Genomic DNA, 576,716 nt, shown 5'->3' on the forward strand with positions numbered 1-576,716 from the left:
GCGGTGTATTATAATAAATCTGTCATTATTTCGAATCTTGAGTATAATGGGCATTGCATTGCCAAGTCAGAATTGATAATCAACATTTACGGCGGGAATTCACCTCAGCACTCAGGGCTCTTAATTTACCAAGTATAACTACAATCATCTCTCCTGGATCCGGTGCTATTCATTCCCTGCCATGCCTCTTTCCCTTCCTCGCCACCGAACCCCTCAGCCTGAAACCGCAACTTCTCTCCTGTTCGTTAATTATTCATTACACAGTAAATTGCTTGGGTGCTCTCAAGGGGGAGTCGAAATGGCAGCGCAGTCAGTTGCATCTGGGGATCTAACGGTGACAAGGCTTTGATAAGATGGAGGGAGCGCAGTGTACACGCCATTTCTCACAGAAAATCGATGGTATTGAGTCTGGCTGGGTCATTTCCACATGATATTTGTTTCCGTTAGGTACCTACTCATGAAAGTTTAATAAGTACTTAAAATGATAATTGGCAGCAAAAACTCGTGGCTTCATTCGAAAATTTCCCGGATTTTCTTTTTGGGAAGGTGAATGTTTTTCTCCGAACCTCGGTCTACCGCGTTGCATTTTTTAAATTCTTGTTGGTACGTGTATTAATTATTCCCCTATGAGACTCAGGTGCTTCTTCATTATCATTGAACGTATAGGGATATTTAATTTTACTGGAATGCAATTTTAAATTTTGTGCGTTGAACTAAATATTAAGGTATCACCATCGATTTTGTGACTCACGAGTTTTTTTGGAGGGAATTGCGGAAGTTTAGAATGTTTTGGGCACCGTTCCCGTAACCCCCAGGTGTATCTGCACACCGCAGATACACCTGGGGGGCAAATTTGTTACCGCTATTCCGAACGCTTGTTTTGGCGATAAGGGGGACTGGGTGGGGTGAGAAATCGTTTCCCTTTCCGATGGCAGAGAGGAAAAGAGTGCGAAGCCAGTTCTCCCGAATTTTTTCTTCCGCACCATACCCGGCAAGGAGCCAGGGTCCTTTTATTTGATGCCCCCTTCGTTTTGACCCCATTTAAGCAATATTTTCATTCACATTTCTTTTCCCGGTCGCCCCTTGATTATCACCATCATCATGTATTTTTACCCACCGGGTCTCTAACTCTACTCCTCCCTCTTGTCTCTCAGTCTTCCTCTCAGTCTTCCTCTCACGCCCCCCCACTCTCCCCAGGCTCCTCCCTCTGGCATGTTTAACACCCCACCCCCGCCACCTCCGCTTCTTCAGCACCTCCCCGTTTTCTCCTCCCACGTCGCCCTTCGAAACCGCAATAAGTTTCCTAATTAACTCGCCGGGAGTTATTTGAATACTCATTAACGCAACGAGGGGGGAGTATGGCGACATCCAACCGTGCGTAAGGGTATGCATAGGTTTTTTTAGTCGGTTCGCGTCGCGGCTGTTTTGTCATGGTTTGTCTTTTGTTTTCATTCCTCGCGTTTCTCGTTATCCACCCTCTCTCCCTTGTTTCTATCCTCCGCGCGACGTCTTCCTTTTACGTCTGTTTTTCTCTTGCCATTGGAAAAAAGAATTGTTAATGCAGTCATATGTTATCGATTGAAAGAAAATGCAAGACTTGCCCACAACGCGCGCTGGAAGGAGTGATCAATTTTTTCCCGGAATTTCTCATTAATTCCCGTTGTCGTCATTTTTCGTCTCCTCCTCCATGCCTCCTTATATCTTTTTTCCTGGGAAAAAAATCATTTTCGTCGCGTGGCGTACTAATTGAATGTTCTCTCTCCTCTCCGATGGCGTTCCGCACCACGTTACCTAATTCAGTTTGAATATTTTTTTTTTAGCTTGAGACGTTTTTTTCGTTTCGCTCAAAACACGTGGCAATGTTTACTTTTGATATTTTTGAGTTTATTCATCATTTAGCTTGTTTTTGTTAATTTACGAAAGAGAAAATGCAAAAATGTTCTACCCTGTCAAGTTCTTTTTTCGGTTTACTCACCCCTTTCCAAGTTTCTAAACAGATTTCCTCCTGACTTCTGGGAAGTAGAACCATGTCGATTAATTAAGGGTTTAATAATGAAGAGCCATTAAATAAAATGCTAAAATACGACCAGTATATTTGCATCGGTGTAAATTGAGAGGATTTCACTCTAATTTAAATCGATAGTAACATGCAAATAGCCATTTGTATCGAAAATTACCCGGAGGAAGAAAACGATGAACCGGTGATGGTGTCGCTGACTTCCCAGCTCTCCAATGGCATCCTCGCACATTTTCATTACGTAATACAAAGTGCGAGACCTAAATTCCTAATGAGTGGAGACGCAATTAACGGTATATCGATTTTTAATCTGCTTGGACATGCGATATTCCATTGCGTTTTTTGATGTTAAGTTTGTAACTGTTCACATGCCATGCTTAATTTCTGTCGCGATAAATGATATCCAAACGATGACGACACAAAACCTTTTGGAGAAATAATTACCAATAAATGTCGCGTAAGCCTCCCTGAAATGTCTATCGACGTTGTCCTCATTTGAGGAAAATATAACTGGGCATTTTGTCTGTATGTCGTCTGACATTAAAATAAAATGGCGACGGAGATCTCTGGCATAAATCTATATGTCTCTCTTATTCAAATCGCAAGGTCGAAGTATTAACACTTCATTTCGACAGTTTGATATCTAGTTTGCTTCGAAAAATCATTCCCGTCGTTACCTGTCATTATTGAGATTCGTCATCTGTTACGCTCAGCTACCATACTACGTATTGGCCACGTAGTCAGCTGAATTCGGTCCTTGAACGATCTTCCCTTGTTATCCTGGACGACTGTCGTATGGTGTGTGTGGGGTAAGGATGCGGAGGAAAAGGGGGGGGTTTGAGGCGATGGGGGGAATTTGGGGAGAGCGGGATGCTCGGCAGGGCGGAGGGAAGGACGGAAGACAGGGAAGTGTGCTGGGGCGGGCGAAAGTGACCGTGGCCAATTCCTCCCTCCCGTCCTTGCCCGGCAGCTCCATGTGTGCACTGCGGAGCCATTAAAACCGGCGGCGAAAATTAACTCACATCTGCAGGCAATGATTTCCTCCTACACGGAGTCCACTTTCCCTCTACACCACTGCTTGCTCCACAGTCCTCTTTCTCGCCCTCTCTCTCTCACTCACTCACTCCCTTCCTGCTTCTTCCCCCGCCTCTCCCTGCGTCTCTCTCCCTCTTCCGCTTGGGCTCGGGCGAGGGAAGGGGATGAAACCCTCGTGGATGGAGGCCGGTGTTTAAAAAGGAGTTTATTACTTCCAATGGCCGTCTTAATTAAAGTTACGCATATATTATCCTCCGCGTACACGTATACGTATTTCCTCTCGCCCTCCCGGTTTCTTCTTTATGGACGGCGGGGGACGGGCGCGTAAAAAATGATCCCTTTCTCTATGGAGTGGTAGGTGGGGTGCTTCATCTTTCCTTCCCCTCTCTCGCACGCATCCCCCTTTTCGGGCCCCTTTCTTTAGAAATCCATAGCTTTTGCTTTTTTGCTTTATTTTTTTGTTGGATCCTCATTTCTCAGGGAAAAAGAGAAGCGTGATTTGAATAATTAGGTAAGGTTGGAGGACTTAATCTGTCTCGCGTAGTACTTCTGGTAGGGTCGCTTTTTATTATTTTATTTTATTTTTCGGGGCAAGAAATGCTCCACTCCAACTCAATTTTTACTGAGTTAATTGCGTAGCAGTAATATGTTTATTGAGATAAATTATGTAAATGTATACTGAATATTTTAAGTAAGAGCAAAAAGTATTCTTAGGTTGAATGAATACAAAACTTTTCTGGAATCTACCGGGGGTTATTAGGTCATTTGCAATAAATGACTCGGCATTCATTTTTACGAGATATATTATTATTTCACGTTCAAAGTGTTAAAAATGCTTCATTCTTGAGCTTATTTATTTTTTTCTTGTCGCGTCTCTTTGTTATAAGTAGTTGCAAAATTACTTTATCATTGCATCGGTTACAATTTATTTCATCCATTTTGAAATGTATTCTGATTGAAAGGAACATTTTGAAAGGATTGTAATACACGCTTTCCTTGAGTTGGATGTAAATTTTATATTTTAAAGCTATGACTTGCATTGGTTTTTTATATACTCTGTCGTAGGCAACTTTCAAACTCAGCAACAAGGCTAGGAAAGACACGCCCATCGTCGTAGTCTTATTTCTCACAAAAGGACTGTAGCCTCCTTTAATGAAACGAACCAATGAGTTATCACTTCTTACGAAACGTCTGAGTGAGTTACTCCGTAGCAAAGGACTTCAGGCCAACCCATTTCTCAATATCGATCTCCTGAAAGATAAGGGCTCTTCCAAATCGTAACCCTTTCGGATATTTTCACGAAGTTAATTATTTTTTCATTAATATGCTCAGAGAGACCGCCGTGATCACGGTGTCCTTTCATTCAAAGGGCTGGCCTCCAAAACATATCCTGATAGCATCAAATGACAACCAAATGGAATCCATTTCAAGAATGATCTAGAGAGATGAGTGATGTGGAACTCGATTTCAAATGACCGTTTAGTGCTCGCGTTTGAAGATGTTCATTTCCATAACCACATTAAACGGGACAAGGTCAAAGAATCGCCGCTTTATCAATAAACATTCATGATGCTGAAAGGTGTCTTATGCAAGCAATCACTGTGTTACTTTAGTAACTATTTTAACTCTTTTCGTGTGCGGTGTGCGCAAAACTATGGGATTTCTTTTGATTGTAAAGGGCACCAAACCATTAATTGATAAATATAAAATTCGTTGTAAATTAAGTAATGAAGAGAGTAAGCTTGCTTAGTGTGAGTGCACCGTAAATGGTCCATTAATACAAATAATTTGCTATTCAGCCTCTACTTCCGTGGATGGAAAATACCTTCTATCTTTTCTTTTATCTAAACCCTTAGAATTTTATGGGCCTTATGTAATGATCTATTATTGTACAGTTTAAAACGGGCATTGATTTTCCGGAGCGACAATGACGTGCGTTTCATGAATCTCGAGCAAAATCCTAACGCGTATTAATGCTTTGTGACGCAATATACATGAAATTGGTATTTTTTCATGACTTCCTTGGAAAACTTCCCCAGACAATCCTCTTGATTTTAGATCATTTTGGTATATCCTAAATTTTCAGCTGATATATAAAACAATTATATTCTCTCACCACATAAGTTAAGTGGGTAGTTATCCTTATGGTTTGCGAGCAATAGACATGTTTTCAAATTGTTATCTGGTAGAACTTCTGAACTGTTTGCCATCCAAATAGAATGGATCGATGATTGAACTATTTTCGCATCGATGATTGAACTATTTCGTCATTGTCTCTCTAAGTCATGTTCTTGTGCTACGATACGTGACATATTTAATCATTTCATTGATAGGAATGGTGGGTAGGCGTATGCATCGTCGTCTGCACGACCGCCCCCGATAAAAATTAAAATCCAAGCGGAATTCAATTCTTTTAGCCTTCCAAATAATTTTCTATATTTCGCTCCATTCTGTCTTCCTAATTAAATTCGGAGAAACGTTAGGGAGGAGCAGCCCCTTCCCACAACTTCCCAGCTTTCCTTTACGCCCTCCCCTCGTCGGCTAAAAACATTACGGCATTATGCTAATGCTCAATGCGTGGAGTATAGGGAGGAGGGTGGGAGGAGAGGGGAGCTCTGTCCGAAACACAAAGCGCAGGAGATGTACATGCAAATGAGAAGGGACCTGCTACATCTCCCACTCCATGTTCCAAGCCTCCCACACTCCCGCCTCTCTCTCGGTGCTCCCCACCCGATGGACCCCGCGCCACTCTCCATCACATCCGTGCCACCCCTAGTCCTTCTCCCTCCGGGACTAGTCGCCACCGCGGCACTACAGATGGCGGCGACTTATAACTATTCGAAGAGACAACGTAGGAGTCTTTAGGGAGAAAAAAACGATGGGCCGACACGCGCGAAAACATCTGATTCTGGGCATTTAAGATGGTGCTTAAAGTGGAGGAGAGGAGAGAGTGTTTTTAAGAGTCGGACGGAAATAATTCCGACGCGATGTTTATCTGGTCGTCTTTTATTTTTTTTCGCACACATTCGCCGCACGTTAGTTACTGCGGCCAATTCATCGCAAGGACGGAGTAGGTGCCGCACTTAAAGGATTTGCTTAGCTGTTTGAGAGGAAGAAAGGATTGAGTGGTATTTCGCAGTCACAAACATGCCATGGACATGTCTCCATAATTCTCTCGATACACGGGAGTCGAAATTCCTGTGCCGTCGAGAGACGCGTTGTATCGGTTAAATCCGTACGTTATTTCTTTGAGGTATTTTAGAAGAGGATTTAGTTCTTGTTACCTAAGGGATGAGTTCAAGTGAAATCTCCGAGATGTCTCCATGGAAATAGTTTCCCACTAAGGACGATGGAGGTTGCTGGAGCGATAATTTTCAAACGCGGTTTCAGTTCGAGGTACTCCCATATTCTCTACTTTGTTTGAAACCTATTTTTGGTGTATATTTCATCGATTAATCATACAGTTGTCTTTAGCATGTGCATTGAATAGTATGTCATAATAACATTAAGGGTTTTTCATATGTGCATATGTACTCATCATCTTTAATGAGGGAGTAGCTACATACTTCTACGTATTATTTCTAAGCGGGGAGGGAGTAGCTACATCATTCTACGTACGTATTATTAATTTATCCCTACTAATTATTCTTGAAAAACTTTCATCCTCCCAGTTTCTCCTCATAAGGTAAACTGTAGATGTAAAGTAAATGCAATAAATTATGACCATTCGAGATTATTATTTGTTTTCGAAGTAGTATGGGCAAGAGGAACTTGTTTGAAATCACCAGTACCTCGTCGCTCCGAATAAATGGAACTTTTTGGTAGAAAGCCATGTTAGTTAGATTTTGAACGGTCGTTGAAGACTATCAAATATACCAGAACCTACTTTTGGAAAGTAGTTGACAGTTGTGAAAAACGTTGTGCCCTTTCCCTCTTCAATTTGTCGTACACTCTCTTTGTTCCTTCCAAAAAACGAATTATTTTGTTCCCTCTTCCGCTTTTACGTAGCAATGTCCCTTCATGGTATCCTTCAATATACTGCTAATTCCCAGCCTATTGTACTGCCCCGTCTCAGTTAAAGGGCATGGCAGCACAGAGTTTTTGTTTATTTTAGGTCGGAGTTTATTTATTTCGCCTTTTCTACAATCATTTTTCATTGGTTAAAACTTTTGCTGACTCGGCAACAGTTATAATGTTTTTTTTTATAAACACAGAAAAAAGTATTTGTTCTGAATACCTTCGTTTAAAACACAACATTTTTCCGTGTTCCTCCGTACTCAACTTATCAATATTTCATAAAGAGGTGTTTGGACGGTAATTGCAATTTAATTTGCCGCAAATAATTTCGATTCGGTGCAAATTTGGTGTGAGCCGTCTGCTCCACATTATCTTCGTGAAGTTAATGCGCATGAAAAGTTGAGCCCGGTATTTATATTTAACCGACTATTTTCGGGCACGCGTAATCTGATACGCCGTGGAAAATCCGATAAAGAGTCCCGCACAGTCGGGTCTCTCTCTCTCGAGCCGACGACGCATGCATGTATGTGCTTCCACCCCCACCCCTTTCTCTCCTCTCTCCCGCACCCACCATTGCCGCCCTTGAGCCCTTGCCTCCAAAACATCCACGAGGACCATCCAAAAATACGCAAGGCGTGACTGACCTGACCAACCGCGTTGCCACCCCGACGACGCCGGCCGGCAGGGCGACACTTTCCTATCTGCAGGTACGAACTGAAAAATAAGTTCGCGCGGCGTGAAAGGAAAGGAAAGAGTACTCGCTCTCCCTCCTTCCCCTCTTCCTCCCACTCACCGTCTCCCTCCGAAGGTGGTTTGTGTGCGAGCTTAAAGGGTAAAGACCCTTTTCCGTGATCCTCTTTAATTAAAGAGGCTGGCGCGTGGAATCGGAAGGAGTGGGGAATTCCCCTTTCCTGCACGCTTATGTCTCTTCTTTTCATCGCCGGTTGCCTTTTTCAGCCGTCCCCTTCCCTTTGACCTTGTGGATTCAAAACGGACGGCTGTGAGATTCGATTAAAACTACTAGGTGTCCATTCGCCGGACGCCGCGGACTACATCCCTATGTGAAATTTAGCCTTTAGTTGCAGGAATTTGCTTCCTCTCCTCGATAAAATTCTAGCAAAAAATGTTGTGCCAATGGAAGCGCTTGAGTTAACCGATGATGTACAGGGAAGCAGATCTTTTCCCATGTTTCGTACATTAGTGAAAGAAAATGGAAAATGTGTATGAAAGTTTTCTGTAACCGCTCTGCCGTTTAAATTAAGTTTATTTTTTCAATCATTTAGCAATGTGCAAATGAGCATGTCTAGTATAGAGAAACCCCCTAACAAGGCTATGCAGACGTTTCGTACATATACAGGTAATCCGTGATCCTGTAATCCTGTAATATCCTGTAACCCGTGTTACAAGTAGAAGTTCAAGCATGCGAAAAAATTTCAGAAATGTTGGTACTAATTAGACTAATTCATAATATCGGTTAATATCGAATCAGATAGATAGTTTTTATTATGTTGAAGCTAAAAGAAACTTCAAAATTCTCAGCCGTCCCATAAAATCATTATCTTACATTTTTATTCTTCGGTAAAAATCGATTATGTTATGACGGAAGGCTTTAAAAAGGAAGCTCATTTTATTTGGTTTTCATAATACCAAAAAGGAAAAAAAATCAAATTTATTTTTTGAGTCGAATAATGAATTTAGTCTCCAAAATATTCAATAATCATATTGATACAATGTTTAAGCAGAAGTCTTTAATATTAATGTAGTACAAAAAGTACACGAAATTGTCAGTATAATTATGATTGCGAATTCGAATCTAGTGGTCTAATTACGCGTGGAAATGCTCCATATTTGTCTTATGTCTCTTATATTCACAATATTCATGTTTCGCGATGCAAATATCAAATATCTCCATGCGATGCCTTTAATTTTCGAATTCAGGGAAGACATCCGTTTCAAAATCATGATTTACCTCGTCCATGCTAGGAATATCCAGCCCTTCGATGCATTTTCTGTCCGATTTCAGTTAACGTTCCAAGCCTGGCTAGAAATTTATTTACAACGGCATTAATCTCGGTATGGCCTTCCCAGTTTACCTAACTTCAGTAAACACAGCTATTGTGAGTTAAGTTTCACGACCTACTTAATGCTCTCACGGTGACTATGCATGCATGTTGTTGGCATACGACGGACGTATATTCCCAGCACTGGACTGTCGTGTTGAACGTTTGCCTAATTAAACTTTAAGCATGCTCGATTATGCTTCGTAGTCCGCGCCCGCCTCCCCTTACCGTATGCATTCACTCACATACCTACCCGAAGTCACACACGATAAACGGAAGCTGTGGCTCATGCAAAAATGATTGTGCTCCCCTGCCACCCCATGGAAACCTGAACGAATGTTTTTACACCCTCGGCTACAATTAGCTCTTGTCCAAAGGGATTCCCTAGGGCGGTTTTGATTATGCACGCTTAAATAAATTGGACAAGTTTCCCGGTGAGTATAAAAATGCATGGCGTGCGACCACTGCCGCAAATGACAATTAAATACTTAATGAGAACTGCGTCGTATTTGAGCATCACTTTGGCTCACTTCGGACGGAATCAACGTATCCGCCGGCATTTTATTGCCATCTTGGCCACTCAAAGTTGTACTTCGGTGTTGTTCAAACGAAAAGCGAGTATTTTTGTAGTGTTTGCCAGCCATCAAATCGCTATCGCACCTTCATTATCTTCGTGGTCGTTTTTTCAGTTTGAAACGGTGAAAATTATTGCCAATGGTATGTCCTTTGTGCCGATGCACTTGGTTAAGTTCTATTCTTTCCCCTCCCTAATGCTGCAGTCGTCTTGGTGTAGTAGCATCAAATTTTAACTCCATGTTTTAGTCTTCGTGGCAAGCCTCCTGATAACCTGGATAGTATTATTTGCCTTTATTAGTTGCTTATTTTGACAATAAGCATTCTTCGCTAAGATGATATATAGGTGTGTATAAGTATGTAATGTGTATACGTTCGTGTATGTACATGTGTGTGTGCATACATACAGGTATATATACACGTATGAATACACGTATATATACAAATGCTATGTGATTTTTCGGGTACCAGAAGGGAAGGCATAACCGGAACAGGGAAAGGAACTGGCTCACCTACCCTGATGTGTGAATATCACCCGCCGTTAGGCTTAGTACTGGGTGAACTCTACTATCACCTACCAAACTGACCTTCGGGTTGATTACTGTGTTTATGGTTATTCGGTAACAACTGATTTTCGGAAGGATATTGGTAATATTTTTCTCGAGGCGAAATAAATATACACCCACATTTTTGAGAACCGATTGAGCCTTCGTCGTATGTATTCACCCGCGTTTACTGTATCCCAGCGCTCCCTCGTGGAACTCCAAACCTTCCCATACCCGTGCACACCAAGTATCGCGAGGTAATTGGCGCGATAGGTTTCCCCCCTCCCTTTCAGCCACTCACTCGACGCACCCTCGGACAACATAGCTCGCATACGCGCTCAATCCCTCAAACCTGTACTCATCCCTCCTTGCATGAGTGTGGGGAGGGCACTCATCTCTTATCCCAATCCCCTCCCAATCCCTTGAGGGCGCGTCAATCTTGCTTTCATGGCCCTCAGGGCGTTAACAAACCCATCCGTTTGCGAGAGAGAGAGCGTGTGAGAGAGATTAAGAGCGGCCGGGAGTGGAGGGGATAAGGAGGAGGAGGATATGCTCGTGGTGAGCGTGAGGAGAGAATGTGTAAAGGGAGAGGGGATTGGGGAATGGGATAGGATTTGGCTTTTGGGTGTTTAGGGAGTTAGCGTGTGAGGGGATGCGGGGGAAAGGAGGGAGTGAGGATGAGTTGCCTCAGGGGGGTATCCTGAGGATTGGGAAGAGCAAAGAGGAGGGAGATGAAGGAAAGAGAGTAGCAGAGGACGGTGTGGAGAGGGATAGAAACGGAGAGGCAGAAATTGCTTCTCCTTGGTGGGAAGGAGGAAGAAGGGCCTCTCTTGAGCGCGGTTGTTATCCCTGTGGACCACGCAGCCTGTGCCGCGATCCTCAGCGGCGCCTCTGTTCTTCACGCCCTTTCGCCGCTCACTCCCGGTAGATTTTTTTCGCCACTTACTTTGTATCCTAATACCTTGAAATCTTTTAATCGAATGCCGCTGGAGTTATACATTCGATTGTTTTTCATTGAATACCAGGTTATTTCACGGTATATATACCAAGAATAGTTTTTTTATCGTCTAGTTTCCCAGTAAGAGAAACTGATTGATTAATGATCGAGAAAGGGAATCCCTTTGGTGAATAAGAAGCCTAAGTCGTCATGAAAGTTAGTAGTAGAATGTGCAGTCCGCAGGACGTGAAGAATGCGGACGGAATGTGTTTTTAAAATTAATATAAAATATTTAACGTATCAGGTTGTTGGTCTCACGTCCGCCATTACATGCAAAACGCAAAGATATCATTTATTCAAACTTAAATTTGTGATATAAAGTTTACTGTAGTGCATTCAATTTTCGTGAATTTGGATTTTTTCCTTTTAAATGTACGTCAATTTTTTTCTTTCAGTTTAATTAATGGAGGAGATTCTTTAATTTCATCATTGTCGTTATACTTTGGCAAATTATTCATTTTGGTAAATAATTTTCTTCGATAGGCTTTCTAATCAAATACTGTGAAAAAACTATTGTAATTCCATGGTTTTTGTAAGTTTTCTGCTGAGGCAGTTTCATTTTTCTATTTCATATATGCTTCCTTAAATTACGATTAATTAAATTTCCTCATCGCTGTTCTAGAATTTAATCAAACCTGTACGAGATATGGTTAGGTGGAAAAGTGATTCCAGTATTTCCTCGTATTGAAGTGCTTTATTGATATATTATCTACTTGATGTTAAGATTATAAATAACGTCCTTATTATGGAAATTTCGTAATGTTCTTGTGCAAATAACTTCCAGGAATAGCTTTGAAGTTTTACCGTATTTAAAGAGTGTGGTACTTTGTGGTACCTCTTTTTGCACCTTTTTTCTTCCGTTTCTTTGACCGTGTGCTCTTTCTTATGTGACCCTGAAATTTTTTTCCGTTCCATTCCTCCATCTATTTCTGCAGTATCTCCCCAATTTCTATCTTCCTTTCCAATCTTCCACATTTGTCATCCCCAAGAAGTCATTCTTTTCATCGTATCATACATTCGGGTTTGGTATCATATGTACTTGCTGTTTGTGTATCGTTTTTCCTTTTTTCCAACCTTTCCCCTTATTTGCAGTCAGGGTTTCCACCCATCTCCAACCTCTTTCTTGAACGTAATTTTTTTCCTATCCGCATTGACCTTCTAAATATGGTTTAACTGCCCAATCTCATTTCTAATTTCAGGTATATTATATCACTGTTATGATCATTTATGTTTAGATGTACTATAGGGCTGTCCTTCCTGATGAATTTCCCGACAGACATTATAGAAAGAGGCCAGTGCCATTGAAATGCAGGTTGGAATGACAAAGAAGTGGGGACGATAGTAAGAGGGATGAAGGAGTGGAGTTCTGGGATAATGAAGTGGTTTTCTGCATAAGTAGTGGACATAGGGCGGAGAGCTCGGTTGACAGGGAACAAAGGCAGTGATGCGTTGGGTGGGGATCGAAGTCCTTTGGAGGACTACCGTAGAACCGACCGAAGTGATGGGAGGTTAGCGGCTAAGGAATATCGCATGGATGAGAAATAATTTTGGTGAGCCATCGCGGGGAATAAATTGACAATAATTTATTTTTAACAAATCTTTTGGATTAATCACGTAGTAAAAATACGTAATCCTGTAGTTGTCGCAAAATTGGGTGGGGATTTTTCAAAATAATGCTCACGCTCTAGGGAATGTTTGTGAAAATCTGCTGTTACTTTTCTTAAAGGAAGAAAAAGAGTTTATTTGCGTATTATGTCTATAGTTTAACTTACTTACAGTGCAAGGGGTAAGATGCCATTGTATTTTTAAGGTATACTTCTACAGGTCGTTATTCAAAAATGAATGTTCGCAGTGTTGAATTATGGTAATCGTTCTTATTTACAATAATATAGTGTTTCGACTAATCTTTATATATATTAGCGATGTGCGAGTATGTTAACATGCATAATACCTTATTATGCCATTATTAATATTTAAGTTTTGACCAGGTAGTTAGGCAATTTCATTGAAGTTATATTTCCATTGCAATAAATGTAATTTGGCAATCCTGTCCTGTTTTTAACTCGTTTGTTGCGACATGTATGTTGTTGTAACTCTCGCGGCATCTCAAGAGGTTCATTGAATTTTTCATGTGTATCAGTTATGAAAATTGTGGTAATTTTTTTGTTAGCTTTGCGTCGTTTTAATACCTAAATACCTTTAATAATATATGTAGGCGTTTTCCAAAGCACCGACTGTTATAATTATTGGGTCTTAGAATGAAGCATGGAAAAATGTCGCTGGTGTTTCAAGGAGCACATTTAAAATTTAGATAAGAACTCATGCTTGTTTTGCTCAATTATGTTGTTATTTGAATTTTAAATAAAAATCTAAAATTATTTAAAAAAATTCCCGAGATAATACGTATATGCTATAAAATTATTTTTCCTTGATATTGCTCTTGGTGTACGTCGTAGAAGCCGAACGTGACCTCTACCTGCCGCCGGGCGTTAAGGTCTCACTGCATGCGAGAGTTATGCACGAGGGGGAGAACTCATTGAAGAATCAGCGTGGAAGTTTTTAATTTTGCTTGGGGATTGGTGGGATGAGAATGGGTTGACGGGCGTACAGTCGGGATTTTCCAGGTCCTGTGCGTGTTAGACCCGGAAGTTGATGAATGGCGCATTTCAAGAAGAGGGCGTGTCCGAAGGAAGGAGCGACGATGTTCTGGCTCCATAATCCCCCTTCGCAAAGTTTTTCGGAGGAAGAATACCATAAGATTTAGGCGATCCCGTTGGTTTGAAATGAGAGTTGATGAAGTTTATTTTCATTCAGTGGATAATAAAAGATTTCGGAGAACTTCGAACCCCGTTTCCAGGAACTCGGGTTTCTGAAAGAATTAAATGATTCGGATAAGTGCGTAAAATGTTAAAATTAGAACGGAATCAAAAATATCGCCCATGATAAATTAAGGAATCACAGGGTTCCCCTCCATCCCATTTTAATTATTCTTCGTTTACTGTCACCCGGATGAACGAAGATGTAGTTCGGTCAGCGGAGGGAGTAATGTTAATTTTCCCTCTCTTGAGTAATGACCCCACTATGTTTGTTGGCGCTTGATAGCCGCAGGGGAAGGATGGGACGAGTCGGGGATGCTAGTTACTTAGGAGTCGTCGCTAATAAATTTAAAAGCAGGGAACCGACCTAGGCCAAATGGGGCCGAGAACCTCGGGTGGGGGGGGGGGGGGATAGTGAGATATTTGGCCATTTATAAATACGCCACCGCTTGACACATCTCGCGAGACTTCTCTGGCCCCGAGCCAAGCGACGAAACTGATTAAGATCCGCAAGTGATATCTTGGATTATGATTTAATACTCCATATAACAGCCCTTTCCATTTTTTTCGGCTGCGTCTACATAAGTCAATACATGGCACGCTTTTTTTCTCATGTTTTTGCTCAGTCGCGTCGTTGAAGCCTAGGACAATGGTAATGACCAATGCTCTACCAAATAGAAATGTCCTCTTTGTTATAAATATTTTATTTTAGCTTAAAATTCCCAAGCAGAATCAATACATGGAGTTTCCATGTAGTATATACCAAGTCTCATTCATTGACTAAAAACGTATTTTCCTCATTGTCGTTGCTTCCCTGAAATCATCTGATTCCGTAACGAAATTAAAAGTTATAATTTTAATCTATTTCTCAGTAAACATTGCGTTTATAAGTTCATATTTTAATGGATTAATTTAAGATGTTAAGAAATTTTATAGGTTAAAATATATGTTGATATACGTTAATTATTATGAGAGGAGTACGTTTTCGCACGTTTATTTTATTTTGAATGAATTTTTGACCTTTCGCTTATACATAACCTGCTTCTTAGTCAATTATTCGAGGAAATTGCCACCGCTTCAATAATATCATATACGCTGTAGTATTTGCTGATTATAGCGGACTCTGAATTTCCTAATGGGTAGATTTAACAACCATTAGCCGTTAATATGGACTTGAAATTAATATCGGCCAAAACAAATATGATCATAAGCGAAAGCAATGTTCCCACAGTGGAACTGAGAACAATTGAAAGAGTAGACAAATACGCTTGCCTAGGCGCGTTGGTTAATGATAAGCGGGACGACTCGGCAGAAATTAATTGCCGTATTGAAAAGAGCGGAAACGTATTCATTAAAATGGCATCAGTATATAGAAGTGGAGGTCTAACTATCTCTGCAAAGTTCAGAATATGTCGGTGTGTTGTACTCCCCGTGTTAATATATGCAGTTATATATGGAGTCATGGGCACTGGCAGAAAAAATGGAAAAGGTTCAAGTATTTGATGTGTAGCTTCATAGACGGACGCTACGAGTATCATAGGCGGAGCATGCAATCACCACTGAAATCCTTAGAAAAATGTCGAAGGGAAAAGAAATATTGAATGAAATCAGAACAGTGAAACTTCGATATCTAGGCCACTTTATGAGAAATGAACAGGTATTCTGTAGTTCATAGTACAGGGGAATATGAGTGGAAAAGAAAGTGTCAGAAGGAGAAGTTTTTCGTAGCTGAAGTATTTAAGGACCTGTTTCTCCATAATAACCTCAGAACTAATCCGATCCGTGTAGCTGCAAACAACTAGATTTATCCGTATCATAGTCAGCCTCTGGAGCAGATGGAAAAATGGAAATGTTCATGTTTCGCGTAATCTTGCAAATCATTTGTTGACAAAATATGTATCCATTTTATCATACCTGACAGAGAGCAGACATATATGTTATGACGCAAATTAGCTGTATCAAGAACTTTTAATCTTTTCGTTTTTTTGTCTTTGACCGTTAATGAAATCTAATTTGCGAATAAATAGTTTTTCTAATCCTTAATGAAACAATTTGAAAGTTGAACAGAGCAACCTGTAGTTTTTCCCGCCCGACCAAAGTGAAACATCTACGGCTTTGCAATAGAAGCCATCTTGGAAACCCGTGACAGAGATGTCCGGTGTCTGGACGCGGTTTTCTCTTGTCCCGGTCTTCTAATTTGGGAAAAAAATTCGTTTCCTCGTCGTCATGAAAGAATCCCCAATTTTTTTCGGTGGGTGACTGCTTCACGACTCCTCTACACGGTCGAGTTGATTTTTATTTTTTTGCGTTTCAGACAGAAAATTTGACATTCAAATGGACTTCGCCGCAAGTACGCGCTCTCCGCCTGTGAACCCATACTCCCCCTCCAACCCGTTTGCTATTGCTGTCATCGTCTCCCCCTCCCCAAAATGTCCCCCTATTATCTGAAGGCATGCGTCTCGCACGGGGTTTTACACAAAATAATGAAAAAAGTCGACAAAGAGTCGTAATGCGCATTGTTTTCGCCCTCATTCGGGACGTTAGCCAAATGAGACACGCTCGATAAATTCGAAACAACAGTTTTTTTCCCACTCACCCGTTCTATCTCTCTCTCTTCATCCTCCTTGTCTTTCCTCCTCCCCATTTTTTCATCCATCGCTTTTTCCTTTACCTCCCCATTCCTCTCCAAGCCCCTCCTACCTTGGGGAGGAGTACTCCACGCATTATCACTGCCTATACACTCGATTCCAATAACGCTCTTCCTTTTTTTGTTTCTCTTCCGTAAGCCACCTCGCATGAGCAATTCCGCTCTTCAATCACAGAAATGCCTTTCACTTCTCCCATACTCCTTCCTCAATGATCCCTTTGTTACTTCCGTCTCAAAGGGGAATGCCGACGTCCATTTATTTTTTTATCCCCAACCTCCACTCACTCGCATATTTTTTGTCCTCTTATTTCCGATATTTTTTTTCTTGCCACGCAATTCCAATATTTTTCTCTTCTCTTATATTCCGCTTCCATCTCCTCAGTCTTGCTGAATTTGAGTAATTCAGTGATACTGCCAGAGGAAGAGGAGAAGATTGAGGAGAGTGGAATGAAAAATGGAAACGAAAGCACTTTTGTGCAGGGTTCGTTGTTTTAACAATTTCATTTTTATGGGCCTGTAGAGGAGATTCTAAGTGGGATTAAAGTTCTTTTGGCACAATCATCGCCTCTTAAGTTTGTTGACATCAATTAGCCGCCTCCTTGTTAGTCAAGGTCTTTCTTCTTTTCTCCTGATTCATTCATGAATCCGAAGAATTACTCCCAGGGAATAGCATTTACCTAGGTCGTATTAATTGGCCGTTCACTTAAATTTTCAAAGAAGCTCTCGGCGATTACGCGATTGATTAGGCAATCTCCATTTATTATGTGCTTGCCTCACAATGCTGTTTTCCACAATCGATCATTATCTTTTCATATCACTCGAGCTATATTTCAAATTTTATTTGTGCTAAAAAATGTGCCTCTACTTTGTAGGCCTTATCCTTGCAAGACTGTAAGTAAATTGCCCAATCCAATTTTTTTCAGTCGTAAAAATAATGGCTGTTACGATATAACCATTACTATATGAAAGCATTTTTCTACATCCACATGATACGTACCTTGCATTTCACTGGAAATGTGCATGAGGTGCATCCTCACCAGGCATGTACAGTACACAAAGATTTGCAGTGCGTACCGTAAACTAATGATTGGTAGTTATACTAATCTTTATTATTTTACAAAATGAAAAATTACGTTTCATATTTGCGGAGGAACGACCACTGTATTTTTATTAAATTATTATGAATATTCTTATTAAACATATTCGTATGAGTCATTCCACCATTCCCCTCAATTACCTCAATTTAAATTCCTTTTAACTGATGCGATACACTAAAAAAATTCGGGTTATATGTATTGAGTCCAACATTTTTAGAATTAATGGCCATAAATTCAAGGAGGTTCCACTTACAGTATCCAATGTGGGACCACAGCGATTCACCCACCGATATTATTTTCCAATGACCTCAACAAATTGTTAAGATATGACGAGAAGCTCCGGTTTGGAAAGTACTGACTGAGATGAGTATTCAAAGAAAGTCTGCTAATCGAACGGGCTGGAAAAAAAAGAGGCGAATCCAAGACAAAACAGCGAGAACCTGAATGCTGCATCAAGCGAAAAGCGGATTTTTTAGGAGTGGTAAAGTTTATTCATAAGAGAGGAAAGTTAATTACAAAGCAAACGCTTGGAGAAGGGGATGGTAGGGTGTATACGGGGCGAGGAGGGATGGAAGTCAAGTAATTATGTTCCGCTGCATAAGGAAAACAAGGATGTATCCCGAGCGGTGGGTGGAGAATAAGAAGGATAAAGATGGAGGATGGAGTCGAAGGAAGGCAGAAATAGCAGAGGCGCAGGGTGAGTGAGAGGGTGCCGAGTGGGCGTGTAGTCTGAGGATGTCACACTGGAATTACAAGGGGCTACTCTCTCCCTCTTCGTCTGGCAAGACCGGCGGGGACAGAGGTGCTAGGTAGGAGTGTCGACCGGGAAGGAGGGATGTAGAGTAGGGGAGGAAACTCTTGGAATAGCGAAAAAGGGAGATTTTGAGGGGACTTGGTTTCGAGAAGGGGACGGAGAGCACAGGATTGGAGGAGATGAGTGGTCTGGGGCGTATCGTGGATCGAGAGGGAAGAGGATGAGTCGTTGGTTTTCGGGAAGAGAAACTTAATTAATGAGGCCTTTGGAGCCAAGCTGTCTCTGACGCCCCGCTCTCTGTCCCTTGACTACGTCTCACGGACCGCATCTTTTAGAGGCCTGCCATACAGGCCTCCTCTCCTCCTCCCCCCGGAATAAACCGACCGGCTTCCTCCTCTCTTCCCACTCAAGAGAGGAGAGCCCGTCCCCTTTTCTCTCCCTCACTCACCAATTTACTCATTCCCTTCACTGCGTGTAGAAACCGCCGCCCATTTGTTTTTCTGTTTTTGCACCTTCTTTCTCCAATATGACCTCCTTCCGCACAAATTTTTGCTCTTGTCGTTGAAATGTTTCTAACGCTTTTAATCTCCTCTAGATCACTTCTACTCAGTCCATATTTTCCTAGCAGTTTAAACATTTTTGGCTTTTCTTCCACTTCCTCTTAGTCGGTTTACTTTCTCGGAATTTCCTTTCTGGCTTCCATTGATTCCGTATATCTCTTTTATAATTTCTTGTGGCATCCTTATTTATTTCACTTGGGCCTACCCCTTTCGGCTATCTTTCTCTTCCTTTACCAAGTTTTCGTTTTTTGATTTTGAATTTAATTTTTGGTTCCACGCTTTGCTGTTTTCTCCCGTCACCTCACTTTTTCGAAACTCCGTAATTTTTCCTTTGAAAAAAAATGATCTTTTTAACAACCCTACCCTTCCTTGGTTTTCGGTTCACGTCCTCCTCGTCCATATCCAGTTTTTCTTCACCCTTAATTTTCCTCTTTCGAATTTTTTGTCCTCAAAAGTTTTTACGAATTACGGATTCGCTCTTTTTAAACACTTGCTTCAAGTTTGGGGCATTTCTTCTCACTTTGAGCACTTCAGATTGGCCATGGCTCTTGTAGAGGATTGAATGTATGCCACAATTTGTTATGTATCACCTTGTTTTCATTGAGGTTTTTTACTCAAACTTTACTTTTTATTCATTGTACTCAAACAAATCCCATTGTATGAGAAAAGCTTAAAAGTATGAATTACAAATTTTACGTGAATGGTTGTGTGGGTTCGCTTTGGGCTCTATTGCATTGAATTTGTTTACTCTGCGCATGAGCCTAATTGAACACTAGGCTTCACCGTTTCAAAATATTATTATTTCAATACTTTCTCTCCCAAATTCTTCTCTGAACTCCATGACAGTTTTAATTGTTTCATTTTTTCCAATATTCCTATCGCCTTATCCCTTTCTTATCTTTATTGCCTCATATCTATTTCAACTTCTTCCGTCGCCTGAGGTCTCTTCCATCGCTTATGCTTCAATTCATTTTTGAAGGTTCCTTGCTACCCTTTGGTGTCTCTTTTGCAGTCCCTTGCTATCTATTTGCCTCTCAGTTTTAATCTCTCCTGCTGCCATCTCCCTCAATTCCCAAAAATCTCCTTCAGTTTATGGATGTGTGATGTAAATATCGAAAAAGTATATCAGCATGGTATCCACCGTCTTTAACGTCAGCGGTAGCATTTAAGTTCAAGTCGCGAGTTGGCTTCGCAATTCCTTTCACATTCCCATTGAAATTAGTTGATTTTAGATTTATTGTAGAGTGTCTACTGTTAGTGCCTGCGCTCTATTCGTTTTGAAACAACTCCAGCTTCACCATGTGTATGTGATTTATTAGGTACTAGATTTTCTCGGAAAAAATTTTCTTGGACTCCCCTAATTGCATGTGTGAATTACACGTGCCATAGGTCTTCGCACGAGGTAAACGAGCCTTCGAGTTCATTGCTTTAGATTATGTCTATTTTACGACGACATCACTTAATCTATATACTTATAAATTAGATTTTTTGATATTCAGGCTATAATTAATTTTCGAAGTCCCTGACTTACAAGAGAGCTAATACTTACATGTATTCATTTCTTGGCATCTCGAGTTTTCAAAGCCGTATCCCTGAATTTCGCATGCCGCAGTCGATGTACCATAAAATTATCCTTAATTCAGCATAGCTTATTTACTCCACTCCTCTTTCACTTTCCCTTCCTCATCCTAAAATTCTATCTGCCTCTTCATTCCGCTTTATTAATCTCTTCTCTCCATGATCTCAACTTTCTTCCCCCTCTTCTTACCGATTCATCTTTCCACTTCTGTTAACGCTTCTCGTGTCCTCTTAAAAAATTATTTCCTCCCGTTTCCTTCCGCTTTCGTCGTTCCTCTTTCACCCGCCTGTGTCCTTTCTTTCTCCCTGGGGTACTTTTTCGCTCTCTCTCTCTCTCTCCCTACCTACCCCGCATTTCCGACTTCCCCGTCTCGCCCTTCCGTCCTCTTCCCTTTTTACAACACTCCTTCAGATCCTCCCGATCCAACTCCCCCCCTCACACCTCTCCCCCTCGTGGCACTCTCTCTCTCCTTTCCATCCAATCTACTTCTACGGGCGAATGTGGTTCGCCAGAGGCGCTCCTTCCCAGTGCCCTCTGGGGGATAACCTTGGGCAGCCTCGGGTCGGCCCTGTCCATTGCCTCGGGGCGGATTTTGAGGGGTGCGGCCTGGCCAAAAGGGGGCATGGCGGGTGGGGACTGGACTGGATGGGATAGAGTGGGGCGGCGCCGGGGGAAGGAATGAAAAACGAGGTTGGAGGGATGGAGACACGGCGGACCTTCCTTTTTTTTAGATTATTGGGGGGCACTCACTTCTTCCCCCACTCTTTTTTCGATTGATGGGTTGAAAGAAGCTTGGGTGCGTTCGTGAGACGAGACAGCGCGTGTGTTAGGTTGAGGAACAAGGCATCGGAGCGAATGATTTTGAGGGTCGGCGGTTACGTCTACATTTACGACACACCCTTCGAGCCGTCAAACGGCACGAGAGGGAAGGATGCCAACCTCTAATTTTATAATTGCGGACTATGGATTTTTTTCAAGTTTTCATCAAGTGAGCAGAGGTTAAGGACTAGGTTTTGTTGCCAATAAAACTAAGGTATTTCAACTTTGTTTGCTGGTGATCTCAAATTTTGCCGGGGAGGAACAATCATTTAATAATGGCGTTTTTGGAGTCAAGTGCACTTAGTTGAACTTGGTAATACATTGTCTAATATTTCATTGAGTCTTTAATGATATGTAAACACGCCTTTTGGGATTTTATGGCTGTCTTCGTGATTTGAGGAGTCTAATCTTAGTTTCTTTAAAAATAATTTAACATTCTCTTCTCCTGACTTAAATTACTTATTGATTAGGATCAGGAATTAAAATGTAACTTGGGTAGAGGAAGATAGGTTCATCTATTTGTTGCGAATGGACGTCTTTAATGCAGCTAGCGATAAGTTTTTGTCGGTAGCGTAAGTGGGCAATTTACATTTTTTTGATTTTCGTATGACCCGAATGCCTGCTTACCCAAATGTCAAATTCCTGCCGTAGCGCAGTTACCCGCCGGCTTAATCGAAGGTCGAAGTTCTACATCGCGCCCAGGTCAGGGACGCATGAGCATGATATGCTAATATATCCCCAATGCCAAATGAGATTTAACGGCTTAAAGAAGCTTAGCAGTCGATGCGTGTGGTGTATGAGTTACTTCTATTACTTAAATGCCTTAACGTAAATATTTAAATAATGTAAAATTATAAAAAATATTTTTTCATCCCGAAGGATTATTACTGACGCATCATTTAAGTGACGTCGCAATGGTGATCTGTTTTATTTGGTTATTAATTTTCAGTACTCCAGCATTACTATAGTATTTTCTCTAAGAAGACTTCTCACCGCTTTTAAATCATTCCTCTTCTTAACTTGAAGCATCGCTTCTGTGGAAGTTATCTAATGGAATTTTTTAAGTGTCATGGAAAGCCTTGTATGAAGTTTTGAAGCATTATTATGTGCAAAATAAATATTAAAGCGCTAACTGTATTTTTTAATTACAGTGTAAAATGTCATTGATGGGCATTTTATTCTATAGTTAGATCTAATATTGACGTAGCCTAGAAGTAATTCGGTATCCGAAGTCTCTGGCTATGTGATCTGAGTCATCTAAAATGACCGCTTTGGTTAGCACCCATTAACAACTGTACCTTGAATTTTAATCATTGCACAAAAATGAAGAGTTATGTTCGTACGCTATGTTCTGCGAGCCTTCGCATGGGTATGTCGGAGGTTGTGTTAGGACAGCAGTCTTCACCTTTTTGCAATCCTGGATGAATATGAAATGCACGTTTAAGGACGGCAGACGGCAACAAGGTATGTCGATCATAATTGTTGCGGCGCTTAAACCTTGGTTTTGTGGTGATCGAGGACTCTGTGGTGGAAGAAAAAGTTTTTTACTCCATTATAGCTGGAGTCATTGATCTATTTTTTTTCCCTAGGAGGTCAACGCTGCCGATATAGCAATCTGGAATTCCTTTGATTTTAGAAATTAAATCCAGAGTCTTAAGTCGTTTTACAGGTTAAGAGGCGTATTAATAATTCCCTACCAGTTCTGGACATCACTTAAGTGAAATGCAGCTCAGGAATTTAGACATTGCGGTATCATAAGTGACTTCCAGAACTAGGAGAGGATTAGTAATACGCGTATTAGCCTTGCTTGCACATTTCGTGACGGAAGCAGCTCCGATTCTTGTTCCTCTATTAACTTCTTCGCTCTTCCTCTCTTTTTGGTGCAATTTTTGTTCAATATGTCATATATCCTTTGAACTATAACTAACTCTTTCTCGAACAGATGCTGCTATGCAGAGCAAACAGTTGCCGGGTATGGTATATGATACCTATTTGTAGTGAAAATGAACCTATTTCTTTCTTTTTATTTATGTTCATCTAAAATACGTCCAATGAAGCAGAATTTCATTTTAAACCAAAACTGAGTTTTTTTAAGTATCACTACTAATGCGAACGAGTTAACGGATATACTTTTATGAACACTTGTTTCCCTCCTTTTCTCATTTATGCTTACTCTCCACGGTTTTTGTATACCACGCAATACATATATCTCTAAGAAATACCATCGCGGCGACTAGTGATTTCGAAAACGTTTAAGAGAAATGGCGGAGTACTTGAAATTGGAGCGCCAGGCTCCGTCCGTGCCGTGGGAAGGAGGCCACGGCCTCCGGGGTAATTCCAGTTAGCATTTTCGTATCTGTCGTGGAGATTCCGCGGAGGAAGGCGGGAGAGGGATAATCAGCCAGTCTGCGGCCGTAAAAACGGATAAAAATGAGGATTATGGTGCATAAAGACGTGATATGATTCAGAGCGAGGCATTAAAGGATAGAAGAATTGAGTGAGAACAGCGCTTAGCCTACTTTATGGCTTCCAAAGAGCTGACCTATCACGTTTTTGGCTTATGGAGGACGTTAGGCTGATCGAGAGACTCAATGACAGCTGAAGAAAATGTTACTTCCTTTTCATGTTTTTCGTTCTGCGCGTGGTCCTTCCTATTGCTACGTCAGCAATTTTGAATGGTGAATATTTGGAACTTCAAAATGGAAAATTTGGCAAAATCGTGTCGTTGTGCGGTGAATTCCATATTTGGATTGAAATAATATTTATGTGCTTGTTGCGTATTTGCTAGTGCATCTCTACGATGGCACATCTAAAATAAATATTGTGCCCAATTTTCCTGGTGTGTAAAACATTATGCTGCAACATTTATTTCGCCACTGGGTTTTATAATGATAGAAAAGACGATGACGAAGTTCAATAATATGTAATACTTAGGTGTCGCTGTTTTTATATTGCAATTTTTTCAATTCTCATCCGATTACGGTTTCTGTGTTTTTCTCTTTCACTTCATCCTCTTTTGGGTGTATCATTCTCTTTCGTCTTTTGCTGTCAATTTATTAATACATGCAAGAGCACTTCTTTCTCTCTTTCTAACTTCATCGCTGTGAATATCTTTTCATTGTTTCAATCACATACCTTGGTCTATTGGATCGTAGCATGTATTTAAAATGGCAAATTTTAAATGAGTAGAGCGGGAGATGAAATAAAAAAGAGCAAACCTTTTGACTATTACCTCATTAATGTTTCTGCAAAGATATATGGATGGACGAAGAAGTTACGACTATCCTTACAAGGATATCAGGATATTGATAAGGTAGACCGGTGCTAATATATTCGCTTCATGCTATCGCCTTGGGATTGGGTTCGACCTCCGTATTAGTCAGCCGTATTTCCGTACCTGCTTCGTTCGATTGGGGAGACCACTCCAAGGCCACCACACAGCCCGTCATATGGGAATATGAGCTGTCAACCTCCAGGCCTCTCACCCTAGTTATAGGCTAATATCTAACGTGAATTTCCCCCTGTCATGCTTACTTTTTGCCGGTATTATTTTGCTCTCGTTACGCCTCTCTTTCAATAGGAATTAATTATCTCTTTCTTTCATCGTGCGGTTAGCGATTACAACAAAAATGACTTAAACAATGAAAACTCTACCACCAATGAACCCAGCTGCAAACCAATAACCTCGAGTATTTACCTATTTTATTTTTGAGGCTGGTGACCTAATATGCTCTTCCACACGCCTCATGAGCGGCTTGCAGATTATGGGTGTAGATGTAGAGAATCCTTTTCATTAGACACAAAATAAATTATCGCCGCAATTGAAGTTTTTTCCATGATTGGAGAAAGATTGATTCCTTCGAAACAAAATTTTCGCCGTATCGCCGTAAATTGTAGGAATTACATTTGTATTGATGTTATATCTTTTAATTATTTTGATAATTCTCCTACGAGTGGCATCCAGATTTCGTTCATCAATGGAAATAACGACGCAGTTTATTAATTCTTTGCATAATAACTGTGTTTTTCAGTGCCACTGTAATAATTCATTAGTTTTTATCAAATGTATTAACTGCTTGTCCCTTTCCATCGGTAAGTTCCTCTTATGAGGTATTTAGAAAATTATAAGGCTACCTTTCTCTCTTAACTCACAATTGCCCATAATTATTAAAATTTTATCTTTTTTTCCCTGATTTTCGACTTTCCTTTGCGTCTCTAAGGAATATCTCAAAATTAGGTGGCCACGATTTATTCTCACCCAGTATAACGCCTCTTAATAATATTATCGCGGTACTGTTTATATTGTACGTGCATTTTATCCTTCCATATTCATTCACAGCTTCCTTCTTAGAATACGCCCATTTGTATGCCCTAAAATGTCTAATTTTCTGAGTTTATCAATGATTTTATGAAAAATATGTGCTTCTAAAATATTATGGGAACAAGCTATATAGAACGTCAAAACATTCGAATATATTGAAAAAATAAATTGGTTAGAGTATTGGACCGTTCACATATATTAATCCATGAAGTGATTATACAAATTATAAGGTTCCTGTGTGTCTTTTTTATGCAAGTGCCCATGTCGCTCTTTTAAGACCTACAATTTAGGGCTGGGTATAGAATCGTAGATATGATAATTATTCGTCTTGATCCGAGTTCCCGGTCAATGTGAATGATTTTCAAACTTTGAAATTGATGCATTTTATTGCGTATTAGTGGATGACTTCGTTGAATTTACTGTCATCTCCCGCAGTTCTTTGAATTTATTACGTCGTGGTATTTTATCATTTCCCCTCCGTCCCTATTATTCTTGCTAGTTGTAGAAGGATAGTTAACTAACACCCCCTGCCGTTTGCCACCCGCCCTCTGCGAATTACAGGGTAAGATGGAGATATAATTTAACTATATTATATTTACTACTTCATTTATTTTTAATTGCCTTGCCGAAGAGTTTTGTAAACGAGGTTTTTTATTTTTGTCTTTTATAGCATTTCTTTATCACATTTTTTCTTATGTATAATCAGTCCAGCTCTACATATTTCATTGGCCTCGTATTGTGCTTTCTTTTTTTCTTTTCGGCAATATTCGCCTGCGTCACCTTTCACCAATACTACTCCCATGTAGCCTCTCCTCACCCACACCATCCTATCTCTCGCGACCCCGTCTGCCTCATTCGTGCCTCTCCGTCCCTCACGCCCGCTTCCCACCTTTCTATTATTAATTCTCTCATCGGCGTTTTGAAACGGTGCCCTGGACGCTTTCCTTGTGCCCTTTTTATGTTTGCGCTCTAGGAAGGAGGTGTCAAGAAGCCTTTTCGGTTAGAGGACCCTCCCTATGGATGGAAGAAAAATGAAAGACTTGACTCGTGTAGAGGCGCTCTTTCAATAATTTGGCGGAGGGAAACATTCATGTAGGTCTTTAGCTTTTCTCCCGTTCCATCCCCTGACCCATTCATAACTCACGCTTTGCTGTTGTGGCGTTGCAGCCCCGTTTATTTTTAACCGACGTAACGGCTTCAGCAACGCTTAAAAATTAATTTGTTTAATTTATCATTTCTAGCTCCGGAAGATCGTAGGGCTCTAGGTCTTACCAAGAGTCTATTCTCTTTGATGGGTAGTACTCCGGAGAAGTCACTTGGAATTTCTCCAAAATGATCACTCAGTAATTTTATCGTGCACGCTCCAGTACCTGATTATTGCATTTTCTTACGTAGTACAAATAATCAGAAAGTAGATATACTCTGTTAATAGTTCCTCCAGATTCAATAAAAAGAAGCAAATTCATGATATTGCAAATATTGTTTTGTATCCCCAGTTGCCAGCATTTTACAAATGGCATCTATGGACTAGTAGTTTTAAACATTAGTTCCCCTCCTACTCCCAACCTGAAAAGTAAATGTTCGAATCTTTCTTTTTTAATGAATATTTTTTTAATATGATGTGTTATCTCTTGAGTCATGCGAGAAGACTACAACCGTTGAAGTAGCTCAAACACATATTCTTAGTGTACTCCAAAGAAACAGTAGTATCATTTAGCATGAACATATGGTATAGATCGTCATATTTGAAGTCTTGTGATAGAAAAATAGAAGGAAAATATCTTAAACATCTACTTTTTTTGCGGAAAAAATGTACTGGTCGCTCTCACTTATCGGTCACTTTATAATGTTGTACGTGCATAAGGAAAACGAACTGCTTATGTAAACCTTAAAGCCCACGCCGTATTCTTTCAATTCAGAATCACTTTGACTTTCCCATTCCTTTCTATTCGAATGAGGAAGCCTCCATTTTCAACATCAACACGCACGGAATCTTCCTTTATTCCGCTATTATGTACTCTTCCTCAAAGAAGCTGTTAGCGAACTTCAGCTCTTCAAGCGAATTTCTCTTCGCATAATTTTCCATAGTTCCGTGCCTGTTTTCTCTGCCGAACTCATCCGTGAATGCGTTACTTAATGTGCGGCGCAAGATCGCGTCGGATTATCCCGTTGATTTCGTTCCTCACGTTCCTTTTTTCCCTCCTTCCGTTCCGCTCCTGTAAAAACGAGTGTTCCCTCTCTTATCTTTCACCTCTATCTCATCTCCGCTCCATATCCAACTCGCCCGTTATGAGGCGACCTTCCCTCCAATCGCCGAGTTTCTCTCCTTTAAGCCCCTCTATATGCCTCCTCCCCGCAGCAATTCCTCTGTGCACTCCTCCACACTCCCCATCCCTCCACCTCCTCCCCCCCCTCTCTTAGCTTCCTTTCCGTCTGCGAGCTTTTCCCCCTCAACCAGCGCCGGTGGAAACCGCCTCCAATTTTGCCTCCTGGGGGTTTGTGGAGGGAGGGCAATGCAGCCAGTCACAATCGCTGATTAATGGGTTTACCTCACGTTCCTTTAGCATCAAGGCAAAAGCTCAGTTGCTCTGTCTCCCCAATATCCCTCTCTCCCTCAGCCTTGCCCGACAATTCCTCCGCTAACAAGGTGCCAAGGGCTTTTCTTGTGTCATTTTTTCCCCTCCTCTCTACTCGCTTACCCGTAACCATCTTTTCTTTCTCTCCCTCCCACTCACCTCTCATCTTCCTCTAACCAAAAAATCTCTTTCTTCCCTACTCCACCGTCTTCTCGCGTCTCTCACCGCCCCTTCACCCTACTCTCCTTTCTGCGGGGACTACTTCAGTCATTTCTCTTGGGCTCCGTGTTGTATGGTTTTCCCCAGCCCTCCTCCTATTCGCAATAGAGGCCAGGTACAAAATGCAAAGTGGCCTAGGTGAGCGTCGCGTCTAGAATGGTGGGGAGTCTTTTTGCATGGTGAGGAAAAAGCAATCGTAGCTCTCGCTTAATTATGCGACAGGAAATTACCGTTTTTGATGACTCCGTATGCTTGGGGGGAAGGAGGCTAAGGACTTTTGTTCCTCCTTCCAATAGCGAGTTTTTTGCAACGAACTTTCAATCGGTTGGTTTGTGCCTCCTCGTTTTTTGTGAGGAATCAACAAAAGATACCAAAAAAAACTATCGGAGCGTGTGAGAGAGCAGGGTGAATGGTGATGGAGGGAATGATGGAATGGGGTGTTGATTCGAAATGTAAGAGGAAAATGGAAGAAGAAGTGCAATTAGAGGGCTTTGGGGACGCGTTCATAATTTTTTTTCCAAGCCTTGGGTTTCCCTCTCAGCCGTCTTGATTTATACGCTGCTTGAGTTATATCTTCTAATTTAGGTCTATTGAATCCATCACAAGTTTGTACGTTTTTAATTGAGCCAATACACTGTACTCGTAACTCAGGTTAACGTTTTTTTCTCATTTTTTTGATAGTTTGAAATCCCGATCTTATTCATTATGCTTCCTCTGCTAATTCCATATACCATTTAAAATTATTGTATGCTAAGTATCGATAATACGATTTCATTTCAACGTATATCATTTTCTTTGCTGTTAGGTAAAAAAACTCCTCTTCGTTAAATAAGCCGACTTTGATACTAATTCTTATTATAAGGACAATTTTGATGTGATAATATAACCTTACAGTATGCTATTTTCCGTGATATTAGATGATTACAGCCTCTACTATTGTAGTTGTAAGGCATGTTTGGTAGGGACTAAAAACTACTATGTCATCACACCTGTTTGCTTCGGCCGTTAGAAGTACCGGTAGTTCTCTACTGCCGGCGGAATACAGTAATTTACGGCGCATTTCCTGATGGGCTCTCTGTGACTCATTCACTGCCATTTAGAAAGATCTGCAAAAGTCAAATGGATTCATGCTTGGGCGTAAATTGGGACATTATTTATCTTCTTTCGGCATCTCCATCCCCTAGGCTCTGTTTTTTCATCGCTTTCTTCGCACACTTTTTCCCCTCGCTCTCATACATTCTCATCAGAGTCTCTCTCTTCGGACCTGTTTATTCCATCTCCTCCCTCATATTTATCTTTCCTTTTTCACCTCCTTCTCGCATTATTTCGCCTCGGGTCTGACTTTCTCGTGCATAGTTCCGGCAGAAGGATTGCAGTCCTCCATGGCTTCCCGTCCGGCAACTGGAGAAGGGCTGTAGTAAATCAGTGTCTTCATTTTCTCACTACATGCTATTTGTACTATTCCTCGCTCCTGCCTCTTTCTATACGATCTCTTCTTCGCACCTTAAATCTCCATTTGCTCACATACATCTTCCCAAAGTCCTCCCAGTTATTTACAAAAAAAACATCTTTTCCTACATTCTGAATTCAACCGTACTACCCCTGTATTATTTCCTTGCGTGCTGGGATTCAACATTTTCCCTCTAGATGCGAGTGCGTTTCACTGAAACATGGTAAGTTTTGAGATGAATTCTGCTCGTGCTCGCTCCACTAAATCAGTTATTCTCGTTTGCATTTTTTCCATCCCTGAAGGTTTGTACAAATGTATTCGCAGTGTTTCATGAGGCGGGTAAGAATTATTGTGTGCTCTTTGTAGCAGTAAACATTTAGATGCATATTCCTGCATTCTATACGTCAAGGGTACTTATATATCTCTTTTTTAAAAATTAATTACCGTTACTTGGGACATTTCTGAGGGCAAAATATAACGTGGGTTTTATATCACGGTGTGAGGTAAGTTACGACCTTCTCGATGTTGTCTGTGGGCAGAATTCAATACCTGGCGTCAAGTTGCTTCTGGCGAGATATTTTAGATAGAAAGCAAGATATCGAGGTGAGAGTACCAAGAGACGTTCTAGGGTATTGGTGATGCTTGCCCTATTACAGCGGGACTAGAGTATACTCTGAAGTACAAATATTTGAACATTATGTGATAAGTTACATCCTTTCACTATTTGTTTTACATCTACGTGGTACCCTACATACCACCGTAAGGGTGTGTGTCAGGTGTTGATCCCTGACCGAAAATGCGACATCAAAGTGTAATTTAAATTTCATCCTCAATTTCAGACGTTTAAGAACTCTCATATTAAGGAAATAATTTTTACAACAGCTTAATACACTAAGGTATTAAAAAAATTTTTTTCCTACGCCTACGAGATGAGTTTTTAAATCTTCGAGAAATTCTGAAAAGACTTTGGGGCGGTTCCATCGCTATACATAACTTTTGGTCATGATAAATACTCTTGGTAGGTACGTGCTTGTTTCCGCGACGCCTATGTTGTTGAGTTTGGCTCTTTACTGTTTGGTATCCAAAATAGATGGAGGCGTCGCTGTTTTTTTTCACCTACTTGCTTCCAAACTCTCGGAAGAAGGCACTAGTAGTAATAGCGACCTCTCGGAATAAGCCTGTCTTCCCACACCCCCTGCTTGCTTGGGCTCCCCGGGAGCGAGCCATCGCCTCTTGTCTTTCTCCCTCTTCATTAAATCTCCCTCCCTCTCCCATCCACTTCACCCCCATCCCTCGCCCTTCTTTTCAGCCCGTCAGTGGCCACCCCCTGAGGCTGCACGCACACACACCCCGCTGGCTCACACAGTCCCGCATCCGGTGCGTACTGGATGTGTGTGTGTGCGTGCATCTGGAGTTGTTAAGAGTGAACTTGGGGGGGGGAGGGATAGGGGAGGATGAGAGATTAGGAGGGTTGTTTGTTAGGGGAGGTATCAAGGGAGTGGGTGGTAAAAGAGAGGAGGGGTGAAAATTCGCTCTTCTCCTCATAGCCTCATTTTTTGGGAGAGAAATGGGGGTGTTACGTGCATACTCCTTAATGGAATGAATCCTTCCGTAGAGGGAAGTGTGGGCGGATGGGAATTTTTCGTGACATGGTGAAGCGGTTTTCATGATCGTTTCCCCGATGGGGTGGTGCATTTTTTTTAACCTCACATGAATATGCAAGACATGGTTGCAAACTTTACTTCAGGCGTTTATTGGAGCCGGATTGCCGGAGTAGGCACTGGTTTCCAAACCGTGGGACCGAGTTTAATTCTCGGAAGAGTCATGATGTTTCTGTGTTGTTGAATGTTTCTCTTTTAATGAATTATTTAATTTTCTACCGCATCCCCCTTGCCCTCATTTATCACATTTGGCCTGCATAGAAGATCACTCATTTTCATGCATTAATGCAATGGTGTTCTCATATCTTGTATAAACAGCAATCCTTGCGATTTGACGATATTTCCCTTCACTTTAAAACATAATTGACGAATACCGTGGAATGTGTCGGCTCTTAAGCATATGAAACGTTCAAAATTTTTTGATGTGCTAATAGAAAGTATTTAAGTGGGCTGTTACATTTCTTCCTAGTTTATTTTTATAATCATGGTTTCGCTTGGTATTGATTGAATGCTAATCTTATCTTTTTCTTTGCAGGTAAGTACCAACAGTCTTGACTTGTTTCTTATGAGGCTGGAAATAGAAGGAGATAGCAGATGAGCTAAGTAAATCATTCTCTTATTATGATAGCCTTTGTTGAATTAATAGTAGGAATATGCGTATCTTTCGACAGAGGTGCACTGATTAATAGTGTTTTAGGAACGATATCCTCATCTGACAATGTTCCTAATGACAATAAAAACCAATTGGTGATTCATTAGATCACTTTCGATCATTTCCTACTAATTTAGCCATTGAAGGTAATCATTTTCATAGTTATGTAATCAACGAGGTCGCTGAAGTAGGCGTTGTCGGAGTCACTATTGTAATTTGTTATCAAACTTTGGATAAAAAGGGTTAAATACCAAGTACTAAGAATCATTCATATAGGATTAGGTTTGAGTAATACCTATTGTGAACTGGTATCGCTACGATCGCCATCTCTGCAGAATCAACAAATAAATAATCGAATTCGAAGGGATTATTTTTTCCATCCAATCGATTGTTATGCTAATTTTCAGGAGGCGGGAGCCGTGAGTGTATTTCGTTGTCTCACCGTGGTAAAAAAAATCCCTCTCCCGTCACCGTCACTGACGATTGAAAAATTTAAGCGACTAAAGGAGGAATAAATATGCTAGGCTTCCAGATACAATGAGAGATAAGGCATGAGCAATTTCGCGGCAAGAATGCATTTTTCGCCCCTGAACAGCTCACTGCCCTAGCAGCCTTCGCGCCGTGAAGTTGACAGGTTGTATAGAATAGGCGATAGCCTTCATCTGGAATTCTCCGCCTCCCAAACCATACGGGGGGCAGGGAGGACTCGGGGTGAATAAAGCACACCCTCCCGAAGGCTAAATGTTGTACCTGCCCGAAGCGACCCTAGCCGGACCTTATACTCGCCTCAACCCACTCTCCTCCTCCCATTCCTTTCCTCACCTCTCTCTCTCTCTCTCTCTCTCTCTCTCTCCATCCTTCTCGCTATCCCTGAACTCCCAATTCCTCTCTTCAAATCGACCTTTCATCCCTCGTTCGCCTTCACTCTCCACCCCCTAGCACCTCGTTCCATTTGGACCGACCGAATCTCGCACATCCCTCGACCCTTCCTTCCCCCTCCCCATCCTCTCTGTCTCATTCAACAAGCAGCTCTCTTAACTCTCCCCCATGCACTCTCGCCCATCTTACCACTCCCTCCTCCTATTTCTCCTCCCATTTCCTCAGCATCTCGATCGTTCCCTCCCTCTCTCTCCCCCCTTCCTACGTAGAGGTGCGAATGAAATCCACTCTCGTCCCCTCGTATCCCTTTCCTCCCCGACCGCACACACCTTCTAAACCTCGACGTCCTCTCCGAAGCTCCCAGAATCCTTTCCTGACGCGAAAGGTTAGGGAGGAGCGAAGGCAAATTCTCGAGAGTTTCCTCGAGAAACAGGGACGACAGGGGAGTTGGAGAGGAGTTGGTCGAACAAAACGTAGGGGGAGGGGGAATACGACGGGAGTAGTGAGCAGCGGGTGAGGGTATGGGGAAGAGATCGTGCTCTCAAGATTGGGATGGGGAAATTACTCTAAATGAAATTAAAACCAAAAATAAAAAAAAATTGGTTGGGGTCAGAAGTAGATTTCGATCGCGGTGGTCGCAACGACGGCAACATCTGTAGGCAATCTACTCCAAGCTCTTTCGAATTTATTTTGCCTCTCAGAGTTTTCATCTTTCATCAAATTAACTTTTCGTACTTTCCATGGTCGAAGCAGAATTTAAATCAGAAATTCTAGGTGTATATTTTGGATATAGTTCCACCCGAGATAACGAGGAGAGAAATTTTCAAACGTGAAGCATGAATGACATTGAATGTTCAACCCAGTGTTTTTCGTTAATTCAAGCGTTTCGGGAAAAATCGTTCGTGTATCGCAACCGCGAAACTAAATTCATGTTATTTTTAAAATTTCTAGAAGGTTAATTTGGAGTAAATGCCAGCATCTGATCATGAAATCAAATCCTAAAAAAATTCCTAGGCTATATATAGGTATCATGAGAAATGAATGTTGTAGCTTGAATTTGATGAAAGGTTTAGGTGGTCGGGGGGGAGAGGCCAGTTCCTTTCCTTACGCCGGTAATGGTTTCCCAGGAAGATCTGGTACCTGAAAAATCACATAGCTTGGGTGGAGCTGCAGGTACCCAGAGAGTCTTGCCTGGGAATTGAACCCGGGCCCTCCGACCAGTAGTCGAACGCTCCTTTAGTACCCCTGGACTACCGCGGCTCACACACACACACACACACACTCATTTTCAAACCGAAAACTCGCCAAATGGCAACCACGTATTCATTCACATGGAAATAGAAGTAAGGAAAAGGGATATGAACACATAAAAGACGAACACAGGAATGGTGAGGATGGCGGAATCGAGCAGAACACAAGCTCCAAAAGCTTCGTTGACCTCTTACTTCCTGTGTTCATCTTATATATGTGTTCCTATCACTTTCCCTTTCCGTGTGAATATATACAGGCATATACATTGGATGGGCACAACTACCAAATAAATATTATACGTATATCTTAAATGAAAGAGCACGGTTATAGGATATTTGTGTCATATTAGTTGGGACGCAGTGGCATAGCAGTGTGTAGTGCAATTTGTAATCAAAAAGTTACTCTTAGTCGGTAGACTACTACTAAAATATATTTCTATCTATTTTTTTATACATGAATTTTTTGAAATAAAAAGCAGGTTTCTTACTTACCCCCCTCTCTCTCTCACTGGCGGGGTATTGTGTAGATGTAGATTGTGATGCCGATTTATCTAAATTGATATTATTCCTAGAATATGGTCGCATATATTAAAACCTATGGATAAATTTTATCTGCATTCAAGCAAGCGTGAATCTTGCCGAAATAAGTATACTGTAACAGATGAACGAATGAGGATATTCAGCGGAAATTTCCTGTAGGTGCAATTAAGTTTCTCAGTGAGAGGGAAGGACATCCGTCGTCTCTAGAGTAATAAATTAAAAAAGCATTTAATCCTTGGGTGTATGTAGAAGTGGAGGTCCAAAGGCGATGCTGGTGCGCGGAGAGCGCCTCAGGGAAGTAATTTCCTTTTTTATGACGAGTAACGATTTCTCGACGACAAAGGAAAAGGTGGGTGCTAAGAGGGTCAGAAAGAGTTGATCCCGAGGAGAAGATCAAAGGGTTAGAGAGGGGGGTAGAGATGGATGGAAATACGTTTTGGAGAGCCGGGGGAGATTTGATCCGAGGGCTTAGAAGTAAGATGAGGTGGGAAGCGAAGAGCGAAAAGTAAATGAGGGTAGGGTATTTGACTTAACGCCTTCACCTGCCCTACTTATGTTGAAGAAATCACCCTCCTTTGAACTGATACTTTGGCTGTTATGACGTCGAAACGTTTATGGCCATGAGCTTTTGTTTCTCTATCTAAATATTTGTATTATACTAGCATTACTTTACCAAGAAAATTACAATGTTTGCAAATACACTCTTGTAATTAGGGTCACTATTAGAAATTATTTTGACGCTCCACTTATCTGAATTGAAGTATTACGTAGTTCCCATTGCGTTATGTTGTAGCATGGGGTAATCTGCCATTAGCATTTTTTTGCATCTCTTTTGATGGGAATTTTAGAGCCTCATAAAAATCCCTCATTATTTTATGCATGAGTATATTTTATGCATGGCATTTAATTTATGTTGATCGCCGGTAATTTTCATGGACGTAATCAAGAAAAATATATTTCAATTTAAATTACTAATCATGTGATAAATCCGTGGATTCATTCCTGCGAATTCAAGCTTTGCGTTGAAGTTCAGAAGATATATAAATGAAGGGAAGTAGAGGCAACGATTGCTATAAAATAATCTCATGGGTATCGCTGAATCGAGTCAGTAGTGTTAGCTATTTGTGTATCAGGAATATGTAGAATTATTACTAATTCCTTCCGGAGGAGTGGTCAAAACATTTATTTTATCAAAAATCTGCCAAAATAATGTTTTATATTTACGCTGGATAAAAATGAGAAAAAGGCATTGAAATTACGATAAATTGCGAATCTATAAAGACAACAGAAGATATTGCGTGAATGAGTTTCTCTTTGATGAAATTGAGGGGAAAATTCTAGACTTTACTTGTGTTCAGAGTTGAAAGGTTTGCATGCAAGAAAGTAATGGATTATCAGAACGGGTTTCTGGGTTGAAATGAAGCTGAAGGATTTAACATAAACATTGAAACCTTGGGTGGAGGGTAAATGTTAAAATGAATTTAGTATGTAAATTGGCAAAGTTATTTCGCGATTTTTGTTATTCTGAAACCAATGGCTAACTGAAATATATGCGTGTGTGCATGTGAGTGTATGTACTTCTCCATTACGGAGGAAGATAAGAACCGAGTCCAACGCTAAACATCGAGCAAACTCCGTTTCAAAGCAAAGTGATTTTCGCTGTACATATCCTGGAGGGATAATGAGTCTGAGTGCGGCAAACGTTCTAGTGCTTTCGTTCTGTTATAATTTATTCTTCTTGTGTTATGTGACTGGAATGTCTCATAATTTAATCGAAAATTGATCTCTAATTTGTACGAGGCACAATTGCCATGAATGATGAATCCATTTTTCATGTACATTGAATTTTAGTGAATTTTAAGAAATTGTTTCAGTTACGTAATTCAACACTGAAAATATAAGGTCATTTATTATTTTATGGATATTTTGTGAATATTATTTCTTGTGTACCTAATTTTTTTAAATATTTGCATCACATGCTACATTAAATCTATTTAATTGCAAATAATAGTGTAAAGTTTACTCAGTGGTTCAGTCGAATCTTATCACGCGTATTTTTTCAAAAATTTTGAGGGTTTTGTGTACTTTTTGAATGGAATAGGGGTTAGAAATAAGGTGTAAAACATCATAAGAGACAATAGCATTTTCCTGGAAATAATTTATATGAAGAAATATTTATTTTTAAAGTCTTGTTTTAAATAATTTTTAGTAATTTTTTTTTATAAGCTACCCAGTTTTTTCCTCCGGATTTTCAACGGAGCAGTCTGAGAAAACATTTTTTAGAACGTTAAACTGCCTTAAAGTTACGGGTTTGGAGTTGTAAATGCGCTTAACTCGGGTGTGCGTAGGTCTGCGGTGACAAAAGAGATTTCACAGGAGCAAATAAATGCACTCCTGCAAGTTCCACACTAGTTCCATCAAGCTCAAAGACTCACTTGAGTCTTGCCAAAGTTAAACACCGGTAGACAGAGGAAATGAGACTAGCAGAAGACTTGGAAGTTCGGGGTAAGATTGCAAGGATCACAGCGTAAACAGAGAAGTGAATCAAAAACAGTTTCTTGGAAGGAAAAGGGGAGCCAAAATGGATTTGTTCGGTGTCTGAGAAATGCATCTCAAAGCCTACCGAAAAAGGGGCGACTTGATGGTGCATGCTTGTCCAGATCATGCAAGGGACGACCGGTGTCACAATTGCCTTTGTCAAAAAGGACAAGTTCTCTGCCAGCCTTGGGGTTGTAGGCGAACGCTAGTTTCATCCGAGGAAAGAATGGCAGTATAAGTGATGAAATATAGCTCGACCTTTCCTTTTCAATTCTCATCGTAACAAACGTGTAAGTTAGCAATTATGTGCAAAAAAGTAGACAGCACATGGCTTAGTGCGAATTTGAGGCCATTGTAGCCCTCTATTTTTCCCTTATTAAATGCTATTTCATCGAGACCCTCCAAACTTATCCGTCCGATATCCATCATTAATTAACCTACATTTTGATTCATTGTCTTCTTTATTCGTATTTTCCCCTCTATGATTTTCCTAACATCTATTTGGTCTTCGAAATTTCCCTGACCTTTTAAGTTTATTATTTGGGTATAGTGGGTCGCGGTAGTCCAGGGGGTAGAGCGTTAGACTACTGACCGGAGGGCCCTGGTTCGATTCCCGGGCAAGGCACTCTGGACACCTGCAGCTCCACCCAAACTATGTGAGTTTTCAGGTACCAGGCCTTCCTGGGAAACCATAACCGGCACAGGGAAAGGACCTGGTCCCCCTACCCTGATGTGTGAATTTCACACGCCGTCGGGCTTAGTATTGGGTGAACTCTACCGTCACCTACCAAACCGACCATCGGGTTGATTACTGTGTTTATGGTTTTTTATTTGGGTATAGTGCTCCAATGAAACTTTTCGTCTATCATTTACGAGATTTCGAGTTAGCTCGTGGTATTTAGTGCGGTCACCGGAGTGTCTTTGCGCGAGAGTGTTACCAGGTTTAAAGGTCAATTCGTTATTCTGAAATTCATGTTCCTTTTTTCCCTTAAACCCGGTCATACATGCGGTGGGTTGTAATTAGGAGAGGGTAGAGAGAATTTTTGAAATTTTGAGAATAAAAAGTGTTTTTTCAAGAAACTGGTGGTAAATAATTTGGAGTGGTGCTTCGAGAGTGGAAGTTGATGGTGTGTTTGGCGATTCCATAGTACTCGCAATTACCCTTCCACAAATGTGCTCTCGAAGGAAATGACAATAGATTGGCGTATGAGTGTGATCGGCCTGAAATTTATTTCGGAAATTGCCCATCAGTAACACTTCCGCCTCAAAGAACAGGTTCAGCGACTTACCGGTCTCTGGTTTGGTCTTATACCACCTGGTTTATGACACCAGTTGAAAAATCCCAGTAATAGTGTACACATGCAACAGAGGTGAATGGTGGAAGTAATGGCTGCATAGACTCAGTGGCATGTATCGCAACCACTGTTTTGGAAGGAACAGTTCACAAGTTTTCTCTCTATGGAATCAGGAATGTTTCTCCGCCTCTATAAAATTCCCTGCTAAGACTTTGTCGTCAATTTCCTTCCTATTACGTATTATGCGATATTATAGCAATTTTTAATGGCAATTTTCCATGAGGAATACTTAAAACATTGGTCATTGAAATTGGAAATATTATTTAACTCGGATATCTGCGATTTCATTAGACGCCAAGCCAAAGAAGTGGGTAAATCATCAGGAAACACCGCAAGGGCGTGTGGCGGGGGCACCAGCCATACATGTAAAATTATTACTTCATACATTCATTCATATGAATAACTATTAGCTCACATTAAAAAAAATCCTCGTTAACTTGTAAACGTTTTCCTTTAGGAAAATATGTATGCCTGGTGTTTAATCACCCCCTGCTACGCCCCCTAGCGGTGGATTGTAGGATAAAATGTAGATAGATAGAAATATGCTTGGATTTGATAAAGTTACTTTTGCATATCAGTTTCAGGTTTAACTTGGTGGAATTCCTTCATTATGAGGGTAAAAAGACGCTTAACATTTCCACAATAAAGATTTAATTAACCATGGCCGTGAAATATTAAATCTTTATTGTGGAAATGTTAAGTTTCTTTTTGCCCTCATAGTTGCTTTTTGCGTGTAATGTAAGGGAAGAACGAGCACTTGAATCTGTTGGTGACCGTATCTTTCTCTTTTGATTAATCTCAGTGGTCGAATCTACCGATATAATTACATACCATAATTATTCTCTCTCATTGTCGCAATAAAACTCAGTTTTCATACTTGAAAGGTGTACCTATAATCTCGCATGTCGTTCTATGTGGCAAGAAGTGAGTAATATGTGAATGTGAGTAAGAGAGAGGACGGTAGGAAGCATTTCAAGAGACATGAAGGGTGTAGTAAACTTAAATAACTTCAATCAATAAATATTAGTTCAATCCATTAGATCAAATCATTCCTCACCGCTATGCGTACTTTAACTTCTTTCCGGCTCTTCTATGTACGGCTTTATAGAGAAATGTGACGGTTTTTCAGCTCCTATAATGGTTCATTATCTTTTAAAGAAAAACTCTTTTCTTCGAGTTTACGTGGGAGTAAAAATATTTTTGATGCATTCGCTTGAGGAGTAACTTATAGTAAGTAGTAAGTTATATCCGGAATAAACTTACCATGAGTTGATTTTTAATTGTAATATTTAGCTTTACTCGATTAAATTCTATTGCAAAATATAGAAATTTAACTTAATTTTATAGACGAAATTTTAGTCAATTTTAGCGGATGGTTTTTTAATAACAGCCTACTTCTCTCTGACTGTGTACAGCTTACTTCTCTCTTAATGTGTACTTTTTTGATTGACATGATTAAATGAACATATTGGAATCGACTGAGAGGTGTTTAAACACCTGAAAGGATTTGTTGTTTGATTTTACAGGAAATATATGGGGACTAAAATCACGAGACTAATTATGAGGTTATAATGCGCTTTGTAAAATTAATCAGCGCTTTAACAATCGTGTTGAACCGTGCCGCAGGTCATCTGGCGTTGGTGAGATGGATCAAATCCATCGTCACCGCTATGCGTACTGAGCAGCGTGCCGAACTCGTCTCTGAGTAAACATTTACTTATGCCAATGCTTCCGAGGACGGAAGAATGCGAACAACCCGTGAGCACGCGATATTCCGTTGCGCTCAATTGATCTAAAGGCGAAAGGGTAAAATTCTGCGAGAACTCCCGCGGTCATGCGTGTATGCATTATATACGATCGCGGAAATTAAACTTTTAAAAAGGGAAAAAAATCTTCAGAACCGACGAGGGAAGCACTTAAAATTACCGTAGTTTCATAGGGTGGGGGAAGAGCGGGGTTCAGAAAAATCCACAAACACTCACTCTTGCGAGGAGAACCTGCCTGATTTCGAATTCCTCCCAGTTCTCTCGGGGGCATTACAGCAATATCGAATGGCACTCGGAGATACTTAGCGAAGACGGAGCCGAACGTTAATCAGAGAGGATGATTAAGAGAACATGGGAGAGGATGTGGGTCTCTTCTCTTTCCCGTTCCTAAGCAGGCTCGTCCCCACCGCCGCGATAAATGTGTTCCCTCCCTTCCGCTCATTTTTTGCGCGTGCGCTGTCATTAACGCCCGTTCTCTCTCGGAAAAATGCAGGAATGGGAATGATAGAACAAAAGTGGTCGCCAGGTGAAGCCGCTTTCTTTATGAGACATCGGAACGCCGGGGACTTAGATGTATTGCGAAAAGATGGGAAGAGAGGTTGTAAGGTGGACGAGATGATGACGATGTTGTCGAGGAAGCTGGGACTGGGATAATTGGCCGGAATTGATGAAGTTCGAGGGAAGGGAATGGACCAAAATGAATGTCGTGAGGACGATAGAGAATTTCGGGTTGTCTTCAATGGGATGTGAGTAAAATTTTCAAAGTGAAATGAAATTCGATGCCACCAAACTATTAGAAGGGAATTAGGAGGATATCTACTAAGTTGAGAAAATTGAGAATGAGTCAGGAATTACGAGGTTTCCTCAAAGTTCGGAAAAAAACTGGGAGAAGGGCCGATTTTTTAAAAATATCTGGGTTTTGATATGCGATGGGGGTTCTGACACGGTAATTCCAAATGAAAACGACCTTTTTAGTTTTGAGATCAGAACGCGTTTATCGTGGGTATGGCGTGCGAAGTATTTGACAAAAACCGCATGTATATTCGGACCTACTTTTGTGATACTAATAATACGCAAAGTGAAGAGGGATGATCAAAATAGAAATACCTAAAAGATTCCTACTAAAGAATTTATGTCCGTCGGGATTGGAAATTCAGAAAATGGGTGGCCTCCCTAATTAGGAGGCCGAGCCATTGCTTGTTTTACAACATGGAATTTGGATAATTTTAATAGCTCTAGGGCATTGAAAGTTGAATTTCATAAATTTGCGATTGATGTTTAAAAAGTATCCTGTTTCCTTTAATTGTGGATATTGGACGAAGAAGGCAACTTATGTAATTTTATGGTATGAAATCCAAAAATAGTTCTTATTGTGACCAAGTTCCGTTGGAGCACGGCATCCAAAAAAATTAAAAATGCACACTGTTTAACCTTTTAAGAAAACCGAATGTATCCCTATAGTGCCAACTTAAGCAGATTAGTTATTTTTTCACTGCTCCCAAAATAAACATTGCAAGCAAATATATGGATGACAAAATTCTACCGAGTCGCTGATCTTGAACAGGGCGGCCTTGACGGGCACAAAATGACAGGAACTCCACGCTCTCATTTGGGTGTCGTCATTTGAAAAGTTGAAGATCCAAGGTCAGCTGAAATTTCAAGTTTCTGCTTATTGTGCAAAAGGCATTAGCAAAGGACGCGGTATTTGAAGTATTGAAAGTGTCAGGGCTTCCTTAGTTTGAGAAAATGGCCGCATTTTAAATAAATGTATATCTTCCCGAATTGAGTTTCTCAAGTGGTGAAAATCCCTAGATTACGCCACCTCATACACCGGGCAATCTCCAGATCTTTTATCAGAATCATAGACAATTTTACTGGAATTACCATGTTACCAAAATATATAACTTGAATTCTCTCATATCTGTTGTTGTGGTTCCAAGGTTGCTCCAATTTTTGGCTCAGCGTTCCTGTAGCGTTACAGTGAACAACTTCCAAAAGACGCTCGGGGTAACTTGAGTATATAAGATACTTGGTATGTTCTGTCCTATAATCATATTTTCTGTGGATAAAATAGTTGGCATAAAAATCATTTCCTTTCAAATGTGTACAAAAATGTCAGTGCTAATTTTCTAAAAATAAGTAAAATTGAGGTTAACAATATTAGTGTTTATTTAGATGAAGGCATAAGCAAGTGGTGTAAATTATGAACTCAAATTTTTATGCTGTGGAAGAAATATTTTCCGTAGACTTTTGAAACATATAAAGTAATAAGCTCGAAAAAGACTTTTTTGAATCAGGTGATAGGCGCTTTTAAGGCAAGAAATTTCTAGTACGGTGGAAATTAACGAAATACCAAAGACTGTTCAATAAAATTAATGAAAAATTCGGGAACAAATATGTCCTGTTTTGGATTACTAGACTTACTATGTATATCAATGGTATTGTGAAATTACCATCGAGATTGCAATCTGTCTTTACCCGAAAACATCATTATGGTTACTTAAATATGTACAGGCACTGAATGCATTTATTCACGATCTAAGACGGAATTAAATGAGATCTTTTCTCAGCGTTTCTCTTTTCTGTTTTATTTCTACATGCTCTCGGTTTCTCTGGCCTTAGTTAGGGTTGTTATTTTTTCCCGTTGCATAGAGGACGGTCGTGTTCTACTTTCCACTTTCGTATTAAATCTGAGGATTGAATACCGGTCCTGCGAAAATAGATGCATAGATGCTCTGTTTGATATACCGTCCTTTATCCTGAATTATTGTATTATGTAATCAGAACAGAGCGGAGAATACAGTCGAAATACCTACTCAAAATTGCCGTTATGATAAGTTAAATTTGTTTGCGCATCCAATGGGTTATTTCCTCTCGGAGAAGCGTGTTCATCTTTTAAGGAATGTAATTAGGTGGATGTAAAATCGCCCCTTACAGACACTCAACTTTCGATTAGTTTTTCCCGAGACGGGGATATGGGTTCGGGGGAGGCGGATGAGCTTCGCAAGAGGCGAGGGGGTGAGGGAAATGGAGGTAGAACGGAGTTTGGATGTGGAGAAAACGTCGAGAGAGAAAGAGGAAGTTGGAAATGTGCCGTATGGGGAGACGTGAGTGCTTGAAAAGGTGAATGATATGGGCATAGATAGCGAGGAGAAGGTGGGGGTCGATTACACCCTGCCGTAGCGTCTTGTTTGTGTGTGTGTGTGCAACTGCGAATATGCTTTCGGATTGGGAGGGCTGGGAACTTCCAATTGAAAACAATTAGGGGGGAAGCAGGGTGTAGTGTGGAGAAGTTGAAGAGGGAGGCGAGGAGTAGGGAAAGGCATTGGGGAAGGGAAAGGGATTTTGGGCGAACAGAGAGGTAGGATCGGAGCGAGGGAAATGCAAAGTTTTGAGGCGCTGCCAGATTTCGGAGGGCGAAGGTTTCCGAGGAAAGAGGAAGGGGATGGATGGATGCTCAAAGGGAAGGTGATGAAGAGGTGAAGCTGAAGTGGGTACAGGGGTAAGGATACGAATGGAATAAGAGGGTGTGTGGGCTGAGAGGTGGAATGAGAGGGCGGAAGACTGAGGTGGCGTGTGAGATTATCTTGGTTTACAGAATAGGGTCTTATGCTCCCGAGGACACCGCAGGAACCAGGGTAATAGTGATCCCGGTAAAGGACACGTCTATGATGATGTGGTGAATATGATGAAAATCATTTGAATAGCAGGAAAATTTCGTTTGCAATAGACGATACGCACGACAAAGGATTGCAGAATATTTGTAGCAGGACGAACTCTCTGGTAATCAAGCTTTTTGAGTTTTAATATATATCCTAATTTTTTAAATCAATATTTAGTTATAATTCAGTGTACTTTAGGAAAACGCTCATCACTTTTTGAACCCGCCATTGCCCAAATAAGCAATATAGAGACTTTTAAACAGGACTAATTCGACAGCATTCAAGGAATCTGAGGGAATAAAATACGAATGCACAAGTCTTGGGTTGTATATCACGTAAATTACTTGTTTGATACACAAAATGGTTGAGCGGACAATTTAAATGAGGATAATTATTGGGAATCATTATCATGTGTTGGTTGGAAGGAGTCAAGTGAATTGGCCAGAGACAATTTAGAAGAGAGTTATCCTTCGATTTTGAAATGATACTGCGGTGTTTGCAGTATAGAAATAATATTGGAAAGTGAAGGTATATTGATGTGAAATTTGTAAGCAGACAAGGGAGAGGACTGAAAAATGGGTAGACGGCAATTTCTCCGGACGAAAAATTAAAAATAAAAGCCGTAATAAGAATTAGCGGCAGAGATGGCGTGGATGAAAGCGATGGAGGATAGCGGGGAAAGGGTGGTGAGGTTCGGGGAAGAGGAGGGTTTCAGGGAAGGGGAGGAGGTAGGGTATGATGGGGGACTGGTGGGAATTCTCAGGTGGCACCCCCTACTTTTCCCTCTCTCTCTCTTGGTTGGAGGTGCTTGCGCGCGGAGGCCGAAAGTTAAAGGTAAATTAAAATTCTTCGGGGAAAGTTTTTGGAAGTGGGCGGAATTAAAAGGAAAGATGAGATGGGAGGGAACGTGAGAGAGGCAGGTGCTTGTTAAAAATATATATAGTATACCTATTCTATATACATACGCAACCACTTGCTTTAAATTTTTTTCTTTTAACCTCTTTGAGATTCAATGAATGATCTTTGCTGTTATTCCCTTCCGCTGTATATTTCACGGCTTCCTCCCTACGATATACCAAAGTGAAATATAAATACATAGGTAAATGTAATAGGTGGTGCGCGAATTTTCGTCACTTCAGCATAGTTACCATTTCTAAATAGATTTGAGATTCCTTTCATCTGAAACATGGGGAATTCTCAGTGTTATTTTTGTATTTAGCCCCAGATTAATGCTAAGTAGCGCACATGCATGGGTTCATTCATGTTTATCTAATTATTTGTCGACATTTCAAACACGTTAAACCGAAAAATTTCCTGAAATCTCGTCAAAAGGTATACTAAAAGATCTTATTGTATCGTGTTATATCGAAGGTTTACTTTACTTTTCGCTTTAATTACTTTTCAGTCCAAACTACGAATCCATCTGCCCTCAGTTGAAATTTGTTGTGCAGCTTAGAGCGATTTCTTGGCACACGGATTAATTTCGTTTGATTTAACTTTTGGAGCACGTTACCTAAAATGTGTTTCAGCCTCTTGGAAATCTTGGAAAGGTAATTTCAAATAATGGTTCTAGGGTCGGTATACGTGACGGGGGGGGGGATGTTGTCGGCTTACTGGAATTAATGGTACTTCTAAACCGGGGCATAGGAGGAAATCATCCATCAATCACAAGTCCGAGCGACCATCGCAAACTCTTAAGGCTTTCATCAATCAAAGGGCTCCATTCACGCACTAACACATCTTGGTTTCAACTTTCCTCCCTGTAACTATCCTTTGGGACCGTTTTATTATTTTACATTGCGTTATGAAGACACCTCACCCCTTCGATCTGGACATAATTGGATATCGTATATCTCAGTTTAGTAAACGTCACTAACTTCTAATAGGTGAAGAAAAATGAATTTTCTCTCTCAAGCATCTGACGGAAAATATGTACACATCTTTATTTAAGGAAGATGCATGGAGATGCAGCTCATCTTTAGGGGGAAGAGTGCCTCGATATATCATTATTTAGCTCAGTATTCCATGTTTACCCTCTCTTGCGAGGGCCACCCTATAGAGACGGTTCACACAGACGTTATCTTCTATTTTACTAGGTCCTCATACTGCCGTAAACCTAGTGAAACGGAAAATCCACTTGTACGACTTGCGATCAGGAATATCAGAACAAAGGGGATGGTGGGTTATGTCTATTACTTCAGTGGATTAAATATGCGGTAAATGTGTTGAACCAAGGAATGGAACGTGAAAGAAAAGTTTGCTGAGCGCAAATGTTTGGCTAATTGGTCGTGGTTGCAATTTATGTCTCTTCAAACGGCATGTTTCGAATTTCCTCTTTCTTTTTTGCAAATTGTGCGAGGAGAGGACTATTCATTTAGGTAATCCAGGATGTCCTAGTCATACTATCATACTTCGCTTGACGTAAACTCCTGAGCTCCGTTTACTTTGTCTGGATACAGACCTAGCTTTACTAGTCGATATGAAGCCTACAGCATATTGTGTCCGGGTTTAAGTGGCTCTTCCGGTGTTTTAAGCCGTCACTTTAACTTAAGCATTGCGCTTTAAAATAGCCACTCAGAAGTGCTTGAATAACAGCGAGTATAATGGCACTCATAGTCATTTTAATCAGCGTAGGAGTTCTAATTATTTGGGAGAGGGATGCTAAAGAACTATTTAGGAAGACGATTTTCCACCGAATTCCACGTTTTCAAATGGATGGGTAATTAGATGCACCTGGGAAAGAAGTTAATGCTGGAAGAGCTGAGATAAACTCAGCGTGAATGACTATTTAAGTTTGCCGAAAATGAGTTAAAATTGTCGTCCCATTCGTCGGATTTTGCACTGCAACAAGTGCTCTACACGCGACACACAAATAGAGAATGGAATAATACTGAGAGATCACTCCGCGTTTCCTTTGCCTGGAAAGATGCTTTAAAAATTCACTGCACCAAATCGATCCTGCATTCGGCACCGAATCAGCAAATGTGCATATCCCGCTGAAAAAAAAATTGTGAGAGAATTCCTCGACGGCTCCCACCTCGTGGTGGGTCATATTATTCAGGCGCGAGAATGAATTCCTATCTCAAACTCTTCGATTCCTTCGTATGCTCTGAGCGCACCTCCGATCGCTCTTAATACTGCTGCACAGCACGTGCCTTTGAGAAACTCCCTTCTGCCGTGACCTGTGTTAATCCCCGTGCGTGGAGCCCAGGAGATTTCGTCGCGTGATCATACCTTGTGTCGGTCGTGTGGGTGGCTGAGTGCGATCGTACTCACTCGGTCCCTCTCGCTTTCCCCTCATCCACCTCGTCCCTCCCCGCAGTCTCTCCACGGCGGCGTCCTTAGGGAGCTTTCGGCGACGACCGACTGGAAAAGACGGCGAACATCGGAGAAGGGGCGATGGGCAGAGTGTGCCTTCGTAGGAGTCCATGATCTACTCGGCCATCTCTCCGCGAAACAATCTTGCTAACCGTCAACCGAATTTTTAAGGAAGATTATAAACAAAGCGTAACACCGTTTCCTCCTTCCCTTCATGCTCCAAAAACCTAATTTGATTTACTTTTTAGGAACATCACATTTGCCTAAATGTATGAGTAATGGTATCATGATACCCGTTGGCACACGCCTTCGTCTAAGCTCGTGAGATATAACGTAAAAATTGAATAGTAGATTTATCTTCCCGAGGCATATTTGTGTTTTTTTCTCCTCAACTTGTTCCTTTTTTTGAATAAAATTTGGAGAGACATCATTTATACTGAATTGCAGTATGAAATCACTGTTAAATGCATTTAATCTTAATTACATCAGCAATTTTATGCGAATCCTACGTTGTCTTCTTAATGTTTACTCTTAATCAAAAACGATGATTTGATTATTTAGTTGGACATATAGACTTAGCGCGTAAATATTAGTTAGTAATCACTTGGATTATATGTATAACGGAAAGCCGAGGGTCATAAGAACCGTTATCCGGCATACTGTCGCTGGCAAACCCACGGCTTGGAATGAGAGGTATAATTTAATTTTTCTGCTAAATAATACCTTTAATGAAAGAAAGTTAGAATCCGATGTTTTTTTAAGTTCTCAGAATAGATTAAGCGAACATGCCAGGGTTAATTTTTTAACGCTCAACTGTTTGTTTAGTTTGGTCTGCTAAATAATTAGACGTTAGGTACTTGCGTGAAAAATTTGACCCTTTCATTTGAGGACCACCATTAACTGTAAAAGGGTGGTTGGTAATACTGCTCTGGTGTGCGGAAAGGTGCCGCCATGGGAATGGGTTGGGGTTAAGGGACACGGGAAAGATAGGAGGGGCCGTTGTTCCGTGCGTCGCAATGCGTGTCCGCACGTGTCCGTGAAGGGGTGCGTGCTTCCTTGAATACACGCATCCGGCGCGAGCAAGCAAACTTTGGGGTCGTCGTTTCGGGGGAGGAGAGATCCGTATATTCACATACCATGTGCCTTTATATTATGTAGTACATAAGCACTCGTGTATTCGGCGCGGCGGATGTCTTTGCCGAAAAAAAATATACGGGATCTCGTGGGCACGGACGGAAGGAAGGAAGCGGGAGGGCAAAGTTCCAGGGAATAAAAGGGGTTGGATAAATGGATAATAAAAGAGTTTTTATGAGTGGGAGGGGAAGGGAGAAGGGGGAGGACAGTGGCGGGGTAAGAGAAGGGGTTGTGGGAGGGAACCTTGAACCGTCTTTTGTTCACTCGAAAACCCACTTCTGCCTCAACTTTTCGCCGGGTTTATTTTAGGGAAGCTTTATGTTTTTTATTCCGGGAGAAGTTAAACGCGGGACAAAGGAAATAGGGAAATAATGAATGAAGCTGTCCTCCATTTTCTTCGAACTGTTTTATCGCCTTCTGTCGAAACTGCAGGGGAACTTCAGTTAAAAAAAAGAAATTAGAGAAATCGTCTTTGTTTCGCATTACCCTTGGAAATAATTTCTCGCGAAATTGATCTCATCATCATCTTTTATATCATTGAAAGTGCCCGCAATTTCCTGCCGTAATGGAGCAAACGGCTGCGGACTAAAAGACGTCAGGAAACCAGCGCCAAAAAATAAGACTTTTTGGCCCCAGATTTTCATCACGAGGATGAGCTCTTCCATCTGATCAGTGTCAGTCAGATTGATTCAAACAGACGTTTTTGCGGGAGGGATGACTGGCCGTACGAAAGGAAATTTTCAGTCTGTTTGTATTAGGACCATGGGGAGGGTGTGCTGATCTCCTCCGACCCACTCAGCAGCCTAAACGGTGCGAGTGGTGGAAGCAGAGCGAGTCGAGCTGGAAGCGGTCCCGACGGATGCAAGCGGTGCGATAGTCTGGAGGGAACTCCTAATGAATTTAAATGTTAGACAATGACCAGCAAACCCTCATGCATTTACCTCTATCGCCAACTTCCTCCCACACGCTGAGGAGCTCCAGCAGGGCTGACATTCTTGTTCTTCCTCCAACCTTCCAGGGCAATGGGGAAATAGGTGGGAGGTCTTCATGAACAGCATCCGAGAGAGAATGAGTTGAAGACGCAAAGGGTTGGGGGATCATCGTCGAGGGGGTGCAATCGTTAGGCTCGTTACAGCTCGGGATCAACGCACTGGGCAAGTGGTTATGCGGGTGGCACCACCCACTCACTCGTGGACACCGGCGCGCGATAACGGAGGGTGGGGAGGAGGCAACCCACCCACTTGGAAGAGGGTAGGGGGTTGGAAGGACGAGTGAGAATTAAGTAGGGGCGCTGACGGGGGTCTAGCAGAAAAGAGAGCCTGAGGAATGAAAAAAGAAAATCGCCATCTCGCATTGCTTATCAGCGGGAGTTCGGTCGATGACGCAGAAGAGGGATGTGGGAATGAATCCTGTGCCAAAAGGACTGGGAGGTTGAGTTCTGGCGAGTGGGAAGATGGGTTGTGGTTTGGGATAAGGCAGTATTTAATAGTGGAAGGGGATTCGAAAAAAAGAAACTTAGACGTCTGAGGGTCCACCGGGATGCTATCTTGCTAGAGACGGTCAAGTATCGAAAAAATCGAACGTCCTAACCGTAGGGTTCTTTTTTCCGCGGAATGGGCCCTAGTTGAAAATGATGTCATAAAACGCCTCTTACAATAAATTAAAGTGGCTAAGTGGAATTTAGCGGTCAGTCTAGGGCTGCTAATTGGACGGTGCCTGATTAAAACTCCGCTCCAAGCTCATGGCTAAATAAAGAGCGTGATTTTATGGACACAAGATATATTTTTGTAGAAACAGTAGATTGCGGGTAAGATTAAAGAGATTGTTGTCCCATCCTCATAGCGTGAATGCCACAGGCAATAGGACCTAAAGCACGAGGGATTATCCTATAGATACATCCTGTTATGCATCCTTGGGCTTCCTTATCAAACCAGTTTCGGGTATTGTTTCAAAATAAAAGATCTTCTAATCTTGTCGGATGTTCCGGAGGCCTTCGCGGTGACTCGATGTGCACAATGTACACGTTGACATATCTGTGATGGCGAATGGTTATATTGGTGTAAACATTTATGGAACAATTGAAGATTTAAATGATATATTAAAAATAGTACTGTATGCGAATGTTGTCGGTACTTATAGTATTTTACTTGTAGAAACCTAATACACCATCCTCCCGTTGGAATAACGAACTCGGACTTCGATCAATTGAAAATTAATTGTAAATCATCGTATGTAGTTCGAAATCCCCATTTGGTTCGAAATTGAACTGCGAAATTACTAGGAACGAGAGAAAGGGTGTGTGTTGGCATTGCATAAAATATTCATTTGCACAGGTTATGTAGTGTTCTTGGATAAAAAAGCCAGCTGTTTAGATTTAAAATAAAATAAGATTAATGAAGTGATTGTGGGAAGGATTTTGAATTCGAGAGGTGAGAACATCCGACGCAGTGCTGTGTAATTCAAGCGAGAGGGAAATTTTGCTTATTTTTTCGTTTCAACCTTTTTGGGTCTTTTCGAGGGCGGTGAAATAATTTAAATGAAAGTTCCATTCGACGTAGTCTTTTTTTAGTCATAAAAAGAGGTACATACGTACGTACATGAAGGGGAATTCGTGGAGAAATTAGGCGGAATTACTCTTGGTGACTCTGGAATTTAGAGAGAGGGAGGCACACGTGTGGCGTGATGCGTGTGCGTACCAAGGCTGACGTAAGTTTTTTCTCTTGATTTTTTTTCACAATAAATTTCCAAAGGTATTGCAATATTTCTTCCTGGCGTGAAATGAATGAGTGTGACAACGGCACATTATATTTCGGTGTTCTCTTTTATTTCTAGTTTTGTGGTGTAGCGCGGCTTATGCATGAAAGTAATTAAGGAGAATGAGGCTTTAATAATATGCATGAATGATATTGGGCATGTAAATTATCTCAAGGGCCGAGTATTAAATTTCATTTGAAGGGATGAATGAAGTACCTTCATAGTTACTTGTAACTCTACCCCTCAAATGCTAATTGATAACACTGAATAAAGCTAATAGGTGTTTCTTGATTGAGTTAGAAGCCCGTTTTCATTGATTTTAGAAGTACGTGTGAAACGAAGCATTGTAAAAAAAATTCCATACTATTCATGCCATTTTTGGTGAGTTTTAAATAGTGATTTGAAGCATTTTTGGTTAGCGAATTGAGGCAGAGCGCACTTCAGGAAATGGATGAAGTCCACTTACTCTATTTATTAAAGCATTAGGGGCATAACTGAATGCCTTTGTGAGCACCTTATGAAGTGCGTTGTAACCAATGAAAAATTTTGATGGAGGGATAAGAGAGTCAGTCATCCATTGGGTCGTCTGGTCTTCTTATGAATCTCGAGCCTCATGACGGGAAATGCAACACAGAATGCAGTTATTGTGATGTCTTCTTCTTAATCATTGCTCGTTGTCGTTAGGATGTCCCTGTTTCATGGCTCGGCTGCTTTGACGACTTAATATGCCGTTTCCGTGATCGTCATGCGTCTGCTGAGAGATAACTAAGGAAGTAAAGAACCATCTTGAAGATACAATGGTGTGTGGTTCATGAAGTTTCTATTCAACTGGAACCTGGTTATTTTCGTCCAGTTTTAAGTCCAATTTTCAATGTAGAGGTAGTCGTTTAACTATCCTAGCGCTGAATTGAACAGTTCATGTGATTGGTGACATGCAAGGCATAGAATCGACGTCGAAGAATTCACTGTAGTGAGTCGCATTTAAGATACATTCTTCTCTTTCGTGGTTATAACAAAATGTTGACAGGATGACAGTAGAAAAGATACGCGGATTCAGTACGGAAATAATCCCATTTCAAAGGTTGTAATCGAGGGATACTACTCGATGCGTCAAAGGTATAATACAAGCCCTTAACTGGATTTGGAGATACAGTATTGATATCTGCAGTGGAATGATTCCGTGAAAGCCAAGATAAAATGTATGGCAGGAGATAATTTTATAACATGCATCCACTATATTCATAGAATCGAATTCGAGAAAGTCAATTACTTTCTTAATTTCCTGCACATAGATTTTGCTTATTACAAATGCGGAAGAACCAAGGGATACTCATGGTAAAATTCCTTCATTTACAAAACAGAAGAAAACCAAAATTTATTTTCATAACTGTCTTGGGTAAGCTTTTTCATGAATTTCAACGGGAAACGACGCTATTAATGACGAGAAATTACCGAAAAATTAACTATGACGCTATAAGCTAAGAATGAGCATTGTATGCTGTAATTATGTGATTGATCCATTTTACTACTATCCCTTTTTTATTAGAGAAAATCAAGGACCTTCGTAGCGCTGGAAACGATAAGTATGTGTTATGAAAAGGCTTTCTTTGATTTTTTCACGTTTTCCTGCTCCATATGATCATTTTATTCTCCAACCCCCTCATTATATTTTTCCAAATAATTATTACTCCCGTCTTTCTCAATCATGAACTTCATCCGTTACTTCAACAGCACTCAACATCTCTTTTGCTGCGGATTATTTCCCAACCATCGGCAATTTTCTTATCTCATCATGTTTTCCTTTTCACCTGCGTTTCCCCGCTTCCTCTTCGTCTTATTTTTTTCAGAATGTATTGTCATACTTTGTTTGAATTATCTCTTTCGATGCATTGCTCATTGGGTTATTATTATGTACTACCTTTACCTATCGACTCTGTCAGCTCTTCGTAAAGCTTTTTTGGCCTTGTGCGTAATCTTGCCTAGTACGCATATCGATGCTGTTTTATCGGACAAATGAGCTCTTAATTTTATTACATCATCTGTGTCAGTAATCTACTTGCCGTGGGCAATATTGCTTCTGCATGTTTCTTTTTCTCTTTGAATTATCAGTATACATTAAGTCATCTTTCTTTTCTGCTCACTTCTAAATATTATCACAGTGTCGCTGATAGATCTAGATTTTTCCATTCTAAGATGTTTATTCGCATTTTTTCGTGGATATTTTATATTCCCATTTCGTCTTTCATAAAGCATATTTTGACCAGTGAATGTGATTTTTGCTATCAATCTACATTACACAATAACCCGTGAGCCGCCGCAGGGTATGTGGCGGGGGGTGTTAGGTCACCAGCCATGCATGCGTAATCGCAATCATGTTACCTCTACACAAATATTAGTTTGATCATGCCACTCGAAAAATTTTAATCACACCAAAGTGTACTTACATGCCACAATATTCAATAACAGGATACGTATATTCAAATCATTCTGTAGAACTGGTAAAATATGAGTCTATTAAATGAAAGAATAACATGCAGGTAGAAACATGCAAGATTTCGACAAATACACATACAGGGAACGTTCCGAAATTAATGCAATTGAATTTCCCTCGCCGCTCCTATTGGTCTGGGTGGAATCTAATTTCTTGGAATAGTGGCCGGGACGTTAAGCTTTGCTGCAAAACGTATTTCGGTGCTCTCCAAGCTGTGTAAGCGGCGGGACGTCTGTTATTTTAAACCTCTACGCGTCGACCGTGTTACTGTGAATGGAATCGACGATCCAGCAGCGTTACGCGATTACTAAGTTTGTGCTAAACTGAAAAAATCTCTTGAGGAGGTTAACTAAATGATTCGTGAGGCTTACGGGGACTCTGCTCTGTCCTGCTCGCAAGTTTCGAGGTGGGTAAAGGTCTTTAAAGGAGGGCCGGGAAGAGTTTCACGACGACAACGCGCTGGTCGGCCGTCAACAAGCAAAACCGTGGCTCGTCCGACCGTCAACCAGCAACAATGTGTCTCTTGTTCGACAATTGTTGGACTCTGACCGTCGATTGAGTATCAAGATGTTACCAATGAACTGAATTTGTCGTCTACCGTTGCGTTTTGCAATGTTAGTGAAGATTTAGCGATAAGGAAATTGTGCACCAAGCTTGTGCCCATGGTGTTTGCCACAAAGGGCTACGAGTCCGCGAGTTCCTGGCCAAACACCAGGTGCCAACGCTGCCCCACCCCCTCTATAGTCCTGACGACGCCCCAACAGACTTCATTTTGTTCCCTCGGAGTGAGGCAGCCTTGAAAGGAACCCATTTTTCGTCCATAGAAGAGATACAATGAGCCGCGACGAAGACCTTGCGAGAGGTCTCCGAAGACGCCTTCCAGGAAGGTCATACCAGAGTCGCTGTAAAAAATGTGTATATGCCCAATGACAGTACTTTGAAGAATTTGAAGTATTTGTGCAAATCTGTTCAATAAATTAATTGCAAAATAATTGCATTACTCTCGGAACGCACCCCGCGCTACCAATGCTAATTATCTCTTGCCAATTCCTTTCATATGTTTTTTGATCTCTATTGGTTCGATGAAAAAACGACATTTTAAATCTGTTTTACAATAAATATTCCTGATTTTACATTGGTGATTTGATCTACCATAGTAAGTCTGACCCTGTAATATGTTTTTATCATCTTCAGCTAATTAACCTGCCTCTAATTTACGCAGTAAATTTAACCTGTGTTTAAGCCTACGGTCAACTAGAGGCTCCCATCTTAATTCTTCCAATAGTGTCGTGAAACTGCTACCTTGTTCATTACGACTTTTCACAAATCTATCTGCTATTAGGATATACTACCAAGGGATATAATGTAAGTAAACGAATAGGATAAATTTATACCACGATAGCTTAAGAAAAAATCAGCCATTTCCATCCTTTGTTTATTTATTCATATTTTGAGTTGGTGTTATTTTTAGATGCTTCATTCATATTTTTAAATGTTTGCCAATTTTGATTTTTTCCTTGTTCCATGTGGGTATTTTCCAATTGCGTATTAACATGAGCAGTCTACCGAACTAAGTTTTATTGAGCTTTTATATTTTATACGCCACATTCAACGGCTCTTCTCTAATAATTAATGAAATGGGCGAATTAAGTGTCTCCTCTTTAGAATTAAGTTTCAAAGTGTAGAATATTAAGCTCGACTGGTCTTAAATTGTATTAAATTCGTCTTTCCATCCTTTATATTCTTGTAACCAGTTTATCATGATGTTACCATTCCTCTTGCAAATTGATATAGACTTTCCTTCGAATAAATTAAATTTTGTATCCTGTCTTTATTTTGAGTACTCATATACGTCGGAGCGGAGGCGCTCCATGTGCTGCTCTTTCTTTTTTCCACTTCCTCCTTAGTCTTTTCCGTGTTTCTCCGACCTCATTCGTAATTTCTCTCTCCTTCCTTCCCGTATCCCTTTTATTTCTTTTCCTAAGTGCACTTTTATTTCCTTCCACACGGAAAATAACTATTCTTGCCCTTCCCTTTTATCGCCCTCTCCCAATTCCATTTCGTCCTGCCCCATTATTCTGTCGAGTGCTTTCTGTGGCTTCTTCTCTCTTTTAAACTGCTCTCTTTTCTTCGTCCAATCCTTCCTAGCGTATTACAGTACTCTTTTCTTTTTTTCCATTTTCCCATCTTTTTCACCCTCCACTCTCTTTCTTCGTGTTCACACGCATTAATTCAGTAAAGGTTTGAGGGAATTTACTAGAAGGGCGATAAAGACGATTATCTCGTTACACCAAAGTTGTATATCGTTGCGTTAATTTAAGAATCAGTTATTAGCGATTAGATTTTGAATTTGTAAATTTTCTCCGGTGTTGTGTAATAAAATTCATTGTGAATTCAGGTGAATGATTGTGATCGTCTTCTTCAATTATTGATTTCACGGCCGCAGTAACGATTTGCATTATATTTGCATTCAGGAAAAATGACTGCTCTTTTGTGGAAATTTATTCATTTGAACATAAATCTCCGCTTTCAGTTAATGATTTTGACAATTTTTAATTCTAGGGATGGCTAATTTGTTTTAATGCGGATTGTGGCTCATCGGTTGCTGCTTCAATTTACGTACTAAAAATTCTGGATGCATAACTTTCATAGCGTATTCCACTCACTTAATATGTTGCAGTCAACATTTCTTGCGCCGGGATCTATCTTATTTGATCCACATTTATTCTAAGATTTCCAATTTAGTTTTCCTACTTTCCGTGCTCGCATATCTGTGACATTGGAAGCAACCCTTTTTTCTTCTGGCCACCTCTACTTCCACTACCCTTTCCTATTCGCCCAGAAACTCCGACCATCAACGCTTTCAACCCTTCCCTTCCTCTCCTGTACTCCCACTCACGGAATTCCGCCCGCCTCAGTCCCAGCCAACTATCCACCACCACCAATTTCGTCGGAACTCTCGCGCAGAACCACCTCGTCCAACCTAACCTTGTGCCAGAGCTTTTCACGCCCAACCGCATCCCAACCACCCATCGTTTCCACTCCTCTTTTCGACTCCTCCTTACCAGCTTTCCTGTGTTCCTTTATGCTCACCTCCGTTCTTTGTTTCCCCTGTCGTTAAGCTGGCTCAAGTCTCCTTATTCCCTCCTCTCATCTAATTCTCCGCGGCACCTCGAGAACCGCTGTAAGTGTGTGTGACGCTCCACTCGATTTCGCATTTATCGATGAGCAAATAATTTGAAAATCGTGATGAAATGAAATTCATTTCACTAAGAAGAAATTTATCACGACTGGTAGCAACGAGGAATAATATGAATGATATTGTTGATTTCAGTTGCCTATAGGTTATTCGATAATTTTGAAAGTACGTTATAATAAGTAAAAATTATACGATGCAAATAATTGCCGATAAATGTGTAGGATTAAGTATATTTTTCCAAGTATACTAAATTCCAAACCCCACTTGGCGAGGTTGGCACTTATTAAGGTAATATCATGTGGATATATGCTAATTTTTCTACTCGAATCAAGTGGTTAAGGCAATCTTAATGTCTCTCCGTAATGATGCGTTTTGTAGTGACATTCTGTCTTTCGTATCTGAAACTAATAAGACTTTTTACTTATCGTCTTCCATCGTGTACCGTTTTGTCTGCCTGACTCCTCTTACCTCTCTTTCCCCGCTCCAACCACTATTCTTTCTAATTCGTGAATCTCTGGTCCCCTTTTCCCATTCTCTCCCCACATTCCCTTCTTTTTCCCCACTATATTCTCTTCTCTCATCTCCACCCTCCTCGACTCTTCTCTTTTACAGCCGGTCCCCTTAAAAGCCACCTCCTCCACTCCTCTCTCTCCTACTCCACCCATCCTCTTATTCCCGCCATTTCTCCTTCGTTTCTCCTTCTATTCTCCGGGATCCTGTAATCGAATTCCTCGGTCTTTTACTTCTCCCACCGCCCCATCACACCAAACCCCCTTCCCATTTCTCCCCCACTCACTCCTCTTCCGCCCAACAAATGACATTGGGTCGTCTCTCATCCCCACCCCCCTAAACCCCTCTCTCCCTAGCTATCCAGACACTCTCCACCCCTTCCCTTCCATTAACCCTTGTTTTCTGCCTCCACCTCTGCGCTCAACTGTTCCTTCCTCCCCTCCCTCCTCCCCGAAATTTAATTAATTATTTTTTCTCCACACTCTCGCTCTTCCCCACTCCCGATTGGCTTTCTTCCCCCTCCTTCCCCCCACAGTAAACCCTCGCCCCTCCGATACCTCCTCTCCTCTCAACCGTATTTCTTTCAGCGAATTCGCCAATTCCGTCACTTGAATTAACCCGCACGGTTAGAGGGGTAGTGCCAGCAGACCACGGACGTGGGTTGTCTTTTTTTTATTTCCCTTCCCTTTTTATTTTTTGTTTTGGCGGATGGAGGAGGCAGAGGGATAGGGGTTTGATAAAAATAAAATCTGAGTGAGGGGAGAAGTGGAGGGATCCGAGAGGAGGGGCTGGAGAGAGAGAGAAAGAGAGAGAGGGCGTCGAGAGGTTGGTAGGAAATGAAAGAGGAAAAGGGAGGGAGGCAGGGTTGCAGTCAAATAGAAGGTGGTTGAGAGGAAGGAATCCTCGTGAAATTATTCGGGTGGGAAGGCATGCGAGATGGCCCTGTAATCTTTGTGTGGCGTGCTCGTATGCGTGAGGAATTCCCCCCACCCGCCCTCAAGCTAGGAGAGCAAGCTGGGTGATTTCGGGAAAAGAAATGCGGGCTAAAAAATTCTCGAGATTGGATTACGCGCGTGATTTTTTCCATCATTGCAATTTGCTCGATCACCAGTTGCTCCGAGAAGGGCAGAAATGCTCCCTCTCACAAGCACCGGCTCTTGACGTCGTCCCTTCCTCCTTTCATTCTTCTCGCTCCGGTTTTCACCTCCCTACTCCTCTTGATTTCTTTCTTGCTCTTGCTGAATTAAAAATTGAGTATTTTTCCGTCTCTCTCCTCCTCCTCACGTCTCCCGATTTTGTCCTTGCCCTCGCCCCGTCTGCGACGGATGGCGATCGTCACTGCAGACCCTTTCCCTGGTTTTCGGTATCCAAGTTGTCCGTCTGGCCGACGTCTGGCGGAAAAACGACTCGCCAAAAAAAATGTCCTCTCGTCATCTTCTTGCAGCCTGTCAGCGGCGACGGCGCGGCGCTAACCTGAGAGCATTTAGCGCTGGTTTTTTCCTCTGCCTCTTGGATAAAGAATGGAAATGTTGCGGGAGAGCGAGATGTCGGAAGCAGAAATAAATGTTAATTTAACAGAAGGCAGGAAAGGTGAAAAGAGGCATGTTGGGGAGAAAGAAACCCATGCAAAACGACGGCGTGAAAACTTTTGAATTTTCTTTTTAAGAAACATAATGCTTTTTTCGCACTCTTCCTCACTCGGCTGCCAGTTTACCGGAACTAGTGTTGACTGTTTTTACTTAACTACCGTAGTTCTTTCTCGCTGGCTTGACCTTAACTTTAATGCATTTCACCTTTCCCATTAATGTTTAAGTTTAAAGGGCGACGTTCATTTATAGAAACGAGTAGTGTTCGTGTGGTGTAATGTTTTACTGAAGTTTACTTATATTGCGGAAATGAATGACAGTATATGAGGTTAGTTACTTACTTGTAATTATGATATTCATTAATAATTTTGAAGTATTGGTAGCTCATTGATAATTTAAGTGTGTATTTATGTTGGCCAGTCAAGAAAACCTAGGTAAATTCCTCAACAGTTTGTAGCTCTTTCACACCGTAATGTATACGCCACAAAAGAGATCGGCACAGAAACAGTACAAAAGAGAAAGCACATCATTTATAGCATACTTGCTTAGAAGTATATAAATATTTGTGAAGGAAAAACAAAATAGATGCATATAAAGCAGCAGCAAAGTATAACAGCGCATACAAATTTAAGTTTACGAGGTATAAAACTGATTTCTAGCATGACAAAATGGCTATCTACTGTGAAAGTGTAATAAGAGGCGATGTTTTGTGATAGGAGAGAAAGAGTATCTTAGAGAATAAAAAGGAGACATCCAAGTCTTTCCGAAATTTGATAACATATATTGATGGGATACATCTTTCAGTTGTATCGGTGATGTTTTCATTGGTGCCAGCTGAGAACATGCCATATTTTTTAGCCATGCTATAGCCATGTTTTTTGACTATAAAATACCATGTATATCATAGATTTTTTGTAACACCAAGGAGTAAAGACCTATGAAGCATATTAGAATGAGTATTTTACAAATATTTTGACTTGAATTTAAATATAACCTTCACTATCAAATTCCAATGTGTCTATCGCTACGTTTTCCCGGGTTTCTCTCTGTATGACTTTCCGTTCACTTTTTTCCTGATGGCTGTCTACGTCAAACTCTCGGATCTAGAAAGGGTTCGAATAGGTTTTTCCTTTTTATGACATTCTTTTCTACGTTTTGCTACTACCGATTTAGGAAATGGCGAGTCCATAAGATAATTGTGAAACCAGTTAAAATATTTTACGGGTGTAAAAATACGAAGAATACAAATAAATGTTAGTGACCGATTCTTAACTTTTGTGGTAATTTAAATGCGATTCTCAACATTTCATACAAATTTGACAATATTTGGAATGGGCAACACACTTTCCGTCAAACATTCTTTGAGTGTATGTGTACATTAGAAGAGACCTGTCATTAAGAAACTTGGCTTCATCTGGGAACACCTACGTGAATCTTTATCTTATGTTTGTTTAAGTTCTTGTTCCTTTCCCAATATTAATATACTCCGGGTATATTTATGGCTCGCCATTTACACATAATTAATCGTACACCCTCGGCTTATATTTAGTCCCATGTGTGGTAAGGGAGAGATTGACTCGAGGGTTTGACGTACTCTTTCCCTACCTATTCATTGGTTAGTTCCATTTTTCCAACTCCTGTAACCAAGCGTCACGCTTGTCTTCAACCTCCTGAGTGGAAAGATTAATCATGTTTTGATGCAAAAGACCCACTCAGGTCTTTGGAAAGGTGTGAACAAAACTTGCTTTAAGTTTGGGATAGTTATTAAAATTGATTTCTCTCAGCCTGTAATTATTAATGACATGGACTATAATCCTTGCGGAACCTGTTTAAAAAGCAGGTGTTAAAAATAACAGAAGAATAAAAGAAGAAATACGTAAACAATTTTTTTCCTTCTACGCCCACGTGAGTTTGGTTAGGTTTTATACAAGTTGGTGGGCTTGCATTTTTTGCTCGTGTGGTCTTAAAACGACTTTTCTCGAAGTTCCTTTAGACTTCTCTGTTTTGCGTTGTCATCCATCATCATTTATTAAGAGTTGAGTCACAGTGACTATTCCCTCTCTGATTACGTCAAGGATCGTTTATTGAGGGGAAGGAGGAGTGTAAAAATATGAAATTATAAAAACAATCACACACAGTATCTTTTCTACAAACGAGTCCAACAGTTGAAAATTTTAACCCAGAACCTATTTGTTTTCGGAGCTCTTGGATGAAGATACACCAGATCTTCAAATTCCTTTGCGTGATTATTCTCAACTAGGTTTTTTCTTTTCCTGAATGCAGCGCATCGTGGAAAAAAACGCAACCCTTCGTGGAGTTTATCCAAACACGCGTTCCCTTCTGTTTAGTTTAGGAGTACTAATAATGTGAAATCGAGGAGGGAATTCATATGCGATTGTTATAAAATGGCCGAATTTCCAACTTGAGGATGGATTGTTGGTAAACACTCCTCGTTACTACGAGAAAAAATAGAGTCAATTCTCGTTTTACTCTCCGCCTCTACTCTTTCAGTGACCTCGCTATGAGAAATTAGGGAGTTACTCCGGCATAATGCGACAATTTGTAATCGGTGTGACCACGGGAAAATAGTACTTGGCCGTTAAGGGCGGTTTATTAGGGAACCTCGTTCATTCGTGGCATTTATTTCATTAAACACGCCATCAATGCGCGCCTCGCGTTTCCCCTGGCCTTCTCTCTTGGTCACCTAGTTACTCTTCCCTCTCTTATTCTACGAGCCTCTTTTGTTTCATTATTCCTAACCCACCCCTCCTTCTCATTGCGCAGCTGCAGTTGGGAATCCCACGTGGAAGTCGCCCGCGACCTCTGTAATCGCGGGAAGAGGCCTCGGTGGGAAGCTCAAGCTCCTCCCCATCGACTTCCAAGCGCACGACTTCTCTCCGTTAATTCATTAATCCGGGAGCATTTAATTTGTCAGATTCACATCCTCAGTCCGACCTCGTCCGGATGCCGCGTGTCAGGACAGCTCCCGTCCCCGTCCTCGACCCGTTCTCGCTCGTTGCTTGCCCTTGTGGGCTCCCTACCACCGTTTTTTTGCTTCTCCCTTCATCTATCTCCTTCAGTCATCTGTTATCTCGCTCTTTTGGCATCCGTTCCTCATAGCTCGCTCAACCCAGCTTCCTCTCCTCTCCGGCTCCTACATCTCGCTGAGACAGGCATTTATCCATCCTGTACCTACGATTTTGCTCAGTACGTCTCCGAGGAAGAACCTCATTAATTGCATTTATTTTTTATTCTTTAGCTTGCCGTGGAAAATCTTAGCAACAGCCCCGCCCGTAACTCACGCATTCAGATTTCACTAAGGAAATAATTGTTAATATCCAATGCTTCAGAAATTCTGTATTATATTCTCGATGGTAGAGGGAAACTACATAAACGTTTCACCCTAGTCAAATTGCATATTTTTACTTCTATTAGGTGAAAAGGTTATGCTAATGATGTGTTTGAATTAATTATAATGATTAAAGTAAATTTTGTTAATATCGAAATGAAAATATAATTAAAATCGGAAAGGGAATTTTTTGATTGACAAGCAATCGGACACTAGTGCACCCTCCAACATAAGTATCCAGATCAGATGTGCTCACAAGCAGATGTAATTCACTTTTAATAATTTTCCTTTGGTGAGAAAATGCATTCTACTTTTATGATACAGATGACTTCATGAATTCAGACACCACCAAGATCCGACCCTTTCATGGGTATATCTGCACAGGACGAGGTAGTGTGCCCTTAACGTGAAGGAATAAATGGAGGAATGAAATTTAACTAATTTCACCGAAAACCTTACGCCGGGTTAGGATAGTAATTCTCCGCCTGGGGTGAGGTTTTGCTATGACAAACAAATTAAATTAATTTTTCAATCCCATCTTTCTGGCATATGCTTAGGGTGCATAAAATGTTTGAACTTTACGATTGTTTTAAATTTTTATTAGGCGCTACCTAATAAATGACTGTTGTGGTTAAAATGCGTGACTATTATATTGAGATATTTTTCTTAAATTGGCTCGTTTTCCAAATTATTACCAAGATGGCCGATTAGATATCCATATTAAAATTTAAATGAATGTATATTTCTTTATTGAACTGTAATTTAATGTGTCTTTAGGATGTGTTTGAAAAAGAGCGATTGATTTTTTGGCATTGTTGGAGTGGTAAATTAGGATTTATTAAATTATTAACAGTCGTTAAATCGAGAAGAGTTTTACATTAAACTAATGTCCTGCAAAATCCTGAAATGTTTCGCCTAAAGTAAAGATGATAGTTAATAGTCTAAATAATGTAAGAACTATCAGAATTTGAGAATTTTAAGTGCTCTAAAATTCAATGGCTAAAATTGACTGGTCGGCATGGTGATTTTTGCTCCCATCTTGCAAATATTCAGCGTACATTACCTCAATTAGTAAAGTTAAATAATTTTGGGAGGAGCAGGCAATACTCGATTATGGGCATTAATTCTCACACCCTTTCACCAAGAAATTAATTGTGCCGTGATTTTGTAGTCTCCTTACCGAAAAAGCGTGATAATTCATTTCAGAAGAGGGAAAAATGGGTTAAAAATGAAATTTCGCGTCGGATGGATTGCTTTTCGAAATCACTTGAGCTCTTTATCCCTTGCGTTTTTTTAATGAAGCGCTCGCGTCTACTGGTGCTGTATTCATATGAGTGTCGTATGAGCTTTTTTAATGGACCAGAAGGAGCATGTCACACGTTACAGTTAGGTCCTGCTGGTAGCTCTATTTATCATGAATTTTCGTTGTCGCTTTTTTAAAATTCTCACAACGTTCAGAATGAGGAGATTAATTAAAAATCCCTGAAAATTTGGAACCTGTTTTTCAAGTGAAAGATGGGTGGTAGTTATTTCCTCTTTCTCCAGCCGGTAACAATATTCCGTTAAAGAGCCATTAAAGAGTCAGAATCTCTTCCTCAAATTGTCTCAGATTTTACCATGAAATTGCTTTTATATGAACAATTTAACTTCTATGATTCTTGATCTATATCGTATGCTCGTTCAAACATTTGACTTAAATTATTCGAAGATTATTTTCGGACCCCAGTTCAGGGTAATTGAAAGTTTGTTTTTCTCTCAAGCGTCAGAAATATTTCAATGCGCTGGAAGCGCTTTTTTTAGGACATGCTGGTAAAACTTTCTTTTGCATGTTGTGATACGGAGAGGAATTAAATACAATAGCAATATTATGTAGGTGAACTGTGATTCACATTCCAATGTGTCTTAGCTGACATTCGTTGCATAAGATAGTTGATTAATTTTTGGAATTGCCATTTTTATTATTCATATGCTTATTATCGTATTTATATTTTCTAGTCGGCAGTTTTACTGCAGTAATTTTCTCGTTTACTCTATTTCCATAAATATTTATAAAACATTTAATGAATAAATTCGACTGAATTACTAGGTCGAAGCACGTGGCAATACAGACTTGTTTTCATTATTCAGGTGCCCTGCGGCCCGGATAAAGGAGCGGCGTGAGAGTGAGAGGGATGAAAAAATTAAAAGGAAACTCATCTCTGGTTTCAATGGGGCCAATCTAAAAATCAAAATACTCTTTTCTCAGTGACGTGGTGCACAAGGGAGCTCATCAGCGTCAATACGGCTGCATTAGCGTCGCTCACACGTGGTGGTGGTCAATACGACCAGAGAAAAAAAAAGAATACTTGTGTCGAAGTTTCCGGAGGAACTAAAAGCGAGAAAAATAATAGAGGGACTTCTTTACCGACACATTCAGCACTTACTCGAAACAAGGGAATGGAACGGTGGCCTCCTATCAAAATTATAGCGGGGCCAGTCATGGGAAAAAGGATAAAGGTTCAGTCCGAGCGCTTGTGAATTCAATAAAACATTGACGTTTCCACGATTGGTCATCATTCACTGGACGGTCCACATGGAATGGGAAACTTTTCATTCTAATTTTAATCGACTCGATTGGGTAGGAAATTAATGGACTGCTGGCCATTTGTCACAGGGGAAAGATAAATTAGTATAATTCGTTCCATTCGAGTTTCAATAGACAAATTCGAATGGTAAATCTGCGAGTTCGAGAGCTAAGGTACTTCGCCATATATTTGGCGGACCATAAATAATCTTCCTTCATGTCTGCAGTTCATAGAGTTAATGAAATTTCAATATTTATTGTGCCTTTCAATTACTCTATAAGAGATATAAACTACCATTCACCTAACGTTCGAAAATTTCATTCATTTTGTTCAAAAGTACATTTATTTTAATCTCGCTATTTTAGAAATTATGAGGGCCAATGAAATAATCATGATCACCTTTTCATTTATGCCCTAGAAAAGTACAGGGTTCGGTCATACTCCCGAAAATGTAGTTTGACTTGTAAACTTAGTGCAGCTGTTTATTTTAACTTTAGCATTATTTAGTTTATTTAAAAAGTAACTGTTGTTGGGATATCCTCTCACTTTTTGGATTCTAATAAGTTGTACAGTCAGCTATATACCAGGAGCATGTGAGTTTCGCTTCAAAAATGTACCATGGGTAATGGTATAAGATGGTACAGTAAGTCAGTTGGGACTGGTGTATATCAGTTATAAGGTTTTTAATTTGTGAACAGCGTCGACATGGAATCTGCGGGAGGGGACTCGATACAAGACTAATTGTAAGGGAGGTTCAACTACCAATCTCTCGAGGACTGGTTTATATCCTCGATGAGGCCGATACCCAAAAAAGCAAGAAGCGTTCATCGTGAATGTCGGCGTTGTCCTCTGAACGAAAATCAGGTTCTGTAGCGGCTAGTATTTTTGGTCTTGCAGAATAACATGCTGATGATGACGTTATCGGAGACACCTCCCTGGAACGTCTTAAAAAGCGGGGAGACCGCATAACTGGAAGTGATCACAGGATGATTGTTAGGCCAGGGTAGAATGTATCCTGTGGAAAAAAACCCCAGCGCCGACGGCGGCGAAGCAACAGAGCATGACGCCTCAAGCTCCTGGATCCTCGGGCGTAGATTGGAAAAGCAGGAGATAACTAGAGCACTGCGATCGTCCTTGCCATTTGGGAATCCAAGGGCGGAGAGGACGGAAGTGGAGTGTTCTACCTAAACCAATTTAGTGAGGGCGAGACAAACTTGATGATTTTGACTCCGAAGATCCTGTTGTGTCCTCTCCTTTACGGCGTATTCACTGAACTGGTTATATCACGGAGAAAGCTTCTGGTAACAAAAGCCATAAAGAAGGGCGCGAAATATAGAAAAATACGTGAAAATCCCAGCGAATTTTATTATTCGGAAGAGGATATCGCTCAGGCTCAAGTCAAACCGAGAATCTCCAGACTTTTTGATGGTTACCTATATAAATAATATTGCAAATGCTAAAGTAATTGATGTGAAAATTGTATGGGTGTGCCTACTAAAATAAATATTAGTTAATGCGTAGTAGGTAAAGCTGGTAAGTCTGCTGGTCTTCGACCCCTCAAAAACTGTTAGCTAGTCACTACTTCTTCCGACAGAATATTGCTTTTACATATTTTATATTAATGAAACTATGTCTTAAATTATCTCTATTCTTTTGCTTCCAGGAAATTTAGGACGCACTTAATTGATAAGATATCTTTTTTTATCTTCTGCACAAAAAACTTTCAGTTTGCGTAAATATAAAGTATCATGAAATAAGCATTTCTACATAAAAAATCTGTCGCTCTTCTGTCACGTCGTCGAAATTTCACTTTAAAAAATCTTTCGCATAATTCGTCGAATGTTTTAATTGAGTTTGAGAGAGATATGAATTTCTCAGAGGGGAAAGCAAAACGGTTTAACGTGAGAGCGGGACAATTTCGACGCCGTTTCAGCGGAAGAAACATGAAGTGTATTAGGACGGGGAGGGCGGAGAGGAGGTTGTTGCGGATGGAAAGGGGAGGTGGGAAATGACGGAATGGGGTGGTGAGGAGGTACTGTCGGGAAATGGTTCTAAGAGGGAGCGTCGTACGCATTTAATTTCTCCCACACTCTCCACTGTCACTCCCCCACCATTGTAGATTCCTCCCCTTCCCGAAGCATCCACCTTTTTCCCCCAATCCTCTCCTCTCCCTCATTTCGCTTCGTTTCTTAGGCCCCTCACCCTGTGAACGATGACAAAAAAATCTCATCTGCCCATCTTCGCGTTCCTCCTCCCGAAATCCCCCTCCTCGCGCCAATTCACCTCGGACACAAACTTCATAGCCCCCTCTCTCGCAAGCTCCCTCACCACCCCCGTATTCCCCGGTTCCCCCTCGAGTCCCATCCTCCTAATGCAGTTACGGCGTTACCAACCTTGATGACCAACTCCGTGCAAAAGCTTTTTTTTCCAAAAGGAGTGGTCTCTCTCTTCCTTCCCCTCCCCCATTTCATGTTCCGTACCCACACCGCCCGGTTCCCTCCCTGCTATTTTTTTGGCCTCCTGGCTTTATTGATTCTGTATTCCAAATCTCTTTTCCTATTTTCCCTTACTTCTCCTCTCACTTTACTGACTTCCTCTATTTTTCCTATCCGATAAATTCGTCTTCAGGTTACTAGTCTACCTCCCTTGCCTGCTTCCTTCTCGTTTTTGCTCCTTTTTTCATGCCCACTTCCCTTAACTTATCCAGCAGACACGTTATTCTTTCAATATTGCTGGATGGAGATACTTGTGTGATTAATAATGTCGAGTTTCACTGAAAAAGGAAGCAATGATTATAGAATTTATTTGTATTTTAATTCCATGTGTCAAAAATTTAGCTTACAGGTATGTACTGGTTCATTTTCTTCGTAGAATGTAAGTTAATGGAAAACGTTATGGTTGATAAGGGGGACGATCTAGAAAGGAAGATTTTTTGGGGAAGGGAACACTCAAAAATATAATTTATTGCTAGGGAAATGTATTCGCACTTTAAGGCTATTTCTAAATGGACCTAGGAAATGGCTTATTCAATAGCATAGAACTTGTAGTTATTTCAATATTTCCATTGCAAAATGTCCTTCTTTCGAAAATATACATATATACATACATATATAATATACATATAATATACATATAATATACATTGATAATATACATATATATCAGTGTTAGCGTGGCTGAATTAACCTAGCCGAAAACTTGATGTATTCGTATTGTTGTTGCACCCAATACATAATGAGATCTATCACTATATAGAGCTACAGGTGAGTGAATTATTACCTTCTGCCATTCATTTCTCGTTGAAGAAATTTATTACTTCAGATCTTTTCAGCATTGTCATCACCATGTCAAAATATCAGCGTATATTTTGCGTTTTTAGCAACTCATATTGTGAGGATGTCAACGAAATATTTCTGAAAAATATGGACAAATATTATTCATTACTGTTTTCACATACATCTGCGTAATACCCTGAAAGCCACCGGGAAGGTGTGACGGGGTGCATCCACACCAGGCATACACAGCACACGAACAGACAAAGTCACGCAGCATGCATGAATTAGTTAGTTTCCCCGAAGTGTTCACTTCTGTTTCTCCTATTTAAGTATGATTTTATTGGAAACATTTTTAATTACAAGTGGGTTATTTTCGCTCCAGACCAAGTCCAAATTCAAATCATATTTGCCATAAATGAGAGTGGGCATAGGCGAAAGGAAAAATGGGCTGACGGGTGCCGTGGAAGATCTTGGGGAAGCCGGGGAAGATCTGGGGCAGCTCGGTATGGTTTTTTCGAAGCTTTTCACTTGAGACGTTAGATGGTTTTCTTATCTTCTGTCCTTTGGAGCCGGGGGTGCTCCTGGAAATAGATACATAAATTTATACGCATATTTTTGATTATCGACCTAATTTTGCACGGGAAGATAGAAGGAGAAATTAATTTTTTTTCTGCTTGTCGAATAAAGAAAAATATTTCTCAAATTCATCATTTTCCCCTCTCATCTTATTTTTCCCCAGTGTCACCGGGCGCTGTCGTTTCATAATAAAGTGGCTTCTCTGTTTTTACATCCTATTTCATACCTACGTCAATGTATGTGAAACTATATTATTCATTATGTGTTCTCTTCCTCGATTACTAATGGAAGCGTAATTCATTTCGTGACTTTTCCTAAGTTAGTGTTGCCTGAAAGCTTTCATTTTTCATTGCCGTTATCACGTTATTATTGATTAATCCATCTTGCATCTCACGTGACTATATCATTGTTTATGTAGTTTCTATCGAGTGAGATATTTCTTTTGTTTTTTCGTCATTCCTCTCTTCCGTGATCTTTCCGTCTTTCATCTAACTCCCTTTTTTGCGTGTGGCGAATGAAAAATTGGCGCCGCTTTTCTTCCTATGGCGCATTTACTGCACGCCTGAGGGTTTTACATCTGCCGACCTCTACTTGCGCGCGTCTCCCCTCTCTTTTTCCCGTTTCCAATTAAACGCCACCAAGGAAGGAAGGTTCGCCAAAACGCCAACGCTCACTCAGAAAGTCTTTCAGGGTGAATCTTTCGGGCGCGTGGGATAATCCAGTGCATGCGCGATGAGGTGGGGGGAGAGAATGGTCGATTGAGTGAACTTCCCTGAAGGGTGCACTCAAAAGGGCTTAACGTATATTGCATTATGTGGGCTATCATTGCTGCGCCGCCGGGGTTGAAATTACCGAGCAGAGGATGGGGTGGGTAATGACTTCAATCGGTACAGGATATAAAAGAATAAAATAGGCCAGGACGTCGGCGGACGGCGTCCGAGAGTAGTGGCAGGAGGTGGCCATTCTTCCAGGAAATTAAATATTGGCTTTGGAAGAGCCCTTCACTGAAAATTAGCTCTGGAAAAACAGATTTGGAAAAACCTAAAGAAGTCTGGGAACTTTATCAATGCAGAACTCGTATAAGAATTTTTAAGGAAAGGTGATGGGAGGTATAATGTGGAGCTTCAAAGAAACTACGGGTGATGCCTCGACATTAACTTTTGACGGAGTCATCTGCTAATGCGCATAACAATGCAGCACTATCATTGTAAATATCTTTCGCCTTGACCGGGATTCGAACCCGGACATTTTTTTATTGTTCTTACTATAGATTTAAGAATCTCTTTCATGCGTACATACGGTTTCATTTCTGAGGCAATATGAACTTCTGTTCTCAATATTTCTCTCATTTGCGTCCAAGTCTTCATCTATGTTTATATTCAAACTTAGCCGTGTTTATTGAAAAACTCTGATATATACATGAAAGGGGAGCTATTATTATAGGAGTAGAAGATGAGGATTTATTATTCGATGAAGTTAAAAAAAGCCTTATCTTGATGCGTATTATCTTGATGCAAGGGCGGTTCATGTTGCCGTGGGAGCTTTTATGTTACAATCTCGTCGAAGCTCATAGCTGACGCCATATCGTGACATACCCCGGTCTACGTTCTGGTAACTACAATAAATACTGACGAGCGCTCAAGTTCTTGTCCCTGTGGTAGTTTTGGTGTACCTCTTCAAAGTTAGATATGCGTTGTGTCAATTTCAGAATGTGCAAACCCATTTTAGTTTCCTTGTTCCTCTTATTCTTGTTATCTCACCTCCTCATTCCGTACAAATGGAAATAAGTAATCTTTAGGCATTCATGAAGAGTTCAAAAAAATTTTATTTTCCTTTTTAAACTTTTACTTCCCCATTCTTCTTCATTTTGGCTCAAACCTGTACAGTTTAGGATAGAAAGAATTTAGAAGCCTCTCTATTGTCGGCATGCCACTTATGTGTTCATTTCGGAATAATTTCGAATTTTCTTGCTAGTCACGATTACAACGAAATTGATATCCTGGACAGTAGACGTGACTATTGACTATTAATTTACCGAAATCGAGCAGAGGCAGTGGACACCTGAACTGCGATGTGTATTAATGGAATATCATGAGTAATATTTCTCAACGGACAACATACGGTTCAGGTATTTTGGAAATCTTCTGCGAACTACAAATTAGGCTCACCAAAGTTGAATGCAGCTTGTCAGCTTTAACACTATCGCAAGCATCATAAAATCTTCCCCTTATTTTCAAGCTTCGATTAATATTTAACCATTAAAAGCCCAAATCGGTATAAATATCGTATCAATGTTTCCCATCAAATTCATTTTCTTCGCTTTTCTTTTCAGCCCAAATAAAAGGGGTAGTTACAATTAAAGCGATTTGCATTGAGGGAAGATCTCTCCTGTTCTCTTCAAAGGTATCTCCGTATAAGAAATATTTGGTGCGAAATATTTTATGAATTCGCTTTTTCATTCTTAATTAAAATTCCACTTTTAAGAACCGTAAAAGAAAGCTTCTCCTGTAGGTTTTATGAATATCTCAACTCTCGCCTTTCCGTGTACAAGTGATTTCCTTAAGATATATTTATAATATTCAAGTGATTCGTGCATCTTCGATATAAATCTCTTTCTTTGTTAATGTACATTATTTCTGTTCTTTAGCTCCTTTTTCTCTCTGCATATATTCTTTATTTATTGAACATACATAACGGGAAACTCTGGGTCACTCTCTCATCTGGAGCTTTGTAACATGCTTCACTTTGATCATAATAGTGGTGCACAATGCCTCTGCCCTAATTTCTTCATCTAATTTCTGTACTTTTGTCAACTCACATTTCATCCCCATGATCCATATATTGCTGGCTAGTTATCGGCAAGCATTTGAAAATAGGGAGCACTCTTACCGCAAATATTTTATAATATTCCACAAGGAATAAAAGAAATGAATAAATCGTTAAACGACGTGATCAAACTTTAACTCATTGGATCATAAATACGATCCCTCTTATTCCCTTTAATTTCGCGACAAAATTCTTTTTTTTTAATTCTTTATTCCTCCCCCTTGAGACGATAATCACTTTTCGGACAAGGCTGCGCCGCAACGTTACATTTTTATTATTCCCAGAAATTTAGCGTGGGATATTGTCGCGAATTTTCCGATTGTTTCTACGTTTCCATCAAATTTTCCCGTATTTCTTGGAAACGCGAGAACTTTTTCCTGTTTTTTACTCTTTCGCCGGCCTTATAATTCATGCTTCACTGAATAGAGATATTTTCTCGCGCGTTGCGAGAGCATGAATGTCCTCTTCTCTTGATTTCCGGAATGAATTGGAGTAGCTGTGAGGGAAAGAGAGGGAGAATTGAAAGAGGTGGTGGCTACCCGGAAAATTCATCCATTTTATTAGGAATTTTCATTGTCCTTCTTTCCAATACGTAATATCACGCCCTCCACACCGTCTTTCCTTTCATTTCCACCTTGGGACACAATCATAAATCTTCCCCGCGATGATTATTTGATATCCCCAAGAGAAATTAATTTGAACGCTTTCTATTGACCAAGGTGAATATTCTGTATCTCTGTGTATTTTAGTATTGTAGTAGATTAAAGGGAATTTATATTTACTATTTTATTACTTGTTGTAAAGGTACGCCTATCTGTTAATTATAAAAGTAGTCTGTCTATTGCTGATTAATATCTATCTAAATATCACTGTAAATACTTACCATCAAATGTTCGTATACAAAGAGGAAATTATTTAGTTCAACCTTTAAGGTGGCAAGAATATTTTAGTTTTGGCTGAAAAAATAAAGTAGTAAAGTAGTCCGATTGGCTTGACTAACATCGGAAAGGGCCGGGTTCGATGCCATGTGCATAAATCTGAACTCCGAACAGCACTCTGAACACACTCAATTTTATCAAAACTATGATTTTTAGATCATCAGTTCCTCCTAGTAAACCGCAAGTGGTGTAGGACAAATAACGAACTCCCTGACTGTGACGCGTGAATGGAACTTGCTGTCGACTAGGTGAGGGTATATCCCTAAAATTAGATCTCTACCCTCACGTATGAAACTAATCTTTTAGTTGTTTATTTTTTGCTTGATCAGCCGAAATTTATGTTGTATGATACATTTTAATGCAATCTTCTCTCCAGAATCAAAAATGTCCTGTGCACAGTTTTATCTATCCTCCGAGTGGCTTTAACTAAAATGCTAGCAGCTTTGATGTTTAAATTTGTCTCTTAAAGTTTGCCTCAGCTGTCTTTTGATAATGATTTAGGCCATTAAATCTCCGTTGATACTTAAATTTATAAACTTTCAGGACCTACGGGCATTTTTCATGAGCTTCTTTTTATTAAACTATTAATCCTTCAACATGCCTTACCCAACTTACCACAGTCATCATCCCGAAGGTTGTTTTGCTTCATGCATTATATTTTATCACATCCATTAACCGTATATAAAATGTCGGCCTTACCATTTCTTTTGTGAAGTTTATTAATTCGTCACGTGTTCCTGCTTGATTTCTACGGCCAAGTGTGCCAAATTGTAATTATAATCTCCCGTTGCCGTTTCTTCGATTGGCAGAGCGGACAATTCTTTGGTGGCGCTCCAAACCCTCTCGTTTTTCTTCATTGTTCGCCAGGATGACCATTCCATTGGCTATCCAAGGCGCCTCCCACTTGTTTCCACGACCAAACTCCCATCTTCTCCCCCTCTTGACGCTCACTATTTTCCCCTCTCCTCTGGTTCACCCAAGGATATTAATTGGAGCAAAGGGGACGGGGGAAGGAGCTCAGCTGGCACATTTCCTCATTAACATTCCGGGAGTTCTTAGTCTCCCCGCCTCATCTTCTAAACTTCTCTTCACCAGCGTCCTTCCTCACCTTTCTCTCATCTTACCCGCTTCTCACTCGATTGAGCCTGATGTCTTTCACGACCTTTCCCTCTGCCTTCCTTTCATTCTCCCCCCCTTTTCCTCATGTCTTCATCTCTTGTCCTCCTCCCATGTTCTCTTTACTCTTCTTTTCTTATCCCCTCGTCTTCTTTGTGATCTTTTTGCGGAACCTCTGTTCATTCATTTTATTCTATTCAGTGTACGTTTCAAGGTTCCGCTTTTAAGGGGAATTATCTGTCTGGAGGTACTCCATATTTCACGTTCCTCCCTCTCTCCGTATGTACTTCCTGTGCGTGTACATTATCATTCTGTGGTTGTAGCTGACTTGTTTTTGCTCAAGAGTTTTCTCTCCCTATGATTTCATTTTAATCTAACTCTTTTGATATTAATATTTTTTCTGGTCTACTTGTTTCCCATGGTTCCTGGAATAACATTTACTTTTTTTAAATTGATCTGTTGCCTTCTCTTTACCGTATTCTCGTTAATAATTTAGTCTGTTTTTGAAAGAATAATGGTTTGAAATTTAAGCAATTTCTTATCAGGTGGAGAAAGACAGTTATCTTTTCCATATACAACAGCACTTTTTTAATTTCCACATATATTTAATTTTTTCGAAGTACAATTTTCCATTTTGAACACTGGACGGCTTTATTGTGTGAATTCATTTGAGCTCTTTTTAAGTGTAATCGAATGCTCAGGATGTCTGATGCTTAAAGACGAGTTTATTCAATTTTATCTAATATTAAATTCTATCATTTATCTTCATCAGCGAAAGCTTAAGCTAACTGCTTCGTTGAAATCGCAATTTCGAATTTGACTTAAACCTGTGCCGCAACTGTTAGCTCATTTTGTGTTTTTACATTTCATGATGGCAGAATGATTTTCATTTTATCAGCAATCACATTACCATAATATCCATAAGCATACGCCTGATCACCCTCTAAATAAGGACGAAGTAAATTAATCAGTCAAGCATACTCTGGTGAAATTATAGCGTATACTTGCCTCGTAAAAATCCAACATTTATCTATATCATTATACTTGGTTTGGGCATAATTCGATAATGGTATCTACAGTTGTGTAGTAGATTGAATGAAATTCGCAAGAGTCATCGTCGCACGAAATGTGTATATTTATCTGTCAAGCTGTCGCCATTACTCAAATGTATCCTGTCAAAGATCACTCATCCTCCCTACCTCTACGGAGTTAGGCGCTTAAAACACCGCTTGGATGACAGAGATCCCCTTCTCCAATCACTCTTGTGTGCCGTCCTAGTCCTCCTGGCATCCCCATCTTCCTAAACACATTTCCGGATTTTCACAGTCTCGCGTCTCCCATCTTCATTTTCCCTCTCCCTTCTCTTCTCATTTCCCCTGGCCAATTAGCACCACCTCGTACTCCACCCGCAACGATTTTGCCCTACCACCCCCTCACTCCTAGCCGACTCTTCTCCTATTTTCATACTCCCCACTCAGTCCATTTGACTCCGATGGGCACCCGCCTTCCTCCAAGGAATCCGACACAAAAGCGGAGTGACTTCGCCGTTTCTCTTTCATTTTCCGCCCACTACTTTTAACTCGACTCTTCTCTCTATCTCTCTCTCATTTGGGGGAGGCATGGGGCATTTCTCTTTCCCTTACCATCAAACCCCGCACTCCACCCTATGCATTTAGTTCCTCGAGAGGGTAACGTGGGTAGTTTGGATTAATCTGGAAGTGTAGTCTCTGCCTCTTCTCCTTCCGTTGCTGCAGTTCCGTAACTTTTATTCTCCATATTATCTCCCTTCCGCCCACTTCCCAAATCACTCCGCTCTCTGGGCCAGTGGCATGCCTACAAGTGTGTGAATTGAAGGCCACTTTTGGTCGGTATTCTCATTCCGAAACTGTGCCTACATTAAGTTCGTAGATGGAAACTAAACGATGTTTATCTGATAGGTCTTGTATCACATTGCATTTTGAGTGAAAACCTTTTTTACTGTATATTTTACTAATTACAGTCTTAAGTGATCGCCGAGGCAAGTCGATATGACTAATAATTAACCTTCCTCGCTGCCACCTCTATTGACGTATCTATCATTTTCCAATTCAATATCTTACTCATTCACAGTAGCATTAATTAGTCGAGGGCGTCATTTCTCCTTTTTGAACTCCACTACTGAACATGTTACCTACGCGTCGGTCAAATTTGCGTGCACGCAGTGAACTATATCCGTTGTTTCAGGAGCTTATTATGGTCCTGAATCCGAATATTTTTTTCTGAAACCTTGACATTTATCTCCAGGAATTCAACACCTTGTAAACCGCCCAGCGTTCCCCCAGTCTGGTCTTTCACCGCAGATCTTTTTGTGGTATTGCTTCCGCCCAATTTTCTTCTCAGCAACCGGCCTTGATGAATGGAAGCGGATGATAGGTTCCTCTCTTTTTCTCCTTCCAGTAGTCGATGTTGATAGCTTCGATTTGAAGTTAAGTGATGACTTTAACGTTATTCATTGCATCGCGCAGATGTTAACAATGCTCCGGACTAGGATTATCGCCAAATTACTACGATAAATGTCTCGGTATTCAGTTACTAACTCTCTCCTTTTCCTAGATGTTTATCTAATTACCTTTTGTATTCTTGCATTTTTTCGCGATAAAATCATTCTTATCTCATCTCTTTATTCATTCTATTCCTCGTCTTTTCCGCTCTTCAACTCTTCCTTTCTTTCCCTGACTCATCGTCTCCAGGCTCTCATTCATAGTTTCGCATTTTCCACCTGCCCTTTAAACACCCATCCCCTCTCTTTCTCGACCCTTCAGGCCCTCCCAACCTCTCGCTTCCCTCTTCTCCTCGTTTCATTCTCTCTCTTCACTCAGGACAAATTGCTTCCCATCTTTCCTTTTCTTCCCATCCCCTCCCTTTCTTTCACCTCACCGTACTCACTCCGTCTAGCCCCCCCCCTCTCGACCTACCTCGTCACCTGCCCTCCCTCTCCTCACCCTTTAAACCTTCCTATCTCCTTACGCTGATTGTCATTCCTGTAGAAAAGTTATCTATGCTCTTTCATCTCATTCTTTAGGTAAGTGGTATCATTCCTTAGGAGAATTCCTCAATGTCGAATTTTACCCGAACCGAGAGCGTTCAGCACTCATTTTATCCGCACACAGTTCTTCTTGCTCCGTAGCATAAAAAATCCTAGCCTTCTCGTCGTTAACGTATTATATGTTCGTTATTCGACACAATGATTATTTTGCGATTTGTGTGTGCTAATGTACATTACCGGAAAACCCACCTATTGTCAGTGACGAACCGTTTTTCTGTGGCCGAGATGTGATGTATCTCAAAGAAATATATTTATATGCGTACTTTTAACGCAGTGTTTATCTTCATATATTTTCCATCTGCCAGAACAAAGCTGACAGCTTTGAAATTTGGGCTATGAATTACGCGTATGATAGCGAGGGTTAGTAAATCGCGAAGCTCGAACGCTTCGACAAGAATTTTCTGCGGATATCATTGGAAAATGGGACTACTTTTGGTAATCTCACGGATCAATAATGTAGATTATAGTTTTTTAAGAAATTTATGTTTTTTTAAGGCTTATAATAAATGCAGTAACTACAGTATTCTTCTTTTTTCATGCCATCACGTTCCCCTCCTCTTCGTGTAACCGATGCTACCAAACCATTTGGTATCGCTTCCATAAAAATATATTGTGTTCTTGACTTCATCTCCAAAGCAATTTTCGGCGAGACCTTAGTTCGCGTAAGGATGCTTCGTCATAAATTTCTCGTATGGTCGTAGGCCGCCGCGCGTTCATGTTTTTGTCGGTCCACAATCGACTATAGCCCCAAGCTGTGGCATTCCGATTTGGTTTTCGCCATCATAATTTGTCCGTGACTCATTCGTCTATTAATGATGTATCTGGATGCATAAAGTAGTCGTAGTTTTAGGATGCTTTAGAATAACTTACTTACCTGTTGAAAAATTTCGTGATGATTGAGTTAGGGCCCTGTAAGGTACCGTATCCTTTTATTTTATTTTTCAATCTTTAAACGGTATTTGCAATCATGTGGACTTAATGACAACGTATTGAATTGGGTACGTGACTACCTTGCTGAGAAAACAAAATATAACAATTGGTGGAGTTAATTCCGATTGTGTGAATTTGACCTCAGGCGTGCCGAATGAAAACGTGAGCGGTAGCCTTCTTTTCTTCTCTACACGAATGGCTCTCATTGTAAAGTAACCTATACTTCCAGATTATCCACCGATGTTATGGTTATTTCACACAGTGTAAGTGAAAAATGGACCCACAAGCCTCTTTATGGTGATCTCATCAGCATTAGTGCTTGGCGTGAGGGATGGGGTCTACAATTAATTTGAAAAAAATGTGATGTAATGAAATCATGGGGAAAAAATATTTGCCAACTCACACCTATATTCTCGAAGTTGTAGAAATAAGATTGTCAGACTAAGTACCCTGCCTAGAAATGACACTATAATCAGACCTAACTTGGAGAAAAAGTTAGGAAAGTCTGCATTCAGCATTAAGTAGACTAAGGCTCAGCGTAGTGGGGAAATACTTGAAAAAAAGGGATGCGTTATTTGGCATTGGTTAGGCCTTGCCTAGAATAGGCCTCATGTGTTTTGAACTCTTCGTAGGACTTAAATGCGGAATTAAAGATCAAAAAGAAGAGCTGTCCATTATGTGATGAATCATTATGATCGAAAAGAAAACATCACATTATGGTTTGAAGGTCTTGATTGGGAGTGTGTAAACTGGAAGGTTTTTAGGATATTGCAAGTCCCTCAAGTTTAAATGGACCCAGTAGGAATAATCTCAGCGCTGCATTACATCGGTAGACGGGACCACGGCGAAAGTTAAAATAAAATTTATTGTAAAACCGCTCGATATAAGGAGTCATTTTTCCCTCGCAAAATTTGTGACCACAACCGTAGGAAACTTTATATTCGGCACGAGTCAATAAAAAAACCTAATGCCTGTGACCTAACACCCCTTGCCTCATACCCACGAGGTGGTGTGCAGTGTAACTTGTAACCGTGTGACACATTTTGGACATTTTTTAAATACTGATACTTATCTGCAGGAATGCAACACTTTGTACACCACGCAGCGTTTCTGGATTTGTCAGTTGTTGAATCAAGAAAAATCCTTGGGGTCTACATGGTCCAGCCATGCTGTACGCGTATACCCGCGGAATATACCATACTCTAGCTTACTCTTTCGCTTCAATAATATATAAATTCCAAAGAAACTGCGGGAGATGCCGCAACAGTAACTTTTAACGGAGTCATTCGATAATGTGCATTTCAATGCAACAATTTCAGAGTGTAAAAATCATTCGCCTTGACTGGGATCCCAGTCAAGGCGAATGATTTTTACACTCTGAAATTGTTGTATCAATAATATATAACTAAGGATGCTCTATGATTAGCACAATTCTCCGTAAAAAAAACTTTTAATCTTGCCGTATGGAGATACTGGAGCCGTAAATAATAGCGCATTAGACAAAATGTGAGAGATATGGAAAAGAATATAACTGTTTTACACGCGATTGAGATCAATCACTGCGGGTTGCTTTTCACCGTGATCCCTTTTATGTCCGAAGTGCGTTTTAAAAGTTCTTTCAGTCCAAAATCATCACTGCGGCAATTTAACTTCTCCCGCTCAACCTCTCTATTTTTCTCCATATCTAGCTCTCCCTTTCAAGCTCGCTTACTACCACGTGCTTTCAGAGAAGCTCTTCCCGAAGAGTCGAGGGGGCCCCAATCGCGGGATCTGTCTCCTCGCGACATAACCTCTCCTGCCATAAATCCATCCAGTTGGATATTAAAGGAGAACACGCCCATCTTAGTGCGGGTCGAGTTCGATGGTGGGAAGGATGTGGAAGCTCGAGGGAGGAGGGAAAACTCAAGACTGAAAGCGAGAGTGAGGTGGAATCCTTGTGAAAGCGGGAAGGAGATATCGGGGGGAGGGAGGACGAAGGAGAGTGGTCGTAAATATTCCGTTCCCCCCGCTCCAGTTTCATCTTTCCGATTAAAATATTTTTCTCCCACTGCAACCATCCTGCCTTCATAAACATAGGTACATGTATTTATACTCCTCGGAGCCGCGGCCATTTCCAACGATTACGCTGCGAGGATCGAAAGGGAAGCGAAAGAACACGCGCGCGCGATTGGATGGTCCCCGGATTGGATGAAAGGCGGCGTTCATATGAGGATGAAAGAAGCTATCGATGGATGGATGGTCCCGGACCAACTCGAGTCGGGGAACAGCTTGGCTGGCTTATTTCCCCCCCTAAGATACGGTTTTGGTGAAGGGTATGGAAAACTTGCCAATGGTCCCTTACATCTAATGGAGTTAGATTTAGGAAGTAGAGGTAGCGGGATGCTAGTTTCGTCTTATCTCCCCGAACCTTTCTGTGCTGTCCGATGGCAGCCTTGGGCGAAGGCCATCGACATAATGAATTATCTGGGGTGCTCCCCAATAGCTAAGACGATTTAGTAGTCCCATTTAGTGATTCCATACTATTCAGTGGGAGGCTTATTTGAGGGATGCAGGTGAATCATTTGTAATGAACGAATCACAATAAGTGAGAGTACATGCTAAAAGCTACTTGTAATACTTCCGGCAGGATACTTAGAGGTGATTAAGGAGCGTACATATGAAATTGGAACTGAGTAACTAGTGTATGAAATAATCTTGAAAGTAGAATGAACCCTTTCGTTATTAATTTCATATCAATTATTATTAATATTGTGTAATTTATCATGGATTAGGTCATTAGTAGGCCTACGTGTCTAACATATGTCTAACGTGGCATGTATACACGTAATGTTATGGTGCAACAAAATCAAGGGCGTGTTGTGATTTTTACGCGTTCAAAAGCACTGTTATTCATTCTAATATTAATTACAGTGTTCATTTTTGCTTATATAAATGGAATATATGAGTATTCAAGGAATTGGTTCGGACATTAATGCTACAAAATAGATCGCTACTCGTAAATCTTCGAGCATTTATAAAAACCTAAAAGTTGTTATAAAGGGTGTGCAGAATCCGAAAGTTTTCATGTATTTTGAACCCAACGACTCATACCTGCTTTATGACTTTTTCAAGATGTATAGCGAATGATAATTTGTTGAAAAGGAGTGCACAATCTTATCTGGACGTGAAGTTCAAATTGAAGTCATGTCTGATATATTTTTCGATTGACGGATTTTGTAACATGCCGTGTGAGGATTATTAAAATACGTATTTCTTTTTAATTTTCACCGTGCCGAATGGGATTTTTCTTCTTAAATCGCTCCTGGAGGAAAAAAATACCAGGGGAATGTGTCTGGAGATGTAATTTTAGGCGTTGAAATCCGAGGTTTCCTAGTCTGGAAACGGAAGAGTAACGAACGCCAGCACCTGCATCGCGAAATGCAATTCTCCGACTGTTCCTCGGACATGGTGATTGAATTCCTACAACCTAATACACGTTCGACACACGTGTCCGATGAGATATGAGGATGAGAAACGTATTCGAAAGTGAAAGAGGAACACGGAGAGTAAAGCAGCCACCGAGAAAAAAATTGATTTATAGGAACCTTCGACAATGTGAACACGTGCGTACATGGTTATATGGAATGTCGCAAGTAGATTTGTCAGTAAAATTTATTGTTCGAATTCCTATCCCAACGTTTTATAATTAATTTATTAAACATGTGGTTTTTGTTATTTTTTTTCTCTTTCCCTCTTCCTAGTATCCCTTCCAATCGTGTTTCGTTAATATTCTTACTAAATTAAAAGCTGAATTAGTTTTACCGCGGAAAAAATATTTTCCATTTTCCTGAACTGCAAAAGATAAGGAGGAATTGGACTTCAATAAGTACCGATTGTCAAGTCATAATTTACGCTAAAAAGTGTCTTTCGAAGACTAATATTTTAGCTTTGGCTTTCTCTTCATAATACGTGCGTACATAGATAGATACAGTGAGTATTTTGCTTGGATACCAAGAAGCTGATTCATTTTGCCCGTAGGTCTACAAATTAATGGACATGAATTTCTGTTAGGTGAATACACTGCTATTACTGATGAAAATTCAGCGTATATTTATTTCTTTTTATTTAATATGGACATAGTCACAATATCGTGAGATTCGTTTGCGTTTGAGTGGAAATTTATCTCCCATTCCTCAGTTGTTTAACACTGGTTGCGTAATCTTAATTTAAACTTACTGATAAATTTTTGCGAGTGTTATTTTACGAACAAAGTGCAATCTATTGGCATTCCTTTGATATTTATGATTTATTTGAAACAATATCAATTTCGGAAAAAAATTCTTGATGTTATTCTATTTAAAATATTATTTTTTAAATAGATAATAGAATGGTTTTATATTCATTAATGGTCATCCGTTTTCGCTCTCCCTTTCATAGTTCTCGATAGAATCAGCTTAATTCATCCGAAAACATATTCCGATGATAATGTTAAAATTCGTACCTCCATGTGCTTGATATTCGGTAATATTTTTATATAATCGACTCAATATCTTCCCATACTATGATTCAATAGACACATGTTTTGGGTGCGGTTTCAACGTATTAACTTGAGCTTTAAGATGTTGTTGTTCCTCATGCTACATCACTGATAATGTTGATGGGTGAGTAAAATCGTTTAGAGTCGCTCGAGACATTAGCTATGAGAAGTACATCCAGGATGCTACCTCGACGGACTTCTTCTCCTTCTGTAACCCCGTCCCCTTCCCAAGGAATTACCTTGAAAGGCGGTCAAAATGCCCACTAATTTTCCCGCAGTAATTGGAAAAGACGCCGTCCGTCGTCCTCTTTTGAATATGATTAACTGCCGCCTCAAGAGGGTCGTAAAAATTACAGCAAACAGAGCCAAGCGCAAGGGCACGGTAAAGCGGCGCGGGCTTAGGCATTAGCAGAAAAAAAACGAGAGGCGAAATAACGAAAAAGAGGGAGTGAAACTCTTCATTTTGAGAAATGGAGGGGATGAGGATGATTTTAAAGAAGATTTAGGAGCCGGAGAACATTTATAGAATCCCGAAGGTTTATTCAGCTTGAAAAATTGTGTTCCAAAAGGGAAAGCTCAGGTTTTTTTCCGGGAACTTAAACTATGGGAGGTCTCAAGTGATGACTTCGCAAAACTCATTCAAAAAACAGCCCATGCTTTGAATGCTCATGGACGACGGTTTTTTTTACGTTCGCGAGGCCAAATTAGTTTTATGACCCTCAAGCATGTAAGGTATGTCAGTAGGGCGAATGCTACAAAATAGAAACTACCCAGTATTTATTTGTATTTATTATATTTCAAATATTTAATTCATAATTAAGTAAAGGCTTATAAAGTTAACAAAAAAATGTTACTTCCTTAAACACAAACTCACTTTGAGTTTATAAATTTTGTCATGGAAAAGATAATAGTTTGTATTGAAAAGTATATGTGATTTTTACCAATTGGTCTATGTAAATGCTTACTATATTGTATTTGATATATGTATGAATGAATATTTGTGAATTAAAAATAAATAATAAAATGCACTAGAAGAGTTTATTTGATGATTAGTATTATTTTCGCAGTCCCACTGTAATCCTTTCCATATTAAGATCCATAATATTTTGCATAGGTACTCAGAAGTCCGTGAGTTTCTCTTTTCGATGACATGTTTTGTTCTTTTTATAGAATTTTAAAATGAATACAGAGTCTAAAGTTAAAGCCTGATGATAAAACAAAAACTACATACTCATGCCTGTATAGTGCCTAATTTTAACATTAAAGCCAGATAATGATCGACTCGAATTCCGTGATGGTCAGCCTTTGCTCGTACGTTGTCTAAGTTTAGTACTCATACAGACTTTTCGGTGAGGTAATATATGTGTCTAATGAACTCTTCAAATTTTAAGTACATGGAACTATTCAAATATTTGTAATTGTAACAAATTTCTTTTCTTTTATTTGCAGGTAAGTTCGAGGACTACTTGTCATGATTTTGAGGACATGATAGCTGTGAAGAGTTTCCTAGGTGATGGGGTTTGTGCAATAATCGATTTAAATATACGCGTAGGCGTGTAGCCATTCTGATAATGAGGTAAGTGAGGTAGGGCAGTTGATTACTGTACTGCAAAATCAAATCATGCCAGCTAGTCTACTGGATACCTCTATTTCTTAAGTTCTCGATGGCTCAGAAATGCTCCGTTTCTTGTAAAATTCCAGAAAATTCTCATCGATATATTTATGGAATGGCTGTCTACTTCGTCGAGCCATTAAAGCTGTGAGATATTAATTGAAAATCTAATAGGATAATGACGCCATGGAGCGGAAACACAAATGCATGAGATGAAAAAAATGCTATTAATGATAAATTATTTTCCGGGATATCAACGAAACCAAGGTTCCTTGCCATCTTTCCTGTACTAGCTAAAGCCACAGCTTTGACCATAATTCAATCCTAGCCGTCTTGAATTCGCTTCTTTTTCCCAAATAAGCGCATATTAATCTCTTCTGACCCGTGAGATTAGGATCTTTATTTCCAATACCGATACGCTAGAAACTATTTCCATTTGAAAAACTGAATGCTCTTGCTAATGAAAACCCTTTGGAAAACTTAAAATAAACAAGCATTCCAATTATGTTCACTAGCGTAGCTTGCGAAGAAGACTTGGGTCATGTAGGGGAAGCAAAGTTAAGAGCAGTCTCAGAATCTATTTATTAAGCTATGCAAAAGATCACTGCCACCCTTCAATCCGTCAAACTGAAATGGCCTGCTGTCAGTTTTGTTTCTTTTTCTCTCTTAAAGGTATCATGCATCGCTTCTCAAAAGATTTCACGGTGTGGAAACCAAAGAAGCAGAAGGACTTGAGTTTGTTCGGCTGAAATATATGGATGTGCTTGCTCGTGGACCTAGATGGTGGCAGTGCGCAAAGGGAAGCAATACCGCTGGAAAAATAACGCCGAATTTCCGGTTTTCGGCCACAAAAACATAAGGGAAGAAGGGGGCTTTTGCCTGGAGGTCGTAGAGGGCTTTACGCTTTTTGAGGGCCGGCGTAGGGGAAGACGGGAAGCGAGAAGGGTTTCAGGACGACTTTAAATCGCAGGCGCGGTCGTAAATTCTTCCCTAATTAGGGAGACGAGCGGCCTCGTGTCAAAACTGTTTTCCTAGTTTTTTTTCCGTTTTAGCCGGGTGGATGTTTGTTAATTACATAATACGCAGATTGTGCTTTTCTTGTTCCAGCCTGAAATTCATAATGTAACGGTTTTCCCATACTTAAAGGAATGAGTTTTACATGAGGAACTAAACTGGGAATAAAGAATCTCACGTGCATCTGAAAAATATATGAAAATGAAATTATTTTGCTTTAAAAAATGAAACGTCTTGTAACCTTGCCAGTGACGTGATGGTCCAATGGGTAGAACTTCGGGACCTGTTTTTAAATATGTCTGATGCCACTGGGCGAAGATGAAACGAAGCTGTGTGATTTTCGAGTTACCAGAGGCGGCACAGAAACTGGTCTCCCTGCCCTGAACGCGTGAAGTCACCTCACTGTAAGCTTTAGTAGGAGGTGACCTCAACCCTCATTAATCGAACCGACCTTCGTGTTGTCTACTGCGGTTTTTTCCTAACCGACCGACACATTGAACTCAGTTGGTTAACCATGTAACTTGTAACCATGAATATTACTAGCTGCGGTGAAATTTCACAACCGACTGATGTTCGTATCCAATATAATATGGCCAGGGAAATTGGAGTTTTTCCTTACGTTGGGAGTTTTATGTTTTCCGTTTATTTGAATGCTTGGCTGTTTTTTTTTAAAATGAGTATAGTTCAATTCTAAGTGCAATTATTTATATCGGTTTATTTTTTTTCATAAAAATAATCCATCCGACTTCGCCAAATGTCGTTATTATTTGTCAATGTAAAAATCATCGTCGAAAGAGCTTTTTATTCCATTTGTAATTGCGTGGAAAGCAGTAATATAGGTTAAATAGGTTTTATTACTCGAAACTCGATACTGCTCTCTCGAGTTGATTCTACACGAATGAGTTATGCACTTCCAGAACCAGAACTTCAGTTTTTGGTTTGAATAGTCATGAAAATACTGTTACATTCACTTACTTTTGCAATGTATCTATTGTTGTGAAAACGTTAATTGCATACTATTTAGTACTTCTTATAATTTTCTACTATAGATCTAGTAATTAAAACATGTTATTTATGATGGGAATGTATACTATACATGTCTACAGGATGCCTATTTATGAATATCATGACTCCGAAAGATGATTATCAACAGGATGAGTTGAGATACGGGTGAAAGTTTCCGGCTTTTTTTCTGGCTATGCACCAATGTATCTTTAAAATGAATATTAGCTGTGATTACCGTTTCTTATCTTTATTCATTTTTCTGCCGAACATCCATTGCACGATCACTAAAATTTTTGTGACAGCCATGCATGTATGGGGAGGGAGGCTAATTGAGAGAGGAATCTGACAAAGGGATACGAAGGGAAGTGCGCGCTGGTAGGCATAGGGAGAAGACTAAGCTGGCAGACAGACGGCAGCGAATGACTGACACATTGGTGGCATATGGTAAACCATTGAGGTTTTCGAGAAGGTGGATTGATTTAGGGACGTGTGTCAATGTGTTCCCTCGGGGAACCCCTTACGGGACCGGATGCACGGGAAAGAGAATAAGCGAAGCGGGAACTAAAGAAGAGGCGAGAAAATGGAGACGCAGAAGCTGACAGCCTTCTGGTAGACTGCTTAGGCGGCGTCCACAAATGACGTCACTCAGAGGGAGTAAGGGGGGTTTGGCGAATCGTGATTGTCCAATTAACAGGCCGTCAGGTTCTTATTGATCAAAGACTTTACATTGTTTCATTCCTAATTCATACGTTGATTGGAGGTAAATATGGGCTTTCAGGTAATCCCAGTCCCCCATGTCACTACTGTCCACAAAGTTTCAATAGCTCCGAAATTAATTTTCAAATTGAACATAATTTTGGTTGTGAATAGTTCCCTCAGTCCCTCTTCAAACATGCTGGTGGAATAACGTGACTAATTTTGTAGGTAGAGATCCATCGTATCTATCGTGCGAAATTACAGCGATTTCCGTGCTTTATCACTTCTCCCTTCCTCATATTCCACCATGCCGGGTTTTTTGGACCATCCCAGCTATCGCAAATGGGTGCGAAAATATATGTACATTTACACATCACCCGACAAGAAGCCGCAAGGATGTGTGACGGGGAGTGTTAGCGCACCGTCCATCCATGCATAAATATGCATACATGTACACGTATAAACATAAATGTATATGCACATGCGTAAGTACACGTCCATTTACGCACAAATAATTTTACATGCCTCTCAACATGGTCCAATAATGGGTGTATTCGGGAGAATAAAGTGCAACGTATGTACAGTTCCATACCGTGCTTTATCAATACCTATGTGTTTTAAATTAATATCTATTTTAATATCTAATACCTGATGATGATGTAATGCATCGAAACCCGGTCGTAAATATAAAAATTTTATCAAGTGGAAAAGTACTTCAATCAGTTATTCATTAATATCTATTTTTTTGAATTCTGTATATTCTTCGTATTTACGGAATTTGAGGCATGATTCAAGTGGAAAACGCTGCAGAAAAATTTTCATTTTTCGTCAGAATCATTGCTCTTGACATCTAAAGTTAAGACGTTCTTTAAAAACTTGTTTTTCTTCTCCGCCTGCTGCCTTAACCAATGCGGTTACTTGTGAATGTTGAGAAATGATTGCAGAGATAGAGATTAGGTGATATTGAAAATATAGATTTTTCCTGCATGTGTTGGAACGCGTTGCAATACATGATATTGGTTCAAATGGGAAAACGTTTGGAATTACAGTGATCCAAACATTTTTGGAAAGTTAGCGAAAAGCCCCCTATTATTTTAAAAGTCAGGAATTTGACATCGGGTGGGAAAAATGCTAGTGGAATCGGGAATTTCCGATGAGAACGATGTTACTTTAAGTTTTTCGATCATTTCGTGTTTTCCTTTGACCCTTGAGCCTTCAGGCCATGGCAAAAACCGGAATTTTCGGAAGGACTTCTGTAATGCTAGTGGCACGGGAAGCTATGAGGGATGACCCAGGCAAAAATACCTTACCGGGTTCTAAACACTCGGGAGAAGTACATGGAAAAGGAGTTTTGTCATCGCTTCCGTTGGGGATGTAATAAAGTTTTAGTAAAAATTGGGGCCGTGAACTCTTTCAGTATTGCGTTATTTCGATGCAGTCAGAACATAAGAATTTCATATGTTGATTCGCTTGCCATAACCCTTATGTAAACTTGACACAGCCGGCGTACTTCTTAAGGAGAAATGCAATCATCATTTTAAAGACCGAAGCGTGGATTACTAGCTGGGGATGTAAACAAAAATTGTTTCAGTGGATAGCTTCTGCGAGGCGGTGTAGCAATAAAAATGCGAAAAAAGTACTAAAACAATGAAACAGCGATTTTTTTGTTTCAATAAGCGGTGCACGTCAAAGCGAAACGCCCGAGCGATATGGTGACGACTGTGGCAGACGCGCAACTCGGTCGCAGTAATGCCTTGCGCGCCATCCGGAGATATAATGCAACTAGAATGGAAAATAAATAAAATAAACAAAGAAAGACGGGCCAGCTCGAGTTGAAAGGATGGAGAAAAATGCATAGCGCTTCTGGAAGTGCGAGTTAAGGGGCTAGTTAGAATGTCTAGAAACAGACGTGCTTTAAAAGAATGCTTACAGGCTCGTGCGACTCTTGGGTTTTGCCATACTCAGGGAGGAGTAGTTTCCCTTCAAGACAAAGAGGTTATGTGTTTCCGAAAGCGAAAATATCCGGGTAAGTAAGATAGTAGTACGCAGCGAGCACTTCCCTTTCATCCCTCCTTTCTCTTCTGAAGCTAGTCTTCGCAAGAGTGTGTACTCCAGGCTGCATCGCTGTATTATAAAAAAAGAGGTCTTAGAGGCGTCTATGTTTTATTATCGTCGACTATCTGAACACTTTTGTATCTTTTCGTCCGCTCCTTCCCTCCGTTGTGCATGTTGCCGGCACTTGGCAAACGCTTTCGCTCGGTACTCCTGAGGCTTGTTTTTCTTTCACTCCGTAATGGAATTCGCATCGCTCCATCTCTCGGTATCAAATGAAAGAATTCAATGATGAGAGAAGGTATTTGAAACCCAAGGACTCTAGGCCGGCGTAATTTCTCTTCTCCACCGTCACGTTACGCCCTCACTCTCTTCCTCTCTCTCTCTTTCCGCATCTTCCTTCGCCACATTATCTCCTTAGCCCTTAATCGACACTTTTCATCTCCTCTTTATCCACGCATTCCCCTTTATCTTCATTTCCATCCCCTTCTTTTCGTTCTTGGTGTCGTAGAAATGCGAACACTCCCTTCGTTTCATAGAATATTCTTTTTCTTTTGCAGAAGTCTTTTGTAATACCTCGTGACCCAACGCTTTATCTCGCCCTCTACCGCGTTCATCTTCGTCAGCTTCCCATTTTTGCCTTCCGTTCCTTTTGTTCGTTTCCACCTCAAGACCTTGGCATACCTTTTATTCGCATTCCTTTTCATAGTCATTCCGCTTCTTAACCAGTCCGTGCATATCTTTTCCGTTTTCCGTTAAGGCCTACGAACTGTTACCTATGCCTCAACAAGCTCTTAAGAAATGAACGTAAATTATCTGCTGGCTCTCCGAGTCGTGGACGTAACGTATTTATTTTTCAAATGCTCCCGACGAGCGGGCTCATTTCGCATCCTAAACGCTAATAAGGAAATCACGGCTGATAGTATTCATGCGGTCTACTTTTGGATTGAATGATATTTATGCTGTGACTGTAAAATAAATTATTCTTGGTAGTTACATTTTTAATTAGGTAATCTCTCGATTATATTTCCTAATGTTTATCGCTTTTTGCCGTACTTATTGATTCTGGTTTGCGTAAAATATTTTCATTTAGCTTTTTTTAGCATCTCATAAGTATTTGCTTGAAATGTTTCAGCGCCAAATAGAAGAGCGGAATGGGAAAAGTTCGTGTTCACCAATCATCCTTCACATTCCACAGATTGAATTCAAAGAGCGTAACTCGATGAGTACTATAATATCTATCGTTTTTATTTCCCGTTTAAAGTACTAGTGGTTCAGTCCTTATCGTATATTTATTTATTTGGGAATAAAGTTTTGATTAAAATATCGTATGTTTGTCAGTTTACTTAGTCTGAGAAAAGTAGTTACTTCAGCTTGACCAGTGAGCTAAAATTCAGGCACTCGAAAATAATATGAGCTGTAATCTAGAGCACTTTAAGACCTAATTTACCGTATTCATCCATAAATTATCTGATGCTCATTAAATATTCATTCTTGTTTGTGGATATCATTGAGAATATTCAAGTATAAGGAATTGTTGATATTTATCCAGTGCTACTTAATGTCATTGCCATATTGCTAGTGAAGTTAAAGCCAGTTTTGTTAATGGCTTTAAATGATGGGGAACTTACACGGAGAGTGTTGCAATCCTTCATGCTTTCTCTCGTTTCATTCCTTGATCTTCGAGAGCATTTCCTTACGTTTCGCGCATTTCTCATTTCAATATCCATCAAGGCTGCGCAGCTGGTGCCTTTCCTCCGCTAACCTCGGCGTTATTGGATATGCATGTTGCGTGACGTATTTCATTCATTTAATCCCCCACTATGGAGATTACTAGGGTCTCATATCAATTCGCGATTAATTATCGAGTTTCCTATCGCGTTTAACCAACTTAAGCTGGAAGAAATTTCGCATGAAATCCACGATGACTTTTTCCTTTGAGGCGTTTTGTGATTTATGATTTTGGCGTTTAGAATTCTTTTACGAGTTCGTTTTTCTTTAAGAGGATAGGCAATTTTTTGTCGCGATTTCGAGCTATATGAGACATGCGAGAGTTGTATGAGGGGAGATATAAACATTCTCGGATGGATTTGAAATATTCTTTCTGTCAATGTGAGTGCTATATATTTTCGCTGTATTCCCGTCCCATCTGGGTCACTTCAAGGAAGACTAATTCACTAGGACGTTAATTGCTGTGGCGTTTGTGTGACTGAGGACTGATTTATTGTGGTTTCAAAAATGTTTTAGGAAGTTCTAAACTCGAATGGCAGAATGGAAACAGTCACTCATTGTTTATTTTGATACTATGTCAAAATGTGTAGGTAATTATGTGGTTTCTGGTAAGATTTATATTTTTTTACTTTGGATTGAAATATTATATTTTTAGAGCATTTAATTCTTTTGTTTTTTCCTGATCGTATTTATAATTGTGTCCACATTTTTTAAAGTCGACCTGATTTCGCACAAAATATGTCTATGAATTGATTGCTAATTTAAATAAATCGCCTAATTGGTGCTGCTTACCTCAGGTGAACAGAAATATGCGTACGATTTTCAAAAGGGCATAGTAAAATTTTATTAAACCCGTTTTACGAGTATCTGTTTTATGTCCTTGGAGCTTTCTCAATGCTGTAGGGACTTTTCCCTATTGCATTGCTTACAGTTTTAAAGGTTATCCGCAGGAAGCATTTTATGGATGCGTGTGCCACGATTTTTTCTATGGATGCGACTTTAAATTTTAATCCTTGGAAGGATTTATTAAATCGTATTTTCATCATGCCTCGGAGAAGAGGACAGTGGAACTAGCGTGTGCTTCACCAATTACATTTCCCGGCTCTCGAATTAAAGGGAACATTTGGTTCTTATTTTTAAAGGGAACGTGGGGTTTTCACTGGAGCCTGAGGTCTTGAGATAGTTATGCTGGGGCAGGTACTCATTTTAATTTATTTTCTATCACTAAGCGTGCTGGATTCCTACATTCGTGCTGTGGCATCGGCATAAGTCATGTGCCGTTAGCAGCCTTAAATACGATAAATAGTGTCTAACCCAAGAAAGAGTTAATGTATTTTGGAGCTTGAATTTCCATTCATCCCGAAGCAATTACCATGCTCTGAGGTTGGATTCTAACTCAGATCACATCAATTGTGCGTGTCTTTTTATGTGAAGAAATTGTTAAAATTAGATGTGACGGATGTAATCGTCGAATATGTTTCGGGCTACAGGATTCAAGTTAGAGGTGCTAGTATAAGATTGAATAGGAATTAATTCAGAGGAAGGATCAGATGTAGTTAATCAAGGCCGTGGAAAGGGGAAATACCAGTAACTACACGAAGCAGTAAATAAACCCCGAGGATAAAGGAATGTAGGTATATATTAAACAATACAAGAATTGAAGTTTTGTTTTAGGTTCAACAGCGAACAATGCTAGATTCCACCGTTTAACCTAAGTTACTAATTATAGAGCAAACGCCACTTTGATTACTGTAACACTCGTCTGCCAATATATCGTATATGTTACAAGTTTGGCACCCTAGCGATCTAAAAATGCGGCCGAACCTTAAATTAGCCATTGAAATTTTTCAGGCATTACATCTATATGCGTTCTAATTGTAACAACAGTTCCTTGTTAAGCTTTTTTTCCATAACCCCTCCCGCAAAAGCCGTTAATTATTCTTCAAGATAACTAATTATATTTTATATTTTGTGACTGAATGAAAATATTTTGACTAGTGAAAATAGACACCTGGAAAAATCTGCGTACGATAAATGGCATTCATATTTGATAGGCACCTGTAAAATAATCATTACTTAATTCTTAAGTGGATACTATGACTTACACGAAGAACAAATTAGCGAAAATTAATTTCCTCCGATCGTTTCATTGCTTATGAGGATATTAGGGACGGAGCAAACGAAATACAAGTCACCGCGTATTCTTCGTCAACCGAATTCGGTTTTACGAGTTTTGAATTTGGTCGTACGTTTCCGCCAATAATGAAACAATGGCCTCTATATTGGAATGGCAACGAGAACTTTTTAATAGTTTTTCCGGAAAACAAAGGGAGGGATCAAAGGAATTTTCTTTGCGATTCACCCCCAAACCCTCGTTGTCTTTCATCGTCTTTCTTCTTTCTCCCTTTCATTTTATTTCCAGCCCTTGACTCTCTCTCATTCTCTTCTCTGTTCTTTACTCTTATTCAGATTTTTTATTACACCTTTTTATGCTGACCGAATTACTTCACGCGCGCTACTTCCCCCATTCTACGTCCCTCTTGGTTCATGGGTCAGGGTGAAAAAGAGAAAGAGAAGGGGGGGAGGAGGCAGAAGTGAGGCGATGCTCAGCCTGGGGAAACCAGTAGGAGAAGAAGGAAGCACAGCAGCCGCTCGTATAAAATTACAAGTGTTTAAAAAATTACCCAAAGGAGAGGGTTACATTTTGTGCGCGCGAGGGGACGGGTGCAGAAGCGGAGGAGATATGGAGGGAGGCGCGTGTTGGAAGGGTTTAGATTGCCAGGAGTTCAGGGGATTGGGGGAGGGGGTGGAAAAGGGTTGGATGGGGTGGGAAAAAATGGGAAAGAGGATTCGAGAGTGGGAGGGGGGGGGGCAGAACAAGGCTCCGAAATGCGTAACCGCGCCGCGGAGAATAATGCTCAATAAATCGTTCCGTTCCTCCCATTCCCCCCTCTCTCTCTCTCTGCCCTTTCCCCTCCGGATTTTTTTACTCCTCGCTGCCCTACTATTCCTCGCAGAAAAAAACCAGGAGGACGTTTATTGCGAAATGCCTCCATATCTTTGCCTTTTTCTCCCCCACTCTCTCCTCCTCCTTCCCTCATATCGTACCCGCCTTGCCCCCCCCCCTACTCTCTTCCATCTCTTTCCGCCTTATTCTCCTCCCCCTAAAATCTCCATCCATCTTTTCTCTCGCCAGTTTTCTTCTCCCTCTCTCCTTTTCCACATTCCCCTCACACTTCGCATTCCCTCACCAATAGGTATATGTCCTTTCCGTCATTCTCCCCCCCCCCCCCAGTTCCGTTCCTCACCGCTCATTCGCCCTCTAACCCATCTTCCATCTCCCTCCCGCTCATCTTTTCCACATTCCTCTCCCATTTTTGGCATCCTTTCTTTCTTTGTGATGGGATTCTCTTCCCCGGTCGGGCTGTCAGGTGGCCATTGTGTCGACTTCCTTAATTCTGGTTTAATTTTGAGGCAGGACGATTATTTTAAAACTGTCTCTGCCATCGATCAGGTGCTATGTGTCCCTAATTGCCTGCGCGTTTTCAAAGATGCAGGCGATTCCTTATTGGAGCACCTGTCACAATAGGTTTCCATTTTTCAGTCTCTGTTACCCCTTCATCCAAGTTGTTGAGCACTACCCTTGTCTTCCTCCATACTGCAGACCTGCTAGAGCAATGTAGACTTTAACTCGCTATTTACTTCATTGTATATGATGATCGGAGATAAATGTCATAGGCTGTCCGTCGTATTGCCTAGATACATGGTTCCTGGCGAAGAATTCCTGTAACGGAAATGGAGAGCTTTTATAATATTCGTAAAATGTACATATTTGACTGTCGATAAAATAACGGAGGAAAATGCTCATTGATAGGGTGCTATTAATTGTGATCGGGGACCTTTATATGACGGATGTATAAAAAATCTAATGAAGCAACACCAGAAATTCTATTCGCAACACCTGGGGGTAGAGTCAATTTAAATTCGTACTATTAAATCTTGCAAAAAAATAGTGAGCTAATTTGCATTGGGAAATTTATATTCAGCTCTCTATCTCTGAATATTATATATAAATAATTATATGTTCCGGTTATTTCAACAATAACTATTAGGAGGGTACTTCTTAAAAGAATTTCGTCGCCATTCTTATATAACATGAAATGTAAATGACATTTGCATAAATATTAATCATGAACGGGAAAAGTATGCCCTAAGAAAAAACATTCTTTACACTGTTTATACAGGTGTAGGGATGCTCTTATTTGATTTAATAGATTCTATAAAGCACGTCACTTGTATTATTTCTACTAAAACTCATTTATTACCGCTTATTTTCAACATAACTGTTTGGGCATATTTTCAGATGTTTTCCCATCGTAGAAGTGATGATACACTAAAGATCAAAACAATATAAAAAATGGCGTATGAAAGGTTAGGGAAAGTAGTAAAGATGGGAAGAATAAGAGACATAACGAGAGATGTAGGAAGTGGAATGATAAAAATATATGTGAATGTATGAGTTTTATGGCATTCGAAAGGAGAGAGAAACCCTCCGTATTAAATCTTTTTCGCCTCCCCTTTCCCCATCGCTGTAGACGAGACGCTTGTGTGTACGCATGTGAAAAACGAATGCGGTAGATTCGGCCTTTCAACCTTAAAAAGCGGTCGTAATGGAAAAGTGGACGATTTTTTCTTCATTTTTTTCCCCCACTGTTTTATCATCTGTTCGGACGCTGGAGAGTCTCCGGCTATGCTTTTTTTTCGCTATTTATTCGAGAGAATAATTCATGCGGTTTTCGGTCTCATTCTAATGAATCATTCTTTTCGGCAGCGGCTTGGGCGTCGGGGTCTTTTTTACCTCCACCCGCCTCCTACGACTCCCGCTCATAGGAGAAGGAATGACTGAGTGGGTGCTAAGTGAATTTATGAAAACTTTTGTCGCCACCATGGTTTCATTCTCCTCCTTTTTTATTTTTGGAAACTTCCTTTATGTGGTTTTAATGGGGCATTGTTAATGGAAATAAATCACTGCCTCGGAGGTAGTTCTATTCATGTGTACCTTCCTAGAATTTCAAGTAGTTCAGCTTGCCTGTCTTAGGTGAACATCGGGCACATAATAATGATAGCATTTGATTGTGGTGTTGCTCGCGTCCGCATGATTTGGAATAAATTAAGTTGGGATTTATTGCTAAGCTGCGATGCCGGCGTCCATACGTTCGTGTTGACCTTTGTTCTGAAATAAATTCTTTGAAGGCTATACGTTGATGTAGGTTTGAGCAGTTGAGGAACCGTTGGCTCCAGTGTGTGAGTCGCTATTGCTGTGAACGCTTGGTCTGCTATTGATAATGATTTTGGCATGTAAATGGCCAACTGTGCGATACTTTGGTTGAGATTTCCAGCACTGTCAAGTGAAATATATCGCTTAATGTCTTATTAAGTGCGGGCCATGAGGGATATGAGGGAGGAAGATATTACTGGATATGTGACATCATACTGAAAGCGTCCACTCATGCTTGAAAAGTGGGATGGATACGAATAAATTAAGCTGCTCATACGAATATTCATCAGGGTCTGTAAACATTGGAAGTAGCATGTAAGTTGATCATATTGTCTAATATTTAAACAAATAGTTGGAGTGTAGATTACACTGTAGGTTTTCCACAATATAATAGACTTAGTTGGAAGTTCTTTGGAAAATTGTGTCATGGAGAAAGGGAATCGAAAATCGTGCTAAGTGAATATTATATATACATATACCAATAGACACATTGGTTTCACTTTTTTTCATTGCGTGAGAAATTTGCTTACCGTTGGTGGCTGGATCTTCGGAAAGATTTTGACACCTGCCTATCTTTTAGAGCCACGCTCTTTGCGGTACGACGTGCTTTAGGGGGACATTTTTTTTCTTTCGCGAAAAACAGGGTATTTAATGCAGTGCCCATTCGGAGGCCGGAAAAACACGAGTCCTTGGCAACTCAGGGTATTTAGCTCACTAGGGAGCCATGTGCTTTCACGATGGCGTTAAAGCCATTTAGCTTTCAATTGAACACATTATGTTGGATTCAATATTTTATATGGTATAAAAAAGAATGACGCATTCGATTGGTACATTTATAATATTTTTAAGTGGTCCACCAATCTCGGGTCTTGTCAGGGGTCCGAACCCATGGGCTTTTTTTTCAGCCCAGAGTAAACGATGCGCTTTATCCTCTCTGCCCCCAGCCACGTTAAGTTTGTATCTTAATTGATGACTTGAAGAAAAAAAACCTTAGCATTACTTTTTGCAAATTTTCATTGAGTGCGTAGTTAATTAATATGATATATCGCGGTCGTTAAAGGATGGAAGCAGAAATTTTAAGATTTGTTCTACAATTCGAGATAGTTGTTCAACGGCCGTGTACGGGGTTTAAAGTTTTGAAATCGACCTAATAGCCTGATTTTAATGGCCGTATTACCTTACTTTGGTTTATTTCCAATCCGGTGTAACGAAGCGTACATGTATTTTAATATGTATACAAGACCTAATATGCCTTTGTCTCATCCGATATACCATTCCCAATGCTTCTTCCAAAATTATATGCTTAATGCAATATTCACGTAATTTTCCGCACATTTATGTCTTAATTTTCGTTCATTTATATAGAATTGAAGGTTTTCTCACTTGATGGCATTTAGCATTGGATATCATTTGTCACTCTCCGATAATGATTCAACATTCTCGATGCTCATTTGATGGTATATACGCTCCCCGTTTAAAAATTCAAATTTTGTAATGGCATGGTTAAATTAATTATATTTTAATTTACTTTCATGTAATTTATGTTTTTGTGCACGAATTTCTAGCCTAAAACCAAACGTTAACCAACTCGTTTAAACCAAGAGTACAATCATGGGCGATGCTCTCAATCCGTTTCACCGTTTTTCTCTCTCGCTCGTTTCACCGTCATACAACTCGCGATCCTGCTCTTGTGATTCGTGAGAGCTCTAGGAATCACATAATGTTGGGCTTCTTCAAGTTTGAAGAATAGCGCTATGTATTATCCATCGCTTAAATATCGACACTATAGCGCGAAGGACATTTATATTTTCGTGGTGTAAATGCAGCATATCGGTGCGCTGAAATCCTATCCGTTTGGAGTCCAATACGTGGTGCTAGGAAAGTGACAAAAAAAGCCATTTAATCGCAAGATTCCTCACCAACGTTAGCGTGGTTCCCGCTTTCCCGTCCAGTCATTTCTCTTCAACGCTCACCTCCCTTCTCTAAGGTCCTCCGTCTGTCCCACGGTCGCCTATGCACGTCCCAGCGGTGCAGACTCCCTATCTTCGACTTCACTTCCCTTATCTCGTCCCGTTCTCCGTCCACCTCACCCGTCCCAGGGGCGTCATCGGTTCCTTAATCTCACCGCGCTCGCTTCTCTAAGTGGATAGTCGTTCAATTTAATTCTTTTCCTGCGGGGTCCGTACCGCAACTCTTCTCTCTTACCCGCCCTTCCCCCCCCCCCTGCCTGTCCTGTGCTCGTGACCCCTTCCGTGCCCACTTTCCACATCGCCCTCCGCTCTTCTTCCGCTGCGCGCTTAAAAAGGGTCACTATCCCTATCGTCCAGGGCCGAGGCGTTTATAAAATCAACCACCCACCGTGTGACCTCTTCATCTTCGCTCCTCTTCCTTCTTAGTATCTCCCTTCACTATCGTTCTCCCCTCTCCTTTCGTCCAGTACCCCTTCCTCTTCTCCGAATCGAGCTCGTTCTTAATCTGCACCATTGTCAGCTGAGAGCACGCGGTGTGATGCCGTCGCAAAGGGACGACATGGGTGGAGTGAAGGAGCGGGCGACCGGTTGTCTAAATAACCTGTAGAGTGGGGGTTAGGGGTATTTTTTTATTATTTATACGACGACATTATCTTAAGGAGTGAGTGACCTCCCGCGATAACTCAGGAATGCACCCGCCTCAAATAGAGCCAATGATCGCCTCGGTTAGGCGGCATGCGTTTGAGAGCCGCGCCATATCTCACGTCTCGGGTTACTTCTTCTTCCTCCCCTTTCCCCCATCTTCGCTTCAACTTTTCCACTTACCCTTAATGTGCTTTCCACTCGGGTAATCTTGGGTATCCAAGGAACCAAAATAATTGCGACTCGAACAATAATGATGATTTTACCGGTACCAGTTTGATGCCAGTTATTTTTGTGCTAATTTAAGCAAAGATAAACTGGTACGATCCACTCTTGTTTTATACACCAGTAGAAGTTACGTTAAGCCGACGTCTGGTTATAATTATCCCTGATTACTCATCCTTATACATCTGCTGCATTAATTACGTATGCAACTTGTGTGGTGAATATCGCAGAAAATCCTTCTGACCTACATTCTGAGGTACAATGGTGTGTCCCTATCTATTACGAGATCATCGATCTCTTTCTAAATCTTTGGGAAATTCAAAATTTTGTATTTCTGTCATTGAATTTCCAATGCTATAACAGTAGACACCGAAAATGTGTTACTCTTTTGTCCTTATGATTCGTGATAACAGTCCTCAGAACTTTCCGTCAGCTTCAGTAAAATGCTCCTCTTCTCGTAGCCTGACTGAAAAACTTAATGGCGTGATGCGAAAGATTAAAAAAAAACTTCGAAGTAAAGTAGTTTCAGCATGTGCATTCAATTGTCGCTCCCATAAATAGGAACAGTGTGAAAATGAATCTGGGCAATAATCAGTAATCCGAGGGTTGTGATATCGCGTTGGTATCAAAACCCTCGGAGGAAATCGATATTATTCTTAATTCAGTCACTGAAAGTGTGTTTAAAGTTCTCCCCGTTTACGGAACAATTATCGTCAGCCTGAACATAACGGTTTATCATGTATGGTCGCTGATAAACCAATTTCTGCTAATTTCACTACATTTCGTGGTATTCTCTTGTTGAAAGCCATTAAGAGAAAATGTACGTCATTGGATTTTGCCTTGCATTTAACGTCTTTGTGAATCTTTCGGAATTAATAATGCCGGAAAGGTGACCACCATGTCAAATTCCACGATTCTATTCATTTTAATCCGACAGTGGTTTGGTATTTATAATTATGAAATTAGTCATTTGTAAATTACTGTCGTATTAATAACTTTAGTTTCTATTTCACTGAAAAGCATACTTGTACTTTTCCCCTTAGTTAAAGAGGTTATTTTTAATTTATGAACAGTAGCTAATAGTTCTATTTTAAATAGCGTTGGAGATATTATGCTGCTTGAAATTTTTTTGTATATTTTCCATTTATCCTATATTATATCTCTCTGTGTTTTATTTTGAGTTGTTCATTCACTACTGCTTTAGTAGGTTGTAATAGGTAGCGGGTTTAGCTTTTTGAAGGTTGGTCATAGTTAATGTAGCTTAGAGGAACCTAAGAAAGAACTCGGTATAATTGCCATTAGCTATATGTAAGCTATATTTCCAGGCTTCATTTTGAGTGAAATAATATCAATATAGGTAGAAAAAACCTTATTTCCCGAACTGAGTTTCAACTCGTCAATTTGAGGACAATTTAATTGTTGATATCGTAGCACAAGACACCAAATTGTTAGTATTTGCGTTACACAATACTATAATATTCGCACGTACACTGCTTCTTTCACAATCCATACAAAATATCTTCTTTAGAATCGTCCTTGCCACGGCACTAGTGACTGCATTATACAAGCAGGTGTCGCGGTTCTATTTATCTGACAGTAGTTGATGCGCCCGGGGACTTTCCTTCGTTCATGCTGCAAAGCACCCGTTACACCTGTGACGGTGTTATGTTATGGACTATTTGAGTAAGTTCACGTGGAGCATGTTGGTGTAGGGGGTTGTAGCACGCGCAGAGAAAATATCTCGTTTGTATGCATTTCTGGCCTCGCGCGACGGTGGGACCAGAATGCCGATGACGTAAATGATAAGCGGACGGCGAAACAAAAGTTTTTGTCGGCCTGATTGCAATGAGGTACCAAGTGCTCGCGCCTTCGCACTGGACATTGCATATATCGACGGTCGCTGCTTGTTTCTTTTTTTGCGAGATACCTCTGACGTAAGTGGATTTTAGCACGGTCTGACAGGCTGTCATCGACCTCCATGGGTACTATGCCGGACGCCCGAATAGTTTAGCGCTCGTTTTGGTCCAACCCCGGTTTACGTCGGATTCATATCGGTCGGTCATTATTGCCGTAACTACCTCTGTTTTCTTTTTCGCGTTGAAATTCAGTGAATCGTTTTATAGTGCTGCTTTTAGCGTTGTTCTCACCTCAGGCGTCGCTTCTCTGGTAGACTTACTCACTCTAGTTACGCCCGACAATCCAATCCAAGCACAATTCCTAAACTACTCTATTGAAAACACTATCCAGTAAAATCTGGTCAGTAAATGCTTTGTTTCAATAAGCGATATTTATCATTACATTTGAAAATGCGGTGAAGTAGGTATGGGCGAAATGAAGAAGATTCTGTACGTGGAATGAAACATTTATCGGTTGAAAGCTTAGGAACTTCATTTTGGGGGTTCAATTAAGAATCCCTAAAGGCTAAGAACCATTTTATAAAATGGATAGAGAATGTTTCTTTAACCTAACATTGCTGTCAAATTACGCCTTGCCATTAACTAACCGTAGAAACTTTTGGCAAAGGATAGTCATTTGTAGATACGAAAAATAACGGGCGACTTACGAGTCAATTTACTTAATCCGAAAAATACTCAAGAAGCGACCCCTCAGGATTTGTCCCTGTTCGACACAGATAGGAATTTTTCTCGACATTTTCTGTCTTAACGTGGTCCTTTGGAGGTCTTAAATCACGGGTGAATTTCTAGTGGAAGTTGTGTTACGTTGAATACGGAGCTCACTGATCGATTTTCTCAAGATGTGCGCAAGAAGTTTACCAAATCGGGAAGAGGGTCATTCATTCTCTCATGTCCGCCGTTTTTCCTAAAAACCAGCTGCCGGAATTCTTGGAACCTGAATTCTCAGGGTCTTTTTGGCATTCCGAGGAGAGTTCGATGCACGGGAAGATCTGCGATGACAATTGATTGGAGGATGCATGTACCGAAGTTGTGTTTCTCTCGGGACAAGGGATACTTCACAGTACAAGACAGCTCTTCACGGTGGTGTCTTATTTTCAAAGCCGGGGACGCCGCTAACGGAAAATATCTTCCCCTGCATTCGTTGGCAGAAGCTAAATTTTAGAAGAATAAAAAACAGGGCGTAGCGCGTTTGAAGGACATCTGGTTTCAGAACGAGTAGTTCTCGATTGTGGGATAATTTTTTACAAAATGACAGGATGATGATGCGAACGACTACCGGGATGAGTGGCTTTTATCTTTCGGAAATTGTTTTGTCTCGACCAAGTACCATCCTCACTCTCTCGCGCGCCATCCAAGCCCCGCTTCGGACGACAATCGAGGAGAAATATTTTTATAGCATTTAATAACAGGTGTGCATGAGCCATACTCTGATGAGTACGTTCGCTGTTGCCTCTTTTTCGCATGTAAACCATTGGCGATGTTTATTGTTGTTTTGAGGAATTAACTGTGAAGGACTTACTGATTTTTTTACTGAATTGCTGTATTTATGAATTTGGGTAATTTTCTTTTTTTTTGTATGAGGCTGCTAAATAATTTTTCTATAACTTTGCCCTTATCTTCTCATCTCGTTGAACTAGAGTAATAATTAATTGATATTGTAAAATAAAAGATATTGCGTTCCTTAAAGTGACACTAGCTGCCATTAAAGCTACTATTCACTCATTTTGGTGGGGTTTATGTACTTCCAATTTACAATATTACTAAGAATTGTGCTCTAGTAATTAAATCAAATACAAAGGATACAATACTTTGATCTCGTAAGGCTATCGTTGACTTAAATATTTTTTTCTAAGTTGCTGACTTATTAGAAAGAATTCCACTTATATTTCGATAATACTTTTGAAACTTGCATGATGTTTTCTAATTTCAGCACTTATGGGGTATTTAGGATTTAGGGATAACTTTGTGAAAGACACAGTTCGTAATTTTTTTATTGCTAAAATGTTTTAAGAGTATTTTCGTGTTCTTCTAGATTTTCCAGTATTTTAAATAATAGATCATAATTTATCGGTGGTAATTTAAGGAAAAAGTGGGAATCATAACAAAGGAATTGTCTGTCAGTTCGTCTCGGGAACTCTTAGATTTAGTGAATGCATATTTTTTAGTTTAGTCTGGAAGCTATGCATTTCAGGCGGGGAATGAATTTGGCTTTCACTTACCATAGAAGTTTGTCCTCGAAATTCTTTTGTTTCGCATAATCGAGCTTTTATTTTCTCCACTTCGCGTCTCTCCATCCTGTCCTCGTCGCGGTGATTGAGTGGAAATAATGGACGATGTAGGAAATGTTAAGGACACCGGTTGATGGACGACTGTGATTCACTAATGCGCCAGCACCGACGAGACGAGCTTACTGTCCCCCGAAATAAATCGTCAATCGAAAAGGTGACGTAAGCACAGGTGGATAAATATAGAAATGCATTTCGATCGAGATTGAACTAAGGAAATTTAAGATTACCTTCTTTCCAACCTATATGTGAGTATTTTTTTCACAGGATCATATATTTTTGCATTCCTTTGTATTCACTAAGATTTTGACCTCGGATCTATCTTGGAGATCATAAATCAGTATAATCAAAGTTCTGTTTTTCCGACCTTTCTGCAATTTGAGTGGTAGAGTGAGTTTTTATACCATATAATTTCTCTGATTAGCGAAAGCAAGATATGGATATTTGTGGCACATGTGAAGGCCATGAAGCCTTTTCATGGTCACATCTGTTATCCGGGTGCTTCTATAATCTACTCATGTCGTACAAAAACGAAGTCGGAACCGGTAGTTTAGTGTTACGACGATTTTTGTAGTTGGTTTATGATATGTGTTGGTCCAGGATATGCGAAATAGATATCGGAGGTACGTTTTTCTACTCTTAATTATTCATTCATTTTCATTTTTTTATGGGCAAGGGTAGCTAAGTAAAGTATTTCTGGGAATGAAAAGTGCTGGGTCACATGCAACATTTCGAAATATCTGGTGTTTCTTAAAAATTGTAACCAAACTACTATTAACTTCGTAATTTTAGTCTTGACTTTGCAGAACTTATCCGATGCGGAATACGGAAAGTATTAACGTAGCTGTTGTTTTCTTTCCACAAACTACTATGGTTTATTTATTAATGTTTATTCCTGAGAATTGAATGACTACTGAATAGTTGAAATTTTGTTTCTCAAACTTAATGTTCCCACGCTTTAGTGTATTTTCATTATTAATCTAGAAAAATGCTTGTCAAATGGGTGTGTTCCGTTTGTTTTAATGATGGATCGAACCCTGAGAGGAATTTCAATGAAAATATTTAACTATGTGATTCCCGTTTTACTGATAGTCCGTTCATTAACTTTGCAGGGATTATATTCTTCTTGCAAGCCATACATAATGATAATACATGATAGCTCTGTGGCGGTTCTTAAATTTCCGTTGGGTGCGAAAATCACTCTCGCTTTCACCTTTCATAAAACTTTACACAGAGCCTTATTAAAGCACTATTATAATCGCCTGGGAACACGCAAACATTGTTACTCATTTTTATTTGTTATTATTCAAGAAGCGGTTTGCCTTCACTCGGATCTCCGAATCGCTCTGAGTCGAGGAAACAAGTTTTTGAATTAGCCTAGCCCAAGTCGCTTCCAAATATTATCTATTACGTGAAAATGATTTTAAATTCAGGCGTTGTAATTTTTTATTATAACGTGCAAAAGACTCATTATTCATTTTTTATTAGTGAGAAGCGGTCAGTTAACAGTTAAAAACCTGTTCGATCAATATGTGCTATGCTGATTAATTTTATAGCTGGTGGCGTAAGTTTTCAAGGACAGTTATCTGACTTAAGGAACAGAGCGTTTACTTTAGCGAAAAAGTGTGAAGTAATGGTGGTGGCTCAATACTTGGCAATATGATAATTTTCGTATCCTGTTATCCGGTATTCCATACGCCGCATAACTTGTCCATAACTGCATAATCACTTCGGTAGCAACATGTATGGCAGTTATTAGCCGCAAATGAAATTTCAATTAGCATTTTGTGTGCAGAATTTACCTTTGTTTGGTAGAATGTCTTTCACTTACAATAGAACTGAGTATAAATTATCATTTCCTTTGGGTCCTGCTTCTCAGTAATAATGTATTTATGTATTGATTAAATGTGGGGAGTATTACAGCAGTAAAAATCGTGTCACTGTTGTTAAGCATTCATTGTTTCCCTAACTAGGAAAATCAATTGTACGCAATTGTTATGTGTAATGAATATTTGACACATTTCTACTTATATATTAATTTTTTATTGTGTCGAAGGTATTTCAAATATATAGCACAAAATTATTTTGTTAAAAGTGTTGAGACATTAATCAATATATGTAACTTTTGTCCATCGATTGGCAATGCATTATGGACCAGATTGAGGTAGTGTGTTTATTGTCAATAATCTATAGTTCTACTTCGCTCCATGTAGAAATTATATTGCATTTTTTTTAGATTTAATTGGAAAATTTGTTGTGATAATAATGGTGGTGCCTTCAGTAGATTTTTGTGCCGGCTGGAATGACTACAATTTGGCTAGACATGTCACGGGTCCCTGTGGTGTAAATGAAATGATTAATACCTCTGATAGCACTGATGAATTATCAGGAATTAATGCGGTAGAAATTGAAAAGGAGTAACGAAAGGTTTGCACTTTCACAATCACCTTCTGTACGTACGTAGAAAGTTCATAGTATGAAATGCTCTGCAGAAAAACGCAAGTCTTCATGTATAGAAGTCGACTTTTTATTGAATTTTGTGAAATTAACGCATCAATTAACAGAAAAAGGAGTGGTTCTGAAGAGGATACGTATTAATACGGGGGAAGTAGTAAAATAAATCTGTCTGAAGGTAAACGAGATAAAGTTTAAATATGAAGGTAAATGAAATATGCCAAAGCAGAAAAATATTGGTCATGCTCGTAATGAGGAATTAAAAACTAAAATTCCGGAAAGAGTCAATTCCTAGGCAAGAAAAAAACAGTAAATGCATATCTCGGGTGAAGATGATATTGTAATGAAAGAGAGGGTGGAGGAATGAGTTGTTGTTAGTCCAGAGGTAGAGCATCGCACTAATGACACGCCTCTAGAAAACCTCAACTTCACCCAACGAGACGGGCAAATCTACCCGAGACCTGCATTAAAATGATGGAATGATTGAAAAGCATATGTGATGATTAAATTGGACAGAAATAAGAACGTATTCAAGTTTATTTTCCAGAGCAGAAGGTCATAGAGAGATTAAAACTCCCCTTTATGCTCGTCGCTGCAATGTTCCGTTGGAAGAGGTGTGTGAGCAAATACCTATCTCTGTTAGCGAAGTAACCGTCGTAATGGCAGCCAGCTGTTGTCCATTCACAAGATTAGTGCCTAGCCATAAGCATCGAGAGTGGCTCCGCGAAAGAATGGGAAACCTCATACTTCCAATGCATCTTGTCCTCTCTCAGTTCCAGGGAAAGCGTCACACGACGCTCGTCGGAGACAGGTAAAAATAAAAAGGAAAAAAAAAGATGAATGACGAACGGTACGCATACACGCGAGCAATACCTCCTCGGGATATAGTACGTGTTACAAGCCGTCTCGGGAAAAATTCATGCGGTAATAAATGGGCAGAGTGTGTGCAGAAGAGAACGTGACCGAAGCATCTTCCCCGAGGAGGATTAACAATAATTGCTGTGGCGAATCGTCTAATGCAACTCGGTCGCATGCTATTACTACTTCATGTCTAGAAGAACGATGCCTATGCTTGTAGTAAACCGTTGAGTTTAATGTTATTTTCTTTCCTTATTAAAATGTCCCCTCATTTATAACGGTTGTGACTGAATTTTAATTTCGCGTCGATGTTATCAATGCTCTTTGCTGGGAAATATGATTTGCTGGTAAAATTGAGATGTAATATGCATTAATTCTTTTACGACATGATCTACGTACTTTAAGAAAGCTGATGATAACAGGACTTCGGTCAATCGGTGAACGTGAAGTGCCTGAGAATTATGGTCAAGTTTTTAGAGTTGTCAAAATATTTTATGTTTAATCATTTTTAATAAATAATAAATGGATTGAAAAACGGGTCGCTTAGACTTCCACCTGGTTCATGATTTTATGTTCAGTTAAACACGCGGAGAACAGTATATGATGCTTATTTTTACGTAATATATCTTTACAATTTTATCCAAAAAAGTGGACCATAATTTTATTCTCCGATGCTACATCCACATGCAACCTTATTGACTGTTTCTATACTGATTATTATATAGTATTACGGTTCAATAAAAGTTTATCATAATATTTATTTGTATAATTTGCTATGCTAAAAATAAGTTTATATTTTATTGCCAGCTTAATGTGTCATGTATATGCGGTGTACCTCTCATTGGTTTCTCATTGGTATTGTATCCGCGGTAGCAATTGCCAGTTGAAATACTATATTTTAGTCCGTCGGCAGCATCGATGGCGGTAACACCAGACTGCATTGAAATTCACTGTCGCCTGAACGAACGAAACCCTCCGGGCGAAACCTATGCAATGCCGAAGGGGCCTTATGGATAGTGTTCTTCTTAAGAGCTCTGCTAGAAGATGGTTTCAATAGGGGGAGACATTCAGTTTCAAAAGATGAACATTTCAAAGGTCGCAGTCACTGCTCTTACGGTAGAAAACATTAGCATCAATGTTTCCGTTTTGGGAGAAAATCTTCGAATAGTGATAGGAGCGCTTTAATAAGTATTGAAAACTTCATTTGGTACCACCCACAACTTTGCTTCTTTGACAGCAAAAGAATTGCCCATGTATGTATTGGTTGCTGAGGGTTCCGTCATGAAATCGCGATTATCTCGCGAAAATCAATTTGAAGTGTGTTCCTCATCATTCCTATAGTTCAGAGCTAATACCGTGTGACTTTCTTCTTTTCTCCAATAGAAAAAAATTGCTTCAGTAACTAATTAGCATTGAAGCTACGAATGCACTAAGTAAAGAGGATCAACATGTGTAAATTGGGAAAGCACTTCGACACAAACCCAAAAATATAAATTCTTACATGGTCTTTTTTATTAAAAGGATCACTCTTGAGCCTCATGCTATGAATATCGTGTAGGATTACTTTACATATATGTGCATGTATGTGTGTAATATATATATATATATATATATATATATATATATATATATATATATATATATATATATACATATATGAAGCACTTCGACCTTTGGGATACTTAAATTATTTTGTCTAAACGCAGTCACCAGAAGAATTAGAAAAAGATGGAAGGAGAAGGAGGAACTCACGATATAAGTTAAACGAATAAAATACGATATTTTGCATGTGAGACACTTTCGTAGTAGCAAGGGATAGCATGTACAAGAAAGATTTGAAACTCCCATGACTTTTGATTATAACTATATGTCACGGGTCAGGAGTTACGTGAACGGTTTCTTCAATTACTAGCAGGCGATCGAGAAGCGAGAATAAAGAAGGCAGTAGAGAGAGGTGCACGAGAGGCAGATAAAAGACCCCAAGAACGCTCCCTTCATTCCTTGCACGGTAAAAAGGGAGATATTTCAAAAGCCCTCCTCATATATGCGAAAAGGGAATATTCGTATGTGCCCGAGTGTTTCTATGACGTCTCCTTCTATCCAAACCACCCCCCCCACCCCCTTCGTCCGCCCTTCTCTCCTCCTTTCTTCGGGCAGGAATCTTCAATCTCTCTCTCTCTCTCTCACCCCTCCATCCCCACGTTCCCGCTGGCGCAGACTCATAGAGACGGCGAGACGGACTGTTGGAGAGGTCGGAGGTGGGTACGGAGGAGGGCGGTCTGGGATCGGGGGTGGCCTGAGATGGCTGTGATGGAGTGGGCGGAGCGGGATCGTTCGCTCTGCGAGCGGTGGTGGAGGAAGGGAGAGTCGAGGGGGACTGCCAGGGAATAAGGGAAATCTAAATGCACGCACACAAACATAGCCACACGAAGTAAGGGGTGATGTCTCCTCGCGATGCACTCGAGATTGGGGGTGGGTAAAATATAAATTGTGCGCTTGAATATTGACCGAAGTGTATCGGCAAAGAAAATTAAATCTTGTTGGTGATGATAGTAGTATTTGTTATGTATTTCTTCATTTAAGGCAAGGCCGGTGAAGTAGAATGATATTATGTTGTAGAAACAGCAGTGTCATGCGACATCACATCGATTAAGCACTCAGCCCAAAATAGTGTGCGGTTCGCCATTTTCATTATCACCAATCATTGGTGATTTAAAAGTATCCCAACACATATTTATTCCGAACCTGATTTTACGTATTCAGTTCACTTCTCAAATACAGTTATGGAAATGCACAAGTTATCCAATTCCAATTAATGAGGTCCTATTTTAATAGATTAAATTAAATGAATTGTCTAAAATTTATGGAAAGACTCGCTTCATTAGCGACTGCCCCATGAGCATACTTGCAACTTGGTTGGTTGTTGTTTTATTTATCAAGAAAAAAGAGCAAGACCTGTTAATTAAGTTTTAGAAAGACAATCAGAGTTTACTATTGACACTACAATTTTAGGCCCACAGGCGGAATTTTTAAAGCGACGACAGGCAAAGATCATTGATCGTATGCTTTCGCAGTGGTTTGTTGATGCTGTGATGGCTTTAGAGGTTTGCTGCGTGCGGGCAATTTGTGACTCGACCTTTTCCTCGCGTTACATCGACCCTCTTCGCCGTCAAAATTGCGCGTCGCAACGAGAGAGAAAAATATTTATGTACCAAGTGCTTCGCGTGAAGCAAAACTCCAATCTTCCCCGCAGAAAAAAAATCAGCCATTTTTATGATGAGGTTGGTATTTGAAAAAAGCTTTAACAAATTAGAAAGCAATGATTATTTATGTTAATAAATCCTATGATTACAAAATAATCTAACCTCCTGGCGAAAAGCTCCTCATGGTATTCCTTGTATCCCTGTTTTGAGTGAATATATGTTTGAAATGGGTATTTTAAATCATTGCGTCGCGGCTGTCTAATTTTCGTAGTTACTACCTTGGAAAGAAAATGCGCAATTCATTTTATACTTCTGCGTTGCGCATAAGGAGAAGTGTAAAAGGTTTAAGTAAGGGCGTGGAACAAATAACGGAGACCCTGGAAGGGTTAAAGAATAAACTTGAGTGGGTCGCTGAGATACCTCATCCCGTCAGCCAAGAAAAAATCAATGGGGGTGAAATATGAAATGACAGTAGGATGAGACTGCCCTTCTGGAAGGTGATAGGATGGGCAATGGAACGTGCATGGGTGTATTAAGAGGGGTGGGGAAGGAATGAGGTATCATTTGGACTCGCCTGTGTTTGTCTACCCTGGGACCGAGTTCGTGGAACGGTTGTGATATAGGGGATGGGGGAACGAGTCCCGAGGAATAAAGCACAATGACGGTGGAGGCATAGAGGGAGGAATTGTGCCTCGCGTGTGGGAGCGGTCGAGATATAGGGGGGGTTCTTGTATTCCCGCCGCATCGATACGGGTACGCTGTGGGAGGGATGCACGTGGAGGGAAAAGCGGGAGCGGTGTGATACTGATGTGCTCCATTCCTTCATGGTTTAGGGTTTTTTTTTGTGCGGGACGTTTTGTTCCAGACATTCTCCTGACCGCGCGAAGAAAGAAGGTGACGCCGTCGTGGTAGGAGACGTGCGACTCCGCCTGCGACACCGCAGATGGGAGGGTATACGGTGGGGGATTTTAAGGGGAGTTCGCATTATTGTATGAGGAGGGGAGTTACCCCATCCAATTGTGAAGGGAGCGAAAGAAAAGGAATCCGATTGGGGGGAGGAAGAATGCAGTGAAGTGGTGGGAGGAAGGGGTTTTCGAAGGGAGGAGTGGCAAGGGGAGGGTAGTGGTGGCCCTTGGGAGTAAGGGAACGCGGTGAGTATTCATGTTTGTGAGTGCGCGCGCGAAAAGGTTTGAAGCAGACCTAAGATCGGGTTTCTCTTTCACTGTGCTTCAAGTGCGCCTGGAAATCGCTGTGCCGTAAGAGTCCCATGCTTTTGAAGGGATGATGGTGGAAAGATAAGATTAAGATAGGGGAGCACTTACAGCGGGGTTAGAAGGTTAGGGAAGAGAGGCGGCGTATCTCGTTACGAGGAGGAGCAGGGATCTTGAGGGGGGGAGGGGACGATGATAAACTGCTTTATTAAAAAATATAATGCGGTAATACAAACTGAGTTACCAAAGAAATAACCCAACCAAGTCGGTCTCGTGACTCTTATCCCTCTAGTGCATGGAGACTGCGGGCCGGCTTCCTTCTTTGGCGCGATCAATGCGTTTACAGTGAGATTTTGAGTTATTTCACTGCGGAGTTCATTCTGGGCATTGATGCACCTGAATGCCGCTTCCGTGTAGTAGTAATTTTACTTTGCTTCAACTATTTTTTAAAGGATTCACAAAATCTATTGACTTTCATGATTGATTTTATTAAAAAAACAGCTTTAATCAATGAATTGAAATAATACTATTTTGGGTGATTCCACCTTCAAATATGTTGTTTTATTTATCTATGATAAAATAGCGTTTTACTCCGTCGCCTCGATTAAAGTTTAAGGAAAACTCATTAGCAAGGCTGGATTTCTGTATAAACAAGCTTGCAATCGCTAATAGTGAGACCATGCGAAGAAAATCCAATTCAATAGGACCTTCTTGAAATGGAAAGAGTGAACTTGTAGTTTTATTTAATATTTTTCCGTATATTTCGGAATAGGTTAACATCCCAAATATGGCATCGGTAGGTAATACCATAAAAAACATAAATGAAATAGAATCTTGAACAGAACGATTTTAGATGGATCTCTTTTCCCTCGCACAGCAACAATATGGAACATCACATACAACAATTTGAATTGCCCAAAGGGAAATTATTACCTAATGCCAAAAATAACACATTGCACGTACAGATAGGTATACCTAAACCCCAATGGCCATACGCTATCATTGAGGATTTCTGAATCGAAGGTGTGGGTATGTTAAGTGGTGCAAGAGCGCGCAAGCTATTATTCAGCGATATGACCCGCACTTATCGAATAAATGGGTTCTCTCCGAGCGAGAAAACGCCGAATCATTATGCTCGGAAATATTAAGAGTTATTATTTTACTTTATTGTGCTCTAAAATTTATATACCTTTTGCTATTCACATCGATTCATGCGGTAGATGCCGTGGCAGTAACTTTTGAAGGTGCCATCCGCTAATGCTAAAAAATTAATCAATAATTACGTATGAAACTGTATTTAAGAGTCTTTTGGGGAAAGAACCAAGTTGCTCCAGAACTATGCTTTCAGAATGGACGCTGACGATGATAGAGCGGAATATTCGAAAGAGGAGTGGGGGCAAGTCCCAGCGGTTTTTGAATGCAATAAGTTTTAATGATTAACGATATGGTGCATCCATAAAAAAACAAAGTATTCCTGGGCATGGTTGGGAAGGATAAAGAGTTATTGATAGAAATCCAAAGGAGGCGGGAAATTTGGATGCAGAGCATTTCGATTGGCGTTTGGATGTTTAAGACTGAGATAGAGAGCACGTATCTTACTCGTACTAGTTTGACTTCAATGAGGTTAAATAAGTAACAGATTATGAGCATTCGCATGCTTCTCCTTTTATTTGATCGCCGAAACATAGCATCGATTAGAACCGCTAAGGGCACATAACTTCCAGAATGTTGCTAATGAGATGAACCCTTCTTTAATTACTTCCTCTTGATGAAAGTCGTATATTCAATTGGTTATACCTTTGTGCTCCGCGAAAGATTCAGAGAGTAGCTTGAATGAAATGATTTGTTCTGGTGCCAGGGTAAAGTCTTCTTTCAACGTCATGTCGCCTTGCGGAAAAGAGGAAGTGCTTTGCAAGCACTTTTTCCGTACCCATAGGACATCCCGTCCCGAACTTGGGCTGCAAAAGCCGTTAACATTTATCCGTGACTTGAAAACCCAAGAATCACCTTTTATTTCTTGGACACAAGGAAATCATTCTTGGATTATTTTCTGAATGCACTTTTTTCTAGGTATTCTATGACTCCCTAACTCTGTTAATTAGGTTCTATTTGATTTTGATATTAGCCTTTTCATAGAAATGGAGCTGCTGGAGTGAAGGGGGAGGTAGTTGTGTTGAATGGGTGATGAGGTAGAGGTGGCAAAGTAGGACGAGAGAAGAGAAGTGGAATCCCATCCGTTCTCGACCTAAGATTACCGAGACTCGATGAAGTGTCTGTGCCAAATTAATGTTACGTCCCACAAGGCCTAGGAGCACTCATAGGGATTTCCGAAATGAAATAAATTAGGGATATGACCATCGATGAAGAAAATTGAAAACCTTTGAAACTTTCGAGAATATATTTGTGTTTCGAGTTATTTCTTTGCGTCATTGAGTGATTTTATGGGATGGTAATGGGAGTGGAAAAAATCAGGAATCAATTAAAGAAAGTAGATTTACAATCGAAATAGCACCATTTTAGGTTGTTAATACCTTCGAAAATGTCGCCATCGAGATTCTAAGCTTAGCCTTCGTTAGAGAAGCTACTAACCAAGCATGATTTCCACAGAAATGCCTTAATGATTATTCTAAAATGGATTACGTATCATAACAATGTTTACGCATAATACATACAGGAAGATTAACTATAGTTTCATCAAAGAAACATTACTTTTCGTAGTGCAAAATAGTCGTTTAGTTATCTAGTGATAATCCATTTGATCTTAAATCATTCGACCAATATTTCTTTCCTGCGTCAAGTCACGCTCTTCCTTTTAAAAATTATATTATAAAGCGAGTCTAACAAAAAGTCTTATAGAACATTTTTAATTTATCCGTATGCTTAAAATATAAAGCAGCTGAAAAATAAATTAATGTAAACTTGACATTCTCTCAGCACCGGAGTGCATTGAACTTCATTTTCTAGCATATTGCTGTACAACTATTTAAGTTTATATATATATATATAGATATATATAATATATATATATAATATATATATATATATTATATATATATAATATATATATATATTATATATATATATTATATATATATATATATTATATATATATATATATATACATATTCGCATTGCTATAAAGTATTGAATGGTGATGGAGTAAGGGTATTGTGCAAAATAATAAATAATTTCCTTATCTAATGCTTTTTTACTTTTAATAATACTTTTTATTCCTCTTCCAGGTAAGTGCTAAGTAGATGGCGTGTGACAAGTAATTCCCCCACAAAGTTCAATGCTGTTTCGTCTTCGTCACAGTACTTGGCCACATTTATGTAAGTAATCTTCAATAAACCGTGATGAATGCAATAAGTATGCCTTTCTGGGGCTGTCGCTTTCCCGTTGAGCAATGCGGACACTGGATAGCACATCCATTTTTCCCTTATGAGGTTTTTATTGTCGTTTAACCTAAAGAAATCGATTGACCTACGGTTTTTCATGGAATTATAGTGATGTAAACAGCAATTTTTGAGCATGATGCCCCGAACATATTTTCAAGAAGACAGTTTGGTAATCGATACCGCTAAACCCAAATCAGGCGAAAGTTACTCATGTGTAATCGAGCGGTTTTGTGTGTAGATAAACGTTTGAGGTTTTCCTAGGTTGTTAAGCGGGCACTCCATACTGGGGCACGTTAATTTGCGTGTCCATGAGTTATTTATTTTTGCCAATTGCATCTCAGCCAAATGAGGAACAGGTTTCCTCGTGAGGGTTACCTACTTGGAGGTAAAAAAAAAATTTTTTTATACCAGAAATGTTTATCAAACCATTAGAGAACCACCGCACAGTTCTACCACTTTATTTTGACAAATAAAAAATGTGTAACTACTTTTCACAATTTCGAAAGTGTTAATTCGGAAACAGAAAAGATTAGTTAAAATTTAAACTTCTCCATTGATTGATGCATTTAAGTTAGATTCAGAATTTTTAATAACGTTTTTATGTTGAAGTCAGAATGGAATTTTTGTGTTTTTGATGAAAGATTTTGAATGGATTGATTCAAATAGTTTTGGGAAACTAATCGCACAACTTTTGTGAATGTTTGCATGGCATCATACGATAGGCTCGTATTCCGGAGCTCAGAGATAAATGTCTCCGAAATAATATAAGTCGGCTGCATCAAAATATTTTATCAAAATAATCCATATTTCCCAACGATTATTTTGTCCTCTTACGTGAGATAGGGCATATTTATTGGGTAGCTTTACCGTTAGTCTTTGGACTTCCCCTCATGATACAACTGCATCGCATGCTAGATGGCGCGTGCTACGATGGCGTGACGTCCCTCTGGTTGAATGGGGGGTGGTAGGGTGGTGGCTTTGCAGTGTGTGGGAGAGGAATCGAAACCAAGTCAACAGAAGGAACACCACAAGTCGCTCATCTTCCCCGCCCCCTTTGGATATCGTTAAATTAGTAATTCCACGTCCCTCTTCACGGTCGTGTCCAGCGGTCTGTTTTCACCGGGCACTTCCATTCGTAGCTATGTGCTCCGATTAATTTTCCACCTTTGAAATACTTCACCTCGACAGATGGACGTTGGCGCCGGGCAAATTCCTCTGCGAGCCTTTTTCATCCCCGAAGTCCCGGGTTACTTACGTGACGTAGTCACTGTGTAGGGGGCGGGATTGTGAAATGAGAGAAATCCTCGTTTGACGAGCGCCCACGTCAAAGGGTAAACTCTTCATTCGGAGCACACGTTTTAGCCTTTCCATTTCCTAAGTCTCTCACTCCATCTTCGTAAATCGGTTCTATTCGGAAAAAAATGGGTGTCAATCATGATTGATTCCACCGTTGTAAAGCATTAATATCATTGTCTCCCATTTTAATTCTGAAAAAAATGCCGTGTGTAGCACATTTTTCTCGACAGTGATATATTCAAGCGATATCTCAATGTGGGCGCGTTTTCTTAGAGGGCATAAAAACCCTTTTAATATACTATTTAATTCAGTGTCAATGATATGTTTGTGCTGATAAAACCGCCGAAATAATGGTCCTAACAGACGTACGCATGTCCGCAGCCCTGTTTTGTTTACTCGCGTGCACCAAATATTAACGTTTCACATTTCATTTCTAGATGATTTGCACGATAAAGATTCTCGAGAAAAACTTAAATGGCGTGCCAATCTTTATGGATTAGGTTCAGTTTTTATATTGAGGGGGAGAGTGTGACAGTGACCTCAAATTTTGTAATTGGCGATATAAATCTTAATGACAGTTTCACCAAGGGCTGGAAAGTAAACTTTAATGCCACGTCAACCATCAGTGACTTGAGCTGAGTTCATGTGCTTACGTTCTTCGTAGGCAAGGACCAGGCTGGCGTTCTCCAAGGACACGCGTGTATATATATAGGCCCCTCTTTTTAAGGGGGCCTAACAAAAGTTTTATCTCTCTTCGACTGACTATGCCCCCCCCCCGTAATTAATTTCCCGTATGCTAAAAGGTCCCAACTAGAAGTATCATTTCGCGGGTACGTGCAAATGACAAATGTAGTCCCATTTGAATATTCTATTTGCTCATCGTGTCGATTAACACGAATAATCTTGGTGCGGCATCAAGGTGTGAAAAATGTTGGAAGGTCTCGTTTCATCTGTTGACATTACTTTTTTAATGATATGAATGGGCATGAAAATTTCAATTTATTTTCTCATCTAATTAGCACTTTATGGTAATGACAGTTCGTGGAAAAACTCTGGTCCCTTTAATCCAATCAAATCGAATCTTGTCTGTCGAGTATTGCTCTAATAGCGATTGAGTGAACTTAATTGCATATTTTAATTTTATAGTCCGATCCTTACTCTTGAAGTGTAGTTTTTTGTTTGCAATCCGATGTATTTAAAAGAGATCGAGGGATATAGGTACTGGGTAAATATGTAAGGAGTTAATTAGTTTTCTTGGGCGACTTGTTCATGAAAACAAATGCAACTTTCGCATGGTGCAATATAATTAATTACCTCTCGATATATTTTGCAAATATGTCAGTTAGAATATAAATATAATGTAAAAACAAAAGCGAATGCTATTAGTCACACTTGGATAGCTAGCATAACGGAGCCACAAATTAAGTATTGTAGGTGCTATTCGTGTGTTAACATGAGACTACCAATTATGCAAATTATAACATTAATGGAATCATCCTACTGGTAAAGTGATAGCTGAAAATGTATTCCTAACCTAATTGAAGGTTTTAATTGGGAAGACGATTCTTACGTAATTATTATTGACTGTATTGAAAAACTATAATTTTCCTCTTTCGATATGGACCGAATAAATGATTTAAACGAGTTGTTCCGAGTTCCCCCATCGAGGGTACCGTTGAATGAAAAAAGTTGATGCAGTGTTGCAATTCCACACCACTCAGAATGTGTAGTCCATGTATAAATTAGCTGTGGAGTAGAACAAGGTTGGCAACAACGCATCAATCCTCCGAGGTGCGCACGCCATGGCGACACGAGCCGGCCCCCAAAGCCGGCCACGGGGAATGCCCCGTGTCACGCAGGACGCCCCCCTCCCCCTCAGACCCCTTCCCACCTCTCCTCCCAACAATCCTCATACCCCCTCCTCGCCACCCAATCCTCCCCAAACCATCCCCCGTTCACCCCACTCTTTTCACCCTTCCTTTTGCTAGTGTTTTTTTCTCTTCTCCTCCGACACGGAAAAATTCAAAACCCCTCGACTCTTATAGGAGGCGACAGGCTCCTGCCCCCACCGTGGGTACATAGCGTGCGAGTAAATGCAGGTCGGTGTGTGTCGTGCTCTGGTCCTTCGGTCAGCCTGCCACCACTCACTCGCCGACCCCGTGCGGCGGTGGTTTTGACGGCGGCGTGCGCCACACCAACGAGAAGGAAGGGGTAAAGGGGTGGAGGTGGAGCGGGGCTAGAGGTGGCAGAGGTAGTGGCGGCAGCACGTGGCGCGGCAGCCGTAATAACCGCCTCGGTCGACGATGGACGCCTTAAAGTTACCCTCGCCCTTATTCTTGATGTTTCATCTCCTTACGCATCTCCTCTCCCCCTCGCACTTCCTTTCGGCTCTCTCTATATTCCTTCGTTGTTTGGCGGCGGGGAGTCCAGAGGGTAGCAGTCAGAGGTCAGCGGACTGGGGGGAAAATAGGTGGTCACTGAAGGATACTGCAAAATGGAACATCCAAATGGGGTTCAGCGAAGGAAGGGACGGTAGGTCTCTCTTTCCCCCCTCTCACTTGCCAGGGGGTTGAAGGAGGAAGTAGAAAGTTGCGGGGGAGAGGAAAGCAGGGTGGTAGGAAGTGGGAAGGGTTTCCGTGTTGGATAAATTGGGGTCCTCCAGACGTCCATTAAATGTTATTTTTTACCCCCCCCTCCCTTCCCAACCCGCTCCCATGCCGTGGAGACTTGTGTGAGTCAGTCATCGACCTGTTTTTCTTTCGTTCTGTAGATGGGTTTGTGAGGGAGATTAAAAGTTGTTTTTCTCCTCTTTCTTTCCTTAAAAGTACGTCGCATCCTCGTGACTTCTTGATTGATCACTACTTTCAAATCGCGGGTTAATTGTGTGTCACGAAGCTGTTTTGATTTGGAGGAAAATTCCGTTTGACATGATGCGGTTCAATTTTGAGGGTTTTTATTTGGAATACGTGGGCTTGTTTTTATGGTGACGTTCTCGGTGGCCCCATTTCAAGTGATTGTTCAGGGAGGGAAAGCCTGAATCTTGCTCAATAAGCTTACTGCCATGAAGTGCTCTTTCTGTCCCTTGCAGAAATATATAAGTTTCTCCAGGCTGCCAACAGTTGAGGTCGTATGTGCCATTAATTAGGATAATTAATGTCGAGGTGAGAGTTTAGGGGGTGAAGGACGGTGAAGAGAAAACCGGGGTCGACCGGGGACAATAACGAACCAACATGAGGCCCGTAAGGGATCAACTGAAGATCGGTCTTTTGCACTAGGAATACCGACCATCTCGGAAAGTAGAGATAGTATCATAGCGAAAAATTAACTTAAAGGCGAATTCCGAGCTATAGGGTGGGAAAACCATGTTCCTTCCCTTTGTTTTGCGGCTAAGATTGGTGGTGCTTGTTATGAATGACAGTTTTCTTAAGCTATTAGTTTAATTATTTTACGTCCCTATCAATATATTTTTCGAAAGTGGCACGTTACAGAATAGTAAAGCAAGGAACGACTTCACTCTTTAATTCACTAATCCGTCGTCTTTTAAACGAGCCACATTCCAAAAAGCATTGCAATGAAGTGGTTGATAACATTCTAGAATTGTATCCATAGTTTTAGTCTTTAAAGCACTATTTTTTTCGTGTACCATCCGCCTCTATTTGACCCTTCACTCCTATTATACTCTCATTTTGTCTCAAACGCTTCCTTATTTTGTTTTTCAGTTATAAAAATTCAGGATTAAAAATCACCTTGGTATGAATCATGCATTTATTACCTGTGGCTTCAAATCAAAACAAAAATAACGAAAGAAAGAGTCACTGCTAAGACTTAACGTATACAGAACATGCTTTGATACTGTCCATGATGATAAACCTTACTTGAGCAGCGAATTTAAATAATATTTGTTCAAATCAATTAGTTCGATGCATTGTTTTTTTTCGGTTAGAACGATTATATTTCGCTTATGCAAAATTTCGTGGAAATGACTGTTCGCTCAATTCAGGTTCGCTTAATGTGGAGGCGACTTGGTTTTCCTGGTTGCATGGCATCGGGAAATTGGTTGTTTCCGCCTCCGTAAATTTTTTCCGGGAACGAGGGTTGAGGTGTTTCTTTGTTATTTATGCGCTCCGAGGTGAGGCTGAGTCCCTGTTGTAACGGGACGAAACCCATGTTGTTAGCAAATACCCGAAACCTCTGATTTATCTGTTGCAAGGCGACGGCGCCATTGTTGCGCCGGTGACGCCACCATGCTAGTTAATTTTGTGTCTGAAGGGGGCGGATGGGACTCGGGATGCAATATCAGGAGGGAGAGCGGGCGTTGTTGCGTTGTGTTAACGCGTGCGCAGGCGACGGGTGCGGGAGTAGACTCAGTAGTTAACAGACGGGTGGAATGGGGGAGCGAGAGAGGGGGAGGGCGCAGGAGGTGAGGAGGGAAGATACGCACTACATATAGGGAAACCGGGGAATGAGCCATGGAGGGGTCGCTAGGAAGCTCGGTTAATTAATGCGAGGGTTTTGCCGTGAGTTTTCGAGGTGGGTGGAGGTGTAGGGGGATTGGGTGAAAGGGGAGAGGTAGGGTATACGCTAGGGGGGGGGGGTGCGTGGAAGAGGACGGCTTTGAAGGATGGGGGAGGGCTGAGAGGAAGGACTCTGCAAGCGCCGATTATCATGCGGCGGTGATACGCTAATGAAATTCGATTGGACCGCAATTTGTGATGTTAGGGGAGGCGATGGAGGGGTTTTACTCCGGTTATGAGGATGGTGGGGGCGCGGTGACGGGGTAGTAGGGTAAAGGGGTCGCGGAAGAAGACGTGAGTCGATAGGTGGACGAAGGGTGGAGGATACGAGGAAGTTTAAAGGGCTTAAGCGGACTCGTTTCCTTAGTGAAATACGCGGTTATTGGGAGCATGGAAAAAATCGTTAATGAAAATTTTTGGCGTGCGGGCACGACCGGCATTTTCCGGAAAATTGGTTTTTCATTGCGTTTCCGCTTCATCGGTTGTCAGTAGCGTTGAACCCGAATCCCTATTTGTACGGTCAAGCGGTGTTGAGAATTGGTTTTATTTAATAGAACAATAATGTGATATCGCTTGTATGGTATTATGAATGATTTTTAATTATACTGAGAGTCTGTCTTCTATTTCAATTCAATATGAATTCACGAAATGTCGGGGACCATACCGGATTATTAACTTTTTAGGTCCACCAAGTTAAATTAATTAACCAAAGAACGTGGTATTCTATAAAATTTATTCATTTTCGATAATAAGGGCATACAGGCCGTTGATTTTTGGCACGGTCTAGTGATTTTAATTTGAAACACCTTAAAAATATATAATAAAAAACACCAATCTCTATTCCTCGATTATTCTTTGTAAAATAATCTCTATATTAAAATCGGATACATTTCAAGGTTATTCCACTGTTAATATACTTGTATTGTTAGCATGAATGGAAAAAAGATATTAAAGTGAATTTTGTCTATTTTTGAAATTTGCTGAAAATTAAACTTGAATTGGCACTAATCACTGCTGGTATTGTACTTTTAATGGACTTTTGATTACTTAACCACCTTGCGTCCTCGGAAAGCGAAAAACTACTAGTTGGACAGAGTTATGCTCTCGGCAATCGAGAGCTGGCCAAGGGAAACACCGCTGTCTAATTTTATCTTTTACGATCGGGTAGGGGAACTGAGAACATTTCGAGTGCGATTGAAACACGGATTTGTTGCGAGTGTCGAAGGGGCGAGGGCTTTCGGTGGAGATGGTGTAAGGGTCGGTCACTCTTAAAATGGAACATTGAACCCTCTGCATGTAACGACTATTCAGATAAAAAAAGAAACGCATGTTGTTTCGTCCTTCAGAGGAAATTTCTGCCGACCACTTATTCGCCTCGTCTCTGGCACTAAATCTTAGCAATTCAAGTAATGACGACGCATGTTTGCCCGCGTTACTATAGAGTAAACAGAAAATAAATGTTTTTGAGAGGCAGGAGATAGACTTTCGCAGTGGCAACCTCTTTCAAATACATCAGCGTCAGCAAGAGTATCGAGTTCAAAAGACATTTTCTTCCTCACCCACCGTCTCATTTTTAGAGACCTTCTTAGTCGTCTGGGGCATAAAAATAAGCCACCAGCTAGATCAGTGAACTGGAGAGATACTTTTTACGAATTCTTAGGTAAATGACTATCAGTTTTGTAATATTCATTTCCTCCGTTCAGTTCTAGCCCTGATGATTCTTACTAAAGATTGCTCTTAACTTCGTGAAAAAAATTTGATAAAGTTTAATGTGATTTGAGTTTGACGAATATCAATTATTAATTAAGTTGCTACTCGGTTTGTTAACTTCGAAACCATTCCATGCAAGCCGGAATTTTGACGCGCATGCGTTGTAAATACTTTAATTTTAAATGGCTTTTGTCAGATACGATGCAGTCGGATTATAAAATTGGAGCAAGTGTAAAATATTCCGGGTATTCTTGTATCCTTCTGTCTCTCGACGCCACCATATCATATTTTAGAAATTATCTAAGCTGACGGTCGCTCGTCTCTTGCCATTAATATTTTCCTGCTATAATTGGAATAATCGAAAAAATAAATACGGAATCATTTTGGGCACATGCCAGCGTGAATACATGGCTGACTGAATACTCATCTATGGTAGTAATTCAGAAACTTGATTCCTGATAGAATAGGCTTGAGTGATTTGTTTGATAACCTACGTATTTTGCGCATTGTTCACTTGTCCGGCCAATAACATGGAACCCTATTATTACGAGCGCGGCGACGTTTCTTTAAATTAAAGAGAGAAAACCTACGTGCAGCCATCACGTGATCAACCCACAATGGACGTCTGCATGGGGCCAGGTTTCGAATCCACACATCGACGACGCCAGTGAATCGGTCATAATGAGGGAATGACGGGGTTATCACCGCCGTGGGTGACGAAGAGGCATCCAGCAATGGGGAGAGAAACGCGAGGACGTGGAGTTTGCCGCAGAATCATGGGGAAGAAGGGGAAGGAGAGACAGGTTCGGGTGGTGGTGGTGAGGAGAGAAGAGAGCACGGAGGGAGAGGTGCGTGGGAGATGAGAGGGCATAGGATACACCATTGAAGGAGTTTAACCTCGGTAAAATTAGCGGCCCAATCATTCGTCCATATCGGGGATACGCATCGGCAGTCGCACGTACGCAGTCGATAGGAACCGCCGGCGCGCCGCCGTGTGTGGGAGACGAAGGGAAGGAGAGGGAGAGAAAGAGAGAGAGAGGGTGCACAGAAGGGGGAGAATGGAGATGGGGGAAATGCTGGAGCGGAGGAAATCGGGATGGGACGACCGAAGCGCACGGCTTTAGCGTGGAAAGGGCGTTTTGCGGATGAGGGCAATGGACATGAGTTAATAGGCCATATATTGGCTTGTGAGCATAAGAGATGTATAGATTAGATTGAAGCGATAAGTAGTTTAGGGATAGGAGCGGGGGCGTATTTCATCCTATTAGTCTCACGGCCGAATAGAGTGGAGGTAATAAGTGGAGGAAATTGTCGTTTTTTTCTCCTCCGAAAGAGATTTTTTTGGCGAGTGACGAGGGAATGGGAGGGATCTCAGTGGGGCTGGATTGAATGAATTGGGCAAGGAGAGAGGGGAGGATGGTCCTGCGGAAAAGGAGGGAGATAGGGGGGGGGCCTTGGGTTGAGGACGGCAAGAGCGGCCTTTCCTTTCCTTCAGGAGGTTTATGCCCATTAGCATACGCGAGGCCATTACGCAGGCGTTATAGCGGGGTTCGGCCAAAGGGTTTTTCGAGAGGGGTGTTTGCCTTCGGGGCTCTGGAGGTGGATCTCTGGGTCTGGAGTTAGGCTAGAGAAAAGGGGAGGTGGGTGGGTGGGAGACCACCATAGGAGCTCATGGCTAAGTGCTTTGCGGAATGGATGCCAGGAGGTGGGGAAGTAAGAGAGGGGGAGTAGAGGGGGGTGGTGTGGAGGAAAAGGAGGAGGGAGGGAAGATCTTTTTTATCTTTTTCCTTTCATCTTTTCTTTATAATCGAGCGGGAACAATGGTTTGTGTTGGAAGGTGTTCGGGTGCGTTTTTTCGCCTCTCGTTCTTTCTCTTTGGTAAAGGCGGTCTTTATTGTGCAAAGTGGCGAGGGCGCAGGGGAATGCTTTTATTTGAATTTCCAGTTTCGGGTCTTATATTTTCCTTCTTTTTCTTTATTTCTCGCATTCCACAACCGGTGTTCAGACCTGGAATGAATATTTCTGAGATGAGTCACAACCCTCGGTTTCGCAGTCTTTACGATTTGAGTTTTCCTTGGGCATGGTCAATTAATGCGAAATTTCAAAGGCTCTAGGGTCGTTTGTTTTCACTTCATGAGTCCTATAATCAGTATATCACTGGATCTGTAAAATTAATACGTAGATGTGATAAGAGTCTGTCTGCAATATTAATTTTTTTACGATTACTGAATTGCGTGTTTTCTCTCACCATGGGTGGGATGTCAATCTAACTTTAATCGACAATAATGACAGGCATGGGGGAATAACAGATTTCACAGCGGTGGAGAAGCTTCATGGAAAAAGATTTTTTATTCCATGTTTTGATCTCACCAATCTCACCGATTTGAATTGAAATTGTACGCTAGCCAAGACGCAAGAAAGTAAAATGAGCCTTGTAATTCTCCACGTACTGTATGAAAACAGAATGTCGATTTGGAACAAAATAAAACATCGTTATGGGCAATCAAATGAATCTTTTCGTCCCTTCTTGTTCGAATATTATTAGTGTGGTTAAATTCAATTTTTTCCCTTGAGTAATGATAATAGCTTCCATTGAAGAACTTAACGGAAAAAATACTATGTTTTGGCGATTCAAATCATTGGCATTATTATAAATACATATATTTGCATTGTTTACGCGGAAACTGAATTTTTATAACTTATAGAGAAGTAAAATTTGACTAAAAATAGATAAGTATTTTGAATCATCTTCGAGTGTGACACTGATGTACATTTTAGAGTTATGAAATATAATTATAGGACAATCCTTCGTTTTCCCAAAAAATAATTATGGTAAAGGAATGACATTAAGATGGCAGTTAGCCAGGGAAGAGGTTATGTTGTTGGAATGCAGAATTATTGTAGCGATTATTCCATCATAGGTGGAACCTATTGGTTGATTCATGCGGAATGTGTATCAGGGTATTAGGTTTATTATTTAATTTACGGCTTTTCTGTTAGCAGGACTGATAGATGTAGTACATAATCCAATGGCCAAATCAAATTTTGATGCTAGTTTTCATAAATGCTTTGAAAAAATGAAGTCGTCGTATGTAGCAATGACACTTAATAATGGAAGATATGGAAAGGCCCACCCATCTTAGCAGGTTAGTTGATGAAACTGGCATCAGAGAGTTACCCCATTGAATTACACACCACCCGCGCCAATTTTAAATATATTTTCTCTCATATTTCTTTGGGCAACATGAGCGTTAAAGGAAAGGATCTACCCCGCCATTTCGTGGACTGGCAGTATCAAAATATGGCAGCTTTATAGCCCCTACATTCTTAAAATCATAGTAGTATGGATATCAAATGCTTTAGCAAGAAAGACTTTTTGAAAGGCGAATCTTCGTTTCAGCACTTCTAATTTTCCAAGACGATATTTTATCTTAGTTGTGGTTAAATACATTTCACGCTGCCGATTTTTGTCCATGTTTTCAACACTAAATGAAATGTAGAACCTAGCATGCCTAAAATATTGTAATTATATGGAGAACCTTGGGATACCATGAGACAAAAATTCGCTTCACTATGACTAGAATGATCCAATGAGCCCTTAACGTATATTTTCCGGAAACGACGTTTTGCCTTCATTTATTTTAATTTCCTGTCTCTTCTGCATTTTTATCTTAATATATTTTTTAAAATTTGGAAGTGACAATGTGTATCTAGAGCGTGTAGTTCGTTTTGCTTGTTAGTTTCTAAAATTCCTACTGTTTTTGTTAGCGTTTCTCCAAGGTTTTATTTTGCATTAATGTACTTTAATTGGCATAAAATTGTAAACATGTGTCTAAAAAGAAATTTGGAATAATAATTTATGACATATTTGAATGAAGTGTGCTTAGTCCTTTTGGAATTTTTAAAAGTTATAATAATTCCTCTCTTAGTAGTTTTGTTTTGCGATAATGTATTCGCGATCGAAAAGGCGTCAAATTCATATTCCAGGTGAGATTTACGGCGCTTCTTGTCATCATATTTTACTTCTTTTATAAAGTTCCAAGGCGCTAGGTATTTTTTTCCATAAAAAACTGCATAACCTCACGTCCATCTACGACACGCCCATTTGTAGGCTGTGGTCTTCTTTTTATAAAAAAATCCGGTTTTGTGTTCAAATATGAGGAGGAGTTTCTCAGATGCCGTCTCTTGGCGAGCGTAGTCTTGGTCGAATGGAACTTTGAGTTAAATGTTGTAAATGTTAGATTTGAAATTTGAAAAGAAAAAACAATACGAAAATACTAGAATCTTTCGTGGCGAAGATTATTTACTCAAACCAGTTTCATTGCCGTCATCGCAGTTGGGTGAAAAGAATTAATTGATGTATTGACACAACCATAACTTATAAATCTGTACTTCTTCATTGCATTTGATATTAGTCCTAGAGCGAGCGAAAAGAACTAATTTATTTACTGAAACTACCGTAGTTTAAAACTTCTGTACCCCATTTCATTGTCTTTTAATATGAATATTGAGCTTTGAGCTGGAAACTGTAGATCATTTAAATGAATTTGGTTTTAAACCGTAATTTGCTTTCAAATCTGTTAATCCATTTCCGGGTAATTTGCCATGCCCTGAATCCATATGCTGGCTCAACTCAATAATGCATAATGCATCGGTATCATTTAGTCACCCCGAAGAGGAATTTCAAGTAAGTAGGTGAACTATTTAACTATATTTGTTTGTTTATCGAAATTCTCCTGAAATATTTCTGCCTGCCCTTAATACGAAAACCTTTCCCGTGGATATCTTGCGTGCCATTTATGCACGTTTACTGCTCGCTTCACATTGTCTAGGTCATTTGGGTGGGGTATTGGTTATAAGAGACTCGAGGAAGAAGTTGACCACTCACAGGGAACACGATCAGACTGATTGGTCGTTAAAGTGTAGAAAATTACGACTCCTGTCAAGGTTTAATGCCGGTAATGTGCGCATACGATTGCATGGTTTTGCTCTTTTAAGAAAGGGTACAATGGTTTTAACCCTTAGCTCCTTAACTGTTTCTGAAACCTTCGGTTTAATTAGGTGAACACCAAGAATTCTTCCGCCAAAGTATAAAGATTTTTTCAAGGTCGCCATAAGGCTCCTTAATATCTGGACATTACCTGGAGAGATTGAAATAGATTATAGGCAGCGGCATGTGTTTTACTGCTAGCCTGGGGCCTTGTGCGCGTTTAAGAGTTAACGATATTGGTAATTGTGCTTCAAGCCTCTATTTTTTTAATGGGCCGTTGCGATAAAACCAAATTTTTAACCCTGGCCATATTTTAGTGTTAAATTTTCCCCCACGTCGTTTAAGCGTCATGAATGCCATGAATTACATGGAAACCCAGTTGAGCCTATTCGCCCCGACTATGAGGAAAGGGAGGCCTTAAGTCCTCCCAAGTTTCCCCTATGCTTGGATATCCATGTATGGATATTGGTTCCGGTTTTATCTTTTATCTCGAGACTAGTTTACGCCAAAGTTGACGAATATTTTTTGTTTGTTATGAGAAAGTTACCTGATCGCCTGGAAAATGTATACAGGGAGACAATTGTTAGATTAATAAAATTTGCCATTAATTTCTGAAAGTATATAGGATAAAAGTTTTCGAAAATCAAGTACATAGTTTGAAATTATTCTTTTGGCTTAGGTAATTTCATACTGCCCCGAAAATTATCCTGCTCATAACTTCACTGCAGTTCCTCATCAGTGCATCGTTTCGTGCTCGAAATTTGCCGGAATGGTTATCCTCATCCCAGTCTATCGATTATTCTTGCTCTCATGACGAACGCGTCCCATCAATAATTGCCAAACTCTCCACGATTGAAAATCGTTGCGTATGCCATGCTGAAAGAACGTCGATATCCGATTATATCGTCCTTTTCGTTCATCAAATATCGAACGATGTCCTTACATTCCCGCTCTTGGATGGGAATCCTCCACACCCTTTCCTCGCGCGCGTCGACGTCAATCGAAGCGTTTACCATCGAGTAGCGTGTCGCGAATCCGATAATGCCTTTGGCTACAGCTAGTTTCCACATCAAATAAATGTCTGTCGACTCGACTCGGGGCATTAAGGGAAGTTTCATCACTGGCGTACTTTCCAGCGTCCAATGCAATGTTTCGCCGAAACTGAATAAAGGCTTCAGCGGAACTGGATATAATTATCGCGGTAATTCTATATCCTCGCCGTATCCGCCGCGGCATATATGCCAGCTACCACAAAGGTGTGTGGCAGGGGATTTTAGGATAGTTGCCTTTACTTTGTAGTTATGGGTACACTAGTAGTGCTCGTGTTGGTTGGAGTTATTTTGTACATAATTTAACTAACGTTACAACAAGTTTGTTCAAATGAAAGAATTTGATTTTTTTTAGAATTAGTTTAGGAGTCGCCAGTATTGATCATCACTCGTAGACAATTAATATTGATCAAAAATCAATGAAACTCTTTCGTGACTTGGTAAAGTTTAGTGTTTACCGTGGGGGCGCTTAGGTAATAGTTGAGTTACCACAAGAATTAGGTAAAGGTATGTTTGAAAAGGAGGAAATACATGAACGAGCTGCATGAAAGACCACCAAAAAATATTAGCCAGGAATGAAGTATAGGAAGTGTGCGTAATTTAACTAAGGGGTTTTTAAATGCGGGTATAGAGATTGATTAAGAAAGTAAAATGGACACAGTGGAAGCGTGTCGATGTTATTTGAGAAGTATTTGCGATCGCCGTTTGTCTTCGTAAATTTGGCTCAGATGTTGAGTACCCATGCGTAAAATTCTCTTTTTGTTACATCAAAGGCCTTTATAAATTACAATTTGTTGACTTGCAATTTAATTCAAGTGCTGAACTATGTACCTAGGGAAAGATTCGACCCTTGTACTTGTGACCGTATAATAGAAAATAAGGTAACCCGCGAACCTTCCGTCGTCTCCAGTACTCTGTTATTAGAAATTGTTTTTTTTAATATAGGGTTTTATTTCGCCGGTGATAAATCAGTTACCATAATTCGCGAATTCGAATTCTGTTATGAATTACGCGGCGTATAATTGTTCAATTCAATGAAAAAATAAACATAAAGAATCTCTCTCGTATACACAATGGTAAAAGTGTAGGAAATGTGGGGCTTGTAAATGAGATTCGTCCGTATATGAACCCGCGGCGCACAGGCGCACGTGATGTGTCCCCCCCTTTTTCATTGCAGCGTCATGAAGCATACCAATCAGCCTAGAGGTTTTACCTTAGCTGGACGTGGCGAGAGAAAACAATATGTAAACATAGATTGAACCATTGGATAAAAATGATTGAGAAACGTCCAGTTGACTGAGATGCGACGATAGCATTATCGAAACCGAAGTAATAGCTCTGAGACAATGGTAAGCTTAGCGCACTCAGAAAGTATGAAGAGACATTGAAGTTAAGGAAGATTGTCAGCTGGTAAGATTTATCTGAGCAAGATGAAGACTTGATTGTGGCAAGAGTTATACACCATTGGAAGCATTGCCTGTCTCCTTTTCTTCACTAAGAAATTGAAAAAAACTCACGGGGAACGGAGTGCTGACGGTGGGGCTACTGAGATCAGAAATGATATTGACGTACTTAGAAAGGAGGGTGCGTTCATTAGATGGACCTCGTAGAAGGCTATGTGGTTTGACTTGAAAGTAATTGAAAGATATTTTTACAAAATTATCTCATATGTCATTTGAGATGTTTTATGAAGAAAAAGGCTATTAGCTATTGTCAAAGCATGTGCTATCTAAGGAAATTTAAAAAAAAATTATGAAGCTTGTGCATGCAATAAGAAAAGCTAGTCGTTTATTTAAAGGTCATATGTTCCATTGCTGATGAATCCTTATCCGGTCTCCAAAGAATGAAAGCTTTATTATTATGCATTGTAAATTCTGTATAACTTATTAAGTACTATCGGAATTCCCGATGCCGCGATGAGGGTGTTCAATTTGAAGAAAAAGGTGTCTACAAAAAGAATGCGTGGTCCACTTGGATCTGATGGAACAAAAACTATAAAATATTGCTATTGAAATACTAATTCAAAACTTGTGGAATGAAATGCCGATCATGAAAAACATCTGTTTGTCGGAAAAATGACAGGAATGAATTTACCAGTAAGTGGTTGGAGTCACTCTGGAAGGATATTTTTTTGTGCTTGAAGCCTTAAGGGAATATAATGAACGAAGGATGCTTTCTGAGTCGCTTTCATGCGTTCGCGGAGTACAAGGCGGGGGGGATGGGGCTTAAATGAGTGGAGGGAGCCGTGGGTGCTCGGATGCGAGTTCAGTTAGTTAGTGGGGACGTCCAGGGAAGACGGAAAGGGAAATTTTTTAAGATGATTATCTCGCCTCATCCCATCATGCTTCTCTCTCTCCCCACTCCTCTCCTTTACTCGGGGCAGTGGATGGGCAGCCGTGCGACAGAGGGAGTGGGGTTGGGGGCCGAGTGACAGCCCGCCGATGCGTGTGAGAATGACGAAGGCAAACAAAAGAGCGTCGCCCTTCGGAATAGAGGGGGAGAGAGTGGTGACGAGAGAGGAATAGGCTCATATGGAGGGCAGGGTACGGATTGAAAGGGAGGGGGAGAACAGGGGATAGGTTGGGGGGAATGGGGTTGGCCTGGGAGGCGGACGGACGCGTGACAAGTGAAACGAAACAGTTCGATCTCTTCCCTCTCATCGGCCGGTTTCCTCTCTGTCGACCGACGCAAATACGCGTTTCCACGGGCGCGAGCCCGTGTTTCTTTTTTTTTGCACCCGGCTTTCATTTGGTTTTTATTCTCTCTTTTTAGAGTGAGACAATATTTCCCTGTGCGTTCAGGAAATGCTTGCTTCTTTCACTCTTTCGGACAAGCGCACGAGCGTGCATTCACACGGCAATTTCCGCACTCGTCGTTGGTGGGCGCGAAAATCGCGCGGCAGAGAACGGCGCGATGCCACGTACTTTTGTCGCTGTTGTATTTGATTTTTTCTTCTTCATCTGGCTCCTCATTCCTCTCACGTTTCCGCTTTCGATAAGTGCGCGCGCGTGCGTTTGTATTTAAGCGGATCATTTCGTCGGTGCACGATCCCGTAAACTCCGCATGACTTAAAAACTCCCTCGCGCAAACACGCCCCGGGGTTAGGGCAGCTCATTGTGGATTATTTATGGTATGTTTCAATGAGCTGTCATCAGTGAGCCTGTTACATTTGAATTTTCCGTCAATTAGGTTTCATTGGATTTATGAGCTTGAGTAATAGTCGCGGAATACCTCTCGTTGTCGAAGAGCGCACGGAGCCGTTTTAAGCCATTCGGGCATGCTCTGTTATCGGAAGCTATTAGATAAATTATTTTCGGAACACAGTACCAATTTTTAATATCATGGAGACATGTCCACGGAGCATAATCAAACTTAATAATATGTAAACTGATGTCAGCGTTGATAATCAAAAAATAATGCACGAATTCGTTCGATTGAACTTTTACTTGAGTATACGTTGTCGTCAATTTTAACTAAACATTTACCACAAGTTTGTATGGCCACACTATAATTATGTATTGGGAAGAAAAAACCGATTGCAAATCTTTATTCCATTCTAAATGACAGTTTAAACACGGGATTATGAACCTATTTGAAATAAAGTCTGGTGTAGGGATTTGGTTTGTATTATGTTTTGAATAAATAAGAATGATATCATTCAGCGGAAGGCAAATGTTGATATATGTTTATCAGATGGGAGAAGTAATGGTGGCCGTGAAATATTTGAGGAAAAAACAGGAAAACCTAGAAGCTACTGAAATTTTTTCTCGGATGTAGTCACAAATACATTGAAATTGAGGTGAATTTTTGAAAGAGGGAATACAGGTATCTTTACGTCAACTTTAGTTGACGTCCTACGGCCATAGGAGTATATTTATTTAGTTGCCGCTTTTACATAATAAAGTAGAATTAATTGTTCATTTATTTTTCATTAATAAACCCTCAACTAGACGAAAGGGTTTAACGATGAAAGTTCATAAAAGAAGTATGGAAACCCTAAAAGCTATGATGAAATACCGGTTATTCCAATTTTCCTCTTATTAAAATTGTAATAGTCTTCGTTTCTGTTATTATGGACAGTTCCACCACATCACATCTGAATCTGTAATTTATACGGTTTATTCCTTTTGTTTCATTTTTTGGGTTTCATATTATACGATTCGTTAATTATTAATAAAATTGCATTTAAAACTGGTTTCAGGCCGCTTTTAGATTTTACTGGTACACCTAGCGTAACGCTAGTGTATGTCGAAGTAATACTATTTTATTTCAATTAAGGAAATCAGAATTGCTTTCATGAATAATAAATATATTGAAAGTTTGCATCAGAAAGGGCTGTAACTGCATTTGTCTTATTCGGTTCATATGCAAGTCACTTATTCCCTACGTAATTGGTGTATTTGATTCATCTAACCTGTCAAGTAATTTCATGAGTGATTTTGGTTAGTGCATTGGAGGAAAGTTAACAAAGGAGAGGATTCAGAGGAAGATTGATGTTTTTTTTCCCGAAACGGGGTTCTCGCTTAAACGAGCCTCTTTGTCATCATTGAATGGCTTTTTATCCTCACGCATTGTCTCCTTGCGTAGGTGAATTTATTTAACTTGAGAATTCACTGGACAGTGGGAGTCGTTGGACAGAGATTAAAGGAAATGTTTTCAAAGATTTGTGGCCTGGGTGTGGTCATCTCAGGGGACCGTTTATTCGCGAGAGGTTAAATAAACTCTGAAAAGCGAAAGACGTGTTGCCGGGTATCCTTTCCCCGACTTTCAATTTCATTCATTCGCTGTCTGTACTTCTCTCTCTCTCTCTCTCTCCCTATCTTTTTCGGATTTCGCAATACGGTGCTCCTTGCTAACTGGAACACTTCCTTTCTGGTGACATTTAAACACTTGGACACTGAGTGAAATGTTTACGAAACTGATCGAAATCTCCATTGATGGAAATACATTTCTAGAAAGTGGAAAGTGAATTCAGTGGAAATTTTAAATGAAGAGAAAAAAATGTCTCAATGTGCCAGGTTTATCAATTTCGTGCAGTACCATTTATGCTGCCAGCAGTAAATTCATTAGAGCTTTTATGTTTAAAATAGAAATCATTTTAAACATGACTGAAATTAATTCTGATGATCTATTGTGCATGTAGGAAGGTAGTTTCATCCCTAAGCCTCTTTGCCGCCGTTGCCTGGCAAAGCATTCTCTCCGTCTGTTTCCTCCTGTCTCTAATACAACCGACTCTCACGTCACCCAACTCCGCCCCCTCATTGCCCTCATCCCTCTTCTACCCCGTAAGCTATGATGGTGGCTTGCATTATTACACTGAACCGGAGGATGACGCAGTGCGTCGAAGCGCGTCATAAACTGAAAATGTGACGCTAAATGTCGCTTTGAGAGTTTATTACTTTCTCATTATGGCTCTTTATTGAAATCTTTAATTTAATTTGAATAGGGCTCCTGCAATTCTGGAAAACATTCAAAAATCTTTAAATGTTTTTTGTAGATCAATGTTAGTTCCAACAATCAGCCTGGATATTGGGGGAGTTCCTAATAATCCTCGCCCTTTCACATAAGCTTATTTTTTAGTGGATTTCCTACAAATATCTCTCTTCTCTAGTGAGCCCAAAATAATTGTTTTGGGGACAGTTTATGACCGAAACAACAGCAGGGCCACCTACTGTGTGTTGCCGCATCTTTCGCTTTAGGATTTCCCGTGCAGTCATGTAGACAAATTCGAGCGTTTTTTATTTTAATCCTGTCGTTCCCAACGCAAAAGTTGATTAACTCTGCCTTTTAAAAAAATGATTGAATTCATTCTATTTTGTTGAAAGGGGGAGCATTCAGTGGAATTCAGAATGGCCCACTTCATCCCCGAATTTCCCTGCCGAGGTTCCACTAGAGACCTCCCGGTTTTTCTGACTTCCCTTTTCACCCACATGCATCAAAATCGCCCCTTCTCGGGGGCCATTTGGAAACGTTGAGTGTTCCTCGAGAAGCAAGGATTAAATAGAATATTTATGCGCTAAATTTCAGTCATTTTCTTTCGTCCACGATAAAATTTCAATATGTGAATTGAGTTAATTGAAGTTGGGTTCAAGAAAAGACTTCACCGGGAAAAAAAATTTGCAATGGCAGGAGAATGCATAAATTCAGGGGCTACGTCAACCCTTGTTTCGCCAAGTCTCACACAAGTATTTGTTGCCCGCTGGCATGCGGATAATAGGCACTCCGCGTGACGATGCCCTGAATCGTTGGTGCGCAAGGATGGAATGGTTCGCGGTCATTGGGATTGGACGCCGTGTTCTGTGCGTGTTGCATCCGCAGTGGCTTTCGTGCGCTCGAGATGAGAAATGAGAGAGGAAGGGAATCCGAGGCGCTGCGAATAGTTCACGAGGAAATAGAGGTAGGCGACGAGGAAAGGAGAAGGGGGAACGTTGCGGAGGGAAAGGGAGGCGTGGTGAGAAATAGGAGGGGAGATAAAGGCGAGAGGACAACTCTTGGCGTCGCTGAAGAGGCAGGGTGGTGGTTCATCGGGAGGTGGCCGCTGAAAAATGTGGTTGGACTGTCGGGTCAGTGAAGTCGAGATCACATTTGCAAATCAAAAACGTGAATGCAAATTCTGATGCCCTTTATAGGAAAATGCGCATCGCACGCTTTCGCGCCGCTATGGCGATAACCTATCGGTTAGATTCTTACTCCTACGAGTGGAGTAGGAAGAGAGAGGCTGTTGTCCCGGCTGCCACACGCCCTAGTGGCCACTCCTTTGACACTACTATAAATGGCCATAGCCAGGCATGATATAGTTTATTATCCTACTCGCAGTATGAATGTCAAGTGCTGCATAACTAAAGTCGCGATCCATGAATTCGGCACCCATTTTTAAACTAGTAATTATTTTAAATTGTCAAATGATGGCACCATAGGCATATCCCTCATTCGCTTTGTACATTAATGTACGTACCCACCGACATTTTCCAATTCCCTGTTACTGTAATGACATAACGGTTATTAATATATGACGGACGGACTGAAAATTAATTTTTCGGACTACAGGTTCCAATTGCTTTGCAGTATTTCCACGCCAATGTATGTGCGCTTCTTGATCTCGAGTTAGAAACTTTTAAAATATCGGCGAAATCGTGCGTTAAGAGCACAAAACAATGACTGTAAAAATACTTAGTGTGCATTTATCAAATAAAAGGAAGCACGAGACTCGTAAATGACTATCATACACAGCTTTATAACTCCTTCTTTCTGAATTTAATTTATTAGTTTTATCAGCTGGAAATGTTCTCTTGATCTTGGTTTCCGGCACTGGAATTGGAAAATTTTGAAATGACTTATTTTAAGTGAGAAGAAAAGATCAGGTTTTACATTATAAGTATGATAAAAAACTTATGTTTCCATCTTGCAATGAGCTACAAATTTCTCCCAGTCTTGCATGGGCTTAAAAGCTGAAAGTGAACAGAATTTTCCCTTAAATCCTTTCTTTATCTGCGACAAAAGGTGTGGTATATATATATATATATATATATATATATATATATATATATATATATATATATATATATATATATATATATATTGCATATATTGTATGTATGCCCTGAGAATGTGCGGAGCGAAGAGGAAATGTAAAGGAGATGAAGGAAAGTTGAACTTTTTCGGAAAGTTCTACTTCTTATAACAAGGCTGATTTATCTCTTGGGTACGGGAGCCCACGGTAACGAGGGGCTGATTAAGGAGAATGCGGGTAGCGATGGAAATCAAAGGGTGAAATTGAAAGCGTAGAGCGGAAGGAAAGAGAAAGGAATATTTAATGAACGGAGTGTATGGGGGAAGGGGATAGCCAAACGTTCTGAGGAATTCCTGGGGATGCTTCTATCTTCTCTGTTTTTGACGCGGAAAGTTCGTGTGCCGTGCGCTTGAGGGATGCCATTAAAATATGGGTATTTTCGGTGAACTCATTTAAAAATGAAAATTTTTTAATGGTGGAGAGTCCAATACGAACAATATGATCCTCGATTTATACCTCAGTACTTGTATATGTCTGCCATATTGTTGATATAGGAACATGACTTGGTTTGAGAAAGAATTAACTGATCCAAAAATATTTTGTAGATATTTCGGTTCCTCAGGATAATTTTTGTTACTCATTCTGGCCAACTCGTGCTGGAACATATTGTTACACAAATTGTGATATGTATTCATGAGTTTGCCAAAATAGATTATGATGGTTGCGCCAACGTAGAAAGTTGAGACATGAATCAGACCTTGGGGGAGAAAGAAATCTAAGAATGTACGAATAGAATGTATGTATGTATGTCTCGTATAATATGTTTTCTGTAGGGGTAAAGGTAGAAAGTGTGTATATTTTCCGAGTAAACATGTTTGTCAACTACGCTGCCACCTCCCAGTTTTAGTTTTGCTCCGTTTCCCATTTCATTAGGTAAGTGCAAACAAATTTGTGCACACTTTTCATTTTCGTAGGAATGATATATAATCGGTGAACGGAGAACACTTTGAATTCGATAGCCGATTTTGCTCACGTGCCACATGGCTATTCGTAATATTGTAATGGGTAACATTTTCGGAGAAAGAATTAAGAATGGTTTACGTTTTTGAGGGCCAATGTGCACAGTAATCCTTTACCAGAATGTAATTTTTGAACTTTAGAAGAAAACTTGAGAAGAAATGATATTAAACGTTTTTATTCTTAAATGTTCATTAATTTTCTGATCGTTTATTCCTAGTTCATAATTTCAACTCATCCTTTAGTAGGTTGAAATTAATTTTATCTGCTTATTCATGGTATTTCATGAAAAGTATTTATCTGAGAGGTACTCTTCAGAAAATAATTTGCTGGCCAATTTGGCGGGCCAGCCTCTTTTGTATTTCTCTGGAGTGACTTGAGAGTATGCGCAGTAATTAAATATGCTTTCTCACTCGAACTTCCTTGTGTTGACTCCTTTTATTGAATCGCTTGTCCCTTAACATTTTATCTGGTACATGTGCGTTATCTCATATTTTATTTAATTAATTCATTCGAACCTCATTTGCTCTGTAGGCATAGCAGAAACGGTGGGTAATATTGGAGAATTTGAAAGAAATAACAATGGAAAGTTGGGTAGAAAAGAAGATAATAGGCTTATGGCTTCGGTAAATCTAAGATGAAGAATATGAATGAAAATATAATAACACACAGTCGGAGGGCTATTTATTTCGTTTAATGTCGGGTGCTGCGGACGTGAGAAGAGACAACGAGGTCATCTCGGAATTGTACCCTTTAATTTCTCCATTCATAGTGAAAGGAAAAAATATTATTGCACTGGACAACTTATCAATGATTGTATCAACAGAAATGAACATTATGAGGCTCACGTAACAACTTTTAACCATGCAACAATTGTAGAGAGTAAAAATCATTCGCTTTGACCGGAATTCGAACCTGGAATCCTCGATGTCCGGGTCAGGGATGACATCGAGGAATCCAAGTTCAAATCCTGGTGAAGGCGAATGATTTTTACACTGCCATCCCTGACCCGGACATCGAGGATTCCAGGTTCTAATCCCGGTCAAGGCGAATGATTTTTACACTGCAATTGTTGCATTGTAATGTATATTAGCGGATGAATCCCTCATAAAGTTACTGCCGCGGCATCTCCCGCAGCTCCGTGCAATTTGTCAAAGGTAAAACAACCTCTGTGTTTAAAGTGGGCGTTAACCTCGTGAACTACGGCGCATCGCGCACGAATACGAATTCCTGTGGCATTGTATGTACGATATTCCGTCACAACATCTTGTTCCTTAAAAGCCCCCAAAATTTCGGAGTTTAAGAGGTCGCCTAGATAGGCTAAAGCACACAGCTGGACTTGTGAAATGTGGATCGCAGTTTTGTCAAAAATAAAATTCTATCAAATTTTTTCTCCAGAGAAACCTCAATTTCAAAAGATATTTCGCTTCATCGGCACCTAATTCTAAAAATACACCGCCTATATTTAGACGAATCGAGAAAAGAATTATGTAACTAAGTGATCGTACGAGCAAGCTAACGTGCAGGATTTGGCTCTTTTCAATCAATGCTGTAAACGTTTAAAGTAGCAATTGCTAATAATTGCCTACATGAAGTGGCAATTAATAATGGCAATTACTAACGTGCACGTAACTGATAGACCTCGGTGGTGAATTATTAAAGAGTAAATTTTGGACCGCCTTTGATTATGAGAATTAAGTCGTTTTAATGTGATCTCTAAAATTCCCCTATTACTTTTCTGAAAATTGTGTGGAATTAAAAAATGAACGTAGGTTATTTCTTAATTAATATTTATAAAGTGTATACCTGTATAAAAATCTACCCAAATCATTTATCCTATATATATATATATATATATATATATATATATATATATATATATATATATATATATATATATATATATATATATATATACACACACACACATGCATGCAGAACTGAAAAGTAGGTAGCAATTTTTCTGGGACAAAATCTAAAAGAAAATTTGCGAAGATAAATATATTACTTTAATTGCGGTTCATATCCTTCCGAAGGATTTTTCATGCATAATGTAATGTATTGGTGCAGGTATTCCTGCAACTAATGAATGATAATTTTGAGTTACTTAGCACGGCCGTATACATTGATGAGGAAATTATTAAGACACTATCGCGAGTTGTGTAGTGACTGACGAAGCGTCTGTTTGTTATCGAATTCCCTGTTCATGGCCCTCCCCTTCTAATAACGTATGCACGTTCAGGGCCCTTTGAAATTCTGCCGCCATTAAACTCTTTTTTCCGAAGCTCTTGAAACTTAACCTTAAAAAAAACTGATTAAATGATTAAGTCTTAAGATGTGGAATTTATTGATTAATAATATTGTTTATTTGCTTTGCAATTATCTGACCTTTACTCGCCCAAGTGGAAATGTGTTGTTAAATTATGTTCTTTGTGCACTGCTGATATGATAATGCCTGGTAACAATTGACTATTTCTAGTTATCTAACGCAAATTTTGACAAACGGTGACGCCATAATTACGACAGAAATATATTCTCGTACAGAGAAAGCTCCGGCCTCGGCTCATCATTTTTAGTATTCGTATTTTTAATTTAGTTTTTAACTATATTTATGTTTTTTCAGGTGTTATTGCATTACTCTTCAGAGCGATACCTTTCACCCATTCCAATGGAATTAGATAAATGATAATAATGTCCTCAAAAAACTTGGCAGCAAAGAAGGATATGTATCGAAGCCTATCTGCTGTGGCGTGGCGATGTCTGCTTCCCTCAATTCAAATGAGCTGTCATGTGTCTCAGATTTTTAGTCAGCAATTTTCATGTTTGTCTTATCATACCATTTCATTTTCCAAGCATGTAAAAACTTAATTTTAAAATTGCGGCCGTTAAGATATCTAAGAAAAGATCGTTCTTAAAATGAGTTGCTTTGCTCAGTTGAACACGCCAGCAGTGGCTCTTCATATTGTAAGGCATTTTCGCTGCCGTGAGACCCTTCGGTCATTTCTCTTGGTTGCGGTGATCCCGCAACCCATGCTTGTCTTCTTCGTCATCGACGGTATTGTTTCTTTCAACTCAGCCGACGCCAAAATTCTCTTTTCCAACACTTACTTTTTTCGCTGTATGTTTGCTGCTTATTTTTCAGTAGTCACGTATTATGGAAAAAAGTCATACCGACTTAACCCGTAGATAGTGATTTGATAAATACGGGGATTCGCGATGTGCTCTAACTCCCTCCTTCAATGTTCCCAATCACTCCATGATACATTTTTATTTGGTACTGAATATGTTTATTAAAATTCAATTTAATTTATTTTCATATTTTTAGATTGTAATATCGATCCTAATTACTTATTCATTGACCAGCTAGCCGCCGCAAGCGCAGTTGCTGGAAGTGTTAGATCACCGGTCATGAAAAAGTAGATGCAGGAGCTTTTGAAGGGTGTTTAGCATGTTAATATGCAAGACTTCGTTATTTTTTCTGTCAAATTAATAAATTTTGGGAGAGAAAAATGAGTCAATAGTTGTAAAACGGGTTAAGTAATGTAATTCTTGTTTTAATTATATTCTTATTACTTATATTTATTTATTAGAATAAAAGTATTTTGAAATCTCTTATTTATAGTGCCTCAAAAGTCGTAAGTTAATTGCTTTCCTTGTTTATATTTAAATTTAAGAATCGCCGTTTTTAAGGTTGAACCTTTTCGTGTCACAGAATCAAAAACATACTGTTGCATTATATTTTACCTAACAATTGGTGGTGATTCTTTTATCTGGAAGAGGGATAATTAAAATAATAAATTGATATTTGCCAAATTTTGAAATTCGATACCGATAATTTGAATTATCCTGTAGGGAAACGTGCATTTTGTCAGCCATGTATGGTTTTATCAAATGACTGGCCATCATTTAGTCATGATATGCCATCTTGGTACTATAATTATTCGTATACATCCGTTTAAATTTGATAAAAATATTGTCATCAACGATTTACTCGATTTCGTTTCGGCTCCAATATAATTGAATGCATTTACAAGTAAATTCAGAAAAAGTCGACAAAAACATCTGGCATATGAAAATTTTGGGTGCAACATTAAGTATGAAGTTACTTTGCTTTGATTTGTTTTTTTAACTTTCGTTGATATTTTTGTTGCTTTTAGCTGAAATATACATGGACGTGAAATACCGTCCATATTCCTTCTCTAAACATGGAAAAATTGGAATCAGCCACTTGGGTTCATTAACAAGGCATTAAAGTTGCGTAGCTGTATTAACTCGATTAGGTTTATATTTGATCCGTTCCCTCGCATTTCCGCTAGTTCACGCCTTCCAAATAACTCTATACCTTAACAGCTCTTCTAGTTCGACTCATTTCCATGTTTTTTCATTCGAGAATCGAGATTCATCGTGCATTATCATGACCACATATTTTTAAAAAAATATTAATTTTTTCTTTTGGAATTTCTGACGCAGATGATGCATGACGTTTTGGATAAATGAAGACCGCACAATGTCGACAATATAAAAGTTCCGCGAGTGAAATATATCTGATTGCCTCCCCTTTTCATCATTCTCACTTTCCCTTTTGGAAGCCTTTCTTCCAACATCTCCAACCCCGAAGTCGAGAAGTGCCTTATATTCCTGAATATCACGTTTCGTCATTCGATCTCCAATAATAAAACCTCGCCTCGCATCTAAGTTTAGCTCCCCTCGCGCATATCCCCAATGCTTCCTGAAAACCTTGCTCCAACATTCTCACTCGTATTTCAAGCATTCCCAATCGTTCCTTAAGCCTCTCCCTTCTCTCTCCTACTGCTCTCTCTCGTCTCGTGACCGGCTGTCGCACCACCTCCGCAGGACATGAAACGCAATAACAGGTTTTGAAAAAATCACCATTTTTTTCATTGAAAAAATCATTAGTGTCCGTTGGAGTCCTGGGTAAAAATTTGTTCAACTTCGTATTATTGTCGTCCTTAGGAGCAACTATAAATGGATAGAAGAAATGCAATTTCTTAATCTGGAGATATGTTTAAGTGTAGGTAATGGTTGAGTATTCGTGATGTCATGAGGCTTAAAGTATAAGGAAATATGTATAAAAAGTGTAACCAGAGTATATTTAATTATATGCTTCGTGGATTTTGAGTTTAACCGAGTACATTATATACAATTAATAAACGCTAGGAAGAAGGTAGGCGTAGACTGGAGTGGTAGACGATCTATCCTAAACCTGAAAATATCGTAGCCTTCAGAAGGACTGATAGCGAATGTAGACTCGAGATGGAGGTAAGGCAGTGCTGTCCACTATCCCCTTTGCTTTTTAACGTACGGAGATAAGTCGAAACAGGCATGGAAATGTTGGAGACAAGTGAAAGTAAGAAAATAATTCATAAAATCAGCTGGATTGGCGGATATCAAACTTAAGTTATTCAATATGTCAAGGAATTGTAAACTTTGCTTTGGGCAATACAGATTATTGGGCATCAGTTTTACCGATATAAGATGAGAATTAGTCCCAGGAAAATGTAGGTAATGACTACCAATTAAATAGAATGGCTTGCGTAAAAAGCTAGGGTATATAAACGATAACAGGTAGAACAGTTCACTTAGCTAGACAGTACTTTGTAAGGTGGACAAAAGACATTAAAAGAAATATTTCATTAGGTAAAGAAATTTTTACGGAGAGGAAGAAGTTCATACCGGTTACCTTACAATGGAAAGAAAACTTATTGTCACCTTACAATGGAAAGAAAACTTACTAAACTCAAATATGGAGCTTAATTTTGCATGGATCAGGCATTCAGTCGTTGAGGTAAGAGGCTAATTGTAGAATACTGTTGCTTCGGCGATAAATTTAACATTTTGAAATTTAAGAATTGACCGTGAGCATTTAGTTATATATTAAACTAAGCAACCCTTTCGTGCTCATTGTAACCTTAAATTTTTTTAGGATCATGATTGAGTATACGAATAAATCATAGAGGACCGATCAAATGTCATTGATAGTAGACCTACATTATTCTTTGTTCAGTGGCATGTGTTTCTCCCCCTAATAGTTCCCCTTCATAGCATCTGCCTTAATTTACGGATATTGTGGACTGGTAGTAGTAGTAGTTTTGAGGGGAGGCGACCGACGGCTAAGGTCATTTGCGCCATAGGGGAAGGACAGGAAAGGATGAAGGGTGGAGAGAAACCCGGCGTCGGCATTAGCCTACTCTTTACGAAAGGCGCCAAGGGGTCCGCGGCTTAACGTCCCATCCGACGGACGGCGTACTCACCCAAAGTGCCCTCCACAAAGCACCTCAAGTAGGGATCGAGATACCTCTGAAAAATATTCAACACCGCCGGGATTTGAACCCGCGCCCTCAGGGTGGGAAGCCAGTACGTTAGCCCCCGCACCATCTCGATCCCCTTGTGGACTGGTCCGACTGTTTGTTGTCTCACCTAAATTTATGCTGTTTCTAGTTAAAAGGACTTTGAAACTGTATTTAGTTATTTCCCTTGTAACTCAGTACTTCAAAAATAGGATTTAGGACAGTTACAGGTAATTATTTAATTTATGATTGGCCTTAATACTTTTCGTATCCCAAGTTCAGTTCATGAATGTTTCAATGAAGTATCTGAATTGTAGTTTAAATTATAAATTATATTCTATGAAAAATTTGCATTATCTAAAAGCTTAATCAGTGAGTTTCTCTTTCATCTAAACCATTGAATGAAAGTTTGAATCGTTTATATTCAACTATATATCATAATTGCATCCAGTAGGGGAAATATGATGACAGTTAGTCTTCGGTGTGATGGATGAGATAGCCAGCTACGTTAATATGTAAGGATCTCTGTGACTCACGTCCATGAGTGAATGATAGTTTAAAAGATATACCTTCCATCTAAATTGAAATATCTTCTTCCTTGGTGGCCGACCTTTCTCACCATGAATCCGTGTTTTTAGGATGAGTAGGTACTGAATATTAAAAAAATTCCTTTTTGAGATGTGGCAAAAGATGAATCCGGTGGGTATTGTAACGTATTAATCGGGGATGAATCATCACATTTCATAGACCATGTTCGTTCTTTGTATGCGGGGAAAAATAGAATCCGAAGCCCCTCTAGTGTTTATTTTCCTTTTTTGACTATGTTACTCGTTTATTTCTATGATGAAAAGGAAACAATAAAGCCGAAGTCATCACCGCTGCCCATTATTACACCTTTTATTCTCCGTAAGCCGTCCGGACATGAGCATATTCTTGAATCCTCAATCTGGGGTTCAAATTTTCAATTTACTTTTTAAAAATTCCTGGCCATTTCATGTTGATTGTTTCATACTGTTTTTGATTGTGAGTTCATATTCAATTACCCTTTTGGTTGATTTACATTTCACCCATTATTTATTTATTTATTCAGTATTAGTCCGAAAACAGCACATTTTGGCCTTTACATCGAACTATTAACAACGATAACAGTGGTCACATTTTACAAACACACAAGTCCTAGGTGGAGGAAAACTCACCCAGGCGGGAATCGAACCCGCGACCCTAGGAATGGCAGACGAGGACGTTACCCCGCCGCCACCGGGGTCGGTATTATATTTTGCTCTTAGCGAAGAAAATTAGAACTACGGGTATAGTAGTTTTGCTTCAGGGAAACTGAAGGTGCTCAAACGTAATCAGGATATTTGCCAGAAAACATAACTTTTCACAGTAGATGAAATATCCTCGGTGACAATTTATTAAATGATTTCCTGAAATCTACTCTACCCACCTATTACTCATAGTTTGTTTATTGGTTTAATGTCTTCCTGGCCTCTTTGGTTTCATGAGAATGCTCATTTTACACTCAACCCTCTGCTACGGTTCAATGAAGTCATATTTAAATCCTCAACTCACTATTATGTTATTAAACGTGTATAATTGTTTCTCTATAAATCGAAGAAATGGTCGATTATTCCTTTTCCTGTGATCCCTGGCAACTTCAACCGCCTCTTATTCGCTTAATTTCTGTTTTGCATGAATCTTCTCTCTTGAATTCTTTCGGCGCTCTTCTCTCTCTTCTCCGGCCGCTTCTCCTTCACTCAAGCTTTTTGGAAACCGTGACCTTCCCCAAGTTGAGACTAGTATAACAGAAAAATTTCCTGGACTGTCCCTCCCTCTTTCTCTCTCTTTCCTCGTCTCCTTTCCTTACCTGACCTGTGGTTTTGAGTCTTTTAAAGGATGAAGTCTCTGGTCTTCCACCAAAACCCTACGCCCACACGCCCTCAACCTTCGACCATTCCGACCGACTCATTCCGGCGTCCGCTCCTCTCTCTACACCCCCTCTCCCGCCCCCACAGATCCACGTGCTACTTAAACCGTCCTGTTTCTTATTTTTTCCCCCCTCTTAACTCTTCGCTCTCTCTCCCTCTTTGCTCCCTCTCATCCCTCCCCCTCCTCTTTCCTCCGCCTCCTCCCTTTCCCTTTGATTCTTACGATCCCACCCCTGCCAAGCCGTATTCCCTCCGCTCAGGTCTTTTATGCCTTGCCCTCGTTTATCCGTCATGAAGCCTCCCAGCCTCTCCCGTGCCCACCGCCACAACAGCCCATCCCATCCCACCACCCTTACTCCCATGCCGGGGAGATGCTTAGCAGACCGCCAGGGAGGGTTTCTCCTGCACATTCCCCTCCCACACCGTTTCCTCCATGCACATCTCCTTGAAGAACATAAAGGGGAACTTCTCTCTCTGGAAAAATGGAAAAATTTACTGGGATCTCTTTCTTTCGGGCCTGTGCTGACGTGAGCGTATATTTTTTTAACTTCTTGTTAATTCAATTGAGCTCATTTGTCAATCAGGTACTTCATTTGGTGAAGAGCAAGTTTCTAGTTTATCCCTGCTGCTAGTGCATGCGTAGAGTACCATCTATTGCTTTACACGTACGCCAAAACCTTGCACAACCACGTAATATCCATATCCTGAAATAATAATTATCTTCTGTTTTTTATTACATAGTTGCACCTCTTTGAAAAAATGGCATAATGTGCTATCATAGTTGACCCACCATTTTCATCGAATATCGTGGCTTTTTAGTTGCCGCATCATTGTTTGTAATGATCTAATTCCTTGTGTAATGATGTGCAAGTATTTTACATCTGATGAGACTTTCATGGGAATATTTATTGGGCAATGTCATTACAATAAGCAAGTAAAAGGGCGGAGGGCGTTACGGAGCCATTTTATTCTTCTGTTTGTCACCGAAACTTTCGTCGCCAATAATCGTCTCGTTTCTTCGTCCATCTATTCAGCTAGCCACGGATAAATAGCTTCCGATTAGTTAGGGGATGAATAATGCACCTTGTAAAATGAACCCTTGTAAACACGGATTACCCTTCATGCTTCTTAATTTATGCTTTGGGAATATTTCTTTGAGAGTTCCTCGTGTGATCTCCTCTAACTCAATCCCTATGTCGGCCATAATTCTCGCCGTCTAGAAAAATAGTCACGTGGCATTAATGGACGACGAACGTTTACCACTGGTTCCATTGCTAACAAGACCTGTCGTCGTGGGTTTTCTAATTTACACAAAGAGACAGCGACAAGGGTTCACCCTCTACCTTATCCCTCTTTCAGATCTGCTTCGCATATTTATTTATCGCCTTTTTTTCTCCACCTCGAAATACTGCCCCCTACCTTTTCACCTATTTTCTTCGACCGGAAAACCGAAAGCATCTCAGCATTTTTCGCCTTCTTTCGGTAAATCACCTTCTCATATTTTCTTTCCCTTTCATCTCCGTTCATTCGCCGCCATTCTTCACCCGAAAATTCCTCATTTTCTCCTCTTACTCCCTCCCTCTCATTCCCTCACTACTTCCTCTCATTCCCTTCCTCCGATCCACCAGTCCCCCATCTTCCTTCTACCGTCTTACCTCCATCCCTCCCCTGGCTTCCTTAGTTCCCGAGACGAGAGAATGAATCATACCCACATAGCCTCCAAACCACTTTGCTACCCTACCGCACCTTACGTCTCCCTTTCATCTTTTATTACTCCCCCCCTTATTTTTCTCCCGACTTACGCGAGACCTTTAGGAGCTCCTTATTCCTCTCTCTGTTTCGCATTTACCCTTCCCTCGGACGAAACGTAATCCACCCACCCACACCCCGAAACTTTAACCCAAGCCCATTTCTTTGCACTTCTGCCCCCTTCTCCCCGAGCACGTAAGGCACCACTCGCAACGCGCCCTCATCCAGGCTCACCTTTCCCCCGCCACATTTCGTCAAAATTTTCCTTCAAATTATTCATAACGTCTCGACTACGCTACCGCACCTCTCGCACCTCCCTCCCTCAACGAAGCACCCCGCTAGCACCCCCCTTTTAACCACCCCCGACCTCTCACGCCCCTTCCGAAATACTCCCCCTCCCTTGTGCCCAGAAAAAAATCCCCTCCCCACATCCCCTGCCGTCCGCCTCTTCTACCCACGCTCGCCTCCACCCCCTTGACGTAACGATTCCCATCACTTCTCCTTCGCCTTCCTCTTTACTCACACACACATGCACATTTACTCACAAACATCCCTGCACAAATCCCCTCCCTCCCTCCCTCTTTCTCTGCGGTCTTTAAACTACCTGTGCCGTGAGGGTATAACCTAACGAGGAGGTCAGCCATGCCCTCCGTTCCCACTCCGGTCCTTAAGAGACGGACGCCTTGCAGACCCACCCACGCCGGCCCATCCAAGGGTGGAGGAAAATATCTTCTCGGAGGTATGGGGATACGGTGGGCAAAAGGTGGGTTGGATTTGGCCTGGGTTAGGAGAAGTGGGAGGGGGAATGTCTAGTTGGACTAGTGGGGAAAGAACAATGTTTAGGAACTCTGGGCATGGGAGGGCCGAGCGAAGGGAGAAAAAGTGGGAGGGCCTGTCAAATTTATCCGACCTGGACATCTCCACCTCACGTTGGGCAGGAACTAAGGCTTCGTCCAATTCGTGAGTGGTTTTGAGTGCCAGACACCTGACAACACTCTTGTTTGTGCGTGAATGCGGTTGGGTGTGCGCGTTTTGAGCATTAAAGTGAATGGGCGGTGAGAAGAAATTGATGGTTAGTTTTTACCACCCCCTCCCTTCTACTCTATCTTTTCTGCTGGCAACAACTTATCCCGCCAGTTTATTTAATCATTTTCTCCTCGTCGGATTTCGAGTTTGGTAGAAATCAAAAGTTGGTTTTTTGGGTGAGCCAATGGTCCTGCATCGGATGGGAATTGTGTAGGAATGGTTCAATTCGTTGCTTGAAGGTGGGACGTTGAGATTAATCGTGAACCTCAATTCTTGCCAACTCGCGCCGTTGGTAGCGTTTGGCGAAAGGAGTATACAATCAGAAATGCGATAATTGTGAAACTTGTGCGAGGTGGAAACGCATTCATCACTGTAAATATCAGAAAAATGTATGAAAGGTATTTCATCATAGTCTTTAGAATCCGAGATCCTCTTTGATAAGGAATAATTGGCCAGTCCAATCAAACTCAACCTCATGTTATTATTAGGTTAATGAGTATTATCGAATTTACTGTATTTTTTCAACAACTGTAGTTTGGTAGATAACATTTTTTGGTTTCATTGTATTTCTTCGTATAGATGTTTCTTTCAATTGTTTTCTATGTGCCATTAAACAATTCCAGCTCTCCTACTATTATTTCTTGGAATAGTGAGAAAATGAAAAGTAGGTACATCGAACTGTGAAACTTTCAAGCTCTCTTTAGGTTATCATTCTGTTCATATGCATAATAATGAAAGCCATTTTCCATCCCTCCGAGGTGGGGTTGGCCGCAGTTGCTGGTCCCGTTATTTCAATCTCACTTGAAATATACATGTGTATCGTTGTTGAAAAATTTTGTAATTATTTTTATCGAGAACTCCGTACGATGATACTTTTTAGACGCCTCTCTTTTGTATTCACCGTGTGTGAATTTCTGTGCTTAGCGCGTTCCCCTCTGGGATATTTGTTTCGGGATCCTCAACTTTAACATTTTCTCCACGCAAGTGGTGCACTTCATCAACAGGGTCAGGGTTTTCGACGGGTAGTTTTGAAATTTGAAAGAAAAATAATGCAATGAGAAATCGTTTATGTTGTCTGCATAGAATATTTAATGCTTTAATGTTAGCAAATGAGATTTCATGTTGCGGAATCAATAAGCCTCCAATTTAAATGGGTTTATCAGTTATGGAAATATTAACAATGAAAGCCGATTCACCTTATCCTTAGGTTGTATGATTATTGTTTCAGTAACCCTCTTTCATTGGGATACAGTATTAAAATTGCGTGATTCTTTTTTATCCACGCGAAGCCCTTGCGACTCGCATCGTCATATATATTTAATGATTTATTTCAGGTGAGGCTTATTGGTTTTCAACCATGGGTCTAAAAATAGTCTTTTTAAATTGATACGAACTCTGGTAGTTAGTTAATTATAAAATGAAAGGCTCCCGACATCCTTTCATAGGCGGTCGTGTATAAGTTATTTAGATTGGCAACAAGGCTGAAATTAGGGTTTCATCTGGCTTGGGTATTTTCGCTAGGCACTAGTTCAGGATCAACTATTGTAAAAACTTCGTTTTAGAGAGATGAGAGGTGTACTTTACGTTGAAAGCCACATTCTCTCAATCAAGTTTTGTCTTTTTGTTTTTCATTATTCACTGTCATTTTTTCACTCAACCTTTCCTATAACCGTGTTTTATCACAAGAGCCTCAGCAGAAGTGGAGTTGAAATATTCCCATCGTAAGTCATTCATTGAAATACCTAATAAACAAATTAAGTATGATTTTTTCTAAATGATCCGATATTCTACAGCGAGCTTGTTTTGTCTTGTTTTTCTCTGTCTCAGTACTAGAAAAATAGTTTCCCTCATTTTGAGTCTCACTTGCTTGATGACGGAGACAAACAAGTACCTATAAATTAATTCCCGCCGGTAGAAAGTTCTGTTTGAATCATTTCGAAACTTCTGGCATACTACGAATCTCGCTCGACGACACAGGCTTTCGGCATGCAGTGACCCGTGCGACAACAGCATAGTTCGCGCTAACGAGAAACTTTTCCCTCATTTACCAATCTCCTTGTCTCTCTCTCTGTATATATCTCTCTCCCTTTTCTACCCCCTCTCCTCATCCAATCCATCTTCTCCCCTGCATCCACCTCCGCTCACAAATCCTCCAAACCCATTCGAAATCCCCTTCACAACCCCTATCCCCTTTCACTCCCGCCCCCTCCAGAAAACTCAACACTTGAGTGAGGCAAGCACACACAAGTACACAAACTCAACGCTTTGCAATGTAGCGTTTCCATGCCAACCAATGAGAACCCAGTTAAAAGGAGAGGACCTTGGGAGGCTTTTCTCGTACGTAAAGCCTTTAAACTCCATCCTACCTTCCGCCCACCATCCACTCCGAATTTCCTTCCATGCCCTCTCTCTCTCTCTCCTTTTTTATGTTTCCCAAACTTTTCTCTCTCTCTCTCTTTTAACCATTGACTTACTTCTCATTTGTCCTTAACTACTTGGCTCGTGTGCTCTCTATCTCTACTTCCTTCTCCCACTCGAATAAATATCCGGAAACCATTATCTCTGCTCGTTCCTTTGAACTTAAGCACATGCAGAACTCCTCGCGAAAATATTTGATGCGATCCCTGAAAAATGATCTTTCTTACGCACTTGTTTTTCGCATCACTGACGCATTGTTTTTCGTTCTTTGTGTAGCATATTCTTCCTGACATTATGGTATCAAAGTGTCGCTTCCAATCAATAGGCAGATAACAAAATCAGAAGTGCCATCCGCCATATTACAAGTAAAATGTCTCTTAATATTCATATAGATTAAATTTATGAAATAATTTATCTTCCATATCGAGGTTATTCGTAATTACTAGACTAAAGCAGCCTAAGCTTATAATTCTTCAATTGCAAGTACTATTTTTCTAATTAGAAAAATGTATTAATATTTACCACTCGCTTGAAAAGTAATTGACGCTTCATATCCGTGCCTTAATCATCGGATGATATCGACACCTGCCTCACAACTTTGTGGTGGCTCGATCAGAACTATTTGACGTAATAAGCCTTTCAGGCTTGCCATCAGGGTGACCTGCTAACTCAGTGGTGTAGCGTTGGGTTTCTGATCGGGTGGTCCCAGATGATAATCCAGGGTAATGTTTTGGATAACCCCTGATAAAATCAAAGCAGTGCGATTTTACGATCATTCAACTTCGTGGAAAACCTCACGGTGGCATTGAGAAAAGAACTGATTACCTTAATCTGATACGTGAATTTCACACACATTAGGGAAAAGTTCGAGCTCAACTCTTACCTATGAAAACCAACCTTCGCGCTGCATTCCGTGTTGGGTTGGCAGACAGTAATGAAGCTCATTAACTAAGATATAAAAAAATAAATATGGTAAATAACCGTGTTTAAACTGTATAATTTGAGGAAATGCATCAGATAAGGAAAATATATCCATCCATAGCTCTTGAAAAACCGGAATAAAAATTAGTTATGAGAATTGTGGAAAGAAGACGAATTATAAAAAATGGGTAAATGGATTAAGATCAGGACAATGCCATCAAGCCTGGGAACGTAAATAGATCGCCCATACAGGGGAAAAGGTCTAGTGACGTCTTATAAGGCACATTTGAAATCGAGCGCCAATGAGTGGTTTTCATGGTAGTGGAATTGATCTTATAGAAATCCGCTAGCGTTAATGCAATTCGATGTGTAAGCGAGTACGTATTCTTCGAAATCCTTGGGCCGCACTCTCTTTCTCCGTCGTCTACACCTAATCCCTTTCACGACCTCCCCTAACCTTCCAAAACCCCTGTGCCGCATCCCCTGCCGAAGCACTACTCAGCCCACCCACGCCCCCTCGCATCAATTACCCCATCTCATCCAGCCTTCCCTCCAAAAATATACCTTCATCCCCCAAACCTATTTCCCTTGCCTTTATCGCCCAGGCCGAACCGTCCAGCCACCTCCCAGACGCCATACCCAATAGGGGGAGGCTGAGGGAGGGAAAGAGGCGTAGGCTCATTCTCGGCCCCTCATCCAGCAACCTCTTTCAAAGGGAAGAAAAACTGGTAAAGGAATAAGGGAACGGGAGTAGATCCAATTGACGTGCGCAGTTATCGCGGTCTTATCCCCCCCTCTGCATTTCTCAGGTTACACTTTCTGCCCTCTTCCTTCTTTCTGCTTACCAGGCACTGTTAAGGGCTCGCCGATTTTTCCACCTTCTTTCTGTTAAACAAACGATGCGCAAGTTGGTCTATTGGGTGCACCTCCGATGGTACTCTCTTTTCTAATCTGCCTCTAATAAAACGCTGGAGCGATGAAGAGTTATAATTACAAAGTTTCAGCGCTTTCTGCCATTCTATTATTATTCTAGAATGGATCCTCGTGGTATTTTTCCCCTTCGGCACCAATGAGGATTAGATTTCGAGAAAAGAGTGTTTTAGCTTAGCCTACTCACTTTATTTGACTAATGAAGGAAATGTATGTTTAACCTTATCCTTAAGCTTGAGAATTTGAGTTTTATCATTAATAGACAATGTAATAACGATCCGATTAATGGGATAGGATTTTTTGATACTGAGTTGTTTGATTTATTTAAAAAAAATCAAATATTAAGAATAAATCAATCGTTAATCTTTGAAGTGAAGAACGAAAATAAAATTGTTGAACGACTCCCTTGGTGGTGAGATTTTGGTCAAAGGTAACCCGATTGGAGCTTTGGTCCAGGCTTATTCGAAAGGGAGATAGTATGGGCAATGAAAGTAAATTAAATCAAAAAAAGCCGTGAAGGTAGGCAACATTCCTGCAGAACTCCTTAAAGACTTAGGAACATGTGGGAGGAAGAGTCTTATGAACTAATTCCTAGCCTTTATGAGAGAGGAATTTGGCCGGAAGACTGTCAGATCGGTGTTAGTTCTATTCCAAAAATGGGGAAGGCTACTTCGTGCAAGGACTACAGGACAAAAAGTTTGATATCGCACGCAGCTTAAGTGGTTCTCAGGGCCATCAACGAGAGGATGGAGAGAGGCACACATGATGCCATTACAATAATGCGGGCACTAATAGAGAAGAATATAGATTACGATCAGGACGTTTTGGCCTGCTTCGTAGATTTCGAAAAGGAATTGGATAGAGTGAATTGGGAAAAACCAATGAATTCATTGTAGAAATTAGGAGTAAATTGGAGGTATAGGAGACTAATCCGCAACCTGAACATGTCTCGGACTGCTCAGGTGCGAGTGGTGGACGGAGAGTCCGGATGGGCAGTGTTAGGAAGAGGAGTAAGGCAGGTTTGTACATTATCACCGGTGCTGTTCAATGTATACAGGAGGTATATGTATTCAGTGAGGAGACCGACCTTTCAGTCGGAACCACCATTGTAACTGAGGATCTTGCGATAAGGAAAGTGTGCGTGAAGCTGGTGCCGAAAGTCTTGAGCGAGGAACAAAAACTGTCGCGGGTGGACATTTCGCAAGAGGTTTTGGGCTGAATCCAGGAAGATGAAGATCATCTTGACATTGTTATTACCTCAAAGAATAGCTCAAAAGGAGCTCAAAGGATATCGGTTCGACTCCATCGAGGCGGCGACAAAGGCTCTCAACAGTATTCCGGAAACCCACTTCCAGCGGGCTTTTGACGAGTGGCAGACGCGCCGAACTAAGTGTATCGATGCAGGAGAAATACAATTGGAAGATTATTAAGTAATTGCAATGATAACTGCTATACATTTTGATTTCTGGGACCAGTCCCGATACTTATTGTACGGACCCTGTATGTGTAGGAAATGATTAAAGAGGCAAAGGAAGAACTGGAGATAGAAATGAGGGGAGGTGGGGAAATCATACAATTAGTTTGGTTTACTGATGCTCAAGCTTTAGTTTGTAATATAGAAAAGGGGTTGCATGCCTTAAATTGGAAATTTAGTGCGATGGATATGGAATGATAATCAATGAAAGGAAAGCAAATGTAATGCAGTTTTCGAGAAAGAGAAACGCTAAGCTCAACATTAAAATAGGAGGGCAAAAACTAGAGCAGGTAGAATAGTTTACGTATCTCGGAAGTGTTTTGGAACCAAATGGTCAACGTAATAGGGATATAAGGAGAAGAATTGCGTTAGGCAAAGAGGATTTCACAAGGAGGGAGTTGAAGACAGGGACGTTAAATAAGGATGGAAGGAAAAGGCTCGTTAAAACTTAGATTTGGTGCGTAGTTATGTATGGCGCGGAAACGTGGTCATTTAAGCAGGATAATAGGTCGTAGAGGCAAGGATGTAGGCGTAGAGGCTTTGGAAGTGTGGGTGTGGAGAAGGTGAAGTGGACCGAAAGGAAAACAAATGAGGAAATGTAGTGGGGGGGAGAGGGGATTACCGGGAGAAATCATAAGACACAGGAAAATGGATTCAAAGCACATCGAATGACAGTGGGATGTTGGAGAATGTGATAGAGAGAAGAATTTTAGGAAAATCAGGAAGGGGTAGGAAAGGATAGGGATGCTGGATGGAATTAAAGGAGGAAGGAAGTGCACTGAGATGTAGATGTAGAGTGAAATTTTGGGTTGTGTTTTGTTAGGAGAAATCAGACATTTATTTCCTAGTTGTTTCCAGCCAAATCTCCCTTAACCGGCAGATAACGTAATAATAAAAAGAATGAAATATTACTATTACTATAAAACTATATTTTTCTTGTAGTGAATGTATTTGATTTAATTCTTCGGACAAAACTCGTGGTATATTGTTCCATTTACTATTCCACTACGATATGCAGGTATATTGCCTAAAAAACTTTCCTTATTAAGAATGAGTAATTTGTTGCAGAAATAGATTTACTCGTAGGGACGCTGTAGTTATTTTATCTTGTGAGCATCCGATCTCTTGTAAGTTAGTGCATTTGCACGATATCCGTTAGGTTTTGATTTTTCAATATGCAGCCATTTTTCTATAATATTCCCACGCGCCTACCTCACTGCACCGAGATTGACTTCTTTCTTAGACGTTACTCCAGGGGAGAAAGGAAAATCTAGCCGTTTAGTACCTATCAAACAAAGCGTTTCTTAACGTCAACTGTTTTATCGCCTTAGGAGCACCTTTTTCATATAATACGCTCAAAATGAAGAAGTGAGATTGTCCGCATTTCAGAGGGAATTAATGAGAGTGGATGGAGTGGGAATAGGATGGGCTGATTCGCTGGGGGGCGCAAACTGTCAGCTCGCGGCAGGAAGGGGATGCCAAGAAGGAGATTGGGTGAGGAGGTAAAAGAGGTGCTGAGGTGAAGGGAGGATAAGAGCATTCCACGAAAGGCACAGTTTTAAGGGGGATGTTAAAATCGTATCTCAGGATGCCGGTCGGGCAGCGTCTTGAGTGGTCAAAAAAATCCCAAGTATCTTCAACCTGCAAATTATCCACTCAAGACGTTTCCTTGGTGATGTCCTCATTTTTATTCCCCAAAGGCTTTATTCCTCCACGTATGGGCTAGTCTCAAATGGTTACAAATTGAAATTCTTAGGAAGCGACTGAATGTTTTCGTTCAGTATTTGTTATGTGGAAAACTTTTGCCCGCTTCTAAAAAATGTGAATAGTATTTGGTGATTCGCCCTCATTCTAGGAAGGGGAAGTTTCTTGTAGTCGAAGTCTATATAATTACTAGTATCTCCAAATACTTGTAATTTTTTGTTAAGTTCAATAAGTGTTGGGTATTGTATGTCAAAGGTTTGGAGGAGGAAAATTTTGGCAAAAAACATGAGCGATAAACGGTTTTTGGGAATTACAATTATTAACTGAGTTCCGGTAACTCAATTGTATGTGATCGTGTCTGTGAAAAAAGTTATCAGCTTTAATATTTACTGTATATTAGCAGCTGTAGGGAAGAACCGATTTTCCTCTATTTAGAAGTATATTTTCATTGTATTTGTTTTTGTTAATACTGTCTATTGTATAGGGTAAAACATTCTTGACACCATTTTGCATCCTTCATAAACTGCCTCTCGTGCGTTTCACTTTGACCCAGCTCAGTTCTTCTGCCAGACAATATCTCATCTGGTGCGATTTTTTCGATGCATGTACGTGTCCTTTTTCAGCTCTAATTTAAATGGAATTTTCCAACGCTGGAGGACTACTCCTTGAAATACGTTTCAGTCTCCATTTCCTAGAGGCAAAACATTCTACTCGCAGGATTTCATTCCTTCCGTTTTGATCCTTTCGTCTCCGTCTAACGTCTGTCTCCCAACCCCGGGTGCTTCCGTCTTCTGCCAATGGTCGGCTAAATTAAACACCCCTCCTGTTCCCTCACTCTTTCTACCCGTCTTGAACCGTCGCCATAGTGATGGAGTGGCTCCCTCTGCTCGACTTTATTTGCCACACCCTCGTTTCTTTCGATTTGTCTCTCTTATTCCCGAAGTTTCCTCTCCTGACCCCATTTTATTTTTCTAGTTTTATTCTTCGCTGTAGTGAGCCTTCTTTTGGAATTACAACGGAGGAGAAATGGGTGTACTCCATCGACTTCCCCTCATTCTCATATTTTTGACTTTCAGCGACGGTAACCTTCTTTCGTATCTTATTTTTTGGTGACGTCGGGATTAGTTGTCTCTCTCTTCGAGCGGAGGAAAACCAGATGATTCGTAAAAATTGTGTCCCTATTACAGGCGGAGAAAATAGAAGGAAATAGATTCTTTGATAAGCTCGTTCCGCGAGATGCCATGACGAATTCCAGAGTAGGTATTTTGTGTTTTTTAAGATTCTAATCTTGAGAGATAGAGTCAAAGTTATTTGTGCATCTAAAGTCGCGCGAAATCAGCCCGTCGTTCGCCGGCACAGTTTTTAATCAGTCAGCTATAGCTGTAGTTACCGAAGGCTTTCATTTGCTTTTGAATTAATTGAAAACATCTACGCCTTATGTATATAAAAAATATTTTTGCGAAAGTTATATTTAAAAAAAACCCCGATCTCATTAAAAAATTCAATGATAAAGTAAAATTTCTAAATCATTAGCATTGCAATTTAGATGGAATCAAAATTAATATTTAAAAGAACTTTTGTCTATTCAATTGGATAGTCACTCATTGGATTTTATAATGATTCAATTCTCATGTATTACATCGTACTTTTAAGTGGTAATTATGTGTAATGTTACATGCGTAAAAAATATGTGTAAAAATATTTAATACTCATAAAACAACTGAGTTCTTTGAATTTAATCGTTGACCTCAAAAGAAAATTGTTTTAAGTGACCCCCTTCAAACATGTATTATGCCCAGAAACCTTTAGTGACCGATTCCAAAGAAACTGCGGGAGATGCCGCAACAGTAACTTTTAACGGAGCCATCCGCTAATGTGCATTTCAATGCAACAATTTCAGAGTGTAAAAAAAAACTTTAGTGACCGATTAAATATTTATCAGGGAGAGGACTTATGCATGCATGTTAAATGACCTTCCTTTACTGTTATATGAAGCTGCGAACCGAGGCGTAGTTTATTTTTTTTCCCGAAAGGCCGTGAAATTTTGGATCTCGATTCATAAACCTATCCTTTTATGACTTTGAATGATAGGTATGAATTATTTGTGCTCGTATATGCGAAATCGCTGAGTTTTTTTTCTAGGCCTTGTGGATAGCTTTATTTTTCAATTTTATTACGGCTCAATGAGACGGTCTTTTCGTCTCTCTTTCATGTTTTAAGTTTCCCCAAATTTTCTTGTGACTAAATTTTAACTTGCTCTTGCTTAATGCTTATTTTGATTCAATTCCACGCCTTGCGTCGTCATGTTTCTTTCTCTTTACATTCCTCCCCAAGCTTCATTTCTTCTCGGACCCCGGTCCAATAGACAGAGGGAACAGAGTCATTTCTGTGCCTTGCTACAAACGTCAATTAGGGCGTTGACAGATATCCTTGAAGACGGAAGGAGAAAATGCTTGCGACAGCGTCTTGGGGTGGTTTCTCCGACTGCGGAAAAAGAGAGTAGCAAAGACTAGAGATTCGCGTGGAGGGAATTTTCGACTGCAAAGCAATTTTATACTGTTGCAGGCATACTTCATTCGAAGTTTTCGAGAATAGCCATTTTCGTCAACTTGAAAAATTGCATGCGTGCAATTCATGCAACGTGCATGAATTTTTTGCTCTTAAACTATCGCCTTACAGACACATTTACATTTAACATACTATCAAATCGGATTTACTTTAACCCGTTGTATTTCCCGCATTAAACCGCATCCTTTCTGCTTCTATTTTCCTAAAATTGCTTTATGGTTGGTCATTATTTTTTAATATTCTGATTTCAGTTGGCGTGCAGTTTTGTTGCTTGGGTGTTTCGATGTGTTTGCGAGTACGATGTATTTGTGTCTTTCAACGTATGCATAAGGGGAATCAAAAAATAGTTTATATTCAGTATTTAAAAGTATTTTTCTATTAATATCGGCATACAGTATTATATTGTACCTACTAAATAGAAAGCAACTCAAAGAATTGTTTCATCATTCTTGTGACAACCATAGTAAACCTTCGTCAAATTTGCTGAAAAAATACCTAAATTCTGTTAAAAATACACCAGATAAATTTGGAGAGTCTTAAATTGAATTTTGGCATAAATATTTTATATTTTCTTCAATTTCTTAGGGAAAAAAATCAGTTTTACTTGTAAGGTTTGTGGTTTCATGACTAAATAATTAGTCCAAGGGCCAACCGTTGATATTTCCCGGGCTGGGTGGTTCATTTTAAATAATTACTGATTGCGGGCGAGCAACATTTCTTATATTGTTAGGTGTCACTTTGTTGTTTTTATGGCGTCGTCTATTCAAACGGCTCCAATCAAATGTCGTCGGAAAATTTACATATTACCCCACATTCGTGAATATATTCTAAAATTTGAACGGTAACTGCAGATTCAGTGGGTTGTTGGCTGAGTCACATAGTTCAACGTATGAAAACACAAATTGATTTACAGAAAAAGTAATTAATGTCATAGAAAGATGTGCAATTGTTTTAGAGATGTTAAAAATAGGTGTTTGGCTATGGAGAAAAGAGGAAAGTATGACAGACAGTTGGAAGTGGACGCGGAAAAATTAAGGCGGTAGAAAGCGGAAAGGAGAAGTAGGCGTGCGATAAGGAATGGCTTAGGCGGCCGAAATGGGAATGGGATTGGAACGAGGGAAGAGGAGAGGTGAGAGGGTAGGTGTTAGCTCGTGCTCCCAACCCTTCCTCTGCCTCAACGTTGCTACAAATTTTCTCAGTGAAGTCCTTTAAATTTCCCAGGCCTTATTGGTGAACGTAAACGGCGACTTTACGACGTAAATATCATGCCTGTCATTTAATAATTAGTCGAAAATATTTATTACTAACAGTGATTCAAGAAATGCTTTTGCAGATAAACTGTAAAAGTAGATTTACTTATTTCACGACGTGATCTGTGTAGCCGATTGAATTGTTTTAGTCGTAGGATAAATGAAAAGTTGCTATGGAAAATCGTTGATCCGAATTGAAAACAGAAAATTGTCGAATAATTTTGTTGGTAGTGTATGTGAATCATTTGCGTTTTCTTGCAAATCCAGCTGTCATAGCTTCGGAACACCATGCATATTTTCGGTTTACCTTGCATACTGCCATAATCACTCTCGAAGGAAACCATAAACGCAGTAATCAACCCGAAGGTCGGTTTGGTGGGTATCGATAGAGTTAATCCAATCTTAAGCCCAGCGGCGTATGAAATTCACACATCAGGGTAGGGGGCCAGATCCCTTTCCTGTGCCGCTTAAGGTTTCCCAGGAAGTTCTTGTACTTTAAAAATCACACAGCTCGGATGAACCTTGGGGTGCCCAGCGAGGATTATCCAAGAATTGAATCAGGGCCCTCCGGACAGCAGTCTAACGCTATACCTCTGGACCACCACGTCCCCTTTCTAAGGAAGTGGAAATAAATTCCTGGTGGATTTCTCATGTGCCTGTATACAATTTTAATCACCGAATAGTGAGTGTGTTTCTATAAAAATAAAGTAAATTAGCTGTTTGCACTAATTTGTCGTATATTGTGTCGCTCCCGTCTTTCACCCTGTTAACATTTTAATTTGGTGATAAAATTTTCAGAGAATTCGTTTTCCTACTTCATTGAATTTTTGTGAACACCCGCGAATGTTACGTTTTTTTTAATAGGTATTAAAGATCGATTATTCATGTACAAACGGGTGCGCCACTGAATCCAGGGAAAAATTCGTTAGTGGACGGTTGGCGCGATTTTATCTTTCATCTTCGTCTTCGCTCCCCCGCGTACACTCTTCAAGTGGTTAGGGAGGCTTTGAGACGTGAAGAACTTTGAAAGGGACGTGGGAAAGTGAAATATTGCTGGAAATATACGAGCTGTTGCTAGACCTTGCGGTAGGAAGTACCGCAGTGGCTAGCACTGCCGAGCGCGCGGTCTGAGATTTAGCAAGAGCAGTCGGCGGACGGTCTTTTTTTGAAGGATAGTCGTGAGGTCAGAGTCTGGGAATTGAATATATCTTGCCTGTGTCCTTTCCTCCGCTTACCAGCCTCTTGTGGAAGAGGGAATCTTAGTGAAAGGAATTCTTTACTCACGTTACGGAGAGAGGTAATTCGTCTGTACGAGTAGCTGAGATGCTAAGGTAAGACATACAGGTACCTGTATTTATGTTCGCAATCATTCTAAACGTCACGCCACAACAGGTAACAAAGCAAAATATAGAACGTCTAGAGAAAAGAGCCTTCAAGGTTCATTTATGGAAAATCTTGTTACATTTTAGTTTCTTCTCTAAGAGAAACGAAATGTTTCGGCAAACATACCTGTATTATAGTCGTGACACAGTGATAATAACTAATGATGCACGGATTTCGAAATTAGATCTCTCATTAAATATTTAATTGATTAGAGTTTTCAGGAGACATTTTGAGTCTCAGTTGACAGATTATCTTCTCTTAGCTCTCCAAATCAGGAAAACATTGCTTTCTAGTCATATTAAACTATATTTTGGTGTTGATGAGCCAGCTTGAGGAGCTGTAATCTCTGTATGTTATAATAATCGATATTTTAATGAAATTAAGAATACAAAGTAACTTTCCACTGTTTACAGTGGAAAGTTACTTTGTATTCTTAATTTCATTAACATGAATTTCCACAAGGTTGAGCCAGAAACAATTGAATAATCGATATTTTATGATCTTAGTTGAGTATCAGGATTGAGTCAATGGTTTTAAAAAGCACTTTTATTGGTAAGATCCAATTAATTTTTCATGTGATTTACTAAAATTGTATTAACAAAGGTTGGTTAATATTACCATATTAGTATTACGGTAAGGGATGATAAACTATTCCCCTCTATTAACTGAGACATTCTGGTGGTCACGAAAAATTGCAGGTTAAATTATTGACAGAAATTAAAACACTTGGCGTTGCATTATGGAGTTTTTCTATTAATAAATAAGTCCAAGTAAACATTATTATATCAACGTTAAATTTAAAAATCCTGTGGAGTTACTAATAGTGGATTTTTGGTATTAGAATGAAATAATTTAACGAGAATTTGCTGTTTTCGGTAATCTCAAAAAAAATAACGAGCGGTTTTGAAGAAATTGGATGACACATGACATGGCAAGTGCTCGATAGAAGAGACTCGCAAAATAACTTTCTTGATGACGGCTTTACGCTTTAAAATATTGATTGATGGCCTTTTGTTTAAAATGCCCGTACCTATGAGCACCCCAAATAATTAAAATGGGTAATCTGTTTTAATTTTAATTTTAGTACTTTTCTCTCAATATGTGTGATCTGTAAGAAGAAAATAGTCACATTTTATTACTTTTTTGTATTATTTGAGTTTGAATTGAATAAATATTGATAAATATGAATTTAATTTGTTTTTATTAATATTAATCAGATCTCGCTGATTCGTGCTGTCTTGAATGCCGTCAGCTGTGAATTCTGTTCTGTCTGCGACGCATGAATTTCATAGATAGGCGTTGATACGTTCGTTAGGCCCTTTAAATGAGTGGTATAGGGTTCTATGCTTCCCGAATCTAATATTACAGATAACGATTGGTGAACGCGATTGAGAGGAGAGAAGAAGACGTGGACGGAAAAATAGACCTCATTCGAGAAGCCAGTCAAGTAAGGTGATTTGAGAACTAGGGCGTAGTGATGCAGCTGCCAGATGGACAGAAAGAGCTATATGCCTTTGAGAGCGCAAGCATGTGAGAACGCGAGCCGTGGAATAGAGTAGTCGGCAAGGAGAGTAAAGGCTTTTCCATTACTGAGAGAGAAATCCCCTTGCTCCATCTTCCTCCCGCACCAACGTGTCGTAGTCCCCGAGAATAGATTGTGCGGAGTCCGAGGATTGGGGTGTGGGCGCGAAATAAGGAAATAGTGGTGGACGGACGATGGGAAGAACTGGTTAAGGTAAGTAAATGCAGATTCATTTTGGTGTTAGTGTGTGAGTGGGAGAAGAATTGGTTAAGAGGAGAGCGATGGACGGAGATGTGGGGGTGTAGGGATGCTGGAGCGACAAAGTAGAACTCGGCAAACATGCATGGGGGAAGAGGCTAGCCATCCTCCCAAGAGCGAAAGAGAAGAATGGGAGGGAAGAAGAACAAAGGTCGGAAAGGGGAATGTACAGGGGTGAAATGGCGTCCGGAGAGGTGAGAAATGTCGTGTCGCGGACAAAAGAAGTAGCTAGCCGCGTGAAGAAAAATAACGAGCTTTAAAACGCAATGCGTTTCTTATGTGCGATTGTTTAAGGAGGAAATGGAACTGGAGAAAAATAATAAGAGCGAGACCTAGAAAACGGAAAATAAGGGTGGAATCCTCTTAAGGTCTTGATGGAAATGTAAGCTTGCAAGGAGTTTATTATTTTCTTCTTACTTCCCTCTCTGTCGTAAAAAAAGGAATTTATTTTTAAATATCTTACCATCGGGGAGTACACCGAAATGAAAACTAATGTTTTGATAAAGATATCGTCAGTGATCTTGCCTATTCTTTCTAATTTTTTTCTTCTCTGTTTTTTGTCCATCAATCCTTAAATATCCTCAAGACCGTACTGAAGACAAATATTGTGTTCCCGTCCCATTAGAAGCCCATGGCGCGCAATAACTGAGTTTTGTTGTCATTTTCCAATATTTTATACCCGAAGGGAATAAATATAGAGATAACGTTTTTCTGGAATTTCCTTGGAAGGAGTGGTTCGGGTGCGTGGAAGAAAAAAAAGTGTGGCGTCCATTTCACCAAGCGATGAATATTCATTCATTCTGGGCGCATCCGTTCCTCTCACCTCGTTATTTGTTTTTTTCTAATCAACATACAATGCTTATGATACCTATGATTTAAAATTCCTTAATAATGAAATATTCTTTTGGATTAGTATTTCATCATTCCACGCCCAAAGCAGCTGATAATCCTCGAAGAAGCCAGATGAAACTTAGCTCTTTAACAAAACTCTTAGTAGTTCCAGAACTGAAGGTTTTTCATTTAATTAAGTGTTGATGAAATCGTGTTATTTAATGCGTTAGCCCTATAAGTATGAATTATCCATTTTAATACTCTTCATTATAAACTAAATTATATATATTCTAACGTACTTTACAGTCATTAGAATGCTGGTACAGCGAGCATGATTCGATATATTTTATTGTTCTTTTACGATAATGTTATATTTCGACATGAAAAATATTTTTCTTCGTTAGATATATTCATTTTTTCTCGCTCATATGTTCTGGGTGCCTTAACAAAAATTGGTTTCCGCTTCTGTTATTCCGACCGTCCACATCACGCCTAGTTGTGATCAGTCGGCACTAGCTGCCAACTTTATGCAATACTGTCACTGGAGGAAGAAGTAAGTACATGCCAAATGTTACGCATTTTCACTTTCGGGCGACAAAACCAAATATTTCAACTTAGGAGCTGCTGTATTAATTATCTTAATCCTGAAGCCAAGCCATTGTTACCGTCTGACATGTTTGTTCACAGTTTTATGCAAACAAAATTTTGTTTGCCGCTAAGATATTTCGCGACGGACATTTCAATGCTTGGCACGAGAGCTGTAAGACATGAATGAAATCTGTTAGAGAAGATTCGAAAAGAAGATAGCGCTATTGGAAGGGGAGGACACGATCGCGGCAACATGGACGTAAACTGGAATAAGGAATAGAGGTTGAGGGAGAACAATAGGTGTTGTCCCTGAAACCTTGTCCCTCTCGAGGGTGGGCGGACTCTCAAGTGAATGTATAACCTCGTTACCTACTATAGGATCACGCTCCACTAGAATACCATGGGCAACATAAGAGAACAAACTGAAACTTGAAAAATAAAAGCAATCGGAAAACAAATTGAAATTGCGTGTTGTGGCCCCTAAATAACTGAGCAAAATTTCGACTGCACCGTCGCTATCCAGGTGTTGTGTTATAATTCAAATAGATGATGATTTATTATTGGTAATGGTAGTGTATCAAATAAGAAAACATTTATATAAGTGTTCCAATTTCCATTGTATAAAAGTACTTGAACACATTTTATGAAAAATGATCACATATCCCGTCTTTCTTTAGGTATTCATTCTCCATATTACTGATTTACTTCTTACTAAGTGCATAGTATTCTTATTTTACTTCAACGTAGGATCTAATATTAAAAATTCGCAATGGCTTCATTTTCATAGCACATGTGATATGAAATGGCTTTTGGTTAAACCAATTTGTGTATAAATCACAATTAATAATGGAAAACATTCTGCATTTCATGTGAAAGCTTTTTCATTAATTTGACAGCGCCAAGTTTGGCTCAGCCAAACAGCCAATCAAGCATGTCTTCGCACGAGGACATGCTTGTTTGGCTGTCTGACTGTCCAACGTTGAATACTTGAGACCTGAATTTCCTTCCGGGCGTTTGCATATCATGTGCGACGTCTGGTTTTGTTAAATAAGTGCATTTTCTTCTCGATTACGATTGCTTTCACTTGGAGGAATTTTGCTGATGTTTGATACGCCTTTGACTTGTATTTCATTTCTGTGCACACTAGTGGGAAGTGATGAGTTACTGGGCTACCTTCGTGTTTACAAATAGGGTATCCAATGTCTCAGTCCTTACTAAATGAGATCGCTTCCCTTCCTTTCTTTCCTTTAAGTAGCCTTTCATTCATAAAATGATGTTATGAGAAATATGAACGGAAGTCCATTAATAGATAACCCGAAGTGCTTAATTATTTTTTGAGGGTTAGGTTGGTGCAGCCAGATGGAAGTGATCGCCGTGTTATGAAAAATATTCTTTATCGTTCGATCAGTTTTTCACTCGTCCACTAGCAATCGACGATCAATTACTCGCCTTCTCTACCTCGTATCTGGTGTCACAAGCCATTGCATTACGAAATGAGAGGCAGTTGAAACGTTTTGAAGTGAAACGTGGCTCGAGATTAGGATCAAGAATAATAACTTTGCGTCAAGCTCGGGTTATGGTGATGAGTTTCGCTCTTTTTTCGCTTGTTTTCTATCATGGTGACTAATTGCCTTCAGCATATCTAATGGTACGAGTTTGATAGCCTGGCGTCCGGGTGCGTACATTGTGCTGAGTCTCGGAAGGAGGAAGAATTGGCCAATCAGTGTACCATTCGTATGAATCGTCTCACGCACCATCAATGTTCCGTGTCTCTTGAACGAAGGCAGTGAATTAGTAATTGATAATAATTTCATGGTTTGTCCTAAACTCGGTCAAATTCAAAGAGATGTACTTTGATCAGCTTTACTTACCTTTCACGAGTAAAAATTTCATTTTGCCTTAATTTTCAACTCTCTTTAGGATTAAAATATTTGCGATTCTTCGCGGCTTTTAGGGCACGTATCAACTTGACTCCGAGTTTATTTTGGGATAAGATAATTTTTATGCTTTACCACTCCGGTTACATTAATATTGGGGTGGGTTGAAAAATAATGAAGTCATTCAATGGAAGGAATTACTCTATCATTAAGTTTTTATCCGTAAGTTCACGGTTGGAAATGAATAAATAAAGTATTTGAACTTCTGACATGAAAGGTTTCGGAATTTGCTGATTTATTTAATGACTTCATTGGGGCAAGGTTGAGACTTTATAGTCCTTTCTACCATCTAACCCCAACATATTACATTAAAGACAATTACAAACACTCAAGCCCTGGGTGGAGGAAAACCCACCTAGATGGGAATCAAACCTGCGATGCGATGCGACCTCTGAGTTGGCTGGCGAGGAGGTTACCCCGCCGCCGCCAAGGCTGGCTAATGTAGAGGTTGAAGGTAAACCGTGAGTATGAAAGGTGAAGTGTAGTAAAAAATATGGTTCTCCAACTGGGTAGGTTAGGAGGCAGGTCCTTCCGACTGATACAATGGTTTTAAGTTTGAATTCAACCTTTGGCATAGTTATGGAATACCAGGCTTTAGGTTGTTCCCCCTGGGAAACACGATAAGACGAAGCTGACTTAGCGGTAACCCTTGGGTTACGCTTGCCACTAGAAGCGCCTTGAAAGAACAGCTTTATTGGGTGAAATCATGGGAATTTTTACTGCAGGCATTTCAAGCGCCAAATGACTCGGATGGAAGACTTTTTTTCAGCTCGTAAAGCGTCAAAGAATGTTGTGGAGCATAAGGCGCACTAATAAAACCCCTGTGGCTGCATAACTTCCCTCCGAATTGATTTTTTATTAAAATCTTGAAAACTTAATTCCGCATCTAAATGAGGATCTAAAAAGTATTGAGACCACTGCGTGGATATTCACAAACGGCTCACGTTGTCCGCTAACAGAGGGAGGGGGAGGAGAACTGGAGATTATCGTTATACCGGTGCTTATCGGCGGAAAAAAAGAATTCATTCTACTCCGAAGGATCTGTTGGTACGAGATTGAGGGAAATACGGTGAAAAAATTAATGAAAGAACTCGGTCTCTCAGGGGATGCTCTGATTGGAACGTATCGGGAGGGGAAAGAGTTGGATAGGTAAGCGGAGGGAGGAGATTTGTGAGGGGAGGAGGCAATCGGCGGAAATTGAGAAGGAAAGACGGGGTGGGGACAGGTGGAGCGTTGCCAGTGGGATGAACAATCATCCGCGGAGAGCGGGTTAGGGCGGGGAGAGAAACGATCCATTGGATTTCATGCCCGAGCGTTTCCTCGATTACTTCAAATCAATTACTTTCCCCGCCATTGATTGATCGGCGAATCATTCCATTAAACGGGTCGCACGGTCCCGTTTTCCCATCCCGATTTCCCACCTCCTCCCAGGATTTAAACCGCCGCTATAATGCCCCGTCCATTGCCAGTCAGCCAGACCTCCCTTACCTTTTCGCCTTTCTCCTGCAAAACGCCACTTCTCCGGAATCCGAGCGGTAGTTCTCCTACGTATCCGATGACAGTTACCGATCGGAAGAGATTTTTTTATTTATCTTTTAATCGCCGTTCATGGGAATCGGGAGTTTTATTCGTAGGTATTACTTTTATTTTCCGACGGACATTCTCCCACCTCGTTTTTGACCTGCACCCCCGCCCTCTCTCCTCGTTTGGGCTGTGATAATTGATGGGGGATTTTCGTTAAGTGCTTGTCGTTCAGTTATTTATTACTTATTGTGAGACTCGTTACGTCTGGCCAGTGGGGGGGTAGGGGTATACGGTGCAACTATTTCGTTGGATCGTGCATATGGACCCATAGCATCCTAGATGAGGAGGAAGAGTGCTCGTTTATCCTCAAGGACGCAGGTGTGCTGCCAAGGCGGAATTTTACTCCCTGCGGCGTGTACCGCTTCATATATTTGCATTCCACGGTGGTCGATATAGTGAACCTAAAAGCTTAGCGTATTTGTTTAATACCATACTCGTCATCGATTTGCATCTGTTATTTTCTCTGTGTAATTGTACCCGATCAGCTCTCAGGACGTTTAACGTGCCTAACACGCAGTGAAATGAAATGAAACGTGTGTTTGAGTGAATTGACGGAGTTATTAGTGCATTAACAAGTAACTCCCTGTTTCCAGGTTTATCATTGACATGTCCTATTATTTGATGACGGGAAACCGAATGCAGAAATCATAAACTTCAAGCGTTTCGAGTGTTCTCGGAATTGCTTTCCTCATCCCGTGTTTTGCGAGGTAACACGTCGTGACGTTTCGTATAATAATTAATTATATTTGCTTCACTCCAGTTGTTTTCAAGTGTCCAAATAACCTCGTAAATTAAGTCAGTCGGCCAGTGAATGTGTGTTTCTAATTGATTATAAAACTGTGAATCATAACTAGTAATCTTTCGGCATTATCCAAGGTCGATTTTTGGGTGTTTTTTTTAGAAGTCTATCGTGATTTTGCGCGATAATTGAGAGCTGATTTACGAGTTTCTTAGAATTTGCGTGATTTAATTTAAAGAGAGAGAGTGGCGATCTGTGATTAACGAGGATTTGGAATGCCAGAGAAAAAAATAAGCTTTGACACGAAGCTGGATTCATGTGAAAAGCTGTTACCTCGGTGGAGTGGAAAAGTGTGAATTGCTGCTTCGTAGGGATTATTCCATCCCATCTGTGTAATTATCCTCGAACGACTTAAAAACCCTATTAGACCGCTTCGATAAACGTGTTATTTATTCCTGAAAACCTACCATAGGGAAAGTAATGACATCGGCGCCTCTTTAGCAATATATTTTCATTAAAGCAAGATATTGCTTGGGGGTGTGTGTGATTAAGGCAGAGTTCCGAAAATTAAAAGCTGTAGTAATTATCTGTTGCCGCTTCCCATGCGTCGTCTTCCACTTACTTTAAATTCAGTTGCTGCTAGTTTTGAAGATTTTTTTCTTAATAAGAGTTCTTCCCTGAATTTGAAAACGTGGTGAGTGAAAATTATTAGTTAAGGTAAAATTAGGAAAAGGAAATGTACAGTTAAAGGTTCGATCAGCGGTATTTTCACTCTTTAATTGAATTTTTGGATGCCAACTTTTCTTTCGCTTGCTTATCGGTGTAATGTTTCTAGGCACAGCAATTGCACAACTTCATTTCTTGTGATTTGGAAATGATTTTCTGAGAAAACCGAATTAATAAGATAATTTTTTTTATATTCCATAAACACAATGGGTATTTTTCGATGCGTATGCTTAGCCATAATGGCCTTCTTGTCATGCCAAGACTATCGAAGTCTAACATGGACTTCTCGAAGTATATTCAGACAGTCGATTTTTTAAATGAAACTTAAGTAAACTTGGTTAAATTCTATTTTTTGAACTTTCCAATTGCAATTATTAGTATAATTGTCAAATCGCCATATTTTTGGATTAATTATTTCTCAGTCACGGACCACTGGGATTTTCGTTTAATTGTTTCCTGTTTTTTTCCGTTCCCTATTGCTTGCATTTCGTTGGATTCTGAATTTCCCAAGGGAGCGAAGAGCGCGTGGTATCAGTACGTACGTCAGCGGAGCAACACCTGCATCCAGCGCAACACTAGCAATATCGCTTTACGGTTCGCCAGTTGCCCTCTCCGATTCTCACGGTCAGCCGCATCCGTGATGCTCTGATCTTCCAATATGAAACATCCCTCCTAACCTGCTGTTCAATGATACGCACATAAACTTTCAAATCCCCGGTTCCTCAGATTAATTTCGCTCTGGTAATTTTGTCACTTCGGCTCTGGTTTTTTTCCGCCATAGTTATCGATGTCGTTCCCCGTTCTCCTGAAAATTCTTTATTTCTCTTTCGAATTACACCCTGGAGAACGGCAAATCATAATTAATTTGTTTATCTGTACTTTGAGCATTGAAGCGTTCATTATTCAATGAAATGTTTCGCCTTACTGAAAGTGTTCCATGATGAACGGGAAAACATTTGCTAACTTAAGATCGCTTGAATTAATTATTTTACTTTGTAACGACCATTGTATACACGTATGTAACTTTTAATAGAGCACTACGAATTAATTACGTCGTACCGTCATCATGACTTCAAGGATGAAATTATAGCTAGTTTTTACATGTGTGAATAAAACTAGAGCGTTTACTGTGCATTGTGTTTACATAATTACCTCTGTCTCAGGCCTACCAAGACGTGGTTGTATCCTCACTACTGCCGTCTGTTTACGGGAACTTATGACGGACACGTAATCGCTGCAGCATTCCAGAGCATAGTTTTTGGATGCTTTTGCATCTCAGAGTACTACCCACAGGGCTGTTATCTCAATGGCATGCTCTTTACATAATCTCTCTCATTAACATTGGTTTCGTAATATTATTGGTTAGGAAATATTATTCTCAAAGTGCGCAGTATCATTAGTGCCTTACTTTGAAAACAGCCTTATTTATACGCCACACGGACGCGGAAATCTTTATCGTATCTCTGGTAATGTCCCGTATTAAATGCCAGAGAAATGAGATATCATTGAAGTTGATACCTGTACTTTCGTCAGACTATCTTCACTTACTGTACCAAAGTAACTTTCTAATATTGGTGTAACCCCACTGTGGGAGGATTATTTCAGTGAAAATTTTCGAAAAAGTAATGTAATTTTGGTGTAATAAGATGGTGCTCGGAGATGTAGATTTCGGTTGTCAAAATGCTGATGATCCACCGATAATTATCATGCTAAAATTAAAATAAATACATGTTAGTGATGTAGCAAAACAAGTAATAAATACGTAAATGTTAATGTTTCGAATGCCTACAATATGCCAAATTGCGAGGATCTTCCATAACACCAATGGTTTTATTTGTTATATACTTTTAAAGGTGACATTTCAAATATTAAGGTGGATTATTGTATGAAGGAAATAAGGTTAGACTATAATGCTTAGTTTAGAATTTCCATCGTACTCAATTTAGCCGCGATTTACTTTAGCTAAACCATATCTAATGAAATTCTAAAAATTGAAATTAGATGTTGTGCACCTGCCCTCCAGTCTGTTATTTTCGATGATTTGAACTGTAAATTTATGTGATGATTGCGAAGTAGTGCAGAATATAAATTTTGTGGGTGATCAAAAATACTGTCAAATGGTCATATCTCACCAAAACCTTTGACAATTACGTTGCAATTTCGCGATTAAAAAGGTATGTATTCCCTATTGCTAGCCATATACAATAAAAGCACATCATAATTTATCTTGCTCACCTTGAAGCTTTTTCATGTACAAAAATCGATTCAATTTTTTCCTTTCATCTTAGGCATTATATCATATCTCATCGAGTGACGAATTCGCTCTCATCGTTTGGAAATTGCAATCAAATTTTTTTTTAACACTTAACGGACTGATGCATTCGTAGGCAAGCAATGAAAGAAGAATATTTGAAGACATTTTTTCCCGTGTCGGACTACATTATTCGTGATATCCCTTGAATTCGTTGGGGTAAATGAATGGAATTTGGAAACGTTGACAGCGAATTGGAATCACTATTATTTGTTAGACACTAATGGATTTAGGTTTCGGGCCTTAGTCGACGTAAAGCGTGTTATTCAGTAGTTTTGTAGAACATTATTTCTACCGATTTCAGGGAAACTCAGACGTAGGGTGGTTTTTATCCAAGGACCTACCTCTCTCATCATCCTGCACGATTTCAACCTGAGGATACTAGATTAGGCGCGAGATAGAGTCGCTTTGAGCCAAAAGCGTTGTTCAGAGTGGGGTGGGGATCCGAGGTAGGAAATGGGCACGATGTTAAAGGGGGTTGCTGTGTAAGGAGGCGCGCCGTGGAAGAAATTAACCCCTGTGGAAGGGGAATTGGGGTGGAAAAGAAAAATTTCGAGGTGGGGGCGTGTCCAAGAGGAATCGGTGGGGGAAAGGGGAGCGCGGACGGCAGGAGAGCAGGAAAGTGAGTTAAAACTCGTTCGTGAGAAAGAACTAATGTTTCCAAGGCTCCGAATGTTGCCTGCGACTGCGTAATTCTTCCCCTCCTGCATCGGGACTTCCTTTCCTCGGGCCTTCCTCTTTGATCCCGCTGAAGTTATTTCCGCGACACCCCTTAATTCAAAACTGTGTAGGAGGTATGCGGACGCCTAGTCATCTTCCGTGTAACCAAGTGAATAACCAAGATATCAGGTTTCTGCATAAATGGACGGCCTTGTCGAGTTCCGGTGAGGTTTTATAATAAAATAAGTCGTTACGTTCTAATGTGAATTCCATTTAAAATTGGAACCAATTGGAATTTAATGCTAATGATTCCAGTTGATTTAATCAACATGAGAGCCATTAATGTCATCCAAGTTATCATTAAAAAAGTGTACATTGCATATTAATAGAAATTGAAATTGAACGATTTATGCCTTTGACCTTACCGCCCTCATAATTTGTGCCTACATACTTCTATTTCAGTAGGTTCATTGTTTTTCGAACGGTAATAAGTTGAAATACTAATGTATTTTAAAGGACAATATGAAACTTTGAGTACCAATCAACTAATATTTCTTGTATGTGGCCATTAACCTGTGCTTTTTGGTCTGGGAAACAAAAATAAGGGCAGTTCTTGTAATATTAGGCGAAAATAAATGTGCTGTTGATGAAGCCGTTTGGATATTTTCCCATTAGAAGAAATGAAATTCTCCCTGGCAATATTTTCGTTGAAATTACCAGTGTAGGTCGATGTGGCGGAAAGATTGGTGTTGGCGTTGTTGTAGTGCCACATTCAGGCCTAATGTATTTATGGTGTACCTACGAATGTGTTAATGTAGCTTCTAATTGAAGATCGGAATCAACTTTATAATTTTTCCATCTAAAAAGAGCCTATGGTTTGGTGTTAGTGAACCACTAAAGATTTAAGGGGCTGTAAGATATTTGTTGTATTTAGTTTCATGAGTTCTAGCGGAAGGTGCTGCCAGATAGAATTATTTTCGCAAATTATTAGTCGCAATGAAAGAGAGAGCTATGAGGAAATGTCGAAATTACATTTTCTCTATTTTTTCTTCCCTTTGGGATTAAAACGGTGCCTATATAAGTCGTATTTTCTGGTAGATACGTAACTATAGTGACGCATTATAATTACTATACTTGTCCTCAAGGATATACATGCTTTATAAATACGGCTTCTATCACTTAGATATGAGAAAATAAGTAACCGTAAATTTAAAACACCGATTAATTTGTAGACGAAATTGTAGGTATTGCATTCACCATGGATTTAGAACAAAAAAAATTGCATATGTTTCTGTGTAGAGTAATCCTCTGACTCGTCAAACGATTTTGAGCCATGAGTGTGTTCTTTTAATGTTGGCTTAATAATGAGGCAAGGGAAAGGGTCCTGTTGAGGTTTTGACACGTAAGCAAAGTACTATCGAGATCGAGGGCTCAAAATCGTATCACATTACAAGAAATGCACAAAATAAAACGACAAAACTGCCTACTCGGCGGAAATGCTATTGCACTCTACCATTCTCTTTAATGTATGCCAGTGGTGGCTCGAATCCCAATGAACATTTCGGTCACTTCCGGATTTCCGAACCCGGATCTTCAACTCTCGCGGCCTTCGTAATACACCCCTGCCGGTCCGATGCAGGTATTCACTCCTAAGTCGCCGTCTCGATTTATGCTGCACAAAGGTATAAATGCAGCATTGGTAAGGATCGTGGGCGAAGTAAGAGCGTTTGTGACACGACGGTCCCCCTCTGAGTAATCAATCACCCTTAAGACGGACTCAGATCCTTCTCTCTCTTCCTCTCTCTCCTCAAACGCCTTCCACCCGCACCCCCGCGGTGTCCTCGAGCACTCTCCTCCTCCTCCCGTGCTGTATCCCGTATCAGGGCCAGGCGCTAACAACGTTGTCGTCGACGCGTCATATTTCCCTCCGGGACACGCTCGTTCGCGCACTCTCTGCTGGCGTCTAAAAGTCATAAAATGTCCCCCTACCATCCCCTCCAACCCGACCACCCATCTACTCTCCCACGTCCCGCCCGTCTTCCTTCCTCCTGGTCGCAATTATTCTCTCTTTTTGTTGTGCAAGGATTTGTCGGTCCATGTGGGGAGGATGAATGTAGTAATTCGATCCCATTAGCAAATTTCAACGCATGGCGGCGTATGAATAATTCAGTTCTGCCTTCTCGTGTAGGTTCTTTACTCTTATGCTCTTTTTTTTACTTATCTCTCTCTTCGCTACTGGGAATTTGAGGAGTCTAAATATTCCTAAGCCGTGGCCATCAGTTTTGGTAAGCCCCCGTAATTTGTGGAGTCATTTCTGCAATAATTCTTCCAGAGTTTCCTTTCGGGTAGGTTCGTTGCTTGGAGCAGTGCTGTTTTGACTCAAAGAATATTTACGTATCACGTATTTTATCATCTCCTTGGAGCCACTTTAGTTAAAACCAATGTTAAATATATTATTGATTTCAAAGTGGTAAATTTTATTTCGCTGTATATGTGTGTATATATATATATATATATATATATATATATATATATATATATATATATATATATTTTTTTTTAAGGTTATCTACCGGTTAAGGTAGGTTTTTTCGATGGACACAACTACCAAACAAATATTTTGTGACTACTAACAAAACACAATCCTAAATTCTACTCTACACCAGGTCCCTCTTCATCTCTGAGTACTTTCTTCCTCCCTTCATCCCGTCAAACATCCCTATCCTGTTCCTTCTCTTTCCTCTTTTGCCCAACATTCTACCCTCTATCACAGTCTTCAACATCCCACTGCCGGTCAACACCCCCTTCATCCACTTTTCCTGCCTCCATAGGATTGCTCCCAACAAACCCCTCTCTTCGCCCACCATACCAAGTACTTCCTCATTTGTTTTCTTCTCTGTCCATTTCACCTTCTCCATTCTTCTCCACACCCACATTTCAAAAGCTTCCAGTCTACGTCTATCCTCCTGCTTCAATGACCACGTTTCCGCGCCGTACATAGCTACGCTCCATATCAAAGTTTTTACGAGTCTTTTCTTAACATCCTTACTCAAAGTCCCCGTCATCAACTCCCTCCTCCTCGTGAAAGCCTCTTTGCCTAGCGCAATTCTTCTCCTTACGTCCCTACTACTTTGACCGTGTTGGTCCAAAACACTACCGAGATACGTAAACTGTTCTACCTGCTCTAGTTTTTGCCCTCCTATTTTAATGTTAAGCTTGCCCTTTTTCTTTCTAGAAAATCGCATAACCTTTGTTTTATTAATGTTGATTCTCATCCCATACCTGTCGCACTGAATTTCCAATTCACTCAGCAATGCTTGCAGCCCCTTGGCTGACTGACAAACTAAAGCTTGGTCATCAGCAAACCTAACTGATTTTACGAATTCCCCGCCCACTTTCATTCCTACCTCTAGTTCTTCCCATGCCTCTTTGATCATTTCCTCTGCATACAGGTTGAACAGCAACGGTGATAATGGGCAACCCTGCCTTACACCCCTTCCTAACACTGCCCATCCTGACTCCCCGTTTCCCACCCGCACCTGAGCAGTCTGAGACATGTACAGGTTGCGGATTAGCCTCCTTTCCCTCCAATCTATTTCTATTTTCTGCAGAATACTCATTAGTTTTTCCCAATTCACTCTATCAAACGCTTTTTCGAAATCTACGAAACAGGCAAATACCTCCTGGTTGTGTTCTATATTCCTCTCGATTAATAATCTCATTACTGCAATGGCATCACGCGTACCTCTCCCCTTCCTAAACCCAAACTGATCATCCCCTAAGTAATCATTTGCCCTACTCTCTATCCTTTTGTTTATGATCCTGAGAACAACTTTAGCTGCGTGGGATATCAAACTAATTGTCCTATAGTCCTCACATGACGTGGCCTTTACCTTTTTCGGAATCGGAACTAAAACTGCTCTCACAAAGTCTTCCGGCCAGATTCCCTCCTCATAAATGCTACGGATCAGCCCATATAGCCTCTTCCTCCCACATTTTCCTAAGCATTTTAAAAGTTCCACGGGAATGTTATCTACCCCCACGGCCTTATTTAGTTTCATCTCCCTTAATGCCCTTTTTATCTCATTGTCTAGTATGCCTGGACCTAAGCTGTCTTCCTCTACGTCATTTTCTTTTTCAATGTCTAACTGTGTTGGTCTGAGTTCTTTACTATACAGTTCTTCTATATACTCCTTCCATCTCTCTTGGATCTTTCCTGCGTCAACTATTACCTTACCCGCCTTATCTCTAACTATAGGGGATCGAGATGGTGCGGGGGCTAACGTACTGGCTTCCCACCCTGAGGGCGCGGGTTCAAATCCCGGCGGTGTTGAATATTTTTCAGAGGTATCTCGATCCCTACTTGAGGTGCTTTGTGGAGGGCATTTTGAGTGAGTACGCCGTCCGTCGGATGGGACGTTAAACTGCGGACCCCTTGGCGCCTTTCGTAAAGAGCAGGCTAATGCCGACGCCGGGTTTCTCTCCACCCTTCATCCTTTCCTGTCCATCCCCTATGGCGCAAATGACCTTAGCTGTCGGTCGCCTCCCCTTAAAACTACTACTACTATCTCTAACTATTAGCATAGCTCTTCCTTTCTTACTTCCCGATAACGATTTAACTTTGCTGTACAGCGCACCGATTTCGCCCTTCCTCTGGAGACTTTCCATATCCTCGCACTGCGTCTTTTGCCTTATTTGTTGCCCGCCTCAATTTATTGTTCAATTCTTTGTACTTCATTTTGCCTAATTCTGTATTTATATTCTTCCATTTTCGCCGCTCATCCATCTTTGTAATCATCTCATCCGTGATCCATGGTTTCCTAGTCCTTTTAGCGTTAACGGTTCCAATAGTGTCTTTTGCGGCTTTAGACAACCCTTTTTTGATCATTTCCCATTCTTCTTCGATAGTAATAAGCCCTTTACCATCCTCCATTATTTTCTCTACCGCCTGTTTGTATTCCTTCCTTTTCAACCCATTTAATGCTTCTACATTCCATTTTCTAACTCGCCGCCCCTGCCTTATCTTTTTGAAACGTACGCTACATTTCATAACAACTAAATTGTGGTCTGAGTCCGCATCCGCTCCCGGAAAGCTGTGGGAATTTATCACACTATTCCTAAACCTGTGTCTAACCAGGATATAATCTAGCTGATATCTTCCTGTGTCACCTGGCATTTTCCATGTATACCTGCGTCTTTTGTGGTGTCTAAACCAAGTGTTGGTGATGACTAACCCCTGTCTCCTGCAGAACTCAACTGCTTTCTCCCCGCGGTCATTCCTCGTGCCCAAACCGTAGTCGCCCACCTCATCACCATCTCTTCCTTCGCCTACCGTCGCATTCATATCCCCCATCACTATCAAATGTTTCCCTGCTGGAACACACGCGATCATGTCCTCTAACTGATCGTATATCTTATCGACCTCTTCTTCCTTATGGTTGCTCGGTGGCATGTATACCTGAATAATAACTAAGTTCGTCGGTTCTGCTTTTATCTCCACTAGTAGTATTCTATCCGTTACCTGCTCTATGTTGACTACGCTTCTTCCTACCTCTTCATTTAATACTATGGCAACCCCTCGTTGGCTCTCGTCCCCACCGCTGTATATTATTCTATACTTATCACTCCAGTAATCCCCGCTATCTTTCCATCTCACCTCGCATAGACCTAAAATATCTATATTTCCCCTTTCCATCTCTCGCTTAACATTCTCCAATTTCCCTGTCCTCATCATTGTCCTAACATTCCACGTTCCTATTCTAACTAATTTTGTGTTCTTCTCCTGCGTCTTCTGTCCTGCTGCTGCTGGTTTTCCCTTGCAAGGGTTTCGTGGGATGACGACCGCGGAAGCCTTGCCTCCCCCGCTGCCGGGCACGACACACGGCCGATTGGGCCGAGCCCCGTGGTTGCCAGGACTCAAATTATCTCTATTGTCCATCATATTTTTCTAGGGAATGATAATTGAGGTGGTTTCCCGTTGCCTTCCTCAATAGTGTTTTTAACGTGACACCATCACTTACTGGCCGCCCCACTGGGGTCAGACGCCATTGCAGCCGCCTCACTGAGGAACAGACGCTGCGTGGACTACCTTTCGTCTGGCTCCTAACCTTCGACCTATCTGGCATGGGTGACCCTACCAGGAGCAATAATTATTATTCCCGCCAGCACAGCTCTAGGGGTCATCGGAACGCACAAGCCCTTCCACCACGTCAAGGTTGTAGTCCGGGGAGGGATATATATATATATATATATATATATATATATATATATATATATATATATATATATATATATATATATATATATATATATATATATATATATATATATATATATATAACACTTTTTGAAAGACTCACGGACGTGAATAATAATGTATAACACTTAGCACTAGTGGACACAGACAAAAACACAGAAACACACAAAAAAAGAGACTCACTATTTTTCGAATTGTCGGTGGTCGTTGCCACCTTTATCAAGGAGGAGAGGTTCTGTCAGTTCTGTCCCTCTCCTCCTTGATAAAGGTGGCAACGACCACCGAAAATTCGAAAAATAGTGAGTCTCTTTTTTTGTGTGTTTCTGTGTTTTTGTCTGTGTCCACTAGTGCTAAGTGTTATACATTATATATGTATATACATATATATATATATATATATATATTTTCACCATGCAATATTAGTCCTTTGCATATATTCAGGGATATTGATTTGATAACTTCGCAGACTGTGGTTTATATACATAGAACTTTAAATATGTTTCGAGAGATAATTATCTCCAACTTCTTAGTACTAAACAAGGTTTTTTATTTACTTTCCTTCAAATCCCATTTAAGAGAAATACATAACTTGATTTTACTTTCCTCAATCATTATTAGTTGTATTCTGAAGCGTGAAATATTAACTTGTTTGTGATCCATTCTTATACTGTTTTGAAAATATTTTGCCGAAATGTCATAAAATGGTTCGACACCCTTTCGCGATATCTTTACGAGGAATTATGATCACAAATTACTTATAGTACACTTCGTACTCGCAGTTCAAAGTCATGTTGTCTCAGAAGAGTAAAAACTATGAATGCCGAATATCCAGGCGTGTGAGAGTTGCAGACCGCAGAAAAAAAACATGGACAAGCTGAATATATTTAAGCTCAAGAGACCTCATTAACAGCTTGTTTTCGCGACCCTTGACCTGCTTCTTTGCTCTCTCCATTTGCCCTTTGCTCTCTCCATCCCCCCAATTGCGCTCCCGCGGATGGAAAAAATACGAGCGCAACAAAAAAAAAGCACGCGGAGCCGCAAGTCGTAAATCACGACCTTTTTATAGGAATGGCATCGATGAGACAGGAACGGGAATAGGTGGAGTACGGTAAGGGGAGCAGGGGGTTAGGTGTGGGGGTTGACGTCCGAACGAACATACGAGGAAGGTTGAAGGGTGGGGAGGGTGAAGTTGAAAAGGGTGAGAGACAAAGTGCTCTTTCCTATCCCTCTCAGGTGTAGGTACGAACGGCTGGCGAATTTTGGACACTGAGTTCGACGCATGCGCAGATGCCGCGCGGAAATGATAAAAAATAATTCTCAGGGGTGTCGAGAGAGAGAGTACCGCGGGGAATGTGAGGGAAGGGTATTTTTTGAGTGTGGGAGGAAAGTCCGTTTCCCGTCCGTGGGTGGCTCTAGTGGTTTCGAGCGTGAGCCTTGGTGGGAGGGTTTCGTAGAGAGAGCGGGTTTTGGCGAATCGTGCGATAAAAGACGCATGTATGTATGTGTGTGTTTGTATGTGTTAACTGCGCGAGTGCTTGCGGGCAGGGGGCATTTCGGTGGAGGGGTTCGAGGTGGACGTGAAGGGCGGAGGGGAGTGGTTTGGCGTGGGTGGCTGGCGGCGGCAGTCGGCGGTGGTGCTAACGAGTCATTCGAGCTCTGCCGAGGTTATCTGAGTTGCCCATCGCGACCCCCAGAGCCTACGTATGTGATGTTGTCCCCATATATCTGCCAGGCAGTGGGCAAAAGGAGCGAGGGAGAGGATGGGGGTGGACTGGAGAATCGGATCCAAGGGGGATGGGGAAGGCGTCGGGGGTTGTGTAGTAGGTGTTGGCTAGCCTTTGGCCGAGGTGCTTATGGCCGGAGCTGCAGGGAGGAGAGTGGGGCCGTCACACAGGGAAATGCCCTCTCCGGCGGACCTCATCCCGCTGGCCGTTAAAACACTCCCTCGTTCCCTCCCTTAAACGCCCTTATAGGTGTTTTCTTTCTTTTCTCTCCCGCCTTTTTTTCGCACTTCCCCCATGCCTTGACGTCCATAACCGTCACCTATTCGTTCCACTGCTTGGTCCCCATACCTTTCCTTCCTAATTCGACCCTCAGCACTAATTCGAAACGGACGCGATTTTTTTCCTCTCGCTCCCTTGTCTCGTAGCAGCATAATGATATTTCCTAACCTGCGTCGTGAGAAAATTTGAGGTACCGTCCGCGCGTTAGCTCGGCAGAATGACTTCCATCAGCTCTGAAGACAAGGCGACGTGTTCCTTCATCCCTTTCAATCAAAACTCGTTCTTTCCGCTCGCATTTGCCTGTAACTTCAGGAAGAGTTAAACGTTTACGCGGAAGGGGAAAGATTGTTCCTTTACAAAGATAGATATTTATTTCTTTGCTGCATAAGAACTGCAGATAGTAGTGGAGTGACTGTTCACGGAGTTTTATTTTTGTTACTTAAATTCTATTTATTCTTACTGATAAAATATCGGATTATACTCTATAATTAACCTGTGAAATTCAAATGAGGAGCATGTATATTGACGCCTATATTTTGGTATTACGATTTCTCTTCTCAATTGACATTAATCTGTCTTTTTTTAATTTTTAGGTTCATTTTTAAAAACGGTGGTGAAAGCATACATTTACTATTACTAATGGCGATTATTTCTGAGTCCTACGCCTGATAGAAATGTGCATTTGACGTATTTATTTAACTTTTTGGAATTTTACAACTTCCAGATGGTGCGACATTTTTTTTGGTATTATGGCATCATTCCCCGGAAAATGGTAAAATCGTTTTTCTTTTACTATTTCCACTTTGAATAGCAATTGGCGAGAAAAATGCATCTAGATGTTGTTGAGCAAAAACCTTTAAAGTAAATGGTATAAGATGTTTATGGCGTTGGAGGCAGAGTAAACTACCATTTCAAAAGCTGTGTCATGGGCACTCTTTTAGAAGAATTGATATTTCCACGAATATTTTTCTATTTCTTTCAAGTACAACTCTCTCTCTCCGAGAAAAATTTCGGGGCCTTCAAGGAAGCTGTGCACTCTTCCCGCACCGCACCCTAAATTATTCAACTTTAAATCGTATTCTGCCTAAAAAACTTCACGGGAATTTCGCACTCTTTGGAAATCAGAGCCGTGAAATGGGACGGGACGACGGTGGTTTGCCACACGATACGTACGCACGTTAGGGTCGCGAAAGGGGACGCAAGTCGGGGGATTATGTAGTTAACCTCGATAGCTGACCATGATGGGATGAATACATACTGGAAGGACAGGCGAGTGCATAGACCACTCCAACCCCTCATTTTAATGTTTGCACTGAAGCAAGACATTTTTCTTACACGCTTGTGTTGCATATGGCAAGGGGAATTAAGAACGCAGGATATACGATGGGTGGTGGGAGAACATACGATAGAAACGATGCTCTTTGAGTTAAGTTTCAAAGGGCGATCGAGTCGCCATTGTCTTTCTGCCTGGGATAGATGTCTCCCATCAGTCAGCGACATTGCACCCCGATAAGATGTATATCTATGTGAATACGCGCACGTGTGTGTATATGTATGCAGATTCAGACACACACACGCGCACGCACACATACATATATACATACATATATACATATATATATATATATATATATATATATATATATATATATATATATATATATATATATATATATAATATATATATAATATATATATATATATAATATATATATATAATATATATATATATATACGTAATTTACTTACTTATGTACCTAAACCCATGCATATTTATTTATTTCTTTAGAAGAGGAATGGGTGAATAGGAGATGATTCCTCTTTCCGGTCCTGTGTCGGTGGGCGTTTTTTATTTTGCGGAGGGAGGAGCGAGGTAGAGTGTCGCGGGTAAAAATGATGGTGGGGTTTAGCGGGGATGCTGTGCTTGGTTGGGGCCTGGAGTGGCCCGGGGTCGCGGATCTCTCTGATGTAGGGGGAGGGGCTGGAAAGGGGGTGTTTGGAGGCTGAGGGGGAAAGAGGAGAGTCAGTAGGGGTGACAGTGCGGCCGTGCGGAAGGATGCTTTTGCGGCAACGACCCAACAATGGCCCCGTACGCGTGTTTTTATTATTTTCGTGAAAGGGAACGGGAAGGGTGGTGTGGGCAGGGGGAAATCTGTTGTGGCGTGAAGGCTCTGGGGTGTGGCAGAGTGGTGTTTGGGTTGGAGAATGGCGTATGAGGAATGTCCATCTACCCTCTCCTTCCCCCCCCCCTGTGCTCCCCTCTTTCCGTTACCCGCCCGAGAAGAAGAGGGGGACGGGCAGATTGATAATTTACAGCCATTAACCAATTGGGCGGATAATTCCAAACGAACGCATTGTTTGTAGATTTATGTTCCGCCTTCCGGTCTAAGTTGCGGGAAAGCGGAGTGTCCGTTTTGTTTGCTCGTTGTGGTAATTTATTGTAGTTTCTATGCAATATTGTGGAGCCATATTGATAATTAACAGCTTCGTGAACAATCGGATGAGCGTCCTTCGGACCTATCGCTACATGAGTGCATACGGAAACGTGGGAAATTGCAATCTGGTCTGATTAATGGCTAAGCGAGAGATTTTCAATTAGATATATTTTGTCAAGAGAGAAATACGAAGTATGTTCAAAACGGTAGTGTATTGATGTTGATATTTGCAATGAAAATGCTCATGGCACGAATGGGTGCATGTCAGCTGAGCTCTCTACCGGTTTATGCTATCCAAAATCAAGAGTAAATTCTGTGAGGTCTGTATTTCCAGTAACGCATTAACAAGAGTTTACTATGCTGTTTGTCAGTTATCTGCCCAAATGAAACTATGACTTGGATGGTTATTTTAAATTGGGCTCTTATTGTAGTAATATTTTTCAAAAATCGACTTACATGTATTATACACTCGAAATACGAGATGAGTTGAAGTTTTGACGTCTGGAACTTTTTTCTGTCAATTGAATTACTTCAGAATATTAAAGCGTCTTTTACTTACTGAAACTCCATGTAGTCGTTGACATTTTTCACAATGTCGATTGATCCCACGGTCCCATGGCCACCGAACACGTTTATGTAGGGGTCCCTTTTGTTCATTGAAATATTGCTGATGGTCCATGATAAAACTGATAATTACACGTTGTTTTATTACATTAAACAACTTTAAGCAATTTTAATTATTGTAAACGCTCGCTTTAGTGGCAGCTATGCCAACGATGTGCGGTGTGATTTATGTTTTGTATTCAAAAAGAGTATCCGAGTATTTTCAGATCAACCAAACCTTTCAGTCTACTTCCATTGCTGAGAAAAGTATTCGTTTTTCTCAGAACGTAATCGCACATCCTTTATAACAATACTCTCCTGTGTTAGGGTAGCTTTTTTATCAATGCTATAGTATATTACTCTTCCGACTCGTATATAGACTGCGGAGAAATATGGTCTATTTTTGAAAAGTACATATTCCTACAATAGGATAAAAATTTTAAGATAACTAAGGAGATAATAACTGCTTTAGTATTACGTATATCCGATTGCACTAGTTATTCGCGGTAGCAAGAACCTTTGTGGAAGATGGAAGTGCATGCACGTACATGTATATGATAACGTCGTTAAAATCGCTGGAAATATTTCAGAGGTTCAAAAATGTTTCTCCTCTGGGCAATAATGTTGGGCATTGTGAAAATTGTAAACAGCGGGGGCAGACTTGAAGATGCATATAGGCATGCGTTTGAAATGTCGAAAGATATTCCCCGAAGTAGATTTCAGAATTTTTCGAGGCAGGCGTATTTCACCCCCGGCTTAGTTAATCCTATGGTATTCCGCCTTGGACACCACAGTGTCACTGTTGCACCTGGTCAGAAGGAATGTGCTGTAAATATCTTCAGATCGTTCCTATGCCTTCATCTAGCATTTGAAGAGCCTTTCCGTTACCTGTGGAGAGAACGATGCGAGTGAAATTGTGTCCATGCTCACGTGAGAAGAGCTACGTCATTGGAGGGATAAGGAGCGGATGTGGACGGCGGGAGTTAGGGGGTTTGGGACCCTGAAAGAGTTGCGAGACGAGACAGATAATGGGAGGAAATGACGAGAGCGGGGGAGGCGTCGGAAAGTGGTCATCGGGGGAGGGATAAGTGGGATACTGGGTGCAAGGGAGTGGGGTAGTTGGTGGAGTGGTCCGCGTCGAATGCGGGCAGTGTAATTTTTCCATTTAAAAAAACGAGGTAAGAGGGCAGTGTTTTTTTCCCCTTCGGTCTCCTCTCCTTTTGTCTTTTTAATGCCCTCGGCGCCGTGATGATAAGCTTTCTTTCCGGCGTCCTTAGGTTTTCGGCCAGACGGAGCCAGCTCCTCTCTAAGAACCTCCTTCAAAGACTTCTTGGACTTGTTCCTTTCCTCGTTTCCGGTTTTCTCCGAAACTCATCTACTACCCTGTAAAAACCCTTCTATTCGTTTCTGTTCTCTCTTTGGAAACCTTGGTATGTATTCCATTCCCCTTCATTACTTTTTGCAGGTCAGCATTTATTATGTTCTGATAAGATCATATTGGTCACTTATCTGTATTTTCTAAAACTTCACGAATAGTTCTCGGCCTTCTTATAAATGAAGCCTCCAGTCTTTTTCGGGTCTGTCTTCATCTAACGATAAAGAAGTGCCTTTTGGCAGGCTGGCTTAGAGATAACTTTATTTGGTGCATATAAGCGATATGAAAACCGTTGCTCTTGAGATATCATTAAACTTCTTTTAATTTGCCTTGTTTGGCTTCATGGAAGAAATTAGCTGATTTTCGATGTTGCCCTTTGAGGCCAAAAATGTATTCTGCCTCTTCAAATTCTTAATACTCGTATTCACATAATTTGAACGTGAATAAACCAAAACTGGACTAATTTTTACGTCGACTGGGGTAGGCTAGGGTTTTAATGAAGATAATTTTTGTTGCCTCGCATTTCGTCTTTTCGTCAATGGAATATGTCTTTTTGTATAATATTACGGCTGTTTTTTAATGAGTTATTTACAAAACGTCTCTCGAAAAAGACCACGAAAAAATCGCCTTTTCATTTAAGAGTATATATACTGCACTTGCAGGTGACATTGGTTTAGAAGAAATCTAGCTGCAGTGCATAAAGTGCGCGAGTGTTTTGGCGGAAACAATGGCCCAAGGAAGAGCCGTATCGGAGGAGGCCATTTCAAAAAAGAAACCCGTATCCCTCCCTTGGAATTTCTATTTACTTTGTCTTCCCTCGGGCCCTCCGCGGCCGTTGATTATTGTAATTAAATTACTTTTAAATACTTCCTTTGCTCCGAGGCTCACTAAGCCTGAAGTCGGCCCCACCGGCGGCGTATTCCATCCTTAGTATCTGAGTCAATCTCGCTTCCTATCCATTACTCGCGATTCCAACGACCCTCTCCTACACGAGGTAGCGCCCTCACTGCCTCCGCTACTATTGTCCGTAGTTGGGGATGCCTCTGACCTATTCGTGTCATGCGTGCGACCTAAACAAAACTCGCTGCATCTCTAATTGTATCCTTAAACCTACTTCCACTTCTCTTGTACGAGTCGATAATAATCAGACTCGGAGCTATAAAAGTATCCTAATATCAATTTTGGCTAGCTGTTAAACGTATGCCATTCGTTATATTTTTAGGGGGCTTGGGCTTTATTTATCCTACCGTTCTCTCTACAATATCTTGCAAATCGAGAAGTTGAAATTTACATGCGTTTTTTTTGTCAAACCCTGTCTTTTTTTAATAAAACCCATATTCTTTTTCCATTCCAAGCATCGACCCTCCATATTTAACCCGTTCATGTTTTACACGTTTTTTTGGTTAATGGTAGTAAAGGGTGTTTAAAATATCAGTGACGGAAAAAACCATTGCGAGGTGAATGAATTTGGTTTTCTTTAAACATGGAAGTTTGGTGAAGGATCCGGCTTTCGTACTTTCTACTGACAACAGTTTCCCCAACGTTATACCTGGGGCGTCGTCAGGCTTTGGTTGAAGTTTGGTGTTTGTCATTTATGAGATACGTCAAGAAAAATTATGTATATATGAATAGGTTAGCCAATAGAATGATTGAAGACGTAATGATGACGTATTTGGTTTATATACTCGTAGGTATATACTTTTCATGTGGATTGCATGATGATCTCACTATACAAAGAATGAAATATTTGACAGCATTATGATTATGGTATGTGTTGATAGTTGCAAACAGTTACCATTCGAGTTATACATAAAAATACTACAAAAAGCTGCAATTTAATTATGCCTTTGGATGGCGAAAGTAAAAGTAAAACGGCTAAACTACAAAATGATATACACTGCTTTTAACAGTTTCAGTGGAGTTCGTTTAAATGGTTTACTAGAGAGTTGGTACCTCACCCACCTGCCGACGACATTTCTTTTCCAATAGCATGGAAAATTGTAACAAAATATTCTCAGTGATTTAGTAAAATCATCCTCTCAGATTTGGCTTTGAGAGTTTACCATAAAAGCCTCAGTTCAGCTAAACACGAAGGGCATTTCGCAAAATGAGTAATAAAACAATTAAGGACGTTGACACGGGATAGCGACTCGAATGAATTTCAAGCAGCTTTCGGGCCTTTGATTAAGGTAATATATTCCATAGCCTTGTCAAGAATACGACGTCCACGTAATTTCGTGCACGCAATCGACCCGAGAAAAATTATTTTTAGTTTCTCTGCTAACGAAATGCGGGTGGAAATATTTCTTGTGTCCTAAGTATTCGCAGATCCCGTCTTTAATATAAAATGGACTTCAGCAATTAAAATCATTTTCTGGCTAGTGTGTCGAGAAACTATAGCGCGATCGTGCCATGTTCCTGGCTGCTTGCTTGTTTTATCATCCTCATACCATCTGCACGAGAGGTTAGCAGTGGAGGAGGAGCCTTATTTTCCCCTTACCTACTTTTTCGTCCTTGAGGGAAAAATTTTCCTCATTCCTGCCGTCTGTTGCTTTGACTGTGGCATTGAGTTGTTTTCCAACAGATATTTGAAGTGAAGTAGGACCAGCTCTTGAAGCTCTTTGGTATACCTTTCACCGTGTTACTTTTCGTTCAGCCTAACGTAGTGGCCAGTAAATGATTGATTGCGGTATGTTAATCTCGCATAATTGGCAGTTAGAGATTCTTCTACCTCTGAAGCAGTATCAGCAATATGTACATCGATTAGTATCACTTGACTCAGCAAGGAATGATCGGAATACCAACAGTCGTCCATAGGATGCAGTGTTAGCATTTGGGGTTAACGATTTCGTCAAAGAATTTGATGAAGCTATTTGAATTTTTGTAGTATAGGGAAAGTATCTAGTAACTAATAAGCATCAGGGCGGAGATTGTGGATTCTTTTAAACGTCTGAAAAAGTTCGGTAAGAAAGTTACCAACTGATCTCCAGTTTCTAGTGATAATTTGGGCTTGAAACAAACCACGTTAGGCGTGGTATCATAGAACAGCTTCATGATTATAAAGTTAATAAGCGATTTAGATTACGTTCTGTCCACTTGTTTCAGTTATTTATTACGCGTTTGAGCGCTTCATTATCGGTGAAGGTTCTGCAAATGGGCATCATAGGAGAAATGATGTAATAGGAGATTCAACTCTTAGTGAAAAATACTGCTTATAAAAAAAGACGAGGAACACCGGTTTTATGCACTGGAAGAGTATGGAATAATTCAAAGGAAGAAAACCGACATATAACTACTTAATTACATTGATTTTGGACGGCATTCCCCGATTCCTACCCTCCCTCTTTAATTCCACTTTCTCCTCGCTGCTCTCAAACATTATAACTAGTTGTAAAGTAAGCAAAAGGTGAGCAGCATGAAATTCTTCATTTTAATACTTTTATTTTAAGGAATGTGTCAATCGATAAGAGACATCCAACTTTTCACTTTTACTCCTACCTACCTAGTACCAGTTGCACCCCGATGTCAAAATTCTCTTCACTTTCTTCCTATCTCATTAAGGAAAGTACCAACATTATGGCCAAATGGTACCTCAATGCGGAAACTAAGTGATCTCCTTTCGTATTCCAAAACACAAAATTCGAACGATACACCCTTGATCAAAAAGTTCCCGGAATAACCACCGTGTGGCGCTCCCATCGTTCCGATTTGAATTCTGTTTTTTTTTGTTAAATTGGTACATCTGTTGTTGATATTCCCTTTAAATCTTAGTGTCATAACTTGACATTTGCAAAAGTTACGTAGCCAAGAGTACATCTATCTCTGTGTGTGTTGGCGATTTTTTACAATTGCAGAAATGGATTTAAATTTGCAACAACGAACTTGTATTAAATTTTGCGTAAAAAACGGATTTAGTGGCGCACGGACGTTGAAAATGTTGGAAAAGTGTTTCGGCAACGATTCTCTAAAAAAACGGTCGTTTACCAGTGGCACGAGCGGTTCAGAAGTGGTCGTGAGTCAATCGAAGATGATGAACGCAGTGGCAGACCATCGACATCGAAAGTCGGTGAAAAAATTGATAAAGTAAAAGAAATGTTGGTCAATAACCGCAAATTAACCATCAGAGAAATAGCGGAGGACTTGAACATTGCCTATGGATCCGCCCAAGACATTGTGGTTAATGATTTGGGTTTCCGTCGTGTAGCAGCAAAGTTGGTGCCAAAAGACCTCAATTTCATGCAAAAAAGAGACCGTGTTGACGTCGCAAAAGACATGATTTGCGAGGCTGAATCCGATCCCACATTCATCAAAAGGATCATTACTGGAGACGAGACGTGGGTTTATGAGTACGACACGCAATCCAGACATCAGGCAAGTGAATGGCGTTCACCAAATGAGCCGAGACCAAAAAAACCACGTCGTTTTCAGTCAAAAAAGAAGGCAATGCTGACGGTTTTCATGGATTACAACGGTGTAGTGCATCATGAATTTTTGCCAGAAGGCCAGACAGTAAACAAAGAGTATTATTTGGGCGTTATGAGACGTTTGCGTGAAGCAATTCGCCGAAAGAGACCAGAAATGTGGGCAGAAAACTCGTGGATTTTGCACCATGATAACGCACCGTCGCACAGTGCTATCATTATTCGTAATTTTTTGACGAAAAATGCAACAAATACCATCCAACAGCCACCGAATTCACCTGATTTGGCTCCCTGTGACTTCTTTCTGTTCAATCGAGTTAAAAAACCATTACGGGGAACGCGTTTTAGCAGCCGAGAGGAAGTAATGGAAAAATCGCAGGAAGCACTGATGGACATACCGAAAACCGAATATAAAAAATGTTTCGAGGATTGGATCAAGCGCTGGCATAAGTGTGTTGCAGTCGATGGGTTTACTTTGAAGGGGACAATATAGATTTAGATGAATAAACTTGTATTTTTAATTTTCTGAATAAATTCCGGGAAATTTTTGATCAAGGTAGTATGTACGCAAATACGTACGTACACCCTGTACCACATACCCAACTCCCCACCCCCATATATGTCCCCCCAACCACCCGTAGACTTACCTCACCCTCCCTTACCCTGTCCACATCGCCTCATTCCCCAAATGAGTGTGTACCGGGAGATACTAGGCATTTTCCCATCCCCTAGTCTTCTCCCTCCCTCTGGTGTGTTATCTAATTCCTCCCCAACCTCAGAGGCACCCCCCTCTAGAGACTTTAAGGGGCAGGGGAGACATCTTCTCCCGTCCCAACTCCGCGAAACACATTCCCTCATCCGAGGAAAGCGAAGTACCCCATAGCATAAGTGAACCTCTCTCCCTGCTTTCCCCCTTCTCCCTTCCCCCTTTCCGACCCCTTTGCGCGCGACTGCAGGCGCCGCCACCCTCCCCGTAACCTCATACCACTATTCCCCGTGGGACCTTAGCCCTCTGCTGTAGAGATCTAAGCATATATATATATATATATATATATATATATATATATATATATATATATATATATACATACTCGTATATACATGCGTACTCTACCTCTCACTCCTCCTCTATTTCTACCGAAAATAATGCTTTTGAAGTGCAAACCAAGTTAAAAGGACTCGCTCTGCGAGTATGGGAGTAAGCTGAAAGATCGGGGAAGGAAAAGGGCGCGCAGGGTGGAGATATTCTTCCCATGGTGACATAATATGCGGAACATTATGGTTGGCTGAGGGGCCTCTCAGCGGCGGCTTTGAATGGGACTTCGAAAATGGTGAATGTGGATGGGTGATGTATGGGGATGGAATGAGAAAGATTTGACAGAAAAGATTAAAATCATTTTAATGGAATGAAGAACGTTGAACGATTGTCTTAACCACCTCCTTGTTTATACACCGTAGTTCCACAGGTACTTAAAGAAACAAGGACCAGATTTGGAAGCCATTGAAAAATTTGGTCAAGTAGCATTTTAGAGAAATTTGCTGCAGAGAGATACATATTTTGAGAAATATCATTTTTCACTTCCTCATACCATCCGTCCGTGCATTCCGTTTTTCTTTTTTTCTGACGTTTTCAGTTCAAATCCCTTCCCCGCATGTATTTAAATTGATATAATGCGCCGATATTGTCAAATTTTGTAAGCATGAAGATGATTCAGTTCGTAAAAACACGTTTTATAAATGTTGATGCGGATGTTGGTATAGTTACGTTTTGCAACAGCCTTATGTGCTTGGGGGAACCTAAAGACTTCTACTGATGCCGTTACGAAAGCAATGCCGTTGGCCTACTTGTGCACATGCAGGCATCCTACATCACCAACAAGTGTTCTTCTTGGTGATGTAGGATGGTGGTAACATTGATTCATCGCCGAAATAAAGATGTACAAATGAATACCTTGAGAAATTGCACACTTGTTGTCGTGGAAAATGATTAAGATATCAAAATATGCATTTCAACTTGTGTATTTTTAAACTAATACACAATTATATCCCATAAAACGCGTGTTTTACGTGAGATTCGGTTTGTAAATCAGGAAATGGACTAAACTTCCACAACTTCTCAAGCCATTATGGTTGCAAATATTAGTTATTAAAGGCTATTATTGGTGGCGAACAACAGCTAAGGTTGTTTGCGCCGTTAGGGATCAGGAGGTAGGGGTAAGATGGAGTAAGGGGTAAGAATGGAAGAAGGGTAGAGGGTCGGCATCAGCCTACCCTTAAAGATATATGCCAAGTGTTCCACAATTTGACGTCCCGTCCTACGGACGTCGTACTCCTGTTGTGGTGCTCTCCACAGAGCAACTAAGAGCGACAAGTAGGGATCGAGATACCAATATAAAACTCCTGCAACTTTCGGAATCCGTACCCGTCCCCTCTGGGTGGGAAGCCGGTACATTAGTCACCTCACCTTCATGATCCCTTTATTGAAAATGGAATAATGTCACATGACTTTGCCTGATATGTTTACAATTTATTAAATCTTAATTAATTTAACCAATATGGTTCTTTTTGGCTTGAATAAGTTTTTTGAAAAAGGTTATTATATGATGGACTTAAGTATGAACGTCGTTGAAACCCACTTGGTACAGCGATATCTGGGATATTTATGAGAATATCTACGAATGAGGATGCGCAAGCAGAACAGAGAAAAAATTCCGAGGCATTAGGAATTAAACAAACATTTAAAGAACAGAATGTAATAAAAAGAAGAATAAACCGGGAGAATAGAAAGTGCCGGTGATACGTAGGCGTTGTTAAGGCATGAGAACGAGAGGAAAAGATATGATGGAAAGTGCTGCGTTCTCCTTCGATTTCAGCGCCTGAAACGCAAGGGCGAACGCGTGCCGGTTTGATACGGGGGCTTTCTTAGGGGAATGCTTTTAAAAGGTTTAAGGGAAGATAGTGTGCGCTGAGGCTGATGTAAGGAGACCGAGGAAAGAAGATTAGAGGAAGTAATAGGAGATGGGTGGGAAGGAATGGGCGGGTTAGGGGGTTAAAAGTGGTAGTTTGGGGAAGTTCTTTCGGAAATGGCATAATATATTGAGCGCTAGCAGGGAGAGGCTTAATATGGGTTGCATGACAAATGATAGTTTAGAACTCAAGGAGATCGTGAATGCTTAGCGGGGAACGTGCCTGCTTGGTCACAGCGGCCTTCATGACGTCGTAATCCGTTGGTTCTCTGAAAGAGACAACTTCCGCGAGGAATTTTGATGGACCTAGCTATGAACTTAGTTAAGCGCCATGTGGTAGAAAGCGTAAGCTCACCCTAGGTTCCTTTTCTTTGCTCCTCTCTGCTGAATTAATAAAACATTCCATTAGAATGTAGGGCAGCACCAGATACATAATGAGGCAGATTAAAAATTTAAATATTTTTATTTTTCATTGAATAAACTGAGTAATGGAGTTGTTTAATGCATATTTACTGTTGTCAAATTACTCAACGTCAAATGAGGACTATCCATCGACAAAGAGGACTGAAAGGGACGTAAATGAGGACTTGAGTTTCAACTATCCCTCAAAATTTTCTCAAAAGTTTTTATTCCCTTGATAAGCTGCTGTCACATGGTAAGTGCTGTGATTTATAGTTTGTACGTGCACCTTTTTCCTTGAGAAAACTTATATTCAGAATGACCGTCGGGGCAAAGTTTGAGGGGGTAGTTCGTTGAGGCTTTACGGAATTATCTTTTGCTGGGTAACGAAAAACTAGGGAACAACCACAGCTGAAAATCAGCTTCGCAAATTTTTCGAAACATTCCTGGATAGTTAGAGGAAAACTAATCGACAGGAGGATGAAAGGAGAGGTAGGTATTTAAAGCGTGCGTCGAGTATTTGAAGAGTTTTGGGGAACTGATGACAATAGCGATTAAAAATCGCGGCGCGGAAGTAATTAATTTAAAGGATTATTCTCTGGAACTTTGCGCTAAGGGCGAGCTCATGCCAAGTCGTGCGGATCGAGGATGGCGAGAGAGAGAAGAGAACTTAAGAGGATGTTCTTATGTTCTTAGGTCGTCGCACGAGGAGAGGGGAAGGTCGGGTGTCTCACGTTCCGTGGGAAGTTATGCTTCCCGATTGCGGTTCATGCAAATGCAGTCGCCGTGAAAATGTATCTGAAGGACGGGATGTAAATGAATGAGCGAGTAGACGGGGACATTTCCTAGATTTCGGTGAGCAGTTAGAAATTCCAAAATGGGAGGCACGGGGTTGAGGAATGGAGCCTCAATGCGTGGGCACCACGAGAAAAGAGAAAAAAACGTCGCATCAAGCTTCGTTGTTCAAGATGGATGACGCGGTTGGGTGCGTGGAAGCATCCTCCCTGTTGATTCTAATCTTCAAAGCTATATTTTTTCTCCAGTGCTTTCTTTCTCCCCTTCCTCCGCTACCGTTAGTCGTAATTCCGGATCAGCGTTACTTCTTAAATAATTAACTATCTCATAGGATTAAGTCTTATCTTTATTCATTTTTCTCTGGGTATTTTTGCTCGGTAGCTACTTCCGTGGAATTGTCCGATGATCCGGAAGCAGAGAGAAAAGAGATTCTAAAAGAGTAACAAAGAAGTAAAGAAAGAGCATGAAGTAATTCACTTCAGTTGTAGGTGAATGTAGTAATAGGTTATGCAGTACGGCTTTGAAGAATGGAGCCCCGTACTACATTTTCTTTAAAATATAAATGAAAGAAATTTCCTTGTTAAGAGGTTATTTATGTGAATTGCGTTACAAGGAATGAAAACTAGCTCGTAAACAATACACTACTTCACATGAATTAATTCAACCCTTAGTGGCGATTATCAGCGAACCAATGAGTTGAGTTCAGAATATTTTCTTAATTTGCTTTCTTCTTTCCCAGCAACTGATAGTCCAAGGGATTTAATTTTTATAAATATATATTTTTGGGTAGTCATGTAATACTAGAGATCCTCAAGGCGCTCTGATGTGGTTCTCTTTGTGATGCGAATGCTTTTAATCGATTCATTTTACAGTGGCGTATCTACTAGGCAAGTAAGAAAGTATAATAATCCCAAGCGTAGTGGAAGACTATATAGGATTTAAAATGTTATATTACATGCTACAAGTAATGAAAAATAAGTTAAAGATTACTTATAGAAGGAGTATTCTTAGATAATAATAAGGCAACTAATTCATTCAATTTTTTTCAAAGAAAAGGTGAGGATGTTCAAATAAAAATTTCTGTATTGTTACGTTATTTTTCGAACCAAAAAAACATATAATTAACCATGCCTAAACTGATTGTTATTTGAACCGAAGAAATAACTGTCGCGTTCCTACAAAAAGAAACATAGAGAGATGCTCATAAACTTCCACTTTGTCATGCATGTGGAGGATCAACCCATTTTAATAAAAGGAGAGATCGAGGCAATGAGCGCGTTGTTTTAAGGTGTGTAGCGTGGCTGCCAAAAAGTAAAATCCATTAGGAGGAGAAACTCATTCTTTAACTACGTGTGTATTACGTATATGGGCATTGCATCAGCAGATTGGCATTATGATTCAGTCTGGAATTAAATTATTACTGGTTTAGGGAGATTGACCAGAAGACGATCAAAACCAAACGTGGACATGAAAATTATCATTGTATATATTATTACATACTATTGTTGCCCGCATAAGGCAAGATTACCTAAAGTTTTCCATACGACTCTTTCAGCTTTTCTTGCCTCAGTCCTTCACAATAGTTGGGTAAAACCTGTTTTCGTAATTTTCGAGAAAAGTTAATTTCTGATAATTAGTTGTAGAAGGCTAAATTTATCTTAGAGGAATACTTGAAGTACTTAGTTTAGGTTTTTAGAGGGCAGAGGAACTTTGAACAAAGTGTGGTAAGCTATATTATTTTGTAATACAATGCGCACAAAAGTACAATGCGTTCTTTCCATTGACACTTAATGTAATGTTTGCCCAAAAAGATAGTATCCTCATGGGAGTAAATAATTGCATAAATTATTTTTTTGTAAGATTGTCTTTTGGCTCTATTCTATCTTCACAAATTGATAAATGTTTTAAAAATAAGTATCACCTCCTATGCCCCTAAGCAATGACCGCCCGTTTCATATTACGAGTGTATAAGTCTTAATATGTAGAAGATCAATGTATTTATATCTCCCGTTGAAAAAAATGAGTGCATATTTTAAGAAGCGGAAGGAATTAGCTTCTGTAGTATTTAACAGCATTCCACACTTTTTCCGTTTATCTTCCATGTCGTCGGGGAAAAACTATAACCATCAGTGAGATGACAAGAGGAATAGGCCTATCTTTAAAAATAACACGACGGCTTCTTGATGGCGCTAATAGGCTTTTGACTGATTTGTGTCCTCGTAGCGAAGCGTCCTCCTCACACTTTTTTTGCTCGAAGGATTTCCAAATTTATATCTCACATCTCTTCCTTGGGTCCCCTCGCTGGTAAAAATTCGTAATTGAATAATATATACCGTTTTTATTTCATCATCGGATTATGGAGGTCTGAGGAGCATGTGGGGTATTAGTTGAAGACATCTAGGATTGCGATAGAAAAAAACCGAAGGGCAAGGCAAGGTGGCCAAAGAAACTCGAGGGGGGAGAATGGTTTGGTCAATAATTGTGTCATCGTCGGTCTCCTTACCCGTAAATGCCCTATAATGCTCTTGAGAGTCTGGAGGGTGGTTCAGAAATGGGTCACATATAGGGGATCTAGTTTGGTTCAGAAGCGAGGGGGAAAGTAGTGCTTTAGGGAGGCGGGATGGGAAAAAACGGGGCGAACTGCGGGTTTCCTTGTTCGGCCTAACAGACGTCCCGTCACTCAGAGTCCATTTTATAAATATATTACATATTTAGAGCTCACGGCTTGCTCCGCTCAATTGGAATAACCCCCTCACTGTAGGTTGCGTCAGACTCTATCCCTTTCACTCATTATGTTTATGTAAATTAAATGAAGGAATTTCCTGACCAGAAAGAACTTGCCCCACTATGTGCTTTATAAACAGCGTGACTGTCCTCACGTTTTCAATCTTAGTTGAAGAGATTAGTTGAGATATTTCTCTCGGTAATATAATTATTGTTTATATTTTCTTATTTAAAAATATTGTCTGCGGCATTGCGTATATTCTCTCGAATTGGCGGAATATATTTACTCTTCAAGTCGAACTTTAAAAACTCGCTTCATTTTCTTGGCATAGCCATTTATGATATTATTAATTTTGGTGTTTTATTTATTGGCAGTGGCCACGCACTGAAGAATATACCTTCCTTTTTTGTCTTTCACAAGGCTTTTTAAGAATTCCGTGCTTACGATACTAATGGAAAATATTTCCCATGAATAACGTGGTTTAAGACCTCGAGTGCTCCTAAACTATGGTATCTCAAGCCTTGATAAATTCGATAAAAAATGTGATGTGATATATATACCAAGGATTAGAACACATTAATTGTTGGCTGAGAAGGCAACCGCCACAACTCGGACGAATATACTGTGATGCTTGGATTTGAGACGCCTGATACCGTTGTCTCGTTGGTTAAACTTTCCATTTAAACCGCTGTGCTGCTCAATTAAAAGCCATGTGTAAGGGCATATTATCTAATTTAACTGCTATTCGTTGGAGAAAATGATTGTCAAGGTTTGAAAAGGGCAGATTTTAACTTCTGGGCATGGCTGGCGCGGCACGATTCTTTCCGGGCCTTTCTTTCTCGACACTCTTTGTTTCCGTCATCACCAATCACCCAAACTATTTTTTCCGTACACGCCCAATACTGCCTACGTCCTATTCCTCCTATGGAAGGAGCAAAGAGTGATTTTTTCCCAGAAATCGTTAGAGCTTTCTCCGGACTTGAAGGGCAATCGATCGCAATCGTCATGTCCATTACCGAAGGATGATACGTTGCCCTCACTCTTTCTCTCTTCTCAAACGTCCTATAAAAAAAAACCCAACTCCTCCACCCACTCTCAACGATAGCTGCCACGAAACAGCTGTCGCTGAGTTGACGCAAATTGGGCGTGGGGTAGCTGTTCATCCTCGAGGAAATCGCTCGAATACCAAAGCCATCCTACCCGTATGGATCTTCTGTGATCAAGGGGGAATATTGGAAGTCACAACGATCGACACTCAACGTTGAGTTCCGGAGACAGAAAGAGGGGGTTCCTGTTCCTTGGGGCAAAGTATGACGTAGGGAGATAGGGGGAATGAGGGAATAAGGGATTTCTTTTTTCCTTTCAAGAGGCTCTTATCATTGTGGGGGCACTCTCTTTGGCGTGATACGAGGCCGTAAGAATAAGTGAGAGAAAAAGAACCCGGGAATGGTATGAGATAGGACAATTCTTTCTCCACTCCTAACTTTTGTCCCTCCGCCTACCATTTTCTCGCTTTTAAACCCTCCCTCTTCTCCAGTGTGGTAAACCGCCCGTATACCTTAAAGCGAACCCTTGTCCCTCCCCTGTCCCCTTTTGTTTTCCGCGCAGTAATGTTCTGCATGAAAGTTTCAGATATGCGTACGGATTACTTTTTCTTGTCGTGCTCCTCGATGAGGCATGTTGGCATTTGGAGAGAAAAAAAGGGACATTTTACTGGAGAAGTTTTGCCAAAAAATCGTCATAGCATATATTTTGCCTGAAACGTGGGTGTTAACCGAACACGCTCCTACATTATCGTCGTAGTAGATTACTTCATTTTAATATGCTGGTAAGGATACCAATCGTCATTCACGTCCGTTTATTCTTGTTGAGTCTTTTCGCGAGATTTTATGCAGTTGAAACAGAGTCATGAGAAGGCGTAACCGAGAAAAGAAGCTGTTGACGGCTTGTTAACTATTTGAGTCATGCTCGCAAGAAGAATCTTTTCTTGCTTGAAAGGAGAAAGGAACAGTGAGGAAGGTAGACAGAGAACATAAGGTGGGAGGGGAATGCGTTTCAAGCTAACCGACTTTCAAGCTATGGGGCTAGGTTGGTGGGTATGTGTATGACAAATACGCATTTGTGGAGGCATGTGAATGCCTAATATTTCTCATCTTTCAACATTTTCATGCCGGAATGGTTCTTTAAATTTTGAATGCTGCCTTGATATACCTCTTGAAGACCGCTTAAGCTTCGTGGGATCTGTAAATATTTTGAATGATTTTAACCATGTGGGATTATATGCACTCTGGGTAGCTAAAATTCTGTCTATTGTCCTCTATTCTGTCTATTGTCCTCTTTTATAATAAAACATATCATTTTTTACTTTTTTATCAAAATAATTCTTCCCTACGGAATCATAGGTAACGAGGCATTATCTTACAAATAAATAACATATACTGATATTGCTTAGCATTAGTACATTACACAAGAATTTTTTTTAATTGTCGACACCATAATGCACATGACTCAGAATTGAGGACGTTTACTTTTTGTTTTCAGGGTGGATCTCATTTTTGTTCTCCCAGTTTTCATTTTTGTATTTATGATCATATGCTAAAATATTCATAGCTTAGATTCGTTTATTCATGCAGCCATCTGCGTCTAGTTGGTGGCATTTTGGCGATTTTCTCCATCTCTCTAAGGAAGGTGTCTATTACTGGTGGAATAAATCAGGCAGCTATACCGAAGAAAAATAATCATGATGAGTTTCCATAGAGTACCATGTGCGTCGAGCGATGTTAATTCGGTGAACTGGAGCCATTCTTTCCCGTTGATGCGGGGCGTGTCTTCTCCCAGACACAGTTTGAAACATTTTCAAGACCGTTCCTGCGCACTTTTGCTTGGACGTTGCGCGAACGAATAAACACGTTCTAAGCCAAGTCCAATCTTTTCTCTTAATGGGGAAACAAGAGTGGAGCGTGAAAGAGAGAAATGTAGTTCTCGCCGTGCGTATAATGCCCATCCAGATTACTTACTCTCGCCGTTGCCTCATTTCCAAACCATTGTTTTCTCCTCCTGAGAGGGGCCATTTCTCTACGTTCATCACCTTAATGTTTTTCCGTGGAGTTTATTCTGTTCGTGTGTTTAGTTTCGAATCCATCCCATTGTTTCCACTCAGACACACTGGCACCATACCGTGAGTGTGGGCAGCCTGTGATAAAATACAAATCGGGGAAAGTTCAGGACCTTGTGACATCCGTAGATACATATGTTAAGTGCGAGTCTTGGTTTTGAGTATTCGTTGTCGCTGTTCTTAAAGGTTATCTCTTAGACGCGAGTTTTCTTTGTAGGAAACGACGCTTGAGTCATTAAGGTTTTAAATCTCAAAATACCGCTTTTGGGGAAAATGAGGAGGACAAGGCAATGGACGGTTGGTATATCTTGCCATAAAGTTTCCTTATCTCCGTTTTCTGTTCATGTAGAAGAAACCTGGCGCAGTACCAAAAACACTATCCATTTCACCACAGTTTTACTTATTTTCGCTAAATTAGAGATTTTCATCTTCATTTTTCCGTCACATAAAAATGCGAGTTATATATTTCCTCTTTTATGCGAGTATGAAATCAGGATTTGTACTAAACAGCTTTTTTGCATCGTCTGTGAAAACCGCATCCACATCAGACATATGCTAATTTTCTAAGTTGAAAAAAAAATTTGTTGTCTCAGGCGTAACTTTATGAAATTTGTATAACATATTGAAATGTAATGAAATAATTGAATTTGTAATTCCACACACTATTTAAAAACACGACCCAGTTTTCGACGTTGAACGTCATCATCAGGTCTTACGTCAGGAATTACAAAGTCAATTATTTCATCACATTTCAATATTCTAAGTTGAAGCTTGAAACAGTGCCTGGTGGGTTTTGATATACAGGAGCACCGTGACTGGTATATTTACGTGACGGCTCTTAGTCCTGTAACTATTATTCGCCTTGCCGTTAGAGGGATTTTATTTGGAAGTTTTAATAGTCGACATATTCGTCAACAAATCTTGAAACTCCTCTAACCGTATGCCAAGTTTATTGCTGTATAGTTTGCCATGGGATATTCTGGTAAAGTCGAGCATAGCCTAATGTGCACTATGAATTCCAACATGATCTATTCCTTGAGATAATGAGCCCGTTCAACTGAAGTGAAATGACACCGTGATTGGTATTCCGCGAGAATTTAATGATATGATTTAAAGATATAGTATGATGGTTTTTTTTGCTGCCATTAATTTCTTTGGCTGGATATATATTGAACGAAAGAATAAGAGTTACCTTTTAGGATGTTATGAATTGAAAGTATCAGTCAAATGATACCAGGTATTTTCATTTACTGTCATTATTTTGTGAATGTCTTTGAAACACCGCCCAAAGTTTAATTACTGCTTAATATTAAACTTTTGATCCGATGTATTTGTATGCATCATTTTTCTTCACTTGACAAAAAATACCTACATGATAGTCATAAGTTATTAAATAATTTCTGTCGTAGATTGCAACATATGAAACTAACTGGTCATTTCTTTCTGTTGCAGGTGAGTGCCACTTGCAATGCAAGGCGTTGGGTTAAATTTATGGGAGTGCCATTGAACGGGCTGTTTTGCGTTTTTGGAATGTTTGTGAGTATAAAACTGTTGGTCGGTGGTATCGGTGGCTGCTTTAGTTACGGAGGAAGGACAAGGCGTTCTAAAGGGCTGGAAAAAAATGTTCTTCCATCTCATCCCCCCCCCATCCTCCTCCCTAAAAATTCTTTGGCTTCCCACCAACCTCCACTTGTGCAAGAATAAGAGACCTCGAGTATGGTGTGCGCGCTGGGTTGCGGTTCATCAGCCGACGGTTAAATTTATCGTTGTTATCATTTCGTCCTCTCGCTTTGCAGTGCTCGGAGTCAGTTGTCCAGAGACTTTTTCTGTTTCCCTTCCCGCTCTCTCATGATGCGGGAATGCTGATTTTGACACAGTTTTTAAAAATAAATTTGAAACCCCGGATTTGGTTAATGCTCTTTTTTCCCAATGCTTCGTTCCTATCGGAGGGACCAAAATATCTGAAATTTCTTTTTGTCGAGTCATCAACGGCTTAACGCAATGATTAAGATGGAATTCGCGAAAGCAGCGTTTGGGACCTTGGCAAGCGAAATGAAAACGTCCAATGATGTTTCCATTACTACGGGATAGGCTTGAGAACTTGCTTTAAGGGAGAGGGGTATTTATAAATTTCTACTCGCGCATCCGTAAAATGTCTCGCTTGATAAGCTGAAGGCATCATATTATTTTGACGGGGAGGAAGGAATTCGCTAATCCTATCGTCGTCGCCTTGACATATAGTCTTTTAATCCTTGTTTGCTTCATTTCTGTTTTATGATTTTACGAGAAATGGAATGCGTCTTCTAATAAAATAATTTCGTAATATGATCCCAATGCTGCGAACTATACCGATGACGAAACATGAAAGTGTTTTTAATGAGGGGACATTTTTCATCATGAGGTGTTTTCCCAGCTACTGTGTATCAGTTTCGGCAAAAATCCATTAATTTATCAATTGATTATTTAACAATCCATCCCATAGTCAATAATATGTAGTATTGCCCCTGATATGGGCTAGTTGTCACGCTTGAAATATTTTCAAATCGTATTGTTATTTTTTATTTAAGTATACAAGTATATACCCTGTATGTATGTATGCGCAGTATATACCCTATTAATATGCGTTCGGGAAGAAATTGATCTTTTTCTAAAAATTTTTGACTACGGACTTTTTTAAGTTTAATTCTAATTTCCAAGTGTCGTACAAGTGTTGTGTAGCATTAAGGCCATCTGACTGCGCTGCTGTGTCCTCAGGATCACGGATATTACGGTAAACCCCTGCATCGTCAGCAAATAAATGTATCTTACTGGTGACTACGGATTCAATGCCGTTGACGTAAAGTAGGAATAAAAGAGGTCCGATGATACTTCCCTGGGGAATACCTCAAGTAACTTCTACTGCACTTGAGCCAGCATCATCAAACACTACTCTTTGAACACGACCATTCAAAAAGTCTTTAATTCAACCTTGGATATTTGTATTTATGACATATACTTCTAGCTTATTTTTCTTATGTGTATTCACCCCCTGACGCACACCCTGGCGGTCGCTTGCAGGGTTTATATAAATAAATAAATTAAAGTGAAATTTTGATTTAGGTTCACATGTAAAGAGACGTTGTTAGTTGCTCCAGCGTTTATTTTAACGACTAATTGGCATATATTTTCCACTTCGTCTAGTCACTAAAATTGCATTTTAGATCGTGCTATCTGGCATATTACCAGGATATATCTTTCATGGGGAACGCTTAGTGGGTCTGTAAAATTATAGCATGTAAATTGTGTACGTATTATAGCATGTATATTATAGCAAACTATTGTTTTCATTTGTGGTAGAAACTGTCAAAAATAATGAAAGAAGGGAGATATGAAAGAAAATATTATAACGTTGGCAGTATTTCAATAATAGGAATAATTAATAAGTAAAACTATAATAATACAAATCAAGTATTATTTATGCTTACAGCGAAGCTAAGAGAGTTATCAGGAAATGGTATGTGATAGAGAATTTTTGCATATACATTCCGATTCACTGCTTCATAGGGAACTGAAACTACATTTCCATTCAGAAGGGAGAAAAAGTTTCAAATTTGTTGTACCGTGTAATAAAATAAAAATTTTCTCGTAATGGCTGACATCCTGTCACATCCTATAGTTGCGTGCTTTGAGGATTTGTAAGGTTTCGTGTAGATTGGGGAAATGTACTAAGTTTCCATCCATTTCGCGAAGGTGGCATGTATTTGTTTTTTTTTTGTAATTCGTGAAGGGTGGTTATTTATTAGATTTTCGTCAACTGCTTATAATTCATGCTCATTTTAAAATGGTACGATTTGGGACTGGGACATGCTGGCGTTATGAATGAAGTTTTTCGAAATATTACGTTATCAAGCTGAAGTGTTCCACTCTGTGATTGTTAGGATCCAAAACATTTTTTTTTGATAACGCATCAGATTAGTTACTTGTTTCTGTTCCCTAGCGATCCTTATGTCTGTTAGTTTATTGCAATCACGTTGACTGCTAAGAGAATGCCCCACTGAATCCCACTGAATCTTAATGAATACCGGACAATTTTTCTCCTCAGGAACCCATCGGCTCGCCTCGTCTCTCACCCCTCTTTGATTCCGATGAAGATCAAATAAGCAAATAATGTGTTTATTTTGGATATTTTTTCGCAGTAAAGTACGTGGAATGGTCATTAGCCTGTACTTAACGGCCATAAAGATAAGGGTCCTTAATCGTAAGATAAAACCCGTTTTCATTATTATGGCTCTTCCTTAGCCCTTTCTCCTCGAACCCTTTCCCATCATACTCCACCGCATTGCTCGCCAGTCCACATTCCTCCTCCCCCTTCATCTTGTCTCTAGCAAGCTCGCCTTAATCCCCCATTTCGCTTCTCTTCCCGGCAGAAAAGCTACCACACTAACGTCCCCCCGACACCTCTGGCACCGTCGCCGTCGGCAATTGTATCGTAATTCGTCTTTAATTTCCCATCCTCTCTTCCTGCGCCCGTTATCTATGCTTTTCCACTTCCTCCTTTACTTTATAACTCATACTTATTGCTCAGTACTTTCTCCAACCATCTCCTGTCTCCGTGCTCACTCCGTGTTTTGGAATATCTTTTCTCCGTGTCTTGCAGCCAAACCCATTAGCCTGTCCAAAATATATATATTATTTTTTTTACTTATTATTTAAACTCTTTCTCAAAGGAACCTATCCTTCAGTCGCCACTGGCGTTGGAAACTTTTTTTTTCATATTATTGTGTTATTCCATCATATTTTACCCTAATTTTTTTATTCCCAGCTGTAAGCGCTCGTTGTAACTGGACTAACGACTACTTCAATCCAAGTTAAGTTGGTAGAATTAGGCTTCATCCAATGGCAGAAATGAAATTTTTAACTGACACGATTTCAATGGACAGCGGGAAAGGTTACATTGCTGTACATTATGTTTCCATTTTTGGGCTCTCTAGTCTGTGGGTATAAAGGGCGTTGCATATTGCAGTTAATGTATTTTATGAAATGGAGAAGAAAAAATGGAAGGGGTGGAGAAGAGAGAAGATTGCTGGAGGAATTTTAAAGATGGCAAAAAATTGAGTGGTGGAAAGATTGTGAGGCATTGGAATTTTGAAGCCTTTACAGAAAGGAGAAGGGAAAAATGAGGAAATATTTGAGGATTTTGGACAGCATGAGAGTGGTAGAAAGTATGAAAAGTTGAAGATAGCTTTATGGTGTATTGCATTGTGCTGTCCGGATACTGAAAGGTGTACAATAGATTTTAGGAGCCATTGAAAACTTGTGTGTGATCGTTACAGTGCATTTAAAAGGACTAATTTAATTAATAATTATCATACTCTACCATGCCTAAGCTTATAACGACAGGCGAAGATGTTTTTATGCCAGTTATTTCATCTTTGGTCTTCCTCTTGAATGGTAACCTTTTTCGGTTTCTTTCATTGACTATATAAGGGTCTATTGTGTTATTGTCCATTCAATCGTGTAATAAATGAAATGCGCAAGATCATTGAGTCGGTATCGAGAATTTTACCTAAGGAGAGATATTTGTGATTATTAAATCAGATGAGCATTATTTGCATAATATAGCAGTTTGTAGGCAGTGATACTCTATCCTCTTTTGTATTTTGAACATAATTTTAATTATGTATACCGGTGATGCCATGGGTTCTGATGGAATTAAAATAATTTATTGTTGTAATTTCAGTGTATTCGTACATCCTAATAATGGGAATCCATATATTTTAGTTTGATTAAAGAATATTTAAGTGACAGGCAGCCACATTCGTCGTAAGGGTTGAGACATAAAATCACCCACTGTCCTTCACCTCCCACCCCTCGCTCCTCTCCAGATCTCATTCATCGCGTTCTGGGCCCCTTTCTTACTTCCTTCTGCCTCACGTTCCTATTCCGGTCCACTTTCTTTACACCCCGTGCGATTCCACGCTGCTCCCTTTCACAAACGCCCATGATCCTCTCGCTTCATTCGGCGCCACGCGTCTCTCCGATCGCCACCGCTGCTAGCGAAAGACGGATATGCCCGGCGCGTTAAGGTGACCAAGCCGTGGTGTGGTCTCATGGGTATGTCCCAGGGAAACAGGGAGTAGGGTGGGTGGAAACGTGCCGGGGATTGAGTGGAACACCTACGGACACAACCACGGTTCCGGGAACAGTCTTCCCTTCCCACCCTCTCACTTCTCCCCGGCAGCCGTGGCCGCAAACGCCGCCGGCCCACTGGAGGGATGAAAGACAGATCCGTTTGCCGCGCCACCATGACCGGGCCGCTGCAGTCGTCGCCTCCGCTCTCTCTCTCTCTCTCGCCTCCACCGCACGCCACCCAGGTGGCAGGCAGTCTGTGTGCTCCGAGCGTACCTACCTAAACTACCCACCCAAGCGTCCCCCTTCCCTCTCTTCCCCGGCTCCCCCCTTTTTGCATCGATTAATATCGACCGTGCGGGGAGGGGAATCGCAATGTCTCCTTGGGGGACCGTAAAAGGGGCTCCAGGGTGTGGGGGAGAGGCGGGAGAAGTGGGGTGAGGGCGCGGTGAGGGAGAGAGTTAGGAGACGTTGGGGATGGTGTAGAGGGAGAGAAAGATAGATATATATTTTTTCCAAGAGAAGGGTGGATTGGCCAAGGTATATATGATGGGTTTTGGGGTGGTGCATGCGTGGGGGTAATTGCATCCGCGGGGGACGTATTCGGGAGAGGATATAGGGGAGGATGCGGTGGAAAGGGTGATTTCGATGGGGACATGGGAGGGGATTCTTCTCCTATCAAACGGCCCACCCCATCCCATTTCCCGTAGACACCCCCGCAACCCTCCATTCCGCCCCCTCATTCCTCCCCCTTCCATTTCATCTCACCCCCGGGCTCTGGTTTTGGCCTGCGGGATATGTGGAGGCCTCGTTTGCGGCCGGAGACTCGCCTCCTCCATCCCCCTTCCTCTCTTCCTCTTGTCTCTCCCCAAAACCCCTGCCCGTCTCACCACCCCAGCAAACCACCCGCACCGACGACATCCGCCACCCACCCCCGCATACACCTTCCCTCGTGAGCGTGATTACAGTCCCCCAGGGGGAGGGAGGAGGACCGCGGGGGTCGGGAGGGCAGTCCCTTCTCTTAGCAACGATGCCAGCCTCCTCTTCATCCCCTCCTCTATGCATTTCTCTCTATGTCTCTCCGGGGTTACTGGGTTCATGTTGTCTCGGATGGTTTTGGTTTGCCCCTCGGAAGTCGGGGAGGGCATAGTTTTCTGCTAATGGGATGAAGGCGCATCTCGCGGGGTGGCGGCGGAGGTGGCTGGAAGTCGGAGGCGAGGACACTATTGCCCGTGTGCATATTTGTATGTGCCCGGGCATGTGGTGGACACAGCCGAAGGGTCCTCGGATAAATAGGCGATATGCTAGGCACGTTTTGGTCACCTATGGGATGATCCTAGTATTAGCAGTCGAGGAAATTCTGTCTCTACTAATACCAGTCTCCCTGGTTAGTTCTCGTTATCCTGTTTGTTTTCTTCGGGCCTTTTCTGTTCAATTCCAGGGCATTCTTTTACAGATGGGTGGATTTTAATTCGTTCGTGGTTGCCCTAGGATATCTTAGGTCGACCTGATAAATTCACGGAAGATGCTAACGGTAATAATAATTATAATATGGCATGTTGTACACGTCGCTTGTGCCTTAAATTCAGTCGAAAATTAATTATATTTTTTCATGGTGCAGTCATCAATAAATGGATGGAAAATATAAGGTCAACGATCTTAAATGATTAATATTTCCCTTCAAACCCTAAGTTAATCCATTTAGAGGTCATATTCCCGTAGGGTATTGAATTCTGCCGAATTTTTCATTCTCAAAAGAGTTAATATGACTAATGGTCCTCATTGCCTAACAATACCTAGACGCATTAGACGCATTACCAGTTTCCACAGGATACAGTTTTAAACAAATGCTAGAGTTTTTTATTTTTGGTCAATTTTTCGTTTAACTCTTACTATTTCGTGGATACTCCAAATTCGTGAATTATTATGAGATTTGTGGTTAGTTGTTATCTCAGCAGTCGAAACGTGTTATCACGTTTTTCTTGTACTTGGCGCGCATCCGATATACTATAAGGAAATGGAATTTATTAGCCAATGAATACATATGAAGAGTAGGTTTCTAACCAGGAATTAGACACTTTGTAATTAGACAAAGAACATGTAATGCCATGAACTAATATCTAGCATGCAATTTTCAGGGTTAGTCTTGCGTTAGTGGCAGAATGTGAATTTATCTTTTGAGTGGTGACACGCAATGGCATTCTTGATTGTTACTGCCCGGCACTTAGCAGTAAAAACCTCACTGTTTCCACCCAGTTTGTCCTTGACTTCTCTGACCTTCTCCTTCCCATAAGTCCCATCAACCCTTTCCTTCTAAGAAATACGTATCCTCATTAGCTTAAGTTTGAGTGAAGGAGAGGGGGAGCTCATCAGTGAAGAAGTCTCATTGTCCACTAGAGGTTCACTGCGTGTTCTCAACGACTATCTTGTTGTGATTGAAGGGATATGACTCTTAGACGTGATATTACACCATTACGGCAATCGTCTTATCCTCTCTCATCTGTCTTGTATTGCCAAATCGTCAAATTTTGCATTAATATTCTCCTAAGTACCTTTATACTACTTGCTATACGATCCTTGCTACTTTAACTTTACGTGGAATATTAAATTCCTGCAATTTTTTGTTTTGAGTGGGTTTTTAACGTTTCTCCGGCGACTAAGGGTATGCGTACCTAATTTCCAACCCTATTAATGCATCAAATACGACACAACTCGTGCGAATTGCCATGAGCGTTTTTATATGCAGGCAGTGCTTGCAAATTCATAATTATCAGAGTATATTCCCATCAGAATGTAATCAGCAGTTTAGCTGCTTATGTATGTCTGAAAGGACGAATCCTTTGTTGAAGGAAAACATAATTGAATTTTCTCGCGCTAATATCTGTTTCACAAACCTTCTTTTGCCCTAAAAGTTATCATTTGTCTCTCTTATTTAAATCGTACATTATCACCTGAATGACGGAAAAAAATGATTTTATTCGCAATCAATTAACATTTTTATTAAAAACGAACCTAGTATTTACCATTTCATTTTCGAAACACTGCTAGGGGTGATATAGTTCCAGGTTATGCAGTATTTCTTAATAATTAACGTGGCATATAGGTAATAATATAAACGAGAAACCATTAGCTATTAGGGTCCTGAGATTTTGGTTTTAGAATTTGGCATTGCGATGCATGTACATGACTCAAAAACCTAAATGTTTTCGGATTTAAGATGGCTATGTGAGGAAATTGGACCGCGTTTCATTTTGTATCCCACATTATTCTTTAAAATTGGAGTTGCAGGAAAACTGAACGTGTGGGCATATTTTTTGGCGTGTCGCCTACCAGTGTGGACAATACAGATATAGGATGCAAAATCGCACGCCCAGAAATTCCATCGCAACATCGCATTTAATTCCAAATGTGACGAACCCAGCGGCCCTTCGTCACCACTCAATGCGGCATTTGAGCATCGCACGATGTCGTCCTTACATTCCAAAGCCTCGTCCAATTAACAGAGGTATCTTAATAGTTAAGTATTTTAGAATATCCACTAGAATATCGTCTAACTTCCTTTACGGACACGCCTCCGTTCCATTTACCCCGCGGGTTATCCTTCCACCTTCGCCCCGGTCCCCACCGCTGGGACTTTCGTCTCCCCATCCCTTCATCCATCTACAACCAACACACTCAACGATGCTTGCGACACTTCCCCAGATCTTGCCGTGTGTACACACACAGAGAGTTCCGCCGCTGTGTCAGTCCATCTGAGAAGTTTAGGGGGCCTCACGTTCCGTCGAATTCGGGGTGGAAGAGTATGTGGGATGAGGGAGAAAGGGGGAGGGAGAGAGAGAGAGAGAGGGTGAGCGAGAGACGGAGAGGGAGAAGAAAAAAAGGGAACCAATAATATGCGTGAAGGCTCCCGGCCATAAATTCGGATGAAATGCGGGCTAATGACTCGGCAAGATGGCTTCCGTGTTCTGTCCCTTCGTGTTCGAGGCTCTCCGCGAGCGCATCAGTATGCGTCGTCACACTCCCCCTCACCCTCTCCTCCTCCCCATATTCTTTTGGTCTACTTTTCCCTCTCCACCTTAATTCTTTTCAGACTCTCCTCTTTATTTTATTTTATATATTTTTCTCTCGTTCCCTCTTCCATTTCTCTAAGTCCTTAACCGAAGGTGCGACGCAAAGCCTCTCCGCCGGACCGTTTGGTTGCAGAATTGGGGGAAGGAAGAGTTTTTGGCACGATTCAATTATTTCCCAAGAAGGAGCGGGCTTAGTGGTTCCAAAAGTGTATATTTTATTGGGTCTCGATGGTGAGGACTCATTAGTTTTCTTCGCGAAGTCTTTGTACTTACTAGCATTAGTAATGTAAAATCCATTGCTTAAGTGGCAAGTTTAAATTCAAAACTATGTTTCTGCTACTTAATATTTCTTGAAATGTTAGCTTTTACTCTTAGTGCAAGGTTTAGTTTAAATATTTATAACATCTCTTTTTTGGTGCATTAACTTTTATAAGTCTTGGGATGCTCTCCTGAATTAATGTTCTATCCTTTTCCCTTGATGTTTTTCTTCCTAATTAGTCATGCACATGGACAAAAAGATATATCAACGAATGAGGCCATGAACTAGTTAGGAGTTCTTTTTCACGCTTCGTTATACTCCATACTACTCTACATCCTTTTTATTAAATGCTGCGGTATTTTAATGTGTGTACTTATCCTTATCCTTGCAAATGTAATTGGGAATGTATATTAGGCTGCGACGGTATTATACAATATACCATTTCATTAGCAACAGTCAGTAATCCAAAGATTGATTTGATACCGAACTCCTCTTTCATTTCTGTTTACCATTTCATGTATTATATTTCTTAACTCATGAATGTTGCATTTCTTGTTTCATGTATCCCATCCGTGGTCGTTCTCCCTCCGCTCACTATCAGCAAGCCATATAGCCTTGGCTTAGTGTATTGCCAATTAAATTTAGCCTTCATGATGTAACATTTACAATCATATTGTCCCGAAAAGGAGGAATAAATACTTAATTGAGGAATCTTCCTTCCTCAAAAGAAGATAATATTATTTAAAAATAAGCAAAAAATTAATTATCGCCGGAAAAGATTGCAATTGAAGGCTCTTTGCACTTATTGCTGACATTAATGTGTGCACGTATGTATATATCGATATGAAGCGCAGTCATTCGCTCCCCCTTAATTGAAACTTTCTACAAAAAGATATTATTATTGTTGTTTTTACGAATTCTTGATTCATTGAAATTTTGTAATAATTAGATTTCAGTGGTTGAGTAAATAATTTATGTGCCACGACAAAGATGAAAAGGTTTAGTCCCTGTGTACGGTTTGACATACACGTATAAATTCATGCGTATTAGATCGCTTCACAGCATTGAACACTAAAGGGGTTTCATATGGTACACGAAAGTTAAACAATGCGGAAAATATTGCTTACGTTTATGATCGTTTTTCATTATTTTCTCCTCTAATTTTCCGGCTTTAAATTCCCTAATAAACGTTTTTTTCTCTGTTTGTGTCCCAACTCTTCCCTCCCCGAATTTTTCACGCGGCATTTTTTCTGGGCGCAGTACAAGAATGTTTCGGACGAATAAATAATTAATTTCGCTCTTTCAACTCCGCCCGTCCGTATAATTCATTTAGAATCGTTAGTACTGCGGTGTCGTTTATACGAACCAATATTTTGCATTTTTTATGTTAATTTTTCGATTTTCACATCGCAGCTTCTGAATTCTGTTTTCCTTTCAATCTATTCCTCTAATAATGGCGGAATACTCTGCGCATGTATCCTCTTCGATCATTTATCTTCATTCTAATGATTACCTATTATTTATTCATCAGCTTCGCCTTTCGTCACATTGTGCGAACAGTGGCTTCTTCTTTCCAAATCTCCACCGACGTTGAAGTCGTGACTTATATCGAAAATTGGTGGATGAAGGAGGGTGCGTTTGGTATTATTATTATTATTATTATTTGGGATACATTGCTGTTAGGCGATAAGCCGGGTGGCAATGACATGATATAACAAACAGTAGTCATTCTTAAAACATATCACAGTGTCATTAAATAGTCGTATAGTAGACTTACAAAATAAAAAAAATGAGAAAAAACAATATATTTTGATACAGCCATACACCTTCTGCCGTATTGCATTTAACAATCCCATCATGTATACCTTTTGCATTCACGCCCAAATGATTTAATGCTTTTGGTATATCAAAGGTTACAAAACTATTAATTATTCATTAACCCTTGGTTATGTGAGATGTATGAGATTTTTACATAATTATCGTTTTTACATTATCCTTCATCCGTTGATTGCGTTCGTATTGAGGCATCTCTTCCGTTGCGAAATGTCATATTAAACATTGCAATAATTGAATTCCTGCCGTTCTATATTATTAGGAAAGGTTTAATTCTTTCCAAACGAGAATTATCGCCTTCACTGCCCCTTTGCTTTTCTTGTAATGCCACCGTACGCTTCCCCGTTTCTTCTTTTACATGTGCCCCCTCACTCATTTTCCATCATTTATCCCCCTCACACGTACTTTAAAAGAGACTGACATTTCTCCCGTCCGAGGTTTTATGTCTCCTCATTTCCTTCTTCCTCCTCCATAATCCTAAGAGTTCTCTTGTCGGTCACATTCATCCGAGCATGGAGGCCAGGAAGAAGAATGCTGGAGACGGGCCCAGAGGAACCATGCGCTCGCTCTTTCTTCTCTTCTTTTGAGTTGGTAATGTCTCCACCATGACCATTCCCTTTCCCATGTTAATCCCTCTACGAAAAAACGCGTTATCGGTCCTCTTTGTGCGTTTATTTATCCTGACAGTTGTCCTCAACTTTTAGAGATAATGCTGTCGCATATAACCGGGATGTTAATACTCATCTCCATGATAACTATTTGGTCATAAGTCTTTAGATTACTTATGCCATACTATTCCTAATACCCCGTTAAAATCTGACTTGAATGATGATTCTCATCTGATAAAAAATTGGTTATTTCCGGCTAATTTTATGAGAATAGAAATGAATCGGAATCAGTTGAATGTTTTCGGTCACGTACGAAAATAATTTTTAATTCAACCTCTTGGTTGGATAGTGTGAGTAACATTCACGATATAATTAACCGTCTATATGTCTTCGCAATGAAAACCGCAAATGGAGATTGAAGTTCTGTTGTGTCACTATATACTAAGGACTTACCGCTGCGATACATTAACATTTCATATCGAGATGCCAGTATATCGAGGGCATGCCGGACTGAGTATGAGAAATAATTATGCGGCATGGACCCTGTTAGACCGAAATTACGACATTATTAAAATAAAGTGGACGGTATGTGTTGGCTTGATATTTCGCTGAAAGATACAGAATTTCACCCAAAGATTAATACAAAATCAGTTCAGCAATATTCATATATTAAAAAAAGAAGAGTTGGTGAAATCTTTATTAAATCTGTTTAATATTACACGATATATGTATTCGTTTTATTAATCTTTATGGTCAGTGACCATTTAGGGCTCTCATATTCTTTTACCTATTTTGGAACCTAAAAGAAAATCTCATTCACAGCTGAAACTCCCCGCCGTAAAACTCCCTGCTCTATAGGAATATTTTTCCTGTTCCCAACTTTGAGTAAAAATATATTGTATTTATAATTAAATAATCTATCAGCATTTCAGGAGCTAGGAAATAGATTTCGCGGACCTGAGTACTTAGTTTGTTCGTATGATGAGTTCAATATTTTTACGATTAGTATCATCAATGGTATGCCTCCTGTTACACTGGTGACAGATCAAATTGATTCTGTGGACATCAATTATGTATCGCAACGTAGCTGCGTGAGGGAATATATCATTTTATAATATTTCGGTATCGTAGAAAAATGGAAACGTCTGATGGCGGGCTGGATTGTCCCTGGTAAGGTATGCCCGTTCACTTGGAAGGAGCCATGATGCCTATTCGAAGCTAGCGTCTCCGGTGTTCCTTCGAGGGTTCCACTCGAGTGAATAAGGGGCATTTCCTCAATGCCTTCCTCTCCGCGGATACATGGCTGTCACGAAGTCTCACCGTTCCTCTACTTATCCCGTCATCCCCCACAAGTCTCAGCCTTCCTCCCTCCTCAGGTCTCATCTCCATTCAGCCGAGACCTGAACACGTACTCTTTTCTCACCTGTCCCTCACACTCTCGAAACTACGGAAAACAAGGGGGGAAATACGTGTGTATATATATATATATATATATATATATATATATATATATATTCACCCAATCACCCCTTTCTGCCCCATATGTTCTGCCCTCCCTTTTGTTCCCACCTCGACACCTCTCTGCCGGCGAGGAGTTGGGGAAAAAAAGGAAAAGCGAAACCCTATTTTTATTTCACCCCTCTCCCCCCTTTTATCCATGTCTGGCGATGTTCTTCTCCCCCCCCCCCCTTCCTTCGGCCTTAGAAATTCCTCCCGCCCTCCTCCTACAACTCCATGCGTGCCCTCCCCCAGTATACCCGTTGCCTTTTCCTTAAGCTCGGCATTCTAATCCTTCCTTTCACTGTCGCCTCCACGCTACTTCCCTGTCCCCCCCGTCTCCATTTTTCTTCTCCGGCTCCCTATTCATTGATCACCCTCCCCTCCCCCACTGCCTTCTATCTTTCTCTTTCTAATGCCAGGCTCCTTCCGCTCTATACCCTTCGCCAGCCCTCCTCCAGCCTCCCCCTGATCCTACGCTTTTCTCTCCTTCCCGCTCCCTCCCTCCTTTTCCTCCTCATCACAATCCTTTCATGAAAAAATCTCTAATCCTAATTTTTTTTTATCGGGGAAAAATGCTAAATTTCCTCTGCCGTCAATCTCTTGCTCCATTTCTGTTCCATGAATGAAAAGGTTTCCTCATACATTCCTTCTTACCTTCCACTTCAGTTCTCTCCCTACCGTGCAGCCCCATCTAGTGCGCCCATTTCATGACCTCCACTCCCCCGTTTCCTCTCGTACGTACACGAACATCTGGGCATAATCGTCAGTGGCCACAACTACTTATACTTTCCCATAAAATATTAAGTCTTATCTTATGTCTAACATCATCCTTATTCCGTGATGTCCGTTTTTCTCACACTTTAATTGATTTATTTCGTTCGCGACAAATTCTTGCTCCGAATTTCATAAGGTCTGAGTGCACAGCACTGGTTATATCAGAGGGGAGAAATACTAGACGGGTAGGGTATTCTTCAAAGATTTATGTTTCATTCACTGTCATTCCTCTACAGCATAATCCTCTTCCTTCTGCTTCATCGAGTTCGTATCTCCTGTCCCGCGGTCTTCCTCTTTTCTGTTTTCTACTTTTTTATTTGCTTTTCAGACGAAAAAATCCCTCTTAAAAATATCGGATTACGTTAAGCAAAAGAATATTGCCGACCGATAAATCGCATTAAATTCTTGTTGCTTATATTTTGAATTGGCCCTTCTATATCCTTTTATGAGTTGATATGTGCAAAGAGAATTACTTTTACAGCTTATTTTTGGCGTATTTTTTATGGGCAGGTCTTATGAGAATGTTTTGCGATTAATTTCAGTGATAAAGCAGGGTATGCTGGAAAAGTTTCCACTACGTTTTTCTTTGGAAGGAAGTTTATTCATGTTATATCTTTGAAAACTTTGGCAACAACCAGTAATAGAATATAGTGCAAAGTAACAGTTAATGTTTCAATAAGTTTATTTATTTCCATGTAACGAATTTATCCTATCAAAAGCACCTATGGGTAACTTAGGCTCGTAAACTTGATCCGGTCAATCTATTACTCACGTACACAATAGTAAAAGTGTATTTATACTAGAAGCAGTAGTTTTATGTAGTTATCCTTTGTTCAAAACTATTCCAGACCACTTGCTACTTTTAATTGAAACAGAAGAATGATATCTGGAGGAGATCTAGTGCAGACCAATAAAAGTGATTTGTCCTTAGAAACCCATGGCAGCGAATTACGGGACCAATATGATTGTAATCTGAAAATGTTATCCTTGACAGGTGCTCTGGCGAAAATTACTGTTAACTCGTTATATCCGGGCAATAAAATATCATGCGCGAAAAAATCGCTTGCATCATGGAATAACCGAAATGTTCGCGGTCACTTCCCATGGTCATTTTTCATAAAACTCGCACGTGGGATGACCCCTCCTAACTGGGCTTGTATCAGAGGGAGGGGCACAGTTGAAAAATATCGAGTTTCCGGCGGAAAAAGGAACAGTCCAATTGAAACAGAAGCCACTGTTATGGCAGCAGTTTTAAAAGCAGTCGTTCGGCGTGGGACACCGCATTCCTCTTATTTATATATCGGGGGACATGGGGAAAGGGGGTCAGAATTGGAGGCTGGCGAAGGAGAGTAGTGGGTTTCAGTAGAGGCAGAGAAGGCATGGGGATGATTTGAGGGGCCGACGCGGCGGATCGAGTGGGTGTGCATGGAGAGAAGGAAGCGAGTCACATTAGTTTTCACGAATTACGAGGGATGTGCAAAAATAATACGACGGCTTTAAATGGATGTGTAGAGAGGGAGAGGATCGGGTAGAAAGAAACATTTGACTGGCGACAAGCGACGATATCCGGCGTTTCGTCGCGAAATCATGTAGCTCGAGAGAGATGAGTGGGTGGGTGTAGGTGGAGTAAGCCACGAACAAGCGGGTTCGTCATTTTTTTTGTTTTTGTTTCCTTTGAAATGTATTTATTTATACCGCCTGTCCTCTCGTCCCATGACCGACCGATTCGGGATCGGCTCCGTCGTTATTTGTCGGAAACAAAAGAGTTAACGGAATACGTAAAAACAATGAAATGACGCAAAGAGGAGAGGAGGGGGAGCAGGAAAGAGGAGATACAAAATATGGTCCCGTAAAACTCATGACCTTTGATAAATAGGTAAAGGGAGAGGTTTCACCGAGTGGGAGTTCAAGAGAATCGTTGTTCACTTTAGTGTGCATTCACGTGGCCTGACAGCGTTTTTGTTTTGAGTCACAGGGAATGACTTTCTATTCTCCTCGCTCCTATTTTCCTTCCATTTGTCTCTCTTGCCTCCACCGACCAGACATATCTTTCTCATACTCGCACCCATATCACGTACGGTTTGGACCTACTTGGTTCCTCCAGTTGCAGGGGTTTTCCTTCTCTCTCTTCCCCCCCCCCTCCCCCGCCCCAACAGTTCCAATTTAATCTTACCTCTGCTCCTACTTTCTGCGGGCCAATTTTTCGTTTCGCCGGTTGACGATCACTACCCGAGGCACACGTCACCATCCCACTCACGCAGGGCGTTGTCCCGAGAAGAATATAGATACCGGTATTCCAACTGAATGGTGACCGAAGTTAGTTGTTAATGGTCACCCACAAAAATCCTCTGTAGCAGTGAGGATACCCCGCAAAAGACTAGTATTTGTTCACATTGGCTAAGATGGAAATCTGGATGAATTGGTAGGCCACCGGTGCTTATTCGCCCTCCTTATTGCCATAATTTCGACGGCATGATGGTTTTCTTATCATTGATGGTTTACCGTTTATAGGTATGCTTTGGATGGTCCCAGAATATTAATTAAAGCACATATCTCAGAATTTTTGATTCATAAATAATGCGTGGACAATCACTATTCTCTTATTAAGTTTACATATTTTTGTGACCTCATTCCTTTGCTATGCTATTCCTGGTGACATTCTATTTCATTTACTATTCTGCATGGTGCCCTTTATACGGCCGCTAAGGTGTATGGCAGGGGATAGCTCCACATAAGTCATTCAAAACTTTCAAAAAAGCGTTCAAGATGCCATATACAGTTACCCAATGCTTCTTCCACTCTAATTGCATTGTTTAAACTTCCTAGGCCAAATTACTCTCCAACACTAAACTTGCCAACATTTCTTAGTTGATCTTCAGCCGTCTAGCGAACGTATTTCATCTCAATGTTAAAGTGAAATCTTTTTTAAACGTGTTTGCGATAAGATATCTTGCAACCGCCATTAAAACGGATTCCGGGATTTTAAGAAGAGTCAATTCTAGTGTTGTTCTCTCCATGAAAAACGATTACAGTATGAAATGAGATGACCACATCAAATCTGGAAATTCTCCACGCGTTCATTTAAAAGTAGTTTTGATTAATATTGAAGAAGATGGTGAACCTAAAGCAGGATATCAGTGAATAACAATAGAATTCGTTCAAAAAATCCTTTTATTAAAGGCAATTAGTATTATTATTTCACTATGATTCTTTACTTTAATATTTTATGTAGTGCCGGAATTATTACTATATGCCTTGTTATTAGTGTTGGTTTTTTTAAAAATATTATTTGATCCTCTCATAATTTTCGTAAAATGGCAGACAACGCTGTGAAGACAGGAATTTTTGAAGACACGACCCAACGAAAATTTTCTTCTTCCTCTCTTCAAAGGACTGCTTCATTTGTGATTCGGCTATCTGTTTAATCTTCATCATTCTAGTAAACCAGCGAGACCCCGCCAAACCTATTTTTTCGCTGACTCATAAATATAAATTACAATGACGATTTACATTCTCGATGAGCTGTTCTTATCGTTTTGAGGCTGTAATTCACGCAGTTATTCGAAGCCATCCAAGGAATTATCCTTTATGTGTCGGTTTTCATCATGTGCCATGATTTTTTCCGCACACCGTTATTTTGGTTTTATTCGCGATGCTTTTTTAAATATGTCTTCATTACTTTTTATAGGGGCTAAACAGAATATTTATCAGATGTATTTATTCCCTGTCATAATCGCTTCTGCAAAAGGAAAGCGTTGTACGCTGATTGTTTTTTTGTGCGACAAAAGTATTATTTTACTTTTTCATATTTTTCAATTCACGAATCTTTACGACATTTGTAATTTACAAAGTGGATTTGTGACTCTGCCAAAAGTTTACCTCTGTCGCTGTATGGTACTCCTTTTTCAGCCCTGTTAATTGCAAAATGATTTCGCTTAAATACTTCCTCATCTAGTACCCGCTTTCATGACCCATTTTGTCGATTCGCAATCACTTGATAGTCATATGTTTGAATTGTTAAGCGTATTTATCTGGTGGAAAGAAGCTGGACTTATTTGGAGTTTACAATTCAAGAAAATGTTGGAAAAGTTGCAGGAATATTTATTTCTTTAGGAATGTTTTCAGGGCTGGGTATTTTTGTTTATTCGGCTGAGCATCGTATCGACCTAGGTTCTCTACCTTAGGCCAGGACACTTGTTTCTGTTACCCTAGACTATGCCAGTCAAATGATTTGGCGGTAGAAAAATTACTCTCTCATTTTCGGGCCCAAGAGTAGTAGCTAAGAGACTGGGTGAGGAAAGTATTCTAGAATTGTAATGCCGTCCTCTGTTGTATTTGTCCAAACTCTAATTTTGGTATTAGAATGAAGCTTATTCCCTAGTGAAGTGCCTAGGACACAGCATGATGGCCTTTAATTGGAGCGTATGACTTGACTGTGCTATCTGAATTAATGTGAAACAGGCACCATCTATATGGTCAATGGTTACAGTTTCGTATGAAATTGGTTCTTGGAAGTGCTGCGTTGGAGTTTCCCCCGCCGATGAGAAAAATTTGACCGTTCATATATGGCTTACGTTGGAGCTGTATAAGTAGCAACATAGCCTGCATTTTAAACAGATTTCTGTGTATAATTTTTTTACGAAGGGCGATATGTCATAAACATCTGCTTTTTCAGCAATTGCTATTTATTCCAATTGCTCACCGACTCAGAAAGAAATACATTAATGCGTACTAAGCGTAATAGTGGAAGAGGTTCAGTGTTATTGATTGTGAAATCTGGTCTCTTGACTACAGCATGATTTGGACGTCCCCCAGATCCTCCCTTTCTTTCCAGAAATCAACTGATCTAACTTAAATATTACAACAGGCAACATGGGATGGGTAATTTGTTTTTGCAGTTTCGTAGCATACGTTATATTTCGATAAAGTGAGTTAAGCATAAGTTATATTTCGATCAAGTTAGTTCATTTGTTTATGCCGTCTTATCAATAGATTTTGCTCAGTAATTGAATCGATTTGTTAATGAAGCGCCTGAGGATTCTTCAATCAACCAAACTTCTGATAAAAATTCGTTGAGAAATTAGGAATAATAAATTTCACGTCTGAAAAATATATTAGGTATGCGCATTGCTACGAGCGTACGCTTTTATTTCTTTGTTATTATTTCGGTCACCCTGAGATTGAAAACCACTGAAACAGAAGGAAACGTTCAGACATCGAAGACCGCTTCCGTTAATCCGAGGCTTTGTAATTTCGAAGGTGAAACTATGCCCCATTTTATGTTGGGAAATGCTTTTCAAAAAATTAGAATATAGGTGGCCATTTTTATCATCACTTTGTTGTACGCTGTGTTATCAATAAGATATCATCGTCGTGCTTTCATTTAATCATAGTTTGATTGGCATTATATCGACTAAGATATGCAGTTTTATTTTGAATAACATTCATTTAGTTGTAGCGTAAAAGTTGGTCAAATCAGAAAGTGGACGGCGACCGAAAAATGATCGCTGATGGTGAGATCTATAACTTAGGACGGAAGTATCTTGCCATGTTTTGAAACTTTTGTTTTTAATGTGTGGGAGGAGTCTGCAACAGTTATTAGGAACTCAGGTCGCGTCGGTTCTCTTTCATGATATAGTTCGAGTACAGATGGCTGACGCCCATGCTGATAAACTCTAACAATTGGCTTTTTTATGGATTGCAAAATATTTAACAAATGATATCGATAATACTAAGGTGCATGCCAATGACTTTCAGACCTGAAATTTTTCAAGACACTTCCAAATCCTCTATGAATTGGATTACATGCATGCTTGTGTCCTTGCCTCGCTTCTCTCTCTGTAACCCCAAGTACCCCATCACTGATCCTTTCACTTCATGCTCCGTTCTTTTCTTGCTATCTATCTCTTGTACCACTGCCCTTACCCGCACGCATTCACTCACACACTAGGTTTTCTTTTGTGTAGCGTTCGGATTTCCTTCATTTCTCATGCAGGCGTACGCCATATTTCACTTCTCCTCGTCTTGCTTGACTAATGATCCATCGCATATCGAGTTTATCTGCCTTTTTTTCATTTCAGCGCACCCACCAGAGCGTTCTGCAGCTGTGGACGCCTTTATTTATCGTTAAGTTTCCTTTCATTGCAATGTTTTTGTTTCCTCCAATTCGTCCTGCTCACGGCTTTCACCAAGAGGTCGGTCACACGATTGCGTTGCATTCTTTCGCAGCCTCCAACTCACCCGATGCATGCTCATACAGGCTGTATATACTATATGTACATCCATCCGATTTCCTAGCCGGATCAGCATTCTCATCCGCGGACTTCCCACTCTATCCCTCTTACAGTATAACCTTCTCATAGAGCGCAGAAAGGTCGTGTGTGGCGGTGGGCCACACGAAGATGATTCCGCGATAGGACAGCTTGTTCGCATCCTGTCATTGATTGCTATCTAGATTTTTGCCGAAACGTATGTCATAGCCTCGAATACGCTCTGACCATCATCAATAACGTTAGGATTAAATCGGATTGAGTTTGATGAAAGGATATGAGTTAGAAGTGTGGGGATTTCAATAGGTCCGGAAACCCCTAGTGTTCTTTTTTTTCTTTTCTTATTCACTGTATGATTTCTATCAATACTCACTTATCCTCCCTTTTTTAAGAATGCCGTGGAAAGATGCTGAAATGACTAGCATGCAAAATCGCATACTTACCCAACTAAAATGGCCTGTAACAAGGTGAAATACTTTGATTTTGCTATATCTGTGAAATTCTGTGGTGCGAATTTTTTTTTATTTGCATGTTTCCATAGACGCATGTGTGTGTGTATTATATATATATATATATATATATATATATATATATATATATATATATGTGTGTGTGTGTGTGTGTATATATATATATACATATAATAAAAAACCTCCACAATGAATAACGCTTGCGCTTAAATTACGGAGGTTTTTTATTTGTTGTGATTTTTATGAGAACAAGTCTTTGAGCAATTAAGCTTTAATTTGTACTATTGCTTCTATGTAGCAAGTACTTTTTACCTCTTTAATCCGTAATGCAACTTTTGTGTGTGGAATAATACGTTTGAAACTGTGTATTTCAGTTCTACCGGAGTTCATATTTTTCAAGTGTATTTCTTTCGAAAGCTCCCCGTGGTTTCTGTTTGTCGGGGAATATTTTTTTGAAAAATGCTTCCCCTCAATATCCCTCGCTGTAAGCATCTGTCCACGTTTAACCGGGTAACGCAACCACATCCATGAAAAATCCTACGCGTCCCAACCCTTTGAAAGCGGTCGTATCTCTTTGCAATGGTTACCCGCGTCGCGACATCCCTCCCTCCTCCCCTCCCGCCTCGCTCGCCGACCCCTTTTCTGTTCCCCGAAACGTTTCCTTTTTTCCGTCAAACCACACACACAAACACACGCTCACGCTTTACTACGTATGCTGCTCCCGTTTCTCACCCCTCCCTTCTTCCCCTCTGACCCCACGATGTCCGCGCGAGTAGCTGCCTTTTTTTATTTTTCATCATCCCTCCTGCTGTCTCCGAAATGATTTTCGAAAACCGTCCTCCGTCATTCCCAGCTCTCTCCCCACCCTTCGTAAACTTACTCTCTTTTTCCCTCCTGCCCATACCTCTCATCCTCCCCCAAAGGCCCTTTAACCATCCAGGCGACCCGGGGTCTCGTTACATATTACCGCCCGGACCCTGATGTGGAATAAAAAGGCCGTTAAATCTCTTTGAAGGGCATTTCTTCGACTGCGAGTTGTACTCGCTCGTGCGTCGTATTTTTTGTCCCGCAGCGTGTGCGATGCACGCTTGGCTCGGCGCAGGGCACTTTAGGATCGAAGGATCTGGGTTGCAAGCCGTGGATCAAATTGTTTCGACGCAATGGAAAATCTGAATGAGAGAAAGAATCGTGCCGTTAATGTTTGAAAGAAAGGATTTGGGTAATGTTGGGATGGAGCTGGAAGCCGTGACGAGAGAGTTGGAACACGTTGGTCATGGAGAGATTCTCATAGCTGTTTGACGGGCCTTCTAAGCGTTTGGACCTTTACTCGAAGCGATTCCGCGAGGATGCCATTGAAACATATCTCTCCTTCAGCTTCATCACTCCTCTTGGGCTCACTCTGGTACCTCATGGTACATGGCGATCATTTATCCTTGCTCAGTCCCTTTTACGATCAGCTGTAACTTTCTAGACATTTGACTCAAAGCTAGTGGCTACGGAGGCAAGTAAGTAGCCCAAAGATATTTCCATTTTAAACAGCGAATGAGCACGCATCAGCTGAAATCACTTAAGGGAAACTTGGCAAGTGCATCATATTTGAATTGAAACTGTTCTAAAAGGTTCGATCCAGTCTCAATTTGCACTAATGGCAGGTTTTAGTTATCCTCTCTTGTATGCCTTTCAGTTTATTACCAACTCGATTACACGTGCGTTAGCTATGAATTTTATTAACTACCTCTCAATTTTGCTTTCAGTATAAATAAACATACAATATCTTGAGAGTAATCACCATTTCTTTCTAAATATTTCAATGGAAGACCTGTTCTTATTATTCAACCGTTTTAATTTGCCTCTATACTACGTTGTTGTTCTGGACTTCACTTTAATTTTGATGCACTTCGCACTTGGCAAAACTATTGTAATATCTTTGTTTTCGATGCAATGACACTAGATAACTTTACCTTAAACGACCTCTGACGGCTACAATTTATCTTCGAAATTTATAACTTAGCTTGTCTTTCTTTCTAAATGTTTGTATCTGTAAGGGCAATAATAGCATTAAGAAGGTATAAGCTTTTAAACTTAAGTTATGCTTTTTACTGAAAATATAAAAATAAAAATTAAGCCTGCTCCTCTGAACGTATTTCTCTTGAAGAGCCATTCAAACAAGAATATATTTGCTGGTCATATCTTTTCTTGTTAACCATAACGTGGTGTTGTTCAAGTTTTTCGTCAAATTTGGGAAAGATACTGTAACGAAAAAGAGGTTGGTCCTCGCTTCTGTAAAATAACTCTTTTTTTCATTTTTAAGTGGATATCTTCTCATCCAGCCACATCATTCCGTCTTTTGCCCGCTAGTTATCGTAAACGTTTTCACCTGTCAATGATAAATATCTAATTCCCTGATTTTCTGTGTATTTTTTTCGAACTAAATGATGCAACAATTTCAGAGCGTAAAAATCATTCGCCTTGACTGGGACTCGAACCCAGATCCCTCAATATCCGGTCGAGTGCTTTAGCCCCAAAGCCCCAAAATTTCAGAGTGTAAGTGGACGCCTCGGTAGCTTAAGTGGCTAAAGCACTCGACCGGATATTGAGGGATCTGGGTTCGTGTCCCAGTCAAGGCGAATGATTTTTACGCTCTGAAATTGTTGCATTGAAATGCACATTAGCGGATGACTCCGTTAAAAGTTACTGTTGCGGCATCTCCCGCAGTTTCTTTGGAATTTGAACTAAATGATTTTAATTTTCTGTTGAGTTTAAGGAATTGCCTAATACTTACTTTTCGATTGTTACCTTCTGTGATTGTATTATTATACTGACTGCCGATGGCTCCATTCAATCATTCACCTTAAGGATGCGTATTTTTGTTTGGGAATTTTTCAGAGACGAAATGGGCCTTGCCTCCCTGAAATTGCATATTCACCTTAATGCAGTTTCTCAGTAGTGTGCTCACGTTTAACTACGAGGCAAAGCAGTCTTACCAGAGGGGAGTATTTCAATCATTACCTATTCCTCTATCGCATCGCATCTAATCTCAGCCTTGAGGGCGCTCCACTCCCTGTCGTACCCTCTTCCCGCCGCTGGTTTCCTTCTCTCCTCCCAAATGATTTCACGGTGAAACGGAGCACGCCCCTCTCCCTCTCTCTATTTCCACGGCCTTGCCATTCCGACCTCCTGTAGTTTGGCCGCGCCAAATTGGCGTGAAGGGACAGGCTTTTGTAAAAATTGGAATACATGTTCCTTCAGCAGGAAGGGCGGTGTTCAGAGAGCTCAAAGCGTAGGGGAGGACGCACAATTGTTGGAAAGTGACCTTTGAAATTTATTTTTATTTTATTATGTTTTTTGAGGTCCCGCTATCATGCCGAGTGGCTGCATAAATTACCTCGCACGACGGGAAGGCGTTTTTCAGCGATGGTGAATTTTCTCTACGCCCATAGTTATGACAAACCTTCGGTTGACGATGAATTGTGTTTGCCGTAGTGGTGCATTGTTTTACAGTTAACTCGTGAAGGGTGTTTTTCAGATTGTTCTATACCACTGGAAGATCGTCAAGAAAAGTATTTGCTTATTTTTTTGAATTTAACTTTGAATTCTTAACTTGGAAATACGTTAGATACATATTCATAACGGGGTGGCATCGGACAATTGTTTAATTCTGAGTTCCATTGGAAGAATGAGGAATGCATTGCCAGTTTCATGTCCATTTTGATCTATTTATTTTTGTTTTACATCCCTTATCTTTCATCTTTATTTCGCCTTATCAACCAAACTTACATTCTCGTTTGCACATTAAGAGACCATGGTTCATTTATGTGGGAACGTATCTGATTTCAGTTGGTCGTCGGTTATTTCGCAGTGCTAACTAGAAATGATGGACTGGGGCTGTTCGCCCGAGTCCACGGATTCAAATTGTCATTATTTTCTACAATTGTGTATTACTCTCATGCACTGCTATTTCTGGTCATTCCGCTGGCTAATTTTGTTTTGCATCGGCTTTATTTAATGTTACTGATCTTACTAAGGCTATAGTCTATAGGTAGTCTACCTGTAGTCTTTGTTGTGCGAAGTGCGCGTATTTCTTCCTGCGATTTTTGGCAAAATGCAGTAACCTACAGGTATAGTTATAAAAATAAGTCATATTCAGCCTTCTATGAACATGCTGGCCAGAAAAGGCTGCGGTTAAAAAAAAATTATTTATTATTATAATTAGATGCGTAATACCACGTTAGTATTACGCAAAGTATTCCGAGGAGTGTTTTGTTGTCTCCTCTTGTGCCATAATTCTTTCATTTATTTACTGTGAGGTGCTTTTTTTGTCTTCAAACCAGGTTTTTCCAGTTTTTTTCTTCGAATTATCCCTCTTGATCGATTTGCCGCTTGTGATTGTTGAGCCTGAAGGTTTTCCTGTTTTGCTGCCTTGTGTGTTTCTTCCCAGTATAAGTTTGCTCTTATTTTTTTGGTCCATTTCAATCGTGTTTTTGCCCTACTCTTATTTTCGTGTAATTCAAGTGTTTGTTGTCCGTCAGGGTTCGTTATTTTTATGTGCCCGTTAAAGTTTAATATCATAATTGAATATCATTAATACTGGTAACCACAATGTTTTAGATTAGATGGTGCTCCACTGCGAATGATCAAGGAAGAGTGAGTAGTGTTCCATTCGACTCCATATTCATTGAATAACCTGGAAAGGAATGGGAACATACAAATCTCCCGGTAACCATTTGAATTTGAATTCCTTCCTCACATACTTTTAACTTATTATTTATTTTGGGATGTGAGTTGCTGCAGCACCTTCTTGGTTTGAAATTCTTGTTTGGAAGGGTGATGAAATAACGAATGGCGTAACATGAGCATTATGCCCCTAAAAGCTCCAGTCAAGATGTTGTCTTTTCATTCACTCTGTAAAAATAATATTGGTTAATTTGGCGTGGGAAGTTCTTTATTAGTCTTGGATCTCATATCTTCTCGTTAAGAAATCTAACTGCGTTTTAATCTTCAGATACTCGACTGGCAGCATGAGTGCTATTCAAAGGAACGAAAGCTATAGGAAACATAAACTTTCTTAATATACAGGGCTACACGGGCATCGTATCTTGGGACACAAAACTCTTGTACCGAAATCTCTTCTCAAACGATAGTGCTAGAATTAAAGACCGCATTCCGATCACTTGACATCGGGTGTACTTTATTATCCGCTTAATACGATCCTTTGGAGGCTTATATTACGGACTCGTCTCCTTGTTACGAGCTGAGCGGTTAAAAGTCGAAGGTTGTAAGTTGTCGGGTGCTTCTCACAGAGAATGTCCGAGCCTCCCTCGCTGCTGGGTTACTTATTACTTTCCAATGCGATATGCATGTTTTCCTGCCTTTAGGGGCAAAAGTACCTTTGATCAAAATGTGGCCGATGGCAAATTTTAGCAGTCTATATTAGAATATAGATTACTATCGATATTTGCTATAACAATCGCAAATTTGTCTTTTTGTAAAAGTCGTAAATTTAGTATTAAGCTTGCTGATAAATTACTATAATTCAGTTGACACAATGCGGATAAAATGTCGGTATATAAAAAAATATATTTTTATTCTATTTCTGTTTTAAATGGTTCCCTGGAAAGCCGCTAGGGTGTGTGGTAAGGGGTAATTACACATCATTCATGCAACATAAAAAATTAAGTTTTTCTTAATTGCTAGTTACCATATCCAAAATAATCATTAACCATAAACACAGTAGTCAACCCGAAGGTCAGTTTGGCAGGTGATAGAGTTCACCCAGTACTAAGCCCGACGGCGTGTGACTTTACACATCAGGGTAGGGAGGCCAGTTCCTTTCCCTGTGTCAGTTATCGTTTTCCAGAAAGATCTGGTGCCCGAAAAATCACATAGCTTTGGTGGAGTTGCAGGTGCCAAGAGAGGCTTTTCGGGAATCGAACCTGGCCCCTCCGGTTAGTAGTCCAACGCGCTACACCTGAACTCCCGCGACCCATATATATATATATATATATATATATATATATATGTATATATATATATATATATATATGTGTGTGTGTGTGTGTGTGTGTGTACAGGTATATATATACACACACACATATATTGCAGCAGAATATCCTTTGCCAAGAGACTCTGTGTGAGCAACCGATGACAGATGACTTATATTGGAAAATTTATAGGTGTATTTTCGTGTTTAAATTTATGATTTTAGACACACCTACACCAAGCACGGTATTGGTCTCGATAAATCCATGTACAAATAAGACGTGATTTGAAAGAAGTTGGCTCACTCATGATTCATCCAAGAATTTTTTTCATTCTCATCAAAGAATTCAACCGAAGCTACTATAGCGGAATTTGAAAAAAATTAAAACCCAGAATGTTCGACCCCTTCAAAGAAAAGATTGAATCTCAATTTGGAAGTATAATGCAGACCGCTTGATAGCTGCCATTCGTGATTCCTTTATCCCTGTTTTCCTGCTATTTTCGTAGGCCACGGGGAGATAATTTCGCTTTCTAATGTAGCTATGCGCATGCCTGTATAATAGGCGGGGATATCCGCGTTTGAGTGTGTCCCGTTCTCATCCGAAACGAGTCTTAACACTTTTCATTGGATCAGGAGGAATGCTTTCGGGGAGAAGTTGGTCGGCTGACTGAAAATAAAAAAAATGAAAATATTGCTCCAGGGAATGGATTGTGCGGGTGTGTTTTCACGTCTTTTGTTTTTTCGTTCGTATTTTATTATTCCGTCTAACTCACCCGACTCTTTCCGACTTGCAAGGAGACCCTCTCGACTTCTCCACCGCCTAGTCCGGCTTGTCTTCGGCACGTGATTGATGCCCACTCAGCTCCTTCGTTTGAGAGATTCGATTTTACATGAGAAAAGCCATATTCTCGACCGGCTGCGAGCGATGACAGGCCTCTACAGTCCCCATCTCCCCAAGGCGAATTCCCATTCCATGCTGCTGTCGTTTTGAGGGGCATAAGGTAGACAGGCTTTGCGTTCTTGAGGTGGTGGAATGGAAAAATGTGATATTAATGTGTTCTCTTCAACTCTCCCATGGAAGAAGGGTGAGGAAATGGTTTAGATATGGTTGCATATCTATGACCAGAGGGTGTGCAGGACGAAGACCGATCGTCAAGACCTATTTACTACCTCATTTTGTCTTTTATAAGAACCATCCCGTGTTTGATTTTATTTCGGGAATATGGGTAAGGCCATGGGAGGAATACATTTCTTTTTCATATTATTGTGGTCTTCAATTAGTTAGTACTTGGTTTCTTGCTGAGTTCCATATATGTATGCATGTATGTATATATTCAGTACTACTGTTTCTTTTGAGGAAGACGGGGCTTAATTCCGTCGAAATTATTGAGAAATAACGTGTGGGTGTTCTTTTTATGTGTTCTTATGTTATATTTATAAATATATATATATATATATATATATATATATATATATATATATATATATATATATATATATATATATACAAATGTGTGTGTGTATTTGCTTTTGTATACTATGTATGGATACACACACTCACAAATATATCTGTAACAGTAATTCTGGTAAATATATCATATTTTTCGGCAGAAGGTGGAACTCTTGCAGTAAAAAAATACCCAAGATTGTAGGCGCATAATTTTCCGTTGAAAGGCAGGGGCTACATAATTAAGTATTCTTTGGAAATGTTTGCTAATTCATTTATGGTCAAGACAAGTTTATTAATGAAATTTTCAACAAGCATATTTGGTCGGACATAGGAACATCAGGACGAGCTATAATTTAACAAAGTAACCACCATGCCATGAAGTGACTTGGTACCAAATAAGGAGCAATTAATTCGTCGTAAAATCTGAGGACATTTGTACGTACATAATGCAAGCGGACGGAAGAGTCATATGCATTTCCTGCTGGAGCTAGCGATCTTTGCATTATATTTTTTAGTGTTTCATTGCGGGAAAAATATTAAAATTAGACTTGTTGTCGCATCATGCATAGTATCAAGAATATTGGAGGCAAATGTAAATATAGTAGATATACGTCTGGTTAAATACAGTAGAAATACGTTCGAACTTCAATTGATTGCCAAGTTAGTAAGTGCGTCTAGATAACTCCGGGTTCGAGTTACTAACTGACTCAATATTGAGATATTCGGTGTTCCAAAGGTAGACCTTATCCAAAAGTTCCTTCTGACATCTCGGGCTGGATGATAAAATTTCCAAGTTCCTTATTTTTTCGTATGTTACATACCGGACGATTTCAAAAATGTTGTGGGACAAGCGAAAGGTAACAATTCAAACCTACTGGAATTGCTTGAGCCTGTATTAGTCATTCACAATGGGTCTTTGACTTGGCGTCACACATGACATTAAATAATGTATTTTTATGACATTGTACCCTTCTAGTCACTGCTTGGGTGTGTGGCAGGGGGTTCTTACACACCAGACTACTTTTGACACAAGATACTTTCCTTCCTTGGCGCGGCCGGGCAACGTTATTCTGATTCCTTATCGTTCTCGGAAAAATGTCATCTAAAATCTGTCCATGATTTTGCATCTGATTGTAAAACTTTTTTTTGACCAATTCCGGAACATATTTGAACTATAAATTCGTAAATATGAAGTAAAGTTACATCTGCAAACCATTTTTTTAGAAAAAATAATAGTAATAATATTCCATATTGTTGAATGTACATTTGCCCAATGGAAGTACAGTACCAAGTTCAAAATAAAAGAAAATACTTTCTCTCAAAAATGCCCGTCAAATTTTAGTTTATCGCGTGTTGTAAAGAATTCAGAACTATATAGTATTAACCGATTGCTAAGGAGAAAAAGAATTAAATTTACTTTTAAAACTTGATCGACTTCAAGGTGGGAATAGTTTGTTAAATTTTTCCATTTACCTGCGCTGAATATAATTTTGATCGGCGTGTGAAATACTCTGACCGGTAACAGTATTTAATTCATTGTACCTGGGCTGAAGTTCTAGTTGATTGAGTTATTTATTTATTAGTTAATAAAAAAGTAATCGATCTATGATAAATAAAATTTGTAGAAACGTGTGACTTATTTGATTTATTTCCTTGTAAATTTGTGGTTTGATATTAAGTACCAATGAGCTTTTAATAATAATATAATTTTACCGCGGCCAATTTGTGATTTTGTTGGAAAATAAAGATGATAGCAGCGTGTTTCAGTGTTGTTTAAACTTTTATTGAGGACATGTGAAGTGCGCATTTGTAATTTCAATATTTTTTTGGCGCTATGTTTTTGATATTTTTCATGAATTTGAAATTATCTAAGGAGCGAGAGGCAGTTGGAAATTAATGGAAACCTAAGATAATGTTGAATTATTCTAGATTACCATGTATAATTTTATATTATCGTGATTACTCGGTGGTATCCAATTTATCAGGCTCTATCGAGCTTCATCCATTTCACTTTAGCCTTTCTAGCTTCCTGTCTTTATGCCCTCAATTCCTTCTCTGGTGTCTCCTCATGTTTTACTTATTCTTTTTCTCTTACTCTGTCTCTTTCTCGTATTCCAAGTCATCCCGCTCTCTTATTCCACCTTTGCCTTTTCGGGAGCGCAGCTTTCTTGTCCAGGAAATAGTGTTATACCACATCTTTCCTTCGTGCAATCCTGTTTCATCCTCGAACATTTCCGAGGTGCCTGTTGTAGCACTCTGCTCACCTTATTAACTCCCATATGTCCATCCTTCTGTTCTGCCGGCCCGCTAACTTGACGCCATCTTCCTTTCCTCTTCTTTTACGCCCTTAAGGATCCTCGATTCTGTTTGCCTTTCCCTCTTTCTAACTTTTTTCAACCCAGCATAACCAGACGTCCGCCGCCTACCCAACCAGCCTCCCATTCTTATTCCCCCATCCCCTCAGACCACTGTTTCTTTTTTTTTCAAGATCCATTTCCATTCCAATATCTTCACCCTCGTCCAGTTTCTTTTGCCGTCACGGCATCCCCCTTCCCACGATTTCCAGCCTTCCAGCACATGCCTTCACTTCCCTCGCACCTTCGCTTCCTTTTCATCTCTCTACCTCTACCCTCCATATTTCCACCATTCACTACCCCCTCTCTTTGTACGTAGCTCAATTTGCTTAATAATTATCCCCTCTTTTGTTCTTTTCCCCAAAGTCACCCTCCGAATTTTATTTATACCTTAAAGTAATTACTCTTAAGTGCTTCCTTATGCTCTCCGACTCATTACCGGAGAAAACTTTTGAGTGAATTTTAATGGTCGCACTCATTGTTAGCGTGCGTGTGTGTGTATTCGAGGCATTAGGCGTCCACTCTACTGGGCTTCATTTTATTTTGAGCTTTGAAATAATATTACGTTAAAGTTTCCTTTCACCTTTCCCCATTGAAATTAAAATTATACCTAAAGGCTGTGTATGAAATGGCGTTAAATAAGAAGGTGCAGTTCTGGTGGAATAGAATTGAATGGAGAAGCTCGGCATACTCCGCATCGTTATAGTCTTGCATTTTTCTTTGCCATCCTCATCTTGGGATACAGAAACTCCTAAAAATAAAGAGTTCCCTCTCTCACATATTTTGTTACGTATTGTACGTAATATATTCTCAAATTTTATTTCATTAAATAGCTTTGGTGGCAATGACTATTTTTGCTAATAAGTATTTTGTTTTCATGAATAATGAATAAATTATTAGCGTTTCTTTGATGTCGAGGCTGTCTTTTGTTAATGCACGAAAATGGATGCGTTATTTCAATCACTTGCGTACACGAGAAGAGTTTTATGTTCATCGGGGAGCTTAAGCTACATGACCGAAGGAAAAGGAGTTTTTATTTGTCACATTTCTTTGTGCGCTAAGAAAATAGTCCGTCTTAATTTACACCAGGGTAAGGACTTCCTCGAAAATAATGATCTGAAATTCCTGTGGGCATGTAAACGTCGCTAATTCAAATTCTGGATAAAAGGAAATGAGGCCGAATATTTAATTTATTTAAGCGTCCTGTTATTGTGAATGTAATTTTTCTCTGATTTTTTTAAAGATGGAGAATGTTATAATTAATTCAGCGCATTATATGGCCACGTTACGGGATAGTCTTCTTTGGAAATATCATTTTGTTCTTATTTTATATCTGGCTCCATTATACTAATAACTTTCCCAGCATGTACAACTCTCCTTACTCGACTATGCTCTGTTCTGCATTAATTTGTAAAATTATCAACTCAGTCACATTTTCCCAAAAATAACATTTTTATTGCTTGCTTAGTGCTTGAATACTTCCCTCGTAATGCTGTTTCATTATCTACTATTTTATTATTTATACGTTAATGTAATAAATTTCTGGCTGCAAACTCCTAGGTGTGTTGTAGGAATATAGAGAGGGGCTGCCATGATGATACTTATGATCGAAATACGTTTAAGTAACATTTATTTTATATGTATTTTTATTAAATTCTTATCGAAGTTAAAAATTGGCGCAGTGGAGACGTGTTTTTATGTTTTTTGAATTTTTTTTGACTCTACGCTGAAAAAAATCGTTGGGTACGTGGTAGTAGGATTATATACTTTCAAATGTATAATTTGTTCAGTGATTCAAACCTGCTAAATTGTTGAATTCAAACCATTGGATGAGTAAGGCGCACCTTTGTAAACTTTACCCTGAACAGATAACAGACCTACCCTGTAAATAAACTCAACGCCGTGTGAAATGATAAATTAAATAAGGAGTAACTCCTTCTTCTTTGTCACCGGTGATTTTCAAGAAAGTACTGATTACCAGTAATACACATTTCTCGGAGTATCAGCTGGCATCATCAAAATGTTACCCCAAAACTCTGCTGTCGTTAAGCGAACTATCTGCGATGGATCATACATGCTAGGCTGCCACGCCATCTCTTGATCATGCATTGGGTAAAATATGAAAAAGTTTTGAACGACCAGGATATGAGTAAAACAGTTGAGCATATGGCAAACAAGAGTGTAGGTAGTCATTTACATTTCCACTTTGAATAGTAGCGTAATCTTAGAAAGATAAGGAGAACCAATGTTTCTTATTTACAGAAATTAGTAAACCTGCAATGGGTTAAGTAAACCGGTTAAGTTCTCTTCGCGAATTAATTTTTATTTCCTCGCCTCTTTCTTCTTTCCCAAATTCCCCTCTTCTAGAACTGGAATGGTCTTCTCTTTCCTCCTTAACGGCCTCCTATCCTGAAATAGCCAGCACATGGCCTCCACGCTAGCCTTTTCCCACTGCTCCCCAGTATAGTCCTCCTATCGCTGACTTCCTGTCCTTTCGCTTCGACATCTCACGGTCAAAATTTTGCCTGCTGGACCAAATCAGCACGTGTCCACCGAGGAAGCCGTTGAATAGCTTGAAAAGCAGCTCCGCAGTGGAGGGAGCGAATGAAGGCTTTTTTTATCCAAGTCGGTGTTTGTATGAGGATGAGTGTTGGACGAAATGTTTTCCCTCAATGCCTTTGCCTGGAGAGATGTTTCCGAACGAAATATTTTTTCTATTTTTTTTCACTTGCGTCTGCGCCTACTGGAATGGAATGGATTATAAATCGCGCGGAACGTTTGTCAAGGATGGCTTGTTGGTGTTGAAGAATATTTTTTATTCTATTTTTTTTCGGGGCCCTTTCATCATTCCGCGCTGATCGAATGAGGCGTTGGATCCATCTCGGCAGAGAAAGTAGTTGCGAAGGCGGGTTTGACCCTCTCGCTTGTTGCTTAGCTTCAATATATTTCGCTTTCGTCGCTTATCATTTGTCGACCATATATCAATATCCACAGTCGAATGAATGAATATTCAATAGGTAATTTTAAAATGTCAATTTGTAATTTCAATTCAACAGCGGTCTATACTCTGATGTATATTTAGTATCGAATTCGATTCGCGGCTGTAAAATATTGTGTCATGAATCCATAGGTGATGATAAATATTTTCGCGCAAAGCAAATACAGTTTTCAGCTTTAATTAATGGAAATAAGTTTTAGCGTTAGATTATAATCGAATCTAGTTGTATAGGCATGCTGATGACTCATTGCTTATAGCATATTCTCGCTGAGGGACAAATAATCCGTTGATTAATACAAAAATGTTGATTTAGCTGCTGTGTAAGCTTAAGTTTTTATACTTTCTTAGATACGTCTATTTCAACTTCTCAGGTTATACGGTGCAATTTGTTTAGATTATCACACCGTTATAGTTTTTTAATGCTTCCTCATAAGCATACCTATGCTTGGTAGAACTAAAGGGAATTATTCTATTAATTTCTATTTCCGAAAATATTTTTAAGATAGTAAAGTGTGGAAAATATATTAATATTCAACTAAAACCTTGTCATTTTATTTCCATCTATTCCAGTATAATAATACCATGAGTTTAAAGAGGAACAGGGGCATTTATGTATTTTTTCCATGCCTTTACACACAGTATATTAAAATCTGTGGGTTACAATTCCCTAGACGACAGGATTGAGTTCCAATATTTGTGATTATATTCAACCCTATGCCAGCGCTTAAATCTACCCTCGCCATCTAGCAAAAGCATTAGTAACAATTATTTAGTAAAACAAGAAACCAATTCAGGCATGACTTCGTGGAATTTATAAATCCGTAATAATAGTGAACGTAATAATTGTTCTCAATTTTCATGGGCAGCGACTCGACGCGATTCAATAAATCTTTGTCTTGTGATCAGAAGTCCTTCTGAAGCTTCATGCTCCCGTCGTATCCATTTCACTCCTTTTGTGTGTACTTAAATAGCCTTTTTCGCACGCGCCCACAAAACTGCACTGTCCCCAGTTTTCTCCCGCCTTATTCTCCCACACCGCGTATTCCTTCCACTGCTGCTTTCAAAACGGAGCCTTAACAAGCTCCAAATCTGCGCGCGGGCCGATGTTAATGAAGCGCCGAGTCCCGAAGCCCTGCACGTTTAAGCGTCCAACCCCTCGACGACGAACACCAACTTAACAGGGTTCTCCCCTTTCTTCCCTTACCTTCCCCGCTTCCCTTCACCCGGCCAACCGGTGGAGCGAGAGCCTTTTCCACCAACGCACCGTCGTATCTCTCCCTTACTCACGTGGTCACACCCCACACGTAGAACTCTTGGAAATGGTTTGCTTGGTTGTCCCCTCTTGGGAGGGGCAGGAGGGTGGTGTGTTGGTGGGTGGGAGTCAGTCAGACGTTCAGTCCTCCGCTTCGACGCTACGACCTCCCCCCCCTGCGTCTGCCCACCCCCGTCACACCCTTCCCTCTCTACAAGTCTGTCTGCGACGAGGGTCCGCCAAAAAGAGTTTGAGGGGTGGCAAAGGTCGAGATGGTTGGAAATAGATGGACATGTATGTGAGAAAGTAAGGGAGAAAGCATACGGAAGAAATAGGGGAAGGTTGGGAGAGAGAAGGATGGGAAGAGGGAACGGCGATTCCTCTTCCCTTTCCTTTGCTTCTTGGGTTTCCTCGTCGGGAAGTCAGAAAGTATTCTCCTTCGGGTCGCTGAGTTTCCACCCAGAAAAAGACCGCTTCTCTAGGAAACACGGGCGCCACTTCCTCCTCCTCGTTCTCCTCATCCTCCCACGCCCTCAACAAATGTACGAATATCTCCACCGTCCCTTGTCCTTTGCTTCTCTCCAACCTCCCCTCCTGTTTCCCTTCGGAACCGAGATTTTTTTCCCTCATAATGTTGTCGAGTGCCATCGCCAATAACGCTTCGCTGGCGCAAAGTTTCTTTTCCATTTTTCATAGTCCAACCAAAGAAAACACCTCTACTCAACGGCGTCACAAACATTTTGCGGCGAATATTCGGCGAGCTTTTCCCTGCGGTTATATGCAAAGACGTAGTTGCCCGGAAATAATAGTTCCGTTGGCATTAACGTCTAGACGAGCGCAACGGTCCTTATATTGAGGAAAATGCGCCGAGAGAAATAATCCATTTGTTCTATTATACTTATAAATGTTTTGATGATCATACCATGCATAAAAACTCGTGTCAAATTGCTCAAGACAAAATGAAACTGGGTTGTACTAAGCGATTTAACTGATTCAATTATGGTATTTATTTAATTGCATTAATCTGTACTTTCAGTTTCCGTGGAAACATCCTTGTTCGTATTGATTCTGCTCGTCGAATGATGTAGTGAAACAATAAAACAGCATAAAATTACATGCACATTACGTATATTTATTGGGAATTTAAATTTATTAGTTTTGTTTCGGGCACGAATATTAGTCGATCCACGCCTTCCTCGTTAGCCGATTACACTATTGAGGGACAATTTAGGGAAAAACACCCTTCATGTGATCAGAAATTAAAAGGCATGCAACGTGTCATATTTCAAAATGTTTTGTGTTTCTTGGAGTCAGTATCAATTCCTTATTTCCTGTTACAGCTCTGCATTATTTGCAGAATACAAACAATGTCCTAGTACATACGTATATTTATTAATTTTTTTGGGAGTTTGGCAACCAACTGTGATTCCTTCGCATGGCATTGCTACCCTTTAGATAAGAAGAAGGTAGTTAACGTATTCATAATAATTTAAAGTGCGCGTTATATTAAGGAGAAAGGGCGGAAAGGGTTGCCCTTATGGGGATTGAGCCGCTCTTAATGTGGCGTTCATAACTTAGTTTTATGTCCGACTGACAGTTTTCAGTAGTTACATGACTTTTCACACGAGGCACAGGGCACGTTGGGGCAGGATTAACATCGAGTCAGAGCCAGAATTTTTCACCCCCAGGGATCGAACTTATGCCCTAAACATGGGAAGCAAAATTTCTTGGAACAGGAACAGTCACATTCACCCATGAATCTGAACTCTCGATTGGCAACATTGCTCTCCCCCCTCTCGTCGTGTCTTCTTCGGGTCCCGCCCCATCCTACCCACCATATCGCATTTCCTAAACGGCCCACCGGTGGGTGCTAGTTAGTCAGGGTTTTTGGGGTTGCCTTGTTACCCATCCGGGACGAGCAGATACATATACTATATATATGCACACACACACACACACACACACACACGCACATCAGACTCAAAAACCCAACCCCATCCTCCAACACCATAGTAAAGGGATTCTTTACCCATCCTTCTCACCCTACGCGTACATATAGCTCTGCTCTCCTCCCCACCCCATTCCGCTTGCCGACTCTTCTCATTTACCCTCGCCAGAATATCCCCCGCCACATTTCCCTCGCCCCCCCCGTCAAAGCCCACCCCTCTAGTTTTCCCCATCCTTATTATTTCCTGCTCTCGCGCTCGTTATGGTTACATACACTTCCTATGGAATTCTCGCTTTGCCTCTGCTCTTCCCCTTCCATTCTCGACCCCCCTCCCTCCTCACGAGCATCATCCTCTCTCTAGTCAGCCTTTCCCCTCCTTCCCCCGAAAAGCCCTTCGCCCACAAAACCCACCGTCTCCTGCCCCCCCCCCCTATGTCCCCTTTTACTCCCATTTTCGTCCTCGTCCATCTCCGTGCCAGCGTCATGTCTGCCCCCTACATTGTTATTCATAATTCACGTGGTTTCTCCCGAATCACTGCGGAAGTTCTTCGTCGTGGGCGAATTATAAGGTCTCGAATGAATATAAGAACCAGTTGGGCATGATGAGCTGTAAAAACAAGGTGGCCGTCACAGAAAATCAAAATACAACTTTCGTAGCTCTGGCTAACAGGTAAGGTCACTTGAGGATTAGAATCCCACCGTGGGCCTTGTTCTGTGTAAGTTGATCTTTTTTGAGTGCTGTGTCCTCGGTGATTGAAGAAACATAATAAAATAACTGATGATCTCATCATTCAGCTTATTCGCTACCGATGGAAATCCGATCCGAGGTTTTCGTAATGACAATTCAACTATCCAAAATATACGGGGACTCTAGTGTATACTTATGAAGAAAAGTCAAGGCCTTATGCAGTGTCCGCTGGGTGGTTCAGAAACTTGGTCTCTAACGATTAATAACGAACCCAGATAATGAGATGTCATTGTGGAGAAGGGAAAGTAAGCTGAACCGAGAGTAGGAGAACGAAAAAATACTAAATAGAATGGAGGAAGAATAAAAGATGATGGAAAAATGGAGGATATAGAGAGCGGGATATGGAGGGATGGTTGAATGAAGGGGCCTTTCAGATGAGAATAACTGAGAGTTTTTCACGGGGTAGACCAACTACAGTTAAAAAAGAAATCGAGTCTGAATTGATTACTTCTAAATCTTTTTCATATGCTTAAAAAGGGATTAATTTATGTGGCGCTAACTAGTGGGCTTCAGTGAGTGATTAATATGCGCAAATTTGTTTCGATAACAAATTGCTTTATGAATTTAATGAAAATGTGTTACAGTGCAATGTGCGTATTTTATTAGGTAAGTAAAACATGAGAGCAAATCAAGTTCGATACGGCATAATGCCAAGCTCCGTGATAGCAAAATGGTTTTCTCCCTTTTAATGCAGTTAATCAAAATATCTACTCCATATCAATCGCCGCATTATGGCAGTATTTGAATCTTCTTCCCATGGTGAGATTATATCACACTGCCCATGAAATGATATCACTCTGCGCAGGCTTTAGTATTTGGATTTTTTTTCTGTTCATAACGTAGTAGGATTCTTGTCAATTAGTTAACGGTAACAATACAGATGAACCGCCACGACGGCACATGTTCCTTCGAAGGAATTTTTCCAATTTCCAAAGTAAAGTGACGCAGGATAAAACTTATGAATTGTAATGCGCCATTTCTCGGGTTAATCGTGTTTTATTTAGCACAGTCAAAAATAAATTTGATTAAACGTCATTTGTTTTTAAAATTGCAAAACGAATGGCATCGTAATTTGATGGCTTTAGAAGCCTTAACGTTAACTTTTCATGAAAGTAATCATATTTTAAATATCATTACTTCAGCCTCAAATATATAACTCAAAGGAAATATTCTTGACAAGGCCTTTCTCCATTAAACAGTGCACGTATTAGGTAGACTAATGTTGATGATAAAATAACATTTGCTACTCGAAACATGAGCACTTTCAATATTTCTGATTTCTGGAATCACCGTTTGTACTGCTTCTACGAGCAATCCGACTTGAGAAATTGGTACAATTCGAATCAGCAATGTAGTTATTAACTTATTAGCTGCACTTTGAAATTTTCATTACCATATTCTTATTGCATAGCTGATCGTAGCACTTTTCCATTTTATAACTATCGAGTGGAAAAGTGCTACGATCCGTTATTCATTATGTTCGACTTCCACAGCATCACGCCTGAAGCTACTTAATTTGTTCCTATTCTTAATTTTGGAATGTGTATTTTTTTATTGGAATAAGCTCAATAATGTGGGAACGCATTTAAAAGTAATTTTTGGAGAAAATATCATACAGTAATAAGAGGATTAATTATTCTGTCGTTTAAATCACGAGAAAATATGCTATTAAAATATTGGCTCATTGGAACGTCAACGTGCATGTTGGGCTTTAGTTATCGTTTGAATGTTTGGATAGTTCTGGAACTTTGAAAACCTTTTCCAAATTCCAGAAGCCATCTTTAGACATCATGTTTTGACTCCCCACTTCAGCTAAGTTTCCTCACGCTTCTGTGCATCTTTTATTTCTATTTGCTCCAGGTGTTTTTTAACAGTTTACTTTTAGATACTACGGCTAATTTGTTCGTCCACATCTACTTCTTGGCATGTTTACGTCTTGGCTCAGGGATTTCACGCTCAAATTGTCCAGACCTCTTGTGGTTGCATTTCGTGCTTGATCCAAAGGGGAAAGTTATGATGTGATGTTTGTGTACAATGGGATTTCGCTGATTCACCGTTTGCTCCTTATGCGGGAGAGATTAATGCCCCTTCCCTTATCTTCTCTTGCTCTTCCTCCAGATATATAACGCTTCATCCCTCCTCAGCCTATGTTCTTTACCTCTGCCCGTACACACTCAATCCTTTCTCCTCTTCATCAAGTTCTTCCGCTCGTGTTTCCTGTTTCTCCACATCCGAATATTATCGTGTCCAGTCCGTTGGATTCAGTTTTGGGAAACGATTGTTTCGGTGAAGTGGGTTTTCAATGGGTACTTAATGTGTAGTGATTTCTAATACGTAATTGAGCCTTTATTTTCGGATTTTTTTTTAAGAAACCGAAGCTCTTGCTTTGCTAATTGAAATCATAAAGCTGAGCTGCAATTCAAATTGAAATTCATCACCTCACATTCTATGGATCTGAAGCCAGGTTCTACTGAGAATAATCTAGCCCTTACCGTCGATCACATCACAATTTGTACATTTTTCTCGTTCCAAACTTCATTAGAAAATTGTGATAAAATCATGAAGTTCATACCCGGAAATCTGTCATTTAAACCGATAATCGATTAGTGCGCATACCGTAATGGCAATTTGTAATTTATTATTTAAAATTTAACAAGTATGGTAGAGTCATTAGTATTGTATGAGAAGCAAACTTCATTTAAATGTATTCAATTATATGGAATGAGTGACGATAAATGAATGGTATTTAACTAAATGTTGATGGGACTGGCTGGAAGTCTCTCGCGCAAAGTTCTGATTAACTGTGTTGCATCCTTATTAACTTCTATGTTATAGATATTTATGAGCGTTATTACAATTTGCGATTGAGTTAAGATAATTTTTGAAAATGAAGTATCCGATTGCCACTCTTGGTGTCTGTAATAGCTGTAAAGGTCTTAATTTATGCATTTAGCAATTTGCTTAGTTGTACCCAGGTCTAAATTTATACACCTACCGTTCCTTATCAACTTATTGAATTCCCTGAGCGTGTGGTATCTCATTTATCGGACCTCATTGACCATCGTAACATTTATACGGGTCGTGCCAATAGTTAATAAAGATAAAATTACCCATCTCGTGCCTGTTGATATGATTGAGCTGATGAGGCAGCACGAAATATCGCGTACGAAGACGGTATGCTTACGCGGTGCTCCCCTTAAAGGTTTGATGGGCAGCCTGCATCCATTACGTTGCTCTTTTGTCTACCACCCATTACTGTGCGGTAAAATATTAAAGTATCAAACCGCGTTCTGTATGCTCTTTTATCTCTTAGATCTTCCTCGGGTTTACCTCTAGCACTTCTCCCTCGCATCCTATCTCTCGGCCGTATCTCTTCTTCTCTCTCTTCCCCATTACCGTCATTCTCCCCCTCACTTCCTCTCCCGTCATAAACACGACTAATGCAACACTCGCTTCCCTCCACCCCCCGTGCCCCCTCTCCTGCGCCTTTCCTCCCGTTCCCTCAATCCACCCCTTGGGTAATAGTTTACCCCTCCTCCTGGCCCCCGTTTTCCCTTGAAACCTCGAGTTAGGCTACTTCTAAACTCCACTCTCTTCCATCTCTCCCCCACCCCCACTTCTCTCTCTCCTATTTCTCTCAGTTGAAATATCCGATCCCTCCCCCTTTACTCTTCTCCTTGTGGTCCCGCCACGTCACCCCTTCTTCCACCTTCCTTACATCCTTCCCATGTCCCAATACCGCAGGCACCTCCTCCTTTTGGCCTCCCTGTTTCTTCCCCTCACCTTTTATTCCATGCTTGCAGGGTTTGTCTTTTCCCATCGCAACAATCCTCACCCTCTCCTCCCCATTCTCCCTCGCTATCGCTTCCCTTTTAACCCAAGACCGTCTCCGTCTCTTCCCTTCTGCTGCCTGCCTATCTTATCACGTGAATTCACTTCCACTTCATCCTTCCCGCTCTCCACTTCACTCCCTCTCTCATCCCTATCCATATTCTCACAAGGTATCCCTTGTGCTCCCTCTATCCTTATGTCCTCCCTCCTTTTCGTGTCCTTTGATACCTTGGTCCCCACTGCCCCCCTTCGGCCCTTCATCCCGTAGCCTTAAGTCTTCTCGCAACATTCATTTTCTTCCTCTTCACTCCTCACCTCTCTCATTTCCACTCCCTGCGTCGCGTCTTTCGTCATATCCGGATTCCCCCCCTCCGACCCGTCCATTTTCACCCCTCTCCTGCTTTCGTCCTTTATGCGTCCTTCATCGCTTCCGATGATATTTTACACTTATCCTTTACATCCCCGCAGCCCTCTCATCATCGTCTCTCTCTTTACCCCCATGCACCGCTCCTCTCTCTTTTACGTCTCCCATTCTTCCTATCCCTACCTCCCCCGTCGCTCTGTTTTACATCTCCGCACACCTCTGTTATCCCCTTAAGCAAATCCGTTGATTATTTACCCTATTGATTTTCATATGTGGTGGCTCTCCATTTACAAAAAAGGACAACTTAAAAACATTTAATAAATGTATTTTCGTTTTATTTTTGGCCCGGCTATATAATCTGATTTATTGTCTTGGCGACGTCCGATTTTATTTTTCCTTTAATGCTCCCCAAAATATGTAAACGCAACTTGTTGGGCTATTTTTTGTTAAATTCTTTCTAACTTCGTAGTTATAATCTCGAGCGTATAGGTTTTCGATGATTAGGCATCGTTATGTAATAATGATGCTTAAGAATTTTAAGTTGGATCGTGTGGCAATATGAATGTCCTGCATTAAATTTGAATTCGGCCATGCCAAATGGAGTATTGTTGCGTTTTCAGAGGTAGAATCTAAAGCACTCTCCAAATATTTGCTCGGATTAAAGATTGTTTACGGAGGAGAGCCGGGGAAGTAAGTTTTCCGCGTTTACGTTACTTAGTGCAAGTAAAATAATTTCAAATCCAGGGTAGTATTCCCTTCAGTAATTACGAACACCAATAAAAACCAACCGATGAATTTTCCCCCTCCGTAATTACCCCGCTACTTTCATGCACTGAGTTGCATCTATTCGCTATTTCGTTTCCGTCATTCTTATTTTTCTTATAATTCTGTACATGTAACTTATATTCTGTTTAATATTTTTTTGAAATTTCTTCATACAGATTAGAACAGTTATTGATTTGCTTTTCCGTTTACGTGGTTGGTGAGTTATGTAGCTTTTATTCATCATCCTTCGCCTACCTTTCTTCACTTTATTTTTACCCTTAACTCTCTCTCTTGTTCCTTTCATTTTAGCCTCATCTCGTTTTACTATGGATTTTCTTTCTCTGTAACCCCTCTCTCTTCTCAACCGCTTCCCTTCACCCCCCCCCCCACGCCTTCCGCACCCGTCTTCATTTCCGTCACCTCATTTGACTATCCATCCCATTCCTCCCAATTCCCTCACCCCCACCTCTCCTCATACTCTCTCCTTCCTCTTTCCCTTTCCATCTTCAGCTTCTACTCACACCCATCTCCCTCTCTCTACCCCCCTTTCCGGCTTCTTGATCCTTCCGAGAAATTCGTTTCATTACGACCCCCATTGTAGTTGACGAGTTTGCGCGCAAACAGCACCGGAGAGAGGGGACAGGGAATTGAGTGGGGGAGGGGGCGTCGTTGGCAGGAAGGTCGCGGAGGGAGGAATGTTTTTCATTTCCCCTCTCGGCTTCCACCTTTCTTCTTTGCCCCCCTCTTACCTACCTGCGCCCTTTACTACCCCCTCCCGCCTCCTCGCGCTTTCATCCCTTCCACCCTCGCGCGATCTTGATTTATCTCGGTTCGGAGGAGTTTTTTCGGTCCTGAGCCGATTGACGGTATGGCGGCATGGTTGGTGGCGTTAGGAGCCATGGGGGGAGGTGGAGGAGGCTACATTCGGGGAGGTGGGCTTGTTTTTCGGAGTGAGGTGGAGCTTTGTGAGGTTGGAGTCGAGAGAGTCTCCGACTCGGCTAAGGGCTCGAAACGTTAGTTGCGGAACAATATAAGGTCGTGTCTTTTGTGGATAGGGTTTCCTTTCCGCTGCGCATAATTTCTGGATTCTGAATACCTGGGAGCATGTTGATTAAAATCACGGGGGTTTTCGCTTGTGTTGGCGGAATTTCTGGCAGCCTGAATGGCGAAATTTCGAGTTTGCGTTTGCTTTTTATGATTGCGATGTTTCTCTTTTTGCTCTAAAATTTCCGTTGGCGTGGAAAATTAATAATAAAGTCGGCCCGGGTTTCCAATTTGTAAGGCTGGAATGTCCTTTAATTTGAAAGGGGTGGTCGTTCATGTGTCTGAACTTCGTATGTTGACTGATTTTCAAACTACATATGATTAGGAATCAGAATATAGTATTCGTGGATTAAATATTTGTCCTCATGAGTGGAAATAATCGTAAGTTACGCTTTCAAATCATTTAGCTGACTGTTTGAGGAGAATAATAAATCAACCATTTCTCGTACTTGAAATTTTATTTATTTTAGTGGCCAGTTAATTTCTTTTCTTGCAGGACATAGTACGGTTCTTATGCGGGGTCACTATAAAAGTAATGCGTATTCTCTGGGAGGAATAGATTTATTGATCGCACTTGTACAAATGCTTAAAATTCTTCTAAATACTCTTCCCCTGCATCCTGTAACTTGCGGAGACGTGTCTGCTACGCCTGGAAGGCATTGTGACACTCCTCGACGGTAATGTCTCTTAGGAACGTGGTAACATGCTTTTGCATGTTTTCCACGGTCTCCCAATGTTTTCCTTTCTACTCTTTCTTCAGTTGGGGAAACAAAAAAGTCCCACGGAGCAAATTCGGGACTTTAAGGGGGCTGGGGGACCACCGGGGAAGTGCCCCGGGCCAAGAAGTTGGTAACGATGAAGGGCGTGTGGCTGGGGGCATTATCATGGTGGAGATTGACCATCGTGCTGTTACAAAGTCGAAAAACACAATCCACGCAGAGGCACGTCTTTCCGCTCAGACCGCTCGGAAGAAACTGGCGACCCACTGCGTTGGAAGGGCAGACCCCCATCACATTTCCCTACCGGTTGTACCGCCCTGCCATGGATAGTCTCGTTACAATATAACCACGCGCATTACATTCTTAAAGGACCATGTATGAAGTTGGACCAACTAATGAATTATTTTTATGAAGACCATTACAAGTCTTAATTATAATTTAGTTTCCTAAATAAGGGTAATCATAGGTGTCACTCCGTTAAAGCATATCGATCTCAGGTCATTGGCAATAGGGACAATGGAAAGGAAAAAAATTAGCTTGGATAAAGGGCGGAAATATCTTTTAGAATAATTTTCATCTTCGGCGAAAAATAACGACGATATCATTTTTCCTCGCCAAGTTTTCTCCTAATTATATCACGGCATCGCTTCCTCTCAAATAATCCCGGGAACTCTTCGCCTCAACAAGTCGAGAGATCCACCAAAATCGTAATGAGACGCCTCAGGGACACCCAATTATTTTCCCAACAATTTGATTAGGAAGCCCTTCCCCCCTCCACTCTCTCTCATCCTCACTTTTAGCCCCCTCTACCCCCATGTGCAACGTGGTTGGTTCTTGCCTCCTCTTTCTTTCACACGCCCTTTCTCTTTCGCGTAACCTCCCCTCCCCTACTCTCCTTCCCCGACAAACTGTGCCCAATTCCCGTCGCTCTCCACGCGGCACCCTTCATCCTCCTTTTGCCCCGGATTGAAACTTGGCGATGTCCCCTTCCGCCGTCATTATCCTCTTTGTGTTACGAGAGCAGCAATCCGGGGCGTGTACTATCTGCTCGTTGCTCTGCTCGCGACGGGGCGATACAATTATACGCTTTCATCATCCGAGCATTATCATCTGTCTTTCAGAATTCGCCCGTACATCTTCGGAACGATGCCGCCGATCCCTCCCTCCATTGCGTCTCTCTTCTTATCCCTTCCCCATTCCCTGTCTGCTTTTTTTCTCTCTCTTTCTCACTCAATCTTGACCCGGTTCTTAAAAGCAGGATCTTTGATCTTTTCAAAGATTTCTTTGCTGCATCTGAAGGCAGGAGAATTCCATATAGTCCCCAAAAGAGTAAGTTTTTTTATTTTTCAAAAAAGTTCAACATTCTGCTGATATTTCCGGACGCTTTAGAATTTTAACAAGCCCATTGTCTTGACAGATAGCTAAGAGATATCTTTCCGACTCTTTAACTGACCTTTATTTAGCATTTTCATAGATTCTTGAGAATCAGTTTGAACTTTTTGAGAAAAATGCTCGTTTGGATTTATATAAATGTAAATTTAGAAGGTCGTATTTCATTCTATGTCGTTTCCTTAATGGTACCGCTAATCTTATATGCATATATTTTTGCATATTTACGTCTTAATCTTGGAAATGAGATTTTTCTAATTTTTTTACCCTTTATTTTAATGAGGACATGGCGCTGCTAGTAACTTAACAAGCGTTAACATTTGCATTAATTTTATAATCTTATTTCGTAATTACTTCAAACTTTACTGGAAGGTAATTTACGAATGTAACCGGTAAAGTGTTGTTATTGGGTTTTATTTGAAACTCAAATTCTCACCCTTCTTAGTGCTCTCTCTTGCGTGAGAAAATGACAAAAACACTATTTTTTTACAAAAAAGTATACTTCACATCTTTGATCATTGGTTAGAGTCTTCGGGAGAACTTCTGCCTCTTATTTCAATTGCTTTATGATCTTCATTTCCTGTGCTAACCCTACGGCGGTATCCTTTCATCGGAAGGAGGAGAAGAGAGGGAAAGCATTCCATCCACCTGCTCCACTCCATAAAATGTACCTGGACGGAATGTGCGGGTTGAAAAAATAACAGAAATATATTCGGCTTTAATGGGTGTCCCTCCAAAAAAGAACTTGGCTTGGTGGCTAGTAGGATTAACTTTGTCGACAACCTTATGAATTTTATGAATGCCTGCTTGGGGTTGTGTATCGCACCTTATGAGTTATCTCCAGACATGTGGTCACGGAGGGGTTGACCTATTTAGGGGCACTTTCTTTCGATTTAAGGTGAGCCGTGAAATTCTCAGCTTATGCCGGGGACATAAAATATCTCCTTGCTATTATCGTCTGTTCAATAATTTATGAGATTAAATTTTTTGGCCATGTGCGTGGGATGCCGTGTAGGCGACCATTGTTTTGAAATGGGCAGTAGGCTTCTAGTTTTCTTCGATTCTTTCAAATCCCCACGGTGCCTTTCTCAAAAGTAAAAAAATTCCACATACATTTAATTGATTATTGTTTTTGTGCTGTTTCTGAATACATTAAATCCATATACCAGAGTAAATAATCTGCAAAATCTCATTTATGCGTGTAACCTGTATGCGTGACATATTATTGCATAATAAATAATTTTACTATTATTGCCATAAATGACGGGTTGATTTTTTTCCGTTTACATACATTGGTGCAGTGGATACATTAACATTTGTAATAAAATAAGTAATAAGTATCTATTTTATAACTAAATTTGCGTATTCAATTATCCATTGCGCACCCGCTCATTGAGTCATACCACTTTAATTTTATTCGACTGAAGTCCCCATATTCTGAATGCAGTAATATTTATCCTGGCTGGCCGGTTCTCCACCTGAATTCATATTATTTTTTCTTTTATGCTAATAATTATATGTTAATATATGTGCCAAGTTTATAATTAAATTTGTCTTCCTTTGGGAAAGGTGAACACATTTAAACAAGACCAGCGTTCAGAGAGTGATTCATAATTAAATTGAAGTCATTTTTATGATGAGTACCTTTGTGCAGTGAAAAATGTAATAATTTTTCTTTTCTTTATTTCAGGTAAGTGCCTACCATACATTTCATCCCCCAGATTACCGGTCGTAAGTAATAAAGCAATCCTTTGGACTTGCCCTTTTTTGGAATGCATTTATGGGGAAAACATTAATGAATAATTTTTTGTTATTGTGGTACACTAAGCTAGCGCGTTATGGGATACCTTAAATTTTCTGTGGATTTCATATTCTCTCCAATACCTAAATATATCTTATCTTAATAGTTTTATACCAATTAAAAGGAGTACTTGATTAGTGTTTCTTGTCTAGGTAAAGATCTATATATCTGCTGGTTTTTTAAGTTATGATTTATTGCCTCAGGCTACGACGTTCATAATTACTACGCCATAGGTAGCTCTACTATTCTCTTTAGATTAGTGATTTTCAGATCCACATTTAGTAAAAAGACTTGGCGAAACATCCTTTATCGTGAATATTTCATGAAAATTATGCGCTTCCCGCAGCTATAGAATTTCTTCAAGAACCCTCCGTCATTTAAACCCAGTGCTTTAGGATAATTTCTCGAGCGAAAGAATTACCTGTCTCCCTTCACAAAGCGCTTTCATCTCGCCGGCGCTACCGAAACGAGAATAAAACCGTTACGGCCCAGCTTTATCTTCCCTCTTTTCCATCCAAGATCAATCCGGTGTCCGCTCTCATTTTATCAGTCCAAGACTCCGCCCAGGTGCATGCAATATCCCTCGTCTCTCCTCTCATCGCCTTCCGAAATCTTTTTACGTATTATCGAGCGGCTCTCTCGGGTCGAGGGGGGAGTGGGGAAAGAATTCTCTCACGGAGGGGACTCTAAAAGCAGCGGCGGCGTCGTCGACGGGATGTTTACTTTGGTCTATGTATAAAATCGATCGCATCTGCTTGTGCTCTCCTTCGCCAAGGAAGAGAAAGCTCCTTAACCACCTACGCCTTACATACCAATCAATAAGAGAGGGGAAGTGCAAGAGAGAGACAACTGGATCGCTCACCGACTGTGCCCTCTCATCATCCCACCCCGTCGTTCACGCCGTAATCTCCTTCCCCTTATATTTACCTCCCAATCCATTCCCCCTTAATGCACCCGAACCACTTGCCCCTTGTAAGTTAACATCGCAATCATCATCGCGTGATGCTGACGACGAGCCGGAGGTCCTCCCTCCTCCTTTGCGGATTCTTTCAAGTGCATATATAGTATATGCAAGATCTATCGCGCCGCCCCATTGTTTCAGCCATTCGGTCGATACCCGCCACCGATCCCAGAGGTCATTATTTATTCTCTCTCTCTTCGTCTCTTCTCTGCTTCCGCCGCTATCGTATTCTTTTATCTCCATTGACTTTAACGTCAAGCTAGCTGAAGTAGTTCTTCTCATCGATAGAAAATTCCTGAAAGATTTTGTATCAAGTATCAGTTTAAATATTTCTTGAGTTGACTCAAATGCGTTATTTTTCGTTAAAACCGCAAGTAAACCCTACCGCGAGATTTACTTATTATTACCCTGACTGATTTCATTTTATTCCATCTCCTAGAATATACTCGGAGCATGTTGCCATAAATATAAAACCAGTTGATAGCAGGGCATCATTGAAAGATATAATAAAATAGCGGTCTTGTTTTCTGACTGATGATTGTTACTCTTTCTAAAAAATTTACTTTTCTATATGAACGAAGAACCAACGAATCGAAACAATTCCCAACACTTCAATGCTCTGTCGTTAATATATATTTATTTATTTTACTATTCTTAGAATGTCGCGAGAGATTCAATTCCTTTCTCTTCTTCTCACGGCCTCCTTTTATTCCTCCTACCTCCCATAGTGTTATTCTTTTGATTCAGTGGCATCCCCTCCGTTCCCGAATAATAGTTCAGTACCTTATTCTTTAATTCTCATTCTCCTTCCTCCTAAGTTTATGTATCTTTCATTCCTTTTCTCCATCTTCCATTCCCTCTCCCAGGCTACTCCTTTAGGAATGTTGTCAATACTTCTTTATATTCCCCTCCAATGTCCTCCGGGGGTAACCTAAGGCGTTCCGGTGAAGCGAATCTGGAATCCGATACAAAGAGCATGGGAGGAAGTGAAAACGGGAGCTGGGAGAAGTGGGAGGAGTTGGTGGAGTTTTGGATGGAATGGGGGAGACGAGCAGTATAGCTGAGCCGTAGTAACAGCGAGGGAAGGATAGGGATGGTCTACTTCCTTTCCTTATTCCGAAAAATTCTAATCTTTCTTCCTTTCCCCATGTTTTCTCCCAAGTCTACGACTCCGTTATGCTTCTCCCTACAGTCATCCACTGACTCGCTCGAGTGTGCTTTTCCATCTGCTGTTCCCGTTTGAGCCGTTGACTTGGTTTGACTAACGTCTGTTATTTTCTTAATTCTCATAATTTTTTAGGAATTGAGCCCAAGCGCTCCGTGTCCCTCCCATCAATATAAAAAACAAGAACACTTTGATGCGTGGTGAAATTTTTGGTCGTTGCTCGGGAAGGTAGAATATTAAAGTTAGTTTGTCGTTTGAAAATAGCGGTGTCATATTATATAAACTCTTGTCAACTGCCATGCATCAGCCTTCTGTTCCATTCCAGATCTGGAACAGCCATTCGTAAAAGCCACTAACTTGCTAAAATGCTTGAATCGTCATTTAAGTTTGTGATTTTGCCTTTTTGGTAATTATATTAGAAAACATTTTTCAACTTCCTCATTGCTATTTTTAGAAAATATGCTGATCGTTATCAAATTGCCTCTAATGATTAAATTTCTGACGCACATCGGTTGCTCTGCCCGTGTGCTTAGGGTGCAATAACGTACGTATATCAGGAGTATCCTCGGAATCGTCATTTTAGTTTATATCTATTATTTTATTCCCAAATGAGTGCATTATCTTTGCTTTTGGGTTTCGGCGTACTTCGCGTAAATCCGTGATATAAGAACCACAAGCTCCACAAAGAATCATCCACTGTAATTAAAAGCAAAAACACTTAGAAGACGTACTGACTTATTCTTGGGCACGTTTTTTACATTAGGTCGAGCTCCTTTTCCTATTTTTACTTTCCTTCAGATTACGTGTATATTCGGCGTCACCCCATTAGAAAGCTCTACCTTCCTCCCTCGACCTCGTCTATGTCTTTTCCACTTTTTACCAGACACGCTCCCTAGCCAGACTATTTACGATTGCCTTTAAACCGTGGTATCCTAATTCCAGGTGTCGTCTCGATTTATTCGCCGCTTCTGCCTTGTTCTTCTCTCTTGTTCACGTTGTATTTCCTCCCCTCCCCACTCGCCATCGTCGGGTCTTCGTGTACCTCACTCTTATGCCTCTCTCGTTTCTAATGTCCTTCTTAATTCCTTTGCAAGAGACACTGGATCGTTTATTACTTCCTCCAGCGAATCCTAATCCTTGTGCGAATCCTAATCCTAAAACATACATTCCAGCTCCGTTGTATGCTTGTTCTCGTCCGATTGCTTTCCTTGATCCTCATGAATTTGGAATAATATGATTTGAAAAAATGTGGCATTCATTTAATTTAGATATTTTGCGTAAACCTTTTGTTAACAGAGTTTTTCTGATGAGTTCATTCATTTATTCATCATTTGTTTTTAAAGTTTTAAATTGTAGAAATAGTTCATTGGAACTGACGCTAACAGGCATCTACACATCCAACATACTTTCATCCATGATTCACTATAACTTCAATGTATTCGGCTTACTTTGAAAAAGATATTACGCGTCTCTATCGTTCCTTCTCCATACAGCCTGACTCCTTTCATATCAGCTGCGTAATCGAAATCCTCCGACCCCCTTCTCTCGTTTCAGCCTTGCTTCAAATTATATACATTATGACTCAACGTCGGGAGGAGAGATCTTCGGATTCCTTAAATAGTGAAGCGCACGTTTGCCTGCGACAGTTACTATCACCCCCATCTCCTCCACCTATCACGTTGAAAAAGACCGCTTTCTCTCATTTTGAAGTCCACGTAGGCTTACCCAACGCTTATCTCCAGGTGGAAACGATTTACTTTTTCTCAACCCGAGCATTGTTTTTCCGTAGCTTTTTCGTTTGTGAGATTTGTCTGTTTGCGACCACAGCCCCACGGTAGTCCAGTAAAACGTCTAGTTATATGAAAACGAACGCTGCTAACGTGCAAATTGACCTGCTGCACAAGGGATTCATAGATTTTGCTTCTAAGACGATAACGAAAACCATTTTGTAAGGAACTATTCTGAAACTACTTTCAGGTACTAATGTTCATAAGTACTTTTCTAATGCATCCCGGTTCATCTCATTTGTCATTCGTTTTCATTCTTCTCTCGAGAATATTTTTCTCAGGGGTTGGAGTTGTTGAAGGAAAAATGCTTCTATTTTGTAGAAGAAAAGAGAGCACGCAAAAGGTCGGTCATAAAAACTTTATCAGAGAGATAGAGAGAAATGGTTTGAAGTGCGATGCATGGATGGATTTGTCTGAGAAGTTTCAAGGTATACATAGTTTTGTAGAACCCTCGATTCTGGCCGTTAGGATTTCATGCAATCGAAATGTCAGGTATTTTTTCCCCCATAATCGTTATTATCAGTGATGAATTTGATCTACATGCATGTAAATAGTGTTTTTGGACGCCTTCTCCCCTTCTTCAGAGGGAAAAAAGGACAATACTATTTTTGTACGCTGAATCGTTTTACATTAATTCGTTATCGAGCTCTAGGGCTCAAGTGAAATAACTTACACGGAAATCCATAATTGATTTATCACATAGATTAAGCTAGTTTGCTTTCTACGTGCATCTTATTGTTATATAAATGTCGAATAATTCGACTCCGTCAAAATTTCGGGCCCGATGCTGATGATATTGGAATTTACTTAAAATATGTGTAGACACAGAAGACTTGGGCATGTCATTAGTGTTGGGGATGTAAATACATCGTACGTTATGCGCGTTGTGTTGTGCCCCGATCCTCACCGAACTCCTTCACGACATCAGCTCACTCCCACGTAAATGCTCAGGTATATGGTCAGGCAGTGAACCGTCAACATACTGGTTCCAAGAGTTGCATCATATTGCCTCGCAGGTAGAAAAGCAATGTATTCAGTTGTACAACTGAGATTTATGGACTGAGAAAAAAATTTAGGGATATTGCGTGAAAATTCATAATTTCGAATTTAAGAACGATTGTTCTGGTATAGAAAATACTAAATAATACGAACATACAGTGTGAATTTACAAAATTGCCCAAGTGAACAATCAAATGAAAAATTCGGATGTTGCATCCAATAGTTGTACAAGTCAACAAAAATATATAAATGTTATAGTTTCTATAGCATTAATTATTGGAGAGACTACATTTCACAATGGATATTTGCTGTGTGTTCTTAACCAGCCAGTTATTATCATAGTGAGTACAGAAACACAATGAAATGGGCCTTCTTTTGATAAATGTTTATGATTTTATTATACAAACAAAGCTTTTTTTATTCGCTAAATAATTCATTCGAAAGAAAAAGAACTAGCGACAAAGAAAATTGTTTCCCCAGATTTTAATGGCATTGTTTTTTCCGTACCAGGTGTAATTATAATTGGCCTCTCGGACGGAAAAAACCTAGTTGTGAGATGCAATCTTGAGTGTGGGCAGTGATGAGACAATCGTTCAGGCCACCGACGGTGGGCTAACCGAAGTTTTGACTGGAAATAGAGCGTTGGACCAATCTTACGCCCAGATTGCCTTTTCCATTTTTGGCTTGTCGTTTAAACGCCTGGGGCTTTTCTTAGCTGAAGAATATTTTTCGAATGCAGTCGACTTAAGGGTGGGATTCTTTTTGGTGTCCCGTCTAGTGATTTTTAATGCGCATAATTATTATATTTAATCAACCCTTATTTAGCCTTTTTACACCATTTGAGCTACGAAATATATTCGGTGACCCATTCTGTTGGTACTAATTCAACTCTTGAACCTCGCTTTAAAAAATGATTCAGTTTTTTCTCAAAAGATTTGGTTAAAATATTTTAAGAAATGAGTGGTAAAACTTGAATAAACAATCTCTAAAAAACGTGCTCCTAGGTGTATGTTGCTTAGACGCACTGTAGTTTACAGTACATTTATGTGATAATATTTAATAGATGCGCGTGGGAAGAGACGAGAAAGAGACCAGCTGAGGTAGAAAGTTTCAACCAATGAGAAATCGCCGCTGCGGCAAATAGTGGTGGGTGTTGATTTTTGTGCCTATCTGTACGAATTGGTTATAGAGAAACGTAAATTATTTTACTTCATAGTCAAAGTAAGTTAATACATGGTTTTTAGTGATACTATGTGAGACAAATCTATTGTTCCAGATGAGAAATTTGGTATAAGCACGGCCATTCTATTTTCCATCTTTTTGCGTTTTATTTTTTAGAAGTCACTACAACGTAAATGGCAAACAAGAAATAGGAGTGAAGCTTCTAGGGCAAATGAAATGAGATATAATCAATACTTTCTTGAGCATACCATTCAAAGTTATACGCTACAATTTTAAGATGCCATTTTACCATAAAATTTAAATGCAAATTTCGGTGTGATTACAGAAATAAGGGGTGGGGTGTAGGCGGGTGTCGACGACCGCGTATAATAATACCTCGGAGGCTGTTTGGGAGCACCCACGAGGAGATAGATGTTAGCGGATGGTTGCGGTGGTTGCCGTCTCGGTCCTCATCTAAGAGGGTGGAGGGAGATGTCAGGGAATAGGTTTGATGACGTTGACGGTTCGGTAGCTTGCACGGAGGCTGATAAGGTCTTGCGGGGCGGTTGAGATGGAGGGAGGGGATGAGACCCGCCTTTCCTCTCCAGTCCTCGGATTCCGAATCGCCCTCTTCCGCTCCCGTCCTAACCGCGCCTCCTTCCCGGGAGACACTGTTTCCTCCTCTCCACGACCCCTATCTCGCCACCCCGGCCCCTATCCTCCTTCTCTCCCTCCCTCATCTTCCGAGGGGCGGGCGAGAGTCTTCTCGTCGTTCCGTTGCACAACTGCCGGGCGCCTCCATCCCACCTTCTCATCTCTGGTGGTTTTCTCCTCCCCTCTCCCCCCTTGTACACTTTAGTGAGCACCCTTTTGCCGGCCTTCCCATCCAGGGTCTCCCATGACCAGAGTGATTCCATCTCCTATTCTCTCCTCGTTTTATCGTTTCTCCGCTCTTTCCTTCACCCTTCCATCTCTCCTCTCCGTCGTCTTCATCCGACGTTAACCTCCGTCCTCGGATGCCTCTTCCCCTTTCCACTTCCTCCATCCTTTTCCTCCTTATTCCATTTCCTGTCCTCGAAGTCTATTTTCTTCTTACCCCCTGTCATCACGTCGCCGTTCTCTCTCTTGCTTCCGACTCGCCCCTTTTGTCTTACCTCTACTTATTTGTCCTCCTTGCCTACTTTCCCGTCCTCCCTCTTCATATTAACATTCCGGGCAAATCGCGCCTCCCACATTCTCCTTTTTTTTCCTCCAGATTCAACTCACCCACATAATCTCATTTTCCTGGCCTTTTCTCAAGCTTCTAATTCCTTTCTTCTCGAGTGTCCTCAGTCGTCGGCTCAACTCAAATCTCTTTTCCTTCCCATATTTGGAGGTTAAATTCTTGTGCAATATCGTAATTTGTCCGTGGAATAGTTTATAAATGATGATCCACGTAACATTTGCTCAGGTGCTGGCATGGGTCGACTTCTTAAGACTTTTATGGATGATTTGCGGCCTATGCTTTTACATTTATTTTAAGATATCCATGGTACCCATGGGTACATTGATCTTCACTTTAATTAGTTGTTTTCTTTTCCTACGTTTTTTCTCGTCATCGCAGAACTGGGGTTAGTCGGGCATCCTTAATTTACAACCTGATCTTGAAATATCCTCTCTAATAAACCTATGGGACTCTTTTTTCATCGTCTTTTTATTTTCCTTTTATTATCTATCAATTATTTATATAACCAGAGGTTTTATTCTGAGCATCTTTGATTGTAAATAAAATACCATGTACCTCCCCATTCTGTAATATTATGGAAATAAATTATACCTCCATCAGTAATTACGAAAAAGGAAATCGTAAAAATTAATTTTTTTTGGGAAATCCCGGCTCGAAAGCATCATAGTAAAAATTGATTATCGATAGAGTTGAACTTACTGGCTAATAACGAAGAATCGAAGGGAAGCTATGTATCGGATTTCTTTCTTAATATGTTGATGGGTCTGCTTATGTATTACAGTGTTCCGCTTTGTGCTGCTGCGTACAGTTTGGGAACCACTGCTTTACTTGCTCGACTTCCACTGTATTCAATCTTACCTTTTATTTCTTCCCATTCTAACGTGCTTCTAATCTTCTCATTCTAACGTTCTGGTTTCTACGCTCCTCCTTTGTTGCATCGGGGGTGAGCTGGGAGATGTTGAGCGCAAAGGTGCAGGGACGTGTATTACCGGGAGGAACCGGTGGGTATTACGTTCGTTATCGTCCCCGCATCGAGCTGTTTTAAAATGTTATACGTCCATTACAGCAGTGTCGCGCGGGTTGCGTTCGCGCTTTTAAGTGCTGCTTCCCCCAAAATGCTTTTACGGGCGTCATTGAGTGAGTGGGTTTTGGAGAGAGGGGCGGCATATGGGAGGAAGCTCTTTCGGGGCATGCGTGTTTGTGTCTTGCCGTCCTTTCTCTCCCCTACTTGTCCCTCTCCTCCCCATTCTCCCTCCCCTCTTTCTCCTCTCTCCTTCCATCTCTCCGCTCGTCCCTTCCATTGCATTCACTCGCTTACCCTCGCTCATTTCCACGTTCAGATTTCTCTTTCAGTGGGTTCGTTGGCCTCGTGTCCCATGGTGATTGAGTCAGAGGTGTGTCAAAACATTTTGACTTTTGGAAAAATGTACGCTATTTGAAACATATAAAATTAATTGAATTGAATAAATGTAAGTATCGCTATGGCATATGGGAAAAGGTTTAATGTGCCGGGAACTCAGTCGTTCTTCGATGTCGGAGAGTGAGCGTAGACAGGAGGCTGTTGCGATATGAGTCTGGAGGAGGATGAAAAAGTGAACTAGACGGAAATAAAAAAAACTAAGTTCTTTGTGTGATGGGGGAGGAGAAAAGGTTGTTGGGAGATAAACAAAGAGCGGACAAATGGATGCCGGGCATATTTAGTGGCAATAGAATGTCAAAGATTACGTTAGAGGGTAGAAAGTTGGTTAAACGAGGTAGAGGGAGGATTAGAATGAGGGTTTTGGACGAAATGAAGGGAGGCAGAAAGTACGCGTATGTGGAGTTAGGGAATGGTTTATTCTAATACAGATTTTAGAGTACTTGCCTTTTATCGTGTCAGTATGGGTTTAGAAATGTATAAGTGATTAGGTATTTCATATTAGAATCTCATCCAAACCCTACCTCCTCCGGGAGAATTCTGTTCGTTCATAAATCATACGGATAAACCCTACCTGTAGTCTCTGAATCAGTACATACCAAAACAATCAACCCCAATGTCTTTTTTGTATGATAGGTTAAAGCTATCCCTACGGCGTTCACACATGAAGGTAAGCGTGTCCTTTCCCATTACTACCTGTGATATCTTAGAAAGATCTAGTACCTATAAAATCACACAACTTGAATGAAGTTAGGGTGCTCTATCCCCTGGAATATATTTCCATTACTATGGTTGCTGGAGGCGAATTTTTAGTGTTTTCCATTTTCATATTCAGATATTATATGAAGTCGAGCTTTGCTTTAGCACCTTTTGAGGTCATAGGCTCGGTTCTGCGGGTTGACTGCGTTTGGAGTTCCACAAACCTCTCGGTACTCTACGAGGTATGGTAACTACGACTCAACCTCATTTTTATGGGTTTTATCAATTGTTATGGGTAGCCTAGTAGTGTTATTCACGCAATGAGATAGGCTGTAGTTGAAATAATACTCCATAGGGAGATATTGATTCTGCAGTTGGGCGGAAGATCGTCGACTCGCATGCACTATCATGGTATTACCATCCGTCAAGAGAACATTTATCCTGTTTTAGATAATTATTGAAATTCGGCCGCTGTTAAACTTGCCCTTGTTTACTTTAAGTTGTCGTCTGGTGCGAGTCAAGTGCGAAATGAAAGCTACAGATTTCAGCCAGTACCGGTATTGGTCCAGTTCACTTCGTGAGAACTACGCCGTATATGAAGAGGAAGCTTTGGGAATACGTGAACTCAGGAAGACTGGTCTCGCTTTCCCAAACTAATATGGTACCAAACGGCGCATCACCGCGGCATTATAGTGCTCAAACGCGCACTCACCGGGTGGCCGCCGTGGCCTTTATGGAGGTTCACGTTGGTGAAGATCCTTATCAACATCCAGTTACACGAATTCGCGTCATACGGCCACGGTTGGCGCAAATGGAGAAGTCTTCCCCGGGCCACAGGTGGCCGAATCGTTACGTTTAAAGCTATTTGAATCCATAACGCTCGGGCAATGCCTGCTACCGCCGGTGCTGCGTAAATTCAGACATTCCGGGAAGGAGAGTTACAGGGAAAATGGGGTAAGGGTGGGTAATGGAGTAAAAGTGAACGGTGCAGGTTGCGAGTCCGTTCCACTTAACCCCTGGGTGGCGAAAACATTTTTTTATCATTTTAATCTCGACCGCCGGGTAAGGATTTTATTGGTTTTATTTTTGACTGCGTAAATTGGAAGAATCGTTTAGGTTACGCGAAAATTTCTGAGGTTATTTGAGTATCGGTAATTTGCTTGCAGTAGAAGCAAACAAATTTTCTGAGCTATTTTTTGCTAATTCCCATTTTTTTAATGACTTGTAATTTTCCATTTTGGTGTTTTTATTTTAAGCGACGATAACTAAATTAGAAAAAGAATTATTAATAAAAATATAACTTAAGGAAAGGTGAACCATGAAGGGAGTACTTGCATGTTTAACATAGTTTCTTAAAATTCTTTGAAGGAAAATAATCGTTTATTTCTCGATGTAGATGATCTAAAGGTGGATTGTATGATTTTTGTCAAAATTATCTAGGCTTAACATACCTGTAAGTCTCCGATCGTACTTACTGCGTTTTGTGTTATCATGCAATGCATATTAAATGAAAAAATATTTGTAGGTCATCTAATGACGCTTAAAGACACGAGAATGAGAAGTAGTATATTTTAGCGGTAGATTGCCCTGTTTCGGGGCCAGTCTTTAAAAATAATGTAATTTTTCTTGGAATCTCTAGTTTTTAAGGTGAGACCATGGGAAACAACTTTTAAGTAATTTACAATAATTACAGTATTGCTCTCAAAACGGCAACCATGCCTTCTGATGGGTTCTAATGCGCTTTTTAATAAAGTTTGCCCATATCAAGAAAAATTACGCCTTCGACGAAAATTCAATCGCCAATGCCTTGGTACAAAAAAATGAAAAGTTTTAACCCTGATTAGCGGGAAACGAAGTTTTGTTCTCCCTTTGGGTGTGATTAGGAAATCACGAAAAAAGGAATTCGGTAGAGGAGCGGAGGGGAGGCGAAAAGATTGGAGGTTATAACACGTGTTCATGATCTCAATTAACGACTCCCTCCCATCAGAAGAGTGCCGCCGCCTATCTCTCACTCTTTCCAACGCCCGCAATCTCTTTCTCTGCCCTCTATTCACTCAACTCTTCCCCCCTCCCCCTCGACCACTCGATTCTTCGCTCCTCTTCCTGTTCCTGCTCCCCGTGGATTTCATTCTTCTTCACCCATTGAGCTCCTTCGCCGTCTGAGGGTCTGAAGGGGGTGGGCGCACGAAATTTTCGCCCCATTCTATCTTCTCGATCCACACTTGAGGCGTCTCCCGCTGATTCGACTCCTTCCTTCTTACTTCCCACGACATTAAACGGCTCCTGTCTCTCACTCTTGTCCTTAAAATTACTCCCGAGATAACCCTCCCTGCGTCTTTCTTCCTGTTGCTTTGAGCAGTTACCTTCGTCCCTGCTATTTGCTGTCCATTTCACATTGTAATATATTTTCCTTTTTTCCTAATTATTTTTCTATTCTAATATCGAATATAAGGTACTTGCATTGATTTCCCTTTTACGATTTATTGATCCGCGTTTGCACTGACGATTTCTTTCGTTTTTTGTTCTTTTCATTTTAGCTTATTCTAGTTAACTCATTTCTCTCTTTACATTTTGCGTCCTTTTTTCATTTCACCGTTAAAATTTTTTTTCAAGTGCCCTCATTACGTTGTTTATCGTCCGCCCGTTTTCTTTCTCATTAGTTGAGTCGAGATTTCGGCAAAATTGTTTCATTCCTGACTCCAGTACTTCGTCAATCCTTCGCCGTCTTCCCTTACGGGCATTGCGAATCGTCACATCTCGACCTTCCTTCACCACGCTCTCTCGCTCTTCTCTTCTCGCCTCCTTCACGTCCCAAATGCCCTCATTCACTTCTCCGGCCACGCCGTACTCATCATCTCTATCCGGCCTTGAAGTGCGAAATTCCCTCCTTCCCCCACTCTCACTCCCACGGTCTCACCTCCCATTTCCCCCACTAACTCTATTACATTCTCTCTTTCTCTGTTTAGTCATTCTCCTTCTGCTTCTTCCTTGTCCCTGCCCTCCTCACTCTCCTTCCGTCTCGTATTTCGGAATTTCTCTTCTCTTTCCGACTCCAGGGTTTCGCACATTATTTTCCAGCATTATCTTGCGTGTGCTCCTCGAAATTCAATTTCGCTTTCTCTCTCTCCGGTCTTTTGTTCCATCCGGGATGATTCCTTCTCTTTCCGCCTTGGATGCAAGCTCCCTCCTTAGTTATTAAATAGATTACTTTTGCCCTGGCTAGTTTCCTGTTGTTGTTTCCTAAGCTTTAGCTTTGATTCTTAAAACCCGTCTCCCTTGCTGGTTCCTCAAATAAATGTGTAGACAAATATCGGTTGATAAAGCTGTAAAAGCCTGGGTGAATATTATTAATAATTATCCTGAATAATTATTTCGCCTTGACAAAAATAATTATCTTGCATTGCTATCTGGCTTAAAAAGGGTCAAAAATAAAATAGTTTAAATAAAATGGCAAAACACTCGGTTAATTAAACTTTTATATGCTCTTTTTTCATCAAGTGTTATCATTAGGCAGGTTATAGTGTCAATATTCGGCATTGATATTGAAAAAGTTGTATGTTTATGTCGTCTATCGGTGACTGTATACTCAATCAGTTAATATATTTTTATTTTTTATGTTATAATGACATCTTTTGAAATCCCTTAAAAATTTAAAGATATTAAGTAAAATTTTGAAAGAAAAAATCATTTAGAAAAAAAAAGAATGCACAAATCCTATAGTTTTGAATTTGATCGTAAGAATGAGATTCACCCATACTGGTACGTTATTCCTTCTGTTGTTAGTTGCTAAGTTTTAATTTAGTTACGAAGGATAATTTCCTTAGATCGCGTGTTGCGTGCTTTGTTCAAGGTTTCCGGGAAACCTACCTTTTTTTGGTGATAAAATATAGCAGTAATTTATTAACCAATAATTAATGTATAGAGTTATTGATAGAAGGCAAAAAACATTCATGATAAATAATAATTATGAAATACTCTAGGGGGAACTGGTGAATCAATAGTGCAGTTCTTCCTGTTGACAAAATGCTTGCTACTTTACTCCTTAACATCTTATTCGGTGGCATTTCTTATTTCGTCAAGGAATTGTCTTTCCCTGAATAAATTAATGCTGGTTTCTTAAATGTATATTTTCGCGTTAATTACGGTTGAAAAATGCAACTATACGTATTCCCTAATCAAAGGTCACAATGAGGATTAAAGTGTAATAATACTTGAACTACTGCTGGTTTTGCGTGTTCTAAACGCTTACCTTTCTACTTCATTCAATTCGCGGAAAGGTTGTCCTAAAACTTAATAATGTTCCCGTTTTGTTTACGGTCGCGATTAATCTTGAGGTTTACTTTTTTGACTTAATTCAATTGGTTGATATTATCTTAACCACGTGGTTTGAATTTTAAATAAATATATCAGGTCTACTAAATGTTCATTGCTTTTCCTGACGGGTGAATATTTGGAAATTTCTCCTTTCGTCTCTCCGATCTCGGGGGTATCCTTCTCACGCCAGCCCTCGCCGCATCCGCTCACCCTCAACAATTAGCCCCTAATGAGAGAACTCTCTTCCGACCAGGGCCTGTTTCCCCCTTCTCCCCAGCTCTCGTCTCAACATTACCACCCTTTCATTCAGAGTTCCGTTTGTATCACATTGGTTGTCGACGGCTGCGAACGTGGCAGAGACTTCTAGTGGAGCTACGAGTGAGTTTAAGACGAGACTTCGAGGTTGCGTCAGGTCTCTCTTCTTCCCTATCTTCATCTTCGGTTTCAATAAGCTAATTTATTGATCACAAATGCCCTCTTTGTATACCAGGATTGATTACTAACCCAACATCTACAGACAAAATATTTTTAAATTACATGCCTAGTTAAAAGAATTTGATTTCGTGAGAGGAAAGGAACTTTTATACCCCGTGATAATGAAATAAGTCTCCTTAAAAAAGGACTTTTTATCTTACAAATGCTGATTAAATTCTGTAATAATCAATATATCTTGCTTATGATGTGATTATATTTAATTTTCTGGAGAATATTTCCTTTTTACCGCTGGAATTACGCACCGGACACGAAATTTTTATATGATTATGCATTCATTTTGAAGATTTAATGACAAATCGCTCTCCTTATGATGTGAAGGGCTTATCACACGCTGTCTTGAGTTTATTGTCATGTCATCGACGTGATTGGAGAGAATCTTTCAGGGTTATGCGTTCGCGTAGTTGTTCGCATAATCATGGCGTAATATATACTGCGTTTTATAAAAATATTCGCAATTTATTCTTCTTAAATGCTGACATGCGATTCACTCGTCCCACCCAAAACCAGCGGTCCTTCCGCGTCTCCCCTTCCTTCTCTTTCTTGGTATCGTGTTTATGTCTTTTCCGTTCCATTTCTCAGACCGAGTGGGAGAAGGCGACGGCTGCTAGAGGCATATAAGATTGAAACTTATCTCTCCAGCGGAATTCTGTTATTACTCTATTTTGCGGAACCTCCACGCATCCATAACTTTTATGCCCTCCCCCTGACACTCTGCCAATGCGTAACGCGAGCGTGAGGGTTCGAGGAGGAGAGAAGTCGAGGAGATTTTGGAGAGGGGCGGAGGGAGGGCGGGGTTGGGGCGAAAGGCGGCGAAAGGGGCGGAGGTGCGCGATGCGCCCCGGCTGTTTCGCGCGGCAATGGTCGCGCTGCAGCAATCTGGAGACACCCACTCCTCACGAAACGACCGAGCGGGTCTTGGATTTTTTATTGGCGTCTTCTTTCATACATGCTTCGTGTTATCTCCGCCTTTCCACCACTCACGGAGATTAGATTGCCATAGAAATCGAATTTGACTGAGAATACGCTAACGTTATGTCGCAGGGCTGTGATAAATGGAGCCTTTTTTAATTATTACTCCATGGTATGGTCTTTTGATTGCGTGTGCGTGAAAACAATATTGTTTAAATCGAAATGATACGGATAAAAATGAGATATGTGAATTGATATGGTTTTTAGTAGCTGAGTTTGGTGTAAGTGCCCTTCTTAATATTATGCTCCTTGTATTTGTAATTCCATTAGTAAATGAACAAAAAAGAATTGATTTTTATATTTTCATCCACACATTGCCTTAGCCAATATATTTCTTCATCAATAAACTGAATTAGGAAAAATCTTAAGTAATACATTCGACAAAATTTCTCCTTTTGGCATAAACAAATTACCGTGTATGTCACAAAAAGAAGGCTTAATAAAAACTGTGCGTCTAAATGTGCAGTAGCTTTGAGTTGCACTCTTTGCAATAAATTCCAGAAAATAGCGTTCACCGTACTTAAGTAATGTGCTTCTCAGACTCTCGAAACCAATCCTTCATAGACTTAAAAAAAAAGGGTATTGCGTCATAGTGACTGTGAGCTGGAGGGGAGCGAGAAAGACCCGAGGCGATAGTGAATTAACGGTTAAAAACCCTCCAGGGATCGACAGCGATCGGAAAGCGAGAGAGCCAATGGAGCTGCTTTCTCGGTTTATTTATCTCGGACAAATCTCTGCTCTTTCCCTCGCTCCATTCCTTCTCTTCCACTGACAAGACCCTTCACTCTATGCCTCCCGCTGCTGCTCTAAATACTCCCCAGTCACCGCCTCGCTTGAGCTTCCTCCCTCCTATGAGGAGACCTCCCTCCCGTCAGTCATTGCGTTCTTTCTTATTCTTGCATCTGGCATTGGACGCATGTAGTTTCCGGAGGGGCTGGAACTACGATGTCGTGCCCATTTCTCCCTTCCCCTCTGGATTTGAGAAATAATCTTCTTTCGCACACACGTGAGAATGTGTACGGACATGTGAAAATATGAGACCGATCAATTCACTCACTAGCTTCTAAATATTCTGTTTTAATAATCGTTTAATAGTAGATCAAGGAAGCTGCACTAGTTTTACGTTGGCATAAAAAATACCACCTTTTGAATAGGTCTATCTTTGCCGTTACCAAGGATCTGCTATCATTTTCTCGTAGTTGATGCGTTCCTTATTTTTCATCCTTTATATGCATATACTATATCTCTGGCGTGTGTCAAGTTTACGAGAGGTGTTGAGATGGTATTGAAACTTGGTCCTACAAACGTGTGTAACTACAACCCTTATTCAATCCGTAGCCGTCTTTCTGAGGCTTCCCTAATCCGCTCGCGTGCTAAGCAAAATATTTTTTTTTGCTAGCTGTTCACTAAATAAAGTATTTTATTTCCATACAAATCTAATATTGATAAAAAAATAGTATTCTTTTGATATGAATTTTCTACGTGATAGATTTTTGGCTTGAATATAAATAATGGAATAATTGGGGTTGCGGTTAGACCTTCAGCTATCTAGAAGCTAGAAGCAGCACCTTCAGCGCTCACGTACATATTTACTGCCACTAATTGGGAATTAAGAGGCATATAATTGTAAAATATGACGTAAGCTCATCTTATTGCTTTGAAATTGCTCAAATTAAAGTAATTAGAAGAGTTCAAAAGCCTTTCGTAGAAAATGTCATTCCTGTTCTTATGAATAATAATTAATTTGTTTAAGAAGTTTAGAATTTTCACTTAATGATAATGCATTCCATTGACTTATAGGAGAATTGTAAGGCTCATGTAGGTTGGTTCAAATGGATCCTTCTTAAATGAACTCCATCTCTCCTTTGTGGGCCTTCTCCATCTATATTCCACTTTTTCAGGTTTTAATTTAATTCTACGGACACATCCATTACGGCTCCTGCCATTAATTTCCCATTCCTTTTCGCTTTCCGTTTTTCTCTCAGCCCCAGCTCTTCCACTTTGATTTCGCCTTCTCTCCCCCACTCTTTCTCTTCACTATCTCCTCTCTCCGTGTTTCCTAACCCTTCCCTTCTGTCCCATGCTTTGCACTTTCCATTCGCCCACCACCTCTCACTTCACTCGCTAATGGGGAGAACCCTAATTTCATTTTCATCCTGGGGACTTCTTCTTCCAACCCATTCCTCCTCCTCTTCCCACTCCTGTCGTTCCGCTCCCACTATCTCTCTCCAGCTCCCATTGGGAATACCTACCGAACTCTCCCAAGGCTTCTGGCTCACCAAAAGGATTGAACTGCGGAAAAAAATAAAAAAATAGTGATTGAGTGAGATATAGGAGGAAACCAAAGTGGTTTAGAAGAAAGAAATTAGTTTCCGGGGGGCAGAACACTCTGAGAAGTATTGATTTTATTTAAAGTGGATTTTCTTCCATATTCCTCAGATTCGAACGTCCTAAGAAAATATTGTTTTTCCATAAGTCTTAATATTCACGTGCTGTTTGTAGGAAGATTCTTGCTCTCATAGTTTTTATTACTGCGAATGATTCGAGGGTAGGCAGTTTATGAACTGCTAGAAAGGCCATACGGCTCTGCCGTAAAAGTCGTCCGTGAGTTAAACATACGTAAACTTTTAAACGACGGCAAATCTTTCCGAAAAGTATGGAGAATTATCAAATAGCACTGGCACTAGAAATGATATTGAGTAAGAGTGAATTATTAGTATGCGCTATTTTTTTGACATTATTATTATAAATATCTTTGTGATTTCCAGCAAATTAATTGTTTTTCAATTTCGGCCATCCTTCAGATTTGTCAACATTTTGCTATGTACCTACTTGAAGCAAAATTTGTTTTTCTGAAAACATAATCGTAATTTATAAGGAGCACTTAATTTTCCATTAAAGCTTTTTCAAATGGAGAAATTATGATGATTACAGTTAATACTAATGGGTGAACAGGAAAGAAGATATGAATATCTCGACAATGTTCTATAAGACAATGTTCGTTGCTAGATATGGAATTGAACGGCCCTCTAGCGATTCTCATGGGATACTAGGTGCATTATATGTTTTGATGGAATGCAGGAGTATATGTTATAAGCGTAGTTTTGCTTGGTTCCCTACTTAAATTATGAAGAGGGGAGATACTTGAAGAATGAAAAATATAGAAAGATAAAATGCTTCCCCCAACGAGTTTCGAGGGAAACCATTTTTAAAATGGAAATATTACGAGTTGATTCACTTGGGCTGAAAATTTGTTTGGTGAAGTAATTCCTGCGCTCATCGGGCTATTAGCGCCACATAGCGCTACTTTAAACTTAAATAAAGATATAAATGAAGCCGTTTTTTGTGTTTAAATAAGCGGACAGTACCGTGTGTGTTCCTTGGTAATTTTATCATCATCAAAGTACGCCAGCAGGGATTGAGTAAGACTTTAAAAAGTAATAATTTTTAGCACTTATCTTTTAACATAACTGTAATAATAATGACGGGTGGATTTCCCCTTCACAGTATTGCCATAGCCGCTAGGGTCCATCATGATGCTATGCCATTAGATCGTCTCTATTGTTTCTCGGCATTATGGCTGGCTCTCTGTTGTATCTGCTCGGCGCCCTTCCTCATCTTTCCACAACCCTTTTATCCGATACTTTTCCCACTTCGCTCCTTCCATTTTTATTCCCCCATCGACCTCCCCTCTGCGTTTATTCCATTACTTCCCGGCGTTTACCCTTCTTCCCTCTATATATTTTTTAATGTCTCATCTTATTTCTGCTCACGTTGCACCTCCACACGCCCTCGCAAGGAAGAAGCCCTTTTTCACGGCTTTCCTCTGAACCGCAGCCCTCCCGCGCTTACCGCCTGCACTCCGGCTCCCCCGAACTCGGTGGAACTGCGCGTCCACTTCTCCCTCCCCTTTCCCACAAAACCGTCCCACGCATCCCTTTCCAGTGGAACATCTCTTAGTGTGCCTCCCTCAGGGTTTCATCTCTCCGCACTCACGTCCTTCTCTCGCTTGCCCCATATCACGCCCGCGTAGAGGTCTCCTCTTTCCTCGAGGCCGTAAAACTGTTTCCCTTATCTCCGAGAAGTTTCATGAACATCTTTTATTTATTCCATCTCCGTTTTTCACTTAACTCCCATTTACCATACCTTGCACCTTTTTTCGTTATCACCTCTCCCCGTCCTCATTACGATTCCATTTTTCCCATCTCTTCTCATTCCCTATTCCTCCTCTTGTTTATCGTGTTGGTTCATCTCCCCATGCCGTATTTTTATTCTTCTCCAATATATTTGCAGGTTCGCGTTTTGGTTTAATGCGGAGGTTTGCTCAATGTCCTCATCCTGTCCTTCCTAATCCCCTGTAACGTGTCTCCATTGAGGAATTTTATGGGCAAGTTAGTTGTGTTTTTAAATGTATACATTACGTTAACTTAAATACATTGGATGGCCCTAGAGAAATCACTGCGGGAATAAATTTTGGCCTCCACTTGTTTCTTGTTTCACCAAGAGAAACTATAATTGATTGGAAGGAAGGAAGGGAAATATTGTCAAACTTCCCTTTAAATTTACATTGATTTAGTTAATTCAGAACGTTAATTTGCTGTTCTCCAAATGACTGTAAAATTCTACTCAAGAATCATTTTTAAATGTGTACAATTTTCTTTATTAGTTTTTCGAATATAATCGTAAGGACTGAAACTCATCATTTTTGAACAAATGATAAGTTATTCCGTACATAAAGGATACGTATTCTGTGGTGCAACTACCACTGTTGATTATCTTTTATTGTTTATGCTTTCTATAAATATATTTATTGCATTAAGAATTATAATCATATAGCATAGAAGTTCATAAACTTTGTTCCTCGGTCTCCAAAGTAATAGTCGCCACACAATTTTAATTTTTCATAGAACCTTTATGTGTTCTTTCTAAAACTCCGTCACTTACTTTTATAAACGTGATACAGATGGCACTCTCAAGTTGCCCACCGTCTAAATTTTCATTAATCCTATGTTCTCATTTTCCTTTGGTAAATCAAGAGCCTTTAAGGTCTCTAATCTCCCTCATCGATTGAACATAATTTTCCCTAATGGACTTAGTGTTTTCGAGTCTTAATTTTTATTTTTCTCCGAGCAACTTTTAACGTGTATCACCTATCCTCCCATGGCGACGACATCACTCCCACTTCCGTGCATCTGGTTGCTTGCACATGTGCTCTTCATCTTTCTCTTGATGTATTAGAGTGTACTTAGAGTCTCCGATAGTCTTTCGTGAAAGTGTCACTGCAAGTGAATTGTACCGAAGTATTTTTTATTATTTTTTCCTTACGAGACTCTTCAACCCAGTTATTTCTTCATATACTTGACCCTCCCACGTCATTTTGCCAACCGCCTGCCTGCTTCTCCATTCATTTCACGTCTACCTTGATTTTCTTTTTTTTTATCTCTACTAAAGTGGAAAGTTGACCCGTCACCGTATATATGATCACAGCCGTGTCCTTTTACGGGGACGGGCCTGAAAAAAAGCTTTTTCCGAGCGATCATTTCGTCCTTTCGGGGAGTCTCTTGTCATCTGGAGGGAGTACATGTGACAACTCTACGCCCGCGAACATGCCATGGGCCTCGTGGGGTATCCGGGAGACTGGCGCTGTGAATGGCTTCACTGAATTTCGAATTTGAGAGCGTTTTCCGTTATGAGGGAAATGAAGGTCGCGTGCCTCGGCGAGGGAGCGTACGATGATCTTCCAATTTGCGTTCGTCTTTTGCTACTTATGAATATTTCATAGGCTCGCCGTTCGTTATTTTGTTTTTCTCCTCTCTCATCTCTCTAACTATGCTCAAGGCACGAGCGTTACCTTCTGGTTACCTTCTCTCCTGGTAAATACCTTCTCACTTGTTTTGTCCTGATATTTTTGAATAATTAAGCGGTTTCCTCTTAGTCCCTTGTTTTATTTGTTGAACTTAATTGGGGGCAGTCACCCTCCAAACCTGTATGTTGTTTATTAATTTTCTTTCTTGCTATTCGTGAATTTTTTAGACGCTGAATAATTGATTTGGTCGAATCCTCTTTCATTTATCCATCTCATCGATATTAATAGATTCTGGTTGAGTTGTCGGAAAGAATTATTTAAGGGACACTAGGGTTACATAACATTTTTGCGTTACATTACATTTTCCATTTTTGGTTAATGCATGCACGTAACGTATATTTAGCGATGATTCTCGATGAGATGAGTCGTTAATAGCCGAGACATTGCTACTCTTCTTTCTGAGGAAGCGTTAAACTTCTGAAAGTTATATTAGCATAAACTAACATAGTAATTTCAATCTTATATGAGGTATTACATATTTATTATTTACGTTTTAAAATACTTCTTGAAATAAAAAATATCTTGGAAATTTTATTCTAGTTTAGAATGAAAGCCAGAGATTCAATTCATTTTCTTGCGGAGTTTCATACAGTTTTCGGTGTGCTATTTTCGGTAACTGAAATTATATGTGTAATTATTAGGAAATCTACCCTGCATTATTTTATTACTTAAATAAATGACTCATATGAGCCCAGTGCTTAAAACCTGCTCTGAAATGGTGCGGCTGGATGCGAAATTTTAACCCTCATTTAGGAAAAATTTAACTTGAATGCATCTCCAAGAGTAACTTATTGGACCTTTCTTAAATATTTATATATATGTATAGATATATATTTATTTATATGTATAGATATATATTTATTTATATGTCTATATATATTTTCCATTGCCCTCAGTAAAAATTCATCTTACTTAGCCGAAATCGCACCCTTTCAAAATTGATAGCCAAATCTACGAAAATTGATTATTTGTTTTTATTTGTTGGTAAATATTTATGATTCGTTAGAAAATCTTTAAAATTCATTAGCATAAAATTTTCCTTCTGCATAAAAATGTTTTTAAATTTCAACTGTCCGGACGAGGGAAGAAAAAATAATGTTTTCATTTATTCACCTACCGACCTGAGAGGGCGGTCGAGATTGGAGGGCTGTTTACAGGTAAATCGTTTCCTTTCCAAGGTAACTTTTCCAGCTACATACTCGTCGTAAAGCAATGAAAACTGCTACATTCAGAGCAGTTATTGACGAGGGCGGAAAAACGACCAATCGAATTATCGTGAACGGCGAAGGAGCGCGAAAAATAAGGCAGATCTAATTCGGAAAAAAATAACTACGAGCCGTCTCAGGAAGCCGAGGCTCACACAGATTTGGAAAACACGAAAGGAAAGAAGGGAGTGGCGCGTAGGAAGGGGAAAAAAGGAGTGAGCAAGAAGATAAATGCCTGTTAGGGCCTAGAGAGGAACGGAATGACAAACAATGGAGTTTTGAAGGGGCAAATGTGATTTTTCGGTCCTTCAGCATCCATTTTCGATGAGCTAAGCTTCTAACTTCCCGTCGCCTAACTCCCCTTAATTTTACCCTTGGTTCTCCAAAAGTCCCTCTCTCCTTCAACCTGCCCACCTACTCCCTCTCTCCCTGGATGCTCCGTCCAATTTATTTTCTACCGACTTGGATTAAGTTAACGGAAGGGTAAGAGGGGATTTCCGCGGGAGAAGGAGTGCGTAGCAAATACTAGGGGATGGGGGTTGGTTAGGGAGGAAGCGAATCTGCATTTAGGGAATTTGCATTTTTTACCCGCGTCGATTTTTTTCCGTGCAAAGAATGAGATAGACCCTACAAATATTTCCCGCGTCGCTACTTAGGGGACTCTCTAAATTCAATCGGATTTTCCTTGCGTTCCCTCCAGATTCAGGGAGAGAAGTGTTTTTCTTATTTGGATTATCGACGCCTTTGAGGCAAACAAATTGAAGCATTGCGAACGAATTTTTGCCCCGTTTGTCAAGAGATCGAAAGAATATTTATATATCTTCCTTATTGAATGAGCTACAAAGCGATGTACCCAAGCATTATCCCATATTCCATTAGAAAATCGCTATTCCTTTTTATCAATGAACATTGGTGAATGCCATTTTACATTGGCACATGTACGAAAATAGGAATGGAATAATTTGAAAGATATTTAATCTCCACCGTTCAGTCTCATCTTGTTTTACTTCTCATTTTATTTTTTTCGGATTATTTAATGATTTTTCGTTTTTTGCAATGGTATTTACTGTTTTTAATCGAAATTGGGTATACAAGTGTCGTGCCGGCGACGTGCCATTTATTTTACCATTAAGAAGCGGATTAGTTTTGAACCCAATTCAACTTTAGTGATTGTACAAATCTCTAACGTCAATGTTAATATAAATAGTACCAGAGTAACAGTTATGGTATACTTATGACATGAAAATCTTGAAGTAAAAACAAAATATAATATAATAATGGATTTACTCAAAGTTAAGCCTGAAAACATAGAATATGTGAAAATCTTTCTTTAAAAGTATTTGAATTATATCTACCTTTTAATGTATTTTAAATTTTCCTTTTAAAGTTTTCTTAGGATTCCTTTAAAATGGATAAAATTTCGTTCACCTCCCCATGGTGATTCTGTCGACGAAATATGAATTCGCCATACTTGTAATGGAAAATATTTTTACGGACTGTTTTTATATTAATTCTTTTCTATTTTTAAATAAAATCGAGTCGATTTGTTGTATTTCAAGATGTCTAGTTGCAGGACTCAGGCTTGTTTCGTAATTTCCGTCTGATAAGTGGTTTAAGGTGACTCTACTTGTACTGTTAAGCTGGAGGGGCATCCAGGAGAAAACAGCGGAGCTGTCTTCTGAAATAGCGTATAATACAAAAATCCCAATATAAGCATGGACCCTGGTGCATGATTTTTTAGGATCATGCAGTATTAGAAATAATTGTAGACACTGTAAATTGTCATTTGATTCATACCCTTTAAGCTATTTCTCTATGAAACAATCCTTCCGACATCCTCCTTGGTCGGACGGAGGGGGGAAATTTTTATTGTTCGCGAGGCTGTTACAAGCCGCCACATTCCACCAAGATCGTATGTGAGAGAGAGAGGGAGAGAAGAGTGTGGGTAAATTTTACTATTAGTTCTTTTCAGCCCTCCTTTGGCTCAGCTCTTATCCGTCGTTCACCCGCAATTCCCTTCCCTTTGCCATTCCCTCGAAGATCACATATCTGGCGGAACGAACCGTAAAATAAAAAAAAACTTGGGTGCGAGATAAAGCTCGCGGGGATTGTTCGTCGTAAAGCGAGTAGGAAGCCCGACGTGGGACCGCTGTCTTCGAATCTCTAATGCCAGCCGAAATCCAGCCGTCCTACCCCCTATTCTCCCATCCCCACCCCTCAGTCCCCGCCGTCCCGCGAACCTACAACGGAGCCCCCCCAGCCCCCAATTCGCCACTCCAGATGAAGGAGAATTGCTCTCTTTCGGCCCTCTCTCCTTTAAGGAGGAAACAGCGCGATGGGCACCCTTGTATTATCTTTCGTGGTTCTCCCACATCCACCGCTTGCCAGTGTTTGCGCCGCGGCGAGAAGATGGGTCGAGGGGGGGGGGGAGAGTTCAGTGCCGCGCTGCAGAAACCTTGGAATTTAACCTATCTCCCCTGAGACGTTCGCCCGAGGATGTGTTTCTCTGGGAATGTTCTTGCAGCCGCTCTCTGCCAACCCCATCCACTCCTTCCCTCGCCGCTCTCACCCTGCTGTCCATTGCGTGCCTTTACTCCAATCATCCACATGTGCCGATGTACATACTTGTGGCGCCTTGATTTAAAGGGAATATCAACAACAGATGTACCAATTTAACAAAAAAAACAGAACTCAAATCGGAACGATGGGAGCGCCACACGGTGGTTATTCCGGGAACTTTTTGATCAAGGTAGTATGTACATCTCCCTTGCTCCCCATCTCTCTCATTACAGCGCCCTCTCACTCCCTCTCTTTTCCCAACCAGAGAGCATATTTCCCGAGCCGTCGCTCCATCTCGTGTCAATTAGCCTCCCATCTGTGCCACGGCAAAGAGATAAAGAGTTCTGAGGTAGCCCGGCAACGGATGGAGCTGGGTGAACTTCGGTGTGACGCAGGGAGGGCGAGGTGATGGGAAAAACGTTTTGGGGATGCGATACTTAGCGGCAGGTTTATTTCCTTCTTTAGTTTTCACCTTAATCGAGCTAAATAAAAATCGAGAGTGGTTGTCTGTCGTTATGAAACCCCTAGAACATGGATTATTTGTTATCTCTATATTTGCACTAATAACCGTGAATTACCGATGGCGCTCAGGTAAATTAGATATAAAAGTTGGCAAAAGATTGGCAACAAAGTTTTCTGCCATTCCAAGAAACTGCGGTAGATGCCGCAACAGTAACTTTTAGCGGAGTCATTCTAATACGCTTATATGCATTTCAATGCAACAATTGTTTGAGTGTATGAGGACGCATTGATAGCTTCACTGGCTAAAGCACTCGGCCGGACTTCGAGGGATCCGGGATCGAATCCCGGTCAAGGCGAATGATTGTTACACTATATTATTGTTGCATTGAAATTTTACTTTGCCTAAAAAATTTCGACTCTCATCGTATTCTTATTTAATTATCTTTTTTTAAGTGTGTAGAAACTTATCTCTTTTTTCTGTACATTAATTATCCTTCCATTCGAATTTCACTAATGATTACTCCAAATAATGTTCCTTGGAATTCTAAACCGTATGATAAATGCTTCAACAATCGAAGTCCTTATAATCAATCATTGAAAAGTATCAAGAATATGATATTGAATATCGGTATATCTAAAATTCTAAATGATATAAAAATGACTTGATTATTCTACCGCTCATGCAAAGCCAAAGTTTTCTTTTTACATTTGATTGCTATTTTTTTCACTTCCGCTTATAAGGTATAACTTATACGGTTATGGTGGCCGTTTTTATGGTGATACATCTATTATATATTTCGTAAGCAGGTATTTCGTGCTTAAAACCTTATAGTGATTAAGGTAGGCACGATATAAAATCGAGTTGGTTTCGTCCGTGTTTTATCGAAAGGAGGTAATCTCCTAAACCGTTAAAATGTTCCGACTCTGAGGTCCAAGTTTCTTGCATTGGGAGAATTTTTTTCTGCTGTAAACGCCCTCGCCTTCACTTGTCAAAACTTAAATTAGACCCAAATTATTTCATTAGGAGCATTATCAATTTTAGCGATAGTATCACTTATATATTAAAGGTTCATACAGGATCAGGTTATGTACAGTAATAATAATTACTAATTTAAATGAAGAATAAGTACATTATTATACAAATATAGCGTGTTCTACAGGTAAAATTCCTTCTTAGTCAAATTGAATACTCAATATATCCTTTCAGGGGGATTTTATGTGTGCTGCTCAGATTTGTTTTCGTTCAGCTGTTTTTAAGTAATTCTGCACATTCCAACAAATCATGATGCCTTTTTCTCGAAAATCTCTTCAAAAACATCGTCATCGACATATGGGTTGGCTGGCGAGGACATAACCCCGCCACTGTGGCCGGCACAACCCATTGGCAGAATCTATGCAAACCCAATCTCAAGTTTAAGTTAAGTTTAAGTTATCAACTACGAATAAAATAGGACTCTTATAAGTTTTTAGAGGTGGAATTGAGAGACGGATTGTCTGCTTCAAAAAATTTTATTTAAGGTTAATTTGAATCAATTCTTCGACATGAAAGCTCTTATCATATTGCATGTGTATATCCCTTTCATATTTCCGCGAAAATGAATGCCCATTTTGTGCTAATTATTGCTAGGCCATGATAGAGAACATGGAGAAGGAGAGAAAGAAATTCGACTCTTGGTGATATAAGTGGCGCAATAAGCTGAAAACAAATCAAGGTAAAATAAAAATAAAAGTAACCCATGAAGACCATTTCTTACTATATTTCCATCTCTACCGTGCGTTATTTAATACTATCAAGTCATCATGACTTTAATTAAGTCTAGCAGCTAACATAAGGGTGTATGATTTGATATTATGTTCATGGCTTCATTTTGAATAGAAATCGGGAGAATTCAAGTTAAAATCGTTTTAGCGGGGTCGCGTGCTTACGTGATATGGGAGGGCAGCCAAGTGTATTGTACCTCTGTTCTATAAACTCTCACTGCATTAGCGCTCTCTGTTCTCTCTCTCTCTCTCTTCCTCCCCCGTCCACTCCCCCATCTCCTCCCCCCCGCGTGTCGGAGGAGGGGAAGGGAGATGGGAATGAAAAACTTATTCACGTACCTTTTCCGCTTTTGCGCCGCCGATGTTATTTCACTCGGCAACATTAATCTGATAAGAGAGAAGAAAGGATTTTACAAAAATCGGGCAATTAAAGAGGGAAGTAATGCTCTGCCCCCCTTCCACTCCCTCCCCCTCTTCCTATCCACTACAATTCGAGGAGTTGGGTGTGGTAGTGGTAGAGAGTGTATTTTTTTAATTGGTGGAAAACCACTCCAGCGTAAAAAGGAATAAATTCCACCGACCCGAGTGCGTAGGAAATGCATTAGCATGTCCTCATTCTTCCGATTTTTATGCCCCAGCCCTTTCCTTCGGTGCTTTAGACTGCGACTATTCTTGGTAAATGATGAAAATAAAAGTCTTTCTCCCCCACTCTTTATCTAACTCCCGTTCCCGCGATATTCGTTCTGCCTTACCTTACTCCGTCCGCACTCCACAGAGTTTTCCACTCAAAACCCCTTCGGGAGAGATATCATTATCACCGTAGAGCGGGAGAGGTAAAAAAAAAAATACTTTCATATAGGGCCTTTTTATGGTCCTTAATAAGATAATGGTTTTTTGGAACTGGATACCCGTCTAAGACCGACTTGAAAGGAATTGAAGATTGAGAGAAATCAAGGGAACACGCAACGCGACTTTTTGGGAGCGCGACGGAAAGGGAGTGGCCCGGGGGGATACAAAGGGGAGTACGAAGTGACCTTGAATTGTGTCACACCTAATAAAGTTCGGCTTATTTCTTTTATTATCCATGGAGGTGTATTAGCGACAGGAATGCACTCCGTGTGATCATCTATCTCTCTCCCTCCCCGCTTCCTTTTCTTTCAAGCTTTCGTCGCCTCTCTCTCTTTCTCGCACATACAATTTTAAAGCGCCGTCTTTCTTATTCCAACGGCAGTCATTAAAATTATGCTTTTTGAATTTTATGACTTCGGCATCATTTATCACTTTACTACCCGCTGCAGTGTCTGGGCCTCGGCGCTCCATAAACGTGACTCTCATCTACCGTCAGTTGTTTTCGACGCCGTCTTCTTCGGGCTTTTACTCCCCGCTCTCCGTCGATATCTTCTCTTACATCTCTGCTCCTTTCTTCGATTCCAACGGTATCCTAACGTCACAAAACCTCCTTCCTCTCTTCCCTCATTCCCTCTCGGAGTAAAATGACTTCACGCTTTACTCTGTCACGCCCTATGAAACTAGCTACCGTTTGTGTTCATCTTTATCGGCCACTGTTGGAATTCTCTGGAACGAGTTTACCGAATGGGCGATGCATTCCTTATTCTCTCGGTGATTTGCCATTCTCAGTACATTTTAATAACATCTACTAATTAAGGATTTAATTTTATATTGAGCCGTTCCATGATTTGAAAAATCTGTTAGGAATAAAATATAATTTAGTTGTAATTTCTTAACGCAATTTTTTCCAAGCAAATGGTATGTCATATGCCAAAGGCAGTGACTCATTTCAACTGTTATCGTTGTAGATAGCTACGATCTAGAATTTATAATTGTCGAGTTTGTAAATGTAGTTCACTTCGTGCTGAACATTCTGCTGCTTTTTTCCATTATACTGACCTGAAGAGGTTTTCTGGTGAAATTAAAAAGCATACTTTAGAGCACTGGGAACATTAATGTGATCACTCCTTTTTTCTAAGGTACAGTGCATATCTTAGGTGAAAACAACCGTGTTGGTATTTAGGGCAATAGTGGTGATAGAGCTTTTTTAACGCTGTAATGACTCGCGCGCATTGACTTGTTAGGATCTTCAAGAAAAGATATGGTACATCAATGATCTTAGTGGCGTTTAGTTTCCCTGGGTGGAAACGTTCGTGAAGTATGTCGTCTCATTCATTAAGTCTCATTTCTCTTGGTTTATTTTACCACCGAACGGCACACAACAGGAGCATGACCTGATTTTCTAGGTATTTCTATCTAATTAGTCTCAGTTCGCCCTTTCAAAGTTAAGTGTATAAATTCCTTCAAGCATTTTCCGCTATAGCATTCAATCAATGAGCAATGACTTAAAATAAAACCGTTCGTGGTGGTTAATATTATCGTCAAAAATTTTGCAACGCAGGGCAGTGTTTCTTTCAATTTTCTTAAGTTTTTACATAAACCAAATCATCCCCCAATCGATATTGGACATTATTGTGATTTTGGCGTAATTATGCATCTGACACCCAAAATCTCTTTTCATTTTTTCAATCAAATATATCCCTGTATTCCTCCACTGTGTCCATCCAAAAACCTACCTTAACCGGTAGATTACCTAAAAAAAAATTCCTCTACTAATATAAATTCTCATAGGGAGAGAACAAATCTACATTCATTACAAATTATCTGAAATATACCTGGAGGGTAAACCATTGAAAATGATCCTTCTATATTCAATACGCGTACGTGTATCATGCGTTTCTGACGGCATATTCGCGAGGGAAGTCCCTGTATGCATCATTCGTTTGATCTGCTGCCATGAGGGTTGAATTCCTGGCATTTTAAGAGCAACAAATTGTGATTGGCAGCAAATGGAGAAGAGACGGGATACAAGAAAATTTTCTCTGTCTGTATGTCATATTCATGCATGTCTCTCTGGGTGATCTAAACGCTTCACCGCCCTTTTTTTTAGCCAAAGCCACTGTTGGCATTTATTCTTCATTACTTCCTTCGCCCCTCTTCAGACCACTCCCATTCCCTCGCCTCTCCCTCCTTTTTATTTCCCGCCTCCTTTATTTTTCGCCTTCTTCCCTTATCTCTCTTATCTCCATCTCAATCTCTTTCTCTTTACCGCCTAAGTTCTATGTTTTTCTCGTCTCTTCTCTCGATTTCCGCGGCTTTTATTGAAGATACCCCTCACTAATTAACTCCTGTTTTTCCTCAAATGTTTTGCATCTATTAATTACCTTGGTAAATTGTAATCTTTTCTCTAGCTCTGCTGTTTAATCCCCGAGCGATATAGCAAAGCTACCAAATTTGAAGGGATAATACGCATTCGATTTGGCACGTTTCATTTTATTTCCATTTAGTATAGAAATGCGATTAAAACCATAATCCAAATCTATTAACTAACATTTATTTGGCATCTGTGTCATCCGAATAATCTCTGCAATTCAGCGTTTTTAGAGTCTACCTTGAAGGCACTAAATACTACTACACTAGCCAGAATTTTTTAAATTACGCTCTCTGGGCGGCGGTGTAAAGTCGAGGGAATTATCCCCATGCCAAAGTTTAAAGTGAAATGTGAAATGTGGTAAGAGTCAGAAATATTTTCTTTGCTTTTCTTCTGTTCATTTCTACGGTAGATTGAATTGTATTACTTTATGCTGTATTTGTTTCAGCCCTTTTTCTTGAGCCTCGGAACGGAATAGGAAATAAGGTACACATGAACGCATAACTGAACTGAGAAGAGAAATAGTGTTCCTCGTATGTGCTTTGCTTCTTGCCTTGCTCGTGTCATTCCTAATATTAGAATTGTGGATTATGGTTGTTCATATATGTTTCTTTGTGGATGGCGAGTTGAGGGGTTCCTCATTCGGTTTTCTTTCTTTGGTAGCTTCCTTGCATCCTTTAGTCCGCCGGCCAGTCTACTGTGCTAACCGGGGCACTTCCCTCTCCAGATCTGACATGACCCGTTTCCGTGTCTTCCCTCTACCCCTCCTCCATCCTTTGCCTTTCCGTTTGACTTCTCCGTCCCTCTTTAGATGATTGTCTCCTCACCCTCACGTCGGCACTCAATGCTCCTCTCTGTCCCCTCTCCTCCCAGCCTCCTTTTTCACTTGTGCCGCTATCTCGACGATCAACTTCCTCACCTCTCGTTCGGCCCTCTACTTTCCGTCTCTCTATCATTCCCGCCCCAATCTCTCCCGTTGCATCTCCGCGACCCCTACTGAGCTCCATCTTCCGCGGCATTGAACAAGGGATTTACTCCCTTGTTCATCCTTCGCTAATTATCATCTGCCTTTCCGTTAATCGGAATTGATATTCCCCTAACCTCCTTCGTCAGACAAAGTTTTAATTTTAAATTTATTTCGGGTCGGGCGGTTTTCATCCCACACTGCTCCATAAAAATAAACTGTTAGAAAAATATGACAAGCGCGCTTCAATTTTTTTTGTCATTATATTTTGGGCGAAGTCGGGATTAAAATTTTTCCTTTTAATTTGTGGCCTGTTAATAATCGTGACACAAAAGAGGGTCGTTTATGTTCCCGTCATCTCTTCTCCTACCCGGAGTGCGGTGATGTGTGTGACGCCGTTGATGACGCAGCCTAATAACTGATAGATTCCACCTCGCCTAATCGATTTCTGATGATTGAGAACGGTCATGTGAAAGCTGAGGACTTGAGTGGGAAATGGGATGAGGAAAGGGAAGATAGCGTTTCCTTGCCTAAAGAAAGCGGTCTTTTCAGCTTATATGGCTTCTGAAGGGTCGAATTTTATTTGAACATCCCGCATTTTTTGGGCTATACACAAAGGTGTCAGTGCTTTTATTTATCCTTTATTATTCCTAAGTTATTCATTGTAACTCCATCAGCCCTTATGCTATTCTTCATCCTCATGAAGTGTAATCATCGATTTCACAGTCATGACCATTATCCTAGGGATAATTACCGTGTGTCGTGATGACCTGTGAAATAAATGGCCTCCACGTTTAACCTTTCTCGTCGTTGACATGTATCAGTTATATTTCATCATAGATCGTTATAAACATGGCTTATTGAAACTCTTGCCTTGTCGTCCATTTTAGTAGTTCTCTTAGTCTTCATTTTCTGTTACTATTATCTCAAAATATTAAATGTGCGTCACAGAGAAAAGTACTTATTCCTTCTTATTTAATTTCCAAACTGCGTTTCATGGTTTATAGTTTCATGTTATTTGTGATTTCTCCTACTATGGCTGATGTATTTTTAAATTCTCCCACGAATTTATACTCTCCCATGCCTTACCTTTCGCAGTTATTGTCACAATTCAGATGTTTATTAGCAGTTCATGCAATCGTTGTTTTAGTGCATTACTTTCCTAAGTCCTTGTCAATGTCTTTTTCGTGTGTCCTGCCGAAAATCCGCGTATCATTTTTTCTGTATCAGATCGATCTCAATTCAAAATCTTGGCTTTGCTCTCGAATAAATTACATCTCGAAATCTATTTTTATCTGTAAATCCAGATAATTAGGAATAGAGAGAACGCGTTGCGAGGGGTTCTGTCTGTGGCGCTCTGGATGTATTAAGATTCAATTACTTCCCTGTTCAACTTCCATGTAGTTCTGTATGTTGCCATATCTTTCATGAAAAAAGAGAGCCGAGTGACTCAGTGGAAGCGGCAAATCCAATGACCTTAATCCGCGCTGGGTGCTTGTACTAGTATCTTTGTCCGGAGCCAGACAAGTCATGGTTTACGAAGGCTTTTATTGTGTTGACCCCGTTCTTGTCTAGAGGAATCTTCATATCAAATTCCTGTTCATTGTCCCGATGATGCATTTCCTTTCCTTAGCATCTTCAGCCTTATCCTTCTCCATAAGGCTTTCAAAAGGAATCTCTCTTATTTGAGGCGAATCGGAATTTTAATTATGGATTGTTGCTAAACTATTGAAGCCAGTTGGTGAGGAGTAAAATTGTAAATGATAATGCAGCCTCATGAGGAAAGGGTGAGTCATACCAACGATTTTGCGATCTCTGCTCTAAGAAATTATCTCTGTTCATTCGAGTTCACATTCTTCCAAGAAGTAATACCGCAAGAGCAGAATGCAATTTCATTTTTTACGCTACGGGAAGTGATGCAAACGAGCCGATATGTAATACCTGTCAAGTGATGATATTATCATGTATAATACTTGATCTTTCGTAGGAAGCGACTATCTTCATGGTTTAATTTGTGCAGTCAGTAGACTACGTATTAATGTGGTGTCTGCGTATTATTTATTGTCTCAGAAGTGGCGCAGGTTTACTGCGCATGTTTACTGCGGTACTGTGCTGCGGCGCAGGTTTACTGCGCGCTTTACAACGCATCCGAAAATTGCTTGTTTAATGAATTAAATTCTAAATAAAAACTCAGGCAACGATTGACTAATTTTTTCTTCGCACAAATTTATACTTTTAGCTTTATAATCCTCTATTTAATCATCCATGAGTTCATTCAACGTTCGTGTGCTTCGACTCGTTTAAGAATACGGCTCCCCTTTCCACCCAAATCAATCATTCGTTTTCGGTGTAACAATCTTCAGTTTAGATAAGAATAGAAATCAAGTGAAATTTTGAAGCAGCCTTCATTCACGGAGGTGAATGCTATCAAACTCCGCGTGATCCCCTCCGTTTCACTGCGGTGTGTGCCTAATACTTCGGGGAGCGAAGATAAAATTGGATCAAGTGGTTCTGCGTGTCCGAAATGAGTACTTTGGATGATCTGGTAGTTGTGAGTGTTCCAGGGAGTGCACGATGACTCCAAGCGTCGGAATTTTTTTACAACCAATGATGGTCGACGGGGAGGAATACATGCATAAACAGGAAGAACAAGCCACATCAACTGCGCTAAAAATCCGGAAGTGAGGTAGCAGTCCAGATGTGCACTTAGAACGCAATTCCTTCCGTAAAGGTTGTTTGGACTAAGTTTCCATAAAGAGGTGATTTGAGAACTGGTATGTCGGACGAAGGGTAAAACATTTAGCATTTATAAAGTAAAGGTCTTTTTCTCCTACTATTTATAGGTGGCTGAGGTATTTCTTGGGTTGAACTTTAGTTTATGTGTTATACTATCGGCGTTAAAAATGCTTAGGCGTTGAAGATGGCTTTTTTAAGTCGTCTGAGTAAAATAGTAATAATCTACATTCCCGTTTTGAATATATTTTAACTCAAAAGTTTTCCTAAAATTTTTCCTCGTTAAGGCCATGTCGATAGGCGACGTTCCCTTGGCTCTAGTTGCTATCCATCTTGTGTTGTGTGGGCATTATCCTGGCCACTCCGGTCACCATTATACTCGGCACCTCAATGGTGGAAGAATAAAAATATTTTTACTTCGAAGACTTGGCTGCACCGCAGTATAAAAAGTACTAAGACATAAATGAATGGAATTGAAACAAGACTTGGACTTTCTACGAACTTATTAAGACTCCCAATATTTAGATGCGGGCTGCCTTCCTACTTATGTTCTAACTTTCTTGATGTATCTGATTACCCAAGCAAATCATTCGCTTCAGGTAATCATCATATTTCCTAATGTTGAATTATTGGATGGGAGATCATTCATAAATCCCCAATGCCTACCTTTGTTCACTTTTTGACACTCTTTTTCCCAAAAGAAAATCTCCAGAAAACATTTTATAGTCGCGGATGTATCTGTTTGCGTTCAGTGTCACCATTCGAAATTTAACCCTTGATTTGGCGTTTAGAAAACGAATACTCGTGTAAATCATCAAGGTAGCTTATCTCAAAAAGGTTAAATAGTCATATGATAAACCAAATCAGATTGAAATTCGTTGTGTACCTTTCCGTTGAATTTTTTTCAAACGCAATAGCAAGCGGAGATTATTTTTCAGCTCCTCTTCCTTTTGTGGCTTTTTCCTGAAAACTCCACGAACGAAAGATTCCCGCCTCCCAGCCCCCCTTCCCACCCCGACGGACGAACGCCATCATCTTCAACGGCGTGGGTGAGTGGCGGAGGAGATTTATACTCGCACACCTACAGAAGTGCGATTGAAATAGGATTTGCCGAAGAGGAAATGGGAAAAAGGAGAGCTTTCGTCCTTTGTTGGGAGGGGTAGGATAGGTTTGCGGTTACCTTATCTATCCAATGAAGAGCGGGATGTCTGGATGGAAGTGGGCGAGAGGAGAGAAAGACGGCGACACAGTGGATTCCCATATCTCCCTTTTTCAGTCATCCCGCCGCGTCCGACGGGCCAAACCGCCGCAGATGCCCTTTCTTCCTGCACATCCCCCTCTTCCTTTTCCCACCCACCCTCACCACACAGCCCACTCCCATCCAAATCCTCCCGTCCCATATTCCTCACTTTTCTCTCCACTCACTCCCTCCTTCCACCGGTAGTACCTTGATATCGCTGCGCACACCCGCTCCTCCCTCCCGTCTACTCGACGAGACGAGATTCCACACCCCTCTCCTGCCTTTCCTCTCTCACTCCGAGAGAGGCTTTGCGGATAAAAATGCTGTGCGGGGGAGGGAGGGAGAGAGGGTTGGACAAAGGGGGGAGGTAAACTCTTCGGCTCCGCATCCTCTCCCGCACTTCCACCCCCTGTCCGTGACCCCCCTTCCTTCGGGTAGGGGAGCTTGGAGGAAGAAGAGCTGCGAGATGACTCTTGTGGCGGGGGTGTGTACTATGAGCGGAGGAAATTGGGCATTGGGAGGTTTTTCTCGGAGAAGAGAGAGGGGATCAGGGAATGTGGAGTGTGTGGGGGAGAGTATTGCTACGGAAAGGAGAAGGGAATGGTAAAGGGGGTGCTGCTGAACCCTTCGCTCCACCTGCCCCCTACCTCTTCGTGTCCTTTTTTTCCCATCCCACTCCGAAGGTGTATCCTAAAGCTCCCATTTCGTCCTCCTCCATTCTAATTCCGGAGGAGATTTACATCGAGATAAATAAAAACAGGAGTGTCCGTGGCCATTGTTCGTGCCCTCTGTCCTAGGACTGTGGGCAAGTCAGGAAGAAGCTGTTAAATTTTTCATATAACTGGACGTTAGTGAATACGCTAGGGTTGTAGAACCTAGCTCGTATTATTTCTCTCCATTATCACTTCGCTCCGGTGGTTATACTCTTATGTTGAGGCTAAATCAAATGAGAAAACATAAGCCACGTAATTGTCTTGCTGACATTGGAATGATTAAACTCGTGTACTGCACCGTCAGCAGAAAATTGAATCTTAGATAAACAGGGAGTAAAAATGAAGTAAAGGCGTATGTTCGATTCCTTATAACGTAGGATTTTGGTGGAAGTACTTATTCCATTAGTTGGAATAATGCATTTCATAATTTCAATATTGGGTCAATCCCTCCATCCTTTTGTATTGTATTCGTTTATGTCTCTCACTAAGGTAAAAATCTCTTTGCAAGTCATGCATACTGAGTTATTTAGCACGCGTTTAGCACTTTATATCAAGTTCCATGTCATACTTTCGTATTTGAAGAGTTAATGCATCAAAATATCGAATGTGTTCATTAATATTATTGAGAAATCGTCATGGGATCTTCGGGGTTGACTTTAATTTAGAGCATACGTAAATATATTCATAATCATGTCTATACGCTTATTTAAATACATTTCGTAATACCTTGTTAATTTGGTCAAATGTCTCCCTTTAAACCTTGAAATAAGAATAAAAACTTTTCGTTTAATTCATGCTTTCTGTTTGCCTTAATTCCTCAAAGGCACCGAAAATATCAAATAACTATTCATATTGTTTTGACCGTGGCTTTTACGTCAATATGTAAAGAAGATTTAATTTTTGTTTTATAAATATTCATATAAAATAAAGGTAAAGGTATGTCCTTGTGTACGTTCCTTTTATTCACAAGGAAAAGGAACTTTTTACTTTTCCGCAGATTATTTGCACTGTATATTTATTCAGGCACATTTGCCGGAAAAATATATTTGTGGAAAATACTTCTCTTTTATTATATATTCACTGAAAATTTAGAATAAACATTAGTTTGCCAAATTTTGATAAGGAACCCTAACTTTTAAGCTGTAAATATGCTATATATATATATACTTTGATAAAGCCTTTTTGTCGTATTATTGGGGTATTTTTTAATGAATTATTACGGAAAGTGAATCAATTAAACATTCCAATTTAGAGCCGGAAATGCTTGTAATTTTACCTATGGTATTGTTAGACATGCACTCGTGTACATACCAAGTTCAGCGAAGAGTAGCAGCCTCTACTATAGGTTAAGGGATTTAGAAATGAGAAACAAAGCTTTTGAAACATTTGTATGAATTACATCTTAACTATACGAAGGCAAAAGAAATATTGCTTAGAAACGAGTCTCCATATTAATAATATGGAGACTCGTTTTCCTCGCCGATCAGCGAGGAAAACGTCGGAAGGGAACTTAATGAGGCCCAGATGCCGTGTTCTGTACTGGACGAAAATTTTCTACTTTCATATTTTTTAACGGAAAGGCACTAATGGTAAAAATAGGCGATTGTAGTTTATTTGATATGCATTAAATGAAACATATATTAAGTTATGAATTCTATACAGGACGAGTGGGTAAGTGTTTTTTAATATTCATAAGTTCTAGGGAGGTTAATTACCACTGTCACCCCCGAACCCACTCCTAAATGGGTGTATAAGTTTTACGATTGACTGACTAGTTTCGAGAAAACCTCTGAGAATGGAATTCTTCCATCAGGAAGGAGCCTACCTCATCCTTCACGTGATAGGATGGAAGCGGGTGAGGAGGGGGAGAGAGGAGTTCTGCTTCGTGGTTTATCGGATTAATTGCGGAGGCGGGCATTTAATTTCTCGGGGTCGGAGCGAAGGGGCAGGAGGGGTGGCAAGGGTTTGGCGCTGCGATTGGGGTAGCAGGTGAACGGAGAAACCTCCTGATGGGCATGTTGGATCGAGACAACGGAGGAATAAGCAGGCAGCTTTGGAAGGAAATGGACTTCTTGGGAAGAAACGAAGGAAGATGCGGAGATTTTGTTGGATTAGGCTCCGCTGGAGGGGATGGAGGAAGGGAAAAATGAAATATGGGACTGGCTCAGGGATGGGTTGGATCTCAGGCAACAAAAAGGTGTATCGAAGAAACTATGAAAAAAGATATTTTTCTCACAATATAAGCCAATGAAGCAATCTCGCGTCGATTTATTTTCCAATTTCTCCAAATGCGTTCAAGTAAATCACTGGAAGGGTCTATTTGGCCATTGTTGTAGGAAATGAAACATAAACGGACCTAGATGGTTTTACGAGTTTTACGTTTACTGCCTCGTATGTTAGAGGCAGTGTTTCTTATCCTGTTTACAAAACATTCAAGTGTAGCAAGTTGGGCGATTTTTCCTTTTAAACTTGGTTAGCATTGTCTACTTTCCTCGATTCAAATCAGAATAATTAACTGCCGCACTTATTTGGATCCAAAACAATGTACGAGTGCATGGCGGAAACAATTTCTTCTTTGCAGTATTTCTCTCATGTCTATTTTGTTATTATTTTGGTAAGAGTGTCAAAGTTACTGAAAATTTTAATTTTGAAACTTTAAGCTTTGTGATTACAATGCGGCCATTTCAGAGTATAAAAATCATTCGCCTTAACCGGGATTGGAACCCGGATCCCTCGATGTCTAGCCGAGTGCTTTACCCAGTTAAGCTATCGGGGCTCGATACTGGGTTAAGTATTCGATATCCGGCTAAAGCACTTTGTCGGACATCTAGGCATTCGGGTTCGACTCCGGGTCAAGGTGAGTGATTTTCACACTCTGAAATTGTTGCGTTGTAATTCATATAAGCGGATGATTTCGTCAAAAGTTACTGTTGCGACATCTCCTGCAGTTTCTTATAACGTATATTTGGGATGATTTTTCGTAAGCCATATGGTAATTATAATTTTATGTAGCCTAAAGGTGGTTTTAATGAGTTCAACTTTCTAGGTAAATTATACCCGTAAAAAATTACATAATACTGTGTCTTTTTTAAGCACCATATTTATTTCATTTTCCAGTGAACCAAATTTTCTTATCTACCTTCTGTGTTATTTGAGTTTATGTAGCTGAACAATACATAATGGACTGATATTATTGCAGCTTAAATTGAAGTGTGTACTTTAGAAACTTATCTATTGATCAAATTATTAGACTGTGTTGTCGGTACATAGAGTGATTCGTGCTTAAAATGGACTATAACTTGTTTAAGTAGTCAAGGCTTCCGGATTGGCTAATAGTTTCATATCCATGAGTGTGAAGCGTAATTATTAACGTCAAGATTAAATCTTTATGTGATTATTCGCATAGGCATGAAGTCTTGGAGATAAGAAGTAATAAATCTCCTGGGTAACGCCTATCCATCACTCAAATGCTATGGTGGCCTCTAAGAAACTCGTCTCCATATTTGACGATGAATTCAATGTTCACATCCCATCTTCGCGCTTACAAGCTCAGGAACACCTGTTCCAAAGATGCTATCTTTGAAAAGATTTTCCCCTAGCTTTCTTTTTTATCTTTTCGAGTACATCAGACAATTTTCCTATAGGTTTTTAATGCAGTCCGAAACTTAGGTGTGCGTAATTTCAAAATTCTTGCCACTCTTCACACCTTGGCACTTTAACGGCATTTACGAATTCTTGATTTGGAGAGGGATCGCAACTCAGGGGCAATACTTAAATCATATTCACTGAAATAGCCATGAAAATCGTTTTTTTATGCAAAAAAGGGGGAGGAATTTGCTCAGAGCGTGTGGTGGGATGAGTTATTTGTTATACTCACTTTTATTACATTTATCTGCCTGAAATTTTATTTGCTTGCTGTGCAATCCAAGGACAGTTCCAATTCTCAGTGGCCAAAAATTTTCATAATTCAATTTTATTTCCCATCCTGAGCTCAAAAAAATTGGGTAGTTAATTTGCAGTCATATGCGAATTGAATCGAAAGGAAAAATCTGAAAATCTCGGACTGTTCTAAGATTGTAATATTTCGTTACAATATTTGGAGTTTCTTCCAAATTATCCACGTACACGCGAATCTAAAGAGATTGGCAGAAATGTTTATTCATGAAGAAATACCGAGTCTTTAATACTTAAACACATAATTATTCCACGTAAGTAACTTGGAAGACCAGGAAGGTGGAATTAATTTCAGTCAGTAACTTGGCAGGGTCAATTAATCCTGATGATAGACTTTGCCTCGCACTAAGTCGTACGAGGTGTGGGATAGGTACACTCATTCAGGCTCTGAGACATACATTACTAACAAATATGGTATATTTTCTGAATACAGTTCGACAATATGGTGTGTGAGCGGAATACATGGAGTGTTTGTGATAAAATGACGAAAAATGGGGTGAGGGGTGTATGGTTAACAAAGGAGGGAGGAGGGCTTGTGATCATGAAATAATTGTAATTCAATTTTCCGCTAAGCATATATCCAAGCATAAATAGATCTGCTTTACCGAGTTAGTCATATTGAGAGAATGATTGAAGCGCAAATAACGTAACATATAAATTAAAGAGGAGTAAATGGTTTGAGAGGAACGGGGTGTACGTATCGTGAATACCTATGGTGTTCAATGAAACTCTCAAGTAAGGGACATTAGGGGAAAGGGATGAAAATAAAGAAAACCATGTAACGAATGATTGTAACGGAAGCGAAATGATTATGCAGGGATGAGGCCGTTAGGAAGAAATTTTTGAAGTCGGTTTCCTCTCATAACTTAAAATCATGATTTTTTTGCCATGATTACGGCGAAAAGAAAAAGCGTATTCAGTTTTTATATGTAGTCATTTATGAAGCGTATGCCGACATTCATCAAGAGATTGTTTTGAAACGAAAATAGTCTCGGAAAATGATTAGAAAATTTGACGACAGCGTTTGGTTGTTTCGAGAGGCGTCACGCGGATGTGGGCAAGTTGCCCGCCGACCATCAGTCAAACGCTCCACTTGCTTACTACGTCGTCGCCGACAAATATAACGCGAAGCGCATGCATTAAACAACAATGAGTAATCTATCAGAATTAATAATAGCAAACGATATGAATACTAGAATACAGTTTTGGCATAAAATATCCTCGTTTAAACCGGATAAGGATTAAATATACTCATGTATCGAAGACTTTGTAGGGAACGGAAACGTTTTGTAGCACTTCATGAGTCGTTGAAGTATCAGAGGAAATCGTTTATAATTAACCTGAGGTTGATTAAATGAACCAGAATTTAAGCAAAATTATGGACGCCGTACTTGGCAGATAGGTACGCGCTTAGTCACAGGTTGTTCCTGTATTTGCGTTCAAATGGTGTGTTGTGGAACAAGCCGGCTCTTCAAGGCCGCGGTTGATTACGATCCCGTGCTCTCTGTCGGTTTTCTTCGCGAGAGTGGTTTTGTTGGGGGCTGAGTGGCAGAGAGGCTTAACAAGAGGGCTACCCGTGAATATTTAAGCGGATTGAATAGGCGTGAGGTGTTCCTTCAGCACACCGCATTCTCATGTGCGATTAACCGTGAGATGGATGCACGCACGCACGCGGTATACTTCCTGATGGTTTCACCTTAATTGATCCGATTGAGTGAAGTAAGTGCATGTACATCCGAGGAATAGGTGAAAAATCATTACGGTAATCGAACGTAGATATACGTAGGATTAGGAGAAAGTAAGGGGGTGAAGGAAATTTTCAGGGTAAGTGAAAATCAAGTGGAGAAGGTGATATTGTTTCTATTGCACTCTTATTTCCTTTAAGTAACGTGTATACTCCTATTATAACCCTTAACGATTATTATTTTTCCAGGTTCTCACTCAGCTATTATTTTCCCAACTTTTGATGAATGACTGAGCTAGAAAAAATGAACGTCACGTATCCATAACCTGATGATGTTCTCGTTAATCCATACGCCTATAATTAACGACGTGTCTGAAGCGAGGGAGAGAGAGAGAGATAGTAGATCCTCAGGGATGATATAGCATCGGAATATGCGATGTCGGTGGCAATGGTGGAAATGTTTTATTTAAAAGGCGAGACTAGCGATTGTTGGTGGGCTATCATGATTTTTTATTGATTGATTCCACCTGTATTGATTTGCGATGGAAAATTTCGCTTGTATTGTTTGTTCTTTTAGGTCTCTAATAATGCGAAGGAAAAATTCTATGCAAATTATTGCTGCCTCATTTTTTCCTTTGATGCTTCAATAGATTTTGATGACCATAATATTTTTTTGTGATTTTTATTCTCTTGAAAGATACGTACATTATTTATGGAGCTGTCTTCTCTTTTAGTTATTTGCTTAAAAAATTGGCAGCGGTTTTATGGTGTATGGGTTAATACTCGTATACGTACTAGACTCACAATTAGGGTTCTTTTATAGTCCTATTTTGTGTATCGAATGGAAAGGATGTTAGTCTGTCGGGAGCTACCCAACCCATAATTTATCGATCCGAAAAAACTTTTAGAAATAACGCTGTTTTTAAAATGTATTAAACATTAAACGTCAGACGATCGCTGAAAAGGTAAGTATGACGTATTGGTTGGCGTACTATCACAAAATCGATCGCAATATTTGACATAGTCTCTCCTCATCCCCCATTGTCTTTCCATTCTTCCTATCTCCGAATCGTGACCTCGTAAAAGAAAGGCATAATTCGTTAATTTTGCCCATTACGTCATAAAAAAATGGGGTAACTGGCTCCGCCCTTGCAAGTGAGCTGCACGGGAGGTTGTTCTGCCAAGTTGACGGACGTGTTAAGGATCGCTACAGTGGGCGTCAGAATTTTAATGGCTTCCCGAGAGTTTCCGTGTCTTTTCATGGCTGATTAATGATCTTAACCTTTGTAGGGACGAAGAAATGTCTCGAGAGGAGTTTTTCTTCAAGTCGTTTTACGTTCTGGCTTACCAAACAACTCTTCATTGAACTTAGTCTGATTTTTTTTATTTCCTTGCATATTAGGCATTACTTTGTAATTTCCGTGCGTATTACGTGACCATATCAAGATAACAAAATAAATAGCCAAAACAGACTCTATAAGTTGTAAATGTTGCTATTAACATTTATCTTAACTCACGACGACCAAAATGTTTAACTGATAAAAAGCCAGCAAGATATGTAGGAAGGCTGATTGAAGTCTTTGACACTCATTGCTTGCCTTCAGTTTTTTTATTTCGATTTGTTTTAGTGGTACACATTTGAACTTCTTTACGTCTATATTTGAAGCTTTATTGGGGTACAATGATATAAAAGTGTACGATTTTAGAACGGATCACTTTCCACTGAATGAAATAAAATATCGCGGTGACATTGCTAAATAAACTCAATTTCCGTGTGCCCCTCAATGAGGAAGCGTCGTGTTGAGTTTTAATATTATATTTTTTCGTATGATATAAATGAGAGACTTGAAACGTTAATGTGTTTAGATAAGTTCTAATCATTAATTTCTTTTGGAATCTCATGTTTTTAGCATAGTGCCTACTTACGTTATTATTATACATGAATTGAGTATTCATGTATAATAATAGATCGTAGAACCCTCGGGTTGATTTGGGAACTTCTAGTATTGAAATTCCGCTATTAATTTGATTTCGTTCATTTATTTCTCTTTTACTTTCATTCGTAAAGCGCCCAGAATGAAGGAAATATTTGACCGTTCAGTTGTAAGTGCGCATACTATTTGAAATAATTGCGAAAATCCATTGCACTCATCGCCATCCTTGCCGGAGCTGCTCCTACTCTTTAGGCACCGGTGATTTTTTATGCGTGCATGATTACTTTCCACTAATTGCACAATTGTCCTAGCCCATTCCTTTCTCTCCCCGTCGTGTTACTTCTCTCTCACGGATACACTCTTAAATTTTTTTCCTGATGAACATTCCTATACGCTTATTTATATTTTCACCCGCTCCACCGTCCTTCACCCCTTTATGAATAAAGATGAGTGCCTCGCCCTCACTCTGATTCCATCCCCATTCCACGCTTTTTACATAATAGAGCGCGCGGATGACGATGACGGGGCGTGGGACGGAGGGGGAAGGCGGGAGTGATAGCGCGCTGGGAAATGGCCACTCCAAAATAAAAAGCGGTCGGACCATGAAAAAAACCCACGCCACCGCAGCGCCGACACATTCCTACGTTCCGGACGCTCTCTTTGAGTCTTCTTTTCGAGATTCGTGCGCTTGGAGGTCCATTCTCTTTCTCTCCGACTCCCCCGGCTCTCGCATTGAGAGCTTCGAGGCCACGGGAAGAAGGAATCGGACGTCCCGACACGGAAGGGAGACGACTCCCTGCGAATTGAGCGAGGCAGAATGGAAACTTCGGCAGTAGGAGTGGTAGGACTTGGAGAAAAAACGGAGGAGTATTGACCGCAAGAGTTGGGGTAGAGGTTCCCAAATATGGAGGGGTAGTTTCGTAAGGCATGAGAAGAGATGAGGGAAGAATGTTTCTTTGTTGAAACGGAGAATAATACGGTAGTTACAGCACGGTGGGCGTTTCTCGAGATAATTCATACACTTCGCGGCACTGCGCACGGCACGTTGCCCTAGTTTCCCAATGCTTTATTGTAGTTTTTGCTCGCTCCGTGCCTGCCAAATGGAACGGACTCTGTCCGCCGGAACAAGAAACATTTACTTTGTCGTCGGTCACATACATGAAGATGGACCTCGGGCTGTTTGGAAATGGCGCTTGTGTTCTCCAAAGGGCCCGGTGTTCCTATTATTTCTTTTTAGTCGTTTGAAAAGGCGTGCTGCGTTCCGAGCAACCTGTGGTGTGCTTCCATTATCGTGAACGTAGTTTCCCACGCTCATACGCCCTCGCTTACGATTTTAGTGCGCTAGAGAAATTTCCGAAGCGCCATCTTTGTGCACGGTAAACTTTCTGCTATATTTTGAGTGCTCGTTCTCACTTACGTATGTCTTATCTTCAGAAAACGCGGGAATAAGAAATGCAGTCTACATTATTACTTGGAAATGAGGATTTAGATTATTAATTTTTCCGTGAATCCTTGAAAAGCGGGAACCGGCCGGAAAGTAACAAAGCCTTAAGAAAAATTCCTGGAATAAGACTGAGTAGTAAATTCTGAAATATTGGAAAATGAAAATTATTTTGCCCTAAAAAATGAAAAACCATTTCGGCGATTTTTTCAAATACCTGCTTACAGTGTGTTATCTATTTACCAAAAGGTTAAGAAAAATGCGTCAAATATGTTTCACATTGAAGAGGGTGCACAATGATTTACATTGTTTACGTTTAAATTCGTGCTACAGGGTGCCGTGTTACAAAACAACTGCCTGTCCTTCGCTGTACTACAAATGACTGTGAATGTTAATCATTATCCGCTTACTTCATTGAGTGAAAATACAATAGTTGATCCACACTCCATAATAGGAATGGTATCTTACCTCACAATGGGTATCTATGATTGTTATCCTGCATTTTCAAGTATGTGTATAATAATTCACAATTAATAAAAGAATTTCTAAATTTTGAATTATTTTTTCAATAGTTAATTCTCAATGAAACTTCAATTACCTGCAGATCATGTTGGCATCGCATTCAAATTCATATTTAACTTTCATCGATAGTCGTTTACGAATTGATATTTCCTAAATAATAGCAACAAAATAGGCGAAGTGGTGCCATGACGCGATTAATATTAATTTATATTCTTGAAAAAGGCAAGAACTCCAAATGTAGGATTCCAAAACTACAAGCGAATGTAATATCTATAAAATAAATGGGGATATTCAGGCTAGCCGTAACATTTTGGAAAATGTGTTTATTAATTTATTATTTACGCATTAATAGCTATAATACGGAGACAATACTTAAACATTTTGGTATTCAAATTTAACAGTGACTATTAGATTACGCCAGCGAAGCGAGTTAGTTTAAATGGTGGACACGCGAATATTAGTGCTTAAAAATCTAAAACAAACCTTGAATTATGATTCATATAATTTATGTCAATTCTGATATAGTTCATTATAATTAATACCGATTTATTAAAGAGGTAAATGTTATGTTTTCGAGCACCTAAAACGGTGGGACTCGCTGAAGAACACGAAATCGCATTAATGTGTAGCGAATTATTCAAGAAGATGGTAAGCATTATGAAAAGAAGTGGGATAGGGAAGAGAGAGATGGACGTGGTACGATGAAGATAGCAGAGGCACGTTTTAAAACCAGGAGGGACATCACATGCTGAGACGCTTACGTTAGCATGCGTGTGCTCATGTGCGCCCGTGTTTGGAGAAGGGTGTTAAAAGCTGAATTGAGTGAAGGCCTTCTGGTCGGGCTAGGTAATGTGGAGGGATGGGACGAGGACGGGATAGACGGGCAGGGTGGAGTGGGCTTGACCGGGAAAGGGTTCGCGAGAGGTGTGAGAAATGGAGAGAAATAAGGGACGCTCTTGAGGGAGAGCTCAGCTCAGAGAATGGTGAGAAGGCGTGCGCGCATTAACACTCCTGAAGTCGGTTATTGTGTCCGAGGGAGGGAGTGAGGGAATGGGGTCGCTGGTGGGGAAGCAGGGGGGTATAGAGTGAAAAGAGACGACTGGTGCCTCTCGTGCGTATTGCGTGAAGGCGTGTCCGATCGCTCGGCTTCGGTGATGTGGCTCGCTTTTCTTTCTCTCTTAAAGTTTTCGGTTATCCCGGGTTGTAGGGGGAAATTGAGGGAGGCGGTTGTTGTTGTATTGGGTGTCTAGCGACGTAAGGAATAGGGGAAGGAGAGTCTTTGTATGCGTGTTTTAAATTTTTTTTGACTGGCAGGTGAAAGGCATTGGGGGTTTTATTTTTTAAAATATAAGAAGAGGGTTTCAGGAGAAGGGATGGAGTGACGGAGGGAGTCGAGAGAAGGTGATAGGCATTAAGGCGCTCAGACGCCTTTACGTTGGGGCCTCGTTCTGCGTGTGTTCTGGCATTGAACTCGTCATTTTTTTTAGTTGTAGGCGTGGCGCTTTCCCAGGGTTATGGTCGTGTGTGTGTGTACTAACAGAAATTTTACGGCTCGTTGGAGGTAAGACCAGAAGAGATTTAATCGCAGCGTCTTCTCGCTCGCAGTGCCTGCGATGACCTTCAGATACTTAACTCGGACGCGTTTAAATACCTGTTCGTCTTGCTAATAAGTTCGGAAGTTTCATTATCTAAGTTTGAACTATTGACGTAAAAGAAACATAGACATAACGGCTTTAAGGGGCAACAGAATTATACCGTGCTTTCTTCTGCATATATTAAATTTTTCACGTCCCTACCACCCGTAAAATTTATTAATTAGGCGGCTGAGATGTGCACTTTTGTTCAGTTATAAATTAGTAATGATTAATGCCTGCGGATTTCTCTTGCATTCGTAGAGCACGGTCATTTCTATGTCACCTCGTTGGATCTTAGAAAACCCTATTTTTTTATTGTTATTTGTACATCTTCTGCAACTGAATGGAATTAGAACTGAGGTTCCCAATTCTAAGCCTATACTGTACGCACACAACTTTGTGAAAATGATACATTTTCCCTGGTCATAATTTTTCGGATGTTTCAGATAGTATGGACCTCATGTATCTACACACTAGTATTCCCAATAAAATTGGTGTCTACTTCTATTTTCCTTTTTGCGAATACATAGTATATCTTATTACACCGCTCGATGTAATTGAGAAATTAATAATTGAAAACGGGCAAAATAGGTAAGAGCATTGGCGGAAATGTCGAGAACAATCCCTTAATCGAAGGAACACTTGAAAAGGACGTTCTGGTACGAGACTTGCGTTTTGGTTGTAGTATTAGTTGTAATTATTTTCAATGTGTACTCTTTAAATGGGTGTAATAATAATGGCTATTTCTCTATTTAGTCCATGGTTTCATATGGAGCATTTTCTGATAAGCACATTTTAATTTCTCACTGTATTACAGTATTTGCATTTTTCCGACGCGATTATGTAGTTGATATTTTCGTATTAATAGGAAAAACAACTGAATCCGTATTTTAATTGCTAAATGAAATTAGCTAATATTATAAAAACCTTGGTCAAAGTCTTTCTTGAAACAAACAACTGTGTTACAGAAAAAGCTTGGGCGTATATATTTCATTGCTGATCGGCTAGGTATTCTAAACACCGGCCACTCAGATAAAGAAGCATTACGAAAAACGAATTCGGGGAAAAATAAACAAGCTTGAGTTAGGAGTTAAGGAAAGTGAGATCCTGGCGGAATCGCACACAAACAAAGAACCAAATGTAAGCCATGTGCAGTGGAAAGACCCAAGCACTCAATAGCTTTCGCCTTTCGCATCCTCACAAAGTTTATTGGCTCCCCAAGAACTGGCGCTTTTCTGAGATAAACAAGGCGCTTCGTTCTTTGGGGTGTCCTATTGCCATTTACTTTCCATTAATCCTCCTTCTTCCTCTCATGTGCTTTTCTTCACCATGTGCGCAGCATACGTTCCCATGGAGAAGGAAGTGTATCATCATATTTAGGAGATATCCTGGGTTTTTCTATTTTCCCTGACACTTCTATGAACTGATTCCTTTGAAGAAATACGGGGCTTATATGTTGAGATCTTATGACCTTGAGTGGAAAATCTAAAAATAATAGCCATCACACAGTTCACGCTCACTTAAAATGCTTTATGTTCTGGCATTGTGGAAGTACGGTTTCTTTGCAATAAATTGTTTCTCAGGCATGTTCCTTAGAAAATATCTCAGTACGGTTCCTTAGGAATTATGTCATGGTTTGTTTAGAATTATATATACATATATATAATTATAATATACATATACGTGTATATGTATATATAAAATATATACATATACACGTACATATCACAATTTCAAATTATTCTATGGGAGAGTAGTATTTAATTAAGTATTTGCTGAAGTGTGAAGAAGAAGAATAGAAGGGAGAATGTTAGGCAAACGAGGAAAGGACAGGAACAGGATAGGCATGTTGGATGGGATGAAGGAAGTACTCAGAGATGAAGACGGACCTGATGTAGAGTAGGATGCTGGATTTTGTGTTTTGTTAGGAGTAATAAAATATTTATTATGTAGTTGTGTCCATCCAAAAACCTACCTTAACCGGTAGATTACCTTAAAAAAATCATAGCGGTTGGAATTCTTTCATTGATTCTAACTGACGTGTCGGCATTGTGTTGTTAAAACATTGATTACTCAGAAAATATCTGAACTCTCAGCGGCGGCAAATAATGTTCGCTGTACTTCTTTTTCCTATAAATTTAATGGATGAACTATGGATAATTCGTCCAATTATGGGGGTTTGAAAAATACTTTTTCACTATCATCTCGGGTACGTATTCGCATAAGGGTATATAGTACTTGTTGATGCTGTTTAAAGGAGATTAATATTGTTAGAAATTGAAATGTTGAGCCAAAGTGAAGTATTGGTTAATCGGTAGATTGTTCGTCAAGCATAACGAGAGTGAGATTTGAATAATATTTATGGTTTCGTTGTATCAGAAGGAATGCGCTCTGCCCTTATTGACCACTGCATAATGTGGTTTCATCAAGGCCGCCATGAACTTTTTTTATTGTTGTGGCATCAGCAAACAATCTGTGGTTACTGTAAAGTTTAATCAAACCTCATTTTGTAAAAGGAAATAATTTTTTAATCAAAGATACAGTAAAAAATCAGTTTTTGACTAAACGACCGCGGAAATTTTTGGTTACCACATTTGGAGAGAATTAATGCCATCGCTATTTCAAAATGAATTACTACAGATGAATATCTGTATGAATATCAATAAGCTTATACGAATTGTGATTCGAGAAAAAGAGAATCAGGTTTGTACTTTGTGGTTTTGATTCGGCGGACAATTTTTCGAATTCATTGGATTTGTCGACTCATTTTTGTTGGAACTTGTATTTACATTGGCTTGAATGATGTCCATTATCAAACGGAGACACGGACCTTCTGTTCTTCTTCAAAAACGGAAACAAGGCAAAGCCATGGATAAAAATTCTCCGCTAGTTCTGCTCGCGACATTATATAAAGGATGTTTTGGGAAGTGAAGAGGAAGAGTGAGACTTGGCGTCGGCTTAGTTTCTTGATTGAGACGGAAACAGCTGAGACGGGCTTCAGTTGGAAGAATAGATGTGGGAAAAGGGACTACTTAATGGAGTGGGAAGGGTGGGCAAGCCAACAAAAGAGAAGCGATAAAAACAGGAAGAATGAAAGGTGGAAAGTCGTTCTTTTTAGTGACTATTTTTACGCGTCTTTTAATCGAGTTGATGCCACAGCCGGTTGGATGAATCGAAGAGATAAAAGCGTAAAGAATGCAGCAACGGATGATCGGAATTAAACCCGCCGCAAGCGAGCATAAATCAATGTATTGGGGAGAGAGAGATGTTCTAAGTCCCTCCGCAGAGAATTCAACGCCGATATATAATTTTATTTGATGGGTCATGAAAATAACTTCATGTTATTTTATTGACTTAGTGTACTTATTTTTGAATTCAACGCGTTCAACTTGTTATTCACCCCTTTGAAGTGTGGAATTTATCAAGATTTTACGAATTATTTTATTGTTATAATTTATTCCATGAAAAATGATCTGATGAAAATTATATTTCCTAGCCCTTCCTCATATTCCGTTTTGCAATAAATAGAACCCCTTTCAAATGTAGCAATCAGGATTTACAACTTATTGGAATTTTTATCGATGACTCTGTTGACTAGACACATTTTATACGTCGTTTTAAGGGACTGTCTGTCCATTATATATCACATGTAATTTATGTAGATGTAATTGGACTATATTGGTATATTGGAGTATTTAGTAGGAAATAATGAGTACGTGATGGTAAAAGGAATGAGGATGAAAAAAGAAAGAGCCAGAAGAGAGACTAAGATAATAGAGATAATGACGCGAGTACATGAGATGTGTCGTGTAAATGGCAATAGAGGCATCGACTCTTTTTATTTCGACCATTAGTGAAATGGAAGTACCTCAATTTTTCCAAATGTATCCATTTTGGAATATTGAGCTAATTTCATTGAGCCATTCCCAAATTTTGCTTAATGAAAGTAGCTCATTCGAGGAAATAATCAAGGTTGAGAAATGTCATTAAGGTTTTGCTTGCTCCATATATGTATATTTTGAATAAAAAGCGATCTTTTCTATAGAATAAGACCCCTTTTTGGTTTATGACAATGACTGAAATAAAATATTTAAATTCTCCAAAATCTCAATGGCAAAAGCCAAAATCACGTATGATCAGTATATTAATTGTGCTCCTCTGAGTCGCCATCTCAGAATGTCGAAAAAAATCAGGACTAAAGAGCATGTGTCTAGGAACGTAAGTACGATAGGCGACGCGAGTCTTAGGGAGGTGCAGTGACATCACCCGCAACAAAGCATAGTTTTATTCGTTTGACTGCTCCGTCTTATAAATGACCAGATATAAAATGGCCGAAGGCTATAAGGGAATGCGAGAGGGGTAGAAAATATTGAAGAAAGAGAAAATGTCGATCGAATCCACGGAAACCATAGGGTTAGAAGAGTGAATGAAAAGAGAAAATGAAAATAAGGTCGGACAAAGCCTCGCCGTAAAAGGTGGAAGAACACTGAAGGCGAAGCATAATAAAAGCGGAAAGAGGAGGAGAGTGGAAACCGAGCCGAAAATGGTGGAATGGGACAAATGGAAGGAGGAACACCACAAGGGGGCGAATGGCGCGGGGAAGTCTGTAAGACGAGAAGGAAGACGACAAGGGGAAAAAATGAGAAGGAAAAAAATCTGTCCCCACGCTCGTTTACTGCGATTTCTTTTTCGGAGGTGAGACGGTGGACGATGGGGGCGAAGTGGGTTGGAGTGAGTGGCCCGCCTGGAGAGGTCAGAAGGACAAGGGGAATGGGGGAGGGGACGATAGGGGGAGTAAAGGATCTGACCAAAAATGCCCCTGCCTGATTTCCCCCGGAAAGGGAGAATGTAACCCACCTCTGGCGTCTCTTCCCCTCTCCCCCCTCCACCTCTCCACAAATCTCACGTTTTCCACCGTCTTCTTTCGCCTCCTCCTTTCTTGTGCTGTCTCCGGCCCCTCTCTCGCCCACCTCCGGAGGACTTCATTCGGCTGTGGGGGAGGGCGGGGACCGACCAAGAGGTCGACCATCCATCGTCCCCTCTTCACTCCTCCCTTTTCATTTCTCTTTCGCTTCCGTGGACGGTACATTCTTTCCCTCACGCACACGCTCGTGTCGCTTGGATTCCCGACAACGGAGGCGTCTCGAACGCTTTGCTCTCGCTCTCTTCTGCTCTGCTTATATGGCTTCGGGTTTTCCCTCGCAAAAATCAGCAACAGTAAGTAAAATGGTATTTAGCTCTCGTTTATCCCGAAATAAATTCCTCCTCCGGTCTGATTTTCCTGGAAGAAAATTTGGTCTGATTAGAGGAACAATCGAGGATAAGTAGAATTTGTGTCTGAAGAAACTCATAGTTAACCCAAATGACGGCAATTTTTCAAAGGAATCTGCATGCTGTGGCAAATTACGGTAGATATTGTCGTTGTCGATGCAACTTGGGAAAGGCGGCTACTGTCCCATTTCAGTGATTTTCTCGTTTAGAAACTATGTTTAGCTGCCTGGCTACCATGCTATCATAATAAAAGAAAGAACTGTGTAAACGAAATTTTTAATGCTAAAAATAAGGATTAAAGTTCATCCTTACAAAAATGTTAGTTTTGAATTAACGTATTTTCAACGTGTAAGTTGATGGGTGTCAATGCCTTCTTTTCTTGGGACTTTTATAGATATGCCCCTATGTATTTTTTATTATTGAATATCTTTTATTCCTATGCATATTTAAGTGTTATTTTTTCTGAGGCCAATTATATTTTTAAATAAAGGTGGTTCCCCTTGTGCTCTCCTCTAACAAATAAGCAACACCAGCCAGTTGATTTAATCATTTACCCATTTCAATTATTAGAAACCATCTTGCCATTACATTCTAGAGACCTCGCAATATTTTTTGAATTTTCAATATAAAATAATGTTATTCGAATTCCATCCTGGTACTTGCATGTGACCTTAATTAAAACCTTAGATTACCCCTTCGTGCACGGTAAACGACTTCGAATCTCTCCAAATTCTCCCATTTCATCACATGGCCCACCAATTATAGCGGATCACGTTGTGATTTCTTGTATATTAAAGCAAGAACTATGGCAACATGAACGCCAATTCGCGGAAACGAGAGACCACTTATCGTCTTGAGGAGGAGGAATCCAGTCGGAAGAGGATGAAGTGTGGGTAAAAGATGCTTTGTATGGAGGGGCGACCGAATCAACCGCTTCTTCCCTCCCCCTAACTCTTCCTTACTCTCTCATCCCACTCCTTCGTTTCCCCTCTTTCTCTGTCTCTCTCTCTCCACTCTTCTTCACTCTCCTCCCATCGGGTCTTCATCCCCGAGCCAAATTGGTCCGACCTGCTGCGGACTTAATTGCAGTGAAGGCAGAAGAACAAGGATTAGCCGTACGCTCCTATCCCCACTCCTCCTTCGAGATAAGGCCCTGCAGTTTCAGTTTCGGGGAGGGGAGGGCTTGCGTGAGGTGGTTGGAAGGCCGACAAGAAACCCTTGCGGGTGGACGGTGGTGAAACCGAAGAAGAGGCCATTTTGGAGGGAGTGAAAGGAATAAGTCGGGACCGGGAAATATAGAAGAGGGTCGAGAGAGAGAGGGTGATGGCATTTGGGGCATCTTTTTCTTTTATTTTTTTTTTCAAATAAGATGTCGGACTTAGCACCCTGTCATGTACTTATTTATGTGGTGAATCCCTCGATGTTTTCATTTTTGTTCTGATCACGGTATGCCGTATCCAACTCTGAATTTAGCCATTTTACAAATTCTTCGTGAGATGGAGTTGGCGGGTTGTGAAATTTAATTCCGTATTTCTTCTTTGATTAAATATTTCTCATGTATGTAACCTCAATGTAGATAGTAATTTTTACCATTATTTTAGAAATTTAAAAGCGGATAAAAACCACGGATGTGGCGGTATTGCTGTTGAAATTACCTATTCACCCACAAATGGGATTCAATTTCCTCACAAGAATGGTTTTGGTCCAACCTCCCATTCTCGACTTCCATAAGATTTTGCTTATGTCATAGGAACTAATTATTCCATTAAACGGGATTGATAAGATTTTTATCAGGTTATAGCTTGATCGTCAGTAAAATGCTATCCCTGCGTTACCAGCTGTTACTTCTGTTCTTTCAGAAGGCGTCGTGTATTGTTTCCGCGCTATAAAACTTTTATACATTTTGCGTGTTAATTTCTTTTTAATATTTCAATTTCCTTAGTAATACACCTTGCCTTGTTTGCCTTGATTAATTTAATTCTCGTCATGACCCCGGGAGACCTTGTGATTTAGTTTTTGCCTTCAATTAGGTATGAGACAAGAATTCTCATTTCATATCAGGCAGGCATCGTCATGCTCAGATTTTATTTTGAGTAGTCAGTTTCCGACATAAGTCGTTCCCTACTATCTTCATTGTATAATCGAAAATAATGCTTGGCGACCAGACGAATTCTTACATAATCCTGAGGATATGTATGTTATGGAATTAGTTTATTTCAATGAAAAAATGCTGTTGAGCGAGAACAACTCTGCTTGATGGCAGAGTCAGTGTAGTTCAGACAAACACTTCATCCCAGGGTGGACTTATTTTACAGAGCGACATCAAAAACCAATGACGTCACCGTCTTCGCGTTCAAGCCCCTGCCAACTTCCATTCTCCTCCTCATCCATTTTCCCCGTTGCACCTCCCTGTCTACTGCGCTCCCCGCCAGAATTATTTAGTCGCGTGTATCGGACTGCGGGCCGAAGGAGATGGAGGAAACACGAGCACGCATATGGCAATGCAGTGGGGAGAGAGAGAGACAAGTTCACTCTTGCGGACCCGGAGTCCATGGTAAGGCCAACACCCGGAAGGAAGCGAGACCCAAAGGGAATGGGGTGGACGGGAAACGCGGAGAGGGATAGTTGCTTGGGAGGGGGAGAGAGGTTGTTGTGCCCGACTCTCCTGTAAGTAGCGCGGCTGAGGGTGCCTTTGCGAGCTTTTTGGGTGGGATGGGAAGAGGAATGTTTCAGGAAGAAACGTGGTGGAGAGGGGCGGTTAGAAACGGTTTCTGGTCTCTCACTCTTTCTCCCTCCGCCCCCTCTCTCTCTCCCACTCTTTCCCCCCTTTGCTTCCTTCCTTCTCTGGGTGTAGCGTGGTCAAGACAGAATGATTGAGTGCTTTTGAGGAGGGGTGTGCGGGAGCTTGTGGGGGAGGTTTTTGGCGTGGACCATCGGGGAAATATTTAAACTAAAAGATTTTGTGCGCAGAGGTGAGTTCGAACGACGGATAGGAGGAACTTGTGGTTGAAAGGTCTCACAAAGAAACAGCTCAGAAAACTTGATCAGGGGATGAGTGAGCGGTGAAGCAAGAGAAGCGCACGAGCCCAAAGATGAAAAGAAAGGTTTGAAAAGAACGTGAGGGTTGATTTGCTAAACGGAAGGCAGAAATAGCTAGTCGTTCAGTCTTATTCATAAGTGTTGTGATCGAGCGTTTGTGGTTTCTCATTGTTGGTGACTCTGAAATAATGTTGCCATTAGATCCATTCTAGCAGCTAATGTATATTTTTCGCATGATTACGGTTGGAAAAATTAGACGGCAGCCGATCCAGTCTGATGGCAACTTCCCAACGTTATTCGTTGGCGCGACAATACTATGACTGTCATCAAATTCGAAATAATTGTTGTGCAAATATTCTCTGAAACTAAATGAAGCAAGGTATTACCATGTGCATGTGAATAAGTAGAGGATCTAACGCATGACAAAGCACAAATATATAAAAATAGAAATATAATAAATTACTCTGGCGATCTCATAACTATTAAGAGTCCATAAAAAATATAATTGGCATACATAAAAATATTATTTAAGCAAAGTCAGTGAATTCCTAGGCATTTAACTATAATTATTCACTTATTATGACTCAGATAAGATTGAAGGGCTCCCTCCCTATGGGCAGTAATGAGATATACATACAGTGGCTTCTTTAAACAAACTAATCCCTAATATAATAATCGATATGCCCCTCTTCTGCGCCATCTGTCTATCTCGCTTCTAGAGAGCGTGCAAGTGGATCCTTTTCGCGGTAATCATTGGTTGGTGACCCTTATGCTATTTTTCGTTAATTCTAGTTGTGTTCATGTGATTCATGGTTTTAGCGGATACTCTCCCCAAGAATGTTGAAAAATGTCTAGTTGTTTCGCCGCGATAAAATATCAGGCTGACCAAAGAAACTCGCTAGGAATCATTTAATTTTTTTATGATATAAAATGTGAGTAAAGAGTAAGCGAATGTGAACGATCAATAAATTTTGAAATAGGAACATTGCATACGTCGGTAGAGAAACATTTTCAAGGAGATTTGTAAGATAAACCCCGATAGAGTATGCCATTTCGCTGGCAGAGGCAGTGTTCATTTCTCTTAATTTTTTCTCCACTCGTGATGGTGGGAACTGCGAGTCGTATTGGTGGCTTGCGCGACTGAGTCCGATCTAATTGACCACTTCGTTTGACGCGAGGGTCGGTCAAGCCTGAAGCCAGCTGCCAGATTAGCGCGTTTTGTATTTGAACCCATTGTGCCGGTTACACCTGGACGGTACCAGTCTAATTTTGGCGCTGGGGGTTATTGAGTAATGACCCTTGGAAAGAAAGCAGACGCGCAAGCCCTGCTAGGGTGGGTATGTCGGGGACGAGAGCTGGAATGAAATCGATGCAGCCAATGGTTGCCTATTCCACGAAAGTTTTAACTCTCGACTCGCTGATGTTTTTCATTCTGGAACCCAGACCACTTACATTGTATAGGGTGTGTAATTAAAAAAAATAATTACATTTAAAATACTTTTAAAACAATTGAGCTTTAGAATGGCGAGAATCTTTCATCAAGTCCATTCAATTGACGTCAAAAGTAGCTTAAGAACGAAAAAGAGGTATAATCGCCATGCTTTTGATAATTATCATGCTTTTCTTGGATCTCCAGTTCTGAATGTACCGCGTGAAAAGATAATGCTGCATTATCAAGAAGAAAATGTGGTAATGCATTAAATTAAAAGCAGGAAGCCCGTAGAAATATGAAATAATCCCAGATATGTGTATGGGATGGGCGTGGGTGGGGTCGACCACTATGCAGGGGAGTAAACGAAAATATTTTCTGCGACGAAAAAATGGAAAACTTTTTTTTACGGAAAGATAGAAATAAATTCGAACCAGAATTGAATGGGTATTAAACATTTGTTCGACCGAAGATTACACGGCCCGACGTATATTTAACTGTAATAATAATAATAATAATTTTATCTGCGCAATTGATTTTTAGGCCAAAGACTCGATGGCGATTAGCGTGAAATTTCACGTGCATTAGGTATTTAGTCTTGCCAAACAGATGATTGATGCTGTAGTTGTTTGACATCTGTACCAAAAAAATCTAATACTACGAAATCGTTGTGACGCATAAAATCCAATTGCCTACATGTAAATTATCCTCATCATTTCAGTCCTCGAAGCTTCTGTGTTTTGGTTTAAATATCACTTTGTACCAAGAATAACTCAAACGATCACTTTCGTCATCTTAACATTGCTCATTGGACTATTTCCTTTGAAGAGAATTAAGTTTCCGTCAGAGTTTTGAGTGCAAGTTTTTCACTTTTCTTTAATTTGCCGCTTTGTGCGGGAACTCGTGTAGGAATGCAAGGAAGGGGATTGTCGGCTAGGAGTTGAGTAAAGGTAGAAGGGAGTTTACCGGAACGCCAGTGAAAGACGGATATATGTATGTTAGGGGAGGAGTTATGGGATGGCGTGGTGGAGGAAGACGAGACTCGAGCGGGGTGCGTCATGAGGTCAGCTCGTGCTGGAGGAGGAGTCGTGTGAGAGGGAAGGCTGAGAGCTGCAGTGTGCGTGTGGCCGTAAGGAAAATGGGGTGACGGGGAAGTCGGTTGGGGACGAAGTTTAGGGCAGTACCACCGCGTTGACGTCTCAAAAAAGGACGCCAAATTGAAGGGAGAGAGGAGAGATCGAATGGTTCCTCATATTTGAGAAATAGTCTTTTCTTTTTCCGGAGGTCTTAGTGTTGCTAGCTGAGGAAAACGAGAAGCTTTAAATAGGTAAGAAAAAAGGTGACGGTGAAAATTTTACGTATTTGAGAGCATAATTCTTTACTACGCAAGGTTTCCCTCCGCCGTGTATTGGTACAAGCATGCCTAAATACTTCATAAGTGCAATATGCTAATTGTCTTGTGGTATGCCATTGTAGTTAGAAATAGAGAGGAAATCTTGCAGGAATGGAGTTGGTTGACTACGACTCGTTACACTCGTGAATTAGAAAGCAGGAAGATGTTGACCATAATATCGGTGTGAGCATTCTACTAAACTCAATATTCTCTAGTTAATGCGAATGAAAATTAAGGGGTCGAAAAACTTGAGTGTTACCAACCTTTCACTATTCTATTTGTATTGTTTTACAACGTGTTCATCGTTGATGTGTGGTCATCATTAATGTTGAAAGTAAACTGCAGTCGACCCTAACGATAATGTCTGATTCCACAGCCGTGATCTTGCGTGAAATCAAGTTCATGAAGAATTGACGTTTTACTTTTAACCTTGATCATTTAATTTTCCAACGCCATGGGTTTTTAGTATACCGAGGAAGGGTCAAAAATCTTGTCACATGCAAGTTAAAAAGTTCAAATGATTTTGAAATTAGACTTGTACTACTACGGTAATTATTTGTAACGTAAGAAAATCACATATTTCATTTTCTATTTGCAGTTCCAAGTAAATATCTACTGAGAAATTTAACCAAGTAATTACTTAATTATAATACAAAATTTTGGTAAATGGCATGAGTTGGTCTGCAAGTAATAGCTTCCAATGAAAAGTAGTGACCATGCAGCTGATTCCGAAGATATTCACAGCGCAGGGTTTTCTGTTTCGCAGCGAAATAAAACCTCTCTTTCCGTGGTTTTGTATCAGATGAAATTGGGAAAGGGTACCGGCAAAGCGTTAAGGCATTAGATTGTTATCATCGTCAGATAAATTGGTTACGTTGCGATACTGTTACGTGCAATTTCACTTTTAATTTATGCGTGGTGAATTATGCACGGCGCTGGCTCCGTTTTATCTTTGAAGCCTCAGGGGTGTGGCGAATAAATTTACTCGATTTCGAAATACATATATTGCGATGAATCAGTTAGAGTTTTTTATTATTAGTCTAATTTCTAATCGTTTAAAATTATCGTATTCAAACCTCTGGCTATAGAGTTTTATTTTTTCCGACATCGGCTTCGGGTTTTTAGGGTAAAGTAATGGGAAGTCTTATTTAAAAGGAAATATAAACTCCATTGAGGGGTACAAAAAAAGAATATATATTCTTTACGCTATGGACTAATGTAAATGTGTATTTAAACTTGATTATATTTGAAATAATTTATCAAACGAATTATCTACACTAATGTAGTTTTTTGTTCACATTTTCTTGTTTTTTTTTAAATGAAAAGCCATTCGCAAAAAATATTTTTTATTATTCAAGGCACACAAAAAGCCTTATGTCGTGCATCAATTATTTTAGCGTTAACAGTTTAACTTTTTTCTGCGCTGAACTATTGTAATATTTTCCCAATATTGGAAAAGTGATGAAAGTAGTTTTGATTCTCAGTTTTTCTTTCCGAAAATCTCTGATGTCCCATTTGGCACCTGATTCTTAATGCGTTACTCTTGGCATGTCATCAGGGTTTATTTATGCCTAACCGCTAGAATTTTTGGAGCAGCTATGCCCATGAAACTGCCTGGGACCCACGATCTTCGGGACCAGCGGCGAGTACTCTACTTACAGGACTAATGCGGCCAGTATTGATTGATGAGGGAAACCCAAGAGATAGCAAAATTTATAACCGATCAGTTTTTATCGAAACGAATACGACAATATAATTGCTTCATATATGCATGGACCCTTTTAACGCCCAACATTGGCGTGCAGAATTGGGAATGCACCAAATTATGATACCTGTATATGGAAATATGGCGAATTTTCATTTGCGATGTAAAGAGGTATATGCATATATTATTTAGCAATTTTATTTGGTCAAATAAGTATTCTCATGTCCGATATTGAATATCGTTCTTTTTCCAGAAAAGAGGCTAGGCCGGAAACACAACTCTTATGCACGGACCATTCTGTTACTCTGATGCATCTTCTTGTATGGGTCTTCAAATATTTAATGGTTTGCCTGACTTAGAAGTTCGAGGGATGAGAGAAATAACGAGGCTGCAGGAGAAACGAGCGGTAAAACAGATAGTGGGGATAGGTTCTTGGGATGGTGGGAAGGTCGGTAGTCCACAGGGGATTTGTGAACTTCGAGGGGAAGGGTTGCAAACTGGAATGGGATCCGCCGTTCCTTGGTAGGTGGGCGAGGTCCGGCCGGCGAGCGACGAGAACGGGATGAATTTTTTCATCGGCGCTTGTGTGGGCAAACGCAGTCATCCAACCCCGTGGAAGGGGGTCGGTAGACTCACCCACGAGGTCCTGCGGCTTGGCGAAGGGTGTTCACACCACTTGTTATAGGGTGACGGCGACGATACCCTTGCCTCCTTCCTCTGCTTCAATCCCGCGGTCCTATCGATGTGTGTGTGTGTATGTGGAGCCTGGCCAACGTGAGTGGTCGCGGCGAAAGGGGGAAAACCTTTGCCAAATGGACGGGGAATATTTATTGGTCGGAGGTTGAAACGCTGGACGAGTGAGGGTCGTCATGGCAACGTCCTCTTTACACCCTCTCACGCCGGCGGTGCCAAGGATTGAGTCCACCGAAGCTGAACTCCCCGTCGTGCACGCACCGCCCGGAGAGCGCTACCCCCTCCCCACAATTCCCCCAACCACCCGTCCCTTCCCGTCACAGGGTAAGACGAGAGACCGCGACTTCCGGGACCGTAATATCCTGGGGGAGGATAGGACGGGGGCTCGAACCGACAGAGGGAGGATGGGGCGAGGGGCCGCGGGGGTGGGTCTCCAAGGTTCAATCTGGAGATGTGCTGCGCGATTGGCTGTGTGGGAGTAATTGTTGGGTGGGAGAAGGGAGGAGGTCTAATGGAGAGCGGTTCCCTTCTCACTCCTTCTCCCGTCGAAACCACATCGTGCTCTCTAGGCCTCGGAAAGCCACTGCTGCTTCCTCCTCATCCCCTCCCTTTCCTTGTCCTCTGCTCACACTTCTCCCTTCTCTCTCTCTTTCATCTTTGTTCGACGGAAACTGCCCGCCTCTTTCCCGCCACTTCTATCTTCTCTCCAATCGCGTTATCTCCTCTTTCGTCGTCACCTCTCCATTTCTGTATCTTCTTTTTAGGTGCTGGTTTTTTTTGTGTTACTTGGCATTTTTGAAATATCCAAAAAAATTAAATAAAGGAACGTCTTTAAGTCTTTCATCCGCAGTTTTCCTATCTTTTTCGTATTCTTTTCTCATAACTCCGGTGAATAATGGTTATTTCCACAGTATCGTGCACACGAATTCTGATTCGGCCAATTCTAACCTGATGCAATGAACATGTTACTCTGAGATGGTGAGGGTAAAATTAGGGGAATTGATAAAGAGTGTGAATGGAATGAATATGTTACTCTGAGTTGGTGAGGGTAAAATTAGGGGAATAGATAAAGAGTGTGAATGGAATGGAAATTAAGACGTGTCATTTATAACTCCATTACAAGGACACAGTGGAGGGTCGGGCGGTGTGCGGCCGGGTGATCGCCCTCCCGCCTCTTTCAAAGTAAGCTAACTCCATAAAATGACCGAACGGAATCCCAGATTCTCACCTAGCTAGTAGTATTCTGCAACAAAATATTTTGCTTGATAGCACTCCTGCAAAATGTCCGAACCGCCCGTAAATAAATTACGTCTGTTAAATGCGACTAAAGCACGTGTGGATTCAGATGGGAGATAAATTACCCTTAGTTCAATTTCTGTTGACGTTGACGTACTTACCTTAATTTGTTTTCCAAAGCTTAAAGAGTCTTAATTTATTTGGGAAAAGTCGCTCAGTATAAATTTACAAACATTTTTCATTCCTCGAATTTTTTCCATTTTCTTGTATTTAGCCACCTTAGGTTCTTGCTTTATTCCTCATTATGCAAAAAATTGATTTCTTGAAAATGCTTCATTTTTAATTGTATCACATTCTATTATGAAACTGACGTCGCATATTGTTTTATTATTCCATTTACTGCCTTCAATTAATTGCATAATGTAGTAGAAAGGATTTCGTGTGCTTTACCGTGAATTAAACTGTCTTCGTGTTATTAATTTGCAACTCACTACTTTGATGTTATGGCTCACCTTTTCCGTTATCTCACATGAAATGTATCTATTGCCACGTGAACTGAAACCCTCGCTGATATATCTCCCGTGTAACCTTGCATTTCCATATTTTTCACTTTTTTATGTGAATTCAATTCTTTTTTGGTTCATTTTTGCATTTATATTTTCCGTATATCCACCCCACTCTTTTTTACGCCGGTTTCGTTTTGCAGCCAGCTGCTGCCAAGATATCCTATTTCTCCTCTCAGTCAACATCCCCATCCTATGACATCGTCTTCCCACCCCTGTTCCCTCTGCCTTCTCGAGTTCTCTTTCCACTCTCCACGTCGTCCAGTCCAAATGTTAAGTCTCCTCCTTCATTCCCCACGTGTCCCCCCCTTCCGTCACGATATCCTCGCCCACCCTCAGTCCCTAATGGGTTACGTGGATTTTTGCGTTATGAGTAAATGGAGTCCGCTAGGTTTTCCGCCACCATTCACCGCCGTGGCGGCCAACGTATGGTGGCGCTGGAAGAGGCGACATCTGTTGTTTAAAATCCCCGGATTCTCCATTCCCCTCTCTCTCTCTCCCTCTTCCTATCATCTTTCCACATCGTTTTATCTGCTCCAGTCCGCAGTTCCTGATCTTCCTAATTCGTTCCTATTTCGTGTACCTGATGTGGCGAGAATTGCATTTGACGTACTTGCTGATTGACCAGTATCCATCTACTTCCGCCTCCACACTTCATGCGTTTATCGATTTTCCATTTTTCGGACAGCTAATGGTGGTTTTCGAGTAGGGTATATGGAGGAGAGCATCATGCATTTTGTTTTACCCGTCACTTTACCCTTATGGTTCATTATGGCGCCTCATTTTCTCGAGCGGTACGTGGAAAGGGTAATGGACTAAGTGGATGGTGAGGTGTACTATGGGGGAGTGAAGAATCTGTTCTGATAACCGATTGATGGATCCTTGGGTGTGCTGAGATTCCATCCGCAGTTGGTTATGGTTATTATCTTCGCCTTCGTCGCGAGCAATCTGTGCATTGAGCGATATTGATTATCCATTGCGTCCGCCGTGACAAATTGGTCATATTTGTTCATAACCTCTCATTTTCTGATAACCTCATTACAGATGGGAATCGATATTTTTATATTTTGAACGTGAGATGTATTTGCCCATGACGGTTATGTCATGAAATTGCCTGGGATAATTCGTTTTCGCAAAAATGAACAAATTAGATTGCATCAATAAATACAACCTAATTTTTTTGTTGAAGGAGTTTCGTATACGAACGATAAAGGTCATTCCCGGAATACTATATGACCTTTTCGCATTCGCAGATAATTCATAATTATCGTAATTAAAAAAAACACGGAAAAATACATTCAAAGTATCAAATATAATTGTTGATGAATAATTTTCAAATGTTTTAGTTTTGTAATGGATAAACGTTTAACTATGTCTTAAATGCCAAAACGTATTATCTCATTTTGTAGTCATGGGTTGGGAAGGGATAGGTGAATGGTTCCTGTGTCAAAAACTCCCAGACCTTCTCGGTTTGACGTTGTAAAAGAAGTGTTTACCCTCAAAAGGAACGTGTACCTACCTACTTAATGACCTGCTGTCATTGAAAAGTCCGGCATACTTGATTGCGCGCTTTATGATATAGATATCACTGGCGGGAATTGAGCGCGAAGATATTAAAGAAATAATTTCCTGCTGTCCACTAAGCTGACTTATTTTCCAAGGATATTATTTGTTACAATCTGATATTTTGGTAAGAAAACGGGAATGAAGAGAACAAAAACTTTACTTGAAAATCCATCTCGCAACACGAAATCCGAGCGACGAGTTTCACTTGGAAGGAAAGAAGGAGGAGTGAGATTGGATAGGATAAGGTTGCGGAAAAAGGATTGGTGTCAGGGATTCTGTTCAGGAGAAAGGAATTAAGGATCTATAGGTAGGTGTCTTTAAGTCTTGTAATCCGCTTAAGATGAAAAAAGAGAGTGAGAGAGAGAGAGAAGATTAGTCCTACCTTGATCTTTTCAAAATAGTATATCCATGTGTCTGCTTGACTTCGGAGTTCATCTATTTTACATCGAAAATTCGTATTATTTTTATCTCATGTTTAAATGCCATGAATCCTTAGCTGTGTACAAGAACTTAAGCTTATATTTCCGTGGCCACTTGGAGCGAGTTGTTTTTACGGTATGTAAGTGTGGGAGGAAGAGCTCTTAAAGAACGTTAAGCGGAAAAATCTAAAACTTTTCCCCTTGACTTAGCTGTGCTTTAGGAACCTAAAAGGCTTCTGTCTCCTTTTTTCCTCGCTAAGGAACATGATACGTTACGGAGTAAGTCTCAGGACGTCTTCAAATTTTCCTGCTTGGTCTGTGATATTTTCTTGAGAAATGCCATGCTGAGCATTTGTGTACATTGAGTAAAATCATCCGAGTAGAAGTACTTTTATGTAGATTTTTTCTGATTTTATTAAATAACCACCTTTAAATGTGAAATTTTCTTGATGCAGGGAAATTATTTTCAAAAGGAACGAAGCTTATAGCATAGCACCATCATCATTAGTCTTCTCTTTTCTCTCGAAGTACAAGTCAATAGTTAGGAATGAACGGTTAAGGTCGGATGAACTTTTTTTAATTTGAAAAGAAAAAGCTTGACTCGAAGCTTTTCATTCGTTGTGATTTTGTGCCAGCATTTATGATTAATTGGATGGCATCGGCTGTACAATTTAGTGACATGGTTGGAGACGGGAGAGAAGAAAATTTTAGAAATATTTTGCATTCCTTTGGAGCCGAAATTGTTACCCCATTCTTCGTGCACAAAAACCAGAACAAGTGGAAAAGGAAAGAGCGTGAATCTTTTACATAAGTGTATTGGATTCCAGCAGTTGGTAATATTGAAGTCAACCGCGTTGCAAATACTTCGTGGATTGTTAAGTTAATTTCGAACAATTGTCATTGCATGGTCTTATTTAAAGGTGTGACAAGGGGAAAAAGCATTCGACGAGCGGTAGGGTATTCGGGCTGACAGGTGACTATGAATTCCTTCACATCGTTATCTCAACGAGTTCAGTGTTATCCATGAGCGGTTTGAACATGTTTTCAATGTTCGAGTCGCTATCTCTCGCGCTCTCCTCTAACGTGATGAAGGATGCCCTCCTCTCTCGTTCCCGTTTCCCACAATCGTCTGGCTGTAACCCAATGAAGGAGGATGAGAATTTTGTATGGTACGGCAACGAGAGGCAAGTCAAACTTGTGCCACCCAACTTATTAGGTGGCGTAAATTATAGTTTGGCCCCTGGCGCATTGGGTAAAATGTAAAGGCGATAAGGAAATTGAAACGACGGGTAAGAAATATCGTTTCAAAAATTCTCCCAAATGTTTCCCTTGGTCGAGCAGCGCAACGCAATCGAATGACTCTCCCTGTGGCCATGAATTGGAGCATATGCAATCGTTGTTGGGTGCATCTTCATCCCCGCGCGGCTCGTCCATGATTTCACACTGAGGAAATAGCGATGGAGAGCGGAGAAGGCGGGGGAGGGTTGAGGCGAGGAGATGAAAGTTGATGGGACAGCGGTTTTCATTTGGCGAGGCTAACGCTTAGCGGACGTGCGAAATCGTTCGCAAATGGAGCGAGGGCGGCGAGGAGGGAGTACAGAACACCACCACGAAGTATTGAGGCGCGCAGCTGAAACTGGGCTTGGGAGATGGGGGAGAGAAAAAGCCCAAGTCTATGGCGGTCGGTCAGCGAGGGTTGAGGGGTAATGGAAGCGATTGGCTAGGGGGTAAGGGAGCGGGTGCTTGATGATGGTCAAGGAATGGGGGAGGCTGGGAACATGTAGTTTCGGACGGAAAGTTTTGCCAGGGCTTGGGAGAAAGGGTATTGTAGTACTGGGATGGGTGGAGGGAGGAAGTGGAATGGACATGGAAGTCCAAAAACAATGCGTTTTGCATTCGAACTCCCCTCTACACAGCACTCGACTGAACGACAACTCAATGCTATCGGGAGCCGAATAGGGCGGACTAGGAGTGGGGGAAGGCTCGAGAAAATGAGGCAGAAATGGGCGGAGAAAGAGATAGAGGGAAATAGAGAGAGAGCGAGACCGGTGTGAATGGAACTAAAAGGGGAGAACGAAATCAAATGGGGCGAGCCATTTGACTGCATGCGTCGACAGCGGGTCGACTCCTTTCCCTTGGCTGTATTCCAGCGAGCGTGGGAGTGAGAACATTATTTTTTTAAATTATTTTTATTTTTCCTTAAACGGAAGTTTTGACGGCAAAAGAGCTGAATTGAGGTACAGATCGAGGTCGTGATTATGGTGCACAGATTGTAGCTTAGTTCTTGTTTTTATGTTCGCCTTCTTCAAATTCAGTTTCATTTTGGTAAGCCAGTGGTCCAAGTTTTAATATCAGTACCCACATCAATATGATGAAATCGTATGTCGCTTGAAGGGGACTTTTTTACGCTTTTAGTACTACGTTTTCTTGATGTGCATATTTAATTCAATTTAATTGATTTTGTAATTGCTGGTTTTTATGTCTCGAATGTTTTTCAAGTAGCACGCTCCATAAACCGACCCCATTTATATCATTTTTTGCGTACTTCTATAGTTTGTACAAACTCTGAGCTCATAGTAGCCAGTCTACGAATAAATACTGGAAAAAGAAATATTATCACTACCAGTTGCTGTTGTGGGACATGAAGTCAATTGAATTACGAGCTCGTATTTTTAGCTGTACATACTTTCATAAGGGTGATACAGCTATTTTTTTATTTTCCTCTGCATTTGCATCATTAATTTGAATGAATAGACACAAGAAATAGGTAATGGCAAGAATTAGTTAGTCGTTTGCCCCACTTCTTTAATTTATAGCGTTTTATGCAGCCTCTTCAATTTCACTCATTTGTTCCTCATGTACACTTTCGATTGAACTTCGCCTTCACCGAACTCATACCGTATTTATGTTTCCAGCAAGTGTCTTCGTAATATCTCATTCAAGAGTCAATGACATTTCTTATTATGTATTTTTCAACATGGGCAGGAGGTTCTTTAATCTCAACCGTACTCAATCATTCGTAGTATTCTCCAAACGCGTGTTTTGTAGAAAAATGTGCTCTATGACCGTCACTCTAAATGATGGCCCACACGTCACCTTATACTCTACGGTAACCAAATACTCTTCGTTAACCAATCAGTGGAGTGAATCATTGAGCACTCTTACCAAACCTGTTATTAATTACACCAACTAACCTTAGTTCGTGTGACTCCTCCATTCACCCTTTACAAATTTCTTCTTCAGCTTAATAGAGCGTCAATATTGAAAAATTACCAGGTTCATCCTTCCGATGAGTTATGAGGCATGGAAGTTCGACCCCTCGTGGGCATTGGTATAAATATTTTCTTGATGAGCTGTTGCTGTTGGTAACTATTTCCTTTCAGCTTCGTAATGTATAATATCGCTATTACACAAATATGAACTTTTAAATTAATTTCTCCGGCGTTTATTGCTCTTTTTTGCGGCATCCGTTAGCTTTGTCGTTCTGCACCCCAGGTGAGGATCATGCTTGCTTGCTATACGTTTCCGTAATTGAAACTTTATTTCGCCGCCCGCCTATACATAAGCCTTCATCCCTCGCGAGCAAATACGCCCGGAAAAAACGTTCCCGGGAAGATGGATAAGCCCCACCAATATTAAAAATGATAGAAGAAAGCACAGTGAGGGTGAAAGGGAAGAGAATCGCATTCGTCTCGCGGGGAACCGACAAAACGCACCCCAGAAGCGGTCGACCGGGAGGGAGACGTTGGGGTAGGAGCAATTTTATTTCTCCGCGCGAGGAAACTGCTCAGAGAAATTAATATTGCCTTTTTGGTTTAGGAATGCGGAGATTGCGGGATGTTTGTTGTGTGCGCGAGTATGTGCGAGTGGGAACGGGTTTAATTTTTTTTGGCGGTGATGGAGCGGATGGGGAGGAAGGAAAGTTGAAGTGGAGGGAGTGAGGAAAACGGAGGGAGGAGTGTGGGGACCGTGGAGGGAAGTTGAGTGAGAGGCGAGCAGTAGGCGACGGGGCAGGGGGTTTGTGGGCGGTGAAAAAGTAAAACGGGGTGCGGGGGTTGTGGAGTAGAACGAGGCGGGTAGAAGGGGTAGCTATGTGGAAGGATGTGAGTACGCGTGAGAGGGTTTTATGGCTAAAGAGGTGCATAGTTTGAAGGGGCGAGGTGAGTGGAGGGGACGCGGAAATGGTTTCAAAAGACCGTCGGGTGGGGGAGGAGAACGGGTTTGGATGGGTATTGCGACAACGGAAAATAATCCTGAGAGGACTGGATAGTCAATTTTATTCGCAGATTTTTCCAGTCTTGGTGACAATTTTGAGAAGGCAGTTACCCATCACTGTTAACTATATTCCAAACGGATACTTATAAGAATAAACTATATTAGTGTCCCGTGGTATTTGTTCGATCGGAGTGATAAAACGTTAATGCTAATATCACCCAACACTTGGCCTATTAATACGATCGGGGACTCGGATGGAAAGTGTACTGCTAATTGTCCCCCACCAAGCGCTGTGTGACAAAATTGACATTTCTCGGGCACTTCTGGCTCTGGAAAATGCATGAGCTGGTGGCCTACCAAGGAAGGGCGAGGAATAGTCCCCAGATCGGTAGGCAACATTGATATTGTGCAAACACCACACCCACAAACAACATGCTTTAGACCTGTCCGGCCCGACCCTGCCAAACGAATGAGTAACATTGCATGAAAACGATATGCTCAAGGAGTAAAGAACCTTGCAATATTTTAATTTCGGTGATCCTCTCATTGTCAACTGGTCTTGTGTTAATACATGTAATATAGTTTCTTATTGAGGATGTAAATGGTCATTATAATTTCTCGTTAAGTTACTTGTACTGGATGCAGACCTACGTATGGATATTAGTAAGGAATGTCAAATATCTCGTTGGGTTTAAGGACAGTATACTTGAAAAGAAATGATGAAACATGTTTGTTGCTAGACAAATTTGTCACCACATGTGTTGTTAGATCTTGGTATAGATATATTGTATCGTTACTAGGGTACTGAGAGTGTGGAGGAGGAGAGTTGAGTTAGAGAATAATGCAATGCAAAACCGGTGAACGTGGGGGACGCAGAGCGAGAGAGGGGGACGTTGAAAAAGGCGTGAGGAAGGGAAGACGGTGTAGGGTGTGTATATATATATGGAATGCCTTAGATTCGTTCGGCCATGAATGGACGCACCCATTACGAGACGAGCCGAGCGTGGAAGAGTGGGACCGAGATAAGGGGGTGGACGAGAGGGGAAAATGCCGGGTTTATATGGAAACAGAAAGGAAAAGGGGGCGCGAGAAGAGGAGGGAAGGAGAGCAGCAGTGGGTTGGAGCGGTAGGAAGGATTCCTGGTGAGAAAGTGTACGAAGGTAGGTGGAGAGGCGTCATCTGGCGGGAGAAAAGGGGAGCGGATGGTATGGAGAGAGAGGGAGGACGAGAAAGAGAGACGGAGAGAAAGGGAGAAAGTGAAGCCTGGGAAGATCAGGAGAATGGGATCGGCACGCTGGGAGTTAAGGAACCGAAGGTCAAAGGGACTTGAAGGTTTCGTGGAATGGTTAAGAAGGGGGCGATCATTGGAGGCATGGAATGGAAGGGGTGTTCTGGAAATTAAAGGCAGGAAACAGATTGGAGGGAGAGCATGAGGGAACGTTTGGGAAACTCGCTGTGATTGCACTCGAGGACTGCAAAAGCTTAGAGAGTTTGGAAATGGCATATTAAAAGTGTACCTGCAAAGGAAAGGTTTATGGAAATGTGACTCCCTATGTATACATGATCTATTTAAGGGTGGAACTAAAAATGATTGAGCCCTGGGTCCCTTGAACAAATCTGCGACTAAGGCAGTGATCTATTTTTCTTGAAAAGGCTCTTAGAGATTTATAAAAGCCTTTCTGCCATGCATTCCTGCCATGCTGACTTGTACCATCAGAGAGCAGACTTGGACGGCTGGAGTACAAATTGGACAATTGTATATTCTCCTATTCATGTGAAGAAGCAATAAAATATAGGGTATCGTGAATTCTTCTCGCGATCTCCAACGGATTAAACTCGACATGAAGGCCGGCCGTCGTTTCAATAGACCGAATACCGACGGAAACTCACCCTGAGTGTACGCCGGGAAAGTAGCAGACCTTTCAATGCAAGATAATTCTTGAATAATGATGAATTATCCAGCAGCTATTTTCACGCTTATTCGTTTTCAATGAGGCAATAAAATTTTTGCCCACAGATAAGGTGAGTTTGTACCAAACTCCCATTCAACTTGTTCGCAAGCACAATTATTTCTAAGGGATAAATTAAACCCATATCCATTAAATACTTGTGTGACGCTTGCTGATTTTTTTCATTCGAAGTCCTTTCTTCCACACCCTAGACGAAAAAGTCAAAAAATTGAGTTAGTAATTTATATCTGTATATTAAGGAGTGCATCATTTACGAGCTCGTAGGGCACCACTCAAGTTTTAGGCAATGGTTTTGAAAAGACTGAAGGGAGTACTGAACAGAACACTGTAAGCAATAAAATTAAGAAGGGAATGTAGAGGGAGAATTGTGTGGGGCTAAGGGAACACGAAGAAGTGCAATTACAGCGAAGAGAAGATTCTCAGTATAGGGGAAGAGTAGGTTGGGGAGCGAGGAATGAGAGCGGGGAAATCGAGGAGAGGAGAAGCGAGGAGAGCGGATAAAACCGGGAGAGTGAGTGGGAATGGAATTAAATCGTCCCGTTTCAAAGGAGAGGAAGCATTCTGAACGCATTCGGGCAGCGGACGCGCGGGATGAGAGGGGTGATGCAGTGGCCTCTGAGGGACGGGGAGGAAGGGAAGCGGCATCCGATCGGGTGCGGGGCGGAATTTCATCGAGAGCGTGGTGGGGAGGAGAGAACGGAAAGAAAGGTTGGAGGAAGGAGAAGGAGGACGTAGAATCAGGAGCTCGAACCTTATTCCGTACTCCATGTAAAATTTTTGACGGTGCTGAGTAGAATCTTCTCCCGTGAGTGCCTCAGTTCATTCCCATCTGGACCAACAAAAATGCAGTTACCAGACCAGAAAAATTATTCCTGGTCGATTAATATGTTGACCCTAAGTCAAGAGAATATTCAAAAGTCTGAATAAAATACTTGAATTCATTGAAATGTGTAGAGAAAAAAGAGAGTTAGTTCCGAAACGGAAGAAAAACAGCCAAAAGGAGAAGGCCTTGACATTGGCACATTGACTTTAGATGGCCCTATCGAAGAGAAGAAGAAAAAATATGTAGAAGCATTGGGAACGAGAATCGAACCAAAGGAAAAGCTCTCTCAATAGGTTTCCAGATCTCCAGACCGTATGTGGTCTACTATTGACAGAATGACCAGCCACGTTTATAGATACGAGATGTTACTTATTTAAATGACTGGTGCGATATTCTGCTGTAGAGAATTCATGAATTTTTTTTTTATTTGAGCCTTATGAGTAACTAATACCATGGTGATAAAACGGTAATCATTTCAGTAAAATGTTCCACTCAAGTTAGATTATTGTAAATTTACAAGCATTCTACGTAAATAAACTCAATATATTTCGGGGGGTTCCAAATATCTCTTCGTTCTTATGGCGCGCTGCTTATGTATAGTCTCGTCAACGGATACAGGGCAGTTGTATTAATATTTTATCATTTACTTTCACTATCACGTGATGAAATATTATTCGATTAATCTTATTTGCTAATATTCCTTTGTTTAAAATAGTATTCTAATCTTAATAACTTCATTTCGACTTGCGAGAAGCATTATATCTCTTTCGATTTGGACAGCAACTTTTAAAAAACTTTTTCCTGCCAAGACATTCTCAGTCCTAGTTATAGTACCTAATCCAGATGAAGAAGATAAGCAAAAGAGAAACAACTAAAGGTGATATTTTCGAACACTTCGTACACGCACCTGGGAGACGAAATCTTTTATACGCCCGTCCTCGCATGGAACCTCGCGGTGCTCTTAGGTGAGGAGGGAAGAAGGCAAGATAAAAGGAAAAAAGAATGACAGTTGAGCAAGCGAAGAGAGGGGATACTCATGCATGCGAATGAATTGAACGATGATTCATAGGAATGACAGAGAGAGGGAGAGAATGAGGGGTGAGAGGGGAAAGTGGGATGTGGGAGTGAGTACGCTGAATCCATATCCTACTTACATTGCGCCTCCCCTCTCCCCCATGCTCTCTCAACTTTCCACTCCTTTTCCTCCCCCGCCACGCCCCTCTTAGGAATACTCTCGCGAGACCTTTAAGAAACATCCTTGAGCAGTGTGGGAGGGAAGGAGGGAGAGCAGGATGGTAAGGAAGAGAAGAGAGGTGGGGAGATGAAATTGATTTATTTCGTAAGGAAAGAGGGGACTCGTCACCGATTCTGCCGGGGGAGTAGGGAGGGTAGTGGAATAGGGAAATGGAGGGAGGCAAGAATGGATAAAGAGGAGGGGCAGGATGGCATTCTCTACTCCTTGTGAGCGCTGGACGGCCAAGTGGACACAAAAGAGATTTCATCCTGAGGGGAGGGCGAAAGGAAATGGGTAGGGGCCCGGGCACGATGAGACGGAGTGGAAAGAGAGAGGGGGAGGCTAGTGGACAATATGGCGGGACGTTGTTGACCGACAGTAGAATAATTTTGAAATGTCTTTATCCCACCGGAGTTATTCGTCTTGTGAAAAGCGAGCATTCACTTCAGATAAATAGGTGCAGTAGGCTTTCAAAACAATACATTAATTCAAGATCAAATTCTCTTACATAATTCATGTATTGGTAACATTAATATTGTTAATTAGAATTATAATTCGTTTCAAGTCACTTTGTTATTATTTTAGGCTTTATGAAATGTTTCAGATTGGAATGGGATACAGAGGTATGGGTGGAATCCGAGAGAAAAGGATTATTCCCGATTCATACATTGCTAAAAAGATTTCCCGCAAACTGCTTTGTAAATGGCTATTTTGTCTATCTGTTCGACATTCGCTGATTTGCAACTGTTGACCTGCCATTTTAATGTGAGTTCTCGAAGTAGTGCCCATTAGTAGTCAGTTGTCACTTTCGGGTAGGTTGCAAATATCTTCCGCTGAGGTTTTAAACATCATGTCAAAAGTGCATCGGTAAATTTCGTTTTGAACTTAGTCCGATATCTACAGGTAACCGGCGCTACGGTTGCAAAGCGTAGGTGAAGTATAAGAGCCTTGTATTTCTTTCAGAACTTCTCTTGGTTCCAAAAAGAATGTTTATATAGAAATCGATAACTGATTGATGGTTGCTATTCTAAATAATGTCAATGGGATTATTTGAGCCCTCCTGGACCGTGTGAAGTGAAATATTTTCAATTACCTCTCAATGAATATTTATTTCTTCAACTCATACAGGTTCTCTGCGAAAAATATAAACGAGTGAAAGCGCCAGGGTGCCACATACGATTTTTCCTCGAGTCCTATGTTAAATGCCGTCCTCTTAGTATCTAGGAAAAAATGACCTCTGGCAAACTCCACTGTTGGCTAGCCGGGTCATTTTCTTGGTGAAGAGGGTAAATGGGAGTATGCCTCTAGAATGTGTCTCGGCGCGAGGATGTACGGGATAACGGAGGGAACCGAAGGAAAGGGTTTTATGTCCCGGCCATGAGAAGGGCCTGTGTCGAAGGGTGAAGGGATATGGTAAGGGGGTGGGTATGAATATGATCCGCCGAAGGATACCCAATAGTTGGGGGATGCCTGTGAGATATTCGAAATGACCGCCACCCACCTCGGAGTTCCCGAACCACGTGCGGTGCGGACGTGCTTGCCCGGAGTTGGGCGGTTGCGGGAGTGGATGGGTTAACATCGCCGTCACCTCACGCTATCTCCTCTCGACCCTCTCCCCTCGACCCTCTGGTGACGGCGTGGAGGAAGTGACGTGGGAGCCAAGGAGCGAACTGCCTCTGCGAACATGTGCACGAGATAGGATTTTCGGCCCGACGGCTCGGGCGATGGGGGGGCCTGGATTGGGATTTTACGAGAGGGTTACATCCTAGGGTTTTGAAGGAGAGAGGCGGCTGCGGCGGTTAAGGCTCGGCGAGAATAAATGAAAGGGCCCGTTCCAAGAGATAGTGTTTGATGGAGGCAAGGAGTCGCGGTGTGTGGGTGTGTGTTGGTGTGTATTGTGGGCAGGAGGCGGGTTGGGTTTTGATGGGGGACCTGAAGAGGAAGTATGTAGGTGGAGGCGGTGTAGGTGGAGGAAGAGCTGTTGTGGTTGACGAGAATGGCGATCAACGTGGGACACTGATGATGCAGCCAGAGTTATCAAATTAAATCCCGAGAAGAATTTTTAGAAATATTTCCTTACCTTTTTAAAATCAGCCAACTGTTTCTCAACGCCTGTAGTTTCACTCTTATGGAAATTTGCTGTAATAGTGTCCTTCCCTGTAATTTGAAGTGATCATATTGAGTTTATTGGCCATGAACCTTGAAATTGACACATTTCCTCCAGCCCAGATGATGGACGAATATTGGCAGCGGCAGAATATTGGTTCTTACTATCATCTTCAAAATAACAGACCTTATCCTTAGTTGAATTTTATTCCTTATCACAGAATGCTCTTCCTGAGCTGTGGAAAGTATTTGTTGTGCATTAGGTTACGCTGGTACCTCAGTTTAGGAAACCAATTAATTTCCAACGCTTACTCGTCAGTATATAATTTACAGAAATGTTATCTTTAGGGAACTATGGAAACGAGAAAAATAGAAACTGAGCAAGGTCCCAAAATACTTACTTTTATTGTTGCAGAGCAGAGGGATTGCATTATCTCTAATGATATTGATATTTATTGAAAGCATATATATATATATACATACATATATATATATATATATATATATATATATATGTAACATTTGGACGGTACAATAAAACACAAATAAAATAGATAACACTTAAAAGGTCTTACTTGAAGAAGGCCGAAAGCTCAAACAATCTACAATGTGAGTGTCCTTCAAGTGTTATCCATTTTATTTGCCTTCTATTGTGCCGTCCAAATCTTTCATTGCTCTTGTGAGTGCTTCAACATCATATATATATATATATATATATATATATATATATATATATATATATATATATATATATATATATATATATATGTATATGTGTGTGTGTATGTTTGTGTGTATGTTTGTGTGCTGTATATAATTGGTTAATTTCTATGTGGGATATATTTTCATGACAAGAGAGTGATAACGTCCTTTTTATCTGTTATTAACATACTTTTAATTGGTGTCACTCAATAAGTAATCAAGGAATTCACGTTCTTCATTGCACCAAACATTGCCAATGGTGAGCCAACTGCCCATTAACAGCAGTGCCCATTTTTATATACATCCTTTTTGGAAGGTATTGATGCAAAGAACTTCTAAGGAATGAATAGGAAAATAGGACAAAGTAGAATGGATAGTATTCAATTCACTTGACAGTTTAATGGCAATTTCTCTTTGATGATACCACGTCCGTATTTTTCGAGGCATAGTCATTTCGAAACTTGCCGATTAATGCCCTGTCCGCGAAAGCGAAGGGAGCGTGTCATAGGAGAGGAATTTGGTACGGAAGCGTGTCGGAGGCTGCGAAGAGATATTTTATGACGGGGGCGAGGAGGAGGGGGCAAGGGTAAGGTTTCCCGCGGAGGAATTCGATGGCGAGCGGGGTTGGGCGTAGGGAGGTGGAAATTGCGGGTTGGTGTCAGGAGGTCCGAGAGCGCGTACACCGTGCAGAGATCACATCAAAGGAACAGCCCCCTCCCCAGGTGGCGGCGGTTACTCCCCGATGTCGCCGACGGGGTGGCGAGGGAATGGACGGGGGCGGGTTTGACTGTCTGGCAGCGCCCATGCGAGTCCGACGGGGCGTGTTTTGTCCACCCTCCCCGCCCCCGCTGAGAGTGCGTGTGTCAGTTCAAGCCGGCGTGAGTTCGAGTTATGGACTCCCTGCGAGGGTGTGGTGTACCTCCGCGGCCGTCCTGGTATCTCACCATTGGTCCCCTCGCGCGCCGAAAATGGTGTCGAAAATGAAGTGGTCGGGAGAGCAGAGTGCCAACAGGCGGTTTGGTCGTTTAGGGTCATTTATTTTATTAAGTTTGTGTTCAAATTGCTCTGCTGTAAAAAAGAACGGTAGATTCCATATACTATTTCTTCTGTAAATTCGTCTTGTAACGGGTATAAAAGCGAGCACTTTCGGAATACAGACTCACAAGAAAAATACACTGGCCTGCCTTAAAAAAATAAGGTTTCTTTTGGTGGTTATGATGTCAATGTAATGCAGCAGTGACAGGGAAGTGTGGCTTCGCATAATTTCAGAAAAATTCGACGCATGCGGTGGCAAGTATTGTAGAGCCATTGGAGAAATGTTGTCTCCCCATTTGATTGAGGAATTTGAAAAAGTTCAGATGAGGTTATTAATGCTTGTTATGAATTGCTAAGGAAAGGACTTGAAGCGTGACCTTATGTTTGATGATATAGAATGGGAGTTCACGAATAGAGCAAACATGACTAAAACATATTGCAGAGGTACAAAAGAACCAATTTTACTAGTGAACCTGATGGAATTATAATGGCCCCAAATTAATCGGCAGATCGGACCAATCAGGATAAATAATAGAGCTAGATGCCAGCACTGTTAGGTTCATGCACTCGTTCTTCTCCCTCATGATACATAATCATGACACAATAATGATAAGTAACTCCGTCTTTTCAAATTGAAAAAAGCAATATATTAAAACATAAGTGGATCACAAAATAACATTATTTCCTGATAAACATGAGAATGTAAGTGTACAGGTGTGCTTGTTTTTATTCAAGTGACATATACATTTTAAACACTAAGAATACAATTTGTATTTCCGCATAAAATATTTATTCAAACGACCTAGGTTTCAACGTCAGAAGCAACCGTTTCAGCATCATGATCAGGTCCTGGGTCGTTTGAATAAATATTTGACGTGGAAACACAAAGTGATGACATGGATGCTTCCACAAAGTAACGCTGGAAACTACATAGTTTTTTAATGTGTATAATAAATATTATATTTTATATATAATATATATATTATGTGGGCTATATATATATATATATATATATATATATATATATATATATTATATATGGTGGGTCGCGTTTGTCAAGGGACAGAGCGTTGGACTGCTGACCGGAGTGCCCAGGTGCCATTGCCCGGCCCTCCGGTCGAAGCCTCTCTGCCTCCCTTCTTCGCACATTTCCTTATCTCTCTCCCTCAGCTCCACCCAAGCTGCATTATTTCTCGGGTACCAGATCTTCCTGGAAGACAATAACCGGCACAGGGAAAGGAACTGCCTCCCCTTACTCTGATGTGTGAATTTCGCACGCCGTCGGCCTTAGCACTCGTTGAACTCTACCATCACTTACCAAACAGACCTTCGGGTTGATTACTGTGTTTATGGTTTTTTAATTTTTATAACATGTGTGGTATGCATGCATTTTTATAATGTGTATAATCCCGGTAAAGGCGAATGATTTTTACCCTTTGAAGTTTCTGCTGTTTTATTGTATTTACAAGTAAAAGGATGGTGTCCTAACTCCCACCTTCTCACGTTCTTGCGGTTACTTTCTCGGTATTGTGTAGGTGTGGATGAATGTAGTGGACCTGCCACCCCATTTGCCTCTGTTCCTGCATCCACTTTTTAGAGTCTATTGCTTCTTCCTCTCTTGACATGCCTTAGCATTCCAGACCTCCTTCTTCCTTGCATAGATCTAATAAAGTTATATTGATTCAGGAAGTGGATAGGGCAGCGCTGTATTTCGCCTAACGGACCAAAGATGAAGAAACTCTCAATATCCTTTTCGGATGCTCGGCATGGGAATAGAGAGGAGATGGAGAGGGGATGGAGAGGGCCACTCACCTGAGTCGCTTCCGTCTCGGTCCTCCTCAATGTGCGGTCCCAATTCCGAACACGCGCTGGGTAATTTTCTCCCCGACGACGGAATTCGCCGCTTCGCACGTAACGCGGTTAGATCCCCACGATCCGGTTCGCGAATCAGTTGCACGGATCGCCGTGGATTCCGTGCCGCTCCCCGTCCCCTCGACATCCCTGCCTCTCTCCTTCGCACGTCTCTTCTCTCTCGCTCCGCTCTCATAAGCCACGTCGCGAGCCCGTTGTCAGCTCCGCACACGCTTTGGTGATGTCATGATGCCCGCACGGGTTGCTAAACTGGGTTTGACGAGGGTTTGTGTGTATTTGTGTGCGTAGGAGGCGGAGGAGGATGTGAGTCGGGGTGTGTGTGTGTGGGAATGAAGAGAGGGGAATCGCGGTCGCACGCTGTCGCTTCTGTCGATGGTGTACGCGCGTCGGAGATGAGAACGTAAACCACCTCCTCCGGCCTTCTTGAATTTTTCCGTTGGAAGGGAAGCGTTCACGGACACCAAAGATTTAGTCGTGATCAAGTTAGCGCGTGCTGAAGAGCATTCATTTAATCCTGCTCTGAGTCATGTAAGGTGGCATCCTTCGAAAATTGCGGGTAATTGTTATTTTACAAATGTCCACCCTTATTTTCACGCTGATTTTTTACAATACAAAATGGTAATACAATCTCTGCTTAGCCTCTTCTATGCGTATTAAATTGAAGCTATTAATTTAAATTAATTTTATACTTATAATTATTTATTTACACTCATAATAATTTATTTATAATATAAATTAATTGAGATGCCATAAATTCATGGCATCTCAATTAATTCAAATTCATTCAATGGGGGCACGTTTCGAGAGCAATTCAGCTGAAGTTAAATTTAAATTATGCCAGTGTTCTGTACGTTAAAATGAAAAAGTATATTGAAACGCACATTATTCCACACGTGTAGGATTATAATTTTCTCTCATTAATACTGTAGAGGTGAAGTCTGGCTGTTGGTACCTGAATCTTTTTATATGGTTATTCGGAAGATTTATCAAACTTAACTTAGTAACTATTGTAAAATTTTACAATAAATGGTTAATTTGATGAATTTTCATTAATTTTACGCAAAAATCAATATTTTATCCTTCTTGATTAATGATTTAATTTAATATGGCTACGTAATATAAGCAATCATACACGTATAATCTCTCTTGTCGCGGTATTTTTTTATCATATTTGCCACAAATAGTGCTTTAGAATAAAGAAGTATTGACCAATAAAATTTAAAACTTATTTAAATTTCCCTTGAGGAAAAGTCAATGAAACTCGTTTGAATCAAAGAACTTTTTTTAAATGTACTCAATTTTTAGTGTTTTAAAATATTTGATTTGCACCTGTGACGTTTTATTTTTTCTCCATAAGAGTAGGCAGAGCCTTATCTTTTTCAAAATTTTCATTCTGCGAAGTTTATGACAAACAATAGGAGAAGTGGAGAAGATAAAGTCAACATTACTCTCGCATCCGAGATGGTATTCTTTGGGGACTCTACCGCTACTGAAGCGCGAAAATTTCATTTCGAAGGGGATACGGAAAATTCCACTGCAAAAGCAGAGGGAAATAAATTGAATCCGAATTACGCTTGGAAAACTCAAACTTCTGCGGTTAACCGCCGATGCGATTGACCTCATTGCAGGTTAAATTAATTCTCTGGTTCCCTCCCGTTTCAATCCAAATCCGATGCACTATTATTGCACACTGTCGGTGAAACGTGAATTAGGAAGCTGAGGGGACTGAGCGCGGGGCAAATGTATACCAGCACTCGAGCGTTTGTTCTAAAATCGTAAAATCAATAGGTATTCATTTGTGAGATACGTGAGCTCAGAACAGTTGTGGGGCAAAGAACCATCTTGTGATCGTTCTTCTTATGTATCATATCTTCAAGGTGTTTTGTCTGCTTGAATTTACGCAGACCCAATGGCATACGTGATTTTGCATGTCTTGCTGTAGAACTCTGCTAGAGGCCACCGGGCCGAGATAAAAAGTAAGTATATTTAGTGGTCGTGGTCCTCTTTGGACATCTTTTACAGTACGATAGTACTATCAACTAATTCCTGGTGATGTACAGGTAAGTAGTGTGTTTCCTCTTACTTGTCCCTTGTAAAAATCTTCTAATTGTTCCTTTGCACAGTAGTGACGTCCTTTGGAAGTTCGTTTTTTAACTTTTGGTTAATTTAAATTAATTATAATAAATAAATCTATCGTTATTTGAAGATACGAACGTATTCTTAATGGCGTGTTCATGAAGGTCACTCGAACGCTTTTTCGCTTGAGCAATTGTTACTGTTTTTACTTCTTCCCGAAGATCTAAAACGTAGTCTTTATCCAAACAGTCATCCAAAATGTCTTGATTATAGGGATAGTCTTATAGCTCTCTATAGTCGTCTCTAGAATAATGTTAACCCGAAACGAAAGGCGCGTTAATCTAAAAGCCTATGGGAAATTAAAATTAAAATTATCTCCTCACATTGTAAAGAGATTATTTCAATATCTAAATAGATGTTACCTTAACTTTTGTCCATGATTTTGGTTGTTAGGAAACATCAGCGACAGGAAAATTTTCCCATAAGGTACGTACAATATTATCTAGTGTGACTAACTCTTGTTAGAGAGTTGGATTGTAATTACTGAAGAGCGTCAAAAATTAAAGAAATCTAATTATAAAATAAGTCAGTCTAAGATGAAGATCTTAAGTTCTGACTGTATTGTTGTAAATGAAGGATTTTGATTTTAAATTTATTTTGAAGTTTACTAACGCTTCTTGATATATTTAGATTTTGGATATCATTTTTAGTTTCAGAAGGTCTCTGGTTTCCGGATATTAAATCAGTTGCGTTGTCCTCCATCGAATAACTTATTTCATCGCAAAAAAATTACTGACGCATCGTAAAACACGCCACCCTACAGTACACGCCGCTCCATTACATTCATTTCTCATCTCTAAGGGTCTGCTTTTATCTGATACATATGCGCACTGTTTCCATGATTTATGTTCACTTGCCACCTTTCCTCGAATTCGAACAGCTCTCATCAAAGGAACAATATTTCTATAAGGTACCTTGACGATGACAGTCTACTGTCGGAACCACTTAACCTAATAAAATGTGTGGAAAATGAATAAGAATTAATTACCTCTTATTATAAAATAGAGCGGTACCGCGACCTTAAGCTTTTTCTTTTAACTTTATTGAACATTACTCATTCATTAATTACACCAAAGCGCTGTCACATCAAAATTACGACGTCGGATGGACGGTATCGGATATAAAATCGCACATAGCATTCATATGACATCAGAGCGTTCATTTTGTGCATGAATTTTCACAAACAATTTTTCTTTACGCAATGTTTTACGATTTGTTGATTTTTTCGCCGCATCCTTTGCTTCTTTTGGAACGCAACAATATGCAGCGATGATGTTAGGGATAATTTCGATGTTCCTCAATGTCAATTTGCATATTGATTTCTTATTCCTTGCCTATGCAGAAATTTATTTATTTGGAGATTCGAGTTCATCCTTATTGAAATACACCTAATTAATACCTTATTTAAATTGCATGCGTAAGCTCCTTGAATGGGTACGTAGCGTAAGCACCGCATATGGCAACTAATAACTTTGAATCTAACTCGTCATCTTTCCCTTGAATATCTCATCTCGTTCTTACTGAGACCAGGGCCCTGAAAAGTCTATGGAGTACACGCGTTTTGGCCTCTTCCCCCCTCCCCTCCTCTGGGCGTGTCTTCGATGATCGCGGAGCGAGGAGAAGGGGCCTGCCCTCGAGGCCGCCCGGGTCGTGACTCTCCCTGCGAGAGGGTCAAGGACGCTTGTCGAGCATTCCATTTATTTTTTCGCCAGAGCCGAGTTGAAGCTCGGCGGATGAAAAAGGACTACTAAAAAAATGTGTACCGGCGAATAGTTTCTGAAGTGCATCGTGACTCTCCTTGGCCTTCCCTACCCTCGGATCGGTGCATTCCTGTGCGGCGAGGGGTGAGGTTGGGAGAGGGGAGAATGAACTCCCTCCCCCCACTTTCAACTTGTTCTTCGCTTTTGCCATGTGTCAGCCATGTGCGGCATGACTTTCATAGTTCCAGTCCGATGTCGCTGCCCGTCGAATCCTCACACGTGAGAATTTTTGCATGTGAGCTCTGGGGAAAAAACATAACCATAGGGTCTGCGGAGAAATATTTTTTCATATAACTTTATGGTTAACCATTTATTTTGCCATCGTAGAATAATTTTATTTTCTTTTTAATATCGAAAAACAGTAATAAACGCATCAATGAAGTTTATTTTAGTTCATTCTGGGTTAAAACCCCCTAATTTGAATTATCATTACTCTACTCATATCAGGTAGATGAACATTTTTCTAAATTTTTATTGCTCTCTACCCAATATTTATGATATTACAAAAATGCTAGTCAAAGACAGAACCTATTTTAAATGTATTTTTCAGTTTATTTTCGGACTTTCAATTCCGATGACTTAGCCGTCAAATTAGTGACTAGAGCGTAGTGTGTTCTATACTCTGTAAGTACTCCTAAGGCCAGAGCTCGGCTTCCATCCAAGATATGTATTACCATAATCAATATTTGTTTTGTTTGAGGTTTTCTAAAAAGGTTTCCAGCCCGACGGACTATATTGAAGCGTATGAAAGTATGGGCCGGAAATTGGTATTATTTTGAAGTATTTTAAAATTACTCAAAATGCATTTTGCTGATGCATTCATTGTGTGACTCTTTCGGCAGGTAGACTTGAACTCATTGCTAAGTTTTTACTTCACTCGTGAGTTAACCTCGCAGTAGGAAGGCCGAAAATTAATAAATTATGTAACTAACTTTTGGGCGTAGGGATTACAATGGGAAGAAAATATTGACTCGCAACCTCGGAAGCTGGCGGGAAGTTAAACATATCTGTCTTCTTAGCGACAGTTCAGCTTTTCAAACTTCTTTCGCGGAAAAGCGATGCGTCTTCCATCCAAGATTTAAGGTTCTTTAAAACTCATCCCGCCCCTATCCAAATGCGCTGCCTCTCTTTCCTTGCCTGCTTCCTCTCTGGAATTCCCTCAGCACACCCATGCCTCCATCCCTTTATTTCGGCGCTCCCCTCACCAACCCCGATTCCATTTACTTGTCACTCAAAACTGTATCAATTTTCTGTACAGGGGACGCGAAATCACTGCGAGCATATCTATCATTTCCCGTCCTTGTGTAACCGTGTGTCGCAGCGTCTTCATTACATGCGCGAATCCATGTTTTTACGTTAATATAGATATTTTAAGGAGGTTTGCGTTCAAGCTTAGGGTTTCAGCTCGGCTCAGATAAAAATGAAAAATCCTCGTCACCAGTCAGAGTTGAGATATTTTCATATGGCGTTATTTTAAAAAGCACAATCGGGTTAGATACTACTGGCTTGTGCTGTCGAGATGATGGGGTGAAAAGCGATGCTCGGATGTGGAAGAGTAACGCCTCGTTGAGTGGATACAAATCAACCAGCATGTAAAAATATAGAAATACTACTGCTATATGTTCCTCGCCATTTGGAAACTTGAGTAATTTTTTCACCCGTGAGTATATACGCAGGTATCATATGAAACTCTCTCTATACCTGTTTGCAAATGCGGGCCAAAGGCTGAAGGAAGGAATAATGAGGACTTCGAGTGTAAACTTTCCTCTTAAAATGAAGAGAATTGGAAGGATTTAATAACTCTAGTCAACTTTGGATATTTATAGGAAATCCTGTATTTCAATATTTTGTAAAATTAGACACATTTTGAAATTTTACAGAATCGATACATTTGATTCATATTATTGATTAGTTATTCATTTATGATCAAAAGTGTCATCTATTCCGTTAAATTTAAAATTACTTTCAATGCTTCTATGAATAGGGATTTCTGGAATAGAAATATACCTCCCAAAAGTTCTTAGCTCTTATCTACCTTACATGTTGTTATGGGAAAAATTGCTGTAAATCTGTGGAGTTAAATTATTTTCAATTAATCTATTGAATTAAAAACTTCAATTTGGTTTGCAATCCTGATATAAATAATTTCTCCCCACACTCCGTATAATATCTTTTTAAGTTAAATAGCCCGTTAGATTAAAGCAGTTTAACTTAAGTTCCTTAAATAAGGAAATTCAAATACTTGTGATGTTATAAATAAAAAGTTCTCTGGTTCATGAAATTTGCATATGTTAGTACCTTTTTTCTTTTCTGCTTTTGGATGTTTTTTTATTATTATATGATCTATATGAGCCTAAAATTCGTGAACCCTGTTAATGACGTTGAATACGGAAACCCGAGGTATGTATTTAGTAATTTATGTGGAATATACGTATAGTTGTGTTCTAATAATTGCCTCATCAGGGAATTGTTCCAACTTGCATGTCCCACGGTTCACGAAAATTCTTTATTACTCAAAAGAAGCCAATTCTAAGTTGTATATAAATGTTTCTCGTTGCGTATTCAATTAAACTGTATCGCACCTATGTCATGTATATGTATATATATACATATATATATATATATATATATATATATATATATATATATATATATATATATATATATATATATATATATATATATATATATATCTTTGTGACATTCAAATACTCTGATAACTATAAATGACACGAAGTTATTTGTTGTCACAGTGCATGATTATGAAAATTTACGCATTCTTTTCTAATCTTAAAGTTTAGCATGCACTAAGGATATACTGAACTAATTTTATTTTATTTCTTTTCAGGTAAGTGCGAAAACATGTACTGATGGACTTTAATGGCATGGTGTTGATAGTAAGTCTTGAATTTGTACTAAATTGTTCAATTTTCATTTGGAAAAAATAACAAATTGTTATAAAGATGACATTTTACTTTTTTATAAAAATAATTGCTTGTTTAGATGATGGTTGAGCGGAAAATCCGATCGTTAGAAAGCAAGGCGGCAGAAATGTTGCTGGGACAAAAATTGTCCGGGTTCTATCCCTTAACGAGGGATACCAATGAGAAGATAATTGACGCTGATAATGCCTGTTATTTTTCTCGCAGCCTGGGTAGAGCGAAAATGATGTTTTCGAACTTAAGCCGGTGCTGCCTCAACCGCTTTATAACTATCCCCCGATGCCGCCTTGTGTGGCTTGTAGCCCTCGGAGAAAGTCTTTAAGATGGAAAGGTTTTTTTCTTCTTTTTTGATCCGAGTAGCTACTTTTATATCCTCTCCTCTTTTGAGAACATCGCGTCTTAATCTATCTCGCCCCCTTGCTAACAGCTCAGTCGTGGATTATGCTGGGCGTGAGCGCTACTTAAACTTCCGGTTTTACCTTATTTCTCCTTAATCCTCCCTATTAACATTGTATAAAAGTTTCCCTTATCTTAATCGCAAGAGTTCCCTTGATGAAATCGAATGATTTGTGTTTGTAGTGCGTTGGAATAAATGATAGCTTTTAGTTTCCCTATGGATTTCATTTTATAAAAATTGGGCGATTCTATCTTTTTCCCATCGTGGTAAATGACATTTTTTTTAAGCAACCTTAAAAACGGTAACACTTTTGAATAAATTTCATCATATGTGCTACTTGATTTATTTTTATTTAGGTTTAAGTGCATTTTACGTATCATATCTATCAGAAGTACCGCGGCGAGAAGGGTTGATACCAAGCGGTGACTACATACAGTCGTTAGGAGTCGTCGTTTTCCGTCTCACTCTGCTGATAAAGCAGATTAAGCTGGCTATTAGTCTTGGAATGGGCTGAGTGAAGGCATTTTTGCTGGAAAGGGCGTTCCGACTGTATGGAAAATTCCAGGGAAGTACCCGAAGAAGGATACTGCAAAGTAGTATCACTGAAGTGAGGATATTTTGTGCTACAGCTAAAGGAGTATGCTGGCTGAACAAAAAGGAATTACAGAGGGTGGACTCATCGAAGTAAAACATATTGAACTAGACGGTAAGGAGAGAGGGAATGGGGAGATCGTACAAAATGGTGGAAAGAATTCGGAAATATCGGAGGATTTCATTTAGATAAACAAAAATCCTCGAGAAGGGGATTAGAGCCTAGTGAGATTTGCTATGATTACGGAAATGGGAAGTTGCTGACCATCCGGATAAGGTGGTTTACTCTATGGAATTCATAAATGTGGCTTTGGAAGCATCAGCGGAAAAATACAGAAGACTTCGCGTATTTATTGTTAATGACATATATATGATTTGCATATTTTGCTAATCGTGTTGGGTGACATAGTATTACAAGAATAATGATGGTGTCGTTTTGTGGCTCACTTGACTGCAGTCATTTGTTAATGATGAAAGTTCACCTCAATACGTTAACCAAAGTCAACGAAGGGTCTTAGCTCAACTTAGTATCAGACCAAGGAAAAACCGTTTGCAATGACTAGTTCCACGACAGTTCGTTACGCAAATTCGGTAAGCGTAAAAACCTAAGGAAATGAACAGACGCATATCTGCATAGGCAAGTGAATCGAGTCAGTCTATGGTTGATTGCCAACTTCCTTTCAAACATTCGCATGTTTCGTCCCTGTACTAAGGAGATAAGGGGTGGATTATTTCATACCGAAGAGAACTATGCAGAAGAGAGAGCATCTGAAAATTCGGGCCGTTTTAAAAATAATGGCGCAATAGTGTGACACGTACAAAGGGGATATCCAACATTGAAAGAGATAATGGTAATCAATGGCAATCATCCCAGCGAAATTTTGTTAAGAAATTCCTATTCGACTAGGGAACCTTGAGATCCTCACGATTAGTATTTTCATGAGCCGAAATTAAGAGAGGTGAGTAGTTTCTTTTCGAGTCCTTGAAGGTGCTGCAGCATAATGTGGGTTTTTATGGTTACCTGTGATTATTTTTTTGTCGAAAGTTTCAAGGGAATGCTTTACTCAGCTACGTTCGAGGTTAGCGGTGGGGTTAACGATGATGTCATAGTACGTGCAGTTTGAAAAGAAATTTATGCGTGTCTTGATAAAACGAGGTTTGCCCACATCCCGCCGGAGGAAAATATTCGAGTTCATTATCGTGCGCTTGAACATCCCAACGCAATGAAAGATTTAGGTAGACAGTTTGGAACTTATTAAATTGTAAATTGATAAGAGTTTATAGTTGATTGGTTACCATCCCTTTTTGGTGTAGCTAGAGTCATTCGTTTAACAATTCTTACACCTGAAAAAAAATCTTTTAACTGTATCTACTTCGTTGTTTACTTCCACCTTGGAATATATTATATTTTTAGTGGTCATTTAGGCATCCAAATTAGCATTACTAACTGCGAATTTACGATTGAAAAGACACATGCCCTTTTAATTTAACCGTTTATCGTTTCATTGTCAAATTTAATTGAAAAAAATAGAGTGCGCTGATATAGATTCACTGTTATTCATTGACTGTTGACCCAAGGGAAAAAAGGTGTCTAGTTTTAATAAATGCGTCTAATTTACCAGTTGCATATGCATTCATTTACAGTGGTGTAGTTCGTAATTAATAATCTTGCGGTAAAGGTTATGTATCGCATTGAAATTTTTTCGAGAGTGTCATCCGTCAGTAATGAATAGCTCTGTATGAGTATCTAATTAGCGTGTTTCAAAGCGAGAGCCTTTTCCTTATGTTCGGCGAAACAGCCGGGCAAAACAGCTCTAACGACTGCCTTCCTGATTGAGTCCTTCGTCAATGTGCGACGAGTGTCTATCGATTCAAGCTTCGAAAAGCAAATTCACCGAATTATTTCAAGCCCACTTATTCTTCTGCAGCATGGCCTTCGGAATTTTTTAAGCTGTTAGAAAATCTTTCAAATTAAAGTTTTTCGTTTAGTGAAGTAGTTAATAACAAATTCAGAAAGATGAAGATCATGGTATGCATTGAAAGCAAGTATCTAATTAATAAATGTAATAGATGACAATATAAATGGTATAAATAACAGATACGAGAGCAGTGAGGAGCCAAAAGAAAATGAATAAGCTATGATAAGAAAGTGCAGATTTAGTTCACTTGGGAAGGGCCGATTGAGTCGTACAGGTACCGGGTACGTTTGAATTAAACTCGTTGGTATCGAATGAAGTAAGTTCTACGAATTATTGACAAAATTAATCTTACCGAGGATAATACCTTCATATTGTTTGGTCGTGTCTAGGAAATTCCCATACCATTCGATTGAGTTATCTTTTGCTTAAATGTAAAATTTTATGAAATGCTACAAAGAATAACTTTCATATTTTTTCGTGTGAATGGGAGTATTGAAGTAGAGGCGGTGCCTCATCGATTTACTTTAGAGATGAGTACAGTAACAGGATCATTTTAAAGTGGAAAAAAGTGATTTTTTATTATCACTTTGAGCAAGTTCGTTACCATCTATTAGTTATTCACTTTGCAACTGATCACTCAAAAAATAGTATTTTTCGATGAAATCAATAGTCTCTTTAGCAGAGTGAAATATGTTGAAACAATTTTTTTCTGACCTTGCTTATCTCGGGAAATAGGTATTTCTTACCGAAATAATGTTGGCCTGATGTTAAGGCTACAGTAGTATTTTGAAATTGCCTTATTTTAAGTACCTCGGAAAATTAGCCCGCCAGAGAATGTTCCCTTCGTAGGAGAACATAACTTAGTAACGTCGCCATTGCATTTGCTCTCAAATCTCTCGGCAGGCACTACGAACTCGCATGCTTATGTCATCTTCCCACAACTCACTCGACCGATCAAAGATTGTTCGCGCCGGCCTCTCCTATTTAATAACAGCCTTCGCCCACATCTGTCGGCCCGGGCTCCCGCATTTGGTAAATGTTAAAGACGTACGTACGTACGTGTGCCTTGTAAAGCACGGTTACGCTCTGCACGCGAGGGCACTTAATGGACGTAACATCTTTCCCCTGGTATTATGATTCGAGTACAGGATATCGAGTTACACGGGCTTGGACTAGGGCTTGTGGGAGAGGCGGGTGGGAAGTCGGGTTGGGGATGGAGGGGGGGTGGCTGACGGGGAGAGATGAAAGGCTTAGCGGGAGGTCAGTTGGAAGCAGGGCGAGTCCAGATTAGGCAGGGCGGAAGGAGTTAGGTGAGGGGAAGGACGGTCGAGTGGGCGGGTGTGCGGGAGGGTATGAGTTGAGGTGGCGGAGGGAGAGGAGGTATATAGGTGGGATAGGCTGATATCAAAAGGAAGGAAGACCTTTGGGCGGAAGGCGGAAGAGACCGGGGAGACGGAAGAAGGTAGGGAGAGAGAAAGAGAGGAGTGGAGGGGGGAACATGTGGGCACGTGAAGTAGTAGGGGGGATAAGGAAGGAGCGATAGGATGGGTAGAGAGCAGAGGAGGAAGGAGATGGAGGAAGCGTGGGATCAAGGCGGGGATTGAGTTGAATAAGGAATGATCAAGCGAAGCCGGAATAGGCCTGTCGGGTAAGACGATACCAGCGCCACCTGGAGGGTGATGTCATTAAAGCGCTTTGCTCGCACGAAAACGCCGCACGAGACACATGGCGCGATCCCTTCAATGCAATGTTAACGCTTGCTAAAGCTTAGTGATATGAGTCAGGGGAGGGGGGGCGAGTTTATTATGGTGCACGGGTTAGCAGTCACCGAGATGTGCGGTGGAGGTATTCAAGCCTTATTCCATTTTTTTAGCGGGCGCTCACTTGGTGCTTACAGTTCGAAAATTAATGTCCTTGTAAAATGATGGATCATGAATAAAGCTTATAGTAACTTTAATTTCAATCTGGGAAATATTTATACGCATATAATTAAGTTTATCCTTGTCAATTACCATTTGAATCGGTGTAGCGTAAAATACACTCGTGTGATTACTATGGAAGCCAACATTTCTCTGCTTATGTACTCATTGGCATATAAAAAACTGTATTCATTGTCATTTCAATTCATGGTGTAAATGACCACAATTAAAAACTATTTCATAGATTAATCGAATCAGAAAACTGTCCTAACACTCTTATCTGGGGAAGTTTAAATGGGATATAAAATTCAAAAAAACACTGTTATTAACCCGGAGATTGGTTTGATAGTGGTTAAGGTCACCTAGCACTAAATGTGATATGATTTTCACTTCGATGAGAAGTAATTATACGCCAGCTCGTATTTATAATCTTTTCCCATATTTGCTTATTCCATATCCGGCATTTTTATGCATCGGGAAAGCAATTCTATTAACCGTCCACGTACATTTGGAAAGAATCTTGCAATCATGAGGGTTGCCATATCTCATGGTTAAAATGTTGACCAGGTTTATCAACGTATTTAATTTATGATTTCTGTAATTGCAGTTAGGATTTCTATATGTACCAAAAGCTGGGCTCCCTTCGTACCGTAAATCTGAGGGGCAAAATTCGAGATCAAGGAGAAGAAAATCCTCAACTTAGTGTTCATGTGTATGAAGTTCTTCCCTTGAGATAGTTGAGGAATAGCTTACCCCAATAATTTAATTACCGTTGGTTCATCTGAAGTAATGTTTGCATGCATACGAGTGAGGAGCGGTTACGATATTAAGTACATTTGGGGAAAGTGTGAAGCTTTAGTTGGCTACCTAGCAGGGCTGGTTGCACCCGTACGGTGGCAGACCGCTTTGGTATTTTATGGTCAGCGTATTTCGAAACAATTTACTGTTATTTCTCCGATGAAATTGGCTATCTCCCTTTCATCTTAGGCTACTTGCCCGGTATGTTTAGGAGGAGGAAAATTATGTGTATATGAAAGAATAGAAATATCACTATTTTTATGTATTTGAAGGTTAGAACTAATGATTTTCTAAAGTCCTTTAAAGTGCTTTCTAGTTTTATACCACGGTAGACGGAATTTTCGTCAACCATATGCTGATGTTGCCTTTAGTTTTCTAATGTTCTTCTGTGCAAAATGTATTGACTCTTAGCCAAGAAAATTCAACACAGGGTTCACATGCCAATTTTATTGCATTGCTCAAAATGTCAAACCACAGTGATATTATCATTGTAATTAAAACTAATTAAATGCTTGATGCTATTTAAAAAAAATGTCGAGGAGACTAAGGAGAATTGAATACCTTAAGCAGTAAATTATCATTGATAATTAATCGTTCGTACGCACTGAACACCCATGTAACGAAGCTCAATGCAAATTCAGCGGTCGAAGGGTTGGGGTTATAAATTGACGAAAATGTGTAACAGCGGCGAGTTGTAACCATCGTCGGTCTTTTATTACACCAGGAAAATAGCCGAGTGCTCATGTTACGTATCGGCAAGGGATCGTCAAGGGGAAACCTTTAGATCGAATTTCGTCACTCTGAAAATTTTAATCTTGCTTGTGACATCCTGTTGTCTCTGCCTAAGCGAAGAGGTTCCTTATATTTTTCGCATAAAAATGTGTGGGAAATGCATGTGAAAATATTTATGCAACAAGTGAAAGTAGCCATGAGAGTAGCGCATTTTTATGTCATTAACGCCAATTATGTATTGTTTGTTTCTGTATGAGTGGTGTTATTATTTAGAGTATGCAGATTAGAAAAGTGGCTTGGGATCTTATTCGTAATAAATGTTGTGTGGCCTAAAAATAACACGTGCCATTGACTTTTCCTAGGTACAAAAGTGCTCTCTATGAGGCTTGTAGTAAGATATATAATTAAAAAAATCAAATATAAACTTAGGTGTGGATCTCGGTACGAGAAGAGCAATTCACGAACACAAAATTAGTCCCTTTCTAAATTTTAATCCTGAATTATGCTTTAGAATGTCTACTTATGCAAATCTAACGTTCATGTGTACTTAGTCCGTTTTTGTCATTGGTAAAGCGAGAAGCTTGACGCTGAGCAAAAGAATTATTTTTCACGAATAGAATTTTAAGCAATGTTACCATAAAAGTCAGTCGAAAACGACCTTTCAAATCAGTTTCTTCAATTCGACTTGCATTACGAAGTTCCTGCATGCTTCCGTAGCTGATTTTCGTACTTCATTTAATCAGCCATACGTTAGCTAGTGAAGCAGCGTTGAATTAATTATCGCAATCTATTTAAAGTTTTAGTTCATAGAAAACATTTTTAACGTTTTGTTGTTCAAAATATTGCGAAAGCGTTTTCCAATATTTAAGATGATTATTTTGGTTAGTCACTGGGTAATTATATTCGTTAGATTCTGTGTTTTATTTCTCATTAGCAGAGATAAATGTTGGCCGATAACCGTAGGCATTTTCCTTTCTTGATACACTCATCGATTTTTCATGATCATATCAAGTACCGGTGGTAAATGGCAAGGCTGTCTAATTATCTGAAAACCTTTCATAATTAACTTAATTATACCCTTCGTTTGTCCCAGTGGGCAGAACACTTTTTCTTTCTTGAGTATTAACATTAATTGTCCTTATGTTGAGAGGTGCCTAACAGTTTTCATTCCTCATAAATTTTGTTAAGTCACGTATTGGTCTGATGATCTGCCAGTATTGATACACGTTACTGTACTACTTTAATCCAACCGAAGGCATTGGTAATAAGTATTAATTATTAATAATTTCCAATTTTTCGATTTAAAAATTACTTTTCGTCCTTTAATTTGTCGCATAGTTCTGGCAGTTTTCTTTCTTGAAACTCTTGAAAGATAGCTAAACGTATTTAAAGCGATCAATATTAAAACGATGATTTGACTACTCATTGCATCTGCTGAACTGTGCTGTAATTAGGCTATTTCACTCCCATGAAATCACTGAAATCTTAATTGTTTCAAGGGTCTTACTCTTTAACTCATTCCCTGAAAATACCATATAGGGCACGTGCCCATTTAGTTCGATAATTTACATTCCCGGCGTTTCTAGTTCTTACATATTGTTTGATACAATTTTGTTTTACTTAGATTATATAAATGCCGTGATCTTATTAAGTGTAAAATGTGAAATGAAAACTTTTCCAAAGGGGAAAACTCCTTGAACCATTGACTGGATGTAATAAAATGTCTATCATATAGTGCTTATGAGTATAGTAGATATTTAAACCGCGAGGTTCAACAATTTCTTCGGTAAATTTTAAGTTTGGTTTAGTCGCTTGAAACCTTTTTCTCCTGATGCATACAGTCGTATTAAGCAACATGGAATATAAACTTAGGCACAGTACAGAGAAATACTGTTTGCTGTTCATTTTAGCTTGCTGAATATTTTTCAAGGTATATGTTCTCTTCGCATTTTGTCAATTTATCGATGAAAAGGTTTTTTTATCATCTACTAGGTTTATGAAAGCGTAATTGCCAGGTTGATATGTCAATTATTGACCAGTGCGTATGCGTCTGTTTCTAGTGAAAATGTTACTTTTCATATAATTAAATATGCGAGTATTCTTCACGTAGCATTCATTATAAGATAAATTTGGCAATTAATATAATAGGTAAAGAAACTTCTTACATCGTGCTGACCTTGCTAAAATCTGTTGAGGCAGTAATTGATCACATTAGTGAGGGTTCGGCATGAAGCCTTCGATTATCCTGCTTTTGTACCTGTATCTTTTGGAAAACTCAGAAGGTTTTTAAAAGAAATGGTCGAATATTACCGTTCCTAAGATTTGGTCAAATTAGTAATAATTGGATGTAATACTTTGAGACCCCTGTAATTATTTGAAAATTGATTATCCGCCTGCTGTTCTTGATTTGAAAATGCTGAGTGGATGTTTGACCAACGAAGACCGTTATGTCGTTTTATAGGCGGACAAATTTCGATGCCATACGACGACGCATGATTGATTCGTAAGTCTAACACTTTTTTTCAAATGCGGAGTTAATATATTTTTAGGCATGCGTGGTCCATCTTAATCCGTTAATTAGGCTTCATTATAAGGCTTCCTGAGTCTTCCTCCGATACGGATTAATGAGTTTAATAACTTTTTGAGCAGCCATTTTTCCTCGTCTCGTCGGAAATCGGGTAACGGTTTGTAGGCACTTAAAATTTAATCATTTATGTATCATATATATTTCATGAAGATTTTGTGTTCCCTACGAGAGAATTGTTATAATAGGCTCTTAATTGGATATATCTCATGGCGAAGAGTGTTAAGATTAACAGCGTTTTCAGTGAACTTGAGATGAATTCAGAAGCTTGGAAAATTATTTAGTACTGTTCACGTTATCTCACTCGTAGTTATCTGCTAACTTCACGCAGTCAAACTGCTGTTACCCGGTGAGAAATGTTAATTTACGATTTAATTACAGGCGAATGTTTGAAATGTCAGCCCTCATGCTGTCGCCTGTTCCGCAGCTTATATTGTCGTTGCCCGGAAGTGTTCCTTCGATTGCAATTGCGGATTACGGAACCTCGACACGTACGCAGTGGGGTGGGTAGGAATTTCGGACGGCCCTCATTCATCCGCGAAAAGCGTTCAGCGGAATGAAGCGATGGGCGAAAGGGCTCGAAAATGGAGTCTGGTGGGGGAGCAGACGGTGGGTGGGGTCGTGCAGCGGGGGGTCAGAGGCGCCGGACGCGCTTGGACGGGAGTTTGGATCCTTCACCGCCGGTCGCTTTGTCACCTCGGCTCTCTGGTAGGAACCTCATCCCACCCCATTCCTTCTCCCAGCTAGAGTGCCGATCACGCTGCTAACGAGGTGTTTATTGGGAAATTAGTTTTTTTCTCGCATTAGAATTTAAGCGTTGCTGGAATATTCCGCGCATTCTATCCAGCCTATAATTGGTTGGTTCTCATATAATTAGCGAATGAGTTTCTTTAGCTTAATCCGCGAAAACGGGTAGACACCCGTCTACATATCAAGTTCGGCATTGTGTGTTAAGCTGAAGAGCTCGCTCGCCTTGAGATCCAATTAAAATTTTTTTCATTGGCTTTAGAGGAGTATAAATCTTATTGACAGAAATATTTTGACTTTATGCGGCTTATATTGGGAATTAATGAAGTCCACGAATGAGAGTACGATATGTGAGATTAATATGATTTTTGCGTGCTAACCGTCAGTTTATTTTAACTTTTCAGAAAATGTATGCAGCGATTTTTCACGTTGCCTTCAAGTTTTCCATACTTGAAAGAATTGATGTATTTTTTTTTTAGGAAATAAATCTGCTTATATTTCATGATATCTTAACATCATATTTAAAATCAAGAAACATCATCCCTCTAAGAATTGGCAAAACCCAAAGCCAATATTTGGATAATATCGTGGAGTCTGTTAAATACGATCGATTTCCTGACGTTAAAATGTTCATCATTTCATTAAAATGTAGCGTAGAGATGTTTTGAGGCCAGGAGATTCATGTTAATGCCAAGTAATTAACTTAAATTTCAAAATATTCAACAACTACTTTTTAGTACTTTTACCAATATACCCAAAAAGAAACCTATTATTCATGTTTTCTATGGCAAAGCAGTGTTCACCAATCATACGATATCATTTACTGTGTAGTTTTCCTATGATTTTGTAATTGCGTTATTTCCCGGCGGCTGCCGTTTATGGTTGAAAAGGTACGACAGACATTTTTGTCCATTGGAAATTTCTCGTTCGGTTTCACGCCAAATGGTGCCATTTAATGGAATTGCCTTTTGTGCAGTGCTGCGAACCGACTGGTACCTACTGCACGACCACTTCCATTCGCTTGATCAGAATTCACTTAAGCCGGAAATCACGGACAATTTTGTGCGAACCCCTTGCCCATGTTTCGTCTATCAAAGTGGACACTTAAGTGCCAATTCAGAGAGAGAGAACGGATTGAACGACGTCACGGCCTAACAGGTCACTAATTAAAACGAGCACAGAAAGAAGCGGAATTGCATTGGAGGTTATTCATCGTTGACCTATCTGAACCATTGCTACGGCTAGCCCTCGTATTTTATTGTTCATTTGATGCCGTGGCGCGTGCAGTCTCGAGGGTTAATACGAATCTCTCCTGCGTGAACGTGGGTATATTATCATATATTTCTATTTCTCCATAGAGAGCGCGATGACCTGGAATTTTCACTTGATTGATGCTTTTTTATATATTTCAAAGACTTAAGAATTACTGCCAAATGATAGTCGAATCTGTAATTCTAACCAATTCCTTAGGAAATTCATTTCCTAGGTTTCTGTTCTCTATTAACTCCTATGTAGACACTTTTCCGAGTTTCTATCCATCTAATTCACTCTTTTCCCCCGACGTACACGGTACACGCAACCTTTCCTCTTTCCGCCTTCCCAACCCTCCTGTCTTTCGAGCGTGATGGGTCATTAGCATCATGGATCTCCGGAAATGAAGACCAGGGATTCCCTAGTTCGCTCAGGACAGGAAGCGGCTTGCGATCAAACGCAAAGTCTAATTAGAACTCCCTCGGAAATGGTTTTGTCGAAATGGGATTTGGCGGGAAAGGTTAGGAGGGAAGAGATCGTGATCCTTGATTGGCAAAAGGATTGGGAAAAAAGGGTCTGCGAGGCTAGATGATGGAATTTAGGGGTAGCTAGAGGAGGCGAGAGAAGAGATGGAGGAAGTAGGGGAGAGAGAGGATTAATAATAGAAGGAGAATCGGTATCATTATGATTAAAAAATTAATTTTTCTCTTTCCATATCCAACCGATATGTGCTATACATTCTCTACACTCCATCAAACTTACATGTCTTATGTTAGCAAATTGGTACATTCGATATTTTTACTTATATTATGTCCTATTTTAATACTCTACATGTAGCAATAATCCTCTGTTGAAATCCGAGAAAGATATTTGCCATGTCCACTTCATGTCATTCAATAGGTATATGTAAGCTGTTTTTTCAGAATTCTGACGAATGCAATCCAGGTATTCAGTCGACGTGAGACATTTTGCTAGGGCTAAAGATTCCCTATTGTATTTCAGAAGCAAACATTTTTGTAGCTTGTCTGTTTCGACTTCCTGAGTATGTGTCTGGTAATCCTGTAATTCTGTCTCAAATGGATTTCGAGCCTGGACTAGAATTACAGGGTCAGCCCCCTACGGTACGAATTGGAAAAATAAATCCTAATTTTCTTACTTAGTTATTTTAGTACCCTGCAAGCCACCGCTTGGGTGTGTGGCAGGGGATACACATCAGACCAATTTGGACCCGAATATTACCATACCGCTGTCGGAAAATGTTTAATATCTGATACCTTATAGTTCTTGGAAAAATGACGTGATTCTTTTGATTACTCCCCGGAAATTGTACAACCTTTTCCCATTAGTTAAGTAATATAGTATCTACATTGATTCAGGGAGATATTATGGCGCGTCTATGATTATCCTTATTTTATTGCCGAATTTGTTGTGCGGTAAGCGAGTTAACCGTCTACCATTGAATCAAAAAATATTCTGCTCATGGGGATATTTGTAAATTTTTCTCCTTTTCGGGATTTTGAACTTTCTCCTTTCCTATCCGTCTAAAATAGTAAATATAATTATATATATTTAAAAATTAAATGGTGTGTTATATATGATTATAGGGAAGGAGCCAACGTGGTCGAGGGTTCAGCTGATTGTGCAAGGATCTCATCTTCACATCAGGGCGATGATATTGGAGACCTTAGTATAGGAGTTTATTGCGTACTATAGGCTGGAACACTATACACAAAAACGAGTAAATTAACCCTAAAAAAGAGATCACTTCGTTCTTACCAAAGACGTCAACTTACAGGTTTCTGGTAGGAATTTATTTTAATGCTTTGGGCAGTAGAATCGTTTGCTTCCGGCAATTTAAATTTTTTTAGGATTAATAAAAAGAATGCCCAGAAAATGAAAGTATTCAGTAAAATAAGAAGTTGATAATGCTAAAAAATGTAATCATTGCATAATAATCTGTCTTGAGTAAATCATATTACAAGTACGAAATAATATTTTGGGTAAAGAGTTATTCTATGGAGAACCCATCTACGTGTACGTTGTTATTATAGAAAATTTAACTTAATTTCGGCTGCCGTACTTGTGAACTTTAATTGGCTCAGGACTTAGTAATAATCTTTTTGGATCTCATAGTTGGTAATTATGAAAATTTTAGGTCAAAAATACCTGTATGATGGTTTATCCCTTTTACGTATTATTTCGACATGGGAATAAAATGGAAGATTCCTGCCATCAGTTAACTTATAGGCTTAACCTTTAATTAGTTCTTGGAACTGCCTTTCAAAATTCCTTCTCTTTATTAAACCACTCGTAAGTTAAATCTTGCAGAGTTAATCCAAAGTGCTGAATGCATCCCTTGGGGTGAGAGGCATTTTTACTGTGGAAGAATACGAAGGCGAATATAGATTTTGAATGGAATTGCGCAGTGATATTTCTAACTTTGGCATTGCCTCGCAAACAATCCATTACTATTAAAATTCGTTAACGGGAATAATGATGCAATCACAATAATAATTAAAGGCGTGATTAATTATTTGGTGGGTTGCAAAATGCTTTAATGGATAATTTTCGCCAAGATTTTGCGAATTACAAAAATTTTGCGACAAATCGAACACTTTATTTGTTACAAGCATTTCATCATCATAAGGATATATCAGTTTTTGAATAGTAAAGTATAGAAATAGAATTAGAAAAAGCTTGTTTTGTTGTTTACAGCCTCGGGCAAGAATATAAGCGGATTTATAGTTGTCTAATTTAACTTAAGTTAAAGGTATCAAGTGTTCGATCTTCCCATTTTTATTTGTTTCATCAGTGGAGTTAATTAATTTCAGGTGAGTTACAAAATTGTTGTGTACCAGCCAACTACTGGAACACTTTTCAATTATCAGACAACTGCACTCACTTATTTGCTGGGATCTTATTACGGAGCAGGAACCCTGCAGGTTTAGAGTGATTGTCACTGTTGTAGTTAAACGCTGGAGATGAGATTGATTAAAGACGGCGAAGAGTGAATCGGGAAAGGGGAAAAAATTTGCAATGGAGAAATCGTTGGGAAAAACTTTGTTTCGATGTGTAAAGGTGCAATTTTGCTTTTGGCCTTCCCCCTTAATTTATCCCCCTCGTCCCCTCTCTCTGTATGTACTCCACAGAGCACTCGTATTCATCAGGTCCCCCATGAGCGATCAGGAGAACGAAACAGGTTTCTTCTTTTTTGGGAGGGAGAGGAAGGATTCTTTGTGGCGGAGGGGGGAGGGGAGACGTTGAGAGGAGATGGCCGGGCGGAGTTAGAGGGAAAGGGAGGTGTGGAGAATGGGCGTTGAAAAAGCGCGGCAATAGTGGGACATAAAAGCCACGAGGCGCGGTGGGAAGAGGGAGAGGGGCGGAATAGTGAGATGGAGGGAGTTTCAGAGAGAGAGAGAAGCACCATTTCGACGGTTATACGGTTTTCAAAAACACACTCCGGCGCCTCGTAAAAAAAGTGGAAGGAGTCCATTTTCCCCGGGTCGCGGAGGTTGGGCATGCGGGAGGGAGGGCGGGTCCCCACGGCGTGCGTGCGGAATGAGTGTAGCTGAGGGAGGAGATGCGAGAGTGAACGAAAGGGGGAGGGGTCGTGTTCGGCCCATGGCGGGGAGAGGCATCTTAATTACACGGAATGTTTCCCAGGGTAAACTGCTCTCCTTGGTGAAAGTGGTCCTGTCTCGCCGTCTACGTAGCTCCTTCGCAACATATTTCCATTCTCTCTTTTTTTTACTCTCTCTCCCCCTACTCCGTCCCTGTCTCTCTCGCTCCGCGTCCCTTAATACTCACATAAAAGCGACGGGGTGCGTATGTGTGCGTCCTCGCTTTTTGGCGCCGTGGATTTGGCCTTTATGGTTTCGTTATAAATTTTCCATGGAAAATCTTCTCAGCGTCAGTCGGCAGGAAATGTTCCACATTAAGTCCGGAAAACTGTCGGTGAACTTGAAAATGCCTGTTGGAAGAATTTTGAGGCCCAGTTCCACATAATTTTGATGTTTACAACTTTTTTCGGGAATATCGTGTACCTTGTTTCGCTCTTTCATTCCTCCTGAATTTTATCCATCTCTTTCGGATATGAAAGTGTTACCTTATTATTATATTTTTTTTCTTTTACCTTTGAAGCGGTGTTTTTCATTCGAAAATTTTAAAATTTAGGTTAACTTAGATTTATTTTGGAAACTACTCGCGATACCCAATTCATTATTTTATGATACTGTATCAGGAGCAGGAATGCGACGAAACTCAAATTGAAGGTTATAAAGTATGCTGGATTTCAGTTGTATGTGAAACTATTGTGATGAATTTGAAAGAAAATATGACCTCGCTACAAAAAGGGAGGGAGAAGGTATCTATGCAAAATATGTATGTTTTGAAGCCTTAAAAGTTTTGACCAATAAGAGCAAAAGATAGTTTTAATGTATTCGACATAAAGTTCGGTAACCTTCTTTCAGGTTCAGATTTTTCAGACCGAGGATTCTACTTAGTATAAACTAACGTTGATATGGGAAGAATAATATTCCTCCCAGATCGATTGGAAAAATATTTCTCATTTGCTTTTATTGCATTTTTGCTACCTCCATTGAGTCTACCGTCCAAGAATATTCTCACGCTATCGTAACTCCCACCCTACTACGGCCCCCTACATCCTCTTTTCCTTTGCTTCCATCCTTCTACTTTCGTCCCTTTAATCTCGCATCTTTTGTTCCGACCGACTAGTATTTACCTTTCTGCTTCTCGTTGGAAGCTTATTTTCTTTCCTCAGTCCTCCTCCGGCCATGATATTTTTGGAACATTTTAGGCACTCTGGCAGACTTTTCCTCCATGCCCCCCCGAATCACTCACTACTCGCCCGTCCGCCCTCCCCCCCTCGCAGCTTCCGCCCTCCTCCTTCGTCCCATCAACCCCCCACCCCACTTACCCCTACCCTTCTCTCTTCCAATATTGTCATCCCCTCGCCCCCTACCTCCCTTCAATCCCCCTTCGATCATCATCTGTACTCATTTCCTGGCTCCCGGCCCATCTTTCCCATTCTTTTTCAATTTTTACCCCTTCGCTGTTATCACTGCTCAAATATCCTCTCCCCCCTCACCTACCCAAGAAAGAAGAAGAAAATAATAATCCCACCTTGCTTCTTTCCGCCGTAGATATTCTCTGGCCACTGTTTCAGATTCTCTCCCTAGCCATGCAGCCTCTCTCCTCCGGAGAACATTTCTCTGATTTCTTATTCATCCCGCTCTTTCGCTCCTTTTTTTTCTCTCTCTCTCTATCCCCTCAACCACAACCCACACCATTTCTCCATCTTTTCCATGAGATTTCCTGCTTGCTTTTCTGGCTGAGTGTTACCGCTTTTTCCCTTCACCCTTGTCCCATTTTTTCGTCAGATCAGTCCTCGCACTCCGCCGGCCCACCTCGAGAAAAATCTCATCCCCCCATTCTTCGGAATCCTGCCACTTCTTCCGGCTTTTTCGCCCATCTTCCACCGAGTTCGCATCTCCTTTCCCCTTAAGGTTCCCCCCCCCCTTCTACTTCCATTTTCACGTCGTCTCCCTTCATTCCCCACCCTTCTTCTCATGCTCCCGTCATTTCGTCATAATCCTCCTCCCCTGCCCACTCCCATTACCCCCTTCTCTTTCTTCCCTCTCCGTCTACTGAATATCCCATTCCATCCATCTTCCCTCGGCGCCCACCCCCATCAACCCCCTTCCTTTTCAAACTTCCAACCAATTGGAGACCAATCTCACCAAAGCAAACAGACGCTTCTGCCGGACTACCGCTCCCTCTTTCCCTCTCCCGCATCCTCCCTTTGGCAACTATTGCCCCCTTCTCTCCGCTCAACTTCTCCTTCCACCCACTGACGCCCTTCTCTCCTCTCGAAACCTCTTTGCCATTCCTCTTCCTCACACACAAATGCGCTTGCTGCAGCGGCGCTGACCGTGTCCTAGCTCTCTATTCTCCCCCTTCTTACCTAACCATTACCTTCTCTCCCACATCTCCCCTCCTCCCCGCCGCTCAATACTCTCCAGAAATATCGAACCCTTTTTATCTTCCACCCTAGGATATCCTTCAGACGGGGGTCTGGTCTCCTTTTTCCAATTTTTCTCTCGGGAGTACGTTTCGTTTATTCCTGTTTTTTTTCCTTCTTTTAAAAAAAGGGAAGATTCTCATGTCGCTTGTGGGGATGGGTTCTCCCCTTATGGGTGTCACAAAAAAGCGGTGGGGGTGGAGGTCCAGGGTAGTTCTCCCTCTCTAACTTCCCGTTCTTCAACCCCCCCCCCCGCGCTCCCCATCCCGAACCTTGTCCAAACCTTCCCCGGAGGCAGTCCGATGTTACGTGCGCCCCATCCTCCCACTTTTATTTTCCAAAACCCCTGCCCTCCACTACTTCGCTATCCGTCCCTATATCTCCGGCTTCCTTACATCTTCTGCCCCGCTCTCGCCCCTTTCCCCCAGAATTCCTATCTTCTCTCAAGATCCCGCAGAATGGGGAGGAGACACTATCGAATCTTTAGGAATTTAAATTAATTTATTTCGTCGTTTGTGTGTTCCTTCAAAACATCGTATTCAATCTGATGGCTGTGACTTTTATTTCTTTGGAAGGAAACCGCAAGTCGGGGGGAGTGTTTCAAAATAAAATTCACTGGGGATACCTTCTGGCCTGTGGGAAGGTTATGAGTTACAAAATGAATAATCGTGGGCGACAGGTATTAGAAACTTCTTCTGTCTGTGGCCATTTAAATAGATCATGAATTTTTAAGGTTTTAAATCTTTTTAAGTCCTCATGGTATTTGTAAATATTATTTCCTTAGCAGTTCATTGTCATAAATTCCCATCGTTAACGGAGTTAATCAAAATGGTTCGAGGTATCAACATTTTCCCTAAGATATTAATCGCTTATAATTAAATTTTATTCTTTCACGCATGAAAATCAATAAAGTAGCTACGTTGGTGACTGAGTTCATGTAGCTGCTGTCTATCATTTGCATTTATATGATATATTGATATAATTTATCTGACAGTCATCATTTAAACGACCCATTGCACTATTTTATGAGCTCCCTAATATTGTTTGTTTCTGGAAAGGAGTACAGAGACGAACTGAATTGAGGAACTGTTGTATTCCTACCACGCGTTATCAACGGATACTGAAGCTTTTATCATGGATGAATTAATCTTACCCTGCCTTTGGCGTTTTTTATTAGGATTTTGTTGTCAAAGTACTAGGTTCAATAACCTTCGTAATAAGACTTCTTAAATGATGTTCAAGCCATTCATTGCATTTCGTTTTTATATTTACCCTCTGTTGATGTTTACGAAGTTCTCAAGCTAGAAGATATAATATGTACGCGTAAGGATGGATCAGTAACTACTTACCAAACCGTTAGCATCACGTGACTAAAAAGAAAATGAAAGCCTCTTTCCCCCAACCATGGGGGAATTTTATTCATTTGGTAAATAAACGTGCCTATCCCGGAGGCATGATGGACATTGACCCATTTTGAGGGATATATGTCTGCCACCCAAGTTGCCCCCTATGGAAACTACGAGGTTAGGCGGACCAGAAAGGCAGTAGCACCATGAATACATTAGGATAAAGGGAAATAACAACCCCAGACCCGATCCCGGAGGACCCTAAGCGGCTCCTCCTTAATTGATTCCGCACAAATCACTATTATTATGCATGCCCCGAGGAAAGGATTGGAGAAAGAGGAGGAGACATCAGCTGGGAGATGTTGGGCGGACCTCTCTCTCACTTTCCATATATCCCTATCCTGACAATGGCGGTCATCTCGTCGGGACAGCGGCGCGTTCGTGGAATTACGTGGCGGTTAGCCGAAATGGTGTCCAGTAGGCAACATGGAGAGTGGAAATGGTCTCATGTGCTCTTCTCTCTTTAGAATATGAGTGAGAGAAAGGGCGAGTAGAATTTGGACTAGCAGATACGGAAAATGGATGTTTACGGTGAGATAATTCAAGATGAGTTTGAGTAGAGTCGAGTGAAATGGAAGTTAGTATGTGACTGGAGTGCAAACTATTTTCCTTTGAAGTTATATGGATGCATGGAACTGCGAGACAAGAAAAGTATCGATGAATATGGATTTAAAAGAATGGCTGAAACAGTAAAAAATGTATGTTAATTTATATTGTCCTAAATTTGAATGTATTGAACTGTTCAAAAGGCGTCGAAACCCTTACGTTGAAATATGCTTATAAATTTTCTGTAAATGTATCTATTCCAAAGCGTACTAATCACCACGGGGGAGTGTGTCAAGGGGTAATATAAAACCATCCTTTATCGTGTACATACAAGTGAACGCAATGCGTTCTTGATTAGGGTTCAATGTCGCAGTCAGATCTATGAAGCTTTTTGGGAATTTCGCCTTGATTTTTAGGTGATCTCAAGTAATGCAAGGAAAATAAATGCATTTTTATCCCTCAGCGCTGAAATGTATTTCGGTCAACTGGGTAGCCTGGTAAGCCGATATAATGTGGAACTCTAATAATTCCCCAGATATGATAAGTATGCTTAATATCCCGAGTATCTTCCTAAAATTATCTTTCACTTTTTTGTACCTAATTACAGGCATTTAACTTTCTGAGCATATTTACATTTGTTTATATTTAGTGTATGGCGTATAAGAAGACTTGTGAATTTCTTAATAGTGGAGTAAAAACTTATTGTAAGCTAATAATTACATTTTTATTGGAATTATGTTTAGTCTTGCGGAAAATAACGTCTAAGTGTTCACCTTGTTCTCACACACTCGTTTGCGTCACAGTCCACATCAATGCGGCTTAAATATTCATCGCTGTTTCGGATTTGAACGAATACAAATCGATGAATTCGTCTCAGCACTTTGATGATCAGACAGTGTAAAACTGGCATCTTGGAGGGTGCGAACTGCCTTTTGTGTTGAGTCCCTGGCTCACTTTGGGGGAGATGGTTGGCAGTGGTCCACGGGTTAAGCAATGAGAACGAGTAGGTGAATAACGAGGTCGGGTTGGAGGTGCAAGTGCGGCAGTGGGTCTGACACCAAGGGAGGAAGAGCCTCGAGAGGTTAAGAGGGGCGGGTCAAGGGAAGGAGAGAGCTCGAGGGTGGGGCCACAGATTGGGAGTTCCACGAGGCAGAGGTGGAGGAGGAGAGAGCTGGGACGTTTACAGAGCAAGGGGAAGGACGAGAAGGGGACGCCGAGGGTGGTGGCGGCGAGGGAAGGAGGGATCGAGGGGTTCGGTCGGGTCGCGGGCCGGGTTACCAGGGTTAGGTGTGTGTACGTGTGTGCGTGAGTGGCTATGTGGGAGTGACAGATGCGCATTGGGGAAGATCGCGTCCCGTGGGATTGCGAGTCCCACAGCGGAGTGAATGGGATGGATGGGGCTGCGTGGTCCTCGTGTGGGTGAAATAACAGGAGGGAGAGCGGGGAGGCACGCGGGGGCTGCGAATTGCTGCCGAGGGCGAGGGAAGGGTTGAAAGGGCGTGGTGGAGAGCATGGGAAGGGAAAGAGTCCCTGGCAGGAGTGAGACAATGGATGCGTGGGAGGTGGGGGATGAGGGGCAGGATGGCAAGCAGGGTGAATGTGTTCCGAAGGTTAAGAAAATGTACGAATGGGGAAGGGGGAACTTGAGTGCATTAGCATGCCGAGGGAAGAGGGTTTGTGTCTGAAAGGAGAGTTTGGGGATAAAGGCGGGTGAAAGGGTTTGTATTTGTCCCATTCTGAGGTGTGCCATGATTGCGATCGTATAATATTGTTCCGGCTTGATTGCTTTTTCCTGCTTAATGCAGTCATTGTCAGGAAAGTCTATTGGTGGAGCAAAGGAAATAGGATATGGAAAATAAACAACGAACCATTGCATTCTGAAGGAAAGTGAATAATTGCGGGAGTTACTCGACCGATTGCCTTAGAAAAAGGAATGGAAAATATGGCTTATGGTGGAAAGTACTTTTGTTGAATATGGTGAACAAAAGTGATAGCTTATGTTGAAATGCGTTATGTTGAATTATTCGACTTTCAATCAGAATAATTGAAAAATAAAATCACTGGGTTTACTTCTTGCTAATAATTAGCCTCATTCCTTTGTCTAGATGTCCATGGTGAAATTATTACACCTAATAGATGAGGTAAATTAATTGATTAATATTATTTAAGTAGTGCACTTGACAATTTTTCAAAACTTCACTGGTTCACACTGCGTTCTATTATTTTTAATAAAAATATCTATACAATTAGTAATTTTTGTTGACTTGTATATTTTAACTTCACGTGTTTCGGATTTGAGGAGAATCCATTGGCAATTAATGAACCAACCTACCTCTTGGCATGATTAATATAAAAAATAGGGCTATGGTAGTCTCAAAAACATATTGTTTAGCTCTGCACATGCTAATAAATTCACGACTCGTGCTCATTTTGTTGAGTACCTGGACGGCCTGTGTTGTGAGTGTTCTGTCCAAGACGTACCTCTCCACCTTTTGTCCTGGTTTTCTATCCATAGCTCCTCATTTTATTTTTACGTGCTTTCCGCAACAGTTCTTCCCTCCACTTCCCCGCATATTTTTCTCGTTTCATTTTAGTTGCGTGAATGATAGGGACCGCACCCAAACGAACGTCGAGGTTGTGCACGCTTCTCGCCCCCAGAGGATTCATGATTTCAATGCTGCCCGCCCACAAAATGCTCTCTCTCCCATTGCCCATCTCCCCCCCCCCACTGAGTGTTTTTGCCACCATATATTCCAAATTCCAGCCCTTCCCACTGCACTTCCTCTCCCGCCCTCCAATCCCGCGACCACGCTCCGAACGAGTCATGCACACCGGAATTTTACAATCTCGGAAACCGGGGGTGGTATAGCACTTGAGTTCCTAGAATCCGAGACGACGTCGTACATCAGAGGTGGACTCCATGGATCCGCAAACCGCTGAAACCCCACTATTCCTCACCCTCTGGAGCTCTAAACGCTACAGGAGGGACTCTACTATCTCTTCTTTATGTGGTTTTTGGACGCACGGGCGAAGGGGCAATGTGAAATTTTGGGAATGAGAGTTTCGGAGATGGATGGGCAAACCACTGCGGGCCTTTCCAGCGCAATGGGCTATATTCACGCATACCGGAGGTGCATTAAGTAATCTTGAGGAAGGGAGAGTTAATGTACATAATGCTTTCGGTTGACATAATAGGTACCAGGAGTTATTAAGCAGTATATGCTTGGAGAAGTTTAGTATATGACGTGGAATGTAGTGTTTAGTACGTATATGGCGTGGTGGTTAGGAATAGAAGTTTTTTCTTTTTCGGCGCCCCTGGTGGTCCCTGCGCCCCTAGCAGTCCTGATAACCTTCTAGCTTGCCATCAGCTATCCCAGGGGCTCTGACCTTTGTTGACATAACACGTATTGTGGAGGCGGTACTCGAACTCACAACCTTTGATAGCAGGTGAGCACGTTACCCTTCTAACTAGCCTAACCACAAGGATACTTGGTAAGAAACCATGTATATCAGGACGAAATGGGGGCAGAACATACTTTATATTCTATACTCATTCGATTTCACTGTGATATTAATTATTATTGGATAGATGCATAGAATTTACGGTAGAAAAGTCCTTATGCGACAATTTAACCATCGATGCATAAATAATAATAGTATGAAATGTAAAAAGCGTCGCCAGAGAGCATAAATTTTTCTTCAGGTGAACTTCATTCAAAGTTTTTTGAAATTTTTATAAAAATCATCTCACTCTTTTGTGGCGGTTATCTCTTAAAGGCATCACTCCATCGAAAAGTTTTAAATCTGTTGTTCATTCCCGTTGATGTTTATCAATATTTGTGTGGCTTTAATTAATTAGTGGGGGTTTAGCTGCCGTGAGATATTAAATAATATAATTGAAAAAATATTAATATAATTTTTTAATTTCAGGGCAAAATTTAATTAAATGAACGAGGGTTTGCTTGTATGTTGTATGTGATCTTTGTAGGAAACTTCAGTAGACTCGCGGTTGCGGGAGACGCATAGTGATGGAGGGAGAAGTTCATTCAAGGTAAACTATTACCCAATGAGTTATTATAGGATGAAAGTAGAGCACGTAAGACGAAAGTCAACAGAAAAAATAAGTTACTGTTGAATTATTAGTACGAGCAAAAAATTAAGAAAATAATGTGTTTACTCTAGAGGGCAAATGTCAGCCTTTTATAGCTTAATCCAGACAGGATGGGAATATCTGCTTCCGACGTTTTATTCCCTTCCTATTTACGAGTATATGACGAGTAATTTTGAAATCAACTGAAAGATATTCTGAGGAGAACACATGCCTTTATTGTTCATTATTTGTTCTCTTTATGCAATAGGCTTTCGCTTTTTTCGAATTTTAAACTCTCAGTTTGTTTCATTTTCACCTCTTTTAAAATGAAAAACTATCAATTTATAATTCCACAGTATCATATTAAAACACGGATCATGTCTGAATAAAATGTTTTGGAATTACATAGATATAGTATTTTCATTATAAATTGAACCAATTTTATAGTCACGCTTCTAACAACCGAGGGGATATTCTTAAAAAAAATGTATTTATTGACCGCTGATAGTTCAAAACGATCGTTTTTTAAATTTCCTAAGTCGTCCATGAAGATAAAATTTCGTTTTGTTTGCCAGTTGGGTGTTGAAAATACGTCATTTATTTTAATTTTTGCGTTTCATAAGACTATGTTGCATAGGCTCTTGACTCAGAGTAGAAAGGAATCTAGTTTAAGGCCTTTTATGAGTGTCGTTTGCTGGTATACTTGTGGTGTATCTGTTATGGAATCGAAAAATTGACTGAGTGATATTCGTCACTCCTGTTGACTCAAAGCTGATTACCAGAATTATTTTGGGAAGTATTATATTTTCGGGGAAAATATGCATTTGCCATATTCTCCATGCATTATTTCTTTCATCAAAATTTCTACGAGGAGAGAACTATTTTTGCTCTTGCAAAATCAATGTTCAGGAGAACTGTGTTAATTCAGCAACTGAGGTTTTTCAGCTTACGCAAATTCTTTGTTTTCGAACTTGGATGTCTTGGTTTTATTCGAAATCTTTTTAACATTTCAGTTCAGGTTTTATTTTTCTGTTGTCGTGACACTTTGTTGTTTTATATTGCGGCCAAGCCTCTGGATCCTACCGAAGGAAGGGATTCATTTACATATAGTAAGTATGAACATTTTGGCCTGCTCTTCACTATTCCTCCCTTGAGTCATATATTGGAAAAGTAGTGTTATTTTAAAACATGAAGGAATATTGATTGAAGACGAGATACTGTGGAAAAGGGACAGCGGAAAAGGGTTCAAGATAGAGAGATAGTCATCAAACCTGGCGTCGGCATTAGCCTACTCTTATCGAGAGGCGCCAAGGGGTCCGCAGTTTAACGTCCCATCCGATGGACGTCGTACTCACTCAAAGTGTTCTCCGCAAAGCACCTCAAGTAGGGATCGGGATGCCATTGAAAAATAATTGTTGTCTCCAGCATTTGAACCCGGGCCTTCTCGGTGGGAAGGCTGTACGTTAGCCACCGCACCATCCCGATCGCCAGGGGAGGAGGTTATGTAGAGGGTCGTTGAATGAAAAACTGTTTGTCAACGGTGGAACGAGGAACCGTGGTGACGAAGCGATGTCGTGAGAGGTGAGAGTGCGCGGGGCTAGGTGGATGAGAGTTCACGGGTGTCGCGGGAGTCTTGAGCAGTCGCAACGGGTCCCACAAGCGCGTTCTCCGGGAAGGAGGACGGAGGAAGGGAGGAAAGAATTGGTTTTGGGCCAGGACGACGGAGATGGAGGGGAGATGATGGTTACGGGGTGGAGTGAGGGGGTTGAGGTGGTGGTGGTGGAAGTTAATTAAAGGTTTTCTGTGAGGGTTGCCTCGAGGGTAGGTGGGAGGGGGAGTGGGGGTGTTGGTGGCGCTGGGTACGTGAGACGCGGGGTTGGAGGCAAGGGAGTGATGCGGAGTGGCTGGGACGTTTCGGGAGAGCGGGGTGATATAGAAAGGGGGAAGGGAGACGAAGTCGGAGAGGTTCGAATTGGGGGAAGCAGGAGCGGGGGAGGAAAGGGGGAGACTTTCGGGGGTGTGATGGGGAGGGAGGGGGAGATACCAGGGGAATGAGGGAAATAGCTGTGATGGGGGTGGAAAGGAGTCGGTACATGGTTTGAGGGTTTTGAAGGAAGTAGGCTGGTGGGGTGAGGATTCGGGCGGGAGACGAGGGGGGGGGGGTTGGCATTCGAAAATGGGGTTCCGGGAAGTTTTGCTTGGGGAATCTTTAAAGATAGGGTGGTAGGGTGAGCGAATAAGGAGAGATGAGGTGGGAGTGGGAGGAAGGGGAAGAGCGCTGTTTTCGGGAGGATGGCGGTGGAATAATAGGGACTGTGTAAATATAATGGACGTGGAGAAGGAGGCAGCGGGAAAAAATACACGTTTCTCCTCTAGACATAATGGGAAGCCTCTATGTTTTTTATAACTCCCTTTTCTTGGAAAAATTGAAGCCGGGAATGTATATTTTCCCCGTGTTTATCAGGCAGGCTGGTTTGCGTCCGATCTGTGCACGTGTGGGTAATAAGGTTGTCTGTTTTATGCTACCTATGTGGCGTCCCGATAACAATGCAGGCATCTCGGACCCTTTGTTTGATGTGGTGTTCATGTGCTGAGATGGTTGACTGGAGGGAAGAAGCCGCCGCGTTTGTTAGGCTAGTTATTTTCTTTATGGAAGGGTGAACGGCTTACTCGTGGGTAAATAGGTTTGGCGTAAGGTCTACTATTCCCGAGTGATTCGTGTGGATGTCTTCGATTTTTCTTAATTGGTTTTTAGGCTGTGCAAACATCCAGCGGTGGAACTCTCTTATGAATCCTATCTCAGTCTTGAAAGCCCATCTAAAAATGGCTTCAATAGCTCTGATATATTTTTTCAAAATTTAATCGAAGGTGAACGTTATATCCCCAAATACTTATGCAGACGCTACTCGGCTTCAGTATACATCAACAGAAAATTAATATAGTTTGAAACAACCTTAGAAACATTCCAGGAGGAAATTTCAGCACAATTGCCTCAAATTGGAATGGAATGTAGAAACCTTTACTCAGAGGTCTGATATGAATAAAATATGCCATCAAACACTCGGTAATCGCTTATGTAATCTTTGCAACCTCTGTCTCTTGAAATCACGTATTCAAAGATTAAATGTGATAAATATGAGGTCGGTCCGGAAAGTATCTATCGAAGCAGTATATTGAGAAAAAATATACCAATGAGGCCTTAGTCCCCTTCTAAGTACTCCCCTTGGGGCCTCACAAACGTATCCTAGGGTCTCTTCCCTTTTTTCTAAAAATCGGTTAAGTCCTTTTTTGGAATGGTCATCAGCTGTTCATAGCCAAGGGTCATAACTTAAGATGAGTCATGGATCTACAGCTATAAGCCTAAAATAAAAGCCCTGTCTTCCCAACCGTCGGTTGGCGCCAATTTGTGCTTTTTACGATGGAGAAAATTGTAATGCGAGCGTTGGAGGACACAATACACAAGGAATACAAATCGGAAACATATGGTTAATTAGATGACCCAGATATTGGTTGCTATTTCTCGGGTGGGGTCAATGAAATTAATGGTAGAGAAGAAAATACAATAGAATTTCAGATAGTCTTGACCGCATATGATAGAAAACTTTAAGGGTATTATATGAAATACAGTTCAAATGGTACTTAAATATTAATTTGTGGAAAATGTGATCTCTAGGCGAGCAGTTCGCCGCGGCAAGGGGAATTAGTGCAAACAGAATCCATCTCCTACCTCGAATGAATCACGGGAAGTAGCTGTTAATGACGGAAAAAACTACGACACTAAATGGATATGACGTTGAAAGAAGAAATTTTGTAAAATCATTTCCTGTGACATTAAGTTTCGGTGGTAGCGATTATAGGAAAAGCTTTTGAGAGAATGTTATAAGCCTTGAAAATTCAGTGTTTCGGAAGAATAATGAAGTTAATATGAGGAGAAGTGTAACTTGTAGTGGAGGCGTTCTTCAGAAGAAGATGTATTGGAAGAATTTAGAGAAACAGGAAATGTTAAGCATGGGAGGTATGCCTTTTATTAGAGATTACACAAGCAAAAATAGGGTAGAAATATGCTAAACAGAAAGGGAGGTATCTAAGGTCGAAGAACTATCGGAGCTTTGATTATTTCCTCTTAATCGAATAAGAGGTAATTTCCCAAACGGTGGGTGCAGCAGATAATCTATGCTGGTATCAAGGGAAATTGGCTACAAAAATGCATGTATTCAAAGTGTTCAGAGGAGTATTATTTATTGCCTCTTATTCTTTTTCCATCGATATTGCATAGCTTTAGAAAATAAATTGGAAAAATTGATATTATAGGAAAAGAAGTTAACTTCATTTGTGATGTAGAAAATGTATTTCAATAGGGAGCAAGAGAAGTTCTTCCTTTGAATTCCCGCTAACAGTTTTCGTCTTTGATAGAATGTGGTCTTTGCTGTTGAGTTCTTGTGAATGATGTTTCTTTGAACGCTCTCCTTGCTTTTCATGTCGCAAAGGGCTTCGAAATTGCATTTCGTCGTCTTATTTCCGCGTTTCTGAAAACTGAACACCCTTTGGATCGCTAGCGTACAATAGACGAAGCCATCAAAATTTAAATAAGCGTCCATAGCAGTAGTTTTTGTGCTTGCGCAGCACCATTAATTTAATTGTGCGAATCAAATTCCGGCATTGCAGTCGAATTGAGATGAAAACTTATGGTATTTCAATTGACTTCGTGCACATTGAAGTTAATAGGCATTTACTTTTTCCAAAGTTGCACAAGTGACCATTCTATGCGCAATATTTTATTCGCTTACCGATGCATGTGTCGATGATTTCCTTTCTTTTCAACGGTTCTTTTTGTATAGCTTTTGAGTATTTTTGTCTAATCGTTAATTAGGATAATTATTTTTGCTTGAAAACATTTTCTATGGGGTTTTCTTCAGTAGTTTGAGATGATATACTATGTGGAGAGTTTCATCTAGAGCAGAGGGGAGGGCCTGTGGAAACCTTGGATCGGAAATTGTCATACTTAGTTTGAGGAAACTACAAATTTTTCATTTTATATGAAGTTTACCATGTTTTAATTTTCGATAAATAACTTTGACTCTTTTTTATAATTTATCGCATTTCAAAGCGTGTTTGTTAGTAATCTTTCCATTTAATCCTACTATTCGACCAATTCCTTTATCCCTGCCTCCCTGTGCTATCTCCTTTTCACTTAGCTTTTAGCCATATTGCCCTCACATATATTATCTTCACTCTTTATATCACTTCTTGTCTTCTCCGTCGCACTCCATTTCTCCGCCCTCTTGTCTTACCCATCCAAGCCTCATACATGAACTTGCTCACTTCCTTAAGGATTGGAGAGGGGACAGTTTATAAAAGCGTCCTTACACCCTCCCACCCGGCATCACTTCTCTTCTAATTCCTCTCCCCCATCTCCGTCGGAGGCCGGCAGAAGAAGAAGAATGGCGTTCTCAGCCATTAGTTCCATCTTTGTGAGAGGCCATGTTTATCTCACTCGAAGAAGGAGCACTTTGCGAGGAGCCATTTTGTCCTTCCTCCACCCACTCAATTTATACTTCCAACCCCCTCTTTTTCCCTTCAACTCCGTATCGCCTTATGCTCATTTGAAGTCGTCTTCGGCGGAAAAACCTCCCCACTTTATTTTCTCCTCTCTCTCTCTCTTCTCCCCCAACGCACTTCTTGCCACCTTATCTTCCCTCCCGTGGACTTCTCCCTTCTCCGATACTCCCTCACCCTCCTCCAATTCACTCATCTCACTCTTCCCTCCATCTATTTATCTATCTGGGGGTGCCCTTGCTCTGACGTGCCTCTTTCTCTCTCTCTTCTCTCACCCACCCCTCCCTTCTTTTCGGCTCACCCTCCCGTATTGTGTATTACTTCACCAATCGCATTTCTGTCGGAACACATTCGTTTTCCGGACGACTACTCCTACCTCCAGTATCACATTTTGTGATTTGTTATGATGCATCCCGTAGCAGCGCGATGTATCCGCATGGTGACGCATTTGTGGCTCTCTTATTTTCCGTATCTCTCTACCATTTTATTTGCGCATTTACCTTATTCGTTACGTGGCCGGCTATCACGGTCATTTCCTCAGTTCTTCTTATAAATTATGATTCACGTCAATGTATTAGTTTTGCTAATCAAATATATATCGCGTCCAGTATGGAAAATGCCTCAATCGAAATAAGGAAAACTATTGAGCATGGGGCTTATCCAAAAACTCGAGAATACTTTATCCCAAACCTCTCCAAACCGGTAGGAATAAAAATATACAGATCTGCGCAGGAGTGTGGCCGCAAAGAGAAAAAGAAATGAAGAGACCATGTCCATTCTCTGAATGATATTTCCTCTATGGCATTCACTTCTATTAAACAGTTATTTCCACCGAAATAAGGCTGTGTTATTGGGCTGAAACTGAACAACGCCCTTGTAATTAAACCAAGCTATATTAATGAACCGCCTGCGTTATAATCATCCTATAAACGGTTTTATATAATCATTTGAGAAATCATGCGTCAATGAGGTCTGCTTCGTGATTCTTGCTTGTGTTTTGCATATTCGGTCATGTTGTCAGGTATTTTTGGCAATCCAAAGGAAATAGTTAAGCATTAACAGGCATACTAATTTGGCAATGATATGTACATTATTCCGCATCACTTTGAATATAGGTCTAAATTGAAACATTGGAGAATTGCATAAATTTACTCCTCACAAAGATAATAATACACCTCTTTAATTAATGATTCAAATATTTAAGTTTTTATTTGTGTGAAATAGTTTTTCCAATACATACTCTAAATGTTTGTGTCCTATGTTTATGATAATACAGGGTATAAAGTGAACCATAAAGGTGAACGGTATCCATTATAAGCTCTTATAGTTGTAAAAATGCAATATTAGTAATTTTTAATATATTATATAGTACTTGGTAAACTTTTTAAGCATTTCCCCCATTTTATAAATGATGACAAGAGTTTTCAAATGATACAATATTTATTCTTAAAAATTTGATGTAAAGGTTTCAGTTTTAGGGAATAAAATATACACAGGTAAGCTGGCTCATTATTATTCTGTCGAAATCGCGACAAACCTATCTATACTAATACATTCTCCCTATGAAAGAACCTTTGACATCAGTAGTTTTCTATAACCTTTAGTTTGGCTCTTCCATGCATCTCTTGGAATTGGTAGGTTAATTATCGGTTAAGTATTGAATTGTACTCGCATCTCGTGTTATCGAATGTATTCATTTCCCTTTGTGAAGGGACTTCCGAGTTGAAAAGTATTTCGGAAAGGTGTATTTTCTTTGAGACAGCCTCGTTTTCTGAAGGAAAGATGTCATCCGGTAAGTGGGAGTGGAGGTTCTGTGAATATTTATTTTTTCACTTCTCATTTATTGGTCCCCTGTGCGTTTATTTTTGGCGGCGATGCTCTTTCCCCCTTTCCGCACCAAGCAACCACCGATTTCGGCTACACTCAACCCTTGCCTACCGTCTTGCTCCCCCTTTCTCGTCTTCCACAGGGGCCTTCCACAGTTCACAAAATGTCTCCCCCGTTTCATTCCTCCTTTCACAACCAGTATCAAAATCTCGTCGTGTTCTTTAAAAAAAATATATTCCACTCCCTCTAATGCATCAGCCACCCCTCTGGCACTCTAACGCACCCTTGTGTTTCGCCTCTTCAATCGTTGTTTCCTTTTGATCCGTGCCTGTAAGGAAAGGAACGCTTCCCGCAGTTGCATAATGGTTTCTTCCCTCCCGCTCCCACCTTCTTCCGCAAGTCATTTCAGCTCCTCGAAGGAAACATTTTTACCCTCATATGTCTTCTCTACTTCACCCCCTCATCATATTCTCCTCCCACTTTCACATAGTGAAATGCAGCTACAGGGTATTACGCAAGGGTGGAACGCATTTTCCTGTTTTAACTACTGCGTGACTAAATATTTATCAACGATACAGTTGGTGCCTATTTATTTTTGCGAAGGAATGATGATTTCTGGTTTCGATTTTTAATAAATGAATCAGCCATACATTCGTAGGAAGTTTCATTAGCTGCTTATATTAAATATTGTGTGGACTTTGATTTTTTCTATGCATTTACAGTATACGCCTGCAGTAAAATTTTACTAGAGGAAGGCACAGCACTTATTAAATATGGTTTATTTACCTCGTGGTCTCGTAAAAAAATGATATGTGTTTTCTAAAGCCTGAAAGATGATTAAATATCTGGCGGATGCTTAAATCTGACCGGACCTCCATCAATTAAATCAAAGATGTTTATTGATTTCGGGTAGTAGAATTTTCTAGGTGGCCCTAGGTGAGGGAGGGAATTAACCCTCCTACCCTATATATAGGAATTTCACCCAGCGTAGTTCTTCGGGTTGACCTAGGTGTTTAAAATCATTTAAACTTTTATATTTTTCTTTCAGTTTAGTGGAAATGATAGCTGTCTTGAACTTTTCGTTACTTGGGATAGAGTGATGGAATGATTTGGAGTTAAAATAGAGTAGTTTTGATGACGTATTTTCATTACACGTATCTCAACCTGAACTCTTCGTTCAGTTCTGAGAATTGGAATTTATCGTCGCCCGCTACCTTTTCCGTGCGCCAACATAAGGTATTCCTTTGATATATCTGCGAAAATTTCTTCAGTCGGCAAATGGCAGGACGGCAAGAAAGTTTTATGCATTTGGCAGGCATCATGTTTTGTTAAGTTTTTCTCCGACAGTTTGCTCGCTTCTCCGAATTGAACAGCGCAACATCGGAATCCTATTTCAGTACTCATGGTCCAAATGTTTTAGATTGCAATCTCGACTCATATACTTTTTATGTCGGTATTTTTTTATCCCCAGTCTTTCTCTCGGCTTCCTCAATTTTTTCCTCGTACCACAGGATTGTCCACTTTTTCTCTTCACGTAATACTTCGACTTCCGTCCTTATCCGTAGTTCTCCACGTTTACTTTGAAGGTTTGCCATGGATTTGGACGGTCTCACCCAAGAAACCACTCAGTCGCAAATTGCAAGTGGATCATTATGGTGAGGAAAAGATACCATGTAAAGGAGTAGGAAAATGGAATCTGACCATTAAGACTCCTTTAGCTCCCTCTCCAGTGTACGGTTACCTTAACTCTCTTGGAAAGTAAATATATATTTAATTTAGTTCTTCGTTGGGCAAAGCGTCGTATTTAAGCGTTGAAATCTTATCCATTGTCTAGACATTAGGTTAATTCTTACTTTCTTCTTACTACTTACACATTGTTTTAATCCCAAAGGAATGTGTACCATATCTTCTTTAGAACGCGATTATTCAGTAGTTTATAAACTATTGCTACGATGAATGCCATACCCTTTCATAGGTCATAATTCGTAAAATTTAAGTACATACCCTCTCTTGTTATCTTTCTTGACTTTTTATTCATTATGAATAGACTAAAGTGGATTACATTTTAAAAACTCAGTGAGTGGTAGTTTCTACACAATATTTAATTTGATGTTGATCCATGTAGTTGCTTGAAGGCAGTCTGGTAGTAATAGTCTCTGATTGTTTTAAATAACAAGGTCATTTTATATATTAATTTATATGGTTCTTGGTAATCGAGTACATATTTACTTGGAAATTAATTATGTAATTTTTGTATCATTTGGCTTGTCATATTTTGTTTCTCGGTGTAAATTTTGTCGCCAATGTATTTGTATAAGAGATGACAGAGCTGGGATCAGGCAAGATTGGAAAACGTTTCGGTGTCAAATTGCGTCCAAAAGGAATCTGACGGACATAGAAAATTTGAGTCTCTGTAATCCTTTAGAACCGGTCCATCCGGTACATAGTCAGCTTCATTTTGTGGGCATGATTTTGAAATCATCATCAGATGCTGCTCCATGGATCACCACCCTTCATTTTGAAATCTGTATCAAATCATATTACCCACTTGATAAAAATAACTTTTACCCGCCATTAAACATATATTCCTTTTATTGCATATTAATGCATTTTTCCCTTTTTACAAGAAAAAGTTAGCCATTTTAAGGTGAATAATTGCCATGAAGGCTGGCAGTCATTATTTTCAGAAATGAATGAATATTATGAATACTACAAATTTTCAATTATTGTACCATTGCCGTGAGTGAGTGGACCCTCATTTCCTTATGAAATGGTTTCCTGCAATAACCTAGTTAAGTGAAATGCATTTTTGAAGGAATAGCCTTTTGTTTTCATGGTATCTGAGACTACGATGTTACCTAGATCTGCATCATAATGAGGTCCATAATTTGATTTCATATGCCTTGAAATAAAAGATGTCTCTACTACCCTAGCATTCTAAAAACTGTTTACATTAATAATTAAATCCACACGGTGATATTTTTTTCATTGTATGAAAGCGTTGTGATGGTCGTAAATTTTGATTGGTTTAACTTTTCATTTATAGTTTTGAATTGATTGCTCCATGAACGAAAGTTGAGATCAAAATATTTCTATTGCTCAGAAGATGGTTCCGATGGATCAAGTGTGTTATCGTAAATTTCCATTATTTTCATGCAAAACATTTTTAATATTATTTCTTTATTCCACTATAAAGGTGTGATTCCGAATAAACTTTCAGTTTAATTGAATCGAAGTTAATTTCAGCCATTTCATTTATGTGAGAACGTGCAAACATATACGTGAACTAATCTTACTTTTTCATTTTATTTCTCGTATCCGCGCTCCTGTCTGCACTCTATTTCCATTCCCAGTACCTATCTCCTTACTTATTTCCCGCTCCGGTTCCCTTTCCCTTGATTTTCTATCCGTCCCCATTCGGAAGATTCTATCTCGCTGTCATATCCGCAGCCATAAAGACTGCGCCGGGAGCAAGATGGCAATCGCGGTGGCGCTTCACTTGGCACAAGGGGGGCAATCGGAAAGCTCAGGCGTTCGAGAACTCCTTGCATCGACACTTTTCGAATCCTTTTGGCCTTTTCTCTATCTACTTCTTCCCCTCCCTTCTCCCTCCTTTCATTGCTATCATCCACTTTTAATGAATTTCCCTTTCCCGTTTTTAGATATTCACCAGTTGTCTTCATGACCCCTTTTGTTCTTCTCACTTTCCGATGCGTTCATCGCAGTTATTTTTCTAGCTTCCGTTTGAAAGCATTGTATGTTTAAACCAAACCCTAAACCTTGTTTTCCCTGTCCTTTTTCCCCGTGAGTGTATTCTCTGTATCCTCTTGGAAGAGAGACTTGTCCATTATTTGACCAAGTTATCTTCGATTTGAGAGTTTTGCTTATACTAATAAAAACAATATATTTAGCTCAAGCATATTATGTCCGCTACACCGAGTGACGAAACTTCTGTGCAATCTTCGTGTAATAATGTTTTCATAAAATGAAAGCGTTTGCCAAGTTTCCTCATTTTGTAGGGCATGCAGGTTAAATGGGTACAATAAAGAACCTTGCAGAGATAGATATTTAATAACTGCATCTCGTAATCCTCCACTCTCTTGCTTATAATTATATTGCTAATTTACTCGCCATGTGCTATAATTATTAAATCTTGTAAGGGTTTCCATCTTTGTCTAATTCTTTCTGTAAGTCAAGGCATAATTTATTTCTGCGTTGAGGAGAGGGAACCGGTAGGGAAGATGATGACACGGCGTGAAGAATTACCCCAGGATAATTAAGCGCTCCAGCGTCCCGTTCATATTAGATGATATCGTTGTCGAGTTTCCGAGGTGGCCATTTGTGTACAGACTCATGGCGGGGGAGGGATTACAGCTGTGGTATGTATGTGCGTTCCATGGCTACGACGTCCTGTAAGCGTCGCCAGGTTAACGAAGTCTGCATTATTCACGGCGTCGCGCGCGAAAGTTTATCCCTCCCGGAGATGTAAGGAATACATTCTCTGCCTAGTTGAAAAGAATTTTTTTTTAGTTAATGGCTACGAAACCATTGAATTTCAGTGATAATTTATTTTTTTAAACATTTTCGTATTCCCGAGGGGCTCAGTACAAATGAATTCAAAATTTACCCGCTGGGCGTTTGCGTCTTTCTTGATTATTCCATTTTGACAATCGATAATTCTTTCGCTGTTTTGCTTCTAGCATTACAGCTATGCTACTTCATGTATCCCCTGAGTGTTTCCTAGGTGTAGCTTTGAAATGCACAGAATTTTAAAAGATCTATAATTTGTTACTCAGTGGATAATTTGTATAATCGCTACTACGATTTCAAATGTTTGGAAAATCATTCTGTAGACAGATGATATATTGTATCATTTTCCTTTGCATTCTTTTATAAGAAGTCAAAACGATTTGCGAAACGAGAACGATGAATCGCTCTCGCGATAGAAATATAAATAATTGTTTTGATGAGAGAAGTGTTGTTTAAATACCTATAGCGACTTCTATGCTTATTAAAAAATTTAATAATTGTAAACTCATTTTAATACGCACGCGTTACCATTCATCAAGTATGAAGACCTTATTAATAATCTTTAATGATTTCAAATAATATAATGTAGGTTTTCTCTCATGGCTATTCAATGGCCTTTGAAGTTTGAAAATTTTTTTGTGGTTCCAATTCGGTCTAGCTTTATTAAAAATGTATATTCCGTTTTTTGAGTGGCCGCTCGGTGAACTGGTCGTCACTCAGCCTCCGTTATGAGGAAATGCGGGAAGACATTTTTCGATCCTCTTTACGGTGTATTTTTGCCTCTAACAATACATCCGACACTTCAAAAAACCAACAGCAGCTAAGCGGTAACGGATGTTCTTGAAAGGGTGGACGCGGCATTCTTTCCATGGAAGGTACCTCCAATAAAATTCCTCCCTGCTCTCGACACTTCCTTCAATCTTTGTCCTTCTCTTGTGAGCACGCCATCATTTTCTCTCGCTGGGAGGACTGAAAATATGCCACCTCTCAGTTCCAACACTTTCAAATAAAAAAAAACATCGTCCTACCAAACTGTAGACTATAACCTTCCGGGAATCGGGTGTAAGGTTATGTTACCCAAAACCAAGGCTCATTTACACTTATACGCATTTTGCTCATAAAATCTCTTCTGAATTTTTGTTATAAAACTTCCGAGTAGGCACTTCTTCATGAGGCAACAGGGAGAATCTTCAGTTTCACTTGGCTTTTTTATCCAAATATCTAGCGCCCTTTAAAACTGCCCGTGATGTGGCGTATTTTCAGGGCGTAAGATAGAAGGAAAAGGACCTTCAACAGAAACTCATTTCCACTTTTCTCTCCTTTCCGCCGGGCCCATTTTTTATTACACTCGTCGGAAAAAATATCTTCAAGGACGGGTAGGAAGTCCCGTGTTGTCGGATGGAAAGGTAAGAAAATGAACCCACGTCGGGCGATCGACACAATGATAGGTTAGACACCCCTTTCGTTTGTGGCAATTACCGCAATTGATGTCACTTTAAGATAGACTTCTTTTTATCATTAGGCACATTATTTTTCTTTGTAATGACGCAGACTTTGGGTATTTATAATGTTGATGCATATGTATGTATACCTGCTCTCTCTGTGCGCCATTCCTTTCGGATTTGGCAGGATTTAGAATGCTGATCATTGCAAGGCGAATGATTTTTACACTCTGAAATTGTTGCATTGAAATGCACATTAGCGGATGACTCCGTTAAAAGTTACTGTTGCGGCATCTCCCGCAGTTTCTTTGGAAATGCTGATCATATTTTTGCACTATTATTAGTGACATTCCTGAACATCATTTTTAATGGACTTTGCAAATTATCTCCCGGCGATCAACATTTTATTTCTCAACCGCTGGTTCTCCGTAATTAATATATTTGAATGAAATAAACATCCCATGAGTGTTCAAGTTACGTGGTAAAAGATTTAGCTTTTCTTCAAATCCCCTGATGCTTAATTGTCCTTTGAAAATGGGAAAAATTCCTTAAAGCCTTACTTTGTAATTAATTAAGCCTAAAAGTAATACTATTCTAAATTGTAAAAACTCTTTGATTGTGAAGAATGTAATCGGTTTTCATCTGTTTGTGCTACGGGACCAAGTACGACATTTTTTGTTTGACTTGGTGTTTAAAAGTGACCCATGATGTGCCCCTTAGACTTCGTGTAAGGGATATAAAAGGCAAATAAATTCCCGCTGGCACCCTTGGACCCCTATTTGCTTACCTAGTAAAGAGGAAATAAATCTGAATAGTTTAACTGTGTGATAATTCGAAATGAAATTTTCTTTGAGCGTGTCTTGATTAAGAGGGAGACAAAGACGGCAGTACCCACTGGTTCAGCCGTGTCCTGAGGCACGACAGAATTCTTTCGGAAAGTCGTGCGTTTGCACAAAGCTTTCACGACGCTTAACACCACCAGAGTTAAGAGCAAAAATATGTTTGAGTGACTAACAAACGAAGCGCAGGCAGTGGAATGATGAGAGATGTTAAATCATGCGGGTACCTTTGTCAAAGTGTTGCTTTTGAAGAGCCTGCTATCGTGTGTAGTGTGCGGAAAGGAGACAAAAGGCATGCACAGGGAAATTTTCTCATGGACACAGGCCCCTCGGGAATGTCTTAACTACTCTCCTCCGTCCCGCTCGATCCACCCTTCTATTCTTCACTCCCATCTCCTCGATCGTCTCTCTCCTCCCTCCTTCCGGTCATTACTGCAGAGCTTCTTAGTCCTTTATTTCTCATAACGGAGCATCCCTTAACTACCTCTGCTTCCCCTGCCCATCTTCCATCGGAGCCCCGCCTTTGTCTACGAAATCCAGTGTATGAGGAATCCTTTTTCGTCTATTCTTAATGGCTTCGATTGCCGTGAGGGGCACATCCACCGTGGGCACGTGATGAGTTTCTTGGAACGCCACAAGTTGAAATTCCCTATCATGGTGATGTGGTATTATATTGTGAAAAGTGCCATAAAATATTGAGAGACAATCTCGTAATCATTCAATTATTCGGCGGAGATTAGCAGAATATAAGCCCGAGGATTGTGGGATAAATTTCAACATATTTACTATTAGGTTTCTTTCTTATCAAACTGTTCCCTAGACATATTAATTATGGCGTTTTAAATTTTAAGGAAAAATAATTAATGCAAGAAATGTTTGAAAATGCAATAAACATGTCATTTTGGATATAAATGAGGATACGATTGGAGTAATATCTTTACAGTATTAATATAGGAATTGGAAAAGATAAAATTATGAGTGTTACATTATCTACGGAATATAGTGTCATCTATTTCAAGTCTCCAACTTTTCGGTTGATATTCAAAATGAGATGCCCCGGGAACCGCCATGCCATACATACAGGCCTGAATCTTCATGCAAATCAGATGGGAATTGGATTTTTGACCAACTTTTCGGTTGACCTGGCCCACACTCCGCGCCCATCGCCGTTTCTCTCGTCCGACACTCTCTTGGTTCGGCGTCACATTTCATGTCTTGTCTCTTCATTTTTTTTATATTCATCTGTTTATTTCGTACGTCTCCTCCCACTCGAAACACTCGTCGGACGCACCTTTCTCGTTCCCTCCCGTCGTCCAGCCATCTCCATTCCCACGGTAACCAGCATTCGCAGTCACTCAAGCGTAAGTGTTCAGATAAGAATGGCACGGGTGTAGGAATGGGAAGCGGGTGGATGGAATAGGTGGGCTTCAGGTTATGCTCCGTGAGGTATGAAGAGAAAAACCGCGTCTCCACTCGATTTTCGCGTATTCAAGTCGAAGGAATCGAACTTCCTACTTCGCGACTGTACTATATGCATATATGTTGTATCCTCGCTTTGATTGTCGCCTCTCGTCCCACAGCGGAATCAGTATTATCGATACTTCTGTGAAATGCATTTCAATGTCTCTCTATTGCGTTAAAATGCTTCACGCGTCCGCAATTACGGCGTTGCTGCTACTCTCCTCCCTTAGCTGAATCCACCGTTAGAGGGATGGGATTTCACGCTCTCAGGCAGAGGGGTCTCCATTTTCACCGCTAGGCGTACTTAATTCAGCTCAAAAGACAAATAAACGAAGGTGCCGCCTTTGGTGGTGTAGTAGTGAGAATCCTTGCTTGGAAGGAATCCATAATTACTTGGTGTTATGCAGTTGCGTCTTTTGTTTCCATGTCTCGTCTGTGCTCTCACAATGCATCATAACGCTTAGCGCTAGCAGCCCTCCTCGCCGATAAAAAATGTTTCTTTATTTTATGACCCGGCGCAACACTGACATGTGGTGTTTTGACCATCAATGTAGGTACTTCTCTTCACATATCTCTAACCCGAGAAGTGTTTTGGGAAAGAAACATCTCTGTAAGAAGGAAACGTATTTATTCCATTCTCAAAATTTGATATTCATCCTATAAACAGCGTATAGTTTCCAGTAAAAGGAGGCATTAAATTTTTGGAAATAACTAATTGTCACCCCCTATGCAATGCATACGTAGTTTATTTAAAACATGGAACCTTAGAATTGAATGTATCGGGATTGTTTTTAAAGTGCGTGACTGCTATCAGTTGATTCAAATATTGAACTCTTGCCGCTATTATATGGGCCGTTTATTTTTTTGTGTTAATTTCTTTTTAACACAGCTGTGAAAATGAGTCTTCGCCTGCGGTTTATATTCTTCGTGAAAAATCGGCTCTGTGGAGTTTACTAAAAAAGAAAACTATTTTTTATTTCACCTGAGAAAATCGATGAAAGTAAATGACGGACATAATAAAATGGAGATTTTTGCGACTCAGTATCTTACTCACCCATATTCCTCCCCGACCATAAATGGGTGAAAGTAGATCGTAGCGTGTAATGGCCCAATTAGTTTCCAATTTAATACTCGAGATTAAAATGTGTAAATCATAAAATTTAATAGTAGAAAATAATAATGAGGGAGGGCTTATCTTTCTTTCAACACTTTCACTTTGGAACAGAAAAAAATATAATATTGCATTGCACGTAAAGGTTTCCACAACCTGACTTTGTAGACATCATTAAGGTTTGTGGGTAATCGTCTATAGTTTTTCATTTTTATTACTTACCGTTAAATAGTATTGTAATAGTATTCAAGTCTCCTATGCTTGAAGCTTGAGCGCTAACCGAATTTAATAGGCTCTCTTTTTGTTTTATTTTTTTAGCATGGAAAACCAATTCCCTCAACCGTCAAATGCAGCTCTTTGTAGTTACAACTGAAAGAATTAAAATATGCATGAGAAAATATCGGATTTTATTTTCCGCGGGATACGAAAGTCAAGTGTTCATTCATGAGAAAGCGCTGCCGCTGACAGTATGGTTATTAATTCTCTCGTTTTAGAGAAAGATAAAAATTCGATTTTTCTCTCGCCTCGCACTAAAATAACCAAAGCGCGAAATCATGGACCTTTAGTTAAGTATTGAGTGTCAGAGTCTTCCCTGAACAAAATTAGAGACGCCGTTTTTACGATAATTGGTTTGGGTTTAATTTTCTTGTTTTCCAGAACTTCTACTACGATTTTTTTTACGTAGCATTTACAGTTGAGAATCAAGCAAGCTATATCGTTCAGTCTTTTCAAACTATATTTTTTTCAATTTCGGTTGTTGTATTTATACTGATGAATTTATGCCTCAGAAATGAAATCGTTTCCTCGTTTGTTTTGATATGTTCTCATATAATTAATATTCTTGATATTTTTACTTTGACTTATTCTAAGACATATTGGTTAAGCATGAAGTAGTTATTGATCGTTTTGCCTCCAAAACCTTGAATTACTTGTTGACTAGGCAACATATCTAGTGAAGAACTTGTTGGGAAATTTGATGGTATGTTTAAATTATATTTTCAATTAGGACTATAGTAATAATATTTTCTTCTTGTATTGCACTATCGAACTAGTATTATTATATCCTAATTATTTAAAATTTATGATTTCACTTAATTTATATCATAATCTACTGCATGATATCGAACATTTGATGTTTTTGGTATTTGCCATTTGATAGGAAAATTAATCGAATCAGGCCTCCGAAAAAAGAAGCGTCTCTGTGAATGTAGGTTTTTAGGAAATAATTTATGCGTCACAAGACCTGGTGTATTTTATTTTCCTGGAACACTACTTAAGGACATTTCTCAGTAAAGGTCGAAGTGTATTCATGACAAAAAGTCGAGTGAGTGAAAGTGGCTTCCTCTTTTCTTCCAGAATACCCTTCCTCCTTGGCCTCTCGTACCTCTCTTCTTTGCCTGGAAAGTAAGGGTTTAATTAGCTTCATGGAAAAATTTGAGCAAAAAAATTGTAAAACTTTAAGCTACAGGTATCTAAAGCTTTTAAGTTTGCACGATTAAGGTTATGAACATTTAGCATAAGTTGGATAAATTCATCTCTGTACACATCGGCAAGTCTAATTATTTCTTAAATTTTCAATGCAGTGATAATTTTTACTCATCGTTTTCCTGAGAATAATAGTTTTTAATTGTTATAGTGAACCCAAAATTCTTATTATTACACCAATACACGGAGAGACATAATCGTGTAACCGAGGGGAAATGTTGAAATCCTGGGGTCAATTTGTACATGCATTCTACTACAGTGCTTTTCACCATAATATGCATATAGGATATAAAAATACACCTGAGCATTGCCCTTGCTATTTTCTAGAATATGACTCACAGGGCCACAACGCCAGGCACAACTATTCTGATGCGTCCTCCCTCTTGCTCCTGGGGTACGTCTTTGATCGTTCAGACCTCCTGTCCGAATCATTCTCCCCAAACTCCTGCCGAACTCTCTCCATCAAAGTAGGCCTTTACGCTCTTCCAGAATACCCTTCCACCCTGGCATACCACTCTCGGTCCCTTCATTCTCTCCCTCTCTAGCATGCGTACGCTCTCAACCTCCTTACTCTTGCCCCACCCCTCTCTCTCCCTCCATCTCTCTAGTTTTCTTCCCTCATTCCTCAATCCCCTTCCCATCCGTCTCTCGCGCCACTCCCCACTTATCAATCCTCTCTTCTTCCTCCGCCCATTCCTTCTCACTGGGACCCTCATCCTTCACCCCCTCCACGGATTCCTAGCCGCGCACCTCAACCCCTGGGTTTGACTCTCATTATCCCGTGTTCTCCCCGCTCCCGCCCTCACCTTACCCCCACTTCTCCTTCCGTCTTTCCCCTTTTTTACGCTCATCTCAGAACATCCACCCCGTTCCCTCCTTTCCCCGAACAGTCCTCTTCTTCTCACCCTCTCCCTTCCCACCGAGCACTCTCCCCATCTTGCCTCTTCTTCTTCATTACCATATTTCCACCCAGTCCATCAACTCCTTTCGGAGTCCCCGTCCCACTGCATCCCTCCCGCCCAATATTCCTAGACTGTCTGAACCTTGTAGGTGGGAGGGCTTTTCGGAGAGGTTGAGTTGGGCAGGAAGGGAGTCCAGGTCGTTCTCCGACGCCTTTCAACTTAAATGTGCTTATGATTTCTTCTCTCAATGTCCCTCCCTCTCCTTCACCACATCTTAGCAAATCGTATTTCACCGGGCCGATGCTTCCCTTTCGCCCTAAACTTTTTGGAATTTTCTCTTCATGTTGATTTACTTACTTTCATAACTTTCGGAATCGATAATCGTTTTTTAACATCATGCCGCTATGTGTACGACCCCCAGACTTATTCAGTGGTGTGCTGCATGAAACTTCATGTCATCGCATTTCACTGCAGTAAATGGATTGCTTTTAATCATAATCATGACACACAAGTATTTTTTTTTTATTTTCCTATGTTGGCACTACCTCGGGATAGCCCATGTAAGAACATGTCCCTCGGAAACTATCTGTAATCTTTCTTTCAAGAGCTCTTTTAAAAGGCTGAAGGCAACTGTTTACTCAATCCTATTCGGTAGCTTTAAATGGCGTTCCATAGCATAAATAGATGATTCCCTCCTTATCTGCAAAGTAGAATTAGTTTATCGATTGCATATGTTATTGAAAAATATGAATAAAAACATGCTGCATGATAATAACTTGTGGCTCTTTTAACGCTGGATATGAGGTTTTGGTGTTCGTACGGCTAAGGGAATGAAGCACTTTTAATGATATCAAAAAGGACTCCGAGCACCTGTGACGCAGACCTGATCATGAGGAAGAATTCGAGAGCCTCAGTTTAACCAGTGAACGCGTTGATTGCCGGACTAACTTTGCCGGGTAATTATGAAAGTAACCACACGAAAGAGCAGCGATATCTTTGGTGCCCTTGCATATTGAATCAGGAAGCGTTTAGTTCAGCATTGCTCATTTTAACGTTGAGTTAAAATGAGTGATTTGGGATTAGCGGATTGAATTCATTTCTTTTTAATGAGCGTTCGCAAAGAGAAACCTCATTTGAAATTATCTTTTCGGATAAATTGTGTGGGTGAGGTGTTAATCACTTGTGTAATATTTTTTGCTACAAAAAGGGTATAATAAGGATCTAAAGTATTGCTATGGACCACTGCTATCTTCAAAGGACGCATTTTTCATCAATTCTTGCTTACCAGATTGTTCTTCACCACTCCACTGTTAGGGATACTGTTACGTCCACAGGGACGTGTAATTCTCCTCGTTCATTTCCACCCTCATTCGTTAACATTCACAGCGGGAAACCAAACTTGCCGTGACCCTACTTTAATAGTAATGTATTCACGTGTCTGTCCAACCTTGAAGAGTAAATAAGCTTACCGCGTTGGCTGAAGTTCTTTATTTTTTCTTTTCACCATTCATCTTACTAGCGCGTGTTTTGTTTGCTCTTCCTTATGTATGTTCTCAGTTTCCTTTGTCGTTATCCAAAGCAAAGCGAGGTGATTCGTTTGGCAGCTCACTTCTGGCATCAATATTACCCAATGGCTCGCATCCTTTGACCCACAGTCGTTTTCTAATGCTATATATCCTTCTCTTTGTCTTGCTTACAATCTTTCTTGCTCTGAATATTTGTACATTACTCGTACATTATGTTTCGTTACATTGGAATTATTATATTTCATGCTTGTTCTTAACTCAGTCGTTTAATGTTTTTCATTACACCATTCGATTTAATGTACTTTCTCCCATTATTATGTCCTCTCCAACTTCCCTTCTTTCCAACATCCACTCACTTGTCTTCCCCCTTCCCCCTCCCATTGCATCCCTTGTCCCCAACCTAACCCATCGTGCCCATCTACCTTCTCGAGTGATTCAGGTGTTTTATTTTTTTGGCCTATACCTTCCTCTTATATATTCAGGGTACCTAAAGTTTAGTCCCAACATGTTCATTTCGTTTTCGCTGCAATCTGTTTTCCTCATGCACGGCAGTGTGCGCCTTGATTTTTTTCCCTATTATCGTAATTAGGCAATCTCTCTTCTTTCAAAGTCTTTCTTCAAATGCCAAACTGCCCTTGAAGGAACCTCCGTGTTTTCCATGTCTTTTTGAACAAACCTGGGAGAAGACACTCTATAGTCTATGCGAAGCATGTGATCAGATTTCACATTTAAATACTCAAGGATTTCAAACACCCAGCGTACACTCAAAGGAATTCCCAAGAATAAATTCCTGAGGGTCCATTCATGGTAATTACTACAACTGATATCACGTTTAGAGAAAAACATATGTGCGGAATTAATTTATTTTACTATCACTTAAATTCGCGTCTATTTCCGTTCGAGTATTTCATCATTTTCTATTTCTCAACACATCTATATAAAGATTTCCAAGAGGCCGCTAAGCTTGGCGGTTTAGCTCTCAAGAGTTTTGGGCTTAAGTAGATCCGACACGCTTATAGATGATCCGTGTCGAATGCATGAATTCCTCAGCAAATCGGTTTGGGTCTCACTTTTAAGCATGTGCGAGTCGGGTAGGCTATAAATATTTCATATCTGGCCGTCTTTTTGGAATTTATTCTTTGACAAAACGGCTCAGGTTTGTATCTCGTTAAACTCGGACCCAGAGGATACATTAACAGCCATTGACTTTGACGAGATTTTTCTCGCTGCGATTTCATGCTTGCCCCATATAGTGTTTTATTATTTTTGAATAGTATCCCATGGTCTTCACCCTTGTAATCAAGCTCTTAAACAGGTCTCCTGCTGAGAAGTTGAAATAGTTCTAAGGTATCATTTTGTGTACACATTGTGTTTATTCAGGAACTACAATTGCGATGATGATAAAAAACTATTAATTTCTCAATTCTGGGAAATGTGTTTTGGCTACAATGAAATGGCTAACGTCCGGCGGTCCAACTTTATTCATTCAGCTGTTTATATTTCTAAAATAATTTTCAGGTATTTACTCTTTTACAAATTCCAAAAAAAAATATTTATTTAACTATATTCTGAAGACTCTGAATCCTTGGATATTATTTATCAATATAATGGAAATTTAAATATCTGTCAAAGCTTTAATATGAGGACATAAGCCCATGCATACTACTATAAATTATTAAAAATATCCATTTACTATTTCCAAAATATATATTCCAGCCCTTGCGCGTAAGTTAAATGGAAATATCTCTTATTCTGAAGATTTAAATTGTATTCAATGTGTGTTCGTAAGACCTGAGATATCTCTACTCCGTTAATATTTATTCATGAAAATAAATGCTCTCGCTCTAGCAATTCTCTCCTGCTAAAATGCACGGTTTTACGTCATTGCACATGTATCTTGAGATGAATCAATTCCAGAGTGTAAAAATTATTCGCCTTGAACGAGATTCGAACTCGGATCCTTCAATGTCCGGTCGAGCGCTTTAGCCAGTTTAGCCAGTCAAGGCGTCTTAAACTCTGAAATTTTGGAGTTTAAGAGGACGCCTCGATAGCTTAACTGTCTAAAGCACTCGACGAGACATTGAGGAATCCGGGTTCGAATCCCGGTCAAGACGAATGATTTTTACACTCTTAAATTGTTGCATTGAAATACGCATTAGCGGATGATTCCGTTAAAAGTTACTGTTGCGGTATCTCCCGCAGTTTCTTTGGAATATATGGAGATGTCTATCTATCTATCATTTACGCCTAGTTGATTCGCATTACTCTTCCCTAGGTAGCTAAATGAGTTTATTACCTCATTCCATAATTAATGCCTCAACCGTCAAGTTCCATAATGAGTTGCTACCCGGTTTTACCTTCATCATTACTTATCTCCGTGTACTTGGGGTGGCGTCCTTTCCTGAAAATTCGTAAGTCGCGGGTTAGATTACAGCATAGTTGGGTATTCCTCCTTCACCGAGGGATTCAGTGTTTCCATGGTCTTTTATTTTTTCACATCTGTGAAAGGTATGACTCTAAGGGAGTTGCCTATTGCCTAAATTTCTTAATAAATAAGGAAACCATTTTGTTAGAAGTAGTATTTAGGGGACGCGACCGACAACTAAGTGATGGAAAGGATGAAGGGTGGAGAGAAACCCGGCGTCGGCATTAGATTACTCTTAACGAAAGGGTCCGCAGCTTAACGTCCCATCCGACGGACGGCGTACACACTCAAAGTGTCCTCCACAAAGCACGTAGGGATCGAGATACCACTGAAAAATATTCGACGCCGCCGGGATTCGAACCCTGTCCCTCTGGGTAGGAAGCCAGTGCGATAGCCACCTCGAATCTCTCTATCAAACATCTCGATTCCCAGGAAACCAATTTTTATGGTTAATTTTAAAAATAAAAATTTACTTGGAAATTGATATATATTCGCTCCTAAGTATTTTCGTTGAAGAAACAGCGAAGATGTATTTACTTCATATCATATAATACTCATCATCCTTTCCATACTTATTTTTATCTTATTAATTTCTTTATCGTCCCTTTTCCATGTTGTCCTAATATAATTTTAGTCGCAGTGGACTTGCAGAAATAACTTCTTTCTTCACCCACTTCTTAAACATATTCATGGCTATACTTAATTATTCCACTATCTTGTCCTTGGTGATACTTGGTCTTTAAATTCTACCCTTTCTTGTAGTCTGAATTCCATTAACTCGTCTATCTTCTTTCCAGCCCTCAATCTACGTCATCTCCTTACCACACCCCATGAAAATTGGGACCGCCTCATCCAGCACTCTTCTTTTAATAACCTACTCAGCTAATTTTATGGTGTATCTCTATATTCGTCAACCTACATCTGCAATTACATATGTCCACCCAGGCCATCGCTCGGTGTCACTTTTCTGAGACTTCCGCTCCCGAAAAATTCCTAATCCCTCTTAAAAGGCAATCTCTTTCTCATTTTTATATTTATTCCACCAGTTCATTCCTCCTCGATTTCTGCCTTCGTGCCACGTGAAAAATATTAAATTATCCCAAGTACCCGCGTATGCTCGAAGTTCCCTTAGTGTTTTAACCCCCTCGCTCTTTTCTCACCCTTGCACTGTAGAGAGCGTTCACAAAAAGGAACTTTACACCCTTTGAATTGCTTCTTTTGGGTTTCTTAGAGCTTCGTTCCAAAGATGGAGAAAGACAATCACTGAACTGCTACGTCGCCTAGCTCATTGAAACTTGATTTGTTCTTTCTTCCACAAATAATACTTCATTTTCCGTTTTGTTGCAGAACTGACCCTGAGACTTCAAAATGCTTTCCTGGTACTAATTTGACTCCGTATTGAATTCAATCTATGACTTAATTCATCTTACTAAATCGATTACTTATATGGTAATTTCTTAAGACACTAAAATCCCATAAAAGAGCTAAAATCTGCAGTCGATAAGTTTGTGAATCGAGCCATCGAAAATATCTTTGTCTAGAGTGTGAAGGACTTTGCTTATTTATTTATTTGTGGGAATGCGTTGAATGTTCCCCTTGAACGGCTCATCGGATCCTCTTTTCAATCAATTAAATTCTTAGTGTTACAGTGATGCTATTTCCAGTGTTCATAAAAGTATTCATACTTATGCTTATCTAAAAAGCATCCTTGTACATATATACAGGTATGCATATATATATATATATATATATATATATATATATATATCCTGTAATATATATATACATATCCTGTAATATATATATATATATATATATATATATATATATATATACATATCCTGTAATATATATATATATATATATATATATATATATACATATCCTGTAATATATATATATATATATATGTGTGTGTGTGTGTCTATATATATCTATACAACACACATATATACCCGAGCTAGAAAAATAAAGTTAGTTGCAAGGAATGATTTTACTGAAAGCTCTTCTATTCAGCAGTGGTCGGACATAAAATAAAAAAAAATTAAAAGAGCACATTGTGAGAGTGAAATGAATTGGAAATTTAATTTCAAACACGTCAAGTATCGTGCAGCTTTCTATATAAATTCTTAGAGTAATTTCTTTGGCTCTTGGTTTCGAAGGAGGAAAAATATGCTTTTAGTGAGAATCAAATTCCTCTCTACACTTTTGCTTCACATTGTCTCATTCTCTAGAGCTCTTCACCTACGATTACAGCACTCCGTCTGGGAAAGTTTCTCTGTTTCATTCAACAGTGAAAATAAATTATATTTGTCTTACCTTCCAATACCAAGTTAGGCTCTGCTTCGCTGAACTTCGTGCCTTAGATTCATAACCGAATTCAAGATGTGGAAAAGGGCTAACAAAAAAACACCCCAGCTGAGAGCTTTCATTTCAGTTCCAATGAAAATCAAGGAATTCCATTGGGCCAAACTTCCCAGTTCTCATTCTTGTCGCATCAATGCCCTCCATTAGATGGCGAAGATCGGTGTTATTTGAATTTATCAAACTTATACAGTGAAAAGTTTTATTCAGAATGCTTTTATTTTATATTCATCTTTCCCAATTTCTCAAAAGAATATTGAAAATGAATCGTTTCAATTGGGAGGCATTATTTTATTTTGCATGGAACAACTTTGTCCCTAAGGCTCTTAAACTCGTCTTTAATATCATAGGAGTACGTGCAATGGAAATATTTAGGAGTTTCCTTGAGTCAAGTAAATTGAAATTTTTCTCGGATCTACTAGTATTACTCTGTTCCACACTTGTTCGATTGAAACAAATTAGGAGTCTTAATATGGTGACATCGATAGCGCAAAATTATTTAGAAAATCTTCTTTGCTGTTTGACGCTTTTCCCTTTTCCAGATACTGTTCAAATATAAAAGGCTGGCGTTTCTTCCGTAAATCATGTGGCATACCTAAGATGGATAATGAAGTCTCAGTGCTTTTATGAAGACGCGCGGGCTTTGATGAACTTATCATTCGGAAACATTGTAGTTAAGAACGAGAACCGAAAGTATTTCATTATTAAACACTTCATTTAATCCGAAATGAGCAGATCGAAACTAGACCACCCATGAGTTACCTCGCCCACGACTAGTCATTTGAGAGGGCTTTTATTTTTTAAGCATTCCACATTCTTTAAAGCCGTTCTCTGTACAGTCGTAGAAAAAAATCAATGATACTCTTCCTGTGTGTACACCTCTCCCATAAACCTGTTTACAGAATGAAATGGACGGAGAAAATAAATATGAGCACGTAAAAAAACACGCTCATTACCGAGACTACTCCTTCGGTGATAGTTGGAAATTACAAAAGCGTCATGTGAATATAGGCAAGAGAAAAAATTTCATCTATTTAAGTGAATTTTAGGGGAATGGTAGCAGGCCTATTATGATTGAAAGGTTGATGAGTGGGAAATTGAAAAGAAAAAGTAGGGTCTCGGAGAAAAAGAAGGCTTCATTTCGGAGCTTCGAGGAAATCATATTGGTGGAATGAGGTGTGGAAAAGCTGAGAGTCTGGAGGCTCGGCCCTATTTTAACCCCATTATTCTCACTTTATTGTTCCTGCGCCTTCATATCGTTTTTCTATCCAAATTCACCGTGGAAGGTGTACATAGGTAATTACGGTTTGGAAGGTTGTAGAAGATATTGTGGCTTGCAATGGGAGGTATAATAACTGTGGAAATAAGAAGTGAGCGAATGAAGATGGGGAGGGGACGTTGAAGGAGATAAAGTGGAGTGGGTTATTAGTGTTTCCAAAGGAAATAGTTGCATTACGCTCAAAAGAAAGAGGTATATTACTGAGTTATTGTCTTCTTCGGGAATAGAGGAAGACAGGAATTATGTGGAGTCAACGAATGGTCCATTTAAATGCAAGATTTTAGATCATTCAGGAATGAGATAATTGTATTTGGGGTTTGGGATTTTTTTGTGCTTAGTTACGGGATCCACAAAATACACAACTGCGTCGGTAGACATGATTGATTGTGTTCTTATAGTGCCGCCTATTGGTGGTATGGTCACACTTAACTAGCGAAAAAAAGAGTTTTTGGTAGAGAAAATCATCATAAAGAATGCAGAAATTTCTGTGAGGATAATTTATTTTGATGTCTAATAATCACGTTTTAAGTTTTAACAATAATAATTCCATTTTAATGTCATTTTCTCTCTCACTCTCTTATTCTGTCTTATTTCGTTCCTCCTTCCTCTATGACCCGTGAGAAATTCATATTTCGGCAACTGAAAATCCTTCTTAATGTTTTCACTACTTTTTATAAGTTTTACATTTTTTATTCTGTTTTCTTTTGTCGTCCCTCTGTCCTAAATGGAACATATCTCTTGACCTAACCGTCCTACCGTTGTCGCGTGGCACAACAATCAATCCATATTCATTAACCTTTTACAGAATTCATAAGTCAACATCTGATGATTATGTTTGAACCTGATATTTCGAAAATCTCTCTTAAAGTGGACGAGACAAGCAATAGTGATTTGGGCGACACTTTAACTTGATATGCCTCCCTCACCCTCTGTTCTCCCAGTCTTCCCCACAGTAATCTTTTGCAGTTCACCCTCTTTCTTCCGACCCCGCCTCCCGTCGTGGAAGGCTTCCTCCCACACCCCAGACTGCTTAAACAACGTCCACGCTTATTGTTTCACCCCTCAAGTCCTTACTGAACCCATCACCCGACCTCCCACTCTCAAACTCTATTCAAACGCGATATTTGCTCCCCTCCTCTCCGTTGCCACCTTAACCTTCCTCCTCCCCAAGGTGGAGAGGCGAGGGAAGCATCCGCCCTTTCCCCCTGCACCCCCTCGGTGATCCCTGAGTTCCACTCCGCCACCTCGCCATACCCCGGAACCCACTTCCATCTCTCACCACCCCTTCCATTCTTATTTATCCTGAAGCGCTAATCTCATTCCTCCTTTGAGAAGTGTCTCCCTTCATTTTTTTCTCTCTCCCCTCGCGCACCGTCGTCTTAAAGCCATTTCTTTTGCCCTTCTCCCCTTTCTCTGTCTGACTCCTTTACGATCACCCAATGCCACCTCGCCATTCCCTTCATCTTCCCTTTACCCTTACTTCTCCCACCTTCCGACCCACGACTTTTTCTCTATCCACGAGAAGCACTGCATCTTCCCATCTAAGTAGATTCTTCCAACGCTGTCCCCCTCCGCTTTCCTTATTTGCCTGATATAATTACCGAAAGCTTCATTTCTAATCTCGTATAATTATTTTTTTTCATTGCCGGGCTTCTGGGCTTGGTATTGGTCGCTTGTGCTAAATCTCTGTCGTAAACTTTTAGTTGTTACTAATTTTCAGGTGTAAAGAGCATTGAAATTAGGTAAAATACCTTAGAATTTTCAAGCCATTACTACAGGCATTGGCGTTTCCTGTATAATCTATAATAAGAAAATTTATCAGGAAAAGAAATTTTAATCTCAAAACTTTAAGGAGAAATTTTAAAAATATTGTCGTTTCATCATACTGCATTCTATGCCAATGTTTTTTATATATCCTTTTTATTATTCTTTTGTCGAATAAATAATTCAAGGAGTGTAAAGTTTTACAAAGAGTCAATCGTATTTTTCTCGCTCAAGACTTTGAAATCGTGGCAAGCATTGTTACTCATCTCTTGAGTACTTTTTACTCCCTACCAGACTCATGAAAATTAATATCTATATATTTATACTTGAGGAAATTCATCAGGATAAGTACACATTTAATAACAACTGCATGTAATTCGATATCATTCTTCAAAATGCCTCTAATATTTAGTCACCTACTAAAGAATTACATGGGATTTATTTTAAGGCCTAAGTGACTCAGTACATTCCCAGAATCTCGATGTAGAGGCTCTATCATTCCAAGTTTTAGTCTGATGCCATTTCGGCAGGATTACATGGCAGGATGTGTAATGCATAAAATGCATTACACATCTTCTTAGGGTATTTCGTTTTTCTTCGAGGTCACAGTTTTGAATTCTATTCAAAACTATGACCTCGAAGCACGGGTTAGTGAAGTCACATTAAACGCCGAAATAAACCTGGAGTAAACTTTTAATTTGTAACGCAAGTCATGTCGAATAAGATTGGACACCTCGTAGATGTACAAGCTTGTAAGCTGGTGAGCGTGTTAGACACTTAACGGTTACTGTTTGGACTGGAGGTTCCGAGTTTCGATTCAGGGTGACGCCCTGGGAACCGTCATCTTCACCTAAGCTGTGTGAAGTATCGAGTACCAGAACTTCCTGAGAACCCCTACCCTGATGTTCACACGTGAATTCCATGGACATATCCTTTTTAAATGTCCTTATTTTTGTGTTTGCGGGCTCCTCCCTCAACGTTGATCTACGTTGATGTTTAAGATGGCTGTGTTTGAAATCTTTAATTCAAATCCAACCATTTTTTTATTTAAGGAGTGCCATTTATTGAAATTTACATGGACATATTCCAAAGATAAACTTTAATAGGCAGTTACTATCCAAGTTACATAATATTTTATTTGTGTTTTACCCTTACATGTTGCTAATGGGCAATTAACCCTGCGAAATGTTTAGGACCTTCGAAGTTCATGCATATTTTCTCTATGTAACTCTTTTTACTTGTTAAGTCAAAAGCTGAAGGTATGAACGACAAACCGATACTAAGTTTTTCTGACCTTGTTCCTTTAACCTTAGTGCATTTTACTCATACATCAACCATAATGAATTTGTTTCTTTATGCTTCCTGCGTCGTTTAAATTTCAATTCCCCTCCCATTGTCTTCTACTGAACCCTCTCATACTCCAGTTCTCTCCCGTAGGCTCCCGATCGTGCTCATTCTTCTTCACTTGTACCTCTTCTCTTCCCCTGTTCCCACGCAAAGCTGGAAGGCAATCCATTTTTTCCTTTATACGTTTTTCCATTTTATGTTTTACTGACTCCAACCCCTACGCCACCCTTCCACTTGGTTCCTCCAAGCTTCCCTCCCCCCTCTCCTCCAAAGTTCGAGAAATGTTCGTAAATATTTTTCGCATTTTATTTTCCATTACCAGATATTCTTCGTCCTCGGTTGGGCATTACGCTTACCCCTTTCGAAGGTCAAATATTCTTAATGTTCACGAAGCGTTTTCAATATTGAGCGGCTGTATCCTTTGGTTAGTTGCAGATTTTGTGGTCAAAAGGTTTCGTAACAGAAATTTCTTTCTCTTTTGGTATTCCTTGGGAATATTTTTGTGTGTCCAATTCTGTCGATGTGTTGGTTAAATTTGGTCGCATTAACCGTTTATTTATTTTTTGTAAGTATTCTACCTAGCTATTCATAGCGAAACATTTTGTGTTTGTATTCTTACTTTGATTATTTTTCCAGATAAAAATGATTAACACCATCTCTAACTATTTCATTTTTTCTTCCTGGGTCTACCAAAGACGGGCTCCGAATAATCTCTCCCTTTAGAGATAAATATTAAGATTGTTCTGGCGACTATTACGCGTGACTCCTCGCTAATCCTCTCCATGACAGATTGCTTTAAAGTCACATTTATCCTTGAACTCACTCATTTCTCTTGCCCTTATAATGAGGCTTTTTCGCTCCTCACCACTTTCACTGTTTCATTTCAGCAACCCTCATTCCTTTTCACGGCTTTTTCTTACCCTATTCCATTTAGACCCACATTAACCAACCTTCACTCGAGCCATGAAAAACTCAACATCTCCGCAGAGTGAAAGACCACCTCTGCTTTTCTTGGGCTATGAGAAGCATGATCGCTTTATTTATTGCTTTTCTATTTGTATAATATATATATATATACATATGTATATATATATATTTATTTATTTAATTACGTGTTACGGTAGATACTGTTGTCATAGTCAGTGGCCGTATGACAGATTAAATATCAAGTAAATTCTCCCATCAAAAATACCCGAGTGAAGGCGAATATGTGTTTAATTTTATTTTATAACTATGTAAATGTAAAATTTCTTAAAAATTTATAAAATGTTTTGGTTGCAACATTTTTTTTATTACCATTAAAATTTGCGAGTAGCATTCCCTTGAACAAATAGATCTTGTGAATGAATGAACTTCTTGCTGGAAAATACATTATCATACATTCAATTATTTTAATTAGAGTTATTCAAAAGTTATGGCATTAATGAACTTCATTAATTTCTCTATCTTCAGTTAATCTGTGATTATATAATTATAACTTTATGCCGTGAATTTGGTGGATTTCATGCAAGAACTTTATTCACGAGCGAACGTGAGCGTGCATTTTCGCGTGATGAAATTCATTACACAGCAGAGGGTTCGGGCCGCAATGAGATAACAGCAGCAGAATTAAAATTTTATATTAATGGGTTATATGATTAGATTCGGTCAGAAGTAAAACACTTAGCACTTCTCATAAGAAAATTAATGTTATTTCTCATAATAGCTCCTTCTCTTTTCGTGTAGAGTCAACTACCTTTACGATTCTTTGGGCATCTTTTCATAATAGTAATGATCTGTTATTAATAATGCAAATTCTTTCTTGGCCACAGTTGCAGAGATATTAAAAGAAAGAAAAATCGTGCAAGGTAATAATTCCGTCCAGTTCTTAAATATTTAATTCCAAGGACTATGCCCGTTTTAGATATGCAATAAATACTCTCTCTTCAACAAAAGTATCATATATTTGCGAATAAATGTCTTTGTGACTTAGTATTAATGTATCCGTCGATCATGCGGCTCCAAAATAAAATAAAAAGATTTGTTCCTTTATTTCTTCTTCTTCGAGTAATGAACACATTTTGGAAGCAGTCAAACCATACCGCAGCAATAAACCCGAATGTTGCTGAGATAGCTTCGGGGGGTGGGCACTTACTATTCGGTTCCGACTATGTGAGAAATGCACACTGACGAACGGGTTATGGACCACAGTTCTCTTCCCTGTGGCGATTGCGGTATCTAAAGAAGTTCCCGAAAAATGACAAGGATTTGGTAAGGGTATCTGTAGACGTCATCCCTCAGTCGTTAGACAAACGCTCAAACCATTAGTCCCTAGTCCCTTGAGCTAGAACAGTGCTACGATACTGACGTCTTCTCGCGGTCAAGCCCTTACCTCTCCCCTTTGATGGTCACTGGCTGATCGAAATACCATCATTGGAGCTTTCTAAAGCATTCTTATTATTGGATCTAGGATTTTAATTAACTTCTCATTATTCTTTTGGCAACTGAGAACATATTAAATTTAAAATGTTCAGCAAATTCTTGAATCGAGATAGTATTGACAAATTATGCGACAGATGGCACGTTTTGGCACGATATTAATTTGTGCATTCAATGGTGTGCGTATGCCGTTGAGATTTAGTAAGTATATGCTTCATATAATTTTCATTCGCATTAATAGTTCAATCGTACGATAACATTCAAATGGACATGTTAATGACTACATGCGATTTACACCAGTATTAGAATACTTTTGAGTTATCATTTGACCCCGGATTTTTACATTTTGTGAGATTAAAACAAGTCATTTAGGTTTTACATTACCTTAATATGCTCTAAAAACTACTTCTAATAACACTAAAGGGAAATATATAACCATCTTTTCCATAAATTACTAACTCAAATTCAGAAAAGGACGTAAACCCACGACTAAAAAAAGTCCAGTCGACGAAATCACATTTGCATTCAAAGAACATACAAATATTTTACCAGCATGTGCTAGAATATACTGTTATGGAAGGTTTTGCATTTGTAGCAAAAGTATTTTCTCTATTACGTAGTAATAATGAATGATACCGGCGAGAGCGTAACTCATCTGTCGTTACATTTTTGTATCGCGCTGGCGCGGAAAAAATAAACGACTCCTACAGCACAGTGGCGGACGCGTTTTTTATTTTCGAATTGTTGTTCTTCGCTTGACTATGACCTTCATGCAGAACATCGATTGACGGCGATGTAATAGTCACATACAACAATCGAGTGAGCAATATACAGTCAAAATATATGAATTTCCGTAATCTGCTTTTATTGTCTATTTTGTACTAACTTGGCCCTCTTAAAGTTATTTTTTCACAAAAAAAAATAAAAATAGGCGTTAACATCAAAAGAAAGATATTCGGGCTCAATGAAGCATTAGTTTTCGGGGTAATAACATGTGTAAAATTAATTTAAATTATATACTTCATCATGTTCACAATGTATTTTATACTTTATTACCTCGATGATGACAGTCAACTATGGAGACCGGTCGCAACTGTGATAAAATATGTGGGAAGTTACCAAGAAGTGCTTTCTTTCTAGGATACTACACATTTACTCAATCAATGCGCCATCAACATGCATTAAAATTATGGATCAAGTTGTTTGTTTGGAAGTACTGTGTCAATGGGTATGAGTAGAAATAGAAGAAATAAAGTTAGGCAGTGCATGAATGCAAACCCTACATAGATGTTTCACACACAATTCCACCAATGCGTTCCTCTGGACATTTAATCCTTGTGGCGGGACTATTTGGAACCTGTGATATTCGCATAATGAAAATTTCCATCCTTCCACTTGAAAAAAATCGCCCATCACACATTCAAATGACCCTAAGAATTCATTAGTCAGACGAAAAGTTTCCCACATTTTTTATGCCCGTCGTCTCCGCCATCACCGCGAACCTCCCGTTTTTAAGATAATTTCTCATCTCCATGAATTTCGCCCCTCCGTTTTTCTCATCACACACATTTTTGCCCAACCACGAAGTGGGGTGGAGTAAAGGGAGAGAAAAAAAATGAAGATTGAATCCCCACCCCCTGCAAATTCCTCATGGGCGATGATCCAGGCCACAGGGCAATCTTCCACCCACCCAAAACCCCTTGTGGGAAGAGGGGGGATGAGGTGGCAAACCCCTTCGCAACTTCCCAGGACTCCTCACCCTCCTTGCCCATACCACTCCCTTCACCCCAAAAAACACTCACTACCTCTCCACCTTTCTTCCTTCCTTTCCTTGTCATATTTCTTTCCGTCCGGCTTGTCTATTTCTTACTCTTGTGTATTTGAAAGCACCTTTTCTTCCTCAGCCACGAGCAATTCTAGATCCTTCCTAATTCTCACCATTAGAAAAGGGGGGTCTTTCTATTCCCGTTTTTATATTATCTTGTAATAAATATTTTTTGATCGGAATTGCAATGGTATTGACAAGCATTGCTAATATTTTGTGAGGTGTAGGACTTGTAATGGTTTGTTCTCCTATTCCTCATGCATTGAATTCCTGTAGAATTCATTGTCCGCGCAAGCAGAAGGCCATTATAAAATATGTTGCATGTTTCACGAGCAGTTGAGTTGCTAGGCTAATTTTAAATTATTTTGCACGACGTGATCTAATACCGATCTTTAATATTTTACCTACCGCAAGTACTCTGCTCTGTACCTATTGTTTTTTTCCATTGGTGGCCAACTCCAAAAGAAAGTTTTTAAAAAATGTTTGGTGCCAATAAAATGCTGATATGTAATTTGTAAGGTTAGCCTCTTTGTTCAGTTACCTTGAAGGAAAACTTAATATTGTACGCAGTATTTGTCGCCAGAAGGCGTAACACCGCAATCGCTAAATTTAAACACGCTTTATTAACGTCCCACTCGCCGACCTTATATTTGAGAAAATTAATGGCATTTGTAAATATCATCTTTGTTTGTCTCAAATAGTTTATCTGCAAAAATATTGAAAGTCTACTAAATAATAAGAAACATGAGCAATCCATCGTGAAGACGTTTCTACACGTCACCGTCGGAATTCGTTTCGGCGCAGACTGCCACATTCCATTCGCGAGTTGTCGAGCTCTAGACATCGCTCGTACCAATTATGCCCTTCAGTTGTTATATTTTTCAGTCGTTTTTCGTCTCAATTGCTCTCGAGTCTTTCGCATTCCACCGTGAAATGCGTGAGGTCGAATTTTTAGTCGAGCTTTTAAAAGCATGCCTTCCGCTTTTCTGCCCCCCCCCCCAATATCTCCCTTTTCCGTCTCCTCCATTCGTTTGTCTGACTTTTCCGCGCCCTAGGGTTAAAAGAGAGTGGCACGCCACCACCCACGAGGCCCCGCGACATTCTTGATGACGAATTTGGAGGAGAATATAAGAGGGGGAGATGGTTAAATGACTTCAAAAAGGGAGAAGGAATGAGAATTGATGAAAGTTTACGTGAAAGAGTGTTGAGTTGGCCACAGGAGCAAATTCGTTGCGAAGAGGCGTTTGTAAATTAGGAGCATGGAAAATCGCCACAACTGTATAAAGCATTGAGTTCAAAGGCTAGTTTATTCATTCGACTCGAATTATTTAGACACAGCAACTATTTAGAGGAGAAATAACGACTGCATTTTAGTTTCTTAGAGTAATACACTTAGTATTTCACCATCGCTCTTAGTTCTGTTGCTGTCGTTAACTCCAGCTCAGGGATTGCAGCACAATCCTGTCGAAATTTTCACCTGAATTATGTTACACCCTTTGTCTTTATCGTTGACTAGGAATGGATCAATCCCTGCATTATTCTTGAAGTTAGTTAATTTTGGCCAGCTCTTGTACTTTTAAATTGTCTTTCAATCCCTACATTTGTAAGCATGCCCATGAATTAATGACAGAAATGATTGAATTCGGTTCGTTGCGAAGGTTGAAATTTTGATTGGGAACTATTAAATATGCCCATAGACTAATTGTCTTCCAATCATTGTTGGAATTTATTCATTCAAATGGTATACGTAATTGTGGTATCCATTACCGTGTATAGATATGAGAGTTTTCAAATATATGTAGATGAAACTTTGCACTCCAAATTAATCAAAATTTTCATGAAAGATAATCAATACACAGCCATAATTCCCTCAAGGTCTTTTTCGTCATTGAATTTTCTCGAGTATTAATTTCATTCATTTACCTTAGCTTACATATGGCAATTTGGCATGAAATCACTGACTTGGAAACAATGTAAACTTATGGCCGATTAATGAACACTGGGGGTTTAAATGAAAAATTGGGATAGCTTTCTTTATATCGAAAATCGCTAATTAGTCACGTTGGCATCAGGTTGTTATTTTTCCCCTCAGATTTTATGTTTCATTCATTTATCTCTTAGGGATTAGTACTTTATTTCCAGAAGGGTCTCCTTTTCGTATTTGTTTCTATAAATATAAAATACGTTTATTTTGAGTCAATTTACAGAAGGCATTTTTAAAGCTTTGTAGTTTTTTTACTCGGCATATACAAGCACTATTTGCGTGAAACTTCGAGAATGTATTTCTTTCTGCAGCAATTATTTCACTTTTTCTTTTGAGATCACACACGATAGCTGAAACTGTCAGTTGTGCGCGCTAGCGGTTGGAAAGTGACAGATTAAGTGCATGATTTCAATGAATGGCGCAGATAGCCCTTGTGATGAATGCTCTGTCACCATTCGTAGGGTTGGTGAATGTATTTCATATGTTCTATGACTTGAAGGAGGAAAAACTGTGACTATTATTCAGCGGTCACCGTCCAAGCAGTAGACTGGTCAATCTATTTCTTGTCTGTTGGATGAAAACTTTAAACTTTTCAAACAATATTAATGTTTTTTTCGTTTTTTTAATTATCAGTTTTACTTCAGCTCCTCTTTTTTTTATATTCATCTTTTCAACTCAAGCAAAGAGGGGAGGACTTCAATTATTTTTTTTGCAAACGCAAATGAATCTAGAAGCCTTTAAATTTACACCATTGGTAGATGATTTTAGTGAATGTTTTTAGAGAGCAAACTACATGATCAATGCCAGGAGCATACGTCCTCCGAAGTTCTTTCAACTTTCCTCTTTGTTGGGCTATCTTGCAAAGTGAACAACACTCAGGATACGAATTGTGCTATAATTCAAAAGCTAGTATAGTTTTATCTTGTTTTTGATTGTGAACATATAGTATATGCTCCCAAGTAGTTTTTATTAAGGGTTAATCATCGTATAATTTACTTTGGTTGCAACTATATAATCCTTCAATCATTCGTTATTTCTTGCTATTGGAAATGAGATTCCTGGAAAAAGTTTTAGAAATTGTTTTTCCGAATTTGGGGACCGGGGAACTAATGATGAAAGTGGTCCTGCTTCTTGTAAGTGTTCCGTGAGTAATATTTATTTCCGGAAAGAGCTTCAAATTCTGCAAAATATCCGCAACTCGCTAACAAAGAGCGATGAAACCGTGCATAATGACGGTTCTCTTAAGAATCGCTCTGTTTGTCGATGTTATTTCATGGGATTGAAATATATTTCAGACCAGATTATTTATAAGAATGGAAGGATGTTCAATCATTTTCCTCTTCATGACAAATGCCTTTTTTTAGCAGGGAAAAAAAACGTTTCGTTCCGTATGTACGTTGGTGAGCATGAGAGAAGTCCTCTGTCACAAAGGGCGTTTCCTATCCGGTTAAAAATGTCGTGGATAATGTTCATGCGTACTACTACGGGATAAACGATTTAAGGAAACGCCGATGTAAATTTTGGAGTCCCTAATTTGCATTTATGCTGTGTCGAATCACGCGAACGACCCGTACCATTCAACCTCCCGTTCGCAACAAACAAATCCAGATGGCGCCGGAGTGTCCTCTGTGGGACGGGATAGGGAGGAAGGGAAGAAACGCTGCGCACAGAGACGGTGACGTGGAAAAGACGAATCTAAATAGGTTACCCTTTTGAGATGCAAAATGGATGTCGAAAGGAAAAAGAACTTGTCGTTTGTGATGCGGCCTGGCCGCACACTGAAGCAAACGAATCGGTTCGTGGAAAATTGCACGCTTTTTTATTCTCTCCCCCCCCCGTGGAGAGAAATTGTCATGTTATGGGTAGGGAGCGAAGGAAAATATAGCAAACAGTTTCAGCTCCTTTTGACCTTCCGTTCCTTTCAAGACCCTCCTCACCTTCTGTGTTTGCCTACATGTGACGCTGTTTAAATTACACACGATTCGAAAAATCGGGAAAAAAGAAACGCGCCTTACCCAAGCGTCGTCGGGAGTAGGCAACGTTTACTGTTTCACCATAAAAACAAATCGCCTTCCGAGGTTTTTTGTGACGCGCTGCGAGAGTGGGAAGCGGACTCGGGAATGCGGTCTGGTCCCTAGGAGAGTGCGTGGGGGCAGGGGGTTGAACATTTTTTTACGTTTTTTTCCTCCAAGGCGAAGGGTAGGAAACCTTTTTTCGCTTGCCCAGTGCATTTCTTGGTTTTGTCGGCAGATTTTGGTACAAATTAGATTTTTGTGAAGGCTTGCTTATGCTTGGCGTATATCACTTTTGCCTGCTTTATCGGGGGAAAGGAGAGATTGGCATGCAGCGCCCGCACAATCTCTTTCAAAAACAAGGAGCTATTGGCAATTACAAAGTGATGGACGCAGGAGCCTTTTGTGTGAAAGTGAATAAAATGGAAGTGTGAAGAAATAGAAATTTCTTTGGAAAATTTTTGAAACATTCGCTTGAGTTTCTTTTTCCTTTCCTTCTGGAGGCCTTCTGGTTCAGAAATGCTAGCCAGTATTTACGCTTTTAGGTACCTTCCTTTGTGTGTCGCAGCAAACCGACCTTCGGGTTGATTACTCTGCTTATGGTATACCGTCCTTTATATTTCTTATGGGTTACTCTTTTCACATGACACACAACATATGTCTAATGTAGTATGCCATTAGTATAAAGTACGATATAAACATTTCTTTTCCTCCGGATCGTTGGACATACTTATAGTGCGCTACGTGAATTCATCCCATTTAGCTATCTGGGCATTATAAAGAACATTCTGATATTAAATTTTATGTATGACAAAATATTCAAGTTATATTTATAATTCTCCGTTGCTTGCGGCAATATCATGTGCTATCTTCTTACATGAAAGCTTATTACAATAACATTTAGAAGTAGAAATTTTTGGGCAGCCTACATTTTATTAAATTCTGTTTGATAAAAAGGGTTTAAAAGGTTTTTAAACCACCTCTGCATAGCTAAAATATTGTTGTTCTACTTTAATGACTTCCTTAAGCACTTCTATCTGGGAAAATTGTTTGATTTTCTAAAATGAAATTTATGATTTTTATATTGACTGGAAAGAATTTCAACAATTAAAAGAACCTATTAGAATTGAATTTGAGCTACCTGGATACTGCTGTAAATAATGAAATGCAAAATGATTTCAAGTGTGCTGCATTGATCCGACCCGTGTAATTCATTAGAGCTGGACCGTGTGGAATTAGCCGGAAATAAATAAATAGATAAAAGCAACTGAGACATGTGTCTCTTTCATGACAGCAGTAGACTTGCGAGAAGGAAAGTTTCTTTTTCCCCTGCAGAGGTAGCAGTAAAACAGTCCGATACATACGTTGGCGCAACTGAGGGGTTGTAGGAAGTGGTGGGGCTTTGAGGGACACTGTGAAACAGTTTCCTTAGCGGGTTTTGTAGGATGCAGGGAAGGGCGGTCTCCATAAAAGTCGGGAAGGATGAGGAAATGAAATGGATGCTGGGTGAATTGAATTGGATATCGCCTCTTCTTTTATGAGCGAACGTTAAAGGTACACGAGATACCGCCATGCCGCGGTGTAGGAAGAAGAAGGGTGCAAGAACGAGCATGGCTGATAGAAGGGCGAGGAAAGGGAGATGGGACTAAGAAAAAGAATGACACAATAAAGGGAATAAGAAAAATAGGACAATTTTAAGGAAACACATGTGTAGCTGCTTTTGGATTGGTTCAATCGGGTTGCAGTTTTTATTTACTTTCCTTACTTGTTTTATTTAGCTTATATGAGACGGAAACAGAATTGAATGATTTTTTTCCAATTTGAAGCAGTTTTTTCTACGATTTGCATGAATTACTGACGTTATATCCTTTTAAATGAGAATTTCATGGCTAATTGAAGTCTATTCCAAGTTGCTGCATTTGAAAATATATTCTAAGACCTGTACCACTATGCACTACAAGTGGTTAGATGTAGTTATTTTCGTATTTTCAACCTCTTGTCATATGTATAACTGCTAAATCCCCAAGTGTTAAAAAATGTATCTCCTTTGCAGTGCATACTCAGTGAATGAAGCTTAATTGATTTCATCTCCGATAAATTGTAAGGTAATTGCAAACATTAAAAATTAAGGGAGATAAGGGCCATATAGAGCCGAAAAATGCCACCCCTATATGATAGACCGTTAGCTATGATCTTGGCAACATGGAAAATATGGACCACAGTTATTTGATACTGTGATGGAATCACAACTAAAACAATCTCTTGGGAAGTGGCATGTCATGAAAACGATAAAATCGCAGGTGAAAGATAATTACGCCAGAATGAAATAGAACGATCGACTAGACTTGTCGATAAAAATTAATAATCAAGGGTATAGTACATTAATGACACTGTCAGAGTCCTATTCCTTTAGAAAGTAAGGCTTATTTGGGAATTCTGACTATAAGTCTACGTGCTTCAGAGCACGGGGGAAAGTACGACTCTGTGCGTGTATTACGTGCTTCACTGCAGCAGGAGAACATTTTGTAAGTCATTACATTAATCGTGTCCTTGAAGCATGTTGTCCAATCATACATTTCCCGTAGGAAAAAAAATAAATATGTGGACACCATTTCGTCCTCTCAAGAGTTTTGTGGTGCCCATTTCATCATCTTCATTACATTTCCACACGCTGTCATAGTGGGAGCCCATCTCAATAAAGACATGTCGACCGGAATTAATCCGGGCTCATGTTTCCATTCTTCCCCCATCTCCTGCCCTCTACGAGACTTCGTCTCCTCTTTCGTTCTTGTCACCAGCAGATCGAGTCCTAGCAGTGCAAGCGAGAGAGAGGTTATCTGCAGCTACGAACCCGTGCGTTTGCTCGTGTGTGTGTTTGTGTGCGCGCGCGCCTGGCCAAATGACTCAATGAATCCACCCCTCCCAAATCCCTTGTTCATCCTAATCTCCCCTTTCTCCCTCGGCATTTTTTTCGGTCACTCTCTCAATGCTCACCACGCACAAGCCTGTCAGTTACTCCTCTTTATTTTTATCCATCGCTTTGTCCTTTCTCCCCTCATCCCATCCGCTACTGCTCCAGGTTTTCCCTTACCTTGTTTTACCACGCCGTCCCCCACGCCTCCCATATTTTACTATCCATTCTCTATTCATTTAGAAACAAATTGGTCCATTTCAAACAACATGCGGAAGGACAATGACTGTCGTGGGCCATTGTCGGACTGCTTCAGTTACGGCGCGACAAAACTTTCACTGAGTCGATTTTCATTTGTTACAAGCAAGTCCGCTGATAACTATATCCTGGGACTTCCTTTTTTATCGCTTGACATCTAATTCCGTGTTGTCTTTCTGCTCCACATTTCTTGTGCCGTCATTGAGCCTCTGATCTCTCCGTCTGCCTCTTGGATTAAATTAATATTCTCCAATTCCTAATGTCTCCTCATGTCATATGTTCCTCTCCATGAAAAACAAAGGTGAATATTTTTAATAGGGCGTTTATAGTGTTATTTTGTTAATAAAACTGTATAATTGTGTCTTTATCTCAGAATATGATTTATAATATTCACCTTTTGTACTAGACTTTCGGATTTAGCTTTGTTTGCGGAACGGTATCATTAATTGATAGATTCCTAACATGTATATTTCTTTTCTTTCTAGGTAAGTCTCAAGGTAGTTTACTGAGTTCATACTGGTTTTGGGTGCCAATCGGTGAGTAAATTAAATTGAGTTTTTTCAGGCTGCCTTGGCTGTTTGAAAATGCTGTGCTATTTTCCATTTTGCCGTCATATTCATTATCTTTACATATATGTGCAATGGAAATCATTAATTGATTGGCTGATGTTTGACTCCAGATCATTTATCAATGTTGTAACAAAACTGAAAATGAGAGAAAAGTCTTCGCGTACTCCTATTTAAATGGCTCTAGAATGATAGTTGTACCATTTTCTGACTCAGCTATAGATAATTGATGGCTTTAAATAATATCCCTATATTTTATATCTGTGAAAGCTACTTGGAACAATAATAGTGTCATTGTCAACTTAAGGAGACAAGAACAATGAAGGCATGAATTGTGATTTTGGAGAACTAAAAAGAGGAATCTGGACGGAGATAATGTTAAAATAATAGTGAAATAATATTAATTATCATTGTGATGTTTTTTTAACTAGCAGCGTAAAGTACGATTTCTTGAGTGTGGCATGATTGATTGCAGATTCTTAAGCATATTTAAATTTAAAACTCTGAAATAAGAATTACCTTGTCACCTCATGCTCATCTCTAGCTATGCCAGCCAGCTTGTTTTTTTTCGTTTGATAAGCTACGGAAAGCAACGCAAGCATTAGAGACGCATCGCGTCTTATCTCAAATTCTTCACCCGATCGCCCCTTCCCTGAGCGCCATCTCTCTCCGTATCTTCCTTAAGTCGAAGAAGACGACGAGGGGGGGAGGGGGAGAGGAAAGTGGAGGAAAAGCCGCCAGCCACGCCGCATTTTTCACTTCACCTCTGCTTCTACTATCAGTCACTCTTTTTCCTTCCCCGCGCATCGTTTTATCTTCTCCTCGGGCTCCACCCCTAGCCTCATCACCTCCCTCCTGATTCTCACTCTCTCCACCTCCCACCAGCCTACTTTTACTTCTCTCACTCACTCCCTCGCTCTCCTTTTATCTCCTTTTTTATTCCGTGCCATTTGTCTTCTCTTTCTCATCGCGTCGACTTCCTTCCGTCTTCTTTACGTCCCCGCCCCCCGTCCTCTCCCCACAAGCGTTCCTTCGCTCACCCCCGCCCACCCTCTGTGCACTTCTTTTTAAACTCCTGCCTCACGGACCTGCTATCTCCTTCCCAAAACTCCTCCCCGGTCCCTTTTTGTGCCGAACGAGCGTTTTCTGTGTCTATCTCTTCTTCTCCCTCCCTTCCTCTCTCCATATAGTAGTCTCCTCATTCGCCCCATCCCCCTCTTCCTACCCACCCTCACCCCCGTCCTTCTCCCACGTTCCACTCTTTTCTCTTCCTCTCACTCTCCTTGGACTCACCAAACACCCGTCAGACATAGCCGACCGAACCAAAAGCATCCCTCTCATTGGCATCCCGACTTTCCTTGGCGTCTCCCGCCACCCCCATGCAGTCCGTCCTCATCCTAACTCAAACAATCCATCCCGCATCCCCCATCTCCCCTCAGACTCTCCTCTTTCTTAACTATTTTGAAAACCACCCAATTCATCTCCTTCCCTGCTCGCTCTTTTTACCCTTCCTCCCACCTTAATTTACAGGGACTAGCCTCCTCTTCTCCTCCCTCTTCCCACCCTCCTACTCCTGTACAGTACACTCCTCCCCATCTCATTTCCCATATCGCCCTCCCTATATCTGCTCCTGTCAGCCACCCCGGAAAGACGTTTCCTACGCGAGCGGCATATATTCCTCAATGCCTTTCCTCGTTCTCCGTAATTTGCTCGTGTGCTGTCTTCCTTTGCCGGGAGAACTCGTGGGGAAGACGAGGAGAGGGATGCGCTCGTTGTAGGAAGGAGGATAGGGTAACGTAGGCCGCGTGCCTTTGAGAATTTTCGATTTTTATTTATTCGTTTCCTCCGTTCTCTCCTGCTAACGGGCCATTTGTCAAGCAAAATCCTTTTCGATGCTTATTTATTGTTCCTTTTATAACCAGTATATTTTTCCTTCCTTATTTTACTCCCCTAGGTTTTGTATTTTGAAATGTATATATTTTTGCGCCAATGCGAGAGCCTTTAGGAATCAAGCCAATATGTGTCCATAATTACATTTTTCATTCTACTAGCACCTATAAAGTCGCAACAAGCATATTTATGTCGTTTCTTATTCCACAAAACTTTGGAAACTTCAATCAATAAAACATCTGGGCATGAATAAGAACAGGCATTCCATTTGTTTCTTTTGAGGAACCTTAAATATTTCACTGATGAATGCACTGGTTGAAATCACTGATTAATAAGCCATGAGAGGTATAATTTTGAGAACTTAACAATATTTTTAATGCTTAAATTGTAAAGATGATGTAGGAAATGAGTTCTCGTGTTATGTACGACGGGGTCTATGGCATTTTCTGTCATGTTAGTCAGGGATTCGGAGTACCGTAGTACGGAGTTTCAGGATCCATCAAAAACCTACCATAAGTCGTCAAACTTTTACTGATAATAGTTTGATAAAACAGCATTAATTAACTTATTTTTAGGTTAAATAAAAACTTATCCTTCACGTATAACCCGGGCTATTTGTTCTATTTCAGAATTTCTAAGACTAATTTAAAACAAAAGGCCACGGCTCTCCGTGAGTATTTTCACTTTGAACCAAAACATTTTATAAGTAAGAAAAAATTCACTTTTAAGCAGCAGTAGTAAAAAAATGTGAATTAATTAATGTACATCGATGTAACCCTACTTAAAAGATCATTTGTAATAAATACAGTAATAGAATTTATTCCGCTATTCTGGGCCGTAACCCTCTTTCATCCATTGGTTGATCGGTGCGTTGTGTGTAGGGTCCTTACTTGTTTATCCAGAATTAATATTTAAATGATGCCATTAGGGCTGCGACTGGGTATTTCAGCCAATTCTGGACATAAATTAATTTTTTCTCACTCTGACTTTTTCATTAACTTTTAGTGGTAATCGAGAGTTGTATAACCGGATGTGTAGTCTCGGAATATCTCAGTAACGAACTATAATAATTGGCCCGAGCGAGTCGGTGAGTTTCCCTGGCGCGGTGTCTCCAGAAATGATGAAAATTCCGGCTCATGCTCCTCGTCTGTCGCGGCCGACATTTGACGGATCAAGTCCAGAGGCGGGACGAGGGAATGGTCGTGTCACTTCTCCGCGCGGCTGTCCTCCTTCGATTTCGGCCATGACAGTTATTGGAAAACACTTTGCTCAGTCCTCCACCGCGACCATCTCACTCCCCCAACCCCTCCATACCCACTCGCCCCCGCCCTCTTCCGCGCACCCCACCCGTCACTCCTCCAACAGCCTCCTTCCCCGGCGTCCCCTTGTCTCTGCCGCATTATTCTTATCTCCCTTTCCCTCCCCCGCTCTGGCTCCCCGCTCATTCCTCAGCCCCTCTTGTCTCCTCTCGTCCACATAGGGAAAGAGGGAGAGAGTTATTTGGCGCTATAAATCAACTGCATAAACGACTTCGACTCAGTCGTCCGGCCCTCCGAGAGAGCGAGGGCCCTGTGAATAAAGACACGCGTGCTACTTTTTAAAGTCGTGATAATGATTCTGAAGTAGCGACGAGGTTGTTGTTTCCACTCATTGTATGTAGTTTTTGGTAATATTTACTCGCATGTGGATATCCGATTCACGCTGGTTCTGATGCCATTGCTTATTTGTTTTCCTTTTGTGAACTCTCCGTTTCAAAATTTATAGCCATCCTCAGAGATCTTCATGAAGCAGAAACGTTATTGTTGTGTGAGTAAATTTCACGCTACATTCCCAGCCGATAAATTATCGGGTCTATAAATGTCATGCAAGCACCTACAGGGGATTTCTCACTTAGCCTTCTCTTGATACCGATCTCATTTCCATAGCAGGTAGTAGTTGTGAGACTACATTTAGAGAGGCCGTCATTTTGAGAGATAGACACCTTTTATGTTGAGTCTGCTACGGAAGAATTTGCGTGTATAATCATGTTTCGTTTTATTATTTAATTTTTTACTTCAGCTTAAGAGCATTTTATCAAGTAACTTTCATTTTATAGCTATGTATACTGGACCTTTTTATTGAACATGTCATGAAAGAAAAGCTCAAGCGACCATTGGTAATTTTCGTGCGAATCTTAAAACGTTTCCCATGTATGAAACAGGAATCGAAATACTTTGAATGGATCGCCTATCAAGCGAGTTCGGTCAATGCTTGCTTCTCGGTAAAAATAAGCTGTATTTTTACTTGTAGGTTTTCTAATTGATTTGGATTTCAAAGGAGAGGAAGTGGATACTTTTCAAGGGCATGCCTTCTTACAAATGACTTGGCTCAAGACTCCGCTCCCTCTCTCTCGCTTTGTGCATTTTTAAACGGGTATCCCGCGGCTTTCTTCCCGGCCCTCTTACACCTGCAGTGGACCCTGTTTCAACACAACGTCGTCTTGCCGGCGAGAAGAAGAATAAGGATATCGTATGCCTCCTTTTTCAAAGGCGGAGCCGCTAGCTTCCCTGGAACGCATCCAAAACTTACCAGTTAAAGAACTCCTGCGGAGCAACCAATCCTAATCCAATCCTTCCAGCTTTCTCTGTTTTCTTTCTTGTCCTGCCAAGAGCAAAGTAGCGACAAACGTAGGCTATTTGCATTTCGATGAATCCAGTCCCACCCCTTTAACCCCATGTCGAGCTCTGGGGCCCTTGATACATATTTTCCGATGCCATCGGGAGTAAATATTAAAGCGTGTTTATTTTGGTAATGCTCTTAAAAATACCGCTGTGTATTAATGCCTACGTTTGACGCAAATTGATACTTTTCGCATTATGTTTCTGCAAGGTAAAATTCACGCGTTCATGGGGCTCATCCGTATCATATCATGAGTTTGCTCTAAAATAACGATCTACTTTCTCTTTTGACAGAGGCAGGTCTTTCAACTGGCATTAACACAAAGGCGCGAGTGATTTGACCAGCTCCTATGTCTTCCATGAAATCTCACTTCATTTGATTACGATTCGATTCAAAATTTAGCATTGTGCATTAACATACCTTTCCTCAATGCAACGAGTATAGTTTACTAGGTTCTTTTTTTGTCATTCTGGCGAAATTTCATGTAAGATCCTGTTTTGTCATTTTGGCTATCTTTCGGTGAAAAGGTATATGGAAGAGGATCATGTCCTTCGATCTAACTTTCCACTGAAAAATATGGCGAGGATAAATGAGTGCGTAGACTTTACTGCTACGCATAGATTCGCTCCTCCTCTCGTGGTCCTCTCCAGCTTTTCGAAGTCAAAAAAGAGAAGTAAGAATGGATGAAAAGACGTCCTTCGGAGAGCATCGGCAGATACCGACCGGTCTCCGGGGGGAGATCATCCCCGAGGTCCCATCCCCCACCCCCCGTAAACCATATCGTCCATCTCCTTTTCGGGAACGCCCACACCCCCACGCCGTCATCTTCCGCTGACCATTCCCGCCACATGGTAGTGCCATAGTGCGGTTGCCAAGGGTGCTGTTACCCTCGCGCGGAAAGGGAGATGCTGGTGGTATTCGAAAAGGACTTCGTCCTACGATGTCGGAATCGACTGGGGGAGAAAGTGGGAGTTTTCAACGGCCAGGCCTCATATACACGCCCATCCCCCTCTCCACCCTCCAAATACCTTCCTCCGCCCAACAACACAGCTACCACCCCTAGGGAGAAATAAGGGGTGAAGCCTTAAGGGGTATGATTGGGGAGAGAGGGTCAAGAAGGATGGGGGAGAGAGTTAGGAGCCCTAGCTGAAGGGTTACGACCATGTTTGAAGGAGCGGAGGAGGGAGAGATTGTAATGGAGGATACCGACTTGGTGCAGAGAGGAATAGAGCGGCGTTTTTTAAGATCGGGGATTTTTATGTGGAGAAAGTGGTTGCGGGTGTGTAGAGAGAGACTTCGCGATAAGTGAGGAGAATGGTAGACTTTTCGGAACACTGTTGTTTCTACTCCCTCTAGTACAGCCGCTCCGTACATAGCCAGCTATTATTTTAAAACACTGCACACACACATATATGTTTTTTTCTCTTCAGCATCAATAGCAGCAGTCGTTAGAGGAGGCGACCGACGGCTGTGGCCATTTGTGCTATTCGGAAGGAAACTGTGATTGGTTAAGGTTTTGTTTTTGGGAAAGGAGGAAGGGTTGAGAGAAACTTGGCGTCGGATTTAGCATTATGTACGAAAAGCAAACAACAGTCACACGCGGAAATGAAAAAAATTTTGACTTCACAATCCCCTAGATTTATATATGTAGGCCTTATTCAATTAGCTTGTCTGAAGATTCTACCATTTTCTTAATCTAGCAATAATTAAATTTAATCTGTGGAATGTCTATGTAAATGGAACTACTGTTTCTTCCGATGAAGACGAAGCTAAATTCCGTCTAAATTATTAAGAAATAACGTGTGAGTGTTCATTTTATGTGTTCTTATATTGTTTGATGCTGTCCAAGTTTTTTATTCAACACTTCCGTGTCACTTCGACGAAATCATCTACATATATAGATATGTGTATATATATATATGTATATATATACTATATATGTGTGTGTGTATATATATGTATATATATATATATATATATGTATATATATATATATATATATCTATATATATATATGTGTGTGTGTATATATATGTATATATATATGTATATATATATATATATATATATATATATATATATATATATATATATATATATATATGGGTGTGTGTGTTGTGTATGGGAGCGGTAGGAATTGTTGACGAAGAGAGAGAGTATTTGGATTTGAGAAAGAGAGGGGTTATATGGGGCAAGGGGAATGGAGGGGGGAGACATTTGAGGAAAGGGGGGATGGAAAGGGAATAAGAACCGGGAGGAGTAATGAGGTCGGAGAGAACGGGACGGGGAGGGATGGATGGCTGCGAGGAAATGGCGTGGAGGGACAGCGTTCTGTGCGTGAGAAGTAAGGGAGAAATGGAGGGTTGAATAAAACCAGGGGAAGGGATGTTGTTTCCGGCTCCGAGGAAGATAAGTGTATTGGAAGGGGTGTAGGTACTAAGGGGTAGATTTGCAGAAGGGGATTGGGATGGACGGAAGAGGTGGGCTTCCAGCGGACGGTGTTTTTTTAGTGTCGTGACATTTTAGGTCAGAAGTTTGAAATGGAATGGTGGATTGGGAAGGGATACAATTTGGAGCCGGAGGCCAGGTGGTGGTGTTAACAGCTTCCTGCATTGAACGTATAACAATGAAAACAAATAAGAGCCCAATTCCGTCGAATAAAAATTCATCGCGGATAGATTTTTTTCTCTAGCATGCACATCAACGCACCACATGGTATACGTGTGCTGTGTAACTTTTCATTAGGCATGGTAATTCTCTGCATTCTCTTCTAAACCATAATGACAAAAGGCATGCTTAAGATATCATTTAAGAAGAAAAATCTAATACTGTTACTTTTATACCAAAGTTTGTGATTGGATTTTCTTTACGAAGTAAACAGTTCTAATGCAACGTTGTCTTGGTAAAGAATGTGGCATTATTGTTGTCTTCTTGTTTTTTTATCATTAGTGTCGTTTTTTGAAAAAATTTGACGATCGGGAAGTTGATGAAATAACCGTTTTCCACTGATTCTGCTACAACTGGCGAAGAATCTTGGGCTTTTCATATTTATACTGCAAAATAGGTTCGCTTATTCAGAGTTCTAAGTTCAAGAAAACCAATTTTATGGATGCGTTAAAAAATATCAATAAAACCTGCTGTAACTTTTCGAACAAATTATTTAAATACCCATATCCTTTGTCTAATTTTCTGCTCCTGTGATATTTTAACTGCGTACCATTTAACTTCTTCCGGCGTAGTAGTTGAATTACATTTGGCCATAGCTTAAGGGCAGTGGGAAAAATTTCCTTCATCCGCTATATTTGGAGAAAGGTAATTCAGGAAATACAGTTCTAAAGATAAAATTTTGAAAAAGCTATTTCTCAGATCATAATTAGTACATAGTTTATTAAATTAATTTGCAAGTGTACGCGTGTTGTGAGATTTTGGATGAAATGGTTGGCTCATGAATAAGGCAAGCTTTGATGGATGATACTGTTTTTGAGGGATTAAATCCGAAGAAAAAGGGGGAGTACGAGAGCGTTTAAGAGCGCTTGCCACCCGCCCAACCATCCCCATTCCATCCTTAGCTTCCTCTAATAATCCCTGAGAGAGACTTGGGGATATAAATAACTGTGTTATATCCAAAAAAAAATGAGGCCAACCTTCACTGCCCTCCCTGCTTAGGCACTGTAGAAATTGTTTTGTACATTTTTCGAATAGACACAATGAAGTCATATTTGTGTGTGTTCCATAAACGTTACGGAGGGAAGGGGGTAGGGTTTCATCTCAGCAGATGTAACGACGATGGCAGGTTAACATTATAGGTGTCTCTGGTTTATAATAACTGGGCCCAATGGATGGGCGGTGAACTCAAACATATCCATTACTGGCAGGGATGGGCTCTCTCCTTAGTGTCTCTTTGCGATTATTATTTAAATGAACCGAGCCCGGGATGTGACGGGTGATGGAGGTCGGATCGGCAAGATGATGAGATTGGTTTCCTTGCGTATTTACTGCCTGGGGAGGGGGGAAATGGGCGCATCAAATCCGTGTCGTTCTACTGACCACCTGATCACCCCCGTTGGAACGCTACGGCCGCCACTGTCATTGCGGCGTTTTATGCCCATCCTAACTCCCAGCCCAGGAGAATTCACTTAACCGTTATTTTTTTTGTGGGGAGGGGATATGGGGCAGCCATTAAACCCCATAATATGAGTTGCGCTGCCGAAATAAACCCCGCCGTTTCTCGCGGAAATATAGATGAGAGATAATAATATCCCGCCGTACTTTTAATAGCGTTACTTTATTGAGGTGTTATCTGCTTTATTGGGCGTGTTTATCGCTAAATGAAAGGGCACATATGTGGAACTTCATTTTCAAAACTCCCTTTGGCTATAAGGCTAAAAAAGGGCTTATGTATTTTTCAAGACTTGTATAAGTAGAGAGGCCTTAAAAAATTCGGTTTGGTGCCGTGCTAAAAAAATTGAAAGATTCAATTATGATGGGTTATTTGCCATGGTTTTACTATATCTCGAATGAAAATTATCAGACGAATCCGATACAAACTTTTCATTAATTGTTTCCTTCCCAGGAATGACGCAGTTTATTACCGGTATCTTAATTTTAATTAAATTCGGTAGTTCGCAGAGAATTTTCCCTCGCCTCTGCAGTATGAATTAAATTCGACAGTATGAGCTAATCACCTGCCTGCTTCATCCATGTTAGAGAGGTGCTCGAGCATGTTTTCGTATTTCCTTAATGCTTTGTTGCATATTTCAGCGGAGATAATTAATTTTCTATTATCCAGTGTAGTCTCCATCCCTTGTTGAAATCTCAATCTGAAAAAAATTCAACGATTTATTGGAGGGCTTCTTAAGGGTCTCCAACATTCTATGTTCCACATGGGTATTATTTCGTAGATTTTTCCTTTTCTAATACATGAAAAACCGCATCGCTACCCCGGATCATTACCGGTAGGCGTTATTCGCCCTCACCGGAACACGCGTACAAGCGACCTCTCTCTCTCACTTGAAACAACAATCCTAGGGTGGTGTGTTTCCGTGATAGACGTGGCGGGAGAAGTTCTCCAGCTCGCGCGGCCTGCACATGGCGTAACGACGCTTAATACTACAGCGCCTCCCTCTGACGATGAAGTGGCGAACCTTTCGCGCCGTGTGTGCACTCTGGCGTGTTTGAGAGCGACGGACAGGATTGGGCGAGAAAAGCGTTGCGGTCCACGACGCAGGCCGAGGGATGTCTATTTTCTTTCTTGTTGGATAAAGGGGTTCACCAGCTACGCTGAGTTTTTGTTTCCCACATCATTATGTGCGGAAACGAAGAGGACAAGGGTTGCGGGTGCGCTGCCACTCACTCTGTTCCTTACCATTAATCACTTCCCGTATTCCCCGCAAGTAATTCCATCGTCAATTATTTATACTCCGATAGATGTAGTTAGTTTATTTACTGATTGTTGCTATTGCTCTACGTTTTTCCATAAAAAGGTTGGATACTTTAACCTGGCATGTAAATACGAGTATAGTTATTTTTGGGTTTCTCCATCCCCACAGTGAAAAATTGATATGATTTAGTTAAGACTACATGCATGTTTAAATATTTACATATTCAGTGCGTTTTAAAAATCACTATCATTACAATCAATAACGTTGCTGTTTATTTTTTATGTTTGTATACGGACCCTAAATAAGGTTAAATGAAGTCTTACGAGATAGAAATGAAGTGATGATATATTTCGGCATTAATTGGAATCCCCTGCGTTCTAATTTCACCCATCCAACCCCCATATCCCGTCGAGTTCTCCGTTTACCTCATTTTCCCATCTCTGCATTCTTCCACTATTTATTCCAATCAGTTTTTCTTGCCTCTTTCATCCCACCTATCATATTTCCTACTTTTCTATATTCATTCTTTCTGTCTCTCCTCTGCCTCTTTTGGGTGTGCCTGGCTTTCGCGGTCCCAAATTCTCTCCGATCCCCTCTCCAAGACCCCCTCTTCCCATCATCCCCTCGCTCCCCAACACCCACCGAAACCTCTGCCCTACTGGATTGTCCGGCTTCGGGAGGTCAGGAAAGTTTTGGGTTGGGGACGTGCGAGGAGCATGCGGGAGGAGTTTCATATATAACTGCGGGAGTCGGATGTTGAAGCGGAATGGAATGGGCCTGGAACGGATGGACTCTGACGTGGCGGGGTGGGGGGCGTGCAAAAAGTGAGGGGTGAGGATCCTTGGTGAGGAGGAGAGGAAGTGTCCGCATATGTACATAAATAAGCATCGTGTGTATTTTGGAAGTTTCGTCGGAGGAAAATGCGGATAGTTGTCAGGAGTTTGTGGGGGTGGAGGATGAGAGATGCTGGAGTGGGAGGGGGGTTATGCGGGTTTGCGGGCATGAGAGTTTTGGAGAGGCTCGGAGATTTGAAGGGGAAAGGTGAGCATGTGAGGGAGAGGGCGCTGTTCGGGTGCTGTGTAACGTAGGGTCTGCTGGTAAAAATCCTTTTCTCTTTCGTGTGCTGAAAGGGTTTTTTTTCCTTCCCCTCGAGGAAGGATTGAAAACCTTTGGGTTGCTTCCGCTCGACGCCTCTAGGCATGAAGGGCTATGCCCTTTGCTTCCCTAACCTTTCCCGCTTTCCCTCCTCAGATCCACTTCTCCGTGTTTGTCTCCCTTACTCTCATATTTCACTCTTATTACTGCTATTCGTATTCGAAACACCCAATCTTTGCGTATTAAGCAAAAGCTATTGTTCGAGATGAGCGTTAAGTTATCGCAGCACAACTGGGTGATCTCATTATAATCAGTAAAATATAACAGCGCAAACATTTGAATGCGTCATCGAATTTCATTTCACGAATCTTATTAATATTTCAATATTAAAAATGTCATATCTTACTCTAAGGAGGACGTTAGACCGGAAATAGACGAGGATAATTAAGAATATCTTTATAGCAATGTACCTTAAGATCTTTTAACATACTGATACGTGACTGCTACATTGGTCGTCATGCATTGTTTTTTTCTACTTTGAATATTCATAGTATAACAAAATGTTTCGCTTACTAGGATTGGCCATTGGGTGTTATTTTTCTAGTGTTTTACTCGCAGCAAAATCTGATTTAACGAAATTAAAGCAGTAATAATAATAATTGTAGCATTTTAGATAAATGCATGGGGGAATCATCATACTTAAATGTATGCGACAAAACGTTTTGTATTAGCTTTATTTTTCTAGACTATATTTGACCTTAAGCAGGCCTAATGAAGTTTTTTATGTAATTACTAATGTTTTCGATCGTGGTTTATGTGCAATTACTGTATGAGGTTCCACTAATTGCGCTTAATGCAGACAAAAACCGAGTGATTTTACAATTACCTCTTCCGAAACAAGAAATCCCTTAGTTGTTGCTATTAAAATTGGAGCACGAATTTCCACTTAAGGGCTATTCGTGGGAAGGTGAATTTATGATAACGGCACATTGCTCCTTGACGTTTTCAATCACTAATTTTACGAAATGAATCTTCAAGGGCCAGCTATGGCTAGTCCCGATCTCTACCCCCAGTCAGATACCAGGAGATGTTCTTTTATCCAAATTTTCGAGTAATTGATTTTTTTCACTCGAAGATATAATTTTTATGACTTTTTTATGCATGCCGCTCCGAAATTTTCTTGCTCCATTTTTTAACAACCCTAGCATCATCATTACCTCTAAAAGCCGTTAACCCTCACAACTACTGGGTAATTATCCTGTTCCGTTGCCGAGGATAATTTACAAAAATAAATTTCTCCGCTCCTTTAATTACCTGACGGGTATGTTCATAATGTTTAGGGAATAGGTATGTATTTTAGTACTCATCTTGCGAGATGCTGGCACCAATTTGAATCCATCCATTGACCAAAAATGTATTGATTCAATGCTCATTAATAAATTCTTTCATTTAGATCTTGGCATAGCAAAATTTAGACATTTGAAAATTCAAAATGAAATATATAAAACTCGTGAACCTTTTTCTGATCTAATAGTTTAGTATAATAGCCCCGTCATCTATTTTGATTACTTATTTTACCTATTGTAGTAGCTCACCTACTTTATTTAGCCGGTATGATTGCATTTTAAAACATTTCACCAATAAGGTATTTCATGTGCCCTTAGTCCCAGTCTTAGAAGTGCCTCTTAGATTTGACGTAGAAAGTTACGTTACATTGAGGAAAATACGATTTTAATTTCAATCGTAATTGGGTTCGTCATAAATAATGCCCTTATATTGATTTCCTTTTTATTATTCATCTAACAATGGGTTTGACCCTTATTTTAAAACAAATTCTCATTGTAAATGATTCGCAGTCGTGTTCATTGCGGACCTATTGCCATATGATCGAATATTTGTCATAAGTTAAAATTTTGTAGAATATTCAAAGGTCTTTCAATATTCTAAGGATTTTTTGATGTGCTCCCCTCCCCCAGGTTATCCAAGATGAATTGGCTAATTTGTCTCACTACTCAATGTGCACTCAAATTATTATATTTTTTGCAAGAACCTTGGTTAGGTGTAGTTTTTCCTGTTAGAACAATTTCAAGGATATTTTCGAAGCACAAGCGTAATAAATTTCCTTGAATGATTTACAATGGGGTAACTGTCGCTGTTATTAAGAGCTATGAAATATAATTAATCTTGCAAACGGCGGGCACTAGGCTTTTCTTGCGGCGCCATGGATTCAGATTTGTTTTTTTTCTTGTCCCTTCCCTGATCCTCGTCACTGTGGACTCTAGTATACTTATATTTAGCTTCCCATCGACTGTCTTGCTCCCTTTTATTAGTCCCTCCTTATTGTTCTGGTTTGACCATCCTGTTTTCCTCTTGTTAACGCCCAGGCTCCGCACCGAGCGCCCCACCCCTCATGCCTCATCTTCTTCTGCCCCTGCTGTGTTTTCGTCCCCAAACCCTTCGCTTCCCCATTCATTCGACCCTTCATTGCCCGCGTGCGTGCGCGTATGTATAACCCGCCCTTTTTCATTTCCAAACTGGACTATACCATCTCATCAGTATCAATAGCCCCTTCCAAGTTCGCTTGTTGACCGTTGGGCTTTCCCCGTCGCTCTGCACTCCCCCCCTGCTGCGTGTCCTGCGCCGCAAGGCCCCCCCTTGCGTTTTTACTCTTGCACTCTTCCTTTCGGTCTACATGGACGGATTCCCCGCAAAGTTCTGAACCCCTTCTCCCTGCCATCACTCCCTCCCTCTTCTTTCTGCTCCCCGTCTATAGTCCGTGCACTTCTTTATATCCTTCCCTGTGTTGTTCATGAGTGTGTGTTTTCATGTCCCTCTTCTGAAAAATTCCCGATTTGGATGCTGGTGCAGGTCGGCCTTATCCCACCCTCTCGTTCCCCGTCGGCCCAGTGACGACCGATCTCCATCCACCCTCCCCGTTAAAGAATGGCGGTCGATGAGTGTAAGCCTCGATGATCAAGCAGAAGGGTGGGCGATCGCATTAAATTATATCCAATCGCCAGAGCAAACTTTTCCCCCTTCCTGATTCCCTCCATTTTCATTCTCTCTCCCCCTTCGCCTCGAACAAACCCCACTTTTGTGTTTAACCCGCTTTAACGGCGGCGTGGATGAAAAATAAAGTTACCCTCTCCCATGTTATCTCCGTGGTCATTCGATCGATGGAAAGATTTTTATAAAACTTCTACGGGAATTTATGTCGGCAAATAGTCGTTTGTCATCATGTGTGCGTTGCTCGAATATTTGTTTTTCACTTTATGTCTTCATATTATGATTCGCCTTTATTTTTAAGGGCTCATATCGAATTGGTACGTAACGGAAGGGCGCCCTGCAAATGTGTTCGAGTCTTCAATAACCACTAGTAGCATTTAGCAATACCCCAAATACAGCTAAGCTGTCACAGTAAATCTAGACCGCAATTTCCCTAGTTATTTTAACTTTTTTCGCCAAAATAATTTTTTGAAATTCCTCCCATGGATTCTAAATGGCAGCCTTCCATAGGTGTGAAAATATTGCTGAAATAATTTTATGAGCATTATTGCCTTCGTTTAGTATTACAATTTATGTCGTTTAGCGAGCGCGCGTGTGAATAAACCTCGTACGCAGACTGGAAACAACGAAGTAAGGAGCTGTTAGGTTTACAGAAAAATGACGAACTTTCCACTTACTGAAATGTTTGTATTAATGTTAGCTCCTTGAACATGACACATTTTAACGTACTAATACCAATTTCGACAATCGGGTATTTTTCCTATGTACCATTTAGTCAACTTGAATTGTACATTCCGTGATACGTTAGAGTAAAAATAGATAAAAATAATTGCTTTATTTTCAAGTTTCACACTCCGTTATAGATGATGTGGCGGTAATTTTTTAAGTGGCGGCAACTGAGTGTGGGCGAATTTATCAATGGTAGCTGCCTCGTGGGCCTCACGTGACGTGTAATGTACAGTCAAAAGAGCTACCATTTCCTTCGACCCATGAAATGAATTTCATGTTATTTTTTCGTTATAAATTAATGCTTATGCTTGTAAATGGATTAAATCAGACGAGTATATTTCATAAGCATTATAAGAATGTTAATTTTTTATTTTTGTGCATGAAATAATTTTTTAGAGAAGTGATAGTTCTCATAAATTAGCCATATTTATGTACAACCTTTATTACATGACATACCTTCAGGTCTGTTAAGTTTCTATGATAATGTTATAGTTGATATTCACCTTAAAACAGCTGTTGATTTAATTTATTTGAGTTATATTTTTATTAGATTTGCTAATTTCGGTAAAAAGTAATGACTTCAGTTCAAGAAGCCGTAGGTTTCAGTTCACTGAAAAGGTGAATTTTCTCAAAATATATTCTCCATCATAGTCCCGATTATTTATTGATATGCATATTCGCATAAACTTTAACTCTGAGTTAGGTATTTCGTTCCAGAATCTCATTGGCTTCTCAATTATTTTATCCGTAAACGGAATACGATCCATTTCGGTCGATCGAGTTCATCAGAAAACGCCACACTTTACTGCTATAGATTTCATGCACCCTAATTTTATTATGTCCCCTCCTGAATGATTACGTTCAGGTGGTATCATTTTTAATAATTCCAACACTGAAGCCTTTAAAACTGACCGGGTAGTGAATTGACTCTAAAATATCACTTACTGTTTAATAGCTTTGGCTTTATGTGTATCTCCATATTTAATTCCAGAGCGATAGGGACCAATCACAAGTGATAGTACAGTGATAAATAAAGTTATAATTTTATCCAGAAGAGGCCGTAGTCTGAAGCTTTGAGCTGTATCATTACTTGTAGAGCTTAGAAATTGAATTTCGATAACGTAAGCCAAACAAAAAGAAATTTGATTACAAAGGCTGCTGTTTGGGTGATTTTTATGTGCTCCGTTATGAAAAGCGTTAAAGCGACCGATTTTATTTCGGCGCGAAAGAAGGGTTCCATTCATATTCTGGTCGGACTGATGCCGCTAAACTTCTCATTAATTTATGGAATCAAATTCTCATTAGCGAGTGGTCGGGGGAAGGGTTTCTCTCAGTTCCGATCCGGATGCCTCACGAGCGGATGAATGTGTACCCAGTTCTTTACCCTACGGCTTTCACAGAGGAAGCTTTTATGGTTTCACCACGGTAGAAATCAATTTCTATCTCGCTTTAATGGATGTAGTGCTGTACAATTTTTGCCTGTGAATTCATGTTCATGATGATACAATTAAACTCATCTTCTATTATTTATTCTGTGCATTGAAAAATAATGCTCACTCGTCGTGACCTCTACTGTCTACTTCTTCATGAGACTGGGAATTATTGCTTCTAGCGTAATAAAGCTAAACGTCTATGAATTGTGATAGTGGTTCCTCATTATTATATATATATATATATATATATACACATATATATATATATATATATATATATATATATATATATATATATATATATATATATATATACATACACATGCATACATACATATACGTATAAGAGCTCCAGAATGGTTATTAATATAGCCAGAAAAATATTTTATAAAAGTTTGGTCCAGGTGTCTTATATGTAACTTCCAGTAAAATTGGTCTCATTTAAATGGAATTTTTAAAATTTATCAAATCTCTCTGAAGTGTGTATATCCAGTTTGTCATAACTTCCTGTTGCTATTTGTCACCCTGGCTCATTACTGAGTAAGCTAAATTTCCGTTTTCCCAGTCATCTTGCCAACAGTCGTCTAATTAAGACAAATCACGCTCGGCTGGAAAGTTATGTCTCCCGCTATCGCCTACGTAGCCTACTCATTAATAGTGGGAAAATTCATGCCACCGTGCACACGTGTAAGTGACGTGCTTCTATCGACCGTCACATCAGAAAAAGGTGATTTTTGGAAGCCGATAGTGGCATAGAAAGGCTAGTGGACAGAAGGAAAGGAATCAGTCTAAAAGGTACTCGACAGGGGTTGATTGTAGCCACAGAGGGAAGTGAAAAGTTAGGAAACGGAAAGGGCGGGGCAGACCAACGATATCATTAAGGGCGACTGTCAGATGTTGGGAGAAACTGCGGCTATCCATCAAAGACGAATTAAACGTGACTTGAGGATCATGGTGTACTTCTCTAGAAAAGTTGTAATTGTTTTTGAGAAGTGAAGACTAAGGTGAGTCAGTAGGATCCTGAATGGAATTGCAGTGTTTATGCATACTTAATTTGCATTACCATTTAGTAAATTAGGGGTATGACGAAGAAATATTTTGGGCCTAAAGTTTGTAAACCAAGCGTACAATAAAAAGCCGTGATGAGATATCATAGGTATCTATTACTAAATTATAATCTAATGTAACAAGAGGAACTCGATAAATTCGGTATTTTCAGGCTTAAATTTGTGGAACTCCTATATCCCTGAAGTAAAAAAACAAAGTGCATCTTCCCACCAATTTTAGTATCTACGGCTAGTTTCGACGCATCGGCGTCATCCTCAGGTACCCGATACGTCGAAACTAGTCGTACCTAACGGTGGAATAAAATTTAGTGGAAATTTACATTGTGTTTTATTTACTTCAGTGAAGTGGAACTCGATTTTAACTCAAGAGTCTCAAATCTGACTTAAACTTCCTTGAAGAGCGGCTATGAAATAACAGGTTATAAGACAAAGACAATGGATAAGGCTAGAAAGCAATGATTGGGAGCTCGTGGTAGTGTGAAAATATAATGAAATGGGAATTATTGGAGGCCAATATCTGAAAAAGAGTAAAGGAACAGAGAGCAGCTATAGAGAATTAGAGAGAGAGGGATGGCGTAAGAAGGCTGAGAAATCGACCCACCCGGAGTTCAACTACGTACGTTGAAGAGGTGGAGAAAGGAGGAGGCACGAGGAGGGCAGGTGGAAGGAGTGAGACGGGAATGTTGGATTGGCCCGTGTTCCTCGCTCATTTTTTATTTATCCCTCCCATCCCCCAACATTTCCTCCCGCTCCTCGGCGCCGTTCTCACACAAAAACCTCTCCCGCGCCTCTCTTCCCCTCTCTTCCTCCCCTTCCCCCTACACCCAGCCTCTCACCTCCCCCCAACTTCCACGCTGCCCTCTCATCCAGGAGGCAAATTAGCTGGCACACGTAAGGCGTCCAAGGTAATTTCGGAGGATGGTTCTGATAAATTCTCCCTCCCCCTTCACGAACCCCTCGCTTAGGCTGCCCCCTCCCATTCGCCCATCCTGCCCTTACACCCTACTCACCAACCCCTTTCTTTCCCCACTCTCCAACAAACCTACCCCTCCCGCACCCCCCCCCGCGCGCTCTAACTAAATTTCATACTTTTCTCCCTCCCCTCTCTCTTCCTCGGAAACCCTTCTCAGAACCACTCTCTCACTACCTCTCTCCCTCCAATCCAACCCACACCCTTAAATTCAACCCCTTCGGATCCGAGACTCAGCTCTCGCCTACTCAGCTCAGCCCTCCTTCTCCGCCCACCCCTAATCTCTCTCCCCCTGCTCTAAAAAAGGAAACCCCTTTCCGAGGCTGGAAGCGATTCCATACAACCTTACGTTGCATAGTAAAAGTTTTACGGTGCTTGAAAGTCAAAACACCTCGTCTTGTTGGCCTTTAAGAGGGGAGGAAGGCTGAGAGTAGGAGGAGGGAAGGGAGTGGGATATATAGAGAACGAGAGAGACCTTGCTCCGTAAAAAATAAAAATAACTGTCCCCTTAAAAAGTTTTCCCGGTTTCCTGCACGACTTGTTGCCTATTCATCAGGATGGAAATGTTTCTCATTGTTCATGGTGCGGATTAGCGGCGGGGTCCTTATCCAATCCTTCCTCACTGATGTTTTTCTACACTCGCGACAACTTTCGTTTGCAAAATGCGAATTGTAAACTCAAGAATAAAGTGGGATTGTAGAAGTCGTTCAAAAGTTTTTAAGGCGTTTGTGTTCGTGACCCGGCGTTCCTACTCCACCGTGTCAATCGTGCTCACTTAATGCCTAGCTTTTCGTGGAAAACAATTGTGCGGGATTGCTTCTTCTTTCTGCTTCCATCCATTCAGTAGATAAATTGATTATTCTTGTTATTATTTCGAGGGCGATGTGGAAAAGGCCCCTTGGTGAAAATTCTCTTTCTCCCTCTCAGCAAAATCCATTAGGCGAGCATGAAGGATCGTGGGCGTGGATTCTGCTTAGTCATTGGCGCTGTTGCCGCACGCCCGTGACGTTTCAATCGATCTCATGAAAGGGCTTCATTTGTTGCTTCCGTTTTAAGGGCCCTTGTAAGTGCGAAGCCATTTTTGTCTCTGAAAACATCTGCTTGATGCTGGTTAGGATCGAAAAAAACATGCTCTGTGTGTGTATGTGTGTGAGTTTTGTTCAGGTTACCGAAAAAGGTACATTTTAAGAAATTCTGAATAAAACTTTGGTAAAATTGTTAAGCGTGTTTCTCTTATATTTGGAATATGTTTAACATAAGAATACGAGTGCGTATTATTATATAATGTTAATAATCGAAGAACAGAATTCGAGCTACGCTTGTGACCAAAGAAATACCTTATAATATGCAGTCAAATGAGAGTATTCTTAAATGCTCTTAATACTTAAGGTGCCTTCATAGACTTAAGAAAAAGAAATTGCTGTGGAAAGAAGTATTAATCCCTTACCATTACGTCTGCAAGTTGGGCTTTTAACTCAAATATGGAAGTGCGCTCCCTGTTCATGGATTTGCCCTTGCTGAAATTGATCGAAGTGATGTTAACTGTAAATATTTTGTATAAGTATTAATAAAATCTTGTACTACCAGCGGTTTAATGTATCTCTATAAAAATTAAAGAATTTTATTTTATAGCTCGTATTGTTAGCTTCATTTTACGTAGTTTTATCGCCGAATGGTTGTTTATCACTATTTAATTTTTACTTCGAAACAGTAAGTGCACCTAAAATTTACTGTGAGTATTATAATGATGCCGGACCACACAGAAGATGTATGTGGACGTCAAATAATGACAGGTGAAATCTGTGAGCATGGAAATGGCTATTGAGCTAGTTGTCGGCTAATGAATAAACGTTTCCTGTCATTCCATTACTCCTTGTTAACGAGCTCGCTTATTGTCGGGCTCAAAAAATAAATAAATCAACCGCCTACGAGTAAGGCACGAAGTGAAAGTAAAAGGCAAGAGATGAAGAAAATGCGTTCGGTGAAGGAAACCTTCCCCCGCCCCTCTTTATCTCTCTCTCTCTCCGATCGCTGCATCAATGTCCGTTCGCCTTCGCTCCCCTCGCGCCGTTACCCGGCGAGTATATCTCCCTTCACTGCCAGCCCAGTCCATGGACACACCCTCCCTCTCTGCACAAACAAGCATTGGGTGGCGTAGAGGAGAATAAAAATGACGAGGAGTACTCAAAACAATCCGCGGCTCTGATTGGCAGCGGTGCAGCGGAGTGAGGACAGGAAGTAAGGGGTAGGTTGAAGGGAAGGGAGGCGAGAAGGGGCTGGCGATGGAGTTTATTTTGCCTCAGATTAGAACCAAACGCGCGGCCGCGCCGCCCAAAACTGTCATTTTTGCGTCATCCTTTCCCCGAGCGTCGTTTCCTATTTTCCCCCGCGTGACGTGAGCTGTCACGCTCTCGTCTCGTTCGAAGGCATGCTGAACCCCCTCGGTTCATCCCACGCCGAGCTTCCCATGCACACACGCACGTACACAAAAGCACACGTCCGAACTCCCGTGTCCTCCAATCTAGCGCCCACGCAGGTATTCACCCACGTGGTCTCTCGGCTCTTCATGGGATGTTCGGAATGTTGCTCTTGCTGCATTGTGCTGTTCGTTCCTCTCAGTACCTCTCTCCTATTTGGGATTTTATTTTTAGCCTCTTAGAGAATGAAGTTTGCAATGATTATCACTTGGAAAGTAATTAGGTTACCTTAAATTTAGATGGAAATAGAACTTATTGTCCTAAATAGATGAAGGTAGTAACATAGAGTAAAATTGAGTAAAAATGTGATTAAAAGGAGTGAAAAATTTTAGTGAAACAGGTAGGGTATGGAGTTAGTCTTTTCCGTTAGTATTCTCGAGTAATACGAATTGCTTCCTCATGGTCGTAATGCCCCAATGAGGCTTGTTATCAATGTTTACAGCATAAGATAATATTTCAATTAAGCCGCATACCACACATAACAGTTGAGTAGAAGTATTTAGGTGTAAAAGTGGAAATAAATTATGGGAAACTTATTCATTTATGTCTAGAGAAAAATGTATACTCTTTCAAAATATACGTACGAGTATAACTATGTCGGGCTTAGGTGTACATGTATTTATTCTTAAGCTTGGGTACGTGTTTCATATACTCATGTTGAAATTCCCAAGTATCACCTGTAAAACGGGCGACGTAATCTCCTCCGGGAGCCCAAGGATAATGGATCGATTCTTACAGGAGTTGAGGAACGTTGCCCGACTATCAGCTGACTTACAAAACACTCTGTCTTAAAAACGATGCTACTAATTTTCCCGAGCCTTTCAGCTACTTTCCCAGTCGAGGAGCTTCTTATCAAAATACCATTCATCGTAACACCTATCCCGACCGTTATCTCCTCCTAATGCCTGCTTTATTTTAGGCCAATCAGTAGTTCCTTCTTTTTCGCTGTATCGAATATTTAAAGTTGGTCGTACCCTTTCATCGTCGAGCTCTTAGCATTTCTCAAAAGAGACGAGGTATTTGAGACAACTTTTCCTTTGTGAGCTGACTCACTTCGCTCCACGTCCATTCTCAGATACGTGTAATTTTTCCGCTGTCTTTTCGTTCCACTCAATCACCCAATCTCTTCGGTTCTTGCTATTAACTCTCCATTCTCAAAGCACCGGTACTAATATCCGTGGATTTTATGCATGCTACGTTTTGTCATCTACTTCAAACCCTTATATCAGCCAGAATTTTTAATAGAAAAAGTTCATGACTAGTAGAATAGAGGTGTTATTTTTATATGCACTGTTCATTATAATTTTCATTTTTTCTAGTTAATTTATTGCTATACAAGTAGTAGGAATCACGTAAGAGCAAAGATCGAGATAAGAACTCAATATTTTTAATTGAGAGATTTAGTTTAAGTTTTAATCGAAAGTTATTTGCAATGTTGGAATGGGAAGTCGAAGTGTTTCTGTCGATCTATCAGAAATTAAGAAAAGATTTCAGTGTGGAGGATTGAGTGGATACTTCGTTCTCCCATTTCTGAAGAGAAATGTGTGGGCGATAGTGTGTTCTTGTGAGAAAGAGTATCAACGTGGAGCAATTTTCTAAGGAGTGGCTTCATTAATGTTTTCCTTTGTTATAAACTACACGCCGTTAATTATTAGCATAATTTGCGAGTAATGTTTCACGTAAATCATGAAGAATATTTTTGCCTCGTCAAAATACCATATATCCGAGTTACCAGTTAAAATTCAAAGCTTGAAGAAGGATTGGAAGGTAATGTAGGAACATTTCCTTGTGGATTTCATGGTAGTAGTTTTTAGGAGAGGCGACCGACAGCGAAGGTCATTTGTATCATTAGCAATGGATGGGAAAGGAGGAAGGGTGGAGAGAAACCCGGGGTCGGCATTAGCCTACTACTGACGGAAGGCACCAAGGGTTCTGAAGTTTAACGTCCCATCCATACTCACTCGAAGTGCTCTCTAAAAACAACCTCAACTAGGGATCGTGATGCAACTGAAAAGATCTGCAGTCTCCAGGATTGGAACCCAGGCCCTCTCTGTGGGAAGCTAGTACGTTAGCCTCGGCACTAGCCCCAATTCCCGTGGATTTCATTTAGTATACGTTGTTTCATCAAGATTATTCACTACGTTGCCACAATAATGCATTAATGCCAATCGAAGTAATTTTATAACGACGTCTTGAAGTTTTTGAAATGTGTGAAAATTTATAAAAAAACTTCTTATACCTAAAGGGGAAGAAAATTTCCAGAGCGTCGTCCAAAAACGGTCAGGTGAGTTGGAGGGAAGTTGGGACGGCGCGACGCCAGGTGACAGGGTGGGGGGGGGGCGGGGGATCGCAGACAAGGTGACGTCATTTTGTGGCCGCCCTTCGAAAAATCCTCTCCGCCGTTTTGGGTCATTTAATGAGCCGACCTCCGCCCACTGAAGGATTTCGACACACCTTAACTCCATAAAAAGGCATCAAATATTCCGATCTCCTCTAAAAGCCATTACAATTAGATAGAATTTGCTAATTTCAAAAGGTCAAGTGTTGGAATTTTTTATTCTCGTTTCAGTTGCCTTAGGTGAATCGAACGTCTACGGCCATTACTTTAAGATGTGATTCACATCACAAATCCTAGTTTAACAAGCTTGAAATTAAATACCGGAATTATTGTTTCAATTAATTTTTAATGCTTGTCCGCTGGTTGCCTGCCTGCTTTTTGGTTGATTGTTTAGCACTTTTGATATTCTTTGAGATAATTTGAGGGATGATAATACCTAGAGTTATTAGTGGTTTTGATGTGTCTTAATTTTCATCATATTATTATTCTGTTATGAGTTTTATTTTATTGATAAATTATTCATCAGTTTGAAAGCACTCAAGTATGCCAATTCCGTGAAATTTAAATTCGAACAAAGTGAACTGTTGAAAACATGACGTCTAGAGACGGGCAGATGCTTTCCCAAAGTTGATGCTAATGAAATAGGTAGGATGGGTTGGTCAAAAATGAGAGTGGTATCTTTTTTGGGCTCCTTAAGTTTTGTGAAAAGCTTTTACTAATGTGTGCTGTTTATTGTTATAAGTAAAGGAATGCAATATATGAAAAACGTTGTTTTACAAGGAACAGTGAGTGATTGTGATGAAAAATATCACATTTATCCAGAATGAATTGCGTTAGAGAAATTAGTTTCACGGATACTTACCTGACTCCTTACGCTCATACATGCTTGGTTTTTCTTATCTATTTATCTTTCACAGAACTTCTGATTACGATACAGGCTTTTATCTATCCGTTGAGCGATTTTAGGCGGCAGAGCTTTAGAAGAATATACTTATGTTTTTTGAATTTTAGCTAAATAAATAGATCTCGAGCACGTTTTTTGAGGAAAATATTTAGAACATATTTTCAGCTAAGCTTTATATCACATTCATTTCCCAAACGGCTACTTGGTGCTCTATGCTGCATTTTTTTTATCTTTGGCTTAAATATTACATTCCAGTTTGGATGATCGCTTTTCGTTTGAGGCGCTTCCAACGTGGTATCCATTCGCATTGTTTTCGCAAGTTAACTGCCTCGGTTTTTAATTTACAATTCCAAAAGCAAATATTTTATTTCCTCGTCTTCTCCCGAAATATACCGGTTTATATTTCAACGTCGCCGGGCGAAAGAGAAAAAAATTGCTTTTCGGAAAAACTGCATCGCCGTGAAATGTAAAGTGGTGGAGGGATGGGACGATGACAATTTTCCGTCGGGATAACTGAAATAGCTTCCCACGGGAGCGAAAAAAACGTACAAAAGAGACCACCGAAACTACATATTTATTCCCCCTTTAATTACTCCACCATGGACTGCGCTGAAACATTAGCTTGGCGAACGGTCGAAATCCAAAAAAGGAATATCAAATGGAAACTCTCAAGCCGTATCAACAGAAAAAAACCTCTAGACTATAATGACAGAATGGAATTGTTATTTTTTTCGCTCGCACTCCAAACTACTAAAAACATCCTGGCACGTTAGGAAGGAAAAAATTTTTAAGGAAAATTGCATTACCTACTCTTAAAAAAAAAGTCAGGATTTTAAAATATTTTTATGCAATTTCTTTTTCTGCATTCCCTCTCGTCTGTTGCAAGTACATCTTCCACATTGGCGTCGAGACACAGGGAAAATTGCATTCACCTGAATGATTTTTTTTCGGGGCGAATGGTGGGGAAAGGAAAAAACAACGCCCAGCGACCTCATTCGGGCACGAAGAGAATAAGCCTATGCCTTGAGTGGTATCTGCACCGCAATACGCACGCTCTTTTATTGTGAGACGGAAGTATACGGGTGGCGGATCGCTGACGGGCGGCGTGGGAGTTAGGGGGATGGGCAGGTGGGGAGAGGGGCCGAGTGAGGGCACCGAAAGGGTGGAGTATGGCTCGAATAATGGAATAGAGACGGGGAGTAGTAGTGGGAGTTTTAGGCCTCAAAAGGATACACAAGGAAACCCTGTTTACGTTCGCCCACTCGGGTAGAACTCCTCATTGTTGAGTAGAGAGAATGATCTAGGGCGGCAGTCTGGGGGTGCGGGGAATGGGGAGAGGGAGACAGGAGGGCGTAGGGTGGTTGGAGATCGAGTCTGGGGGAAGGGAATGGGTTTCGAAGCTCAGGCAGGGAGCGTCACCGACTGAATAGGACGTCTGTGGACGCGACGTGGTGGGATGACGGGAGGGGGGGTGGGTACGGAATGGTACGCTTTCGGCCTGAGGGGGGAAGTGAGGGGAGTGGGGATGGAGAGTAGGGGGACCGAGGAGTTTAGGGTGTAGCCGGGAGAGAGAGTTGGCATTGTCACCGGGGCATGCGAGTCCTGCGCCACGTAACAATTGCATTGTTGTGCAGTCGACGCTCTTCGTGGACGCCACCTCTGTCGTCCTCCCCCATCCCCCACATTATAGCTTAGGTGGGGGTCCATCTCTCTCCCCTCCCCCCCCTCACTCCTACCCCAACCAGGCCATCACATCCTTCCCTCCAAAACTCACCCACCCCTTTCCATTCCACCTCCATCGCTTTCCCCCCCTTGCATCGCGCGCCCCCGGTACCCATTTAAGGGGCTGCCGGTTCCCTTGTTCCCACCCCCCTCCGCCCCCCCGCATCCACTCCTCCGGCGCTTAACCCGCTCTGACAGGACCCGACGACACCTCCCTCAAACCTTACTCCAGTATCCCACGTCCCCTTCTCGCCGCACTTCCTTCCCAATAGTCGAACCATTTGCCATTCCTGTTTAACTCGACGTGAGGATGGACGGACAGGCTTTTCCTCTCGCCCTCAAACTCTCAATCACGATATCCCTCTTCCTCCCACACTCTTTCTCTCGTTCGCGCTTCCAAATATCTCAGAATAAAAGGCCGTTGACCTCGTTACCCCTACCATACCATTGTGCTCGTACTTTCCAGTACCAGCATTTTTGTGTGGAGGGTGGTGTCACTTAAAGTGTCCACGTTGTTGGCAGCTTATTCAGCTGGTGATAATAGATGTCGCACTATCGTTCGCAGATCGATGCACTTCCTCAAATGCCATACAATTTTGCCATATATGGCCGTACGACTTAGGCAAACAGTTCTGTAAGTGTATAAATAGATTTTTCCGGAATAGAGTGGGCACTTTTGAATTTTAAATCTCTTAGAATTTACGATTGGCTTCCTACGATTTCACTCATAAATTTCCGATATTTCTATAGCTTTAACGGTCGTGTGTTGCATCTAATTTTTCTTTCGAGTATCTGCAAATTTTCTAAAGCAAGGAGGATTTGAATAATTTATTTTAGAGAAGAAACACTGGCGTAAAAACACTTTTATCCCATGCCAAGTCGGATGCCCTGCGAGAAGTATGAGTCTAAAATCAATGGCGTTGACTGTCATGCTGCAAAAATCTGTCCTGAAAACTATTTAGTATCAACACTATGCTACCGAAAGGTTGTTAATATTATCAAAAATATAATTAATATATAAATTATAGCGTTTCTTACCTAGGCAGAGAAATATTGCAAGAAGGGATGATAACCCAATTGCGATTCTATTCACGGAAACTTCAATGAATCTGGTTCGCGACATTTCCGACTTTTTTTCTCAGCATATCTGCCTGTCTGTCACTACTCCATCTCTCTCAATGGACTTGGAGAGACATTTCAAAGCATGTCAGGGGTGGATAGATGTTTGCTTGGCAGATTTGACCTAGCATTTGACCTCCCTACTCCTCTCCGACTGGTTCTGCGTCTGCTCATGCATACGAATGAGAAATCGTGGGAGGGCGAGAAGTAAACTTTATAGACACATGATTGGAGGGTAAGTGGGAGTATCGGGTGTAATGCCAGAGCGGTAATGTAGTTATTGATGATAAGACACAGCTAACGAAGGGAGCGATGCGTGACTGAGTGGACGGAACTCGCAGACATGTCTGGGCGAGCGTGAATCGGTAATTGGGTTTCACTTGCGTCGAGGGATAAGGTCATTTCGCGCCATCAACCCAATCTAGAAAGAAAATGACTGCGCTTCACAACCACCATGATTGTACTGGGATTCGAGCCCTTGGCCTTCAGGTTGGCTGGAAAGGTCATTGCACAATTCATTTCTCGCGCTAGATAGCATGCATTGGCCTGCTCAAGGACAGTGAGACTTAATGAGCGATACGACCGATTTATATTGAGATCATTCACATCTAAATGTAGCAAATTTTACTATTTTGAAACTGGCAGCAACTTTCATGTTTCGCAAGGGCTTTTTTTGAACAGCATTATTGCCAATCCGTTTTAATAGTCATCAGGATTCCATTATGTTGCATTGCGTAGGATTTTACCGATTTCGTTATTTTATGATTTAATATTCATGCGTAAATGACCCTTTGGAAAGCTTTAGTTGTTTAGGTATATCTCAGTGAGCGTGTAAAAAAACTGATTGGGAGCAGATACATCAAATAAATAGAGCCACGGGAATCTTCATGGTTTAACGAAGAAAATTAAACTCATAGTAATTTTCAGGTACTAATTTTCAAATTTAAAATGGTATGAAGAAAAATCCAAGCTCGTATAATCTTAAGCAGTCTTTTATGTGGTGCATTATTTTTCCTATTTAATTGCTGACTGAAGAGAGCCAATGAATGCGTTCGAAATCGTTGTCTTTGGAATTAAATTTGCGATTGATTCCGTTATAATGAAGTTTCCTCTCCGTTTATTTTTGATCTTAAATCCTGGCGGATATTTAATATTGGTGAACTCGGAAATCACCAACATCTTCAAGTAATCACTTCGCCGTTTGCTGAAACCTCGGCGCTTCCATTCTCATCTCATTTCCCGTGCCTCCCAATTCCCCCTTCTCCTGCTTCCCATCCATGCTCCGCTTCATCTCATTCACTCCGCCTGCTGCCCGCCGCAGTCCGTTCGGCTCTCACTGGGTCGCCCTTCTCTCCTCCCCTCGACCACACCACACCGTTTGGACGCGGTGAGTGGCACGTGAGTAACTAACGGAGCAGTTCACGTCGAGATGACCATCGGTGACTCCCCTCTGCCGTCTCTCAATATGCGCTCCCATGTGCTCTTCCCACAATGGGGAGGACGTTCATATAAGGACCCCGCAAATTTCACGCGCGAATGACGCGAGGGGCTGGGCCGTACGGTCAAACACACACGCGGACACCCTCGTGCACATTCAAACACGCACTCAGTGCTGCGGAGACTCATCGGGTGTTTGGAGATGCGCTTCTCTCCCTTTTCCCCCTTCTTACTTTCCGCCGCTTCCATGTTCTCCTTTCCCATCCCGCCGTCGCTGCTCCGCAGGAAATCCACATGGCAGACGTCTAGCCATTGCAGCGGGGCATTATAGGGGGTAAGTTAGTGGGCAAGGGTTTGGAGCGGGGTGGTAGGGTATTGCTTCCCTTGCGGCGTTAGGGGCTGATGGCGGCTGGGATTGATGCTGTGAACGATGGGCGGTAGAATGAGGACAGAAGGTTAAGGTGAAGGACCAAAATGATTGACAGGGAAGAGAGTTAAGGAGGGAGATAAGAATGATATAGATAACAGATTTATAGTTTTACGAAGGTGCGGAAAGGGTCAAAAAGAGTTTTCATAAGATGTTGAAGTGGAGGGAAGTGAAGCAGAAATTGTGAAGGAAAGATTTTGTCTTAGCCATCCATAGCCAGCCGATAAAACACAGGAAAATTTTTAGAAAAGTTAAACCATAAAAATTCGTATTGTACGAATTAGTGTAAATATTATTTATTACCTTTCACGATAATATTTTTAAATGTAATCACTGTCTATGACGCCAGTATTCCTAACAATTGCTTCTACCTGTTGTCTTAATCGCCGATCCGTTAGATTCTATAATGGTTTGCTTTGTAGTACTTGTTTTATCAGCCTTGTTTGGCCTTGGTATGCATTTCTTGTAATTTTTTAGCTGTTTCTGCTGCTAATTTTGATTTTGACTGAGCAGATAATGTTAGTTAACCGCTAGAGAAGCACATTTCGAATTCGAAAGTAGAAATAAGTCTTTTTTGTCGGAGAGGATTGAGCTTTCATAAAACTAAATCAGGGAAATTATTACAACCATTTAATGAAAGAGTAGTCCTCACATATTCCTGTTAAGGTATATTTATATAGTAAACGATGGTACGCGCAGCTTAACGAATCTCTAACGCCTCATCTTTTTAAAATTGGTGATGGAAGAACGAAGGAGTCATTCAGGCGGAGAGGTGAGTGAAAGGGCAAATGGCAAAGGTTAGAAAGGCTGGTGGTGGGAGGTAGGTGTTTTCCTTCGAGGGGAGTGATGCAAAGGTGAGTCGGCGGGGACGAGGAGCTAGCAGTCCGGCCGCGAAGGGGATGGCAGCCGCAGGGCATCCCGGGGAGGATGAATCCCCTCCCTTTGACGAATGCGGGACGGGCGATTACCGCGGCAGGATTCCTTGGTGACCGGGCTGGCAAGGTTTTGCGGGATGCAGGAGGGTCATGAAAGGAGCCGGTATAAAAGAAGGACACACAAGGGAGACGATCGGCTGTGTGCTCGCTTTCACGTAGTTTGCGCGCGATAAAGACTTATTGTGCCTCTAGGCGCTCCTGAAAAAAATACGGGTAGAAGAGCTGGCCGTAATGTTCCCTTTTATGTTCTCAACTAACACAAATAGAGAGCATTGCATTGTGCGGAAAGAGAGCCCCATAAAATCCGAACACAAAGGGCAAATTATTTCTCCCTTCTGGGTGCAGACTTTACAAATCAATCATCTAAGTCTGGTTAGTGTTTTTGAGCGGTTTTGCGTTGCACGTTCGTGCTATATGGAACTATAAATAAATAAATAAATAAATAAATAAATATATATATATATATATATATATATATATATATATATATTATTTTAATGTTCGTTAGTCCGCTGAGGCGCATACACGAGAATCTAGTTCAGTAAACCCTTGTGGAGAGTAACAAAAAAATTGTTCTCGTAGGCGACTTGTCCTCTTGCATTAGGTCTACAATTGTAGTTAGTATCTTAACATTTTTAAAAGTAGGATTAGAAAAACTAGATGGTTAGATATAAAATACTTATTAGACAAATTTTAGCCGTTATTGGAACACATACAGCCAAAAATATGATTCTCCTTATACACGAAGAGGCGTCTTCAGTACTTCGGATTACGTGAATTAAAAGATTTCTTGCAACTAAGGTAGAAGTTATATGCTGTCAAGTAAATTTCTGTTTGAATATTAACAAAAAATATTCCACAGTGGGCATATTTCTTTCTGTTTGACAATTTTGTCGGAGTAATATGGTCAAGTCCACACACGTATGGGACAATTGACTGATGCCAAATGACTGAGCTTCCACGCTACATAAGATTCTTCTAAATCTGCCAATGATGATTCTTGCATGGCAGTAATGCGAAAATCCTTTTATACTTTATTTGAGGAACTATTCACTTCTGACCGTGGAAAATGATTTAATGGGGTTTCCCTTGGGGCTTTGCAAAGCTTTTACTTTTATTTCATCAAGTCCATACCAGGTCTAAGGCATTTATCGTGAAAGCATTTTTGTAAAATGTCACAGTCGTAAGAATTCCTCTGTTACGAGTAAAATTGAGTAACACGCTAGACATCCGTCGATGCCGTTTCGATTTTGCGAAGTATTTGACCCGTAAATCTTCTTACCCTTTTTGTCAGAGCATTTCTAAGGAAACCAATCGATCCACTTTTCCCTGAACCTCCATTTCCATCGGCGGGGCCTATAGAAAAGCCAACCTCACTTTTTCTTCAATTTGCATTCAGTTTCGTGTACACTAGCTCTTCTCCACGTCATGGTGAATAACTGCTACTGAAGGAAAAACGCCCTCCACTAAAAAGAGTGTCAAACCAAACGCATTAACTCGGTCGAAATGAAGTTAGGTCTAGACGATTGGATTATGTAGCACAAATTAATTTTCTATAGGAAAATTCTATCCTATGGTAAATCACTGGCCTGCAACAGCAGTGTATAAGGAGATGCTAAGAAGCGCAGAGAAGTTAGGCGTCGAGTAGGGGGCAGGAACATAGCCACTTGGAGTTCAAAAAAGGAAGATAAATACGTATAGGTGGTAGGGAAGGAGGGTAGTGCAGGGGAGGCAACGAAGAAGATGGTGTGAGATTAGCGGCGAGAAAAAGAGTTTTCTCTCGAAATGGAATGCGTGTAAAAGTCCCGCAGCCGTATGGAGGGGTCTCTCTTTGGTGCGGCTGGTTGGGGAGTGGGAATGGGGTGAGGAAATGCGGTCGGATGTTAGGGAGTGGGGTGAGAGGGTAGAAAACGAGAATTTGTATTTTGAGGGGCGAGGGGAAGATGGAGAGCTGCGAGGAAAACAAATGAGCGCGAACTGGAGTAAAAGGAGAGAGAGAAATGACGCCCTTTGATCGATAGGCAGGGCGGAGAGGTGACGTTAATGGAAGAATTTTGGTGTGACAATGACCATCGCGTCTCCCTCTTCCATCCATGTGAGGGAGATTAAAATCTTCCGAGGGCGTTTCGGGCTGTCTCCGAATATGCTATGAATAACCGGTTGACGTTTCGCAGTTGCCAGCGGAATTGCTCTTTTATTTTTTCACTTTCAAAGCGTAGATAAATGTGGATTATTTCCGCGGAGTCAAACCTCTTATTCATGGTCCATAGGCGAACATTGTAGTTAATAATAATTCTCTTTTAAATGTGATTTCTGTACTTGAAATTCATATCAGATGTTTTAAATGGAGATCTTATATATCCATAAATCCGAAAAAGCTTGTGCTTCCTATATTCAAGTATTGAGCACCAGTACGTCATCAAAACATTTCGTCATCCAATAATAGACATCGAACATAATTTTTACATTCTGAAAATCAATATGGCACTATAAAGCTCACTTCATGACCCCCTTCAGGTCTTATTTTCAGTATCCCATCGAACCCCATTACATGCTTCTTACTCGGTATCGTAGAATATGATTGCATGCATCAATACTGGTATGATGAAATCATCGATCGAGGATTCTTTTTTTGCTGTTGTTTTAATCAGAGAGTATCCATTACTATTTAATGAATTGAGGTAATTTTCCCATGGGTTCATGCACATCTGAAAATTTTAAAATAATTCGTCCCCAACATTTGATACAAGTGAAAGGTTCTCACGACGAACATTTGCTCAATTATCTACTGCATTCAATCTGTTAAATGGAAAAGATATTTGGCCAAGTTAAGGTGACATAGACCTTGGAATTGAATTATGTTTGGTTTGTCCATAGTTGGAAAGGTGGCAAGACCGTTAAAACGCTCACTGACCTCAAGTTTTATTGTGGATGGCACAAGGTTCTTATTTTCCAGATATGAATTATATTATTAATGTATGGATTTATTAGCTAACTGGAGAGGTAAATATATTTTAGAAGATTTAAAATTAATATAAATTTTCCGCTCTAAATTGAAGTTAAATTATTAGTTTTTCAATAGACAAAAGCTTTCAATTTAAATCATATCATACCAAAATATGTAATATTTTTCCATTATCATGTAATATAACATCTTGATATTTTTTGAATTGGCGATTGGAATGAGGAATTATTCTAAAATTTTTGTCTCAAGTTTTCCCGGAATGCCAGATTGCCTATATTTGACAAAGATTCAATATTTTATATACCTTCAAGAATGTATATGCATCACTCAAGATTTTAAGAAAATCGTTGGTGTTATTCAAAATCGGAATTGGTCATGACTGACATGCATTACAACCAGTGCAGGAGATTTCACTGTAACTGTTGACCAAAATGCGTTAATATAGTCGAATGCACTACTTTTGAGAGTGCGGTTTTGTATTTACTTTCACTTTAAAACTTACTCTACCAATCGATTAATTGATTTTCGTATTAAAGCTTACGTTTCATGTGAGCTTTGATTGCGAAAACTTTTCCAATTGTGTGCTACTCACTACTAAAAACCTGCGAGTGATTTTTTGCACGCAGAGATGCATTCGGGAAAATAAATGGGATCTTGATTTTTTGAACCGCTCCCACACTTTATCAAAATTTTACATTTCCACTCTGAATGTATTTTGGTCTTCAGGATTGATTCCATATTGGTACCAGTTCGTGAATATTTAAACCTATAGGTGAATGAGAGCGTTTCCTTTTTTGGCTTTTAAGCACTCGTAAAGGGAAATTAATTGGAAAAAGATGAAGCGTACTCGAAGCGCAGAATTACTAGCGTGCCCTTTCTGGCTTCAACTCGCGCCTCTGACTTGGATTTCCGGGTTCATTACTATGAAATAGTTTGCAAAATTAGGAGGTACTTCTCCTTCTTGAACTAAGGTATAATTTTTTTAAAAGGATTTATACGATGTATTTTTCATTATTGAATCTGTACTCATATTATTTGAGGGCATAATTCATGAACTTACCATTCGAAATAGTGAACAAGACACCAAAGGATAAAATAATTGCCCACGCATTTATGAGTGATAAGCGTAGACGGAAGATTTTGAAATACTGGGATGGGGAACGATAGAAAAGGGTGAAGTGGACAGAAAGGAAGAAGCTGCGAGGGGATAGGCATAGAATAGGCATTTTTGATGGAATGAAGGAAGAAATATGTGGTATTGAGGAAGGGTTTATTGCAGTTCTGTGGTCGTGATTTGATAGAATAGGCAAATAAATGTATCCTGGTGTCGTTGTCCTATCTCTCTCCATCCGAAAACTACCTTAAAAGGACGAATGCTTATGCTAAGGATGTGAGTGAATGAACAACTAGATAAAATACATACTTGGGTTTATTATTTTTATTTCTGTCATGAATACGTCTTCTTTCTCTTATTTATTAAAGTCCTTGGCAACGAAATGGTAATCCATGCGTATTCCATAACTGCGAGGAAAATTAGCGTATAAAATCAGTTTTTGAAATCCTCAGCAACCATTTGTTTTGCATTGAAATTATGTTATTAATCAATCCAAAAGTATCATTCCATAAAAAAAATTTAAAAAAAATAGTACACTGTTCTCACGATTTATTCAAGTGATGTAACCGAGTGGAGCCGCATGCCACCACAAAAATGCGTCGTTCGCTAAAATTGTGCGTGCGAATCATTTTTTGGGATGATTTCCCCGGAATGTAAAGCTCAGAAATTTTGGCGCAGTGGAAGGAGGGAGCGAGAGATATTTGGAGGATAGCATTCAGGAAATTGCTTAGAGAAGAAGACAAAAATCCTCGCTCGGCAGACGTCCAGCGTCCCAGATGTTCTTGATTCAATGGAAATTTCCGTTCTTTCGTTGCAAGCGCAGGAGAGACAAGAGGGAAACTGCGATCGCGTCGGCGCATGGCAGAAAAAATAGAAAACCGTGGCTTCGGTGTAAAAGGGAGACGACTTAGGTCTGCAAGGAGCAAGAGTTTTGGAGAAGGAGAGACGAGATGCGGAATACATAATAAAAAGGATGAAGATCTTGAGGGAGATGGAGACAAGAGTCGTGCGCTTTGCTTTATTGGTTCGGACGCAGTGTAAAAAAGAGCATGTGGCTCTGATCCTGGGGAAGAAGAACAGCAGAGAGAAGACGTTGATGGAAGAAGGTAGGTAGGGAGTACGAAGGGCAGGGGAAGGGACGGGAGATGGGAAATACATTTGGACGGGTCGAATTAAGTTTGAAAAGGGCGGAGTGAGAGCCTGGGGGAAGTGGGGGGTGGGGGTGGAAGAAGGGTGGATAAGTGGTGAAAGGGTTTCTGGGAAGCGGGATATGGGGAGTAGGATGAAGAGAAAGATAGAGAGATAAAAGGGGATGTAGAAAATAGGCCGCGACACGCAAAGGAAATGCCTTGCCGAAGGAAAAATGTGAAAGATTTCTATGGAAGTGACGAAGTGAAGTGGGTGTGAAGGGATGGGACAGGAATTGGAAATGAAGGGATTGGAGAGGGACGGATGGGAGCCATCTGATGTGAGGAGTTTTACCGAAAGGGAGGCGAATAAGGCTCAGTAGGAGACAGTAAAATTGAAGATGATTGAGTAAGGAATCGACGAGTGTGAACGAAGGGAAAAAAATATGCTGTGCACGACAAGTATTTTATATCCTTGGTAATTTAGTGCCCCGGGGGAATGAGTTGAAATAAAAGACAGAAAGTTTGACAAAAAATGAAGCAAACTTGGATATAAAACCATGATGACTGGCTCTGGGCGCCAAGATTTCGTCAAATCAATTCGCTAGACCCAGCTGAGTCCATCAAGGAAAATATCACGAAATTGGAAGTTATAGTTGGTTTATACGACGTCGTAAAATTCTTCAGAAACCAATGGATCGTAAAGCAATAATTTTTGTGAATTTGTGACCTTTTCTGTCTGTGTTTTATTTAATTGCCTGTCATTTTTATTATTTAGCTTAATTTGAAAATATGGAATGCTTTTTTATAATTACTGACAGCCTTTGGAATCCGTGGATGGAAATGATAAAATATATATGATCAGGCTTGCAATCGTGTGTCTTATTTTTTATTTCTCAATAAGACTTCTTATAAAACATATTGATTCTTTTCAGTAATTAAAAATTCTTTTATGGAATCAAAATAATAAAGCAATTGTACCAAAATGAAGTGGCTGAAATCGCAGCATGTTTTGTATGACATAAAAAACTGTGACCTTATGAAGTAAATTTTATCGACTAAATCAACTGAGTAAAATTATCTTGTAAAAAATGATTTATAACATGAGTTTTCAGATAAATGTACCTATTTGAAAAATCAAATAGTATCAAATAATAAGTGTTATACAGTTAAAGTAACGGATGTGTGAACTCTGGAGAACCGCTGTGGTTTTCAACCCGTCAGATATCTATTCATGAGGGAAAAAGGGGGAAGTTAAGAATTCAGTTTTAAAGCGAGATTAAAGAGGGAATTCACGGTTGGAAACGCTAATCTTTCAAGTCGTGGAATAGCGGATAATAGAATGTGGTGTGTTAGAACATGACACGGTGTAGCATATAGCTTAAAGATTCGGAGTAGTGGTGACCCTTATTAATTACTACTGTATTGAATGAACATATACGGGGAATAGATACGTTGCGAAGGAAAGTGGATGAAATAGCAGAAATGGAATATCGGGGAACATTGCATGATATGAAGTCAAATCTGATACTGAGTAACATATAAATGCTTATTACAAAAACAAAAGTAATTGGCAAAGGGCTGCTTTGGTTGGTGAGTGTTGAACTATGCCGTACGGCATGTTCAAATTTGGTGCCAGTTCCTTCCATTCCACCTGCGATTTTCCTCCAAGTTCGGGTGACGATAAAACCAATGCATTTTAGAATTGGCTGTCAAATGGTATCACCTGCGATTTGAGCAGGGAATCTTTCAGCCAGGAGCCCAACGATGACTACACTACCATGCCACCATTGTTTACCGCAAAACATCGAAGGCTTGTTTTTGGAGCAAAAACGAGAGTCTAATCATGTCTTCTAAGAAAACATTCAGTGTAAAATGTAGAGGAAGATTAATCTAGTCCACTCGACGGTAATTTAATGAAAACAATTTCAGGTTAAATATAGATATGTAGTCAGAAGTTACATACACACGTCACATACATCATCGTTTGGAATTTAAAAAAAATTGCTGTGATGAAGTTAATAATTAATGTTGGGTAATCTTTTAATATTAATTTTAAAATCCAAATGCAAAAATAACCTTTATATATTAGATATAATATGGTTTGAAACTTGGCTACTGTACGAAGAAAAAATAATGGATTCAGCAACTCGAACCACTCTGTCAGTCGGTGTTTATCTCTACGCATATTTGAACCCGAGCTTGCGGTATTTCGGTTCTGAAAACTTTTCCTCCTAAACCTGACTTCCTTACATTCACAAATGTGCTTTATGGGGTCGGTTAGTGTTGCTTTTTGGGCGTCAGCGGCGGCGGAGACTTCTCGGCCTATCTAGTGATAGAGAATACACCAACACGACGTATTAGGATTAAGGTTGAAGGGATATTGCTAAGAGACGACCAGAGTGTCGTCTAAAAGTAAAATGAGAAGGGATGAAGAGGAATCAGTGGGCGGGCGACTTCGCATGAAGGATGGAGTAGATGTGATAGAAAGCGAGGAGAAAGGACTGTAGGATGTGGTTTGTAAAAGCGGATTCCCTGTGAGCAAGGTTGCTTTGCAAGAACATTTGAGAATTGTTACATAGAGGGAATATATACAGAAAATTGGGGACAGGCAGCGAACTAGAGAGCTTCGTTGTTCATTAAACTAGATCAGTGGATATCAAAAGATACTCTTCGATAGGTGATGCCATTAAAAATGGCTTGTTAATCAGCGGCATCTTAGAAAAAATAGGGAAAGAAATTTAGCCGTAGTATTTCATTATCATTATAAAGGCTGTTAAAGTAAAACATCATGTCAGTGGGTTCACATCATTGACGATATGCTGCGATCGAATGGCATATTTTTTTACGATATCTGAATATAGGCGGCTAGTTAGTTTCCCTTTCTATTGCAGTCAATTTCAGTTCCAAATTTACAATTCCTACTTAGAATATATTCGGGGTAACTTCCATGGATAAACATGTGAGATTTATGGGTCAGGGTTGATGATGGATCTGGGTATAGAACACATATTTAAAAATTAAGAAAAACGGACTGCAGGAGTGAGGAAAGTGTATACTTAGGTGTGACAGTATGATGTGGATATTTATGGTAAACTTAAGGGGAATACGCGACAGAGTTTTAGATTCCTATCTAAGAGAAGTATTGAAAGGAATATCATAAAACTAGATTCACTTAACGACCGCAAAGTTAAAGAGGAGCAACGAAAGATGTACGTACGCTTATTGAGAGGAAGAATGGAGAATTAAATGCTGGGGAGAGAAATTGGGGCTGATGAGATAGAGGAACGGTGAAGGGATTCTGAGTGAAAGTGGGAGGACGAAGGTTTGAAGGACGAAGGGGTGAAATGAAAGGAAGATTAGAAGGCGGAATAAGGGAAGAGATGAGTGTTAAGGGAAGGGCGGGAATGGATCTTGGCCAGAATGATGACGGAAGAAGGGTGGGAATGACCTTGGGGATGAGGCAGTGTGTGGAAGAGGATGAGGGGATCTGAATGTCAACGACACTTCTGCGGGAGGGGAAAAAGGGCGGTGGGGGAGTTCGGTTTCTGAAGAGGGAGGACTCGAGAAGGCTGAGAATATTTTGGGATTGAAGAATAGGTGATTGAGGAGGATCGACTGGCATGGGGCAATCAAAAAACTTGGAGAGGAATTGGAGGCGACAGAAATAAAAATTACTGAAACGCACTTCTCAACGGATCAATGGGGAAGGTGAAGAAAAAGTCAATTTCGGAATCATCATAAATTATCAAATTTGAAACGGATACCTTTTGAAGGACAACCTCTTCCAAGTAGTTAAACTAAAGCTACTAGGACTAACTTCTCAACAATAAAACTTATGCACACCCTGTGTGATAAGTAATAAAAATTAAAAGTTTATTGATCCAGTTTTTACTGACGCAAAGCATATGTGGGTCGCGGTAGTCCAGTGGGTAGAGCGTTTGACTGCTGACCGGAGGGTCCCGGGTTCGATTCCCGGGCAAGGCACTCTGGGCACCTGCAGCTCCCCCCAAGCTAAAGTGATTTTTCGGGTACCAGGTCTTCCTGGGAAACCATAACCTGCCCCGGGAAAGGAACTGGCCCCCCTACCCTGATGTGTGAATTTCACATGCTGTATAGGGCTTAGTACTGGGTGAACTCTATCATCACCTACTAAACCGACCTTCGGTTTGATTACTGTGTTTAAGGTTATATATATATATATATATATATATTAATATAAATATATATATGTACATATTAATATAAATATATATATATTAATATAAATATATATATATATAAATAAATATATATATATATATATATATATATTTATTTATATACATGGTGGATCGCGGAAGTCCGGGGGTAGAACGTTGGACTCCTGACCGGAGGGCCCAGGTACGATTCCCGGCCACTCTGGGCACCTGCAGCTCCACCAAGCTATGTGATTTTTCGGGTTACAGATCTTCCTGGGAAACCATAAGGCACAGGGAAAGGAACTGGCCCCCCTACCCTGATGTGTGAATTTCACATGCTGTATAGGGCTTAGTACTGGGTGAACTCTATCATCACCTACTAAACCGACCTTCGGTTTGATTACTGTGTTTAAGGTTTTATATATATATATGTACATATTAATATAAATATATATATATATTAATATAAATATATATATATACATACATATATATATATATATATTTATTTATTTATTTATATATATGGTGGATCGCGGAAGTCCGGGGGTAGAACGTTGGACTCCTGACCGGAGGGCCCAGGTACGATTCCCGGCCACTCTGGGCACCTGCAGCTCCACCAAGCTATGTGATTTTTCGGGTTACAGATCTTCCTGGGAAACCATAAGGCACAGGGAAAGGAACTGGTCCCCCTACCCTGATCTGTGAATTTCACACGCCATATAGGGCTTAGGACTGGGTGAACTCTATCATCACATACCAAACCGACCTTCGGGTTGATCACTGTGTTTATGGTATTTTGTGCAAACATAGCTCAGATAAGGAGACTATGTAGTCAAATCTGTAGGAATATATGTCCTGGAAAATGCATGTATTTTGTAAACATCTGCCCGTGCAGGGAGTGCATGAAATAAATGTTATTATTAACGCTTTTTTAAGTGCATTCCAGTTAGTCATTCGGATAGTATGTGTGTTTCTGAAGTATTGGGTTTTGAAAATACATGATTGTTAACTGTTACGTACTTATTGTATATTTTTATTATAATATGAGGCTGGCTTTTATTCAGAAAATAATATATCATTTTCTCTGCCGTAATTGTGTTGATTTATTGTGATATTTGCAATCATCGTATTTCTGGCCTAAGTAACATTATTTGCCAATTAAATGGTGGGAAGAATAAGGTTAGAAACTGTGGAGGATCATAATCTGGCGATAAGAGTGAAGAGGAATGCGATCAGTATTGCAGAAGAAGTGAAGGAAGGACCGGAATATTGGAGGACAGACGCCGAGGATCGAGGATCAGGGAGCGACGGGATTACGTGGAAATGGACGGTGAGGAATGGTAGGGGATGTAGCGGTGAGTGGTTGCCGAGGGAACAGGAGGAATTGGAGAGGGAGAAAAAATAAAGGAAGCGATGGAAGTGGGTGTTAGAATGGCCGTTGGTAGGTTTGGTTGGTTGACAAGGAGACGGGGGCTGCCCTAATGAAAGAGTGACGGAAAAGAAGTCAGGAGGAGAGTAGTTGTACAGGGGAGGACGGATGGATTACTATTCCGTTTTGGTATTTTTATCCACACGTTTTCACGCTTCATGACATTCGAATGAGACTCTCATCTCGACGTCTCGAAAGATGGGTCGCAGATAAAGTGTTTTTTTATGGCCCCGTGGTCGTTCTCGCGTCTTTCAGTAGATTAAAAGCTCGACTCTGGAGTGTATAAATAGATATCATCTGGTGTGTCGTTGAAATAGCAATTTTTTGATCCTCATAACGAGTTTGGCCTAAAAACACTCTGATGTTAATACCAAATAAATGCTTTTCCATCAGAAAAATTTTACCATTAATTATAATTTCATACATTGAAGAAGAAAATGATTGGAGGTGTACTAGAAATAAACGAGCCAATCGTCGGATTCTTTAAGGTGTTGTTTATTTCTTGACGGTAAGCTGCTACCTCAGTTGGCCTCACTACCAAATTTCTGCGAGCGTTGATATGATATACCAGCTCGAAAGGGATGGAAGTACTAGTTGAAAATAGTTCGTAGAACTTTCTCTGTGGACGTCTAGTCTTATGTTGAATCTCGTAAGTGATCTTGAAAATCGCTCGCTCTAGCATCCCATGAAGAATGATAATCTATAAGTGCAGGACTTGAATGTATTCCGGGAGTTGGAAAAGATAAATATTTCACATATATCTTGCTGACTTTTATTATTCAATCATGTTTTTTTTCTTACAAAATGACGATGTGATGGATGCATTTCATTTTCTGCTGTGAGAAATGTATGCAGGAATTTAACTTCTAACTCACTGTTTCACTCTGAGAATTCATCATGGTGAGTCATTGCATTCATCTTTACCATAAAATAGAAACACTCGCATTACTTAATTTTAGTGTCTTAAAGTTCTATGAACTTTAATTTTTAATTTATGGGTGTAATAATTACGTATTGGCTATTTGCTGGAACATGAAATGGCGACAATATTAGCTGCCTACCCTTCCCCAATGAAACATAATGCTTTAGAGCATATCTGAAGCATGATGTTCTATTCTGAAAACTTATTTCCTTCACAGCATGTCCCTTAAACCTATCTTACAATCATGCTGTGTGCCTTTGAATATTTTATTTGCAATCAAACCTCATATTCTGATAAAAGAATGTTGTAATTTCTTTAGTTTCTAGTATGTTGGGAGATGACTCCAATCGAAAATGCCATGGTTGTTTAAGGTAATGTTATATTTTAACTTAGTTCACTGTGCTACATTAAGGTGCTTGCTTTGTATATAAACGCAGCTTGTATCTATAGTGTGTATATTTTCGCGTGTCATGCAACGTGATAATTTCGAGGATTTTTTCGGTTTCACGGACAACGTGTTTCTCTCTTACTCTTTGAAATCTAAAAGTGAAAAAAATGCCAGGATTATTCCTTCAGAAAGATATATTCCGATCTTTAATTTTGCTTTTCATATATTCTCTGATAAGCGCGTATGAGTCTAAATCGTCTTTTATTTATTTCTCATTCCTTACATTATTTCATTTTTACGCATAGCTCTGTTTTAGGACCCATCCACTACAAATTTAATCTTATGGTTCACAGTTCATGGTTATTTCATTGTATCTCTGCATATTTTCTTCAAGAATTCTGTCTTAATCTAATGCGTATATTATATTTTTTGAGTAAAAAACTTAATTGCCTTATTGGTAGACTGCTTCATAAGTCAGATAAAAAGATGTTATAAGTTAAAATGGCCACTGGTAGCAAACTCTTAACTGAGACGTGCCTGAATTATTAATTTATGCAATTTACAAGACCAGTATTTGTTTAAACAGCAATGCATCGAATGGGGCTTGGAGGTTTACAAAGGAGAGAGATAGAGACTGGGAGGAAGGCTTGTGAGACTGCAAGCATTTATAGAACGGTGGGTGGTTCACTCCCCGGGGGGAATCTCTTGCTCGAATGATGGCCATTGGTGCAGAGAAAGAAAAAAGAAGGCCAAGAGGGCTCCTCCTCCCATGTGACACTTAGGAATGGATTGAGGGCGCAGAGGATGGAATGGGCTGAGGTCACGACGGGACCATCTTCCCACCCTTTGTCTCCCTCGATGGAGGGGGGAGAGGTGGGTTGCTGCTGCCAGAGTCACACACAGACTGATGTGGGGCGGTCGTTACACGACTCCCGGACGGATAGAGGTATTTGATTGATGCCTCGAGCCCTTTTCTCAGGGGTTGAAATCGATGTTGTTTAGTTTTCTATTCCGTGGAGCCCTACAAAGCAGAATTGCCTCTCCGCGGTGGCGATTCGGGGAGAATGGGAGCGGGAAGTAAAAGTCTTACTTGTGTACACCAAAGGCGGCTATGGACATGAAAAAGTGATTGCCACACAATAAGTTGTTCACAATTTATCCAAGTTAAACTTTAACGTATGCATTCGTGTAACGATAACGCTTAGGAAATGCTGTGTTGGAATAAGCTATTTTAATATTACTCTCCGTATATTGTTCTTACTCTATTAAGAGTTTCCCTAATATAATTTTAAATATACTAGGTGCTGGATTTCCGGTGTTTATCAGATTAATGAATTTTTCTGCTTTTCGTAAAATTTCGTGAAATACATTCAGGGATACCTTAAAATATTCCAAAGATGCTCTTTTTCAATTTCCACAAATAAGATGTGTCGTCTTGTTCGTCAATTCATATTCTTGTTCACGGAACCTTTGTTTCAAATTTAAAAAGATATGGCCGCCAATACCGGGATAGCGTTATGCCGTTTCTCTGATGAACGGTGGTGAACAAAACCTGCCAAGTACCCTGCATGCTATCAGTATTTCTATCTCATAGGTAACACTTTTTGCAAATAAGCATTGTCGAGTTTGGCATTTAATCGCGTCATTTGCTAAAATCGCTTATAAACAAACATAAAGTCATTGACGTAGCAACGGATGATGCAAACTCTCGAAAACCTCCAAGCAATGCATCAAGATGATTCTGTACACGCTGAGAGTAATTGAGCGATAAGCAGATGTCGTGGAGGCCCTCGACGGTTCCATGGGCGGTCGCCCAAGCATGGTGACTAGATCGCAGGGAACATGGTGGATGTCTCGAGGCATAGGCATGTTATAAGGAAATGGCCCAGGAAGGAGTGGCAGGATCGGGTGGAGTGGAGTAGGCCGAGGATAAAAAGTTGCGGGAGGAGCTGTTGCGGCTTCGGGGATGGATCGGGACCGATCGTGAAAAGGATGGCGACGAAGGGGACGGGCGAACAGAGGTGGCGGAATGGATGCCGTCGGCAAAGACGCTGGGCGAAGTAAAGCGAAGGAATGGGCTAGAAAGTGAATTTGATAAACGGGATGGAGATGGAGAGAGAGAGGGAGAGGTGAGGGAAAAAGGACAAGAGGAGGGCCTGGACGCGGAAGGTGGGCGGATCCCGGGCGGGATATGAATTGGTAGCGTCGACTCGGGATCCGAAAGGAATCGGCTTCAAGGAAGATCGAGGAGGTGGCCGCGGGAGAGATAAAGAGGGCCCATCATTCCACGTGAGGCTTCCTGGATTGCCTTGTGGGCTTCTTATCACCGCGTGCTATTGAGCGGGTATCGCTATGGTCGCCATCAATTCGACAGGATGCGTACCAGCGATACTTCATCAAATTTCCACGCTGACAAGTTCATGGATATGCATGCGAGTAGGTGCCATTTTTTCCGTCTTAATGTTTACGTGAAGTAATTATTTTCTATTCTTTTCAAACATTTTACAATACAATCTTATGATACGGATGCTGCCATCCTGGTTTCTAGTCTCCTGTAAGGTGCTAAACTCTTTACTTCTCTTGGCTTGATATTTATCTGTTTTGATGAATGTTGATGTGTTTCACGTGTCAAATTTTTATTTCTTTAAAATTTTTCTGCACATTTTCCGTACTGCGAAATAAGGATGTAGTTAACATTTCGTGAAGAGGTTTTTGATAGCTTATAAAGCCCAAATATCTGGGACGAACTAAAATAAAGATTTTCCTACACATAATAACGTTTAGGAGCATTTGAATGATCTCAAAATATTAAATTATTTGAAAGATGGTTGAGGTCGATAATATGCGGAAATCCATTTGTAACACACGAATAAAGAATCAAAGACTTTGTGATTCCATAGGAAATAATTTATTGTGTCCACACAATAAATTCTTTCCTGTGGCAACACAAAATATTTGATTCTTTCTTCGTGTGTTATATTAAAGTATACAAATTATTAAAAAGGTGTCATAAAGATTTCTCCAGGACAAGATTTTATCCAATATTAGTTTAGCTCTGCTGCTCTCAGAAAGCGCGTATTTAAATTTTAAAATATTATTTCAATCACAAATCTTTCATAAAGTCGTTTAAAAGACATGTAATACCCTTTACAAAATTAAAGCCGAGAATACCCTCTACCCTTGCCGTTTGAAAGACATGTATTATCCTTTACAACATTACATGTAATACCTTTAACAGCATTACAGCCGAGTATAGAGGTCGTAGGATCATCTACCGAATGCCTATTCCGAGCTTATTACTTTAGGGATTTATATATAATTTATATTGAACAGTGCCGAGGTATAAAATGGGATATAAAACTTTTTAGTTACCCAGATCATATTTTAACTAAGCAAGTTTGGAAGTTAAGCATTTCTTGGAGCCAGCAGCTCAGTGGTGGCCACCACATAATCACTGCTGAAGTTACGTTAGTAGGAGGAAATGCAGCAAGGGAGCAGGAGAATGGTAGTTCTACGAATGTTTTAATTTTGGGCGTGACATTGTGGATAGAAATGGCGTAAAATGAAGTTGAAGGGGTGAAGTTTGTAGCGGGGGAAGGAAGAGATGAGAAATAGTGGAAGAAAGTGGGCAGGGGTGGGTGTGCGCCACAGGAGTAATATGGGTGTTGGGAACATTGAGAGTGAGATGAGGAGGGGTCTAGCTGGCACTGGTTGGTTTAAGTGGCACTTAAGCGGGTGCCTTAATGGCACGATGTAATAAGTGGCCTGAGTATTTTAAGGAGGTCCCGTAACGAATGAGTTAGGAGTAAGGGTACGATAAATGACGGAGAGGGGAGATTGAATGGATAAGTAGCTTGTAGAGGATGAGAAAGAGAATATAGAATTCAGTCACCAAAAGAAATGAAACGAGGTAAGAATTGCATGACAGCATGGATGTCATGCAATTCTTACCTCGTTTAATGGGAGTAAGTGCATCTATTTTATTTCACGGAAGCAACCATCTGAGAGAGTTCTAAAAATCCTTCGATGGTACCATCCTCGAAGTTGCAACAACCTAGTCATAAAACAAGTTTTTAAATTTTACAACGAGAAATAGGGAAATTTATGTCGTGGTTTTTGGTAAAAATTTTCAAATATATTTAAATTAATAATTTGTCTAAGTTATGCCTGGATTTTCTGTAATCCGTTAGAAACACTCTCCATAAATTGCATCATTCAATACGCATACATAAAATTGCTTGCTGTTTTGGTGAAAGAGAATTAGCTTCCGGAAATTTAAAATATTGCGCCCCTAGTAAGGAAGGCAGGCTAATTAAAATGCTTTCATTTTGCAATTTTATTTACAAACATGATTTCGAAAATTTAAATAAAGAAGGTAATTCTTGGATAAATACAGACAAACATCTCCGATAGTTTTTCTCGTGGTCTAGTTCGCGTGGGCATTTGATTTGAAGTAGGTAAATGCACTGGGAGTTAAGCAGTGTTAGATGCAGAATCTGCTCCTAATCCCTTCCACCGAATGTAAAATCTTTCCCTCTTTTCATCATCCAAGTTCACCGGACTTCCTCCAGCCTAGAGTTGGGCAAGGGAAGTGGAAGAGTGGGGGATTTGGGGTGCAACAGGAAACATCCGGACAGGGTAAATGGAGAACAGCGGGAAGACGATAGAGGGTTTAAGGTGGGAGACGGGAGGAAGAGGGACATTGGAGGAAGGAGATTGTTCGCGAATGGAGGGCGAAGAGTGTAAGACGTGAAGGAAGGAAGGAAGGGTGGGAGGACGAAAGGAAGCAGAGCTAAACTTTAACTGAGGTGGATGAGCGGAGATGGGTAGAGACTAGGCATGGTGTTGAGGAGTGGGGAGCCTGGCGGGGGCGGGGGATTCTACGGTGTGCATATGAGAGGGAGATGGGGGAGGTTATGTCATGGATGGAGAGCCTGTCGTTTCCTCTCCCCCTTCTGAGGATTGAAACGCGTGGGTTGAAAGGGGAACGAGATGGCCTCCAAGGCTCGTCATTCCTTTAAGTTGGCGAGGAAATGGCGGAGACATCGTGCTCAATGTCCGGGAAGGATGCATCTTGCATGCGATGGGGAAAAAAGGGGTTACGGGTTTGTAAGCGCGGGATAATGTTAGCAGCCCCGTGCCTGCCTAGGACATAGGTGGTGGCAGATGAGATGGTTTCATTTTTTTGTGACGGGCGAGAAATAAGGGTGGTTGTTTCGGATGAGCAGGGTTGGGATGGTGGTGAAAAATGGAGGGGAGGGGCGAGGAGCAGGAGAGGGGCGACTACGTACGGTAGACGTATGGGAGGGAAATGAAGGCGGGGTGGTTGATGGAAGCACAGGAAGGAAGAGGAGTGGGGGACGGGGTGTGATAAGGGATGGGGTTGCAGTAGCGTTTGGGTGGAAGGTGGGGTGGGACTGGGTGATGTAGCCCTGGATCGGTCCAGGGCTTTGAATAATAAAAGAGGGACTGAGAATATGGTTAGGTCTCCCGGTGTGGGATGGGAATCGGTTTAGGAAGGCTCAGAGGGTGGGGGAGGTGAGATCGGTCGAGGGCGGGGGGTGGCGGTGCACGGAGGGGAGGGATTTTGAATGGCAGAGGTGAATAATTTTGAGTCAGCAAGGCTTTAATATTAAAACCCATGTCGGATTCCAGTTCCATGGGGACGTGGTATATACCGCGTCGCGCTCGTGTCAATAATCCATTTTGCCATCACAGGTAACGGGGAGAGGGTGGCGGGGAGTCCTCGACGGGTGAATGGGAACGAAAAGCGGATATATGATGGAGTGGGAAAGGTATAACCGCTAATTGAGGGGACTCTGCGTAGGACGACTCTCGTGATTTGATTAATTCGTTATCAGAGATTTTAAAGATTTTTTGGTGATGCGGCTACGATTTTGCATCTGAATTTTTTTAAACATTTTTCCAATATTTTTTTCCGAATCAAACGAAGAAAAGTTTTATTAATTTTAGTTTTTCGAACGCGTGAACGGATTATGTCAATTCATCCGCCCAGTGTCGTTTTGTTTGATATCAGTTTGAAATATTGGTTTTTTTACTGAAGTAATACAAATTATATCTCATAGGTAGGTATACTAAGCCTGGTTTAATGAGCTACCTTATATAATTCTTTATTATGCTCACGCTGTTTGATATCAAGGCCAATTGATAAAATATTTGTTTTTTACTGAAATGTATAAATGTGTAGCTAGGCCTTCTTTGGTCCATCAACGTTATATGCATATTAATATTTATTGGCATTAAAGTTCAATTTAGTGAATGCTAAGGGAGAGATACTCATCAATCAATTTTGACAAAGTAAATACGCCAGTACGTTGGGAATTCTAAAAATATTTTCTAAATAAATCGAGCATTTTGATTCCTAGTCGTAAAGAATTTTTACTCGTACTTTCATCCTAATTTTCAGTTTTCAAAATTAATTTGGCCTCTCAAGAAACGTATCTGAATTGATATCCAAGATATTGCAAAACGGTACATAATTCAATATTTCAAAACGGGTGATTTACACCCAATAAGAATATGGTTAAGATTCTATTTACTTTCAATTTTGCAATGAACCTGTAAATTCAACGGCCGCTCACAATCACCACATCCAACTAAAATAGTATCTTAAAAGGTGTTCGTTCCCGGATAGATTCAAGGCGTTAGCTCCAACCCATATAATAAGCAATTGTAGCACTAAAGCTAGAGTAGTACCAAATGCTTTAATATTAATTAATATCTCCATTTTGCTGACGTATTTCCATCCTACAAGTATGAAATTCCTGATGACACAACGCTTCCTTTACGCAAACGTCAGGATGGTAGTGTAACGAGATAGTTAGGCATTGCCATGAAAATCCAGAGCTTCATGGTTTTGAATAAGTAGAGAGATAAAATGTTGAGTTAATTGTAAATAAAATATCAATAAAAGAATTATAGCTCGTGACCCCAAGAATAAAGATTCGAAATTCTAACCATACTTCCTTGAATGATTTTGAAATATTATAATTTTTCTTTTTAAAAAAACATTCATATTAATTTTATTGCCAGCGGGCAAGGATTGAAACTTAATTAGAAGTGAGACGTTGGTACAAGCCTATTAAATGTCGCAAAAAATAGATGCGTACGATTTGCTTTCGATAAATCAAAGCCGCTCGTGTCAGAATAACTGGTATTGCAAATGAGATAACCGCCCTGGCGTCGTTCCAGGGCCAACTTTGGAGTCTAGGGGAACAAGAGGGCCAACGAGCGGATTAAGTCTTCTATCACACTTCAGGGAAATACACCTAGTTTAATTAATGTCATCAATGTATTTATGAGACGGGACGGGATTATTCCTGCTTGCCCTCACCCTTCTGCCCTTGGATGCTCAGGTCGTCAATACCATTCGGAATGGCGGCGATCGAGCAAGGAGCTAACGCTCCCCTTTCGGACGTCAGGGCCGGGAGACTCCCGTAGCTCACGGCCTATTTCCTGTGAGCCTTGGGAAATGAGGGGGGGCAGCTGGACCAGGGAGAACTGGAAACGCAATATCGTGACGTTTATTAATGCCGTTGGGGGCACTAGAGCACCACAGGAGAAGAGCGAAAGGGAATGAGGGGGATTCATTGTGAAAGGATCTAGCTCGGAAAATAAAGGCTCCATCCGTCAGATGGGGATAGGACGTAGGGAAAAGTAAGGCGGCAAGATCACGAGATGGGCTGATGGGAATGGGGAGAGTGAAGGGCCCAGAGAAGGGGAGGTGAACCTGACCGGGGTGATTGGGGAATAAAGAAGAGGTCACAAGTGAGCATTGAAACGTCTTCCCAATAATTTGTCAACGTGGAACATATATGGTTTTGCATATTCGTGTCCTCGTCCAGCACCCGTAAGGTGGAACCTTGGTTTGATAAAGAAGAAGAAATGGAGGAATTTTATTCGCATGAGAAAGAATCAGGCTTTGTATACACCATACATCTTGGCCTACACCAGTGAAATTTACTGCTATTCCTGGGACAATAAGTACGATCATTCAAATAAGACAGTGGAATGAAACAGTCTTAGGTTTTAAAAGCAATTATTTTCACTTGTCGATTTGCGTGTGAAAACGTTTCCCTTCAGATGCGTAAATAATGCATTGGTTATTGAATGTTTTATAATTTTATCGCATATACTAATTATTATTAGCACACGTAAATCAGCGAACACTATGAATGCTGAAAAATAATGCTACACATTCTTGATTGCTAATGAGTTTTTCTCCTTGGCTCCTTTGCTTGAGGTTTCCACTTTCGAAGCAGAGGACAGTCGCGTGGAATTTATTTTGAGAGATTTGAAACTCGTCAAAAATTAGAGCTCGAGGCACAAGTATTCATGTGGAAATCGTACTCGCCGAGCGAGATTTGAAGTACTTATTGACTATTTTAGACGCCGCAGCCGAGAGGACGTTCCCAGTAGGAGAGGAGAGCGGAGGGGGCGGGGGATGGACGAGGAGGAAAGCCAAGCCAAAGGGTTGGGAAATGAGGCTTGCCCCCTCGCAGCGGATTATCCTCCCGAGATTCGATTTGCTCGCATTGTTAGGCGGGGGCTGCTGTTAAATGCCCTCTTTTGTCACGTGATTATGGGAGCGAGGAGAGGGCGGGGATATTTTTGAGAGGTTTTGCAGGAGGGTGTTGCGAGAGAGGTCGCATGCAGATCGAGGCGGGTGCGTGGGTCGTGGATAATGGTGGTGGGTGGAGGACGCAGGTCCGAGTGTCGTTTTTATTTCCTCGTGAAACGGAGCGAGTTGGAACCTCTCCTCTCCGCGTGGGGCGTGAGGGACCGTCGCCCAGGCGGTCGCGTTCTAAGAGAGAGAGAGGAAGGGGGAACATTTTTTCCGAGTGAATTTTCCGGGCGGGTCGGGAAAAGCTAGGGCATCAGAAAAAACTTGGGGACTGGATTGTTTGGAGGTCGGTTCCAGTAAGAGCGTTCTCCCAATCTCCTCCTCCAATCCCCTTCGGGCGCTCCCGCTGTCATTGGCAGGAGCCGCTGGATTATGAGGGAGGCCGTTGGATGCAAGGGAGGGGGGAGGGAAAAAATTGGCTACGACCTTTTCGTAAGGATGGAGGCGGTTCTGAATGCATTTTTGTGAAGTCGCCATTGAGAATGAGGTGTGGGCCAATTGAAAACATTAAGGGTGGTGCGGGATGCGTGGAAAATATGTGCTGTTGTGAATGAGGCAGGTGGTGGGGAAGGTTCTGTTGTGACGCGGAACATTTTCCATTGAGCGGCATACGCTTTGGTAGTCAAGGGATGATCGGTGCATAATAGGCGAACTAGCTGCATTATGGAGAATTATGACGGCCATGAAAAGAGGGATGGTGTGAAAAGTAAGCGTCAAGATTTTGCTGTTGAAAGTGCGACAACGGCCGCAACCTTGAGGGGGCCATTTCATGAAACACAGCTGATTGGCTTTCTGGTGAAGAAGGCCTGGAAATCAGAAGCTCATGGACTTGCGCGTTTTATCTTGATTCACAGAGTTACACACGGGTAAAGTTTCCGTGATGCTCGACTTTCTCTTCATCCCCTGTTCATGATAATGCTTTATTTTGCATTATTTTCTGGTCGTGTGACGCAAAACTTCTTCAACATTTTTCTCGTTCTGGAATTCTCCTTGCCTTTTATGTACATTTCTCAGAAGGCAATAAATAATATTTTTTAAAACTATTTTCAAAGTATAATCGAACTTATTCTACGAATATGATGGTTTTTGCTTGCAGTGATCATTTCCCCACCATTTAATTAATGCAAAATGAAAGTATGCTCACAAATGCAATTTTAATCTTTATGATAATTAATTCAAAGATATGTGCAGCCTGTGATACATAACCTATCGTGTGCTTTACATAAATTTGCTATGTTATGTTAAGTCGCCAAAACTTTCCTCGGTGAACATATTTTTAATTACTCGTGCATATAAATGAAAGAGGTTACTAAAAAGGGTACTGCTTGGAACTTAACGTAGTCCTTTGCTGGAACATGACTGTATGTCAGTCATGTATGGAACATATGTATGGAACAGTCTGGAAGTAAAAGTTTGGAAAGCTGATAATTACCTCGAAATTTAAACGCAGATAATTGAATGTTCATTTCCAGGAAATTCTTGGATAATTACAGTTTTTCATATTTATTGCTCACGTTTCACACATGTAGACTGAGTAAAAATTAACGCCCGAGAAACCTTTCTTCTAAGGAATTTAGAAGAGGATGTTTCTCTTATCAATACTATTTGTTTACGCTTAGGATTTATTAAATAGCGTCAATGATAGATTATATCTGATTTAAGACGAAAGAACTAAACATATGTTTAGTGAAACAGAACTAACTATATCCCTCTTTCGAATATATCATTTTTTTGTTTTTAATATTAATTGATTAGAATATTAATTTCGGTTCCAAAATGTGAAATGATGAATTGTCGCTATAATAGGGATGTGTTTTAACTTTTCACCAACGACGGTTATCTGATTGTCTCTTCGAATAGATCATGGATGAGATACCCTTTGGAGATTTCGCAACTCTTCAATCCAATTACTCGGAACGATTTGACATGACATTTATGGAGCGGGCTAAAGGTATTATTGATCAGGATGGGCTCAATTCATCGAGTGGTTATGAAGGGTACGACAGTAGGGGAGGGTAGCGTCGTTTTGGAGAATATAGTTGCATTCAAGGGGGGTTCTCGGAGAGAAATGGTGACTTTCGACTCGAAGTTTGGAGGATAGGGCACGCTTACGGTGCGGTTCGGTGATGCATTTCAAATAAGAGACTCTAAAGTGATTAAGCAAAGATTTTTCATCCTAACCCATTCAGTTGAGTAACTAGGAATTGAAAATCATTGCCCTATTGAAGTCCCAAATTCAATAATCAATTCCCATTAATCATTCCTTCTATTTTTGGGTGTAATAACTGCAAGTAGGAATGTAATCCACGTTTTTTTTCGATGGAGTAGTACGTAACAGGCTATAGAAGGGAAAATACTATTAAGTGGAAGGAAGCGAGTATAAGAGAATAGTCTCTCTCTAGAGTGCTAGAAAGATAAAATTGTTATTTGACTCTGTTCTCAAAAAACGGGCCTTAGACTGTCGTAATACAGAAAAATTAGCCGATTCTGAGCCCTAAGATTGCCATGAACTACTAAGTTATTTGGATGATATTTATGGTTTTAACGTTAAAAACTTTTAGAATTGTAAAATATATTTTCTTATCCTGGAGAATTTCTTTCGTTAGGAACTATTCTTTAAAAATTCTTGATATAAATGGAATATATTCTGATTTACACCATTTTGATTGATTTCAGCGTTAAGAATCTTAACCACAATGGTTTTCATTTAGCAAGATCTGCTAATGTGAAAAGCAGAATCAAACGAAATGAACTAGAGCAAAATCAATCATTCACTTACAATTAAAATTTGATAATATCGTTCGTATGTCCCGATGGAAACCAGATTTCTCTTTGTTCAAGTTTTCAGCATTTATTCCTCTTTAGGCAGCGATATTTAAAGCTGTCTCTACCAATTTGGTCAAGCAAAACACGTCACGTTTAACGCGTCTGTCCAGACGTATAGGCATTAATTACGAATCTAATCCTCAGTATTGATGAAACTCCAGGTCAAATATTGGTATAGAACTCCCTTCCTGTTCCATGTCCTCCCCCAAAGCCAATCAGTTTCAATTGCATGGCTCGAAAGGGAAACAGCCTCAGTCGCTCTGCTCGTGCATTCGAATCAGGCTCTAAAATATCCGTTTTATTGTTAACGAGCCAAGTTGTAAAGAACTACTGTAACGTAAAAGGGATGCGAAATAGCTACCATAATTTTGAATGAGAGAAATATGTAGCTAAAGCTATTAAAAAGGGTAGCAGCCTCCAGAAGGGTCTGTAAAATTTAATTTGAAGTAATTACCGTTATGAATAATTATGGATATGAATTTTAAAATTATGAGCTTAACTGCAGCTACAAAAACAAATCTTTTTTGATTACATTTTATATGTTTGCCATCACTGCGTGATTGGTCCAATTTATCTAGCCCATCAATATCCAGCCAATCCTTAAAAGTTTTGTTTCATGGCCTCATTCGAGTAGATATCGAATTTCAAGATTTTTCAAATCAATTTTTCTTCCGAAGTAGAGATGGTTTTTGGAACGAGTATACATCTTAATAGGAAAGTTATAATTTCTCTCTCCTGATGTTATACCTCTTTATTCTGGGGATTCGTGTACGGTCTGATAAATCAACTAACGATCCAAATATATGAATGCAAATTTCAGAAATTATAATTTTAAAAGAAATTAAATAACCAGCAGGATTTGATATTAAAAAATATTTCTGTTCAATAGGTTTATTTAGAAATCCATTTTTATCAAGAGCAACTACAAGTAAGTTTGAAACTAAGGTCTTGTTTTGCGGCAATAAGAGAAAAGCTAATGTTCCACATTCAATTCTTCTACCATAATTTAGTTAACAATGTGGCGGAAAAACCCATCACTACTAGTCATCTCGTGGCATATTCCCTCATCGTGCATAAGTGTGTTCCAATACATGTACATGTACTCAATTCATCGCATGTAACTATGTGGACGGGTGATCGAAAAGGCACTGAGTGATATCAGAAGAGGCCCGGAGCTGGAAAAGGACATGGGGGTGGGAAAGGGAGTTCGAGGGAGCCGTCTGAGGCGGTACCTTTCCAACCCATCCCCGCCCCTCCTTGTCTTTCAGGGCTCTCGGGGATGACAACAGGATTTAACCCCTTTGAGAGTGAGATAGGAAGCGTAGGGTTTTACACAAAGGGAAATAGAGTGAGGGGGAACAAATGGCACGGGACGAATCGAACTCAACCGGCAACTTTCGAAAGTGGCCGGCGGCGTGTCACTCACGATCGCCCGGCTGTGAATCCAGGCGGCGTCCGATCACCTCCGCGCTCCGGGACCCATCCAAGCTTTACCATTTCCCTTCGATCTCAGCCCATTTATCCCTATTCCACAAATTTCCCATCGAGATGTTTCTGCAATTCCAAATCTGTTTTTGCACTTGTCCTTTTTACTCATGTTGTGATTACTCATTTCTTCGGCTTACCACAGAGCAGTGTTGTTCAATGCAATTTTCCTCCGTCTTATTTCACACGTAATATCCTTTTATGGGAGAAAATACATCGTGCCATGACATTATTATGATGTTATCTCGTCTCAAATGAAAGGTGGTTTAGTGAATATAAAATATGAGACGCCGTTTTAAGAAGATTTATTTAAGAAAAGAAGTACTTCAAAATTGAGATTTTTAATTTTAACAAAAATAGTTTTACCATAAGTGGTGGTTAGAGTTGTGTACGACATGTATGCCATTTACAGTAAGAATTGTCATATTCCGATTCTTTTACTAAAAAGTGTAGTTGAGCTCTTTAAAAACACTTACTTTTATGATGTCATTTTAGTTCTTTTCTGAATGATGTTTTATTTAGCTCGAGCAGTTTTTCCTCATATATCTGATAATTCTCCATGGGCTGCGTCACAAGGTTTCCTTGCATAAATGTGCGTGAGATGTTTTATTAAAAATGGAACATTTTAATAACCTTCAAACCGAGCAATTACGTGACTACTTTAATGGCCGAAAATGTACAAGAAGGATGGGACGTTTATTATGTAGTACTAAGGTTTTCGACCGACAAAATAGGATATTAGGAGAGATCATGACGATAGGGTTAGAAAGATGAAGGGTTGAACCGACAGACGTGAGGAATGTCTTATTTCCAACGTACGAGTAGGGTTCAGAATGAGTGTAAGCGAACTCTCTAAGGGAAAAGAATTTTTCTTTTATCATTCCAAGTAGCATCCAGCAGCTCGTCGCTTATGCGTAGAGAAGTATAAAATGCTTGATACCATAGTGCATCAAACACTATACACGATGAGGCACGTAGTTGTTATTGCTAAATTATTTAAAATATCTTACATATTTAATGTGATTAATAATTAGGACAACTTAATTTTGGACGCTGCATATCTGGTGTTGATTCAACCCCTGCCACCGACCGTAGCAGTAGCTTGCAGGCTACGTTGTAGATGTAAGGGATAAGAATAACAAAATAATCAGTCTGTTCTCTACGAAAGATGCTTAGAGCTGGTTCAATGACGATGGAATTCAAATATGTTATCACGGAACAATGAGAGCTATCAGGTATTCCTAAGAGAAGGAAGGATCATGGGAAGACCGTGTGGATGGGAGAGGAATACGGAAGTCTCGAGTGAGAATGCATAAGGGTCCGGGGCGAAGTGGCAACGGGGGAGAAGATGCCGAGTCGAGGCAGGGCGTCCCCAAAGTTGGATTGACAGTCGGGCTGGGTCGTGGCATGGGAGCGGGGATGTTCTGTTGGCGCTCACTGTGACCATGGTTGGAAGGGAAAGGGTGTGCGGGTGGGGGGAGTTGAGAAAAATATGCCCCTCGGGTGAAACGCTCCCGGGTTCCTATCCCATTAAGTGGGTTTGGTGATTCAGGGGCAAAGTCTGGAATGGAGCATGCGTGCCCGCTGCCGTCGCGTTTTGCGTGTGTCTGGAATGGGTTGGAGGGAAATGGGGCGGGGGATTCTATTGATGACGGTGGTGTGGCCGGGTGCGCTGCGGTGGCCCTCAGGGAATACGTTAATATGGGACCTCTTCAATGATACCACTCGAGTGTTTTTGCCTCTTTAATCGGGGCAACCTCTGGCATACATCAACCATCTCCGGATCAACATCCGGAAATTCGTCTCATTGTCATTGGTATCCTCCCGAGTACTGTCCATTCCACGATTTTTTGTGACCAACCTGGAAAATTTCTCTCCCGAATAAATTTCCTTATATAATTTGTGTGACGAAATATTTGTCGCTGAGTGTGTTATTCGGTTCAGGTTTAAGTACTAGTTATTTTATTCCCAAAAAATATCAATTATTCTTTTCCCATTTGTGTCATACTTTTTTGAAAACTTATCGAGTAATAGGAATCATGTATTTTGTACAAACTATGTATAATAATAAAGGAATTTAATTATTTCACCTGTCGAAAATTTATGGATTCCATAATAGCATATTTATACGTAATTGCTCTTCTCAAATTGTGTTATTTTTTTCCTGGCACCACAGGGTTGCCCTTTTCACTTTCCTTATTTGTTTTTCAAAATGGATCGCTAATATTTGCTAATCTTCTGGCAGATACCAAGTGCAACTTATTTTTACGCGTTTGGCTCCAATCAAACGATTATTCCTTTTTCGGCGCGGGATTGCTCAGGCGTCCGTTTATTCCGAGTTGGTTTGGTTTTATGGCGAGGGGAAAATCAATCTATCCGTTCATTAGGCCCTTGCTTTTGTGGGAGATTACACATAATAAGCGTTTGTAGTCTGACCTCAAAAACCTATAAGCCCTATCGTTCATCATTACTCATTAATGTCGTTTCATACGAAATGGGCGCTCATTGTTTGGATTTCCGCGGATTCGGTTGGGAAAAACATCACAGAATCACTGAGCGACTCTGTGTTGTATCAGTGATGATGGCAATAAAAAGATTATCGTCTGCGTTGGAATAATGTGCTTATTCTACCTCTCTTTCTAAATTTGTGATTGATTTCGTGAAAAACCTACCTTTTACTGTATTAGGAAAGAGAAAAATGAGGAACCTGCGTAATATTTTGTCCCTGGTCTGGCATGAATCTTGCTGAAATAAACTTTTCTTTCCCCGAATTTATGAACTCCTGCATTTAAACGTCCTTCATTTTCATATAATTTTGCATCTATCTCTCTCTCCGTATTTTACATGACTGCTGCAGTTGAGGTCATTTTGACTCTAATTTGAAATTTTAAATCCCCTTATATCCATATTAATCCATTTGGCTTAATCCTTGTTTACTCTTAACTCCAACTTTATCCCTTCTACTTCTTAGTTGACCCTTAAAGTTGTGTTACCTAGCGTATTTTTCATGTATATGTTATAACATAGAGGTGTCTTCCTTCGTTTTTTCATGGATTTCTCCGTTACTTTTTCATAGCTATTGCATGATCCTCTGTGATGCTAGTTTCCATTTTGTCACAGAACACTGTATACTGATAGTATGTATAATTATAATGTGATATGATGCAGTGATACGATGTGGTAGCTGTCCGCATCAACCCCTGTGTGTCGCCCCTTAGAAAGGAAACGGGACGGTAAGACTTAATGCTATCTCTGATAGTTATGAATTCAGTGTGCTCGCAGAACGGAATTGGATGTCATAGCCATATGAATATCATAAATTCTGTGTTTCTTTATCCTTTTTGTAAGATCGGAATTAATGTGGTTCAAAAAATGGATACTTGAAATCAAGTAGTTTGGGATTAAATCACTGATAACTTCGGGAAAACTACGGCCCGTCGTTTAGAACAACTTTTGGCCTGCATTGTGAAGGAGTATCGTTAATTGGCATTAATCTCATCTTCATAATTATGCATTGATGTTTTAATTAATCTTTTCATCTAACTTTCAAAAAATATTATGTATATATATATCATTATTGAATTTCAATTTTTATAGAGAAGCGCTCGCCCATCTTTTCCCTCTTCCGCTCTCTCGTAACCCTTTCCCCCTTCACTCTCCGGTTCCAGCAACCACTCCCCTTTCATTCCCACCCGTTGTTCTCTTCAGAATCTCCCCTCCTCTCATCCTCTTTTTGTCCCTCATTCCACCCTAACTTCTTCAGTCCTTTGCGACCCATGAAGTAGATTCGCCGCTTCACGAGATACATAAGCGCTTCATTGCGCCCCGTTGCACGTAGCCATCTGCAGCTGGATACCTGGTCACTCTTTAAGTTAAGCTTCTCTCATCCTGCCCCATGAATTATCCAAGTTCTTTTATTATTTTTCTTTAGGTTACATCATTCTGCTATATCTCTTTCTCTATTTCTTGATCTTAATTTTACATTATCAATCTCCCTTTAAATTATTTAAAGAAATCTTGTTTTTTTAGAATGTTAATATTAACCGGCAAGACTTTATTTTCGTCTTGATTACGTCAAAATAATCATTTAGAAGGTATAATTCGGCATAATTATCGACAAATTCATAAAATGTAGATCAATAAATAGCTATTTACTGAAGTAATTGAAAATGTAAATTTAAGTTATCTATTTGAGTACTTCACTGAATAGTTTAAATATTCATATCTAATGAACATGATATTTTAGGATTACATTTGAATACGTGGAAATTATGTTTGCAAAAGTATTGAGAGTTTCGGTGGGTTAATCATATGGATTGTGCTATCGATCATGAATTAATCATATCTATTAATCACGATAAGTACTATAGATACAGTATCAATTCATGGTTTCCATGAAGTTCGTAGTTTATTTTGACGTCCATCTTTAAATGGAATGCACTGGCTATTCGATGGGAAAACGGAATACTTAAACCCTCGTTTCTATGCTTTCTTCCTGCAGTTTATTTTTCCTGTCAATCATAATTTACCATATCATCATGCAATTTACATTCTCTATCACTAGTTAATTCCCTTCTGATGCCCGTGGAGGGGAAATCAGAGGAATGTGAAGGAATTTATAATGAAAGGAAGGAAATTATTTCAGCAATATTTCTTAGAGATGCTCTTACTTCTCGTCAATTATCCCGCATCAGATGCGCTTATAATTCCCTTTTCTACCTACCCTCTTCCAGGATCTCCCTTCAACAATTTTATCGTGTCTCTTTTCCTTTAATTTACCATTTTCTTCACGTGTTGCCGTTACACTCGTATTTTGTAGTGGGCTCAAAATGCCTGTATTGCAGGAGGACCAGAGGTCTCGCGTGACAAAAATTACGCAGATAATTATGTTAGATATCTACAGAGGGCCAAGTGCATTAGCTGTGGGTTGTTTCGAGATTTTCCAGTAGGCCGCTAGCCTTCCAGTACCATTTTCGTCTTCGTCTCGTCCTTCTAGGGTCTGAACTCCATTCGTCGCAACCAACCTCAGTCTTTCCTCTTCCTTTCGATCTCGAAAAGAAGAAAGGAGAAATTGTATTTCGTTCCCTCACAACTTCCTTATTTCATCTCGACGTACTCTCCTGCTCTCCCTTCCTCTCTATCTTCATCTTCCTTTTCCCCTCCTGACCCCCATCCTCCTTCTCTAACCTCCATCCTTTTTCACCAAACTCACTGTTCTCATGCAAATCCTTCGAGTACACACACACTCACTGACGCGCATCTGCACCCCTCCTCCGATCCCAGCCCTCTCTCCCTCGAAACGCTCTCTTTTGTCCCCCGCGTCGCACCCCCCCTCTCACGTTGCATCCCTCCCCCACCACACTCGGTCATGTCCTTCCCTATCTCCCCACACCCCTCTCCTCAAAACAAGAGAGCTGCTCTGGCCCGCTCCGTCTTTGTCCTCCGGTCATCCCTTTTGGGGACGCATTTTATCCCCTCCTCTCCACTCTCCCGACCGCTTTCATCGTCGCCCTCTCTCCCCTCCCTTATCCCAGCCTATTTCACTCCTCTCCTCCGCCTCTTCACTCCTTTCCAGCCCTCCCCATACTCACCGCCATCTTCCCCACAAAATACCTCCACTTGTGCCTTCCCCCCTCGACTTCATCCTCTCTCTCTCCTCCCTCCCTCCCGTCCTTCATTCAATTCTCTCCCTCCTTGTCCGCGTCGGGTGCCCTTTACTCTGTTCTGCCTCTTTCCACTTCTCCCTTCTTTTCCCATTCAATCGAGTGCAGCTCAGCATGTCAGTTGTACGGCGTTCCAACCACGTTGGAGCTCAAAAAATAAACATATAAAGCCCTCCGTTCTCGTTCACGTCTGCGTCACTAGGAATTCAGTGGGTGCCATCTAGTGCCGTTGCCACGGCTGGAAGTGCACAAGCGCGTCATCCAAACCATTACCGTATGAATTTTCAGCCGGTTCATTCATTCAGTTATGGTTCGTGCTAATCTGCAGTGTTGCCTCAGCAATCTGCCCTTCAATCCGTTCACGTACATCATTAGTACGCATTTGTGTATCCTTCATCATATTCCTTGCTTGATTTATAGTTTTTATCTTGTCAGTTGTCAGTGTTCTGGAAAAATGGGTATTACGTCCCATCATGTGCAAGGATTTGAAATGTATGCTATTGATGGTGATGATGAAAGGCAGTTTAAGTGAAACCGAAAATTTCAAATAAAACTAGGAAAATGAACTTTCTCATTCAAACGATTGGAGAGTTTCGCTACGCTGGCAGAAAAATCGCCGGTGACTAAAGCAAAGGGTAAGTATTCTACCGTGGACAAATAATTCTTTCGATCAGAAGATTCAGCCATTTAAGTTGAATATTACAGCATTGAAATGAGGATGTGGCTCACTGAAACATATACGTAGTTTTCTTTTCTTTGGCTCTAAGACATTAATGGGACAGGCTGTAGGAAGGAAGATAAGAAAAATTGAAAATTTATCGGTTCTGAAGATGATTGAAAATTAAATAAGAGTAACAAATGAAGTACTTAGAATAACTGGTTGGGGGGAAAATATTGTTTTGGGTACTTTGAAGAAAGAGAATGAATTTAATTGGGCAGATGCTAAGGCACGTTAGTTAATCGAATGCCAAAATTGAAGGATCCTTAGAGAGAAGGAGTTAGAGAGAAAAGCTAAGGAGTAGCAGGCGATGAAGAAGGTCAGGGCAGGGAACTATGAAGGAATGAGATTGTCAGAGAAATGAAATCTTGGAAAGGTGCTGAAATCTTATCCTTAGATTGATAAAAATAATTAGAACGATGTTTATGATAAAAATAATCGGATGAAATGCAAATCAAATGTTTGAAATTCTACTCTTTCTAATCTAAGGTGTAATCGTGTTCTTAGTATAATGGTTAATATTTTGACTGTTCTAACTTGCCAATATTATATTAAGTTAATTAAAGGATTTGACGTTATTTAACCATGTCTCGCCGTTTTTCTCTTTTCAAAGCCTTCAGATATAATTTTATCAAATTTCTTTTTTATTTTTCGCATAGTTTTGCTTAATATTTATAGAACCACCATATTTAGAGCCATCTTTTTCCAAATATTCCCACTCTGACTCCGATAAGGGGGCAACATATTCTTCTTCTTTACAGGATGGCAATTTCCTCGAACCCTTCTCCAAATACCTACAGAGTCACCGTCCTTTTTATTTATTCAATTGACTCTTTGTCTCACTCTTTTCTTGGCCTCCTCTTTTCGTCCGATATCCCTGCGTTACATAGTGAAATGAGTAGTAGAATGGCGATATTTTTCTGATTGTCGAGAATTTTATACGATCCCACCATTTGGGAGAGATTAATTGCAAGTAATGATTTTTATAACGCCTTAGAACTTAAGCTTTTAAAAAGCCTCATTATTTATGAAAATTTTCCTCCTGGCGTTTTCTTTCCGCTAAATTTCAGTTTTTATACTAAACGATATTACAGCCTTTTTAGGAGCTAAACAATCGGTTTTTGAGGCATGATAATGAAATATGTATGTGCATTTCAACTAAATTATTTTTCATAATGTACGTTCTGCACTTTTCATCATAATATTCCGCATTCGTTGAAATTTATGTTTGCGTTAGTTATGCGCCTTTAATGCATTGATGATAATTTTTCTCTGAATTTTAATAATGTTTTTGAGAAACATATATTTGCCACCGTATCTTGAATGTATAGTATTTGGAGGCCCCATGCAATAAGTTCTTAAAACGCACTCGATTTTTCAGTCGTACATCAGACACGACTGATGAATGCGTGCTCAAAACTGTGATAAAAAAATTGACATTAAAGATAAGAGTGGCAAAATTTTGATTTCGGTATGAATATTTACATAGCAGTTAGTCTTTGGAATGTATTTGATATGAGCAAGAGATTATTCCTACCGTTATCCTAAATAAAGACGATTTAATTTCACCTGTACTATGCATCAAAATTACTTGCTTTCTTGAAGCCACCCTGAGTGGAAACGATTGGTAAGGGAATACAAACTTAGATATGGCAAAAGAAGAAATACATTGGACGATGGAGCAGAAAGCTATGCTCGAAGAAAAATTTCTCCCCATTGTCTCCAACTACGTATTCAAATTCGATATTCCCCGACTCTTCTTTTATTTATGTCTTCCCGTTTCCCATCGCGAGGGACATGCATTATTCCGGCTCTCGTTTGCTACGACCGGTCGTTCGAAAATCCGAAGGACAAACAAGGACAGTTAAGAATTTACCGAATATTCCTTTTGGGAATGAAAAGCTTTTCCCTTTTAGATTGTGTTGATGCCGCATGCGTTTTCGTCCATTTGCACACAATTTCGATTAATCTGACAAATGTCCTGTCGGATTCACTGTATAATAATGATGCGACTACCCTTTTCTCCTCAAGAAAACACAAATGACTTTAGGAAAATGACTAAAATATCTCATTGTGCACCTAGATGGCCAGACACAATTTATTACTATTATTTCATTAAATAATCGGCATTCAACGAGTCATAGAAATGTTGTACCTCATTTTCGAAAAATTAGTTCCCCTCAGAATAATAGATGTTGTTGAAGGCCATTTAAAATGGGGCAGTACTTTTCAGTGACCGTAGATGGTATTTTTTGAACCTTTTAAATTTTATTTTTTAATGTTGAATCCTTGCGTTTTAGTCGAAGTATCGTTACCTGGTGATAGGTGGGAAATATGCGAATATTTTCTATTTGTTTTTCGACTTCGGCCTCGCCTGCCTTCTCTGCTTACCTTAAAAGTTCCTTCACTTACGTAAGAGGACCAAGACGACAGGATCGGGGAATAAATTTGAAGGATTTATCGGAAGGAAAGAGAGGGGTTCGGAGAAGAGCGCATAAAAGATGAATTGTCTGAAGTGAGGAGAAAGTAATCAAAGAAGACGGCCGAGGAATCCCCACGAAATAAAGCGAGAAAAAAAAGGGAAAGTCGAAGAGAAAAAGACAATCGCTGACCAAAGTGAAGTCTCGTCGGCGGCAACTACTCTATCGTCCTTGGAGAGGGCATTGGAAAGAATCGGTGTAGGTTTGCGGTGATAAAGAATAGGCTTCGTAGCAACGACGATAAGTCTGAGACAAATGCATTGGGAAGATGGAGAGGCATACTTGGGGGAATAGGAACGTGGTTGGGGGAGTTAGGGGAGAAGGGGCGGAGAATCGGCTTAAAAGCCTCCTGTCTCGATTCATTTGTCTTTCTTCCCTTTCACTTTTTATACCTTCGTTCTATGTGTCTATCTAAAGTCTCGTCAGCGTCTTCGTTTCTCCCCCTTTCTTCGTTCTCTTCATTTTTGTGGAAATCGGAAAGCTTCTCTGATTCCTCTTCTTCCGAACCTCACTTAGGTGGCAACTCTAGTTTTTTTCGGAATCGCTCGTTTTGTGACAATTTTTAATGCATCTCAAGTTCATCACGTAACTGAAGTTAGTGTTAGTAGTTTTAACTCCGCTAGCCCTCTGTCCCCTTTAACCCAATTCATTCCTTTTTCCCGTCCTGCTCAACCGTTGTTCTACAGTCACTTTTATCTTGAACATATTTTCCTCGCGATTAATGGTATAATAATATATGTACTAACAGCATTGGCTATATATTGCTCGAATTCATTACCCCGGCCCGATAAGTATTCATGGGATTGGTGGTCCCCAATCATGAGGGGCTTGCCTCTTGTTTATTAAGTTCTATTTATAACTAGTAAATTATACCAATTTTCAAATGAAAAGTATTTTATTTTCAATAGTATAAGGTTATTTTCATTCCTATTCGAACGCGTAGATTTATAATTCAGGATTGAAGTCATTTGATTACACAACTCTTGGGTGACTTTTGTTAGAAATGCATCATTCATATTATTTCCTCAGCAATTTGTATCTGAGTACGAATCGATGGTTGAATTATTTCCCGTCTTTTTGGATTACTCAATGTGGTCCTCTTTTATACCTAGTCTGTATTTTAAAATTACTTGCTCGCGTACGGTGTACTTTTATTTCTTTCACTACATCTATTTCTTCTCTCCATCCATCTAGATATTTTGTCTTCCTCTTCTTTTCTCCATTCCTTATAGGTCTCTTCTTCAGCCCCATCCTCTTTTTCCTGGGGATTCCTCAAGTCACTTCCACGAAAAATGATTCTCCTCCCCCTTCCGCTTTATCGCCACTTTTGCTACCCTGCCCTTCACATCTCAGTAAGACGGCGACTTGCCCCTCGCGCTCCCCTTCATGCGTCTTCCTCTCAGCCCTTCAAGCATTATCAGCCTCTCTATCAGCAAACTCTCGCCCTCATCCCTTCTCCCTCGTTACCGTCCATGCTAATGAGGTGTCGTGAGAGAGCCTTATAGGGAGGAGGGCCTCGCGTTACGTACCTCAGTGCTGCCAAATTGTCACGAGGCGGATGCCTGGCGCGTGTGGGAACTGAGAGTCGTGGAATTTCAGATACCGAGGGCGTGGAGGTGGGTGACTGGGATGAGGGCGAGCATACGGGTTTTAGAGTATGAGCACCAGGCAGCGTGAATTTGAAGGGTGAAGGGAGAAATGAGGGGTGAGGAATTTTTGATGTCTTAATGGAAAGAAAGGGTTGTAGAAAAGGATAGAGGAATTTCTTGTGGGAGGGAAAGGACGGGATTAAGATAAGAAGGGAAAGGTTGGACGGGAAATAAAGGCACAACGTTAACCTCGCGGTTTTCTTTTGCATTTGAGAGAAGATCGCATTAATGAGGAAAAATATGGTTGTCTTAACCCTAGTTCTTGAAGGCCATTTTCTTTAGACGATGGCTAGTGCGCCCAGAGTTTCTTGTTTTTTACGTCCTCTTATTCACAAGGTACAAGAGGAGCTTTACAGCATTACCGTGGACTGTGGTATCATCTTCAACAGAAATCCAAATACTTCCCATTTCATCTACATCTACATCTACTCAATACCCCGCAAGCCGCCGCAAGGGCGTGTGGCGGGGGGTGCTAGGACACCACCCATAATTTAGAAAAGAAAAATAATAAAAAAAAATCGCATGCAATAACGACAAAATCATATATAAAAAAAAACATGGCATACATTCATGCATGAACACTTACACCCAACACACATGCAAACACTCAAACTACCAACTAACATACACATGCACCTGAAAGTATACCTAACATCTCTATAGTGTTTAATTTTGTTCCGACTTGTAAATTCAAAGTTTTTAATATTTCTAAAGTGACTTCGGTTTCTTGCTATTATGATTACTGATTGTTCGGGGAAAGAATGAGTATTTGTACCTACCTGTCTTGGAATCTATCTCCCTTAGTTTATCTTTGTGGTCTGATCTACCTAAGTAGTGTGGGGCCATTATAATTCCTTCAGTGTCATATTTAAACTCGTTTGTTCTGAACCTTTCTAAAAGTCTAAGCCTCGCTTGTTCTCTCCGCACTTCAAGTGGTTCCCAGCCTAAATCCCCTAAGAGACCTGTCACACTTGTGTTTTTATCATAACAATTTTTAACAAATCTAGCGGATTTTCTCTGGACTTTATCTAATTCTTTTTGCCAAATTTTCTCCCACGGATCCCAAATACTTGCGGCATATTCCAAATGAGGTCTAACTAGAGCAAAATAACACCTCTCTTTAACTTTTTCATTACATTTCCCCACCACCCGTTTTATGAAGCCAAGTTTCTTTAAAGCTGATCCGCATATTGTCCTGATATGTGCTCCCCATGAAAGGCGTGGTGTTAGAACAACCCCCAAATATTTAACTTGATTTGCCGTAGTCAATACTGAACCCTCTATTTTGTAGTTTATATCCTGTTCCTCGCTTCCTTTATTCCAAAATTTCAAAACTGCACATTTATCTATATTAAGTGTTAATCCCCATTTATTGCACCATCCCGAGATATTGTCTAAGTCTCTAGAGAGTAGCTCGCGATCTAGTTGGCTCCTTATTTCCCTGTATATCACCGTGTCGTCAGCAAATAACCTTAGATTGCTACTAACGTGTGTGCTTAAGTCATTTATGTATATTAAGAACAGAAGAGGCCCTATTACACTTCCCTGGGGGACGCCCGAAGTAACATCTCTCTCCGTTGAGCACAACCCATCTATGACTACTATTTGTTTGCGGTTTGACAAGAAGTCCCTAATCCAATTAATTATTTTCTCATTGATTCCATAGCATTTAAGTTTGTGTAACAATTTATTGTGTGGGACTTTGTCGAAGGCTTTTTTGAAATCCAGGAATACTGCATCGACTTGGGTGTTGTTTTCTCCCGATCTAAGTATATCGTGAATGAAGAGACCAAGTTGTGTTTCGCAAGATCTGCTTTTCCTAAATCCGTGCTGGTTGTGGATTAGTATTTTCCTACTATCAAGAAATTTCATAATGTTAGTGACAATAACGTGTTCCAATATTTTACAAGAGATCGATGTTAAAGAAATGGGTCGGTAATTGGTTGGTTTATCCCTATCGCCGCCTTTATAGATGGGAGTTATATGGGCTAGCTTCCAGTCGCGAGGCACTGAGCCTTCTTCTATCGATTTTAGAAAAACAATATGTAAAAATGGGGCAATGTCGTCAGCTAATTCCTTTAATATTCTAGCAGGTATTTCTTCCGGACCAGGTGCCTTGTGTGCTTTGATACTACGGAGCAGATGTACTATTCCCTGCTTGGTCAGTGTAAGATCGCTCATGTGTTCCCCGGGTGGGTGTGGAGGATCGTTTGGTGCGTTTGTGTTTTTGTTGTAGACGCTCTGGAAAAAATGGTTTAAAATATTTGCCTTTTTCACGCTATCTGTAATGATTTCTCCATTTTCCGTCTTCAAAGAGTGAACAGTGGGACGTTTACCCTGTATTTCCCTAACATAGGACCAGAATGACTTTGGATTTTCCTCAAGATATTCGCTTAGCATTTTAGATTTAAAAGAGTGTAGTGCTGTGCGCATAATACTTTTCGTCTTACTACGACATTCTTTTAGTAGCTGTTTGGTTGTATTCACAAAACTTATATCGTCACTTTTTAAACTCTTTTTGAAATTTGACTGTAGCTTTCTTTGCCTTCTTAATGCCGATCTGACTTCCCCGTTGTACCATCTAGGTTCCTTACTGTCGCATTTGAGTTTGGACGGGATGTACGTCTTTATTCCTTCGCGTAAAATATTTAAGAAATAATTCCAAGTGTTCTCTGTATTTGTTGTCAGTGTTTTTGTCTTGTATTCCGGTAATTTTATCTTTAAATATTCTCTTAGTCCGTTAAAATTTGCCTTGTTGTATAGGTATATTTTACGCTTTTCTTTGTTTATTTTGACGAACTTAGTTTTTAACTCCACAAGAATAGCCTTATGGTCACTGATTCCGTCTATTATTTCAATGTTAGTAAAGATTTCGGGCATAGAAGTCGCAAAGATGTCTAGTATGCTTTGGCCCCGTGTTGGTGATTTAACTATTTGTTCTAAGGAGTGTTTTGTGAATATATGAAGGAGTTCTTGGCATGAATCTCTGTTTTTGGCAGATTTTCCCACGCAGTAGTTTTCCCAGTCAATTGACGGTAGATTTGTGTCACCAGCGATTATAGTAATACTGTTGCTTTGTCTGCTGCTGATAGTGGATATTTGTTCGTCGAGCTTGTGTAGGACATCTGTGTTAGAATCTGGGGGTCTATAAAATGAACACACGTATAGGCTTCTGCCGTTGTAGTCCTTAATGTTGCACCAAACGCTTTCTATGTCATCTACGTCGCATTCATATCGTTGGCTACTAAGATGTGACTTTACTGCAATGAATACTCCCCCACCCAACCTATTTGGTCTGTCCCTTCTGTAAATTGTGAAGCCGTTTGGAAAAACCTCATTGTTTGCTATATCTCCCGTGAGCCAACTTTCTGTTCCAACTACTATGTCTGCGTTTGTACTGACAAAAATATGTTCAATATCCGATAATTTGTTTCTAATGCTACGGCAATTTAATGTTATAATTTTAATATGGCTAATAACTTCTTGTTTTTCGGTTTTATGTACGCTAACAAAACTGTTTTGAGACGATTCGTGGTGAACAGAGACAAAAGAATTACATTCACTTGCATTGCTATCTGTTATGTATGTGGAGGCACCAATTTTATTAAATTTACGTGGGTTATATGTTGTTTTAACGCAAGTGCTTGTTTGTTCAATATTTTTGGGGATTTGAGAGGCATTACCTGAACTGAATTGACAAAAAGCGCTGGATTCTACTTTATTTTTCCCAATATATGACCTACGCTCTTGCCTACCAGCTATGCTAAACCCTCGACACGTGTTCGTGTAACCTACGCGCTACCAACTGCGATGCCTCGGCAGTATAATGGACCCCGGAGCGATTAAGGGGTACCCGACACGATGAGAGGACGGGCCTCAGATCAACGAAGTCCGCTCCGATTCCCCGGCAAAATCCCAGCAATCTCTGATTTAAACCCTCAATGCGGCTCCAAACGAGCCTTCCGCGGTCTGAACGCGGCACAATACTACATATACTTAATTTAATTGGGACCTTCAACTCTGCCTCGACTCGTTTCACCTCCGAGTGCATCTCCTTAAAGGAGCGCAGGATCTCTTCAGATCCACGTTCCGAGGCGTCGTTTGTCCCGACATGAGCCACAATGCGTAGCTTGGAGCAGCCCGTATTACTGACGGCCGCCTTCACCGCCAGCGTCGCCTGGGGTACCCCGCCGCCCGGTATACACCAGGACGACAAGAATCCAACACCTCCCTCCTGTTGGACTCTGCGGCGCAGCGGGTTCATTATACGCCGGACATTTGAACTACCTAATATAACGGTTCCCTCCCTCCCCGACCGCTGATGCCTTACCCTAGGCAGTGCCCTCGGAGTAGGGATAGGGGCTGCAGGTACGGTGGTGCTGTCATCCGACAGCACCTGGTACCTGTTGGAGACGGGGATGGTATCTGCCTCCGCAGAGTCCAATCCTCGCCGCAGCGTTACCTTCCCCTTGCCCCGAGAGACGACCCTCCAATCGTCCGACCTACGGACGTGAGACACTCCCTCGTTGAGAGATGGGACACGGGGTAGGTCTCTAATCGCCCAGCCACGTGTTGCATTCGGACGAATCCGTGCACCCCTATGGGCGTGGCGGGTTTTCGAATTCCCACCCTGAGCACCATCTCTCCCGAGGGGAGCCCTCCGGCCGGCGATCTCCGATCGAAGCTCCCGCACCATTCTCTCCAGCATGACGATACGGGCCCTTAAAGCCGCGCATTCGCCAGTGCCTTCGAGCATAGCAACAGGGGACCTGGATGAAGCCATCCTAATTTAATTACCAAGTTCCCAACAAAAGCTAACCTGTATACACTATGCTAAAATTTCTAGAAGGGGTTAGCTAACTTTAGCTCAAACAATAAGTTACGATTTGGAATTGAATATGAAGCCTAAGTGGAAAAAACGATGCTTGAGTAAGGTCTGGTTTTCAGAGGACCAAAAGAAAGAAAAAGGAAAGCACTCACCGGTCACCAATCAGAGTCGAAGGACAAAAACCACCACAATCCACTAAATAAATTACTACTACCACACACAGGTTAACAAACCACACACAAAACGAAAACTATATAAACGAAGCAACGTATACGTTGACACTACACTGCACTTCACTAAAACCAAAAGCACCAAGAATCGAGGTGGCAGGCAGGTAGTCTCTGGTGGGTCAAACCGGTTACCAGGAGCGCTCAGTAGGCAGGTCCGCTCAGGTTGAGGGCTAGAGAGAGAATGAAGCGGCGTTCATATTTCTTTATTTCGGAGAAATGCACCAAAATTCTACTACTTTTGCCTGAGTTATAAATGGAATACGAAGGATTGTTCTAAATCAGATCACTTCCATCAAAAGACTAAATATCTCGGCTCGAATGGCTCGAATGAATAAGTAATTGATGAATTCGTAGTTGGCTAAATTTCTTGCAAGCATTCGAACGGGTTATCTCTTGGTACAAAAAATAAATGAACTTTGGGAATATGAAGAAGCATATTTTTCGTTGAATGCGAACGCACGTTGAAAAATTGCTGCCTGCCATGAATAGAGTTGGTTCTTTCTGGTATTGAACCCTATAAGGGAAGACAGTGCTTAAATGGACGTACAAAATTCAATATCTCCTTAAGCGTTACAATTTTTTTTGAACTATAAAAAATTATTGGTGCTTCATTCAAAATTATAAAATGAGTAATATTTCGTAATAGTTATGTTGTAAATTTAAACATGGTGATGCATTCTTTGTAATTGAATTCTGAATCTGGATCTAAATGAAATTTCACTAAGAATTATGGAATTTCTCTCCTTAAGGACAAAGAAAAAAGCGTTGAAAATGAGGGTAGCTTCGTATTTCCCAAGTTTTAGACCTAAAATATCTCGAATGAAATAGATTAATTTCTAAAATATGATGTGAGATAACATTACGAATTTATCGTTTCCCTAAATAATATTTCCAACAGATTTTTAAATTGCCTAGCAAAATGAGATTTTTTAGGGCTGAAGTTAAACAAGTTATTACTGGTAAACATAATTGAACACCTTGCAGTTTATAGTATAGTGAGTGTGTTCAATTTCAAGTGTTTCCGAAAGGCCTTGCTTTTGGCACGAATATGCAGGGCTCTAATAAGTAAAGTCTTCCTGTGTAACGTTTTGCAACTCTCTCGAAAAGTGGACACTGATCGATCGTTCGCATTCTTTGCCTCCAGTTCTCCTCTAATATTCTTCTAAACTACCCCCGTGGTCTCTGAGGTTACATCCTCGTCCTCCTTTTGTCCCACTATCGTTCCATACGCTCGAACCTGTGAAGGTGAGGTCATTCTGGGTGGACCTCGGGTTTTATCTCCTCCTCCACTTCCCTTTGAGGTGTTAATGCCTCTCCCCATGCTTTGCCCCCTCCCACGCTCGCTGCGGGTCAATTTCAGAGGAAGAATCCTTAATAAACCTCCTCCTTCCCCTGCCGTCACCCCCTCCCGGCCTTCCGCAAACCCCCTCTTCGTTCCCACCCACTTAAAACCGTCGAAAGCCAAAACCGCCTTGTGTGATTCGTGTGCCCCACGAGAGCGGAATGGAGGGAGAGATAGAGATGAGATTGGGAAAATTTACATGTCCCTCTGATGTTAGAATCGGCGCGCACGCCGACAAAACAAATTCGTATAGCACGGGGGGAGGGACGGGGTATGATGAGACGGTGCTTGATGCGATGCCAGGAGGCCTGTGTGTATATTGAAGTCTATAATTGCTCTCCATATCTCTCTCTTTCTCTCTCTCCAACCGTCAAGCATTATCCGTAGGGGATGGTACTCATCCAGGGAAAAGGAAAGCATTAATGTGCCGATATCCGTCAATCCTCATCGTTTCTCTTCAAGTTATCAAAATCCACGCGAGCGTCAGCTCCAATCCTTTCCTTCTGCCCTGTACTCGCTTCTCGTTTCATCTTTTTCGACTGGGGAGACCATCCCCTCAGCAAGACTACCGTCTTCATCTCCTTCGGCATGAATTTTCATTGAGTCAGACATGGGTGAAGAGGAAGGGGGGAGATTAAAGGTTTGAAAACGGGTTAATTTTGTGATTATTTACGGACGGGGGGTGTGTCTTTCACTCCCGTGCATTTGAAAGCAGTCGGGGAAACTCGTAAGGAGTGACTGAAGAGGTTGCTTGATATTATCGCCTGAGTGCTCATCTCACGGTTTAATGAGCAATTATATTAAGTTCCTCAGCGAGGCCGGAAAGCTGGGCTTATCAATTTTTTTTCAAATGTGTCTTTTTACGAGCGCCAGTCAAAGTTTCCATTCAACTCGAAATTTAGAAACTCCTGCGACACTCTCGAAATATTTCCGTCAAATTGTCGGTATATATTAAGCTGAGAATATGCTTCAATTTGATGTGGAAAGATATCTTTTTTGTTTCTGATTTATCTGACTTTTAAATTGTCATTGATTCTCATCTCCGTATTTCATTTTCTTCATATGCATACGCGTTTGAGTCCGCCATGCCAACAGCCGAATACATATATTCGAGAAAATAATTGAATATCAGTAAATATCGTTGATTAATGAAAAAAAAATACTCGGGATTAAGCCGTGTTAACCCCTCCGTATTATATGGAGGGATGGCATTACATTTACCCGTCTAAAAATAATTTGTATGATACTAATGTATGGGCATATTTGTATTTACCTTGTGGTGGAGTATCTTCCATTAATCAATTTCAAGTCACTGCCTACATTTCACCTGCCGAACATACCCTCTTACGACTTCTTTTCCCTATTTCCCAGTTCAATATTAGCAATAATAGTTTAGATTGATTCATTTGAAGTGTCCTTTGAGCAGAAAAAAGCTGAAAACATTGATACATACCTGTATAAACGTGTATTTCGATCATTATGTCAGTCGCAACTGTGTGTGTTTGGTAGTCGTTGAGATGATCCAAAATGTTTATCTTCTACTCCCTGTAGCTGACTACAAGGCCTGTAGCTCGGTATTTTCCGTTAACACGCTCTCCTCCTTCACGCTATTTGCTCATTTAGTTCATATTATCACTTTCTTGAGTTTTTTATGGAAGATGATAGGGTGTGGAGCGTATCCTTATATGCTTTTTTCAATTGGATATAGGCAGTGGTCTTGAGAAAAGTTATTTTTGGCCCTCCCTCTTGACATCAATTTGTTGCGCTCTTTAAAAGGAAAACCTTAGTTCATTATTTTGAGCCAGTAAAACGGGAGTGACGGTGACTTATTCATGAGGGGGCATTTTTTATCTGTGAGAACTGAGGAAAACTCCACGGAATCAATTCCAACATGAAAATAATTGAACGCGTTAACAACTATTTCGGAGATTATTTACCATTTCTGCACAAAGCCCTATTTTTCTCTGGAAAAAGTCACCTCAACTTTTATATCTCTCCATCCGCATTGTCCGATATCCTTCCTTCAGCTCCTTTTGTAGTATTAACTTTCCTTGGTGCCACTGCTCTGCCTGAGGGTATTTGTATTTGCGGAAACAGGAGTGCAATATTCCGCAAAATAACTTCGAGAAACATTTGGTTAAAGCAACAGGCTAGGCCAAAAATGAAATGGGCACATGCTGTAATCCTGATTAGATGTACACGTTCTCTATTGCCTTTGCTACTTCTTTTAATATCTCATTTTTAAGCTGTCATTATCTTTCTCACAATGCTGAGTTCCTAGATGGGAGAGGTTCAGCAGAAGGGAGAATTTGAGAACTTTCTAATGCTGTATTCTATTGCCATAAGATTTTTGCTGAGTGAGAATCGTGTTTCCTTCCGCGCGATAATATTTGTAACGATTTAATTGTTCGATGGCTTTTTTAAATCTTTGAACGGAGAAGGATCGGCGAAACGAAACATCAAGGTGAATGAACGATTGGAGTATCAAGTGATTACCACCATTCGCAGTTGCGACAAATTTTGTAATTTCCTGGTAGTTTCCCAGCCTCTTAATACTCGCCTCGGGTATCCTATCTTTTTATCATCTCATCTCTAAACCACTCTCCCGGTTCCCAGCCTCCTTCCCAACCCTTTGTGAACTGCTCTGGTCGTCCATGTTCTCTGTGCTCCAACCAATATCACCAGCATGCATCCCTACTTCCCTCCCTGAAGTAACTCGCAATGAATATTCAAATTAGAGCTGGGACCTCCCGGCCTCAGTCTCCCGAAACCGGGATACTCCTCCCCCCATACTTCCCACGCCAATCCTCACTACCTCTTCTGCTTCATTCACCTCCCTCCCACCTCCACTCTCAGCGTTTTGTTCCTACCGTCCCTTCGTTCGCAGTCCTTCCTTTTCATCTATCCTTTGGTTTCTTTTTGCTCATTCTAATCATTGTTTAAATTTAATTTTGTTATAGTTTTGTTTCATGACAGGGAACTTAAATGTAATTATTAAGCGCAATATGTTTCACTGCATTAATTTGCTGCTTGCTCAATTTTTTCTTGAAAATTGAAGAAAAGACAGGGGAACCACGTTAATCTCAGAACCCTGATCTCTATTCTTCTTTCCCCAAAATTTTTATTTTTAAAAGAGTTACAGCGCTAGATTTGTTGGTCTCCAGAAGGACAGAAAAATTAGCACAAATGTAACGATAGGACGACAAACGGGGAAGGAGAAAAGAAGGCGGACTAAGAAAATAGATGGGGAAATTGATTGTTGCCAAATAAAGCAATTGGAAATAGTTAGGGAGTTGGGGTATGAAAGGAGAAGTTTATCTAAATGAGGGAAAGAAGAATTTAAGAGATTATGGAGGTATTAAAAAGTTATGAAGAGACCATGTCGTTCATAATATAGAAATTGAACTGTTGCTTTTCATATTTACACAACGATGAATAAATGTTTTCAGGATATATTCAAAGCATACCAACATATGTATTACTTTGCGAAATAAATTTGAGTGTCTGATTTATTTCTTTCGTTATGATCTGCCCTGGTTTTCCAGTTATCGTTTTAGTCAAATTGTAATGGAACAAATTTGTTGAAGGATCATTGATATTTAAATTGCTTTTTAATGCAATGTTTGGAGTTTTCTGGACACATTTTACGGACCATTTAACGATCCATGATAACATCATAGTTACCTCTGTAATGTTACATTTAATCATTAGAAACTTTTGGTCTTCTTTCTATTGACGTTTTCCTTTCATTCTTTCATATTGTACGCATCTGAATTCTCAATGTGAGTTGAATTTTGCCCTCGTCGATTGTCCACGTTTTCGCTAATTTACATATTTTCCCTTCATCCGCGTACCTGTATATAGCGACTCTCCCACTGCGGCATTATATTTCCCTTCGTTTTTTTCACTTTCTGTCACCTAATCTAATTCTTCCCATATTTTCATGTTCTTTATGTGCCTGTGCTCATAGCCTTTTTGCCCCATATTTCAAGAGAAATTATTACTTGCCCTTTGCCGACAACGTTCTTAATGCCTCGGCTTAAGTCTCGACCTATGTTGCCTTCATAACAAGAAGCTTTCCCTTATTGCCTTGAATGCATCTTGATAAGAAAATTTTTCATTACTATTTCATATGCTTTTACGTTTCGTGACAAAATTCTCTTGTTCTCGGGATGTAATTCTGTTCCAAATAAATTCGAATTGAGGCTCAAGCAATGTCTCAGCAGGATTTAAAGAGAATATTAAATATTCATGTAATGCCTTAGATTTACTCTTATTACCTGATAAAATTAATAATGATTTGTTTCTTAAAGAGATACGTTCCATATAATTTTTCGTGGTCCATATAATGAAAATACTGATGATACCTTTAAATCTCGTTTAATAAGAAGAGGTCGCGGTCCAATCAAAGTGAGCCCAAATTTTTATGTGAATTGTCTCAGTATACATCATGACGTTGTTACTTTTCCTCCTACAGATGTTCATTCAATTTAATTTTAGGCAAAATAATGTTATGGTTTCTCATAAAAATATTTATATCATGCTATCCTGTATATCGCAAGAGATTAGAAAAAATATACATTCCATTCCAGACTCCAATTTCCATTTCCACCGAAATTCTAAATGAAGATGGCGAGGGGGTTAAGGTGCGAATATTTCGTCACCCTCCGGAAATCTCATTTCCAGAATCTTCCAGAAGTTTATGAGGGGATACCGGTCTTTCCAATTTTCTCACCGTTATCAACTCTTCCATCCCTATAATGTCAACGGGGAAAAAATGAAGGAAAAGAAAACTTCATCTTTCCACATTCTCGCTCCTCCTCACTCCTCCTTCAACGTCCGCGTCTCTTGATTCTGGTCAAATGGGATTCGAGAGAGGGGATGGGAAAGGGAGCAAAACTCGGCGAAACTCTTCTTATTTCCTCTTTTTTATGCCATCCGCGTTTGTTTGAATAGCCCAAATCCACCAACCCTACTTCGTTCATTTTTAAGCCTGCTTACCACTTACCCACCTTGGCCACCCTGCTACGTGAACCCAACTGCCTTTGACATTTGCCCGAACATTCATCTGCTGTCTTTTTACTTTTCCGCTGAGCCGATACAATGCGCAGTCGCTCATCTAAGCGTTAGTGTTCGCTACGAATTTATGATTTTTATGAATAACTCGCAGATATACATTCGGAATTTTATTACGTTCCGAAATAAGTTACTCCGTCTGTAATTATGGAGAACCTTTCGCTATACTTTTCCTCTAAAATTTTCCTTTTTACATATTCTCTAAATTCCTATCTAGGAGTAACTCTTCAGGATAAATAAGGTCTGATTTTCGGGGGTTTTGTGTACGTTTTTCTTTTTTGATTGCCTTATCAGTTATTCAGTCTATTCCAATGGATTAAAATCAATTCTTCATTGAAAGTGTGGCATGCGTTTAATATGGTGATAAATAATATCCAGATATGAATATCCGAATATTGGTACTCACCATAATGGAAATCAAGGGTAAACTTTAGGCATAGTTGAAACAATTAAAATGGCATTTTCTAAGCCCGTTAAATTATTGACCAGCTATAAATTTATGTTTTATTTTGGAGCAGTGGCTGTTTCTTACAGAAATACAGCCACCCCCTCTCCATTTTTGTTCACAGTTTTTTAATGCCACGCCCATTACATCTTTCTGTCCTCTGCTTTGCTTACCAACTTCCCCTTTCTTTTTCGTTGCTCTCCTTCCGCTTGCTCTCCTCTTTACGCATGTATGATTCGTCTGTCTCCCCTCGTTCTGAGTCCCTCTCCCCGAACCTCCCTCTCTTTCGCTTGGCCGATCTCCCTAACCGCTCGGTTCCGCTGCAACGGACTTGGTCGGACACGTGAGGGCGCTCGACTTGCCCGATTTCCGATCCACGTGTGTGGCGGCACTCCCACACCCCGTCTGCCACCGATCACTCGCGCCACTTTTTTTTTCCCAATGAAAGTTTTTCCCCACACTCCAAACACTTTCCCTTGCACTTCATGCTTCATCCGTCTGAATAGGTACTCCTTGGTGATGGAGCGTGTGTTGCTATTTCTTCTCGCCGGTAAGCCGTGTCGTGAGATTTTAAACCAACCACGTTAAGGGGGTGTCGTCCCGCTAAAACCTCGAGGCGTACTTTCTCACCTTGTTGTGGTGATTCTCAAGTGAATGAAGCGTGGACTTTTTGACGGGAGCGATAAACTCACGATTTCATGAAATCACGTGGCTGGTATCTTGAAGTGTGTGGTTAAGAAAGGGTTATGCCCTACATTAGGATTAGTGACTTTTAGTCTTTAAAAAAATTGTTTGGACCGTAAATTAACGGCTAATATAGGAAATTAATAACGGCAATAAAGACAGGTTAATTTGAAAATAGTCTTAGATATTCAAAATGAGGAAGTACTTGGTATGGTGGACGAAGAGAGGGGGTTGTTGGGAGAAATCCTATGGAGGCAGGAAAAGTGGATGAAGGGGGTATTGACCGGCAGTGGGATGTTGAAGACTGTAATAGAGGGGATAATTTTAGGCAAACGAGGAAAGGGAAGGAACAGGATAAGGATGTTGGACGGGATGAAGGGAGGAAGGAAGTAGTCAGAGATGAAGAGGGACCTGATGTAGAGTAGGATACTGGATTTTGTGTTTTGTTAGGAGTCACAAAATATTTTTTTAGTAGCTTCGTCCATCGAAAAACCTACCTTAACCTGTAGATTACCTTTTTTTAAGGTAATATACCGGTTAAGGTAGGTTTTTGGATGGACACAACTACAAACAAACATTTTATTACTCCTAACAAAACACAAAATCCATCCTTCAAATAATACTATATGTTTCCGCGCCCCATTTCTAAACATCTTTTCTCAATGTTCCTGTCATCAATTCCCTTCTTGCAAAAGCCTCGTTGTCAAAATGAAGACATTTTCCCTGCGCTATTTTCTCATACGCTTGTGTATACTTTGGCTAAGATAACTGTAGAAGAAGAGAATATGTTTCTTCCGGGGTAAAGAATAGAACAGGTCTCCTTTTGGGACTTTGTTAGCTCGAGGTTTTTGTTCTTTTTATTTCCTGGGAACTAAGGACCGATTTTTCGTAGTCCTGCAATTTATTGGTGCCATAAAAGTGATTGATGAAATTGTGTCCTCTCAATGTTACCGTTCCCTAAGGATTCCCCGGAACTTGATCCGGGTCACTCGCCAGTTCCGTTTTCGATGCTACCTCCCTGTGTTTCCAGTTTTAGAGCGAAAAACACTTTCTCCCATCACCTTTTCCCCTCCTCACCCCCGAATGCTAGGAAGCATTGCAAAATCTGCGAATTACATAATAAATATTTAACCCAGAATAATCTACTATGTACTTATTCATTACGTTTTCTAATGTAAGTAGTACGCAAGCATGTCATGAACAAAAAATAGCTTTTTATCCTCATTTGCAGAGCAAAACCTTTAATATAATTTTTCAATACTTTTAATTGACTATATGGGTATCCAATAACCGTTGATGGTTTCACCATTTACAGGCTGTACGTAAACACAGTCGGTGGGTCCTTGTGAAATTGAAAATACGACTATACTTCCAATGGCTAGCCCAAGGATCGGTGGGTGTTTTTTTTCAATGCCGTAGGTTCGAGTATTTAATGACAGTATAATCTAAATAGTTATTCTGTGATAAATTAGCCATCTTAAAACTTCATCGACACCTTAAATATTTAAAAATAAATATTTGACTTTTTTAATTATCAATAAATCATTAATCATCATCATTAATTTAGTTAATATCAGCTAAGATTCAATGTCTGCGTTTGAATATTTTTGTACTTATAAGTTTGTACTGAACTAAGGAGATATTGGAGTTCCAAGTGATTGAATTTCCGTAATTAGACAGAAAAATCAGCAAATGTTATAAATTTCCTGAGTTCTGTCTATGCTTATAAATCGCTTTTTTTCAAATTTAGAGGTACCGGAAAAATTCCTTGAAAATGCAATTAATAGGCAGTGAACAATAGTAATAGATTAAAATTTTACATCTTGTTTCCATTTTAATGAGAAATGTTTGTGTAGGAGTAGTAATTAATGAAATAAGATACTGCTGCATTGTGGTAATTTCACTGTGGAAGTAAACAGAGAAGTTATTTGGATGAAGTGAATATCTCTATCTAAACATTCACCTTGACCATTCGTTTCAAGTAAGGGAAAATATTTTTATTTCTTCCACATATCTTCTTTCCTGTGAATTTGAAGAAGGAAAAGTTATTGCAGTAGGCAAACAATAATCGCTAATACAGAATATAGTTTGCTACAGAGTTGGTTGTGAAGATTTTTTGCAAAATTCCATGCAATTCAATCAGTTTTTTGGTCTGTGAAAATGTAAGCCGTCTGTATTTTCTTGACCAGAACCCTTGATTTATGAGTAAAAATGACGTCCATATATCTAGCCTGCAATTATCATTGAGCCCATTAACTGTATGATTTTAAATAGGCTTTTGCCATCCTTTTGTGACTAATTGTCACAGTGCAGTGGGGAAAACGAATGTTGAGTAAAAGAATGGGTTTTGGCGGTCAACCACTGAGCGATTTATTGCACAGCCGGCGTTTGATTAATGTGTCCGAAAGGAAATGAATAACGAAAAAAATGCTTTCGTCGAATACTTTGAAAAACAAGTATCTTTCAGTTTTTTGTGGGGGCGTATTTCTGTATGGAATTATTTGAGGGGCCTTCATGTAAATATTTTTTAAAAGTTTTTTGTTCGCCACTTACGACTTAGTTTCGGTTTGAGGGGTAATTTTCTTTCGCTATTGCTGTTTTTTTGTATTTACATAGTTATTGTGCTGGGAAACTTAGTCTTGGTACTTTTTTTAATCCACGACTGTTTTATTCAATCTACTGCCCCTGTCTACAGGGATGGCATAGCTAAAATTCAGAAAGCAATTTTTAAATGTTCTTCCACCTTAAAAAATGAGAATGGTCGTTTTCAAATATTATTTATTGACACCGACCATATTTTCAACAGGTTACTTAATAAGCAATATGGATAAAATCGACTTCGCACTATGGAATGCATATTATAATTTTTAATTATCATGAAGTCTTTTGAATAAAATAACCTTTAGTACAAAATTTTTGTCAATTATTCTTGTTTTGCACTTCTCTGTGACTATGATATTGCTTTTATTTGTTTTAATCAACGATTAAAGTTACTGAAATGGATGGACTTTGTTATCATTGTTATTAAAAGTGATATTATGTTCCACGCCGAAGTGGTGATTTTTCATATTCCCCTGACATTTGTCATATTTCATAGCAACATGCGTTACATTTTAAGATGCGACACAGCCATAAATTTTGCGCTTAAATTTCCATAACTCTCATATTTGTAGAATCCACCCTCGAGAGTCATCATGTTCCCATCTTTCTTATAGTAATTGCCACCCTGGTCTTTCTCCTTTACCAATGACAACCGAGAGTATAACTGGAGATGGCGCTATATACTTTATGATTTCCAAAATCCAGCGTATTACGATCCCTTAGGTGGTCTGTTTTATCAGTTACGGTAGAACACGAATTATATTGGAATATCAATCCATATCCGCAATCTCTCTTTATATCTCTGCTTCGATCTTTGGTGACCAAACATGGTATCGTGAAATAAAAAAAATTCTTACGGAACAATATAATTTACAACGACCGCAATAAAAACTGGCCGCAATAAATCGCAAATTGGAGCAACAGGCGAGAAATTTTCCCGCGCCATCCTATTCGCTCGCATCCCTCTCAGTCTCGGCGACCGATCGTGGCCGAAATGTTTATGATCTTCCACTCGTGCCTTTTTTCCCACCGGGCATTCCAAACCCCACCCTCTTCAAATTTAATCCCTCTCGTTTAAAGGGAGAGTAGAAGTTTCCTTCCCCTAGGAAGGCCTTTTAAACCTTCCCTTCAATTCTATACACTCTTGAGTAGGTGACCTCTAGCTTCTGATGGTTAGCTTTATGCTGTCATAAAATATTGAGTCGGATATATCCGAGAATCACCTCTCTCTTCAACTAGCATAGCCCCGTCTTCCCCTTCCATGATGATCTGGAAGAGGGTAATAACACCTATTTGGGTTACGTCAACTCCAGAAAATATTTTATGTCCGTATGGGATCTTGATATTTTTCAGTTGTTTTGAGCAATGCGACTCCCTATTCCTTAGATCTAACATACGCATGGTAAATCATTAAAATAATGACTTCAAGACGTCATAAGTGTGTATTCCTTGCAATAAATTTTCTCAAAGTTCAAAAGTTGAAATGTAATCACTTTATGTTTATGTTTTTCCGTTTCAGACAAAGTGTCATTTTTACTCTTTACTATTCATGCTGAGAATACCCAATCCTAGAACTACCATTTCTCAGGAGCTCAGATGACGGTTCGGTGACATAGAAATGGGCCTCTATGGTGTCTCAAACGTTTATCTTTAAATATAAAATGCTTTATACCCAAATGTCAATCTCGAAAAATCGCTTGTGAACTTTCTGTATGTTAGTATGTGGTCCATTTTATTAATGTTTTATACCATAACAGTCCTAGATAATGTCTTTCACGGGCAAAGTTTCTTCCTTTTGATATTATTGAAGCTGAATGGAAAAGTAAGGCCTCGGTTTTTCATTTAATTTATTTGCTGTTCTTCGTGTTGCGATACGATTAAGTTTGAACTATAATCCAATTAATGTTGTTAGTTTTCCTCTCTGTAGTTTAATTGAAATGCACATTTCGACATGGGGGAAAATTAAAACTAAGTTTTAACGCGATGGGCCACGTCTTCGAAGATGTGTGATCTTCAAGATTGATAAAGGTAAGCAGTTATTTTAAAGAGCTAATGAGTGATGTAATTGTGAAATGCTTTCGTGATAGGCATTGAATAAATTGAGGATATGATCCAAATATACGTTTATATGGGTACTTTAAACTGTAATTTAGGATGTCTTTCATTTGGTAGCTATATCAACGATCATTGGTAGAAAATTCTCAAGACATAAGAATAAGACTGAGTATTAGTTCTATTCTTTAGGGAAAACAGTTAACAATGCTGGAGATGAAGTTACATCAAGTTAAAATCAGGTGGTCAGTATTTAAAACCCACCCAAAATGTGCATTTTTCCGGTCTTAACTACTTCATCGTCCCAAACCCTCTTCATGTAATTTTAATCCTATCGCCAAGGTACTTAACTAGAGTAAATATATTTATTAAGATTATAAGACTATCTAAGCAAAGAGCGGAAGTGGCAAGAGCCGGGGTGCTGAGCAGGTTTTAGTTGGCGTAAGGCTGTTCCCTCTTTTAAACCCGTACCTTATTCATGATCACGCTTCCAAACTACCACTTTCTCTCTCTCCTTCACCGCCTCTCCCTTTTTAGAGCGAATCTCCTGCTGGAGACCATCATCGTTTTCAGTGCTACTATGTCGTGGCCCTCCCCTTTTTCTTGCGGCCCTGCTCTTAACTAAAATAATATGAAAAGAAGCGCTCCGGGCCCAGTAATATTTCCTCCTTCGCGATTCCATCCCTCTCCATCAACCCCTTTTTCCCTCGTTCCGAGCTCCTTCGATGCCGTTGCCGCCACCCTTCTTCCTTTGGTGTCCTCGTTCTCCACCGAATATTCGTTCAGCCTCTCCCGTTTCTCCGCCCTCCCTAGTCTCATGGCTTATTTTTTTGACACTCCTCTTTTATCGCCGAAGAACTGGAGGAATAGTCATGCGTCTTCCGAGAAAAAATGACCCAAAATAATCAGCGCCATTTTTACTGGGGAGGCTGAAACCGTGTTCAAAAGGAGTGCCTAATTTTTCTGGACCGGGATCAGCCGAAGCAATCTCCGGAATCCGCAGTGAATCCGCAGCGTTGAGTTTCTGACGGGCGTTAAAAAAAGGTGCCGATCCTCTCCTTTTGAAATTTTTGTGCATACTTACCATTCCAAGTCAAAGTATAAGGATTAATAACTCTCCTATTAGTGCAATTATTATATTATGCCGTCGCGATTTATGAAGGCCTAAAGTATGCCTACACGAAGCCTAATCAACTGGAAAAGTGAGATCATCTGAGGCTATCGGTGCAAATTTAAAATAATACTACTATGAAGGAGATAAATTAAGGAAGTGATTAAATGTTTGAATCTTAAACCAGAAAATGTAATAGTTGGGATTTGATTGTACCCAAACTTTATGGTTAGGCATTTCGCCTTTGGTGTTCTAAAGGTATTTAATTATGTGGGTACTTTTATCGGCGTGATTTATTTTCTTATTCGTCTTTATTCTACGACCTACGTGTATGGTAAAGTACTCTTCAATCACACATATGCATTTTTCATATTTCATTCCGAAAACCGTTGTCCTTTCCTTTCTCCGTGGTTTTAAACTTCCATTGTTCTACGGTTTTCTTTCAAAATATTAACCCTACTCTTCTTTTCTTCCAAACTGGATTTGCTCACATACTCTAACCGGCCGTGCCTATTCTTCTTCCTTTCTCCTTTCTTCGACGAGTCTCTCCCACATGCATGGAGTAATTCCCACGCGGCGACCGAAGCAGTCCATCATCTGGTCTCAAAGCCCATTACGGCAGAGACCCGGGTTTGAACTTTGCGTGCAACTCGATATTAGGGGCGTGACTCCATTCCTGAGAGATCCCTTTTCACCTCCCCATGCTCTTCGACTCCGCAGGGTCGGTCCCTCACCCAGCCTTGCGCCCCCATTAACTTAAACCCCATCCACTTTTAGGCCGTGGAATCCCCTTTATATACGCCCCGTTTCCACCCAGTCATTTATTCCCTCTCGATCCTCCTCTCTCTCTCTCTCTTCTTCTTTGTACTAGAGCTCTTCTTTATTGGGCATGCTCGCGTTTGCGGGTGGCCGTCTGGGAATGCGAAAAATAGTTTTTTTTTTCTTTTTCTTTTGAAGTTAGCTTCAATTCGGAGTGGTCACGCGCACATGTGTGGCGGTATGCTCTGGCATTTCCGAAAAATTTTAATTTTTTAAAATTTTGTGTGGCAGTCGGTGGCTCACATAAGCTAACTCTCTTCTGTTACGTAGTTTTGAGAAAACTATAGTGATTTTGAAAGGGTGATTGAAGGAAAAATGCCTATTTTCCGCCACCGTCTGGAGCCATCAACCTGAAAATTCTTCTCCACGGTGGAGTCATTTCGTATCAATTCTATGAAATACATTTCCATAAAGGTTGGCTTCTTAATTTTTTAAACGCAAATTCAGATGCAGTTTCAAATGTTAAAAAATTATGGCACTCATTGATTATTGTATGATCTGTGTCGATAAAATTCAGAATCACAAAAGGTCCATTTTTACTGTTTTATCGTGTTCAGTAATTTAATGTTAATTATTTTTAATATCCCAATTTAATTCTCTTTTAATCGATCTTTTTTCTTTGCAGGTAAGTACGAGTCCATTTGCTTTGGGATTGGAGATGCCAAATTAAAGGACGGGGTTTGTAATCAATATTTTGTTCCTAATCAACAATAAGTGTAACTGTTGCTCTTAAACTTGCATAATAAATGTAACACTGCAAGTAGAAGTGTCTGAAGAGTGAAAACGAATGAAGTTCTTTTATTTAATAATCTCTAACCGTTAACATGCAAATTTAGGAACATAGTGCTAGAGCATGATTTTGTGAAAGAATATTTGAAATCGCAAGTGAATCTATAGTGCAGAGATAAATTTTTTATCCCATTTTGCTAAAAATAACATCCCAGTTACAACCCTCGTTATAATTGTGTAAATTTAGCTATGAATTGTGTATGTTTAGTGTTTTTATGCTAGTGAAAGGAGTCTCAGTTCTAATATTGTGCCAACGCGTGCATTATTTCATGTGATTGCAATTGTGTACCCTGGAGAAAAGCTTTTATTAATTTTTTTCAATATAAATCCTACTAAGGCGAATAAGGCTAATCCTAAATCCTACAAATCCTGCTAGGTAATATGGATCTTGTAAATAAGATATCACTCGTTAACCACATCGAGTGAGCAGCGGATCTCAGTCTTATTATTATTAATTAGAAACTTTTCTGTTTGTCTTTCCAACCTATTTTTCATGATACTGTAAGGATATATGGTGCGCTATCCTGTTTCAGGCATGTATGCGGAATGAGTTCATTTGCCTTTGATTTCATATTTACTCGAAATAAACCAGCATATAATACTCCTCAGAAGAACCTTAATTATTTCCACTTTTCGGAGCTTCCCGTACTCTGTGAGTCTTATCGGCTTGCAAAAACAATGGAGGCACTGAAAATGAACAATGGCAAATGGACGTTTTGGCAAAGGCCGCGTTGAAGCCTAGATTCTAGGTCAGGAGGGAAGGAGAGGGTGAGAAAAGCCTCGTGCTTCTGTGCGCTCGTATTTGTGAGCGAGCTCTCGGGAGTTGTGGCAAAGGGAGGGGGTGGTAGGGGAGTGAAAAGGGCCCCTTGAGTGTAATGGTGCGAGTCGGGAAGCTTGGTACCGCTCCCATTTTTGCCCTTCGATTACCTTTTTGAGCATTACGAGTAGGGTGATGACCTCGCGAAAAACTGGATTATCAGTGTATTTTTTCACATCCCGACCTGCGTATTTTTTTCGTCAATCAACCTTCATCAGTGATGAAAGAAAAACAGTTGCAAAAATGTTGTAGCTCATGTAGGATTGTAATGCAACTGAATACTTATTCCGAGAATAACATTTTCATGTGTATGTACAATTAATGTGTATTTCTTTCTCATGTGATATATATGTGGATTAAAATTAGGATTCCGATAAATAATATGCTTTGTTTAATTTGAGAACATTTTCAGGTTGAGATTACACATGTTCGGGTCACGGCTGCCAGGTAATCGCTGATTCGAACGTGTGTTTTCAAAAAGTTTGTGATCTTAGTTTTTATTCTAAAATAAATGATGATCCAGATCAAAGTTGATTTTTGAGTTTCTAAAGTTATGTGAAACGCTTTAGTTCACGTTACCTTGCGTTAGATTCTCCTGTTCGGATAGACGTTACCGAGTGTATATTTGTTCAGTCGGTGGCGTAGAAGTGATTGATTGAATTCTGAATTTGGCGGAACTCCTATTTCATCGAGTTCCTGGATCTCCGGTATTATTTTCATTTGTTTCGGAGACTGAGCGCGCCTTTCATAGTTAGATATTAGAGAAAAATTTGCATTTAAATTTGTTCAAGCATTCTCACCTCGTCTTTTCCCACAAGCTCGTAAACAAGACCTCACTCATGTGTGCCTCGCGTGATGTATATCCTCCCCGTTTTTCACCTTTTCTCTTTTTATTCACCGCCCTCACCTTCCATCCCTCCCCTTTCTGTCTCCATCCACCTCCGCAGCCTCCTCCCGCACCGAAGAAGCGAAGGACAAAAAAAGAAATCAACCCCTGAGAGGCGCTCGTCCTTTACAGGGATGCGAGGGATTCCCCGCGGCGTGTGAATCTCACCTATCACGCTGCCTTCTTCACACGCATTCTCATTTTTTTCCTCCGAGCTTGCGTGCGGGCATTAGCGGCAGGGGCCCAAGGGGGAAGGAGGGGAGGGACAGTTCTGGGGCGAGTGAAGAGGGAGAGGGAACAGATTAGAGGGGTGAGGCAGATCGGACTTCCCTCCTTCCACGAAAAAACTTCACGCACAACTCTATGCAGGCGGCCAGCCCACCTTCCTCCAGACGGATTATTATCCTTTTCCACGCACTTCCCTCACTGTCTACTCACCTTTGCATTTATGATCTCACTTTGTTGTTGTTTCAGCGTTATATTTTTAATCTTTCTCTCCTCAGACTTAATTCGTGAGACTTCACGGATTTTTGTATACATGTTTTACAAATTCCTATCTAATTTATAAATAGTGTTCTCATTAGATTTTCCATTCGTATATTTTCCCACTCTTTCTCTTGTAGGCTCACTTCCTTGATGTATTTCACCTGGTCTAAAATCATCTGTATATAGATGCCAACGAGCTTCCATTGCGAATATGTGACCAATTTTAGTATTTCACTTAAATTGTTGCCGGAATATTACGCCTAACAATTATTTAAGTACGAGGTGAGGTCTTTTCTCTTTTTTCAGTCCCTGCTACCAGATATTTTTCAGTGGTATAAGATGTGACTTGAGGTGCTTTGTGGAGGGCACTTTGAGTGAGTACGCCCGTCCGTCGGATGGGACGTTAAGCTGATGGCCCCTTGGTGTCTGTTGTTAAGAGTAGGCTAATACCGACGCCGGATTTTTCTCCACCCTTCATCATTTCCTGACCTAGTGGCGCAAAGTACCTCAGCTGTCGGTCGCCTCCTTTAAATACTACTACTACTCGTTTATCCGTACGGCATGGTTTGTTTCCTTGCACGCTTCCCTTTCCTACTTCTTCCCTTGTCTATCCAATGATTTTTGACGTCCATGAATTTCAATGCTTGTACGCTGCTTCTTTCGTAAACTCATCGGCGTGGTTTGTCATTTATATCTATTATTCGTGGGATTAGGATTCTCCTAGCGTTAGCGCTTTTGTTTGGGTGACTTTAATAACTCTTATTGCGCAATGTGAAATTTACATTCACACATCACCGCGCAAACCGCCGCGAGGGCCTGTGGCAGGGGTTTTAGGTTACCACCCTTAAAATAGGATGAAACCACATTTACATCTACACACTACCCCGCAAGCTGACGCAAGGGGTGTGGCGGGGGTTGTTAGGTCACCACCCGTGAAACAGAACGCAACCAGGTGCAAAAAAACAAAATCATACCAATATTACATCCTCAGAGTCTTCCATATTCATGCAAAACCCATTTCAACTTACACACATGCAAATATATGACTAGCAACGTACACACATGCACCTACTGATATACCAGAAGCCTTCGAAGCGTTTGATCTTATCCTCGCTTGTAATTCGAATGTCTTTACTCTTACTATTATGGCTTTGATTTCTTACTTTTCTGATTCCTGATCGTCTGAGGATGGAGCGAATATTTGCATCTATCTGTAATGGAGTCTTATCTTCCTTATCCTATCTTAATGGTCGAACTTATCCGAATAGTGTGTGGCCGTAATAATTCCCTTTTTTCATAGTTAAACTCGTGTGTCCTGTACCTTTCTAAAATTCTAAGTATCTTTTGTTGTCTTTGGATATCAAGCGGCTCCTTGCCTAATTCCTATGAAAAACTTGTCACGTTCGTTTTCTCACCGTAACAGTTTTTGATGAATCTGTTGGATCTTCTGTGAACTTAATTTAATTCTTATAGCGATACTTTCTCCCAATGATCCCAAATGATTACGGCTTATTTCAAATTTGGTCTAACTATAGTGAAAAAACACCTCTTTTTAACTTTATCATTAGGTTTCTCCACCACCCATTTAATTAAGTCGAGTTTTTTTAAGACGGACCCGCATATTGTCCTGATATGTGCTACCCATGAAAGGCGTGGTATTTTAACTACCCCCAAATATTGAATTTGATCTATCGCAGTTGGTACTGAACCCTCGATTACACAATTTATGTCCTGCTCATCACTTTTCTACATAAAATTTCAAAACTGTGCATTTGTCTAAGTTAAGTGCTAATATCCATTTCTTGCACCGATACCACCGTCTACAAACTAAGTAAGGTTGCCACTAACGTATGATCTATGGTTAAGATCATTTTTATTTAAAAATACTATTAAGTTTGAGATTTAGAGATTCATTAAATAGATAAGAGATTCATTAAATAGATTCAGATTCATTAAATAATTCATAAAAAATCAAGCTGTTAAAATATATGATTCATTCGTTTATAGTTTAATAAAATAAAAAACTCAATATCTAACAGAGAATGTAAAGAAGGAACGCTACTAAAGAATCATCAGTACACGAAGAATCCTTGTTAGCAAATTCAAAGATATGAACATTTCGGCTCGTTCTCACATTTGAGTACTGGCGAGGTAAATTTAACTTTTAATTTTAATTCCTTAAGTGTAGCACAGTACGAGGGTATACGCAAATTCAAAGTTCTGTTAGGTGTGCTAAGTCACATTTCATATGATAATGCTGCGTGGTGGATTTCTGAAAAATGCTTATTTATTCTAATTGAGCTTTTGTTTTTTATGTGAATCTGGTGAGAACATTTTTCATTTATTCCTCGTATATTCCTTCCCTTATGCCGTACCACCACTTTTTACTCCGCTTCTTCACGAGGCTAGCCATATAAAATATTTCATTCGATCTCTTCCCCGGGTCGCCGCAGGGACAGAGAATCAATGAAAATGTCGATATGTTTTCTCAATCTTTACCAATCCCTCCAATACGCTGCCTTTACGACTCACGCATAACCTTAGCAAAGTTCAAATGAAATATCATTTTTGGCGCGGAAGGCCTCTGGTCCCATTTTCCCTTTCCCTGCTCCGACCTTAAGCCTGAGAGTGAGTGGTTTCTGGTGATATGACTGATAATGAGGTCGCGTGGGGCTCTGCTCTTGGTCTCATTCCGGGAATATCTGGCATTCAGTTTACCGTTCGCATGCTTTAAGCCAAGTATTTACGTTCTTTATTATGTTTTCATCCTTTTCCTTTCTTCTAATCTTACCCTCGTAGTAAAATCTTGCCGGGTAAGCCCTTTCAAATTTAGCCCTCCGAATTCTAAGCCCATGCTGATTAGATACGAGTATAACGTATCCAAAGGATTTCACGAGACAGGTTGTTTTCGTAGAAATGAAATTTTCATAAATATAAATATTTAATCTAATTTGATTACTAATAAATAAAATTGTCTAAAATACTAGATCTCAATATTAGTGTCCAATTATTTTGTTTGTTACAAAAAATGTTTGTTTTTGATACTCAAAGTGGTAATCATTCAGCATTAGAGGGTTTCGCAGTATTTAGTAATAGTTAAATGTTCGTAGATATACATACATGACTAAAACGTATCACATAAAAATAACAAGCAGTTTCTGATATCGTCGATTGGCAGTTAGGAGAAAAGGCGGTTTAGTTTCTATTGATTCCAGCAGTTTTTTCATCCCTGTTTTGAACCTTCATGGTTCTCAAAACTTCTTGAATACGAATCTCCTTCAATTACCTCTTTGAAAATGTAGTGTACATCTAAGACTCGCTCCATTTGTATTTTATCTCTTGAAGTAAATTTTCTCTCTGATAATAGACAAGCTTTGAATAAATGACAAGTTTTCAAGTTTATTTTGGCGTTATTTTCAAAACAGTATTAAAGTGCATAAAAAAGTTAACCCGATTACACCTAAAATAAATTCATTTTTTTGTCGTTTTAATTTTGGGGTAGAAACATTTACGTTATCATTCTGACAAATCATTAGAAAATTGAGCTATGGAATGACGCATCTGAGCAATTCCACTGTTTCCTCTACGTGTCCTTGAGCACCCTTCAATCTCATGCCGTTGGCATAAGCCCAAAATTTATCCCTCTTTATCCTTCCTTATCATTCATAGGAATCTCTGGAAAAACAACCTATCTAGTTCAAAAATTTCCTTCCAGCTTCTGTTTTATCCAGATATACTATTTCATCTTGCTTTATTCTGTAAACATTGGTATAATCCATTATACAATGTATGAACAAAATGTGTTCTGTAGCTTCAGTTATTTTATCACCTTACATTATATTTCCAGTATTATAGCGTTTTAAGTGCATCATAAATGGAATTTTTTTATTTATTCAACATACCTTAAGTTGAAATTATTGTAGTTTACACCCTGTTTACAACCCCGGTGTACACCCGGTTTACAACGTGTTGATTTTTTTATAGAATTCGTATTGATGAAAAATATTTAACGCAGGGCTACAAGTTGTCTAAGTACGTATATTCTCAAGATAGTTCATGGCTAAGTATAACTTTGGTCCTAATCTGTGTTTTATGTGTGATAAATATTTTTTGGGTTAATATATATTTATTACACTGCCAGTGTAGCAATAATTGCCCTTCTCAAAAGCAAAAAAATCAGCAATAATAGTATTTCGTTAGCAAAACAAATTAGGAATAATAAGCAGCCTTGAAAATATGTCTGAATTGGTGGAATCGAAATGTACAGGAAACAAAGGAAAAGTTTGATCATTTTGCACATTCTTCTTAAGTCACGTGTTGACTTTAATATTTCATTAACGAGTTTTTTTTGTATTTCTTTGGGTCATTCACACATTTAACTTCATTTAATACCGCATTTGTCAAAATGTTTCCAGTACGACTGTCGCTTGGACTACTGTGGATTCCTGCAATTGTCCAACTTCGTGTAATTTGTTGCAAGAGGGCATCGCACTCTTCTCTACAGAGCAAAACCTTGGTGGCCTTTTCGCAGTTCTCTCCTTACTCCAACCTCGCCATTTACCACCGCATCCTCTCTCTGACATCCCAACTTCCGAGAACACCAATTCCACTTTCCTCCTCTCCTCTCCCATATTTTGTTTCATGCTCCCTGTTTTCTTCTTCCCTCCATTTCATATGGTCCTTCCCCCGTGTTCCTCCTGCCTCGTGTCTCTCCTCCTCCCCCTCACGCGAGGAAGGAGGGATCTAAGAGAATCCCCCCTCTTCAAGGTAACCTCCTTTTGTGCCACTCTCCTCCCATATATTTCTTTCCCCCTGCATCTCCTCAACTCACTCCTTCTCCTCGCCCTCTTCCTCTATCCCGCCCTCATTCCATTTCTTCCCCCCCGTGCGCCCCCTAGGGTAACCTAAAAGCCCAAGAATCCATGAATCTCATTTTCACCTTCAAACAAGTTTCCTTTTTTTCCTCTCACCTTCCTCCTCCTTTCCTTCCGTTCCGCACACCCCCTCTTGCCCACACTTCTTTTTTTTCCCTTCTCCGCCTTCACCGTTCGCTCTCCGCACCGTTCATCGGTCCCCGCAGCTCGTCCGTCCCGCCACTCTAATTTTCTCACCAACGCGGGGGTTGCTTCATATTTTTTTTGGTTCATCCTCCGCAATCCAAATTCTGCTTTGCTGTTTATCCGCCATCCTTTTTAAAGCGATTTTTTTTGTGAAATGGGGCTGGGTTTAATTTTATCATAATAAAAGTCGGCTTCATTCCAAATTTTGTTTTTCATTGTCTGTCTGAATTAGTGTTTGCCTTGTTTATGCATTTCGAATCTAGTTTGGGTCCCGAGTAATGGGATCGATGAATGTTTGGGCGCATAGTTTTTTCGTGCAATCTTGAGCTATCCTAGCAATGAAGAGATTCATCTCCTAAAGTGCTCCCGCATCCCCTCATGTCTCTCTCCCTCTCTCTCATCCCGTCTGTCCCTCGTCTTAACAATATATTTTAACTCACTCCATCTTTCTCGCATCTTCCCACCCTCCTCTTCCGTCCACTGCGCCCGAATCCTTCCATTTTCTGGCTCGATTCCCCTCGCTTCACGACACATCCTTTTTTTAAATTTTACTCCTTCGTCCTCATTTGCCTTTACTGTTCTTTCATCTCTAATCATCGAATTTTATGTTTTACTTTAGCTGTTTCTTTTTCCTCTTTCCTTCTCTCTCTTGTTCTTCGTCGTGGGTTATACATTTCGCTTTTTCTTCCTTTGTAGTTTTTTGTTCTTTTATCATTTATTTGAAGCAAGGACTTATGGTGAGAGAGAGTTTCCTGAACTGGGTTAACAAATTACTCTGCGCATGGGAATCACCGCGCCAACTTAGCGTGCGGGCTTTTTATCCTGAACTGTAATCCATCATATAGTAATCTCACTGAGACCGACTCATATGGTTGGATAACGTGCACACTAAGTAATCCAAATTTCGGGGTTTCGACTCTTGTCTCGGTTGTGCGCCATATGTTTTCTTGAAATAGCTTCTCTCTCCTTAAGGTTTAATTTGCCAAATCAACTCGTATGACCGAGGATATCATAAAACAAAATTGATGTCATAGTATCTAATACAACGTTCATGCTACAGACTTTCAGTCTCATTTTTACTAACGCTAGGGTTATATTATTTAAAATGATTCTTCGATATCTGGGGGTTTACTCTTGAAGTTAAAAAAATATACATGTAGTACTGTAAATCACGTATGGCTTTAAGGGAAAACTCCACATTTTGCTCTCAAGTCGATTTACCTTAATTATACGAGAAATGTATTTATTTAAGCCATAATTGTGCTTTAGCATGTCAATTCATTGTCATATCTCAATTAATAACTTTGGAGTATTAGAGATTGAACATAGACCCAGGCAACGCAACAGCAAGGAGCTGTCTATGAACATTCATGTGGTCTTGGATCTGGTGGGCTACGCGGTGATGTTTAGGGCGTCGAGGAAGACTGATCCAATGATAGAGAGGTATTTTATTGTGGAACCTGCGAGCAGTTAATTGGCAATGAAGTGGCATCTTATTGGGAAATCGGGTCACTGGAATCTTTATTCAAAAGGGGAAGTTTCCATATTTACATCATACTTACATGCACAGACTGACGAGTTATTGTGATTTTTAGTAAAAATGAATTATCTTCGTTTTGATCAGTCGCTTTTATGTGCAATCGTTGCATTTTGTATGTTCATTCAAATGCAATACGTGTACCTACATCTTGCCCTGAAAGCCTCCGAGAAGAAGTGTGGCAGATGCTGTTAATACTTCTGTCATTAACGCAAATCGTGATAATTAATAATTGATATCATCTTATTTTCGGAATTTCGAGTTGTGAGAATTAAAAGGGATAATTTAAATCGATAAGTTCGGCAGTCAGTTTCCCTTGTTTTTGTGGTCTTCTCTACCAATTCAATACAGATCCAAGAAAATTACTTTACTGTCGTCGTCAACAAATGATTTAAGTTGTGCATATGAACTAGTGACATTTCACGGATCGTTAGGTTTCTACCCTAATCGGCGAATGCATGGATTCTCAATAGAGCGTAATTCATTTAAAGTCAGAGATACTAATAGGTGGTTGAAAGAGTGTTCGGAGTTATGCTAGTTTAAAATTAAATTATTGATGCGTATATTAAGAGATTAATCCCACATGATAAATTGGTAGCCGAAATTTGACCGAAAGGCACAAGTACCTGCCATGGCGTCAAATTTTGCACTAGTCAAAGTTTGTCTTGTATTTATCGGTATAAAATTCGGCAAGTATCAGCTGTAAACTTACTGATTATGTCTTTATTTTCCATTTTAAAGTAAGCATTCTTTTTTGTCTAGAGTATAGATTCAAAATCTTCTTTATTTTCACTATCCTGTTGCAAAGAGGTGCAATAGGAAATCCTGCAAATTTGCAAATGAATTGCAAATGCGCATTAAAAAGAGGCACAACTTCCCAAAATTCAGCGCAGCGCCGGGTCATTTTATTCGTTTCTGTCTCTTCTTCTGTTGGCATTTTCTGTGTTGCCTGACACTGAAAATCGCGCGTATCATTCTTTTTTTATGCGAGCCATACGATTGTTTCCGACCCTCCGAATTTTTTTTCGTTTCTATGGAATTGGAGGATAAATTGTTCTTTACAATCACAGAAACACTTGTACCCTCTGAGATGCAACCAGATTATCCAATATCTTCCCGGCACAATGTAAGACTTGAAATACTGAGCGAGGCCTGTGATGTGTTATGCATGAACGTTATAATCCCGAAATCTGTATTAGCTTATGCTGTGCCAGACAGAATATGTTAGTACTTTGGTGTATCCGAAGATATAACTGTCATATTCTCAACGCACTTATCCCTTGTATCCACCTATTTCGAATCCAATTAATCTTAATTAATTCGCGTTGGAATGTTAAAATTTGGCGTGTAATTTTATTTGGTTTAACAAGATATGTGATCTGTACATAGTTCTTCAACCGTCTTTTTGGGCATCTTCATTTAATCCAAGTTATATCAATGCTACAGTTTGATTTCGAAGATTTTTATTTGCACGTCCTTTCATTTTTCTGCATAGGGTGTTACCCTACTACTTAAACTAACTTGCCAAAATGTGGTACTAGTCCGAACCTCTGGTGTGCAAATTCTATCTGTTCCATGCCAAGAGTAGCATCTCCTTAAAAAAATCTGAGTCAAGTAGAGGTGAACGAGCATCGGGAATTTCTTGTGAACATCGTGTGAAGGGTGGATTGTAATAGTTTTGACAGCCTCATTTTGTGAACTAATCAAGCGTGAAGTTTCCGGGAAGGCAAGCAGAATGATTCGGAGGAGGAGATGAAGGGGAGGGTAATTGGTTTCCGAGGAAGTAACTTTGCCACCCCAGTTTCTACTACTGCACATGCTCTAACGCGCATTACGCGATGTATGCTCTGCGGATGCACTAAAAACCCTCTTCATTTTTTGCTATTGCCGAAACTTGGTAGGTACCTATTTGCTTTATTTTGAGCGCGGATATTCTCACCATGGGGAATTCTCAGTCCTCATTCGGCATTAATAGCGACCTCCAAGCATGGAAGATGTGATGGGCATTATTCCCATCCAGTGTGTAATCAGAATGTTTCCATTAAGGTTTTCTAGTCCCAAAGGGCAGCGCATAGCTTGAATTTCAGTGAGAAGTGTAATATCATATGAGGGTGAAATTTGATTTGCTCTTCAATCATAGAATAAATGTGGTGGGATAGCTCAAATGGCTGGACGCTTTTTACCAGCAGGCTTCGTATAGAGGCAGGTACCCCTAGAATGTGCTAGAGCCTGTTTCTTTGCGGGTTATTTATTAACAAACGAAACTATATTGGTAATGAATTCTTCGATTCAACAAATCTTCAAATAGAATAATTACTCTGTTTAGGTAGGCAATTCGTCTTAGACTATGAAATTGAGATACGGCATGATAGTTTCCTCACGTTATTTATGCAGTTGACTTCAAGCCTGCCATTTAATTGTGTTAAATAACCGTTGTTATAGGTGTACTTAGAGAGGGAGATTTATGCAAGTTAATGCTACATGCTGTAGTATATTTCGTCTAATTATATTTAATTGTGTCGTTTTAATCCTGAAATGAATTTATGTAAGTAAGCCTTAGGAAGGATTATAGAATAACCTAGGTTACTAAAACAAGGGCGAGGGAAAGTAACTGGATTGACTCCATTCTCAAGCAGGTTCAAGCAATTCATTGACGGTTCAGTGGAGGGAATTAAATGTTTCTGCGGGCCTCAGTCAATACATTTGACTTTTTGGAGCCTGGATGGCCGTCATAGACTTGAAGAGATTGTCGGAGTATGTCACCAACATCCGAGTTGATAACCAAAGAGTAAATTTAGTCAATCGGAAATTGTTTTCCTTTATAATATTCGATGTTTTAGTCTTGAATTTTTTTGCGTGTCTCATTTCGAATTTTATTCTAGAAACACTCTCTCTTTTAAGCTAAATTATATACAACTATGATTCATTCGTTGGTTTCCTTTCCCTGGAGGAGAAAAAGCCGGAGAAATAGGCAATCAGCTTATGGCCTCTCTTCTCGGTTCGTTAGGTCAAATCATTTCCAAGGAATTTTGTTAGCGGGCGGAGTAAAGAAGACAGAGAGATTCGTGGAAAATATTTGCTCTTCTACTTAATCCGTGATTTCTCTTAACTTGGTATATTTCAGTTGAGTTTACCTTAACCCAAGAGATGAATAAAATGAAACATTATGGGTCTTAGCATTTTGTTAAGCCCATTTTTTTGTTTTATTCTGAAAAAATACGAAAAAAATATTATTCCAGCCTTTGGATTATTTCCAGGTCGCTGAGCTTACGAGTTCAAAGATTTCTCACAAGAAATAATATCGAAAAACAGCCTTCTGTGTAAATAGTACTAGTGTATATCTTTATTTAGAAATCATTTCCTCCCTCGTCCATTCCTTTTAAAATTAATGTAGTCACCTTGGCTTTTAGAAACCATCCCGAATAATAAATTCTTTCATGGCACCAATTTCTGATTGACGATCCAATGGCTCTTGCATTTATGCATGACTGTTCATCAGAGCGCTAAATTGTATTTCGTTCGCAACGTTAAGTGCAACCGTTCCGTTTCAAGAATGTACCTTCTGTTCAATATTACTTTTACGAGTGCCAATCCCCGAATTATATGTTAAATGATCCTACGGAATCCAAATGCCGTAATATGTATTATTTACCTATTTTTTAAACGAGGCTAGACATTCTTTTCTTTCAATTATTAGGGCGTTATATTTATATCCTTTCTTCCGAGTACCAAATCTAGAGCAAAATTGATAGCTTGAGTCGGATATAGGCATTTGTGTGATGGTCTCTAAATTTCAACAAATTCACAAGTGATACTTGAAATGTATTTATTTGAAAACAGTCAATTTACGTGCTAGGTAAATCTCACAAAATTCAGATAACATAATACACAATGAATATAATCTATTTTTTGTTTGATAATTACACCGCTTATTCATGTTTACGTTAATTGTAACTCATTCCGCTAAAGGTTGCCCACCTACGTTTAGCCTGCAACGTTTATGTATGACTCTCTGTATTTCCAAATTTTTAAACTGAAACCTTGATTCCATTACAAGTTATTTCCGGCCCGATAAACTCAAAAAGTATACCGTAGTTACATTCTGGTCGCCGTCATTTTGTTGTAAGGCCATGATTAAATGTGCATCACATGATTGCCACTTAAATATATTTTTTATTGTACGCATAACGTGCACAGAATAACAATTTGGCTCCTGGCTATCATGTTATATCCCAAATTTGAAAGGGAAGAAGTTCGCTATTCTGCAGCTAAATAACGTCTGGGTATAATCATCTCCTCGACGTAGCTACGTTATGAAACATTAAGCACACCAACGGAATATTTCTAAAACGAGTTGTTTTTCGAGTTTACTTATCTCATGGAGTTTCCTCAAAACTTCGTCCCAAGAATCCCCTAACGCTCATTTTTTCGTCGTCATTTATCCCTTCTCCTCCCCCCACCTTCCCGCTCCTTCATCCCACGTGCCTCGTCTCCGTCCTTCTCTCCCTTCCTCCATTTCCTACTCCCCCTTTCACCTTTCCTCACCCAGTTCCCCTTAAATAATGCATAATTTGGACACTTGAGAGCCCTTGAATAAACAACCTCCTCTTCTCAGTTTAAATCCATGCATTATAGCGAAGCCAGCCGCTCTCTCCCCTTCATCCCATTCTCTCTCTTATTCTCCCATTGCTTTCTCTAAGTTCGATCCATCCCCGGGTACGTACATTCAATCTAGTTCTTTCATTTTAACGCTTGGATATCTGCATCATCCCATCCAATGATTTCTTCCCTTATTCATGATTCGCATTTATTATTAAATGAATTTATATCAACTGTGAATAAGATTACTGAGAGCATATGAAAAGTTAAATATCATTACATTAACGCCCATCACTTCCTGTTTATGAATTGAATATTGTTCTCGGTTACCTCATGAACCAAACGTTGCCATCGTTTTGTCCATCTGTACCCCTTTATCTTTTACGCATGTCTATGCCCCCCTGTAGCGGAGTGCTTTCTAATATGATTGGTATTTACGTCTTACGCAAGGGTTTTGCTTTTAAATCTTCGCTCTTCACAATTTATAATTTGAACAATTTTCTTTTGCCTCATCGTATCTGGATAGTTATCTCGTTCGCGGATCATTTCTAAACTATAGTCACTCTTCTCATTTTATGCAATCTTTTTATAACCATATTTTAATATTGCGATAATATATAATGTATATAATAATATACGTATATAAAATAGGTAAATTATATATATATATATATATATATGTAGAAATATATGTGTATATATAAGTATATATATATTTATATATAAAACAATTTAATATCGTGCTTCTTGAGAAAGAGGAAAATTAGTTAAGTATTATTGCAGGAAGCCATAATGTATAGTAAGTGGAACAGTTTACCCTCCTTGGAAGGTTTTTGGACCAAATTGGTCAAAGTAGTGGAGCCATAGGGAGAAGAATTGCATTCGGCAAGGAAGCTTTCACAAGGAGGAGGGAATTGATGAAAGTTGAGTTAAGATGCTGGGAAAAGATTCGTTGAAACTTAGTTATGGAGCGTGGTTTTCCACGACGCGGAAACATAGCGGTACAAGTACGACGATGGGCTAAGATTGGGTACGTTTGAAAACTGGGTATGGAGGAGAATGGAAAAGGTGGAATGGATCCAAGGAAAACAGACGAGGAAGTACTGGGCGTAATGATGGAAGGTAGGGAATTGTTGGGCGAAATGCAGAGGCAGGAAAGATGGATGCAACACATTTTGATTGGGATTGACAATTTCAGTGTTGAAGTTGTGGAACTTGGCCATTACGCAAAGAAAAAATGCTGGTTTGTTGATTCCATTGGAACTGTGGAATGTGCTGCCTTTTTTTCGTTCCGATTTTGATTATCAATGGGATATTGGAGGCTGTGATAGAGGGGAGGACATTGAGAAAGCGAGGAAGGAGTAGTTACAGGATAGGCAGGTTGGACGCAATGCAGTAGTGGAAGAAAGTTTGCGGTATAGAAGATGGGTGTATTGTGGTGTCGGGTGCCTGGTCTTGCTTTCATAGGAAAGGTAAAGAAGTGTATCTACTTGCCTTATAAGGTAGAATACCAATAATAATGACCTTATTAATGAATCTAACTCAAAATATTAAAGTAAACTTAAATACTGCGTCGATGGAAGACTTTCCTGAGGTTACCATCCTCGTAAAAAGTGTATTATGTTAGTTAGTTTCGCTCTGCTTTTAACAATATTTAATGTTTATTTTTTTACCTTTTCACTCGCCTTTCTTGACCTCAGCCAGGAATTCATTTCTCGGAATTCCGATTCTTCTGTTTCTGAATTCCTCTTATCCGGCCATTTCTCCCCCCTATCTCGGCAATTTATTTTCATATCTCCCTCAAACGGCGGCACCTAGTCTCTCGTGACCGTCTCGATTTCATTTGTTTTTCCTTCTACTCACCTCTATCAGTTATTTGTCCCTGAGTTTGCTCATATTTTCACTCCCATCTCCCCTCCCAATTTTGCTTCTCTGTTCATTGTTGTTTATTCATTTTTCCGTTCCCTATTTTGCATTAGTTCCATCATCACCTTCTTTGTCATTTCATTCTTCACACTTCTACTTTTAATTTCACGCCACCACTTTCACCTTAAAAAAGATATTTAAATTACGAAATGGGGTAAAAATCCAGTACTTATATCTTCCCGTTTTCTCGTCCATGGAAAAGTATTATTATATTCAACGCACACATTGTCATAATTTTCATGTGCATCTTCTTGACTAAATATTTTCACATTTAATGATTTCTTCTTACTCGATAAATCTTGTTTCTTGTTTGCATACTTATTTTCTCTTTCATATTAAAATGCCACTTATTTTTTCATTTTAGTATTCAGTAGCAAATCGACTTATTGCATTGTATTACATATTGACAAGTTACAATGGGCCGATATTATTTAATTTCGTGCCTGTACTCTGTATCCTTGCATATTCCCTCTAGTCTTCTTCTTTACCATATTTCTCATCCTCACCTCAACCTCCAACCTTGAACACTGGAAATGGCGCTACCCACGCCCGCCGTTCCCATCTCTTCGCGCGCGATTCATCGCCCATCCCCGGGATGAACAAGGGAAGTGGGGTTGGAGGAACGAGAGAAATGGACGCAGAGGGGAAAGTGGGGGGGGGGGGTGGCGTAAGTTTCGCATGAGCCACGCCGCGCCCGCAACGTCTCGGAAAGATACGGTCGTGGGACGTCGTAGACACGGAGATCTTTTGCGTGAGTGAGAGTGTATGTTTCCGGGAGCGGGGAGGGCCACCAACTTCGGGGAATCTAGGTGGGCGTCGCCGTCATCACCGGGAGCGAAGTGCGAAACAGGACAGGGTCGGGCGTGCGTGTTTACGTTTGTGTAAGGGGTGGGGTGCGTGTGTGGGGTTGAGGGTTTTAGCGGGCGAGTAAGTTTCGGTCTAAGTTCCGAGGTGTGAGGGAGGCGAGAGGGAGGTGTCAAGAGTATGTAACGGTGTTTCACATTCTAATGCAAGACAAGATGGGAGGGAATGGAGGAAAGTTTCCCCCCACACACTTGCCTCGGGACTGTGTTTAAGGGATTCTAGCCTCTCTCTCCTTTTCCTCTGCGAGAGGGTACCCATGCGTTTTTTCTTTCGCAGTAAAAGGAAGGCAGCGGTTGCAAGGGAACAAATGAAGAGGCAGGAATACTTCACGGTCTTTGTGACTAAGGTGATACTCAAACCTCGTTCATTTCGTACCCTTTGTCATAAATTTCTTCAATGTTTCAAGCAAAAAATGAAAATTCGTCATCATTGTATGAAGAATTCCTACCGACGGATTTTATTTAATTTTCTATGCTCTTCTTTAATTATTTCGATTAATATTAAGAAAAATGTCTGTCATGACTTCTTAGTTGTGGTAAATTTTTGTCCCTGTTGTTAATTTTTTAATTTTGGGAAATGATATTTTTGATTTTTCTATATTTGAAGCCTCATTTCTGAACTTGGTGTTTTTAAGGATTGATTTTCGTTTGTTCTTCTATTGCACGTCCTCAATTTGAACATTTTTGCATTGAATTTTTGCAGTTAAACCATCCACTCGTTCATGGGTTTTTGCATAACGAGTGACTAGTGAAAAGGAATCCATGATAGCTCTCATAGTCGTGAGGAGAGCTATAAATTAAAAGTTAAGAAGCTGTAAATTGGGCAAGATGATAAAAAGTATGAAAGGCATGAAAGATGGAGAATTTCGATATTTTCGGAAAGGCTGCGCGTCTCTAAGGAACGGCGATGAAATACGTGCTGTGATACAACAGCAGGGAAATATCGTTGGAGCGTGAAGGAATTTTCGCCGTTTGAGTTAAAAAGCTGCTGCGGAGTAAAAAATGCGTACCCAACTACAATGTGGCACATGACCCCTCGTCAAAGGCATCGAGAATTTTTCGAAAAGGAAAAAAAAATGAAAGAGCCGTCCTCCCACAGCAATGTGAGCTTGCCTCGGCTTACACGTACGCTTGGGATTAGAGTTCGAGAGGTGGGAGCGGCGAGAATTTTTGACCCTTAATCCTTCGTGCCCTTCCAAATGACCCCATCTCTTCGTAATCGCCGAGCTGGAACCGTTAAGTCACCCCATGGAAAAAAGACGCTGTGGAATCTGTCTTTTCTCTTGCTTCGCTTCCTCTCCCCCGCCTTACTCTTCGAGAGTCGACCAGCGAGCGCTATTGGCCAAGTCATCGCCGTCGTGTTTTATCCTCTGTTGACCCGAATCGTTTTGTCAAGTTTTGTCCATCCCGAGGAGGAGAGAGAAACGCCTTAAAGGTGCTCTGGGATTGACCTCTTCCCTAATGTGTCCCGCGTAGTAATCGGTGACATTCACGAATCAACACTCACTCTATACGTGATTCTAAGGTGTTTAGTAAAGCTCCACTAGCAACTATATTAAAATTCTGATTTATAAATTTAATAAATCATCACAAAGTATTGATACGATTTTAACTACTCGTTGAAATTATACCAAGTTACCGAGCGTAATTATGGTAGCATTTATTTCGGTGGATAACGCGTAGTTTTTTTACGGAATGACAAGTTTTGGTTTAAATCACATTTTATATCTATCGCACGTATAGGTTGGAATATTGTTGTTACCAAAATGGAATATTAATATTTCTACGAGGTGGCAGTTATTATTTATTGACGAAGCATTATCCTTCCATTAATTTTCAATATTTTCTTTAATTAAGCGATCCCATGTGTCAGCATTTTTCTTGAGGTCTTTCCTAGTGCACTGAATGACTATTTTATGTACAGAATGAAGATTTGATTCATTAAATACTATGTTTCTCATGGAATGTAAGGGATAGTATGTTTTTCATGTAACCCAGGCCTTCAAGGCTATCAGTTTCCGTATCTGGGTGCCCATTAACGTGTTTATGATTTTCAAAGATGATTGGTGCGAGAATCATAGACAATGTGCATAGATGCATATACTCATTAATCACATGTTCCGAAGTAAATGTGCTGGTATTGTGTTTCCAAGGGCAATCCTAATGTATATTTATAAACAATAATGCCATAGCTGGGAAATGGCCGATTCCTCAACCACATATTTTAAAAGATCCAATGATCTCAAATTTTTGACTGAAATCTCCCCTCAAAGAATAAACAGGAGTAAGATATTCCCAAAAATATTAACCCGTTTTGTTGCTTAAATAGTTTGTACTCCTTTTCCATGAAAGTTCGCGCGGAACCCATCAAAATGGCCTCTTTTGCATGAGCAGGCCATCTCCTTCAGCCCTTTCCCTTCTGCTTCGCTGTGTTAAGTCATTCTCCTCGCGTTCCTCTTCCATATCATCCCACTCAAACCCCCTCCCATCCATTTTCCAACCCCATCCCGCTTCTCTTCCATCTCGCCCCACCTCCAGCAGCCAACCAACCCATCCATCCATCCCCCAGAACACGCTCGCTTTCCGCAACAGTCTCAATCCCTCTTTCGGCTTCAGTGTTTCATGTAAATGCAGCGCGCGAGTAAAACCTTCGGAGGTGCATCAATCCTCCCTCACCGCCACTACACCGTCTTTCCGCACATATTTATTTATTTTTTATTCTTTGCTTTGCTCCGGAGTAATTACCCTCGCGTCCACGTACGACGCATTTTTTTTTTGGTTTCAGCCGGGCTCCAGATTCCATTTACTTCTTCCGTCTGGGGAATCACCTGATCCCACCCAAAAAAAATAAGAGGGGGTGCACAAATCGCCTGCCTCAAGCCCTCCCGCGCCTCGATCGCATCCCGAGAGCCCTCGGCTCCTCCCTTGGCGCTCATCTCTCTCCCTCCGCCTCTACCCTAACAACTCCCTTCCATGCCTCGTTTTTTCTCTCTATCTCTTTTCTCCGTCTCGTTTCCGTCCCTCGCTCTCCTGTCAGGGCCCCTCCGATCACGATCACTTGTCCAGCCAACCCCGCCGAGTGCCAATCTAATCCGTTCCGCTCAGGAATTTTGTACAACATCGCCACCTACGGGTAGGCCTTTCGAGGCATCACTACACACGTCAATATTTATTCCGCATATTATCTACTCCCTTGTCTCTGTCGTCATGGGCCATTTCGTCATTAGCATGCTGCACTCTTTGGGTACCTCATGCACTGGCTTTTTGGAACTAAGGTGACTACTTTCTAATTGTCTTTTCATCCACTTTTCCCTAGTAGCCCACCTCAATAGCTTGCTTTCACAAGCATGTACTAGCGTTATGCCTCTTGAATGGTTTCTTGAAATCGGCCGTACAATCTTTCAGATAGGCTCTCGAGCAGTGTTAGAAGTAATTGCATCAAAACCATTCCGTAAGTTAGTTGGATGACTTGACATTTTTAAAAACAAATTATGTAACTTTTTCATTTAAGGTTCATTTTGATCTGTCCGTTTTTCTTTTGATATTATCTGTATTTAATCTCGGTAATGGTTTTATTGGTGTATAAGGCTTAGTTAAATAATGGTTCCTTATGGAGCATTAATGAGTTATGAGTAGGTACTCTTTAACTTCCTTTTTCTCCTTCATCCTTCACCTGCAACAGCAATCTGAAAAATTTTCACCATCTCTCTGGTGATATCCCCGATTACATTACATCTCGTTTTGCATCGCCTACTGTGCCGTTCCTGTTGTAACCCTTTTTTCCACTTTTCCCTCTTTTTCCTTTCTCATTCCCCCTTCTCCTTTTAATGTACGTTCCTCGACCAACCCATACCCATCATCCTCCTTTCTCCCACTTCCTTGCTTCCTTTTATCCTCCTTCCTCATTTCCACCGCCGCACACCCACACCACTTCCGTATCTTATCCCCCTCCTCTTCTCCCTTCCCCCGCGCCAGACCCTTACCCTCCCTCCCATCCGTCCCTCCCATCACGTCTGCTCGTTGTGTGCCCGACCACATCGCAATTTCACAGCTGTCTAACTCAGATCCGATCCCCTGATATGACACGCAACATTTTATTTTTTTGTGGTTTTTTTCCCCCCCGCTCTCCCTCCATCTGCTTTGCCCACCCCACTTCCACTCTCCTTTTCCTACTTCACCTAATCTCTCTCTATCTCTCTAAATTTCTCTACCTTGCCGGTTTGATCTCTTTCCTCTTCGTGTTTTCTTCTGCCATGGACACCAAATAAATAAATATATGCATATATAGGTGTATAGATATATTTATTTATATATACCCAAACATATGTATGTATGTCTCGTGCATGTGGCAATTTGCCGTCCTCACAGTCGTATGTTTATTTTAAGACAAAGCCGCTGTCTTTTTTCTTCTTTATTTTCACTCGCCAAACGCTGGCTCTCTTCAGCGCAATCTTCGTGTTCCGTCCCCATTTCCTTCAGCAAAGTGACCAAAACCCTCTCTGCCTGTTGAATCTTCCTCTCGGCTATTTCTGCTCTTGTCACATTCTCGTCCGGAGTTCAAGGTTGAACACCTTTATCCAAGCAAACAATACGGTATTTTTTTACCGTATGTGAGAGATTGATTTCCAAGCAAATCTCTATGTCATGGTTCAAGTAGCAAATTTCGAATAAATATAAAATTGCGGGTTTGAACTTCGTTTTCGACTTCGCTTTACTTAAATGTTCATTTTACTAATCGTTCCGCATGCAAATACATAATTTTATGAGGCAGTTTTAACTAAATAAATAAATAGATTTTATAAATAGATTTTTGGCAAATTACATTTGCTTATATATGATTGCATTTGCGCAAGGTAAAATTGCTTCTCAGATGTTATTTAATGACAACGATATTAAATGTTAGGCATTTTAAGTATTACAATTAATTAGGCTTATGCCATGGGTTTATCAAGTCTTCCATCCACTATTGCTCCTAAGAAATCCTTTAGATGTTTTAAAAATCAAGAGCTACATCTTTTTATCCTTCGTTAGAGGTATTATCCATTATTTTTACCTTTCGCTCAATTTAATACGTTCATTTCACCATAATTGGAAGTTATTATGGCTCACTTTTTCTGAAAGTTATATTGTACTAGGATTTTTGTTGTCCATTACCTTACCTTCGTCAAAAGTCGTGTATATTCCCAATGAGGCTCAAAAGTTTTATTAAATCATAAAATCTAATTTTTGGAATATATGGAGATGATACCAAATATGTATGCAATAATATTCTGTGTCTTCACATCAATAGGGACATGAAGAACTAAAAGATGTGGACTTTAATAAAGCTACAGTTCTCCTGAGTTTTCTTGCCCCACCGAGAGAATTATTTTGTCATCAAAAAATATTTATAGACTCGACCACCGAGATAAAATAAGAGAGACACCATTGCAGATACTCGAATTACCTTCGCCTATACTCAGTCATGACAATAGTTAAGCCAAGCTCCAAGGCTATGAAGTTAAAAACTTAAAGTCAATGACTTATTCAATTGTTACACGATTTATAATAATCATACATGCATCAATGTGGAATATTGTCAATTATATCAGCTAATATATAAACCATAAACACAATAATCAACCCGAAGAGTTTGGTAGTTAATGGTTGAGTTCACCCAGTACTAAGTCCGACGGCGTGTGAAATTCACACATCAGGGTAGGGGGGGGCAGTTCCTTTCCCTGTGCCGGTTATGGTTTCCCAGGAAAATCTGGTACCCTAAAAATCACATAGCTGGGGTGGAGCTGCATATGCCCGGGAATTGAACCCCGGCCTTCCGGGCAGTAGTCCAGCGCTCTACCCCTGGACTACCGCGACCCACGTTATATGCATAAATATGTATTTAAATGCATCTGTGAACTAATGCTTATGCATACAGATTTGGCCCGTATGGCAAGTATCAATCGCTACCCACCCGTGCGACGATTTGCGGTTCATTGTGGTTATGGTCGCAAGAATTTAATCCTTGAGTCGTGATCATACTGTGTCATTCCTCGATTTCCCTTGGAATGCTTCCTCCGTGCTCATCCGAAGAAGAGCGATCACGGCGTTCTTCCATTTTTTAGGAGCTGGAGGCCTTTCATTCAAACTTTATTCACTCTCAGGAGGAAGCCTCTAAGCTGTTTTTGGGTTTCGAGGGTTTCGCCTTTAGCGACCCAGGAATCCCACGGCGAAACAATGGAAAACAGGAGCTCTTGTTTGAGGGACCATACGACCTTCGTCTTTTGATGTTCGTTCTGACGCCTTCTCGTTATTATCCGGCCCTTGGGAACGAAATATGGAGAATACTCTTCTCTCGCCTTCGAGAGTCACACAGTGATCGTTTGGATTTTCTGCCCGTTGCCTCATTTAGTATGCTCCCAAGTCTTTAGCTGGTATGTGGAAGCATGCATTCTTTTTTCGGGGGTCACCTGGAAATATCTCCCCTCCTCTAATTATTTATCTCTTCACCATTCCTCGCTGCACTCTTTCGTCCAAAGTTTCCCTAATTCATTTTTTTTAACCCAGTAGGAAGTCTCTCGTTGATGAGGTGTGCGAGTATTTGAGGTTTTTTATTTTTGGGCCCGAATCAATATTTTTAAAATCTCCTCTGCCCTATCGCAGAGGAAACTGCCACAGCCGTACGACTAGCACTATGTTATACGACTAGAACTATGCCTACGCACCTATTAAAACCCACTCTTTTGCGTATGTGCTACAGTAGAATGAAAAAAGAAACCTTAATTTCAGGTGTGTCAATAATCTATGTATATATATATGTATATACCTAATCTATGTATATACCTAATAATACTAATATATATATATATATATATATATATATATATATATATATATATATATATATATTAGTATTATTAGGTAATCTGCCGGTTAAGGTAGGTTTTTGGATGGACACAGCGACAAAAAATATTTTGTGACTCCTAGCACAACACCATCCAACATCCTACTCTACATCAGGTCCCTCTTCATCTCTGAGTACTTCCTTCCTCCCTTCATCCCGTCCAACATCCCTATCCTGTTCCTTCTCTCTCCTCGTTTGCCTAACATTCTCCCCTCTATTACAATCTTCAACATGCCACTGCCGATCAATACCCCCTCATCCATTTTTCCTGCCTCCATAGGATTTCTCCCAACAAACCCCTGTCCTCGCCCTCCATACCAAGTACTTCCTCATTTGTTTCCTTTCGGTCCATTTCACCTTTTCCATCTTCTCCACACCCACATTTCAAAAGCCTCCAGTCTACGTCTATCCTCCTGCTTCAATAACCACGTTTCCGCGCCGTACATAGCTACGCTCCATTCTAAAGTTTTTACGAGTCTTTTCTTAACATCCTTACTCAACGTCCCCGTCATCAACTCCCTCTCCTTGTGAAAGCCTGTTTGCCTAGCGCAATTCTTCTCCTTACGTCCTTACTACTTTGACCGTGTTGGTCCAAAACACTACCGAGATACGTAAACTGTTCTACCTGCTCAAGTTTTTGCTCTCCTATTTTAATGTTTAGCTTAGCCTTTTTCTTTCTAGAAAATCGCATAACCTTTGTTTTGTTAATATTGATTCTCATCTCATACCTGTCGCACTGAATTTCCAATTCACTAAGCAATGCTTGCAGCCCCTTGGCTGACTGACATACTAAAGCTTGGTCATCAGCAAACCTAACTGCTCTGTCTGTTTTGCAAATTTGTACCTGATGATGCCGCAAGTCGGTGAAACGCGTTGTACCGTATAATAAAATCTGTGGAAAAGTACGAGTCTTTCATTTTAGTATGGATATTAAATACTTCCAAGAAGTTAAGCCTGAAACAATAGAATATAAACCGAACTGATTTTACGAATTCCCCGCCCACTTTCATTCCTACCTCCAGTTCTCCCCATGCCTATTTAATCATTTCCTCTGCATACACGTTGAACAGCAACGGTGATAATGGGCAACCCTGCCTTACACCTCTTTCTAACACTGCCCATCTGGACTGCCCGTTCCCCACTCGCATCTGAGCAGTCTGAGACATGTACAGGTTGCGGATTAGCCTCTTTTCCCTCCAATCTATTCCTATTTTCTGCAATATACTCATTAGGTTTTCATATATGTATAAATATATTATTAATTATGTTAATCGCACTTAGTATTCCACGAATTTTGGGGCCGTAGTGAATTGTTTGTGTATTTCTGCGAATACATTTTATACTTATCAACCTTTATCTTACCGAGCTAGGATGGAATTGGCTTTATTTATGAAATATGCCTGAAAAGATTATGGTTAAAGAAACTCGTGTCCTTATTTTTCCTTCTCCTCTGAAATGGCTACATGATATTCTCAGCTGTGAAGTAATAGTAGCAGGAGGATAAAAAGGGAGATTTTCGCCGAACAATCGTGACTTGCTATATTGCTGGCAACCTGTCGCAATTTTCTCATCCCGCTGGCCATCATTTTCCCTAGTTCAAATAAATCATCCTCAATTCTCCAAGGTTAGTTTGCCTCGTCATATTTTTATCAATTAATCTATTCAAAGGTCTCCCACCGACGCATCTCTCCTGTGTGATTGCCGCTCGGGCTAGCGATTCACATCGCAGCCCACAGCTTGTTTACGCTCTCGCACTTAAGTCAATCAGGCCCATATTTTAGAAACGATGGGAGGAAATAAAAAAAAATCTCCTTAGTCATTTCGACCTTTTTTTAGGATAGAAACTAATTTGAAATGACGTCAAAAATAACAACTTACGTTACACCATAATATACAGTAATAGACGCATACAGAAGTTAAGTATGCCCCTTGGAAAATGGCCTAGGTATGTGTGTTTTCCTCGCATAATAGAGATCCATATCTAACAAGGGAAACTATTGTGACGAAATAAATACAACTCTCGGACATTTAATCATATATCATTTTATATTCGTTTAATTTCGTATTATGTGGTTTTCATTCCCTCGATATCCTCTTTCGGACATTGCGTGCGGCAAAACATAGCTGGTCACTCCCTCTCGTCGTCCTATGTATCAATTAAGTGGCTTGGATACGGGTGAAAAAGCCGCTGCTTCCTCTAACCACTCCCTTTTGCTGCCATCTCCTCACCGATGATTCCTCTAGCAGTCAACGTCCCTCGCCGACCCCTCCCTAGTCTCATCCCATTGCGACGTGGGCGGTCGAATCTGAAATATCAGGGAGACCACCCGTTGCACTCGACAATTCGTCCTTGCACGGGCCCCGCAAGCCAAGGTCGGTCTTTCGTTTCTTTGCATGGCAAGGAGATCATTTTTAAGGAAGTGTAACGATCTCGGATTCGCATATACTTTTGAAGTAAACAATACGAGAGAAGAATTTGAAAATGTTCCCTGAGGATACTTCTTTTGCCTTATTTTGTTGCTTCCCATCGAAAAAAATGATGGAAATTCTCACTGATCATTTTCTCTTTTTAGAGTTAAATCATATGGCTGAATCTAGAGATTGAAACCATTCAGCTTAATGTACCAAATTTAGTCGTTTAATTTTAGTCGCGTCTCGTGTTTGAAAAAGTTTATCCTCGTTCAACTGTCAATAATTCATTTATAATTTTCTCTCCTCTGATTTTACGTACCAACAATTTGATTGTGTTTACTAAATGCCTAATAATAAAAATACGAAAATATATCCGCAATCACTAGGTAGGAAATTGTTTATTTTAAATATCCTTTATCCTTAAATGCATATTGCACCAATATTTAATGTCGTCAAATAGATATTTGGTTTACATGACATGAATTCAAGCGGATGGCTCTGTGGAACGGAATTTTGTTGAACTTTGATTGAGTTTGAAAGCAGTTTGCACAATAATTAAATTTAATTATAAATACACATAAGACCATTAAGAATTGTTACGAAAATAAAAGATATTTTATTGAGTTGGCTCGGAAATATCCTTTTGTTAACTATCCACATTTTTGCATGATGACAATCATATATTTATTATGTAACGAGGATATTATTGAATTTGGAGTTTCTGTTGGTCAAATATCATTTCCTTCAATGACTTTTGGATAAATTTTCGCAACGCTGAAGAATCGTTTCTCTGTTTCACTTAAAGTAAACACATCAGCAGACATCCCAACTCGCAAAATTTGTGCCTTTCAAAGCTACTACGCCACACTTGGGGAACTATTATTATCTGATTATGCACGCTTTGAATGCCCTAATATGCGATCGTGCGATGAGTGTGCTCGCATGAATATGAGGTTCGAGGCGAGGAATAAGCCCTTGGGCAAAGTGTTCGGAGATCGGACCGATGAAAGGGGTGAGTGGGAAGAGTGGAAACTTTCTTGTGCAGCGATGCTCACTTGCTTTGGGCGGGGAAGATCCTAGCTCGGTGGGAGAGAGAGGGAGAGAGGAGGAGCAGGGGAGTCGGAATTAAACTTAAAGGGGGAGCAAACTTGTGAAGAGAGTGAAAAAAGAAATAATGTAAGAACCAGGCCGGGACGCGTGGGGGGGAGGGGAATGGAGGTGAAAAAAAGAGAGAGAGTGGAAAGATTAAGGGAGCTGCATCGCGCACGTGAGTCGCATGCTTAACGCTGGCGTAGAAGAGGAGGAGGAGGCAAGGAGAACTTATTTTAACGGTCCATAAAGGAGTTTGGAAGGGTGGAAGAAAGGGGAATGGGAGCCCGGCCGGACAAGGGAGACGTTGCCTTTTTATATATATTTTGTATATATGTGTGTGGACTTGGGAGAAGACGTGTATCTTCATTTTTTCCCCTCTAAGCGTCCCCGTCGCGATATGGGAGGAATATGGTTAAAGGCTTGGGGGTATGAGCTTCTTAACATTATTCCCGTCTGTTGCTAGTTTGATAGTCTCGCTTCCTAACGCAGTGTTCCGTTCCACCTTATTCTCCCCCCTCTCCCACGCATCACTCTCTCCCTTTGCTCCCTCATCTTCACGTCAAAGGATTTAGCGTCTCCCCCACTTCCCCTGTCGTGAGATGGTTTTAACCCCCTGACGGATTAATTAAGAGAACCCGGATATGTTCGACAAGACTTAAATGAATGCACAGCAGACGGGGGGCGGTGAGTCGATTTCGAAGGGGGACGTGCTCTTAGGAGGGTAACGCGAGGTGTTTTCTAAATGCCTCTCCGCGAAAGGGTTCCATTTGTGAGCTACTTTTAGACGTGGCGGCAATTGCTTTGCATTTTAAAAGTTTATTTTTCCTCTTTTTTGTGCGTGAGGTTCGAAGACTAAGTGATTAAAAGAGGCATGGCATTAAGAAATGTTGTTAAGCCCGCCTCCCAGAATGCATTTTCATATTTATAGTATGTCAAGTTACTCACATGAATCTTAACGTATTCTCCCTAACTACTAGGTTAACTCTGTTCTCACTCTATAATTGAAATATAGGTATTATATTGAAAAGAGAACCCGCGCGAATAGGTACAATATATTGAACCTAATCTAAAGTCATGTCAAAAGATGTTGGGCTGGTAATAATTTTCGAGGAATTTAAGGAAATAATACATTTTCTTGTTCTTAAATGTTTTTTCGTAGAGCTATCCTGCCATTAATGAGAGGTTGTTCTTGTGTTGAATGGTTATTGCTACAACAAGTACAGATAAATGAAACCTATTATCCAGGCAATTAAAAGAGAAGTACATTAATCAAGATGTTCTCGAAGTTAGGCAATCAAATGATGAAATTGAGCTGATTACAAAGTACATTCATATATAACAAGTGGAAAGATAAACTAGAACTAGTTTCTAGATGGGGCTGAGTTGAGGGGTTATAATTTTTCCTGTCTTCGATTCGTAATGTAGGTTTTCGTGTCAGTGATCATAGGAAATAATTGTCAAATTTAATGAAGGCAATTTAGTTACCGTTATAATCGTTTTTCTTTGATCTGAAATCTCACCAGTCGTATTTGTTTTTAAATCGAACAATAATACTAATTAATAACTGGAATTGTTGTTGAGCACGAATGCTATTACATTTCTATTTATAAATTATGAAAACATCTGAAAAACGTCATTGAATATCTTCTTAAGCTAACATTTTAATGAATAGGAACGTATTTGAAAGTATTCTAAACTTTAGGTAGCAACGCTTTAAGAGTTATCTTAATTTTTGCTTTTGGCAATTAGGCTTTGATGTTTCAAGAATATTTTTACAAAACGGTTGATGATGCTTTTGTTTCCGAATTTTCGGACAGCGTGTAGTATTTATCTCACTCGAGAATTGGTTGGTTGATATTGATCATTAAGTTAGAATCAATTTTCTTATTCTGAAAAATAGGAGTGATCGTAAGCTTTGGATTTATTACAAATATTCGATCACCGAATGGAAATTAATTTCCCAACATATCTAAAGGTTAGAAATTTTCAAAAAAATTCTCTTTTTCCTCAGAGGACTTGACGGGACATGCCTTCTTATGGCATATTTCTCGTCATCTAACGGCTATATATGACTTGAATATTACTTTTTAAATATTGCATAAAGAAAATTTCATATGCGTGTGCGCACATTTAGTTTATTCATTGTTTGCCGCATTCCTTGCTCACCGTAATGTTATGGAAGATAACATCGCTCTGAGTTCTCTTTGGCCGCTGGTTGTCTTGCTCGTGGTCGGTCGTTTCTTCATCTGCGACCCTTCACCTCTTCAATTTCATATCTCTTATTTTCTCTCACACTTCAGTCCTTATCTCTCTCGTTCTTTGCTCACCACTGTTTTCCAACTTCAGAACAGCACCTATGCGACCTCTCACACACCCCTCTCTCCATCTTTCTTTCTCTCTCTTCCCCTCCCAACGACCTCCGTCGTCCAGGAAACCTCATGTTTACTCCCTCTAGGAACTTATGAAAAAAATTCCCACTCCCTCATTCTCGTCCTCCTCTCCTACTTTCCCGAGCCTCCGGTTACCATTACCCCCTATCCATTCGTTATATTCCTCCTTGTCTTCTCTTTCCATACCCTCAATGCTCCTTAAGAGGAAGTTATTTAGCTGCCTCGCCTACCTCTTGTCTTTTGCTCCTCCCTTCGGCCGCCCATTTCGTCTCGAAACGCTTTCAAATTTTCAGTGTACATTTTTCTGACACTTTTCCTCTTCCACATATTCCTTACAAACTCCCTTTTTTAATTTTTTTGCAGTGAAAACAGTATACTTAATAAGTTTTGGTTTTTAATCCTTTGAAACGTTATTGTTTGGAGTTAACAGAAAACAGGAACCCTATAAGAATGTACTGTTCTGTATTGATTTGCTTACCGATTTTATTAAGTCGTATGTATGATGTCGTTTGCCCTTTTGGGGAGATTTCAATGGTAAGCATCATAGACGGACGCCTTTTTTCACCGTGGGTGTATGTAGGAATACACCGTGTGAAGGTGATAGTTTCGATTTAGGTGATAAGGAAAGTTCCCTTTGGGGAAAGTTGGAGTCACCAGGACCATTGAATGAAACATGGTATGGTCTTCAAATAAATTTCTCAATATATCTGCCAATTGAATTATCATATACTGTGGGAGTTACAGCTAAGTGGTATCCTGCTATTAATTTTACGATGCCCGAATATATAACCTGTAATTTTACACCCCCACCGACATCATGCTTCGAACGCCCATAACTTGGGGCAAAATTGATTTGTGGAAAAAATAAACGGGAGACAAGCTTGTTAGCCAACAAGTAGGAGTAAAGATTTTCCCATCGTGAGATTTCTGCTTGAGTTGCCGTAAGTTGTGTGCGTATAAACTCTGTCAATGTTAAATCCATGAAAGGCGAGTTTATGGTAAGGCACATGCTTTGAAATCTAAAGACTTAACCAGAGTTATGCCCTATTTCTTAGGAATTGGGCACTTAAATTATACTATGATAATTTTCCAAGTAAATTTGGTGTTTCATATTGCATTATCAAAAATTCGGTTTGCAATCAAAATTTTCTCATTCTAAGAAAATTCAAGTAATGCGGAAATATGATCGATAATCCACAGTAGTCAACTCAAGGGTTGGTTTTACAGACTAGGTTGGCACTTTCCTATTATAAGGCCAACTGTTTGCGGGATTCAAAAGTCAGGATAGGGAGAGGAGTTACTTTTCCTGTATTACATGCAGGCCTCGCAGAAAGATCTGGTACCCAAATAATCACGCAGTTTGTGTGAAGCTTAGGGTGCCCAGGCCCTTTACCCGAAAAAGCAAACTTGGGCCCTCCGGTCAGTTACCCAGCGCGGTACCCTTTGGACACTCAAGTTCCATGAATTGATAAAATCTAATCAAAATTTTTGTAATTCTATAGGAACAACACGTGAATCGTTAGTTCAGGTAAAGCAAAAATTCAAAGAGCCTAAAGGGAGTTTTGTCATTAATAAAGTTAGTGTTATTTTCTTTACTGTTAAAAAATGTCAAAATTACACAAAGTTCAATCGCCTGCGATTCATTTAAAACTGAGGATGATGTACTCGTATTAAAAGAAACATAAGCATATCGACCCACTGATGTGTACTCAAATGCGAGAAATATCATAGCATAGCTTCGTAAAGCGCGAGGCCGGAAATAGAGGTGTTCAAATCTTGGCGAATTAATTCGACCTATGGAACTTCCTTTTCTAAGCCGCATTTTTTTAAGGGAATGTGCATTTTATATTTATTGTTATAACATCGGTTCTTCCAAGAAAGAACCTAGTGCAAAACAGGTTGGTTTTTAGGAAAAATAATAATTGTTTCATCTCATTCAATTTTAAACTGCTAAGTTACTCTCGCAATACGTTGGAAGGAATAAGTATCTCAGCCACCACATCCTTCCTGGTCGCTCATTATCCTCCTAATTGCCACCCTCCATGTCCGTTACTGAGACATCAACCTCCCGGTCTTATCAATCCCGCTTCGCCCTCTCCTCCCACGATATTCGTTCATACGTTCATTCCTCTCCCGTCGCCAATCTCTATCACTCACGGTGTTTTCCCCGTCGATTGTCACCTCCCCTGCCTCTCACTCCTCCAGACTCTCTCATCGCACATCATGCTTCAATTCTTCGTTCCCTCACTTCCCCATTGCCCTCGCCCTCCTTCCCATCGCCACCTCCGCTTTTATGGCGTCATCGAACGTCGAAGAACGACAAAAATGCGGACCACCTCCTGCGATCGCCGCTCCGGGATCGAGGCATTCGGAACTCTTGTCTCTCTCTCGCTTCGTAAAGGAGGCGTTGAGGGGGGGAGGGACGGATGGGAGTAGGGTATGCGGGAGTCTAGAAATGGATAAAGGGGGTGGGGAAATGCTTTCTTTATTCGCCGCCCAGACGCGATGACGACACTCGGGTGAGGAGGAGTGAATTGCGGGAGGAAGAAGAATTTATGATGGGTGGATATATATCATGGCCATTCATGCGTCAAAGGGAAAGGTTTATTTGTTTATTCTTTTTTTTTCTCCCTCTTTCTCCCTACTCTGCTCCCTCAGCGGATTCGCCGCGAGAGATGTGGATGAAGGACGGGAGGAATTTTATAAAGAGAGGCGAGCGGAAGAAAGGGCGGGCGCATGACTCGTTGATTGTCGGATTTTTATGCGGATGGGATATAAACGCTCTTGCTGGCACGACTCGTGCGTTTCGACGATTGTGAGCCTTAAGAAATAGCCATTCTCCTCTGGTTTTTCCTCCTTACGCTTTGTTAGGAGGAGATTTGGAGTCCATATTCATCGCTGGTCATGATCGTGTGGTCGGTCAGCTTGACGGATTTAGAAGCTACCCAACTTGTTACTTTTTGTGAGTGGACATTATAGGTGGGGATTGTTTTTTTCTTTATTTTCACGATTTCATGAAGTCTTCAAATTGGGAGGTAAATCTAGAATGGTTAATTCTTCCAAAACCCTGAACAATATTTCGGATATCGGTACAAAAAGCTTGAATTACGGATGTATTTTTCTACTGGTAAAGTAATGACATCAATTAGGTAACCCTAAATTAACTTCTCCATGTAGCTAGTGTGTATATTATCTGTAGTAATTAATCACACAGTATTCGATTTTCTAATAAGCAATGGGCTTCATAAGAAGCATATTCATATCGTTCGGTGACTCCGCGTGGGATATGTATTGCGGCAACCTCGTCCGACACCATCGGGTACTTGGTTACCCTTCAGTAATTTCTTACGTACGAAGCAGATCCTGGAAATACGATCTTAGCTATCCTGGTATAAGTGCATTCGCTTTCGCAGTGTAGCCAAGAAAAACACATTTTGTCGTAAAGTTCGTGTTCAACGTCCTACTGGTGAAATAATCAGTTCAAATTCCAAAATCGGTATGCTCAACGAATCAGTAATCGGGAGTAATGTTGACTACAAAATCAGTCATAATAAAGCACATTATAGAATTCATTTACCGTAAATGAAATTTCTGTGGTCTTTTTGATGTTTCGCAGATCAAACAATTAATCAGGTCTCCCATTCCTTGGAATGATGTACTCTAACTAAATTGTTTTCTATCGATTACAATGTATCTTAAAACATTTTGTAAAGCCAACGTGCTTCATAAATAATGGAATTGTTTGTATTAGGAGGGAATCGTAGTGTGTATACATGAATAGAAATAACAATACACAAGCGGACTCAAAAGTCCTGACGTTCATCCCTTAGTTAAGGCATCTCATTCCCATTAAAGAAAACTTAAATTCCTTCATGGAAATTAATAGGCACTTGTAAAGAAAATATTTATTCACTATGTTTTCATTTTTGAAGGAGGGCAAAAGGGTTGTTTAGGTACCAATTAGGTTTCTCAAGAATTCATCCCCGCACAGCGCATATTTTAATGAGTATTCTTTTCTAAATGTCCACTCCGACTGTTCATTAGAGTGTTCAAACATTCCAGCGGGATCGGGCCCGTGCATGCAAGCGGAAAATCTCTGAAGTGTGCTCCGAATAATCACCAAACTTGAACATTCCAGCGTTTCCGCCGTAGTTTACTTTGTCTGTCCCGAGAGGAATCTCATCTTCCCCGAAAATATCTAATCTCAAGAGCCAGGTCAATCTCGTTATTTTTCATCCAACCTTCCCTGCTCCTCCTCGACCTTTCTATGGGTGGGGGGGGGCTAGGGCTGGAAGTAAGGGGGGGGGGGTGGCATAGGAGGTCGAAAAAGTGGACAACCAGAAACTCATTAACGGAGGGACACGGTGACGCAGCCGTCCCCGGAACGAGAGGGCCGCAGGTGGTCCCTGTACTATGACAAGGCTTATATTTATTTCCGAGAATATTATTTCCCTTTGAAGGCGTGCACTCACTGCCCGGGATAAATTTACGGAGATTTCATCCCGCAATCGTGCCCACTAAATCTGTATCATTGCCTTTGCCCTCTTTGCATGCTCGGATAAAAGGGCAAAGTAATCTATTGGCCGGGGCCGCTTCGTTCCGTTTGTTCTCCCCCGTGCAAACAAACATTCGGGGCAAGTATTGGACGCGAACTCGGGTGGTCGTGAGGCGGTAATTCATCCGAGCAATCGCCGTGCCAATATTCTTTGCCCGTTTTACGTAGACCGAAGAGAGAAATAAAAACTGGTGGGGGTATATTTTATACGAAGTGATCGAGGTATTTTTTTCTCTCTGTTTTCGCCGAAACGCCACTCCTCCGGATTTCCGAGATGATTTTTGCTCGGAAATCTATTTTTTATCGCTTTTAGCGAATACATCCCCTTGCCCTGAGTACTGTTTGAGGAGCGCAAAATGCTTTATGGCGGAAGAATTTATACGTGTCTGCAAATCCGTTATTTTCAGTTACGCAAACCCTTTGTTATGCAAAAGGACGCGAACATATTTGCCTGTTTTAATTAAAGTTGAAAATAGAATTTTTATTCTCAAGACTTGACAGCTGGGCAATTAATCATTCTGTATTTTTAATCAAAAGTTTCCTTTTATTTGCAGGATTTATAGTCATACTCTTAGGATATGATTTCTTTTCGACCCACTTTCCTGCTCACATTCCTTGGTTTCCAAATGTTAATTTTTCAGTCTCGTAATTAATTTCGGAAGAATTCATCTTAGAGATCACTTTACTCCGGAGAAAACCTCAAACTGTACAGCTTCTCCGTAGCTACACAGTCTCATTCTTGGGAGACATATTTGAGTGCAATTAGTCTCCCTTGTTCTTGTTAAATGGTTCCTAATATGAAACTGAAATAAATGGAAGGAAAATGACCCCAATGTCCTTCTCTGCTCGGTAAAATTTCACTTTTTATGACAACGATAATCGAAAAAATATTTTTAAGGAGCAGTTATTAATTATTATTTTTCTTTATAATATTCATTTTGTAATAAAGTTTTAGCATTTCCACGAATATATCTGTAAAAAAAGCTCCCTCAAAATTAATGCTGATCCGCAAAATAAATGATGTTACTTCTGGCTCGAGATTTCGTGAAACTTTTCTTCCATCACGCACTTCACTCCTCTTCTCTTGCGTCGCCATTATTCTCTCCTTTTTCTTACCCTGAAATTGTATACTTCCTTCTTCGCATTCTTTTTGTGTTTTTCCCGTCCGTGGGGTAGCATATGATTTTGTCAGGTATCTCACTTGTTTTCGCGGCGTGATCTTGTGTGGGAAGCGGGGCATGGGACGCGGGGTGGGGGCCCAAGGCGGAGGCACGAGCTGCGCGGAGGAGAGAGAGTATATAGTAAGACCTGGAGGATAGTCCCGGAAACAATGGTGGAGCATAAATCGTGTTACGCCCACCTCAACAAAACTCCCCGCTGCTCGACCACTCCCCTCCCATACACCGTCCGCCACCCATTCCCTGTGCCGCCACGCCCTCAATTCCTTCGCCTCGGCTACCTCCCCTCTACCGCCCGGTATCATTTCTTGCGTTGCTTCTCGTGTTTTTCATGCGTGAAACCCCTTCAGTTGGCCATATTTCCCACCAAGTCTGGCTCTCTGTAAATTTAATGCAGGTTTAATTTCAGCGGAATAAACAATTGGAATCAGGCGCAGGCCATCCATACTGACGAATCATTCCCAAGTTCCCACCACAATTATATCTTTTGACACCTTTTTGAGAAGTGTACTTTTGGATGTAGCTTTATAGCAGTCTCAAACAATCGAAATTTATATACCTGAGCCTGTTTTTTTTATTTTACACGCAATGCTCGGATGGTTTTCGAAAAAATAGGACACTCAAAAGACCTCGTTCTTTAATGAAGTGGCGGGAGACGATATTTTGCATCGATGAGACATTGGCCCAAGCTTAGAAAGATAAGTTTAATACGGAAGGTTTGGCACTAGTTCATTTTATAATACATTGTCGTGTCCTTTTTAATTTTAAATAATATGACTAGTACATGACTAGAACCACCTTCTGTTTCCCGCTGAATAATTTCTTTCTTCGTGGGTGCTACTGGTTTCAAGAAAGTTATCAGCTGCCGTTTAACGCGTTCTTATTGCAGTCATTATACTTATTTATTGCTTCCTTTGGTTCCTTTTATTCTTAGTATTATTGCGGTCTTACAGTAGCTATAAGTGAAATGTATTTCTTGTGGTGTAAATTATTTTATTACATGATTATGCCTCTTTGCATTAATAGCATTTTTGTAGAAATGTGACTCGCATAATTCGTTTCAAAACACATACGGGTTGTTCAGACCCAATAAAAGCTATTGCTCCGATTTGAATCGATCAGGCCAATTCCCAAGAAAAAGCGAATTAAGAATCTTCGGAAATTGTATTTATTTATCGAAATTAGGTCAACTTAATTAAAATGCCTCGAAGTTTAAAATGCATCGTGAATGTTGTGAAACACGCGGAGAAACACCTGCTGGTTGTGTTCTCTTTACCATAGAATTTAGGCTCGTATATCAACGGATTCAGTGACATTATAAACTTCGGTGGCGTAAGGGTTCTGCTATTGGCAAGGATACGCAAGATTCTTGTTCGAGGCTCTGAGATGCAGTAGCATTTCCTGATCACCAGTTGTTTAAATTTCCGTATTATTTGTTTTGTAAAGCTAGGTGATTGTTTGAGAATTTAAAGTAAAACTGTGGTATCACCCAAATTCAAGCGTTCGATATTTTTAGATAATCTGTAATAATATCAAAAGACATTAAAAATATAACGAGTTAATTTACGAGGCAAAATATGGTATTGATCGACATACCTCCTGTTTGCTAAAACTGGTCATAAAATTCTTCAGTCTTAAATGCATATCATTATGAAAATTCACAATTGTAACGGTGGTAATGTATTTCTAAAATCCAGAGTATTGAATTGGAATGCGATAGATTTTGTATCCAACAACACATGTACAATGTTGTTTACCTTATTTAATGTTGGGACTTTTAATTATGTAGGTGCATGCTTCCATAAATACAGCGAGTGAGTTAATCTTGGTTTTTTTGATTGCTAATTGTGCGAGAAAAAAAATGACTGCTGCAATTATCCCGTACAGTATTCTTATTTTTTATTTTTCCTCCGAGGGAGCGATTATTATACGGTGTGGGATCCTAATAATTTCCTCGGTGCCATGCGTAACCTCGAATGACATGTTACCTTCTGATTAGTCTGACGTGCTCTCTTCATGTCTGGTATCACTCTCATCTTAGTACTTATCATCACTCTTCAACACTTTCTTAATTTTTCTTACATATCGAGCGAAAAGTCTTTGAAGTCAATTTAGGGGGAAAATGAATGCATGGCTGGTGACCTAACCACCCCCGCCACACGCCCTTTCGGTGGTTTGCGGTTTATTGTGCATATGTAGTCCTTTAATCATGGTCCGTCATTTACATCTACATGAAACCCCGCAGCGCCTGCGCAAGGGCGTGTGTATGGGTATTCTCTGGGCCGCTAAATATTTTCATGAGAATGATTCTGCTACTAAAATTAGAAGAAGTTAATAAGATTTCTTGGTCATTTGATTTGAACAATGGCTGCTATTTCCCTTCTTCTGTATTCTTCACCTGAATTTCAAATCTCCCTACATTCTTCGCCATCGAAATCGCACTTATTCCGACATCTTAATGTCCATTCCCCTGAAATTACATTTCCACTCCTCTGTTTAGCTTTTTTTGTTCTTATTTTCAGCCCTCATTAAATTATTCACACTGAAAGTCCCAGTTTCTTTCTGTGTAGGTGTTACAAGGCTAAGACATGGTTGCGGTCTGAAAGGCCTTGATCACACGGATCTAACGGATTTTGGGTTCTGGTAATCATGATCATTAAAACAATCCATCTGGACTCGCTCCTTGGTTGCCTGTCTTGGGACATCCGAGGGATGGGTCAGAGTGCTTTTAATGGAGTGGTTTCCGTTGACTTATACATCTTACCCTGTTGATCAGCAGTTGTTCATCCTCGCTTGGGGGCGTTTTCCCATCCCAAGGGCAAGATGGTACCTTGGTCTCCTCATCTCTCCCTCCGAGGCAATTAGTGGGAGGACATTTTCCACTGGGTCGCCATGGCCTCGGCTGCGACATCATGGTGCACCTTGGATCCGAGAGGCTGGCAATTGTGTGGAAGTAGACTAGAATTTTCATCCCACCTACTGATGCATCTACGTGAATATCAGGCTTAAAACGAGCCTAAATATATTTGCTCGATGGGTCACCATTTTGCGAACGAACCAAAAAAATAATTTAGTGAAGAACTGGAACAATTCGTTCATGAATTAATTTTGTACTCAATATGTTTATCTTAAAATGCCTTTAAATGATTTTGTGCTGTAATTTTAAGTCAGAAACAAAATATTTGGATAGTCTTATTTATCATTAGTTCTCATTAGGTGTATTTTAAAAATGTGTCTGAAAAATTTCATTTTGAGAAGTTATCATCTATGAAATAGTGTTTTTATATTCCTACTACAAATGAAAGAGCGTATATATGGATTTAATCTATTGAGTGTTTAGTCGGTGTTGTTTAATTGTATTTAATACTGGTTTGGAATACAGCGGAGCCTCAGCTCACCAGCCTCATTCTTTTCTGTTAGTATATCAATTCAAAGATTCTACCTAAAGCTAGTTCTGCATTTTCAATTCGTCCGTATTTTATGTACTATATTTACGTCCTTACTCATCTTTTATGTATCTCTGTTAATTTGGCTTCGTAATTGTCTTGGTCTTCTTCGTGAAATATTGTACCTAACCAATTTTTCGCCTCTTAAATTCCTTATAAATCCATTGCGTTGAATCACTTCATGAGTATGTACAGGTTTTTCTGCCTCAAGGTACTGCTTAATGTAATAGTGGTAATGCATAATCGTTATTCTTATTCTCACATAACATATACTGCTCGTGCATATTCTATATTAATGGCTCACTGAAAGATGAACTCTAATTTCGCATGTTCCATAAGTCCACACTGTCACATTACGTAACATAAACGTGACTCGGTCATAATTGAGATGTTACATTATTCTGCAAGGGCCAAAAGATATGTGATTAAGTCATAAATATGATCTTAATTTTCGAGTCAGTTTTGTTTTTTTTTGGAACGAGCGCCGCTTGAAGAAATCGTCTCATCGCGGCCCACGCTCTCCTTAAAGACGGCGATTGCCTAAGCATTCCATCGCAGCGGTTGTCGGTGCGAACCGCGGCATGTCGTCTGTTCCAAATGTTTTCATCTTCCGCAACTTTGATTCCTCCGTTGGGTAAGTATATAACTTTATAAAACCGAATGTCATAAATCATGAGGGCGATGATTTCTTTCTTTCGAAAGTTTTCTCAACGAGAGAGATCGTGCGTCACGAGTGCCCTAAGTGCGTGGGTATCGTAACGAGTTTTGGAATATATTACCTACACCCTCTCTCTCTCTCCGGCCCTTCCAAAAACTCAAAACGCCACCGACTCCTCTTTTGTTTCTCAGGTAGGGATAATGATGTACGGATTGATTGTCTTTTTCGCCGATCATGACTTAAATACCGTTGTTGTCGACATTGCGTAATGATCCAATTGTGCCAGTAGGCGTATCTCCTTGCCTCGCTACTATCATTTGTACCACTTACTCAACTTTAGTCTTCGTCAGAATTATGTTGATTCCGAGAGTTCCATTCGGGGGGTACGCTACCTTGTCTGTGGTTGTTGTATTTCTTTCTGTTAATGCACAATCACTCCTCCCACAGCATGCGACTCTCGGCGGGGGCATTGCGTGTAGTTATTCTCATTCCTTTTTAAGGAGCGTGGGTAGAGGTGGCAAAAAGGGGAATTGAAGCAGGAAAATATTTGGGGTTGTGGGTGGTAGTGGGAGAGTTTCCTGGAAGAAGAATATGTTTAAAAAATTTGACGTATTTATCGCTCCGGGTTGCAGGGTACTGGAATTTGAGGCCCACTCAAGCCATTCGGTTGCCATGTCTCCGGAACGTCCACCTATATACCACACCCACCCCTCCACCATCCCAACCACCTTTCATATGGTCAAGACGTCCACCTTTATTCTTAGCCCTTAGAGCGTTTCATTTACTTCTCCACATGCGTCCCTCAATCATTGCTGAATTCCTTCGTTGTCCTGCTTAGTGTTTCACTCTCTGCCCCACTGTTTTTCCTTTTTTCACATCTGTCTAACGACTTTGAACGAAAATCCCTATGAGAACCTTCTAGAAATATAAAATACGGAATGTCTGCAAAAGGATGAAATTATGATGAAACCTGATAACAAAAGGGTACGGATATAGTAAGACCATCTATATTCCCTCTTCTTTCCTTTCAACGGTATTAATAACCCTGATCCCAGGCCTCCATTATTATTATGTCTTCGTTAATACCTCAATGTCATTTCTTGACGATGGCAGTGGACTTTTCACTTCAAATTGAAATTATTCTCCTTTAGTGCATAGTGGTCACTAGTTTGATTTTTGCGGTTTTTATCTAGTTATATTCAGTTGAAAGTGCTAAACTTCTGTATAAGTAAATTTGAAAGCATATCGCCTAGTGAATGACTTTTTTCACTTTTACAAGCCATAATTTCTTTCCGTATTCTAAATCCTCCCTCAAATTGGGTAGAGAATTCGACTCCTGTCCGTATTGCCGCAGAGCGATGGGGATGAATCCACAATCAATGCATAATCCATTCTATTGTTCTGTATGCTAGAATGGTAAGGTATACCTCTGGGATTACAAGAAAAGGATTTGATCTCATAATATGGAAGTGTTAGTTTCATGCTCCATGGCCAATATTTTATTTATTTATTTATTTAAGAATTTATATCGTTGCAATTTGGCAGTTGTCCTGGTGGTAACGGTCAAGTCTGGTCAACGGTCACTCTTACAATGCACATGCACATACATACATACATACACAAGAACAGGTGTTAGACAAAATGCTCTTATATACAATGACCTTTTAAGATTACCAACCGCACCTTTACCATTACACTAGGGCTAGGTTCACACCATATCTACAACGCTCCGTCCATCGCCGCACTCCGTCCATAATCACACACTCTTCAATTCCATGTACCGTTCAAAATCACGCACCCTTAAAACATCATTCACTTTTGCAATACGACTTCTCACGCCGTGCACGTCATAAACAAACAATATTTTAATAAGTACAATATTATAATAATCACTGATCAATGAAGTTTTTCACCCAGGGGCTGCTTTACACTTATACTTAAAACTCCTAAAATTGGACGGAAAGGCCCTCGATCAAATCTCCAGGCAGCTGGTTCCACCTGGTACTTAAGAGTGTTTTTTCTCATTTGTTTTTTCGTTCTAATTTTTATTTAAAAACTGTGGTCGTTTTTTCCCCTTAAGCTTAGTTTTTCTATCTCTTTCCATAAATTTCCCAACACTTCGTCATTTTTAACAATTCCATGCATCGCGCTTAACCTACTCCTTTTTCTTCTGTGTACGAGTTTATCTCTAATCCCATCTAAAAAATGTCGCGCATAGCCTGAAAAAATTTTCAAACCAATAAAATGTCGGAAACATTTTAATGATTGGTAAATATTTTTTCAGAATGCCATTTTCAGACTAATTGAAAGAAGTTTACCATTTTCCTTGGAAACATGAATCCCCTTCATCATTCATGCTGTCGCAATTAAAATTCAATTCATTCTAAAATGGAACAGTAAGTAATTTACATTCTTCATTTTTAAAGAGTTCGAGGCTTACACTTCACTCTTATTGCTTCTAGACCCAAGTGGAATATAAACTATCCTAATGCCTTATCGCTTATGTACACATCCGTTCCATGATACCAGTTTCTCGGTAGTGCTTCGTACCTTCTGCGGCGAAATACTGTTCTTACTTACCATGGATAATTTTTTGGATATGGATAACCTTTATAATTTTTCCTTACTGTAATTCAATATTTTTACGGTTCGAATATACTTGATATTTGATACAGATAACTTTTGGCAGTTATCTGAATGTGCCAACTCGTTTGATCATTCTATTGACACATCAGATGAATGCTGTCACTGACATCTACGCAATGTAAGTATTTTTACGTGGGCGTTCGTTTCCCTTGGATCCCCTGTATTTTTTATGCTCTTTTTTGCCCGTTTACTATTCAATTTGTTCGGCACATTATTCTGTCTTCACTACGCCCTCTCATCCATCTTCCCGCATCCCGTATTATTTTGTCTTGATTTACTACATTACTGAGAAGTGCGGTCCAATTTAGAGAAGAAACTTCCTGGAAGTTTTGCCACTACAGGCTATCTAAATATGGCTTTCAAATGTCAAGTAAAGTTATTCAGTAAGGTTCTCGGAAACACCCTTAATGTGGTATAATAAAAAAAGAAACAAATTTGTTCTCATTTTTAACTTCTTTATCCGTTTAAGTCTATCAAACTCTATTCCGCAGCAGCGCGTTTCAGAATAAGCGTTTCTCTGCGTCTTCAATGCCCCCGGGTAAGAAGTAGCCCTCGTTTGCCTGAAGATTAATCGCTACAAAAGTGACATTTCCTCTTCCGGCGTTAAGGGGAAGGGATAAGCCGGAATTTTCGAAATTTACGCTAACCTTTGCGCTATTTTCACTGTTATGAATCATATAGGATCATTTAGTGTAATCGCTTTTATTGTGCTTGATCGCTCGCTCCAAAATTCCTTGTTGTGCCACTCAAATACAGCTATATTTTGAAAGTATTACTTCTTTTCTTTTTGTCTTGAAGACATTATTTGCTTAATGGCGCTATTACTTTTGAAAGTTACTAGTAAAAATACAGCATTCGATTGACAGCGAAGGAACCATAATCTAAGTAACCTTGAGGCCATTCTTTTTAGTACTGTGCATGGTTATGTCCATGAAAGCGAAGCTTCTAGCGTTCCGATCTACCTATCTTGCAAAAGAAATAGTTTACTTGCAACAAGAAACTAAGACCATTTCACTCCCTGTAATGTCGTCAGATTATATGCTCAGGATATTTTCAATCGTTATTTATTTGTGGCATTATCATTTCCCACTCTGTTATACTCATATGCTTTTGTAATTCTGTTGATAGCGTGCAAGAATCAGATTTACGTTTTAATGCTCGGAATGTAAGATCGTATATTTTTATCCATTTTTATTTGAATATTTTGCTTAATTTTTAAGATTTTTTTTATTTGAAGCCAGTTTTTAGGCGCTCTTTAGAACAGCATGGTGGAAAGTCATTGATCATGGTATAAATGCCCGCTTTCATTTCTTCTCATTACCTTTACGTGTATGTGAACCCTCTGGGTTATTTAAGTGTCAAAATGCGGGCATGACGAGTAAAGGAACGGAGGGAAGGCGAAGAGGGACCTCTTCTTTCAATGAAGTTCATCTCCGGGATTGTGTGTGTCCAGACACGTGCGCTGAACCCGATTCCCTACCCTGCCTTGCCCCTTCGACCGTCCAAAATCCTTCTTCCTCGAATTTCCTCTCCCCTGACTTGGGATCTTCGATTCTTTCCTCAACTTCCCCCCTCCCCACTCTCCCTTGCCCTCCTCCCCCGTGATCACGCCTGAGCCATCTTCCCTACCCTTTAACCCCTTCCCGCTGCGCACCCCTCCCATACATTTGTCATAACAACGATGCACACTCCTAAATCACGCAAACGATGATATACGTACGTGTTCTCGAGGTGCGTGATTCCCTCCTCCCACATCCCTATGCCCATCCCGCTTTCCCTCTCATTCGAAAATACTCCTTTCTCTGCCTCCACCACTCCCCCGCTGCCCTGAGGCCCCGGTGGGTCGAAGCGTCGCTCACATTCTCTTCCGGAGTCGGATTCTTCACAGTCCTTCCTGGGAGAGAGACTCCTCCGGAGGAAAGGTCGTTTGGGGGCTTTTTCTATTTTTTTCCTATCCAAGAGGACGCGTCGGGATTGAGGTGATTTGCCGATCCCTCGCCCTCATTTGAGACGTTTATCATGCATTAGTGACCGAAGACGTTGAGGCAACCATTACGTTAGTAATATATCGCTCCAATTTTTTGTCCGTGCCTTAGTTTTATATACAACAAATCAAGTGCATAACACAGCACCATTTCATGAAATATGTTTTGATTTTTATTGGATATTCTGGCTGTTCTTAGATTTTGATGCTACGCCAATTGCTTATGATATATTATTTTATAGTTTTTCGCTATCCAGGACTTTAACCATGTCATTCACCAGGGAATTTATCTATTCCATCTCCAATACGTATCCAATAGGACTTCGACGTATTATTCGTTGCCTTCATTTACTGCAGCTGAATCATTATGTTATTCTAATAAATCCGACATTATATGCTTTCGTAACCTTGGATTCTTTACCGCGATTATGTGATGCTCAACTTTAAAAAGGGCCCTCTGCTCCAAAATAATACCAGAAGCTTTGTATACGCTATCCTAATGTTAAAAGAATAGGCTCTATTTTTCCTTATTCTGAGGAGGATTTGATTTGGTTTTTACCGATTGGTTGACCGAGAACAACGATATTTTTTTTCAAGAAATGAATCTTGATGAATGTCATTCTAAAAGAATATCGCTATTTGTGGCATACTTCATCTCTTACAACGGCTCCTTGAAGGAGACCAATAATTTCAAGCCCGCTACATCGTTTCGGTGACGAGGTCGTTCGGTTCGGCCTTCGAGTGATTATTTCTTCCCCTAAAATCCCTTCCACGTGCTCAGCCCCTAGTTTGGACATCGCTGGTATTTTCCCCCGCAACCGAAAAGAGGGGAACTACGATGTGGTTTTGCGAATTAATTGAATGGAACGGACGAAGTGGACAATTGGCGCAGGGCGGTCGTTAGGGAGAGAGAAACGGTATGTGGGGGATTGAACTCAGCACCCTTTTCGAGAGGCGAAGGGGTCGTGGACCTTGGGGTGACGTCCATCGCCATGATCCAAAAGTGGAATTAGTGAGAGGCGACGAGGAGCGCACGGGCTGTTGCGGGCGGCGTCAGCGGCGCTGAGTGATTGGAACGCGTAAGGAAGTTAGTATGGTGACGTAGGCGAGAGTATACGCGCTTAATGTCTTTTATTTGATTTTTTTCTCTGCATATGGGAAGTTTCGGTCTGTTTTATTAGGTAACTCCGGCCCCTTGGGAACGTAGAACGGGCAACTTTCGGTCAGGGAGTAGTCGGTGTCGTGACGAGAAGTGTGGGGGTCAGCGAGAAGGGATACATGTGCATTTGTGTGTACATGTGGGTACATGTGCATGCGTGTGGCGGTAGATGGATTGGAGGGAAGGTGGCCGAAATGTTGTCGTGGTCGTCGACGTTTCTTTGAATGATTCGAAGAAAAAAATAAGACTGCCACGTATTCAGGAAATTATTGTCGGAGCGGAAGAGGCGTCTGGGATGATGGAGTATTTTAGAGGGAGAGAAGGGGTGTTTATTTGAGGGTGGGACGATAGAGAGAAGGTCCTTTCCTTTTCAATGCGGGGAGAGTGGACAAGGAAAAGGTACCTATTCAATGGATTGCGACGACGACGAAGAAGGATGAATTGGAGAGGGAAGGGCTGTGGATGTGTGTGTGGGTGGGGGAGGAGGTGTGCACGAGGGAGGGATATGTGAAGGGTGGAGAGATGCGTGGAGAGGGGGCGAAGATGGCCTGGGAATGGTGGAGGGAGCATTTTCCAATGGGGTCCTTTCTGTGAGGGCGGGGGTGAAGTTTTGTAGAGGTGGCCGTGGCTGGAAGGGGGGAGGGTACATTGCGTGTTTGTGTGTGCGGAGTTTGGTGGGTCGAGGTTGGGAGTTATTTGGGGAATTCCGATGTCCCTTTTGGTATAAAGAGGAGAGAGGACTTATTCAGGAAATCATTAATGTAAGCCAGTGGATGTAGGGGTGGGGGAGATCTTCTCCCCACCCCTGGAGTTTGAAGCTTTTGGGAAATAAAATGGGGCGGCTCGCAGAAGGGGAGGCTATTTGTATGGACGCAGGGAAGGGGGAACGGGAGGGCAAATCATGGTGTCGCCACGGGTAGCCTGCCCTTTTTCGACAGCAAAATGTGCCCCCAGTCCAAAAAAATGTCACCCCTCCCTCTCCTTCCTAATTTTCTGCCACACTCGGGAACTTCACCCCAACCACGAAGGGAGTGAAGGGGGTGAAGTCCTCTTGCTCCTCCTCCTCCCGCCACCACCTTATGCACTCTCCCGATCTCCCCAAACCTTTCAGCATAACTTAGCCAGTTCAGCGGGGCAGTTCACCCCATCCTAATATTAACGCATCCGATTCCACCTACTGCTTCCAATCCCTAATCCCTCTTCTCCTGCACGCCTCCCCGTTCCCCCTTTTTAAACCACCCTCTTGAGCTAGTACGGGCCGTTTGCCGCCATCCCCTGGAAACTCTCCCCAGCGGTCTCTTTTTTAGTCCTATCTAAGGACCTAATCCCCTTTTGCATCTCTTCTCCATCCATTTCTATAATTCCCTCCGGCAATCCGTTGTTTTTTGACTATTCGAAAAGTATGCAAGCAACCGAATATTTTTTTCATTCGAAATATTTATTCTTCTTAAAATGTTACTTAAACTATTCGCTGCTTACATTAATTAGATCATTCACCTTAAGTTTTGGGTCATATGTTTTGTAGAGTGAAAGATAACTGCTGATGTTCGCACTTCCAGAGAAGAGAAAGGCGTTTAAATACATGTAGCGTCTTCAAAGCATGCGATGCAGATAGATTGAAGAAGGGATTTGATCTGGACTGAGGTAGACAATTGTTATTACGTGTAGGAAATGGCTTGCGGTAATTACATAGTGCTGAGTGGGAGTATCGAGCATAATCACGAATTATCAACTTGCTATTCCATATATTCCGTCGTTTAGTTCGAATTGTGATTCCATAGAATTCATGCCACCTATGTAATCAAAATGTTCAGATTACTGGAAACCTTCGAATTATTTCACAATTGAGATTTTCTGCCTAAGTCTTTGATTCTACAATTGAGCTTTACTGTCCGCTTTTGGTTTTTCATGAACCTAATGTGGAATTTTTAAAAGCAATTTTTACGAAGATTTAGCAAATGATTTTGCCTATTTCTAGTGCATTTACGAAAGATTCTCACTCTACCCTACAGGGTACCTCATAACCATTTGGACTACGGTGTTATTAGCATCTGAAGAGAAGAGCGGAAAGTAAGAAAAAATGAAAATGAATATTCTGTATACCATTGAAGATAAAATATTGTTTATTTTCAATTCAACCTCATAACCTCCACATGGTTTTATGGAATAGGTACGCAGGTTTTACTCCAGCTCGGTGATATTTGTGATTCAGAGATCAGGGAAAGGAAAAGGTTTTCTAATTTTGAAACACCCTCATTCTACGGACCAATCTAATAAATGTGCCGCAAATGATTTTAAAATCTAAGAATAATATTTACTTCAGTGAACACGTAAAATATCTTGATGCTCCCACCTGAAACAATTAACTAATTAACTTGGTGTAAAACAAAAATGTTTATGTTCCAGTGTTCCATCGCTGTGTTTTGCTTAGTTTTTAGACGTCAGGTCTGATGGTGTATTATATATTAGTTTCCATCTACCCTACTCTGCCGTGGCAAAAGAAATGAGATATGATTGGTTGGTTGGACGAGGACATGGGAGGTCGGTAGACTTGCAGTGGGGGATGTGAGGAGGGAGTCGTGTGATGGAGTGGGATAATTGCGTACCGTCGAGAAGAGTAGCTAGGGGAAAAATATTCACGCTTACGAGGCGCACGAGTGCATATGGCAGTCTCGTTACCTTGTCAACGAACTACCCACGATCTCTGAAAGCCTCCGTGCACGCTCCTCCTTCCCCTCCCCCTTCCCATGCCTCCAACACTCAGGCAAAAGCACGCTCCCACTCAGAGGCCACCCGTCGCTCTTACTCCCTCCCTCAGTTCCCTCTGCGTGGCCAAACCCCAGCGAAAACCCCCGAAAACGTTTAATGTCCTTGATGAAGTGAAACGCGACCTCCCGTCCCGCTGCGAGAGCTTCCCACTCCCCTCCCGCTCCTCTGCCAACCCATCGCCGCCCGTCCTACCCTCTCTTGTCCCATGCCGCCGCTACCCTCCCCCTCCTCTCTTCTCATTCCGCCAGCCCTTCCTACCTTCATTCCAGCCGGTCGGGCCGTTGTGACGCGAGCGTGCTCACGTCTCATTAACCACCACTTTAGGGAACGTTTGAATCTGAGGTTTGTCACGTTTTGCGCTATTCATCACAGGGGAGTTGGGACCCGCCTCCCTTCCGGGTCGCGCTTTGCTTGAGCCGAACCTCTCAAACCATAATGTATATTCGACCCTGTTTATTACCTCCGAAGTAACAATTCGGCTAATTATCGGTTCATGGGCAAATTTCATTGTTATTCTCCTTTTATGGGGAGGATTTCAAAATGGATGATAGTATGGAAAATTATCGGGATCTAAAGCATATTTCTTATTTTTTACTCTACCGTCGGGTTTTCCATTTACTACCACGCCCCTGGGATATGACTCTATAGTGGATACAGTCGCGCATTCTGGGCGGAAGTGACGATTTAAGTCAATTCATGAATACATCATTTAATTCAGTTAATGCTTGATTCATTTAATTAATTGTTCGATTTACGCCGCGTTCAATGTAGTTCATGCCATTTGTATGATACCTTCTCGCGAAACGTCTATTATTGATTATCAAAGAAATTTAGATAGTATTCCAGTGCAAAATGCAAAATTAATGATGCTATCTGGGTGAAGCCTGTGTAGCCATGCGGTGGTTCAGTAGCTTTCGCTATGTAATCCGAAAAATGATATCAGAGTTCTGCCTTAATTATTAAATTTTGTTTTATAAATCATATATTCTTCACTGCAATGGCTTCTCTTTTTTATCGAGAATGGTTTTAAAACCAATTTTCCGTATTGGTTTTCGATAACTACATATTAGATGAAGGATTTTCACTGCTATCGGCTTTTCCATCAGCGCAGGTCTTTCAGTGGATTTTACTGACTCCTATAGGAAAGAAATACGTTGAGACGAAGGGTATATTAATAGTATGTAAGTAGTTCTTTTCAATGAACGTTCGCTTCTTAATCTTACAGGAAAACCAAAATCCGCGTTTTTCTCGCCACAGTCCAATATTTGCAGGTTTTCTTTTCGCCAGTGGGGAAAATATTACAGCGATTTCTTTTCCCGTGAGACGTTATATTGACATTATCGCTGTCCACACACTTAAATGGGTTCAATATTTATTTTCCAGACCAATCGGAGGTTGTCTAAAACATATTTTTCGACAGGTTATACAAAAGTGAAAGGTCGGCGTCGTCGAAGAGAGTGCTGAGGCTGGAGGCTTCGCGTTAAATTGTGAAAAGGGTATTGATGGGTTTTTAAGGCTCGATCATGAGCCAGTCACGATAGATCGTCGTCACGATAGCGCATCGGAAAGCGCTAAAAGAGGGTTCAAGGGAGGGTGCTTGAGAACGGGGAAAGCATATCTTGGGAGATCCATTAGGACGTCGACGTGGGAGAAATGCAAATGGACCGGAGATTTAATGAATGTGAAGTCAATCAATCACTCATTAGCAGGCCCGTTGAAAGTTGGTGAAAGAAAATTTAAGCGTAACTTTTTATAGTCATGGCCATATTGACGCCTTTAAGATGTTTCCGCGCGTGTGGTTTGACGAATGGTAGTAGTAGTTTTGAGGGGAGGCGACCGACAGCTAAGGTCATTTGCGCCATAGGGGAAGGACAGGAAAGGATGAAGGGTGGAGAGAAACCCGGCGTCGGCATTAGCCTACTCTTTACGAAAGGCGCCAAGGGGTCCGCGGCTTAACGTCCCATCCGACGGACGGCGTACTCACCCAAAGTGCCCTCCACAAAGCACCTCACGTAGGGATCGAGATACCTCTGAAAAATATTCAACACCGCCGGGATTTGAACCCGCGCCCTCAGGGTGGGAAGCCAGTACGTTAGCCCCCGCACCATCTCGATCCCCTTGACGAATGGATAAAAGAACTAATCCATAGGGTGAACCTGAAGAGTATCGCCGATAGGGAAAAAAAATAATTTGTTCTCAAAACTAGTTGTGCTTGCATGAAAAGCCCTTAGGTCACAGTAGGCCGGTGAAGCTTAAAATAATGAGAAATGACCCTCCAGATCGACCGATTTCTGGAACATTGCTGGTCTCATTTCTGCAGGCAGCTTGAATGTTGATAGAGCGCAGACGTGACACTGGACGGAGTTGTCGCGGATTTCTAGGATGTCGTAAAATCGTTTGGTAGCAACCACTGTATGCAATAGATAGTCTTGATTTATTCTTAAGTAATTTATTTTCGCTCTCGTTTCTTGAAAATTTCAATCTTGCCAGAGTTCTACTTTTTCTTCATTCATTCTATGACACTCGAAATGCCCCTGTCATTAATGCTCATCCTAAAGCTGTGAATTATATTCCGCTTTCAAAGATCTTACTGCGAATGCTCGCCAATGTAAATGAAACTTCGACAATACACCAGCATGGAAAGAAACGATTTACTGAGTTGTCATTCGTTCACAATGATATATGCAATAGCCTATTCATTGATCATGCGTGAAAATTGATCTGTATTACATTTCATTTGCAGGAAAGTGTGTTCAACTAACAGGAATGAGTTTGGAATTGTATGCGTGTATGCATTTATTTCGAAGGGTCGTAGCTTGATAAATAAGGAGAATGACATCATGTTGCTTAATGACTAACGTGATTGATATGCCAGTTATTTGAATTTGCAATATGGAATAATAGCGATCAAGTAACATAACGGCGAGCATCCATTTTCTTTATAAATCTTCGGATAAGATGTTGATTACCCCTTCACTGTGATCAGGTAGTCATCTTTCGTGAGCAAGGCTTTATGGAGGACCGTAAAAATGGTAGAAGCGGATGAAAAGCATTGTTTTCCTTTAAAATAATTATGCATGCTTGGCGGCGGACCCCTTGGAATGGTCCGCCTTTCTTATAAAAACAGTCTGAGATGGATAGGTGCATACCAACCAATCTAAACGAAATCGACGGAATGAGAGGATAAGAAACCGACTTTCGGCACTGCTTTCTTCTGGCGTGAGGATCGAGCGGTTGATGGGGATTGGAGAGAAAAGAGAGAATGGAAGGAGTTTCGGACGCCACGGAGGATGATGACTATTCAAGGAGTTAGATGGGGCGTGGGGTCCGAATGAGGGGATGAGACGTTAGGTGGGTGGCGGTTTTGTGCTCCGCGGAGGGAAGATGAAGACTGATGGCGAGTAAGGGCGGGAGAGGGGGAGGAGAAGTGGGTCGGAGGGGTGAAGACAGAAGAGAAAAGGAGTTGGAAGCAGGAAAGAGGCGAGGGTCGTGGGCGGTTGGGAAATGAGAGTGGGGTGGGGGAATGTTTCAACGCGGGAGTCCCTGTGAATGACGTGAAGAGCATCAGTTGGACGTAAGTGTGGGAAGGAGTGGAGGAAACCCAGACATCCACCCTTCTACATCTCCCTCCTCCCCTTGTTTCCATTCCCAACCTCTTTTTTTCCTTACACCCACCGGCAAACTCTCCCCCTCATCATCTCTCCCCCTGCTTAGTCTGCTTCCCCTTTCCACCCTCCCCTCTCCCAGAACCCCCTCCGTCCCACCCGCTGCAACGAAGGAGAGACGGAGATTAATATGGAGAATCGGGCGGAGGCGGGGCGAGAAAGAGGGGACTGGAGACAGGTTGTGTAATGCAAAAACCCAAGTAGTAAAGGAGGGGTGGAAGGAAGAAGTTAAAGGGTTTCGTGCCGATGAGGTAGGGAGGTGGACACGCGGCAGTCCCTGGGAACGGGACCAAAAACGAGGGCTATGTGATGGAGAGAGAGTGGGGAGAGGGTGAGGTGATTATGTTGATGGATTTATTTAAGTGCTCTGTTATTGCGTCCTCTATCGAGTGGGCAATTTCTATTTGACTTCGAATATGTCTAAGGCCTCTGAGACACTATTAAGTCAATAAAAATAACGAGCTCTGGCCCATTTAATATTTTATCATGATGGATAGGAATCAACAGAGATAGAATTGGATAATGATGTAGATTACCAGAGGAAATTTTGGGAAGTTACTTTCCTAAAGGCCTAACTTTTGTCCTGTAATTTTTGGGGAATTAATTTTTCATTATGAAGTTTAAGCAAATACACCTTTCACAATGCGTCTACAACTCGAGGAAAATCTTTCATTACTTTTAATCGAAACCCTTAAATAACGATAAATATTTTTATGCACAAATTGGCATTCTGCTAATGGTTAAAAATATTATCGGAGTTTCAGGCCTGAATTCCATTCGGAGGCATTAGGGGAAAAAATCGAGAGGCAACAAGATCTGTAACCAAGACAGAAAGCATATTAAATAAGGCATCCACGCCTTCACATATTAATCCGCGATCTACACAAAGTTGAAGAAACGCTAGTTGGTGATGTGGTAGGGCATATCTCTTGGTAGCACTGGGAGAAAGAGAGGAGGAGAAGGATATGGGTGGAGTAGGTCAGAACGGCGCTCTCTGGCCGGTGGGGAGATTCCCTGGCTGGAAGTGGACAGACTGACGAAGGCGGGCTCCGGGGCGTGTGCTGGCTTGTCGTCCCACTGCGGACGAAGGATATGGCCAAGTACTCGCGTGGGTCGGATGAAGGAGACGAGAGGTGGATGGTTCGCAGGATGGCTTTTAAAGAAAAGAAAATGACAAGAGTGAGCGGGTGCTTTTGGGTGGCGCGCATAATTTCCACCCTATTTAACAAAACATTTATACGGACTCCGGAGCACACAAAAGGGAAAGAAGGACTTCCACGGACGTTTTGCCCCTTTTCTTTGCATGCGTTCCGAAGCCCACACGCCATGCTCATCCGTCTGTATTTCTCGTAGACGTCGGGGGAGAAGACAAAGATCACTTCATTCCGAAACGATTACCCGTGGAAACGTAATTGGCGGGAATGGCCGCGTGAAGGAATTAATTAAAGAAAAGGCTAATGTGAATGGATCGGCTGGTTGAAACTTCTCGCCTAATCGGAGTAAGGGTGTCAATTCTCTATCCGTATTAGAGCTCGTCATTCTGCACGTTGGGATTTTATTTTCTGAGAAGAATCGATTGAAGACGAATGATATAACCAATGGTCGAGTTGTGCAAATGGTAAAGCGGATGACTCGAACTTGCTGATTTTTTGTACAGTCATCTGTCTCCTGCATGGTTAGAGCGACAGAGATCATATCTGGTTTTTTAATCGATTATTTCTCCAACTCGAACGGACCGCTTCATCCGTAGTTGACATCGTGGCTAAAATTGTGGCAACATGTGGTCAGCTGCATTGTAGATTCAATGAAGAGTGATAAATTCCTCAGTGAGATTTATCATCTCGGTTCGGAGTTGGGGTCTAAACTTTATGCACGTTTACATTGTTTGTTGCATATAAAAATTTCCGTTAAACTTCACATCTAAGTACTTTTAATTTAAGGAAGTTTGTTACTCTCTAGAAGAATAATACCTTCTGTCATCTCTGATTATATTTTTACTCTTATCATGATAATTTTATTGTAATGTAAATTACTCAAATTAGTTGTTTATCTTTCGTTGATATAGGTGATTTTACAGAGCTATTTGCCATGATCCCAATTAATATCGATAACTTATATTTCATTATGGAGAGGTTCCCGAGTAATAATTATTAATCTTTGCAATTCGTTGAAAGGAAATTTATTTCATCGTGTATTTATTGTATTTATTTTTTCGCTGCCACGTCATGGCGGTAGAGGCTCAAATCAGGCATATGTAGCTATGTGACTGGACGTAATTCGCGGATGTTAAAAAGAAACGTTTAACTGGCTGCTTAATGAGGGCAATTGAAATGATTTTTTTGGGGGAAGAGATAATTTTCAAGGTCCTCTTTTGCCCACCCAAGAATCGCCCCTTGCTGTTCTTTGTCCGTCTTCAAACATTTTTATCATCCCTTTGTGCCCATCGCCATGCTTGATTGGATGACCACGAGAGCGCCACCGGTGGGTCTTGTGGTCCAATCAAGGGACAAGGGTAGAAAGAGTTGCCGAAGATCTCTCTCTGCCAGAGAGGGGCCATTAAACATGGTTACGGCCCTTCCCAATTTACCTAATTGACAGGAGGTTGAAGGCATGCCGTGTGGCATATGAGGGAGCGGAAGATAGCGCCCGCGCGGGTTGTGTGCGCGCCCCCTCACTAGTTTTATGTATTTTTTTCCTACCGTTGGATCCATTGGATGGGGGAGCTCGGGAGAAGAGAAAGGGCGATGCTGACGAATGACTCCGAGTCGTGGGCTTGAGCGGGGAATGGCATGCATGCGGCCAGATTCGATCTATCCTTCTCCCCCTCCCCTCCACTCCCACCTGCTTGAAAACCCCCCGACTGCTGAGAAATAGACGGATGTAGTCGTCTAATTCAGTGAAAAGAACGAAACTAACTCACTGTGTGTTTGTGTGTGGGCCGCATCCCTGGTCCCGTTTAACCATCGTGCTTTTTCGCCACGATGGGAGGCAATAGGGGGAGAGGGAGTATGAAGTGGGCGTGTTCCCGTTGTAATTGATTGTTTGGGTTAGAGAAAGCTGAGGGTCAGCCGTCTATCTCACATTGGGTGATAACATTCGCTCCTTGAGAGTGATTTATTAATACCGTTACGTGTTAACGGGCACATGAACGTGAAAATTTCTCTTGGGGAACTGTGGGAGTAAATTTTAAATTATTTTGGATCATTCATGTACTTTTTCATTGTGATTGATGCCATACTGTTAAAAAAGAATCCAATATCTATCCGATTTCGGAATAATCGAACTTCATATAAATATTTACCACTATAGTTCATGGCGAGTATCGTGGAATAATTCATATGCTGAAATTCCTGATTTCTCTAATGTAAATATAGAATATATTTCTATTAAAATTCAATGAATTATTCTTAGGCAATAGATTTATCTAACAATTCAGCAGAGTTCACAAAATGAGTTCAGCAATTTACCTCTACCCACAACCTAATGTTAATTCACGTTCGTTGTCGTAATAATGTGTGCATTACTTTATTAAGCGCAAAAATGAAGGACGGGTAATATCTTCCAGAAGTAGTCGTCGATAGGTATGCTGTTTATAATGGGAACCCTAAGTCGAACATGTATCATGACCCTGTGGGATATAATGTGAACTAATAACATAAACTAACTAACGGGAACTAATTCGAACTAATGACATACAAGAACAATGTTTGTTCATGTATACCGTGATCTTTACTGGCTTTGGTGGGTATTTTTTTCGTCAGGGAATCCTCGAAGAAAATCCATACCCCCAGTTTTTCATTTGGGAAAGGAGGAAATGGCTATTTCAAAGATATCCCGACTCTCACGTGTACCTACTGCCCTTCGCGTTTCCCTTTTCACCCAACAACCACCCGCCTCCAAGTCCCCATAGCAAAACTATCCCTCCGAATAACTTCACCTCACTTCCCGGAACCGGTAAAAAAAACCCTTCATCAAGACTCGAAGAGAGTAAATAAGACAATACTAACTATCGACTTTTCCTTAAAAACACACCCCAATGTGCCACTTGGTCGGCAATCAAACCATTTCCTCGGAAAAGGAGTGCCGCAGGTGGTGGTGCCCAGGTTTTCCAGAGAGATCTCCCACGGCTAGTCGAGAGCGGGGGGATCCCTCCTTATTATCCGCAGAAGAAAATGTCTTGTCCCACCTCTTTTCCCTACCCATACAATAATAAAATACGTGACCCCCCTTTTTTTCCCCGAGACCTCTTTTACCATCCCACGCGACCGAAGGAATCCCTCGGGAATGAACGCACGCACTCCCATGAGGCGTGGGCCGCTCACGCAAGTGTGGTAGGGGAGGGGGCACTCATGGAGGGAAATCCTCGTCGCGCGATCCACCCTTGTTCATTCCATATCCGACGCCGTGTCCTTCCCACGCACCATTTGCTCGTCTTCTTCCTCGCTGGGATGATAACCGCCACCCACCACCGCTTGTCGCCTCTTCTCCCCGAAGAAATAAATAGGCGCCCACCTCCCCATCCGTCCTCCGGATCCCGATTCTCCTCCCTCTTCGGGACCGCTCGTTTTCCACCATCCTTCAACATCAACCCCTCGAACCTCGTCTGCATACTCCCCTAACTCTTCCCTATTCTCCGCGCATCCATTACCTTCGGGGTCTTGCCCACTCTCTTCGGAGTCTCGCCACCAGCCCCCACTTCGGCAAGTAATGCTGAACCCTCCTTTATATCTACCTAGCACCCGGCGTACCGAATTTATAACAAATGAGATTTCCCTCCCATTCTCCCCATTCATTCGCATTCAATTACTTAATCTTCGTCTTTTTCAACCCCCGTTCAGCAGAGGAGGCCAGGTTTAATTAATTTTGCCAAGGACAGGGGAGTAGGTAATCCACGAGTATATTGTTTCCCACATCCGCGTGCATAGTTCATTAAGGTTATTAGTTTCTATCTTGAGAGTGTCTTTAATATTGAATTTCGGCACCCGTGAATAATAGATGTTCAATAGCTCTCTTTTCCGGATAATACTGTTATAGCGCTCATAGCCAATAAGAAAAGTGTGTATCGAAAGCGATCTTCTTGCTGATATAGAGCGACGAAGATGAAAAATTTGGTAAGTTGAGGTGAAATTATTGAATCGCTCATTTCTAATCGCTTATGGCATTTTCTGTAATTAACTTCGTTAAAACAATTCGTCGTTAGTTACGGAGTTGGGTGGTATTTCATAAGTTGAAGTTGCTACGCTACAATGCCACAACTGACAGTTCGGTGCCAGCATGATTTTAACATCACTTGCTTCTTTGGCACACAGTGCTTTTCTAAAGAGATCCCGTATTTATGGTAACTATAATAATATCTCTTCGAGTGTTAGAAATGAGTTTGACTTTAAAAGAATACGGGCTCGTGCAACTTGATTAAATCCTGGTAGGTATTATTCATTTATCCAGTTGTGACCAAGAAAAGTTTATTTCGCTTTTTTGATTAAGTTTCCCCCAACTCTTCAAGGGACTCAATTTTACTCGTCTCCTTTCGATCAGAAAGTTTCTGCTGTTGCATAGATTTAATCTTTCCTCACTGTTTACTTTTGTATATATTTCTTTTACTTATATTTCATGCATTTGGTTCTTTTATTTGGTAACTTTTCTTTCTTCCTTTCGTCTGCTCATACATTCTAATTCTTTCTCTTGCTCTCCGTTCGCCTTGCCACCACTCTTGCTCGGGTTTTCTATTTTTTTTGTTGGTCCATTATATTTTCCTTCGTCTCGATTCATGAATTCATGCGCATATTTCAAGTAAGAGTTTGGATAAGTTTTCTTTGCATTCCGGGCGTCCGTTGAATATGTAATAATGTATTTTTTCCTCAAAAAATGCGACGGAGAGATATTTTGCGTATTTGCTATATTGTGTACGAGTAGGATTCCGTGGTCCAGAGGAGATGTGTGCAATTCAACGAAGATGTAGAAAAATATTTGTCATACTCGTCGTTGGAAATTATTTTCTCAGACTGAAGTATTTTTAGAGTTTAGAATTAAGTTATGACTTTTTACTTACAGCGTTACTCATCTTACACATCTCTCTTGTGTTTTAATAGTTAAATTTTAGAAAAGTTACGTTTTTATGTAACTGAACGAAGGAAATGATGATCTACTTCATACCTTCGTTGGCGTGTTGACAATAATTTTGTAAAAATGACTTTATTAATTGTAGCTTTAAAGTGAATAATGATTGGCGGTACACCTACGAATTCATTAAGATGAAACCTCCCGAGATGCAATGATGGATATCATATTCAAATTAAATATTTTTCATCTCGGTAAGCCTGTTAAAAAAAGACAGAAACCAAAGATTATTTACATCGATACTCATGAAACCGTTCCCTTTCGAACTCGCATAGTCGAAACGATTTGATTTCAGTTTATATAGAGGAAATGTATTCTCTTTTAATAACTTCTTACGTTATACTATAGTTCTATTCCTCTTTCACCTTTGAAACATCAATGCCTATCTTTTTCATGCATGATAGCTGCGTTGCTCGCAAATGAATCAAGATTTTTATTCCTATTATATCATTAAGATATTAAAATAAGCGGAAGCGCCCGATTTCTGGTAGCCAGTCCAACATATTTTCTGGGTATTTTACAGCACTGTGCTATCATCAGGTGTGGCTTTAAATGCGATACCAGTGGTGCCTTTGATTTTGAATAAAATAAACGTCTGTTCTTCGAAGTGAAGAGTATTCAACCTTAGTTTACTGGGCCTTGAGTTGGCAACTAAGTATTTGCTGTATTTGAAAGTGACACCGACCCAGTAACACTGCGCTTGCCGGATAGTACGAAGTTTGCAGTTCCACCTCCTTGTTTACCACGTGTGGAATTTACTTAGTGGGAATCACGGTGCGATACGACCTCAGCGTCGGAATGCCTTATAAATCAATTACGACCATTACCTTTCTGCTGTATATCAGATACCATATTCATTCCTGGGGTAGTACTAGGATACATGTTGGTTTCATGTATCGACGAGGTTCAGGAAAAAATATTGATTCAGACTGTGAAGAGTAAGACGTTTTATCCTTATTGACAGCCAACTCTCAACCCCCTTACCTGGGATATTAGATTGTTCTGCTTAAAAAACTGAAATGAGGACAACTCATAAGGATACATAATTTATTCAAAATTTCCCAGTGTGTAAAACCGCATTGGTATCGTTCAGTCGATAAACTTTGAGATACCAGGTTGACACCTTCTTAATACGATTAACTCCTATGCCTCCTGTATAACCTTTAGACATTGAGTTCTTCTTAGGGGTTGTTGTTTTTTAACTTGAGTATTCTTAGTGAGCATTGTTATGGCTCGATAAACACTTCGGCAATACTACTGTACACTTTGCCAACGTACTACTGTAAACATTACCGCAACATGAATATGCCACATAACTACTTACTACTGGTTTTTCCTTGTCCCTCTGTTACTCTTTCTTTTTAATAGAACTAAAATTCTAAGCAATATCTAAGTTAGACTCCATCGTTCGACTTAGAGATCGGCTTATATTTTTTCTTATAATGCCTTATTTAGTCACTAACTCCCATTATAAATTTTCTTTTATTTTCCTTTTTTTTAAGCACTTTTCTGTTACGTTCAGAAATTTAGATATGCTCACTCCGATCATATATCTAAATTATAAGCTTATGATCAGCTTGGCTATTTCATTTCTTTATAAGAGTTATCGTAAGGTTTTGTCTACGATTGGATCTTAATTGTTTGGTGGACGCGATTATTTCATCTCGGTAACTCATTTGAAAAAAGAACGTTTAGGCGTCTATGCCCAAAAACCGAAATCCAACCCGAGCCATTTGAATGTAGCTGAGAATCAAGTTTCATCGGAGGGACCTGTTTCATTCAATTTTTCCCCGGAGTGTTCAACGGGTTTATTTGACATTTTCTCTCCCAGGAGGATTGGAGGTTAAATAATTTTTTTATTTCTTGACAAGAGGTGATGAGTATTTGATTGGAAACTCGCTACTTAAATCCCAACATTTTTTGGCAGGCGGAAAACAAGCGGAAGTAAACTGTCATTGGTATTTATTTTAATCCAATAATACTATATAAAAATTCAATAAGAGGATTTCACCAGTGCCACATCCTGAAATGTAACTTTGTTTTCAATTACTAAATCGGGAGAATCATATCATCGGCTGACGGCAACGTTCCTTTCCTCCGCCACACGACACCATCTCAATCTCATTTCCAAACCGCAACGTCGTCTCAAATGTGCATCTCACTTTTTCGAGCCTTTCTTCCGCCAGTCACTTCTCTGTTCCAATGTCTCTCCACTTCCTTCGCCGTCTCCTTCAAAGGAGCAAAAATCCCTCGCTCATTTCAATACTGCCGACATTTCCCATTGTATAAATGTCTTTCTTATCTCATCTCCGCCTCTTCCTCGTTTTCATCCCTTTCTGCTACCATTCTAGTTCGTTCAGCTTTAATCCCTCCCTATTCATCATTCTGTCCTTTTTTTCCCTCTCGCCTTCTGCTCAGCGGGAGGACAAGATGAGAGGGCAGGAGGTGTAGGAGCGGAGTCTCCCGCCCGGTTCTCTCCAGTACAACGGTTAATATTTTGCAATGGCAAGGCTATTATTTCTTGACACAAGTTTGCCTTCATTTTCCTTTTGCTAATCACTCCCTATTCATGATAGTCCAGAGTTCTTCGTGCAATTTTTAATTCCTATCTCCGCCAACCACTGCTCAGTGTGCTTCAATATCCAAGTCTTTAGTATTTGCTGTGGCTTTTTTATCTTTCCAATCCAATTTCTCAACTTCAATTACAAACATAATATGAGAGCACTTATTTCTTTGATTCAATTATTTTTTTCATTCATTTTTTTTCTCAGGATTATTTGATGTAAACGTTTTTCACTGAAACATATTGAAAATCAAGTTATAGGTAAAATGCGCGCTTTGTTACTCCCATTAACCGATTCACGCATCGTAAGTTCTAGTCCCAAAATCTTGAAAATGATGTTATAGAAGTCGAGAATTGAAACATGAATGGAAAAAGAATTCAAATCAATGAATGATACCCAAATTGTTCATCGCCAATAAAAAATATTCGCGTGATTAGAATTAATTAATTTTTATGTGTTTTAAACCTTAACTACATTCTGACCCTTTAGTCGTATTGAAGTCGAAATAGTAATACGTTAGAATTTATGGAAGGTGGTAGGCAGCTATCTACAACACTAAGTTTAACAATTCGCTTGCGCATTTCAGTTTTCACCGAGTGCCGAAATATGGTTCGGTACACCACTTAAAATTCTCCACCGTTTAAATTTTAGCCCTGGCCCTTGGCCCGGGGAACCAGTAATCTAATTCGATTCCACTCATTTAACGTCGGTTTTAGTTATATGTATATTCATTATTCCAATATGTAATTTCGTGAATTCTTAATTCATTCATTACTCTTCCATTAGTTAGCTAATTTTAATTTTCCTATTTTTTTGTAAAATTCTTTTTATTTGGTCTGCGAATTGTCATTTTTGGCTTTCTAGGAGGTTTTTCCTTCTTACAAGTTGTTTATAAATACACTGTTACCCGCCGAGTGCCCAATGGTTTTCAAGGAAGGATTATGTTTTTTTTCTGGTTTTTCACTGTAAATTTGTTTTTCTCTTATGCCCTATGAGAGCCATCGTTTCTTACTTTATGGACCCATTTAAATCTTCTGCATCCACCTTAGTCTTCAGGTACCTGAAGTTTCTATTATACTCTAAAATGTTTTTCCAGGAATCAACGTCGCAAATCCATAGGGCGCCGATGTCAGCATAAATGCCTTGGTCTCCTGCATTTGATTTTGCAATTTTATTTATATAAGGATAATGCAAGGTGTTTGAGCGAGTGTATCTGTGAAGGAGTTGACTCAGCGGAATGAGGTTTACGGCTTTTTGAGGTGCAAATCTCGACACATTCGTGAGGATATAAACAGGGTTTCTCCATGCCATTATCTGACAACCTGCACGTGGAAAAAGCCTCATCACGCTGAGTGCAGTTGCCAGATGCACATTTCTTTTATGACGAGTCTTTCCCGAGTGTGGTCACCCAGGATGAAGCATGTGTTTACCATATTAATCCGGAGACGTAGAAACAATTCTAGCTATAAAATTGGTGTTCCAATTCACCACCTCTGAAGAAGCCATGCCAACAATCCGTGAATGGCTTGATGGTCAAGACTTCTATTTTTGCCAAGAATTCACAAAGCTGGATCGCCGATGGGAGGAGAATGTTAAACTTCATGAGGAATTTGTAGAGAAACACCGAAGTGCCGTAAAACTGAGACGGCTCCTTCATATATATACTAACTGCATTTAGAAAACCTATCGTAGCTGTCTCTTACGGATGGGTACCTTTTTTGACGAACTCGAATGGTTATTATCCGTCGAACTTCTTATTCTCTATTGATAAGGGGCTGTTGCAAAGAGTTCATCCTCCTGCCAGTTACACGATTTCAATTGTGATTTCTTCCGTAGCTGAGAATCGATTTCAGCTGCCCCCCTCCCTTCTCTAGGATTTTATTTTTCCTTGTTTATTTTTGTGCTCTACCTTAATTTTTTTCTATTTGTTAACCTACCCATTGCAGTAACTTTGGGATGAAAACAGACTGAGCATCACTACATTTCTTTCCTTCGAATAACAAGACTCTCTCGCACTGATACCCACTTAACATAAATTTTTAATTACTTTATTTCAAAATCCGCCTAATTTTACGCATATATATAGTTTAGTTGGACTGCTGACCGCAGGGTCCCGGGTTCGATTCCCGGGCAAGGCACACGGGGCACCTACTGCTCCACCCAAGCTTAAGTGATTTTTCGGGTACCAGGGAACTGGCCCCCCTACCCTGATATGTCAATTTTCATACGCCGTATAGGGCTTAGTACTGGGTGATCTCTACCATCACCTAATAAACCGACCTTCGGGTTGATTACTGTGTTCATGGTTTTTTTAATGTATATATGCAATATTTTATTGCTATATATCTTTAACATCAATTGTAATAACTATGATATCCGTTTCATTCATATTTTTTTCAACTGTATTTTTAACAGAGCAGGGGAGTAAATCTTGATATACCTATTTCCGTGAGATTAATTGGTTGATGAATACCAATGAATAAATATTATGTTTCTGTATTCCACTAAATGTTTACAAAGTAATTTTTACCATTTATCAAGTTTGAGTTTGACTGTTAGTAACGAAGGGTTTCATAAACTTTTAATGATATTTGCGAGTTGAACTCTCTTTAGCGTACTTGTTTGACGATTATGGTGGAGTTTTGAGCATTGGGAGTAATACGAATAAACTCCCAAAATATGTAGATCAAAGAGTGGAAATTAAATTGCGTTGCTTTAGTGATATTACTTCATCCCTTCTTATCCATTTGTCTGGAAGTTAGCCTTAATTTCTTTGGACTAGTAAATGTAAGGGCAAAATCATCACAATTTTTTTGTCGACTTGACATCTAGCAGTATATTTTGGTTTTAATTGAGAACAAGTCCTGAAGGGCTTTGGATAAAAACTCAATCATGTTTTCGCTTCCTCTGGCGGATAACCTTTTTCAAGCTCATCCTTGCTGCATTCATATTTTCGGAATAAGTGAAGAAATTAGTTGCGTGACTATATTAATACTCTTAAATTTGGGAATAACGACAATGTGTCAATGTTTTCTATATTCCGAACGGAAACAACCATATCAAGCTATGCCACAGGGATGATGTTTGGGTGTCAGCTTTTCCGCATTCTCTTCCCATGAATTTTTATCATACTGATTTGGTTTTTACATGATAATCCGTCCTTTGTTATTTTCTTTAAACAATCCCCCCTCTGATTTCCAGCTTCCTTATCCCACTTTCTCCTCCTCATCCTGTTCTAGCGAGACCCGAGGCTTCAGCCCTTTCCTCCAACCCCTTACTCATTTGGGCCCTCTCTATCCTCTTCCCCTTCCCACCCGTTGCTAAATCCCCGGCACAGCCGATCTATCCCTCTCAAACCCACTTCACCGTCCTCATCAACCTAAGGCATCTCCTGACACTCCCAATTCCTTCCGTACCCTCCCTTACCGCTCTCCCTCTCCCGTACGCTGCGTAAGATTCTTTTATTCCCACTTCTCCTAGGCGTCGTCTCTCTTTCCCCTCCGTTCCCCCCCTCCCCTTCCGTTCTCCTCTACCCTCCCCCGTGCCGCCACCCCACTTTAACTCCTCCCACGCAATCCTTTACAGTACATTCTCCCCATTCCATCGCCCTCCTTCCCTCCTCATGAGTCACGCCCTCTCCTCCACATCCCATGGTTGCGTCGACCCCTACCTCGGCGCCCCTTTTGAGCCCTTTTTTCCCCTCTTCATTTAGACGTTGGAGTGATTAAAATCACGTCCCTCTCATCCTTCCACCCCTTGACTGATGTCCTTTCCGTCTTTTATTTAATCGCGCAGCCATCGGCACGATGAGGGATCAACCGTGATCGTTAAAGGATTTTTCTGTTGACGACTTATTCTTCTTGTCCCGAAGAAAACTTCTTAAAACTTCCAAGGGTTTTTTTCACGGAGGGAGTAATGAATAAAGTGATTCTAGCGAACACCTATTGAATCCCTCATCCACCTTTATGCCATGAAAATCTTTTATTGCTCTGGATTTATCTTTTTTTCCGTGAATTTTAAAAAATAACGCTAGGATGGTTGGTTTGGTAGACGGTAGACGTTAGATAGGAGGATTGTTTGCTTTAATGTAATTAGAAGGGAAGAGAATTGTGGAACTTGGGTGATGTAGAGATGGATGTAACTGTTGGTGGAGTACAATTTCATGAAGTTGGAATTTTAGGGATTTCATTTTGAGTTTTAACTAATGACATTTTGGCTATAGGTATTAGCGAATACAATGTTGATGTTTTTCAGTAACTTTCGGATGGGAAGGGTAACTTAACTTTTTACTTTATTACCGTACTCGAGCTATATAAATCTCCTCGGTGTCCTCTTAAAAGCAGATATTATTAAATGGGAAAAATAGAGATGGAATGCTTTAAATATTATCTACTTCAATCGAATGCCCTTATGACCTCGTACATATGTTATCTATTTTTGATATCGAAAACCTTCACTCTACCTTTATTTTAGTTTTCCTGAAGCCTATTCATGACGTATCAACTATTACTCAAAGTCTTCTCTATTCCCGGAAATGAGTTCCATTTAAAATGAAATTTACCGGGCGTTTCTTGGTGAAGTCTCTGCATATTACTGAAAAAAGGAGCACGACGGAGATTTCTGAAGGTGAATCGGAATCAAATACTGGACGAATTCGGGTCTGCATCAACCTTAATATAATTTCTAACAATCATGATTACTCCGATTAATTTGTTTTCTTATTCGGTTCTGTAGCGGTGTGCATTATGCCAGTGAAGGAAATGCTAGTCTCGATGGACATTTTAGGATTGAGATCCCAAAATAATCTGTCATATTTGATAATTTTATCGTTCCAGTAATTTTGATAATGACAACCGTGACGCCGTCTATGCCGTAGCGGGCAACGTTGAATGTATTTTCTTATCTACTGCTTTATTTGCTACTGACGGAGAGAGAGACCCCTTTCCATTTTCCCGCTCGCAATGGTGCTCCTTCCTCTCGTCACCATTCCTTTCAAAGACCTCCTTGGAGAGAAGTGGAATGGAAGCTTTCGCAGGGGACGTGGGGTGGAGGTCGAGGAGGACGGAGGGTCGGAGAGGAGACATCGAAGAAGATGCCTGCCACCCTTAATTTTTTTTCCCGACTTCTCCCCTTCGACCTTCCCTCGTTTTCCAGCCTTCCCCATTTTTTACAATTGTTTTTTCTCCGCCATGTCGTGACTGATTTGTTTATTCAGTAGGTATGCGCTCAACCCAGACAGGAGTCGTTTCTCAATATGCCATCGCTCAACTTCCAAGAACCTAGTTGATAGAGAAATATCGTAGCTCGAAATATGTTTTAAAGCACCTCTAGAATTTACTATTGTCAGATCAGAATTTCACTCTGTTCTACTAGTCAATGAATTGTGAAGCCCATTGCACACAACAGCACGTAATACTTCCTGTAATAGGAGTAACCTCAAGCTTGAAGGCTTTGGGTGGTGTTCTAATTACTCTCCCGGAGGTCTTGTAACCATTTTTTCATGGTTATACTATATTCCCGAAATGAAAGAAAATATTTTGGGTGATTGTATCAAAAAGGCGTAGCTTTGTCAAAAAACAATTTATTTTTTCTACAATTTAAAATAGTCATGTAATAAATAGCAATACAATGTATCCTTTTTAAAATTGCCTCACTCATATTATGCCAACTGCAGATGACTTATCTCAAGTTAAATTTTGGGAAAACTAACATTCATATTGTTAGTAGTCCTGGGACCAAAAATTATCCCCTAAATTCTAGCTGTTTAGAAAAATTATTATTATATTAACTGTTTAGGGATGATAAATGTATATTTTTGGCAACTTCTAATGCTTTTTCCATCATTTTATGATTAGCAACGGCTCCCAGGGTTTGATGTAGTCTTTTTTTGACGTAGAATATGAGAAATAATAGGTATTCACATCTTACATTAAAACCGAGGCTATGTTCGTTCGAAGGTTTCCGCGGCGATGAGTAGGTGATTTCCACATTTTTCGGGCTGCGTCCGCGTATGTCGTTTAAATGTACAACAGTTTCGCCAGCTATCCTGCTGGCGTCCTCAGGTCAAGGATGAATTTATAAGAATATATTTTAGAATAGAAAATTACTGTAGATGTTAGCGGGGGTTTTCCTTGACAAAGCATTCGCCCAATTACATTTTCACCTCCTCTGTTTGGTATTAAAAAAAAAACACGGGATTTTAAGGAACACCGAACATATGCTTGAATTAGGTCCCTGGCCCGTAAGGTTGATTAACTGCTGCACAAAGCCTTTTCATTCAATTCATTTCCTTAGGCATAAATATTCTTTACCGTCGGGGGCGTGAAACTTGATATCTTCCAGAGTGGGCTCCACAAAAATCAGGAAAACGGCAAGAGATGGAATCGTTTCGTACCGTTTTAAGAAAATTGCCAATTTCTTTGAGTGCTTCAAGATTCCTCCTTTCACCCGGGTCTGCATGCCAAATTGCCTCGGATCATTATCGCCTCCTAAGTTGCAAGTAAAATTTTTGGGTGGGAATCCTAATCTTAGAATTTCAAGCTTGTAATGGAAACTAATTCATTAAGTTAATTTTAGAGTCTTTTTTCATCCACATTGGACAAATATGTTTTCCCCTCGAAGGACTTAATTTTTTTGTTTGGTAGCCATGGATATGTCTGGTGAACAGTGGAAGAGGTAGTCGAAAGTGAAAGTCACCCATAACGGATGGTCGGAGGGAATTGATGTTGGGGGCGGGGGAGAAGTGTAGTACTATCTTCCCTGGCGATTCCACAGACCAGAATCTTCGCTAATGGAGAGGAGCGGCAGAGGAGGCAGATGTCTCCCTCCTTGTTTTTTCTTGCACACTTTCCAGATTTTCTTCGCCCTCTCGATTTCTTGTCCGTGGCTCCCTCCTACTCTCTTGTGCCGCTTCGTCTTAATGTTTTACATGGCGTCATCCTTTCCCTTTCGTACAAGCCTCGAAATACATTTCCTTCTTGCCACTCGGACTTCAATTTCCTAATCTACTTAACCTAAGGACGTGTTTTTGCTAATTATTTCGTACACATCTTCACAGTTTCATGCCAGGTTTTCCTATTTCGCAATGATTTATTTGTTTAAAATACAACTTTGCGGTAGTTCGTGTTAACTCGCTCTCAGTGAAGTTCTAAGTACTGTGTTTATATGTCTTATTTATGCTCAAATTCTTTTCAATTTATTCGTTTAGTGACTATTTAGAAATTTATTATTTTTTCAATTTGCATTGATATCTTAACTATACCCTTCAATCTAAAGAAAAATTAAGGGATGCACAGAATGACGTTGTAGAGCTACATCGCCATTGATGCAATAATGTTACCTCCCACTAATCTAATTTTTTATCTTTTAAAAATTTAGCTCCTGCGTAATACAATTGAATCTAGGAAAACGATATGATAGTTCCATGACCATAAATAACGACGGCGAAAATGATTCTTAGCCTCTTGCCTCTCTCCTGGTCTAGTATACAATAAATAATTCTAGCCAATCAATTAGAATCCAGTGAAACAGTAATACTTTTTGAGGCCATTTGTCATCTTCTGAAAAGAAGGCATTTTTCATATAGGGAAGGCAGAATGGCAATTTACAAATTCGAGTATAAAGCCATCAAAACTTTCTTAAATTTCTGCCTTGTACTCGTGTATTGAATTTGTTCCACACATGAATGAAACGCCCCTCAGCTTCCCACATTTGTTTGTTGACTTAAGCATGCATAAACTCGAAATAAAAGTGCGCACAGAAATGGAATGACGCTTCCCCGAAACGACGCCGTCTCGCAAGAATCACGCCGATCAAAGAACCATAAAGTATGACCTGGCGCTTGTGATGGGGCGCGCAAATTGCGCTTCTTATCCTCGGGGCGTAATGGCAAAAGGGTCGATCCTCTCCCGAGGTTTCCTCCTGCCCGTATCTGATTATCATTATTTCGAAAAAGTATCAACCGAGAGGATTTTGCGGTTAAAGTATGCGTCTGCCAGGCGCATGGGACTGTCCAAAGATAAGAGGCAGGAGGCGGGCAGACGCGTGGGCAGTCACCGCCTTCCTTCCATCGCGAGGCGGTCTACCTGATTCCTTGCCTTCACTCCGCGACGCGGGCAACGTGGGCGCGATCGTAAAAACGCTCGAGCATGTAAAAAGCGCGTTATGCGCACTGAACTTGAAAAGGTGACCTTTAGGATCGGTCCCCTTGCGTCTTTAATTTTACTGCGGACTCTGTAACTCGTTCCTTGGGACGTTTATGCGCGACCACTGGTCGGATTGGATAATAGTTAATTTTGAAGTGGAAACTCGTAAAAAGGTGTAATATTCTTGGGTGCCAAAACAAATGGAAAAAGTAATATCTGGTTTGCCTGCGGATGGCAGACGTCGATCAAAATTTATCGACTTCATAAATGTTTGCCGAATGTTAATAATAGTTTCATTTTAGCTCCATTTTATTTTTCCCGTGGTATTAAGCTAAATATTTAAGTAAGATCTTGATAATACGAGAAGGTGAAACAATTTATTTGTGCACTTAAATGCGAGTATTACGACATTTAAGTGGCCGAGTTATCATAAAAATCAATACCAAAAATTAGATGATTGAAATAATCTGAATTCGGAATAACAGCGCCAGGAAAGGATAAGTATCGGCTCTAATATGAAAAGTAGCGCTGCGTAGCTGTCACCAGAATAAAATTTTAAGTGAATACAGGGGAGGGAGTCTCTAGGAATTCTTTAAGAAGGAAGGTTGAGAAAATCGTGTGAAGTGAAAGGTATTGCATTATTTAGAATATTTTTTCCGAATTCCGAAAGGTACTGGAATATTTGGTACGAACCGCGAAATCCAAACTCTAAGCAGTAAGCTAGTTCTAAAAACACTTCATTATACAAGATGTAGTAAGGTATCAGTCGGATATGCTCGACAAGCATTTTTTCGTCTTGCTGCTAGCTGTTCAAGCACCACATACATTGTGGAATATTTATCAGCCTCCAATTTTCAAAATTGTTTAATGCTACGTTGTAGAAATTGTCCAAGGAGATACCACTCACGTTTGTGGCATTGATTTAACTGACTAATACTATTTTTGCAATTTTTATCAGGTTTCAATGCCAAATTACTGTTTCTTGCTTTTTTTCGAGCATTGTGGCCTGATTGGCTGCATTTAATACATCCAGTAAGGATTTCGAATCGCATACGATTGAATTAGTGACATAATTCTCTCCCCAATATTTTAGTTGTTTATAATCTGAGTCGCAAAAAAACCAAATTCGCTCAGTTTTGGTGTCTTTACTATTCCGCGCGTTAGAATCCCCGAAATATAACGAAATTGGTTATTTAACGCAAGGTGGACTTCACGCGATGTGCGATCCGGTGGAAAACGCGTGCATTTTTCGCCCTGGCCAAACTCGCCTCATCAACATGCATGATATACACATGCAATCTCGTGGATCCCATATCAATGCAAATGCTCGCTCGGAATGGGGTGCTAGGTTCGGGGGTATTATTCTATGTTTTCTTCGCATGGCAGCGATTCGGAAATCAGTGAGAAAGGAGGGCGAGTTTTGAGTGGGGAAGATGGGGAGGAGGCGATACGTATCTCGGATTTCGGCACGTTCGACGTGCACTGGATTAACCAGGTTAAAGATTGGGTACGAGGGAAGGAGTCGGGAGCGCTACTCGCGGAAGTGCAGTTAAAGGGGAGACGGATTTTCGCGCGTGAGAGAGAGAGGGGGGGGGTTTGAATCGGAGATGCACCACCCTACCCGGTCACATGGGGTTGGCCCGGACGCGGGGAGTCTGTGCGTGATGAATTATTCAAGTGGCTCCGGATTAACAGCGGAAACGGGGAGCGGGAAACGAGGGTGTGTGTGTGTGTGTGCGGACTGGAGAGGGTGTGTGATGCGGGGTGGTCGAAGCGAGGAACATTTTTTTGGAAAATTTTATTTTTCTACTCCAGCCGGGAATTTCATTCGACGGAGGAATATCCAGGGCGGAGGGAGGGTTGGGTTACGTGGGAGCGGAGGCGAAGCGATGCCTGCGTAAAGGTGGGAAGATGGGGCGAACGGGGCAAGGGGTCGGGGGAGTGTGATGAGAAATGAGGGAGGGAAGAGAAAGAGCAGCCAGCTCTCCTGCAGCCCTCGCTTTCGGATAGAGGAGAACTCAATTTAGTGGAAAAAGTCCGGCTTGCGGAATCGACTTTTTTTTCGGTGCCTTTCCGAGTCCTCGCGAGGATCCCTCCGAGCGGCGCGGTTCAAACTGTCCCAGTCTCACCTTGGTCTTATGTATTTTATAAGTGCTATTTTTAGTTTTCTCCTCAGAAGTCTGAGCAATCGAGGCGTTTATTTCGAAAGATTTTTCAAACTTATTATTCCTGGTGAAAATGTATACAAACTGCTTGGAAAATCCTTATTTCCATCTCGGTGAAAATAGAACCCATACAATGGGATTTCAGCGAATAGGGCGATTTGGCTACGCTTGGATTATTATAATTAGGATTGCTTCATGAGATTTCATAAGAAGATAACAAAAATTACCTTTTCCTCGCAAATTGAAATTTTGCCAAAGGAGTGTATTTCCTTTAACGGAGGAAGTATTTCGAAATAAATTTCGACTGATCGATCCTACGTGATCTAAACACACCTTATTTCATTTTTTGAGAATCTGATTAACTCATATATTTGAAGGAATGTACTATTTAGTGAGATTCTAGCATATTCAGACTGAATAATAATTCTGAGATATTTCACTTATTTTTTGGCGTTTGTTATTTAAGTTTTTGAATATTTTTTCGTTTGTATGGTGGATTTTCAATTTTGAATTAAACAGCAGTTGAAAATGTGGCCTCTGGATTGCGGTTGTGGTATGTGGAAAGTCACTGGTAATGCGTCAGAATTCACTTTTTTACGGTTTTCCTACTTAAAACAGAGCGGTGCACGTTTATTTCATGTCACAATCCAACGAAATATAAGCAAAATTAAGCGCACAAAATTTTATATTTTACCACTCCAATTAAGTAGGTGCAGACCCATCCACCTAATTTTTTGTTCGCAGAGTTGGCAAGGTGAGAGAGACAACTGCTTAGTGTCGTTAGCATGCGTGGTAGCATTGTTAAATCAAAAGAGGATGGGTGGGGAGAGGAAAAAGATAAAAGAGGCACGAAGAGAAATCAAATAAAGGTGGCGATGTGAGGGAAAATAAAAAAAATATGGAGTTGGGCGAATGTTGAGAGCAAAGTTTTTCCGTCGGCTCGTCACGAAGCACTGAGCACTGTGTGGAAGATTATAATGAGCGAGTATAATGAGATGAAATGTTTGAGGAGGCGTGGGTAAAAATTTGTCGCCGGGGGAGGGGGGACAAACCGGCTGGGAACGCGGTGGAGAGAAGAGAGGGCAAGGTTCAGGGCACAAGACATGCAATGGGGGTGCATTAGGGACGCGGTGTGTGTTTACTGGTCGCTTCGGTTGAGACAGCTTTTTCGTGTAAGGGTTTGCGTAGATCACCTGACGACTGTAGGGCATGAAGAGAAGGAATGAGAAGAGTGAAGAAAGAATGGCTTAACATACGAAGGCTTGAAGTAAATGGAGAATATTAAATAAGTGCAAGATCACTATTCGCGTGTCGAAAACGGATTGTTTTTTGAGTTTACATCGAAACACTATTATTGGCCATGATAGAAGCACTTTTCATATTCTTCCGATCAGTAAATGTGTCTAAGTACTTAAAAGTTATTTATAGAGCATACTTCCTTCCCCGATATGCATCTGAAATTTTATTTGGAAATTAATTGAATTAGGACTTATGGAAATGGTACTTACCTACTGATTTAACTAGGTCCACCATTAAAGTATTGCGCATCCTCCGGGAATAATAGATTTATTGATCGTACTTGTAAAAATGCTTAAAATTCTTCAAAATACTTTCCCCTTGCATCAATACACTTGCGGAGGCATGTCTGCCACACCTGAAAGGCACCCTGAAACTCCTTGACGGGAATGTCTCTCAGGAACGTTGTAACATACTTTTGGATGTTTTCCACGGTCTCCCAAAGCTTTCCTTTCAGCTCTCCCTTCAGCCGGAGAAACAAAAAAAAAGTCACTTGGAGCCAAGTCGGGACTGTAAGGGGGTAGGGGACTACCGGGATGCTCCCCGTCAGGAAGTTGGTGACGATGAAGGACGTGCGGCTGCGGGTATGTGGCTGGGCGCTCCATCGCGCCGTGTCGCAAAGTCGAAAAACACACTTCACGCGGAGGAACGTCTTTCGGCTCAGACTGCTCGGAGCTCCTGAAGATAGGCTGCGCTAGAAGGACAGATCTCTCACCACATTTCCCGAACGTTTTTACTGCGCTGCCATGGATCGTCGCATCACAATAAAATCATGCGCATAGCTTCCAAAATGAACCATGTACACATTACTGTGAAACGCACTACATGGTGGTGCGGCGGGGGATATGTTACCATGTAGTCATTGAATAATTGGTGATTTTTAGCATCGGTTTTTATTTTATTTTCGGTTATTTTAATTAACTGTTCGTGTTGTTATTGTTCGGACCGCGCATCATACGAGATAAATAGTTTTCTCAATAAAGCTCTTCACGTATTCGTCAGACAGTTTTCTTTCACCTGTTTTGGTCTCGTCTCTACTGATATAATGCCGGACTCCCTGTTCGCCTGAACGATTTTCATGAAATAGGCCTCTTTTCTCTGTGTGTATATCATTTAATTTCAAAATTAGGTCATATGCCCAGGGCTTCAAAGGCTCGACTCGTTTTAAAGGAGAGGACTGCCAACACAAATTATAACAATTTAAAAATCTTTTTTCCGATATTTTCCCAATATTTTTTATTTAGACCCAGTTCTTTGGCACATCTCATCAGATTTTTTGACGTGTTTTCTCAACATTACGTCCGATGCCAGAGGGGCTCAGGATTATTTCACATGACTTGCTGTCTACCCGTAATGTGTACCCTTCCAAATCTATTTATTTAAGGTTATGTGGATTTTTCCTTAGAATACTGAGCGCCTTTTCTAATGCAGCTGGAGATCCCACTCCTGTAACCAAGGACTCTCACCGTTATCTCATTACATGGCTCTATCATTGGCGAAATTTATCGTTAACTTGTTTGAATTTTAAGTGCTACTAATTAATCATTAAATCGTTGTTAGTTTTAGCTGCCATCAGGTAATTACTCTGTACGTTACAAATAATATTTACCCAGCTACTAATATTATTCCTGTAATTAAACCGTTTGTTTAACTTTTTCAAGTTGTGTAAGTACAGAAGGCAATCATAATATACTTAATTGTTCGGGTTTCATGGGTGGGTGACGTGCTAGCTCGTCTGTTACTCAAAGGTCGCGGGTTCGAATCCTCCTAAGGCATAGGTCGTGTGTCAACTATGGTAGTAAGACCCATGAGAAACCTGATGAAAAGCCAAGAGCTTATCCCTAAGATCCCTTGGCCACAAGGACCATCGGATGTGTCCCCAGTGTCCAGTATTGATGTTTTAATATTTTACTTTTTCCTCAGTGACTTAGGGTAATTTCTATGGTATTACTGTGGTTGGATTTGGGGAATGCTCGTAATCCATCAAGAGAGCACTGCATAAGGAAAGCAAAGTGAAGATCAGAAGATTTCCCTTCCCAGTAGTCCCTACCCGGAGATCTGATTGGGCGAGTATTTTACCTGGAAGGATGCCATTCTGTCATAATTAGGTGGAGTGCGGGGCTGCATCTCCTCGGGAGACTAATGTGGTGGTTCCCCGTTGCCTTCCGCATCGCAATACTTCGGCCGATTCCGTGAAGTTTGCTCTTGCCCGAAGCTGTGGCTGTTGATTCCGGGTCCATTTCCTTGATCTGCCCCATCAATGCCTTCTACTGAGAGCTGCTTCCTCTCAGTCGTGGAGGGTTATTTTAGTGTTCCGCGTAAAAGTTGTCAACCGCTGGGAAATATTTTCCGACAAAATAGCCAGCAAAATATTCTCGGTGCTATGGTCTCGAACCCGCGACCCTCGGAATGAGCGTCGAACACGCTACCATTGGTCGTGCTACTGGTCGCGGTAGCGTGTTGGATTGTCACCTGTCCCCAATTCCTATCCCTATCACCATAGAGAGTAGGAAATATCGTCTAAGTGTTATAATAGTTTTCTAATTTATGATCAAACACATTTTCCTAATAGGTGAGACAGTTCTAGTAGCGTAATATAATATGATGAAGTGTATTCCATAACAAATTTTCGGAGATAGTGAGCTTCTTAGAGTAATTGGGACTATTCCGGCTCAGTGTAAATAACTCATAACTCGGAGGTAAACACATAAAAAGGCCAATAAATTATTTAAATAGCTCCAGTTTAATTGATACGTCTAAAACACAACTAATTTAATGGCTAATGCTAGCGTATCGAATTCGTCTACGCACAAGCGTGGAACATTTGGTCTTTACGTAGTACTTAATAGAATTTGCTCGCCACTGCTAAAAATAAATGGTTAACTAATACTTCATTATCGTCTCATTCTTCCATTGATATATTTTTTAAATTTTCCGTAGTGTGGTGTCCGATGTAGTGTATGTAGGTAGTATCTCTTTGGCAGCCTTATGACGATTGCTTTAGATTCGTAGCTGCGATTTAATACTTATGATCATTATGATCATACGGCACTTCTTTTTTAAGAAAGGGGACAAGTTAAAAAACACCGTTGGAATTCTAATTTTGGAGCCATAGGTTCTACATAACTGGCTGAATAAAATTACACAGAGCGGAGTACGTACGTTACGCTCACCAGAGAAGCCCATTAATGGGTTTCAAGGAGCTCCTCTACAATGTTTTTTCACTGGGGCACTTGGGTCGTGTGCCTCCAATTTTGCTCTTCAAGAGTTCTTTCCAATATGAGGGAAGAGAGTAAGAAAACATTCGGTGGCAGCGTCATTCTTAAAGAGATCCATATGCTCGGAAGGGATAGCTATCAAAAGAAGGGCCTCTGTTGAGGACGCTTTTCTCGAGAACCATCCAGTAGTCATTGAATCCCGTCGAGATCCGTCAAAAGTTTTAGAATGATCGTCTGGTGGCATTGTATGAATCTGTTTTCGTTTGAAGACGATTGTAATGGTGAGAAAAACACCCTGTACTAATCATTTTACTAATTGGATAAACATTTATGGTTTAGTGGCTGATCGGGTAGACTAAGTATTTTCGTAAATAAATGCATACTTAAATAAATAAATAAATATATATATATAACATTAAAATCAATATATATATATATATATATATATATATATATATATATATATATATATATATATATATATATAACCTTAAAATAATAAAACCTTGGGAGCGTAGTCTCCGGATTCGCTATGTAATACACGCTGTTTATTAGTGTCATAAAGAAGTCTGGTTTTCGGTTATCAGTCACACTCGTGTGATGAATTGCGTACAAGTACTTTCGTAAATTTTGTATACTGGGCATGAAGCTGTCAACAGAAAGGTACGAGAAAATCCCTCAACCGAAATCGTTACTTATGAATGTACTTGAATGGTAAATTGGATTCCTAATCTTGTTTGTAGTAAAATAGATCAAATTTTGTATAAACATTTCTATAATATTTAGAGATTACATTTATTAAATTTAATACTGGATGGTTGATAACTGCCTCTTTATTATTAATGCTAATTCATTCTAACATTCAAGCGCACTGACATCCTCCACATTCCTGAAAACTCCCAGAGGCATGAAAAACTGCCTTCGTTCGATGAAAAAATAGTAATCATTCGGCATGTCGCCCTTCGTGTTTTCTTCCAGCAACATCTAAGGCCGTGTTTGCGGTTTCGGGGAACATCGGGCTTTTGACTCGGAGAAATTGTTTTGCTGTCGTTTTCGAAAACATTGCGTGTTATTCCGTCCCATTGTCTATTTCGGCGCTTTTGATGCCTTCGATTTGGAGAGGGTGTTCTCTCGTAATGACAGCCGATGGCAGTCGCTCCCGCGGCGTCGCATCCCCCGTGGCCACCGTCATTACACGCGCGATCGCCATGTTCCTCCCTCCTTCCCGTCCAACCGCCCCTGCTACAACGCTCCCGCGGACGCCTGGAGATTCAACCTACGAACGGTTATTAGTGAATGGCAACGGCGAGGTAGTTTTCCACTAGGAAGGAGTAGACTAATCTTGTATTTTATTTCACGTGCTCTTTTCATAAAATACGTGCATATATGTATAGGGTTATTGCCTCCCACGATTAATACCTGCAATCATATATTCATTTATGGATCAATCTACATCAAAAAATGCACTGATAATTGATTGTTGAAAGGAAATTACTTTTTAAATTTTTTTACTAAATTTCTGAATATTTATGCCTCACGATCAAGGTTATTATGTACTTTGTACTTTATTAGTATGATTGTAGAGCCTGTAGGTGGATTTAGAATCTCATTATTTTAACCTGTTTATTATCCCATTTAAAATATGCGCATATTGCTAAATTCCCTTGTGAAATGAAAAAGGAAAGGTAGTTAAAAGTACGTTGGTGAATGTGGACGTTCTGTGTTGAGATTTTTCACCAGCTAGAATGGCAATTTTATTTACTTTGGGTATATCCGAGGAAGTTAGGAAGTTAGTAATCCGTAAGTTAATTCAATAGGCTTTATAATATATATATATATATATATATATATATATATTACTGAGCAAGTTGCTATAACCCTGTACAGAAAGGTTGTTAAAGGTTCTGACGACGAAAATTTCCCACCCTTATTACCGTAACCATTAGGATTCCAATAATAATTAATGGACTCAATTAGCGATGTACATAGTAAAAGTTATTGTAAATTTTTATAAATCATTATTTAATATAAAAAATACATTTTAATATCTTTTCCGCAACTATCTGGCCTCCAATCTTGTGTATGAGATATAAAAATTACTGGATGTTATTGCTAAAACTATATTTACCAGATAAATCTCACCAAAATAGAGCTGTTACAATTGGTCGGCCCTCGATCAAAGTGTAATGCCAAACAGCCGAAGTAACTGCTCGAGCGTTATCCCCTTCTAAATCTTTATCTGATAATGCTCCATATCTCGTCGTCGTACTCTGGTCCGTTTTCTCTTTCATTCTCCTCCCTAACCTCCTTCCCTTTCGCGCCTGAATTCCCGGTTTCTCGCTCCTCTATTCATTTCTCTCCCGCATTCCCCGGCGTATGCCCGCGTGTTGGTCGCACAATCCCCTGCCTCACAATATCCCCCGGGTGGTCTCCCGCGACTGGCTCTCAAAGCCCCGTCGTCTTCCGTTCAGCCGGGGACCTTGGATTGCTCTCTCCATAAAGAGTGGCTCCAGAGAGATTATTTGACGGGCCAACCCTTTCAACCGCCCAGCCCTTCCATTTTCTTCCCTCCGCCGCCTTCCTCGGTCAAACCCGCTAACATACCCTCTGACGCCGAGCAATCTTTTCCATTATTCCGCTAGATTTTCGTCCCTAGAAAGGCATTACACCTCGAATAAATGTCCAGTTTGCGTGAGTTATAACGGAAGCGAAGAGATCTTTTAGCATGATTGGAATTATACCATTGTCATTTACTGATTTGTTGAAAAATAGATTGGGCTTGAAGGAGGATACTTATTAACCATGCAGATCTTTAAACCGAGAAAATTAAGTCTTAACATTCTTTTCTTGAAGAGGACAATGATTGTTCATTCTTTATATTCAGTTTCTGTTATTTACGAAATTTATTTAAACTTTATTATTTAGGAGGGATGCTTACGTTGTCAGTACACGATGTACGTGTCCTGAGTTTCCGATGACCTGTATGCTAAGTACTGTAAAAGATATTTTACGATGTATCGATTTTACAGGCTAATCGTAAAATTAATTGCTGGAGTCGATTGTTTTTGATGGAAGATTTAGTGATATAAAGACGCCTAATATATACATATCCCTAGGATATACTCTGTTTCGCGGTTGTACTTGCTTCTGATTTGTATTTTTTCTTCCTTGACCTTTATATTTATCAATTTTTGGTATCGATTTAGATATGAAAAGATGTTATTCGATAGCAGAATGCAATCCTGAGTAGGAAGGAATTGCGAGAAATAACTTCGGAGAGAATTTGTTTCCTAAGAAATTATATTGATTACGTAAAACCGAGGATGTTTAAAGTCACCTGTAATCAATTCCGGTCACTCCAGTGGATAGTGGTTTTTTCTAGGGTACCACACTGGTATTGGAATAGAACTTACTTTGATCATGAAATCTTAATGAATATTTATTGCTTTATAATTAATATTCTTATAAGAATAGGACCTAATTTCGTGTTCGGGATATCTTTCCCTTTTCGAATGATCCATAAGTACACTCCTAGTACATGTACCTTGGACTGATTTAACAAATTTTACGGTTACCCTAAAAAACTCATGTATGAAGTTATTACCTTTCAAAGTTAGATCTCATGAGAATCGTAAGAAGATCTATTATAAGCACATACGTAACAATTCAGAATATTTCTGGAGATTGTCCGGCTCATTTTCATAAGCGCATATAGTCCAACATGCATAAGTAATTTACGAGTAATTCCAAAATTCATGTTTGAATTTGTGACAATTACGTGTATACATAATTCATTAGAAAATTGTGCCTGTGTTGAACATCGTACAGACAGCTTTCCAAGGTGATGTTCAAATTATGGGATGGATGCATAGCGACAAGATAATTAAATCCTAAAAATTAATTGCAACGACAGAAATGACAAAAATCCGATTCGGACACCCAAAATGTACGCTATTCCACAAAAATTTGACGGTTGTTTTTAATTGAATCTAAACTATTTTTAAGGGCGAGTTAGTTACCCGAAACCTTCCGCAGCGATTACGCCTAATTAGCATTTCGTTGAAATTACAATTAAGCCTCCGTGGCCACAGCTGACGCCGACTAATCAACGATTCAAAATTAATAGAAAAAAAAGAAAGGAACACGTCCCGCAAATGAATGCGTTGTGTCCACTCCACACGTCATTCAACCCCCCGGCCCAGATGTGCGGCAAAATAGAACGATCGCCATGGCAACGTACGGGTGGGGCTGTAATGGAATGCGCTTCGGTAAATGAGGACGGGACCTTTTTGAAGGACAAGCGATATAGATGGTAGAGGTGGTGCAGATGAAGGGGAAGGGAACGTGGAGTCGCGGTGGGTATCAGTGAAGGTGGTATCGTTCGACGGATCAGGAGGGGATGGAGGTAAATTAATGGGGGTAAGTGGGAGTGGCGGGAAGGACGGGCACATTGGTATGGGCAACGGAGACGGAAGGGGAAGGATTAGAGGAGGGGGGTTGAGAGATTGAGCCCTGAGAGGAGAGGGGGGCTCTGTTCTGAGGAAGGAGTGGAAGAAAGAGAGGAAGAGAGAGAGGGAGATGGGAGAAGGAAGCAGGAGCAGAGGAAGTGGAGGCAGCTATTGACAATGAGTGAGAAAAGGAGGAGCGTTGAAGAAGGTGCGCCAGAGTGGGTGAGTGGAATCGGAGAGGATAATGAGGGAGTGGTCTGTCTGGACGAGCGGAAGTGGAGCGGGAAATGGGTGCTCGGGGGTGGGTGCAAGGGTGGGAAGTGGACGGTGGTAGCGATAGGGACGAGATGAAATGGAGAGATCCAGAAAGGAAGGCGAATGAGATGAAAGGTATGATGGAAGTGGGAATAAGAGAAACGAATGAGGTGGGTGTAAACGAGTCTGATGGCCTGGGAGCAAGGAAAGATATCACGAAAGAGAAAAGGGGATAAGGTCGCCATTGAGATTACACAGTTCTTCTACATGTAGCATAACTTCGTTTTCACTGGATACGCCTTAGAGATATTTGCGGAGAAAACGTAAGTGACGTATAGCATAATTATATGCGAAAAGTTCGTCGTAAATGATTTTGGTGATACGGTATAATGAGTACAATATGTAATGCCCTTCACGTCATCGAGCAGCTTCTAGTGTTGTAGATTTGCTCCCTGCATTTTAATTCCCGTAGTACGTTGATTCTCTTTGTTCCATTACATTTAGAAAAGAATTCAATTCCGCGCCTATTTTCTAGCTATACTAATAAAAATAATGTATTCTAGTCAAGAAATAAGGAAATCGCTCCAGATTAGACATGATATCATGATGCGACTGCAGGGTTCTGCAAAATTGTTTTCAATGGTAATATTGTCAGCGCAATATAGCAGGATGATTTCTTTAGTGAAATGACTGTATTTAATTTCTTTTAAGAAGTGAATTTTCTCTCAGCTGTAATGATTGTAAATACATTAGAGGTGGGTGTTTTCAGGTAACGGTCGCATTAAGATGTATATACAGGGCACGTACTAACTTCCAATGGCATAAATATGCCATTGGAAGTCATTATATATATATATATATATATATATATATATATATATATATATATATATATATATATATATATATATATATATATATATATACAGGGTTCGTCCGGAAAATAAGTGTACTGAGCTCAGGAAAAAAAATGCATTACACTTTTACATATCTTAAGCTAATATTCCTCAAAATAGGACCCTTGTGAGTCGATACACTTGTTCCAGCGGCGTTCCCATTCCTGGAACGCTCCCGCGAAGGCATCATCGGGAACCTCTCGAAGACTCGTCGTCGACCTCTTCTCTGCCCTCCACGAACATCTTGTGCCACCGAAAGATCATGTTTCTGGACATGGCTGACTCCCCGTAAGCCTGGTTAATCATACCGACAGTTTCGGTAGACGATTTCCCAAGCTTTACCGCAAATTTGATGGAATAACGCTGCTCCAAAAACTTCGGCATCGCGTTCCGTGACGTGGGTCGAAGCGTGGAGGTTCGCGTTAACAGAGCTCCTCACTACACCACAGCTCAGAGCCGACTGCCTTTTTCAGCGTCGCTTGCCAACATACCCCCCTCCAATCGCAGCCCGTCAGAGCGGTGCTGGGCGCGCCTGGAGCGGCGCGCCCAGCCCAGGAGTCAGTACACTTATTTTCCGGACGAACCCTGTATACGGGACTTAAAATGCAGGAGCAAATCTACAACATTAGAAGCTGCTCGATGACGTGAAGGGCATTACATATTGTACTCATTATACCGTATCACCAAAATCATTTACGACGAACTTTTCGCATATGATTATGCTATACGTCACTTACGTTTTCTCCGCAAATATCTCTAAGGTGTATCCAGTGAAAACGAAGTTATGCTACATGTAGAAGAACTGTGTAATCTCAATGGCGACCTTATCCCCTTTTCTCTTTCGTGATATCTTTCCTTGCTCCCAGGCCATCAGACTCGTTTACACCCACCTCATTCGTTTCTCTTATTCCCACTTCCATCATACCTTTCATCTCATTCGCCTTCCTTTCTGAATCTCTCCATTTCATCCCGTCCCTATATATATATATATATATATATATATATATATATATATATATATATATATATATATATATATGTATACAGTTGGGTTGTCAGGCCTGATTCAGTTTTAAATCATTTCTCTCCTACTTAAATATATCTTTTTTAAACATTACCTCTACTTTTAGATGACACTTTCCGGATAACCATTGCTAGAATCCCTCATGCATAAGGGATCTAAGTGAAAAGACGAACGAGTCATTCTGAGCACAGTGCCCTTTGGTTAATTTGGGTTTATTCGGAGGCACCGAGAGTTTTCTTTATTTCAATACAACCAGAAGCATCCTTAAGGAGAAGAATTTAAAATTCAGAATAGTTGCATGGCTTTACACAAAATAAATTATTTTAGGCTCTTGAGCTGATGGGAGGAATGAGGGAGAGTGAATGCCTTTGGGAGAGGAGTGAGAGAATTCGGAAAATCGAATGAATGGGCGGTGCAGGTGGGAAACAGCCAAAGAGGAAGTGGAAGGAAAAGGATGGCGAAACCTAAGGGTGGAATTCGCGCGGGAAAATCAATAGAGAGAGAAAATGCGAATGATGAAGGCAGAGCAAGAGCAGCAAGTAGGTGGAAATAATTAAATGAGCGTGGTAAGAGGTGAAAAAGAACTGTAGAAAGTCACTGAACGGTGGCTCGAGTTTTTTCGCGTGTATCAGAGTAATGGGTGTAAATGTAAATGTATGTAGGTAGAAAGCATAATAGAGGAAATACGTGTAGATCCCATTTCATTGAAAGTAAACGAGCAAAATATGAGTCGCAGTAATAATTCGAGACTACAGGTATACCTAAATCTTGTGAGTTGGTTTTAAGAGCTCTCAGTATTGAAATCTACAAAATATATAAAAAAATATTCTAATGCAATGATATTTGATGTGAAGAAAGTTGAAATCAAAATTAATTTGAAAAATATTTGCGGCAATTATTACACCCCTGTGATAAATGTGTGCTCTTGTAATAAATGCTAGGCATAAATTGTTGTTCCCCTCGTAAATTCTAGTCAAATATTTTCTTTGAAGAAAATTGATGTAGAAAGAGCGTCGGGAGTGTCGAAGGATTGGAGTAGTGTGGATAGGGTGCGGTAAATTGGGAAGAAAAAAGAATCCATGGAGCAGACCGAGGGTTGGCGTCAAAATGGGGTTAGAGTTTAATGAGAGGAAGACAGAAATGCCTAATGAAGGACCGCTTTCGTGTTTGTGTGCGCTGGAGTGCGTGAACGTGTTTGATATATATTTTTTCGGTTCCAGGACTCATTCTGCCGCGTCACAGAGGGTTTTTTTTCTCGCGCCACTGGGACCTTTGAATTGGTGGTTGGTTAAGGAATAATCGGGAGCGCAGGGGAGGCCTCGAGGAAAAAGGGAATTCGAGGACTTGTTGAGGTGCAAAGGCCTCTTCCACTCTGGAATCCGTTTTGTCCCTTCCCAATTGGCAGGGTGTTTTTTTTTATAGCTCCACCCGCGGTGACGATTGTACTCTTTCGGTCTCTACGGATATCTCCTCTCTTCTCTCCCGCCCCCATCCGACACCACCATTTAACAGGTTGGCTGCTGCGTAAAAGGAGACTCGCCGAAGTGCTGTAACGTAAAGGAAATTCGCAAATGAGTTAATCACCGTGAAACTATTTTATCCCACATAACGAAAGCGCCGGGAGCCGAAATACATTGCACTTTGATTTGAGCATGCTTGTTTCTGGAAAATTAACTTAAATTTCTTTATTTGAGGACTTTTCAAATATCGGCTAATATTTCTCAATAATTTCCCATTTAAAAATATGTACTGTATTGCATCATTTCAAACAACAAACTTCCCGGGAATTTTCGATAAACTATTGGTAGCGAACAGCAAAATAATAAAAGCGACTGGGCATTGAAACGGTGGGATTCCATAGATTTACAGTTGTATTTATGCATATCAAACTATTTTTATTGCATAAATACGGTATATGTGTATTGGATTAAATGTTAAAAATATACGAAGTTTTGGTTGTGGGGCACTGCGTACAAGGTTAAAATGGGACTCTAGTTGAAGGATCAGAGACCATTAAGCACATCCTTTGAAACTGAACAGTCCCAACTTCTCTTCTCACTCCCTCTTCTCATGTAGCCGGCCTCGGTGGCGGCGGGGTAACGTCCTCCCCTACCAACCCAAAGGTTGCGGGTTCGATTCCCGCCTAGGTGGATTTCCCTCCATCTAGGGCTTGGGTGTATGTGATTGTCTTCAATATAATGTCTGTAATGCAGCATTAGGTGGAAGAAGGGACTATTAGTCTCAACCTCGCCCAATTAAGTCGATAAATAAATAAATATGTCGTGGATAATATGAGCTCGCAATATATCCTCGTGGTAATACCATTCAATTCTTTCGTGAAGCCGTCGCGATGGCTTTCCCACACACTATTAAAATTCTTAAAAATATTGAGCTGCACGGGAATTTAATGGCACATTATAGTCCCAGATATATCTCTTTAAGTACCATTATAACTCCTGGAATAGTAACCCCTGATCTCACGGGATTGGTAGAATGAAAAACAAAGATATTAGGGTAATTTTAATCTACAATTACGTGGCTCTTGAAAATGACCTCTGTAACATACTCTGGGGGGTATTTACTCTTCCACCATTATATCTTTCAAATCGTGCCTTTGTATTATACTCGCAGGGCTTAGCCTGAATTCGTGAAATATTTCCTTCTTCCAGTGAAATTTATTTTTCTGTGTGGTGTTTACCTTGTGCTCCATTAGCTCCATTACTAGGGCTTCATTCGTGCACCTCGTGACAATATTCTTGCATTTGTGTAAGAAGCATTACCAGTGTATGCATATATATATATATATATATATATATATATATATATATATATATATATATATTTATTTATTTATTTATTTATATATACATCATAACCATATATATATATACATATATATATATATATCATAACCATATATATATATATATCATAACCATAAACACAGTAATCAACCCGAAGGTCGGTTTAGTAGGTGATGGTAGAGATCACCCAGTACTAAGCCCTATACGGCATATGAAAATTGACATCAGGGTAGGGGGGCCAGTTCCCTTCCCTGTGCCGGTTATGGTTTCCCAGGAAGACCTGGTACCCGAAAAATCACTTTAGCTTGGGTGGAGCTGCAGGCACCCAGAGTGCCTTGCCCGGGAATCGAACCCGGGACCCTCTGGTCAGCAGTCCAACGCTCTACCGCACTGGACTACCGCGACCCACTACATATAAATATATATATAAAATAAGTAATTTTGCCGTATTTTATAACATCAGTGAAGTTGCAAATTTAATACCTCCCTGTATTTAGATTTTGAAACATAAGTCTTTCCATATCCTCGATATTTGAGTGTAAGTTCATTATTTACATCAGTGGAAAATTATCTTTCTCTCATTTCTCTCTTTTCAGAAGATCTTTCCCGGTATAACTTTAGCTAAATTTTTATTACCGGTTAAGTTTTACGTACTGCCTAGGTGATGATATTGGAATAAAAGTTCAATATGACATTTCAACACAACAAAGTTATCGTAAAATTTGCGCTTCAAATTAGGAAAGTTTTTAAAACTCGTAAAACGGGAGTGTCAATTATGCACGGTCCAATTACCTAACATTAATTTTGTGCAGAATAGTATTCCTACAAAATCTTGAAGCATGGATGAGTCTTTCCTGAAGTAAGCTTTACCATAACCATAGAGGAATTTAATCAGCAGCACCATATTGGACACGATGCAACGGATTGCGGAAAAAAATGAAGTTGATAATTACAGTAATGGGGAGAAGCCGTGCCATGACGGGAATGCGTAACAAAGACGGATTTGAGACTCGATGATTGTGACTTTGCCTTTGGAATTCCTCGTACACGCAGTCGAGAAAATTAGTTGGGGGTCTATAGTGTGGAAGATAATGAAGCCTAGCTAATTACAACTTTCAGTGTGTCAGAGCAAATGGGATGAGGATTAAAAGTTTTCCAGGCTCTGGCGTTGCGTTTTTGGTACACCGAGGACCATGAGATTAAGAAACGTAAAACCTAGCGGCGGTCGAAGAAACCTCCGGAGAAATCGGAAGAGACGATCGAGGATCTTCACAACCACTTAAAATAATGCCTCACTTTGGTCGACGGCTGGAAAGGGAAGCGAGATAAAGGAGTACATCACGGCATCTATGGATGTTTGACACAAGTACGTTTAGTGGTTTTTCGGTGAGCAAAAGGAGCCCCAGACGTTTGGAGAGTTTTTGAGCCACTCGACGTTCTCTTTAAGTCGTAGTCGGGAGAGGAATCGTGATAGAGAGGAGGAGTAAATGTGAAGGAGAGGGAGGTCTTGAGATTCTGCCTTAGATACAAGCAGACGCCCTCCCTACATTGGCTCTACGAGTGCATTCATTACCGACGACCGCACATTTCTACTTAACTGTTTCCTTGCTCCTCCTTCCCTTCCCATCCTCCGTATCCCCGTCTTGCCGCCATGCATGCGCTCCTCCCTTCTCAGACAAGCTCTAAGCCCCGCCGTTTGAACAGCTTGCCGCTTTTAGCCTTCTGGTCCATTCCTGCTTCCTCCTCGTCCATATGAACTCATATTTTCCCCATATACCTAAATAGTTCTATTTTGATTTTAACTTGTTTTCTGCGTAGGTATTTTTGGTTACCATATTTTTTTCTTTACTGCATTGATATTTCATTTTCTAGGTCAAATCAGTCCGTGGCGATGTATTTCCCGACTCAAAAGTCGTTTGTTTCACTTTTTTTGTTAATCAAATACGTGCTGTGAGCGGTTAACTTGTCCAGAGTGAATCATATGTTAATAATTGAACTTTACAGCTTGATAGTAGGTATCCATGCTACAAACTTTTATTAATTAAAATTTTTTTACTAAAATCCCTTTAAATAACATTCAGTTTCTGTAAGAAAAAATACATCAATTGTCGAAGAAAACAACTTTTTTCTCATGTTTTGGTATTCAAGCATTCAAGTATTTTGATCGAAATTCCAGAATGCTATGAAATATAGGGGCATAGGGAATATTCGATCTACGCGAACAAATTTCTACCGTAATATTATGAAATGGAGTGTTCTGCTATTCGGTTCTTCAACATATGTTCGAACTCATAATGGCACGATTTTCGCGACTCCCCCGTAATTATCCTTCCTGTTCTTTTCAATTCATAGAATGCAATCCTTTGCCGATCTTCATCTCCAGGCCTACATCTGCCTGCCCATCAACCCTCTCGCGCACTCACTTCAAGTCTATTTCCTCCTTTATCGCTCCATTTTGAGCCGACCTCCCCACGCTATTCTCTCCTTCCGCTTTCATCCTCACCTCTTATCTCTACCTCCCTCTCTCCTTCCCCGTCCACTTCCCGCTCCTCTTGCATCTCACTTCACCCTTCTCACCAGATTCCACGTACGTCCTTTGGTCCCCTCCCCTCGCCCGACGATTTCCGATCCTCCCGAGGCTTATCCTCCGCCCGCCCGCTGCAATCTGCTCCCGTTCCACTCGAGTTGGAGCAAAACACTCTCCCATCCCACCACTCGCATGCTCCCACTCTCTCGACCTCGCTGCCGATCCGCTCCCCCTTCCCGTCCGCCACCTCGATACCTACTCCTTCTCCCCATCTTCCCCTCATTCTCCCCCTTCGCCGACTTCCTAAGCTCTCTACAAATTCAGCTCTCCAAGGATCTCTACCATTCCGCAAAAAAAAGTCGAAAAATATATTCCCCTCTCCCTTAACCCTCAAGTCCATATTTATTTTTTCGACGTCTCTTTCTCTCCATGGCCCGGACGGCCATCCCCTTGAAACCAGCATCTTCACTCTCCCTCTCTCTGTGAAATTCATCCTTTTCTTCGATGCCATCTCCGATCTTCCCTTCGCGTGCCATTACATATGCATATGTGCACACAAATTATGCGTTTCATATGTAAATATACGCTCATGTGTGTATATAATATAAATACTACGTAAATACGCGCACATGTATAATTATTTTTTGATAAAGCCCATTTTCCCTTCAGTCCCTGTATACTACTGTTCCGATTCGCTCCTTTGTCTATGCCTGGCTCCTTATTTTCACTTATAGCTCCCTTTCACTCTCATAATACATTATTTTAAATCATCTATTGGCGTGGATTGCGCTGTCCCCAACACCTATCTCCCGCAGTTTCTTTGGAAACCTCTTACACTCTTTTCTCCTCGTTGCGTCACTGCTTGTATTTTCATGTCATTAGCTGACGGGTTCCCTAGCGAATTATATGCGTTTTAATCGGCTGCTATCGTATGTTTAAATATGATAATGTGACCATCTCACGGGCTTACACCAAGACGATAGCTGCTCGCTGGTCCCCTGATACTAATGAAAACCCAAGGAAAATATTGTCAATGCTTTTCAAAAAAGTGGCACGAAATTCGTTTAATCTCTACTTACATGGATGTATAAAAGTATTTATAATTATTTCCTTTATTTCTTTTCTTAATGAATATGTAGTCATGGTATTCTTACTACTTTTGCTTGTAATGTTTTCGGGTGCGTTTTGTTTCCTAAAAATATTTCCTATTCAGCTCCATGTTTTCGTTTGTTCTTTCAAAATATACACTATATTTAAAAATAAAGATTGCATTTTCTATGTATTTCCCTTTTTTTCTTCCAGCACCTCCCAAGTTTATTATCTTTCTTTGATTCATCAAAGAGGTTCTTCTTCTTTAGCTTACATTTTCCTAAGTCCTTTTCCTCTAGAATTACCCTGAGTTTCCTTTCTCCTATATTCAGTTCCTTATCTGCCTTCACTGTCGCCGCCGATTATGCAACAATTTTTCATCTGTTTCCCGTTGGTTTTCTTTAGTCTTAATTTCCTCATGCATTTCTAAATATATTTTTCTTCGCCTATGCCCTTATGCCCATTCTTTCATTGCGCTGTTATTCATTTGCTTGTCACGGCTACTTATGGAATGATTGCTACTTCCTACGCATATTATTACCTTTCTGGGTTTACTGTATTTTTACTGCTCATGTGATTCCTCATCATCGTTAACTGCCATATGTGATCACTCTGTTGTCTCCTGCTTTACTGCTCAACGTTTATGGCTTCATAGCCCCTTGTTGAATCTTTTCGTCGGAATATGCCTTTGATTACCCTGTTGATTAAATGTTTTAGAGTTGTCGTCTTAAATGAATTTATTAGCCGTAATTAAATCATTGTTAAAATTAAATCAAGTATTTCATGCCTATACATTTTAAGAGTATTAGAATGTAGCCTAACTGTTTTAGCAGCAAGTATCCGTTAATTTATTTCGGGGCCTGGTTTCGGTTTCCTAATTTAAAGTATATTTGCAATATGTTAATGTGCAAGTTAACAATCGTATTGAAAAACCTCTGATTCAGTGTATAATGATTTGATTTTATTGGACATCGTGATTGTTGATTTGGTTTCGGAGATAGAAATGGTATCTCTGTTATTCAGCGGCACGTTTACTTCGTTTCTTGCTGCTTTCACTCGTGAGCCGTTTTATCGCCTCTTCGTCAGGGAAACAATATTAGTTTCTGAGCGTGAGAAAAACAAGAAAACAGCAATATCTATTTCCTTTCATTTGCAGATTTTTCATCTTTGCTTGCAGTAATTCTTCTCTAGCTAAGCGTTTATGTTTTATGTAAATTTCCTATAGAAGTCGTTTATTGAATGGAATTTATAAATATATCATGATCAATTTTAGTAAAGCTTTAATTTGACTATTCAGCTCTTCAGTTGTAACGAATTTTTACCTATGCGATTAAGTACAAAATGATTATGAACGCAACTTATATCATTATGCTACTCTTAAATTTAAGAATAATTCGCTCATGATGATTTCACTAATCATTCATTCTTTTCCTTTTTAGGTAAGTTGTACAAACTTCTCAAAATCCTTGAACGCTGCATGCCAAGTCCCCAAGTAAGGTAAGGTCCCTATATCATTAAGTTTCATTGGCGTATAATGATTTGCTGGGATTGATAAATTCATTTTAAACTTGGGTTATTTTAGTTAAAATGAATATTAATATTTAGTTTCTGCAAAGCCCTGTGAGGTGATCATTGCAGGCTGAAAACTATTTTTATGGATGTTTATTTTAGGATGAGGATTAGCGGAATGTGTGTGTAGCTCATTCTCAATAATCCGCATTTCAACCAATAGCTCTTTTGTGGCAGTCATACAATTTGTATCAGCTCTTCGTTGTACTCATCATCGAATAGCGTACATGTCATAATTTCCAGATTCTGCAACCCAAAATATGCAATTGGACTAAAGTTTCTAACTCACGAATACATTTTTTTATCTTATATTCATGAAAACTTTCGTGTTTAATCATCAAAACTATAGATAATATAAAACATACTTAATCAATAGTAGTTCTTCAGTTTACTTGGTGGGTTATATAGACTTATATAATATATCTATCATATTTAGGGTACATTTAGAGTTTTGTTGTACGAGAATGTGATTCAGCTGAAATGAATTTTGGCTTAAAACAAAGATAAAAATATATTTCTTAGACATTTTGGCTACCATTTGAATGACAAAATGGGGTTCGTTAAACCTGTATTGATGAATAGGAAATACATGTGTACTGCGACGGTGGAATTACACGTTGAAATATATTTTATGCTGCATTTTTGCCAGATATATTTTTTCTGACTGATGCCGTCGGATATAATTTACACTTTAAATAAATACGATAATTGTATTTCTTCGGCAAATGTTCAACATTTTACGTGAAAATGGTTGGGCCTTCACCCTAATTCGCCCAAAGATTTAAATTATTGAATTGACAATATTTTGGTAGTAAATGGCATCTTTTAGATCGAGCTAGCTCTTAAAAGAGGTGAAACTTCTCGTTTAACTTTAATCATAGCGGCGGGGCGGGCACAGACCTCCATCTCGTCCCAAAGACGGTTTTGGAAGGTTTAGATAATTTATTCGAATCCCAATTCCTTTCGGCAATCCTCCCGGGGATCCTCAGCGTCGCACTTACGCTTCTCACTTGCGACTCTCGCATTGAAGCGCATCACTCCTTCGAGCGCGGAACAAGGAATTCTTCCCTCTCCTACAATCCCGTCTAGAGCGTTTCATTCCCTGATCCTACCCCCCTCCCCGTGTGAAGTCTTCCCCTCCCCCCGTCATCATCCTCTCCTCCCCGCTACAGAAAAATCCTACGTATACGCTCTCACACTTTTGCCATCCTTATCTCCCTTCCACCCATGCGCCGCGTCCCCCAACGCAATCTCAGGAACGCCTGGCTTTCCGATCCAACGCATCCATCCCCTTCCCCCATCACTCCCGCGGCGACGGACGACAGAAGTGCACGCAGACGGAGCGAGCCTCCCGGCCCTCCGTCCGCTCCCCACTCACCAAACCTTCCCAAGTTGTGTTCCCTTTTTTTTCTTGCCTCTTCCCCCTTCGCGCCCCTCCTCCACCTGCTTCTTTCCGTCGAGGATCCCTCCTCGTTCCATGCACTCCCCCAGCATTCCGTCTTTCCTCCTTCAAGCCCCTAACCCCAAAGCTATCCGCCCTCTCTAATTCCTCAGACCGGGACTCTTCGTCCCGCCCACGTGTCTGCCCGTGGAATATCTCGCCCCCCCAAACCCGAGCATAAGTCCGTATACGCGCGTGCACACAAAACGCCTTCTTTTCCATTTGCGCCCTGGAAATAAGGATTGGGATGCGGAGTGGTTTGTATGTGTGGGTGTGACCGGGGGGTAGGGGAACGTTGGACCCTAGGTTGTCAGGGTTGGATTGATTGACGCACAATGGTAGAATCGTGTACCCCAGAGGCCCGTGCATCATCGGAGGGAGTGGGAAAGGACCGCATGCGTGTGGGATAGAGAGAGAGAGAGCAATCAATCAATCAATACATATCTGGACACGATCCCGTCTGTTGATAGTTTTGGTCTTCATTGAAGTGAGTCTTGTTGCACGTCGGTTTGTTTACGCGTGGATAGGAGAGGATACCCCCTCTGATGGAGCCATTGTTGAGTTGTTATGGCGTTTGTTGTATTTTTCGGGGCGTGTCCTTCTTTCCTGATGAGTTTGATTCATCCTCAGGACACCCCTTTAGATTTTCGACCCCGAGAGTAAAATGCATGTTTGTCGGTGTCAGAGATCTTTTTCGATGATGCTTTGATTCTTGGGTCGCTAGGTAATATCGTAGCGGAAATGAGAGTTAAACGTCATTTTGTTGGAATAAATGACAGCAGATAATGGATGTGCCACATGAGACATAAGCCCGTGGTATCAAGAAGTCTGCTCTGACACTCACAGGCTATAATGATCACTTAAATAGCACCACAGCACAGAATTTTAATGTTTTAGAAAATGAGACGGCAAAACTCATGTCACGTTGTACGCACTTATCAATGAAAGCAAAACTACCAAGGTTAAGGCACGACTCTGAATCCTCTATTCAGCTGGCGACGAAGATCCAGGTGTTTTAGATGTAAAGGATTGTATATCTAAAACACCTGCATACTTTGCATTCTTTAGCCTTTTATTATGCTTGTGAAACGAAAAAATACCAAGTTTTATTTCGGCTATCATTGTGCAATGCTTGTTGGAATAGTAAGAACTTTAATATACTAGGTGGACGGGATGCTCCTTTAAAGACTTGAGTTTCATAATTTAAAAAGACAGGTTTATGTGCCATTTCTTGCATCGAGGGTCTTTTGAAATGGGAAAGAAGGCGTTGCAGACTCGATGCATTTTCTCGGACAGATTGTGTCTCTGATTGCCCATCGCTTCTTCTTCTTCCCGAGAATTAAAATCTACTTCTGTGTCTTTGCAAAAAAATTTAGAAAGCTAGGAAATTCGATTGGCAAATCGGGAGCACTGCCATCTCTTTATGCGCATCAGGAACAAGGAGCCCTTTTTTTTACGCCGAGCGGAAAGGGATTATAAAAATAAGACTGGGGAGCGCGAAAAAAATGAATTGATCACCTGAACACACACGCACGTTTTCATGCTCCACTGGAGATCTATTATAACGCGGTCCATTTGAATATCTACTTTTCTTCGCTCGGCTCTCCAGCCAAGTGGATCACCATCCCCATTCCTTCTTTTGTGTATGCGCCTTTGCATATCTCCTACCGCTCACCCTCACCCATCCTCTCTCGTGCGGTCCTCCCCGTCTCCTCCTCCCTCCACACCTCTCGCGAGACGACAAGACGAAGGCCGTCGGCCTTTTTCAACGCCCAACCTTTGCCTCCACCATTAAACCATTCATCCCACCCCCGCGTCCCTATCTCCCTTCCCTAAGGGGATGGGGAAAAAGGGGGAGGTGGCTATGTCTCCCCGCTCCAATAATCCTTTCTTTTCCTCTACCACGTTCCGTTCCATCGCAGTCCTTTCATCTCGCGTTCCGTTTTGTTCTGTTTCGCTCGCCGTATTCTCTCTCTCTCTTTCTTTTTAACCCCGCAATACCCCTCACGCCAATTTTTTTTCTTCTGCCTCGACTGCAGTTTTGTCCTCCTACCGACACGATACCCTCGTATAATCTTATTCTCTCGTATATTTCGTGGGTCGTCCTTACCATCCACCCCGTTTCCGTCTCCTTTACCCTTTTTATCGCTCTCTCAGCATTGCCATTCTTCCGGCTTCATTCGCGTTTCATATCTTATTGATATCTGTTCCCTGAATTTCCTTTCTTCCCCGTCTTTTATGATCTCCATTTCTGCTTATTCATTGTTTTGTTTTCATAAACCATTTGCCGCGGGTGAAAATATGCATATGCTAGGCACTTTTTCAATTTTAGTCATGTCACATGGAATTAAAGTACACACCATCCAAGTGAGAATCTTTAAGGGAAATAGATATTAAGCTCCCGAAATGAAAAGGTGTTAAATTACAGATTGTACGAGAAATAATATCCCTGAATCACATCATGCAACATTGCTTTCTTCTTCTGTTCTTTCTGTTTTCATTGCTTATTTTTTAGGCATGGTTGAAGTCTGCTACTTTAATTCGTTACATGTAGTGTTTTACAAATATATCTTAATAATACCTCATATATCGCTGCAAGGGCTTGTGCCGGAGGATGTTAGGGGCCTTTTATGTTTAAATATGCGCATAAGTACAAATACAGGTACTCGCTTTCATAAACATACTTGTATATGAACACAATAAAATATAAACTTAAAACGTACCTGCCTGTCTACATCATATTAATATTGGGGTGTTCCGGTGAAAGGTTTAAATTTTTCCTTTTGAATCAAGAAAGTGGGCGTTTGTACGTCTGATTATACTATGATTATATATTGGAGGAAAAAAGGGGAACTCTAATCTGTCAGGGATGGTATCTTTCTTTCTTATTTCACCCTCGTAAGTCAACCTTCCGATATTAAGTGGGACTGATATAATTCTCACGGTGTCAAGAGGAAACTCCGGTGCTCTGTGCTTATTACTTTCTGTATACGGTAGTTCTTGGTTATTATTCCATTTTACCGACTTTCCCCGCTACTTTCCTCCCCCTGAAACCCCTCTGCCCTCAATGTCCTTTTACCGTTTTATTTTCATCGAACCACGTTCGCTCTATTATGAGCACTATTATCCGCGTTAGAATCTTCAACTGGCCATCCTAGTGGTCGTTCCACTTCCATTCCTCTTAAGTACCCCATTCAGTGCATCTCCAACGCACTCCATGCGTATAAAGTGATTCATATCTCGCGCTGCTTTTTCCGCTGCTTCATTCACATCTATTCAGATCCATATCTATCGCTACTTCTAAGTCATCATCCAGCCGACAGCACAAAGTGGTCTGTGCACTTCTTTTTTTTCTCTGCCACTTCAGAAATCTTGCCTCATCATTTGTTTTCTATTTTCCCGTTGATACATTGTCACGAATCATGAATTCTCGATTTGATTATTGATTAGTCCCTTAACTGTTACATAAACCATCCTCAAACGGGATTTCGTCTCTAAGATCAAAAAGTCACCGAGGTATATTATCTGGTAGATATTGAATGAGACGCTTGGCTCTGGGAGCTATTATATGACTTGGCAGGGACGAGTGGTGCACGATGGATAACTGGGCTGAGAAGAGTATGATGGCGTGGAGAAACGGGTCGAATTAATTTAACCCTTCATTTTACTCTCTTACATTAGATGGTCATTATGGAACATCCATTATCGATGGGCTGAGTATTACAGGTCACCTTCTCAGTAAAATAGTGTGGTGAGGGTCACTGATAACCTAACCAGATATATTTTACCGCAGATCATTCAGATGAATCATTGTTCCTTCAGTTACTCTGTAAGGGAAGATTATATTTTGTGAAAAAAAGCATGCTTCATGAAGGTAAGTCTTTTAGGTTAGCAGAGTATACTAATTGTGAGAGTTAGAGTGTATAATTTTACCATAGTATAAACAAAATTATTGGAACTGTTCCATTAGTATTTGGAATGAGTTTATATTGAGAAAGCCTATGCTGTGAACTTCATAGGGTGGGTCCCTTTTCGTTGATGGCAGCCATTAATTTTGCTCTCTAAGCCTAAGTTGAAAGAAATTAAATAATTGCATTTGCAAATCTTTGAAAAATTTACTGGTAGTAAGATTATGCCTCTTTATATCCAGAAGGTAATGTTAATTCATAGTTTCCCCTTAAAATCCAAAGTTTCTTTAATTATAACTATATTTGGGCAATTTACTCGCATGTATATTTGCCTTCCGTTCATTTTCTTTCCAAAGCTATTAACAGCTGTAATTTATTATATCTCTTTACCCTTACGTGGATTTTT

General features: G+C 40.4%; 1 protein-coding gene across 2 annotated transcripts in view; it reads left to right on the forward strand.

Moving 5' to 3' along the window:
* The first annotated feature begins 567,761 nt into the window (after positions 1 to 567,761).
* sli (slit guidance ligand) overlaps positions 567,762 to 576,716 on the forward strand; it is a 587,738-nt gene continuing 578,783 nt past the window's right edge. For both annotated transcript variants that reach the window (XM_071591752.1, XM_071591753.1), the window contains exon 1: positions 567,762 to 567,787. The gene's annotated coding sequence lies outside the window, so the exon portion shown is untranslated. The remainder of the gene's footprint in view (positions 567,788 to 576,716) is intronic.

This window comes from Hetaerina americana, unplaced genomic scaffold (assembly GCF_022747635.1).
Source record: "Hetaerina americana unplaced genomic scaffold, ioHetAmer1.1.p SCAF_5, whole genome shotgun sequence".
Lineage (NCBI taxonomy): Eukaryota > Metazoa > Arthropoda > Insecta > Odonata > Calopterygidae > Hetaerina > Hetaerina americana.